General features: G+C 41.0%; 2 protein-coding genes and 2 long non-coding RNA genes across 5 annotated transcripts in view; 2 read left to right on the forward strand and 2 right to left on the reverse strand.

Annotated features, from left to right (window-relative positions):
- Nucleotides 1-25487: 25487 nt before the first annotated feature.
- DYNLRB2 (dynein light chain roadblock-type 2) lies at nucleotides 25488-33220 on the reverse strand. Its single transcript, XM_052796946.1, has 3 exons — nucleotides 32913-33220; nucleotides 27752-27919; nucleotides 25488-25800 (listed from the first exon to the last, which is right to left on the reverse strand). The coding sequence occupies exons 1-3, from the start codon at nucleotides 33202-33204 to the stop codon at nucleotides 25757-25759; spliced, it is 504 nt and encodes a 167-aa protein (XP_052652906.1). The 5' UTR covers nucleotides 33205-33220; the 3' UTR covers nucleotides 25488-25756.
- An 80-nt stretch (nucleotides 33221-33300) lies between these two features.
- On the forward strand, nucleotides 33301-427453 carry LOC128145999 (uncharacterized). The gene is made up of 10 exons (XR_008236652.1): nucleotides 33301-33644; nucleotides 35823-35934; nucleotides 109452-109530; nucleotides 175843-175995; nucleotides 185094-185180; nucleotides 208400-208522; nucleotides 219403-219549; nucleotides 310338-310414; nucleotides 420688-420986; nucleotides 427370-427453. It is a non-coding gene; the product is annotated as an uncharacterized LOC128145999 (long non-coding RNA).
- An 82367-nt stretch (nucleotides 427454-509820) lies between these two features.
- Nucleotides 509821-514292, reverse strand: LOC128146481 (uncharacterized). Its single transcript, XR_008236776.1, has 2 exons — nucleotides 511543-514292; nucleotides 509821-511050 (listed from the first exon to the last, which is right to left on the reverse strand). It is a non-coding gene; the product is annotated as an uncharacterized LOC128146481 (long non-coding RNA).
- Nucleotides 514293-515081: 789 nt separating this feature from the next.
- The window catches only part of MAF (MAF bZIP transcription factor), a 192489-nt gene continuing 130854 nt past the window's right edge, over nucleotides 515082-576716 (forward strand). Inside the window, exons 1-3 of one of the 2 annotated variants that reach the window (XM_052795430.1) lie at nucleotides 515082-515169; nucleotides 515626-517182; nucleotides 527722-527786. In XM_052795430.1, the coding sequence (XP_052651390.1) occupies nucleotides 516086-517182; nucleotides 527722-527755 (1131 nt within the window). In that variant the 5' untranslated portion in view covers nucleotides 515082-515169; nucleotides 515626-516085 and the 3' untranslated portion in view covers nucleotides 527756-527786. Of the gene's footprint in view, nucleotides 515170-515205; nucleotides 517183-527721; nucleotides 527787-576716 lie in introns of those variants that run through there. The other variant, XM_052795429.1, reaches the window with a different exon arrangement.

The raw sequence follows: 576716 nt of genomic DNA on the forward strand, positions 1-576716 counted from the left end.
CTATTGAGGAAAGGATTTTTTCCTGTCTCTCTGTGCTATTTATAGATTGTGATTGCTACCAGTAGTGAAAAGTAAATTTCTCTTAAAGAATTGTAAGTCTTAAAATGATAATGATGCTTCAAAACCATTATGTTTGCGTTAACTTTCTTCATCAACAAATTTGAGATCATCAAGTGAGAAGTAAACTCAAAATACAAAATAAAGGCTCATTTATTGTCAGTCAATATTTTGGCATCCTTTCATTTGCTGTACAGTTTTATAGAAAAGTGGTTGGTTGCTTTATGTTTCTTTCTCCACCTGTCCTGCTTTTCAAGGGCTGTTTAGGTAATTGGGGTAGTTAGTGAGCACCTGCCATACAAATACTCTTGTTATTGGGTGGGTATAGAGGAAGATGAGTCCTTTATGAAGCTGATATGCTGGGAAGGAGAAAGTAGGGAATTGTAAAGCTACACTGGCAGAGTGGAACAAGACTTCTCAAGTGTAGTTAATTTAATCTTGTTCCCCTAAAGGTAATGACAGCGGAACTTGTTGGGAGGCTGGCCGAGGTCAAAGTTCCTACTCCTGCGAGGAGTGGTGATGAGACCACCAGCTGGAGAGGCATCCCTCGCCCTGCACACTGGGGCCACGCCGTTCAGAGCGAGCACACGGGTCACCGAACAAGCGGTGGGAAGCAGAGGTTTGCCCAGGTCGCCCGTGTTGTTCCAGTAGCTGGTCCTCATCCTCCTGCAGCAGGAGGCGGGTGAGGAAGCCACAGCTGCTTCTTGTTTGAGACAGCTGCAGCCTGTAAACCAATTTACCTGTGCGCAGAGCAGACTCTGCTGATTGAAAGGGTCAGGCTGTAGACCCTCCCAAGAATTCTAAACTTTACTCAGACTGGAGATTTGGAGTGTGTTGGTAATTAAAATGAAGAGAGTTCCCTTGGAAGTGGAGGTTGTTTCGCTACCTGGTTGAGCTCTCTTGTGGATTCTCTTTCTCTTGTGTTTTTTTTTAATGACTGATGTAACTGTATTTTAGGAAGGCAGGTCTAGGCATATTGCCTGAAGACTCCAAGACTACAGGGGGTAGATACAATGTAGTCTTACTGATTTTAGATGTATTTCTTTAATAAATGTTTGAGTTATAGCAGTACCCTGGGATCTAATCAAGCAGAAGCTGCTGGTGCGCTTTTCCTGAATGGCATGCAAAACTATGAGATGGGAGGTAGACTATGTCCCAAAGATGTTTATAATCCAGGCATCATTAGCAAGACTAGAGAACATGCTATATGCAAAGCATTTATGGAACTGAATTGCCAACTATATGTGGGCTTCTATAAAGAAACCACCCAGGTGGTGTCATTAGAGAAAAGTTTTGAAATGCCTGGTGTATTAAGGCCTTTCCAGTTTCCTCAGGAGTGCTGATTTCTTGACTTCAGATGGCTAGTGTGTAAGCCATGACTTCAAATCTTATAATCAGGAAAGAGAGGAGAGAGCTTTTGGCTCCTGAATTTTGGTTTTGAAATAAAAGTGTATTTTAAGTCAAGAATACCTCTTCAGGACATCACAATATCTGAGAGTCATACTATCACAGACAACTTGAGTTGGGGTACAGATGTTCCTGGCATGTTGCTCATCTTGGAGCCTTCATTTTATCATGGAGCTGGAGAGTCAGTGCAGAAACTCCCCAACCAACTGTATCAGAAAATTTATTTCAGATGGAGTTGTAAGTACTCAATAGGGGTCCCCTTTTAGACAGCCTTAAAACCTGACCTTTAAAAGGTGCTATTTCAAACACCTTCAGTAACTGTGCCTCTGGAAAGCGTCATTCCTGCATCTGTACAGTACCGCAGTCTGTGATCATCTAATTTATTTTGGTGGGATTTGAAGTTTATTACCATTTGTTTGTGTGGGGTTTTGGTTGTCTGTTTTGTGTGTTTTCTTGGTAAATGCCTGCAATAGTAAACTGCTCTTCCTTACCTCAGAGTGTTTTGACATATTCTCACAACCTGGTTACCTGCCTTTGAGTAATAATTGCTCCTTGACCATTCTGGAAACAAAGATGCTATCAAGACAGAATTATTATTGAGGATTCACATGCATACATGTTTTTTTCTCCTCTGCACTCAATTTATCTTTGTGCTGTTCTTGTATAATTTGAAAAATCTCTTTGAAGGTATATTTTGGGATTGATTTTTTTTTTCCTTACAATTTCTTCAACTCTTAATTAAAAATGCTAGATGGTGATAGTAAATAAAAAGGAAAATCAATACCAAGATGAACTATTTTAAGCTCATTAGTACACATTCAATTAGGTATTTTGTATTATGGGTAGAGAATGAAAATATTTATTCAGAGCAAAGGTACTTCAATTAAAGGAAGCTTTAATTTTTATTTTTTAAAATCTCAGAAGAAATATGCACCATTTGCACTTTTATTTCCCTTCATGCCAAACATATGTAATCCAATCTCTTCTGGAGTCAGAGCAATTAATTCCTACTGCCCCTTATTCACTCCCAGATAAAGCAGCATACAATACTTTCCTCCAAAGTACATTTAATGGGCCAAAACCAATGTCTATTGCAAACACAAGTGTCTTTAGAAGGATTGTTTCTGAAGAAAAAATGAAATACTGGTGCCTATTTAAACACATTAATGGGAATGCAACTGATGCAATAAGACTTAATTTTGTTTGAAAGTTTTGGCCTGGAGCCTCACTTCTATCTATTTTGCTCCTAGATTGTACATGCAGAAACAGAGGAACGCAGCAAGGATTTACCCCCTCCCTGAGTTTCTTTCAGTCAGGGGTAAAGATAAGACCATCATCATGATGCCAGAGCCTTTGTGTGGCATGGGAAGGCCAAAGTAGGAGATAAAGGGTGTTAAATATCCCATATCTGGTGCCTGGAGCATCGAGTGGGATTTGGGACATGGCTTTAAGGCTGTATTAGACGGAGGGGAGCAGCTGCAGAGACAAAGCTGGTGCCTGCAGCATGGCTGAGACCTCCCTCGGGAGAAGCCGTCTTCCTCCTACCTACAGCCTTCCCTTGGTGAGATCTCTTCCTCCACCTCCTCTGGGAAAGAAAGAGACATCCATGGAGAACTCAAAGGTAATGGTGAAAACCAGAACGGCAAAAATTAGACCTTTTTCTTCCCTGTACGTTGTTCTTGAAACCTTATCTAAACAAACAACCCCTACCCTGAATCTGTATCGGGAAAAATGCAAGTTAGGTAATGCTTAGGAAGGCGTGTAAGGAACTCTTCTGGAGCTTTCTGTGGGTATCACGGCGGGATCAGATGCTGCGTCTCACTGTGATAACATGCTGCCAGTGTCCACAGAGGTATTTTTGCCCAGAACCAGGCTGCCAGGAAGTCTGAAGGAGAATACCCTTCCAAATGGTGCCGTGTTTCATCATTAATTCATGCAAATCTGCACAGAAAATGAGCGCTGTCCCCATTCTGAGGGCCTTTCATCAAGAGTCTTTTGACAAGAATCAACTACCTGACGCACAAACAAAAAAACCCCAAACGCTCATTTGCTAAAGGTGTGGGACAAACATAGTTTAAAATAAACAATGAGTTTTTCAGGAACAGATAGTAGCAATAGGAAAAGTTGTTGCCCCCACCCCCATGCACATCAAAGTGAAATATTCTAAATACTGTAAGTAAGCAGGAGGCTCTATTCTACTCAACAAGTAGAGAATGAATAACTTGATATATAGAGGAAACGACAAGTATCTCAGAAGGTGGCTTCTAATCATCCATAAATGCTTTATAACCTGCATAATGCAAGGACTATCGGTATGGACCTTAATAGCTGCGCTTGAAAGCATGCACACCTACTGCCAGTGCCAAAACCCATCTGTGTGTTACTCACTGATAGTAAAGATGAATGTCAGTTAGTTACCCTCTGCACAATCTGATCTGTGCAGGACTTCAGCTGGCAACTGCCTGCAAAGACTGATCTACTCATACCGGGCCAGTCTGTGGGACTGAAGCCTTTTTTAACACGCAAATAATTAATATAAATTAATATAACTATTACCATGTAAGAAATCACTTTGAACCCAAGCTATGGCATTTTAGAAAGGCCAGATTTGAATAGCACGCATAATCAGTTTGGCCAATTAATTAGTTAATACTGATATAAAGGAAGAATGCGATGGACCTGTTTTCCATTGATACTAAGACCCTTTTATATCAGTTGTTTGGCAGGGGGTTATTGTTCAAAGTTGTTAAAAACCACTCCAAATGTGTCTCTGTGTTTTCATACAGCTGCTCTTCATCAGCAAGTTAAGCAAATGTTATAAAAATATCTGTGAATACTGATTCAGGTTTGAAAATTAATTTTATGAGCCATGTTTATACCTCTTTTGTATTCCCTTTCCATGAGAACAATTGAAATGTACAATCAAGATGCCCATGGAAAGCGCTTGCATGCCCAAGTGTTTGTGGGGATGGAGTTGTAAGTTTGCGTGCTCAAATACTGATGGGGAAAGAGTGCTACTTATGTGCTTAAATGTGTGCACAGGTTTCCGTCTCCTTGCAAATTTGGCTGGATGAATTTTAAGGGTATGCTTTCAAAAACCACATGGAAATTTTGTCTTTAGATTTGCTTTATGTGAATATTGTATTTGCATTTGGAAACTGACTCTAGAGCTGAGCTAAGTATCTTACAGAACTCTGCTGAGCTGCGTGGTATAATAGTGTATTAATCAGTTGTTGTAATATTCAGAGTTAATGAGGGACTTTTAAAAAAGTTTAAGGAATTACTAAATAACACTTAGATTTATCAGTCTTTGGTTATTTCCAATTCTGAAAATAAACGAATTGCATAGAGTGAGATAAATGCTGATTTATTTTTGGAATTATAATGTGTTACAATTCAAGATCAGATTAGGGTCAATTTACACTAAGTCTGCTTTGAAACTATTATATAACTGAGCCAGAGTAGGTCACTATGTCCTGCTCCACATACAAAAAGCTCCCAGACTCAGTGTCTATAAATAAAGATCAAGCTAAACCAGACAAGCAGCTTGAGTCTAATATTGGGAAGATCATTTTGTGCTACCTTCTGCAAATAATTACACTGGAGTCCAAGCGAGAAAGGAGCACAGTATCATCTGGTGTACGCCATGCATACAGAGTGAAAAAGATTATCTTTTTGCATTAATGTCAGCATTAATAAATAACCATTCATAGCTCTTAGTAAACTCCAGGACTAAAATATGAGCCAGAGGAGTGGGCGATGTTTGAATTTTGTTTACCCATCCACTTACCTATCATATTTTGTGTTGCAGTGTACGAAGACAAAATAGGATGGCGTGGTTTATTTGTGAGATGCTGTTGCCCTAGTTACCAGCCTCATATCAGGGTTAAGGTTGACAGTGTGGGCTCACTCCTTAATCTCAGCTCAGGTTGCTCACAAGGGAAAAGGCTTTAATGTTAACTGAGGCTGTCTTTGGCTTGGGGAGTTAGGCCTTTAACAATGCACTGGGGAATAGTTCTTCTTTGCGGCTGTCATAGCTTGTCTGGGGAATGGGAAAGGGAATCGCGTGGTGGGGGAGGGCGAACCTCGCTACTGTGAAGCTTATTAAATTATGGAGGAGAGGATTATTGGTTGGAGCAGGGCTGTGGGCTCAGGCAGCCGTTGGAGGAACCTTTTGTGTTCCAGCCTGGCAGAGAACGGGTTTTTGTTACAATCGTCTTCTACGCAGCTCGGATAGGATTGCTTCGGGGTGTGCGCCGTGTGGCCGAGAAGGGTTTCGCTGCAGCTGTAGTAAAAGAAGAAGGCGAAGAGTTTGGCTGTGGGATGGCAAGTGTATGCAAATACACTGTTCCTCCTTTGAAGTGCTGAAGAAAAGGATGAATTAATGGAGCTGGTCCCACTCCCAGCTCCACCAGTCAGGAATGGCGCAGGCTAAAATTGTCATCCTGGGTCGGCACCTGCTGGAATTAACTCTGTAACTCTGGAATTAACTCTCTTAACTCTCGAATTACCTCCTTTTTCTGTGTAAAGTTCCCTGCAAGACACAAAAATGCTTCTTACATGCCACCCAAAATGTTTGATAATCCAAGACATCGAAGTGCGTTGATGAGACTGAGCATCTGGTCCTGATCTGCAGTGAGGTGCCTCTCCATCCTTGGCACCTAGAGGCCTGACCTGGGTGACTTTCTCAGCGAACATGTATCACCCTGATTTGATCAGCTTCAACCCAACGTACACTGACAAATGTTGCTTTCTTTAAAGCTTGGCAAGGGGGAACAGTCAGCACAGCAATAGCCCCCTTCTCTTACGGTAGCCTAGTGACCGAGCCATAGTCGGGCTGTTGGAGCTTGTATTTGGGTACCTCCTTTACCTGTGGAAGTTTGGATTCGCGTCTCACTTTCCCTAAGGATTATAGTTATTAAACTATACCGTGTTGGAGGGGACGGTATTGGAATTTAATTGAGAAAGGAAAAGCTAGGCTAAATTTTAGGGGCAAATGGTCTTATCAGGGAAAGGCATTAGAACAGTTAGAGATCATTATTGCCCCACTGGGCTGGGCTGCGCAGGTCTTTCCCCTGGTATGAGAGATCCTTTGTATTCTCATAGGTGAAGTCATTAGTGCTCATGGAACAATAACCTCTATCTGTAGTTAAACATATGGGAGATACAGGCCTTTAGGTGGGGCGTGTATAACTGAAAGGATCCACAGTCATTTCCTCAGCTCATGAAAGTGCCTTATTAATTTCTTCTTGAGACATTAATTTTCCTTACCCACTGTTACTTGTCTTCAGTCATCCATTATAAAGAGGGGGCAGTCTAGGATATTTGCGTGCTATCGTGACAGATATTTCATACTTTTTACTGTTCTGTAAAGATAGTGCCATGAACAAATCACCTGAAGATAAGACCCTCCTTGCTTGATAACATTTAGCCAGAGACATATAAATCATCAATACAGTTGCTTTTTATAGTATCTTTTCCATATGCTGGTTTTAACTGTGGAGTTAAAGCTGTTTGCAGGGAACAGGTTGCAAACTGTGGGCTGCATGTGTAAGAAGGCAAACACACTGGCTGCGGTCTTTGCGCTGCGTGTTTACCTTCCTTCATCTCTCTTCCTTAACGTATTATTTGAGTCTACACATCAAGATAAGGTTTCCTCTAACTGCCAGTCAGGAAAACTTAACCCGGAATCTGATAATTAACTTGTGTTCTGCTTCATACGTCAGCAACCACCACGATCAATATTGGGGTGAGAACTGGAGTTGTTGTCAGCTGCTTTTGCAAATGATGCTTGAGGCATAAATGGAGCAGAGTGGCTGTTACACAGCTGTATTCGCTCCAGTTGCCCAGGCCTCCCTTTGACAGCCTGCTTTTGTAGATTAAGGAGCCTGATTTGCAGGGGGTATAAATCATCATAGCTCTATTGATTTCAATAGACGATCTTTCTCTTTCTTCCCCATATGTTCGTATGAGAGTTTGCACCTTTTTCCTTCTGTTTCTGTTCTTTCTCTGCAAGAGACCAAAAGCGTGAGGTCCCTTCTGTGCTGGTGGTGTGAGCTGAAGCAGGGTCAGCCTGCAAAAACCTTGGATGATGCTGTTTGTACATACAAACTACAGTAGCTACGTATTAGATCCGTTATGCGGTTAATTAGCTGTGCGCATTAACAGCTACTGGGCACATAACAGCACATACATTTCTTAAGATGTACTCCGAAAAGCAATACTTAATGCCTGCCTGGCAAAGAGAGAGAAGCAGCAGGGTCCAGGTTGGCAGAGCTGAAGGAGCTGAGCAGCCACAGTGGATATGGAGATGGGAGTTGGTGCTTAGGAGCAGACGGGATGCATTTAGCCCAGTCTGATTTGCTTTGCATACTCTTAAATGCACTTTCCAGGCTTTTTCTATCGAGATGATTTATAATTGTTGCAGATGGCGTCTGGGCTAATCCCTGAAGAGAACTCTCTTAAGCTCCTGACAAATTTGAATCTGCAGCCACGTATCACATCAGGAGTGCTGAGGCATCTCTAACATGCTCCAGAAACACAAATGACAGTGACTGTGGATGGACAGAACTGAATCAGTGTAAACATTTTAATAATATCAAAGAATGAAATGTTTCCTATTGTAATTATTAAAAGGAAACATAATTATCGACTGGTGTCGTCTTACCACTAAGCACAGTTTTCTTACCTAAGTGGTGTTAATAGACCATCAGATAATGGGGTAGACAACAGAAAGGGATGCTACAGAGCCAGGAGTTGTCAAAATGTAATACATTAAATGAGGCAGGTGGTAACAGAAGTAGCACCTCTCTAAGACCACAGTAAAACTTGGCCACTGAGTAACTCTAATAATGGGAGAATATCTCTATATTTTGACTCAGTACAAATTCTTATCACGATTATATACTGTTTACTGCAGAAAAAATCTGTGGTTTTCCTCCAAAAGTAGATGGTCACAACCCACCAATTGTATATATTCCCCCCGGACACCCTTAAACAGCAAGAATCAAACAGATGAAATTCTGCCCACTTCAAGCTTTAATGAATGTCTGCGCAATATTAAGCCGCTAATTGACTTGTACTGTAGGTCAATGAAGAAGTGAAATCTGCAGTTAATGTCTGCTTAACTGTGTCTTGCTGGAAGCCTGCATCAGGCCAGGATGCTCAGTGGAGGCTGTGGTATTGCTGAGCAGCCAGCAAAACCAAACAGTTTCATACATTTTAATATGACTACATTGCTATGGACACACAAACAACATCTGGCAAATGGTGCACAAGCAGTTACATGGATGACAGCCCATTTAGTATTCCGTACCTAATAAAACATTGAGAAAATATCTGCGCAGATCAATATTTTTCCTGGTGGGACTCGTTCTACGTTTAATCCAAGGTCTTGTTAATATATGTAAAATGGTGGCTTGGGTCTTCTGTTACAAAAGGTTTAATTCCTGACTTGATGTACAGGGGACGTTTCTTTCAACTGCAACAACACTAGAAATAATTGTGGCTTATTTCAAGAAGCTTACTACTCCATTTAGTAAGAGACATCAGCTACACTAGTTACCTGGGTGATATGTTGATTCCACTGAAGTCAGTGATCTAACTACAGTACAGTAGTCTACACTCAGAGCCGTGTCAAGATAATTTGGCCTCCTTTTTCGCCTGGGGAATCTATTTCTTTCACTACTGCCTTTCCACTCTCCTTTTGCTTTTTAGGCTCCTGTTACCACCTTCCTTTCCATCTTCTTTCTGGGCAGGAGAAATAGAGGACATCATTAGCAAATTGCTTATATGTGATGCTTGTTCAGTCCTGTACTTATCTATGGCTCAGGTTATACTTCTGAGACCTTGGCTCCAGGGAGTTAGAGTAACAAGAACCTTTCTTCCTAATGCTGCACTGAGAACACGCTTCGTATGGAACTAGAGCGGAATGGGTGGTTTGCATTCAGATACATGTGAAAGATTGATCCCAGTTTTAATTGTAGTAATTCTGAGAAATATGTCTAAGGAATTCTGGTTTCTCAAAGAACATCAAGGAGCAGAAGTTCTCACTCAGAAACATTCTTATCTCCCTTGTGCTGTAGTAAATCCAGAGTAATTCCAGTGGCTTCAGTGGTGGAAGATGGAGCATCTGCTACCAGATTCTGGTTCATCAAATACTTAAAACTCCTGCAATATTTGGACGTTATCTGCATAAACGAAGAGTCTTTGAAAGATCCACATCTGGAACACACCTGCTTTTGCCAAGTTGGCTAAATCTGTTTCCTAGGGATTTCATACTGGCATTTCGGCTGACAGTTTGTCTCTATTTCAGTCACTTAGTTTTCTGCCTCATGCGTGAGAAGATAGGATTCAGTCATTTCAGTTCACCTCCTTTTCTCATCTCTGAAAATTAGTTCCCAAACCAATTTTCCCTGCATGCAGAGGATCGCGATGCTGTTTCCGTATTGTGCCTGCCATCTGTCTCTGCTGTGTGACACTTTTCCAGGCAAGAAGATCTTTGTTCTTTTTGCATATGCACGGAGCAGAAGGGTCTTGACTCAAGGAGGAGACACACGGCTTGTGCCTGACGGACACACTGGTCAGTGCTGAAGGTCACGGTGCTAACTCTTATTAATTCAGGTCTATGTTTACATGAGAATGCCCGAGTGATTTTGTAAGCATGGTAATTGCATACACAAGCAAATGAATAGATGTGCATTTTTGACCAAATACCAAGCTGTGAATGCCCAGTGTATAAATTTTAAATATTTGCAACTAGCAGCTCCCAAATAACTACAGATCAAGAACTATCTGTAGGAGGTTATTTGGCAAATAATTTTAAATAATGAATACAGCTAAGATGATCATGATCTACTTGCAGACAACACTCGCAGCCAAGTGTAACTGTTATGAATTATTCAGCCAATTCTATTCAGAATTATATATTTTTTTAGAACTATAATTAATGATCCATAAGAGTAAGTATGAGACACACTAACAAAGGTCTATTCTGTGCTACTTCTTCTGAAAGATTAAATGAAATGCAGACAGTTTGGAAACCACAGACCTTGTTTTAGAATTGTCGTCTGCTCTGTTTACTGACAGTGACTTTTGCTGCATGTTTACTGCAATTTACTTAGTTACAGCATAAGTTACACATGATTATCTGCTCAATATGATGCTAAGCTGACATCTGTCAAGTTTAAAAGTCATAATAGGTGCTATTAGTCATTGCGATGATCCAAAGGCATAATGATTGGTATGACAACAAAACGGCATAGTTTTTTTTTTAAAGGCATAATAATTTCTAAAGAGAATTTTGGGTGGGCTCTACCTGCTCAGAAGTGAGATGATTTTAGTGCTTTAAAGGCTAGCAGAAGCAGAAGCCAGGGAGAAGTGTACAACTGGTGGTCATGGAAACAGTTATGAGAATAGTATCAATTAACCAAGCAAAATACATTGTTTGTGTCCTTCTTGTTCATTTGCTGCAACAGAGCGGTAAGTTTAAACTATCTGCTATTTGCGTCAGAAACTTATTTCGCCTGGGTTTATAAAGGAGCTGTTTCAAGCCGTACCAAGCTGAAATTGCCTTGAAAGTCCTCAGCTCTAATGCTAATTAATATTCCTCTAAGTTCCTTTTCATTTTTTAAAAGTAGTTCAAAATAAAAATTCTTGGGTGTTTGAGATGCTTTTTTAATTTTAATTTAAGGAAAACGCATGCAGTTAAAAGCCTTTTTTAAAAGCCGTGAAGGCTTGAGGCAGCTCCTAATGAAGTCGGAGACCAAATTTTCTTTGAGTGTAATGAAAAGATGGTCAGCAAATAACCGGCCTGCCTTTGGTGGCTTGGACAACTGCGGGGAAGGAGGAAGTCACAGCAGTTACATTTGAAGCATGGTGTCTTTCCACAGTCTTTGAAAGTCTGGTCAGCCACCCTCATCACGCCTGGCTTTGCATAATGGACGTCCTATATACAAACTCTGTAATCACATGGATGATTACACTTCCAGGAGTACCTTCACTTTGCTATGAATCTCCAGATTCAGAAGAAGTGTTTAGGAAGATAACCTGTTATTTATTGTCAGTGCTTGAAGAGTGAAATATTGGTCCATTGGAAAGAAGCGGGAGAGAACCAGACACCCAGCCAGACGCTCAGAGGTATTTAACCACATTTTCTCCATGCAAATCAATAGCACGGCACAGAGGATGTTCCCCTGTTGGCTGCGTCTGCAGAGTCTTTGGTACCCGTGCTCTGGTTCTGGTTTGCATTTACAGAGCCAGGAGGTTTGAGCTTGTGTTACAGGGGTAGCAAGGATGACAGGCAAGCGAGTGCTGGAAAAAGTTCTGCACTAACGCCTACGTGTCGGTAGAGCTGGGAACGTCCTGCTCGCTGGGGTCTGTCTTCGTGGAGCACAAAGTGGTGGTTGCATGTAGGCTCCCTGGGTCAGAGGCAGTGGCTTTCCCTGCTGGTGTGAGCCGTGCAGAGAAGTTATATACTTAATGGATAGTAATGGTTTTATTTTTCAGGTCTGTGTTAAAGGAATTTGTTGAAAAGGATTTAGTCGATGTACTGACAATTACCTGTTCTATTTTTACTGTGTCTTCCCATGTGGACATTTTTTTTCATCATTTTCCCTTTTCTCACATTCTGCTATGTGGCCAAACCTGTAAATAGCCAAAGCCAAATGCATTAAAAAAGCCAGAAAGGAAAATTTGAACTAAATGCACCAAAATGCTGTAGCAAGAAAAAATGAATGGATTAATGAGAGGAACCAGTCAAGTTATAAGTGTAGAAATGAAGTGGACAACCCAGCCAATGTCTGAGGAAAGCGTAAAGATAGGAAGGGAAATACATCCACCAGTATGGATGGTGTAGAAAGAGAAGTTGTGAACATTTACCTTAGAACAGTGATAGCTGTTTATTAATAACTCAGATACATGGCTGTAAACATGCCCTGCAGTAGGAGGGTGTGTTTTTCTCGGTGGAGCAACAGGGACTCTGCCACTCCATCATCAAAACTTTGTTAAATCGGTCACGTGCAGTTTAGAACTAAGAATTATGGCTTTTAAAAGATTTTAACTGAATTTATCCATCATGTGGTCTTTCTGCATTTCTTCATTGTATATGTAAAACATCAGCCAAAAATAATTTACAGCAATCATTTCCAGTGACAGGCCAGTGTAAATTCTCCCAGGCAGAGGATGACTATTTGAAAATGATTATACATGAATATCAAGCTGAGATCTTTCAAGCCACTAGAAAAGGGTGGTATGCAAGCAGTTTTGTAGCAGGAGTGATAACACATGCACATGCATACTAATGCTGTAGAAAAGTTTTGACATCCAACTGGGCTAAATTGAAGATGCAGACTTAAACCAGGAATTTTTTTGCCCAGCAAATTGCAAGTTCAAAATTTGGTCAGGCTTTCAAACTCCCTGAGAAAAATGCCAAAACTGATTCAAACACTTGGGCTTTAAAGTCATATAGGCACTTTTGAAAACTGTAATTCTGGCTCATATTATGAGTGTCTTCAGGATAGTACAGGACTGAACTAGCATTAGCGTGTACAATTCAGCAATGTATGCAATGTGTGTTTCCATTTAGTTAAAATTTCTAATGCTGCTAAATAAAGATGTATTAAAAGATAATCTATGCCTACAGTCCAAGGAAGCAAGGGAAGAACTAAGGGTTTAATGAGGTAGTGGTATCATGGTGCAAGAGTTAGGTCTGGAAATCTGGGATATGGGATTCCCAAGGGGATAAAAGACACAAGCGAAGTGTGATGTCTGTAAATGATCACATCTACAATATGTATTGCTCATGTTTAGTCATTCTGTACTGAACAATAACCTGGGTTGTTGCACTTTTCTGTGGTAACTTAAAGGGTAGCTAGCTACGTTGGGATATGGTTTTGAACTCATAGTTTATACTACGAGTAAACTGGTTTTATACTGTAGTCATGGGAACTCTCAGTCTTCAAGCACTATGTGTAATGAATAATATATTATGAGAGTATTCACTAAGATTTCTTGTGTGCTATAACATTAACAATTTCCCACATGTGGGATTCATATTTATCCTTCTGTATATTGAAGGATAGCATAAGTAGATGATATCTATTGTGCAGCAAACACACTTACTCTGATGTAGTATTTGTTGAAATTATTTCCAGAGCATGTGGAATGTAGGCCATAAAATACCTCCTAATCTCCTAACATTATTAATGAAATAAAATAGTGTTATTCATTACCCACAAGGAGAATTTAAAAATAAGCTCCACATTTAAATGACAGATTCCATAATGGCAGCACATAAAAGTCTGTATCCAGAGGCTGGCAGCGGTGTGTGCGAAGGCTGGCCATGGTGTACGTTGTGCTCTGTTTGGAGAATATGGTGCAAGAAGCTTTGAACTGTAGACAGGTCCCAAAATATCTTGTAGCACATTACTAGGCACTGGCAGCTGTGGTCTCCATTTCTTGGGCAAATTTTCAAATCTCAACATGCCAAAGTATTAATTTCTGATCAAGATAATGTAGCACACAGCCATTGAGTTTAATATGCAGAAGTAATTGTTTCTACAGCAGATGACTGAATCCCCAGCTTATTAAGTGGGTGTGCAAGTGGGCAAGGTTGATTTGACGCGTGGTTCAGTGTTGAGTGAGGGACGAGGTCTTGGCTGGGTAACTTCACATCAGGACCCTTGTAGTGTTGAACCAGGAGTAGCGTCTGTTCTCTGAATATTCAGCTGTGCTCAAGGACCGAGCTGGCATGGGAACCAAGGTACCTGGGTGAGTGGCCCTCGCAAATCTATTGACAATCAATTGGTGCAGTGGGTTGAGGAAGGCGAAACGAGTTTTCCCAGTTCATAGTAGGGCAATATGGTATCTACCCACCTCTCACTTCTTAACACACTCAGCCCCTTTTCAATTTATTGCCACGTACTGGGGCCTTACGGGGAAGGCTTGCACTTGCAGAGTCTGGCCTGGGCATGGTGAACCAACATAGATCTCTACAGTCCAACACCTCTTCAAACAACAGAATTATGAGAAGTTAGAGTACAGAAGCATAACTGGAGAAAGAGTTTTTTGCACAGTATTATGTTGGGCTTCTCCTCTTACAATTTTAGAGTCAGGTTTTATGCCTTTTATCTTACTTGAAGCATGCACCTCCATGCTTCAGGTAACAGCACATAAGCATTCATTACTTTTTCTGAATTTAGGACGATTGCAAAGTGTCCTGGACTTTTTAAGAAAATCTTTTGGAAGTTTATTGTTGGATGGGATACAGCTCGTGAATGACTAACAGATTATATTGATGTCGATATAATTTTTGCAGTTCTGTAAATCACTATGACTTTTATAATGCCTCCTACCTCTGTCATAAATTTGCTCCTGTAGATACTTTACCCTGACTGCATTTGCTAAAGCTGGTGTTGCTTTCAATGCTGACGTATAGGAATATACTACATGCAGTGTGTGCGGGTGCATGTGTATTTGCATTATCCCCACTCTAAATGTATCCCACAGATAAAGACTCCCATTAACTTACACTTGGCCGTGCTTCACACCGACATTATTCAAACACATCATGAAGCTGGACTGCTGAAAAAGCACGCATAAAGCTGATACTCCTTTGTCTTATGGCAGCTTTCATGAATGCACGACTTCCATTTAGAAACTATCAGTGGAAGGCTGTGCAAGAATGCAATGTGCAAGAATGGGTTTTTTTTTTTGTTTGATTGGATGCCATTTATATGGGATGGAGGCCACAGGTAACCAAGATGTACATGTAACCCTATTTCCACAGCTTATATTGGCGAAGTTCTCTTGTGCTGTTGATGCATACGTTCACAGCTCTGTCACCAGTGAGAAAGTCGCATTACCAGTCGCACCTCTGTCGTGGTTTAACCCCAGCCAGCAACTAAACACCACGCAGCCGCTCACTCACTCCCCCCCACCCAGTGGGATGGGGGAGAAAATCGGGAGAAGAAGCAAAACCCGTGGGTTGAGATAAGAACGGTTTAATAGAACAGAAAAGAAGAAACTAATAATGATAATGATAACACTAATAAAATGACAACAGCAATAATGAAAGGATAGGAATGTACAAATGATACGCAGTGCAATTGCTCACCACCCGCCGACCGACACCCAGCCAGTCCCCCGAGCCGCGAATCCCTGCCCCCCACTTCCCCGTTTCTGTACTGGATGGGACGTCACATGGTATGGAATACACCGTTGGCCAGTTTGGGTCAGGTGCCCTGGCTGTGTCCTGTGCCAACTTCTTGTGCCCCTCCAGCTTTCTCACTGGCTGGGCATGAGAAGCTGAAAAATCCTTGACATTAGTCTAAACACTACTGAGCAACAACTGAAAACATCAGTGTTATCAACATTCTTCGCTCTGAACTCAAAACATAGCACTGTACCAGCTACTAGGAAGACAGTTAACTCTATCCCAGCTGAAACCAGGACAACCTCATTCAAATTACAATAGATGGAAATTTCCTATTGTTGATGAGACAGAGGGGAGCATTTTTCCATTAATCTTTTGGCATTCTTTGAAGATTAACAATGCAATTACACCAAGAAATGGGTTTTCGTATGGGTATATCTGAAGAACAAAAATGGATTGCATTTATAAGACATGTTTCCATGCTTATATTTGTTTTTGTGCATCGCAAATGTCAGCGGGGGTGTGTAGATGTTATCACCGAGTTGTGAAAAGCAAGGTCTGTTTGGCACAGGTAGATAAATACCCTTGCAAATGTTGCAGTGCCGATTCAAAAAGGAAGCTATGAGTGTGCAGTTATACTCCCTTGCTTAAACAGCTCTTTAGTAGGAGAGCAACGTCAGGCATTTTCTCATACTGTTGAGAAATCCTGCCATGGGGAAATCAGTCATAGTTCAGATGAGACCAATTACTTCATTGCAGAGATTAATCATGAGTGCAGAAATAGTAGGGAATGGAGGTTAGGGTGATGCTTTCTGCTTAAAGTTGAGCGCAACTGACTGTCAGGGAAAGAGGAAGGAATGGCTGTTAGGTGTTGTTATTACAGGGTTTGGGTTGCTGCAATGTATGGTTTGGAAGTGAAAAGAAGGAAAGGGACTTTGAAGGCCTTTGGGATGCTGTGTACTTTATCGTTAGTGGATGTGAAGCGAGCTAATTTAGAGAGCAGCAGCATTTTCCTGCTTATAAACTCAAGGACACAATGCACAGCAGTGGTCGTTCAGTTGTCTGCCATCTAATGGCCAGACAAGAAAGCAAACTATAACCTGGTTTTAGCCTGTGGGCTACGAATCACTGGGGATTCTTGAGCTAAATATACATTAAAATAAAAATAAATGCAAGCTTTTGCTCACAAGTTTAAGTGTGTTACACAGGGGCTTATGTTACCGTTAAAAAATGGTGTGGTGCCACAGTAGAAAACTGCTGAAAACTAGAAAAGAATTCCCATCTTTGCCTGCAATATATTGGTTTTAAACATTGCATATCTGAAAGCAAATATCAGTCTGTATATGAATGAAAATGCATAATTTGAGACATTTTAAATTTTACTTTATTTACTTATTGAGCCAGTGAATAATTCTATTCTTCCTTCTTTTCTCCAGTTCTCCCCTCCACTGACATACACACCCCCATTCTTTTATTATAATGTGCAATATATAAGATCTCTCACTGACGGGGAGTGTTAACACACACCTATGCCTTTTCCTCTCAGGCAGACCACGGTGGCGTCTGCAATAACTGACACCAGTTCCACGGCACGGAGAAAGTGCTCGAGGTAAATCTCTGCTAGAATAACAAAGAATAGATGGGGCGATGTTCCGCTTCAATATCCGCTCCATCTTTCTTATCTATATTAGAAACGTCTGTCACTAAGGGTGTCTGAGTAGAGCTGAAATTATGAAGCACCTCTTAGATTCCTTTATCTCCTGGAGCAACATTAATACTTATAAGTAGTAAAGGATACTGGGTGAAGGAAAGACCATCGCTTGCCTATGCTGGTGCGTTTGTTTAGGAGACATGTCTTGTAATTTCATAATGTTATTTGAAATGCCTTCCTCTGCTCTAAGAAAATACCCACTTTTGTTATTCTTTGTGAAACAGAAGCTGAAGATAGCAGGCTTGCTCACAAAAGCCCTGATTTGAATATGCTAATGTTAATTTAAGCATTCAGTTGCCAAATTTTCATGTGAGGATTTTTTTTTTTGTAGTGTGCACATTTAATATTTGTATATCCATTATTCCCCATGCTTATCTGATCCACAGGCACTGAGTAAATATTGTCTTTGAGTATGATCTACAGCAGAAGTCAAAAAAGACACTGTAAAATGGAGCTCCTCTTCCTCAATACGGATCTCCTTTTTCTTCTACCTTTCCCTGGAAATTCAGGGAATCTACTTCCACACTGAAAGAGCTTATGAATTTTTTTGCGGGGTTGATACTTTCAATCTAAACACTACAAATCAGAGCAATTTCTAGTATGGCATCTGGCTGAAGTAATGGTGTGTATGAATAAACTCCTCTCTCCTTGTAGATCTTTGTTTTGAATCCAAATGATGCAAGTAGACATCACCTCCTTCGACAGGAAATGGTGATCAATGGAACACTTAAAAATAAATTTCTGAGTAATAAAACTGTGACAATAGGAAAAATTTCATACCTTATCTTATAGAACATCAGCAGGGGAGGGAAAATGGGTGACAAGCTTAATTATGAGTTGCTGAAAACGAGAACTGATATCTTTAAAATGTGTTTTCTGATGTTCTAACCCAAAGCAGAAGGTGAAATGCGTTACTTTAAGTGAGATACTGTGGGTGCGAAATATATGAAAACCCAGTAAAACACCTCCATTTTGCAAAGAGAAACCTATCAGTTAGCTACCTACCATAGTGCTGACTTCACTGAGGTTGTCATGTATGAAATTTTGCAAATAATCGGCATATCAGTAGTGCCTAGTCTTTTCAACAGGCTAGTGGCTTCGTAGCTGCTCTTTCTAAAAACCACAACCTATTTCATATCCTATCTTTACAATGAACCTACAGCTAAGCAGTAATGTATTGTACTAGTGCATTAGCATGGGCACCTCTGCAACAAATTAGGGAAACTAATACTGCTGGTAGCCAAGTGAGAGTTACAGTGGTCTTATTAATGGATTGCAGTAGGGTAAATAAATAGAAATTGTCTGTGGTTCCTCTGTTTCCCTAAAGGAAAGGCATAAAACTGGTTGAAAAAAATGCAGTGATGTTGTGCGGGTACTAAATTTTCTTGACTGTAACTTCTGTTTTGCGGTTTGCTGAACCATGAGTCTTTCTTTTATTCCTGAAATTCTTCCAAAGTGGAACACACAAGGGGAAAGTAAAGCTTGTATGAATGCAAAATAATTTCATTTAAGTCAGTGAAGTTATTCTGCTGAAACTCTAGTAGAAAGAAGAAAGCTGGTCCTGCAGACTGTTAGCCCTTTAGGCCAAGGATGGTTTTGTCATATGACGTAGACTACGGCAAGTATATTTTGAATACTCCTGGAATAATACACTGGGAAAGTCCCCTTAGAATATGCTACAATTAACAATAATATGGAATCGTAAAGATTGCGGATTAGTCAGTCTCTTTTTTATCTGGATTATGGTTTAGCTATAAACTTCCTTTAACAAAATGTCACAGCAAATAAAATCTTTGCTTAACCAGGAACACTTCTCACTTTTCCATCTAGCTCTGCTCTTTCACTTGCTTAGAGATAAGAGCATTTCCAGTTTCTTCTCCACAATCCTGACACACATGCTGGCAGTCACACAGTTGGCCAATATTGAGCTCTAGACTTACAGCCGTAATTTTTTTGCGGACGAAAGCGTAATTCTAGCGATGGGCACTCTCTCCTATAAATCACTAATTAGTAAATTAGAAGGAAACTGGCAGCTTTTCACAACTGACAGTAAGAATTCCTTGCAGAAATGGTACAGCTTCATTACTAATTTAAGTATCTTATAATTATTTATTATCTCTATTTGACTATACTGGTCTGGGTTTTAGCCTGAACCAGACATAGTGAGATACTGCAAGCCACTCATAGCTCAGAAATCTTGTAGAAGGTGGCCATAAGATTTCCAGCTGATATTAGCAGAAGAACGCGTTTAAGTACTTACTTCAGCATCAACAGTTGTATGGTAGCACTGTGGTTTAGCGTGTTAGAAGCAGACACTGCTCCTGAGACTAGATTCTGAGGTAGCCTTTGGCAAAATTAGCAACAAATTTGACAAACAGGTGGATTCATCCGACAAATGCACGATCCCCTTAGGACAAGGGGCAAGAGGGGGAAGGAATAATTTACTGGATCCTAGGCTTTTCCTTCCATGTTTGAAAAGTCACTTTAAATTGTTTGAATAGTGCTAATGAATGCATCCCTTGTTGTCATACTTTGCAGTCATCTTCATTGATTTAACTGTGGAGTTTGTATATATAAATACCAAAGAAAGCTGAATCTTTGCTTCGCCTTCTAGCTTCTGTGATATCTGAAGTACTTCAGTCCAGCATTCTTCTCTGCATTCCTATTGCGCTTTGAAAATGCAAAGTGCCATTGAGTGCTATTTTTTTTTATTGATGAGCCATATTATAGCTAACTTTCTTAGCCTGAACCTCTATTTAGCTATTTTGCTCCTTGCAATTATGGCCTTTGAACAATACTTTGTAAACCTGTTGCCAGCTGCTAACTAATGCTGAGTCCTGTCCATCTTCACCAAAGAATGTCTACTGCAGTTGTCTTCTTGCTCAGTATCTTTAAAAACAAAGCAGTGAAAGCACGTTGAGATTTCTTTCTGACCCAATTGGCATAGACTCAAGGTGATGGCATCTTTTGTGTATTATTTTAACTGCTTTAGACAGAAGCAATTTCACTGAATTCACTGGTGCAGAGCCAGGGCAACTAAAAGGGTACTTAGGTCAAAGGCAAACTTATGTATTTTTGGAAAAGAGGAGGAATACTCCTTACTACGGCAGCACCCAAAACAATATACAGAGCTGAGAGCCCCAGCTGTCCAAAGGAGGATGTGGGCAGTTAGAACTCATGCCCTCTTGTTATGCATCCACTTTGAAGAATTTTGACTTAAATCAGTGTTGCTTTTAAAAACAGTGTACTCTATTCAAAGTAATTATTGAAAATTCTTCAGAAGTAAATTCTGAGTGCTTTCATTATTATTTAAGGATAATTTGCAGGGATGGCTGAAAATAGCGTGTGTTTGGACTAGCTGATTTTCTGCTTGGTTGCATCCTTAAGGAGAATTAACCTTTTCTCTCTCAGATTGTCTGCAAAGCTCAAGGAATTGGTTCAGATCTCCCTGTGGCCTTTAATTTCCTGCTAGTCACTGCATTTTTTACAGGGGTCTGTTTCTAGTCCCACTGTGTCTCCAAATGTGAATGTCCTGAAATTCAGAGAGATTCAAATCAATGCCATGGTCTGAACAGATATACAATGTACCTCTGCTGTTATGCTTAATTAACTTAGGACATTCTAGGCTTTCTCTCCAAGCATCGGTCTTCCTTTCTCCCATGGATTCTGTGAAGTCCCGCAGTGAACCTTGTTATGACCTAATTTTTCTACAAACTGAGAGATCTAATTTGTTCAGGTGCCAGGCAAAGGGAACACAAACTTGGAATTCTCCTGGCTACTCTAATTTAGCTGCCTGAGATTTGAAAAATCAATAGGCAAATTATCTTGCTGTCTCTAGATTGTAACTTAATAATTAAAACACAATTAAAAGGATGACACCAGTTTTTTTAGGAAAACTGTGGCTTTTTCTGGAGGTCCACCCCAGAACTTGTGTCCTGCTGGGTTGAGACAGTGGAACTGGGATTGATTCCTCTTGCTAGGAAAACCCTCTGTTGAAAGTGCTGCTGTCACTGTTTAGTTCCAAAACTGACTGAATAACTCTTGAAAATAATATTAATTCCTAACTGCATTTTCAGATGATTGTGGTATTTTACTAATCTGCCCTTTTCAGGTTCACTATTATTAACACTTACAATCAGATAGTTTCTTCAGAGAATCCAGTGTGGTGCGAAAAACACCTCTCAGAAAGTTAACAGTAATTATATATATGTGCTTTATATACATATATATACACGTATATATTCCCATCATATATATAATACTGCTGTATATAAAGCCTTGTGTCATCAGTAAATCCAAGGAACTTTTCACTGAAATTATGTTGGCAAGTACGATTAATCCATGAAAAAGTACACAGTCTGATAATTCATTTATCGGCAGTGGAACTTCATATTTAACATCTTAGTGCTTCCTAGATGAACTAATATCCTTAATGGATACTGTCCACTTCAGACCATTTGACTTAATATTTAATACCACCTTCCTCACCATTACACTCCCTTCTAAGAATCCTGTCACAAGAACGCCCTTACCAGACCTGACAAAATACAAATACATAAATTCCTGAAAGTCTGCACAAGTGACAAAGTTAGCTGTTCATTATCTTACAAATGCTTTATCACTTGCACAGTTTGTGAATCACTCTCATTGTATCCCATAGTTCTATTCAATCAAATAATGTACAAATATAAGACCACAGATCTACATACATCTTGAGTTCAGCTGAAAATATAACTGAAAAATATACCATTTGATACTTCTACATACATTATGTAATGTGGACTAAATGATAATTGTATGTCTAAGAAACCAAGTAACTTCATAGAAAGCCAGACTGTCAAATGCACTGAATGTGCATTAAATGAAATTTAAATATTTATATATTTAAATATAAATAAATATAAATATAAAAATATATTTTAAATATTTTAAATTTAAGTATTTAATTGACAGATGAGCAAAATACAGATTGAATCAGCTGGCCAAAGCTGTTGTCCCATGAGGGACCGTGCATTTTGAAAAATTATATGTTAAAGAAAATCCAAGGTACTTTCTTTTGAAAGTGGGAGGCTTTCCAAGAACTTTATCTTTTAGTTTATTTTGAGGACCCCAAATGCATGATACTGACATAATTTATTCCTTGGCTGATTGCCTAACTAGCGTGTTACAATTCAACCCAAGCGCTGCCTTTCAATGAACAACAGCCACTCTTGACATTCTCAACATTCCCTTGACAAAATGATCATCTATGAAATTAATCTCTTTCCTGCTACTTTTTTCCTCAACCTCCCCCCAGCTGTTAACTAGTAAAATCGCTGCTGGTTCACATAAATGACAGCTTAAATGACTTGGTGTAACACTTTTGTGGTGCTCAAATAACTTAAAAATTTATTTCCCTGTATTTTGTCTGGATGATTCCATTCCTTTTCAACGGCCCACCTTTGTTCAGATCCGTGTGCTGTCCAGGGTTTTCCACTAGGACTGTTAGAGACTTAACTATTGTTACTTCCATTTCCTACTGAAAGAACTAAATGAAAAGTTTACACGTGTTCAGCTTGCTTTTGCTAACAGAAAATAGGAACAAATTACCAGGGAATGAAATGGAGTATTTCAATTTATGCTCCCTAGTGAAGATGTTGCCAAAATTGTATAATACTACAGTGCTTTCAAGGAAACCTGATTAGAGACTGCCCTGGTAAGAGCAGTTGGCAGAAGCACAGCTCAGCCCATGTGTTTGCATAGCATTCGTTACTGCGCACATCATTATAAACGGACCACACTTTGCCCTCTTATCTACATCTATGCCTCTCATAGGAACATGGAAAGAAACTAATTTGTGAGCAGTGTTTGACCCTTGGAGAACTACACGCATCTGCTTAAGGCCATTTTTCCACAAAAAAACACTTTTCAGCAAAATGATTTAGCATGTGTTTAATTTTAATGATTTGGCTTAAGTGTCTTTTTGAGTGCTTTATCAAGCCACAGCAATCATCGTCTGCTTAATAAATATTGGATTAAAGTCTGTAAAGGGAACTAACACATGTATCAGAAAGACAAAAATGAAAGAACATTGCCAGACACTAAGCTTTTCTCTTTGCAATGCACTACTGTGTTCTTTGGGCTGAAGGACATTTTTCAATGATGCTGGAAATTGCAACACAGATATTATTTTTGACAATAGAAAAGTGTAACAGGGACTGTAATTCTAGCAGTTTTCTGGACTTACACAGTGAAACCTCCACTATTAGCCCCAAATACACATTAATAGTAGTTGGAATTCAGCAATAGTTTTGGGTATGTGCTGAAATGAAAAATCTAGGCTATGAATTGGTAGGCATTTGATGTGCCAGGATATTAGTAGAATAAATGTTCACTAATGCATAGCAATAAGTAGGTCGGATTTTTAAAATTATCACAACAGAAGCAGAGAAGATAACAAATAAAAATTTAGGTTTTTTAAAACATTGCCAGATGTCAATATATTGGTTCATTATAAACAACTTAAAATGGTTGTTTTCCAGTGCACAATTAAAAAACCCTCCCGCGGTAAGGAAATTCTTCTGGCACAGCACTGACTACAGTAAGTGCCAGCAATAGTGTCCCATTGATTTATATATCCTTAAAATTTTTAATAGCCAGGCCCAGCTGGATTGCTATGCTTAATTTCCATCACACTGGGCCTCTGTGCCTTTGGGTTCGCTTCTTCTCAATACGCAGCAGCACTGAATCTTCCGTGGTCCCCACTGCCCGCTGCTTGGGCATGGAATCTGGCTGCTAGCCTTTGAGATCTCAATGCTCAGATACCTTCAGCTCCAAGGAGCAGGACCAACTCTCCCAGATTTTTCAGTGAAATACAGCCTTTCCAAGCTATCCAGCAAAGTCAGAGCAAGCAGATTTGCAAAAAATACCACCGGGCTTTGATACTCTCCTATGTGTAAGTAAGTGATACATAACATAGTCCTAATAGCAAATTGCTGACTCCATATCCACCGAGACATTCAGTGATTTATCAGTTTCATAACCTCAACCACAATTCATATGATGTACTACAAAGATCCCTGAGCAGTATTCAACATTTTTCGTTTCATCCTCATAGCCACCCCACACATTTGTTGTTCTTCTTTCCTATATCTAGAAAAAAACCCCTTCTTGTGACCAACTGAAGACAATTTGAAGTTTTAAAGTTTAAATAATGAATTGATAAAATTTATATATAATCTACAGAACCTGAGATGATTTGTAGTACAGGTATGACTGGATATTTTTTCAAGCACAGGGTCAGCTCAAACTCCCTGCACTTTCATGCTGTCTCCGCATATACTCAAGTGCAAAGCTTAGCATGACTTCAGGATCATGAGGGAGGAAAGCTTGTAGCCGTGCTTACCCTCACCCGAGGCATACAGTGCGGGCAGAACGGGGGTGCTGCACCCAGTTCTGCACTGCCCTCCCGCAGCCGGGAGGGCACATCAGCCACGGGACTCATCCCAAGGCACTGACAAAGCATGTCTTCTGAACAGAACGGATTTGTAGGTAGCTTAACCCTACAGCGGCCTTTTATCAGTGCATCTGTTTTGAAGGCACTCATCAATACCTATCGGATCTCCGGTGCTACTGTATAAACATGGATCTGATTTGGGAAACATTCTGAGCTTTAACCCACCTGTTGTCCCATGTGACTAAGGTTTACGGCTTGTGTATTGGATCTAAAGGCTTAAGTAGTTATCAGATAGCACCGTAGTGTAGTTATCAAAAAGCACTGTTCACCACTACCAACAAACTAACAGTAGTTCTACATTAGACTGCAGGCTCAACTTTGTCTGCTTGAAATTCCCAGTAGTGAAAATATTAAATGAAGCTATTGTTTCCATCCGTAGCAATTGGAAAATAATAAAAGATAGCTTTTCTTTCACTTTTCTTCCCTTAGAAAACTTAAAAACCAGGAGTTAAAAACAGGGCAATATCCAGTCCATCATTACTGACATGAACTACACTTTATACTTTGATTCGTGTTAACTGTGGTTACTCTAGTTCATAGGGACACATTTATAGATGTATCTATACACATGATCTACAACTTCCCATGAGGTATGATTTCTTCTCCAACACAACATTAGAAGTGTAAAGAGAATTATTTAATTGCAAGAATAGCTTGAACATCCATTAAAGAGAATTTTAAGCATTTTGCTTTATTATTGCTCTTCTGAGTATCAAGATAAACATACAATATTTTGATACATGCGTTATGATTTGCTCAAACACAAATTGATACAGCTACAACTGAGAACTTTAAATTGGCAACGTTTCAGTCATGACAGTTACACTTTATGTAAAATTACTTAGTGCTATGTTTGATATTAAATATCAACAAGTAATATTAGTTTAACAAGTAGAACTACATCACTGTCTCTAAAAATATTACCATAGTAGGACTATTCGCATGGGTTCTGAATAACGATCAGGAGATACTCCTTATCTGCAAAAAGATATAAAAATGTTTAGTTAAAATATTTTATCTTATCTCCTGATAGATACTCTTTATTCATCTATTCCTCTCCAACTTTTTATTTGTTTATAAAACATAAGCAAAAGCAATGTCATTTATATAAAAAACATTTAGAAAACGTAAGCACTTTGTACAAAAATCTGGGATTACAGTTTAAAAAAAAAATCTGTGTCATAAAGCTTAACTATAGCATATTAAAACTATTTTAGTAAGCAGTAGATTTGCTTTCAAGAAGCTGTAAAGATATTTAAACAAGATGAAAAAAGTCACAAGATAAGCACCTGGAAGCTAGCACTTGTTATAATAAAAAACTTTTGACATCTGCAGCCTCTTCTGCAGGTGCAGAGAACTCTTTTCAGTTCACTAACTAGTTTATTCAAAACTGAGAACCCCATTTAGACATGAAAAAAACAGAAAAGATTTGAATAGACTTTTACTATGGATAAATTCTAAGCATGCCAGACTTTGCCTACTAATTCTAAAAGCCCAGTGAAGTTTTGGAAACAATTCAGTTGGATAGCTATTTAACATCATCTGTTTTGAATGAAACATTTCTTGAAAGTATCCAGTGAATTTAGTAGGGCCGTATCTGCTTGGGAGAGTTAAGAAGCTGCAGTCCTGCATTGTCACTTTCACCCAAAAGCAACTTAATATAAATCACAGGTGGTTCATTTGCCACCTTCTATTACAGTAAAATACAATCAAGCCTTTGAACAGCTAATCTCCCTGTTAGCAAAAGAGCTTCACATTTTATATCACTTATTTTCAGGCCAACATGCTTTAATAGTAACTACTCAAAAAGTCACCTCTAAAAAATAAGTGAAGGGCAAATGCAAAATAAGAATCAAGTGCATCAGTCTAAATCAATGAGCAAAACCCCATGATTTAAAAAATGCATTAGGTTTACATTCCAAAATAGAAACTAAAATTTTAATCTTAGTATCAGCTGATGACTAATGTTAACACTTAATGACAGTGCCAGGTTTCTTTCACACATACTGGTTTCATAGCAGCATGATAAATAATTCCAGGGAGGCGAGGTAATGCATACCTAGTGCAGTACCTCTGCTCTACATTTGCTATGAAATCAGCATCAGGGGACTACCCCCGTGAAGGCTGTCTGTCACCACAAGCTCAGAGCCAATGGCCTCCCCAGTGGCTATGCTGAGGAGATCCCTGAAGCTTCCTTTTTGTTCTGCATGCCTTCATTGGATATTTCTGTCAAAATCCTGCATACCATTAGCCTCTCAATTAGCTAGTGCACACACTAGGATCTCGGCCCCAGCCAATCACTGCCACTTTGCCTGATTCACCTTGTACTGGTAATTGACCACAGCTTCACTACAGCTCACCTGGCCTTGTTATCCATTTTAGAGATACAGCTAACAAATTAGCATGTTAAATATAAATACATGAGTGAGAAACAGGTTGCTACATTCCCCTGGTTGTTTTAAGGAAAATAATTATATCACAGTTACTATGTTGGTGATAATACTGCATATCTGTGACAAATCCCACCTATGGCTAGGAAGTTGTGACAACATACTAAGTAAAAAAAAAATTTTTAGAAAAAAAAAGATTTTTTTGCATCTGTTTGCAGCTAAAATGGATTTGCTGTCATTAATACTATATATACACACACACTACTACTTGATATATATATTTGACTGGTTTTCCTTTGTGAAAACCCATAGAAACCAGAACATTAATCAGAGCTAGACTTTTCTGGTTGTCTCCAAGCTTCAATACTATAAACTCTGTACATTAAAATCCTAACACATCTGGTTACATTATGAACATATGGTTATATTTTCATATAATTATTTTCAAAATGCATTTTCTATGGTAGCCTTATTCGTGAAGAATTAAAAGAAACTTAAAAGGACATACAATTCTATTGTTATTTTAATAGAAATATTACCTGGAGCTACCATAATTTCGTGTTTCTTTGATCTGATCCTAAGAAAGGTTAGATCATTCTGAGGATCAATATCTCTCACTGTGCTCCTAGCTTTCATGGTGAGCTGATGAAGAAGACCTGCATACTGGACTGTTGTAGAGTTATCAAGAGTTGTTCTTATTGGAATTCCTGCAAACAAATAATTTTCTAATAATCATTCAGTGAAGTTGCATATTCTCCATATACACCGGATCATAAGAGGAAAAACAAGGATTTCTTAGATTTTTTTCTGTTTTGTAGCAGAAAGAAGTTATGTTGATTTCAGGTATCTATATGCTTTTTAGAGTATAATTTATATTAATCAATGGCAATTAAACATTGAGTTGCCTTATGAAACTTTTGTAAGAGGCTACTTGCTGTTTAAGGCTCTTAAATACCTATCAAATTCCATTCTGTAGTACTTAACCAGTTATGGTGCTTCATCAGTTTAAACACTGTCCTTGAGTTTGTATCTTGGCTGCAAGAATCTAACCCACACTTTACCTGTAGCATTTGGCATGTGCAGTGATAGAAATTACACATTCCCAGTGAAACACGAAGAGCAATCAAAGGGTAGAAGCGGCATGTTTGCATTTGGCAAGCAAAACCACCCTTGGAACAATCCCTTCTAATCAGCGGCAAAATATTGACAATTGGTAGTACACAGCGTATTGATCCCAATTATTAAAAATAGGACCACATAGGTCAAGATTAATTTTCGATAATTTAATGAATCATTGTTTATCAATGATTTGTCAAATCATGCTTTTTATATTAATAGGCTACCAGGTGAAACTAAAAACAGGGTTCACAGTAATCCTACAAGTATAAAACTGTTTGGCTTTAATAAGCTTGTTTCACTAATAAAAAATTTATTTGACCTACTAACAAAGACAATAGATTACAGGCTGACAAGGCAATTTTCTCTTTGCATACATTTGTACTGTGTCTTCCAGATGGACAGGACAGGAATACAAAAATAGAATAATATGACTTAAGTTGAAGAGTTTGATTACAAAAGAAGAATTAACATGCAATATAGTGAATGCCAGGTAAAGAATTAGAGGCAAAGGAGTAAAAGAAATAATAGAACCACCTCAGACACTAGACTAGTCCATAATTTTCCTAGGAAAGTGTTATTTGAATCACTTGAAATCTGTGCTGTCACTTGAGAAATAATTCTGCACTGGTAGGATGTGTCGTTTAGGGAAGTTGTGGTGGTGCATTTGTTCCCCCTCTCTGGGCTTATCTACGAACTCAGGAAGGCTCGCTAGGCCTTAGCATAAATGTAATGAGTTGGGCAGTTAAGCATCCCTTGACCATACCAGGAACCCTTGCATGGCTAAGACAGGGAGCTGCACTGACCGTACCAAGGACTCCTGCTGCCTGGCGGAGGGTGGGGATGGGAGCAGAGATAATTAGTTCTCTCCTGAGAAACTTGGGACATATCTCAGTCCTCTCCTAACAGCCTTGGAGCACCCCGTATCTGAATCTTAAGTCATTCTCTGAAAGCCCTGGAGCCTTCCTTATCTGAATCGTAACTCATGCCTAACGGTACCAGCACAACTGGAATCTCAGTAATTTGCTGATGACTAAAGCCAATCATCTCCCAAACCTACAAACAGCGGTACTAAGTGAGACCCTTTGAGCTCTCCTGGACCGCAGCGGGCCGCAACCAGCATCTCCCTCTGAGTGGCACACCTCTCAGAGCTCGCAAACTCTTCAGTTTGCGAAAATCGGAGGTCTGTTGCTAAAAGCTGACGAGACTTGGGCTGATACTCTTTGCTCCTTGAGGCTCAACCTTTCGCCCCTTGAGAAAGATGCCGAAGCATTTGACGTGAATATTTTCACTGAACTCGAGGGGAATTTTTAACAGGTATACCTCTTTTACCTCATTATGTGTATCTCTTAGTGTCTTTATGCATGTGTATGTACTAACCTGAATATTCTATAGCAAGTATATTACAAATATTGCTTTTCAAATCTATACTTAAATTACTGTCATGAACTTTATTTGACTGTGAATGAATCTCAGGCTGCTATTATACTCACAATCTCTTTAGATATAAACCATTGCCCAAGTCTGAGACTAGGAGTTGATCCAGTTGCACCTAGACTCCGACAGGAGTTTAGAAAGCAAGGGGGTCTCCTCTGAACCTCGTGACTCAACGGGAGGGTCTCCCCTACCTTTTCACATTCCCCATCTCTGTACAATTCACAAGAAATTAGTTCTAACTCGATTTTTCTTTGTATGTTTCTCTTTTACCCTATTGCGTCTTCGGTCTCGGTATACATAATTTTGATTTGATTCTAACTTAGTTTACCTTTGTGCATTTCATCCATTATTAAGTAATAGAGTGAACCTTGCCATCGAATTCTGTGAAGTCGTGCTTTTATATAAATTCACATTAAATCATTTTTGCTAATACCACTGGAGGTGATTCTTTAAGCAGTCCAAAACACTCTATCTCATGACAGAAGCATACAGAATGACCCAGTACACCCTTCATGTCTAATGTTTATTACACAGATTGAAACTGATGTTTTAATGGAAACAAACAGGTGTTCCCAAGCACTGCATTAGCATGATAATATCTATATAATCGCAGCATTAAATAGTAAGTCACTTAAAAGCAGCAATGAATTAGTGTCAAGTTTATATGACCTTGTATCTAAAACATTGCTTCAACAAATACAGCACTTTTGATGAAAATGGTAAATGTTAAATGATCCTCCAAGGTCTAATAATAACATGAAAATGAGTTGACACTAGTGACATCCTTAGATTAAAGCTGAGCTATGCTTACTTTAGGACAAATTGTCTTTGCCTCTGCCACCCAAATTAGAGAAAGGCAAATAAATCCTTCATTAGAAATGCTGCAGCGTGATCCTTCTCAACTGTGAAGGCTAGCAACAGTTTATGAGATTTTCCAAATAAACAAGGTACACTTAGCACAGCGTTTCAATGAACAAATCAACTTTGAGCATTAAAATAAATGACAGGTAATATTTGTATCGGGAATCTTTAATTTGCTATTTCACCTGCATACTATTACACCTAAGTGTACCTACACTATTACAAAAATCTTAGTAAAAGACAACTGTTTATGCTAGTGAAGAACAGAGTGTTTAATCTTTTTAGGGAACCTGAACAGCCTAAGAAACCTCACTACCACACCACTGGTTTGAGTATTTTTACTGTGATTAATTCAAGTTGTACACTTGTTTGAAACATTTCAGGATAGAGAGAAATTAATTTTCTGCAGAAAGATTTGAAGTAATTAGATTGACCAGTGCTAATTACAGATATTTGGAGATGTTACCAAAACTTGCAGCTACACACCTACTTTGAAGTTTAGTTTGTGGAATCTAACTTCTTGGTACCTTGAAGGCATCCTCACAGAGTACAGACTCTCTTGTGTTCACATCTGGCATTGAAACATTTCTAAATGATAAACTAAAAGCAAAATTCCTTCACTAGTCTTGTCCATCGGCTACAGTCTGGCCACATGTTCTACAGGTTTGTGCGGATGAGGAAGTTTGGACAAGACATGGAGGGACTTCATACCTTGCCGTGAATAATTTAATTTGCAAAAAAGGGAAGTGGAATGTTCTTCCTCTTTTGCAAATCAAAACTGAGACAGAGGAATCCAACACAGCCTTTTAAAAATCATGCTGTTGTCCTAACTCTGCACAGCTATATCTGAGCTTTCCCTCAATACCATAGAATTACCACAGGTAAAGATGGACTGCAGTAGTACACCTGATTGGGAAGCATACTTGACCAACATTGTGCCAAAAAGTCAAGTTTTCCAAGTAACAGAACATAAGAAAACTGGGTTATTTTTCTATTAGATTACATTGCTGTTTTTGCCTTGAGAAATGTATCCATCCGCAAGCTCAAAAAGGATCATTTGTGTTACTGAAGTGCTTGATTTTATTCACTTCTCATTTGCAGCTTAGTCCAAGTGCTCATTGGATCAAGTCACATTCTATTTACTGAAACAGAATACAGAAATGGCCAAAATGGTACTTGTTCTGAAACCTGACTGCATTTCAGCTTAGTGAACAGCCATATCTAGACATGAGCATGTGTTGGCACAAAGCAGCTTTTCAGTTTCTATTTGCCAGGCTATGCACTTCCCTCTTGACCTGCATCATCTATTCTGTGAACAACGACGTATTTTGCTTAACATGTCTGGGCACACAAATTAAATTGTCCACATTTTCTAAAGACTAACATTTGGGCTTCATTCTCAGTGTTCTTTCCTCCTGTTGCTAAACTGCTGCTAGTGCAATAGATTTTTTGGGGGGGTTGTAAAAGTGAAGGAGGTCAACTAAATTGTGGGCAAGGTAAACTGAGCAAGTTGTCTTTTTTCTAAAGGAATGATTAAAATGGATTAACCTGAGAAGCCTAGCTTCTGAAAACTGATTTCTGTGACCAATCTTCAGGATCACAGACAAAGCTGGACTGATGGGAAACTTGTTCTTCCTCCTATGACAACACACCATAACACAGTTTAATGAACTTGTGAATATTTAGCAGGGCCAAGGAATGGCTCCCACAGTAGAAGACCAGCTTTATTTATTAGCTACTTTTCTCCTGATGTTTTTGTTCTATTGTAACTTTTGCGAGGAAGAGGCGGGGGGAGTGAAGTGCTATTGAATTTTCTTGCATATACAAAGAATTTTGGACTAAAAATGCCTGCAGAAGCAACAGCTTAGTGCTACGCATTCTCCCTTTCTGTAACCTACCAAGAGACATTCAAGATCTCATTCTGAAAAATAAAGCATAGTTTGGTTAAACAAGGGGGTGAAGTAACAACATGGAACTCCTTACATGAAGATTGTGATGCTTCTCATTATCTCTTCAGAGAAGACTTATGTCAACACTTTTGACTTTTCTGCTTTCCATTAACTTGAATGAAAAACTACATCATATGGGGAGCTTCATGAAATGGCCACAAACCAAATGTTCGTGTCTTAAGATGAAACACTCATTCTTGAAAATCACGCCACCTTCCATAAAACATCGCAAGCGGATTGCATTAACACCTCATAACCTGCAATTTTGTGCTTAGGAGTCAGCACGCCCGTTGCCACTACCAAGCTCGTTACTTGGAGGACGCAGAGGAGGTTTTACCTTCGGCGTTCACAACGATAGTCGCGACAACCCCTCTGTGGGCTTGAATCCTCTTTAGGGTTTCCTCCACCTCAGCCTGTGAGGAGAGAGGACACCACAGCACCCGCGCAGCCGCCACAGCTCCGCCCCACGGCGACCGCGGGCCCCCGTGAGGAGGCCGCGGGGTCGCCGTGCCCGAAAGCAGCCCCGGGCCTCTGCCCTCTGCTCCCCCCGCCCGCTCCCCAGCGCCGCCGGCCGCCCCGTTCCCCCTCTCATCGCCGGGGACGGCGGGCGGGAGCGGCGCCATTACCATGGCCTCTCCGCCGCCGCCGCCGTTGCTATGGAGCGGCGGAAGTGACGGCGGGAGCGGCAGCGCGGGCCGAGCGCGGCCCCTGAGGGGACGGGGAGCGGGACGGTGCCGCCTCGCCGCGGGCTGCGCCCGCCCACCCGGGGCCGGCGGGCACGGTGTGGGTCCGAGGTCCGGGCTGGGACCCCACAGCTCACGCCCGAGGGGCGGGCAGGAGAGAAGCCCCTGAAAGGGCTGAGGACAAGGGCACCTGCAGCACGGCCTGGGGGGGCAGCAAGAGCCCAGGCCCGCGCTTAAGTGGAGCCCAGAGGACGTGAGGGGAGGCCCCAGGTGGGGCTAGTCAGGGCAGTGAGGGCTTATTAGCGCTTTCAGGGGGCCTGCGGCTGTTAGTGTCATTTCTGCTTTGGACAGTCTTGTGGCTCAGCTCTGTTGATGGACTCTGGCTGGTAGGTGAGGTAAAATGAACCCAAGCTGCCTTCGTTGTTGTAGCAGAGGTTGTTTTGGTTTTTTTTTTTTATTTTAAAGCTGAGGATGATACTGACTGAATCCCAAAGATACTAGTTTAGCTGCTGCTGTCAGAAAAAAGTATTTTGCTTCTCCCTGTGTACAAAAGTTGCCTTGTCTGCTCTCTTTGTTTTCCACAAGTGTGGAAAAAAATATTGCGTGGGTGTGCAGAGCTTGTTTTTCACCAGTGGAACCTTTCCAGTTCAGCTGTACTGGGATTACTGTGTATAGATAGATAAATCATCTTCATAAGAAGTGTCATGAGTGGCCATAGCTTGCTAGACTTTTCAAATGGGTGTAAGCCACTTTTACAATGCTGTGGTATAAATAATTTTCCTGGGTGTTTCTATTCTTCTTTACCGAAATAGTAGGGGAACAAACTTTACGTGCAAGACAGTTGAAGAGCCATTTTTCTCCATGCACACAGTAAATAGTACTGATATGTTCAAAAGGCTCTTACATGTCTTTTTAAGAGAAGGGGGCTGGTCTTAACAAGTCTTCTGTGTTGTATATGAAGCTTCTTGTGTTCTTGTCATTGGAGTGACTTTTAGCTGCTCTGCTCTAAAGAGTTGGCAAGTTTACAGAGTTTGGTGTTTTGGGAAGCCAGCAGCCCCCCCCTTTTTTTTTTAAACAGAGAGGTCTTAAGACAAGCTAGTTACTAATCTGCAACTCTTTAAGGACCCAATTGTATTTGAAACTTGCAACAGTATATCAGCACATAATTTAATGCAGTTTATGGCCCTATGTTGGAGAGAAAATAACTTCAGTGCGTGGGATTGCCCTATCTATTGCAACAATATTATTCTAGGCATTTATTAAGTTTCAGACTGGCAGGGGCCAGCATAAATCAGAAGTGTTGAAGTTGCTGTGTATTCAGATAAGTGTATAACTGAATGGAAAATCTGGCTTATGAGGGAAGGGAGAAATTATCAGAAATCCCAGTATATTTATTTCAAAAGCTGCTATGTTGTATGACATGCTATGGAAGGTAATCAAGAGCACTATGCCTATAGCTGATACTGGTCCATGTGAGTCACTGCATCAGCTGTGTGAATTGTGTTTCACCTGTGAACAGTTTAGCCAGCAGTGAAATTTACATTGATACATCTGTGCAGGTTTGTTACAGTAAGAAGTATGGTGTTCTGAATTTTTGGAAATGAGGTATCTTTACAGATATTTTTTCATTTTTTTTTGAACAATTGGAAGCACTTGTGCATGATTACTGAATCTGACCAGAGCATCTGCTGGGCAATTTTGTTTTAATACAATCAGTAGATGCTCTTAAATGAAAACTTATAGATTATACAATATAAACCTGGTCCTACTGTTGGTGGTGGTCACAGCAGTGATCCTTGCTATTACAGTCCATATAAAGTCAGCACACTGTAGGATAACATACTATATGGGATAACGGTGATCCTACCCCCAGTTACTGGACTGGCAATTCCAGGGATTTAGAAAAAAGAAAAGGAGGAGTTTTTCCACTTACTCTGTAGCCCTGTTGCTATTTTTTAATTTTCTAAGGCTTCTTTCAAGACCACTGTTTTCCTTCATGGATGCAAGATGCCTACGTGTCTTTTTAAAACCAATAAAAATACCAGCTCAGCTTTGCAAAAAATACTGAACTGGAGCCAAAATGACAGCTAGCATGATGCAGGATTATTCTTGGAAGCATTATTTATGCTCAGCATGAAAGACTGAAACATGCAGACTTTTACAGACACTCAGATAGGCTTTGTCTCAGACTTAGGCTCATAACAACAAATGAAAATATTTTCTTAGTTACTTGAAATTTAACTGATTAATTCACATTCCAAGCAACATAATTATTCTTTTGATATACAGTAGTGAGTGCAATATTAAGAACAGAGTGATACTTCTTGAGAACTGGAAACTCCTCATCATCTAGGACTGGAATCTTGCAAATGCTTATCTGTGTGAATAAGTTTAAATATTTGCTGGTAAATGTAGCAAGTGAGAAGCTTAAACTTCAGGTGCTTGCACTTGTAGTCTGGTATTTCTGCATTTATAGTTAACATTGAGGAAAAAAATCAACTGAAAGATAGAAAATACTTAAAACTATTTTCTTTTTTTTTTTTTTTTCCCCCCTCTCTCCCAAGCTGTGACAGAAGATGTAATTCTCTATGTGGAAACCAGGAAGAGGATTTTGCTGGTCAGTACACAAGAATTTAATTCCTTCCTAGCTGCTTGAACCTGGAGACCCAGGAAGAGGTAGGGAGGGAGTGAAGTACACTGAGTGACTTGAGCTACACTGAAGTGCTGTAAACAATCTTGATTTGCTGCCAGCCATTATGAAATAACGTAAATCAATTCAGGAAGAACTTTGCTTTTTATAACCAGTAATCTTGATTACAAGTAACTGTAAAGGTCTGCCAGCTATTATGATAGCTCCCTCGCCCATGCTGTAGAATATCTCCAGAAGGTTTCAGTTTTGCTGGCCTATAAAGTGGAGTGAACTCATGCATGACCAACAGTGATGCTGTTGATGACCATAGAGTTGGTTCTTTCAGTTTTTTCCTCTATGCTGTTATTTCTAGCCAAATAGTCTCCAAGGAAATGTGGCATAGTAGCTGAAAGCTTAGAGTCCATTCACAGGCACACAGCCCTTACACATGTCTAAAATAAATGGCTGATTATTTGGTATTACGTGATTATTTTGACACAATACTGAGAGAAAGAGAAATACAAATTGTGTTCAGGTGTACAAAAGTTTGAATTTTTAATGCAGATGTGTCACTATAAGTCATGCTGCTGGTCAGTCACATATCAACTAATGAACGGGAGCTATGGTTTGGATTTATTGCCCACAAAGTCTGTGAAGCAATCACATTCTGAATATTCTCAATTAATTCTTGGTCTTTCAGTCTCTAAGGAGCTGGCTCAGAGCTTCATAGAAGTAACAGAAGGATTGAACTTTGCTATCCTCAGAAGGCTTCAGGAGCAAAAATATTATTTTACGGCAGTAGCAGAGTTAAGTTATGGGGGAGAGTGTGCCAAGCTGAAAGTAGTCAAAGTGAGGTTTGGGGTGTCTGTGGATGGAAAAAATAATCAGTAGGGCTTCAGGGCTGTACCTGTGCATCTCCTCCTCTTTTAACAGTTCTGCACTGAGCAATGAGTTGTTGTCAGCACCTCCTTCTATGTGTGAAATATAATAAAATATGTGATCTCTATTATTCAATTAAAAACCTATTCCCTTTCCCTGATTGAAATTTGGCTTTGGTTTTATTAAGAGACCTCCTTTAAAAAGGTGAAAACTAAGGAAAACAGAGTAAAGGGCCTGCCTTTCTCCACCTGAAAAAGGTCTTATAGCAAGCATGTGACCCAGAGTGGATGAGATCAAGATATTTCCCAATCTGACTGTTGATAAAGTTTTTTCAGTTCTTATCTTCTGTTAATTCTATGAATCTAAATATCATAAACCGAGAAAGTATTTAAGAAAAACTGTATGTCATGTAGGCATGTATGAAACAATTTTAAAGTTACTCTGTAGATAAATGTTAGAATGAAAATTTGCTTAAAATATTTTATTGTGTGAAGGTTATTTTTTTTCCCCAGAACTTTTGAGAGCAGTTTCCCAGGTTTTTTGCCCATTGTGTGAGGAATTTCTAGCTCAAATCCTCTAGATGGTGCTACAGCTACAGCACATGGAAGTGAACTTGCTGTTAGGTTTTGTGTCTTGCTTGTTGAAATGCCACTTCACTTAAGTCACGTATCATAGGAAAGGATTAATGACTTCAGCTATGATGCTATTTACAGGTTTTTTGCAAGGAGGAGTCGGGATAGGTGGATTACCTATCCTGAGCTAAGTAAGAGTAGAACTTTTTTTGTAGATACAGAAATCTTGCAGGAACTGTTGTGTGGTCAAATTATCCCCTCATCTCTTGAAACCATACCTTGAGTGCTGACAAGGGCAGAAGTGGCCAACTGTAGCCTGTGGTGCTGATTAAGTGACAGCAATAAGCCTCTTAAAACTCCCAGCAGATGTTGCTGCTTTCGTATGCTAATGGCAACTTCACAAACCATTTTCTCTTCCTTCTGAGAGCAGATGTAAGTACATGAAAATTGCTTTCTTATATCAAGAGCAAATTGATAATAACCTTGGTTCAGTTGTAAGGCAGAAGCTGTAGAGACACTTTATTTGGTAATTGCAGAAAGCTTGTGCAGAACTTCATCAAAATTATTTTTTTATATTCTGCTAACTTTTCTTGTACTGAAGTAGTTAAGCAAAATCTGAATTGTGAGCACACTGCTACCTGGGCTTTTAAACCATCCACTTGAAGGCTTTCAGACTGGCATGTGAATCTGCTCTAGTACATTTGCCCTATTACCTCTAAGGTAGCCACTCCCCTGCTACCCTGGTTATTTCAGTGGGTAAAGTTTAGTCAGAACAGGCAGTCGGTTTATCAGTAGTATTCCTCAGCTTTTGGTGACCTAATATGATGCTTTGTGTGGTCTGCTGTGAATATGCAGAAAAGAGAGTTGTGCATCACAGAGGAGGATGCCTCTAGCCATTAGCCATATATGCTAGTGTTCCACAGTCCTGCCTTGATAGGAAATACCCACTGAAGCAGTAGGAGTTTAGAGAATGCCTCTACTGATAGCTGAATCGTATTGAGGTTAGTACTGTTGCTGACAGTGAAGGCTGTGTTTGTGATTAACTTGTATGGAAACACTGGGCTCCAGAAGTGTGAAAACAGAGGGGCATAATCTGGGAAGGGGACCAACTATCCAGTCTCTGTTATAACTGAGTCTTATGTTTAGCTCAAGGGTATAGACTATGTCCTGTGTAAGAATAAGAAGGAACTTGACCATTTTCATAAGACATCTGTCTGTAAAAGGTGTTTTCAGACAATAATAAATGAGTAGCCCGAGCCATGGAATTGCATTTAAAAACTTCATTTCACTTGGATAATTGCATCCTTTCTGATGTAAGTTGATACCATGCATTTTAGATTCTTTGTGAGGCTGAACAAAATTTGGTCAGCATTTTCCAAATAAATAATTTAAGGTGCTTTTTGTACTTCTGTTTTATGAGATGAAATACTGGTATCCTCTTCACTTGACACTATTAAAACATCTATAATATTCTTCATAGAGTAGAGAGTTTACTTACTGGCCAGATTTCATTTTGGGTAGCAGCAGTCTGTCCAAGGGTAAACTATAGTTTCTATTAGATGTCGCAATAGTGATTCTGAGGTGATTAGTGGCAGCAGCTAAAGTTCAGTATTTCTGCTTCCTGTCTTAGATGTCTATTTAGCATTATTTGCCCCCTTTAAAGTACAGCTGTCCTTCAGTCCAGAAGAGAAGTGAATGACCATAGCATCTGTAAAGTTTGTGTATATATTTTTCATATTGCTGAGGCATTTCAGTTTGCAATGACTGAAGGAAAAAACCACAAGCTTCTGTGACCAGTTCCGACTACTAAGTGTGCATACGCACATTCAAAAGTTCAACAAAGATAACCAGAAACTAGACGGTTCCCTGCCAATCACCAGTTAAAGTTAAAACACCTATTTTAATACCTTGCATATCTGCAGTGTAGTGGCTAACCTTGGGACACAGCAAGCTGTAGGTGCTAATAAAAGGTGGGATTGGGGCTCTTAAACAAGAAGAGCCTTTTTCCCACTCTGTGGTGTTCAAATGTGAAAGACAGTATTAGACTGGCTGTAGTTCCCATCTTGGGAGAAAGACTGGATACAGCTGGGCTCCTGGCAATTTCTGTCTTTATACATAATCATCAAAAGCCTGGACAACAACTGCCAATGGATAGGAAACTAGTACAGAATTGGGGTGAAACTTACTATCGATATTTTTTGGACAAGAGCTATATTTCTCATTACTTGAGTGTTCTGGGTGATCTTTGATGAAGGCCTCAATTAAACTGTCCAGAAATGCAGCCTGTAGTTTGATGATGCAATATGCTCATTTATTATTTCTTTATCTCAGTTTGGTCCAGAAGTAAGAGTTCCAAAGTATCATAAAGAGTCAGTGTTTAACCAAAGAAATCTGAAAACACCACAGCAAGTGTACACACATAATTAGATACCATGATATTTCTCCATCACTAACAATATGAGCTCATTTACTAGGGTAAGACTGCTTGGAGCAATTTTGTTATTAGGAGTTTCTCCTGAAGGCTTTTTTTAATATAAAGAAAGTTTGCGAACTTAATTGTGAGAGTTATTGGGACCATTGCTCATAGAACAATGATGAGGAAAGTAGTTAGAAGTGAGTATAAGGCAGCTTAAATTAAATATGAGGGAGATTAAATTTTGATTTGCATTTGCGGTTATTCTGGAAAAATCAGAATTCCTGGTTTTAAAGAAAAACAAATGCAATTGTAGAATTTATTTTACATCACTAATCTGTTTGGAAAACATCTGTGTTTATACATGACACTGACTCTTTTCCTAAACGCTGCCCCTTGCGCATGGTGGGATTTTGCTGTAACCAGTAACTCCTAGACCAGATTATCTGAAAGCCAAGAGAAGGGGAGCTCTTGATAGAGATACTTGTTCTGAGATTCACATCCATTACTTGTCTGACAGAACTCAAGCTGCTGTAAACTTTCTGACCAGTGTGAAAACTGTGGGGTTTTTGTAGTTATTATAATCAGAATTAGTGCAACTAGAGACTTGTTCTTTTGGTATTGGTGTTAATCTTGTATTGTTTTTAACCCTTCCTTCTTTGTAGGCATCTCAAGATTGCATATCTGGGTCCAAAACCAGAAATAAATTCAGTAGTAAACCAGAAAGCTTTTAGAGGTGGTATGTGGCCATTGTAAAACTTTTGGAAGGAGTAAGGATTTGTGCTAGGTTGAGTTGTTTTATAACCCAGCATTGCAGCCTCACCAGTTGCATTCTTCCTGCGTGTGTCACTAACTTAGTGAACCTTTAAATGCTTTAGTCACCTTCTTTAGCTCCATGTCAGCTAACCAGCAAAATGCATTATTCAGTTCAGTCTTTCCACAGCTAGAAAGCTTAGAAAAATGCCAACAGAATGATAGTTCTAAAGGTACACTGAAGTGGCGTCAAAGCAGCATCCTGTGACAAATTTCTGTAGTGCTCTTGGAACTGGCAAGCTCTCAAGTAAATGTAAATATATGACTTTGACATCATTAGAGTGGAACCAGAAGCCACAGTGAAATACTGTATGCTATCTTTCATGTGGTGGAAATGTTTCTGTGAGGTTGTACATGTAAATTAAAAAATAGCCATTGGCACATGGTTTCCAAGTAACCAATGTATAAACATGGGTATGTGCTCTCTAAACACAACTTGAATTACACCATCAATCATGATTCGTGGGATTCTGTGTTCTCTTTCAAGTGGACACTTCAGTGCATCGTCAATAGCAGTGATCCATGATGTGAGGGCAGGAGCTACTGCCAAGTGCCAAATGTTGAAGGCACTTTTCAGTCTAATCCAGCTCCTTTCCCCTTCTTTGCATATCTTATTAATGTTTTCTCAAAATGGAATACCCCATTTCTTGAATGTAAGTTTTCACAACAGCTTACTGAGTAGGGGGATTTATTTTGTTTCTTTTGGGAAGATCTCATCTCCTTCAGAAATTGGTCTTTCAGAAGGTGTCAATTATCAGAGTTCCTGAATAGATCACAGGCAGGGATAGTATATCCCAATATCCCCTTGAGCTCAGGGGAAGAAGTGAAATGGGAAACTGAAGCGTCAAAAGGTGATGATGTCCTTCCTTTTATCCTAACATCCTAACGTCTTTCCTGGATTTTATGCAATGTCCAAGTTCAACTCCTCTCTATATTTGAGGCAGGTTTCCCGTGTTCTAAGCAGTTGTTTTAAACCCATGTTGCACCCTGTGTTTTGTGTGGCTTTTTCCTAATCTCTCCTTTTGTTGCTGTTTTACTTTGACCTGTTAAATATTTAAGTATTTTCTAGAAAAGTTTTCTCATCTCATCCACTGAAATTGCACATGAATGAAAATTCAAAACTGTTGCCAGCTTCCTTATGTACAGCAGCTATTATAAGAAAGTAAGTTCAGTAGCCATTCAGTGTTAAACTGTTATCACAATTTGTAAGTGATAGTGTGGAGGGCTGGTATTTACAGGTTTTCAGGCTGTGATTCTCTTGATCAAAGAAACGATCTCTGCTGCGGTATGAGTCTGTTGTTTGACAGCATTTGTCATAGTGTCTTCTTCCTCCTCTCTGACAAGTGAATGTGAGCCTTTTCAGCTTGTACAGCCCAAGGATTTATACTGAATAAACTCTGCTTGGAGACTCTCATGTCAATATAATAAACAGCTTTGGTTCTAGACTTAAAATCCTTTTAAAAAAAAAATGCCAGTGATAGTTGCCAAACAAATGTTTAAGCTCACTGGGCATAAGTGAAATTTTGGTTACAGCATGCTCAGTGTGCAGGTAGGATGCAATTCAGGCAAGTAGAATGTAGCTGTCGGTCAACATTAGGGTAGCTTTTAAAAAACAGAAATTTAAAAAAGGAAAGTATAGTTTTGTTCTTAAGTTATAACAGATGGATATAATTTTCTTTAGAAAGTCAGCTTTTAACTCTTTATGTTGGCGAGCTGCTATTCTAATGGCTATTCAGATCTGCTCCTATGTCTTAATCCAGGGAACTTTGTTTTCTTTTAAGTTGCCAGTCTTATGATGGTTCAACTGTGCTGACTTCAGTGGCTGTAATTTTGAGTGAGGGAAGGGAACTGGCTTCAAGGGCTGCCAGGAGAATGCTAGGATACCATCTCAGGTACTGATTCTGGGATGTGCTTAGCTGGCTGCCCACAGTGCCAGCTGAAATCTGTGTAGCTCAGGTTATTTAAAACATCTGATGCTGTACATTGAGTGGGTGTCTTCTTGTGAGGTTTTTTTCTCCCTCTGCTTATGGTGATGCAGCAATCGTTGTCCATGAGAACATATTGCTGAGAAGTGTGACAATGGCAAGTCCCTTAACTGCTGAGTGGTGGCATTGATGCATTAGGGATGATGTTTAAATAGCACTTATTGGTCAAGCAAGATTGACATAATGTGGAACCATGACAAGCTGAGCCTGAATTCCATACCTAAAGAAGGTAAGCAAGCAGGTTAGGCTGTAGTGTGACCCCCAGGTGCTAGGTGTGTGACAGCAGTTGGTCAATTCCTTGTTATGATCCCTTGATGTGCACATGGATGCACTGTGCCCTCCTGTTCAAAGTTTTTTTTCGTCTTGTGTAATTCCTAAAGCAGGTTTGTGTACCTTACCCCTCTCATCCTGGACTATACTTGGTCCTGGTAAATTTTCTGTGACACAGCTACTACCACACCTCTCATGCCTTCAGTGCACTTGACTCCTTGACTGATAACATGATGAAGGTGGAACGGATACATGGTTCTGAGAAAAATCAATACTTTGAAGAATGTCCTGGATGTTTTTTACTGGAAATTTTACAATTTCTGGGAAATAACTAAGTCATGCAGTGGTTCTTGCAGTTGGACAAAGTGCTTTAATGTGGCATTAGAAAGGGAAACTTTTAGGATGCTTGCTACTTCATGAATGACACATTTGATTCATGTTCATCTTTGGTCAAAACTACCTTTTAGTTTGGATTTAATCAGTCAGTTGTTCCACAAGGATGTAGCTCTATTTCTGGTCTAGTTCTGTGCTAAAATGAATACTGCATTAAGGCATAAATATCTTAACAACTTTAACCACATGCTAGCTTTTCTAGAAAGCATACTTAAGAACTAAAATTTTAAACTATTCATAAATGTCTAGTTAGTTGACCACCCTTTGGTAAAGATAAGAGCTTTGAAGCAAGCTTGGACTTTCTGTGCAGCCTTTTAAATCCCAGCTGGGGCTGAATGATCTTTAACAAAAAGCCAACCAAGGCTGCAGATTGGAGCCCATCAAGTACAGATCCTCCACTGCTCCATCATTTGGAACTTCAAAATCTCTTAGGAAAAGCTGTAATAATTGACTTGGCAGATTAAGTACAACCGCTGCACCTGTAGAGCTTTTTCCTGCTCAGATTTTAGAGAACAGCATTTCTTTGGGGCTACCCAGCATATACTTCTACCTTGAAACAAATTTTGTGCTTTCTTTGGGGTTTAATGCTGTACTGAGCAAAGGAGGATAGCCATTTGAGGCAGTCAAGTTATATAGTACCTGTAAAGCTGAAATCCCAGTCTCGTTTCTTTGCACTGTTTCAGTTCTCTTCCCTTTAAAATCAATGGCAGCACTGTAATTTTAACAGGAACACATCTGTTTTTTGAGAGCTTGTGCAAGTTTCCCCTCAAGGAAAATAACAAATTGGTATTAATATTTATAATGCCTGAAGAGGACTGGATATGATGTAGTGAAGATGAACCAAAGACAGGCACTATTCGCTAATGCATGCATAAGTTCTTTGGTCAGCACCTGATCCTGAAATCTGCCTTCATTTTGAAGGCTAGGTGGAGTATCAGCACTTCCATAGTGGATCAGAGCTGTGAGTATTCTAGATCAGTATCTTGTGTCTGACAGTATTCAGTATATTGTGTTTTTACAGGCAGGTGAGGGACATTTTGCTATATAAATGTTAAAAAGAAAGTATCATTTTTCTGTGCTAAGAGTTCACCTCGTGTTGGGGATCTTTAGTTCCTTAACCTCACGGAGAACCAGAAGGTCTTGGCCTGTTAACGATGTGTTGTGTGATCTTGAGCAAACTACTTCACTTCCTTGTGCTCTGCTTCCCCTCCCACTCTTTTCTGTCAGTTTTCCAGAGCACAGGCTTTCTGCTATGTGCTTGCTCAGTGTCTAGTACAACAGGGCCCTGATCTCTTTTGGGGCCTTTAAATACTACCACTATATAAAATAAAAATAATCCATCTCACAAATAGGGATACAGGCTGGGAATTTCAAAAGGGCAGAAGAACGAGTCAGTTTTCATGGATTCCTTTGAAAGTCAAAGCTGTATGCTCAGAGGCTTAAGGCAATTTTCTGAGACCCGTCCTGTTGCTGTTGGCTTCAGTGATGTGGGACAGCAGAACAGACTCCAGAAATCTTCCGTTGTATCTGTCCACCCTTTTAGATGTCACAAGGGAGATTTTTAGTGCAACAGATTGAACCTCAGATAAGATTACATGCTGTAATTACCAGTGGGATTTATTTGTCCAATTCTTTAAGCACCAAGTGGAAAAATGCACGTACATCCCTTAAGAAAAGGGAAGTATGTGCATTTTTCCACTCTAAGCTAAGTAAAGAAAAAGATGACATGTAAGCATGGATGGGCAAAAAGAAAAGTTATTTATCAAAACAAATATTCAGATTTTCCTTGTACCTAATATGAGTATTTTGAATAGTTACAGAATGGCTGTAAAGTTCGGATTTTTTTTTTTTAGTTTTTTTTTAGCTGTAAATGTAAACTAAATTAAACTGATAGTTTTAATTAAATTTGAATTGGCTGTGGTATTACACCACTTTAAAAGCCACTGGAGAGACTCAAGTTGCATTTAAAATCTAGTGTTATAATTAGTGATATCTACATTTATTATTGTGGTAACTGCACTTTAATGAATGTGTTCAGTACTAAACAAAGCTACAAAATCTAAACAGCTCTTAAGAGCATGTTGATTTTAGTTACAGTTTATTCCCTTGGTCATCCACTTAGGTGAACTTGGATAATAAAACTAAGCTTTAAAAGCCAATCAAGAGAAAGTGGTAAAAGTTAAAGGATAAAAATTAAATACTTTCCCTTGAAGTTAAGTAACTTTGCAGATGGAGTCTTCTGATCTTGTCTGCCACCCCTGTGTCTAAGGTGCTGCTATCCTTTCCACGCTAACCAGTGTATCTTGGAGACTTCAGTGCGTTCTTCCACTTGGTGTCCCAGGAGGAGAGGAAAGCATAGTTATAGTTAAAATCAGGAGTTCTTAGGTGCAGCACCATCTTTCCATCTGTTGGATTTACTGTCTGACTTTTCAGCCCTGTGGAAACTGAATATGGGGAATGGTGGTGGGTGTATACTGTCATGTAACCTGAGCTAACACCAGTGCAAAATAGGGTAAAATTTACTACTAATGTTATTTTCACTACCTCAGACATATTTATTGTGAGGCTTTTTTTCCTAAGGGGAATCTTGTTAGGATATCCCTGTATTCATGAGGCTCCATCAGTGTTGGCTGCACCCCCTGTGGTTACTTTCATTGCTTCGGCCTCACTTGGGATTTTCAGGACATGTTTATTCATCTGGGAAAGAGTGGGTTTTGTCCTGCTTTCCATATTGTTGCCTTCTCTGTATTTAGCTTCCTATTTAATGAAGGAGGTGTAAACATAAGGGAGTGGCAAAAGGCAGTATTTTACCAAATTTAGCCAGGAAGGCCAGTTTTTATGTGGGAATATTAGATCAGCTGTGATTCCCTAGTTGAGATAGAATTCCCATATTCATTCTATGGGCAACTTGACTGTTCCAGAGAAAGGACACTGTCTCAAATGTGAAGTTGAAAAGCATTTAAGTTTTCCTTGTACTAAGCTACTGGAGAGGTTCTTGGCATAATTTTGTTCCTAGCTAAGCTGCATCAACATCCTTGGGTTGTTATAAGAACTGTCTCACTCCTTGGTTTCATCCTGTTCTCTTCTTCAGGTGCAAAACAAGCTCTAGTAGTGTCTTCAGAGTGCTTTCCCTGGAGATTTCCCCTGCAGTTGTAATCACCACTATAGGATTCTCTTATGCTGCTTTGCCCATACTGTGTACTGTAAAGGGGCTGAGGTTGGGGGAGAGGATCTAACTGAAGGTTTTGGAGTAATTTCTGCAGAACCATATTGATTTCATCTCTATTAAATTCATTGAGTTTTCCCATAAGGGCTTTTTAATTTAACTGTTGCTAAAAAATGCTGCACAAATTACCTGGCAAGAATGTTGTGGAGTTACAAGCCCTTCAGGCAGTCCCTTAAAGGCAAAGCAGTAAAGTTGGGTGAACTATTCACAGCCAGGAGTTTTTTATTCAATGAATTTACCACTTTGTCTGTTCACAGATTACTGACAAACAGCCACTGACTTTTTATGAATTTGTTCATTATCCCAAATTATTCAATGCCTGGTTTATGCAATGCAGTTTTAGCTTCAGGGCTGCTGGCAGACTGATCCACAAGTATTGTTTGAATACCATGGTTTGTAATTCTTACAGAAAAGCCCTATAAAACTCAATAGAGGCCTGGTGTTTTATTTCTGGGCACATCTATAAAACTTAGCAGAAAATTATATCCTTACCATAAAATTCTACAGCTTGGTTTAAAGTAGTTATAATTTTCTACTGAGTTCTATATGTTTTTAGTAGCATTTGTGTAAAAAAAAAAAAAGTTTTTCATCACTGTTACTCTCAAGTTTTTGTAGTTTCTGAGCACGGAGAGAGTTGATAACATGGATTTAAATCTTTGGGAATTTACCTCTTTTGTCCTTGAATTTGGTTACACTTGCAATTATGCTGATGCCCATTATAAGACCATTTTTTGCTATTGGAGTGTAAATGAGTGTCAGACCCGACTTGGTTCTGCCTACCATTAATCCTAAAATGAAAACTGAGGCATATAAAAAGAGACTGCCTAATATGCAAGTACATAAGATTTCTTGGTCCTTTTGAGTGGAATTAAATGCTCATGTCTTGTGATAGCTTCTCAAGGAATGAGGTTTCATTAGTGAGAATCAGGCTCCACTCAAATTCCAAGATACCTCTGAACTTCAGAAGTGTTTTCTTGGGTCCAGACATGTACCTTGGAAGTGTTATGACTGTTGGAGACTCGTAACACCAGTGTTGTTCCACTGAGATAAATAGCTTTGGCTATTTGCTTAAATGAATCGAAGATATAAAATTCTCTTCTGGTAGGTTGTTTTGGCTTTAATTTGTTATATTTATGTTGTTTTTAAACATGTTCCCCACTGGCTTATTCTGGTGTGACAAGAAAAGGTACAGGTCCATGGAGAAGGAGTTAATCCACTGGTATGTTTGGTAGACAACACTGTTAAAAAGTCTTTGATTTGCAAATGTGCATAAGGAACCAGTAATTTACCTGATAGATTGTGCGATATCTCCTTTTCGTGTAGTAATAATGTTACCAACATCTCATTAACTCTTAGTGCTGTGTTATCAGCATGGTTTAAGGAAACCTCCCTACAAGCACTGCCCATGTAACAAGCTGGGTGTCACACACTGTTTGCAGCCACTTCACTGTTGAAGTGCTGTATGGGAAGGGTGGATTGTAGGTTTTGCTACTTTTGCTTCTGGAACTTGCCAGTGTTCCTTTTATCCTACCTGAAATACTAGCTTCCAGTGACCTGTTGAATGGGAGTAGGATGTTAGTTTACCTGCTAACTGCGTTGCTCTGGAACAGAGATGTCTTTAGCTAGTCAGATATAAAAAGAATTAAAACATCACTAGATGACATTTCTATAATGCGTTGGTGTTTCTGTAAGACATAATAAAATATTCAGTGCTTGAACAGATGGATATAGCCACAATCCTTCTGAAGATGTTATTTTAAGGATGTGGATTATACTGGATTAATAGGCCAATAACTTGGCAGAACTCAGCTTTTTGGTGTTTCAACTTGTAGAGCTAGTTATAATTTCCAATGACTTAGCTGTAAGTTACACCATTTACAAAAGATGAAAACTAACTTCTAAAATATGGATTATTTTTTTCCTTTAATGAAAATTCTATTTCTAGATGATTTTAAGAACCTCAATTCTTTTAACTGCCAAACTGTTTCCTCTGGGCTAAACTTTGACAGATACTTAGGATTATCAGGTTAACATGTAATGGATAAAAGATGGTGAGAGGCTATGGAAGAGAAAGCCATTGTTAATGAACATCAGTTTTCAGTAGTGGGGTTTTTTTGATCCATCAGAAGATTTTTAAAATCTTGACACCTGTCAAGAAGGTATTACTGGTCATGATAAACCATATGGTCTTTAAATGCAATATTTAGCAACACTGGAATTCTTCTGTAGTTAATGGTATTTTCTTGTTCAGCAAGAAGGAATAGAGTTTATACTGTGACCTCCAGAAACCCATACTACAATAGATCTTAATAATGGTGTGTATTTCTTGATTTAGATTTGGAAACTGGCACGTGTTGCCATGAGTTCTCCAAAATAAACTTGACTTTAGCCTTAGAAAATTCATTAAAAGGACCCAGGATGGTTACAGGAATCATCCTTTCCATTTTAAAGAAACAAGGCATATAAGGGAAAACTAGCATCTTTTATTAGGCTGTCTCATAAATTTGGAAGAAATACTGGCTCAGAGCACCAGCATAAGTCTGTCATAGTAAAATTCTTCAGCAAAACCCTGTGAGAACTTTTTGCTTATTGGGATACTCTGTAGTGTACAATTGTTTCACTACTGTCCTACCGTGGCACCAGAGGTGAGAGCTGGCTTAGAGGGGGAATGGTAGCTTTTATGGAGTTTGTTTTAACTTACAGGAAAACAAGTTTAAATGGATCAATTTCTTATTACCCAATGCAGTTAAAAAGAATGTTAGAGAGATTTCATCAGCATTAGTTTACTACATTATTAATATAGTTATCATTAAAATCTCAACAGTTACTATGCAATGCTATTTGAACTATCACAGTTATCTTTTATACTTAGCATGGGAATAACTGCAGCATCTCACACCACAGTGCATCATGGTGCCCACATTCTTGAAAGCTGGTATAAATCTGGCACATCCTCCTCGAATCCTGAGTGTTTAACAGCTATAGTGTGCAGATGTGTTGGTTTTTGGTAATGTGGTAAATCAGTGTAATAAAAAGATGGTACACTTTCCCATCGCCTGGTTATGAGAACTTTCCTTAATTCAAATTTAATATTAAAATGTTTTGAGAGATACCAGTTCTGGAAAAAAATAGATGTGGTTCATTTACATGATTGTACATAAAATAAAGTTTTACTGTGTAGTTAATGCTTCTCAAGTTTAATGTATATTACCTTGGGAAGACTGTTTAGACACTTGAGGAAAACCCATAAAAAAAGACTTAATCTCAAATATTGATCTCCTGAGATCAGAAGATGATACTGCATAGCCAAAATATGGAATGATAAAATGTTGAGGTCATTCATGGAGAAACAATATTTTATCCTGTGAGTTTACAAGGGGTTTCCTGAATCTAACTTTTGTCTTTAGATCTGAGTAGATAAACATATTCTTCTTTTGCCTTTTTTTTTTTCTTGAAACGTTTAACAGGGCTGAGGTGTTTTGCAGTTTGTAATTGTGCCTTTGCTACATTGAGGTAAGTGTAGACCTGCACTTGGCCTTGAGCCAGGCTTTGGTGAAATGTCTGGAAATAAACTTGTTAGAGAAACTTACATACTGCTATCAGGGTGATGTTTTATCACTTATTTTCCACAGTGTATTTTCAGCTGCATCTCTACTACATAACGTTTCAGGTATCCTAACCTAAAATACCGTGGCTCATTGAAATGCTTAAGAAAAGTATACTGTGACCTATCATTGAAACAATCTGACATTATTCAGTGTACATGTCCTTCACTGCTCGAATGTTACTCAGTGTCCATGATAATACACTAAACGAAGGATGTTTCATGTGTTCTCAGCAAATAATTCATACACCAATCTGTGGTACTGCTCCAGAACACCAGTTAGTGTTCTTATTGTGCTTTGAATGTGTGAGATGCTGAGTGTTCAGTATTGTTGCCAAGGGATTATCTTAAGTGAAGAACATACTGGAAAAAGTGCAAGTGCTTTGTTTTGCTATTATTTTTTTCAAGTCCTTGGGAAAGATTATTTGCAATGTCCTTGCATGCTCTATAGCATCTTTACATGATCTTTTGATCATTTTTGTCAAATTAATATGCCTTTTATTATCACATTGAAGAGTGTCTTTCAGCCCATAGAGCATGTAAATTTTATGATAATGAGAAGCTCTTAGGTGAGACTAGCATGCAGCATCTGGAAGCATTATAAAATGCATTAAAATGGCTGAAGACACCTACCCCCTCTTTGTCCCACCTCAATATGAGAGGATAAAAATTTAGCAGTTGAAAAGCATCATGTCAGGCCTTGCAAAAGTATTCTTGTGAGTTGTCACTGGTATTGCATAGCAAGAATGCCGACAGGGACTGCCATCCTGTCAGCTCTGTCTGTAATGAGAAACTTTCACAGGGGTATGGCATTAGTACAGACAAAGCCCATCACATTTTAGCAACGCATCTGCAGGAGGGCAACAAAAAAATGTCATTATTGTCCTGTCCTTTTTCTTGTGCTTTCCACATGCAATTCAGCAAGCCTTCTTGGTTTAGAATATATTAATTATTGGAATAGCTTTCACTTGAGAACTCGGATTACATAGTCTTGCATGAAAACCACTGCTTCTACCTCTAGGCTCTGCACGAGAAAAATGCAGGCTCCAGCACTGGATCTGGTAGAATACTTTTGGAGACCTCTGCCACAAGAAGGAAATAGTGCTCAACTAGTATCTGTATCTGATTTACATCGGTTGAGCCCACAGCACCTCATCCTTTGCTGGGATACCTAAACTGGTTGCCTATAATATTGTTCTTTTAACACATACCCCCACCCAAAAAACCCACCCACCAAAACCAACTAGCCCAAACCTCAGAGGTCTCATTCTTCTATGTTCAGTGCTGAATTCATTTCACTGCATTCCCTCCTGCTGTGTGCGAGTGTAAACAGGAAGATCAGGCCTTGTGCGTGTTCATTTGCTGCTTGATGTAATGTATGCTGCTTACATCTATTGCTGACTTTGGCCTCTTGTTGTGTGCCAACAGAGTTTATGAAATGTAACTGAATTGTTGTATGTTATTGCTCTCCCTGGCTTCAGCTGATGGCTGCTTGTTTTCAAAATAGCAACTGAGAAACAGTTCATCTACACGAGTCCATCACTTGCCTTTCCAGTCTTTATTGGAAGCTGAATCCTCCTTCTCCCATCACTCATCCTTCCTCAAGCTATGGAGGCCAATCCCAGCAAATCTTCCTGCACCATTGTATCTTTTCTAAAAACCTGAATTATTTTTGCTGCCTTCTGATGCATCTTTCTGGTTTTACAAATGTTTTCTCCGAACTGAATTGGGGAATAGAGTGATGCGTAGTATTGTGAAATTAGACCTTGTTCCTCACAAAATTCCTAAAAAACTGTGACTGACTTATCCTGCACCTTTATTTATACCTTTTAGTGTCTCTTGTCTTTGTCTTCTTGTTCTATACCCAGCTGTTTTTTTTTCTGGAAATCTCACTGCTAAGGAGATAAATTCCTAGTGAGGAATACTGAGCTGATTCTACTGTGAATTTTCCCAACTCCATACAAATGTAACTTCAGTAGTTAAGCTGAATTCTTTCTCTTTGCATTTGGTTCCAAGATCACATTTGAATCTGTTCCATTCTTTCCCACTTATACTTAATTTGGCTAAGAACACTGGGTTCAGAAACAAAGCTTGACCTTGGCTGTCTGTGTAGAAGGTAGCCTGGTAAATGGGACTCTGTGCTGCCACAGACTGTGAGATGCTGGGCCAAGGCTGGGACCTTCTACTGCTGGAGTACTCCGTTAAAACAAACAAAAAAAACCCCCAAACCAAAACAAAAAACTCTGCATCAGCACTACTCTCTGTGCCCCATGTGTGGCTATAGTAGGAGGACAGATACATTCAGGAATCTGAGCCAGTTGTATACTGTGGCATTTCTGACTTAAAATTGTGGAAGTATTATGATTTCTTGGGCATACCATCGTAGCTATTTGCTATCTTTTATTTTCCCTTTGGAATATATTTTGCATTCATGATATGTTCAGATTGAGTGGTACCTCTGAGGACTTTCTAAAGTGAGAAGCATAAAGAATTCTAACCCTGGCGCTGATTTCTAAAGGACCCCACATTCATCATTATGGAAATAATTTGTCAAAAGAGCTTTGTTCCTACTTTGACACTGGAAGTATTAGTTAGCCAGACTTTTCTCAAGTGCTCAACAGATATCTGAGAATTCAGCTCTTTTATAACCAGCATTTCTGTATCTGTCCTGTGAAAAATCATGCTCCTGTTTCTAACAGACTAGAGGATGTGGACGGGGAAGTATCTGGCAGCTAGTAAATGAGTCATCCTATAGAAATAACGTGTATCTAGGTTGACACCACCTCACTCAGAATATACTTCTGGTGATGCTTCCTGAAGATATATGTGCTAAGCTTCTGGAAGTGTCTGTTCATAGTGTGTCTTTCGGAGCTATTTAGAGATATCTTTAGGATTAAATCATGTTCTCGTGAATTTTGTCCTTTGACAGTTGCCCTTCCTTCAGAAATCTTAATCATGGAAATGTTTGTGAAATTTGTGTGTCACAGTCCATGCAAATTCATTTAATCAATGAAGGGAATGTTGATAGAAGATTTTCAGTAGTTACTCCAGTGAGGAAATGCATGTTGTTTGTATTCTAGTTCTGCTTAAGGTCAACATGTCAGACACTGAAGATACATAAACAAGGAGAGCCAAAGAGCTTAATCTCAGTTACCCTTATTGATGGTTTTCCTTCTTTGATCTTTCTCTAGCCTTTGCTAACAAGGTCCTCTAAGGATCAGTAACATCTTTAGGGGTGTGAATTAGGATTAGAAAACTTTTCCTTAGTGACCAAAATATATTGTTTATACTTATACTTTATTTCTGTTTAAAATCTTACATTTCTTTAGAAATTGAAACCTATCCACTTTGACAAAATAGGCCTGAGCTATGAGAAACCTCATACTCTTAAATAACCTCTTTGACATGGTTTCTGTTTACTCTTTTTCCTAAATATATTTTTGAAGAGTTGTCATCATCAAAGACTTGCTGCTTCTCAGCTGATTGCATTTTTTCTGTATGTTTTATATAAAAGGACAAATCTCAGCCCTTTCGTCAGTGGGGCTGAAGAAACAGAGTTCATTCATCAAGGTAATTCAGAATCCTTTCACTGGAAATGTGAGCTCATGCCAGTTAGGAAAACTGCGTAGTGTTAGTCAGTATGAAAGATGCTTCATTTTTCCATCTCTCAGCCTCTCAGGAAACATCCTGACCTTCTCAGACTGGAAGAAAGTGTTCCCTGGAATATTGGAGAGCTCTGAGACATGTTTGAAAGTCCCACTGGAGCAGAATCTACCTAACATGGAGACATTGTTGAGGTTTGTATTCCTTTCAGGAAGATATTTTGTCATGTGTGGCTTTTCAGGAGAAAAAAAACCCTGCAGTTGCTGATTTTTCTATGGAATTTCCTGTTCTCTTCCTACTTTTTTGAAATTGACTGTACTCTATATTTGGAGAAAAAGGTACAGTCCAAAAAAGATCAGGTTGAGCCCAAATCCTCTGCTTTAGAGCATGATTAAAGACTTGCATTTCCCCAAACAGCTGTGTCACAAGACGCCAAGTACAGAAGGCATGAATCATCTGTACCTTATCTCTATGAGAAGCCATCTTCAAAGCAGAAAGGAGGAGAGTTCTAACCTCTAGAGATAAATGGCATATCGTAAATAGTGTGAGGCACTCAGATACTGTGATTATGAGCTCTATTGAAATGCCTATAAATAATACTAGGAGATGCCCAGATACTACAGCTTACTTAGGAAAATAAATAAACCACATAAAAATCTGACAAGATGCAAGCTTCTCTCCCATATGAGGACACTTCACTTTCCTCTTCCACTTTCTATTCTGAGAGCAGGACCTGTCATGCAGGGACTAGGTCCTCATCCTTAACTTGCAGTCCCTTGAGAAACAAAGTAAATCACCATGTAAAATAGCATGAAAGCATCAGGATGGAAAGCTCTTACAGGCATACTTAGCTGTGTATCCTTTCCAAATTTTGAATCTAAAAGTAAAAAAAAAACGTAGCTGAGCAGAAACTTCTAGAATCTGAATTTTGAGAGTATTTGAATGTGACAGTGCAGATTCTGGTATGACAGAAGAAAGAGGCAGATTGTCCACTGACTTCAGTGTGAGCATTAGATAAAGATTTCACAAAGGTGCTCATAGCAGTAATGCGTTAGCTTCTGGTGACCACCCCACTTATCTGCTGGAGAGCTGTACCATTCATTCAGCAAGATCAATATCTAAGGAAAAAAAATGCATTGATTGGAATTGTTCCTTTTTGTGTGTAATTTTTTTTTTCTAGGCAATTTTGAGCTGTTGCAGTTCTGGTTAGTTTTACTTTCTCATCAAACATGTTGCTGTTAATACTACTTTTGTCCAATAGGCTGCAAGTAATTCTTGATATCAGTTACAGCAGGTTCAAAAACTCTGAAGCGCACAGTTTGTGTTGGTAAGATCACTGAATTAGCCTGCTCTGTTACCAGTAATGTTAGTGAGCCTCACCAGTGGGGAAATTTGGTTGCAATGTGGATATTTGAGAGAAAAAAAGAAGTACTGCAGTGAACTGAAGAGAATAATTTTTAAATTTGAAATATTATTTGAACAGAGATTCCTGTATTTGCCTAGCTCAGTGTGGTATGTTTCTAGGGGAGCACATACAAATCACTGTCTCATGAGTTCTGTCTTTTGTACAAAGACAAATGCTTTACAGTAAATTGCCATGTTTTTTTTTCAGGTCTTAGCAAGTGCTTTTATTTCTCTCTTCTGATAATCCACTGTTTCATTTAAAGAAAATATTGTTATTTAATCAGCATTTAGAATAGGGGAGGAAAGCTCACTTTCTTTTATACCGTCAATTTTATTTTACATCATTGTTTATAAATGAAGAGCTAAGGAAATGGCCAGTGCACAAATCCAGTTTTACTAGTGTTCTTGATGATGTACAGTGCTCTGGAGCATCTTGGGGGGTAGGATTCCCCTTAGATAATGCTTTGGAGCATGCTGAGAACATACGTGTTCTGTATAGATACAGCAGTTTAAAATAAAACTGCTGAGTTTTGGTTTTACTCTTCCAGTTTCAAAGGCAATGAGTCCCTTAGTCAGGTCTTGAGGAAGAAGGCAGACATTGCTGAGAAAATTAAGTTTTTCTTTCTGTTGGAAATAAACTAGGCACAACCTTAAAGTATATATGGGATTTTGTTGATTCTGTGGCACACTCACTGCAGGCTTCCTCTTCAGGATGTAGTGTTTAACCCACAGTCGTGTTCTGCACACAGCAAAAATGGGAGGAGTTGCATGTACTAGGCAGTGTACAGAACCAGGTGCCTATGCTGTTTGGCTTACCAGTATAGTCTTGACATCTCTTTCACTTGGGTGAAATGGAAGTGAGATGGAAAAATTTGAGCTTGCCAAGTAGTTAGAACAGGTTTATTTGTGCCATAACATTTTTCTAGAATGATAAAGTGTAAGATTTTGAAAAGGTGTTTGATTAGATGCTCTTGAGATTTGCTTAAGCTGTAACTGTGAGAAGTGAAAAAATGTGTGCCTACCCATGCTTAATTTGCCAACTTTTTTTAAAAAAGAAAATCTCAAAACTTGTTTAAGCATCTGGGTGTCTGTAAGGTGCGAAGTTCACTGAATTCCTACTGATGATGCTGTGAGTTGATGGGCATTGAAACTCATATCCAACAGCAGTAGATCAAAATTAAGATTCGAACCATAACAATCTTTAACAGTTTTGGAATTCCATTTTAGTCCTATCATACTGATGATATAAAACTGTGATTTAATTCTGGGTAAGTTTAGGTGCAAAGCAGTGGTTCATAGCTTTTGCAAGAAGGTATTTTTTCTGGAAATTATTATAAAAAACTTTAGGCAGATAAACTTCTGTAATTCTACAACTGTAAGGAAAAAAAGTACAGCTCTTATACCTTAGAAGCATATTTTTACTATTAGTAGTATTAACAGCAATTGATAATTCTGTTGTGAGCAGCAGACTAGAAACTTCCCTGTGCATGGCACTCTGAATGCTAGGAGCAATATGATAAAGATAGGTGATAAACCTCATAAACAGAGAACCTTGCAGAAAGAGGAAAACAAACTGTGTGAGGGTATTTAGGCTTGGGGCTCTTCTAAGCTTTTTGGTTATGCTGCTGCAAGCATGAAATGGTTTGTAACATTTAAGTCAGGCCAAGTTCTCTACTTGCTAGTAGTGGTGAGAGGGTGAAATTTTGGATCTTGTTGACATCTGAGTAATCCAGCATCCAGTAATCTGTGGGCAAAGGACTTTTGCAAAAAACTTCTCTATCTTGATCTTTATAACCAGGATGCTAGGTGGGAGTTCATGAAGTGGAACGGAGTAAGCTTCCAGGTCTACTGATCTGTTCTATCTTTCCAGAGCTGTTTGATTCACTTTGTTGGTGACTGACACATGGTGTGACATGTACTATTGAACAGAACTCATTGACTCAAAATACAGCTTCTTGATCCTGTATCTTGCTCCTCTTTCTATAGAAGATGATGGATGTTTAGGGCTGTGCTCACACAAACTGTGGCTCTTCTATCACCTGGTAATTTAATGAATCTCTTTCTCTCCCTCTTTCAGCCTGGGTGGCTCCACTGTGTGCATGGAAACTTACTTGGTTATTTCTTCTCAGAAGTAATAAAAAAGTCACAGTATTTTGGTCTTGAGTTCAAGAATATTTTGGTATGCAGTTATTTTGGTAAAGGGCACTCAAAGCTTGTTCACTGTTTCAGGAGTCCAATATGTGTTTTTTGAAAAATAGAAATAAAAATTGAGGGAACACTGGCTCACTGAAGTATTAAATATTCTTTTCCTATAAACTATGTCATAAATCAAGGAGACTTTCAAAACTATAGTTTGATTGTATATGGATGGATTGATTGATGGTACTTGTTTTAATTATATGTATAAATGTCAAGCAATTTCAGTAGGTAGTAGTCTAGTGGGCATTTATTATGACCAAATACCTACTTGAAATAGCTTGTAGTTTCAGAGCAATCATTCTGGGTCTAATGGGGACTGTCAGGGCCTTTGCCACAAAGTCTTGCTATTCATGTAGTGGAAGTGTCGGCTGAGCCTTGGGTTCTCTGTAACATAACAGTAAATGCTTTTGGGGGAACAAGGTCTTCCCAGTGGGCCAGCTCTTTAGAACTGTGTATTTGCAGCTGTGTGCAAAACCTAATAATTATGAACACAGTGTGATATCTTTGCTATCGTTTGCAAGTTCAGTTCCCGCAGGTGATATCTGCATGTGGTACTGATAGATGTACATATGTACCAAACAGGATAGCTTTGTGCTTCAGGTTTGTGCAAATGTGGTCTCATCCTAGGAAGCTTGAAAATTAAGTCATTTGTATGTTAGGATTTGCTGTTCTGTGGATGTGTCCATTTCTTGATTTGTGCTGTTATGAAATGAGCCAACAAGTTCATGAGCTTGTTTAATGACATAGAAAGAAACTTCTATGTAATATTCTCTTTTCTGAATTGTTATTGTTAGGAGATGTTGATATTTAGACATCAATGTTTTTCTGCTTTAGTCCTCAATTACGAACAATTCTTAAGTCAGGTTATTGCTGCTGTATTTTTTCTGAAGGCCTGAAAACCCACATTCTTAGGAATTGTTCCCATTGTTGGTATCTAAGAGAAAGTAAAATTGGAAGAAAAAGAAATGTGGAAGTTCTTAATCTTTGTTTTAAGATATTTCACCAGCTGGGTCAGACTGTCAAATTGCTTGATGGATCCAAAACAAAGAGCAATGCTGTGAAAACATGTGAAAGACAAAAAAAGGTTAAAAGATTTTCTGGGGTCTCTGCACATTGAATAGTCATCAATTCTGTTACCAGAATGGCTCCTGGAATATGTCTGAAGATGCTAGTGAGAACATGGCCTCCCCTCTAATTAAATTCTCATCTTTGCCCAAATGGTTGAAAGGGCAACTGTCTTAAACCTTTGAACTTTATTTGTAATACAAAGCTTCAATTAGATAAAAGACAATAATTAGCAAATCTTTTATCTTTGGGCATAATTAAATCTTTAAGGAAGGACATCTTAATCAATGACTTGTAATGACAAGTTCATAAATAAATTAATTCCTCCAATGAGTGTCTGGCAGAGATCAATGAGTGTTAAAAGAGATTCAGGATGAGGGGACACCACTATAGAAACACTGTAGCTCAATTACACTTGGTTTAAAGATTCTCATCTATAAAGTATTAGCTTGTTCAAAAGATGATGTATTATTTAGAGAGATCATTAAAATATTAACCTCTAATATTTTAGAGCCTTTTTTGGAACTTCTATTGTTACATATGTATGTATTTCACCATGGTTCATGATTAGCTCTTTGTATATGTTCTCTACCAAAATACATAGTCAGTTTCTTGCTGTCCTTGTTGAGTCCTGGTGACAAGTCTCATTACTGAAAGTAAAACTTGTCTGAGCAGACTAGATGCGTGCAGCCTCATTTACTTCACTGGTAAGGATATCCCATCCAGGTGAAAACTTCTATCATTAAGCTCAATATGCTTAAATGTTCTTACTCAGGACACTACTACATTTCTGTTCATTTAACACTTTAGCAAAGTACGTAACTTGAGGGTTTTCTGTTGGTATAGGAACGGCAAAGTGAAGCAATAAAACAAGGTCACAATGGGATCTGGTCCTCTGAGACCTCTTCTGACCAGGGTGTTACTTGTGAGATGTTAAGCCCCGGAAGCTAACTCTTGCTGGAAGGAATGCAATGGTAGTATACTTGTTAGAGTTGTTAGTGGGAATTAGACCTTTTTAATATTATATACAACAGTGTTGTTCCCAAATGGCATTGGTAAATAGTTTTGCCTCCTGTCTCCCACTTACTCTGACCTTCTGGTTTTAGCTGACCAAAAATGGCAGCAGCTTTGCACTATTTTGTTTGTGTGATGCTTTTACTAAATCACGCTTCTTTCCTTCCTCGTTTAAATATCACATAGGTGTTTGTGGATGTGTTATTTTGGTGCAATATTGGGTACCTCCCTCCCTCCTTCCCCTATCCTAATACTTTAAAGTTGAGTTAAAATAAAAAAAAGTAGCAAGTATGGCCAGCTGAACTCCCTTTAATGAAATTTTTCCTGGGTTTTGCAGCGTTTAGAGTTAGAATATCTCTGAAAATAACTTTTTACATTCAACTTTTGAATGTGCATGTCTGAGGAGTGATGATTTTGCTTGCTTTCCTTGTCTTTTCCTCTCTTTTCTGCATTCTTTTTCTGCAATAGGTAGCAAGAAGCTTGATACAGGTAAGTGGAGAATAAGTGCTGTAGCTTTTGAATAAGGTGTTATCACCATTGGACAAAGGGACTGCAAACTGACAGGATAGGTGCTGAATCACTATTGTTGAATTTATCTTGGTTTCTTAAGGAGACAAGAATTATGAATGAGCACTCTCTCCTATGTATTTCTCTCCTCTGTATCAGTTGGGCCTGCTGATTAACAAGTGCAAATGGACTTAAACATGCTGAGGTTTTCCAGCAAGCCTGGACTATCAACAGGTTGGGAGCTGTAGTCCCTCTAACCTAGCTGGCAGACCTGCAGCTGCTCTTGTGTTTGGTTTGCCTGGCGGCCAAGAGGAAGAGCTGTTTGGCCAATCTGCACGTATAGGTCTGGTCTAGTCACAGCCAGCGTTGTTCCTCTCCATCTGGAAGATGGAGCAAAACTAGACTAAACATGTGGAGATATTATGGTGGAGACAAGCTGGGAAAGAGAGGTTAGGGTGTTGCAGTGGAGAAAGATCCAGGACGTGCCAGAGCTTGAGGGTATGGAGGTAGGGGAGGAAGTCAGTGTAAGTAGAGACTGAGGAGGTTGCATTTAAACCAGAGGAGGCAAAAGCATGGAAAACTCAGCTATGTTAGGCTGCTTTGATCTCTTTTCTAATTTAGGGAATGAAAAACTTAGTAGTTCTATACTGCCCAACAGTATTAATTAAATAATTACAGTTTCTCCTAGTCTATTAGTAAGCTGCACTACAAATTTATTTTGGTTTTGAGTGGTGAAAATATGCAGCTTCTAGAATGATCGATTCTTTCTGTTGTGTGGGGCACTGAATATCAGATAAAGTTGAAATGTTAGCAATTTCCGATCTGAAACTTGTTAAACAGCACAACAGATGGAAAGTTCTGTTCAGGTTATGAGCGTCCAGATCTGTCACTGATTAAAAGAAGGGTAGCATATGCTGGTACCTGGTCTTGTTAGATATCTCTTTAGAATAGAAAGACAGGTTTCCCATCCTCATAATCCAGTAGCCCTGCTGCTGACAGACAGTATCTGCTGCCCCTCACATGTTGTAAAGATCAGTTGCTATCCATAAGAAACTACATTATACCTCAGAGCATCTTTGGACAGATTTGTTCACAACCTGGATGTTTGCTGTTCTTCAGAAGGGCGATAGGAATCTAAACCTCTTGCCTCTTCAGATATATTCTCCCTTCAGAGCTGTCATCCAGGTTGTCAAAACTTATCCTTAGCAAGTTTCAGCTTTAAAGGTCCTCTTATCAACACCATAACATTCCTGTCCATCCCATTATGCCTTGTCAATGAGAGCCTTTGCGCATTTCATTTGAAGCAGCCTAGGAATCTTTTGCTAAATTCCTTCAAAGGAATTTGAATAGTCCTAATGACCATATTACCTTACAGGCTTTTAAATGTTTCACCAGCTGCTTGATTCAGTGCAGTATAAATTGTAAGCCTTTCTGCAGTAATCTCAGCATTTGTTTGGGAGTTAAATATTAACAGATTTTTTTTTTTTTTTCTTTCTCTCAGGCACTAGGCTCTTGCACCTGCTTAATTCCCTGCAGGGTTTGTTAGAAGCAAATGTTGCTTTCCTTTCAAGAGCTCTGGGTTTTGTTCTTTGTATGTGCTTTACGTGAAGTCAGTTTGAAGAAGACTTAGACTGATGGACCTCTGTGCATCTTGCAAACATGCATTCTGTCCCAGTAGAAATCTTGGTTGGCGAAGGAGCTCCCAACTGCATAGATAAACTCTAGCTGAGCAGTGGATTTGATGCAAACAGATTAATTCAGTGTGATGCCCTTTACAAGGCTTCATTCTACATTACTACTATCCTGTTTTTCAGCATGCTGGTACTTTAGGTCATTCAAGAAGAGAGGAAAAAGCACAAATGAAAGAAACAAGTTAGTTACATATATGGGCTAAATACTGGAAGCAATGTAAGTGGCTAAGCCAATACAACAGTCGTATCTTAGGTATTTGTCATTCAAAGACACAAAGATGGACTGCCTCCCACTCATTTCAAAATGAATCTCAAATGTATTATCATTTTCAATGATTTCCGTCAGAGAATAATAGAGAGATCTGATGCCTAGGGTACTTAATGTTCTGTGATGCGTATTGTAATAGCTATTTTAAGTGTAGGAAATACCCTAATAAGAAACAGTTTGCTAGTGTGCTGATCTAGTTGATTCTTATCATAGCATTCTCTGTAAAATAATAATTGGAAGATATGACAATAGAGATGTCTGATTAAACTGTTAAGATCTGATAAAACTTGGGCAAAATTAGACAGATCACTTCAAGAAGAGCCTTTTTTAAAAAAAACCCTCAATTACTAACATTTCTCTTTTCTGCTAGCTTTTATTTAAAACATTTTGTGACCTTTGCTAAATATAGTAGTTGATGAATTGAAATGCTCTGAATCTAAATTAAAGAAAAAAAAAAAACCCTAAACCCAGAACACGTTAAATATCTTTTAATGAAAGAAATATCCAGTGAATCAAGACTGTACTTTTAAAGGAATATTTAACTGGTGGTAGATTTAGATTTTTTTGAAGTAGGTATTTAAGTCATTAACAAAAAAGTAAACTTATAAGTAATTGCCTCTTCTTGTACCTCCTGGCTTCCCCTCTCTAACCTCTTCCCTCCCTGCCCCCCTGTCCCCAGATGAAAAATTTTGTGTTGTGTCGTTCCCTCCCCAGTTTCTTGTTTCTGGCAAGGAAATTGTAGTTGCAGTGGCTTGTTCCTTTCCTCTTCTCATTCAGCATGTACTATTCTGTCCTTAGTCCTTAGTGCCTGACATCTTTTCTGCTCTATCTTCCTCGTCTCTCTCCTTTTTTTTTTTTTTTTCCCCCTCTACATTCCTGTATTCACGAACTTGTTAGACTCGTCTGCTTGCTCATGTAACTTCATTTGGTGTCTGTCCCACATATATTACCTTTCTTTCTTGTAATTATACTTTCTTGAAGAATTGATTTTATTATACTTTTTACAAGCTCCAGTTCAGCAGAATTCTTAAAAGAATCCAGTCTCATCCTGAATAAGACTACTCCCTTTCAGTTTTCTGGGATTCATGAGCACATGGCTTAGTCCAACAGGAATTGTATTTTACTTTTTAACTGCCTGCTTTTTCTTTAGTAAGATTCCTTTTTGTCAGCTACGTTATCTATCATATTTTTTCCCCCTCGATTTTATTATCTGATAATTTGTATTTGTATCCATTGATTCTGGTTTTGCTGTATATGTGTGTGTGTGTGTATATATATATATTTTTTTTTTTTTTTTAGTGCTCAGTCTCATCTTCTCTTCCATTCTATTTTGATTCAGTTTTTCTAAAGCAAATGCCACGTTTTTCCTTAAGGAAGTCTACAATTCCAAGTCTTTTCACTTCAGCTTCACAATCCCAAAACTCCCATGATGGCAGTCCTTACCAGAATAGTCCATAAAATTCTGATTTGACTGGCAATATGCTTTGATTTTTCCCAGCAGGGCAGTAACTAATTGTATCACCCTGCTGTAAAAACTCTGACCTCAGCATTTCCAAAACTCACTGCAACATATGGACCAGATATATAATATCGAATATGTGGTGCAGAGATTTAAATGTCCTATGTCAAAAGTAGTATTTCTGAAAAATTTTTCACTGATTCCTTTTAAGATTTTTCTCAGATTGTCAGCTGCTGGTATTATGCTGAAGCTGTGGTCTTGTTACCGGAAGGTTAGGTTGTGCTTGAAACTGCAGTTATAATAAGCTTTGAAGGTGATAGAATCTGATCCAACCAAAAAAGCCTGTTTCTTCTTCAAAAAATATTATTCCTTGAATTCTGTTCACTTGGGTTTTCAAAAATTAGAAAAGACCTTTTCAGAATTTATTTGGTCTAAAGTGAGCATTGTAATAACAACTCTGGTAAATTTTTACTATCTTCATCTGTCTGAATAAATTCTCAGGGAATAGAGTTTCTTTTGGTCTTTTGAAGTCTCTTTTCACTGTCTTTAATTCTCAGTGCTTACCTCAGCCTTTTAGTAGGTCAGTCTGAGGACTTACCTCAGTCCTCAATAGCTTCTAGATACTTTGGATTTGGGGGAGGTTGTGTGTGTTGTTGCATTTTTCTGTGTGTGTTTTTTTTGTTGTTTGATTTTTTTTTTTTTTTTTTTTTAAATACTAGTACCAAGGATCTCCAACTCTGCAGTCAGGCCACTGGGATAGCTGAGCACTGAACATATTAATGTAAATGATAGTCACGGCACCAGCAGCATCAGCTCTGATGAATGTCAGGGAGTTACTTTCCTGCCAAGTCTTAACTGAGGACTCAGTTTTCATTTGTGAGTGCAGGGCTCTGGGGCTTTTCAGGGATGTTATGTGCTTTCATTTTCATTTGTCCAGGATGGGAAATCAGCACTGCTTGGAAAGGGTGGCATATTTAACATCCCACCCCCAATTACACTGGTGCCAATATATGGGAGTCAGCTTAAATATATCCTCCTACTAACTACTGATGGACTGGTGCTAAATGTTTATTTTGGCTTAAAGGGATACTGTTGAGATGTAATCACAGGATGATTTTGTTTCAAATTTTCCATTCAGTGCATAGTTTTCTGGCTGACTTACTTGGCTGTGTGTTTGAACACATATATGTATATACATGGTTATTCAGTGGTCTACATAAAAAATAACAACATTGCCTTTACACATTATTAATATGCATTTACAAATGAATGAGTAACTTAAACAGTTCCTTGCAGATGTTACTAAAATGAGCTAAAAGAAAAAAAATGGAGATATGTAAAAACTGAACGTACTTCTAGTTATTTATGGGGTTTGCTTGCTTTTTTTAGGCTACTTTCTGGCTTTAAGTGCACTCCCTGCTTTTGGCTCTTATACAGTTGTGCAGTGGTGCTGTACGCTAGCATCTAAGAGGCATGAATACAGCGGAGTGGCTTCTTTTTTAATGATTACAAAATCACAGTATATTTTTCTAGTAGAGAAAAACTAGTGTTCAGTTGGATGTTTAGCTTTTTGAGGTTCTGTAATGGTCATCTACATTACAACTCCACATTCTGGCCTTGAAAAGTAGTAAGTTGTTAGGCCTGGGTATATCATTCTTGCCTTTGGAAGAAGCAATTTTTTATGAACGTTAACAGCAAGGGCAGAAGAGAAGTTAACTTTTTTATTATTGAGAAGTCTTGTTTCTTGTTCTGAGTTTGTGCATTCATCTTCGATCTGAGTGTGGTAGTGACCTGAACTAGCCTGTCAATACATTATCTGCAATTGTGCATAATGATGTACAGACTAAGATTTGTAAATCACTTAAAACAAAAGGTTTTAACTTTAATTGTTCATTTAGGATCTAACTTTCTTAGCAGCCATCCTCTTCAACTGAAAAAAACCTTGAGGCATCCACACCTCTATCTTTCTACAGAGCACAGTCAAATCAATGCAGTCATATTTAAAGAAGTCAAAGTCTCTGATTACTGTCGTACAAAGGGTGGTCACTATAAGCAGTTCAGTATTATGTTCACTGTGATGTTTACCACAGTGGCACCCTAGTTTAGTCAAGACTTGAGGCAGCATGAGAATAAATTCATTATCTCTCTAGCAATGGTTATATCCTTGGTCATCTTGCAGTTTTTCTGCCTGGTTTCTGGTAGAAAAAAAACCTGAGCGTGTGGGAGGAAAAGAGGAATTGAGAAGCGGGAGAAGACTGTCTTGTCTTTTCTTTCACAAAGAATGTATCTGTTCTCACTTCTAAGTTAACCAGGAGTAGAGAGACACTTTACCAATAATACTCTTCATGCAAGTGATGCTATGGCTACCACATGGCTGTTCTATAATTGTGAGGTGATGATTGTGTGATGCCAACTGGGAGGCAGGAATGAGGTTAGGCAATGCTGAATTGGAGGGGAGTGGTACAGTGATGCAATCTGCTTATTACCTTATAGCTGGTGAAGTGAGGTAGCCTCCTTTCAGAGACCTGGCTTCACAGAAAAAATGCTGCTGTTGACATTCCAAGTAATAAAGATATCAAGAATTAGGTTTGGGGTGAGTTGTTGTTAGTTTGCTTTTTAGTACAGCTCTGCTTCTTAGCTATAAGTAGTGATGCCCTGATAGAAGCAAAGGCAGCTCAAGACATTGGCACTTGTCAGCCACTGCCTCTGCTTCTTGGCATTGCAAACACTTCCAGCTCGGTGCTTCCCTCAGCACCTGGGAAAAGGAATAGAAACAACTAAACTTCAGGACTAGGTTTATTTTTAGATGTATTTCCAGCTTGTTTGGAATCCTGTGTGTGGCCAAAAATATTTTTGATATATTTTGAGTAAAATTTGGTAGTCTGCTTTCCTGCAAAATATTACTTATTTCTGTAATAAGCACCATCTGAAAAGACTACAGGCTCAGCTATAAGAATATTGGAAAGTATCTGCATGTGTAGCAAAGCTGATAGGAAAGGAGGGGATTTGCTGAATAGCTTAGGGGATTTGGCCCCTATTTTTTTTTTTCTTCAAAAATCATCAGAGAGAAAAGGATTCAAAGAGGACATGAGTAGATGCACACTCCCCTACAAGAGACCACAACAGAACTTGGAGGTGCTCACCTCTGAAGGAGGTGCTGATTTAAAAACTTTTATTTGTTAATGTCCCAGTCATCTATCTTGGTATCTCATCCTAAAAAAGCCCATGTATTAAATGCTTTCCTGCCACTTTAAAAGATGTACAGGTCAGCTGAGCCATCCTGGGTTTGAAGTAGATTTCACTGGTAAACTTCATGAAACTTGACAGCTCTATACCAACATATTAGTCAAATAAGAATTTAGAAACAATTGAGAGTTGCTAGAATACACAAACTTTCAAGATCTGTAAACCTGAGCATCTCTGATTTTATGGGCTCAAGCCAGGCACAGATGCAATTACTGAAGTGGGTCCAACAATTCATTACTCAGGTATGAAATATGGGCACAAAGTTTAGGTAGGGGATCACTGATTATAAAATTTACAGTTGACACTAGTGTACATTCCAGTCTAAATTTTGGAATTTGGCTCAAATAAACCCCAACTCTAGTAATAGTACATAAATACTTAGGGAAGTGAGCTGATGATATAGCTGTAGTACTGTAAGCTAAAATCCTGAGAATGGGACTGCTGCCATTGACTTCAGTGGAGCCAGAAAGTATTTCCTCATCCTTTTACATGATAATTAGGGTTGGCCATGAAGTCAGTCCTCCATCTGTATTAAACCTTGGGGCCTACACTAAAGTCACTATGTGGCTCTTCTTACTCCAGAGTGGTTGCAAGATGTATCCCAGGTGCATATTGAGGGGCTCAGCTGCCTGAGGAATTGGTCAGTAGGCAACTATTCTTGTGTATATTTGTGTATATATAGAGTTGTCAGTAGGCAACTATTGTTGTGTATATTTGCAGGCAGGAGGGAAGGGGGAATGAAGGGGTCAAGACCAAGCATGTTTAGGGATGGTTGAACTGCAAGTGGGCCACAGTAGAGGCTGACCTATCTGGAAGCATTTCAGACAGACATTTCAGGGCCAGACTGGACTGCTAGGGAGAGCTGTGTTTTGGAGTTTGATTGGTCTCATAAGAGCGAGGATGCCTTTGATGTTGGCCCTTACTATCAGCACTGTGTGCTGATACTGCCTGAATGACTTGCCTAAATTGATGTAAGAAGCTGGTGGTGCTGCAAGAACAGCTTTAACTTAGATTGGGATTTTAGGTTAGTATTATAAATCCCAGACCTCGCTTCCTCGCACTTTCTTTCAGGCCGTGTCTTTATCAGTGACTCCTGCAGCTGGCTGAAAGTAGTATTTGCACAAAGTTGAGCTACATTTGAATATTTGTTGTCACTTTTTGAAAACCTCAGAATTGTGACTTTTTCTGGCAAAGTAACTAGAGACGTAAAAATCAACGAAGGAAACAGTTAATAGACTTCAGGGCAATTAGAGGGCTTTGGCTCCTCCTGCAAAATATTAATGGCTGTAATTTGACCTCTTAGCCAATTAATTTTGGCCAGTGTAAAATTCCATACACTAAATCTGTTTACGATACTTCACTATTCTAGGCATCTGATACTGTGCCAAGACCTTAATATGTCTCTGAACAGAGGTCAAGTCATGGCCTTAAAATGAAGACTTGAAATATAAGCTCTGTGTGGGTGGGTAGCCTTATGTCCCTAAGGGGCTTATGAGTTCCTTTTCTATTGCTGTATGATCTGAAACTCTGGTCGCTGCTTTCTGTATTACCTTCTTGTATTTCTCAATCAAAATAAATCCATCTTGCAGCTCAGATATGGCCTCTCTTTTTCGCAGTTTGTCCGTACCTTTGTTTTTCACACATGGCTTTATTTAAGTATGCTAGCAGTTGTCTGTTGTCCGTGTTGTACATATGTTCAAAAACTCATCTCTGTTAGATTTCCTTGACAAGTCTAAGTTATATCCATCTTGTACTTTGGGGTGAAACAGTTGTATCCTGGTCATTCTGCCTGTGCTACCCAGTCATTTAACACTTCATTTTCCTGTCTTTGGCTTTTGGGCCTGAATTTCCCTCTGTTAAAGTCTATGAATAAAAAAATCTCTTTTCCTTCCAGCTTGCAGAGTGAATAATATTGGTTGCTGCATGGGAACATATTAAGAATACCAAGTTGTGTTAGGTTCAAATGGATGCTAGTTACTTCTGCATGTATACTGACTGGATTAAAGCCTATCTCAGTTCCTTTAGTTGATACCAAGCTGTACGTAGCTGGCATTTAGTTATGAATCGGATGAACTGGTATGCTTAAGTCCATGCTGTGTGAAACACAGTGCAGCACTATATTACCAGTGGCATGTAAATGTGCATCTCGTGGTAAGAGGCTCAGGGCAGGCAAAGTCTAAATTGCATCAAATTCTGTTAAAGTTGTCTGACTTCTAGGTAGAGGGCTGGACCACTGCTTTGTTCTCAAGAACCAGTTGACATGTGTTTTATATCATAATGAAAGAGCAGTTTTCTGAGATATTGTAAACTTCTCGTGTACTTGTTTTATTAAAGTCTACTGTTGGCATGTTCTGAACATTTTTTTTGTGCAGGATTGAAATGTTGTGCACGGTAAGTTAAAGGTGTGCCAAGTAGCTTGAAAATGAAAGCATGAAGTGCGTATCTGCTGTTCTACAGGCCTGGATGTATTAGCAATCCTGTGCCTGAGACCTTGAGAAGCTTCTGTAAAAGGAAACAAAGCCTAACAAAATTATATGAGTCAAGTCTCCAAAACGCTTGAATCTTTAGATAATGAAATAAAAATGTCTCCCTTATTACTACTTTTTGGATTGTCTTCTAAAGTACTTTAGTATATAGAAGTGCTGAAAGCTAATGGTAATCCAATTGGAGTCACTCACTGCAGAATGCAGATTAAGATTAACTCAAGTGTAGGAATGGCAGATGACTGATAATTACCTGCCAAGGATTAGTGTGCCCCAGTTAAATGGTGAAGTAGTACATCCATCAGGGACTGACCTATATCTGCCTGCACAGCACCTGATACAACTATTGCTTTAACAGCAACTGCTACAATTATTTGTCTATTATACTTTTCTTTTATCTGTTGGCCATTACAGAGGATATTACTGTTTGAAAGATGAACTTTGAAGGCTTATAATGAAGAATGCCAGTAATAAAGCATTCTAACCTTGTATTAGGAAGTCAAAGAAATTTTGAGGCCAAATTCTTGATTTGCTTGAACCTGATTTATATTAAATTCAGTAGAGATAAACTAGTCTGCCAGAAGTCTAGTCCTTGACTGAAAGAATTTATTTTGTGGGGGGGTGTTTGGGGTGTTAGGGGGTGATGGTGAGGGGGATGGGGAGTAAAGAGACCAAAATTAAAAAAGCACAAGAACAAATTGCCTAGTCATTTCCATTTTGAATTTACTTAGCCATTAAAACAAATGAGATTGTCTTTGTCTGTGATATATAGTTCCCAGCTGATGTAAAGGGTATGAAAATAGTTAATGGCTTAAAGAAGAGAAACAATAGGGTTTTATATTATCTAAGGAGATTGTCTTTGTAAAGCTGTTCCCTGGGTACCGACAGGTGGTGTTGAATTTTGCATACCTTGTATACTTGAAAGAATAAGATTTTTAGAAGGAAATAAATTAAAAAACCCTGTGCAGCAAAGGTTGCTTCTTGAAGTGGAAAAAGTTAGCCGAATTTCCCAGCCCCTGAATGGAGCTACATAGGGCGAATGGAGCAACAGAACTAAAGCTGGACAAACTGGATGATATACCCTGTGGGGAATTACACTTGTATTAAATGTTTGTTTTGGGGGTTATTTTCTAACCTGTCATGGTAGAGAGCACCAGTGAAGTTGACTGGAGTGCACAGCCTGCAATCTTGTATATCTGGGAGGGTTTGGGAGAAGTGTTCCAGCTCAGTCCCATCTGTTGAAGAGAAACCTCTGCCTTGCTGAAGCCTTGCTTTGCTCATGATGTCGAGGGACAAAAGAGCTTGTCACATCCGGCAAGTTTCTCCCACCTTTATAACTTGCTGCGTAGTGGAGTGAGTGCAACATGCAAGTAAGAACTCTATTGAATGAAACTGTACAAGGTGTGGGCTATCCCAGTATTTCAGGATAGGATTTAATCAAATCTTTTATATGATGGTGGTGGGGGAAGGAAGAGGGAGAAACAGCACAGAGGATGCGCGCTTCTGTGATTTGGGTATTTGAGGTTTCTTCAGTCCTAGGAAAAGAAACTGGTTTTTCATAAGGTGTTAGGCCAGAAAGAACACTATATTGGGTTTTTCTTTTTTTAATGTAAAAGTTTTTTCAAACAGACCACCAGATGGTAGTGTTTCCTTTGTAATTAGAACTGCGAATGAGTACTCTTGTTTGGCATAGGTCACTCAAGGACTGCTCAATATGTAGCAGAATTAGAGAATTCTAAGTAAGGAGCAATATTAGTTAACTAAGCAAAAAGGAAGGGGGGAAGCCCATCTGTAATCTTCAGCAGGTGAGACAATAAAGGACTCAGTGGGGCAGAGGCTCATGTCCTGTCTATTACAGATAAGCTGCTTGCCTGGAATCGCAGAAATATTGCAGGTGATTAAAGCAATAAGCCATGAGACGACCTGAAAATGTTCCATCCTTTGCAACAGCAAAAGTTACTGTTCAACTGCAGTGCTTTTCTGAAACGTCAGACCTGACATGGTTTTGTTGTTTAAATGGGATGTACAGTATCTCTTATTGCACAAAGTTTTGCTGGCAAGTAGATAGAGCACAGAGGTGGTGGATTTAGAAGGTCGAAATTAGCTGCTGGTGTCTGTCTTGGGCAAGTCTCTTCACTAGGGTGTGCCATGGGTTCCTTTTTTTCAGGTGAGGAGAAGATTACTGATAACCATTATCAGGTTCTTAGAGTGAACTAAAATATTATTCAAGAGTTCTGTATATTATTTCAGCTGCACATGGCTTTCATTGACTGTCTCAAATAATATATTTGGGTCGGTTTGCGTACATGTTTTGAAAGGCCTCATTTTTTTTCAGCCTCAGAACTGGAAAAAGAAATTGTACCACACAATGTGACATTTCACAGGAGTGTGAGAAAGTGATTTTAAAGACAGTCCTAACGGAGAGCTTTATACCAGGAGTTTTCGATTCGTTTCTGGACAGAAAACGATGGAGAAATACTGTAGAAGGTTACAGTGGATACTGGTTTGTCTTTTAAATGAATTAACTAGACCTGTGTGTGGTTACTTTGCTCTTGCTTTGTTGGAATACTCTCACAATATCAGTTTCGGGAAGTTCATGGATGCAAGGGATTTTTAAGAGGACATATCTGACTATTAGTAGAAGATATTTCCAATTACTGTTCCTAAAAAGTTACAGTGGATGTCTGAGTCTGTATATGATATGATCATCCACTCAAACCAAGGAAAATGGCTGTCACACCAACCTGTCTCGACATCTGGCTGTAAAAAATTTCAGACATGTATTTTAAAATGAACTGCTCACCAGTGAGCTTCAAATTAAAACAAGTATTTGCAGAATTACATTGTGTGGGCAAGGGGAAGGACTTTGTATGCAGAAAAAAAAAATACTGGTTTCAGGTGATTCACCCAAAATGAAGGAAAAAAAAAAAAAAGGAAAAAAAAAAAGCACCCCTTCTTTGAATAACTTACTCTTATTGTCTGTTCAACTGTGCCACTAGTAATTTTAGTGGAAGTTTTAAAAAAATTCATTATTTTCATAGAACAATATCACTCTATGCAGCATAGGTTGTCAGAGAATCTTGGCCTAATTCCCCAGGGGGAAACCCACAGTGTGTCCCTGTTCGTGTGTTGGGCTCTGAGTTCCTCCCTTGCTCCTCTGACCTGCTCTTTCTCTGGCCAGAATTCCCCCACTCCCCATTAAACCTTGTGTCATCTTCTGTCTTGGTTCCTAAAGATCCTTCTTTTTTGCCTGAGGGACAGAGGCATTTCCACTGGAAATGCTTTCTGCACCTGTGAGGATATAGACCGTGTAATTTCTGAGCTCTGGGTCTGCAATGTGTAGATTTTCCTGTGCAGCACTATGTAGGTGAATGCAGAATAAAATCTGTATCACAACATCAAAATAGTTTGCTTTAAATATGATGTACGCTTGCAAAGTAGTGTCCCACAGCCTTTGAAGTGTACTGGTGATTACAGAACGCTAAACTTACCGCTGAGTTTACTTTAAAATCTACACTTGTGATGTTTAATATCACTTTAAACCCATGTCTGTGTTATGTGTATGGGGATCTAAAAGGACATTTTTGGATATTTAGTTGATCAACACAAATGTGTGCTCACAAGAGTATGTGGCACTCCAAGATGTCCGTAAGTAGGCAAAGTCTAGACCTTGGGACTGAACCCGTACAATGTCTTTGAATTCTGGGAAGATTCAAAAGCAAAACAGCAGCAACTGTCCAGCAAAGTGAGGTTAAGAAGTGAGCAGGTGAACTCAACAGTGAAAACATGTAGAATAGCTGGAAGTCACTGCACTTGTGGCTCCTACATCATGTTTTGTATAATTCTGGGTGTGATTACAGCACTTTGTGCATCATTTTTAAACCATTGAAAAATGTGCCGATTTGTATGGGCAGAAAAGACTTGCAGAACAGAGAGCTGATCCTACTACCAAAAAAAAAAAAAAACCGATAAGCATATCTGCTTTTAATAATGTTTTATTAGAAATGCATTTTAGTTGTGTTTAAGGAGTCTGTTTTCAAGCTGCAAATGGCTCCTGTAGAATTTTGCTGAGATAACTAAAGGCCATTTTTTTTATTGTAACACGCCTCATCTTCGATGAGTCATTTTGATTTTCTCATGTTGTATGTTTGTCATTCCTCACAGTTTTAAGATTTTGTCAGTATCTGTCTTGTAGTGTGTAATCAATCATTTGTTGGTTGCATGTAATAGAGAATATTTCAACTGAGTATTCAAACACTGCATTGCTGCTACAGTGCTACTTTTGACACTTTGTTTTTACTCATTTTTAACTCAAATACCAAGATGTTAGCTTGGAAAATAGGAGACATCATATCATCTCCAAATTTTTAACTTTATTTGCTATGTTAAATTTTATCTGATCAATATTTATCATATTTTTTTCAGTTGGGCTACCTGTGTGTCTTAGAAGTAGGTAGTGTTAGATGTATAGTGGCAGAGGTAAAATCAATTAGATGAGCAGCAAACTCTTTTTATACTCTCCAGTTTTATAGTGTGTGTGAAGCATTCCAATTTCTTCATTTAGAATGTTTTTAAAACATTTTACATGTTGCTGTTCAGGAGCTCCCAGTTCTGTGTAGGCCAAGCTGATACTTTGCTTTACAGTACAGTATGTATCTTTAAGACAAAGACACAAGGTAGGTTTTAAGAGAAGATCTATAAGTAGGATGTGGTAAATAGTGAATACTGGACCTGTAATCCATGTTTTGATTAAAACCAAATATCCAGCATCATACGAATGTCATATCTTTCTTCTTTTTATCAAGAGCCTTAGGTGCCCCAGGGGGGAAATTGGGATTGTGGTTTGGTTTTTGTGCTCAAATGCTAAACTGTTCCTAAAGATTTCTCAGTATTTTGGTTTGGTTAAGTTTTTTGTTTGGTTGGTTTGTTTTGTTTTTTTTTCCTCCTGTGAACATCTTTTGTCCTTTTCATAATGTAATGGCCTTGATTTCATTATTCTTTCTTTTTAATACTATGCACATCTTTGACCTGTTACCCTGCCTCCCCCTCTCAAGCAATGGCTCTGCATGCCGACCAACACCTCAACAAGCTTTTTTCATGTGAATTCTGAGGAAGGAAATATTGTGATGTTGCCTCCAGCTGCCTGCCTTCTGTCTGAATTACTTTTCTAAAGGTTATGCTTATGTATGGTTCACGCTGTGGTATCCACACAACTCCTTGGTGAACAAAAGAGAAAAAGTTAAGTGTTAATATTTTGCTAATGTTACTTAAAACAACAGCAACCTTAGAATCAGGACACAGTGACCACTGTCACTGGCCAGGTTAAAATGACCCTCATAGATAACTTTAAATCCAGAATTCCTTAGCAGTGATAAAACTTCCTATTAAATGCTATAAGGTGGTTCAATAGTAATAAATCTGTGGAGAAGGAAGGATAGTGTGCTCTGATAGTGTTAATAGCAGTTGAATATACGTAGTTCTGGAAAGCCCTACTAAACATCCCTCTAGGGTACACCTGCATCTGCACTAAAATATGAGAGCCTGTTGCAGCGGGAAGTTACCCTACCATCATCTCTGTTCTGTGCTGTCTTCTCACAGGGAAATAGCAAATGAGTTGCTACCTCTTATCCTGGGAATTTGTATATAGTGAGGAACTTGGTTACTGTGCAACTCAACCAGGGCTGCATCTGTGCTTGGGGAAGGGAAGGAGGCTTTGTGAAAGTAGCCTTTTTCTGCCACACAGTTGTATTTTAATTTTTTTTTTTTCTATAATCTTTGGACATACAGTTATAACCCAATCGCAAGCAATTGCTTAGGTTTCCAGAGGAAGGGCAGAAAATGGAGGTTTAGCTGTCAGTATTGACAGAAAAAGTTTTGGTTTCCTTTTTCTCATAGGCTGAGTTCAAATAAGCACATCATGGCGATTATCCCTCATGACTCAAACAAATTACACAAATCCTTTGCAAGAGTGAGCTGTAAGGAGGGACCCCAGGAGGAGCTGTGGTCAGGTCAGCTGGCAGAATTAATTTATGCCCATCTCTGTCAAAAAAGTAAATGGCGTTTGAATTTGGTTCTGTCGTAACCTCTTGAGATTGATCAGTCAGAATTAAAGCAAAATGGGAGCTGGTTTCCAGTCTTGCTCGCTGCCTCCCGACCTGCTGCTGTCAAAATGATTCTCCTTTTTCTTATTTTTTTCCTTCAATACAAGATGTCCATCACAGGCCTAAATCTCAGAAATACTGATTTTGATCAGCTAACCCTCCTTTATTTTCAAATAAGTTCCAGTCGCTGTACACATTTAATTGGCGCTTTTCCCCAGCAACCTAATGCTCAGTTTGGAGTAATGGGAACACAAACCATTAATAAAAGATTAAAGAAAAAGCAAAACACCAGGATTTAAAATTCCAAACATATCTCTGTAGACTGTCTTTATAAAAGGCAGTTTCTTCGGCAGGCGTTGAAATGCAATTCTTCCTACACATTAAATAATAAAATCAGACATGTGAACTTTCAGATTGCTGTGCTGAGCAAAATGGATGTAGTTCTTTTAAGTCCATAAAAGTAAGGAAAATCAGATTTTAAGAACCAAGATCACACTTGAACACAGTTGGAAAACTACAGCATGTTACCAAAACCTCATTAAGCTGTCATAGGCTTTTTTTGTGCATTTCCTTTCCCAGTCTTTTTGATTGCCAAGATATTTATGTGTAAATAACTCTTTTCTAACTCTATTCCCCCTCCTTCTTCTATGATACTGTTTGTGACAACACGGCGGTTACCATGGGGATTGTGACGTGTGATGTCATATACAGCAGTGTGACCTCGGTGAGCCAGCGAGTCTGCTGAAAGATGGAGATGGACAGAATAACTAAGGCAGCAAAAATGGAAAAATATTTCAGGAAAAATGATTGAATTTTAATAAGATAAGAATAAAACACTGGTGCGTGGGGTTGGTTTTGTTCTTTAAAGTTCACCAGAATGCATGTCAAAAGCTTTTCTTTTCTGGCCTGAAACTCACCGGTTCTGGTTTTTGGAATATATGCTGTGTGATATGTAGCTAAGGAGAGACCTTTCCTCTACCAAGACAAGCAATATGAGGTAAGCTTAGAATGAAAATTGTAACTCTATCCCAGCTTCCAGAAAAGGGAGCATTAAATCAGACACTATAACCGCTTAGCACTTCTCTAATGCTTAACACGTGGAAATGTTATTGAATCTTCACAACACCCCAATATGAAAAGTAAGCAAGTGCTAGTGTCCCCAGTTAAAAATTGGTGAATGTGTGATAATCTGAACAGTAAGTGAACTCTCATAAAGTGACTCATCAAATTATTGGCAGCAATGGGATAAAGATCTGGAAATTCCTATCTTTATAGTCCCATGTTTGTTTCACTGGATCAGATTTGCCTTTCATTGAGAACACAATTTTCAAACTTGACCTGTTCAATTAAACAATAGTCTCACTCATACCAATATTACTATTATTTTTTTAGAGACAGGTAAGCCTAGAGTTAGCACATGATATTGATATTTCTTAAATGCGCAGAAGATTATGCGTAGAACTCATGCAAATGCTTTTGCAACGAATTTGTGAGCTGAATGGGGCTGAAATGGGCTCACCCTTGTATATGCGGATGTCTGCAAGTTGAGCATCATGTATGCAAAGCATCCTTTTTTTTTTAAAAATTTTTTTTTTTCCTCCCTCCCCTGAACCTTGAGTCTCTCCCCCTTCTCATGCATGCCATGTGTGTGCTAACTCCTAATTTATATCCATTTCAAGTGAGAGGAGAATCAGGGCCTTCGACTTGTAAGTCTCACTCAATACACACTTTTATGGTCAGGGTTATAATGGAAATACTGACAAACTCAGATAGTTAACTATAACAGCACAGTGTGTGACATGATAATAAAGATATGCTTTACTGCCAAACTGTCTTGTGTAGACATTAGGGGAATGATGCTTTTTAGTTTGCCTGTTGTAAATATACATACTTTGGCACGGAAAAGGTGTTTGCCGGGTCAAAGTCATTGCTCCGAAAAAGAATGCAATAATGAAATAATATAAATAGTGAAGGACCCAGCACCTCCAGTAAAAGTTATCAACTTTGAAGACCAAACTGCCAAATTATTATTTCTTATGTTCATGTATCAAACACAGTATATCTGCACACCATTACTTCAGTGTCAACAGTATGGATTCTCTATGCATGTAACTCCCACTGAGATCATTAGTCGGTTTGTTTGTGAAAGGACTACAGGCACATGTCACTAAAATGTATGAAGTTCATATTTGCAGGGGGTTACTTCACATGTGGAACTTGAAAAGAAAGACCCTTCTTTGTTTAAAAAAAAAAAAAAAAAATTAAGTATCTCGAGTCTTATCAGTGTAAAAAGCTGCCATTTATTTCAATCTGGATCAGACAAATGAGGCTTTCATCCAGTAATGGATAGGGGAATAGGGCTGGTTTTACTCCTAAACATCTTTTGTAAATAGGACCTTCCTCTAGTAGAGCTGAATTACTATTTTTGAGGTTTTGTTTCTCTTCCACAGTGCTAAAATAATGGTTTTTCTGTTTGAAGATCTTTTAAAAAATATGTTGTTTTGTTAAAGCTACAATGCCCTCCCACCCCAGACCTGAGACTGAGTCAACTGAAAGTTGAGCTTAGTGATGGCGAGAGTCTCTTTATTTTTCATCTATTATTTTTTTGCTAAAATGTCCTTTGCTATCTACTCTACTTTCTCACTTTCTGTTCCTCCCAAGAGCAAAACAGAGGCTTATTTGCTATAGTGACATTTCTGAAAATCTGCATGGCAGCATCACTGTTGCCTATGGAATAGTCATCATGTTCAATTTTGTTGATCCTGTATTTGTTTGCTGGAAAGCAAATCCATCTATTATCTTCAAAGTCTATTTTCCCAGGTTTCTGTTGCTTAAAGAGCTATACCCAGCTAGAGCAGAGTCCTTGACTGCAAAAGCTTATGATATTAATGTTTTGCTCTGCTGTTCTAATGATCAGTGTGATGTTTTGAAAGTGTTCTGTCTTGTCAGCCCTGTTGTTTTTGCAGTCTGTGTTGATTTGGATGTCAGCTATGTTTCCAATAAACTTCTGAACCCTGAGTACTTTCTAGTGGGGAAGAAAAAAGATGCTTTGTTTACCATGCTATGAAAATTAGAGACCAAAGACTTTCAAAAATAGGAGCCTACAGTTAGGATCCTTAACCTATGTTTAGATTTCTAAAGCAGTGGCCTAATTTTCAACAGGGCTGAGTATCCAGGAGCTCCTGTTTGGGGTCAGTACTCTATGGACAGGTTTTTAGATATTCCACATGAGGGGGGTTTAGTGTCTAATATAAAATTTACTTACTTGTAGGTATTCAGTGTTGCATGGGATTTTGAATGAGTGATACAGCAATAGTCCAACATCACAACACAAACACAATATAGTGATTGCACCCTACAGCTGGATCACAGTACAAATGTCACTCCCTTTGCTGGTCTCGCCATGCTCACCATCATGATGCTGGGCTTCCCTGGTCTCTGGGAAGGAATATGTGGGTTGATGCCAGCTCAAGCCTGCTGCTTTCTTCAAAGTTTACTTTGGTTGTTCAGTTTTATACCCTGAGCTGAGCCACATACACGCTTCCCCATGCTGGTTTGGTTGGTCCAGGAAGATAATACTGACTATCAATTATTTTAAGGAAGTCCATTTACCACTTGACCCACTCAACTGATACAGTCTTTGTCTAAAACAAAGGCCACCATCTGATCCCCTTTGTGTTGAGATAAGTTCAACTTCCTTTAAGATAGCTGTGGTCACTTCCTACGTTCTGTTCTGAGCTTCATGAGCACATTGTCCTTGCCTGTGTTCTCTGAGCCACCTTCCATGGTAGGCATTCATTGATCAGTCACAATATCCCACCGGGACTTATTCAGTGTGAAGTGGACTGTGGTAGCTCCTGCTGGCTCTTAGTGTGCAGTTGGTATTTCAAGAGCTCTTCAGTAGCAAAAACTGTAAATGCTGGTTGCAGACTCAATTTGGATTGTACTTCTGCTTTGTACGTGCTTGTGATATTTGGGGAGCCTGGAAGGTGAGGAATAAAATTTCCTGGGATAAAATTTGGTTTCTATTCTGAACAGAACTCTTGCATATTTTTTGGAATAAAATTTCTCTGCTGTGTTTTCAGGCAAGAACAAAACCCAATATACTTAAAAAGAAAACAAAAGTTGGAATGAATTCCCTTCACTCTGTCAAGCTTCATTTGTGGAGAGAATTTTGGCATATGAAATTTGGAGTAAAATTTCTCTGGCCATGTTTTCAAGCAGAAACAGAGCAAATAGTCTTTACAAATAAGTAGTTGGAACAAATTATTTTGCTTTCAAGCCAACAGTGCGTGCAAGGGTAAAAGGAAAGAAGCTGATAATGCTTTTGACTGGAGATTATATTTTCTTCCATATATGGAAAATAAGGTACTGGCTAATTCAACTTCTAAGACAGAGATGAGCCCAGATGTTATATTCTAGTCCTTGAAAGCCTTGAAGGAGAACTGGGCAGGCACAAGTGAAAGCTCAAGTATGTCTTCTCAATTCCCAGGCTGCAGCAGAATTTGAGATTTCTCAAGGGTTATTTGGCTATCTCCAGCTTCTCAGGAGGTTCCTGTACAGAGGAACAAGCACTCCTGCATTCTTTTTTGAACATCTTCTGGAGCTGTTGACTAAGCCAGTCCCCATGCCTTTAGCTAACTGTCCCACTAAAATTCACCTTGTGAGGAGATGCATAGCAGAGAAACACTTGTTCTGGAGCTGCTGGACTGGAAATGTCATCTCTTAGATCTTCTGCTGTTCCTCTGCTGCTGTGGGGCTGGTCCTGAGGAGAACCGGAGGTTGCAGTGCAGCATGGGCAAATCTGCAGAGCGTTCCCCAGGAACTAGCTCCTCTGATGTATTGATATAGCAATATCTTAGAAAAAAAACGTAAAATGAAATGATGTAGAACTCAGTGAGCATCTTCTGGATGTTTCTGTGTCCTTTGTCTTTCTGCTAGCAACTGCAACCCAACTTGTGCTTTGCTATTTTTAGTGTAGAGGTCAGTCTTAGAAATGTGTCCTCAGATGCTCTTTGGCAAGCCCATGCAGCTAGGTTTGCCAACAGTTAAGCTGGATTTCCTAGAAGATAGTGAGAGTCTAAATGAGTTACCCAAAAGTCAGTACCTGAGATGGGAAAGCAACTGTGGAGCCCAGACTGCTCAATCTCTTGCCATAACCAGTAGGCAATGCTCCTATTGCTAATATAAGCAAGAGGTTCAGGCACAAACAGCAAATATTATCATATTCTCAAGAGTTTCTTAAGAATATACCAATTTAACACATTTTTTTCTTTCTTTTTAAACTATAGCATATGCATCCACCATTTTGAGTGTTAATCCTGTGGTCAGAATATGCCTTTTGGGTATTTTCCTACTAATGAAGTAACTTGCTGCAGAGATGCCATAATATCCTAACAATCTACATGCTCTCTGGCCAAAGTACTTAAAGTTTTAGCTTCTTCTTGAATATGTTGGTTGGAAACATGCCTTTTTTAGAAGCTAGATACTTTTTATTGGATTTGATGGGAAATATAAATTGGGTTTGGAAAAGGGCTAACCCTTCAAGCCCTCGATTCTCCCTATTAAGATTTTCCTTGCAACTTGGCCTCTTTTAAACTCCCATCTCGTGCATACTCTTTTCTAATCTGATACCTCAGCGTACATATCTAAACATGATCAGTGACAGTTTTAGCTGCGGGGTGAGACTTTCTGTGACAAGGGCAGTGAGCTCTGATTTGAGACCATTCATTGCAAGTGACTTCAGCTGTCTCTTCAAGTGACATCCAGCTACTTGAGGAATGGGGGATGACGAAAGTTCTTTGGACAGAAAACTTTCACTGACAAGAAGGTGACAGGTCCTTGCACAGCTGGTCTCTGATATGCCTTGGAAGAGGCCTACATAGTTACTAATTTAAGTTTAGTGGTGACTGCAAGCATGGAGCAGACAAGTTCTTGTAGATTTGTAACTCATCTGCAGGAATGACAGGAGTTGGAGCTACACTTACAGTGCTTGTGTTGTATAAGATTTCCAATAGTCCATGTTTATTTAAAGAGCTAAGTAAACTGAACTGCAAGCTATTCTCATTCTCATTAACGCTTCTTAACATGTAGCCGAACATGGTGTATTCTGTTAATTTGTTCATATATTTAAGGTGGATACTGACCTTTTTTTAATGGTCTGTCAAGTTATAGTAATGGTTTCCTCACTCTTAGGGCTGTCTATTCCTTCCTCTTTTTTTTCCTTTCTTTTTTTTTTTCCTGTCCTAATTTTCCCCAATGTCTCCTATCAGTTTTTCAGCTCTAGTGGTGCTATCAAGAATGAAAACTCTAATATGTGGAAAGCGGGTGGCTGGTTTTTTTTGTGGGTTTTTTTTTGTTTTTTTGTTTGGTTTTTTTTTAAAAGGGACCTCTTGTCTTGCTCAGAACAAACGCATGCAACTCCTAAATCACTGTGCTATGTGTCCACCATTGCTCCCACTGGCAATAACACTTAAGGGACGTCAAAAGATCCTTCCAAACTAGGAGGAGAGTGATGCGGCAGCCTGAACACACACAAGTGAACTGTCCAGAGCACAAGGGGTAAGTGCTGGCCATTGCACAGGCAGCTGTGATACTTTTTGGCGTGTTTGGTGTCATCTAGTTAGGAATGTGGGCTTTTTGATCTCAGCTCTGCCACCAACCGCTTTGGCCACTGTCAAATTGTTATACTATGGTACATAAGTAACTGCTGATTACTTATGTATCTGTGTATATGTAGTAAAGCTTTAAATGTTGGAAGCATCCACTGTGATGAATCCTCACCTGAGAAGAAAGTGTTTACCCTTTAAATGTAGCTCTTGGACTAAACCATGATGGAAACCTCAAAAATTTGAGGGCCTTGAGGCCCAGCCATTATCTTGAGAAATAAGGTGACTTATTGTGGACATTTGAATAATGCTGTTGTGGCAGATCTGATTTCAGAGGCTCCTCCTTTCCCACCATCACTCATGACTCCTGTTTCCACTGCCTACTCTGCCTGTCCTGTTCAGCTTTTTATGTGGTTGGGCTCTAAGTCTCCAACAGTCATTGTATTTTATTCTTGAGGAACACCATTTCACATACATGATTTAGAGCATGGCCATAGAAATGCTCAAATTGGCACAACTGAGAGGACGGTCACTTCCAGCACGTGGCGGTGGAGAGAGAATGGCAGTGGAGGGGTGAGTCTGCCAAATGTATCAAACACGCTGCTGACAGAAGAGCGATGCTGAAGCACTATCTGAATGGACTATTAAAGGGAAGATAGGAGAAGCGAGATTAATTGTTATGAAGGAAGTAATGGAGACCACAGCAACACAAACACTGGGTGGTCCTGAGCTGAGCTCCAGGGGAAGTGTGGCCATTTACACCGCTCAAAAACTTCCTCTGCTGTGTATGGGAGTATTTGTCACCCTATCAATACAGTTTCAGCTCTCCTGTAAGGTCTTTACTTTTTGTATCTAAAATATCACCTAGTTTACATTTAAGATTACAGAAATGTAATCTGTTTCTCAGCAATTACATTTCAGTCCACAGCTGGTGTAAGTCAGCAGAGCTCAACTGACTGCACAGGAGTCATAGCATTTGCAGCCGCCGAGGCTTTGGCCCTCAGTAAATAAACACCAGTGTATTATTGCACAGATTTGACCTCATTTGTTTTTTTTCCATCTCCTTGACACATCATTGAGCAAATTGTCACTGAAGCAAGGGAGTAGGAGAGGAGATAATTAAATATTACATAAGGATAATAAAGTGTGAGTAAAATTATTTCTATGGTTTAACGTGTATGTCTTTTTTAGTAATTTCTTTGCTAGTTGGAAAATACGAGCTCTGTGTAATGCTAAATAAACAGTTTGCTGTAGATATTCAAAAGGACCAAGTGCACCTCTTACAGATACTTTGTTGACAGTTAAAAAAATGACGTATCTATTATTCATGCTGAGCAGTCTGACAGGAGGAATGTTGCCTTAACTTTTGCATGGTAAACAAGGAAAGTGGAAAGCAGTGTAGCTTGTAAAGGCAATTGGGTTTGCTTAAAGAAACCCTGTCTTTTCAGTAGCCTGATTTGTAGTATGACTGAGTTGAAACTTGGTAGACTCAGCACTACAATGGCAAAACTTCTTTTGATTTCAGCAGGTCTGTAATTTGGCTTTGTGTATGCATGTTTATGATTAAGGTCACAGGTACAGAAACCTGATGCAGACAAGGATTTTTTTTTTTTTTTTCTTTTCTGGAAGTCACTATCCATAAAGGAATGAGTGATGCTTGGCTTTCTGACAACAAACCTTCGATTCTTAATGACTCATCTGCATGAGCTGATAAAACACTCAATGTTGTGAAGCCCTTTCCTGAAGCGTTGGCTTAGCAGAATGTCATGTGAGGGGAAAAAAAAAAAAGAACAGCGTTTGGAGGTGTTTGGGGCTCTTCTCTTATTGAAGTTGGTATGCTGTTTTTAATTTTGTGAAAATTATAGGTACACATAAAATAACAGTATGTTGTGAGATGTCTGCTTTATACTTGATGATTACGCATTGCTTACTGTTGACATGTGGTGTGGGTTTTGTGCACCAAAGGAAACTTGGTTACCTGTAGTGTGAAAGATGTAGCAGAGAGCACATCTTAACTTACCTAGAAAGCTGACCAAAATGAAGGGCTCAGTCCCTCAGTCATTAAAACCAGTGTGATTCTGGTTTTACAGCTGCTCCTCACTTGCTTTCAAACGTATGTCCCAGGCCTTTTCTGCTTTTGTATTTGCCCTGCGTTTCTAGGATTTTAGTGCAATGTGCGTAATGCAGAAGTGTATGTCAATGAAAATTGTTCAATTCAGCCTCGCAGCATGGAGGAGTAAGATGTGGGAGACAGCCCTAGAAAGTGCTGGTAACAGGGAAAAGATGCTGCATCTGCTGTCAGAGAAGTGGGTACTGCATATAGGTTTGATCCGAGTAAAGCCTGGGTACCCTCGGTCTCTGGTTGGGTAATACTTGTCCTCAGAAATCTTGGGACTGTGATGCAGGGAGCCAGCTAGCAGTTCCTCTTAAAGTGGGCGCACATCGCAGAGACGATGAGCCAGGGTGTGCCTCCGGGATCAGAGTCTGTCCTTTGACTTAATGCCGAATAAGCACGCTTGAAAATAAAATAAATTGAAACAAATTGGTTCAGCTAATGAATTTTTTGCTAACTTCTCTCACACTGTTTGCTCTCAAGCACAGCTTTGAAACAGAAGCGAAACCTTTGTGCAGTCCTTCGTAGCGAGGCATTGAAAATGCGCTGGTGGCACGGTGTGCTGTGTTCCTCCCCACCAGCGTGGGCAGCCCGCTGCAGGGATGTCTGAGCTGGCGGTGGCATGCGTGAGCACACGCAGGCAGATGCCCAGCACACCCCTTGCTGTACTCTACGTACCTCACATAAAACCAGGAGTGTTCTGCACCCACAGCATTCCTCAGTCTCTCCAGGGGAATAAAGGCAAGTACAGAGCAAGAGGGGAAATACACTGATAAAATGCTCCTTTTATTCGTTATGCTCTTTCACAGGATGGGCTCCCTGGGCCCGTGGGGAGGTTGGGTGTTGCAGTTGGAGTATCGTAGATCTGAATCCCTTAGACTCCAAGGACAGACCTAAGGGAGGTGAGATCATGAACGAGGGAGCCATTTGGTTACTTTAGGCCATCTGATGATTTCCCGTTGTACGCCATTGAAGATTGACCCAAGACCTGTCTGTGGTCTTCTGGCTGAGGCATAGATTGCTTTGTGACTGCCTGCACCAAGAAGGGAGTGAGGAGAAGCAGGGCTCTAGCATTACCCAGGTCTGCATCGCTCTACAGAGCACTGTGGCTCAAAGGTAGAAGAAATTGTGCAGGACGAGGGGCATAGCATAGTCTGTATATTTAGCCCATCTGGCAGGGCTCTTGGGAAGGGACCGCGTCTTCTTCAGACCTGGTATTGCATCTGACTGGCTAAAAGTCACAAGTTGAGCCAACAATATTTCATCACTGAGTGATTTTTGTGGTGTGGAAGTAGAAGTGCCTAAGGCCTTGGATTTATCTGTGGCTGGTTTCTCAAGCAACCTAAGTATAGATTTATCTGTATAAGGAAATTAATTTTGTTCAGGAGAGAATTTGAAACAGAATGGAGAAATTATTCTGGAATAAGGCAAGTAAAGTTGTTATTTAAATCAGCTCCATACCCTGTGATAAATAGATCAAGAAGCTGGACAATTTATTGAATAAATTGCCCAGAGATGTCTAAATTATTTGCAGTGTCATTTTCACCTGAGCCTGAGGAATGTGAGGCCAAATTTCAGCTGACTATATTGCATTCCTCTCTAGAGCCAGAAATAGGATATCAGCTGTTATAAATTGATTAATGAAGGTATTGTTGTTTAGACCAGACCCTTAGGCTTGTAATGCTTAAGCTTTAGCATAAATGACCAAACCGAGCCATTCTTTAGAAGACATAGCTTTAAAAGCCATTTGTCTAGTTCAGAAGCAGAAAATATAATGACTTTCATTGTTTTGGGTCTTTTTATTGTCTGCGTTGCCTCCCAAAATGACCGTGCCCAATTTACTTTTTTTTTTTTTTTCCTTCCTCCTGAACCTGTATGGCATCATATTAGCATGGCACATGAAGATCCTGAGGTGAAAATAAATCCACAAAGATAAATATCAAACTTTGAGATGCTGTTCCATGTAACTGAATGTTTATCTGAACTTCACACACAGCATCCAGTTAGATAATTTGCCCACAAGGCAAGTTTGTTTCATTTTTCACAATGTTCTGCTACTTGAGATTACTTATTCACTGCAGCAGAGCTATGGACTAGCCTGATTTGTTAAGCAAGCACTGTGAGGATAGCTACTGCAGTACTATCTTTCACAGAAAACTTCGGAGTGAGAAGCAATGAACTCTCGCCTAGTGCATCATGTTCCAGGATGGGCTAGAAAAACTGGTAAGGGTGCAGCTGTGGAGGTAAGAGGAGAGTCCTCCCTTGTGGAAATGTCTTTTCCCTCTGATCCCTTCTGCTTGCCCTGTAATAACCTTACACCAATATTCCAAAGCTCTTGATTTTTTTTTTTTTTTTTTTTTTTTAAGAAAGAAAGATGAAGAACTTGAATGTATCTGTAGTTAACTTCCTGGATGTATGTTTAGTTAGCAAAATAGAGAGACGAGGTATTTATTCCACCAATAAGCACAAACCCCTTATTTCAGGCTTCTTAACTGAAATTTGATAATTAGTCTAATATTAGACATTTCTTTACACTTACTACTCATTCTTGCATGATTGTGTTTGACAGGGGAAGCAGAGCTTATGTGCTGCATTAATTGCAATACATCTTGAAAGGCATTGTCATGGGATTTCTGTTCCTTTCCACCTTTATGTATATGAAGTTAAACTGCCCACTAAAAATTTAGCAAACTTAAACTGCAGCCAAAGAAAACATCTGCTTTGGACATGACTTACTTTATTTTCTAGCAGGAGGGCTCCATATATCAGTGCCTTGCCTTGTCTAATTTCATTAATGTGATCTTGTGTCCATCCTGTGGCAGTTTAATAGCCATTATTTGTGGCCTCCATCAAATAAAGCATTGACCATAAATCCAACTACACGTAAATGAAGATATAAATGTCAATCTGCATTACTGTATAATATTTATTATTTTAATTAAATGAAACTGTGACATTTATTAGATCACAAGTTCCTTGTTAATGGCAATGAATACCAAAAAAATTTGCTTATTTTAGAATGGAAAAAAAGCTGCTTATTTTATATAATTTTTAGAAATTTTCCTAATGTTATTGTCTTAGGTTATCAAAGCTAGGGATCTGTGTGTGGAACACAGTGTTTGTGTTTCTTTTGGGGACATAAACTACTTAGTGATGCCGAACATGACATATACTGCAGAAACATCAAGGAACAAATGTATTAGGAAGGTGAACGTACTGCTCTTGTTAGTCACTTCATAATGCAAGTATTTACATTTAACTGAGCCAATTTCTTTCTTCTGCTCTAAATAGCAGGAATTATCCAATCTAAAGTCAGATATTCCAGGTTTGTGCTGGTAGTACTTATAATTTCTTCAGTATGAGGATAATACAGTCTGTAGCTTAAATGATTTAATTTCCAAAGTATTGTGAAAAACACAGAAAATCTATAATTTTAAAATACTGAATTCCAATCCTGTCTAATGTAGTCCCAAAGATAGAAGTCCATTACAAATTAGAGACTGTTCTTATTTATTCTCCTTTGGTTGCTTTGTTCATTGTGCTTTTAATGTACAGAAAGAACAGCACATGTTATTTGCATGGGGTATAGGAAAGGATAATGGATAAAATTCCATGGTCTTGATGCTGGCAAAATTCCTTAATCTGGCAAATCTCACATGTCAGTAAGAAGTGTAAGAATGAAGGTTTGATATCTGGTATGTTTCTTCACTTGCAGGGAGTCAGATTTTATCAAAACTGAATTTACAGCAGCCTATTTAAAGAAGGAACAGCCTTTGTATGTCAAAGAGAGGTCATCAGCTTCTTACCAAGTAGACTGTATTTAAAAAAGCATCTGGATGATGGAGATGTTAAATTTTATTTAGGAAACAAAAGAACTGAGTTATGGTTTATTGTTTCATATCAGAAAATATTGATCCTGATCCTGTTGCTAATGAAGTCAGTGGCAAAACCCCAATTAACTCGTCTGGAAGTGCAGAAACTTAGGAAATCAGGATTAAAAGGAAATTTCATCTTTCTGTATATAACTTCATTTGTATTTGTTTTTCACAATGATTCCTTGAAAATGAATGGAAACATTCACACTGACTTAAAGGGAAATTGATTCAGATCTTCAAACATCTGAGACTGTTTTCAGAGTAGTTTCAAATGTTTTCTACAGATCTCCAGTATCTTTCACAATGAGCCTAAAAGGTTTTTAAGCAGGAAACCACTAAACTGTCTATATTTCAGATCACTTTTACATAAAAATGTTTACAGTGTATTTGTAACAAAGCTGGTCATGAGGTCCCTGTCTGTATCAAATCCGATTGCTCAGCTCTAATTTAATTCCATTAAAGAGGAGAAAATACTGCTCCAGAGTTTATCCTTTTGGTCAGTATTAACCGTGTATATTCATAGCACTCTTTAAGTAATTACTAGATATTATCTTTAAAGCTAAGTGCTCAGCATTATATAGCATGACATAGAAGAAAAAAATTTAGCAAAAGCAAAGCTGAGAAGCTGGTACAGAAGAGAGGCTGGAATCAGAGTAAAAGATAACAGTTTGCATTTTTCAGGTGCTACTCTCCTGTATTTATTTCAAGGCTTGTTTCCTGTGATGAAATTACCAAGGAAATGCTTTTTCCTTTACCAAAAATCTAAAATCAAATGAAGTGAAGGTGAGAATACTTCTGAAGTGGAGTCCCACTTTTAAGTTAGCAGTTTTATTTCAGTATCATTTTTTCTGCAAATACTTAAAAAATTTTTTCTGTTATTTTGTGTGCAGCTGTGTAGAGACATAACTATGTAACACTTCTGTATTACTCCTGAGTTTACTGTAATGTATTTTTTTCTTAATTTCCTCTTCATTTATAAAAAAAATTTGTGCTTGTATAGATTTGTATTTTCTTTAAACCTTTCTAGTAGCTAAAACAGATAGATCTTGGACTTGTGTTCATTGCCTCTGTACAAAATACTTTTTTTCTGTCTTACCAAGGAGGCAAAAACATTTTTCTTTCTTTTTACTCTTGCAATGAAATGAGAATTAGCAATGTTGAGGTAACCACTGACAGTGTGCTTCACTTATTGCTTCCTTCAAACCTGGTCTTACAGGTTCTCTAGCTCAGAAGCCTGTGAGAGATTTGTACAAACACACACTGAGACAAATAATTTCATTTCCAAATGCTGGTCCTGACAACAAACTTTCATGTTCAGCATCTGCTGCAATGCCTCATCTGAATATTGCAGCACTATACCAGAGTCCTTTGCTCCAAAGTCTTGCTGACTGTCAGATGAAGGTCAGTTTTAATGTACTAGCATATCAGTGCTTGGTAACGTGGTTGGTTGGCCCTGTTCAAACCCTATAACACAGTAAAAGTAAATTCACTTCCATGAATTCTGTCATATTTTTGATATTCAGTCATATTTGCTAGACGAGATCTTTCTTTTGTCATCATGTACCAAACTGAATTCTTAAATGTTCTCGGAAGCTGTCTTAGATTACATTTATGTTCTTTCTTACATGTCTAGACTGCGGTGATTTCCTGAAACTGTTCTAGCCATCTTGAGTTTCAAGTGCATTTCAGTGTCAGTTTAGGTTGTGTAACCCTCTGATACCAAAATGATTTTGAAGGATTCTGTAAATACTTAGCTTTTTGTTCTAGAAATTGAGAGGAGTCTATTCCATCTGTAAGTCTTACCAGTCTTCAGTCAGTCTGATTTCTTGATTCCTTGTTCCAACATGATTTTAATTTCCTTCTGTGTTTGTTCTTCCCCTGGGAAATTAATCTGAGTTCTGACATGTGTTCTCTATCTTCTTTGTTGAATCTGTGAGGCAAAGAATTGATGTTGTTCGTAGTAGTGGCTATACCTCCTGCCAATAAACTATACTTTTTGCTGCTTTAAGGCATTGTCTTCTCTTCTACTGGTTCTTGCTTGTGTACCTAAAAATAAACCCTGACACTCTCCAAAGAAGTGGCTTTTTGTTTTTCTTCTTCTTGTGCTCTCTTCAGTCTTCTCTGAGTGTTCCACTTTTCTGCTGTGGCCTGATGCATTCAACTCCTTCCAAAAGCTGATTGACCCTCTCATTCCATGTGCACCTTTCCTTTCCTGTGCAACGTGTGAGGGAGTCTGGCCTTCTAGGCTCATTTTCTGAAGTGTCACTGATTTGTTCTGTTACTTTAGGCAAGTCACTTAATCTCACTGTGGTGCAGTTTATCCACTATAAAATAAGTCTAATAATCCTTGCCTGCTTTGCTGAGCCCTGAATCTTGTTTGCCTTCTTTACATGTGCAGTCCTAAGGGTATTATAAAGCTTCAATTATTAATGTTTGGAAAGTGCTTTGAGATCTTTGGATGGAAATCCCTGTATAATCATATTTAGCACTTAGCATTTCACAGCACAGTGCAGACGCTACGTAATCCTCAGAATACTCCTGTGAGACAGAATTACCTGTCAATACAATTATTATCCTCACTTTACTGGATAGTGAGGCAGAAGGATTAGGACCTAATCCTACTTCTCTTCAAATAAATGGGAGTTCTTCTCTTGACTTCAGCAGGAGCTGGAAGAAGTCTTCTGTGACACATCAAGTTTTGAGCTGTCTGGGATGCCAACCCACACTCAACCTCATGGACCCTTCTTCCCCACCATAGTACAGAGTTTGGTATTTCCTGGTCATGTTATCTAGACTTTCTTGCATGATTAATTTTTAATCTTCCTCTTTACTATTTGGTTACCTTCTATATTATTTTATTATTTTTTTTTTTATATCTTTCCAGGTCCTAGCACATTTACCTCCTGATGCTGCATGTAACCCTGGGAGATATATAATCCATTAATTTTTCCACATCACCTTTGCAATCCTCTTCCTTCACTGATTTATCCAGTCCAGTTCTTTTGCCTCTTTTTAACAACTTTATTTTTCTGCTGGACATGTTATTGCAGACTGAACTGCTTAACTGGAACTGCAAAATTTAAAATGGAACTTAACTGCAAACTGGAACACTGCTTCTACATAGTTGACCTTATCAAATTCCTACTCGAGAGAAATTTTAGACCAGTTTTCTTGTTGTGAATATTGTACATAGTACTCTATCATCGTTATAATAATTTCATGGCTGTGATTATGCTAACCTGCCCTTTATTTCTCCCAGTTATTTCAGTCTGTTCCAATATTAGACAAAGTAGAGCTGCCTCACACTGTGGATGCTCAGGATCCACAGTCTTCCCCTTGAAATGCTAACCAAAGCAGTGCTATAAAAAGACTGCAAGAACAATTCTTTAAAATATGAATAAAAATTATTTTAAGAAATCTCTTATGTGAAGGAGAGTTTGGATGACAGACCATAGTAAGTTCATTCTTCAGAAATAAGTTGAGTTCTAAAACTTGTTTGTCAAAGAAGAAAAATCAGTCTTGCTGAGTTGTTGCATAATGCAAACATGTAAGAAGAAATTCCTCCTTAATATCAGATACTGACCACACCATTGCAGGATCACCAAAATAAGCAGAATCTGTCTTAAAATAATGAGACAAAATAATTTCTCTTCTGTCACATTGATGGTGCTTCTCTACGTGTTGGCCTGCTTTGTTCAAGGGACCATTTTGGAGTACACTGCTGTTCAATGTAAATAAAGATGTTACCATCCATACTGATTTGTTTCTGAAGACACGATTTTGAGTCAAGAGACTCTGAATGAACCTGATACCGGTGTCTGTGGAAGAGGATTCAAGGCTGAGGCTTGGCCACAGCTGCTGTTGATCACTTGCCTTTCTTCAGCTGAGGAGCTTTGGAAGACCTTCTTCCATAGCACCTCTGTACAGTGCTGGAAAAGGCATTTGGACAGAAGCTAGGTTATATGCATTGCCATGGGCTCTCAGGGGCCAGTAATACCTCTGGCAAAAGCAGCATTAAGCTAAGTAAAAGCTATCAGCAGTAGCACCATATTTCTAGCAATTTCTTTGCTTGAAACAGCTATTATTGAGCATTAAAGGTAAAATTAATTCTATAAAGGTAAACAGTTTTGTAGTAATGTGACCATGACCTATAAAGTGACAATCTGACATTAATTTTTAAGGATCATATATTCACATATGCTGTCATTGTAGAGCAAGTAACATGACTGGAAGTAGGCCTATGCATTTTGAGAATGCATTTACAGTTTAACATGCTGTAACAAATGTAAGGAGGCTCCCTCTCTCTCCCTCTAATTTTTTTTCACCAGCTTGACAGTTTTTCAAACATATTCACTGTCAGCCCTAACAACCTGTCAACAACTGCCATTATGTGAGAATTGCAAAGACTTGCTTGAGCACTGTGAAAACTGACAGACATGCCACAAGGATAAGTTCCTCAGAAACAGAGGGCTAAAACTTTTGAAAGGTGCTCCAGCCCTTCCAAGGCAAAATGAACAGTCAGATATCAGGGGAAGAAAACATACACTTGTCACATCTGATATCTATTTCTTTTCCCCTCAAATTGAGGTGTATGTGAAAGAATAAAACATAGATTAGGACAAACTCTGCAACTTACTAGAGTTGGTGCAATTTTCCCCACTGTCAAGCATATATGTAAGAAAGGCCAAATTTATCCACTGTCTGTGTGGCTAGTACAAATCCTGGGGAACATGAATAAAATTCACCCTTGTAGAAAAATCTTCTATAAATGAAATAGAAAAAAAAAGACTATGTGGCTTACTGTATGTCCTGGTTTCAGCTGGGATAGAGTTAACTGTCTTCCTAGTAGCTGGTACAGTGCTATGTTTTGAGTTCAGAGCGAAGAATGTTGATAACACTGATGTTTTCAGTTGTTGCTCAGTAGTGTTTAGACTAATGTCAAGGATTTTTCAGCTTCTCATGCCCAGCCAGTGAGAAAGCTGGAGGGGCACAAGAAGTTGGCACAGGACACAGCCTACAGCACCCGGTATTCCCAGGCGGTCTCCCATCCAAGTAAAGTCTAAACACTACTGAGCAACAACTGAAAACATCAGTGTTATCAACATTCTTCGCTCTGAACTCAAAACATAGCACTGTACCAGCTACTAGGAAGACAGTTAACTCTATCCCAGCTGAAACCAGGACACTGTAATTGAGACTATTTTTTTTTTAACATTCATTAGAATATCATGCTCAGAAGTGATTCTGCAATGCGCTGAGCACCTTATAGGGCTCATTGTCTTACTCTGTACACAAGTGTTAAACAGCTGCAATTCTGGTGACACCCATGAATTTACTAGCTTCTGAAACTGATGTAATGGAGAGCATCTATGTTTCCCATGGAAATAAAATGGTCTAATCAGGTTTGTGGGAGAAGAATAAATGATGGTGATCCTTAGTTGTATAGGACAGTATGTCCATTCTGTACACTGGTGCATCGTGTTTGAGTAACACCACACAGTGAAATCTTTGGGAATTCTGCTCTCTGAATGTCTTAGGGAAAAGCGGCATCTGGACTCCTTAGTAAAGCCAGTTAATGGCACTGGGAGATGTTCAGGATAGCCAAACAGACAGGAAAATTCTCAAACTATGAATTTCCTGGCTCTTAGTTATTGTTTCATTCTAGATGTTGTTCCTAAGTCATGAGCAGCGAACAGCCATTGAAGATGCTGGTTCTCAGTGTGTGCACCCCTCCTCTGATGGGTGTAACTGATGGGCACTCAAGTCATATCACTGTTACATCTCCTTCTCATTTGAAGCCTCATATGACTTTACTAGAAGGGCTGTGAACTGAACTTAATTAGAAAATTCATGTACAGTTAGCTTTGAAATGTGCCCCATGGTACTGAGCTGCTGGAAGAGTTTTAAATCCTAAACAGTCCCCATTTTTTGTCATTTGCCATCAGTCCCATGGGAACATATTTGTACCTTGATTTATGCATTGATTCTAATGGGATTTCTGAACATAAGCCTATGTGCACTGAGAAGAAATTTGAATATGCCTGTTCCTGTTGTTTTAATTTAAAGAAACACACCCCCCCCCAGTGATATTGAAGTTTCTTTTGTTGAATGTATATGAAATGGGGTGTGTATGACTAAAGGAAATCATAGGCATGAGTCTTCTATACTTCATATGAAATTGCAGCTAATTATAGTCTTATGGAAAAGTAAGTGGATAAGTAGAAATACTTTTTTGCTTTACGATGTAAAAATAATGAATTAAAGAAATGTTTACTGTCTAGTTTATAAGCTATGAGTTTCATTCATTTGAGGTTTAGCTGGAAAGCAATCACTCAGAGTCTCAGAAGATGCTCAGTATCTTGCTGATTTACACAGCAGAAACTATCAGTGATAGTGAAGCAGGTTCTTGTGGTTCAGTGTTGGATTTTCAGCTCTTTCGTAGTCATCATCTGTGACCAGAAGCAATTAATTCAACCCTTTGGTCTGCGTTTTGCAGCTGTGGGATAGTATCATGATATTCCTTTGCTATTTGGGAGCTGTGAGAATAAAGTTAGAGTTGAAGGTACTGAGGTCATCCAGTGATGAAGCAATAGAAATGCCTAGGTGGTTAGATAGGACGATTGCTTTGTTTGGATGCCTAACAGAAAAGAGGAACTATGACAAAAAACCCCACAAACCAGGGCAACAGCAAGAACCTCTGGCAGAAATTGCTTCATTATAATTCCCTGGTAGGATATGGCTGAGGTGTGTTTTGGGGCTTGGGCATGGCTTCTATGTTAATCTGTGCTTGTCTTTCAGCTCATAGTGGTGCATTTGCAGGGCCAATTTCTCTGGTGGAGATGATTAACTCGGGAGGCTGTGCAAAGGGTGGGTGTAGAGTTGAGTGTGAGCTCATGTTGGTGTAGGCTATGTTCCTTACAAGGCTAATGGTGTTTCCTTGGAAATGTCTCATTTTCTTTAAATATTCTGTGACACAAACTTAGAAAAACCCTTCTAAAATATGCTTACTAATAATTATCTAATAGCAACTCTTTTTGCCTATTATCAAACCAAGTAAGAAGAGAAGTCTCTTCTGTATTTTTTTAAAGAGCTTTTCACTAGAAGATACTTAATTCTCCATTAACCTTAAGCTAAGAGTTATGCCATATAGTGTATTGTGGTCCTCTAAAACAATGTTCCCTGTAGGGGAAGACACTGTAAGTGGCCTGAAATAGCACAACTCTGAAAGACAAAGAGGCTTTATACTTCTGTTTTAGTGTCTTCTATTATTTCTTTGTTCCCCATGTTCTTTTTCATTTGCAATTGTAAAAATAAGAGTAATATTCATAGCATATCCTTTTTAGGTAGATTTTCCTTCGGTTAAAAAAATATTTCAAGCATTTAACAACACTTAGAGTAAACAACATTTAAGGTAATGCTTTTTTGCCTTTTGTAACCCATCAAGTTCATTTTCTATATAGACACTCTCCCACTAGTTCTTGCTTTTAAAAATTTTTGTTTCTTGTTATTTGCTTTTATACTTCTGAGCTACACAAGGAAAGGGTATCCTTTGGTTTAATGTTTATCTGGTGGTCTAATCTTGGGTCACAGATGAGCTTAAATCAAAGCTTCAGTGATATTTATCTAATTGAGTCTAAGCTGTGGCAGCCTGTTGCAAGACTGTGGTGAGATCTGAAAAAACACTTGAGATGGTCATCTAATCCTCTGGTTGCAAGGGGCTACCTTTTGTCTTTTCCCTTGATTTCACTGTTGTTCTTAAGATGGAGATTGTTCAGGTAATACAGTTAGCTGAAATAGGATCTGTTTTTTATTAAACGGGAGACTGCCTGTGTATTTTGAGTGTCTTTCAGTACATGTGGGAATATGTAAGGTTATAAATCACAGAAAGAAAACACCATAGCACTTCAATAAAACATCCTGCTCTAGAGTGTCTGGGACAGAGAACATGAGTGTTTCACTACTTTCATGGAACATAATAAGTCACTCAGAAGACAAAGTACTTGTAATTTCTTGTTCTAATATCTAACATTCTTGGGCAGGATTCTCATCCAGGGCTACTACCTAAAGGTAAAGGACCTGACACTTCAGAGTAATCTCTCTTCTCTGGAAAGTTCTCAGGTTGAAATTCAGGTATTGCCCTGTATCAGGAACATTCTTGGTCTTGCTGTGCAGCATCTTGGAAAGTGACTGTAAACATGTAAAAAAGTTTCCTTGACCATCATATAATCAATTAAAAGTACTTTCTTCTTAACCTGAGCTTCTTTCTGACTGATTTCTGAGGTCCTGTATTCATGTTGACTTGCTCAATCCACAAAAAAATCCCATAACTTGTAAATTGACTACACGGTACCAAGACCTCGCTAGGACCAGAAAAGAACTAATAAGTGTTTCCCACAAGGACTTTCATTTGCTGAGGACAGGTTTCAGTTGTCCATCTTCACACATCTATGAAGAAATATTGATTCCAAGGATTCCAGAGACATTTGATGGTTTCAGCACTGAAGGCTCATGTTTTTTTCATCCACCACCATTCCAGTTCATCTTTTTTAAACCCTGCTGTGACTCTGGAGTTCAGGCACCAAGCGTTACTTGTCTGCCTCAGCCAGTCACTTTTGACATCAAGTGTACTTGATCTGGGGCTGGTAGTTTACTTCAAACATTGTTCATATGAATGGGTCTGGCAGCTGGGAGACTGCAAAAAAAGTGCATGAACAGTGATTCTTGTTTTCTGTCTTCAAAACAGATCTATTGTACTGTTTCTGCTGGCTGTTTTGAAGAGTCTTGACTTTGAAGCTGGAGAGAAATCATTATCTAAGTCGCATTCATTTAAAGTTGAGGCCAGTGGTCTCATAACTGATCACTCACATTAGCCTTATGAACCTTCTCCATGGATGGGTGAGAAGAATATTGCTTTATTGTAAGGTGATTTAAATAAGAAAAAAAAAAACCTATGCACTGTGAGTGCACACAGTATATTATATGTATTTATACATTATGCATCCCTACTCCTATCATTTGATTATAGATCACAGCTGTTTCTTTTCTCTCTTGACCTCCTTTAGTTTGTGACATGCTCTGCTATCATTCTCTCATGCTCCTAGTATTTTCACTATTGAAAATACCGTAATTTTCTTTTTCTCATTGTCAGGTATTTAGTCATTTTTTTTGTCCTGTCTTAGACCTTAAACTCAGAAATTTAACTGTCTTGATTTTTTTTTTTTTTTTAAAGAAATGACAACTCATGTTTATTTGATTTTTAAATCTATGCGGCAGGTCTTTCTCTAACACTCAGATCTCACCTAAAGCTTTTTCCTAGGGGTCTAAAAATGCCTTTCAAAAAAGGTAAATCTTGTTGTCTCTATTTAACCCAGGGGAAACTGGAACACTGAGATGAGTGCTTTGCTTAGAGAGAGAAAGCAGATCAGAGGAAGCACAGGCACAGAAAGGACAAGCGTAATATTATTCAGCCATGTATGAGGACCATTACAGGGAGAAGTTTCTGTGCTAAAGTCACGTTGAGACTTGGGACTGTAAACTTGTTACAGCTTGAAAACTCTTCCCTTCTGGGATTTAAATGGAGCGATTCAGTACTAGAGGTCAAAGCGACACTAGATTTGGGTGAACAGTCAGGGCAGAGGGTAAGACCAGAGCAACAGTGGAAAGGGATGAGGTGGAAAGGATGTGGTCATGTTAATTCAGTGCGGCTTCACACAAGCAGCACAAGGAGATTTATGGGAGTGTTTTTGAAAGGGAAAAGTGGATATGGTAAATGGGTAAGTCAGTGACAATTTGTGAAATTACACCTTTGTGTCATAGTTTATCAGTAATTTCCTCATGCTATATTTGGATGATTTTCCACTAGCAGTAAGAGGGATCGAATGGTGACCAACCTACCTTTCTGAATTACTAATTTAGGAAAGTAACAAAAGAATTGGGCTGCAGTGTGTGAATCATCCCAGATGAAGGTCAGAAATTACTGCCCTGTTCTGACTTTGGTTTTGCTAAAGGTACCTGAGCTTTTTAGAAACAGTTAGCTGATAACTTTCTTAGTGTGTAAGAAGCCCCGAGAAAATTGTGAAAATGCGAGAAAGCAGAAGAAACGATCTAGCGTATCAGATGAGTGATTGAAGGCAGTTGTAGTTTTGGTAACACTGCTGCCCCAGCAGCAGCCATCAGTGCCTGGAGCCCCATCATTTTGGGTGCCATCTGTAGCAAGATGCAGACAAAGCATTGCAAGGAGGAACAGAAGAACAGAAACTGGTGCGATTTTCCTAAGACCACACGACAGGTCAGAACATACAAGGGTCGTGGTTGCAGCACCTGTTTCTGCGGCCGTCCCTTCCCTCCATGGTGAAGGCTCACAGCCTGCTGTGTGTATTGAGGCAAAGCCTCTGATACTTTGCAGCGGTTCTCTTTCAGATCTAAGGGGTATGATTCAGCAGGGGTATGATTCAGCCTGTCTCAACTGAGGACTGCATGCGGAATAGTGTGAATGCATCTGTCTTAGAGTGCTGTACTGCTCTCAATCTGTTAAACGTAAGCAGTTTTGGGGTAAAATCAATGGAGATACTGATTCTGGTGAAATAAATGCTATCCCTGCTCAGTTTTGTTGATTGCCTATCGTGCCTCTCATCTGGGAGGAAAACTCTGTATGGGATTGTGGTTTTGATTTATTTCTTTCTATGGGTTATTATACTGTGTGGAAGTTTAATTCTTTTTTAAACAAACAAGCAAAAAATGTATCATAAAGCAAAAGACTCTCCCCTGAAGAATTTTATATTCTGTATCAGGCAGATATAAACCATTGGCATCAGAAGCAAGCAGCCCAGGAGATACTTGGATAGTGAAGACTTTCTGAAGGAAAAGTATGAGATTTTGATGAAAGAGGAGATGGCTTTTTGGTTGAGAAAGACTTTGCAGGGTATTGGTGGAACATCTTGGACAAGTTAAGGCAAAGGTGGTGTGCAACCCACTTCTTGCTGCTGCGTGCAGAGATGACTACTAGTCTTGTGGAACAATTGCCCTGGTTTCAGTATCTCCCAGTGATGAGTCTCCAAAGAAATAGAATAGTCTGGGGTTTATGCTGTTGTAATAACAGTTTTTGACTCACTATATGAAGTCCATTAAATTATGCATGAGATGTGCATTTTGCCCAGTTTGAACTATCCACACTAATGGAAGCACTAATGTTAGATGAATGGTATCTTTGAACTAATGTGATTCTTAACTGGCAAGCAATACGCTGTCAGTGTGAAAATGCAGGAAACCTAAATACATAGCCATGTCATGAAAAAGGGTGGTGGTGTGTACGTATAGGGGGAACTTGTAGCGTGCTGGAAAACAAATAGCTACAAGCCACTCTTAGACAAGTAAACAAATAATATGAACAGCCACATCCAAATTTGTTTGATTAATGGATGCAGAACTATCAGAGTGTAATGTAGGTAGAGGTAAGCTTTGTCTGGCTCAAAGTGTGGTATAGTGCCAAGAAATGAAATCTCAGAATCTCCTACCCTGAGATCAAGCAGGAGACAGGGTCTGACCGAGCCCAGGAGACCTTGGTACTCAAAGATGCTTATTTATATGCCATATAAAATAGGACTTTTTTCAGGCTTTGAGGGACTCTGCTGGCTCAGCCCATATGGCGAATGGCAGCCTTTCATTTATGAACAACAACAGAAAAGTATTCCAATGCTCAGAAGCATATTGGCCAGCAAGGCCATATGAGAAAGCCCAATATGCTGTTAAACAGCTGTCTGGACCCCTGTTTACAGGAGAGTGATGAGATTAAGAGCGGGTTTGTATTTTCCTCTAGATGTGTGCTGTTTCAGGGTTTCCGCAGACAGCTTGAAATCTGCTGTGTGGTTTGACAGGCTCCCCTGTTTCAATCTGCGCAGTTGTGGATGCTTCAGGGCTGTGTTTATCTTGGCTTTTTTTCCTTGCACGCATGACCTGTGAGGTCCCTGCATGAGACCAGTTGTGTTTCTTGTGCAGGGCCACTCAGCAAACTGAAAAAGCACATCTGGGAATGCTTTAATACTTGCAAAAGCTTGCATGCCCTCCTTCCCTCCTGTTACTGCAAGGATTTCATGTGAATGGAAGAGAAGCAGGAGAGCAAGTGGTGGCTTAAACAGTTTTCTGACCTCTCTGTGCTGTCTTCTTCAAAGCAGGTCTGGGTGAATAGGACAGGGCAGAGAGAGGGATCGTTATAGTGTGTCTGCTGTGTCCCGGAGGCTGCTCTCACCCTTAGTTTGGATGAGCTTATGGATTGAGAAATTGGGACTTTCCCCCAGTTTTTAGGGCTGTTCCCGAAGGCAGGTGTTGATTCCACATAAGTCTAGGGACCACAGGCTTTTGCTCCAGCTGAAGTGACTGGGAGTGTCGTTATTCGTACTGATAGAGACAGGATTGTTGTTCTAGTTACTCCATGTATGATTATGATTGGTTGTATAAAATACTATTGCTACTCCTATACAATAAAAGCTATAGTTCATTCACCAACAGCATTATAAACTTGGATTTAAAAAAAACTTTTTGTCATTGTTTGGGGAATTTTAGTATATTTTTTGTATTTATGAGACTTCATCTTGAACCACTCAAGCATATTTCACTGGTAAGGGAAAGCTGAAATTCTCAGCTGTACCAGGACTCCAGGAGCTAAAGCTTTAAGAATCATCCTGGATGGCATAATCTCCCCAACAGGTATGGAAATCGTTGGGGAAGTCCTTCGTGTATTTGTTTGCTTCATTCCATCTCCCTTCCTGTTTTTTTAGTAACATCAGTATTGACTTCTGTGCTTTGTTGTTAGAAAAGTCTTAATTTGACTGAGTATTTTAATAAACAGAATCCCTAGAAGTAACAACTTCATGCACAATGAATTGTTCTCAGGTCCTGACATTAACAGAAGCCTGTGCCTATATCAGCCAGTGATAAAAGCCCTCTCCCTACGGGGTACTTCCCCAGTTGGACGAGTTTTTCCAAATTCTTTTTTTTTCATATCGGGCTTGCATTTGTGAGACTTCTTGAGGGTTTGGGGTGTTGCCCCCCCCCCCTTTTTTTTTTCTTCTTTTTTTCCCCTGTATTTCTGCTTCGAATCGGAGAGAAGTAATTCTCAGAAATGTGGTAACTTTGATAACTTGATTTTCAGAGACTTCCAGCTCCCAATGTTGCTTAAATTTTTTATAGAGGAGACTCTATTACCCTATATTTTAGTGGGCTTCAGACATACCTTCATGTCTTGGGAAGGCTGGTAGGGGACAGGTTGGAAATACAAGACAGAGTTTTTAAAAAGAACTTACCAAGAAGATTGTCTGGGTGATTTGTAAAGGGACAGATATTAACACGTTTGAGTTTTCATGTTCACTGATTTTTCAGAAGCTCTGAGGGAACATTTTTCAAATGTGTGAATTCAGGACTGTAGTCCTTGCTGTCCTTCAGTGGAACTTTTTATCCTGATATCTCAAATTAGTTTGAAAAAAAATGTTTATAACATAAGTGTATACAATAATATTAAATTAAGCCAGCCTTTATAAATATATAAAGGTATAGGTATCAGCTTTTAGTGTCATTGTGTACCTAATGAAGACCTCTAAAGACAATTTCTAAAATAACATTCTCGTTTTTAGGGGTAAAAATGGCAAAGCAAAATAAAATAGTTTCTATTTTCCCAGTATCTTTGGACTGTAAAAAGCAGGACTCCAAAGGGAGATTGCAAAGGTCATGGAAACAGTTAAACCACAGTTTAAGACAGCTGTCGTGCTCTCCTTATTCTGTTTTTCTAACCTTATATTTGCAGTTATTTTTTCAGCTGCTTTTCTTTAGAATCCCTGAGATAAATAATAAGAGGTGTAGTAATATCCCTGCTGTTAAAACAGTATCAGCAAATAACCTGTGTGAGCCCAATTCTTTCCTTGTAGAGAATCCTAGATTCAGAGGATAGCAAGTTTAGACAGCTCTGTCACTCATAACAGCAGTTTGTACTTGTATGCACCTAGAAAGATAGAATTTACATTTGAGGTGAGATCCTGTTTGAAAACAAGGCATTTTTTCCCCTCCTTTGGGAATCTCTGCAGTTGAAGTAAAGAAAGCAGATGCAAAGTGCTCTGATGACCAGTAACTGAATGTTAAAAAAACCAAAACCCCAAAAACCCAACCCAAATTAAATACAAGGATGCTGTGCTTCTTTGAGACCAGGCAGATCATGGACTTGTGGAGTTGACTGTAGCCATTTATAGGAAAGAGATTGTTTTACAGCTCTAGGAGGGTGTAGGGGATGCTCTGTCAACACCTGTGAGAACAAGGTCCGTGCTATAAGGAACTTAAGTTTTGGTCAAGACTTCATATGACAAACAGGATGTGTGGATGAAGTTGACTACGTATGAATGGGTAGCTGGGAAGAAAAGGGTGGAAGTAATGGATAGAGAAGTGGCCAGGAAGGAAGGTATTGAATTTCCTCAGCAAAAGCATGCAGTGATCATGAAGAAATAGGTTCTTCTGTTTTTGTTGGCTTCCTGCATGCCTCACAGAAGAACTAAGCTTTCAGAAGGAATTTGGGTAAGACTTTGAGAGCCTACAGGCAAGTTCAGGAATGGTTTTCCATGTAGAATAGCACCTGCTCAGTGCAGGCAATACTGGAAGATAAGAGTTGGCATTATCTGGCACATGATATACAGGAGCTGTGTGAGAAGTAGGAATCAATGAAGTTTTGCAAGTATTACAACGAGCAATTGTGCATCTACTAGCAGCATTGCTAATATGCCTGAGAACAAAAAGAACAATTCTGCAGTCAGTGTTCTGTAGCTCTGGTAATCAAGGAATGCCAAAAATTAGAAATGAAAAGTCCTATTAGTTCATCTCCCCCTATAAAGGGATGTTTCCTTTGTTATGTATGATAGTAATTAGCTTGCTTGCAAGGGGAGGAAGTATGGAACAGAAGAGATTTAAAATAGTGATGGAGAGCCCAGGGCTGGGGGGATGAGACTGCAACAGAGGATTATCAGGGCTGAGAACAATGGTTTAGTACTTTCCACCTCCAAAACATTGCATAGATATTAACCAATTAATCTGCACAAATGAGCCATGAAAATGATCAGTGGCTTTGTTGAAGTCCAAACACAGTGAAATCATGTTTCAGATTTAGCACTTAATGTTCCCAGTCGTATGGCTTAGACAGGAGAGAGTTTGAGATTTCAAAGAGGTGCTGACTCTAGGTGAGCATCCAAGACCACCATTACGTTGCCCAGGGGTGTACGGCTGGAAGATCCTTTCATAGATTTAAAAGCAGCAAGGACTGCTTACTCTGACGCATAACATAAGCTATACAATTTCAATAGTGATTCCTTTTAAAGTTCTTTTACTTGTGATTAAACTGAAGTACACCTTTTCAAAAGAAGGTTTTGGTTTTAGTATTCTAAAACATAAATAACTTGCCACATTACTTTAAAACTTGTTCCAATAATTAGTTAGCTTTCCTTCCACTCTCTCCTTTTAAGTAAAGAGATAGTAAATGAGAGATCTTTAAAGACTGAAATAATTGTTCCTTTCTACATAGATAGTGTTGGGTTTTGTTGCACCTCTAGTGATTGTCTTATAAGGCCAGAAATATAAACATTACGTTCTTGAACTTTTTCCAAATCTTTCTTATGCAATCCAGAAACATTCTGGGTTCTCCCAGCATTTTAAAAATTATTTTCAGTTGTTACGCTATGGCTTATGCAGCAAATAACAGGTGTGTGTGTTTTCAATTCTGGGATTTGCTCTTGGAGAAAAATAATTAACACTGGCAGGAGTTTGATTGCATTAATTCACAAAAAGAAACACCCAAACGATAAATCCATAGTGGGAGAACTGCCCATATGTTACAGATTGGCTTAACATGGATGAGGCATTAAATAAACTAAGTCTGAAAAATAAAAACCTTATCAGCTTTATTAGTGTTGAACTCTGTGGCTTCCACTGGGGCTGACACACTTAATTAAAGATGCTCTGGTCTAATTAGGTTGCACATCAAAAATACAAATACAAGTTGGGTTTTTTAAAGACCTGTCTGAGCTCCAATTCCCAATGTTGTGAATATTTATTTTATTCAGTTAGTCTCCACCTAGACTGAGTGTTGTTAAGTCAAAAATACAGGGATGGTGATATTTAGATTTCTTGCACTGAACAAGGCTGGCTCAGATCCTAAATGCCTGTATATCTGAAGAAGACAAGTGTGGGCCAGGGGGAAAGATGACTTTATTTTGAATTTTAAATCATTATCTGATTCTATTTGACTGGCTTAATTCTATTGGTGACTAGCTCATGAAGAAATCCATCGCCTTCATTTGTTTTACTACCTATGGGATTGATTCCCCTGTGGGTCCAGTCCAACCTCTATCAAGGTCAATGGGAAAACTGCCATCGATTTAATAGAAGATGGTTCAGAATCAATGGGAATGCTGCATGTCAAAATGGAGGAGTGTTTCTTCCATCTCCTATGCTTTAAAAACTGAACTCTTCTCCTTCTATCAAACAGGACAGATCTATCATACCCTGTGGTATGTTCCCATGATTTTTTTCTCCATGGGCAGGGTTGAGCTTGGAAGCCTTTGATTCAGCCCCTCTAGTTCCTGTATATGGCTCTTTTTTCAGATTGATATTGGAGCTTTATAACCTTGTCAGTCTTTTACTGCCATTTTTTGGTACTAGTTTTTGAAGGTTTTTTTCTCCCCCCCCCCCCCCCCCCTTTTTTTTTTTAAATTTTAATTTGTAATTTTCCTTAATGCAAATTGCAGCTGCTTCTGACATCAATGGTTTTGTATGCTCTTATGTTCAGGACAGCAGGTCTGAACTGAACCTCCCATCTACTGGCAATAATTTTCACTCCCGATGATGGCATTTGGGCAATTCCAAATCACTGTGAACAAAATGCTTCTATTTCTAATGCCTGTCTAACCAGATAATTATAGCTCAGCCAAACATATATTGGCTGAGGACAGGTATAAAATGAGAGCATTTCTAGGCCTTTTCATTAACGGAAAATTCAAGCCCATACATAGCTTTTTAGAATCCACCATTGATTTCTGGTGCTGTTTTGGTAGCTCTAAATCTTAAGTGACACCTAGACCTCCCTCAGTGGTAGAAGAGGGGAGGGTTGAGATCAGCAGCATGAGGCCTGTGATTCTCGCTGATTTTACTCAGTTTGTGAAACCTGAACCGATGTGTTGGAAAATGGACACCTAAGAAGAAATGGTTGGCCACAGTTTTAAGTCTGGCCTCATTTACAACTGTGAACACAGTAATATGTCCCAAATATTATCCCTGTCACATCCTATTGTGGAGTTATTTTGCTTTTGCACATTCAGTGTTAACTTTGATTTTTCTTAGTGACTAGAAAGCACACAGACTATCTGCCTTTTGCAGTTTGCTGTACCAGGGTTTGTTACTGGATTAGGATTTTGGAATCATTTAAAACTATTTATTGGAGAAAGAAGACAGACAATTCTGATTTATTAGGAGTGACTTAGTGTTAAATGGAGTGCAACTCCAGGCTGCCTTGAGCTATTTTGGCTTTGTTTCCTGCTTTGCTCATTGTATGTGTGTATTTGTGTGTGCACATCCATACAAATTCAAATCTCAGAGCTGAAGAAAACAGCAGTCTCCTTGCTCAACCAGTGATCTACCTAGAGATAGCTAAGTACTATAAGTAGCTGTGATGTCTCAGTGGTTGAATTACTCTTTTTAATCATTTCTGCTCAACAAATCTACAGTAATTATACAGATCCACAAGTCGGCTTCATATTCTGTGCCCCATAATTGAGAGCAATTCCAGGATCCATGTTCGCCATTATCTGCCTAAGGACATAAATACAATTGCAGTAGGTACTCAAGGCAGCAGTGAGCAAAGGAGAGATGCAGTACTACAAGAACCATTCCTGTTGAGACACTGGTTAGCTACATCTGGGTCTGGCCCAGATATAGCAACCCTGACAAACAGCAAGGGCTACCTGTGTGGGTAGGTGGTGGGACCTGCCAACATGTTTGCCATTGCTACTTCTAAGACCCTCTCTGCTTGTAGACCAAGCTACTGATTTTATTTTTCTCACACTGGATAGCATTGAATGTCATGCATCTGTAATCTGTGGTGTGATTTGCTGCTTTTCTCCGTGCACTGCTATCTTCAGGCCCTTGAGGGAGAAAAGGTTTGATGCATAAATTGTGAGCCATGACAGAAAACGTGGCCTTGTATGTTTTACTGTTAGTATGAGCCATCTCAGAATGGAGTGGCAGCTTTATCAGTGAATATCCAGCAGTTTTTTTCAGATGAAGTTAGACATTTAGGAATAGATGCACCTCTTTCTACTTTCCGAACATACATTTTGTTATGACACCTTACGGAGCTCATCTTAAACCCTGCTTCAGGGCAAAAATATTTATAGCACACTTTAAATAAAGCATATTATGTGTTTTGTACAAACATATGTATCATTGTCCCCCTAGCTGGAGCTGATATAATTTCTGACACCAAGTGCTATGCCTCATGCAAAATTCATGACATGTCATTGCATAAGAATGAATGTGTTTCTTTAAAATACAGGCTCTCCAGCCATGATAACCACTTCGTTTGCAGTTTCAAGAACCAAAATCCTTCCTTGCTGTGAGTGTTTGAGTGAAACACTGTGTCAGTGACTGGCAGCATCAGAGTCTAGGTGGTAGGGTGATTGTGGTTTTCTCCTGCAGATGGTCTTTACATCTAAGTCAATGGTATTTGTGGCTCTATATTCAACATAAATCATCCCTTAGAGTAGCAACAGGGCTGGTCAGTGAATACTTGTCTGACTCTTGGATATATAAGCATCCCCTTGTTAAAAGCTTTCAATACTGAAACTTTTCAGTTTCTAATCCTTATTTATAAAGAGAGGAAAAAAAATAGTTCTGTCAACAACATACCTGTGGCAGAAAGATATCGTAAAGTCATAATGTACTGCTGCATGCATGTACAGGCATAGATTAAGTCTGCTTTGTGCATAGCGTGGCACAAGCATAATGTAAAAGTGGTCCCCAACCTCATGGATGAACAAAATGAACAAATAAGGGGGCACAAAGATAGTGGGGGGAAAAAAAAGCTGATTTGAGAAAAAAACCGCAAACCCCGCTCCCCAAACCCCCTAAAACCCAACAAACCCCAAAACTTCAGGGTGTGGATGGAGAAGAGCTGAGCAGTGCCAGGCCTTGCCTTCTGACTAATACTGGAAAGTGCCTGCGCTGATCTGGGCTCCTCTGCTTGCTTCCCAGGGGCGAGAGGCAGCAGCCTCAGCTGGGACGTGGTGCTGTTTATTCTCATCTCATAGCTGTGGAGCCAAGGAGCAGTGTTTAGGAAGTTCATCTCTGGTCTCTGTCAGCTCCTTAGCAGCTTCATCTCTCTGCTGGGGAAGAGGTGGTGGAGAGTCTCCACTAGAGGCGACTGAGAGGCCATGGAAGAACATGATTACTTTTTGAACAGCTGAGGGGGTGATTAAAGCATAACTTTAAAAAGGAAATATTAGTTAAAAATTAAAGATTGGAAAGTCAGGAGGAAAAGGGTTTAAAATAAAGGCACTGTTCTTAAATTGTCCTGGACTAGCTGTTCTGTTTGCAGGGTGTGCTTGCAGCTATGTGGTGGTTCTTGAAGAGACCTGGCACGTGGCTTTCTCCCGGGGCAAAGTGGCTTCCCCTGTGGCTGAGGTGAAGTCTAGCTGGCACCATAACGCGTGCATGATGATTTCTAAGGCCGTGTTTCGTAGCACATCGAAAGCCTGGTACTGTGGCAGCGACTGCCCCTTAAAACCATGCTGGGATGTTGATGAAACACAGCAAAACCTATTGAGTCCTATTAGTTATAAAGGCTAGAGAGTGTTGTCTCTTATATTAGAACTAACATCATCTTCTTGTGCAGAAAATCACTGCTCTGACGCACCTGGCTCCATCTCCCTGCCATTAAACCAATTAATACAACAAATGGTATTTTATAATAAATATGTGTCACTTTCATGATTTTAACTGGTCTTTTGATTTGTTTCCTATTTTATGTTGTTTAGACAGACTGATTTAGACAGTTAAAAATCCACTTAACCATGATACATTGTGGCTGCCTGACAGACAATAACATTGATATATATGACTAGATGAATCTCTAATTAGATTTTGGCAGCGCTGTCACAGTCAGGGAAAGTTTCCCCAAGTACTCTATTGAAATGATATTTTATGCAACCTCATGGAACAAAGGCCATTTTTAATTAAGCAGGTCCCCTCAAAGGGACGTTAAACTTAATGTCATTTTTTTCAGTGGCCTTTGCCCTTGCAGTATCTGCCTTCTCAAATATACTCTTTGGTAGCACGACTTAAAGTGTATATTAAAAAAAGTACATAAAACAGATAAAAATAGGTTAAAAAATGATAACTGAAGCTTGCCCTGAATGCTATATGTAAAATTAGTTGTAAGCGTGGAAGCAACAGTCATTTGATAAATTATTATTGTTATTTATATAGTCAAGGAAAAATGTAGTTTAGAACCAGAAAATGATTATATGATTGCATAATAATATCAATTTTCTGTAAACCTCAGCTTTTATGAACACTTCAAAGTAACTATAGAACAGAAGAGACTATTAAGCAAATGGAAAACCTATTTCCAATAACATCTCCCTAAAATACTTCAGGTTAGTTTCAGAGCTGGAGAGAGGCCTCTCAGAGGTCTCTGGATACTAGTGCAATTTAAATGTGAAATAAGAGGTACATACAGCTATGCTGCACTTAATGGAGATGTACATCATCTTACTTTCTCCAAACCTGCAGTGAGCTAGGTGTTAAAATCTGCATTGCTTGACTTAACACTTGCCATGATAGCTGCACATGAAAGATATAAAAGAAGCAATCAGATTTCCTCTTCTGGATCTGGACTGTTCAGGTTTCATCAAGACTGCAGAGAGCAGATGTGAGCACAAGATCTGGAGTGCTAACCTGGGAGTATCTAGTGGCCCACTGGCATACAAGTTAAATAAAAGCTTTCCCTGTGGATGTTTACAGCTTAGAGAAAAACAAACAATAAATGTACTATTGCTGTATCCTAGCATTTAATGAGTAAAGATCCATTTATTCCTAAGTACATATTAAGAAATCTCTAATGATACTAGTTGGAGTTGTGTGTGTGGATTGCTATACATCAAGAAAAAAAGGAGTTGAGGAGAGTGATGCTGTGGGAAGGGCCAGAGTATGTTGAATGTTTTCCAATCCCATCAATTTCAATGGGAGCAGAGCATTTTTTTTTTCATCCTATAGAGATGAATCCTCTAATTAGCAAAACAAGGGCTGTTGGACAGTCATTGATGTCTGTAGCAATTTTGCCATTAATTGCAAGAAGTGCAGAATTCGACCTAGTCTACTCAGACCATCTATACATATCACTAAGGAGGTCATTCTGTGGATTTGCCTATACGAAGAAGTTAGTGCGGTAATTTCAAGTGTGAAGGCAGAATGTATCACACTGATGTCCTGTGTGGGCATGTGTGGTGCCCTTTAAAGCAAGAGTTAGGCTACGGCTTATTTTCATATGAAAATAATACCCATGAAAATACAAATGGGAATTTGCTGTTCCCATTCCGTCTCTATTAATTCCAGAAGTGAATGGCAACTGCAATATTTGAGAAGCCTTGCTCCTCTCCCATGCCAGCGAGCAATTTTGTACAAAACTATCTTTTCTGTATATTTTTGAGGAACCGGAGTGTAGTAAACTGAAAAACATACTAATTTTTTCGCAGAAACAAGTTCTGTGGACCTTGTAACATGGTGTGATCAACTGAACTCAAATACTAAACATCCCAGAACTGCAAGAAAAAGGTAACTACTTTGTTTTGGGTTTTGCTTTTTGTTTGTTTATTTTTATTCCCCCCCGTTTTTTTCCTAGTTGTAAATTTATTTGGAGGGATTATAGTTCATGACATCTCATTTTTTTTAATGCATTTTGGCTTTGTACTAGTATTTGGTGAGATTTTCTCAGCAACTCTGAATGGAGAAGGTAAGTTTACTTACCTCTGCTCTACCCTGTGATTTGTGAGGAAGATGTGGTTAAGATCAGCTTATAACACCCAAGAAAATAGAAGCTTTCCATGCGTGATTTTTAAGGGAGTACACTCGGCACCTACTAGCTTAGTGCTGTCATGGTAAGCCTTGTCAGGAAAAGATACACCCTCCAGTGCAGTTTTAGGTGACCATTTCTGGGATGTTTAGCTAATGTTCTAGTCACCCTTCTCTGTCTCCTCCTTGAGCTCTAAATTTATTTGCTTAGGCATTTAAGTCTTATTTTAGGGCAGGAGCTTATTTTTCTTCAATAACCCCAATTTGCCTTAAACAGTAGATCTGATATCTTCTCTACTGATGAAAAAGATAGGAGGCTGTTAGCGCTGGTGCTATTTATATTGTGCTGATGGGTCTTAACCATCTCGCTGAGCAGTGCTGATGGTTTAAAATAATGACTAGGCAATAAATTTTTACTGGGACAGGTGTACAAATAGTACCAAAAAGAGAGGGCTGCTCAGGGTCAGACTATGCAAAGAATAGTGTCCCAGATTATAGTGTAAGGTGAAACTGTTTCATATACTGGTAGGACCTGACGACACATGGTTTTAACTTTAGCCATCAAGACTTATTTGCTATCATTAAGAAGATCCACAGGTATCTAATACTTAGACCTGTCTGAGTCATAGTCATCTCAACTTGTGTTTTCAAAACTATTAATTTGGAGAGAGGAGGAGTGTCTCTACCAACCATTGACTTCAGGGGGAACCAAAGCTGCACCCAGAAAAATCCTGATCTTGCACTGATAGTTGCAATCCTCTGCCATTTCCAAAACCTCCATGAGACTCCTGGAATTCCTGTCATGACTGTACCAGATGTGGATAATGGGAAGACAATTAATTAATCCTGACTTTAGTATAGGACAGCATAGGTAACTCGTGCTAATTTACCATGATGTCCTACTGTTATACTGAGTATTGAGTTATTTGATAGCAATGTTTGTTTCTATCACTGAAGACATTTTTCATAAGTATTTTTTCCACTAGAAAATTATAAAACAAACCCAGATGTTTTATTTTCTATTGTTTTCAGCTCGACACTTCAGTTTTCTTACTACAAAAAGTCAGGTTTTGTTTTTACCATTTAAAAAATGTCCACGCTTAACCAGCTCTGATATTCACACTGCAGCATCTACTTTCCACCAAATCACACTAAGATATTTTTCAATAAATGAATAAAGTATATAGAGCAGAAGGTGGAAAGTGGGTAAGTTTAAACCAAATGTAAAAGGTCATGTTAAAATTGTGATTTAAAGTATGAGCAAAAAGGTAGATCCTTTTGACCTAAGTAGTTCATCACCTGTTTACATCACTAACCAAACTTCAGTGCAGTTTCTGTACCTGGATAATACTATGCGAGTATTTACTAAGTTCATGCTACATGCATGTGGAAGAGTCCAGCAGCATTTGTTTGTTCAGCAGATACACGTTTTGAGTTCTGTAGTCAAATGGGAGCTATTATAACCTTGCTAACGATAGTTTTCAATATGATACAATCAAAACATTGTATGCTTTTGCTGAAGATAGCAGTGTCATTGTAAAGACTGTATGTTTGAATGGTAGTCTTAAATACCTGTACTGCACACACTTTTTTCCCTCAGGACACCAGGCTTGTGAGATAATATATACAGTACTTCAGAATGTAATAAAACACTCATCAACTGTCAAATGTAGAATTCACCTGCCCCATGTTCTAGTGTGGATTTATGCCATCTGATTTGGAGAAGCAATTAAAAATTCTCAAGCTGGCAGTTAAGTAGTTTTATCCTATACTTAGTTATCATAGTGTCAGAGATAGTCCACCACTGGAAAAGATGTCAGTTTGGCAAAATATGTAGTTTACCCCTTGGAAGCTGTAGTGCTTGTATGTCCTTCCAGGTATCTTTTTTGTTTGCTCTGTTATCGTTATACAATTGTGAGCATCACATGACTGGTGTTTGATTTGGTTATAATGTTTTCTTTCTTCTGGTTGAACTGTAGAGATAAGTGACTGTTCAGTCCAAGGTCTTGGATTTTAAATGAACAGCTAGCTGTTCCTTCATTCATCACTTTACACCTAAATGACAAACCACGAGCATGAAAAAGGAAGGTAACACAAGGGTCTTTGTCAGCAAATAGGGACGTACTTCACATTGTAGCTTTGCTGAGAGTACTTGGCTGTTACAGAATACCTTCTACTCAGTAATTCAGAACACTTTACAAATACTTCTATTTTAAGCTTCTTAGCATTCTTGTGCACTGAGGAAATGTTACTTTCCCATCTTGCAAATGGGTATACAGAAGAACAGAACGTGGAAATGGCTGAGTAGCTTTATCAGTTCTGGAGGGTATCCCTGTAGCAGGCAGCTGGCACGCAGGACAGGTGCCAGGATGTTTGCATTTATATCAGAAACCTGTGTGAAGACCCTGACTCCTCAGCTTCATTTTGTTGTTTACCTTTAAGCAAGGATGTGACTGGAAGCATTGGTGATGAGCTGAACAGGTATGTTCTAAGCAACTTGAGGTGGAAAGACACAGCCAAGAAAATAACAGTTGCTTGAAATGATCTTACTGTCCCTAATCCTTTCCCATCACAGACTGATTTTTTTTTTTTTTTTTTATTTCAGAAGAAAATTATCTTTAGGGGAAATCAGAAGGAAGAGAAAGAACAGGAAGGGTACAGCTGTTTTCCTCCACAAAGAACTGTCTTAGGGTAGGTATAGGGGTGAAAAGAAGAATTAAAAAAAGCCTGTCCTTATGGTTGGCAAGTGTTGCCACTGTGGTGGTCAGTGGATGTTTTCCACATGTGTACGTGAGGGCAGCAAGGATCCTAGAGCTTGTTTTTCTTCTGTGTGCAGCACAGCACGTTGGCCTAGATTTTATTGCTGTGACCTGAACTCATCTTTGTACCATAGGGGAAATACTTGCCGTGCTTTACAGATCTTGGAGACAGTCTCATTTTCTCAGCACAGAGCTAATATATCAAGCTAATTTACTGCCGTGGTGTGTTGCAAAGCCTATATAATACTGAGTAAACATTGTTGGCTTATACATTAACTGTAACTAAAACCCTGTGCAAACTTTATTCTGGCTTCAGGGTTTTCCTTGAAGGAGTGACTAAGAAGGGTAGAGGGATTTTTTTTTTTCCTTGGTTGTTGGTGGCTTGGGTTTTTTTGTTTTGTTTTGTTTTGTTTTTTCTGCAGTAAGGAAACTTTACTCTTGAACTTGGCAGTTCTGTTAATTCTGGGTCAAGTGGCAGGCATGGTTGGAGCTTTCTGTGTGGATCACTCAATTGACTCCTTTTCTTTGTCAGGATCTCTTAGCAGTGTTTAATGTGCTTTCTTTTTCCTATTTGGTGTGCAAATATAGCTGAAGAAAATGAGAATCTAGATGTCTGTCTGCTTTGGAAACTTAGTGGAGCTGATATGCCTTCATATGGCTAAGGATTATAATGTTTTGGATGATCTTCTAAAAAAGGAAACCAAATATTTAGTTCTTTGAATTTATGTGGGATTCCTTATCTGAGGATTGTAACGTGCTTTACCAGCAGGAATCGATTAGAAAATAAAGCACTCATGTAAGTAATATCCTTTAAAAGGGAGGCAGGATACCACCAACATATTATTTTATTTGGTGAAAAGAAATACCAGTGTTTGTCAGTATATAGGTTAAAACCATTGAAATTTGGTTAAAAAAACCCATTGTGATCATTTGCTATGGTTCTCAGTGATCCAGTTGTGTAGATGAACAGACCAAAGTTGTAGATCTTAAGTAACTAGCCCAGTATCACGCAAAAAGGCAAATGAGCAATGCAGGAATTAGTAATCCTGATTCTCAGAGCCCAAACTAGCTGAGAGTGCTTTCTGAATGCAAGCTGCAAAAATGATGCTCTTATCCATTAGATTAACAGTGCAAAACTGCCAAACTTACCAAGCAAGGAGTGAACTGAAGGGATCCGATGAAGGTATTGATTTGATACCATAAAAGTCTGACTAAGCTCAGTCCTGCCTGTATCTGAGCAAAGCATGCATTTGGGTTCTTGTTTGAGGATTGTTCAGATACCTTGTAATTATTGAAGTAGTAAGGCACTGATAAGAGAAAACAGCAGCGGAATGAGTATGTGCCGGAAGCTCATAAATCCAGTCTATTAAAAGAGGTGGTAGAAACACCATTGCTTTGGAAATTTAAGAGCAGACTGGTTGCTCTTGTAGAAAGTGTCCTCGAAGGAACCTGTCCTAGAAAGGTCTGGGCAAAAGCATTTTTCTGTGTGCAATTCCTATGAAACTTTTTTCCCCAGTGTGTACATTTCTATTATTTAGAGTAACCATATGTTCTAGTTTTACTGGGACTTTCCCAGATTCTCATGTGATACTGTCCCAGTGTCCTGGGAACATGAAATAACATTAATCAGAAAATGTAAGGGCTTTATTTGTATTCAGGGCATATTGCTCTGTCGAGTAAAATTCATTCTGGCTTAACTGTGAACAAACTTTCTAGTGGATGAGTGTTAATCTTATTGAACAGTGGTAGGAATGAAAAGCAAAACATCATCAGAGCTGTTGTTTTGCTCAAAGTGAATATTAATGTCACCTATTCTGTGTTTCATTATAAACTTGGTGCATTACTGGAAAAAAATTCTCTCCCATGAGAAAGAGCCAAATATCACTACTAAGATAGATTCTGACAATAGGGACATTAGTGTTTATTCTTGAAAAACAATCCCTATTGTCTTCTGCAGGAATCTGGCAACCCCAAAATGAGTCACTAAAAAGCATCCCGTTCTTTTGTTTCTAAAATTGAATCACTTTTAATCACTTTAGATTTCTACTACATGGGGACAAAATTTCAGCAGAAGGAATACTTACAAACTTTCCCTCTCAACTCACATTCCTTTATGTCTCCTTCATAGGAGTTTACTACTGCTAGGGCCTGATTTGAAAGTGTCACAGTCTGTACAATAATGGCTGTGATGCTTTTTGAGTTTGCTACAAAACAAAAGATCATTTCTCACTGTTTTTCTTGCACTGGTGGGGAGGGACGGAAGCAGCCTCTGGATTGTTTTCTGTTTGTTCTTCAAAGCAAGCCAATTGAATCATGTTTTTGTTTTTTATTGAAGTCCAGTCAAGAGATGATTCTTTCATGGAGGATGGGTAAACAGATTACACGGAATCCTATTTTTACTTCGTTTTGAGATACGAGTTAGCCTTGGACCTGAATTTTGGTATTCTTTTGTATACTACTTAATTTTATGATTGAGCCTGGAGGTCAGAATTCTACAGTGGATTGAGAGTCTTTTCTGTTCCTGCCTAAAGCAGGAACAAATGGATACTACAGGCCTGATCTAAACCCCAGTGAGGGCAATGGAAAGACTTCATTGACTTTGGGGTTTGGATCAGGTGCCTGTTAGAGATTGTGTTTTCATATATGTAAGCAAAATCCTGGAAGAAAAATATCTGTTAGTTTCAGATTTCATTACAAACTCCAAATTTGTACCATTCTTTTTAGATCTTGCTTTTGGAAACTCTTATTATAGTGTAAGAAGAGTATAGATAATCTTTGAATTGTACAGGCAGTAAAAGCAAATACTGTACTTACCAGCAAGGAAAGACAGACAAGGTAGCTTGTTACATGGAGCTATGAGTCCACTCCATTGTCTTCACTGAGATTGCTGAATTTCAGAGGTATGCTTTCCCAGTGCTTGGGAATCCAAAATCTCCTATAGTTTTCTAACATTTTTAGTAAGTTCATGATTGACTCAAGTATTAATTATCATTTTCTTGCAGTAGAGAATATCCATGTTTAACAGTTCACCCAAATGTCTCAAAATCCTTCATGGGTTAAAAAGGGCCTTTGAGAAGCAGTTGTGCAGTGATGGAACTGGAGTGTAACCTCCATGTTCTCTTTCCCTGTCTGTGACTTTACTCATTCAGCCACCGTTCTTCTCATCATTTTATGATCAGCTAGCAACCTTTTCCAATGCCAATTGGATTTTTCGGATAAAGCCACTAATTTCGATTGTACAATAGAAATCAGCTTTCAATGGTATTTCAATTAACCTTGCTATTAAAGAAATTGCTTTTTGCCAATACTCAGTGGTTGGTTGACATTCAGAGAACACATGATTCCTTTAATACAATCTGTATTGAAAGAACAACCTGCATTTGTTGTCTTTGAACTAGCTTCTTGTAGTTTGGGTAGTTTTCAATATAGCTGACATACAGCAGACTAAAAACAAATCCACAAAGTCCTTTGAATTAAAAGCTTTCAAATATTCTCTGCTATATTCTATTCCATTTGGGCATGTATCATGTGAATTGCATGTCCTTTTTTTTGTAGATGGCGTAAGTTATTTACTTAACCCACTGCTGAAAATACATGAGTCTAAAGGTGCAGACAAGCGCACGGTAGGACTTTATTGATGCCTCTAATCCTTTATGTGCTGGTGGGAGGCCAGACTCGGTGAAGTTCCTATTCCAGCATCCAATTCTGGTCTGGTGTGCGGTGCCAGGCTTGGTGCCAGTTTGTGTGCTGTCTGTGCTTAGCACAAGGAGGAAATAAACTCTGTTGGAGTCTTGCCAAAGGTTTTAAGGTTCAGGTGGGGTTGCTCCCCAGTAACCCCTGGTAAGAGCCACCTTGTTAAGCTTTGCTGAAATACCTGTGCAGGGGATCATGACTCCCTAGTTGTCTGGCGGGAGAGAATTCAGAGTTCTGTTTTTTTCTAGGGCAATGGGAGTTGACTGTTTTCCCCTGAAACATTGTTCATAACTGAAGGCCAGGTGGCTTTGCAGCAAGATGGGGTCACACAACCCTTTGAGGAAGCACTGAATATCTGAGATTGGGACATCTGTACAACAGGGTTCCTGCTACATTGCATTGGTTAGTGCTAATGCATTTCAGAGGAATGAGGAAAGTATGAGGAATCCTACATATCCTCCTTGATATAGATTAGACTGCTATACAAGTGACTTATAGGAAGTCAGTGCCACCAGTGCAAATCCAGGAAAATGATTATATGGATGAATAGATGAACAAAGCATTTTGGGACAGATCCTGAGATTTTTTCCCAGCAGGAAAAAGACTTTGAAGGGTACTAGTGCTGGATTTCCTACCAGAGGATGGCTTTTGTAATCACACTGTAAATTCTAATCATGCCTTACAATGAGAGATACTTGGAACATACTGAATACGGGGCTGCAGACTTGAGATGATTACTTCACTGTGCCCATCCTTGTATTTAGCATAGCATGAATCAGTGGGGTTTTTTGAGTAGGTGTTTTGTTTAGCAAAATATTGAATACTTAGGGCTAAACTGCCCAACATGCCCATATTCTGCTATTTCAGTGCCTTTTCGTATAGTCGTTTTAAGTACCCATATCTGCTTTTGAAGAAAAGTAAGCACACAGGGTCTGATGTTAGGCATTAACACATGTGAGCCTGTATTTGTAAGCAACTTGCAACAAGGTTCAGTCTATGGACGACCCTGCAAAGATTGCATGTACGAGAATGGAAAAATGCATATGGAAATCATGCACATTTTGCCTATGAACTTGTTCATGCAGGAATGTGATAATCTGGCTCCAGACATTGTTCAAGGGATTTCTAGTTGGCATCTGGCTAAGTGGAGTTTATCAGTTGTGTTCAAAGCAGTCCAGCCTGCTTTTAAAATTTCATTGTTTGTTTTCAGACAAAGTCAAACCCTCTGCCTCCAATTTGCTTTTTCATTCCTGAAGACCCCAAATGTTAAAAACATCCCAGTCAGAAGAAGTGGGCTTTTCTAGTTTTTATGTTTTTAATTGAAATCTGAGCCAAAAGACCCTGCCAGTGTTTGAGAACTTGAATTAACTGAGAAGTAAAGACCAATCTGAAATTACAGCAGATGATAGAATAGAGCACTAAATAAGAATATAATAAAATAATAAAAAAGAGACAGCCAAGTTGTCAGCAGCATAACAGTATTTTAGATAATCCCCTCTGGGCCATTTTCTTAACAGCAACCAGTTGTGTTTATCCGAAGATTAGTGCAGAGACTTTTGATTTTACAGTGCATGTTCCCCATTTACTTTTAAAAAAATGTTTATATGCTTTTATATATATCACTTGGTATTCCATGTGAGGCAAATAATACCACATTGCTTTAGGTTTTATTGGCAATGCATTTAATGTTTGGGATGGGGTCTGTAGTAAAGAGAAAGCAAAATTATTTGGTCCTATAGGCTGATTAAATGAGCCAAATGTTTGGGTCCCAGGAAACTGGCCAAGCCTGGATACTCACAATGTCAACTTGCACGTACAGTACATAGTTTAATATTTTATCATGAGTCTTTTTTTTTTGAAAGAAGCTGTTTGCCATTTCAGCTCTGTTCACAAGACAAGAAATCAGCTGAATCAGTTAAAAATAAAAATCTTCCTTTGGCTTAATGTGACAGTAGAGTTTTGCCCAAATAGGAGCACAGATCTACTGTATTAGAAAGAGGGAGATGGGGAATTGTAAGAATATGGCTTTCACAATGCTGCCCAGTCCTGTTACAAAAAGGAGAAAAGGACTTGCCAGCAATTGGAAACAGAGGCTTGGGTTTCTGCTTGCTTTTAAGAGATTTCTCTCATTTCAATAGATGTTTGAATAAAAATGTTAAAATGAGCTGTTAAAAAGGATTATTATTTTTGCATCTGATTTAACCTCATTTAAACAGGAAAGTTGCATTATAACAGTGCAAATCCTGAAATAAGAGTGGCTTTATCTGAACTCCTTTACTGGATCAAATCCGTGATCAATTGGAAACAGGTGTAAGTTAAAATGAAGCAGGAGTGTTCACACTAAGATTGGCCCTGGTTTAATTAAATTGATTTTCAGATCAATTTAAATTGAGCTGATGCAATTTGCCCTGTTATTTAAATTAGGCCTGCAGGAGTAGTCTTGGAATGAGGGGACTGTACACAATGTGAGTAAGAGTATCTGAATCAGGACCATTATTATTATTTACGGGAATCTACTTGTCAATGAATTATTTTTTTCAAATTAGGGGGTAGCAGCCATAATAGGCCACTGGTGTTGGCTCCATTGATAATTATACCATTTTTCTCCTTTTTATAATTGTCCTAGTATGAACTGTGCTATTTTAGCAGAAAGTGTTAATTATTTTATCAACAATTGGCAGACCCTGCTTCAATTTACTGGTTTCTCTTTAACCAAAACAAAGATTACAGGCCCTATTCCATAGCTCAGCTGCTGAATCTTTACTAAGAAACTTGGGAACCCCTTTCTCGTGAAACACTGTGTAAAGCTTTAAGCACTCTTTGAAGCTGAGTTGTATTAAATGATAGACAAAAAAAGCCCTCTGAAGAATTGGTGCTTAATTACAACTTAATTAGCATAATTATGCATGCTAATAGCATCTCAAATGAATAGCAGTTGTCAGGAGGTTGGGACCATCTGTAAGAGTGTCGGATTAATACATCATTTTTTATTTCTAACAACGCTGTAACTCTTTCCCTGAAAGTGATTTTCATTAATCAAGTTCATTTTTATTATATAGAAAATTTGGCATTTTTCATTATGGGCCATTATCCGTTTCCCCATGCAGTCCTAATACAATACTAATGAGACCCCATGTGGCTACTCCACACTGACAATGGTAGTACAGGTGTATTATTATAATTGTTACAAACAGCACATTGTACCTCAGGACTAGTAGAGTTCTAATCTCAAGATATCAAGGTTTCCACTTGGTACCTTCCCTTGGGTCCAGTACAATTTCCAGAGCTTTATGAAAAACATACAAGTTTGTGGTTATAAGGAAGCAGATTTAAAGAGATAGAAGCGTGTTTGTTTTAGAGCTGGAAAACTTCGAAGTTCGGTAAGCTGCTTTGGAGATTTTTTCTTTTACTGGCTGTACTAAGCTTTGAGCTGAAAAGAAATTGCTTGCTCCAAAGAGCTGCTGAGGGGGACGGGGATGATGCAGTGGATACTCTAAAAGCATCAGTATTTACTTAAGGATGTTTGTGTGTGTGTGAGATCAAATTCCGGAAGTATTATTCACTATAAAATTTAGTAAAACAAGGGGCAATGGAAAACTTGCCCTGGATATCTGAATGTCTGCAGAAGAAATGTATGTACCCAAGTAGTCAAGTTCTAGTGGTACACAGCATGTACATGCACATGGAAAGTGGCTTTTGAAAGTTTAGAACATCTTTTGCATTTAATGAATTGGCCAGCCTCTGCTGTCAGACATGCTACTGGAAATCCAAAGCACGATGATTTAAGTCTATGGACTTAGTTCAGATTTACAGTGCAGCAGCTTAGTGCATAGCTGACCTTAAGGCTTGTGTTTTAGCTTTAACTAATTGGTTAATGTTTGCTTTGTAGAGTCAAAAATCTCTGTGTAAGCTCTAAGGATTATTTTTATTTAGTAGCATGTTGGTATATTCATGCCTAATGTTTGTATTTGATTTTTTTTTTCTCTGAATGCAATGTGTTTTTTTCAGATGAGATTTTCCCAAGGGATTTTTTCTCTTACTTTCCATAAATAGCCTTCTGAAAACTAAAGGCCTTCCAGTAAATTCTGATTTCCTTTGGTGGCCTGACTATAGAATGAATGGAGCAGTTCTGGAAATACATTTTTAAGGAGAGGGCGTGAAAGGGAGAGGAGAGAAGGACAGTCAACAAAGCTGCTGTGCCTGTGTTTTACCAGACTGCCAGGGGAGCTGCACAGTTCAGACTGCACTTCTAATCAACCCTAAACAAAAGAACATTGAAAATAGCTCAACTGACACAGTCCTCATCATAACTCAGGACTTAGTGGCAGGCACCAGTAAATCCTGCTCTCTTGTTGTTCGTGAATATATTTGTGCATATAAACCCCTCTTCAACATCTACCAGGGTTAGGCATCTCCATGGAACAACCCCATCATCTTTTCCCCCACTGTTCAATCAATCTAGACTTGGAGACAAATGCCCTGTGGGTTAGGAACAGGTGGAGATTGAGAAAATAGGGCCTGGCCAGGATCGAATAAGATTGCATGTAAATTAGCAACATTAATATGTGAAACAAAAGCTCAGCAGAGACTATTTGTCCTGGTGTACAGCTACTCAAAACATGATACAGACCCTGGATAAAATATCAGCAGCACCCTGAGGTTAAACCTCTCTCCCAGCATCTAATGTGCTTGAATGTAATTTTCCACTGAAAATCCAATATAAACAAGCAAGATGGTATTTAAATAGGAACTAGAAATTGCTAGGACAGTACCACAGTTTGTGTCTCCCATTGGTCTGCTCCACAATCTCCACTTCAGAGTCCCAGGCAGGGCAGGGAAGGTACTCCACGGTTCAAGCCGTCTGCATGGTATATAATCCTATTATTTCTAAGGTACCAGCACAGCCTCTGCCTGCTAATACTCATTATCTGGGGTGCCTGGTTATTAAGTTAGCCCGGTAACTGCTAGTTTGTTACTGTAAAAATTGAGAGAGATTAATCCATGCTGAACTGAACACCCAGAAAAACACTGATGGTGTCCACAGTGAGGTCAGCTTTGAGCAAGTTAAAATCTGAGTCTGCTCAGAGTTGCCCCCCACCAACATGCAGTTAAGCATGGGGATCTGACAGCTTACTCTATCCTGGGCGTGTGTGCTCAGTACTGGGTATCTTTTGTTCAGGGATTTTAGAATAGGCTTAATTGTATTGCCTTGGATAATGTTTTCTGATGTCATTAAACATCTACTGGAGAACTAAGAATAGAACTTCAAAGTAATGTCACCTGTAACATTTGCATTCAGATTTTCTGAAGAGAAACACTAACGGTTGCTGCAGCCCTTGAATTCTGTACGTTACATTTAACTCTAAATTCCCTGAGCAAGGCAAAAGGTGAAACTCCTTAAAAACCAACCTCCCCCAAAATAGTGAAATGTCAAGAAACTAATAAAAATCAACAGACATGTTTCCTTCTTTTGCCTTGTTTTTCCTCAGTGTTGGATTTAATCATGGATTTCAGTAGGAGGGGAGGATGCATATTAAATTTTTAAGTATAATTGTTCCAGTTTGACTGCTCTGTGCTCAAAGCCTTCAGCTCCAGTTCTGTCCTCTGCAGATTTTAAATACTGTGCATCCATGGACCCTTTTGCAGGTCACTATCAGATGGTCAGCACCTGACCATGCAACAGAACCAGAAAGAGTTATTGCAACTCAACCTGAAATGTAATTTATCAAGTTAAACAGTGCATCTGTGGCTTTTCAAATTCAGTTTTTATGTTGTTGCAAAAATTGTAATACATAATATGTGGGAAACACTGTGTTATGGATAATATATGATACAGAGGCCTGTAGGCACGCTGCAGAGATGGTGAAGCCTGTCTGTGGAGCGATGTGTGCACTGAAGTGCTCTGGAGCAACTTGCACAGCATCTGTCTTTGATCTTGGGTATCAGGCCGAGGGTGGTCTCAGAGGAGCTGTGGCACCTCATGCCATTTGGCTCACTGCAGGGGAGCGCAAGATGTTGCTCATTCTGGCTGGGAGAATCTCAGGGAGGGAGAGTGCCAAGGAACTTGGCTGTTGGAGTGATTATTTTTTTTTTTCCTCCCCACCCCCCCAGTCCTCTAGAAGATCCTGACCCTCAGCTCTAAAAGATAATCCTGGAACAGTTTGTCTCTCCCCTCTTTCTGTGGTTCCTCCTAACCTTTTGCTCTACTGCGAAATGTAGAGGGATTAATTTTCACTGATAGCACAAAACTTCATGTTGAGGGAAAAGCAAACCAAAGAATGAGAAGCCCGATGCTACTGAAATCTTAGATGGCAAAACACCACTCTGCCTAGGCCCGATGCGAGGGAGCAGCTTTCTCTGTTGTCATCTATTCATTTTGCTTGAATTGGCTTCTATATGTGAAACCCAGGGTATGCAATGACTACAGCAGAGAATGGGTGCAATGATCCAACTGCAGTAAAGTACTGGCACATGGGAGCTGGTTATTAGTTTACATGAAAAGAATCACAGGGTGGAGGTTATAAGTGGAAGCAAAATATGTGCTGCAGATGGCTGTCTGTTGACATTGCTATGGACAGATTATGCTTTCCAGAGATAAAAGAGTAATCATAAACTGGATGTCCTGCCAGGAGAGTATATATACTTGAGTAATAGACTTGGACTATGGGGTTAGTTTCCAAGTTCATATTAAGTATGTATTTTCAAGAAATTTGTGGATTCTCAGATTCAGTATTTAGCTCATCATAAAAAGAGCTCCAGGCCATGAAGCTTGGGCCTGAATCCAAACTTTTACCAGATTTAGCAGATTTGGAAACTAGTGTTTCCCTTTTGAGCTGGAGTTCCACTGATGATGATGATTCTTAAACAAAGCAAGAAACGAAGCCCCAAAGATCCATCCGTTGTGCAGGCTCCCAGGCTTCTGAAGGTGCTTCCGCACTCTCCTGTGTGCCGGCACCTTGTAGTTAAGTGCTGATACGTACAGTGTGTCTGGGCACCAGGCTGGTAGTGCCAGAAGAGCATATTTATCAGAATGTGCGTAAGTGTTCTCTTCCAAGCTGGAAACATAATTTGCTAGTCATGGGCCCAGGAGGAGAACTTCCCAGGCAAAGGGATCAGTAACCCCCTTTCTCTGTTTTACTACATTCTGTTTCGGCATCTGTGCTGAGCTTTTCTCATGTTATGGTTTTGACTGGAAGAGTCCCTAAAATGTGGCTTTTGGGCTAAAACCCACTGTACGATGTCCTACGCAATATTTGTCTGGCAATAGCGGTAGGATTTTGCCAACAGATCCCCAATACCTCCTTGAAGGTTAGAAACATGTTGCTGAAGTATTTGAGTGCATTTGAAAGGGTTCTCCACAGCTGGGGAAAAGCACACTTGTTGGGCTTTAATAAAAGACCTGTTAGTTGTCTGGTTAACAGCATTCTTATTAATGCATAAAACTTCCATTGTTTCTTAATTTACTTGAAAGGGTTGTTTAGACCCTTAATTGCCCTATAACAATATAGTGATAGTAAGTTAGATTTCAATCAACATACTCATGAATTGCCAGTATTTTAGCAATAAATTGCTAGCTAATAAACTTGTAGCTTCCTTTGTAAATGCCAGCTAAAGGCCTAAACATTCCTCGCAGAGTTAATTGCACATTTAGTGCTCATGTAATTTTGAATTAATTACATGCCAAATGGATTTATGTTGTATGTACTTAATAAACCTTGGTAAGTGCCCTTTTAACAATCAGTTGGTATTTAGGATCCTATTTGTGTAAAAAGAATGACTTATGACACTGGGTCATGATGTTTCCACCACATGCTTACGTGCTGACTGTAGTGTGTGGTGGTTTCTATGAGATTCAGGACCAGAAGCTGCAGAATTAAATGAGCGCAGGTGTGAATCTAATGGAGGCTTGTGAAGATTTACCATATCCCAGCTTGATCCCATAGTCAGGAGATGGAGTCTATATAGGCTTCCGTGATCCAGAGCCCACTAGAGTGAGCAGAATGGTTGGTGCTGGTTTTATTTTAGGTTTGGGCTGTATTGCAAATGTAGAACAACTCTGGAAGCAATACGTAGCATGGCAGCAACAGTAAGAACCAGTGGCAAAAAAGAGCAGCACCCAACACCCAGCTGAAATGGAAGAGAAAATCCTTACCAGACTGCTTATTTGACATCCTTTTGTAAAGTATTATTTTGTCAGTCTCAGACTAGTAACCTATAAGGAAATTTGCTTTCCTTCCGAGGTAAGTATTTAATATGTGAAATTTTAAAAAGCTTTAAATCTGTAAACACTAGTAGTGTGGACTTGCATTGTAAACACAAGAAGCACGGATGTTTAGGTAAATAGGCAGGTAAACTAACTTTCCATGCAAAAATTGCTCCCAGGGTTGATCTTTTTAAGGTCCTTCTGCTTTTAAAATGTTAGGCATAAAGAGTTCACTCAAAACCTTGTGTATGTGTTGTCCTGAAGTTCTAGGGGCTTTATTTTGTTTTTGACATGCCAGGAGCAGTATGTAATGTGTTTGACATTGTGGCTTTACACACATATGCATTCAGGGTTTTTTATCTAAGTAACAGCAACCCATTCCTGAAAGATTTTGCAACCTTTAACACACAAATGGTAACCTGTAGGCTGTGGGCTTTTAAAAATTTAATTATTGACCTTTATTCGTTTTCTTTTTCCTCTGCAGATAACACATCATTTAGTGCATTTTAATATGTAGTGAGTGCTCAGTAATAATATTTCAGGGAGATATCGTCATCAGGTTGCAGCGATGTTCGAGTGTTCATGTGACAGGAATTCCCCTCCAGAATAACTCACCGAATAGCAGGCTTTTGCCCTCTTTACGTAGAGATAAAGGCTGAGCAACTTGGGAATACAGAGGCAGGTCAGGGTGAAGAGAAAAGGGCAACAATAAAATGAAAAAGCAGTTCCTTAGGGCCTGAAATGGAGTTCTACATAAAACAGAATTGTATAAGTTCTTCCACTGCTGTGAAAATGTCTGATTTCCCTTGTTGTCAAGAGGTCGGGAAGGCAGGTTTACAAGCACCAGATAACTGATGCAGCAGTATTACTAAAGATGTTCCTTTTTTTTGTCCCAGTGAGTGCCATTCAGTTAAATTGTTACGCTGGCAGACTTGAGGTATCTAAATAACCAAGGCATCTGGAAAAATGTCATCTCTTACTTTGCTGGGTTCTGGAATAACTTAAGTATATATTTACTAACATTATACTGGAAAAAATAGTTGCCGTGTTTTGAAATGGATGCACAGTAGACCATGAGATATTGGTGACTGTGCAATTAAGCAGTGGCATACCACGTAGCAGTCATCAGTGCAGGATAATAGACCATGCTGCTAGTTAAGCATCCCTAGTGAAGCAAAGGTAGTTGCAAACTGCTGTAATCAATGATAATTTGTTAATGCCAGTTGCAGAGCAAAGCCAGGATATCAGGTGTTGAATTTTGAGTTGAAAAGCTCTCTGTTTACATGTGAAATTCCAGCAGATATGAATGGAAAAAGAGATTACATCTTAATGATCTCACGGCATATGTTTTTTATGAAATGGGGAAATTGGGCTTAGACTACTGTCAGATACAGTTTTCATTATAGCTCCAAGCTCAAACAGGATTGATTTTGCTTGGGCTATACAACATGGAGAAGCAGATGTATCACATATATTAATGAGCAGTTCTGCCCATCAGGGAAGCAATATTGCCAACCCCAAATGCTCAAAGAACAGAAGAAGGAATGACAACAGTAATAATAAATGTTGAGTTCTGTTTCACATTTCTAAGCACCTTCCTTAATTTTTTTTTTTTTTTCCCTCTGAGTCTCTGTACCCAAGTGAGCTAGAAGTTAAGATTCTCTGGAGTTGAGCAGTTGTCTTTAATTAAATGCCACCTCTTCCGAGATGTATGACAGAGTTGCAAAACTGACATGTTCTAGCTTTAGTACTTTTTAGGCATTTTCCTAGAGGCTTTTTTATATTCCACCAAAGTAAAGTTTATCAGTTAAAAAACTCTGTGCAGTAATCTCCAGGACCTTTTCCTAGCCTGCTTACAGGGGAGGGCAGGAAGACTTATCTATCTGCTTATCTCTGTAAAATGCCCTGTGGAAGGACACCCATCAGGCTCTCCTTACCGTTATTTTCCTCTGGATGTTGCCCTCAGAGGTGATTAACTAGAGAGTCTTCCTCATCAGAACCCTTTTCTTGCTGCAACTTCCAAAGAGGTAGGGTGGTGGTCCCATAGCTGGAAGGCTGTGATGACTGTACACTATACAATGTGCATTTTAAGCCTAGTGCTCTAGAAGTGTGTTTCTCCAACTCTTACTTGCTGCTCTTGCCCGCCTCGGTTTTAGCTTTGCGGTTTACTTTGGTCTTATGGGAAGGGTCTTATAACACTTAGGTCATTTAGGTTTGGGACACAGTGAAGTCCTTCCTTAGAAATTTTTTCACCTTTTTTCCAAAAATGTGTTTTTTCCAAAGAGAAAAATTAATCTCATACTTCAGATGGGGGAAAAAATAGTTGAAAAACTCTGCCTAGAGTTTTTTTTTTAAATAAAATGGTTCTTGCATAAATGCCAAGGTTTTATTTTGATATATTTTCAAAGTAAATCTAACTTCCTGAGGTGGCTTTGGTTAGTATAAAAACCAAACCGAACAAAAAACGTCACCCCAAACCCTCTACACTAGAGGAGAAAGTTACATAAAAGGGCTAAATATTTTCTGTCATCCCCAAGTAAATTATTTTCTCGTTGTTTGTTTCATTCTGAAAAGTGAATCTCCCCAGAACTAATGCAGTGACAAAGGTCAGAGAATAAACTCGTGCAGAGGGAAATTTAGGGAGAGAATAAAAAATGTGGGACAGTCAGTGAGGTGAGGAGATAAACACAACTGTTCCCTCGATGGCAAAGGTTTTACAAAGGGCCTTGCATTAGTTGTGCTGGGGTTATGCATAGAGATTTGAAGAAAACCCTGCCAAATAAACAAGAACACACTAGAGTATGGACACCAGAGGAAGTTGCAAGTTGTATTAATTATGCTCACTGATGTAAAGGTGAGAAAATTTGGGCCAGGTCCTAAAATGTAGAACTTTTTGGTTGAACATGCAAATATTAAATACATTGTCACCTGGAGAAAAAAAAGTAACTCACCTCCTTACAGAAGGTAAGGTTTTGAACTGCACTAAACTCATGAAGCACTGGCTTACTGCCCCTCTTTACCTGAACACCAAAGACGACAAAAATGGAAGTTTCAGAATCTCCAGTTTGACTTTGTTACTGCTGTTTTCCTCAGTAGTTCTCCTCATAGCTAAGCTTGACGTTTTTGTTTTGTTACCTGGTCAGTGTGTAAAGGACTTGCTCTTTGGCTGACCATATCTGTCACAAGTATTTTCTTTCAGAAAGTCAAATTCTGCAGCCTGTGGAGGGCCTTCACTTTGGTGGAGCTGTGCGTGGTGTTTACTTGGTAATTAATATATATGAATTTGCTGTAAGGAGAGGAAGGAGACAAATCCCTTTCCAGCAGCACTTCTTTGGGCAGGATCACGTGTTACAGCAGCATGCACATGACCGTGCAATGTCCTGTCCTGTCTGTCCCCATCCCCAGCAGATCTAGGCTGTCTCTCACCTTCCTCATCAACCCAGAAGCAGTTTGGGGGAATGTAGGTCTCTCTGAGCTGCTTAGAAGCAGACAGAGGCAGCTTCAGGTGCTGCACTGGAACTCGGGGACCTTGGATGTTTTTGCCATTTCAAGGCCTAATCACTGCACCCCATGTATGAGCTAAGTATCTGTTCTCTCCTTGAAATCCATGAGAAACCCCCCGGAGCAACAGTCCCAAAGAGCTTGGATTTACCATGTAATTTTCCTTTGCTAAATGGCCTAGAACAGCAACGGATATCACTTCACAGAAGTATAGTTAAAATTAACAATGCAAGATGCTGCCCAAGAATTGCAAATGCTGGACAGGGACCCAGCTGCAACTTCTTATACTACTCAAAGGATTTCTCTGTGTAAGTTAGGTTACTCACATCATTAAGCATTTGCAGGAACATTCTCCGTACTTATACATCATCAGCCTTTATAATCTTGTTAGCCCTGACCCCTGGAGCTCTGCTTTGTGTTCAGGTGGCAGGCTCAGTAATTTATCCCATCCAGGCACTTCATGACCCAGTTGTGTGATGTTCCAACTTTTCTATGCGTAGTACAAGCAGTTGCATGCAGCAAAATGGCCAAAAGGTGAAAAGAAATGAACTCGTGGAATGTTGGATGCTTTCTGCGTCTTGCAGCCAGGGCCAGACTGAGAGGAGCCGAGGACTCTGGTGGGCAGGCTCCAGGTGACCTCAGATCTCCAGGTGGTCTTAGAGTCAGGCTTTTCAGACTAAGGTGAAAGCTCACTGGTATGTCAGAGAGGGCCAGAGTATTCTTTTCTGTATCATTTTGGAGGATTTTAGAAAAGTTGTTCCCTTTACTGTTTCTAACACACTACATGTCTGTGCTTCTTTTGAGTGTACTTCAGGCCAAACAGAATTGCTATGTATCTTAATTAGAGGATGGAAATAACCAGCAGCTCCATCTTTGGTGGAAATTTCTCATGCAGAACAAAGGCGGATTATAACCTCATGTACTTATTTTCTTGTCATTGCAAACTGAACAGCTTTTTAGACTCAAAGATCACCATTTGGAGAAGGTCTGAGCAAAACTAGGTTTTCAGATCATTTCCCTTTATTTGTACTTATAAAGTTTAGTGTTATAAAATAAGGCTGGATTTTTTCAGTCAAACAATTATAGCCACTGACGTGGAACTTTGAATTTTCAGAATTTAGGGTTTTTCTTCTATTTGTTTTATCACCTATACGCTTTTATAATTTTTCTGTTTTTCTTTTTATCATGGTTTCCTAAAGGCTTGTTCATCACTCTTTCTAGTATGCATATGTCTGTTGCATCCCTTCCTAGCGACTTCTACTTTGGGGCCTATTTCACAAAATTTGATAGGTGACATGGGTGTCAAGGTTAAGTGCCTTCACGTTTTCTGAAAACAGATGTGTGGGTGCACTCACCTCTCACTAGATGCAGGAGAATCCATTCAGGAGCTCACATTTGAGACCCAGGGGAGGGTAGAAGGTAACTGCCTTAAGTTCCAGTGCTCGCAGGATGACTTGACTAAAAATGTTCCTTTTGATCCTGTAATTTTCCAAAGCTTGTTTTGTGAGAAAGTTGTGTGTGGCCTAAGAAAGAAATCAAATGGAAAAATAAACCCCAAACCTTTTGAAACAATTATTTAGATTTGCACAAAGATGGGGGAAAGAAAGAATAAAAAGAACAAAGTAGGACAATATATTTTTGGTAATTCAGAAGTTAAAAATATCAGGAAAAAATTCTTTGTGGAAAAGTGAGGAAAGGTGAAAATTAGTTCTAGCTATGGAGGGTAGAAAGCACTACAAAGCCTTTGGCACTGGTTTGTTTGTTGTTTTTTTTTTTTTTAATTTTATTTATTTTTAACTGTCTGTCGCTTAGTTGCATCTCCCTGCTGTACAGTGTACAGCCCATATTGTTATACATGCTCCCTTCCTTCCCAAGTTTTTGAGCAAAGCATGTGTATGGACATGCCAGTGTTCTTGATTTCCCAAGCAACAGCTGGACAAAACCACAAAAACTTACCACACAGGTAAATTTTGAATCTTTTTTCCCCCAATACCCTCCCTCACACTGTCATCAGCCAAAGCACAGTTTGATCTTGTAATTGCGGATCTTCTTGGGAGTCCCCTTTTCCTCTTTTAAAATAGAAGGTGAGGGTGAGCCATGGAATCAAGCCTGAACTCCATCTTTGACATCTGGAAGAATTCAGCAGCAGATACCGTCATGAGGCCTGCTCCAACGCCCACAGAAAGGGAGCGTTTCCCCTGTGGTCCTGGCCCTTCATAACTGACATCTCTGTGTTGTGGGTCTGACAAAACTCCCAGAGACAAACACCCCCTCTCTTGGATCCAGAAAGTCAGGGTAGATAAACTTGGCATTTTGAGTCCTTGTCTCAAGGAGTTGTCAATAATGCCCACTTGTTCTTGAGCCTGTCAAATCCACTGACAAATTAGGGTGAAGACATCTCCCCTTCTTGTTTAAAAGCCAGCAAAGTCTCCTTATTTACTGTTCCCTCAGCTCCATCGTCATCATAATGTAACACAGCCTTGTTGGAGTGAAGCCTGGTCAGGGTATGTTTGTTTTTAGAAAAAGCTTTTGAGATGTAGGAATTTGTCCTATTGCTAGAACAGAAAGATTAGTTTTTATTCCCAGCACTCATGTCAGCATGTTCCTATCAGGTAACTTCTCATGCCTCAGTTTCCTACCCTAGACAGTGCAGGTAATAACATCTGCCCATCTTAGCAGTCTGACTGAGCCCAGTATAACACACTATCAGAGGTACCTTTCTCGTGCTCAAACATTGTGCTTCCCTCTCCAAGAACAGCTGGGGGCTCCTCTGTGAACGGGAGCTTGAGCTCACTGGATAAAGATGCTCCCTTTGTAAGGAGGGAGAAGTATCATTATTGACTGATATTGTTATTGGCTCTAAACTAGCTAGCTTAAGTTGCTAACATACGTTCATAATTATACAAGATTCCACTATAATGAATGGGATTAATTATAAGAACAGGCTACATCATAATTGATTAATAGAATTAATAGTGTTTTATTTATGTCGTATGTGGCAAGGCCAGAATGGGAAGGGGATAAATGATGGACTCTGAAAGGCAAGATGAGATTTAAAGCGAATACCTTGAAACAAAGACAGTCCACATGGTACCACTGAATGTCATTCATAGGTAGTACTGCAGGCATAGTAGTGATGACTATCCGCTATGATGTCTTGAAGCAGACATCAGGTATTACAATACAGTGCTACAGAAGTTTCTGCTTTTTTCTGGTGGCAAATGGTTTTTCTGGTTTGCTGAGAAAGGGAAAACTTAATTCACATTCACTGCAGACAGCTTCTTCCTCTGCTTTTGACATTTAACCCTATGCTAAGGGGCCCAGAGCCTGCTAAATCTACAGCCCCCACTGTTAGCACTAACATATCGTATCAAAATTCTTGACTTCTAGCAACCAGGGATTAAAGTGAAATAAAAGTTGGAGAGAATGATTCTCTCACCGTCTCTCCCTTGCCATTATATTCAAGCCACACTTCCTGCATCCGCTATAAATATTTAAAGCAACAGTAGCCAACGTTTAAAGATTGGGACGGAAGCAGAAATCTAACCGTGTCTGCGTCTTCCTTTGCAGCATGCGGCAGCTTTGCGCAGCACATTCAGCCAGAGGTCATGTGCATTCTTAATGAGGTCGTCTACCCTCTGCTTACATGGGAAGCAATATGAAACTTCAGTGAGAGTTTTAATTGCTAACCATGCTTTATAGCCTTGGATGAATTGGAGAAAGCTTTATAATAATGTACATCCAGGCTTACCAGGCAATCGTGGTTATGTAAGAGGTTGTAATTAGTAAAAAGGCTGGAAAATGCATCTCCATTTCTACAGCTTCCATACAATAAATCCTCATACAGTTTCTCAATCTGAAATTTATCTCTCTTTTGGGTGCCTGTTACTTCTGGAGTGACAGCTTTTAAAAAAAAAAGAAGAGAGAAAATACTAGGAAGACAGGGAATTAAAGTCTAAGAATAAATTCATAACAAATCCAAGTGTTTAAAAACATGGATTTCCCAACTAATGTTCCCGAACTGATTTACTTTCCCCCCGTTTTGGAACCAAATGCCTCTCTTCCTTCTTCTGTATCACATTAGCTACTTTCTAAGAAGTTATTTTGGGCATGAGGATTTTGCTGAGGAATTGAAGAAGTCCGTGACCTCTCCTTTAATTTCTCAACAGCCACTTTAGAGGCAACAGGACTTTTAATTATGTGTATATCACAGCACTGGTTTAGAATAATCTTAACAACCTGTCTTCCACGCACACTGAAGAAGTACTCCCGCAGACAAACATTACAGCCGTGTTAAAGTGTTACGTTTTTTTTGTCTCTACTTGATGTTTTGGGATTCATTCATTTGAACGTACGTTACTGAAAACTGGAAATCCTGTAGTGCTGCTTTTATTTCTCATAACTGGTCAATGGTTGGGCAGGGAGGAGAAGAGCATACAATGGAAAGGAGCGTGTGTCTATTGCAAAAGAATTGTTCTCATGCATGTGAGAGGTAGCAGAAAGAAAACTACTGTTTTTAGAAGTTTTTCCTCCCTGTTTATTACTCCACTTAGAATTGAAATTATTTTGTTTGAGTTCTGGCTCCATGGTATGCGAGGCATGAAATGAGACTGTTTATGCCAAGAGAATGATAACAGCTCGGACTAACTTTCAGGTCTGTGGATTCATAATCCAGACCCTTTTACGAAAGACATTTGGTATCACACTTTTCATCCACACCACATACTTAATAGTTGGTTTATTGCTACTTATAAGTGGGTCTATGGTTTCCTTTGGGCCTTGGAAGGGCTCACATTTGGACAGTGTACAATGTCAAAGCCTTAAAGACTGATCAACAAGAAGTCTTGCTCTTGGAAGACTGTTGACTTGTACAGTGAACAAGCTTGTTACTGTGATTTTATTCTGGATAAAGAGGCATCTGTAGTAACTCAAAGCAGCCTGAGAGAGGCTCCTTAGGACTTTTGAAGATGACATTTGATTTGCAGCCAGAATAACAGAGTTCCACCTAGACAACACACAAGCTTTTTTTGCTAAAGCTCTCTTTGGGAAGAGATCGTATCATAAATGATTTGAAGCATTTCCTGGGGCATTTAGTAACATCTTTAAGAACCTGATTTAACCCCCTGAGAGGTCAGTGGGAATTTTTCCTCTGACTTCAGGGTACTTAAAAAAGGCATTTATTTTCTGTTCTTTAAAAACAAAATCTTCCTGACTATTGTTTGTATTATTCTTCTTTCTTTTATTTCTACCACTGAACTCCTCTCTGGTATTAGTCTTTTAATCTCTATGGTAAAAAAGAAAAGAAAAAAAATTTGCTGATAAGCGGAGAGTGGACAGCGGATACATCAGCTCTGTGATTACCCTACTATATTTGGACATTGAAACTGAGAAGTTGCTGCCAATTGCAACCAGTCTATGGGGACCGGTGAATTCTGTCAATGGATGTTGTTCGATTGCTGTTTTTTTACTAGCGGCTGTTGCTATCTTTTTGGACCTACTAACACCCAGGTCGATAACTGAAAGACTATGTGGATACAGAGATTTCCTCTGCTTCCCAAATTGGTAGCAGAGGTTATATGTTATAAATCATAGGCCATTACTTGATGAATCCGGATCATAATCTAAAGGAGACATACAGCTGGCGTACTTTTCTCAGCTGCCCTACTGGATTAATTATAGTATATTTCTAATCGATGTTCTTTGTCAAAAAGAAAAGCTGTGAAATAATTCCTCTTAGAAAAATGTTTGACCCTTAGCCCTCAGTTGTCTTTTTACAGGCGAATGTAAATCAGGTGGCATAGCTCGTCTACAGAGAAACCCTCAGATTGGCCAAAGCTGCAGAATCTGTCTCTGATTTTGGAGGATTCATCTGAAGTATTTCATGCTGTCCAGATCTGAGGGTTTAGTTAGGCCGCCTATAAAGCCAGGTACATTTAATTCAGGTCACGATTGGGAGCTTTCTTAAAGTTGAGGAATATTTCTGTATGTGCACACACAGACACACGCACAAACAAGCTGCTTGTGCAGTTCTGTGGACAAAGCTGATTGAATTAAACCTGAGTCCTTTCATACTGTTTGCTACCAGGAGTTAATGAAGTGTTGCTTGCAATGCTTAGTGCTGTGTGTAATCAGTCACTAATTGTAGAAACAACTGATTTCAGGGAGTTCATGGCAATTATGAAATGCTCCTAATGGCAGGAATGTACTAAAACAAAATTAAAAAGACATGCTTTTTTCTCGAGTGAAACCCAGCAACACAGCAGTGAAGTGGCTGGGTTTTTCAGGGGGAAAATAATAGCCCCTTCTCTGACACTCAGTAGAATCGGAAAGTGTGTATTAAATATCTGTCTCGAAAAAAAAGTCAGTAGTTGTTCCTTTGCAAGTAATGTTAATCTAAAAAGTTTGGAGGCAATATTGCTTATTTTCAATTTTGAAGGAATTTATGCTTTCAGCTTACCTGACGGCATGTCAAAGTATTAACCTGGCACTGGGCATAGGTGTGGGGGGAAGCAATGTGTTAATTTCCGTTTCTTTATGAATCAATCGATAAACAAACTGTAATGTCACTATAAATCTTAGAAAAATTGCCTGCTAAGAAAATGTGAACATTTTTATGCAGTTCCTGCTTTCAGAAGCTTGAGTAAAGGATAGCCCTGAAATATGCTAAATCTGAATGCTAAGGTTAAATCAGCAACATAATCAGTCAGACTGGCTTTGCCTTCAACATGCAAAATTAATATCACCATAGGATCTCTCTGTCTTAGCCCCATTGCACACTGACAGTGCCTCAGAAAAGGTGGCGAGGCAGCACACGCTACCTGAGCTCTGCTGATGCCCTCTCTGCTTCTGTTTGATGCAGATTTATCACACTAACAGGCTAAATCTCCCTAAGCTACGGAGAGCTTTTAAGACAATTATACTGCAGTGTCCCCTTTCTGCAAGAGTCACAGTCATAATCTCGCTAAGCAGCAGTGGAAGAGCAAGTCGGATAATTAATCTGCAGTCTTCACCTTTCATTCATAATGACTTACTCGCTTAAAAAAATGTAATGCATCTCCTAGGATGCTTGCCTTCTTAATGTAAATCCTTGATATGTGTATTTTTGATCTGTATATTTTTTCTTATGGTTACAGATAACTACACCTGCGCCCATAGGCCTGGGGAAAGCTGAATACGTCAGACTGTGTACTTGGTGTTTCCAGACCTGGAATCATAATTGATTTATGCCATCATGGGTGAGGTGCTCAACAGCCTCCTGATGTGCTGAAGTTTGCACAGCCCAGAGAGAAGGGATATATGAGAACTTGTAGCTCAATGGGAAAAGTTTGGGCAAAAACCTTCTCTGTTTCCCTACTCCTCACCAACTTGAGCAAATTAGTGTGTGTTCAAACCCAGCCTGGAGGAAGTGTTGTCATTGGCAGTTTTAAATAGTTCAAACAGTCTCTGTCAGTGGAGATGCGGGCAAAGATATATTATGGTGTTAGATTATCATGGTTAATCCAGTACTGCTTCTTCGTAGTTGGTTGACACGTTGCAAAGCTTCTCTCTTCCTGACTACCAGGGCTGTAAAACTGTGTGCGACATCCTGCCAGTTAACAGGACTTCATTTTCTCTTTGCCAAGAGAGAAAATATTGTCTGAAGTAAAAAGGTATGGAGATCCCCACACAAGACAACATGCTTCTGTTTCAATCAACTATATCAGAAGAATTAATTTATGAATTAATTCATACTGGGTTAACAGGAGATAACAAGCTAAAAACACTTGTCTGTTGGTGGGTCTCTGTCAACCTGCTGGTCCAGGGACTCTCGTATCCTATCTGTTGGTATAAAAATCGGTAAGAAAAAGGAAAGTGCTCATAGGAACTGAGAGATAGTGCGCCTCTGCTGTTTGCGTAGGCAAGTTCTGCACATGACTACTGACCTTCTGTTGACAGGTCTGGTTTTGTTGTGTTTTTCAGAGGTTTTGGGGAAGAGCTCAGCTGCACTAAGTGCTACTGGAACTACGGCAGTTTCTTGTAGCTGATGGCCTGGTGCTCCCAGATTTTGGAGTGGAATGTTTCATGTTAATTTTAACAATAGCTGTACTGAAAAGCTTTTCCTCCAGTAGTGCTCACAGAAGGGAGGAGAGAAAAGGGGGAAGAGTATTTATATCCTTCAATTAAGTTTATCTGGCATTCTTACAGAGAGCATCAGAAGATGAAACTGGGGCAACAAATATGTCAGGTATATTCTAATGTAATTTTTAAAAGAAAAAAAAGAAAACTTATTGAAATTCCCCATTTTATTCCTTTTTTCTTGAAATTACAGCAGGTCCTGATCATTTACAATGTTGGCAGCTCCAAGCGTCAGTTAATGTTTTCAAGGCTGCATTTATCCAAACCACCGGTAATAATTTTTAGTAGAGTTTCTGTGAAAATGTAATCACTAAAGCAATGCAAAAAAATTTCATGTCTTATTGGATCTATACCATATAAAACACAGTGGTTTTAACACACTAAAACTGTTGGATTAGTTTACGGCTGCTGGGTACAGGACCCAGAGCTGTGTGATGTTAGCTGGGGGGGATTGTGTAGCTGCACTGGGGTGCAGAGGCACACGGGCTTGTGGGATAGACAACGGCGGGTGTGGAGACGCACCTGAAAGTCGTTTTTCCCCTTTCTTGGGACTCACTCGTGCCTGACTAGTGCTGTGGAGCAGGGTTTGCAGGAGTGAAGGGACTGGAGCCATGCCTTTGACGTGTGCGTGCATTTGCAGCTAGGCTGAGGTCAGAGCAGAAGAATGCTGCTGTAATTATGGCTGCAGGCAAGGGCTAAGCATAATGGGAATCAGGGTCTGGCTCAGCCAAAGATTTCCTGTATTATCCTGGTCAAGTCACTTAATTACTTTTGCCTCATTTCTCAGTTGTACAGTGTATATCCTAAGGCTTCAGTTACCTGCCTTGTCTATTTAAATCAAACTCCCTTTGAAGCCAGGACTGTACAATGAGACTATACTGTTAATTGGAGTCTCTGGGTGATAGTGTAATTGTGTGTAGTGTAATAACAACATTTCCTTGCAATTTGCATCAGCTTTGCCACTGAATCAGACCTCTGCAATGTTCATAGTATCATGCTGCTCCTGTTGAATGTCAGTGCACAGAACGCTGGCCCATTAAACATGGGCTAATCTCACTCAAGAGACTTATCACCGAGTTCACCGAAGTCAAAGGCAGACCTCATTTATTATTTTCTGGGGCTGGGATTTCCCCCTAAATCGCTTCTTGTGCTGGAGAAATGGAGCGGGAGGCCTGCTACCGTGTCCGCATGCGGTGTCCCTGCATCCCTGGCTGCAGATGCTGTGCGTGGTCTAACGTGGGAACTAGTTGTCCAGCTCGGTTCCACACAGTTCCTCAGGTTTAGGACCTGCACTCACATGGTGAGAACCAGTTCTGCTACGTAAAGCTCTGAGGTAAGAAGTTTAGAAAAAGTTAAACCAACCCTTGGTTTCTCCCCTGAAGAGTTAGTGTTGTTTTCAAAGCCTTCTCACAAAATAAGTCAAGTTTCATTTGATTTTAAAAGAAACAAGCAGAACACAAAATTAGCAAACTAACCTTTGCCATACAATTTCAGTGACATTTTGAACAGTATTTCATGCCTTGGTATGAACTGTCCTGACAGAAATTGCTATTTTGTAACTGTAAATACTGCTGAAATCCAAGCTTGTGTAAATATTTTTAAATAGGAGGAACACGGACAACATGTAATGCAAAGTTTAGGCTGATTCTGATGGAGATTGGATCTGCTAGAGTAACTCAGCTGGCTGTGATGGGGTCTATGGTAATTGGGACTGAAGTGAATGGTTAAGAACGGATTGTTTTCATAATTTTGCGTGGTAGTATGTGGTAAGGGAGAAATCCAACCCTGTGTAAAGGGCCTGCACGAATGCCATGAATCTCATATATCCCACTTAAACCCCTCAGAACGGGGCTTAAATGGGAAATTAATCAAAGAAATCAATACAAGGTCAAATGGTGTTTGTTTACCCCCGGAGTAGGCAGGAGTGAAAAATTCATTTGCAGTGTAAGTCTATGAAGTTGAGTGGGTTTTGCTGACTTTCAGGATGAATTTGGCTGGGAACCCGAGTGAATAATGAGTAGACACAGGTTAAGAAAGCTTACAATTTTTTATGGTTTTTGAGCAAAAGCCTCCATTTTTTCCAACATTAGAAATGCGTAGAAGGAGTATTCAGATTCAAAATTTCCTTTTTATTTTTCAAAACGGGAATATTTAATCCATCAGTGGAGTTACAGAATTCCTCATATTTAAATGTATTTAAAGTGCGTATGTGTATTTTTCCCTCACCTCAAAAGCAAGAGGTGGAGCATTTTATTATGGAGGAGGACCTGGAGAATGAGATAAGTTTTTACCCGTTGTGAAATGCCCCATCTCAGTCTGGATACACACTGGGTAGATTCTTAGTTGTCCCTAACATCTTGTTTCTGCACCTATTTAAATCAGCAGAGAAAACTTACAATCTTTGCTGGCAGGTGAGCAGTTTAACTCTGAAAATAGCATACTACAGTTTAATATGGAAAAGGTGGGATCTGAAGCTGCAACTGATCTGCAGTTGCCATTAATCTATGAATTAGTCTACATACATCCTTGCCGCCTCACAAGAACACTGATAGTAAAGGTTCTTCCATTTCTATGTGTGTGCATATGTGTGTGCATGCATAAAATATATGTGTAGAAGCAGCTAAGAATTTGCCAGGTGCACCTTCTATTAATAGCAGGAGAGAATATACTCCTCCAGCACAGCCTCTGCTCGCTTTAGATAAAGGAGCTGCAAGATCCTCCCTATATAATGGGCTAAGTCATACCAAGGGTATTAATTAATAAAAGTGAAAATTTAAGTTAATATGAATTTAAGTGAATGCATAATTCAGTAAAATTGCTGTGTAGTTCTTTGTCTTACATGGTTATATGCGCATATACGTAGACATGTATCAAGACAATGTCATGGATTTAATTGCAGTGGTGACTTCCTAAGATGAAGCCACGTGCAGAGGGAAAGGAGCAGGTATTTGCTGATAACGCTGAACTTTGGTTTATGAGATTGCTGTTACAGTCAATGAAGGGAAGTCAGTGCCACCAGAGGATAAACCAAAGTGCCTGAACAAGTTAGGCTATTAACTTTTTTCCTAGCAGCTATATTAGGTGGTAAAAATATTCTCTGAATTTCCGACGTACTAACATTGGTCCTATTTATATCTGCATCATCCGAAAAGGTAGGATCTGTTTGCTGTAGGAGACAGACACAGGGCAGTATTTTCATCTGCTAAGTTCACTAAAACCCTGACTTGACTGAACAAAGTGCTTTAATAAGTATGATGGGTTTTGGAGTCTGAAGCTTGGACTTATTCCTTCTCTTCAGTTACACTAATGCATCTAATAAATTAACAAGTATAGGGATACCTTAATTCCAAACAAGGAGCCACTGCTTCATGCAGTCCATTGACATCTGTAGGTGCTTTTGCTGTTGCTGGGAGTTTTGCTCTTGACTTGAACAGGGCCAGGATTTCTTCTGAGGAGAGTGTTCCCACAAACAAGGATGACTTGCGTGAGTAAGAGCATCTGGACTGATTTGTGTGTGTCTTTAGATTTCTTCTCAGCACTATTTGAACGCCCCAAAAAGTAAAATAAATGCCACTGATGCATTCATGTCCTTTTCAATTTATGTAACACAAAACAATAGTTTCCACTTCTATTGTGTGATTTATGTTTCCATAATGCACAATTGGTGCTTTGACATGCTGGAGAAGAGAATTTGTTGGACACGGTAATACTGATAGAAAAATGTTCTCTCTATTTAGATGTCATGACTATTTTCTTTTTCAAGTGAAAATTCTAGTGTCACATACAAATGTTACCTTTTCCCCTGATTATCTTGTACAAAGCTAATAGTTTTGGAATAGATACAGATTTTTAATGCAATGCTATGGTTCTGGTTTATAGAAAAATGGATCAATTACCAAGGCAGGCTTCAAAGAGGGAGACTGCCCTAAGTTATAAATGGCTCAGTCCCTTAATTCTGTCATAATCCTATTTGATATATAGTTCTCAGTGCTGCTGAATCCTTTTAGGGCTCTTTGATCAAGTGAGTACTTTCAAATGTGATGCCTCCTGTCATCTAACCCCCTAAAAATAACACAACTTGCCATTTAATTTCTGGAAACATTAATTTTCCCTGGGTTTTTTTGGTGGGTTTTTCTTTTTTTTTTTTAGTAGAGAAAACAAAAAGCCTGACTTTCATATTAGCTAGTTGAAGGAGAGAAAGAAGGACTACCAGAAACAAGACCTTTTTTTTATTTATCAAAGGCCCACTCCAATATTCCTGCTTAGGCTGATGGCCTGAGCTCTAACAGAGACAGGATCAGACCACTGGTACTTATGTATCAGCCATTAGATGCTGATGTTCTAGGCTTCACTGAGGACTTAATTAATTGAGACTATCACGTGTGTGAGAAATGCGAGAATATCACAGAAAGCTTCTATTTTCAGAAGTAACAAATGATTTGGCATTTATTTGGGGACACCTTACTGGATGCCTTGAAATTCGACTCTAAGGAGCAGATCTCTGTACAGTGCCTCAGGTCTGGCTTTTTTCAGCATCCTGATGAGTCTTTTCCAGATCAGGTCATGGGACTCATTAGATGTGCGTGTTTGACATAGATCCTTTTCTTCCTCCCCATTTTTAAAAGAACACCAGGAAATTGTACAGTTACTAAGCCTGAGTTAATATTTTTTATATTATGGTGATGTGGTGCCAGAACTCCTGCTTTTCTGTTGGGCACTATAACTTCTGTAACTGCTAGTCAAAATCTAGCTCTGTAACAAGGAAAAGTATTCATGCAAATGGAAGATTTAATATTTGGCATATGACAAGGTCTTTTTTTCCTTCTCCTTTGCAACCACTGCCACTAAGTTACATTCAGCATTGGTATTCATTCTTCCTGTAACTGATATGCACCCAGGTAAGCAGATCCATCGACTTAACAAAGACAACTCAAGAGAGTGAGGGATTGTAGGATCAAATTGTCCAGCCTTGTGCAAAGTTTTCAGCTGTTCTAGTTGGAAATTGGCAGCTCCTGGAGCTACACTTGGCAGTTTCCTGCAGGAGAAGCTTGGTCTGGGGCACTGGAATCCCGGGAGGAAAATGTAACTCGCGCACAGGAATGGCTAGCTCAGCACCTCCTTTTTTGCCCAGCCAGTCACATTTTCCAAGAGATCATTTATACCCTGGAAAGGGAAAACACTGGAGGAGTGTGCCTGAGGTGAGTCTTGCAGACTTCTCACCACTGTGAAATGAACTTTGTACTCTTGGAAGCTATGGAGTTGTAGGCTCTGTTGGGAGCCATGGCTCACACCGTGCACACCCAGCAGTGGCAGCCTGCAGAATTTGATTTCTTTTCTATCTTTGCACCTCAGCTCAAAAGCCAGTCTGCTCTTGGCTTTCTTACACATGACTGCGACCTGTCTTCCTGCAGACGTCTCCCTTTGAAAGGTAAAGAGGGTAGGTTAAATCTTCAGTTTCATTGTAAATACTCTTAAATGGTAGATTAAATGTCCGTATCTGTCCCTTAGAGCAATTAGATTCTCATACAGCCTTCCAAATGAAGTGATGAGTGCACAACAGCCAACTGTCGTCATGATGGAACTAGGCTGGCTTGTAAAAAGGGCTACGCAACGATGCAGCTGCCTGCGACGGTAGAGGACTGGATGCTTTCTACCATATAAATAGATTATCCCAACCAATCCTATGTTCCTGTTTCAGACCAGCTCTCCCTCAGCATTTAAAAAGTAGAACAGACCATCCCAGACATAGTTCCAACCTGTTCAGATGTTATTCTGCTTCTGCCTACAGGTTATTGTATGTTCAGCTGGAAACCTGAGCATTTTGAACTCCTGAACCACCATCTGCTCAATCTATACAGTCTGTTTATCAAAGGGTTTAAGTGCACTGTAAGGTCCAAACCATTTTATGGAGCCCTGCCAGCTGAAATGAAATATTAGTTGCTGTATATTTTGAAAAACTGTCGCTTTGTAGGCCAAAAGAGCTTGGAGATCCCAGCTGGTAATCAAAGAGCAGTGTCACATTTTTCATGGTTAGGGGCTCCTTTGGTTCTGCAGATTCTTTAGAAACCTAAGTGATGAATTAGCCAATCAAATTTAGATCTGAATTAAATCCAAAATGCCATCACTGAAGACCTGTATCACCAACAATAACAACCACTGCAAAAAGTCAAGCTTTGTGAAAATAAACACACAAAGCATCTATGCAGGATGTTTAAATTCACGTTCAATAAATACCTCCTTAGAAAACAAAAGCTAAACACAAGTGTGATCCTGCAAGCACTTCTTCCTAGGTAGAGATGTCCTAATCTGTCACCATTAAGATTGGAAAGGGTTTGCTATTGATTTCTGTGGGCTAAATGCTAGGACTGCTCTCATTCCCCCCAGTCCACAGGGCAGATCACTGTGGATAAGAGAAAAAGCAGTCTTTGGGAGGTTTCAGTCCTTGGTCCCGTAATGGAATTAGTGACATTTAAGTCTGATTCTGCACCTTACTCTGTGCTCTGGCTAATCCAGTTAAGGCTACGCTCTGAGATGTTGCGTGCTACCGGAATGAATTGCTGAGCCTTAAACCTGACCTAGCGTCAAGTGAGAAACTTACTCTTTTAGACCTTTTATTGCTCTGGATCTGGCAGTGTGGCAGCAGTGGCTTTTGCCAGCTCTGGACTCACAAGAGCCACGTGCAGCTTGTCTGAGGATGGCTCAGGTGTGCACGATTCGAGAGGGAGAACAAGGCAGAGGTGAACACTGTGTAACTGAGGCAGTGCCTTTGGACGGTGCTTTCTCCAGCATCTTCCTAGATTGACAGGCCACATGTCCTGAAGTAGGCATCTCATGGTGGGTCCTGGGAGGTGAGGATTGGAGTAAACGAGGGAAATTGTAGCCCTCTCTCCCTTTCCCATTTGCTGTTTCTCACAGTGAACTTCTGAGCTAGCCCGAAGCGTGTGATGTCTACTGCTGTGCTTAGCCCTGCTGACCGGAATGTAACTCCTGGTACTTGGCAGGACCTCTGCAAGTTTGGGCCCTGGGGTTTGGAAAGAGGGGGAAGGGGAGAGCGGGATTACTCCTGAGACGAGCTCTGAACACGCAGCTGTCCTAGCTGAGACACTTGCCAGCCTTCTAAAATAAACCCACTCAAGCCACTCTTTTCTGATCAAAGAATGAAGTGGCTTAAGCTGGATAAAGCCTGTGTTGGTGACAGACTTCACTGCTAGGGCCAGCTCGTGCATTTCCTTCATTTAGCGATGGCTTTTAAGGATTTTGATTTAATTCTTTGGGTCTTAAACATAAGCAGAAAATTCTTATAGTTAATCATACATTTTTCTTTTAATTATGGAGTTTGGCAGCTTTAAAATAGAATACCATCTCTGCAGTGTTTCCTGTAAAATGTTCTATTAAAATGTATTGTTCTATCCTGCATTCCCTTTTTCCTGCAGCTGAGTTTAACACAGGGTAGTTAAAGAGACCACAACAGAGAGCAGTTGGCTTGTTACTTTTCAAGGAGAAATTGTTTCCAGTGAATGTATAACCTCCAGAGCCCCAGAACACATCTGATTTCCCCTCACCTCTGCTGTGACTTGTCCCATGACATGGGACTATCGATAATATATGTATCTTCTTACTGTACAGCTCCGTACATTCTCCTGTAGGTAGATCTGGTTAGAAAGCACTTGAAGTTTCCTTACACATCTCCACTTCCCCAAGGGATCAATGTCTTGATGGATCACATTCAAACATATTCAACGTCTCGCGGAGGGTGTGTGAAAGGACAACAGAATCACTTTCTTTCTATCCATATCCATTTCCTACTGCACTCCCTGTTTTACAACTATTGGCATGCCTGGGGGGAACAGCACTTCTCAAGGTCACAGGAGGTGGAAAATAGCCGCTGTCAGGGTACAGAAACTTTTGAATCAGGATAGCAAAGGCACGACCTTTTTCTAAGTCCAAGGAGAAGTTACTGGGATTTGCTGGTGGTGGCAGCGTACCTGTGTGTACAGTGGGGTTGTGGTAGGTTGGGGAATTTTTAGCCTTCGCAAGTAAGGTTAAGTGCTTATTTTTAAAAAGGTGATTGTCGTCTTTGCATTTTCAGGGTGGGAATAATTTTCAAAGTTTCTTGACTTCGCATTACAGGAGTGAAGGAGAATAAGATTCCAGTGTTACTGCATTTCACCCTCACTTTACAGTGGGATCTGTACATGTGCCTTATAAAAGTGCAGTGCAGTTTTATGCACTGTACACTTGCTGTTTCAACTAGGTAGAGTTGTTTCATTGATATTAAAAAGGAGATTCTGATAGACCATAGCCCAGGAGTGTCCAGCAGTTAACAGTCACTTGTAAGATGAGTTTTTACTGTGACTCTTGTGGGGGTGGGAATTAAACCTGAATCTTCCACATCTGAAATGAAAGCCCTGGCCGTTTGGTTTCAGAGAAACAAAGGAAGGACCACATCACTTCCTTGCAGCCTTGAGATGGAACATCAAGTCCCTGTGAATGTATCCTAGCAGAATCTCTCCCAAGTCAAGAGGAGGTATTTTGGATCTGCCAAAAGGAACGTTTGTCAGTGTCAATGAAATTCACTTCAGTTATGTGTGTTTGAGAGTGAATACCGACTAGGCAAGTGCATGCAGCATCCCGCGAGGCATCCAATTACTGCTGGAACTTTCTACTACAGATTTTCTAGTTGTTTTTTTTTTTTAATAGAAAACATGATTTATGGAATTTTCTGAGAGGAAATTTCATTATTGTCACAAAAATATTCATCCTCCATTGGGGAAAGCAAGTGAAGTATTTTGTTTCCACTTGGATTTCTTGAGTTTCTGGGTTTTAGAACGAAATCATGTTTTGGGTCCAATTGACATGTTATCTGTTTCTACCCTGACTGCCAGGGTGTCTTATGGGAGTTGTAGTTTTCTAGTGCTGCATGTAGGAGAGCACCAAACTTCATCATCATTAAGCCAACCTTAATCTTCCACAGTTTTTAGCTGAACTAGTGCTTGTATCACAGGAACCCGCTGACTGTCAGCTGAGTAAGGGGGATCTTCAACTCACATCTAGTGTCCATATGCCAGAAGAGCTGTATTAAACAGGGAACAGCTGATGTTGCTCTGCAAAGACCCGCAGATTTCATAGCCTTGTAAAAGCAGGAACCAGATGTATACTTTAATGAAATTTAATGAATTCAGTATTGGCCTGCCAGCAAGGGAGGGAAGCAGAGATGATAGGAACTGAAGTGAGGTATTTATTCATTTCTTTGCAGAATTTATTGGGTCAAAACCAAGAAATATTTAAGCTGAGTTTTTCAAAGGGATGTAGGTTCCCAGCTCCCACTGATAGTCAGGAGCTGCAGGGCATACTCTCTTGAATTTTCTGGAAAATCTGAATGGCCTCAATGGATTTTTTTTCCCTACTCTTTTTTGTGCTTGAGGTGCTGTGAGACATGTGTGGTGCTCATACATGGTGGGTAAATCTTTCTTCCCTGAGAAGATAATGTATAGCATCACGTGTAACACTCTTAAAGTGCCAGTCCTAGAGCATCTCAGAAGTTTCCTTAACTTTAGAAACTTGTCAGATAGGGATATTTATTTTCCTCATTTTACAAACTGGAAAACCAAGAAACGGAATAAACTATATGTAATCACACAACTGGATCAGAAAGATACTCCGGATTTCCCAATAGATTTATTTTTTGTGTGTTCTGTTAGCATGGGCTCAAATTTATTTTATAGCAGTGATAGCATTCCCATTAGTGCATGACTTGGATGGTGGTAGCTTCCATACAGATTAATAAAGAAGTGGTGTTTCTGTGAAGGCTTTATAGCCTGAAAAGATCACTGCGTACCGTACGTGAGGAGAGCTGCTTAAAAGCAGCCTGCCTCTTCTTGTGCAGAAGGTGACATTTCAACACATTCGCACCGTTGACTTTGCCCAACTTACACGGTTTTTTTCACTTTGCAAGTGATATTTTGTTAATATTTGTCAATTTGCCAATGTTTGTGCCTCTTGCAGCCTTGAACAAAGCTTGTTACTGTTAGTGAACATATCTGCCTTTCTTGGCATCTTTCCATTTCATTCTTAGGATTCCATATGTTTTTAACATACTGAAAGTAAATTCTTCTTATTGCTGTAAATTCTTCTTATTGCTGTTAATTCTGCTGACCCTTCTATCCTTTTACCTCTCTTACCAGTTTTCTACAATTCTTGGTTTCTTATTTTTATCTGTTGTTTTCAATTTTCTTCCTCTTTCCACCCCTATTTGTTATCTATTTTATTTATACATACTTGGCATTCATAAACAGCTGCTTTTCCTTCTCCGTCCATTTTACCCACTGGCTCCTTCTTTCCTAATTGCATCCTTCTGAACTAATTAGTAATGCTCTCAGTATCAATCATAACTTTCTGTTTACATTCTTTCTACTACTGTAAGTGGCAAGGTTGGTTTAGTCAACAAAAGCAGCCAGATCCAGGGAAAGTGAAGGGCCAGGACAGAAAGAAATCTAAAAAAGTCCTTTACATTTGACTTGACTCTTACTCTGTCCAAATGCCCTAGGATGGTGACTGACAAATTTCCACTTGTCCTTAGGATGACTGAGGTAGATATAAATAAACCACAACATGTGACCTAGCAAGGAGCATGAGGGGTTGAAATCCCATCCCAAATAATCAATCCCACTGCAATTTCCTAAGTAAGATTGGAGAAGGGATAAGAGTCAGCTGTACTGAGCAGCAGTGATTAGCCTCATTTACCCTGAATTGCCTAGGAATGGCAAGGTTGTATAAGTGACCAGCTGAGGAGAAGCGTTGGAGGGAGGGGATGGAATGAAAGTCTGGGTTTGTTTCCAGGTGATAGAAAGCAGTTGGCCATGAACTGTGTAACTCTAGAATTTCCGTGCAGATTACAACTAGTTCATCGCCTGCTCAGTGCAGAAATTTTGTGAATGGAAGGGGCAGGTCCTTGCTCAGGAATTTCCTTTTTTTTTTTTAATTTTCCGCCATCTTCTTGCAATAGCAATTGTTTTTCATTCTCAGATGCAGACCTACGTGTTTCTATGTTGAGTTCTTGCAATCAGAATTAAAAGCACTCTTAGGTTAGACCGAGACTAAGAGAAGCAGAGTAACCCCAGCCTGATCTCTAGGATGCTCTGGCTCACCTTGTGGAAAAGTAAAGTATGCTTTGGCTTGAGAAACAGGCTCACGTTAGGGGACCTGGCAGCAGAGTAGCAGGTGTGTTGCTTGCTGCAAATGAGTTCCCCTGGCAGCGCTATGTGGGGATGCGTGCCTACTGCTGATCAGTACTTTGCCTGGCTCAAGCTCATTCTTGCTTTTCTGAGCACTTAAAATCAATATAAATTAATAAAAAGAAACCCAACAGCCCATAAACAACATTAGCTATGGAGCTGTTAAAATGCAAGCAGTCAAACTACATTTAATCCACTTTCTCACATTAATCCTGTGCAAGACTGCATATTTAAAATGCTACTATTTAGATTAGTAACAGGTGTTGCTCAAAGGAAACAATAAATGATTCTTACGGAGAGTTACTTTGAAAGAGGCTTCTTTGGGGCCATCTGAAGAAGTCAACTGGGCCGCATGTGTGCACCAACCGCTCAATGCAGAGTGACTCTGAACTGTGTGCACCATCAGGCCTGACTCCTGCAACTGAGAGTCTTCCTTTGGTGTGGCACAGCTGCACCGACTACTGAGAGCAGGGCAGCTGAGCTATGCAGGTGCTCAGACCAGTGCTGTGCTGGCACCTGGCTGTTGGGTCCACCTTTAAAGTTGTCAAAAAATGGACTGAATTTCATTATTGCTCTGAGATCCATTTGTTCGCAGCTCAGCCCCTGTCTGGCTTCAAGTTAGCATCTCTGTAGTTCTCTGAAGTTCACCAAAGATGTTCATGCTTCTGATAAAATAACAGTGTTTAATACTAAATTACATATCCATGTCCTTTGGGAAGTACATGCTCTTGTAGGATTCATTTCAGTACAGTCCCTACTTTCAGTGTTATAACTTCTTCCTTGCTTTGTGTGTCAGACTTGTCTGATCTGACATAATTGTCTAGTTTTAATTATCTTGTGAGTTCTGGCATAATTTAGCACAGTGCTGAAGTATCTCCTTTCTACTTCATTTCTGTAGAGACATGGAATGATCCCCCTCTCCAGTAATAAGGCTCAGCCTGGTCACTCAAGTTCCAGGGAGCTTCTGAAAGCACAAGTCTCTCTATGTCTCGGTTGCAGCACCCAAAAAATGAGTAAAAACGTGTGCTTGCTTTGTGACACACAAAAGAAGTGCTACATTTTGGAATAGATACAGAGTGGAGCATCTGTCCTGCAGCCTCAGCATCACAGGGCTGGAGATGATAAGGGGAAAGGAGAAGGAGGGATATGCCTATACTTCATACACTTCTGTGGAGAGCTTCCACAAGCGCTGAACTTTGATGCAGGATACTCACAACCTTGTTACCGTGTCCTACTTCAACCCTAGTGTCTCAAAGGAACCTGAAACCAGCAACTTGACTGGTTAGGACCTCCCCGCACAGAAGAGCTGTGTAGAGAACAGGGAGAAGCTGAGAACACCTATTAGGACAGCGGGTTTGAGGCTTTCTTTTGGTTGAAGCAGAGACCAGGCTTTCTCCTCAATAGCCTACGTTTCAGGAAAACATCCTTTCTTCTGCCTCGAGCAGGTAGACACATGCATATTTAGACCTCTGTTCTTTCTCTAATACATGTGTGGGGGTGGGTTATATACATATGTATATACACACACCTATATACCATAACCACCCATCCCTCTTCCTATTGTAATGTTTTTTAAACATTTGTGATTATACAGCATCTTGTAAAGAATTAAGAAGTTCATAATTATTTATAAAGTTAATACTTATAATGAAATGGTTGCACTTTGATGTCTGTATATGTTTTCTAAGCTAGGATGACCTATATTGTAGAGGTATTATGTATAGTAGGTGATGCAGGGATTGGCTGGGGAATTACCCATGTTTAATGAACACTAAAATTAGAATTTGACTGAAATCCACATAAATGGCTCGACAGCAAGTTCGACTGCCCCTGGGGAGCTGTGGGCAGCTCAAATTTACCCACAGGCATTTTTGAAAATGTTTTTTTTGAATCAGCATAGTGTGCTTTTTGGAGCAGAGAGTGCAGCTTGCACTTTAAACTCCCTTCTCGTCACCTTGTCCCCCATTTTGGTGTTGAAAAGCCCTCCACGGAGAATACAGCATGAAGTATGTTGCAGGTATAATAAACGCTACACTGATGCTTTTTTGCAGTACTTGCCATGGGAAGTCTTCTGCTTTCCCTGCTGGGTGGCCTCATTGCTTGGACTCTTGCTATTTTGAATTTCCAAATATTTGGTCTCTTCTGTAGGTATGTGTACTTTGGATAGTGCAAAACCTGGTCTAGCTGTTTTATATCTTACTGTCCACCACACTGCAACTCTAAGAGCATGCAACCACAGTGAATCCTAGCTTCAGAGATGAGGGCTTTTTTTGTTTTCATGTTAGAGGCTTGTTCTCTAACTCTGGGAAAAGGTAAATCTACCTGCTGTGCCTTTCTTTTACCATAGGAGAGGGGTTTAATTATTCTTTAGGAGGCCTGTTTATATCATGACTCATATATCATGATCATATATCCCAGTCACTAAAGGAAATAAGATTTCTGAAAGAATAATGTACAGTACTTTGCACTTCGCACAGGCCTGGGAAAAAAGGCAAGTCTTACTTGCCTTGCATCAGCCCAAAAGTGGAGTCAAGAAACACGTTATTTCTGTTCAGGAAGGTTTAGTAGATGCAGACAGTCCTTTGCTCCTTTTGCTTTGTCCCAGCAGCTAACTGGTGACACCGAGCTGTGCCATGGCCATGACTTTGGGATGTCTGGGTTGTATGTGACAGGACAACAGGCCCCTTGGCTTTTGCTGCAGAGCCAGGCAGAAGTGGTTAGAGCTCATGGCCTGTTTAATTCACAGCCCAGTTGTGCAAGTGGAAAAATATTGCAATTATAATTGTCACCCACAGTCAGTGTGAGAATTCTTCATAAGATTCAAGGAGAAAATTGCTAATGTAAGAAGCCAGTGTTCTTCCAGAGAAAATCTTCAGGAAAATGAATATCCCAAGTCACAAGGGGAATACATCATTTTATTTGTGGGTTCATCTGTAGGACTTTGGTTTGTCTTAAGAGACATATATCTCCTTTTAGGACGTATCTTTAAGGAAGCTCTAGGTAAAATGGAAAATGGTAACACTGGTTTTGAGCTGTTTTATTGGGGTTTTTGACATGACATGGCTGCAGAGAAGTCAGTCCACCAGTGCCTCCTTAATTGGCATACTCTGGATTCGTTTTTTGCAGCTCTGTGCCCCAAGCCTGAACTGTAGTCTAGCCTTTTAAGGCTTAAAGTCTGCATTGTTGCTTTTCTTTTACCTTCCCTTCCATCTTTCTTCCTTTCTTTCTGTCTTTCCCCCAATTTTGTCTTGCCACATAGCTGTAGGATGTTGGCTTGGCTGAAAACAGACAAGCCTTTTTATTTCTTTTGACTGCTTCTGCAAAGCTTGATGGGGAATTTACATAATCAATGAGGTAACCCTGTCACCCCAAACATGGAGTCTTTAAAGAGAATAGTTTTATGCAAATTAGATATTGATGGTGTAATGATTAATTGGCCCCAAGCCTTTGTTAATATGCAATTGTTGTAGTGTAACATGCATTTGTAATTATTTTGGTTTGCTTGTTCAAACAAGTGGTGGGCACTTAATTGCTTGCAGCAATTGAAGAGACAGGGTATCAGAGAAAAAAACAAAGGGCTGGTTAACTAGTTATCTGATATAATGTTAGATTTCCTTTGTGTATATTGTGTTACAACGGTCAGATTCTTAGGTGATAAAAATCAGTGCAACTCTCTTAGAGGGTGTAGAACTATTCTGACTTCCAGCAGCTGAGGATGTGATTTGAAATGTTCCTGAAGTCAGATTTCAGTGTTGTATTTGATGTTGGTCATCTGGGAGTTAGGATGGTCAGCTGTGTTGTTTATTGCTGTTGGGTATTATTATTAAAAAGAAACCACTTTGGTTCCAAAGGTTGCAATGAGTTAAAAGTATGCATTAGTGAGAAGCTGCTTGGAAGACTGTTTCAAGCAAACAAATAAGTATTTGAGCTACTTTACATTCTCCAAGGTGCTTATCTGCTCTGTGTGGCTTTCCAGCTAGTTTGATATCTGTTTTCCATTCCTTTTGCCTCTAGATCTGCATTTAGCAGACAGGGAAAAAAGCCTGTGTATTTGGAGGTGAAGAATCCTACATCTCCATAAATGTACTTAAGCTATTGACTGTGTCTGTTTTTTGTAGCATATGAATTTACTACATTTTGGCTTAGAGAGTACTTGAAGTTGTGAAGTTTGTCTCATAGGACAAAGATAATTTGGAAGGGATAGCAGAGGGATCCACCTAGGAACTGTGGACAAGAAGGAAGCAGCTGAGTATTAAGATCTTCTAAAAATGAAGTCTGTTAATAATTATATATATAAATATGAACTCTCTATATAATTATGTAATTATATTATATAATTATTATACCTACGTAGCAATAGGGCATGAGAATAGAAGCTAAAATATGGAATAGAGAAAAGAATGGGAGTGAATAGAGAGTAACATCCTTTTTGGCAGACAGATAGCAAGATGTTATTTGACTCAGCAGCAGAAAACAGAATTACTTAGAAAAGATACGTTTTTTGTCCTTTATTCCAGCAAATGAGACACTGGAAATGGGAGGGCTGTGTATGTACTGTGGGTAGGACTTGGCTTAGCAATGATAGACTGTTAGGAGGCTGAGGGTGCAGGTTTTTGGGTTCCTCATTTCTGCTTTGGTCTATTGTTTCTCTGAAGCTCTGTCCCAAATTCCTGTGATATATAGCTTAACTTTGGTCGTTTAAGTGGTACAAAATCCATGGAGAACCTGCAGCCCATTTACATCTCATTTAATAGGGCATATTATGATATGTATGCATTGTCCTGAAGTTGGTGCTGGAGTGTAAAATAAAATCTGGTTGTAAGGTAAGTTTTCTGCATGGTCAAAATGGATATACAGTTTTCCCCAAATGATTGTTATAAAGTTGCTGATGAGTTCTAGATTTTTTAAATTAATGGTATTATTACTAGGAGAAGGAAAGGTAGAACTTTACTTTCAATCGCTTATGAATTCTTTTACAGTACTTTTGTTTAAACCTACTTATGATAGTGGGGTTTAATTATACAGATCTGCTCTGTTTTGGTTAATGTCCTTTGACCTAACGGTCAAGTATAAAATGTGTCCTGTCTTCTTTTGTATAATATCTGCTCTGCTCCCCAAATATGAAAATACCATTTAATCTCATAACAAATTAATAGTCTTTTTTTTTAATGTAGACCTAATAGGCAAGACAACAAATGAATGCTCATATCGTCTATATAAAGAGTTCAAGCAGATGTCTGTGATCTTTTCATTCACTGAGAGACATTGGTGGCAAATGGTTTTAATTTGAAATTGAACGTGTTAAAAAGCTGCTCAGAACTGATGAAGCCCAGTCATTAACCTGTGGAGCAACATCTTCTTTACCACCCATTTGAATCTCAGAGAAGTAGGCAGTTTTTCTTATGTTTGGGTAGCATCAGCCACAAAAGCTACACCAAAACTTCTAATTCCTCTCAACAGAGAAGAAATTAAGTGTGTAAGGAAGAAATGATGCCTTGAGTTGCTAGGAAGGTCGAGTCAAAGGGAAAGTAAAAGAAGGCCAGTCTAGTTTTTGACCTGCAGATCCTGAGCTGGTCATATTTTCACTGTAAGAGAAAGTAGTACCAAGTGGCCAAAAATAATCATAGATTTTAAGAGGGAACTTCACAAGCTCCTCTTGAATTCATCACTGATCATCATGAACATCATGGGCTGTCAGCTAATTTCTCAGCCAGTGGGCAGCTTGTTCAGTAAATCCTTTGTAATCTTTTTCTGTACAGCCAGTGATAAGAAACAAAGAAACCTCCCCTTATCTACTAGTTAATAATAATATCTGGTATTTGAGAGGCAGCTCAGCTAATAACCAGAGGAAGTGTGCAACACTGGCTAGCATTACAGAAGTCAGTATCTGTTTAGAAAGAATTAAAAACAGCCCCAAAGCTAGCAAGAATCCCAGCATCTCCCAGCTCAGACATGATATTAGAAAGTAAAGAAACAGTAAGATGAATCATTTTACAAATGTCAGAAAAAAAACCCAATCTGATGCAAGTTGGGCCAGGGGGCAAGGATGTCCAGGAAGAAATAAAGTCACAAATTGGCACAAAAGTGATTGCATTCACCAATTTAAATGAGATCTGGTAATAAAAAATGTACATCTTAATAACTTAAAAACCAAATGATGCCTCTTCAGCAAAAAGAAAATTCTATCTTTATGTGCAAAGGTGAAAGCAGGAGATCCAGCAGCAGGATAGCTAGTTCCAGACATCCACAGCAGCAAGTGTCTCAGGAAATGGCTAAATATTGAGTGAAGTGAACAAATGCTGAGGGAGGTTTCCATGCCAAAACCAGACCTTTAGGTAGGATTTCATTGCATGATGTCTCTCCTGTGCCGCTCGGTGCAAAGAGGCTGTAGCTGCGTCATCCCTAGTCTCCAAGCAAGGAATCTTCTCATCTCAGGAGACATCCTTGTGTGTAAAATTGCGTTGGGGAGCAGACACAGCTGTTGGTTCTGGCTCCAGTCATTTCTGCGGCTAAGGCCTCTTAAGAACACCAAGATTTAATGCAGCATTTTTAGACGAAATGCAATGCATATCCATAAATTGCATCCTAGAAAGGATATAATGAACATGTCTATCTCAGGCCATAATCTGTAAAGAATCCACAGTCCTATCTTAGAGATACTGCTGTACATCTGAAAAAATGTTATTGGAGTGAACGAAGTCTCTCAGTTTACACTGGCGCAGAAAACCTAATCCACAGTCTTTATTCTCTCTAACATTGCACATATATTTAAAGTATAATATATAATTTTCAACTGTATATTATTTATCCCTAAGAATGTTTGTAGGATAAATAAAAAATTTGCATGATAAAGCGGACAAGCAATTCAGAGATGTCCTGGTCTCTTGGGTAAATTTGAATTTAAGCAGGTATTGTTATGCATTTTACAGAAATGTACATTGAAAGAAGAACTTTCTTTAAGTATTATACCAATACCCCAGAACAGTTATAAAAATTTAAGCTTCATAAACTGCTTAACTTGTGTTTTCTTAATACTCTTGTAGTTTAAAGAAGCTGAAATGTTTTATTATTATTATTCTTTAAAATTGTGTTTTCTTCAACTTCTCCACCAAACTTCAAGCAGATGCTTATGAGCAAGTTACAGAATAAACCCCACAAGAAATGTTTCTCAGTGGAAACATGGACACAGTATTTACTATGGCAGTAAGGTACACTCAACTCCAATGCCACATTTGTAATCAAAATGACAGCACCTCACCTATCTGGAACATAAGGCATGAGGATGCCAACTCTATCATTAATCTTTGGTTATATTTCATCAGAACAAGGCTATTGTCTGTGCTTAAGATAGTTCAGGGAACTACAATAATTATTAAAACAAACCCTCATATATTGCTTTCTGCTAAAAGGGTAGTGACAGGTTTTCATGTAAAATCAATCTCAAGATTAAATAAAAAATCATTATAATAAAAGAAGATAATTTAAATAACTGATTATGTGAAAGTGGTACGGAAAAATTACCCTTTCTGTTCACACTCCTAAGTAGCTCTATAGGAAATATGTGCAGTGTGTGGTCAAATTGTTTAAAATGCCAGACTGTCATCTCCCTGAGGCAGGCTGGTTGTGTCTTTGTTTTTGTCGCTGTAGCTATTAAAAAACTTAGATAGCCTGGAGAGCTAGTGAAGATGAGAGTATTGTGAAGTTCATTGTGGCAAAGACCCACAATGGTAATGAAAGGGACAGACCTCGGAGTGGGAAGTAAATTCCAACTGCAATTGTTTTTTTCTTTATTTTCAAAATCACAAAACTAAAGTTGCATAGTTGCTTTTGTCGCATCCTGCTGACCAGTAAATTCTGCAGCATGGAGTCAGGAATGCTGTGATTGCTGAGCGCTTTGTGGCTGCCTTAAGGAGCAAGATCCTGTTGGTTTGTGTAGAGTATTGCAAAGCAGTGGTAGCAGGCATGACCTCTGAAATGCTGGGACCCGTGTGTGCTGCTTGGGGCGGCAGGCAATGTTTGGAGCCCTTTTAGTTAGTTCATTATCATTTTCCTGGCAGGTAGAAATCCCAAATGACTAATTTCTCCATGTTCCATGGAGAAATGGGAGGAACAGCAGTTCAGGCAATTGATATAGCGGTATCAGCGTATGTAGAGTATATTATTGTAGCTTTTTCCATCGGAGACATTCTCCTCAGGGCTGCCTTTCAGAAACATACCAGTGTGAAAAACGTGCGTTCTGCGCTAAGATTTGCTGTATCCACATGCATTCTCATACAACAGAGAAACCCATGACCCTGTTAGAAAGTTACCTACTGGGCCAAATCCAAAGGTGACATCTATGGTATTGCAAATTATATGTTGGTAGGACTGTCTAAGGGACTCTAAATTGTTGGAAGTTAAAGCAGCTACAGAGACCTATTTTGACATAAACTTCTACCCTCTTATTAGCTGCTTTTTGCACTTCCTTTCTACCAGTTTCCTACTGCATAACATGGGGAGGTTGAGAGTCCTTCTGGCTTAAGCTGTCGCTGAACTTGGTAATTTACCTGGCCGTACACCTCACCTTTGGTGGCATCCCTAGGAACTGGTGTCAGTCCATGTCCTTCACCACTCCCAAAGGGCTTGAGGGGTATTTGCTTTGGCAGGAAGCTCTCAGGGCAGGAGTACCTGCTTTTTAAACTGCAATGCAGACTCTGCTGGTAATACAGAAGGTGGACACATCATTGTAGAGTCTGTCTGTAATAATTTGCTCTTGCTGGGGAGAAAAAACGTAACTGGATCCATTAGGGTGAACACAGAATAGGAGACTAAGCATTTAGTTTCTGATGGATGACGGTGTAGATGTGATAAATGTTAGAATGGTTGCAGCAATAATGATTCTATGTTGTCCAAGAGGTTGCATTAATTTAATTAGATTTGTACTGGAGTTTGAGATGACCTGCCTCTACACAATGCCTTAAGCAGCCAACATGCACTGGAGGTATACAAGAGAGAGGAGGTGGGGGGGGTCTGTATTTTTTACTTCATAGACAATAAATTCTAGATCAAAGCAAAAACAAGCAATGATATGTGTAATTTTTAAACAGAAACTCTATAAATATTCAGTGCTGCTGTTTGGCAACATTAAGAAATCACTGAAAAATGCAGTCATTGCTAAATGTGTTCATTTGAGAGGTTTGCTGTTACAAATGTGAATCTTCAAAGGCCGTGAAACTTAACAATAGCTTTTCAGTATTAGACAGAGAGTTAATTATAACATCTATCACACAAGCAAGGTAACTAAAACAAATCCATCTACCTCTTTATTTTTCGGCTTGTTGAGTGAATGCTGTCAGAAGGAATTTGCCTCAATGCATGTGCTTGGTGATGTTATCAAAGTGTCTGTCAGGGAGAGCACTTTAATACTGTTCAGAGGCCTGAGCGAGCGCATTGGGATTGGCAGAGACAGTGACAGAGGTGACTACGGTAGGTCCTGACAGTTTGAATACAGAATTATATAGTGCAGTGACAAAGTGTTCAGTTTATTTAGACTGGGGAACACGATGTGGAGGAGACAAAGGAGAAGCAAAGAAAAGGTTAAGTTACCGAAATTTTAATTGAGCTCCGAGTGACTGTTTTTGAATAATTGGTTGTGTCAAAATGTAATGATTACTGGCTTGGGAAGCTGCAGCCTTTCACCCTTAGGTCACTGGCTCAAATCCGGACTGTGCTGGTTGTAATGACTGATGTTCAATACCGGCTAATGTGAAATGAATTGCTGATCTCTGCCCAGCTTCTACCGGATAAGCATCTGCATCACCAACAGTGTGTGCTGGGAGTCTCGGCAAAGACAGCATCCAGAAGTAATCTCCTCCTTTTTATGTAAGTTCCCTGCTGACAATCGGTTGTCTGGTATGTGAGACCTTGCACTATTGCTACAGTAGCTTTATTAATGCGGTGGAAGGATGAGAACTTGCTTTTCAATGTTTCCTGCCCGGTGACTTTTGTGTGCGTTCGGTGAAACCTTTAGCAATCCTTCACTAACTGTAAGAAGCCCTTCACAGCACTAACAGGACTACTGGCAACCAGGGCATCAGTATTAATCACTGAGGATTGTTCTCTAGGGTCTGGGCATAGTCATTTCACTCCATATTTAAGAATATTTTTGAGTCTTCATCTTGCAGAGGCAGGGAAATAAAAATAATAGCCATGGCACAGACAACATTAACCCACACTATCACTCCCCTAACTGTGTCATGAGCCATTTTTTCTGCCGCTGGAGCTAGTGTGAGATCTGTCGCTGGAAGTCTCCCGGAACACACTGAATATTTCTGAATACACCTGTCTCTGTATAGGTCTGGCCCGGAGCCACTCCTCCTGAAAACATGCCATTCTGCAGGCAATGGGAGCTTGGAATAGGGATTTGCTACGATGCCTCAGTAGATCAAAGCAATCCAGCAGTCACTGGGTTTTGCCATCTGAAGTGTATGTTCCTTGGAATAAGCAGCAGGTGAAAAGTTTATTTGTGCATCCCAGAATAAATTGTAGAAAGGTACCTCTAGGCTGCCAGAGTATTTTCTATGAATACAAGTTGGCCTTTTAATGGTGCTAAAATACCTAGATTTTGTTGGCACCTTTGAAAAATTCCAAATCTTCTGGACAGGCAACCCAGATGAGAAAGACTCATAAACTTTTAAGTTGATGTAAGTTGTTTCCAAATAAAACAGCTCAGCTTTAGCAGTTTAAAGCCATTCCTGGCTTGTATATCTGGGGAGAAATACCCTTCCTGCTGTAGTTTTGTCACTGAATTCAAAAACGAAAGAGGTTTCTCCACTGATTGAGCAGGCCTGGAGAGGACTTTGAATCAGTATCAGTTTCATGAGTTCATGAAATCTTTTTTCTTATTACCCGAGTTATTTGGTGGTGAGTCACTTTATACTCTTCAGCGAGAATCAAGGAGGGGGTAAGAATGCACGTTCTCCGATTTCCTATTCCACTATGTTACCCAAACAGCTGGATCTTCACGCAGACTCTCGTGGGAACGGCGAAGGTTATGAACCAAGCTGTTCGACTGGTTTGTGGGCCCTCTCCAGACACATTCCAGCTGAGAGTGCTGGCATTTGAATGAGAGAAGGTCTTGACATCTTAATTCTGGACTAGCAGGTATCACTCCCCATGCAAATATAATTTCTTAGAGTGTGAGCAAGTAACATATGTCCAGCCCCCGCACTGCAGAAGCCCCAGGGAATAGGCAACTGAAGTCCAAAAGCCAAACATATTTCCTGATTAATTGGGCCCTTGAGGCTTTTGGGTGACATTAAAGAATCTGCCAGTCATTTTTCCCCCTCTCACCTCTTCTTTTAGATAGTAAGTAATAAAATAACATAAAATCTGCTTTCAAGACCTCATTACAATGAGGCACTTCATTCCAGATGCTTTGTAGCTTCTGTGAGACCTCATCCTGTAAGGGGCAGGGTGCATATCTTGAATGCCTACTTCAACTACAGGAAGAATACAAGCTCAGCTGCTTTTCTTCCAGCGAGGGGTACTGGCTTGCACAGTGTTCACCATGTTCTGAATCTGATGGAACAAGGAGATAAGTTTTGGGATAAAAGGTTAGAATTAGAAAGGGAGCCATTTTCTAAAGACAGAAAATACCTGCAGATTTAAGAGGTTAGTGGAGTGTTAAAAAAGTGTGATTCTAACTCTGTGTGGCTCACTTCAGGGGGAACAACCTTGAGATATAAGTGCCTTGACACTCAGAGATCAGGGAGAGCACTGGAGCAGACATTTTACCTCCTCTGGATCTACAGTGCACAGCATGAATGCAAGGCAGAGTGTCAAGTGTCTTCCACCAAGAATGCAAACAACATCGTGTTTTTGTCTTTTTCTCACATAATAGATCATTTTCCCTGTGTGGTCTGGCCCAGGAGTGTTGACTGTCTAAGCAACAATTCAATGTTTTTAAAGAGCTTTATATTTTTATTTATTTTTAACTAATAAGGGTGGCATGATTGATTTTAAGCATCATGTGTGATGAATCTTGCCACCTCCAGCATAACTTCTGCAGAGAAATCACCTCTGTGGGTTCAGCTGACCATTAGGATTCAGCCCCTGACTGCTTGGCCTTTCCCCACCCAGGATGAGAAAGAAAATCCTAGCAAGGTACCAGCAAGGGCCACGTTTTTTTTTCTGTTTTACGTGATGTATGTAAGGGGGAGTTCCCCGATGAGGGATAACGCTGGCATGCACCAACGAAGTGACAACCTCTTGGTATCCTTGTAAAATTCTACGCAGTTAAAGGGAACTGGAGAGGAGATATATGGCTATTAAAGTAAAACATAACTGCCTGTCAGAGAAAAGTAGTGACAACATGCACCGAAAGCTCCGCCATCTAATGCCTGTCACCAGGAGCGGGTAGTTTTTAACATCGTTCATATTCCTCAATGAACGTGCTTGAATTGGCAGAGACAAGGATGGAGTTGACACGGGCAGGTTCTGTCAGCTCAAATCCAGAGGTGAACTGTGTGCGCCTGAAACCCGGTCCTGACAGCTGCATCCAGGCGCAGGCATGTTTAGGAAGCGGGGAGCCGCGGGAGGGCAGGGGAGGTACCAGCCTGAGCTTCACCTTCTCCCAAAGAGACAAGGTCCGCTTTGAGCAGAAAAAGAAAGGGGGCAGGGAGAGAGAAGGAACAACAAAAAACAATGCCTATTATGTTTCATGTCAATGTTGCTGTCATTAGGTAGTCGGAAAGATTTCAAACAGATAAACTCCCCTTTGGGATGGCAGGCCGCCTTGGCAGCCAATTTTAGGCCTTGATTTGATTGATAAACTCTTTGTGACAAGGAAGGATAAAAGAGGCCCCTAGTTTGGTACATATAAATAGGAAATTAGCTGGCAAAGTTGTCAAAGATAATTAACTCTCTGATTCTGTGTGTCTATTCAGGTTGACATACTGAAATTATTTAGAAATGCACATGTCAACGCTCTGACAGAATTTGGTGCTGATCAGATAAACAGTTTTTGAGATGCCTGATTGTAAAATGATGTAAGAGCTTAGCTGGTGGTTTTATCATTATGCATTCTCTTAGCAGCAGCAGGTATCAAAGGGCAACACCATCCTTTAATGTGCTAGATTCAGAGATCCGGAGACAAAGTTAAGCGCGCTACTTCACAGCACTTAGCTCGCTTGTTTTGTTCCTTGCCCCTAGGTTAAAAAAAATACTAATAATGTGCTAAATTCCTGGGTGTTCATCTGCTCCTCATCCTTTCCCCAGGCACAATTGGAAGTAAGAAAGATAAGGGTCTGTGAGATAAGAGGTCTGAAAGCCATGGCATTTTGTTACTTCTTCAGAAGAGATAAACTACTCACTGCTATAATCCCAAACTCAAAGATTGGCAAGGTTAGGAAAGTGCAACAGAAAAAAATCAGTGACTCTGAACAATGTCTTTATAGTGGCTCCTATTAAAGCAATGATAGAGAATAACAAATATATTTAGCATTGCAAACTCAGCGTCTTACCCACTGTCCCTTGTTTACATCTTGTCTGGAATGGTCGGTGTAGCACTACAGTTGCAATACGTGTCTGGAGTGTACCTTCTGAATGGGATTTGATTTCCAAGTCCCATCAATGTCCTTGGAAAAGTTAAACTCGATGCATGTGTACGTGTTGTACAGCAGATGTGTGTTACCCTAAAGTCTTTTAGGGTAACTTGACTTTGATTTCTTCTTGGAGATTTCCTCCATCTGAAAGTGTTTTTCAGCCTCCAAAACCAGCTGCTTCTTGGCAGTGTGAAGGTATAGGCACCGTAACATCTGTCTTGAACACGGTATCGATGGAACAGAACTGGCCTTAGCTTTCCTTAAAGCACTAGGAGCTTTGTGCAGGTTGTAGGCTGTAATGACTGGTGCCAGAAAGCACCGTTACCCCAATTCTGTGAGTGAATGCTATGCAGCATCTAGTCAACTCGCCATGCTATTCTCAGCAGATTGGGATTTTTAAGCCTCCAGAGTCTAAACTCAGTCTGGACACTGGCTGTCTAGTCTTGCAGCTTTCTGTCACATCTTGAAAGCTGGCAATCAGTCCAGGTTTTTACCCTGGGATCTAACCCCTAGATAGACAGCTTTGCTTGAATGCTGGCCTTTCGAGAGTTTTGTCCAAGGTGTGACTGCTTGATTTAGGGGGGGAATGGGGAAGGAAATGAAAAGAAAATGAATAAAGGGTTGGTATGACACACTGTTGCATTTACCTAGGGGATAAAGGAGGCAATGCTACAAACCACTAGAAAAATAACAGGCATCTTACATGCAGAATCTCTGCCTTTTGTCGGTAGTGCAAATAGCTGCCCCCGTAACCAGCTGGAGCTACTGCTGCTCTCTGAAGTACTGACCACTCTCTGCCTCCTTCCCTTTTTGTGCCTTTCTAACCATGGCTTTCCAGGCAGTATGAGCATGTGAAATGTCTCTGCCACGCAGAGAGCAAGAGCTGAAACATTCAAATCAGGACTCTTGTGGCTCTCTGCCAAACCTGCCCTAACATACATGAGCCCTGGCTCTGATCATGCCGTTGATGAGGAAATCCAGGATCTTCCAAAGACCTACCGCCAAAACATACCACGTACATAACCTCCCACGGGATTCACAAAGGGTAGGCACAGGTTCTCTGCAACTCAATACTGATGAATACGCTACTGTCCTCGGTGTCAAAATGATAATGGCACATGCATTATTCTTCCTGAGAGCCCTGCAGTTCCTTTTTATCATATTTTGCACTCATTTGTACAATGAACGTCTTGTCTCCCATCACTTACTTACACACCAAGAAGTTTTTTGTCTGTTTATAAATAGGGTCTCACTTGACATAACACAATTCATGATATTATTTCCTCATCCATAAGCATTTCTGTATTGCTCATTCCTGCATTTACATTCTGCAACCATCTTGTACAACTAGGCACCCCAGGGGCCAGGAACTGGGCTTGAGCAGTAAGATCTTATTTTTCCCTTTTTTGCTATTCATCTCAACAAGAGAGTTCAAGAATGATGAAGGTCTGTGGTGGTTAATAATGGAGTGGATGCAGGTACCTATTTGAAGTGTGGGGACAGGCAAGTGCTTTATAAAAAGATATCCTAAACACTGATGTCTTTGCTTTATTATGTTCATCATGTCTAATTCATACCTCCCAGCACATGGCAGCGTGGGTCTGTTCATAAAGAAACTGATACTCTCATGTATAATGCAGCATTATCTAACCTTCCATATAGATCACTGTTTCGGGATGACTTATCTTAGAGCTGCATGCCCCTATGTTGCGTGGTATCTATCTTACAATAGGTTTGTAACTTATCACAACTGAAACCAAAGGAATAAACTGGAAGGAAACGCACTTTTCTCTTGAGTGGTTCTTGTTAGAGCTTAGTTGAAATGTAGCATCTTACAGAGACTGTTTGTACACAATTTGATGATGAAGGCTCTGCTGCAGGCAACCTGGAAACACGAAACAGGGCTTTAATCATTACACTTCCAGTTTTCTCCATTGGGAGCTGTAGGTGTGCAGTGCCTTGGAATAGCAACTTGCTTTTATTTTGATGCCTGATATGGATTTATGTGCCTGGGCTTAGATATGCAGATTTGAAAACAATGTCCGTGTATACTGGACCTACCTGGAAGCCAGAGGTCTCACAAAAGGACCTGGGGCTTCTGGTGGACGACAAGCTGAACATGAGTCAGCTCTATGCCTCTGCGGCAAAGGCAGCCAACAGCATCCTGGGCTGCATTAGGAAGAGGGTTGAGAGAAGTGATTCTTACCCTCTCCTCGGGACTGGTGAGACACATCCAGGGTCTGTGTCCAGACCCGGGCTCCCAGTACAAGAAAGACTTGGACGTACTGGAGAGAGTCCAGTGAAGGGCTAAAGAGCTGATTAAGGGACAGGAGAATCTGGCGTATGGGCAAAGAGAGCTGAGGCTGTTTGGCCTGGAGAAGAGAAGGCTCAAGGGATATCTTGCCAGTTTATATCAATATCTGGTTGTGGAGAGTAAAGGAGACAGAGCCTGACTCTTCTCAGTGCTGCAGAAGTTGAAATACAGCAAATTCTGTTTAAATACAAAATTTTTTTTTTCAGTATGAGGGTGGTCAAACACTGTAGCAGGTTACCCAGAATGTGCATGGAGTCTCCATCATTGGAGATACTCAGAATGCTACTGGACATACTCCAGAGCAACCTGTAACCAACTCTGCTTGAACAGAAGGGTTGGACTAGACTATCACCAAAGGTCCCTTCCAACCCCTACGATTCTGTAATCCTTTGAGTATTTCCCATACAACTGGAAGTACAACTCATAGTATGGAGTTGTCTTTTCCACAAAAGACAAGCATTCTTCTAAGAAGTGCATAGGTTATTATGTCCTGAAGCAGGAGTAACTTCCTCATAACTTGTTGGCAGATGCTTGACACATCTGTTTGCTTTAGACTTCCACTGAAAAGACATTTCTGTTCCTGCATCACATGTGTCAAATTCAGCTTCTGGGGAAATGTACAGATGTTCACACACAGAGAAGAAAAAAACATGCCACAGGAGTATGTCATAGTCATTGATACATCACACAATGTATTAATGAGGAAAATATGTTTCCTTTAATTAAAATGTTTTGCCTAGGCTTAAGATATGTTGTGATTTCAACAGGCTTTTATATGTATGTGGTTAAGTAAACGTGTTGGATGTGTGTGTGCACAGTGATGCTCACATGCTACTCTTCCCATATAGCTGTAAGAATGAGCCCAGTGTTGATGGTGAGGTTGTTTCGGGGATTTTTTTAGGAAACTGCATGCCAATACTTCTGTTGCCTTTCATCTGCTACTTCATTGCGTGGTTTTGCTCAGGAAAGTAGTTAGAGTACTTATGGAACAGTCTGAGGCTTCTTAGGAGTTAAAAGTGGCAAATATCTGAAAAACAGGATAAGTGCTACATGTGCTGTGAGGGCTGGGAAGCGGTGGGGTATTCAGGGAAATAAACAGGGTGAGATAGAGGTCTCTCGCTTGTCTTCAATTCGTCGTTCTTGTGGAGCTTAAAAAACAGTAGCTATTCTGTTTGATTTCCATATGTTGGCCATATGATCGTGCCGTCTGTGCATATCCTTTTTCCATTTCCCCGTACTTGATTTCCAGGCAGAATTCCATATATTTCAAAGGTGCAGTAAATTTTACTGTTAGTGGGTTTGGGAGCTTTAGTCTTCTCTAATAGGGTATGTAATCTTTTTTTTAACCTAGTTCCAGACCTGACAACCTTCCTACCTGTTTGCCTCCTCTCCTGTAATGACAAGTTTTCTTTTTCCTTCAAATAGGACAAAATGTGTGGCCTTGAATGATGTGAACAGGCAATCTCTGATCATTCTGCTTCTGCAGTCACATCGTCATTTGGGGGTTGTGTAGTCTACTGCTCTGCATTCAGGGCCAAAAGAGTTCAAGCTGTGAATAATTCAGTCTTCTTCCAGTATTATTGAGATGCCTACTACCTAGAAGACTCAGGGTACCCTTGTGGTATCTGACTTTAATCTTATCTGTGCCAGAAGCCTTATACAATTCTATGGAAGCTGGTGTCCAGTTCTGAGCTCCGAGGTCAGGATCCAAGCCTGAAACTGCTCTTTGGCATGACTTGCCATCAGCAAGAGCACATCTCACTATCTGAGATATTATAGCTAAATCCTGTTCCCCCCAAAAGACAAATACTGAGGCAATTCAGGTATCACACTCTGGTAACTGTTGGCGTATGCATTTCCCTAAAAATTCTGACTCGCGTTACACAGAGGGAACAAAAATCTCAGAGTTCAGGGCCCACATCTGCTCCACAGCTGCAACAAACATCAAATTTATCATCGGCTTTTGTGATGCAGGGTAAACTATGACAAATCTTGTCTTCCTAGCTAATTAATGAAAGGTCTTGGGAATATCTCAGCTTGAGAAAAGGAATGCAGGAATGGAAAAAGGGAATGACTATGGAAATTTTTTTACAGGAGGAGGAAAAAATGAGCCTTAGTAGCAAAGAAAGAATAGAAAATAGATTTTCCAAACTTCTTTTAGAAAACAGAATTACAAAATCAATGGATAAAAGGCAATTTGCTGGATCTACTGATGATTTGGATTTTAGTAATGCATTTGATGTGGTTTCTCATGACATTCCTGCTTGCAAAACAAGTTCACACTTTGGTTTGGGTATAAACATTGTGTCATAAGGACTGCAAACTGGCTGAAGGATAATTATTAACAGCAATGTATCGTGTTTTGGGGAGGTGTTTAGCAGAGGTTGGCACCAAGATGGGATTTATGTTGATTCTTAGCTACTGGTAATGATCTGAAAGAAGGCTGTGCTAATAAAATCTTTAGATGGCAGTTGCTTGGGAGATTGAGTGGACAGTGAAGCTGCCCAGGTATGTCCAAGTAGACCTACAGAGGATGGGCATATGAACAGAAAACAGCAGAATGCCATGCAGTATGGAAAACGAGAAGCTAATACATGAGGAAAACCTCATTCTGAGGGAGAAACCTAGAAGAACATTTTACTGACCCGAAGTGACAGATAACAGAAAATGAAATATAAATTTGTGGTGCAATGACATGGCAACAAGAAGTCCCAAATGGGATGGGGAATAGAGGCAGGAATTTTCTACCAGCATTATAACCTCTCTCAGGACAGCATGCTCCATTTTGGGCACCTCAAGGCTAGACTGGGTGGAAATTCAGAGGAAATCAGCAAGTTTCTGTGTACATGTGTGGATGTGTTTATGTGCACCCAAGTGACAGTGGCTCAGTCTCTCTGAGAACTGCTGAAACTGAGGGCAAGGATATGAATGGGTAGTGACTGCATGTAGGAATGTGACAGGCATAAACACCATGGTGTTAGAAAAAAACGATATGGGGTTTTATTAAGGGATTGCTAAGAATAATACAACTGAAACTATCAAGTGAAAAACTGAAGCAGGATATTAATGAAAACATCCTGAATGAATGAGATCATTAGGCTGGAACATTCTCCCTTGGGTCTTTTAAATTCAGTTTGGGGAACACTCAGCGCAGCACTGTGGGGATGCAGTTCTGCCTTTGTACTGGAGGGTGGGTGAGTTGAACCGTCTTTTTAGATTGTATGAGCTTCTCAAGTCTGCAAGATACTGTGCTTCCTGGGTTTACCCTGTTTGAAGTTTTCCCCAGAGCAAACCCCATGTCAACCACAAGTGAAAAGTCAAAATTGTCTTCGCCTTTTGGCCTGAACAGGCCACCTGAGGCCTCACTGAGTTCTACGCTTATCGACATCCCAGCATCTATACTTTCAAAGGTCTGTGCAGTGGATGAATGGTACAAAATATGCAGGACAGTGTGGCCCTTCTGCACATGGGTATGCACGCTCAGAGGCCTACACGATCACTGTGTGTAGAAGCACAGGTCTGTGCAGACAAGGCTGAGGGGGTGTGGACAGACAGATTAATGTGAATTTGTGCGGTTCGTTGGTTGTGCAGAGCTTGAACAATCAAATCCTTCAGTTCACTCTGCTAACTGGATTGCTTATGACAAAATCACAGCTTTTTCTCCAACCCTTTTTAATCTCCATTTTGAAAAAAATTGGAAATGACATGGTAAAGTAAGACCAATTAACATTAACAATTGCAGTTTATTTGCTTCCACTGTTTTACAGCATGCAGTCTGGTAGAGCAACATGCATTGCTGTTTTGGAGACATCAAAATAAATAAGTAAATAAATACATAACCCTGTGGGCTTACAGATTGAGTCAAAGAGCAGGAGATTATTCCTGGCACTGCACTCAGAAAAAATTGTTGCCTTTGAAAACACCAGACATTGACAGTTTTGCATCAGGACAAAATTAGGATGAGGTGGAATCTCTCCATTCACATTGTGCCAATTCAGCAGATGTTTCAGACAATTTTGGAAGGTAAAAAGAAATGAATAGAGACTAGAAACCAAAACCAACCCCAGATCCCTTGAGACAAAGGTTACTGTGTCTCCCCCTATCAACTCTCCTTTGTATGTAGCGAGATAGGGTTATCTAACCATTTACATTTGTATTTTAGTGCTGTGTAGCACTTTTATATAGAGAAGATACCAAAGCTTTTAACAAAGAGGGTATGTGTCATTATCTCAATTTTACAGGTAAGGAAACAGAAGCACACAAAGGTGCTAAGATGTGCTGGCAAAGCACACAGCAAACCACAGCAGAGCCAAGCACCTGACAGATGATCCTGTGTGTTTGCCTTTGGGCCGTGTCATCTGTCATCTTAATGGTAGAAACATTTCGGATTTAGTCACACTGGAAAAGCAGAGGACTTAGGAAAAAAACCCCAAACCCAACACTCCAGAAATTTGCCAACTAAAAGCAAAACATCTGATTTAAAAACTTCTAAGAAATAAATGTTGTGTTATTGTTCTTTGTGAGGGAAATGCTCTCAATTAGAGCTTTATAAATGTTAAGCTTTGCCCACCCTCATTCCACAAATTAAAACCAGCTACACTTGAGAGAAACTACTAAGAAGAGTTAGGCAGTAAAAATACCAGTGATTATTCTAACATTTCATATTCTTTTACCAAAACAAAATAACATAAGCTTGGAGACTGACTGACTTCTATCATAAACATTAACATGCTGTGCTTGGACCTCTTGAGATCTGTCGAAAACCAAAATGTTTTGTCTCCATGTAGGTTTTTGCTAATGGATTTTCCATACATCCCTTGTTTCAGTGTCTCTTACCATGTGTGGGACTCAGAAACTCATTGCTGCTCTGGGCAGTATCAGTTCCTGCTACTACCTTAAAAACATCAAGGGGCTGATTGCACGTTACTTTTTTATTATGCGCTGTGTATTTTTAGAGGAGAAAGGAGCATTGTTTTCTACCATTTTGACTTAGTGTTCTGAGTGAAAAAGATATCAGGCGGGGGAAAGAGCAAGTTTGTCTTTCAGCATATTATGTGCTATGCTGATGTGCTTTAAGTGTGCTCCAAATAGTGAGTTTCATCCTTTATTGACATACTCTATTTGAATTGTATTTAACACTTTGATCCCCAATCCTTGAAGAGTACTCCACTGCACAGGTTTCTGTATATTCAGTGAGGGAGGGGTAAAAAAAAAGGAAAAAAAGGCATTCACTGCCAGGGGAACTTCAAATATTATTATAATTATTGACCTTGCAGGAGAGCTCATAGGTAGAGCAATCCCACCATGTCTTCTTGCAGCTCCAATGCATTTCAGCTGATGAGGTTTCAAATGCTGCCCTTCCTGTTCTTAATTCATTTGTATTTAAGTATTGCTTGTATTTAAAAGGCTGCAAAGATTAAGCAGAACACCTATCTACCCATATCTCATCTGTACAGCACAAGTAACCAACCAGACAAGAAGGTAACACAGTCTTTGTGAAACATGGGAGAAAAATTCTCTTCCTTTCTTAAAAGGACAGGCCTTATTGTAACATCCTTGCCTCCTTTCCAGCCCTGCTAATTGTAGTGAAATTGCCCCTGATTTTCACCTGAGTGAGACAGCACTTTGCCAGCTTCAACAGTCTTGTTTGTGTTTTGTTAAAGTTTCAGAAAGAGTTAGGAACATATTTTTAAAGTTTTCTTTATTATTAGTTCTATTTGAATTTAATATTTGCTTATCTCTCACAAATAAAAAACATGCACCAGGAATAAAAAGAATAACAATTATGAGATTTGTTTAAAATTGTTGTGTCTTTTTACATAATAGCATTCACCTAACATTTTCCAGTTTTTCTTTACAGCCACATGGACTAGAAATTCAAACTTAAGCAAAAGCCAGCACAAAAATTACCCAAGCTTAGGTTCTTGTGCAGGCTCTTGATTTAAGCAACACTTTAAAAAACATTAGCTATTGCAAGACTGAATAAAATCACTAGAGGTTGCAACATAGAGTGGGGGAAGTGGCTCACCCACTATAAATTTGCCTGCCTCCCCAAAGTCAGTAGAGCTAGGACTCTTTGCACCAGCTGACATGTCTGTCCCAATATATTTAGACTTGCAATTGTGTTTTTGATTTAAGGGAAATGGTTAAAGTGCAGCCGTGCAGCTCACACTGAAACTGGAGAGGGAGAGTCTCTTTGGCTGTTTCCCTTACAAATAAGTCAGCCTCTGAAGCTTATTTGAAATATTTAGAAAACAACACACAAATGAATAGAATGAAATAACAAAAAATGCAGAATGAGACCCTATAAATGCTGCATGATGAAGTGCTTGTACATAAGGTACAGTTATAATTACATGTAATTACGTGTATTAGAGCAACATATATCTCCTTTCTGGAAAGATGATGACAGCCTAGGTGAGAGTCGTCCTTGAATCCAGGTGGGGCTTGAGGACAATCCAGAAGCTTGGAGAATTGAGCTGATGGTCTGGGAGCCCTGGTGCAGATAAGAAAGTACCTCATCTGTAACTGACCCTGTGGAACTTAGAGCCCCCACGTAAAGGAGTGCTGCCTTGCTGGGGTAAAAGCGTGATCTCCACAGTTAGTGCTTCACAGACCACTTGCAATTATATCAACCTCTCACTGCCTATGGCTGCTTTTAAACATACACAAAAAGCCCCGAACTTCATCTAAGCAGTGAAATGCACTGACACAGGAAGTTTTTTTGGTAGAAGATTCAGATGGAAGTGGCGTGAGTTGCCATAGTTACTATGTTTGGTAAAGGCATAAACCTTCATCTTACAATCTTTCTTTCACTTTGGTTTTGACTGTTTGGTATAGTTTTATGACTTGGTATAGTTTCGTGATTACTGTTCCTTCCTCTTCCTCTGAATTTCTATTTTTACCAGCATGCACTGTACTCTGCTTTAGAATATAGAGAATATTTGCAGTATGCAGAATGCTGTATATTCTAGAAAAATTATACAGCCCCCTGTTTTAGTGTGAAGTCTTTAGCCTGAGATTTTCACCTACCAAAGGTGGAGAATATACCAAGATAAGCCATAGTTAGTTAATGCCACACAATCAAATATCACAGGTATTTTTGTAGTATATTAAGAGTAGATTTTGCCAATCATTTTTGTCTGGGTTTTCCTTACTCTCTGAGAAACCTCATTACAAGAATTAAAGTTTCTACTGGCACATGTGTTAATCTATTTAAAGAAGAATGCAAGAATCTGACCTATAATACTACTGATACTTTCTCATATTTTTACCGGTGTAGAAACATGTCTTTATCCATGAACGCAGTGCCGGTTCCAAGAGAACTGTAGGATGCTGCTCAGTACGAGTAAGGTCATTTGAATCTATTCCTAAATATTATTACTTCGATGAAGTGCAGAATATTTCCAGTATTTGTTTGTCATCATTGTTAGCAGCTATGCACCTGGCTCCTGGTGCTCCAAGAGGAAAGCTGCTCTACTTTTTTTTTTTTTTGCTATTTTTAATGCCTTTTTGCAATAAATGAACAATGAGCTTCTCCTCAGACATCTAAGCACAGCACTGTGGCACCCCGCTCACTGCTGCCTTGCTATGTGAAAAGAACAAAAGCCAATAAGCAGTGATGACAACCATGTAATCCAGTGTTTCGCAGCCCTCTATCTCAGGGAAAAAGCTGCGTTCCAGTGCCACTCCGGCACAGGTGAATATCTACTCCTGTCTGAGACTCAGCAGGAGGCAGAGATACTTCCAGGATGACTCTTTTACTCTGCTCTTTACCTGCAGTTATGTTCAGGCCCTGCAGTACACTGAGATGCTGAAGACTGTTAGTATCCAAATCAGAATAATAGTCCTTTCCTGATATTACTCCTCAGTCAGAAGGGGAAGAGAAGCATCAAGATCGCTTTCTGGAGAGCACATGCAAGGCAGATGTGACACATTGGTACTTAGACTAGTGGGAATGTGGTTCTTCCTAGTTGTTGTGCAGTCATTTGCCCTCAGGGCAGAGCACAAGCCTACCTAACACCTAACATTATCAGTCATGAAAAGCTCAGATGTAGGAAGAACAGATGTAAAAGGGAATCAAGGGAATGGATCAGGGTTTAATGCAGGGACTTTCTCATTTATTTGAAATGCATGAATTACTTCTTCATATATTACTTCCTAAAAAACTTAGAGTCACAGGACAGGTGACAGTTTCAGCATTGAGTTTGTCAAGGAATGCTGTGGAGAGATGAAGCAGAGATCAGACAGACTCCATCCAGTCCAGCCTATGCTACTCAAAGGGATTTCAAAGTGCCCCAATGCAGTATCCTTTTTGGCCAATCCAAAGCAGTTTTCCTCATTTAGATGAGAAGCCATATGACCCTGAAAACAGCTTAGTTCTACAGCGCTGTAGCAGCAAGGCAACGTACAACTATATTTGAAGGGTGATACTAAGAGATCTTTGCTGCTTTGTACAAGCAGCACTGAGGTTGCTCCATTCCCATCATTGATTCAGAACGAGGTGACTGTCCTACAGATGGTTTTCTTTAGGGTAGGGGTAGCTCATAATCTGCTGTCACAAAGGTACTGTCTGTGATTATTCCCAAGTGTGTTTCTTGCCTTTCCCTAGAGTGATAAAGTTGATTTACTTGCAGAAAATAGGGGGAAGGTTTCATAACCAGTGTGTCACCACTGTTTTTTTCCCCCCCCAGAGACTGAAGTTACAGGTTTCTTCCTGCTGCAGAAAACTGGCAGCAGAAGCTCTGATTTTCTTGGGTGATACTAACACCTCATTTCCACTTATTTCAGTGCCTCTGCTACTGGCGAAGTGTTTCATTGTACGTGATTCTCTGCAGCCATTCTAGAATGTAGTGCCTTCCTCTCCATTAATCTTTCTTATTGTTTCCAAATTTCTTTTGTTCTCACTATCAACACAGACCATTGAAGTGCAGCCCTCAGCCAACATCTTAAAATGACCTAAATAGTGGTGTAGACACCTGGTCTTTGAAAGAAGTTTTCTCCTGTGAGCCTAATTATAGTTGCTAATGCATTGATCCATAGGAAAAATGGTCCCACATAGCAACTGTATGGTCAAAGCTCGCAAAGGGAGCAGTTAAGAGAAAGATACGCTGCGTGAGATCAAGACTCATAGCACTGTGTAGCTGTGAGAGATCTCAAACTCCTCTCTGTTCTGTGTTGCTGAATTGCTGTAAGGTCTAACAGTTCTTCTTTGTATCAACCTATAAATACAGCTGTGTCTACTGGATTTTGCCCAAGGGCTCGTACATCATAGTTTGCTAAATTTTAATCATGCTTATGTTTGCATTTGAGTGGAGTTCACATGTCCCATAAAGCCCTTAATCCTCAGTTTGCCATCCCAGGCAAAATGCCCAGTCTCAGCTGAGGCCTTCCTAGCAAACTGCACTGACTCCATTGACTCCTCACCACATTCTCTAATGCATTTATGGATCTGATAAGAGCTCTGCTACAGATCTGCACTCCTTAGACCAGCAATATAAGCTGCTGTTGATACCCTTCGTTGAGAAATACTATACAAGCATTCTGTCAAGCAACTGAGATTCATCCATCTCTCCTGGTGATTTATAAAAAAAAGTATCTTCGTATCAGTGTGCGGGCACACTGACAGCTGGAAAATATTTTAGCACAACTGCATGGAAACACTGAGTTTGTTCTAAGAGGTTTGAAAAGCACGTTGTAATTATTGTTTGACTCCTTTGTATACAGTGTTGCAAGATTACTCCCTTTTTAAAAAACAAATTAGCTGTGCAGTTTGCATCCAATTTCTGCATGCAATTACCATGATTACGTGTGCAGTTCACATAACTGCACATAGAAACTGTCAGAATTGTCCGTTTGGATATGCGAAGTGGAAATGCTGTTGTCTTTTGCATGCATTGGTTTGGCAGCTGATTTGCAAATCTGCCCCTACTTGTGGCCTGCTTTCCAGAGCAAAGTACTTGTTTCAGTTTAAATAAATGGCATCTCTCAGTCATTCCTTAAAATTGACAATTATAGACTGAGGTGCATTCATTTGACAAGGACAGATCTTCTCCTAGAACAAATTATTCAGAGGAATTTCATTTGTTGTTTCTTCCCCCCCCCCGCTTTGATGTATGGTAGTACAAAGGAATCCAGGACATGGCTCTTCAGAAAAGACAGACTTCTGAAATATCCTATGGGCAGCATTTTATTCGTGTGTAGTTCTATTCACAAAACATTTCTTGAAACAGTTGCAGATGTGCTTGTTAAGATTTGCATGTGCTAAGTGCAGTACATTGAAACTCTGACCACAACGTGTTTTCAAGTTAAAATATAGCCTCCTCATGCATAGTGCTCTGATGAAAATACATGCAAAAATTATGATGTCCACAAGCCCATGATCTGTCTCTGAAAACAGAGCAGTTATGAGTACTATCACTTCTGAAGCTGTTAAAGAATCAAAACAAACCAGCCAACGACATTTTATCGTTTCCATTCTGTTTTGCCTTTATTTTTATGTTAAAACTTAAGAGTTTCAGGCTGCAGCAGAAACTGAAACCCCTCAGAATATGAAACATAAGAAGAGAGAGCTTTGAGCTCGATTACATCTGAAACACATGTGTGAAGGGAATCTGTGGCTCAGAGAGAGACAGTAATGTCACCAACATCATACACCAAGTACATCACACACGAAGTCAGAGGCAAAGTCAACACTGGAACTTCTGGCTCTCAGTAGTTTGCTCTTAACACTGGGCCAATACAATATTGTATTTTTTCCATATGTTATTGTATATTTATTTCTATATTCCTCTCCCTCTTCTTCCAGGTTCTTGTAAAAACTTTGGAAATTATTGACTTTTTCTTGAATTCCCTAGGAAACCTTCTTACATCCACTTAAATACCAGCACCTTTTATGCTAACATCCCTTGGCCTATGCAAGCTCTCTTTATCTTCATCTAAAGCTCCAGAGGGAAATGCTATTCATCTTTATTTCCTTAATTTGTCTTTCTCTTAGAAGCTGACCAACTTCTGATTTCCTTTATTCTAAGCCAGATTTGGATAGATCTGAAGCTTCAGAGCTTGGGGATATGGAACAGCACAGTTAGAGCAAGCAGAATTTGAATTCCTCGGTGGAGGTAGTACTGGATGAGGCTCCACCACTGAATGTGGTGAAGAAACTACAAAATTGCAGAAATGCTCTATGTCTACTGACACTACTTAAAAGGCACTGGTAAAAATAGTGTGTCTATCGACTCTGAGCAAAAATGGAAGGGATTATTTGGGATCCTTTGAGTCATATACCAAAATTTTCACATGATCATCTGTAATATATCACATTCCTCAGAGCTGAGGCTGTGAGAGGTCTGCATCAGCGATGGAAATTGCTCCTCAGAGATCCCTCTGCTTTGCTGTGGGACCATGCCGATTTGTAAGTTCATCGGGGACTCAAAGGGACCTGGCAATATTGCTTTTACGAGAATCTTTTGACAGTTTTCTCCCAAAGACAGGGATTCAGAGTGCACAGAAACCCTTGATCTAACACAGCCCCGTTGGGTCACACAATGAAGCCTGGAAGCTATATTTCAACTGCTTCATACAGTACAGCTACCACAGGTTGTCCACTTGCGAAATGTGTTGTTGAGGAAAGAGAAAAAGGAGCTCTGTGGTAATGCCGTGTCTCAGAAATTACTATATGACTATTTTCTTGGTTGCTAAAACAAGGCACAAAGCCTCTGAAGAAAATATTTATTAAGCCACAGATGGCAAAGCTGAGCCTCTGATTTCCCTAAATCCTTAAGAGGATTGTGGTACAGCTTATAGGAGCATCTTAGTGGCTGGATGCTCAGCTTCTTATTAGATATGTCATACATATATACACCCACAGTGACTTGAGCAGAGAAAGTGTTTGCATTCCAGCTTTGCTAATTACACACCTTAAATTAGAGTAACAGATAACTATTTTTTCTTTTCTTTTTTCTTGTTTGTGGGCTGCCAGGCTTTCGTGTACAACATGGCAAACGGCAAACCTATTTTGTATGTCTGATTTTAGATATGCTGTATATATTTTCCCGATTTTAATTACAAAATTGAGGGGAAGCAGTAACAGAAAGGTGAATGATCAGGGTAGTCATACCTTTGTTTTGAACAAAGCATAGAAAAGCAGCGGATCATACCAGATAAGTACAGAAAAATAAAGGAAAAGATGTAATTACTTTTATTGATGTGTCTTTTTTTCTGAGATACTGTTTTACTTGCACTCCTTTGTTGTTCCCTACATTCTCTGAAATGCCTGTCTTTTGTTCTCCTGCTTTTATTCATTTTTATTTCTTCATATTTTACAGTTGTAGAGAGGTGAGGACTGAAAACGTGATTGGAAAAGATCACAGTAATCTGTGTCCAGTCGTGGCACAGACTATTTTCAAGTCCTATCTCAGTTGTCTTCATCATGCTTTCTTACACGCTGCTGAGATTCTCCTTTTTTTTGCTGATGTTGGTAACTGTGGCTTTTCAGCAAAATGTGCTCAGTCCAGACCGTTGTCAGTACACCATAATTTTGTTGAAAGTTCCCTCATTCATAATATGACTTTGCTAGAAAACCCAGATCAACTTTTCTAGTGAAGGATGTTGAGGGATGATGGTAAATGTGATTTTTAAAGGAAAAGCCAGTGCAACAGATTTTCATGTTTGTCAGTTTTCAGATGAGGGTAGCTTGCACGCTTCCTGAATGAAAGAAAACACGGGCCAACATGAGAGGGAGCAGGAGAGAAGATGTACAGCAGTCCTATGATGCCACCAAACTGAGCAGAAACCATTACCCTCTTCTGCTGGACCACATGTTTCTCAGGTTAGTTCTCAGTGCTGATCTCTTGTTTGCCATACATATGTTTATTACTGAGAGAGTTTTTGAGCTACGTGCTGCTTGGTAAAGGGCTTGAAAGTTTGGCCATATAAACCATCTTCCCTTATTTAATTTCTGCAGCTTCAGGGAGATGAAACTTTGTATATTGCTTGACAAAATTAATTGGATTATAGCAAAATAACACTTGAGTTTACATTAATGTTATCTTCACATCGAATTAATAGATTCCAGAGTACCGCTAGCAGCCAGATCCAAGGAAGAGAGTCCCTTTATAAGCAATTGTGCACTAGATTTTGACAAATTGCAGTTAATTTTTGAACCTCACCTTTTGCAACAGATTCTCAGATGGATTTTGTGATACCCACTGAAAATTATAAGCAGCACATTATAGCGGCTGTGCTCTTGTCTCTTCTGTATTCTGGAGAGATCAAAGAACCAAACCACTGCAGAGATTTAGCACAGTCTGGTTGTTCTGCTCCAGAAGAGACCTAGAGACAGTCCAGCGGGGATGCACGGTGAATGATCATGAAAATACGATCTTGGGTTGCAATGGGAGTGAACAAAATGGACAATGTACATATAACTAGAGAATTCGGCAGTGAGAATATTCATTTTCCAATTGCCGTGATACTAAACCCAACAGTAATAATGACTGTGAAATGTAATTATAAATAGCTGAAATATGGTCAGCTGGTATAAAAATAAGGCACACTGTAAAGTGTATAGGACCGTGATTTTTCCACTCCGTAATGGAGACACACCTACCAAATTCCTAATTACAACAGAGGAAACATTAGTCCATAGAGCGAATAATATTTTTTCCTTACTGACATACCAGACTTCCTAGTTCATGCAAAACACAGAAATACAAGGGGAGTTCTTTGGGTGTTGACTTCAAGAATACATTCAGTTTTTTAATTCCTGAAAATCCACTGGAAAGTGAGTCTAACTGCCCTGCCTCAGGTATCAGCTAAAATAAGTTGGCTGTCTGGAGAGGAAAGAAAGTGCTGCATATTTTTGAATGGCAAAAGAATTTTGTGGTTTCTGGTTAGCTCTGAATAAGCCATCAAGGATGAGTTGTTCCTTAATAGCATGATCGATTATGTCATGAGAAAATATACTATGCCAGACAGAAATCATCTGTGATTCAAAGTAACCGTGCAATTACTGCTCTGAACTGTGCTGCGAACGTGGGCCACTTTGCCAGCTGAAGGGGAGAGCTGGTCAAGTTGTTGTGGAATTTAAAGACTGACTTGCGTAAGGCTGGATTCTGAGTGCAAACCTGTTCTGTTGGATAATTTGCACTGTAAAAAAACCTTTGAATATTTATTGGTGGTTGCAGTGTTCTGGAATTGGTAGGAGGATTCCTAGATCAGCTGCTTTTCAGCTTTATTTAAATTTTTATAGGGTAGTTTGGGGCAACTGTGTTCCAGAACAGCTAGGTGAAACTGGAGTGCACACAGGAAAAGTTTTGTCCCTGGCAAAGGTGTCGTTACAGATTTGCTCAAGACTTTTGTCACTAATTAAATGGGTGTCTTCCTTGACTTTGATCTTACGAGTCATTCATCTAGAAACTACTTACGTTCTGCAAGACATCCCTGAATAAGTCCTTCAATTTATTTATATCTGTAAGATGATTTAATACTAAGTTAATGATTTAGGGACCTATCTGATTCCCAGAAAAGCCAGTCAGAGACTCTCACTGTCCCCATCTAACCAACTGGGTATAATACCTACTTACATTTAAATATCGTTTACATTTCCACAAAAGAATTTATATTACTTTCTAATACCTTGGATGCAGAGCTTTTTATAGATTACTACCCCATAAATCGTTAATCCTTACTTTTTAAGTTATCTTTCATTAGAAATGGAAGAGAAAACAAAGCTACAAGTACAGACCTAAACCCTTCACATTTTGAGAGGTTCCAGATTCAGATACCTTGAACACAGACTTCATTCTGTGGCTTTGGACTCAGACTAAACAGAAAATAAGCCTATCTTCAGGTTCCCATTTGAACATATGGTAAATTCTTAGGAGATTAGTTGGCCTGATGGGTTTGTGACACTGGAAGAAGGTCGAAATCAGAAAAGGTAAGTTCCTTGCTCTCTACTGAAAAGAAGTAAAATTGATTTGTTGATAATATTTTAGGGAGATTTGTTTCTAGGGACAGCAGAGAAAAGCTAATTTCAGCCAGAAAGTCTTCCTGTTTTCCAAGACAAATCTGTCTGTTACTCTGTTACATTGCCATTGCCTTCAGCAGATGAGGAATTAGTAGCCAAGGAGTACAGGAGCTGCTAAGAAATTCTGTCCTTGACTTTAGAAGTCTAATGCATGGAAAATTCATTTTTGACTTGGGAACTGCTGGTTTATACAATCACTGGTGGCACATGCCTGTTTCATGAAGGAGTCTGAAAAGAAACTTTGGGAAATTTAGAAGAGCAGCTTGTGCTGTGATAAGCATTTTTGCTCACTTGGGCTGTTCGTGTCACTGAGGCATCCAGTTCCATGGTACGTAGTTCCTGCCTCGCAGGAGTGGGTGCTGAGCTGTGATGATGAAAGCATGGCTCTTGATGAACTCATACGACAGCGAAGATAATAATTAGTGCAAAGGCATGTGGTAGAGCATCTAGCTCACACTGAGGACAGTACGGAGCCATACCACCCACGAGGGATCTCTGGAATGATAGCTTAATTGAAAGGAGTTGCTCAGGCATGTACCACACCTGGCACAGAGTTAGAAACTTCTGCTTCAGGTAATGTTTTAACAAGTTGTTTTATTTTTTCTGTTGTCACCTGAACCAGAAGATTCTGGTGCCTGCTTATTGCATAGATACACCTCAGGTTAGGCACCAAAACTGGTTTGGTTTTTTTTTTTTTCCTTTGTTTTGTTTTTTACACTGGTTGCATTCATGTGCTCAGGCCTCTTCTGTACTTCAGATCCCAATTCAAACAGTAAATGGGAGGATGCAGAAGAAAGCCACCATGAGTGCACAGGTGAGAGGTAGAGTGTTCTACTTCATTCCAAAGAACAGGAATCATATCTGGTCAGTCAAGCTTTTATCCCAGCTCCAATTCTTATAGAAATTATTTGTAGAAAAAATGAGCATTTGAAGTTAGGCTCCTAAATCTAAGTTGTATGGGCTGATTTATAACAAGAATCAAAAGCCCAGCACTTCCTCACTGATTGTAATGTAAGGTTAAGCACAAAAAGTAGCAGTCATATCAATAACATACACCAAAGTAAAAAAAAAAAAAAAAAGCCCTACCCTGCCTAACAAGTCCTTCTCTTTCGAAGACACCCCTGCCTCTTTTTCTTTCCTCCAGAGAAGAAAATTGCAGCGTATCTGGAAGAATAAATAATTTAAGCTATTTTGGACAAAGAGGAGAGAATCAATTCCTATGTCAAGTATCTTCAGATGTCACTGAAGTTCATAGCGTTAAGTATGGAACAGGCTGGAGATTGAATGTTTTTGGGTGATATGCACTGCGGCTCTGTGTTTGGTGATCTGAGAGCTCACAGATAGGCAAAAATTTACTCTACTGCATGCTGTAGCTGATGAGTTGCTGGTCTGGTATGGCCTGGCTCTATCTATCACTCAGAAGAGAGTTGATGCCTTTTGCACCACCGTCAGTTTCTGGATGACTTCAAGACTGGACTCCCAACAGATCACTGCATGAAGCATCAGTCACGATGGCCAACAGGGAAGAAGAGTATTTTATGTCATTGTTGGTGGAGACAAGTGAATAAAAGCTGTGGGACGCTCATTGTCCAAAAGAAATTGGGGATCTTATCAGATTCTGAGTTGTGAAACTAGGTGGCAACCAGCCTCCAATATCTGGAGCAGATCTTAATGCAAGCCCTCTCTGGTTGCTGTTCACAATCCGTACTGCTTCCAGACCTGATCTTACCCTGCCAGATTAAAAAAAGACACACTGTTGTCATCCTGACATCATCAGAATTGATGCTATCGCACTCCTAATAGCCTTGCGTGTGCATTTAATGAAGCATAAATTTGGAACTTCATAAAAACCCCACTTAGAGCACAGAAGAGTTTATAATGGTGTCAGATATGTACTGGTGACCTGCTAATGTTTGAATATCTGAGAGTGAACATCTGTCTTTTCTTAACACAGCTCTAAGAAGAGATCGTCAACCAACACAATTAGCATAGCCTGTACCATACCCATGCTGGTGCCCAGATTGACAGAGGTCAAGGTGATCTGACGCGCTGGAATGTTGCTATGTTTTCCATGAGGGAAAGCACAAGAGAAAGTTTAAAGCAAATATCCTATTGTCCCTTATCTACTACTAGTCCAAAATGAAATCACAGACTTGTTTCTTTATGAAAGCACACAATAGCATTTCATTTCAGTGACCCGGCAGTTTGCTGCCCAGCGAGCTGACTCAAAGGTAGGCTATATTCAGCCTAATCCCCTGAGCCCCAACTACTTTTGGGAAAGTTAAGCACTGCTGAAAGTTTCTGGTGTTGAGTAGGGAGCCTACAGCCATCCAATAAAAACCACTAAGCACAGAGACTGAGGGGGTCTGATTGCAGCCTCTTGTGTGTTAAAGCTGCAAAGTCTCCAAGTACAGTCCAGTTGGACGTAAACAGCATTCCTCTGCTGGGGTGGCAAACGATACCTTCCTCCCTGCTGGGCCTCAAGATGTAGCCAAAACTTGTTTACTCTGTAATTTAGAGTTCATTGTAATCTAAATAGGGATTTTTGCAATGCAAATAGGGCTGTACAGAATGTAATACATTTTATTTATCGCTACTGTTTATTATGGCTATATAACTTATCACTCATCACATAGACTGGATTGCAAAACACAAGGTTTCAAACACACTTTAACTCTCAGATCATGATCAGTAAAGAGAATATATTTTACTTCTAATATGCTCTTTCCCCCACAGTATTTTACAATAGCCTGCACAAACCCCATTTTGCAGAAAAAGATTCCAAGAAATTAAAAAAAAAAAAAAAAATCTTGATTCATGTGCAAAGGTTGTTTCTAATTGCATAAAGTGGGCAGACGTCTAATGGGTCCTTTTATTTGATTTCCTGAAGTGCCCTATTGTGTTGGCTGGTACACATATACGGGGAAGCCTGCTATTAACCCCAAAATTCAGAGTGTTAGAAGATAATCTTCCGTAGTGATCTAATGCTAACATAAATAATTGCAGTTCAGCATAGCTAGAATGGTCTGCTGGACTTAGTGCTCTTTAAAGGTGCAGAAACTAGAAATGCAGTACAGAGGTTCAGGAACAGCAATGTTCGTATGCAGGAAAAAAGTCTTCTCTCTCTTTGGCCTGTAGGAGGTGATCTAGGTTTGCTTCTTCTGTAATTTACAGCCTGTCGTAAACTAATACTCAGGCTCAATAAAAAATGAAATTAAAATAGTGCCCAGTGAAGTGGGATGAAGTGGTTAATGTTTGTTACATACCCTGATGCTGGACCTTGATCTGCTGACAACACCCACCATTCTCCTGGTGACACTACAGATAAATGATTCTCTTCAGCAAGGAAAACAAGTGGTAAAATGATAAATGCTTCAATCACTGTCGATGGAATACCGTGCCTCTTATGCAGCTCAAAGATTAGAAATCTTTTATTAGCCGATTACAGTTCTAAGTAAATGTATTTAGACTGTGTCTAAGAAACCTGGTTCTGTGAGCACTACTAAACTACCCAGCTCCTCCCATACCCCGCTGCATTTAAGAGGGCATTGCAGCTGGCAACAGGTAACCCAGAGAGACCTGGCACCTCCATCCAAGGAGGCTTTCAGGACTTGGGCAGACAGAGCCAAGTCTGATCTCCAGTTGGCAGTAGCCCTGCCCTGGGAGGAAGGTGGAACTAGATGGCAGCTATAGATTTCATTGAATCTGTCCAGCTCCTTCCAACTCCCCAACTTCAATAATGCTGCGATAAGTGCTGATGTGTTCTAGGTCTTAACGCGGCACTCATCGCCATCGTATCTGAGACTATGGTCTGTACTGCAAGGGCTGCAAAAGCGGTAGTGTGCCAGGAGATCCTAGTGCCTCAGGCATCTGAGTTCCCATCCAGTGCATGCACCTGGGTTCCTTCCCACAATAAAAAGAGCAAGAGGATTAAGTTGTGATGTGTTTCTGGATTTTGGCCTAAAATGGAATTGAGGGCATGGCTGAAGAATATGAGTAGATTGAGGAAATGCTACCTCTTCTACAGTTCAGACACAGCCCAAATGCCTAAAGACGCTGCTGATTTTAGCTGAATATTTCACAATAAGTTGTTTTTCAGTAATAACATTAGTGGTGGGAATGGTCACCATAAGAGAGGGTAATGCTGGAGGGAGACACTCAGAAATCAGTGCAGGTATTTGGCAAACTGGAATACCTCACAGTGTTGGAATTAGCAAAGCTGTTTTAGCATTTCCCCTGCTGGTATCCACTCTTGTGAATAAGAATTTAATTTTTGTTGATATAATTGCAATCAGCAAAATGTTTTGTAGAAGTAGACCTTCTGTGAATTGTGCATTTCTGCAACATTTTCTCTGATACCAGAAATTCAGACTGGACTTGACATATTGTTCTGCTTTGACTTCCATTTAATTTGGGCAATATGATAACACTGAAATAATGTGAAAGTTGTAGCAAGTAGTCTGCATTTGAATATATTATCTTAGGTCTCACCAGCAGCAGAAGTTGCATTTATGTAGATAGATGATAGTATAAGAGCCACCATTACTGACTATTCCATAACGTAAGTACTTTTTCACTGTCTGTGTATAAGAGGCAGTGCTTATTGGGTTAGGAGTACTAGCAGCAGCCTGTTTTTTTTTCTTAAGTAATCAAAAACTCCAACAACTCCAAAAATAATAGTCACTGTGGAGTAGCTGGTGTAAAGATGGTAGCAGTAAAACTGTCATTTTTTAAAATGCCATTTGGGAATTTCCACAGTTTATTTGCTGAATGATTAGGGACACTGTCAAAGAGTAAAAGATTTGCAAGTAAACTGTCCAACGTTCAAAGCTACATGCTTGTCATAAGAGCAGTTACACAGCAGCTAAACCCTTGGTGATGCGAATAGCTGTCAGCTCTCAATTAAATCGGGAAGGGATCGCTTCATAACAGTGTTTTGCCTTACCTTTTAGATAAGCGAGCCTATTGTTTTCAGTGCCAGAGCAACTACCAATGCACACAGTGCCGCTCATAGCATATTGGTGGTACCAGTTGTTTTCAGCGCACAAAGTGGTGAATATTAACAGGAAAGAAAATGCCTAATACTTCTTCCTCTAGCTGAGGTGTATTGATGTACAAGGGTCAGAAAAAATATTCCTGCCTGAAGTGCAAGCAGGGAACAGCCTAGCTCACCACGGCCGATGGCCCAAGGGAGGTGTGTCTGGCACGGATGGTACTGTGGCCTCTGTCTCAAGTTTACTGTCGGTCGTGGTAGCATCTAGTAGCACTTTCATGATCTTGGTTGAAAAGAGGCAGATTGCCTTGTCTGCTGCTCTGTCCTCTACTTTTTTCCCTGTGAAGTGTATCTAACGTAGTCACGAACATAATTAAATATTTGCAACCACGTACATGTGCACAGGGCAGTCTGGATTAAAACATAAACTGAACAAGCTTTACAGTACTTTCTCCAAGAATCCAATTAAAAAAATGTGCTTTCCATCACAAAGATGCTATCAACCCCAAAATCATACTTTATATTCCCAGGATAGATCATTAATAGTATTTCAATCAAAATTTGATTATAATAATCCTAACCTGTTTAGTACAAGCCCTGCAGAGCCTTTTATTTTTTTAACTGGATGAAAATAATAACAATGCCATCATCGAAAAAGGAAAAAAAAAGACACATTTGAAACTGAGGTAATTTAAACTCATTTCAGCAGAAACTGTAGACTAGGGGCAAATGTTTTCTATAAAGCTGCTCTTTCTGAACACTAGCATTTATGAAAGTCACATCCACTAAATCTGTGGGTCTTTCTCATGAATGTTTTATCTAATTCCAGCTTTGCTAGCACGTCAGAGGGTTGTGCTTTTGGTAGGTTTCCAGTTGTCTGGTAGAAATCCAGTTGCTTATTCATGGATGAAATCTGAACAAGATGGAAGATACTGCAATGAGTGGAATTACCTTTTGGCTTTGATGAGCTGGTCTGGAACGGGAGGGAGAAGAAAAATTCTATTATATATAATTTTCCTTTCCCAGTTTTATTTATTTCCTTTCCCTCCACTCCATTCTTGCACTTTTCTTTGGGCACTTGGCAAATCCATAAGTGCCGTTAATGTTGCTCCTTGGCTGAACATTAAATGCATATTTTTGAACACAACTGCTGACTTCTCCCTATCTTGCACCTCACTGAAATGCCTGGATCCTGTTGGCTCAGAGCCTGGGATTGTACACGTTCTTGGAGTATCCCAAGGGAAATCCCATCAAACTTCTCTTCACATGACCTAATGATTGCTTGAAAGTGCCTGGTATTGCACCTTCGTTCTTTTAACATCTGAGTTTTGAAGTTCATGTATTGTATTTGACTTTGGAGAACTTTACTTTGACCCAGGTAACTTCTTTTGGCCTGGGCATGAAAAACTTTACTGGAAACCGTGTGATGTCCATGTAAATACTGAGATACAGTTGGTCACTGGACATTTGCCTTAAAGACAGAATACAAACAATGGAAATACACCAACCTTTAGCCCACAATCATTACGTGTGCTACCTCTGTAATAGATGTAATGCCTTGTGCAGAGTTCAAGGCTCGCATCTTTAAAGACTGAGGGATTTTCTTCCTACAGATTAAAAAGCAAAATGTTACTGTTGTAGCTAAAGACATGGTTATTTTTATTAATTTAAAATGTGTAGTGAATAATATGAACAAGTACAAAAAAGCCCACATGCAAACTAGTCGATATAGGATATTTTTATCTACCATTGTAGTCTACACCACTTCTGTATTAACCATCTTAAGCAAAAATATGCCAGACCATTTGGGCCTTAGTATAATGATGTTGTGATTTATTGCACTCTCAGTTTCCATCCTGCAGCAATTACCAGAAGAGCTGATAATGGTCTGCAATTTGTTTTCCAGAACTGGGAGTAGCTGCCAGCAAGAGCAGCTCACAGGGAAAGGCAGTGGCTGTTTACCTGCACCGCTCAGCCAGACCAGGGAGGACAGGTCAGTGACAATCCTCTGAGAATACACAATGAAGTACCAACCTGTTGAACTGATAACAGCTGTTTCTTCCAAGATGGTACAGTGGGACCCAACAGTATAAAAACCAACGTGATACTAAATTTCTATTAAAAATATGAGACTTGACTAAAATAATGGACAATGTATCTGTCTTTCTCCCCTCCAGTTCACTCATATGATTTAAGACATGTCCTTGATGTCAACAATCAAGTGAAACATGACCTGTTTTTAAGAGCTTACAGCTCTAGCTATTAGTGGAGGTTCCTTATAATGGAATTCATTGTAAGCACTTGTTATAGTTATACGGAATCTTTGTAATCCATGGGGTTAGAGATGTTTCCTGTTTTGAAGCGGTTTCTTGGTGACCTTGGAGTCAATGCATTGAAGCTCAACACACATTTTTCAGAACCCGATCCTGCCCAGCTGTGACAACTGTTTATCAGCTGCCAAGAGATGAGATCCTGTGAATCTCACTGCAAAGGACAGATATTCATCTTCAGCTATAAGATGATTTTATACTTATTGAAAGCTTTTGGGTTTCCCTAACTATCAACAAGGTTAGTTTAGTCCCCTTTTATAGGAAAGGGATTGCAGGCTAGAGAACAGTAGTTTGACACAAGGTGTCATAGCCTAGATCTTGGTAAATGTGCAGAGCAGTATTTCAGCCGTTAATCAGCTAGGACATCAGATGATACACAAATATTTTGCAGGCTGAGAAAAAGCTTTTTGTGTTCTCTAAGAAAAGGAAAAAGTTCGTCTGTATTTTGTCATTGGAGAATGCAACTGAGTTTTTTAAAAAAGCTGCATTTGACTTAGCCTATATTCTGGCTCCTCTTCTGCTAGTTCTTGTGTGTTTAGACTCTTTGCTCTACCTGTGTTCAGTACCTGATATTTTGGATGAGCAGTTTTATAAGTAACTGTGTGCTACTGGAGCATAATAAATTCTGATTATATTCTTCTGCCTTCATTAGGCTCAGTGTCTGAAGTTTTAGAATGGTAAAATGGACTTCTACTGTGCTTTATTTAAATGAGAACAGTTAAATGATTTGCCTTCCTCAAACTGTACCATATTTTTTCCTGTAAGGTGGCTGGAAAGAGAGGAAGGATTCCTGTTGGCATTCCCATTGGTGAAAGTCAGAACATAAAGATCTGGATCACGTTCAGTAACAGAACTAAAACCAGTCCTATGTCAAGACAGTGTAACAACGAGGGGATTGTAGATGCCAAGCACAGTTAAGTAAGGACTTTGCATTATTGCTTCTTTCTTCTCTCTGCTTTCTTTCACACATACACTTCTGTTTGCGACCACTCTCCTGCAATCTCCAAAGTCAGTGGGATTCCCACTAAGTTTCCAGCAAGAACAGGAATATCAATGACTGCAGGCACTTTAATGCACTTTAACTTTGGCAAGGAGGCATAAGTATTTTCCCACCAACCTTCTCCCCATTAGCAGCAGCAACTCTTTTTTTTTTGCAGCTCATTTTGCTCCTAAACACTTCCGAAACGTTGTAATGAAGTCACTTTTCAGTGAGTAACCAAAATAATCAGGTATTAATTATGGCTAAGAACAAGGTCCAAAGTGTGATTTGTTATAGTTCTTCAGTTCATCTAGAGTAAATAGGAGCTTATCTGTAGGGCTGCCTAGGTTTTTTACTTCAGTGATATCTGGAAACTATAGCTCAAGATCTTGGAGGAAACTTTGAACCCACAGTACTAGTTTGAACAGGTTTGTGGCCTTTGGCTTTTTAATCTTTCCCTTGGTTCATTGTTAGATTTGAGTGATTGCCGAGTAGTGTAAAAGCCTGGAAATTGGATATTAGTTTTGAAACTCTTCTTTAGATTCTTTTCCCAAGGAGGATATTACACGTTAAACATTGCCCATCCAGCTGGGCACAGAAGAATGTTTTCCACTTCTATTTCAACTCTTATTCTCAATGAGAATGGAGGAAACTCAGTGCTTCGCAAGAGTAGATACTGGAGCCACAAAGCAATATGAAGATGTCTTTGTTTAAATGACTGTTTGGCTTATTCTCATTAATAATATGGCTTTGCACTCATGTTAAACCTTTCCAGTAAAGGTATCAAAACGGTTTGCAATTTATAATTCACAAAGAAAGCACATACTTTTATCTTATTATTGTGGCTTCACAGAATAAGCTGTGCTTGAGGTGGGAAGAGATCATGATATTTAAATGCTCCAACTGGCCTAACAGAAAATATTAACCATTTGTCTACTCTATGATTGTAGTCACTATTACATTTCTACCACCCTTTTGAGGAAACAGAGATATGAATAATGATTTCATGTGGGTTTGTAATGTGGAAGAAAGTTTAATTCTGAATAAATATATATTAGTACTTCTATATTTTCTATGGAAGGATATGTTGGACTTAAGAGTATTTTATCAAAAAATCCCCTTTTTCATGTTAGAAGTTCAGCTCATAACTCAAGTAATGCTTTTGAAAACTCTACCTTGCATGCCAACCTTTCAGTCTTTTGCCCATGTAATTCCTGTTGTTTAAGAATTCCAGCTGGTGCTCAGTTGATATGAAACCCAGACAAATAGAACAAATCAGTAATACAAGTGGTTCTTCCCATGTATGTATGCATATATAAGTAATACTTAAGATTTATGCCTGGTAGCGCTTTTTATCTTCAGCTGTGGTATATGGAGAAAGTGGGTAGTATAACCAGACCCCGGTTATTTAACTAAATTTCCTTTTTGCCTGTTTACGTAAGTGACAAAAAGTGGTGCTTCCATTCATCCACCAATGGATGCAGTATCAAGGGTTTCTTGAGGACTCCAGAGGCCTTGAACTTACTCCTACTTGAAGGACAGTAACATCAATTTTTCTTTCTGAAAGATTTTAAGATCTGAAGAGAGCTGTCACTGATTCCAATACGCTGAGTCTGGGCCCAAGTCAGACTCTGATAATGAGTTGGCCATGCAGGAAAGCCTGGCGTAATTCGTAACTTGGGTAAGCACACCAATATGAAAGAGTTCAGCAAGGAAACCTGTGCGTGTCTTAAAGGTGGTGTCTTCATCCAGTGCAAATCAGAGTAGGTCCAGTATAGTTAGGGTTTCTCATGTGATTTCTTGATTCTGTGCTGATTCACCCCCTTTTTGGTCTGACCCTTTTCTCCCGACAGGCTTACAAAGAGCAAACTGTATTTGCAAGTCTAATAATGTGGCTGAAACTGGTAATTACTATACATACTTCTGGAAGATCTATAATATAATTAGCAGCTGCTGTGAGTTGCAAGATGACAATAAAAGAAGATTTATGTGCTTCCTTTTAACTTAAGCACAGTTTACTTCAATAAATACAGTTCTGAGATAAGAATAAATGCATATTGCATTGGTCAATCTTCCCTGTGACACCGAGATATGTATTACCTCTTTGCTCCAATTATCCAAAATGATGTTGCTTTCCCTTTTTCTCTGCTTTGATTGCCTTTTAAAGTGTTCTCTACCGCCCTTGCCAAAGGGGTGCAATTATCCCTACAGGTTAAACCTCTTGATTTTGGGTGGAGAAGTTGTGTAAACGTGTTGCCAGTGTGGCGGCTTGGTGAATCAAACTTTCTGTCCTTACATAACTTCTTTCATTAAGAGTCCCACCTGATAGTCTGAGGAAGCCTTGGTTGTTTGGGTAAGAAAATGACTGAAGCCAGTGAGCAAGAGCTCTTACTGTCCTGGTCTGCCTGGTCCCTCACCATTGCTGTGCTGCCAAAGCTTGTTGTTGGTCTGCCTCTTTCTCTCTCTGATGTTCTAGCACAGAGACGGTGTCCACCGTATGTAAGTGGCAGCCTTTGGATAATCATTTACCATCTCTTTAGACTTCATTAAGCAGAAACTGGCCTAAAGTACTGGTGAATGGACTGTGATCAGGGCCTTCCCAGACCTTGAAACTCAAGGCAGGAGCCTAGCGGACAAGAAGTCCAGCTCTCTCAAGATCTCTCAAAAGCCCAGAGGATTCTCAGTTTTTAAAGGCCAGCTCCACCACAGGTGAGTGCACTTTCTGACACAACCTTAACAAAAAGGTCTGCAAGAAGGTCCTCACCAAAATTTCATCCCTTTCAGGCATGGTTTCCCCAACAGGACCAATGACTTAAGTTCTTCTGCTGAGGTTTAGGATTGCAGAGCTCATTGCAGGGGTGTAAACTCTCTGTTGAGGGTCTTCCTTGCTTTCCACCCATATCTAATATGGTGAAGACAGGTTTATTCTATTGCCTTTCAAGCCCTCTGTGCTCAGAAGGGATTAAGATTTACATCTTCTACTGCCCCCTCAAAGAAGGTGGAATGAACATCAAAACAGCCATGCAACTGAAAGTATGACTGAAGCTAATAAAAACCTGTTCTCTTGAAACATCCTTGTTACTGAGCTCACTGCATGAGGAATAGTTCTGTAACCTGCCAGCCTTCAGCTCAATTGCACTGATGTTGTGCAGTTCACTGATTAGAAACAATACTAGATGCACTTATGATAAACTCTTTGTTGGACCTCTAATCTCTGCATGGCTGTGTTCGTTTGAAATGCGAAAGCAGACTACGTGCTGTGCAGCACTATACATCTCGGTTAGGTAATAACTAAAATGCCAAAGAAAAGATCCTGACAATAATAATGATGATGATGATGATAAAAATAAAATGATGTAATTGGAAAATCTCTCGTGTTACCTTTGCTTAGTCTGAGCAATTTAGAGAAAAACTCCCGGTTCCCAAATGTCGGATTGGGAAAGAAACTCCCAGACAGCAGAACTAGAGGCATAGTTATCATTTATTTAATAATGGAGTTTCTTTTTGGGGGAAAAAGAGGAGACGCTTCAGATTTAAAACATTAAAGTTGCCTGAAGCACAGAGTGAGTGAAATGGTGATAATGTGGAACTCTGGGTTTGACTCTTCAGAGGTGTAAGTGGAGTAAACACTTGCTGTTTCAGCTGTTTATAAAAGCATCCCTGGTTTCTTCATGAATGTTTCCCAAATGCCACAATTCTAATCCCAATTCAGAAAGAATTTAACTGTTTTTCAGAAAGGGATTAGACCTAATGAAAGCTTTTCTGCTGATTTTGATAGGATTTTGAAAAAAAACCCAAAGATAATAAGCTCTAACCACTTTATTTTCTGGTTCGCTCTTGCAGTAGTAACACTGCTCTCCCTAAAAATTGCAGGATGATCTGGGACCTCATCCAACTCATGCTGAAGTCTTTCCACTCAAATAGAATCCTTAGTGAAAAAAATTAGAGGTGATTACTCAGTAAATATAATGCATTGTCTGTTACGGGTCTTTCAGTTTCTCTTGCATTTGTTCCAAAGCCTGGTACAGGATACTTAGGAGAACTGCACAGTATTACAGGCCTTTGTTTGAATTCTATCCTTTTTATTTTGCAGATTTTTTTTTTAATATAAAAAAAGGAGCAGGAAATTTATGAAAATGCAGGCCATGTCAACATAGTTCAATTTCTCAACTTGTCATCTTGTCTCAGTTCTAACTGGAAGAGCCTCAAGAAGGCCCTATGGCCAACTTGTCAGCTCTAATCTTCCCTTCTACTCTTAGCGGATATTTTATTAACACTTTTTAAGACTGTTTTTTATTTATTTTGCAGTCTACATGCTGAGGCAGCAGCCAGTTTGTTTCTCTTCATCTTTCTCTCTTCTTGCTCTCTGCTGCATGAGAGAGAGGTTGGCTCTTCTGCCATCAGAGTCCACAAATCACAGCAAAACGGATTGTTGCAGTTTTCATAAATGTGGTGTTACTTGAAAATTATAGACTGCAACTGCTTATTGCAGTTCTGTGCAATGGCTGTAAATTGGGCCCTGTATCTTTCTGGTGACAGTCATTCCCGCAACAGGCCTTTTAGGAAATTGGAAGGGAAATTAAACAAGAGCAAGGGGTAGCTTTCCTTTTATCTTTGACATGCCTTCCTGAAATCCTTATCTATCATATTCAGGCAGAGATGTTACTGCAGTGGTGGTGGATTTAGATGTTTTCTGTTTCTGAAGCTACAGACTGCTGATCCTGCACGCTCTTTGAGGCAGATCTGTTGACAGGGTCTAGATACACATGAAATTTTATGAATGATGGACCAGGATGACATGGCACCAATGGAATGTCTTATTTCTCCATATTCACTGTTCATTCATTTATAAACGAGCTTTCTCAAGCCCATTTAAAAGGATTGAGTGGAACATGCTGTGGCCATAGGTAGGGTATGGTTTGCAGAGAAGATTGAGTGGTCAGTAAAGGAAGGCTACATGGTGACTTCATTTCTCTTGTACAGGAGATAAAGATAAATGAACTGAATGCTCTGTTGTCCCCTTTCTTGGCTGTCCGGACCATGGATCCAGGCATGCAGGAGTAAACAAGTCGACCTGCTTGGTTGCCCATTCCTTGCATGATGGACATGGAGGCAAGGAGAACCATGATTGTCTGCTCGTCTTATTCGCCGGCCTAATTGCCTGAACAAGTGCATAGGATGGTAGGTAGTGCATAGAAAACTAATAAACTACTACCCGACCTTCCCATCCCATATGAGGATGGGAACTGCAAATGCAAGGCATGTTTCTGAGACTCGATGCCTTCTTGAGGTGATGCATCTTACTCACCAGCCTATGTGCTGGGATGTGCCCAGTCCTAATCCAGCCCTGCAGTCCTGGCCTTCCTTCAAGTTCGGTTTGATGGGAAGGGCTCCTCACCTAACCTTACCTTTCTCTTCACCACAGAACTTGCCTGAAATGAACTCTGTGTTGACACTCACACAGGCAAAAAGCCTCTGTCTGGAAAGGCCTTTTTATATCTGTTCTACAGAAGAAGAACATATGTTAATTCTGGCTATGGCAGATCCTCTAGGCCCACACCTGTGACACACCCAATATAAAGAGACTTTAAACAAGCACTTACCCTTAAGGGTGGGAGGGATGCTCAGTTTTATCACCTTACCACACCCCAGATGCAGTCCTGGTTTCCTCCAGGCCCTGTTAGAGCAACCAGGTTCTTTCCCTGTGTGCGGTAAGTGGCCTCCGTGCTCCGGTTTGTGTCACTTACCAGTCTCTTGCTCCATAATACTCTCTACCGCAAGAAAACAATTGGGTACAAAAGCACCTTCTTGCACAGGTTGGAGACAATCAGTCAGTGCTCCAAATGTATCAAATGATGGATTTAACACCCTCATGCATCTCAAACCAAACCAGAAACCTGACCTTGAAACACCTGTGCCTCTCCAGCGTTCCTGGTGTTAGCACCAGTGGAACAATGCCTTGTCTAAAACACAGCATGACAAACCCTCAGACACGCCTGGTGAGAGCTGCCACAGACCCGTGGTTGTACTAACTGCTCTGCCAGGGCAAAGCCTTTCTCACTTGCTATGCCATGTTTAAAGGGGCACGAGCAAATTAAAAGGCACAGTTAAAAGCACTGATTTCCTTATCGTTGCTGTTAGTATTGCTTTTGATTATTCTGAATGATAGATCCCAAGAAACCAGATTTGCTTTTGATCTTTAGTACCACATGCTCACTTTTCACTAAGCCCAAACAAGGAAAACCTATAACTCAATTTCACTTTTGTCTGTCCCCTATTTGTTTTCATGTGGGAGCACAGTGCTGCAATGTTGAGGATGTAGATGATGCCAAGGCAAATTGAAGTCTAAACTGAGAAGCTGCTTTCACTGGAATTTAGAAAAACAAATACAGAAAGCTTTCTGTTGCTCATTTTATTTCATTTTTAATAAATCTAAATTTTAGGTCAACTCAACCTGACAGCATTTATCTAAATAAAAATGCAACAGTTATGGGAATGAGATCCAAACCTTAAATCAGAGGAGGAGGAGACTTTGATTAGTATTTGGCTAGGAAGAAGGAAAGTGTCTAAAGCAAGAGGATTTGAAGGCCTTGCCATGTTCCCACTGAAGTGGGTATAAATTTTATCAGTGCCTTTGAAGCAAGTAGAATCAGACTCTAAATTAGTGATTCTGCACTTTGTAACTCTTACTCAAATCTAGCGCTTCTAGCTAACTTCAGTTTTTAGCTGGAGAGCTAACTGGAGGGGTTATTTGGAGTTGCCTTAAACCTATACACTGCTAAATGATTTACTGGATATCTAGATACCTATAATCCTGGAATTAGACCTACTGGGATATAAATCCCTGAAGCTCACAAGCAGTTAAATAAGGACTAAAAGGAAAAAGAAAACCCTATCTAATCCTTTCCATGCTAAGGTATATAATAGCACAAAATTGGAAAAATCCATCTTCCACACCGAATAAAGAGTGATTACAAATGAAGGCAAGAACATTATCCAAAAATATTAGGAGCTGGAGAAGTACTATGATCAAATAGAGCAACAAACAATTCCTGAAAGAAAGGGAAACTGCATAAATATTCATGTATGTGTTTTAAAGGGTCTGCACTGACACTAAGTAGAGCTCCTTTTGTACGCACTTTTATCAAAATTCTTAGTGAACCTAATTCCATACCTTTATTGCAAAGTTTGCCTTTTTCTGCGCCGGGAGAGCATATACAAAGCTCTCATAAGGAGAACGCAACCATGGGCCGAATGTGCTAAGGCCTGTGAAACTTCTGCCTTATTGCAAGCAAATACGGACTGAATTGCCTGAGATGGAAGTTTAGAGCTCTGCCTCCAAAACCTGCTGTGGACTTCAGTGGCCCAAGAACCAAGCCCTGTTAGTATCCTTGTTGCTCTGTTTTCTGCTCCAGATGGATTGATAACAGAGTTCTCATTTTAGACAGCCAAACTCAGGAATGAAGTCCCCAGTTCTGGTTGCATCGTGCAGGAGGTGAACTGACCACATATGCTTTGCAGGGGTAAACACAACTGCATATGAGTAATGGAGGGAGAAAGGCTGATTTTGAAGGACCTCAGCGTGATTCAGTGCTGATACAAAATACTGCACAGTGCTGAAGAAATGAGGAAAGAAAGCTTAAGCTTATGGAATGGTCCTTTGCACAGCTGTTGCTGGAAGGCGGCAAACGATGTTCATTTGATAGAGTGTGTGAGGCAGCGTGCACGGCAGTATCTCTTAGAACAAGGGTTATTGTATTCACTGCAGTTATCCTGTGGGAAAGGAAGTAATATGCTTCCATCCTAATTCCTGAAGTGTTCCTGGAAGAGCCAACTGATGAACTGTCTGTGGTACTTCCAGTACCTCGTCTGGTCATTCTGAAATTGATTTCACAAATATTTCATGTGTGTCAGGTGGGCCGATGAGGAAGAGAAGAAATCTAAGAACAATTGATTCTACCCTTGCTCTGCTATATAACCTTTTCACCTTAATATTGCAGAAGTCCGGCTGCATCCTGCAGTCCTGATGCTAAGTAATTAGAAGCGATTCCCTCAGTAAGGCGACTTGCATGTGAATAATGACAAATACTGCAGGATCTGGCCCTGCACCACTACTGCATAAATGTAATTTTGTACAAATAGTCACATTCATGTGCAACTGGTGGATGTATTACTTTGATCGTTTAACAAAACGAGCAGGGGCAGGTAATTAATTGTGGCTAGGAAGTGTTTGCCCAGTATTCACAAGTAGGAGCGGATCATGGTTATTCTGCCTCTGGGGCTATCTTTGCATAATTTCCTTTGTTTGGTAACACAATGCACATTCCAGACGCCGGGGGAAGAGTCATATAATCCCTTTATGGTGGAATCTGTGTGTTTACTAATACCTCTGTACAGTTTGTGTGAATGTATTTGCGGCCAGTTTCTGCCCACTGACCCGGGCTGTGTATCCGTGCAGGAGGAGCAGTGGGCACCTGCCCATTTCAGGAGGCAGTAATAAGCCTTGGCCAAATGCTGTATGCTAAAATCATGTGCTTCTCGAACTGCTCCAAATCTCAAGGCAATCTTGTGTGTTTTGCCCTTTAACAGATGATTTATGTTAGTGAGTTGTGGAGTCAGCGTTTCCCTTGATAAATTTTATTCTACAATACACATTATTGAAATGGAGAAGTTACTGGGTTCACAGACCAGAGTTTCTCACGTACCACGCTGCAAGGTGCGCGTCCTCCTACACTGGCGCCTTAGCGTTATTCATTAGAGACTGGCTATTTGGTGAGCCTGGAGGATATGTAGCAAAGCCACCGCTGACTCCAGCCCTTCTGAAAATTGCTGATAGGTCAAAAGAGCTTCCTTAGAGGTTTTTTTTTCTTGGAGATGCACATTTTAAGTGCTCTTCCGACAAATACCGAAGAGAGCAAAAGCAGATAAATGTTAAGCTTCCTTTGCATTCCACAAGAGGTCCCAGCTGGTCTTTCTCTTCCAGCAACCCTGGGGCAGAAGGCAGTGCTTTTTATTTCCCCTCACAGTATGCAAACCAAAACCTTAATAAGGCTTGACATAGCCATTCTTCTCCATGTGTCGTTCAGGGGGTTTTCCCTAAAAATTGCACTGGATGCAGGGTGGCCTAAGACTTTCTGAGCGCTTTGGCTGAAATTCTATTCAAACTTTTATCACAGGGCTTTGCACGTGGATGAATTTAAACCATAGTTTCTATTTCACCTATATTACTGATTTTTAAGGCCAGCAGGAACCATTATAATCATCTTGGCTGACTCCCATAAGCCAGAAGATTTTACTTAGTGATTCCTGCATTGAGCCTGTGGTAGAGCTTGAACAAATAGTTTAGAAATACATTCAACCCTGATTTAAAAACTCAAGTGATAGGGAATTTGCCTTGGATAGTTTACTACCCATCCTGTCTTGTTCTTGCGGATCAATTATCTGACTTACAGAATTAGGCTGTACAAGGAAAGGAAGCAAAATATAGTGGTGTCTCCCTCCACAACCCCCCATTACCTCAGATGAGACTAAGAATTGCATATATTGGGATTTATTCTTTACAAATCAATGCACAAGTATTTTCAGAATTTCAAAGAAATAGCACATTAAAACAAGACACCCTGTGAGCTGGAGCTTTTTCTTTAAAATATTTGTAGTGAAGTTCCTATACGTTATAAACCCTATAATTTTTCTGGCCGTTGAAGTGTTTGTTTATATACTTGGAGGCTTGATTCTGGGAAATAGTGAAGATGAAAAAAACTGATGCTGTTTAGCAAGTGAACACAGAACTAAAAGTTGACAATTTGCTTTCAAAGAAAAAAATGTGTATTGCGTGTGCTGGAAAAGGGTCTTGATCTACGTTGGTTGTGCTGCAGTCAGCCTCTGCCTAATTAGACCTGTAGCCTTGTTATCCAGTCAAACCCCTGTGAGCTTGTCCTTCTGAAAATTTGTTGAGTCCATTGCATTCATTTCTGTGTTGATCAATGGGGTCCCAATATTCAGATTCCATGTCTCACCTTGCGCTTGTTTTCTCATTATGGGAACACATGGCACGAGCTGTAGAGCAGTGGTCTCAGCCTTTGCTGACCCCTTGGCAGTAGCGTTTTGGCAAGTTGCAAGCTGAAGGCAACATCACCTTTTGCCTTCCTTGTTCACTTGGAGCATTGCGGAAGCATTTCCTTTGGTCGCAGGGCGTGCTGAAGGGCTCTTTGGGTACCATGCTGGCCCCGAGCCATGAGAGCAAGTCTATGCTCTCACTACTAGTCATCTTTCAACTGTACAAACAGGGGGCAGGGTACCAAAAAGTTATGTAACATTAGAGAAGTTCAGGTTAAGGTCCTGTGATAACGAAATAAAGGTTGTCTGTAGCAGCAATCGTTCTCTTAGTTGCTTGTTGTTTTGGTTTTTTTTTTTTCTTACTCTGTAAATGTCTTATCAAAGTTCAGGAGGGAAGCCTATACTAACAAGCATGGGGAAGGAAACCTTATCAGCTGGAGCCTAAGTTAATATTTGCCCATTTATTTAAGACTTTGCTTGTGGATAAGAAGAATAATTGCATCAATAGTAATTGATTAGCCATTAATATCTGTAACAGCTGTTAAGCCACTGTGAACTTGTAAATGGGATAACTGGTATAAAACTGGCCAAGTGCCATTTGACTTCAACAAAGCTTAAGGAACCACGAGGAGCTGGTCAGGAGCACAAGAGTGGTGTTCTGCAGGTGCTGCTACTGCATCTGTACAACGTGCAGAGCCCTTAAAATGGAAGCCAAGTAGCAGGTGGTTTCCTAAATTTCCCCTCTGTCAAATCATAGAAATCATAGAAAATTTGTGATTACAGGAAATGTTCTGAAAAAAATTACCAGCCTCATTTTTGACTGGATCAATTGTAATGATTTCTTTGGGAATTTTAAGCCTCTCCTCTAACTTTTTACTCCAGTTTTTACTAAATGAAAACTTCTTTCCTTCTGAAAAATCAACATCTTTGGACTACCCAAACTTGAACTGAATTCAAGTGTCTTGGTGTTTCATTGGCAAGAAATAAAAGAAAAAAAATTACTATCCTTTTTAGGTCTATCGATCACCTAAACATCCAATATTTCAATATTTAGCTGATATTGGGACTATAATGTTTCTGTGTCTTTAATAAGGAGCGGTTTACATATTATGCAGGGTGCTTGCCTTTAAAATGTTGCCATTTACTAATACAGTTGTTCTCTATGCTTATATTAGAGAATATCTGAATCACCACATGATGCTAATTCATTTTTAATGATATGTAAATGTCACTATAGTACATACATCCATATGTATGCAAAGAAGTCTCTAGGACAGAAAAACATATTAACCATAGCTGACTGGTAAAAGTGGGAAAAATAGTCTTCTTGTGGAAATAAGAAACCAGATGGAAAAAACCCTCTCCCCTGCATTTAATTTCAGGATTGATGTATGTCTTAGGTTATGTAGGAACCAGATTTCATTGCCTCTGAAAATGTTCACTGCTGGCAATAGATAGCCTTATCCTCAAGTTCCACAACAAAAGTCCTATTGACACTACTGGGAATGTGATTCTACCCGGTGTGCGTTGGTCTGCGAGATACACAGTGCAGCTCTTCTGCAGGTGTGATTCTCTCTGACCCATTCAAATGACAATAAGTGAGAACTTTCTCAAGGCTCCAATTATTTCCATCTGGTAAAGGAAGGATGCACTTGACACAGGTGTCTACTGGCCTTTTCAACTCTAAATGGCCAATCTCCAACTGGCTCAACGGTGAGACTATTCACACAGGAAGGGGAAACATCCCTGCGTGCACACTTCCTTTCACAGCTAATCCTCATGCCACGAAGAACCTGTCTGAGATATTTCAACGTGCTTCAGATTCAGTTGTTTATCTCGAGAAAAAGTGGCACGTAGATATTTGCTGCCCATTTTATCTTAAACGGCCTGGAAGAGGCAGCTATTGTTTGCACTAAGCTCTGAAATGAGTAGTCCCAGAGCAATGTCCTCTATTTTTTAATTTTAAGCTGAAAAAAACCCCAGCATGCTCTAGCTTTGCTTCTCAGTTTTTGCCCTTTCATTTATTTTTTTCCTAACAGGGACAAGCCTTAAGCACAGGTGGCTGCTGTGGTTCATTTCTGCTGATAGCTATTGACCTGCCAACTGGCTATTCTCTTGGTAATAGTAAACAGGTTCCTAATGGTTAAACTTCCTTCCATTTAAATTCTGTAGTCCAAAAATAATCTAGTATTTTATTAGCCAGGGAACATATTATTAAACACATACATCATTCTTACCAGACTGTACCTCTGTAAACCTAAGTAGTTTTAAGTCAATATTTTAAGTTTTGTTGTTTTTTTCTTTTAAAAATTTTGGGAGAGGACTCCAAACAATGGAAATTAAAAAGGGAATTGAGTGATTGGTATGTAAGTAGGAGGCCTGGGAGCTAGAAGCTATATACAATTTTGACAGTGTGTTTGAAACTACATGAGAAAGAGTATCTGACAAGTAGCAGACTGCTTGCTGGTTATGATAGACTCAGAAGTCAATAGTTGATTTCAAGGGGTATATTTCTCTGGATTATCTTGGTTTATAAGAGTTATGACACCTAGCTTTTTTATTTTTTGCTATTTACATTACTTGTTTAAATTGTAAAAATCCATCATACTTTCTCAACTATTAAAAGAAAGGCAAGATCTTCCTGGCATCAGCTAGATGACCCCTTGAGTTAACTGATAATGAAAGTATCAGAGCTTTCATATGTTAATGTGATCTGGGCAAGACCCCTTCTGGTACGGCCAAACCATATGGAATTTATATCTCGGTCGGTACATGGGAAAACGACGTTATTTACTCCAGGATATGGTAATGCTCTCATTGACTTTCTGAATCTTTGTGAATGAGTGTTAATGCTCGCGGAGTTGACAGACTGCTATCACAGGCTCGGCCGAAGTACAATCCAGCAGGCTCTGGTCAAGCTCTTGCACACGCTGCTCTGCCAGAGGACTTCAGCCTTCACCTACAACACCCTTGTTTTTCCATTACTAAGACTTTCCTAAACATACAGAGCCAAAGAGACATATTAAAACATGCATGCATGCCAGAAGGCACAGTATGTCTCTGTGACCAGGAAGCACACTCGTTATTTAACAATGGATAGAGCTATCCGCGTTTGTTTTTCATCTGAGTTAATCTTAGCCACCTTAGTTAATATCATTTAGGTCACCTAATACATTATTTAAGTGAACTGTAGCTGGCCAGTGTGTCCAAATTTCCTTTTCCCACAATAATGGGAAAAGACAGCTTTACTTTTCCTCTCGTTGCCTCATTTGGATGTCACACAGGTACGGTCCTGTCCTATTGTGCTCTTTTAGAAAGGTCTGCGGGTTCAGCATTGGTGGCCCCACTCACCCGGGCATCCCCTTGCATGGCTAAAAATCCATGTGTTATTATCATCAGTAACTTTTACCAGCGACATGGCTGCTGCTTCTCTTCAGTGAAAGCGTCATTCCCTTTGTTTTTCAAAATATGTCCCTACTCTGCCTTGAGGGAGATGTATTCTTCTACCTTTCTAGCTAACAAAAAAAAAAAAAAAAAAAAAAAGGATTTTCTGGATTTTTCCGTTCTTGAAACAATCCCTGGCCACAAGCGAGTAGTCTCTTGTTTCTCAATGGAGAAAGTGGCTCAAGGGGAGGTAGTGAACTAAACGGCATGAAGATAAGTGGCCTAATCTAGAAATGAGGTCTGGGCCAAAATGTGGTTGTGTTTTTTTTTTTTAATTTGGTACATTTTAGTGACAAAAGGCTGCTTATTCTAAAATCTTTCTTTTTTTCTGAAAAATTATAATGTGTTTGGAAATTTCCTTTGTTCTTTTTCAAGAGGTGTTTTTCAAAATCCAGATTTTTTAGTAATTTGTGATATATATTCCCCCTCAAGCCATATAAAATTTAAAAAGTATATTTCTGTTTTTTTAGCATAAATCCCAACTTTTCAGTCCACATGAGCCCCTCTTGTGAATAATGAAAGCCAAACCCAATGGGAAGAAGTAGAGGAGAGAGAAAACATGGAAATAATTGGTTCAGGGATGGTAGAACAGTGCCAGAGAAGGGACTACTCCAGAAAGCTTACTCTTGCCAAGTGTCCCTATAGCAGGGCTCTTCCTCCTGAAGCTATCCATCGGATAGCGCTGTTTTCCACTGCTTCTCTTGCAGAGGTCATGCTGGCAGGGTCCTTCACAGCTGACTTGAGGAAAGTAAACACAGCATTGAGTTGCATGGCTTCCACCTTAAAACTCTGCATGGAATTTGGGAGCTCTGTGGGGCACCCAGTGCTGCTCGTTAGCCTGTCCTTACATCTCAGCAGCAGCCTGGCCAAACCTCTGCTCTTCGTGCCTCTGCTATGCCCCAAACACCACAGGCACAAATAATTTTGGATAAGTCTGTACTGAAGTTTGATTTAATAAATCCCTCTAATAAGTGCAACAAAGGAACAGAAAAGATCCCTTTGGTGGCTGAGCCAGCTTAAATGAGCAGAATGCTTTATAATTAACAATCCAGTGGTTCACTTCACATGCTTGGCTTTCTAAAGAGCAAAGTGAAAAATACTTATAAAGCATTCGGAGGAATCTTTGTTTTAAAGGAGTATAGAGATGCTGTTATAGCCACTGACCACCACCAATGATCATAAGGCCATACAGCTCTAGGTCATTCTCACAAAATGGTTGCCAATATTTTCCCAGCAAACTCTCTATTGATCGCATAAATACAGTACAGTACCCATGAGGTAGTGTTGACCTGTCACATAGTAAAGATGTGGCAAGCCCCATAATTCATTACCAGTTGGAAATAGAACATCATTGGAGAGATAAGGATAACAATGACTTTCCATCCAATGATAAATTACTAGCAGCTGCATTATTTTCCCTCACTTATATATGGCTCTCTTTATTGAATTTAGCTTGAGATAAATAAATGATCTGCCAGGAGCCTGGTTAATATTACTTCTCTGGGACCCATTTCAGGCCCAACTAGGCTTTTGCTGATAATATCTTTAAGCTTTTCAGTAGGGAGAGACATAACATTTGTTTCTGACAAGAACCCTATGTCGCCTTATCTGTTTCATTTGAGAGGCCGTCGACCTCAGCTTCTTTAGTTAAAATGAGAGCTTTACTGTAGAGGCTAAGTTCTTGAACTTGACTCTCTTCTTACAATGAGATTATATGTCCTGGTTGTAAATTTGAAGCCACACATGATATACAGTTATTCTTAGAATTTCCTGTTGATCACAGGGTGGTATTGATTGCCCCTGCTTTTGAATCTTTCTCCTATCGGTTTGAAAAGGAATTCCATCTTTTTTATATTATTATTTTTCACCCTGTGATAATCTGCAAGCTTGTCAATGCACATTTATATTTAACTTCATGCGTTTGTTCCATTTGAAAATGACAGTGTTTTTTCACAACCTCTCCCTCCTCCTTCCACCTTAGAAAAGGCAGCTTAACAAACACATATCCACTTGGTTAAAAAATAAAAAGGCCAGTCTGAGAACAAAAGATTAACTCTTTCTGTGAATGAGGATGCCAAGGAAGGCACTTGAACTCCCCAAATTCTTTTTATTACCATTAATAATTTATGTACTGCTTCAGTGATTCTGGCCTTTGCAGATATTGTTGGAAGAGACGAGGCAGGGAGGGGATGGAGCAGAGGTGTGAGGCAGTAGGCGTAATCAGCCTTTGCTGCGCTCCTACAGTAACTGTTTGGATGCCTCGAATGTGGTATTTTTGTTATTCCTGGGAAGCTCTATCATCAGGTTATAGATTAAAATCAGACAGTTGCCATTTGTCATGCAGTGTGAATTAGAGGAAATTAAACCCAACCACTTCTGATAAATCCTCTCTTAAATAAACTAGTTGGTGGTGTTAAATATAAGTCCAGCCACAGTTTGTTTCACATTATGGAGAACAAAGAACAAGTTCTGTCTATTTTAGCACTCCATCATCATTATTGTTATTTATACTATAGTAATGCCTAAAGGCTCCAGCTGAGTTTGGAGCCCCCATCTGCTAAATGCATAATCAGACTTGCCTTGAAGAGTTTGCAGTTTGCAATAGGAATAAGACAGAAAGAAAAGGGAGAGAACTACTACACCTTCCTGTCCCTTTTACTTTACATTTAGGAAACTGAGGCACGAAGAAGGAAAGCAGTTTGCTCAAGGCAGCAAGGAAAATCTTTGGCAAGGTTGGCAACTCCCAAGAGATCATCTGAGATTCTGCCAAGTGCCTTGATGTAAGATCATTTTCTACAGTTTTTTTGGGGGGGTCACCTGTCTCCTTTATGCTTTCCCACTAGGCAAAAGTTAGAAGATAAAATGGGAATATGACAATAAATCTCTTTTATCTGATGGTAGAAGAATTCGTGGTTAGGAAAAAAGGCACACCCTAAATAGCATCTTGCATAGATTTGTGTAAGAGAAGATATAATCTGTGTGCATATTAATTTTAATTTGAAAGATGTCTTGTCTTGAAATGAAATAAGGAAAATTTGCCTTTTTAGATAATAGGAGTAGTTTTGGCATGTACCGGCCATTTCCCATGTCAAATCAGAAGATAAAAAAATCTTGCACAATGCTCCTAAAAGGCAGAAAGATTAATATTTATTAAATCAGAAAAATAGGATAGTCCTGTGACACACAATCTGTGTCAGCTGGAACCATTTTGTGTTTATCTTAAGAGATTGACAGGATCTTCTCACCAATAATTATTAGTTAAACTCTTCAGAAATTAATTTCGCATACAATCACAAACACAGCCAGCAGGGAAAAAAAAAAAGGATGGCGGATATCAAATAAATTATTTGCTGCCAATGAATGATAATGCATTTTCCATTTCTGCTGTGCTGCCATTCTAATGTTTCCCTGACTACCCTGAAAGTATCAGGATGAGATTCACACACTCGCACAAAGCCCAATTAAAGAGGCTTCATGCAGAGCTTTCCACAGAAGACTGAATTAACTCTTGTGCCCTTGTGTATACATGATGTGTGAGCAAAGGGAGGGGAGGAGGACTGCAGCAGGATGCTTATGTTGTAGTAGTCCCCAGAGCAAGCTGGGACGTTTCCAGGGGTTTCTGACCATAGATTCTAGTAGCTTTGTCACCAGATTACTTTCCTCACCAGATCTTCTATGTGATGTCCTGTTTGGGCCTGGAAGTGTACGGATTGCTTCTTGGAGGGGTGAAGTCATCAGCCACCCCTCACTTCTCGTCCAACTGTGTCACTGCAGTAGGAAATGGCAATACGTATCACTGGAAAAGTTTACTCTGGTGAATCATTCTTACGAAGATCCCCGTGCAGTGGTGGGTAAATGCAGCCTCTCCATTTTGTGAGCCTGGAAACCAGAATGCTGAAGTGACTTGAGCAACATCGAGGGAGGCTCAACTGGGAATAGAACCCTTTTGGACTTAATAGAACATCCTTTCTTGCTAAGAAGTGACTGCTTTTTCCTATAGTACGGGCAGTGACTTTGTATTACCAGTCATGTGGCATTCATCTGTTACTCTGTGCTTTGTTCACTCTGCCATGGAGGACTCTTGATCCATATTGCCTTTTCCACAGAACTGGTTTTTCTGCACAAACCGTGTCTGCTACACAAAGTGGTTTCTTCATCTACTGTGAGGCTACCAGGGAATTTAATCTTTGTTACAGCATTGCCATCAGTGGGTCTTTGACAAGGATCTTTTGCAAACTTTGGCAGAGGAAGCGTAGCTTCTGTATCTACCTCTAAATCTAGTTTAGTTCAGTTGAACCACAGACTTCTTGTTTTTTGACACTTAGTCAGCCTCAACTCTGTCCACCTGTGTGTAGGAACACTGCAGTAACTTCCCTGCTAGTCATCAGATGTCATCGTTACAGGCAATTAGACCCACACTTAGGCTTTGCTGATGATTATTATCCCTCCTGCTGGAGTCACCACCTTTACAGCTGATTTACAGTAACAGATCACACCAGTGCTCTGCAGTTCTCTTCAGTATAAGGTTTGCAGATTTAACCTGTCTTCTGCAGTGGTGGTTCAAGAAGAGCGGTGTGGTGTTAGTCATTTGGAGCGTTACTCACAGGGGCCTGGGCCAAGGCCAACAACTCAATTCACGTTATTGGCTGAGCAAGAAAAAATGACACCGATGTTGACCTTGTCATAAATTTGCAGCCCCTGTCCCTATGCCACCAGCCGTCCAGACCAGCCTTTTAAAGACCGATTGCATCTGCATTCTGGTTGCTGAAATTGTTTGGGGTTTTGTTATTTCAACTCTGTGGTCTCAGAGGAGCAGATTCCTCAATAATTTTACTTTCTCATCAGCCAAAGGCACCACTCTGTGCTGTGCACTAACGAGGCTGGAGAACGAGGCTGGAGAACAAGGCTGTCTTTAAATGCAAAAGCCCTGCCTTTTCCTCCTCGCATTCGTACAAGTTAAACATGACTTCTTGCTTCTGTCATTCATCCTGTTAAGAAAACCCCAGGCTGCCAAGTGCAACCTCATTTGCCAGTTTCCAGGGGATGGCAAGCATTTATACCTGAATCATAAACCCTGAAGGAAGGGCCTTATCTGATGTGGTACACCAGGCTTAATGGGCTGGTATATGCAGCTGCATCACCTTGGGTAAGAGCTTCAACAGAGCCTCTTATAAATAGCATGCCTGATGTTACATGCATTATGCCGAAGGACACAGGTGTTTATATTTACAGACTTAGTACTTAACTGCTTTAAGTGGTTCTTTGGTGGCAGGATCTAATTGAGCAATATTCTAAACTGGTTTGATTCAGTTTGAAATTCCAGCTCTGCAGCAAGATTTTGGATCAAATGTGGTTTGACCAGTTATCGTTCTCTCTCAGCCTTACTTGTAGGATGGAGATGCATTAATGTGTTGATGACGTAAGAGTGAAGGAAGACTTTTTTCACTTGTAGCCATTACTGCTGAACAAGTTGTTCTGATGATTTACCCAGAAAGCCCTCAGTGTCCTTATAAATGTAAAATTTCCTTTTTTTTTTTTCCTTGAGCAGATGGAAGACTTAGATGGAAAGGAATAAAAACATAATTTGCCAGAGCCCTCAATTAATCATAATCAAGTTTGTGCATGTAATACTCTACAAGGGTAACAACAATGAAACACAGGGAGAAAAAGGATGCTTTCCTCAGGCAATTCTGAAGACATAAAAGCAATAAAGAAGCATACTTCAAAATAATGTGGAGATATATGACTGCACTAAATAAAAATGCTTCTTTAACGTACTGTAAAAATAAAGATGTTTAGTTAGATTTATCATTCTTGTTACAAATGCAAATTCATCCCCTGGACTACGCCATTGGCTCCGAAAGCATCTAAGGGATGGTTGGGGTCCACTATTTTCTGTAATTACTTCAACATTGTTTCATTTGTTAAAGAGCTAACTAGATTATTCCTTCTTTTTACTCCAAGGTGATATATGGGACACGTTGATCCTGCAGATACAGATTTTTGTCTTTTACACTATATTTAAGCCATCATTTAATTGGGTATAGTGAGAGGAGTGGTTTGCTTATTAGTTTGCATGAGTCACATCCAAACCTGTGAAAATACCTTTTTAAAACTAGTTTTGCAAATAGCAACACATGTTAATTGAAAGCAACCCCACTCCCCAAATCCTCACTTGATTGACTTGGGAACATTCAAAACCAGTGAGATTCATTTCTGCAGCCTCATTCAACCACTGCAATGAGCAAATGAAACAATTGTTTTATTTGTAAGAGGAGATTATCCCTTGAAGGCAGATAGAAGGATACTGCCTACAGAACCCCATTTGCAGGCACAAAGAGCGCTTAGTCAATTTTTGGCAGTGATACTGAAGCTATTAGTTTTGGATATGAGTTCACTGATGTTCAGTGCTGTAGATTTCCAGTTAGTTCATGAAGGGCCTTTAAAATTACACACAGAGCTTCATTAATTGCCTCAGAAAAGAAGCAACAAATATCAGGCCCTTAAAGTGCATGTGCACAGAATGGCCATTGATTTCAATGAATATTCCCCACTGGAGGACTGATCCTACATCCTGGGAAGGCAGTCACAGTTTTTCCAGTAGTTGCAGCAGGCACTGCCTCGAAGTCCAAGGGCTTTTGCAGGATCAGGCCCCATTAGCTGCTATCTGGCTATCTATCTATTTAATTATCTATATACATGGTTTATATACACATACACACACATATAATCCTGATTCAGTGTGTTACATGTTTTAACACTATTGTTTTAACTCAAATTGGAGACCAGTACAAGATGCCAAAGACATGGTCTTTCAAAAGAAAGAAATAGAAATCCAGCTTTGTGGTCTTGAAGGTTTTTTTTGTCCTTTCTCCATTTGATAAGAGTAGTGCCTGAACATTTGTTCTACAACTAACTATCCATAAAGGAGAATTTCCAGTGCCTTCCTTGCAAACGGCACAACCCCATGTGATCCCTGATCACAACAAATTGATTTATTTAAATAAAAATAATGATCTTCTTTCCTTTCTCCAGCCCCAGCAGCAAAATCCCATGTAACCCTGATCAGCAAATTGATATACTTATCTTCTTTTGCCCTCCTTTCTCGAACCCAAACAATACCACCCTGATCCCCAAGTAATAAGAAAATGATTTATGCAAACAAAAATAATTATCTTTCTTTGCTCTCCACCCTCTGACTGTATAATCTCAGCAGCTCCTTGTTTAACAAATTGATTTATTTAAATTAAACAAATGGTGATCTCCTTTTGACCTCTATAGAGCACCTCTGTGGCAGACTCCTACCACTGCCACCACCTTACCCATATGCTTAGAAGGATGTATTTAAAAGTATAACAGCATTTCTAACTAACCTTGATGCTTTGTGATTACTTTAATCAAAGCTCATGGAAGCTCTGTTACTGTGCCATGATATTAGGACACGTCTCTGAAAAATAATAAAAGTAAGTTAAATGTACCTTCCTCCATATTTTTTATGGCAGGGATAGTTATTCACTTAATTTCCCAGGAGGAGCTCTACAGAGGGTGGCTGTATACAGTTTATCTACACCCATCTCTCCCACTGTGCTGCCCATAAGGTTCTTTGCAGACAGATCTTTAAAGCAAGTATGTGGGACACCACCTCACCTAAAACACTGACAGAGCCATCTAGTGCCAGCCTGCTCCGTGACAAACACCGGCAACAGCTGATGGATGAGATCATGAACTCCAAGGGTTTCATCCATTATGTTTTAAGAATCTGTCAAACCACAATTTGTATTGTAAGGACTCTGGGCCTGTCACTGGCAAAACTTTCATAGGCAAGAAGAGAGGCAGAGTCCTGCTTAAGAACCATAGATGTGATCTTTTTGTAAAAACATTCGGCGTTAGATAGTCCTGGCAGTATATAAATACATATATATGTATATGTATGTGTGTATTTTTTACTGTGCTGGTTTTATTTAAGATTGTATTTTCTGTGCTGTCCAACCAGTATCTCTGTTTTGCGCAGCTGCTACTTAAACAGTCATTTTGGCATTATAGAGAATTACATAATTATATGTGCCATAAGCAAAAGTGCAAATAGTCCCACTTAACACCTAATCATATGATAACTGTTGTGAAATGCTGGCGAAGGAGCCAATAGATATGACTGTTACTTTGCTATTAGCTCTGGTTCTTTGGAGGCGAGTATGGACTGCAGCTGGAATTTGGCATAGATGGAAGAGGGATTAAGTGATGGTGGGAGCCTGAGTGTATTGTATATAGAAACATTCTTTCCTCGACCAGTTTCAGTGGTGTGTAATGCTCTGAGCAGGACATTGGTGTTAACCAGTCTTCCAGATTTTGAAATATTCTGGGTTTTTGCAGTTCATTCACACTATGTGTCTGCTTTGGTTTCAGACCCACTTGTATTCTCCAACAGAAGACTGACATGACACAAATGGTGGCACAAGAGTCTTACTGTTACATTCAATAATTGATTCTCCTGGATGGATTGTGACTCCCCAAAGGTTGCAAAAAGAGGTAAGAATGATTGTACAGCATAAAAAATGGTAGTTCCTTCCAAAGCCAGAAAGTTTTCATTCCCTTGAATCCTTTCCCTTCAAGGTCTAGCACTCTTTGTGACTCTCTGGAAATGCATGGGAAAATAATTAAATGAGATTGTTTTATTAACAAATAATTTCTTTTTCAGTAATTTTAAGTGGGTTTTGTAATGTTGAACACTGAATTAGGAATCACCATGTCAAAAACCTGGTCATGTCTATTTATATGATTGCCACAAACTCTCCGTAGGAAATCCAAATGAAAGGGGAGAACATTGCAAAAACTACTCAAGAAGTTGCAAAGTAGAAATATAGATACCTCTGAAGCTTCTCAAATCCCATCTTTTTTTTTTTTTTTCTATTTTAAATATATTTTTTGTTCTTCCAAAAGCCAAATAATTGAGGTTTTTGCATCTGAACACCTTTGGAGATGTAGTCTCAAAATATACTTGGATATTTGTTTCAGAAAATTCAATTTCATGGAGCTTTGGGCTCTGATCTTCACCTTGCATTACCTTTACTCCTGACTTGCAAAAGTAAAAGTGAGATGAGACTCAGACTATAAGATTGTGCAAAAATGTTCCCATGACAAAAAAAAAATCTCATTCTCAAATTATACGTGGATGATTATAGCTGCAGCCTTTTAAACAATTTGGCCCTCTCTATTGGCTTGCCAGAGAGGCAAGTATTTCTGCAGATGGCTTGGAATTAGTAGAACATGAAATAATGTCAATGGTACTGGTAAGAGGATTAAACAGCAGTTCTGATGTTATTGAACGGTTTGCAGAGACCATATTAAACAGCCACATCAGTCCACAGGTCAGCTCTGCAGTTCTTCTGCTAAGCAAACACAGATGTAGAGTTCCCTTTCATGGTCATCATTTCATGCCTTTGATATATGTTAGGCTCTTGGGACTCGGTGGCATATTTACAGCCTGAACATTAAAGATTCCATTTTTTAGATCATTAGTGGACACCGATGTCTAAATTGGTAGTAAAAGGAAAAAGCAGGAACTCAGAACATTGGGGATGGACTCCAGAGCAATACAAACATATAAGTGAAAAATTAAGCTGCTAGGAAGTTCCCCCATGAAACGCTGGGGGCTTTTTCAGTTGCTGACAAAAATTCTCCTTAAGAATCCAGTCAGTTTAAAATCTCTTTTTCTTTTGGGTTGATCTTCTCTGTATTTTGCCAAAGCTGCCTATGAAGTCGCAGTGGTTGAATTTCACAAGGCGAGAGGAGTTCAGCTCATGTCAGCACTGCCAGGCCTCTGTGCTTGTTCAAAGTTTGTGCAAATCTGCTGGGACTACAAATTGGCCAGAAGAAATTGAAGGAACAGTCTGTCTTACAATATTCCTGTTCCTTTTCTATTCCAACAGAAACTTTGGCAGTTCTTTAACATTTTCCTCAGTTTTTTGTTTGTCTGAAAGCAGGAGTCAGAAATGACGAAAATGAATAAAGCAGCTATGTGATAAGCGGGTTGTTTTTTTTTTTACACACATAATGCATATTCTTATGTGTGTGTATTGAGGACATGATTGGACAGATTCTTCTTGTTTATCTGAATGGTTTTTCCTGGCTCAATCCTGAAAACTTGTGCAGTTTTCAAATAAAGATATAAATACAGATAAGCTATGTGTCAAGGTAGAGTTCCTGAATGTAAAGGTTATTGACAAAGAATTCTTATAGAAAGGAGAAGATAAATCAGCTGATAAATTACAAAGCCTTTGGTCAATAATTGTTTAATATGATGCAAATTTTAAGTGAAATTTCCAGCGTACAACTGCTCCACATGTAGCCACTTCTTCCTGATAGAGGAAATAAACATGCAACCAGAGAGCGTAGCAATGAATTACGTTCAACCTCAGAAATGCTTTAGCATGTCTTCAAGAGCGGCTGCCTGCTTCAGTGATGGATTATAACTTAGCATGGATCCCACAGGCATGGCAAGGTATTTATGTAGTGTTCTGATTGCTCAGACAGTTGGAACAAATGTACAGTCAGTGCTAACAGAAATCAGAGTATCGCTATCTCCCACTTTATTTCATTTATTTATATTTAGCAAGTGCTGGAATATTACAAACCAGCAAGCGCAACTGTAGCTAGAATATAGTTTCCAAAGCTTATTTACAGTAGCTCTTACTCACAATGGGTAATGGTATATTACTCCATAAGTAGTTCCATTGATTTCAGGGGGTCCATTAGAGAGAGGTTCTATTCCTTGTATAGCTGAGTATATCTCGTTTTGCTCCTGTGTTTGAAAGGTAGGAAGAGCTCCTTTACTGCTATGTTCTTAAATGCATGAACAGTTTGAAAAAAGCCCTCACTAAAAAGCTAATAATAGTGCAAAATACTGATGAGGCTAGTGGGATGCTGGTTTTGCAATATTTCATTGCGTTGCAGGAAACAGTGATACATGCTCTTTAGTTAGTATGTAGATGGATGTGCATTCTATGTGCTGTTTTCAGCTCTGTACTTAAACCGATCTGAAATTCCAAAGAGGAAGGAAAAAGCTGAGAGTTGCATCAGTAGCAAAGAACCTTACGTGATGTTGATTTAAAGAAAACATTAATCAATCCAGATTTACTTGGAACTGGGCCCAGGTTCACTCAACAGGTTGGTGAACCTTAGCAAATCTTTCTGTGAATCTGTTCTGTGTTTTGACTTTGTAACGTGATCTGAAATCATCTGAGTTTCATGTGGTTTGGTTGTGCACATTTTGGAGCACTCGTGGGGCGAATCCAGGGAAACACAGAGATGCTGTATTTTGCATGATGCGGTAAGGTAAGCAGTATTTCACTCTTACTGACACTCCCTGGTACCAAATTGAACAATGGTTGATGCTGTCAGCATAGTTTTAAAAGAGGAGACAATCACTGTCTGTCAGTGTTCCTGTGTCTACAGTAGTCTTTATTTCAGAGCCAAGAGACAGTCTTCAAGTTGTATCCTAAACAACGGTATCATGAGTTTTGGACTGTTACTTTCTTTTTCCCTGTTTCTGGTAAATGTCAGAATTTTTACTGCATAGTCAGGTACTGGAGTTGTGAAGAATATGTTAGGTTTCTTGATGTATACTGGTTTGAAGAAGTTATACAGTGCTAGAAAACATTAGGATTTTATTTTGAGCCTGTGGATGAACAACTTGTATTTAACTTCATTTGGTTCGTATCTGAATTCATAAATAGATGTACCCAGCCTACACAGCTGAATATAAAGTATTTAAGATCCATCTACCCCAATCAGGTCCAATATATGATGAGGTGACATTTTCTATTCATTTTATTTCTAGTCCAAGCTAGAGCCCAGAGCAATAGAGATGTGAGACACTCAGCACAAGAAACGAAATCTGATTCATCAGAGGATGCCAAATTTTTCCTTCCGTTTCAGAGTGAGCAACAGAATCATTTTGCTGGAGTTGGGATTTTGGAGAGAAAGACTGGTGGGAGGAGCTATTTATTTTTTACACTGATTTACTGCCTCATAATTGAGACACATTAGTAGATCAGTGTTATGACAGGTAACTTAAACAAAAGGAGAAGGGTTCGTAAAGGATGGGTCAGTGAGTGTATCTTAATGGCCTGGCATATATACAAGGTCAGACTAAATAGTTTAACTGTCTCTTCTGGCCCTAAACTTGAGGAATCTCTGAAGAAGGAAAAATCAAAGTCTGCAAAGGTAATAAGTAAGAAAAAAATGTAACAGGCTGGAGCGTCCTTTAATGTCCCCGAGGTTCTGCCCCCCCCCTAACCCATCAAACAGACTGTGGTACAGCCACAAATTGAATGGTTCTGTCAGTCCATTCGGAAGTACAGTAGGAAGGGAGAACACTTTGCCAATAATATTCAAGTTGAAGCTGACATCTTTATTCTCCGCTAGAAGAGTTGTGCTTGCACCCGCTTGTATCATTGCATTTTTCCACTAAGGTTGTCTCACTTATTTAACTTGACACACGGAGCACCCCTCAGAGGTCTTTGAGATTCAAACCAGCATTGGAAGTGACAGCCCAGATAACATAGGTAATCATATCGGACCTTGTGGGACTGCACTGACTACTTTTTAATTGATAATTCCAAGTTTCTGTAATAAAATTATTTCTTAATTATATACTCCATGTCATACATGGTAGCTAATGATTACCACTAGTTTAAGTTTGCAGCCTAGAAGGCATCCTCCTCCCTACCATATAATCATGATTTTCCTTCCAAATTAAGATTTTCTGAGAAAGAAAATGAACAAAACCTGTACATTAAATCCAGTTCCTTCCAAATAAAGGAAGGTAAATTTAAGGTACTAAATTAGGTGAGTGATTTTAATTAGCTGATCATTTCAGGAGGATCATAAAACATTTAAATAACACTGAAGTTATGTATATTTAAGCAGTTTTATGGAGAATTAAAGTCTTAAATGGTAAATTTAAAATGTAAATACAAAAGTCGATGGAGGAATGTTAATTGCTTTTCCCAAGTTTCTCACATGGCCTGGGATGTTATGAGAGGTATCAAGAATTACATTCATAGTAATAATGTGCCCAATCCAAAGGTTATTAAAGTCCTTGGAATTTCTCCACGCATTGTAGCAGTCATTGTATGAAAACAACAAATGCTTTTAAATGTCTAACTTCCAGTACTGTAGAAGTCACTTATATGCCAAAATTGTATATATGATGTCAATATTCTAATAACTGTAAATTTCTACTTTAAGCTTGCTTTTAGAAGCCAAGAAATCTAAACTGACCTTAAGAACTTAGCCAGTTTCCTTTTAAGCAAATAACATTACATTTGCAATAACAGACATTCTACACCGTCAGATTAGTTTACATCAAAAGAAAAACTTACATACTAGGAGAGGCTGCTGTGATTGGACAACAAAATATGTCAACAAATTGGATTATCATGAATATGAATTCTCACATGCCTGTCCATAGCCCACATACTCTTACATTATTCTTGATTCAAATAGATCAAATTAAAACTTAGTTTTACAGTTTGATAATAATCAAATGCATAATGTCTGAAACTAATGAAATTAAAACCAGGGGTGGTAAGGCTGAAAAGTCACGATGTGTACATTTGTCTAAATTCCTTGTTGTAAACCGCTTGGAAATGAGTATCCCATTGGAAGAAGGAGCACAGAAAGTGGACCTTAGCAGGTTTCCTTGATTCCCTGATACTATTAGGTCTTCTGGGAGAGCCTGGAAGAACCATGGCCACATCTCTGCCAGTGTCAGTGTCAGGATCTAGATGGAAGTGGTAGCCTTCCTTGCAAGGATTTTGCTCCACGTAGACATGGGAATCACGTTGCAGGGGCAACTGTTCTACCAGCAGTCAAAAAGTGGGATTTCCGTCATCTGGGTCTCCTTGTGACTAAATTGGTGTAACTGATATGCGCGAGGAACAGACACTTTAAGGGACTGGTAGTTCCCAATGCCCGAGGGAAAAATGAAGAACAAAGTTTTTTCTCCAGAAAAGATTCACCCCCACCCCTGGAATAATTTATTTGAGAATTAAGCAGTAGATTAGAAACCGCAGTGTTTGTTCTTATTTGGTCAGCAGGGAGACAAGTTCCATTGCTTCTTCTAGCAAAGATGTCCTGGTACAGACGATGGTGCCTGCTCCACGGGCAGGTAACCGGGGTGAGGCGAAGCAGTGCCCGCGGGTCTTGTGCTTCAGTGGCTGGCGGAGGCCATGCCCGACCTTAAAGGCTGCGTAGAGCCACCACAAGCGTTTCTGGGACAGGGACGTGCGTGCGGGGCCGTAGTTCAGCCTTACGGAGAAGCCACCCTGCCAGTCTTGGCAGAATTGCTACGTGAGAGAAGGGGTGAAGCCAGCGTAAACCTGATCTTTTCTTTTTCTTCAAAGCGTATAACATCCACATTACACACAGACCGAGGCACGCGATCTAGGACGTTGCTATGCCTCTGTTTCTTCAGCTGTTGGATGGGGTTATTATTACGCTCTTGTCTCGGATGCTGAGAGGGTTAATTAATTATGTTTATGAAACCCTTTGAGATTCTCAGATGAAAGGTGGCTTTAGAATTGTTAGGTGTTATTATAAGAAAAAAGAATGATTTTATTGCTTCATGTTAATGGTTAACATCTGCACCACAAAACCTGCTTGATCACATAAAGATTCTGCTAAGCATTTAATCCTAATTTGCAGGCTGATGCATATTCATTTTATTTAGAAGATTAATTTAGTCATCAAAGGTTAATCTGCCTCGGGTTTGTAATTAGACAGAGCAGTGACTTGGCGTCTCTGGGCTCACCCAGGTTGCACTGGGTTTTCTGAGTGGGCAGGGCTGTAACTGTCACCAGTTTTCACTTCCAACTAGTGCTCAGAGAAAGCTTAATTTTTGGAGAAGGCAAATGGTGAGTGGTAAAAGCCTTGGCCAGTTCGAAGATTAAAAATAAAAGGAGAAGCACAAGCAGATGAACAACCCACACAGTGAATCTCAGAATGCTGGTTTAATTCATCCCTGGCAGGTTTGCTCAATGAGATGTCAGGGGATTAAGTGCAGGGATTTTTTATATGTATATGTATATGTAAAAATGATTAACAAATTTCACAATGCTTTGCTGTATGAATCCTGCCCCTCTTTCAAAATTACCGATTAGCAGTATGCAGAAAGTTTCTGAAATGAAAAATTGTGAGGCTTTCTGCTGAAAATATCAGATTTAACTTTTAGTTGATGTTAGGAGACACTGTTAGAAGGTTATACAATGTGACCTGTAGCTGCTTGTCCCCCTGAAAATTAAGCCTTTTGTGCTCAAGGTTTTCTCCTTTAATCAAAGTCACTAAAGAAAATGTGGTCCTTGTGGAGAACAAAAATAATGTTTCCTTTGCAGGTACACCAGAAGGCATGTTTAATTACTGTTTATAAAGCTGGCTGTTACTTAAGTGTGAAGGATTATTAGTGGCATGGCATTGTCTTTTGAAGTAAGGAAGAACAGTTGCTGCTTCTTTGTCATGTCCTCACCTTTTCCCTGTTGCAAAGCAGTCAGAGGAGGGTGATAATAAGAGGGTGTGCGTACTGCACGCTGCTGTGCTTCAGCGACGTCGTTAGACAACGAGGCGGCCTCCAGGTGCAGACACAAATTGGGTGATAGGAGGCCAGTGTGACGTGGAACGTGCTCATCCTCACTGTACTAGCATGTCTGTGAAAATGCTGTCAGCAGAGATAGGATTGTCAAAGGACAGCTGTGTGACTTGGGGATCCAGCTCACACCGGCTCGGACGTGGGAAGTTCAGTGTGGCAGATAGGACTGGGAAATGGCAGGTGAAAACCTTAGAAATTGAAAATTTGTCTTAAAAACAGTATTTTACCCAACGTGAAATTAATACGCGCTATACAATAAGTACTGTAAATGAAAATCATGATACTAGAATTTAGGAAGTTGGCCAAACTTTTACATTTCAGTGCCGCTTGGCTTTGGTTGAGTTCAGAATCCAGATTCCAGGGGGTTTTTGCTTTTTTTTTTTTCCCAGCACAGTTCTCACATCTCTATTATGATTTGCCAGTTTTCCCCTCTTTCTGGTGCAGAACCTCAGAAGCATCCAAGAAGGGATTTTGGAGACCATAAACAGTTCTTAATTGAGAACAGCCCCAAATCAAGTTAAGTGCCAGCTTGACTATCAGAATATAAATGAAACTCTTTTATTAAAGCATTGTATTTTAATTATTATGAAGAACAAGTGGCCTAATGTGAAAAAGCTCTTAACATGGCAGTTATTTGCTTGATAGCCGATAAGTTAATTTTGGATGGACGGTTACAGCTATGGCTTCTTGTCTTCTTCGCTTTCATTTTTACTTGATCTAATGACTGTTCACTGATTTTCATTTTGACTTGAGGTGAACTTCTAATTCAATTGCCAGTAAAGTCGGATTGGTTGAGGCCTGTTACTGAAATCAGATTTGCTATTTCCAGTTTAAGAGGCTGGAGAAGTTTTCTTGGTGTTTTGAAGGACATTAATGTTTTGGACTGATGATTTGCAAAGCTAGGAGCTGTTCGCAGGGTGACCCATTACTAGTCAACTGTAAGCACTTGTCACTTTGTTCTTTACAATGAAGATAACCAGCCATGCAGTGAGAGTACGTGATGGCAATTCACTACAACTGGGGAAAAAAAAAAAACCAAACAGCAAGAATACATGTCACTCTAAGCAGATATTGAAAAACAATGTTAGTTACTGTTACATTGTTCAAGCCCTTCCCTTCTAGCCAAGAGACTGAGTGGAATTAAACACACACGTTTGCCACACATTTTAGACTGTTTCTGCTGTCTGAGTTGTCTCCTCAACCTGAACCTTTCGCGTCTTCACTTGCATCTTAATCTTGAGCTGATTTGTATGACCGGTAGATAGGTACCGCTAAAATGTGGATCGTGAGCTTCATCTGTCATCCCTGCTGCTGTATCATTGACTTCAGTGAGCTTCCAGAGCAATGAGTCTGGCCCACAAGAGGATGTGAACTGTCAAGAAGACAAACCTCTTTCTCATCCATTTGAAATGTTTGTTGGAAAGAATGCCCTAAATATTTAGCAGGTTGTGTAATTTGAGAGGCAATGCAGGGTTTTTTAATTTTATTTTTCTCCCTACCTTTCCATTTTCTTTATTAAATAGAGGAGAACCTTGCCTTAGGCCCAGTGCGCTTATGACAGGGAAAAAATATCTGCCAGAATCTCCATTATTGCTCGGGCCTGTATATATTGTTATTGCTCTTGTATTTGTAATAGCAAAAGGTGACTATGCCTCTTATGAAAAATTCTGCTTGCAGAAAAATACCCTCTTCCCTGCAACTTTTCCAAACCCAGCGTGGTGCATAAAGAATCCAGGAGGGTTTATGTTAGTTAAGTTAATGCAGCAGGGCTCATAGCAGCCTGTATGTAAGGACTGGACATGTGTGCAATAGCTGGGCATTGCAGTGATGTACCTGAGTGATGCAGCTCTTGGAATCAGGAGGAAGCAGAGATATTTTAAGCCAGTTTAGCTTCCTCTGGCTTGCACCGTTTGGGAGTCAGTGCAGCTGCACGGAGAGCGCCAGTCAAATCTACTACAGCCCACCCTAGTCTCTGGTGGACAGAACACCTAATGTGGAACTTCAGTGCTGCAAATTTCAGATGTCCCCACTAAGGTCCTCTATTTCAGCACTTCCGAAAGGCGGCCAACTGATTGCTTGCATCAACCACCAACAGAGATCTTGCCCCTTCATATTTCGACTGCAGGGAGCTGCAGTGAGTCAGGCTTGGGTGGAGGGGGGAGATCCTCCACCCAGATTGCCAGCTCAAGCTTGCCACTGGTTTATCTTGTGGTCTTAGGCAACGTGCTAAGTTCTGCTTCTGGAAGACCTCAGTGTTAAACTCTTAAAGCAAAAGCACAGCCCATCACCATTATATATTAATGGCTTTCTGCTACCTGTTGAAGTCAGGTGTGTACTAGGACCCTGAGAGGCACCCATGTCGGTATGTTAACTGAGGTGTTTTACATTTGATGTATAAAAAGGCATGGCATGACGCTCATGGATAATGCTGAGTATGGGAATATTCTCGCCGCACTCAGCAGGGCCATGCGTATGTGTGTGTAATGGCAAGTTCCCAGTCTAAGTATATATGTAAAAGTTCACGTTTATGCGCCGTTGAATTTGCATAGTACTGTCAACACAAGTCAACATTTTAAGGCTTTTGGAGCGTTCTTAGCATTCCTCCCTTGTGCAGGATGATTCTGAAGCAGATTCTTGTTGACTAGGATAGTCTAGGCTGCAGGTCCCTGGCAGTGGTGTCTTTCTCCAAGTGTCAGCTCCAAGACTGGTTGCTGGTACCTTCAAAGGATGAGAAGTCAGCACCTCCTTTGGCTGGCAAGGCTTCTGCGCAACTGAGTGCTTCTCTTTCCCAGCAAAAGGACTGTGCTTTCTGCCTTTGCCCTTGCCTAAGGGTGAGTTGTCTTTATTACAGTTACCCTATGGGCACAGGAAGTGATATTATATAAGAAATTGTTTTGCAACCCTATTTCTACTAATCATTGCCACTCCTACCATAATAACAGACAGATGCAATATACACGATTCATGTTTCTATTATTTTTCTGCTACAGTTTGCATGTGTTTTCCATTTAATTACAGTATATGAATTTCATATCTCTCATTTTTTCCATTCTCGCATTCAAAATTGAATTTGATATCTGTGATATATAGATAGGCCTGTGGTAAGTCGTTTGATGCACTTTATACTCTTAGGTCTGAGTCTCTGCAAATTTCTTAAGTGCTCTGAATATTTTCCAGTTTTGTTGGTGATGCAATAGTATCTGGGATACTATTGTAGTAGTTTCTGCACAAGACAGAAGAGTAGCTTGAGTGTTTAAAGAAACTTTGCTTAACAACAGTGACAACACCAAAACCAATCATAACCTTTGATAGCTGTTAGAGTACTCTTTGCACCGTTATATCTCGAAACAAATTGCAAAGGTCTTTGCAGAGGGAGAAAACTGAGGTGTGATGTTAAGAGATGACCAGGATTCTACCAACGGAGTAGTGACAGTACTGAAATAAAACCAGACTTTTGCGACTCATCTACTCAATGGGAAGCATGTCTCAAAATAATTTATGCTTGAAGAACTTGTGGTGTGCTACTCATCGGATTCTTTCTTTACCAACATGTATTACCACGTTTGAATTGAGCACATTGTGAAACTTGAGAAAGGAGATTTCAGTTCAAATTTTACATGTGAGAGGCCAGCTAAAATAGAGAGGAACAGGATTTTCTGAAACCCTTAACTAAATGTTTGTTCATACTGTATTTTAAACTGAGTTATTGGAAATCTTACTAACATCGGGCTCTGCCTCCTCTGTAAATTTCCATGTCTTTCAGAAAGATTTGAATTATGCTGCCACATACCAAGGAGAAAAAAACAGCGTAAAAGCATTGGTTTAATGGACATGCTTTGGGTTTACACTGGCATCCTGAAAGCAGAATTGTTCCCTGTGGATGTAGAAGTATCACGGTAACTCTCCCCAGGTAATATTCAAGTCTTATTTTTCCTGCGTGCAGTGTCTGATTGTAATGTCTTCTACGGATCGATCCACTGTGTAAATGACACATTTTTTTTAAAAACTGGGTGAAAGCCTACTTAATTCACACATAGCCCACAAAGGTTTTGAGGGCTTGATGTACTCTATTGAGTAAATAACTATAAATAAAACAGACTATTAAAAAAATCTTTAAATGTGCATTATGCCATCAAACTATGCTCTTTGGAAAGAGCTGTGGTGTTTGGGAAAAATTATACATGTTTTTAACAACTGTCCAAACATGTATTTACACATACTTTAAGATGTACACAAAGCTATCTCCATGGCAGCTCTTGGGCCCCAACAAGCTTTATTAATCATTCTTTGAATACAGTATTTTTAGTAGCTTAAATACTACAAGTAGACAGGAGGCAGCTAATCGTAGGGAGAAATGCTGATTTCAAGGGAGCGAGAAGGTGAAGATGTCTTTGAACTTAAAGGTCAGGACATGTAAAGTCACTTGAACTTACTTCTTCCACAACAATCAGTAGCAAATGGCAAAATATTGTTACGGGATGTATGGAATATACCTGTGTGGTAAGTGGACAGAGATTTGTAGATCATATAGGCTTTTAGTACCTGGTTGTTCAGCCAGGTGAATAAAGAGACATTTCTCTTGCTGAGAACTCTCCTAGGTCAGTTCCAGCTGGAATTTGCACTAAGGCTATTATCACTGAAGGGTTTTTTTAATTCCTTTTATGTCATCTATGACCTGCAGATATTTTGGGATTCTGGATTCCCTAGACTCAGAGGCATTCAGTGTCCTAATTCCTGTTCAGTCCTTGAGGACCAGAATCTGTGGGCTTCTTTGGGCTTCATTGTTTAATATGGGTATAGTATGATACTTGAAAGACAAAATTTCTTTAGATAAGAAACTTCAGAGTAGAGACCTTACTCTCCTGCTTGCCTGCGATGTTATCAAGCAATAATTCTTGTTAAGTAACAATTAATGTTCAAACATGATCAGGCTGGTGAAATGTCTTTTTGGCTGCAGAGGGGATCTGGCAGAGTCTCCCTCTGCCTGCCTTTGGATCATTTTGTAGACCTCATTTACATAAGTCACTTTACCTGTGATGGGGTGAGGGTTTGTGTATGGGTCATCAGATTCTCCCACTACCGCTGAGGAACATGAGACACCATCTCGGACTGAAATCTCGCCTGTGTCCAAGAGTAATGCCCTACAAAAGTACCTTTTAGTTGTAAAGCTCTGGAACCAAGTTCTCTGACTCTGACTCTGTATCAGCTGGAAAGTTGTTTCGGATTTCACCAGCTTGTTTTATCACATGCTAGAGAGCTCCTGTGTTAAGAAGACTTGTCTTAGGCAATCCTCTTAGTGTTCCTGTGAGAGGTGGTTATATTTTAAATATGGTAAGTCTATCTGTTGTCCATCTCTCATGGGCAACTTGATCAGGCCCCACGGGGCAAAGTTAATAGAATCTTGTAATATCTAAAAAGCCCCTTTACAAGCAGCACCGTTTACTTTTTGGTTGTGCTGCTTATTTGCTGATTCCCATCTCCTTTCAAAACTTTCTAGGTACTCCTCTGGCACTCTGATTTCTTTATGTGACTTGTTAGGAGTGAACATGGCCCTTAAGGACTCCTTTATTTTTGGACAGTTGTCAATTTTACCAATTAAAAGAACGTCTTTGGATAGTTATCAGAAGCTGGAGCTGAAAACATGTTTGCAATTACTGATGACATAGCTGTTTCTATTTGCTGCTCTCTCTTTTAATTCCGAAAAGTGATATTTTTTTTGGCAGTAGATATGAGAAAATATGTCACTGTGTATAATTACAAAATGCTGTTCATTTCTGTCTTGTAACTGTGGGGGGTTAGTTGGTACAATACATTTGGTTCATTCTTGGCTCACTCAACTGCATGACACACATTTAAGTGTATTATTAATTATCATGTTAATACTCATTACCATGTTGAATTCCATAGGATCATATAATTCTGCATGCCTCCAAATTCACATTCAAGTGTATATGCAAGCATGAAAAAAACCACTGAATGATTTCCTAGGACTTTCTACTAAGGCTTGAGTAAAATCACATTCCGTACATTTTCCTCCAGGAGACCTGGGGTTTTTCAACAGACTTTAACCCCACCATGACATTTGCTACAAAACAAGATTCATCTCTGTGAACGGGCTTTGCACAAAGCTGCTTCAAATGTTCCATGTGCTTTCAACCAGATTCTAAATACAAATCCTCAGTACTAGCTTTACTTTAATTTCCTAGGTTGCATCTGCCATCTCGTCAGAGCAATCTGACTGTACAGTGCACTGAAGAAACTGCATAATATTTCTAGTGGCTTGGATTTTTCACTTGGTGTATAACAAATATATGAATAATGGCTCTATAAGTATGTGAATTTTTCAGTAGATGGCAGATTGTTTTGCAAGAGAAAATTCTACTAGGAACAGCAACTTGGAAACAGCAAATTTGTGGGATAAGAGGTGAACCTGAATTTAAATGTCTGTTGCCCAGGGATTTAAAAGAAAAGGCTTGATACAAATATTTTGGGCTCAACCTCCTGTAAGCACAGACCATCCTTACCTGAAGCCTAGTGAAATCAGTGGGAATTTTTCATTGGTTTTGCATGTGTATTAGACTTCTAATGCATGTGTCTGTATGAAAACAAGAGGGCACATAGTGCCTCAAATGCTCTATTTTTTCCAGAAAATGGGGCCATCCAACTCAAACTTGTCCATTTTTGAAAACAGCTTTGATTCTGAGGGACTGCACCTGCTGCAGTTTGCAGATGGTTGGGTTCTTCTCTCTAATCCTGGTGAAATTTTAAAAGGTTTCAGAGACCTTCATTATCCACTTTTACTTCCCTTATCTTAGAGAACACGCAGCATTTGGGGAAGAGAGAGGGTGGTTTTAACTTCTTGCCTCAGCTGGTGGGTTGTCACTCCAGAGCAGGCATAAGGGCGATGTCACGAAACCAGGGTGGGGTCACAGCACTGAAAATTTTATTGTAGTGTAAGAATAGCTCCCTGCCAATGGTCCTGTAGAGCAATATATTTCAAGGTCAGGTACGCTCTACAATAATCTCAAAACATGCATGTAAATAAATTGTATGGGCTTAGCTCTGCTGTCATCGACATTTTTCCCCAAGGAAATGCCAGAGCTGCTGTGGAGAAAATGCCACTGACTAAGAAGCCCCACACCTGAACAGACTTAGAGCTACTCTCCTCAGCTGGGATTTGGTAGTCTTGGTTCTAGGTGGCAGCATAGCCCTTCTCAAACCCTCTGAGTTCTGTGGGGTACACCTACCCTCCGTAATTAAGTGCAGAGATACCCGAGTTACTTCTAGATAGGCTGGCTCTGGAAGCAGCACGGCTGCATCAGCCTGTTCAGAAAGCAGAGCTAGTAAAGCAGGGGCACTACTGCACCGACAGGTCCCTGCTGCTTCTGCGTGTGAGCTGGTGTCCGTGCAAGGCTGTGGAGGCTCATCTGCTCGTTCAGAGATAACTTGTTTATTTGTGCAGAAGTTGCATATTTTTCTGTGCTTCAGCTTCTCTTACCTAGGGTAGGACTCTCTGCGCTGTGTCTTTTTGTCTGATAATAGTATAAGCAGTTTCAGGCACAGATGAACTCTTACCAAGCATTTGTGTATTGCCTACGACCATGAGCTCTGCTCTTGTAAGAGACACCAGCATGCTGCTACATTATTATTGTTGTTGTTGTTATTATTATTATTATTATTATTGTCAACAGGTTGTATTCAGAAGTCATAAGGCTTATTTTAGGATATCAGACCTATTTGAACACAGCCATTTGGAAGTGTGAGGTCTAAATTAATATATTGATAATATCATGTTAGGAAGGATATTTTGAACTTTGTTTTAAGCAGAAATTAACATTTTATCTGAAAATAGTAATGGAAAGAAAATTGTGTGGTCCACCAAGGTATATAATTTAGACCTGATGATAGAATAATTGTTTTCCATCAAGCAAACCAAAGAAGAATCCATAATAAAATTTTACAAGTTAGCTGCCACCAAGAATAAACTCAAGAGCACTATATGAAATGAATTGGGTGTTTTAACTGAATCTTCTCTCAGGACAATAACTCTAATGTAGAGCCAAGGTCTGAGGAGGTCACCTGCAGAAAACCCTCCTGGGGCATTTCAGAGGAGAAAGGAAATATTCTTCTCCCTGTCAGGTTCACTTCATGTCCTAATACGTCTGGGGATGTGCATTGAAAACGTAATACACAGCCACCATTCTGAATTGGGGTTTAGATAACAAGGGTCATTAAGAAATCTCTGAGGATGACAAACTTAACCCTGTATGAACTTAAAGATCATATCCTGCTACTAATGCGAAGAGTAAGTCTGGTTGATTGTAATTGTGACTGAACTAAACTGTCACTTACCATTAGAATCAATTTCATTTTTTTTTAAATTACAGCTTTTCTCTAAAAACGTATGTGAAAGATCATAACTGGCATCTACTGAACGTAGTCTATAGTGATCTTTTCCAGTACTGTATGAGAGAACATCTGGATTTCCATATATTTCCAAATATTGGCCATATCTAAGATTGTGTTTGCAGGAGTGGCATGTGGTAATTCAGTGCAGGATCCCAAATTAAAATACCTATTGAGAAATCTCTGCATTTGTCATCACAAGTATGTTTCTAACTCCACAGCTTCTGCTAAGGCCCTCCAGGTAAACCAGGGTGTATCGCGACTCTTCCTGAGTTCAAAGGATGATGCGTGCTTTCCGAAGAATGCGCAATACTCCTCGTTATGAATAATCATAGATATTGCTTTGTTTTCAGCACACTGCCTCACAGCTGGATGCGCTAGGGCGAGGTGCTCCAAACGTGTTTTCGAGGATTCCTGTGTTAGCTATGTGCAATATACAGTGGAGAGGGTTTGAAGTTGCCCGGCCAGTGACAGTGTGAAAGATTCCTGACTGTTGGCACTATAAGTATCATTCCTTGAGCATTCTCAGACCTTTATCAAAATGGCCCAATTTAAGTCTGCCTGTATCAAGCATGGAGGCCACTTTAACTCCCCTTGCCCAAATCCCCACGCTCCATCCTAGAGGCATGCCTTTGAGCCTTGAGCCTCAGATCATGTAAATTTTTATAGCTCCATTAACTGGGATGTCATCAATTTGAACAATTACAAATTACAATGATATTAAAATACTCAAGCAGCACTTGCCAGAAGTCAGCAAGGATGGGAATTATCACATTGTTTGCTCTCCAGTCATGCTGGGGCTCTTCGCTTGGTTCCTGTGCCCCATGTCTTGCATCAGGGAGCCGGGTTGTCAAAGATCTGATTTGCATTTTTGCTTCCTTGAACTCCTAAAAGTTGGTCGTATCAGTGAAGGAGCTTGGCTAAGCATAGAGTTTTCAGTATATTGTGTTTACTTAAGGGGATTTAGGTACTTACAGAAAACGCTGTGTAGATAGAGACTAACTACAAGGATTATGGGTGAATTTTTTATTAGCTCTTCTTCTCACTCAGTTCAATTCAGTGAGACTTTTTGACTTGATAAGCTGTGGAAGTCTCTTGTTCATAGTAAAAAAAAAAAAAAAAAAGATAGATCCCTTGGGTATCTTTCATGGACAAGAATGATAGAAGGAGCCTTCTTTACTTTACAGCAGATTCAATTCTTCGTGCCCATTTGTCAGTAGTGTCCATCTCTGCATCTCTGAGCTAGTGTCAGGGTGCTGCGTACATCAAAGCCATCGCTTTTCTCCTGGGACCAGGCAGAATTTTTGTCTCATTGGATTTTTTTCCTGAGAAGCCTTTTTTGATTCCTGATGATTGGATGAATCATAGCTTTTTATTTTTCCTTCTTCTTTTTCTCTTGATTTGCTCACAGGACATAATTATATTCATTTTTAGAGTGGTCCAAGCTGTAGTAGCTAACTGAAGGCACTATACAGCATAGTGTTTTTGGGATGTTAATAGACACATAATCACCAGGGAGGGACAAATTCTCCCTGGGAGATGGTAAGCCCTGCGTTTTGGAGGACTTGTAGTCTTGTGATGAAATAGTCTCGGACTAATTCTCCTCTCAGTATGATAAATCAGGAGTGATTTCCTTGGACTAAAAAGGGGTTGCAAGGAGATAAAACTTGTGATAAGAGAATCATTGTCCTTCTGTCTTAAGAACAGGCAGTTGGTTAAATTCCTTTGCTCCTCGGATACTGTTGAATGTCACGCAAGTGATCATTCAGTCTGTGGGGAGTGGGATACAATCAGGATGCTAATGTGCTGTGAGTGCAGCTGTTTTTTCCTCAGTGTCACTGTGCTTTGACTCACCTTTGCTGCCAAAGTATTTGTTCACTGCTCTTCATTTGTAACTCAGGCCTATACCTACGCACATTTGCAACTGAGATTTGTAAGAGACAATTTTATGCTTGAAAAGGGAGAATTACTTTACAACTATACCTCTTGTCTGTGCAAATGCTTGACAACCTCACAAGAATTCCTTTCACTCTGTGCCTCTGGTTCTCTTTGTCAGTAAGAAACAGAACATATATAGTTCTAAGTGCTGAAAATCAAATACTGACGTGATGTATTAGCTTCTTTTTTCCCCCCTCAGCGTTCTAAATGTGGCTCTACTTTGAAATTAAGTACACTACAGAATATTCGGTTGCAGCACATTGCTGGCATACAGTTTATAAATTGTTAGTGTTTGGCAGCCCTTGGTTTTTAAATTCCTACTGATCACAAGTAGCTGGCACTAATCAGCTCCAATAGACTTACGGTACTGTGTACCTTCTTAAATGGCTGGAGTGGAGATATACATCTAAAACCCCCATATATAATAGCCACATGCCAGAAACACTTTACTCTGAGCAGGGTTTTTATTTTACTTTTTACATCTCTCACATTTTACATCTGGTTCAACAGTTCTGAAGGAAACTACATCTGATGTGATAGCAGGAGATCTATATCACACATCTCAAAACCTGCCAGAAATGCAATTTAAATATAGTTTTGGACAGAGTAAAAAAGCATTATTGGTATCAGATGTCTGGGCAGTGAGAAGTTGAGCTCCGTCTCTGCTTGATTTTTTTCGTACAGAAGGAAATCATAAGGTGAAATCCTAGTTCTGCTAAAACTAGTGAGAGCTTTGCCGTTGATTTCAGTCATCAGAGTTTCACCTTGCAGCTGTAAAGTAACTGCCAAGTTCAAGCAAAACTGTGTAGCCTGTGTGGCAAAGGCAGACTTAAATGTGGCCTTTCGCAGAGATGAGCGGGTTTTGGACTGCTTTTTCAGTGGGGATAACTATCACCTGTACCGTGTCACAGACTTCAGAGGGATCTTGTCCAGTATTTGGATTCACCAAAAGTTTGGGCAGGGAAGGCTGGTTCTAGTATACGTCACTTTATTCCAGTTTATTTTCACGGCATGAGTGTAGAAATATCTGAAGTTTCAGATAATCTAGTTCAAAACAGTAGGAGTTTTAAGCCTTGGTCATCTGAAAGTGCATATATCACCTGAACTGAGCTTCTGAAGTTTGTGGGAGTCATTCATCACTAATGGATGGAAAACACAATCTGCTGGCTGTGTCTGTCACAAATTAGCACCTCCTATGGCTCGAGTCTGAAGGGGCTGCCTGCACGTCGTCTGCACATGGCAGTGGGTTTAGTTGCTTGGAAATTAGATAGCCTACGCGTCCAGTAGGTATAATTTTAAGACCGTTGGTACTTGGGGTTTGCTAAAAAACAGGCCTCACTGATCCAGGACACTGAAACCTGCTAATAACAGCTGTCAGTCAAAGGTTTGGGAATGTATTCAGCCACTTCTGTGTCAGTGATATGCCAAAGCACCTATGCAAGTAGCACAAATGCATTTTGTTCTTGTGCTGGGTACGTAAGATATGTCGTTGTGCAGAGTCTGAAGAGACAAACCAAGATTCACTTTGTTATGAGGATCATAATTGTTATTATTTTATCACTCTGGAGCCCTAATGAAGGACGGGGGCCCCAGCGTGATAGGCTCTGTAAGAAGATGAGCTTCAGCTCTTGCTTTGAAGCACGCTACATTTTTGTCTCATTACTTCTGATCATAATCCAGCACCAAAAGAAATCAAAAGCTGTCTCTGAATTCAGCGAGAGCTGAGGGCACACGAAAGCTCTCAGGAAATGCTCAGTGTGTTGTCAGGATCAGGCCCGTAACGTGTAACTCCAGCCTAGAAAACTCATTTCCTTTGAAGCTCAGTTGAGTGTTACTACTACACATCAGCATGTTGCACCACACAGAGTATATCAAATTTGATGTCATTTTTTTCCTTCCTTTTTCCCTGGGAACCTGTAAATATCCTTTGGTAGCAAAACCAGAGAGGAATAAATTCTCCTCGATGTATTTACAAATGTGAGAAGCTTTTCAAGTTGTATTTGCAATTCTCTTTCTTGCAATGACCTCTATTTTCATAATCCTTCATGGAATATCATGGTTTAAAGAGCTTTCTCTCCCTGCTGTTTTTGTTAAAAGGTTTTTGGTGTGATATTTGGAAAGTCAAATTCTGCATTTAAATGTTGTGTTTTCACAGATATAAATGAAAGAGGCCATATTTATCTTTTTCCCTCTTTTCCCCTTTTCTGAGAACATTAAGCAATTCCCCTCTCCTGCATGTATGGTTACCTAAACTGTGCGAGCAAACAGCAGCTTTAATAGTAAAGCAATTGTGATTACATCTTGCTTGTAATTACATTTATTTCCTCACATATGTCCAAAAAGGCAAGCATTAGTTTGGCCTGTATAGGCATGTGCTAATGGCAGGAAAATCATCTGGCAGCTTGACAGGAAGGAAAATAGCTTACAGTCACTTAAAGTCTTTCATGTCATGGACACTTGCAAAGACTCTGAGCGCTCAGTTTCTTGCTCGCATGCTTTTAAAATCGATTGCATTTTGGGAGATGGGGAATTTGTTATGTGCTGTGGATTTGCATCTAAATAATCAAAATATGAAGAGATACAAATGGCAAGGTACAGGCGTGTGATCACAAATATGAAAAACCCAGTAATGGCACTCTATGGGGCTGATCTACAAACAGCCGTGGAGCCCATGCTTCGCTGTATGTTAGACTGGCAGAAACACCTGCAGCTGTCTATGGAAAAAAGGTGGACAAATAAAAGAGTCCCTTGTTACAGGATGGATTCTGAGACTCACTTGTATCCCACGTACAGTCTCATTGATTTAACTGACTCTGTGTGTACAGGCCAGTGCAATTCAGAGTGACCTATAGGGTCATGAGTTGTTCCTGTTAAAACAGGGCTTTGCCAGCCACTGTATTTCTGGCACAAGATTGCCACAGTAGTAAGCATTCTTTTTGCTTTTTAACAAAAGTCTGGCTAGAAATTTTACAGGCTGATTTATGACAAAGCCGAAATCACATGCATATTCTCAGTGAAAAAAACTTTCTTATTTGAAATGATATGTGTAGTTTTGCTTTTAATTTCAAGCAGAAAGTTTGCAAAGATCTTCAAAAGCTGTATATAACATTCAACTGAGCAGTGTCTGTGGTAGATCCCGAATGCTCTCCAGGAAGAGCGAGTATTTTTCACTGTTCATATAAGCCACAAACTAGGCCAATTTGCAGCAAGAACTTCTGAAATTGGAGCTGCATTTGTATCTTCAGTCTGTTCTGCTTGCATGCCTCTACTGTGGCTATCAAGAATCTCAACCAATTCACTGGTTTCTCCATTGGAATAAGCGAGGACCCAGCTAGAACAAGGCGGCTCTCAAAAGGCATGCCTTGCTCCCATGTTACATCTTTCCCAGATTTGCGGGCGCACACAAGACATTTGACTGCCGATATTCATGGTCTTCGAGTACACAAATTATGGCCACAGCTGTAGCGATCATTATTGAAAATTTGTTCATGAGTAGGTAAATACATGAGCAAATGTTAATCTGCACACCCAATTCAGCAACTAATTGCACCGTCTTGCAAATGCATCCAATTTGATATTTTTCTTGCTTAGCTAGAGAGGAGATGCTGCATAAATCCCATAGCCCCATGCCAGATGATGAGACAGGCTGACAGACAGACAGACGGAGCTCGACTGGTATAAATACACCTAGCTTCACTGACAGGGGCTGGCAGTCGCTGAGTTACAGTTACCAGATGAGGAATCAGCCCACGGTTTTTTGCTGAGTAATTAGGCTGGGCAGCCAGGGTAGCCAAACAAATACTCATACAAAGCTGGTTCTGCCCTCCAGGCAGCACGGACAAAGAAACAGCAAAATAATAATAGAAATTGTTTACTGTGTCTGTTACTGCTGTCTACAAGGGTAAGGCATTTTCTAGTTTTCTTGGGGCAATAAAGCTCCTAGCAAATGCTGGGCACACTTCTACTGGCATAGTTCTGGTCGTCTTTGTAGATGTGCCTCATCCTTTTGCTGCTCACAATATGGGCGGTCATTAAATCTTTTAAAATGGAATTTGTGAGGGTAGCTGAGAGCCACTATAGGACTAAAACCCAGGGGTTTTTTGTTTTGTTTTGTTTTTGGCTACTTTGTAGCTTTATTGTGTTTATTGTTCCCTGTCTCTCAAACCTCCCATTGAGCTAAAAAAATTCAATAGCAGGAGCACAGAGTAACTATCTTTATAGTTACTAAATATCTTTTTCCTCCCAGAGAAAGAGCCTAAGCTTTCTCTTCCAAGCATTATAGGCAGCGGTAGGATTATTATTTGCGATGGCAATTTGAGGAGGAGGCAACACAGGAATTAGTATGGATACAATGAGTAAATAAAGGTGCATGATCTGTGTTACGCTACAGAAGTGAGGCTTCTCTTCTGGCTGGAATCAAGGTCAAATTACAACATCTGAGCACTGGGTGAGGAAAAGCAGAAGGTTGGGCTGGAGTTATGGTCTGTTCCCCGTGACAGAATTTAGGGAGTGCTGAGAAATCCGGCTTTAGGTCTATTTCTGGATTTGTATGCTGTGTCTCTAAGAGTTACGTTAGCTTTTTCCATTCTGCCGTCTGAAAATGTTAATATTTAGGGGATTTTTTTCATAAAAACAGCAACAACATGGAAAATATTAACAGGAAACATTTTAGATGCTACAGGAAATTACAGCTGTGAAGAGTGTTTCATACTGTTTTAGCAGAAGATTGAATGAGGCTTCTTCCCATCCGAACTTTTAAATCTGTGAAGAGGAGGAATGTCTCTGACTCCATGTACCTGCTCCTAAGTGGTATGAAATCTATGAAGAACAGGTATTATTGTCTGCTTTGCTTTCACTGGCCAGGGAATCAACAGATAAACTTAACCTTTTAAGACTGCTGAGTTGCATAGTTCTGGGAATCGTGCATGTAGTGAATGGTAGTTACTAGTCACAGGTGACGATCTGCTATCCCAGTCTGAGCACTACGCTGCGAGGGGTGTTCTCAGCGGGACACAAGTGTCCGGCAGGCAGTGCCTGTTTGGTCCTCCCTAGGATCCTGCTTTCCGAAATGGAGGATGGTCTGTCCTCTGTCCCTCACGTCAGGAAGGGCAGTCGGTATTTCAGAACTGCTCTCGTGGGACAAGTGGGCTGTAGAGCAACCTAAGCCTCCAGCTCACTAGCAGCCTAGACCTGGCAAGTTCAGAGTGAGCAATGAAGCTGCCTGAACAGCCGGGTGAATGAAGCTATGCTGAACATTGTTTTGTTAGCTAGCTAGCAGAAGTCTGGTCTGGTTATTTCAATATTAAATTTGCAGTTTCATAATTTATATCCCTGAAGCATTATTATGACTCACATCGGGTGACTGGTTTACTCTCAGATCCTGCCCATGTTCCTACATATGTGGTTTATTTTCTGACTTGGTTGACCTAGAGAGAACATTGCTGCTGGATGAGCCTTTCCATGAGAAGACGATGTACTCCCTTCATCCTGTTCAGAAATCTCCCTAGACTTAATGCACAGAAATAGCAATGAAAAAAAAAATCAGGTTATCCTGAGAGAAATCATCTACTTTGGAAAATGCATAGAATCAGAGAGAACCTCTGCTGGTGGTGTGCCTGTCCTCATGCCTGTGTGAGTGTAGGGAATCAACAGAAGGGTGCCTGTGAGCTCAATAGCTTTGCTCTATTTGTAGTCTCGGACCAGCCACTGTGCTGGAGAAGTCTACCCTGGCAATGTGGGAGTGTGTACCGTTCTCATCAGGATCGCCTGCCCTCCCTGTATATCCGCTTTCCACACCCACAGGATGGCATCAATTCTACATGTACTCATATCCACAGAAGTGCTGTGCTCTGCAGTCTGCAAGGGGTGGATATACCTGATCTGCCTCAAACTAACAAATCCCCCTGTGCTTGGAAATAAAGCAAACCTCAGAAGGGGGGAAAGTTCTCTCTTCTGAGATGATCAGATGCTATAATACAGTTTCTTTTGAGCCGTATTCTGTTGGGCAGACAGCTATTGATGTGGTCCCCATTGTCACTTAGGTATTTGGTCTATTCATTATTTTCATTTATATTGTTTATGTAGAGCACCTAGAGGCCTGTGATAAGCAAATTTCACCGAATAAAATAAGCCAACTTTAGTAGGTCAATTAGCATTCTCCAAAGATCATACATTTTAGCAGGGAGTTTTGCAGTTTACCACTGTTGTCTAAGGAGAAAATGGAAAGTAGACCCCTCCCCTCTTACACAGTGTCAAATATCAACTCTAAATTAGAATGTTACTTATTCTTACTGAAACTGGGAATTGGTTGTATGAGCTGAGTAATCACAATGCCGTGCTCTGATTTCATTTCTGGAGATCATCCAATGAAAACAGCCCGTTTTTACCTACTGGGAAGAAATAGGCAAATACAGTCATGTCTCTAATATGTGTGCACAGTATATCAGCGCTTTCCAGGTTGCTTGCTAAATGCAGCTTAAGAATGTTCTAAGATACAGACAGGGAGATTTGTAATGAGACCTATCCAATGTATTTCTAGTGTTCACTGTTTGCTTTATAGTTGTAAAATCAATAAAACTTAGGTGTACCAAAGAATATAGCTCAGTAATACAGCGATGCAAGCTGATGGAAGTTGTTCTGATGGTGAATTTATTTTAGATTTGAACATTATGAGCTTCCTTCTTTCCCTACTTACACAACTTCTAGCTGTTTTATTGCCCTCTTCCCTTCACTTGGTTGTCCTCTTTAAGGAGTCCTTTGAGATGCTTTTTTCTTCTGCTTAAGTTTTCTTCTGTCCTTTCATGATGCCTCTCTGCTTGAAGCTCTTTCCTCGTTCTAGGTATCTTTTGACTATGATTTTTTCACTACCGAGAGTCCTAACAAAAACCCAATTATTAACGTAATCCTGCCTCAAGAGAGACAATACAACATTTGTATTTTGTGTGCCATGCTAAGATTGTGTCTTTCATCTCAGTTGACTAAGGTCAACCTGCCTAAAGTTGGGTATTTACCTTTATAACTCTTCATCTGAGTAAGTAGTCTAATTTTTACTCACAGTTTCACTGACTACTAGTTCTTGACTCGAGAGTGCCTATTGATGTGTTTCTGGTTTGCTAATTTAGGCTTAAACTTCATGTCATACTCAGCCAGACCAAGCCATATGAGCTGTCTGTCTTCATAGTCTGCCTCATGTCTGTTCTTCCTGTAGGCTGTATTTGTGAAGCTGACCTTTGTAGGATTCAACCTCAGAAACTCGATTTTATTTTTTTTTTGCCTAAGCTTATTCTGACCGAAAGGGACAGAAGAGGTGTATGAGTGGGCAGGACGAGTGGGTTGGGCGAGAAGAACAGGGAATAGTAGGATTGCTGCTGTCTGGACCCCTGTGTTCAAGATTCAAGATCCTGGGTGAATTCCAAATAAACACAAAAATGGAGTGTGGGAGGATCTATGCTAGGGTACGATCAAATTTGTATGCTGGAGTTCAGAGGTTTAGAGTCCAGAGTTACTGGAGGTTTGCCTTAGAGGTTTCAGTGTAAGCGGTCAGCAGGTCTGTGCGTTAAGGAGACCTTTAGCTTAACTCTGGCACTGCAGAGATGGCCAGTGATTCTGGAGCCTTCAGCCCAGGTCCTGAAAGGTATTTAGGTTTCTGACTGCAATTGATTTTGGTGTCTTCAGTGATGATGCAAACATGATTTATTAATGAATCAGTGAAATTAGCACAGCTCTTGTTGGTCAGAGTAGAAAAACAAGCTGAAGGAAGGAAAGCCACTCTTTTAAAGATGTCTAGAATGACTATATTAATGCGGCAATGTGAAATAAGTTTTTCCAAGAAATAAGGGACATAAATACCTAGAGCAGTTCTCACCCCAGCAAAAACATTTGATTATTTTCTCTTGGTTGCTGATGTTGTTCATCAGCCTAGTCATACAGTGACTATTTCTCTAAACCAGAACTTTTCCATTACAGTCATGGATATTTCTGCTTCCTACCTCATTTGTTCACCAGTCATGCAAAAGGCATCATATACTACATTGCAATCCAAATATTCCATCTCTAGTGAGAATACATAAATTGTTTTGATATGTGATCACCTTAGACTCTGAAAGCTTGTCCTTTGCTCATGCCACAGAAATCATCCTTAAAGATATTGCACGTTACATACAGGTTGGAAGGTCAGCTTTGGTGGTAGCTTCAGAACTTAATGATTCTCATCAGTGCTGAGAACCAAACCAAGAAAATCAGATACGTAACAATCAGCTCCAGACTAACAACATCAGCTACATCCAACTGCTAATACCGTATTGATAGACTTTTAATGCCAGCATGTAAAATACCCAACCCAAGTCAAAACAAAACTGAGAACCAACTACTACCCTAAATCTAGTGCGGTTTTATCTAATTTTTTTCCTGGGATATAATAAATTAAACATAGTATGAAATGCAAAGAGGTTACATTGAGACATATAATATTTGAAGGTTTAATTCATTTTTCTAGTGTATAAGACACAAGGCTATTAAATTTTTAAAGCAGTGATCTCCTGAAGTCCCTACTTTATGAGGGCTTTCTTCATAAAGATAAATGGTTTCCTTGCCAAATCAAATGCAGATTTGAAACAAATTAAGTTAATGTTCAACGGTACAAGGTAGAATGGATGGGGGAACTGTTTTATTTTGCATTGTAATAACCATATACACCTAAATCAATAGCTGTGGAAAAAAAAGGCAATAATATCACGTAACTGCAGGAAATGAAATATAGTGAGATGAAGGGGGGAGCGGGTTGCAGAATGAAAGGATTTGTATTGGAATAATGACATTTCATTAAAAAGGGAAGGAGTGCTATTGAATAGAAGTCCATACCAGTAAATTCTATTTCTTATAATAACACTTGAGATGAGTTAAAGTTGCCCAAGTATTGTGATAAAGCATCTTGCTGGATTCCTTTCTTATATTATGCTGTAATTTTATGTTAAAAGAAAAATTTGAAATGTTAAAGAGGCAGTGCATGTTTTCTAAAGTGCTTTCTATTTCTCCTAATGTTTCATTTAACTTGTTATATTATCCTGTGCTCCTGCAATCTGAGCAGGAGGAAGTTTATCAGTTTCGTTCTTCTGTAAACTCGTATTAAAGAAACAAAACAAAATGTGAATCTGGCAGTGGTGAAAGGTATTGGATTGAGAGTGCTGGGGATTAAAGCCCTCTCTTTATCTGCAGCACAGGCTCAGGCTGGTGAGTAACAATGCAGACTGATAGCAGGATGAATCTGTCCTCTCTGCAATACCGAGCATCAGATTCTCAGCTGGTGTAAATCATCAGCAGCCAGTGATGATACACTGGTTAACGCTACTGAACAAGACTGGCTGCAATCTTTTTCAAAGTATCTTAGGAAGAAATCCTGGTTCCCCTGGAGTCAATGGCAAAAATCCCATTGATTTCAAGGAGATAGGGATTTTAACCTTGTTTTTTCTGTGTGTCATCCCTGAAATGTCCCTGAAAGACTCACCACGTAGAAAGGAAAATATCCCATGTGCTGCACTTCAGTCATTTCCCTCAGTTGCTTCATTCTGTTGAGATTGCCCACAAAGGGACCAGTCCCACTGACTGGGCAACTGAGAGACACATGTGACTGCTAGAAATTAAAATGATACCATACCATTTAAGTCACATGTGTCAGATCAAGAGGAGCTCATTAGAGGGACAAATTAATTTTGTTCTTTTGCATGAAGAGTATCTGCCGAAACAGGAACTTGGGTATCAGTGTGTGGGCATCTCGGTCGAACCTCTGCCAAATGATCATATGGAAAATCACTTGTAGTATTATTAAGAGGTGTATAGGATCGTAAAGAAAGTAACATTGACAGTTTCGTAATACCTTTATATCAGTGATACAAACATTTTGGAATATGGATGTCAGATAGCTGTCTCAGAACTTCTCTCTACCATTCCTCATATAGTGTGTGCAGACTACATGAAACGGTTATTATCCCTTTCAGCGGTTTTTGAACCCTGTCTTCTTTTGCAAAAAATGTCATAAAAATGCCACGGCAGTAGGGTCTTTATGAGATAGCAACAGAGCTAGACCTGTGTTTGTACATTAACGAAGAGAGATTTTGGAACTCAATTGCCGTTTACTGAGTTGCTCGCTGTTGGGTATAGATTAAAGAGGAGCCCATCGTCATGAGAACATGGTGCCTCTTTGTATCATTCTCATGCCATATCAAGGCTTCTGTTTCCTGTGGTGTATTTCTGGCAATTACAGAAATCAAGCGATGCTTTACTTAGATTTCCTGGACTAATTATACAAAATTACCGTGGTCAGAAATGCATGAAAATTCAGAGGACATTTGGATAAAACTTGGCTTATCATTTAGGGCCTTAGAAATTGTTGCATCTTGTCTCCCCATCATACAAGAGGCATTTTTGTGCACATCCTGTGACTTAAATTCTTTTGAGCAGACATCTGAATAATCCCCTGTGCACAGTTAAAGGACGAAACTTGTCCATACGTTCACAGCTCTGCATCATCGTGTCCCCAGTACAATTTGCATCTGTGCTTGTTCCTACTCATACCCTGCGTAACCAATGAGCTGTCCCTTTGTGTTGAGCCAGTGGGGGGGGCTTGCTTTGAATTATTTTTATAGTCATAATGAGCTATGTGCTTGACTTGTTGGTTCATTTGTTTCAATAAGGATGGGTCAAGCTTTCTCAAGCAAATTTCAGATCTCATTCAGTTTGAAGAGTCTCGTCCCTAAGAGCACTCTAAAAACGTATGTAACTGTACTTGAGGTTGTCTCAATTCCTTAGCCTGCTTCAAAATAACATCAAAGAGGAGCTTGCTGAAGCAAATCAACTTTTCAGAACTGCATATTGTGAAATTGGTACCCATCTCTATCAGCAGGAATCGATATCATATCGCTGAATGATCCAGGATTCATCTGGATTTCTATTAATATACCTATTAATATACATAATAATGTGAGCAAAAAGTATCTGTTTCAGGAACATTATTTATAGTCTCTCCTTTTGTAAGTTCATCAACTGAGGTGTCACTAGATTTCTGCCAAGGGGCTAGGGGTGACTGATAGCATCTAAGGATTTGGCTGTCTCCCACGCAGGAAGGGAGTGAAATGAGTGCTCAGTGGAATTCAATATTTTTGTAAAAATAAAAAAAAAAAAAGGCAACCAAATATATCGAGGCTCTCATGTAAAATGCCACAGGGAGTTTCATTTTAGAATATGTACAACTAATCAACCTCTGATTTGTGCATTGCTATCACATTTTCTGGTCTCTGTTTCTTCTGGATAGGACACATGGGATGTGATCCTTTCAAATTGCCTTTTAATTTTACTCCCCATGAAATTAATTATTGACAAGTCCTAGAATCTGAGCCACTCTAACCAACTGTTCATGGATTTGTCATGTACGCTTACCAGTAAAATTCATAAGTCACACTGTATTATAAATTATATAAGTCAATTGGAGAACAGTAACAGTACTGCATGGTTTATCTAAATAATAAACCCGGTTTTAATGGTAAACATTCACTCTGAACTTTCCAAGAACATCTTGTAGCATAAAAAAATTTACTGCAGAAATTCTCAGATAGTGATTTTAGATAATGGTTAAATATAAGAATTTCACTGTGTTGCAGGAACAGTAAAAAAAAGATGAAATATATTGAATAAAGATTTTATTGTGAGTTATTTGCTCAGCTCTGTAGCACCATCAATTTTTTCTCCCTATATAAAAATAATGAAGTCAATAAATGTGTTTAGGTGACCTCTGAGACTTACAAAAAGGATGTTATGAGATGGGTGAATACTGGATACAGTATTTCATTCAGATGCTGAACAGCTGTTGTGGTAGACAATGCTGGCATCCTATTTTTCACCATTGATGCTAATGCAAATTGGTTTTTGATTGTATATATATTCTATTATATTGCGGGAATGTGAAAAAGACTACGAGCCTGTCAACCCTTCTGTCCCACCCGTTTATGCAACTTTCTAATGTGTAATTACAGATAGTAAATCGGGAAGCTTGGTGACCAGTATGAGAGCCTGCATACAGATTTGCCTAGCCATTGCTGACAACCACCCTGGTGGCTGAATTTGGTTGCAGCCTCTTTCTAAAACCCATTGGGCCGTATTGTTGTCCTGATGATTCCAACGGGCATGCGACAGAAGTATAAATGGTTACCTGTTTTGTTTTTTTTTCCCTGGAAATGTAGATTTTATTCAAATGCATTTATGAACATCTGGACCCTATCCTGACCCTGTCACCGTGGGCTGTTAATTGTTCCATCTCCTTTCCAAATGAATGATCCCAGCTTTCTGCACATCATGTCAGATACTAGCAAAGATTTGTTGTGGCACTGAATTGCTTGCGTATATTACAGAAAGTCTCCCATGAATCACAAAATGTGAGGGGATGACACTATGTGCTTTCCTTAGATGTGTGGTGCTCCTGTGAAGTTATCTACCTTGGTACCTGTCTTATCATCAGTGCTGTGTTCACAGGAATGGGAAACATATTTTTCAAGTAAATACACAAATTAGCACTTTAGGATTAATTCTTATGCAGATTTAATATTTATACCGGTTGTGCCTCTTTCCTTTACAGGATGATGAAAAAGAGAGGAATTATGCGTTAACATTAACAATTAACAGTAGGATGAGAATTCTGTGTTAGCTTAACCACATTTTCTATATATTTTCTTTGAGTTCAGTATTTATTTTCTTTTCAGTCGACAGCTATTCAAAAGGAGGTGCACACCTTGTCAATTATGGAATGACCTCCTTTGTAAATTGACTGAGAGTGTGTGATTTGCCCTGGAGCATCTTTTTAAAGTAATTAGTGTAAATCAGTCAATAGATCTGTGTTAGCAACACCTTAAAAATTGCAGTAGTTTGGAAAATGTTACAGTCTATTATATGTTATCTCTTTTAAGTGCCATTGGTTTAAAATGTGAGAAAATTATCCGTTTTTAAAAATAGATCAGTAGTACTTTGATTATGCAGCTTTTGATTTAGAGGGCTTTATGCATTTATTCAGTAGATAGTTGACACTGTACCTGCAGTTTTCTGCTTACTTAAAAAGTACTTTCAAGGTATCGCTCCATAAACTGCTCGCACTGAAAATAAGGATATAGAAGGATCCTTTTGACCTGCATATGTGTGACCCCTTCCAAAACAAAGTTGCCCACACTCCGGGATGTTCCAAGAACTCTGTATGATATTTTCTCTATACATTGATCCTCTGCAGTTGCTGACCTATGGTGGTGGTGACCCAAGGCTCTCTTTTTAGTATGGGAAGCAAGGGAAGGATGCTGGTTGTAGGCAAGGGATTGAGCTGAAGAAGGTGTTGGCTACAGAGGGAGTTTGCTTGGGGGTGAGGGATTTGTTAGTCAAAAGACAAGTTCCGACGTCCATTTTAGCATGTTAGTGAGTCACTCATGACTGTCAGGCTCCAGTGGCTGTTTAGCTTCTTGGGTGCAGCTCTTTCATCCACAATTCATGGATGCTTTTTTGCCCCAACCAGTTCTTTGCCCCCTACTGAATTCTTGCTTGTGGAGTCCAGCCTTTTTTTTTTCTTAAGGGAGGGGGATATCATTTCAGTCTCTGCCTTTGTCGGATTTTGTGATTTTGCAACTCTATGTTTCTGTTTTCTTTTCAAAGTAAGTCTGCCCTTCAAAACCGCAGGGAGACTGACTCCAGTGAGGCTGACTGCCACGAGAAGTGCTCTCAGAAGTACATCTAGAAGCCTTCACTCCTTCATATTCATATACCAGAGTCCTCTTATTTCTTACTTGTATGGATAATTAAAAATGGGGTTTTTGAGTAGTTTAGAAAATTTAATCAAAACTGAAAATAGTCTGAGACCCTGAACAGGTACCAGCTTTGAAAATGCTGACCGCTGTAGGTCTGCTACCCCAAAGGTGAACCTTGCCTGCCTATCTAGCTGTGCGCAGAAAACAAGCTGTTTAGAGGAAAAAAGCCAGGGATTATTTTTTTTTTTTTTTAAAGAACTGTAATTAGGCAATCATAACAGCCCTTTAAATAAATACAGCTTACATTTACATTTTAACATGGACTTCTGGTGTTTGTTTAACTTTATTTCTTTTCCACCCCATTTTAACATAATAGAAAATCTACAGCAGGCTTTCTGAATGCTTCCACTCCTCCAGCCTGTCACAGACTGTGTGCTGTTCATCGGAGCCCTCCAGACTCAAGCTGGCAGGATGCCTAACGTTGTCACCCGCCTAGGAGAAGCGGGTTTAAGCTGAAAAGCCAGCCATTTAGAAAGATGCATTGTTTTGCCCATCCCCAGATCGGAATCTTTTAAAGCAATTAAAACTTAATTGTGATCAGAAATCATGTATGTTCGTCTCAGGCCTCGGCTGTAGAAAGTTCAGTGTTCTCTGGAGTCAGAGATCTGGGCTGGTTTTTCAGAAGAGCTCAGCATGCACCAACTCTTGTTGAGAACAACGGGGGTGCTTCTTGAGATTGAATGCCTTTGAAAATCTGATCATGTCACTTTATTTATTTATGTAGATTTGTGTATGCAGAAATATATACAACATGCCCAGAAACAAGCACGCACACATACATGACAGCTCTAGGGTCTGGATTTTCAAAGGAGCCTAGGAGAATTCAGGGAGAGATGGGTGCCTAATTAAAATTCATATCGTTCCTGCCTTTGGCATAACCTAAACCTACAGCTAAATTAATACCAAAACATGACTAAAGGGCGGCAGGATAATTCAGTAAAACCCACAAGAAGCAAGCCAGGCAAATTAACCTTCCTTACACCAGCCTTACATTTTCCCATTTCTTATTTTCAAAGATGGAAGGAAAATGACAAGTGAATGCCAAATCTCTTTAAAATACTGCCCTTAGATGGCATGCTTTAGATTGTCTGGGGCCAGGACCTATCTCTGGTTATGTGTTTATGTAGACAGCAAAAGGGGTCTGATTTTTGTTGAGACTTCACTGTACTGTTGCACTAGTGTACAAAAACCACAGCCAGGTAACAGGGCAGTTCTGGGTACTTGTAAAATCGTACTGTAAGCTGTAAAATCATAGCAGAAACAGTGCATCTTTCCCCTTCAATATACTGCAAAACAAACAAACAAACAAACCAACCCCTTGGTTTAGGATTTCTCAGAATCTTGTTCCTTATCTACATGTACAACAAGAAAATCCCGCATCCTAGGAGATGATTTACCAAAGCAATAGTTTTTGTGATAGTGCACAATACAGTTTACATTCCAGCCTTGGTCCTAGGAGGGAGGAGGGCACCCGAGTTCAGTGCCCAGCATCTCTGCTTTATCTAATGCATATACTCTAGATAGCCCACCAGAGTAGAAAATGGAATACATTCATAAGAAAGGCTTTTACACCACCATGAATCTTTGCTGCCCAGGACATATCCTCAACAGGTAGTTTGGAGAAAGTATAGAAGACGATAATTTTTGTTCTCTCAAGACCGCTGTGGGGAGGAAGGGATTTGAACGCTGCTCTTTCCTAGCCTGGGTGAGAGCCAAATTAGTTTGTAAACCTAGAACAGAATCGCTCCCCCAGCCGCTGAATTTTGAAAGAAAGTGGCTGCAAATGCATTTTGCAAAAGATGCGATCTCTCTCTTTCTGTTTTCCTTAGAAAAAAGGCTGAGAGGATTTGGCCTTTCAGGAATGTACAAGAGGATTTTTAATTCATGTGTCCTCAGATTTAGTAAGAAACCGGTACCAAATCAGTCCTCCTGAGCTGGTGCTTGGGTACGCACAGAGACAGGAATTGTGGTATGGGGTGACACATGCAGGTAGGTGTGAGTTTGGTACCTCTGACCAGATGTACAGGACCCCTGGAAGGGATGAGAGTCTGACTCACAGTTTTGCACTTTTCCTCATGGATTCTGCTTGAGCTGTGTATAACCTGGGGCAGAGCCCTGATGGAGAGCGGTTCGAAACTGTTAGGGCCAAATGTTTTCTTCCCTATTTGTCAGTGTCAACCTGTGCTTTTCTCTGTGAGCTGCTGCTTTATGAAGTTACAGAGAATGAATCCAAACCACTTTTCCAGAACCGGTCAGATTTGCTGCAGTTCTCTCACTTGTGCTCTCGGATGGTAGTGACAGTGGAGAATGGATTTTTAATTAAAGGGAAAAAAAGTATTAACAAATACCTTACATCAAAGCAACCGGTCTCTAACCTAACTAGCCTAGGATGCTTGCCCCTGCTAGGCTCCTGGACAAACACACTTCACCACTGTGATCTTAAGAGGCTGAAGTATCTTTCAGACAAGCTCATTCCTTAGACTTAATTAAAACCTAGTTCACTCCTTTATTCAATTTATGAGGCCTAGCCAGTAGGATTAAGCGATTACAGGCAAAAAGCCCCATTTGTGAAACACTCATAAGCTCAAGCTGCTAGACTGCTCAGTTGTACTCCATTAAATTAATAAGGAATGAATAGACTGATCCATTATGAATAAAGCTGTGGGGAGCCTCAGCATTGCCTCAGACTCTCTGCACACTCCTTAGAGAACATTTGTGCAAAATGATTATGTTCATATTCATTCAATTGGAATTCTATAAAAGTGGAATGCATAAATTACTCTAAAGATGGGGAGTTTATCTTAAACATTAACTATGTGTGTGAATTAATAAGACTATTATAAAACCATTAGCATTCAGTGTATTTACCTACGTATGCTGCATACCTAAACTAAGTTCAACAATTGTTCCTAATTGCTATTCTTGTTGTGTGATCAAGCTGTGGTTCATTTTCCCTTGTAGTCATAATATTTATGAATTACAGTTTTTCCTGTTAAAACTTCTGAATCCCCCTTTCCCCCCCCAGCTTTACATTTGCTCCTGTAGTTTTTCAGAATATAGTAAAATACTGGGCCATTAACGTACTGGGAAGTGAAAGAACAACAGAACCTTACAGATATGTTAAAATAAAACATTGAATAGCACCTGCAAGTATACATGCTGTCAACCAAACCTTTATCTTTTATGGAGTATTAGACATGGGAGGATGGCAGCAACTCCTGGGAGAGTCTTCCCTGAATCTACTGCTGTTCTGCAGGACCCAGCAGAATCCCAGTTTTGAAATACAGAGGGGTGCAGAATTCATCCACTGGCCTTTGCCATGTTGTGAACACGCACAGTCTTTCTTCTGGCAGAACTCCAAGTGGCTTGAAAGGTTAAAAAAAAACCCAAACAAACCCCAAAACCAAAACGAGGGGGTGGGTTGGTGAAAAAAAAAAAAGCTGTTTGTAGAGGACTTGTCAAACAAGGAGTTAAAATCCGCTAACACAGGTTAGTTGATAAGGTTATGAAAGCAAGCGCTCAAACAGTGAGTAGTAGGGGTATGCTGCAGGGTGAAAGAAGGGCTCAGGGCTGAGCTGCTAGGGCAGCCACTTTGAGCAGGCAGCTTTTCCTTCTGCCCTGCTTCTCCCTTGCTGTCCTTTGACACTTTCTGACAGAGCAACCAGAGCGGTAGACCCTATGGGGTTGTTGAGTTGATTTGCCGGGGACCGGGCTGACGCAAAAAAGACTGCGTTATTATGACTGATTCGATGTGATCTCAACAAAATGGCAAGGAGGGGTATCTAGGCATGGTGTTATTTTCAGTGCCGTTCCTGAGCAGAGCAAGGAAGTTCCGTGTTAACATAGGTTAGCTAGCACGTCTGACCTTCATTGTTCCCAGTGGAAACAGTGACAGTCTATTAGTCCTCCACAAGGGATATCACTGTCTCACAGCAGCTCTGAAAATCCCCCAGGACACTCCTGGAAAACAATAATTCAGCAAGAGTTCACACAATGTTAGAGCTCTGTGAAATGTTTGCAACAAATCTTGCCTGGATGGAGAGGGGGATGTGGTAGGAAGGGGGAGAGGGATCGTTTTGAACTCAGCTGCATTTGAGAGGAGACACTAACCTTGCAGGCAAGTCAGACCAGGTGGGAGTTTTGCAACAGGAAAATCTTGCTAATTCTTTTGAAATGAAAGAGCCAAATAGATAAAAGAAGGTGGAAATTAGTTTTTTAGCTTAATCTTACTTCTGAAGTAGAATATCAACCTCTAAATCTGAATTTTAAAGTGAGAGACAAAGAATTTAAACTAGGAAACGCATAGGGGCTAAAAGCCAAAGAAACCGATTTTCAGCTGAACTCTTAGGAAATGGAGTGACAGAGTTTTAATACAGCTTATAGAAAGTAGTAGTTGAATCAAAGTACGATTGCCTTTGATACAAAAATAATGCTATGCATGGGTAAGTACATCTGTAGATTTTGACACATTAGGGTGGCTGCTAAAATCTTTTCATGGCTGTACTTTTAGAATCAAAGGGTAGGAGTGAAGAAACTCTTAGGTTGGCTACTGGATTTCTTAGACCTGATCTTCTCATCTTTGGTTACACTATCCTTTCCAACACATTTTACCTTTCAAATGTTCCTGTACCCTTTGGCCTGTAACACACTTGGGTGGCGTGTCCTGGCCTAAAATGGAGCACAGCCTGTCAGTGCTTGCAAAGGGATGAGTGATGCCTGTACGTAGACGTCCTGATCCAAGTGCCCTAGGAGGACTCCGGAATTCAGGGGTAACCTCTGCTTGCTGTTTTGGAGAGCTTTCGATTGGGAGGCATATCTCAAGACACAGAGTTACTGGATGTCGCTAGGGCCCCTGGATGGCTTAATCCAGGCTTGATCGAAAGGATTAATAAATGAATTCTTGACTGAGCCTGCATGTGAAGTCTGTATTGGAGAAAGGCTTATTCTTTGGCCCAACTCCAAGAGAAACTAATCATCATGAACTTCATGCAGATTTACGATTATTCTTTCTATAGAAGGGGTTAGGCCAGCACTCTCTGGCAGTAATGAAAAGCCTGCAGAAAAGGAGAAAGCCAAACATACACAGAACAAACATTGTATATAGGTTTGTTTCCTTGAAATCCTTCCCCTGGATTTTCTACATTTTCACGGAAAACTGATGTAAGAGTACTATCATGTATTAAACCAGATAGAATCGTTATGTTTGTCTCAACTCCAGGAGACAGAAATATCATACAGTCTTATTTTTTCAAGGGAGATGATATCGCAAAATAAAGTGATAAGAAAGAAAGTTACCGTGATAGTATGAAATATGTCCACTGGCTGTCTTCAGCACAGTAATCTTTTATGTCCAAACTATTACTCAAAGTGCGGATTATTGAAACGCTGTTCTTCTGTGCTGCTCTCTTGGGTGATCTATGGAAGCCTGTAGAAGTCAGTGAAAAGAATCCTATCATTTGTTTGTTCCTTAAAAAAATGGTAATAAAATAATACATCTATTAAATTTCAGTACACATGTATACATGTATTGGAAATACAGTATGATAGCAGGGGTTTAAAAAGATGCTGTTTAATAATCAGATTTCTAATAAACTTTTAGAGTATGCAGAAAAAAAAGAAAAACCGCAACCTGCTCATCCAGGATTTGGGGCTTTCTTTTTTTTATTAAAAGCAAGTTGAAAACGGTTTTGTAATCTATTTCCAACACTGCATTTGCAGATATGCTTGGGTTTGTTAGGTTATCTCCTACTCATAGGATTTTGTTAAACAAGGTTGTGGAACAGTCATTAAAATGAAAACCAAAGCTGAGTCCCAGAGTTTTTCCTTGGCCTTGAGATAGCTTTTTCTTTTTAATGCTAAATTTTTCACATTAAAGCATGATTTTCCTGCCTCTTACACAAAAAGGACATAATGGAGGGACAGAGATAATACAGGGGCTGTAGAATTCTTTCATTTTATAAGGCAACAGACCAGTGGTCTGTAAGATCCAGTATCTATCCCAAAAGAAGATTAAAATCACTTGGCCAGCCAGGCAGTGCAAGATGGCAACAATTCTTCTGTGATCCCTGCACGTGATTAGTGCATTTCTAGAACCATGGGGACTGTTAATCCTTGTGACTTAAGCTAAATAGTCTAACTACAGATGTTACTACTTTGTAGATTCTGCATTATTTGGATCTCATTAATATGTGACATGGTTTATGAGCTACATGATGTGTGATGTGTGAACAGGTATACAAGGACAGGGGAGTGCCTCCCACTTGTGGGGCTGTATAAAGGCTGAGTTCATTTTGTGCACGTGCAGTAAGGGTGAGCGTAAATCTCCTTAACGCAGGAGAGTTAGGAAATTGCTTGCTTCTAGCCTGGACTTGCCTTAGAGGCAAAATAGGGTGTGTGGTTAAAGCACAGCAGTAGCTGGTTTTCTATTATTGCTGATGGTACTCCAACTTACTGGAAGATGCCTTGGTTCATGCCAGTGTGGCCATTCTGAGGGCACCAGGCAGCCCTTTTCTCCTGCAAAAGCCCTTGCCCCGATGTTGACGTAGCGTTCTGTGTAGTCCAGAATAGCTGCAAGAGTGTTGAGTAATAACCAGTGGAGGGGAAGGTGCTTAGTAATTGACAGTGGAGGAAGGTGGGCACCTCTCAAGACAAGACTATCAGGACTCTCAACCTAGCGTTCAGTGAGATGCTAGAGTGATGCGTCTGTTAGGAACAAGCTCCTTTGTACTCCTTGGGTCCCCTCACCCAAGCGGTCATCCCTACGCTGACAACTGTGGCAGGTCTTCAGGTCTTGGATTTGTTTGACTGAAAGGGCAAATAGCAATGTCACTGTTCCTCTGTCACAGACAACAAATACTTCACGGTAGCGTGGGTGATCCCAGCCTGGGTGTCATTTCTCCTTGATATGAAATCTAACATCAACTTTTTGAAAGACAGATTTGATAAATGGTAATGGCAGATACTGTGGATAATAGCCACATGAGCGTATATGTTCCAAGATATCCGGTTTTCCCGTGTCGTACTGATATGTATGGATTTTGTACGCTCAGAACCACTGCTTCCACCATGACATGGAAACAGAAGGAGCCACTGTACGTGGACCTGATGAGTCATTTCCTCCTATACTCAGGATAGGTATTTATTTGACAGCTTGTCACAGAAAATGAAGCAAGGTGATATTTCTAGTGTTGAGAGGAAGGAGAGAGACCTATTTATTCTGTCATCTTCTATAACCTTTTTGGGCAATATGGATCACTTGCATTTCTTCAGATGCTGTGATAATACATTCCTGTTCACCTTCCTCAAAGAGATTCCTTCCTTGTCTCAGTGAAGCAACAAGTAATGATATGGACACACTTACTAGATTTGTCTTTAGATGTTTGCATTCATTAACATATCACATAGATATCTTCCCCCTTGAAAACAAGCAAAACGCCAAAGAATAGCACCACCCATGCTTTAGCAACACAGGAGTCCCAAGGAGGTTTGCCTTCTTGGATGTATACATTTAACTATATGATTAGCCTGGGAAACTATGGGAGGCATAGGAACTCAAACCTCGTGGAATGAACCTCCCTCCTAAATGACAGCCGTCATGAGTGCAGGCTGGAGCTGAGATAGAAGAAGAAGTATTTAATGTGCCAGGAGCCAGTAGGATTATCCCAGGAGCTGGCACCCTTCTTCTCTGTAATGTTGACTGTAGTGCTTGCTGAAATACAAATCAGTGGGAAGAGGGTATTGACCCCTTTCCTTCTAAAGTGGGGCTTGAGTGGGTCTTCTAATAAATTGACTATGTTAAAAAATAATTCTCATGAAAGCATAATGCTGCCAAGGTTGAGAGGGCTAAAGGTCAACTTGATAATAAATGATAGCTATATAACAGCCTAGGAAGAAGTTCTAAGGTTTTCCAGGGTTTAAATAGGGGTAAGTGGCCTGTTAGGTAATTTTCCATTTCTTGTAATATCTTGTCTTTTTTGGCCAATTTGCCCTCTCCTTACATGTTTTATTTTGGCCAGTTTCCCTAAAAGCCTGCTAGAAACTCAGCATGTACTAAAGGTCTGCAAACCAGATGACCATATAACAATGACTTTCCAGTTTCCATTGCATCTAGCTCTGACTTCCTGTGGTACCAGCAGGATTATACTGGGTACCCAGCATGTCATGCCAGTCCCAGTGCACTGACGTTCTGTTGTCCTGTGGCTGTATCATGAATTAAGGGTTGAAGCTAAACTGTCTTTTTTGGTCTGCAAGCATGTAATTCCAATGAGCAGTATCCCCCACAGGGTAATAAACTCTTTAATAACAGTAATGTAGCAACCACAATAATGAAAAAAGTGATTACATTCTACATAAAAATATAAAAGCTCATTTGATCCTAAGGTCTCCAGTGGCGCATTACCTGGACTTTTATTTAAAATATAACATCTCTTACTTACATCTTATTCAGGTCCTTTGTTAACACTAATATAAAACACCAGTAAAATTGTCATTGGAGGAGTTTAATAAGGAGTGGGTATGGCTCAGTGATCCATGCTGCTAATTCTGAGTCCTTCTGTGAATCTAATCTAGAAAAGCACAAGATGCTCTGCTTGAGTGTTTCATTACTGAACCCCACTTTGCATATGCAAGACAGATAAGAAGATCCCTTCTTTAGAAGCGGGGCTCTTCCCTCTCCTAAAATAGGAATGCTTCTACAAGCACATAAGTTTCATGAAACATGAGAGTCCCTTCTTGTACTTTTACTTGCTCTTCGTTCATGATGGTTTCCCTGCAAATCCAGGCTAACTCCAGTGATCCAGAATGACACCAGGGGATTTTCTTCCATGCATATGTCAGGGCATCTGAGAGCAGAAGCTAGCCAAATGCAACTCTATAATCTACCTTGCTTTATTTCTATTATACCTAATACTGGGAGGAAAGCAGCCCTGCTAAATGTTGCTTGCCTCCCAGAATAGATAGTATAGACGTTACTGAGCCTGTGGGCAGATTTCAAAAGAATCTGAATTTCAGCAGCAATTTTTTGCACCGTCCCTTCTTGTAATCTGTATAGTTGAGCAGAAATATGTTCAGACTTTTTCCATTTCCTCCTTTTTCTGTCAGTACCACATTATTTCCCACTGAAGGCTCTAGCCTTCCCATCATGTCACTGAGGAATTAATCCCCTGCGCTGTAAAGTAAGAACATATGGCAAGCCATTAGTCATCAGCCAATGCTAGGGACATGGTTTTGTTCTAGAAAGTGTGCTGGCCAAGATGGTGAATGGAAGGATGGGGTTTTTAATAGGAGTTATGTTCGCAAATCAGAGACAGTTCTGAAGATTCAGAAAGTGCGTTAGCAGGCAAAGTGCATTAGCAAATCCCCCTGTGAGGTTTAGCAAGGGCGTTGTGGTGAACTTTGAGGTTGTGATGTAAAATAAGCTTCTACCTCCCTTTGTAAGGGAGCTTTCTGTGTTCTCAGAAGCCAAGGGCCTACCTTCATTTCTAAGTGTGCAAATTGCTTTCGATCAAATGGAAGCATACTAATTTAGGTAAAGAAACACATTGCTTCTCATTTTTCAAGTGTATGAATGTAATGACAGTCATCCCAGGAGCTCCCTCAAAAATTTGTGTGACCGTTTAACATCATCTATACCTCCCCTGGCATGACATAGTCCCTCCAGCAGTTGGTGAACACATGGAAAATGTCATCTATATTGTAACCCTCTCTAACCCTGTTCTTAGGTCATATCCCCTTCTTGTCTCACTAGATGCGTATGGTCAATCACAGCTCTAGGGCAAGAATTGCCTATTTGTTTTAATATGCACATAGGCATGTAATGCAACAGGGCTGGTGTTTCTAGGTGTTAATGCAAAACAAATACATAACGGTAATCAAGGCAATAGACTGCCTGAAACGGATGTGATAAAAGGTGACGCCTTTTCAAAATAGTATCTGCCAAAGATCCTTTTACCTGAATAGAAGATGAAAAGTCCCTACAAAGAGAGAAGTCGTGTTGCAAAGCTTTCTTGTGTTCTCTTCCGTGGAGCTGACTGCAGCATCAACCAAGATTTTAAAACACCTTTGTTTTTGAAGTGATGAGCCTTTTAAAAATAATATTGCATGGGTAGCCCTAGTGAGTAGGAATTGAGGGAGACATGTACTACCATGCTTGTTCTCTTACTAGTCATTGACTGGAAATGCTCACAAAAGGAATAAAAAGTACATTTGCCTTGTTAATACAATTTGTATTACATATTCATAAACCATTTTATAAAGCTCCCAAGGAAAAATTCAATTGTACTGAAAGCACATAATGGTAGAGCGGCCATACAGAAAACAGGCAGCATGTTATAGAATTAACTGCACAATGAATGAAATGCTATGTCTATAATAAACCCATTCAGATATAAATTATGGGAGAGTAGATGAAATGTTTGTTAAGCAATAAAGCTTGCAACCGTACATGTGAAATTGAATGGGATTTATCATAAAATATTGTGGAGGATACAGGCTGAATATGTGTTACAAATTGACTGAATTAAAAATAATCCAAGGAAAGCAAGCTTTTGGGAGACTGAAAATTTTAGGAAATGAGTTCATAAGCTGTTTAGCTCTGACCCAAAGTCCCCTGGTGCCAAGAAAAAGAGAGGCAAGAAAATAAGAACAGAATAATTTCTTAGAGGACCGCAGCTATGTTGTCTTAATTTTAACCTCCTAAATTTTGTCAAATAATCAGACTCCCTGTTGAACAAACAGCATCTCACTGAAGTGGAGGGTAGAGAATTTGGCCCGGCAGTGTTTGGTTAGTATGATTTACAGTGGAAGATTTTTATTTTCCCCTGAACTATTTATCTCAGTAAGGCTGTTGTACTGAGGGCAGGATAGATGATATTTTGGTTGGACCTTAAAGAGATATGTGGTATGTTTTCCCAAAAGACCTTACCAGATATCTCAATACAAACAACAGAGTTGCTAAAGAACACATTCTGTGGGATCCCATACCAAGCTTGACTGAAGTCCACTTCTCAAAATTACATAGCCTATGCTTTTGCTTTTGTTACTTCCAAAAATTGAAAATACTTAGAGATTTTACAACATGATGGAAATATTGTACTTACCAACAACAACAACAACAACAAATCACCAAAACGTTAGAATTAGATTTAAAATTCAAATAGCTGTTTATGGGATAGGGGGATAAAAAGCAGGTGGGATGATTTCCAACCAGAAAGAACATTTGTAGCTATGGAAAAATAGGATAACCTAAGAAAAAGAGAGAAATCAGAGCTGCAGAGTCTGTGCCTGAGAGGGTTAAGAGCATTATCTCTTTTCTTAAGCTTACCTAGATGCTTTTTAGGTCATCTCTCTACTTTTCAAGCACTGAATAATGGCCATTTCTCAAAGTAGTTAAATATATACAAAGAAGTCTGGAAGCCAGAGTACAAAGTGGTGTTTCTGTAGGGGCTTTAAGATGGTTGTTCTGATTTACAGATGGAGGATCCTGCACGTAGACTGAAGATGAGTGTAGCCAACTGCCACAGACTTGGTTGACATGGTCTTTGTGTGTCTGCTGACCCTAAGATCCCTATTTCTGTGGGTGTGTTTTACTGTGGTGACATTCTGATAGGATTTGTCAGGCCAAAGGAGTAAATATGTAACTTCCCCCTGATTAACACACCTGACTAACCAGTAGATTTCCTTTAATCTCTCTGACGATGCAGCCTAACAGAATCCTTTTTGGTTTGCCTCTGCTTGCTGTTTAATAAATAAAAGGATTCCCCTCCTCAGAGCCACATGTAAAAAACACTTTGAGTTGTTATCCAGCAGCGTTTTAATTTCAAGAGGTAATGCTGAGCCATTTCAATGGAATGGGAGCTGCTGGACCATTATTGCAGAGCTAAATATAAATAAATGAGGAGAAATTAACTCAAGTAGACTCCATTTTGCTTCCCTGCGGAACGGATGTAGTTTCCCATGTATAAGAGAGTCTGTGGATTTTTTTGTTCCCTTTTTTCACTGGAAAAACCACACTGAGTACAAACATACATCGGCATCCCACAGTGTATCAAGAGGGGCTGGTAATCTTACCCTTTCAACAAACATGGCATGTGCCCAGCACTTTTGGATTGTATTTTATTCGTAGGAATACAGGCTATGAAACCCCTCTTTCCTACCAAGGAAGAAAAGCCTGTTAACTTGTCAGCCTGCATCTGAAAGGCTAAGGGTTCAAAGCTGCTCATCAGTGTTGGTTGACATTCCCCCTTAGTGCCTTTGGAAGTATCAAGTTTGCCAGTTATTGACTGCATTGCTGAATTATCTGTTGTATAAGCACAATTTCCATAAAGGACATAAGGCCAGGGACATGTTCACCATGTGTTTTAAGACATGGTTGATTTGATTTTCTCATTTCTTTTTTTCTCTAAACATATTTCTCTCAAATAGTAAATTGTAACAATATTATTGATTGCGTTCTGCTCATGGAGCAATAGCGTCTATTTGGCTTTTTTTATGCTTTTTTCTTAATGATTTGCTCAGAGGGTGGAAAGAAGTAGAGGAGGTGAAATACCTTTGTCCCCTGGAGATGAGGGCTTTCCAATCGAGACCAGCGACATGACAATACAGGTTCTGTTAGCACCGTAACAGACCAGGCAGAGCCCCTGAACATGAAATCTTTCTCTGCACCTTCAGTAAGAGATTCAGGACTTCACATCTAGACCTTAATATTGAAATGCTATGTTTTTCTTCTATTAACAACTAAATTCCCACATGATTTGAATAAATCTGGGGGAGAAGTCTCTAGGAGCACAAGAATTGTAAAGTCAGTTGAGGGGAAAAACATGCCATATATAATCTGCCCTGGGCAAAGAAAATGCATCAGGTTTTGAAATGCTGAATGCAGGCAATTCAGCAGAAAGTGAATTGTGGACAGAAACATGGCATTTAGCCGGTAGAACAACAGTGAGGATGTCTCACTCAATTCCTCCTTTTAATGTTTACTATGTTATTGCAAGTGAAGAGGTAATATCACTCAATGAGGCAAATTTCATTGTTAGATACATGCGCATAATTATCAGTGACCTTTTATATCTGAGAGAGAATTGATTCTGATGCTCTACCTCTTGCTTTTAGGGCAGGGTCTTGCCCAATTTGTTTTACATGCTCAACAGTCATTATTTGGATGAACCAATCATGGGGATTGGCTATTATTGATAGATCTTCCAGGAAATATGTCAAAGTTAAGTAAAAATAAATAAAACATGAAATTAACATGAACATAGTTTTTTCCTAATCAGATACATGTTGCAGTAGCTCTTGCTAAAGTGGCAAAATCTAACCAGCAGGATGCAATTGATATGAAAGGTTTATTAAGAAAAGCAATTCAACAAATCTGTTATACACAGGGGAATATTACTCAGGATAAACTAATCTGGAAAATTAAAATTATCCTCCAACAAGTATTTGTCTCTTGCAAGATGCGCAGACCTGAACCAAACCTTGTTCTAAGGTTCATCAAAATGTTACAGTAATTTTTTGCTATTCTGAAACAGATCTCGTCCTGAGGAACTGCCAGATTTTCTGACACACCATCATAAGAGGTCAGAGGACTCTTATGACGCATATATAATGCCCATTTAGCAGGTGGGAGAAGCAGGGAGTGCTCAAGCTCATATGTCCACTAATTTTAGGTGTCATGATTAAATGTTGAGTCCTGCATCTCTGGAATAATCTCTCTTGGGCACAGGAGGAGCTCTCAGCTTTCTGACTCAGATGGAAGAGTGCTTTGTATCTTCCTAAATGAAGGTCCAGATCATGGTCTGGATGGTTGACAGTCGTGTGGTGTGTGCCAGAATCTCCCTCTGGCGTTATGAAAAGCGGTAGGTGCTCTGCGCCTACATGTCTCTACTTGTTTACGCAAAAAATTTGGCTCCCCAAATTAGCGAATGCTTTTCAAGAATTTTGTCCAAACAGTTTGCTGCCGTGAGTCAGTAGCAGAGGTATGAATAGAGCCCAGGGCTCCTCACTCCTGGCCCCGTGCACTAACCACCAAGACCATTTACTTTTCTAGCCAGGGCCACAGTGAAGATGTGAAAATACCACAGGCAAATTTTTTTTTTTTTTTTCAAATTTTCCACTCAGTTTTGCAGACTCAGGAGGTTTGGTTAGCTCTCCATGTTGAGCAAGAGGATAATATTGGCTTTGCTGTGAAGTTTTTCACTTCTAGGTATATGAAAGATGAGTCTTTCCTCTTGCTTTTCCCACTGACCTCTGCTTGAAGGTGACTGGAGATGTGTGTTGAGTTATTTTTCCTTTGGAGAAACTGGTACAGAAGGAGGAGTGAGCAAGGAGAACTCAGCCCATCGGGGTACTGGCCTCAACTTCTCACTGGCAAAGAAAGCAAAGAGGATGGGGAGAACGGGGAGGCCAGGAACAGCAAATGGTCGACAGTCCTGGTCTGTGCTGTTGATTAAATCCTCTGGTGATCCAGCTGGGGGATCAACAGGCGAGTTGTGCCCAGTCATTAAGGAAGGGCATGTCTGTAATTAATGGCAAAGGGCCTGATACAATAAAAGGCATGTCTGCCTTCTGCATTGCGAAGCCTGCATAGGGCTGCGAAAGACGCCAAAGAAAATCAATGTTAAGCAGCTTGTATGGATTTGTGCAGACCTATATAGTGCCAAAGTCCAGACATATTTCTCATTGAGCTGAGTCCTCATATGTTTTATTTATAATTTAATGCTAAAATTTATGAAGGAGATGCATGGCAGAGGGAGAACCCATAACCTTGTCATTTCATTTCTTAAAGCAGCAGCTACTAGATCTAGGAAAGAATTACATCCTCCTCCTTCTCTCTGACTCCCCAGCATAAAATGTAACATGATAGAAATTTTTTTCACTCTGAGTTTGTTTTCACTGAATCGGCTGTACAACCGAGTTGCCCGTTGCATATCACGCAGCAAGTGTTTATCAAAATTGCTAACTGCCAATCACTTGCTCTAAACTAAATCACCTCAGATGTTATTCATCAAGCATGCCATGTTACATTATAGACTTCCGTAACTCAGACACTTATGGTAGGAAAAAAATTAATTGCCTGTATTATTTTCCATAAAAACAAATAAACAGCACTAGGTGCCTTTTTAAAGTCAATCGAAGGATTGATTTTAAATCAAATTGTATTTCACAATAGTTCAAGCACTCACCACTAGAAGCTGTAATCTTGGGACTTTAAATATGGATACTGTAATTTCAGAATGTCACATGCTTTGAAAATTTGTATTGAAATTTAAACAATTGCCATGAGAAAATAAAAGGAGTATACATAAAAAAGTATTAAACATGACAGCAACATTAACAGCCCTGTTTGGAAGGAGGAAGGATTTTAACAGAATACATTTATTTATTAGTCTCTTTTATATTGTTCCACCATGATGTCAGGATTACATTTTCCCTGAAACTGTGGCTCAGGCTTTTCCCCTTCTGACATCAGCCACATTTGTATTACAAAGCTCAGATGAGACAACAAGGTGCAGGATTTCTGCTGGCATGCATTCAACCAGATCAGCACTGCAGAGCTAGCAGAGCTTAATTGAATTGTACTGGAAACCTAAAAGAGAAGAGGCTGCCAGGGAAAGAACGCAGGTTCCTGCAATGGAGAAGACCTAGTGACAGGAGAACCTCAAAATGTTTTGTTCCGTTAAATTGCCAAGAACAGGTAGGAGTCCAAAACTCACACAAGACTCCTGGGTAAGGATCCAAAAGTTGCATATATTTTCTTGTTCATCTGAGTTACCCAAATGGCCTGGTTCAGCAGAATCTGAGCTGGGAGTCTCAGGGAAATGGCTGTCACATGAGATGTCTAGTTAAATTTAGTTAAACAGTTAAATATTACCACTTTTATAAGCAAAAGAAAAGAAACTCCACCTAATCCAAAACATCTCACATTTTCTTTAACAAAAACATTTGTTTCCTCTTTTATCTCCCCCGCCCCTTTTTGGTGCCATAAATATGTCAGTTGTTTAAAAGATGTGACTGCCCTTATAAATGTATCGAAGATAAGCTAGGTTGTAAAGGATTCAGGTTCATGAACTGTGTTTATACAGTCTATTGTTTAGTACTCATGAATAATTGATTCTTGTCCTTCCTGCACAAATATTCAATCAGATACCATTCAAATTGATAACAGGTGTCTGATCTAGGAAAAAAATGGCAACGTTCTTTGACTGGAGATGTGATTATAATACAGCTCAGCTTCAGCCATGGAGTACAGAGCGTCACACATTTCAAACAGGACCTGTTGAGAGAGAGAGTTTCTAATTAAAACAGCATACCGTGTAATTGTCTGGTATGTTTTGGGTAAGCAACCATCCCAAAGCACATTTCTTGCATTTTATTTTTACGTGTATAAATGTGAAATGGAGAATGGATCATAATTTTTTAAAATTGCTTGTTCTGATGAGAGGTCAGATTATGCAGAGAGAAGAATACAGTTCTATGTAGTCTGTAATTCCGTAGGATCCTTACATTCCCGATATTAAAAAACTGACTATGATTTCCCCAGACCATGTGATGACCAGGAGACATAGAATAATTGCATTATGTGATATATTATTTAAGATCCAGTAAGAAGGTGCCTGTTCCTTAAAGCACAGATTCTTTTCAGATGAGTTACAACTTTCCACTACTCGAAGCTTCCTGCGAGTCACTTTTTATATACTGCAGGAAAACAAAATGTGTGTAGAAACAGAGCAGGGAGCAGGACCTGCTTGTGTATCCTTGAACCTTGGAGCGGTGCTCATTTCTTGCTCAGGGAGGTTTGTTGACGTGGGCAAGGTTATGCCTGATATGGAAAGAGTAGCTGCAGAGTGAATATAGATATATAACTGGAATTTTGCTCCCAGGCACATGAAAATAAGTCTGAGGAGTCAGAGGTCCAATATGTTCCAACTAAAGTGAATACAATTTTCATCATTGCATTAACCAAGACAAAAATAATTTCTTAGTTGGTACTAGGAAATACAGAGTATATTACAAGTGTAATTAACTGATAGTAATAGGAACTCTTTGGAAGAGCCATTGAGCAAATATGTAAATAGGGTTGGGTTTTTTTATGTCATTGTCATGCTGAAAATGTTCCTGTGGGAGGCCTCAGCCTTCTGAAGGGTGTGGAAGAGCAAGGAAGTCGTGCATCAGTGCTCATGTGTTTTGCATCGGGGACCCAAAGCACTGTGCTGTGAAGAAGCAAAGTGCTTCAATTCATTCTCGTTCCTACCCAATGCATGGGTTTCCTTGCCGCATTCTGCAAGGGTATTTTTATAGTTAGTGTTTTTACTTTGTTGTGCCTCTTCGCCCATGCCCTCCCACCCCTTGAGTTTAATGCTTAAAGATAGAAAATTGGAAGCTCTGAAAATTATTTTCTTCTGGTTGCCAGTGAAGACAGTTTTCCATATTTCTTTATTTACAGAGCTTTGTATTTTCATCCTCTTTTCTATCAAAAGGGCTCTGTAGGTGTAGAAAATAGGTTCTGTTGTATAGCGTTCATGCTCACTCAGTCTTTGACCATACACATTTGACTACCAACATGGAAAGATAATGTTCTTTATAGGTGGGATATGCTCAGACCACAAGCATTAGGTCAATGAATGGTTGGTCACGTGAGGATAAGAGTTTTTTATAGTCCTGTTGGATTTATACATTTGAACTAGGCAGCTGTTCCCACTGAACAGTTCTCCCACATCCTTCAGCTCACTAGCTCTCATGTATTTCCAAAAAATTAATGCAGCCATGGAGTGTTAACTCTCATTGTTTATTTGCATCTTAATTACGGCTGGCAATTCTTGAATGGTATCAAGTACCTGCCCCCCCATCTCTCTCAAACCTTCAGACCCATCTTACAACCCTCCGTGCACTTGATCCATCCTTCAGACCCATCTTGCAACCTTCTGTGTGCTTGTTCCATCCAGTCCCCCAACACACAAACATTTCAGAAAGTTGCAGCTTTCTGCTTGAAGTGGGGAGAAGGGCCGAGGTTCTGCATCTGCTGTACTAGCTGCCAAAACCAAGGTATATTTCAGAGAGCTTTCCTCTTGTTGATTGAAAAGCCCTTTTTGGGTCGCTAATTTGGGTAAAGTGTTTCTGCTCTAGAGTGGCATAAAATATAGAAGTTCTCTTTCTTTTCTTTTTTGAATACTAAGCAACTGTCTGTTTCTGAAGGTTCAAACAAATGCTTTAGTTGTACTCTGTCTGCTCAGCACTCCAGTGCACAAACCCTGGTATTTTTAAGGAGTGCAGACCCTGAAGCCAGTAGCACACTAAAATGCTCAATCTTCCATAAATATTACCCTTCCCCTGACCTTCCTTCATTTTCCATGCTGGATTCCACTTCTGAATCTATTCATTTTGAATAGGCAGCAAAATCCTTCCCTGGAATAGACAACACAGATACACCTTGCCAGCTGTAGCAGTTCGTAATGTATATATTATTGAAATATTGGCAGTGGTCTCTGAAACCACAAACAGAATTAGTTGTACCCAGAGAAACATACTTTCTTTCAGTGGCTTGAGTAGCCAACAATTACTAAAAATATCCTCCTCCTTTCTATAATTTCAGAAGATAACATAGTATTTAGTGCACAAGTGACATAACACATGAATCAGCTCTTCATAAAGATTTCTTTTTCCCATGGTATGTTAAAAATATTCAGATGGGGCAGCACACAAAGACAGCAATTTCTTTCTGTTCTTTATTACGAGCATTTAATGCTTGCTAAAGGTTTCAAGTTGCCTGCCTTCCACTATTAAAGTTTCTCTTCAGCTAAGCACAAACCTGAAACCCATCCTGCAACCACTTTACTTGCGTGCGTAACCTTTAGCACAGGAGTGACGGCAGTGATGTTTCTAGCCCACTGCTAGAAACACGGCGGGGAAGTCGTGGCAAGGCTGGGACCCGATCCCTGGCTCTGATTCTCCGTGCTCTCTCCTATTCCTTGGGCCAGCGAAGGAGGGACAGCTGTGTTGACTGAGCTGTGTCCTTAGTGTCCTCACCGTGCTGCCTGGGGGGGACTGCCAGGCAGGTGAAACTGTGGGAGGAGTGCCGAAAAGGCTAATTCCCTTGCAACTCAGAAAATGGCATTTACATTATTTTTTCTTGCAGTCTCTCCGCTCCACCCCAGGAGTGGTCCATAGCTTGTAAATTGTTGCTTGGATCAGTGTGCTTAAAACTTTGAGGACTCTGCACAGCTGTCATACATACCAGTTTTTGAGTGTTTATGAAGTTATTTATAAGTGATATGTATTTGCAGTAATCAAATGATAGTATGAATGATATGCTGTGCACTCTAGGAGCAGCCAGGCTGGCAGACCGGTGGAAGAGACCTGTTGGACAGAAGAAAGCATCTTGGATCACTGCAGTAACGAGCCAAAAACCCAAAGGTCAAAGCTTTCGGAGATTGGACTCTGCTGGTATTCCTTGGCTTGGAATTCTTCGTTTTTTGTATCTAATAAGCCAGGATTTGGTGGTGTGTACCTTGCACTTCTTTGGTGAGATATCACTTCATAGGAAAACCAATCTAATAACCAGCAGCTGCTGGAAGGAGTGGCTCTGCTTCTCCATCCCTCGGTATCACTGACATCTCCAATCCCTTTAAGCTGCACACTCTGGCATCTGTAGAAAACTCTTTCCCACCCCCTATACTTATTTTTCTGACAACTGAACTCCATGAATTTGCCCATTCTTTACTTGGATGTGCAGAGCCAGGAAGCAGAGACGTATGTGACCAAGTATGTGTGGCGCTGCCTTACCTATAATGGTAAACTTCACCTATAGATTTGCTTGGAGTTGGAAGTTGGGCTGCTCCTGTATATTCAAATTGAATTTTTTAGCCGTTTAGTTCTCTAGGAAGGTCTTAGAATGAGTCCATCAATCTCTTACAAATGAAATAGCAGCATGGGTTTCTATTCAGCAAATGCTAAGTGATATTCTGAGAATTTTAGAGGATGAGGGAAGCCCCAAAGTGCGGGAGAAGTGTAAATGTTGTACCTACCTTTTTTAAAGTAGAAAAAGAAGGCATCAGGAATTCCTAAACCAGTCAGCCCAATAGCTATTCCTGGACATACACTGGAACAAATCTTAAAAAAAAATTCTAACTATTGAGATGATAAGAAGGTTGTAAAAGATAGCATAAGATTGAAGTGATTTGTTCTCAGCAAATCAATCTGATTTCTTTCTCTGACAGAATAACTAGCCTGGGGAAAGGGGGAAGATGTTGCTGAATTATCCTGATTTCAGCTTTTGTTTTTGTCTCACATAATGTCCTTGTGAAAAATTAGGAAAAAAAATTGCAGTAGAGAGTGCACAGTTAAAGAACTGCATTGGGCACCATATTTTACATATGAAGAAGGCATATTAAATTGACTGGAGTGTGACAGGAAAATCTGAGATTTATAGAACATGATCTATGAAGAAAAGTTGTGGGAACTGATAAACCTACGGAGAAATCATCGTGATAGTCTCTCCAATATGAGAAAGTTACACAAAGGCTGGGGCTTATTGTTCTCTCTCCACTTGAGGGAATTCAAAAGAAACCAATTTAATTTTCAGCCAAGATGCATTAGGATGACTGGGAGGAAAACTTTCTAACCACAAGGGGAATTGAGTAATGATGCAGACTTCATCAGAGGGTTTCCAGAACAGGGTAGACAGATGTTAAGGGGAGTCTGGCACTACTAACGATTCAAAGGCTGGGGAGTCCTATCCAGGCCCATGTTATTACCTGTGAAGAGCAACCCGAGAGGAAAGAGTAAAAGCTACTGCCAAGAGACTATGAATGAACGGTGGGTTTATCAGTTGGTGATAAATAGCTCTTTCTTAAGAGATGGGGATGATATTACTTTCTAAAAAAATAAAGTTCTTCCATCATGAATTGATGGTGATATATACATTTTAATACATACAGGAAAACGCAATGTAAAATGTTATAAAGACATAGCATGCTAGTGCTAGTCTATCACAGACTCTGTTTATATATTGTGATAATAGTCCTAACTTCTTATTTTAAACATCAGTTACATTGTGATGTAATAAAAGATTAGGGTTTTTTAAAGTAACTTTTACTAGACTCACATACAGTTTTAGTTCACATACAAATTTTTGTAGGCCTCCTGAGAACTTATAATAATAGGACAGGAGAGAATGAAGCAGAATTCATTTTAATTTGCTTGTCTTGGAATGCCCTTTGCTGTTTATATTACAGATTTCAATATACATCTCAGAGGATCAGAGCAAGTATAAATATCTATACCAATTTAAAAATGTACCATTTTTAGAACTTGTCATATATTTTCTGGTAAGGCATGCTATTCATCATCTTCTGAGGACCATTTTTCTTAGAAATATGTAAAAATATATATACAGCTAATGTACAGGATCCCAAAAGCTGTAGTTGGGAACATAAATTAAGCCCAAAGTGCTCAATTTTAAATGTACCTTGCTTTTCTAGAGCACTTGGCTGTCTGGATCTGAGAGTGCTTTCAAATTTGAATGAGATGAGTTTCACAAAGTTCCAAAGAAGGTGATAGTTATTATTGGTTTTTATGCCTATTATTTCATAACATCATCCTCCAGAGAAAATGCTGGTATTATTACCCACCTTGCTTCTGAAGCCCAAACTGAAAATCTGTTTATGTGTCTAAGGTCACTTAAAAGTTTATTCTCTTTCTTCCCCCGCCTCCTTACCTTCCCTCACTTTTAGTACTGATAAAGAGAAATACAAAAGCAATGGAGGCTGGTCTATAGGCTCAGTTTTCATTGAAAGCCGACGGGCATTAATTAATTCCTTTTTTATGCCTCTGCCATACGCAGTCCACATATTCAGAAGTGGGCATACTTCACGCATGGTTGTAAAAAGGATATGTGTATATTGTGTCAGTGCTTGTGGAGGAAGTACCATTTCAAATACCTGTTTAGATGTCCAGTATTCTTAGCATATGGAAATGATGTATCTACTCAGATTTAGAATACTAGAGCTGTAAAGCACACTTTGTCTTTTGGACAGACAGGATAGAGGCACTGCAATCAACACTGCTGGTCTCACCCCTGCCTCCCCACTACCAACAGCAGAATGACGTTAGTAACATAATTTTTGGTGCACTGAGATTTTAACAGTTCTTGGTTGCTCTCGATGAGTCTTTAGGTCTTCTCAGAATCATACCCAGACAACATGTACTGAAGAATTACTCAGTTGTAGGATATTCCTTTGGTGTGCTGTCACTTGGCTGTTCTCATTTCCACTTACTCGTCGGCAGTGACCTGTCTGCAGTCTCAGGTGAGCTGACTTTAAAAGTTCTATCAGTAACAATAAGCAGAAACACATGAAAGGAAGTATAAATTATCGGTAGTGGTGGAGCTCAGGAGTCCTGGACTTTCAGCTCATTTACTTAAACAGTTAAATATTGCCACTTTTGTAAGCTAAAAAAAAGGCAACCTCACCTAATCCAAAACATCTCACATTTTCTTTAATAAAAGCATTTGTTTCCTCTTTTATCCCCGCTTTTTTTCTGTGCCATAAAGGTCATCCTTGGTGTGTCTGTTGAGATCCTCAGCAGCCAAAATGTATTAGAGCTGCCACTAAGTAAATTAAATTGACTAAAAATGTGTCAAAAATGGGCTGGCAGACCACTCCCGTTGGGTTATTTTATGCTATGACATGGATTTTAAACAGTTAAGAAAACCAATTAGCATCAAGCAAGCGTACAATACCATTTTGTTCTGTAATTCTACCTGTCACTTTTTTATTTCCCATTTCATTCTCATCTTTCTTCATAATTGGATACAAAAATACTAAGCTGTAACTACTTGTGCGAAGAAAGATGAGAGACAGACCCTGAACAGATCAGCATGTGCATTAGAAACTGCGCGTTGTGAAAATCCAAATTCAGTTGGAAAGTGATGATTCAACCAATAATATACAGTATGATATATGTAACGAACTGGGAAGCTGGAAAGAGCTGAGTTGTGTGGCTTAACTGCTCTAATAGACACTGTGTTTTACAGACCAATGCTTGAACATCTGTATCGGGTAGTTTCTATTGAGGAAACAGCAATAGCCATAAAATACTCAGCAATATCCTATATATAACAATGAAGGTTTGAAGGCAAGGACACCAGGTTATGTATTTCATTCTTCTGCTTTACTGAGAACTTGAACAACAACAAAAAGCAGGCGGACAAGCAACTGATGTAATGTCTCCTTTGACACAGACTGCATTCCAGCATTTTTAATAACTCATTTTCCCAAGGGTGGGGTGATGGGGATGCTTTAAATATTCCCTGATTTTTTTTTTTAAAAAAGACAGGCTCCCAAATTTCTGATAGTCTTAGGCACTTCTTGCAAACAGTCCCCAGCCCCTAAGGAATTAAGCTTGTGAGTAGGTGCTGGCTAGCTGAAGGGCAGCGATTGTCAACGCTACCTGTCTTAGGACGACGATCTGGAAATGAGCAGATGCTGCTGATAGCACAGGGATGACTGAGTGGTGGAAAAGGGGTGGAGGAGCACCCATCTTCCCCACTTACAGCTTTTCCAGCATACTGTAGACAACATAATTAGGGTGCATAGATGCCTGTCTTTTACAGAGCTGGTTCCTTGGCGCTGAATCCTTGGCTTATTTCTCACTGGCTCGAAGGTTAAAAACCCTGGATGATTTCAGTGGCCACTGCCACTCCAATAACCTACATATTTTTCACTTTTTAGATAAGTTGTCTTCAGAACTCTTTTTTTTTTTACATGGGGAAAGAGCAGGAAGGAAGAAAGCCCTATTTGCTTCTCTGATGCACTTTGAAATCCTCAAGGGACATGGCTGAAGGCGCTTGTTTATGGGCATGGTTTTCCAAATACACTTTGCTGTAAGTAATGTTTTCCTAGGAAGTGTTTTTGTATGGAGTTCTAGTGTTGTGCCTCATTGCTGCAGTATGTAACTGGTGGATTTCTGATTTTTCAAGGAAGGAAAAGTCTTTTCTTATTTCTAATAGAAAAAAAGATATCCAACACTGTGTTTACAAATATTGAAGATTAAAAGGAGTGTTTTGTACCTTGGCCAAACATAATAGGAGCATTTGATAAATTCTTATTATGTCCTTGTACTTTAATCAAATACTTCAACTATTTTTGGCTCCCATTTCTGCAATTTTACTTCTGCTTCAGTAACTTGCACTGCACTGTAAGGAGAATAACCTCGTCCTTTCCCTGTCTTTGTTAATATCAGCATTATTAAATCTACACAGCCTACACAGCTCTACAGTCAAAATTATATACATAATAATTAACAACAACAACAAAAAGACTATATAGTTGCAAGTATACTGTATGCCTTGTGGAAGAGTGGGCACTTGAAAACTGAACAACTCCCACAGCCTTCTGTACAGCAAAGTCGCTTTCTGCTGCTCCCGAGGAAACAAAAAGCATGTGCAACTCTCCTGTTAGAGATTCCCTGAATGGCAAACCACACATTTCTTCATACAGTGGTATCATGCCACAGACCTGGTCTTCTTCTTGCCCAAACCAGGAGTTCAACCCATTTCTCATCCCAGCCGGGCATGCGGGTTTCTTTCTGAGAGGCCGGGCGGCAGAGGGACGGGCTCAGCCAGGGTTTGCTGTGCTGGGGATGGAGGTAGGGTGAGCACATGGACAGCAGAGCGGGGTGTTGCTCCTGCTCACCCCTCCCCTGATTCACTGAGATGTCACTGTAGCCGGTAGTACTCAGGAATGGAAGTCAACAGGGAAGTTGTTAGTGCATCCAGAGAAAATAAATGTGTGTGCCCTATTACACAAATTAAGCGTCTAAATTCCACCCTGTTCCTTTGGTTGCTGCTTGGCAAGTAGGTTCTATGTTCGATATCACAAAGTGTATTGATTTTGGTGGAATAGCTGTTCAGAGAGATTTAGCAGAATTGGAAGTATCTGAGTTGAATCAATGAGATTTTGAACCCTTCCCCCTTACGTTGTATGGCACTTGGGGGTGTCTTTCTGCATTTTCCATGACATCAGCCTTGACGTTGCTCTTGCTTTCTGGCTTGCAAGTATCTCTGGATCATTTCTGCTTTATTTAGAGCACAGTTTGTTCCTTCCCATCCATCCTTAAACTTCACCTCTGCCAGGGCACATCATGACACTGAAGGAGGGTATGCTTTCCCACCATCAGTGTGGAAACTGGTTTATCCCAAATCCATCTTTGCCTTTTCACAAACTCTCTTATGGGGTTGAAAGGAACGTCCAAATGATGTCTGCTCTTTGGGTGATAAGATTTCCTCCTTTGTCTTTTCTTGCATTTTGAAGTGTCTAAACAAATTAAATTGAATTAAAGATAGTAAAAATAGACAATAACTTATGACCCACAACCAGATAGTCTGACTCTGCAATTGCTCATGTATTTTTGGAGGTGATTTGCTGCTTCTAGGATTTCTTTGACTCCTGAACCAGTAGTGTAATGAAGGGAGGGACAGACTGACATAGTTGTAGCCACAACTCAAAGTCAGTGTAATTGTTATTTCATATGCAGCTTTTAATTCAAAGAACTTGAAGGGTAGAGTCCCAGTTTAACCAAAGTACATAAATAAGTCCCTAAGTTAAGTGTACGAAGTCAGGAGGCAGCTAGCAGAGTTAAGGTTAAGAATATACTTCAGTGTTTTTCTGTACTGGGGAACACTCTTTTTCCCTCATAATATAATATTTTGCACAACCCAAACACGTAGGTCAAGAGGCCAGAAAATTAGCACAAGCTGCAACACTCTTGTAAAGGGGGGGGGGGGGGGTGAAAACAAAACCTAAAACCATTCATACATTTTAAATGGTTTCCCTTCCCTCCATTCATGCAGTGATACAGAACAGCTGGTCATGAAACCTGGCTGCATATTTGTTAAATGGGAACAGATTACTAAATCAAATTTGTTGACCAATTTTCAAGTATGTGGCCTTGAGATATTAAAAAAAAAAAAAAAAGAAAAAGGTTTGCATTGCCTAAAGAGGAGAGGGTAACAGGCCAGTGGTACGAACATTTCATGCTGGTGAGATTTGGCAGGGGTGGAGGGAATCTAATCGCTAACTTTCGTGTGAGTACCCAGCTAAAACCTCAGGGAATTTTATATAGTGCATGTTGTCAGTATTTTAATCATCCACAGCTGTCAAAACTCTTGTAACCCGCCTCTTCTATTTAAAATGTGTCTTCTAGGCATAAAATAATTAAAGGTGCAGGACCATAAGGTAGGCTCAGAGCCGCTGCAATGTGACAAAACTCCACATATGAAAGGCATTATTTCAGGAAGTTTTAAATATAAATTTTGTTTTGTCAGAAGGCTGCAGGGCACACATTTTCTATACTGTCAAGCTTGATAGTAACAATATTTATATTTCAAATAAAAAGATTAAATTGCAGTCTTATGTGTTTCTGGTTTTCACATAGTTTTTACTAGTGTATCATAGTGTTCCATATCAGTGTGTCATCGAAACTTTTTTTTTTGCTGACACCAGTTTTGCTTTATTGTAATATTAAGTCTTGTACTGTCAGTCCCTGAATTGAAATAATGAGGGCAGACAGTAGTTTAGTTGACTAGCCTATATCTTCCCTTTCCTCCCCCCCCCTAAATAAACCTGAAAACAACACAAAATAAAAATGAATTCATTCAAAAAAGCAATTGTAAAGACAGAGATTTGGAGGCTATTAATATAAAATGTCTTTGGGTGTGCGTGCGCATGCGTGCACTTGTGCGTGCTTGTGCAGTCTCTGTTTGCTGTGTGTCATCCTGCGGTTCAAGACCCCACCTTGCAAACTCGCATTCATGTGCCTACCAAATGCATGTGTACTTTCCAAAAGGATTAAAGCTTAGTGTGAGAATACAGATGGAAGAGGAGGGGAGGGCAGCGTAATTTATGAGTATTTTGATCTTCTCTATTTGTTTGTTTTTAATATTAAAAGAGCTAACCCAAAGAATGACTGTCTCGGTCGTTTTGAGCTGTCTGGTTGGCAAGCCTTTTGTGCCACTGCTTGTTAGCTGTTATTTGTGAACTTTCTGTTAATGCCCATAGGCCCTTCATTCTTCATTGTTCGGAGCTTTGCAGTCCCATGAGTTTGAGTCCCGGGGTTGGGTTGGTGTCATCTGTGCAGCATCAGGGCTTGACAGAACAATGGGGAGAAATGTGAAGAGGTTCTGACTCAGGCTCGTGTTGGAACTGCCAATCGGAGTCACTTACCCTGCCAGCTGGGGCTGGGTTTGCTCTTTTTGGGTTGAAATGTGAACATTTCATCACAACCCTTTTGTGGCAGTTTGGAACTGGCAAAGACTTTCTGTGCAAATTCCCCTGGTTTTACCCTCTGCGTGATGGTGAAGATTTTTCCCTCAGTGTTGGATGGTGCCAGCTGATGTGTAACAACTTCTCTGACCGTGATGCATTTGATGAACTGGGTTAATCAGAAAAGCAATTCAAAATTTGGGTGTTACAGAAACTACTCCAGAATTGCTATCAGCTTAGGCGTGATATGGGCTTGATTCTTCTCTCTGTGTTGCTGCTTAATGATGCTTCTTTCTGTCACTTTAAACCTTTGGTCTGTCATTTGGCCAGTCATGATTTTACAATAATGAAAATAAGAGTAAACAGCACTAATAATCATGTGTGTGATGGAAAACGAGGCTGTGTTGCTAAGGAAACTTGTGAGGAACCGAATGCAAAAAGTGCATTTCCATGAAACTTCTCGTGCAGGGAGTATTTACTTCTTTTATATTTACAACAGTTGCCAGCTTAATATAATTTGCTGGGTTTTATAACAGGAAAAGTAAACTGCATGCCCCAAATCTGTGAGCTAATAAGTGACAGATCTGACCATGTAATTCTCATGAACATCCTTGTGACTACTCAATGCTCTCCCTGATTTATGCCATAATATCAACTCTAAAAGTGCTAGGTTCCTTGTAGAAAGCTGTGCATATTCAAAAGTGATTCAAAGTCATTTGAAAACAAACATGTTTTGAGTTTGGGGGTTTTTTAATTGCTACTGATATACCTCAGTAAATATGTTTTTTTTCATTCTGTAACCAGCCAAGAACTTTCTAGTCCATTGTAGAAACTGGTTAGAAAGCTTCACGGATTGTATACATGAGGATAAAATGTTAATGAAAAGATTGTGCTCATTGAAGAACAGCCTTGCCTTTTCCATGTATAAGTCCATGCCTCTGTACATCAAGCTCCTAAACGCTTTGCAAAAGAGGCCACCCTCTGGATTAATCAAAATTGGAACAATAGGGAAAGATATTTAAAAGTAAAGTTATGTACAAATGGAAGACTTCTGTATGTAACAGGAGACAACAGGTGGCACTACCCATTCTGTACTCAAAATCTGATCTTGCTTAACACCCCCAACCACTTTTTTTTTTCAGTTTGAACTGATGGATATACAAATCAGGCTATTGCAGCACACACATCTCAAATGAGGGAGCCCTGTTCCGATGGAAACATCTGGTTTCATTACACCAGGTAACACCTGCATGAAATTACATCTGTGCGGAAAGTCCTTTAACAGAATTTAGTAATTAAACTGAGGCAATCTAATCAAAGAAAGGCATGGAGAAGGTGATACATGAAGTTTCATTCTCTGCCATGTAAATAAACTGCATTAGTATATTGGGTCTTTCAAGAAACGGTTAACATCAACAGCTTGCAATTGAATAGATTTCATGTTAAAAACAGCCTTCCATACTATATCCACAATATATATTCTGATCTTCCAAACAAATCTCCAGGGTGCTGTTTGGATTTATTGCACTTAATAGCATATTGTTTGGAGTGTACAATGTGTGGGTCCAACTGAGTTTTACTAGGATATTCTGTGGCTCAATTTCCTTTCAATGTGTAACTGTGTCCTTTTCAAATTTTGCTTTAAAGCCTTGTGTAGTCGACTGCTTTGGTGGACAACCTTTGCTCTGTGCCTTATCAACTGGTTTCTAAAATGTCAAGGCTGACCTTGACCTGAGCACCAGCAAGGAGCTCCCTCAGTGCAGGGACACGCCTGGGGCTCTGTGATAGTTGGGGGTTTCTCTGTGTGTTGTCACTGTGAACTGCACTGTGTCTGAGCCTGGAACCGGCTCAAAGTGGACCTTCTGGCATCGATTCTTGGTTGTCTTGTGATTCTTACGAAAGGAGATGGTTTCCCCGTCTTTGAGTAGGTTCTGTGTTAGCCCTGTGCAGTGTACAGGCACTTCTGGCTTTGCTTACATGAGATTTTACCATCTGGCAGTGTCACCTGGAAGGCATAAATAAAGCCATTGTTTCACGGATTCTATCGGGGCTGCATATATTTTCCTTGTCAGAAAGTATAGAATAACACATCCAGCAGAAATCACAAAAAAATTGCTACTACTGTTAGAAACTGATAAAGGACAGCAAGGTTAACACTCCTAGCTTTAGGATGAGTTCCAGCAATTCTTTATGGAGCTGACTGACATTTTTCCCATACTTTTTTCCTCTGAAAGCTGACTTTTTGGCCACAGTAAAAAAATTTACATGCAAAATTTTCATCTTGGTAATAAATGCCCTTGCCAAGATTAATAATTTTTCCAGACCTTCCCTGGAGAAAGAATAGTCCTCGGAGCATAGCTGGAAGTCAAGGACTTATCTTGGAAACCAGCTTTTTGGTAGACTGTTTCCCTTTCTGCTTTCGAAACAGCGTATTACTAATCAGCTGACCTTTGAACAAACGCAACTTATTTGTTTGGGGCACTTTCATCCATGTTAATCCAGATGTGCCTTTTAAAACCAGATTCCTCCTGTTGATCCATTGATGTTCTCAGAATCCCTTTCCAGGTACATGGCCTCAAGGGTGGGCCACAGAGCAGTGCAGGATTTGGGTGAGCCATAAGGGAGAAGTAAGCTCCAGAGCTGAAAGGTCATCTTGTCAGAAATAGTCTCCTCTTTGAAAGGGGAATGTTTTAAACCAGTTGCCTCTGCTGATTGCTGCTGGTCTCTCTTGCTACAAGTTGAGGACCAAACAGATCTTTTCATGTAGACTGTGTTTAGAGGTAGAGACTAGAGCCAGGAGCAAGTTGTAAGCGTCCCACTTGTCCTTGGGAGCTCACCTCATATCAAACTCACTGTGCTTGTCCGCTGTGAGTCCAGTGTGTACGATGTCTCTCTTGCAGAAGTGCTTTCAACACGAGGCCATTTGACGTTTTGGTCCGAGAGCCAAGTGAGTGTGTGGAATTATGGCTCACACAATACCCCGCAAAAGTCATTCCCTCCTTCTCTAGCATCTGTAAATACAGTTGAGATAGTGTTCCCTTGCTGTTTACAAAGGCCAAAAAAAAAAGGTAAGAAAAAAAAAGAAGGCAGTAGCAGTAAACTTTCTGCAAAGCTTTAGTCTACCAAAGATTTAAAGGATTGACATTTGCATTACATTTTTTCCCCACCCAGTCCTCCTCATTAGCTGGATATCTTTATTCTCTAAATATTTACCACCTAAACCAAATTTACAGTTTAATTTGCTGCATAAAATCATTTATTGACTGATAAAGCTCATTACTAAGGCCTAGCCCAAGCTGTAGCCTGCCACGACAGTTTTAATTCTTGTAGCAGCAGGCTACTGCAAGAGAAAAACAATCCTGTCACGTTAACGGCAGGGGTCTAAATTATTCAAATACACTAAATCCTCCCAGAACAGTTCCCCTGTTCATAATTTGTCTTTTCTCGCCAACAATTAACTAGCAATATTCTAAGTTAACAATGCCAACTCTTTTGAAATCTCAAGGAAAATGTAAATATATACATGCAACAAATGTTTTTAGAGAGGAATACGTTAAAAGGCCAATGCTGGGAGACTTCTAGGGAATATAATCAGTTAAATGGACCCACTGCTTTCTCTAGTTGAAACAATTTGCTGGATATTTGTGTGTGTGTACAGATGGGTTTGATATTGAGTTTTGGTGTCTGGTGGCATAGATTCATGGCTACTTACACCTGCTGATGGCCCATTCCGTGGCATTCCTAATGGCTGATGTTTGTCAGTTCTATTGAACTCAGAGAAGGAGTGTCCTCTTCCATCTCCTCACTTCTGTCAGAGCTTTTGCTGTTTTAATGAGTTGTGCAAATAATTGCAATACTAAGTGTAACATACTGGGACAAAACCATGTAATATGCTATGAATACAGTGAAGACTGAGAGATATGATTCTGTGATTCTATGAGTCTGTGATATGGGTGGAGATTGCTGATACAGATCATCTTGCAGAAACTGAAGGTCTGAATCTGTCCCGGCTACGCATCCCAGGGCTTTCTCTCCAAGTCAGCCCACTGAATTTCGGCTGGCAGATAGTCTTTATACAAATCTCTAATTAGAACAATTTACAAAGTCAAGAAAAAACGCGGCTGTCTCATCTGCTTTGATTGTTGACCCACTGCTCAGTTTGGTTTTAGTTCTCTGCATATTGCAGAATATGGACTTGGTGTTTTCATAGTTTGTGCTTTATTACCAGCTCTATTAGGTGGTGGACCTTGTCCTGTGTCCGTGAATAGCCGCACGTATACAGAGGAACAGTGAGCAAAGAGGAGTTTGAGATCACTCCAGGGATAATGAGAAGGAGCTATGATTTCCTGTAAGGGACAAAGAGTTTCATTCTACAGAGGACAATCCAATTCAGGTTTGTCCTTCTGTATGTATGACAACCGCAGCCCATATATCACAGTCAGTGATGGGCAATAGTAAAGTCTTTAGCATCCTGGTGTCTCATATAAATATTGCTTCTACATAGCACTTTACACTGTTTCAGAACTGTAAGTCCATATTTCCCTTGTCCCATTCATTTTCTCCCTTCAATTTTTGTGGCAGTTCCAGTGCAGAATAGCTTCTTGTGCAAGCCTTCAAAGTGAAAATGATGGCTCCAATTTGTGACCAAATAGCTTTGACATTGTCTGTACGTTTGCTTGAGTTTATAAAAGACTTTGGTTTTCTTATTTAATCCTTTGATGTTAGAGCAGTCTGAAAAATCAGTAATTCTTTCTGGTGTGCCCTTAGTGACAATTTTAACTCTCCCATGAAATTCTCAGGTTTTAAACTTATAATGTGTCTTTTTATCCCTTTCTATAGCACACAGAGTACTTTAATGCTGGCAAATCTTAGATCTCTGAAAATGTGCATAAAGATAGGATGAGGTTAAAATATATAAAAAGAATATAGAAGATTGTGCATTATTTGCCACTCATCTGTATCAGCATTTCACAAGATGTGGGCCATAGTTCCTCTGATGATGATCTGCAAAATGACTGAAATTCCCCCTCATTTCCATTTGCTTCTAAAGGTATCTGTGTTTCTAGTCTACTCCCTGGGTGGTGGAGTGGGCAGTAGTACCTGCTGGAATTCATATGTCTTTATTTGATCTACTATCTATAGTAAGGAATGTATGTGCTGCAGTAACAGAGGGGTACTATAGAAGATTATGTATGTGCTTTCTAAGTAGCCATAAGCTTTCCTATTCGTATGCCCATAAAAGTGGAACTGGACTTAGGCATTCATGCTCTAAGAGCATGTTCTGTATTGCTGAAGATAAAAGGGAATTATCAGTAGGAGTGAGGCTCCTACCTAGTTTGCACTGGCAACGTCAGGACTGATCTCTGTGATACGTACTCACGTGCGTGCTCTCCCTGTGTGTGCTGAGATTCAGCCCGGGCACCCGAGAGCAGTGAATGTGACTGTTCATTGTGCTGATTTGCCCCAGAAGCTACGGGCGATGTTAGATTTGCATTTGTATTACGTGCTTCTTCCACGCTTGCAGTGTCTCCGTATGTTTTGCTGACATGCTGCCATTGCAGCTAAAGCCATCCTTCGTGTTTTAAACACAGCTGAGATGGATAATCCACTGCAAGCTTTTGTTTTCAAGTGAAGGTAATTTTAAAGCATCACCTTTCTCTCATAGGAGTTATGCATGTTCATGGAAGATTACTTACCATCTTCATCTCTTTACATTACTTACGTGCTGTATATTTGATGGGTTTCTCATTTCACCTTTCTGGAACATGTGTGGTGGCATCTCTTTCTCCTGTAACAGTTTTATGGTAGACCTTAGGCATCTCTGAAACCAGGTACCTTCTTCAGCCATTTTAGTCAAGGTTTATTAGAAGACATCGTATGCAGAATTTCTGATGTAGCCTTCTGGCTGAAAGTATGCTGGAGTAGCTTGCATGTAGATTCTAGCTTCTAACTTCCTATCTCCTTAATTTCTCTTTCTATAGGATCTCGGTCATTTTCTTGTATTTATTTCTGCTTCTGCTATCTGAGACCTCAGGGCATTCACCAGACTCTTTAGTTTGTCCCTGGATGAAAAGAAGTATCTGTATCATGTGCATCTGAGCACTCGGCCTGTGCGGTGTCACTGGCCTCCACCGTGTTTGGAATTGATGGATCGGATGCTCACTGGTATGAATCAATGAAACCGCAGTGAGTTCAGTAGAGCAATGCTGATTTACACCGCCTTGAAGACCTGGTGATGCAATCCCAGATTGGTCGTTTCGGGCTCCCTTTGACCGTCTGCCCCTGGTTGTCGTAGGCTGGAACAAAGCCGTGGGGAGCTTGACCTGGGCTTGTTTATTCCAAATGTGCCCACAACTGCAATAAAACCTCGCTGCTTCGAACGTGCTGTTCCAGCTCCTCTGTGTGTGTGAGGCTTGGAGACTGAAGCTGGTTAATTGTGGCAAATGTGGTTTTCTGGGACATCTAAGGGTTATGTCACTTTTCTAAAAATCTCTTTGATCTTGAATCAAAAGAAGGGGGTGGGTTTTTAATGTCATCTTAACTGTGTGGCTTTTACAAATTAAAAACCTACTTGAAATTGGTTATACAATATGTGCTTGTGTTTCTCTAAGACTGATGAGACCACCTTTGACTCTAAGCTGCTTTTTCTAGCAGATCATCAGGAAAATTCTGGTAACAAACAGTTAGGAAAAGCTAGAGGGAGCTTTTGAAATAAGAACTGTGCTTTTCTCTGTATTTTGCGAGCCAAGGCTTTAATTTACAATAAGCACAATAAGGGCAGAAATGAAGCAGCTATTGTGCTGTCTCATGTCAGTAAGCAAAGTAGTAGAAAGAAATACGTTTTTATTCTGTCCTTGTCACTAAAATAATCCCAGTCTTAAGTAGTTAGTATCTAAAGTCTGAATCATATCCCACTGATTTGGCTAGAATCTTGGAAATTACAGAACTTTTGATTAAACTGCCTGTGTCTTATTACCTTGTAGCTCTATATGCATTTATATAATCTCAGGACTTTTTTCTCAATTGTTTGCACCTTATACACTCATTTATGTGTGCTGTGAGCTGGGACCATGTGGTTGAGAAGGTTTTTAAATTAATGGAGCCTTTCTTGTAATCTGATAGTCTTAAATACAGCAAATGTAAGCCTATTGAATACTACTTTTGCCAGATTTCTGTGTAGATTCCTTTCGAGTAGCCTGTGGACTTCAAAATAACTGAAATACAAGCTGAAAGCTACTTGTCTAATTTACGCAACAGATTTTGCATTTTGTAAGCCAATGGGTGAAATGTCTAAAATGTGTTTGTCTTTCTCCTGTTTGAAAATCAGGTTTTGTAGCTCTACTATCTGATAGAACAGGCACGAAATAGAGCCTATATTGCCCAAATTATGCTTTTGCTGTCATAATTTTATGGTAGCAAGAGTAAAGACATTGATGAATTCCTGTTTTCTGGAAAAATGTGTTGGATGTTTCAAGTAGTTTGACAAATTTATCAGAATTTTGAAAAAAGGAAAAAATACATAAGCTTTCCTTGAACAATATTACTTATCACTGCCCCTATTGGATGTCTGGATGAAACTAAAGAAAAAGCATTGGTGGTACGTAGCTTTATTTAATTCTTCTTCGTGAAAGAAATGAGATTTCTTATTGTGTATATTCATATGATAATATGCTAGCGTGTTCTAAGCATAACTGCTCATCACTGTTGGTAAGTTACTTGCCAAAATACCTGCATCCAGGAAAGACATTCAAATACCATCACCTTGTTTTATTTGGTTTCCTTGTAGGTATTGTGTTCACAACCACTGTGTATATTTAGTTTCTCTTATGTACATATACATGAGAGAAAGATGACATATTTCCAAAGTGACCAGTTCTTTGGTACAATCAGTTTTTTGAGGGATAACTAAAAACAATTTTAAGGGACCATATTTTCAGGGAGATAAGCCCCCCTGAATTCTGAAAAAATCCATCTTTTCATCAGGTCTTTGGTTTAGCCACCCAAAATCAGTAGTTGGTAATGGCAAATTTAAGCAGCTGGATTAAAGAGAAAAGTTCAGAAACCAATGGCAACTAGTATTCTTCTGAGGTCTTTTGAAAATGTGACTGTTTATTTTAATAGCTAAGCAGGAACTGTTTTGAAAATTTGCCTGGTACTTTGCTCCACTTGCTAATGTGGGAAAGTAGACGTCCTGGCTCTGCACCACTTCTAATGCCAAAAACCTCCTGGTCTTCCACTGCTTTGGATCTGTAGGCACAATGTAGTGTTGAAATAAATGCCCGAGAGCAACTGCCATGATCTCATTTTGTCTCCATTCGTATGACATACACTTGTTGGCTCCTGAAACCCTATTTCACTCAAGGCTACTGTATACATCTCATTTCTTTCATGTGCGCTTTTAAAAGGCTCATCTGATAAGGTCTGAGTAGCTTATGTGCACATCTGCTTTACTACACCTAAAGCTTAATTCTCTCTGTCCTAAATGGAACTTCTCTGCCATTTAGTTCGAAGGATACTTTGTGAGGAAGTTGGTCTTCTGTTTCTATTATTAAATACGTGTGATTCTTTGGGGGCACATCACAGAGATTTGAGTTTTTCTTGGGTTGAATTCTGCCCTTGGATACAAATGTACAATTCCCAGAGTGATCTGCAGAGAATTAATCTGTCATTAGCAATATTGGGTGTAGTGCGGCTAATTCCCATGCACCACCCTGAAAATTTCCACCACCCCCACAAATGGAAAAGAAAAAGAGGACTATTCCATTTATTCTTTTTTATATGTAAATGAGACTTAAAATAATTGTTTGATAATGACATGGGGTTTTTGTTGTTGTTTGGAAATATCTCTTGACAATAATTTATCCTGCAATTATTGTTGCTTAGCCCTATCCTTATAATTAAGGCCAAGAAAGTGTTGTTCATCCCCTCATTAAATGTTTTTCAGGATGCCTGACTCTCTTTAACACAGCCAAGAGCTGATAAAGCCACTTGTATGCAGAGCTGGCTGCCTGCAGATCTTTGATCTTTTTTTTCCCCCTTCTTCAAGAATATGACTTTGTGAAGTAGTTGGTGCTGCAGTTTCAGTTTGTTGTTTTAAACAGTTCAGTTGCTATAAATACTCATTCACTTTGATTTTCAATTGCCCTTGTAAGACAATTGTTTTTTTGTTGGATTCCCACTGAATAGATAGCCTGCCTGCCTTTTTCTTTTTTTAAAAGTGATTAAAATATAACCCTCTTTTTAAGCTTTTCCACAGCTCACTTCTTCCTGAAAAGGAAAAATTGCAGACCTAACCAGCTCTAACGACTGAAGATTTCTTCCCACTTGTGTTATGCCTTTTCCTTTATGATGGGTTTTAATGATGGGAAATGGGGTGAGGGAAGTGTCCTGACTGAGGACATGCAGGAAATCAGAAACATCTATCGGATCTTTGTTAGAACTATTTGACATAAATCTCACTTCATTCTGTTGTACTTTTCCTCCTCTATGCATTTTTTGCATTGAAAATAGTCTGGTTCCAAAAAATCTATTTCTAGAACCTTTTCTGTTGTCTCAGATATCAGTGGCCATGCTCCTGCAGAGAGTCATCTCCCTGTGAATACCTTTGTGCACCTTGAAAGCTCTATCATCACTGAGGATAGTGATTGTGGAAACCTTAGCTAAGGGTTGAGGAAGGGAAGTTTTAGATATTTTTTAAAGTCAAGTACCTTAAAGGTCGTTATGACCTTCCACCCCCCAAAAAAACTATCAAGTGTGTATCTAGTATTGTAATGCACATCGTTCCAATTATATCAATTTTTTCAATTATATTTTTGATAGTGTTATGTCTTGGGATGAATGAGTTCCGGTTTCTTGGCTCTTTCAGGGCTAAAAATGAGGGACAAAATAAAAACTTTCATGAAACTCTCCACAGAAGAAGGGTGCGTCCTCTTACTATTCCCTCCCATGTCTTGCTATTCCTCGCGTGTTCACGTTTCTTTTGTTTCATCCCTTACCCGGTGGCTTTCCTACTGGAGCTCCTTTTTGTCCCTTTCTCTACCACTTCTCCCAGATGGAACAAAGACCTTTACAAGTTTGAGGGACATACAAATAAGGTGACCTGAATTAGGAAGAGGCCAAATCTTCACAGTTGTGTGAACATCCCATTTGTGGACAGAGATAGAGAAGCCTTGAACACATGCCACATAAGGTGTGTATATATAAATGTGTGTGGGGAATGAAGTGCCCTCCTCTGGGACATTTCCACTTCTAGACAGTTTAATAACAGAAGCTGAGATTACTCCTTACACCTCTGCTCCAGCTTATCCCATGGTAAGATAAAGTAGCAGCCAGTGAATTAATAAGCCCATGGTTCTTCACATACATTTGTTCTAGTTTTTTTCTTAGGGAAGTGCCAGTGTAATACATCAGCAATCATTGAGTATTATTCAGTGCTTTGAGTAACTTTCACGTGCCTCATTAAAATTGCCTATCAATGACCAAGGATACAAAGCTAGCAGCACAGGTTTAAGACCATGAGTCATCCTTCAGTTTTAAAGGGGCTTCTCACCCAGGGAAAGTTCACTTTCTGGTTGCGGGATTTTGATGAATTAGGGCCTAATATCTGGGTGGAGCGGAGGGATTATTTTGGTAGCGATGAGTGCAGGTAGGGAAGCTCCTGGAACCAAAAGGAACAGCAGGCATTCTTGTGCTAAGCCACTTAACTGATTAAAATGACCCAGTGATTCATTTGAATATGAGATTACTTGCTGAGGCTTGAAGCACCTAGTAGTAGTTGATCTTGACTATTTGTTTAATCTAATATAAGTGAATTTCGGTGTTAGCACAGACAGCTGTGTTTATACCTGAAAGACTGTTGTTTAAAATAAGAGTCAAAATAAAACCCCGTAGCTTGCTTTCTTATGTGGAGTAGTCCTCAGGTAGAGATGGCTTAGATGTTTCTTCTCCTGCTTTAATAAAACGCACATTTGGTGGCAGGGAGGAAAATGAGATTGTGGTGAATAAAAGAGAGGTCACTTGTTTTCTGCTGAGGGGAGGGAGTGCCCTTACACCAGCTGCTTGTGATCCCACGAGAGGTTTGTGTTCACACATTCTTGTGATGGTCCCGGTGTGCGCTCTGCTATACAATTAAGAGCAACATCTTCTGCATTCACGCGGCAATTGAAGATGGTCAAGGAGCAAAAGTCTACTGGGAATTATTATTAAATGTGAAGTCACCACTTCCAGGCCAGGAAGGCAGAGAGTGGAGAAGGCTCTGTGGAGGTAGCAGCAGCTGCTTTCCCTGGGCTCCTTCTGGGTGCCACGGGGGCCACTGCTGCACCTGGGGTACAGTGTCACAGGGACCTTTGGTCTTGCGCGGCTGTTCGTATGCCCCGGTGACTTCCAATCTAACATCAGCTCATTTAGCTGTGCTGCTCTGGAACACAAAATAGTGAAAATACAGCTCAGGATAGAGTCCCAGAGAAGGAAAAATGTCCCCAGAGATCGTTCAGAGTAAGGCAGACGTCTGCCATCCCAGCTGCCTGGGGTGATGTGCCAACCTGGAGGGAAGCAACCAGAAGTCAAATGCTCTTCCAGACACTGAAGAGTACAAGCGACAGGGCAAACAGCAGGACATTGGTGAGACCCAGCAAAGCAGCAGGAAACACTGTCATTGTTTCTTACCGTGACACCGCTTGGGCAAATGGGGCTGCCCCGTGGAGGAGCAGTGGGGCTGTGTCAGTGGGAATTCGTGCATAAGAGACTACATCAGGGTGGATGGGGGAAAAGCGAGGGCTGCACAAAGATAGCTACCCGGGAAACAGAATTAAATCAAAGGCTATAACTGTAGGAAGCAGGAAAGTTTAATCCTCACAGACAAATTGCTGATTAGTTGACCCAAAAGCGGTGTGTATAACTCCTTGTGGATTGAAGGAAACACCCATTGTAATGAAATAGCAATTAAATATCTCTTTTGGCTATGCCAGGGCCTCAGCTGGTGAAATGCTTTAGCCTCCTGACAAAAATTCAGCTAGTCGTGTGCATTCACATGTCTGACCCAGTTTTGCACTGGGTGATGCAGAAACCAATGGCCCACTTAAAAGCAGGCGTTTGCTGCTTAGCTCCAAACCTCATGCCTAATTTCATGGTGTCAACAAGTGAAGAAATTGGATGCTCCCATTTCAGGAAACAGCTTCTAATAGCTGAGACCAAGGGCGACTTAGGCAGTTGTGCAGTGTTGATCCGGTCCCGTAGCCGTCAGCGATCCACATGCTGCCGCTCAGCTCATTACAGTATCCTCTGTCCCAGATATTCCCTGAACTATACAAATGAAAGGATATTCCAAAACATTGACTGGAGATCCCGTCTAATTATGTACCTCTTGTAATGTGCAGCTGGCCAACCTTGCTTTTATCACTAAAGCCTCTTAAATGAGTCGCTGGTGCTGCACAACCTTGCATTTCAGTGGCATACAAATCCTCTAGAACTCATGCGAGGAGCTTTAGTGGTAGCTACCTGGCAGCGTAAATCTCTGAGACGTTAGTTAAAAACCACTCCAGAAAAGAGTGGTGAATTCCAGATGCTCAAGTGCACCTTGGCATGGATGTATTGTGCACATAGAAACGGGATTGTGCTCCTAAGAATCTGGTTTTTGTCAGCTCATATGGTCTACACCTGGACTTCGTTGGCAACGCAGCCAGCTGCAGCTTCGGCTATGAAGATTCACAGGAACAAATCTCTGCTGTCACTTTGCTGTTTGCTCGTGTGAATGTGAGGGGTACTTTTGTTTCTTACGTTGGGAAACCTAAATGTTCCCTGATGAATTAATCTATTGCATCAACAATTATTTATTAGATTCTTTTTAAAATTTCTTTTTACATATTTATATTAATAGGTACGGGATAGGAAAAAGCAGAACCTTTTTCAAGATTTGATTTCACTGGCTGAAACCAAGCTAAATATTGGAAAGAGAGTAAAATTTGAAGCATTGCCTCAGTAACTTAAAATTGAAATTTAGGGACTTGAGATCCTCAGACCTTATTCAGGTTCTTTGTTATTCAGATTGCTGGGCAAGAGATTGTTCAACACTGTCACTTGTGACCTGTCTGTTCAAAGATAAAAGTGACGCTCATTTTTCCTATTTTTTTGTCCTGCATTTGTTGGCTTTCTGGCCTGCAGTATCTGATGTAAGAACTGGTAGAATGGTCTGCCTTTTTTTCATAATTGTTTGTAGTCAGATGATGGCATTAAAAACTGTTTCTGGTTTGGCCTGTGTCTGTTGTACCCCATGATTAATAGGTTAGCTCAGGAAGCATAACTGGAAAAGCCATTTCTAGCTGTGGAGCAACACGGCACTTCCATATCCCATATCCATGAGGGCTAGGCTTCAGCAGTCTGTCCTAACAGGGGAATAGTGTGTACTGAATGTGATCCTGGGCACTGGAACAGCACATGTGCTTCTGTAATAAAATCAGGTAGTGTCTTCATTTAACCTCTATGAAGCCATAAAAGCAAAAGGGAAATGTTTAGCATTTTAGTTCCTTTTGCTACTAAGACTTTGGTTATATTAATGATCAAATACATACCTTGTATTTAGATTATGGTTCGTACTTGTCTAAACCGGTAATTTCCCCTAAAAGTAAAAGTTGCTCTCCATCAGTCACTTAAACAGTTGCCCTTTGACCATCAGTTAAGCAAATCTTTTGTGGTCCTGATTGTGGTCTTGCCTAAATCAGTCGTACGTAACCTTTGCTTCAGCTATGTTACTCCTGACTTATCCTAGTAGAAATGAGAAGAGGATGTGTCCTGCTTCTGTGGTGACCAAGACCTACCTGAGAGATGAGCATGATGCATTTGCTAGGAATTTTTCACTGTTGTAAACACTGGCTTATATTTATTTTTCTGAATGATGGTGGGATCAGGATGAAGCTGTATGCATTTCTCCCTCTGAGATATACCTTTCCATACTGATCTTTAGTTTCATGTATGACATTTTCAGCTTTTGAGCGATTTTGGTTTCAGTAAAATGAAGTGTTGCCAGATGGGCCTTTATCATGTTAAGTTTTATTTATTGACTGCTTGATCCTACTTTCATTGAAGACAGGCGAGGCTCCCATTGACTTTCATGGTGCAGGGTCAAGGCCTTATATATGGCTGGAGTAGTCAGATTTGGTTTTCTTTTCAGGTACATGCATGGCTTTGATTCCCAGGTTATTAGTTATAAGAATTTTCAAAATCTTCTCTCTTAATCAGAAATAGTACAGCTGAGGATGTATTTGCCAAGGTTCTGTTTTGAAGCGAGTTTGCTAGCATGGGTGAAGGCAAGATTTAGTCTCCGTGCCAGTCCGTGACTTCCGTAGAAAATGGTATTGTAACAAATATATATGGGTTGTAGGGATACTGATCTCTTATGGATCACTGGTGTTCCACCAACTCATTTTATTTAAACCATTGAAGATTAATAAAAGAGTTGAGGCTTTTAGTTGTGATCACTGTGGACTGCACTGGAGCCAAAATTCTAGTGGCAAAATTCCTGAGCTAACTGGCTTCCACTTTCGAGTTAAATTTTAAAAACCATTATGATGATTAATCCTGGCTAATTATTGTTGTCATGAACACTAAACCAAGTGTGGGGCCTCCAGACTGTCTCATGTCATGCTGCCTTATTGATTATTTTGTTCCCTCCCTGAAATATGTTGTTCTGGGAACAGTAGCATACTATAGCCTTCATGACATGTCCTCAAGTGCTCCTGAAGTTAAACATCAATTTCTATTTAGATTCAGTGAAAAAAAAAAACAAACAAAAGGTCCAAAAAGAGAATAAACATAATCATCTGGGATTCCAAAGTCTGGATCCCATGGTGCTTGTGGCTTACATAGTTTATGGCTTGTAGCATACATGGGGGAGGAAAACAGGTCAAGTATTTCTTTCACCTCTCAGTGCTTAACCAGCGTAACCCATGTTAATCCTGCTGCTCTCAGAGCCGTGTACCTTAATTATACTTCTTTTTTGTAAAGAGCGCTGGATGAGTCTCAAGCTAAAGTCAGAGTTTGCTGTTCCTGACTTGGCCAAAGGAGATGCTGCAGTGGAGGACAAGCCATTCCTTCAGCTGCAGAGATATGCTCCAGGAGCCCCTGGAAGAACAAAGGAGCTGAGCTTTCCCATAATGCACAGCCATTATCCTAATGGACTAATTCCCTGTAATGACTTTGTATTGAGACAGTATTCTTTTCTTACTTCTCTCTTTCCCCTGCCTTCTCCTCCTCCTTATACCTTTCTGTATTTCTCCCTCTGTAATTAGCAGGTATCAGCACTTGGCATCAGACATTGCTCATACTCAGGTGCCCTTCCATTTTACTGGTATCACCAATGCTGTGTGCAGTTGACTCTGCAACACGATCCTCTACAGCTTCACAGCACTGCTGGCATGTGTGCCTGAGAGTTTAGCTGTGATTAAAGTTGATTTAAAAAATCAGGAGGGAAGGAGGTGATGCACCAGTCCCCCAGCTGTGTCTGGAGCAGGTAGTTCACTCCTGAGAGAGCCTTATGGCTGCAGGAGAGCTGTGTCTCCTGGGGGTGTTGGGTGTTGGTGTCATCAGAAGGGCTAAAATTGTATATTAGGTCGTGGAATTTGATCTTCAACATGTAGGGGCAGATTTTATATGTGGCACACCAAGGAGTATGCCTGTCAGATTTGCATGACAATATTCCATTGCCTGGGAAATGTGTAGGACATGGATTGAAATACAGCCTTGGGGAAAGAGCAGTTTTGTCCAAAGAAATGAAGAGATATTAATTTCGTATAATTGCATAGATCTTTAGTAGGTGCAACTCTGGAACAGGAGCCAGTGTTTTCTTTGTTAGGTCCTGTCAGTGACGGCAAATCAATCACAGTGCACAAACTTGAATTTCAGCTGGTAGATCCAGTCTCCATTGCACTTGTGCTGTTCCTTCATCGGTCGAAGTAGAACATGGCATGTTAGGTTTCTGGTTTTTAAAGGCAAGCATAGAAGATGATACACTTAAGTAAAAAATGAAATTTAAGTGAGTATGAAACTGCAGTTTATAATAATAATTTAGGTGCATATTCTCTCCAAATTAAACATTTGTATGTCCTCTGGGACACCTGTAAAGTAGGTAAACAGCAGAGGTGTATGCCTGCTAGTCTTCCATTAGAAAAAATGGGCGGAAATTCAACCCTGTTACTTAACAGGGTGGCTGGTGCTGCAGGGCATCTTTATTAGTCTGCTACTAATGGGAGCAGTGATGGGAACCGGGGTGGGAAAATGCATTTCTCAGACTAAGTGAAAGATGTAACCTCAACTTTCATATATGGATTATTATAATGAAGCTGTTAGCTATTTGTCATTAACCAAACAGGTATTTAGCTGATCAGGGAAAAATAATTAAAACATCATGGTGTGGAAACATCTGAAAAAAAATATGCCTAAAACCTAAAATGTTTTTCTCTAGACAGCAGAGGCTAGGCAGGTAGCGTTTGGGAAGAGTAAATTTTCTTCTACGTGGTTTTCATTAGAAAGTTGTTACCAATTCTTCCTGCTACTCAGCTCTGTCATTATTAGGACACTTTCCTACAGACTGAGCAGCATATCCTCTGAGCGGAGTCTGTGGCTAAATGCCTGACATTTTCCCCTCAGCACTCGGCTACAATGCTGATGGCCATTCGCAGAGGTTTGGATCTCACCATGATTATCCTCCATGGGTCCGGGGCCTGGACTAGTCAGTGTTCAACCAGATTATTTCACCCATCAGTGGTACCAGGTAGCCCTAAGTGGCTGTGAAGAGAGAGATCCTGAATTGCCCTGAAGAGATGCCTGCCTGATTTCTCTCATTTCTATAAGCAGCACAGCCGATATACTGAGATATATATAGACTGTGCTACTCAGAGCTAATTTGTGCGAGGCGAACGAGGCACAAGGCATATGGCTTTAAGAAATCAGACTGCGTTGCCTCGAAGGGTGTTACCTGTTGCTGCTTAGTAAGTGTTTGTTTCTTTTCAACACTAATCTCTCACAAAATATTTAACTTAAAAACCTTGGAGGCTTACGGAACAGATAGAAACTGGCAGAGCCAGCTCAGGGCAGGCTTTGCAGCTGCAGCTGCCCTTTCCTGGGGAAGGGGTGCATGGGAAAAGGCTACTTTTGGGAAGACACACAGTAGCATGTTACTTCATTTCTCTCTGGAACAACTCCTCCTGAATTCGGAGTCTATTCCAGCTCTGGGTGCTAGAGTCTAAAGGGAAGGAGGAAGCCCTATAAGTTATTCTGTAACTTTGCAGCAGTTTTCTTTGCTCACCCAGGGTTACGCGGTGTTGTTTTGGATTCCCAGTTGGGTAGGTACAGCTTGTCAAACCCAAAGCGAAAGCAGGAACAGAGGATCTGCCTAGCTCCCAGACTAACCCTGCCCATACCTCACGTCAGCTCTTGTTGCCGAACGGTGAAGCTCGAAGCCATTTGATCCTCCCCTCCCTGTGCCTTCGCACTCCAGCGTCCCCAAACTGCTGACCCCCCCCAGCAGCTTACGTCCTTTTTGCTGCTGCTTCTGCACAGTCCAACCTCCTCCACCAACAACTTCATCTTCTCTCCTGTTGCCCTCCTACGTCTCCTCCTTGTGACAACTTCAAAACCCTCCTCATGTCTGATTTCTGCTTCTGACGGTCTTCTCACCGCCTCCTCTGTCACCACGTCTTTACATATGATTCAACTATATTTCAGTCCCATGATCTAGCAAAATGGGGGTACAGAAGAGCTCGTGACGTGGCTCTGCTCTAATCTTAGGTTTTCCCTGTCTTTGCTCCTTTGTTCATGGTTACCCCTTACTGTGCTCCTGCGATTCCTAACGCAGATGATAAATTAGGACAGTGGGGACTGTAAAAGATAAGGTAATAATAGAAATGAAATACCAGGCCAGGTCTTTAGCTGGAGTAAATCAGCTGCTGATCTAAACCAGCTGGGGATTTGGCCCACTCTAAAATGAAACTGTAGGATAGGAAGAATCCATATAATTATTCCCCAAAGAGCACTTTTGTCATGATGCCAGACTGATGTTTCTATTCTTGTTTTTAAAATGATGTATTTTAGAAAGTGCTTGTCTCACTATTGCCCACCTGTGGTCACAATATTGGTTCTTTCAAAAGTGAACATGCCAAGTCCTTCAGGCACTCAGCGGTGGCTCTTAAAATGGCTCCCTTCAGCACCTGGAGTTTCTCTTAAAAACTGCTAATCCAAAAAGAAACAAGACCCACATTAGTTTCACTGCCTAGGTCTCAGCAGCAGCAGAACACTACCTCAGAGTCTCACAATCAAATTCTGCCTTAAATTCTAGTTTGTGGTTTTGAGTTATTTACCTACCTGCAAACTCACTTCAGTTTTAGTTTTGAACTGTTATACCCAGCTCTCTACTAGAAAGGGTTTTTTGCGGAGATTAGCAAAGTTTTTACATTATGGGGCCTAAGCAGTCTATCTCATAACCAGTATCAAAGTATCATCTGTTATATGCTCAGTTTATGGCAGTGGCACTGTGGTGGGAAGATGTTTGGATTTCGTTCATGTGATGCGTATATGTGCACCCAAAAGATAACATTTGAGATGGGACTCCTCTATTTTTTTTGAAATTTGGTGGAAGGCATCAGGTCACCCACTTTTCCTTTTTCAGGAAAGATGGCGTTTATAATTATATCCAATATCACCCAATTCTTGCTCAGCTTCAGATTATTTCTGTGTTTACTACCTTGGATAACCAGACAAGGAAAGAACCTGAAAGCTTGTCTCCAGAGTGCTATGATAGCTGAGTTTTCTAGATGGCAGTCTGAAGTCTCCTATTGCTTGCAGTCTTTATCAAAGTGTAAACCAAGGAGATGGTCTTTACCAATCATTAACAACAAGGCTGGCACAAAGGGCTAAGTCTAGTAATTGTACTTAAAAAAAAAAATTAAAAAAAATAACAACTCTCACTGTAGGCTCGGTTCAGCCTCACCAGCCATGACATATCCTTTCTTGCACACAGCAACAAAAATAGACCCAAGTACTGAAGGAGAAAAAAAAAAAAGAAATAAAAGAAAACCCAATTTGTTCCCTATTAAGCTGCTGAAAAGCTTAAACCCATTTCTATTCCAGTTAGTAGCTAAGTGAAAATGTAACTGCTTTATATATTTCACTAGAATTAAACTTAAACCTACAGAATTAGGTTTATTAATTTCTGTCAGTGCTCAATGGGGAAATAAGAGTGCCCATTCATTAAGGATACACAATTACTGCAGACAAAAATGAAGCACAGTGCTATTAACCATAATAAAAATGTTGAACACTGTGGAAATTTTCATTAAATAGAATCTATTCCTTATATGACTCTACTTAATCCTTTCTGTCTTTTTTTTTTCCCTTTGTGTTCTCCAACTCATTTTATTTTATTACTTAGCTTTTATGTATGTTTCTTAATGTAATTATGATTAAATATTTTTTGGTAGTAAACAGTATTATTTCATTTAAAAAATCTGTCCCCACACTTACTTCAGTGAAAAGTAGTCTTGGGAAAACAATACAAGCATTAAGTAGAGTTTCATTATGATTTTAGCTCATGAACGTAAAAGAGAAACCCACAGCAAATAAGGAAGAAAACTGTATCAGCCCATCCACTAAAATGTAAATGACTTCATGGAGCAGATCTGTAGTTTGAGTGTACTGGTGGACCAGAATAAATCTGTTGAAATCAACTGAAAATCAAAATGGTGGTTATGTCAGAAAACAAATAAATATGCTAGAAAAAATGAATGTATTTCGGCTTTGCTAAAAATATTTAAGTCAAAATAATTATTTATGAAGAAAATATTCTCAGATTTTCAGTATCTTTACATAACACCTTGGGAAGTCACTGATCCCCCATGTAGACTGAATTCTTTGTAACAAACTATATGTCATCTGAGGGACACAGCTTTAATTGCTTGAGAAGGATCATCAGTTAGTAACTATGATATGGATTAGCTGATGACTTCAGCTCGTGAAACTCTATTGAAGCCAATGGGATTATGATCATTTCCAATAAATAAAGGCTTATCTCCAGATGAGTTAAAAACGAATGTGACAGTGCCTGGTTCAGTGGATGACCTGCATTTCTTGCATAGAAGTAAATGAATAATAAATAACTATGCCCTGTTGATCAAAGATATTTATTTAACCTGAGGGCTACATTATTAAAGACCTCCTTAGGAATGTCAAAGAGGATTTTGCTCACGTTCTTGTACTCCAGGGTCCTGGGCAGTTTTCAGATTGTCAGTGCTAGACCCCCAGCTCCAGTGTATGGGTAAGTAAAGCCTGTAGGCTCGGGGAGTATAATCACACAGAGACTTGCTCCGGTGGGGTCTAGGGAAGAAGGGATGAGGTGAACTTCAGTGTTCACATTAGGCAAAGGAGATGCTGGATTTGAGGCCTCTAGGTTGCACTTTTACTTTGGATGACAAGAACTCACTAAAACCACACACAGCATTGTCATTATTTTGGATTATCACCGTGCTTCGGAGCCGCGCTCCAGAAGTTGAGAGGCTGCTCTCTAGAGCAGTTGGGCCTTCGTTTTGTCTGGGATCATTTAAATGATATGTCCTGATATAGCAAATCAAGGGGATGGGCAGGAAACTATGTGACTCTACTGTATTTGAGTTATGTGCGGCAAGTTACCTCAGGTCTCAGTGAGGGATTGCAGCTGGCTCACTGTAATTTGTTGTTTGTACCATTCTGTGGATGCAGTCAAATGCGAGCGTGAAAGTTTTTTGACCAACTAACTGCTTTATAGGGACAAATGACTCTTGTGCTCACAAATCAGGTGGTCTGAATGCTACCATTTGCACTTATGAAGGATTGTATCAAAAGCCTTTTCAGAGTTGGTCAGATAGGTTATTTATAGATCTTTTTCTTGGATGACCTGATTGATGATATGCAGATGGTCAAGGGGGCATTAGCTTATTCTAAAGCCTTATTGTGTCCCGAGCTGTTTGAAGTCTCGTTGCTTATTTCTCTCTATTAATAGCACCTTTCAGTTTGGGCCTTGGTTGCAGGCTTGGATGTTCTGATAGCTTCTGTTTCTTTATCCCATCTCACCAGGGAGCTGAATGGGACACTTGTTTGACTTTCTAGCATTTAAATACTGGGGAAAAAGGCACCCTGAGATAGAAAAGATGGGAAACCACTGTATCTGTCCACCTCCACATCCACCAATAACAGAGTACGAAACTCTATTTCCATGATTCAGTCTTGTATTGCTGCTGTAGGACTCGTTTCCACGTGGGGATGTCCTCTGCAGTTGGAGCTCTGAATCGGAGAGAAATTGCCATGACCTTTCTAGTTCTTTGATTTAATAATGGAAGAAGTGAGGTGTGGAAACATATAGATGGATTACAGCCAAAGTAGACTGTTTTCTGAATAGACCTAGACTACTTAGCATTCAGTAAACAGCTTTAATACAGGACAGTAAAAACTGCCTATGCACTTATTACCTTGATATGGTTAACTAGTCAGAGTATAACCACAGAAATATGAGTGCTTTTCAATAAACACACAAAATGGCTTAATTTTCAAAGTACAGTAGTTCCCCTAGGTATTCTAAAATCTATTCTTCTGTAGACAAATATTCATTTTCTTTCTGCATTAATTGTAGGATTGTTGCTGATAATGTTTCCTGCATTATACTCAGCCGCCTCATACTGTGGATAAGAGAAATCAGATTGAGAGCAAGAACAGAAAATACTAAGATTGCAGCTGCATCTCCTGGGGAAATTATTGCCATTTCAAATGTCAGTCAGCCTGATTCATTATTAAGGGGGAGCACAAGACACCTCCTGCTTGAAAATTGGTCTGCACAGAAATGGCAAGCTGGTTTTATTGTTACTATCCTGATGATGTAATCTTATCAAAATATGCGCAGGTTCTATTTTGTCTCCACTATAAGCATAACCTTTGGTATCCTGGGTAGTGGCTAAATTAATCCACTCCTTCAGAACAATGCGATTTCAAACATGACAAAACCCTCCTGTTGTTAAAGAACATTTATCTGCTTTACTTTCATTTGCATTTTCCATAAATTGAGTAGCAGGAAGTGTGAAACACCTGAAGTTCAAAGTCTCTGGAATGCACAGATGTTGATTTTTCATTATAGACTCCAAAGATTGGCTCCTAAGCAACACTGCAGAGATTTTTGTGTAACTTAACCACCTTCCATTGGTGTGCTGGGACTCTGAGAACTCTCCAAAGAGCAATACAGCGGATTCCTGGAGGACTGGGAATGACTAGTATGCCAAAGTGAGAATTGAAGTTATTGTCAAGTAACCTTTTGATTATCTGGTGGGATATTTCCTTAGTTTGATTGGGTTTCTTTTTAAAGATAAAGTTGCAAAATATCGTAATGCTTTTGTTCTTTTAATACACCTCTGCCCAAAGATGTGTAAGCGCGTTGGCAACTCAAACTGTTGGTTGACCTTCTCTTACTTTGGTATCTATATGCACAGCAGTGTGTGTACTCCGTGCTCCCACATGCCTTTGCTTATGCTGCCTGCTCAGATTTTCTCCTCTGACAAAAACAAAAGAATGAAAATGCCCTGATGCACATTCACTGCAATGCATCCTGGGGTTCTTTCTCTGGGGGTTTCATGAGTATTGCCCTACTAAACATGGTCACACAGCATCTTGTGGCATCTCTGACTACGAATCTATTTGTGAAACACACTTGTGGCTGGGTGAACCCGAGTGACGTATTTCATACTTAGTGTTACATTATGTAGAGCCGTTTTTGTACTGGTATTTACAAGACTCTGTACCTTTTCTTTTTTACCCAGTGGGGAAAGATGTGTGTTTAACCTGTCACTTCATGTCTAAATAATCACACGTGATGTTTCCTGAGAGTACCACCTGACGCAGTATTGGCAAAAGATTTGCTTCCCTTCAACAAAGGGAAGTCCATGGCTCAAAATTCCAGCCCTCCCTTTGCCATCTACACCAAAGCAAGCAATTGGTGAACCCCATCTTGGCCAAATGCATATAAAAGTGTATATTATTGTTTATCGCTTACTAAGTGGAAAGATTGTCTTGTTGTCCTGCAGTTTTGCCTCTTCTGTTTTCCCCTGTGGAAGGAGACATTTAAGTTGAAACTTTTGGATCAGAGGTCCAGAGGAAATAGAGCAAGTCACCAGTGACACATTTTTGAGCACCTCCATGTGAAGCTTAAACTGTTTCTGATTGCCCAGCACCTTACATGCAGATCTAATGTGAACACTGTGTTTGAATTGACTAATAAATTTGTAGAAGACATAACTAAAATCCCGCTCATCCTGTGGTACCATTAATCGGTATTTCCCAATTTTCCATTCTTCTTTCGGTCGGAGACTTCCAAAGGCCAATTTCAAGCAAGATAGATACAGACCTGCTTTGTCACTAATGGCAGTGTAAAATTGCCATCTTCACTCCTCTTATCAAACTCATGGCTTCACCTGCAAATGGTTCTGAAGGATTAACAGAGGTGTGAAATCTCACCTTGCATAAGAAATACATTTTGCTCACTTTGTCACTTCTGTGTGATTTCATGATTGTGAGTATTGACTTTTCCTGTCAGACATTTAGGCAGTACGTGCTGACAGATGTCTGTATCAATCATGGGAGCAGTCTTGAGGATATGACCCATGCACTAAGGGGAGGTATAGTCTTGTATTGAATTATAGCCAGGAAGCACTCAACACGATTGTGGCCAGGTCAACTTTGCACTTCACTGATCCTCAGCAGGTCGTTCAGGCCAATTTAAGTCTACCCAGACGGCCGGCAGTCCCTGGAAACCATTATAGCATACAAGAATTAGTTTATTCTTTAACTCACAAAGCAAGGACAGTATTTCCTTTATTTAGTGTAGCCAGAGTGGAGTTCTGTTAAAATTCATAAACACTGATAGATACTTTTCTTTAGCTTGAAAAGATGATAAAAATGGTAAGTGCAAGCAAGGTTGCGTACTTGTCCTTTTCTTTCAAAACCTTCTCGTGATGATCTTGGTTACCTTGCAATGCTGTGCTGTTAAATCATCCAACAGGGAGTGATGCAACAGCAGACATGTGCAGAACCTGCTTGAGTGGCACACAAAATTGCTGCGCTAGTTTGTGGGGATGAGTCAGAGAAGGAAGTCACTGGAAGAGTATTGCACAAAGCATAAAGAATCTGAGGTAAAAAATGTGAAGAAGAGTGTTAGGGGTGAGGATGCTGGATCTTTATATACAGATAAAGTAGTGCTGAAATGCTGATGAAGTGAACATCATTTCAGAGCACATGAAACCTACAATTTACATCAACTAAATGTGAAGAGGGAAAAGAACAAACACAAACCATTATGGAAACAAGTTCAGCCATATTTGTAAAGAAGCAAATCTTGTGATGGCGCGTGCACATATTTTAGTGCATGCTCTGCAGTATGAGAACATTTACTTCTCCTCGCAAGTCTGTAATTTGCATAGTCGTTCAAAATAATAATCAAAAAAGAGCTAGCTTATGAAGTATTTGGCCATCTAGTTTTCTCCGTTGATGACAGTTTGGAATTGGAGGGGCTTCCTGCAGTAAAGGTGTAAATGTAGAGAGTATCTAAGGTCAACTATTGCTACAGCTGAATCTCTCAATTTGGGGCTTTTTGGTAAATAGTGTTCTGAAAGGATTCAACTTGTCCTGAGGAAACTGTTTCAGTCAACTGATTCAGCGGCGTGCATGCAGCCGGCTGCTGGAGATCCAGTTTAAGCGCGCTCTTGCCTGTTGCATATTCCCGTCGTTTCTTGTCTCATTCACATATCAGTTGATTTGCACTAACCTCTAGAGACCGTGCTGACCTGAGCAAAAGTGTTATTTGTTTCTCTGCTATCATTTTCTGCAGGGCAGAATCACCTCCTCTTTGATTTTTGTGTTGAAAGGGGTGTTGCTGCGAAAGACTTGTGTTCGCCTGGCAGTGGTTTCAGCAGGGGAGTTTGCCTGACCGGACCCGGAGCAACGCGGACGCGGTGGTGAGGAGAGCACTGGCAAGGTTTACTTCAGAAGAGCCAGAAGACCTCTCCATAGAAATTAAGGGGCTTTGTCACTTTTACAAATGTTTAAAAAAATACATGAAAGCTTTGGGTGTTTCTTCTTTTTCTGAAGCAGTGCAAAAGAGTCATGAAGGTCTGGGGTCAGTCTTTCCCCTCACACAAGAAGTGAGCAACATTATCGTTAACAAAACGTTTACAAATCCTTCTTTTTCTGATTGAAGGGAACTGAAGACCAGTATCTTCCCAGAGACATCAAGTAGGAAGTAATGTCTTTACAGTGTTGGAGAGAAATAACAAAATGATCAGGATTATAAAAATCTCCTGAGAAGTTTCTTTGTAAAACGGGTCTATTTTATCAATGCAAAACAGTGCATCAAGACAGGATATTTGCAAGAGTCTTACAAAATGTCGATGCAGTTTTTTAATGTGACTGTGTGAAAACTGAGGCTGGCTTTAATTTCTGCCTGAGAAGGAGGAGATCACAAAGTGGAGAGAGCGCTGCATTTCTGGAAAAATGAGCAGCAGTCATTTTCAGAACCTACTACCAGGTGTTATGAGAACTGTCTGGCTCTGACATATATGTGAATATTGAGTGTATACTCAGCTTACTTTGGAAGGTTGAGGACAGAAGACAAATCCATTTTTTTACGAGCACCTCAAACAGCTGCTTGGGCTTTACTTCTACAAAGACATTACCAGCAACCTGAGCAATTGCAAGAATAGTGATTCTAAGAGTCACAGAAAGGGTCTTTATCTGATTGTTTTCACATCACGCAAGATTAGGCAAAGAGCAAACAATTAACAAAATGTTTGCAGGAAACTGAAATAAAAATAATAAAAACTTCCCTCCTTTAGCTTGGTTTTCCAGGCAAGTAGGAGAATACAATAAAGAATTTTTTTTGCTGGCTCAAAAATCAGAACTGGAAACAAGAAGGTAGCTAATATTCATGGAACAAATATAAGTGTTTCTTTCAAAGCTTAAAAAATAATTTAGGTGTGATACACCTGAAAATAAACTGGTTTTGGGAACTAGGGTGTTTGTGGTATATCAAATAAAATATCTCTCTTGGATTTTTTTTTTCCTGTGGTCACATTGTTAAAAAGCTTTTAAATTTATGTTGTTGTTTTGGCAAAAAATATGAAATTGACGAAAAATTATGGCTGACAATGCAAGTTGGAATGAATAACTACAGATATATGTTGATTTTAGCCGTTGATTTTGAATAGCAATAAATCTTGAATTCTACCAGCCCAACTTATGGGAGGCTTTCAGCACAGTCAACCACAAAATGCAGTTGAACCACTCACATAGCATAATTAGAGCAGATGCTGGTATAACATGCAACTGCTGTTCACGCGTTATTGTGTGAAATCCTGCCCTTCCTGTTTATTTGGGGTTTTTTTTCTTCCTCCCCTAATACTTACCAAGACAGCTTTTAGAAATACTCCACTAAAAGCTCGAAAGGGCCATGCTATTTTATTCCAGGAGCAGCCCAGAACAGTTTTGTGAGCACGTGTATGTATGTGATCTATTCTGTACAGTGTATTTTAAAAAGGAAAGCAAAATTTTTGCTAGTGATGAGGGACATATAACTGGGCAGCATCAGGAACACTGAGAAGCATCATGATTGAATACAGATTGCACTGAGAAATACAGGTTTTATTCCCAGCTTCTAACCTGCGAATGGGCCTGCCATATTGCTGCTTTTCTACTATTCCCCTTCCCAAACTTCTCTGTTTTGACAGATTGGACTGTAAACTAAGCTGTGCAGGGGGATGGAAACTCCTTTTCCAGTATCTTGTCAAGCAGAATGGGGCCCCAGTCGTGGTTGAGCCATCGAGTCAGTACTGTGATATAAATAAAAAATAAACAGAACGAACATAAGTCGGGGGGGGGGGGGTTGTCATAAATTCATCTCACTGAATACAAAGTGGGGTGTTTTTTGCTTTTTTTTCTTCTGGATTTGTTGCAAATGGTTTGAAATTAAGCTCTCCAGCTGACAGAAGATCATTCAGCGTTAGCTATTTAAAAACTTTCACTGAAATGGAGTGAAATAAGTTTGTTATTTATGAAGTTCATCTCACAAGTTCCCAATTTGGTGAAAACAGTTTTATTTTGCTTCACATTTAAAACCTGCAAATAGCCGAGTTAATTTAACTAAAATGAGCATTCTCAAGATGACCCGTAAAGGGAAAAAAAAAATCCAACCCAACTGTACTTTAATCTAGAAACCATCAAAGCCTTCTTGACACATGTATTATTGTAGGGCTCAGAAAAAATAAACAGTTTATGTAGAAGATTAAGAGACAGTTTGGATTTTGCTTTTGACATATCTTGTCTCCAAATCTTAGCTGAGGATTTATTAGAACACTATCATGTCAAAGCTACCTCATTTATATGATAACACATCTGTAATGTTTTACAAGTGCAGCAGTCCTCGTTCAGAATGTTGCTTTTTAAGTCCTAAATTACAGTACCTGGAGAGGTATGCATAATTATAGTGCATGTTAGCAAATGATAGGATGCATTTTCCCCTAGGCTCTCTGCATTAATCATCAGCAGAGTGGGTGCAATAAAATCATAATTGCTTCTTCAAAAGTTATAATCTAACTTATACAACTTTAAGTTAGTTGTATGGCAATATGATATCGACTGTCATGTAGCAAGCCCGTTTCCTTCATTTCCTTAAAATTAAGGCAGTGTTGCTCGGTGGTGAACTGTAATTAGCATCATTTTCATTTACAGATTTAGGTTTTAGATCCTGAGTGAGTGCGTGATGGTGTAAGCTCCAAGCTTGATGAGACGATGCTGATTTACATGCGCTGAGGGCCTCTGGGCTGCACTCTGCTTATTTGTTAGGCTGCTCGCAGTCACTTTGGTGGATGATTAACCTCTTGTATCTCCTTAACTAGCAATTGTATCTGAAAAAAGGACCGGGTTGAGGAAAGGAGGTGTTTTACATAAGAATCCTGTTTAGTATTCTTTTGCTTAAATATTTGTTTCAAGAGGGGAAGATTAGCAGGCAGATTTTGCTGCAGAGGGATGACCCAGTGCCGCCGCTGCGGCTGCGCCAAGGTGCAGGTTGCCACTTCCAGCGGCAGCGAGGACTGCGGGAGGTCTGGCACCCTTCCCTTGCTCCCCATCTGCCTGCTCAGGTAGCTTCCCTGGTGTCAGCACTGCTGATGGTTTGACCTCATGGAGATTCAATTTGGAGATTTAAACCGGCAGGAAACTGAATCCCCCCCCCTCTCTTTGGCTGAATAGTTTCATGCTAGTTTTGCTTCCTGAATTCACTCATTTTCTTGTCAGATGAACGCCAATGACCCTGTGCGAGGCTGTATAATAGGTAAGTGTAGGATGGAACCATTTAAAGATACTTACATTAACTGTCATAAACCCAAGCCTACAATCAAAGATCAAAGCAAACCTTTAATTATTTAGGAAACATCACTGATGTAATCAATACGCCTTACAAAAACAAATGTTTAACTCTAATTCATTGCCTCTTAAGCTGATACATATGCACGCACACATGCATGCATGACATGCATATATACACAGTCACACACGTGTGTGTGTGTATATATATATATACACATGTATATATATATATATATACACACATAAAATCAAGTTTTTGTTCTTTGAAGTTTGGCCAGCTTTTCAGTGTGGTTGCAACAGCCATGTATAAAGGCATGTCCACAAGGCCTATTGCAGGGTATGTGTTCCCAAAGGACTCAGAAGGGTAATGGATGTGATAACAAAGCAAGTTTTTTCAGTTTTACACAATCTCATTCCTTAAGATCAGGTCTGTAAATTAAGATCTAAACCTACATATTGAAGGCTGGATCCTGCAAGCGAGGCATTCTGGCTCGAATCCAATAAAGCACTTAAATATGTGTTTTAACATTAGGTGCATGTCTTGTTACGGTATGACTTCAAAGGGACTTCTTTTGCTTAAAATTAAGCACATGCTTAAACGCTAGGTTATGTATTTGAATGAGGTTGAGCCACTGCCAGAGAGCTCAGCACCTTGTTTCTTCACTGAGCAAATATAATCATAAAGAAAAGAAAAAACCAAAACAGAAGCCTCCACCTTCTCTAAATAGTGTTTCCATTGTTTTGTGCCTAATTTGCACAGAAACACAGAAGCTCGCACTTCTTTCCAGACATGTAAACCCACGGAGGAATGTGCTCAACGTGATAGGAGTTGTAACATCGAGGTCAGTGGAGGGGCTGCCTTCTCATCGCTGCTCTCGGCGCTAGCAGTCTCCTGCTGAATCCCTCATTTACAGCCTGTTCCTCTGCCGTGGACAGAGAAAATCGAGGCTGTGGCAATTCTTCCCAATATCCAGAGAGGCAGTTGGTATGTAAAGGTATATCCTCAAGTTGCAAGGTGCCTGCAAGTTATGCTCAACCACTGCTTACATCCAGTTTTGTCCTTCTGTGATTCTGGTTTTATTAGCATGGCAATTGCATACTTTAATACTTGATTTGCATGAGATTAAGCTGCACACTTGTAAAATGCATACTGTTGCTAAACAACGTCATGCCTTAAAAGGGTTTAGAAGCATCCCAAAATAATGTGTTTCACACCAATTGAAAATACTTGCTGAAATGCAGAAAATTGGAAAAGTTACTCTCCACAGTTCACTGTCTTCTTCGGTTTTTGAAGGAAACTGTCCTTAAAGATACAAGGCTTTCCACCTTTTATGCCAGAAATACAAAATACAATAAATAGAAAGCACAGTAATATCCTACTAATCAAGGCATCTTCATTTAATTTCGTAAGGCTTTTAAGTCTCTTGGAGATCTGAATTTTGTTTCACTCTTTGACTTGCTGGTGTTAATAACCAGTGCTGTTAAGCAACTAAATTTCTGAAAGTTAAAAATAGTCTTTCGTTAGCTAAAAAGTACCGTGCAGTTGTGCATTTAAGTACCATGTGCAGTTTGGGGGAAACTAGTCTTAAAAAAAAAGTTGACTTCATTTCTGTAGACTGTAAGATTAGTGTTAGATTATTTTAAAATGAACCCCAAGTCACAGCAAGCTGCTGTGTATCAGGGCCCACTGCCTCCTCAAAAATCATGCTTATCTTTAAATTTTCCTTTCATAAACGGTTGGCAAATACGACATCAATTTAAGCTATAATGACCACATTTAATTTTCATTTTAAATTTATTCTGTTACTATATATTGGTATCCTGGTTGATGCCAAGTCAGCCAGCCACAGGTCTGTTTTTCATTTATGCATTGAACTTCTTTAGGTTAGACATGCTCAAGAGTCCTGGTTTAATGCATAACCCTAATTATAACTTAGAATTAAGCTACTGCTGACTGCAGCATTTTAGGCAGGGGAATCAAAGAATGTATCTAATGAAAAAAACACAACTCCACCCCTCACTAGTGCCTTATCTTTATACATTTTTTTATGTTACTTTTTTTTTTTAGATTGAGTGCATAATACGGCTATAAAACAGCAGTTTAGATAATATAGTCAGCCTGTCAGTTTATATATGTCTACTTTGAGCTTAAGGGTTTTCTCTTTACTTTGAATTGGGCCTCACTTCTTATTAAAATGCTGCAGGCTTTTAAGAGATTGTAGTATCACAGACCAGTGATAGCTCAACATACTAATATATCATTATGTTGGACCTATATCTGTGCACTATAAAATTGCATTACTGTTTAAGCTGGTTGAAATATTTTTGCAAAATGTTTGGGTTTGGATGAGAAATGCCTTTTCAACCATGTAGAACCTTGATGAGGAAATTCCTAGAATGTGCCGATAAAAATGCCTTTGGTTTGTTAACGGCAAAACTTTGAAAATCCAATTCAGAACACTGTTCAATGAAGATAAAAATATCGGGTTTTCCCCACATTTTTACAGAAAGTGAAATATTTTTAAGGACAAGCTCTTGTGGTCTTTTCAAACTTATCTGAATTTCATATATTGGATTGAATTGTTGGTAACTCAGTGGATGGGAAAGGTAGGGTGGTATCATCTGGGCCTTTACTCCCAGAACAAATCTGTTCTTACTAATAGAAGCAGGTTTTTAGAGGGGGAGATGATTAATTCAGAACTGATGAGCCATGCTGCATAGGTCAGAAGGAAATATGGCCTGGGGAGATGCCACAGTCATGAAAAGTAAGATCATGAAGAAGACTGATGAGCTGGGAGGAGCATCATGCTCCGGTGGGACTCCAGGACAGTGTTACTGAAGCTTGAGTGAATAGCTGAGATCAGAACAGCATCACACAGGGACACCCTGTATTAATTTGCACAAAGCCAAAACTTTCAGTATGAGATGGAGAGCAAGTGAAAGTCATTGCAAGGTACCTTTGTGCACCAGCCTCTCTGCTCTCCCTTTTCTTACGGTGCCTGCGTGCTGCCACGGGGCCAGGGAATCGCTCACGTGCTCTCCAGGAGCACTTGCAGACGCTGCATCTAATTCTGCTCATTTTCACTGGCTTCACACAAGGGTAACACCTCAATTTCCTTCGAATTAGTCCAGATATACGCTGGGCTGTGTGGTTGGAGATGACGATCCTTTGCCACTGAAATATGAGACTATGTGTTTTCATTCCTATAATGGTTCTTATGCTTGACTGCTGTCCGTGGGAGGCTAGTCAGTAAGAGTTATACGCTGCGCGATAAAATACTAATGTTTTTCTTCTTTGGGAACAGAAAAATGAAAAAATTCTGGGTTTGTACTAACATTCCACTTGTTCTGCGTGGGCATTCAGCTGTACTGCCAGGAGCTGGTAACGTTTACAGTCCTGGTGTAAATGAAAGCAGACAGAAGCAATGGAGAAACAGGCTGCGCAAGCCTGGGGGCTTGTCCACGCACAATAGTAGCATCAGTTCAGCTGCAAAATCCATTTAGCTAAACCAGTGTATGTCTCTGATTGGACACACTTAAATTGGTTTATAACCAGCTTACATCAAATTAGTTTAAATCAGGAAGTTACCATAATAGCTGCATCAACCAGTAATTGTCTAATTTTTGTGTAAGATGGTTGCAAACCAGTAGCTTTTGCACTGCTTTAGATCAATTTAAAAACTGTTAAACCAGTGCAACTTTTGTACGTAGGCCAGCCCTAAAGCCCAAAGTTTGTGCGAGCTGGGACGGGAAACGCGCGGGGGCCGTGTGATGGCTGTGTGCTGCAGCACATTTGCTTGAAGCAAGTGGAAAAGAAGACGACAGACGCTTTAAAGCAAGAATGGGACACAAGGCACTAATTTTCCCAAACAGTTTATTGCTCTATATGATGGAAAAATACGAGGTAAAGAAGTTCCGAACTCCTAGGTGTGACCCAGGGGTTTCAATGAGCCACATTCACAAGCAGGGAGAGGTCAAAGACAAGCTGTCCGAGAGCTGTCCCGAGCCAGCGTGGTTCGTGTTTCATTCCGCGAGCTGGAGCAGCCTTGAGACTTCTCTAGGTTTAATCAAAGGATAATGACACCCAGCAGGCAGTGAGGCCGGTGAGACATGTTCCATCTCTTGAGCCGCTCAGGATGGAGCTGGAACAGGAAATGTTGCTTTTAATATATATTCATGGCAGTTCAGAGGTGTTTTGGAAAGGCGAGACCCTCTGGACAGCAAAGACAGGCGGCTTGAAAGTGTGACATTGTGGAAATGAAGGGAACAGGAGAATGACACCGCAAGAGGGGTTATCTCAACATTTCTGCAACTAAAAATGGTCTAAATTGTTTTCCAAAATGAGCTTTTGCAGAGCAGAGAGAAAGCCTCTGATTTCAAGGGTTCCTAAAATACTTTTGGAAAGAAACTCTCTGAAATGTTCTGTGGGTGTTGATCGCTGGAGTGCTCAGTAGTACTCGAGCTCCGAGTTCACACCATTAAAGCTTTGTCGACAGTACTGAAAGCAGTCCTCTAACACACTGAAGCAAGCTCAAGAGGCTGTATTTATGTTCTCAGGCTGACTTTAGGGCTGTTGCTGGCAAGCTGTCAATAAAAAAACTTATTAGGCAGGGAGACAGCTTGGAATGGAGAGTTGTTTAAGCAGCTCACTTATGAATGGGACACAAAGGTGAACAGAATGAACTTTCTGCTTGTTTAGCAAACGGCAATATAATGGAGCATTTTTATCAAGGTAACTCTGTTCTGGATGCCCAGCAGTAAATGTGCCAGATAGCTTTTTCCTGAGAAATACTCCTTCCCCAGTTCTGCAAGTTTATCTGGTAGAAACTATTTTATCCTTTAAATAAATAGAAGGGAAAATTGGTTTTCTGTTCTTCCCTCTTAATTTTTTTGAATGTGTGGAAGAGCAAGGCAGTACTGTTTTCTCAGCAACAGAAAATGTAACGATGCATTTCCCCTGAGTGAGGCTTCGGGATATTTTCATACTTCATAAAGTGGGTTGAGGTGCCACGGTGAGGAGTATTGTACCCACCAGATAATCCTACTGAACTTGAGAGCAATGCATGTTGGAATAATACTTCTGTTAAAGGGTAACTTGCAGAGGAATAGAAATAGCTGTGAGAAACAGTGCCAATCTGATGTCCAAAGGAAGAGCAGTGCTTGGAGAAAGGAGCAGTCTACTTCTGTAAGAAATATATTTCTTACGGTATGCAAACCATCTTTAAAGACTGAAGTGGTCCAAGTGAAAACCATGTGAAAGGGAAAATGAGTAGAAAACAAATGGACCCCTAAGGGGTCTGACTGAAAACTAAATCACGATTTGTGGGAATCTTTCCTTCACTCCAGGTGGTTATGTTTTGGGCTAAGAGGAACTTGTGATAAAACAAAGATGACGAACTGGCTCACCATTTTTCATACTGTGGCTCACACCCAAGGTATAGCTACAGCACCTGATGTATGGGTGGTACCCCATTTATAAGAGATGGATGGCTTTCCAAAAGCCCACTTCATGTAAATTTTAGTCAGCCCACAGCTTTGAGAAGGAAAGCAGATCCGATTATAGACATAAAGTTTCTGGATCACCGTTGCGGTGATTTGTTTCGTTTCAGATTTCGCTAACACCAGTGGGGAGTCAACCCTCCTCGGTTCAAACTAGGAATGGTCTTGGCCCTTTTTGTTTGCAGCATGAGGGCTGGTTGCCAACGTGCAGTTCTAAAGTCACATTTTCACTTGCATTCTGGGCAATACCTCCCACATTTTGGACTCTGCAGTACTCAGTGTAAATGGTTCCTTAGAGCTACTTTGGCAGCCAAAAAGAGCAATATTGTATTTAATTTCTGGCACTGCCACTTGCTGAATTGTCGACACAGCTGTAGCAGACCTCCAGGTCTGGATATATCTGGCTAAAGCAGAAGATCGCTATGTTTCCTCATTGGACTTCACGCAATCCATGCCACGCGAGATGTGATCTGGGGCAGCCAAGCAGAAAGGTAACTCCTTTCTGCAAAAGGCATTTCGGCAACGAATTCAACGTTGTTCTGAAGGAAGGGGGGGACAGAGGTGAATTCCTGGAGAAATTAGCCTTTGTGAGGCATGATGCCTTCTTCCAGTAGGGTCTACCAGAAAGGTCTGCTGTGTACAAGCCAAAGCCTTATTTTTTTACAACACCATCTGCAACTTTTGAGGAACAAAACCATCCCTGCCCCCAGCAACACATTTCTGCTTCTCCCTTGGGGCAGGCACTAGTGTTCATGTGGCTGGGTAGTGTGATATATCAGGGGACTGATGTGGTTGAGATCTAATTGTGGATTTTTTGTTTTTTTTTTTTTTTTTACTGTGCACAAAGGTAGTGGTGTGAACATGTTGGAGGCCTGAGAACCACTTGTTTCAGCAGCAGTAACCCTTATTCACCTTGACTTGGATCATATCCCTACCACAACATTAATAACCTAGCACACTCAAAGAAAGAAAGAAAGAAAGAAATATGAAAAAGTACAGGGCATGTTTGCTATCAAGCTTCAACTTTTGCTTTCCTAGTGGTGCCACCATGGCAGTAGATCTGATTTGTGTCCAAAATGAGCATTTAAGAATTCATCTTCTAGGCAAAAAGGGCCACAGCTTTCAAGAGCATTTTCTGCCCCTAGAAGCCATCCAGGATAATTTGTGCTGGTCCTCAGTAAATTCAACCAGACATGAGAAATCCCTCGAACACAGGAGTCTCCAGGAAGAATGTCTCCCTTGGCTTAGCTTGGCATGGATGGTGGCAGGCACTGTAATATACTGATGCTGACACTGACAAAAGTTCCTTAGAAGCCTGCTTTAAACTACAGTGCAGCACATACAAGAAAATTCTTGCTGGTTTAAAAAGTACTGCACTGTTGGCAGTAGAAAAAAATGGGTCCAAGTGAGTTAAGCTCCATCATCTTGCTGCGATAAAGGAAAAAGATGGAGCTCCCTTCCATGCTGGGCTCCATTTCATACAACATCCAAAAGCCTCTAGTTTCCCAGAGCAAACTCTCTTGCGGGGTAGGGCACCCTTCAAGATCAAGCCAAGCTGTCACAGGAAGGTGTTGGTGGGGTTGCCAATGTGTAGTCACCACAGCACGGGAATTTGGGGCAGCAAAGCTGTTGGAGCTGAAGTGTGCTGGAATTGTAGCAGTGATCCAACATGGGGCCACCTATCTGACATCTAAGAGGAACAAGCAGGCTGAAAGAGTCCAGCAAGCCAGCTTGCTCTTACCAGAGGTTATATTTTCTTTTGGACCAAACTATGGTGTATTAAAGTTTCTCTTTACTGTGTTGAGAAGTGACACCGGCACTGACTAAATTGCACTGCAGAACACCCTCGGCCTCATGAATCATCTGCTGTAATGCTTCAGGAATGGACAAGCAAGAGAGGTACTACAAGAAACGGGCATTTTTTGTGTTGTTCCCATACTTCCCAGCATACTCTGCCATGTGAATCTGCCCTCCTGAAATCCATAAAACCCGCAAGCAGGCTCTCAAACATTTAATTTGAAAGATCTCTGTTTAAATCGTTTTTGACTTGTGCCAGGGCAAGCCTGTCCTCCAGTTAATTATGTTCTAAGCACACAAAGAGAGCTAGTGAAAACAGTCACTTCATAACCATTTTCTTTTTGTAAACTCAGAGTACTTAGATCTGCATCATTTAATCATAATAGAGCCATATGCATGCAGCTTAACTTTGCTGGAAACCAAAATTAGCTAGAAGACATTTTGGCCTATTTCTGAAATGCTTGTGTATGGGGAAAAGTGCTTTGAGTGCTCCAAATGGGTACGAGCTCCCAGACCTTGTAGGAGTGGAGAAAAGTTCATGTCAGGAATGCTCCCCACCTCTGCACTGGCCATACTGCAACAAATACATCCTCGATGCAATTTTACAGTAAAGTTTACTGCCTGGTGGGGTTGTTAGCTAGCACAAAGAAGCTAAACGAGGGACTAACTAAGCTGCTGGATGTAGGGCAAAGATTAATCTCGTTTTGGGGTGTGAATACCTCGTGCACAGAAAGTTATTTTAGTTGTTGCAACATGACTTTAACATAGAGCAGAGGAAAATTTCTTCATTAGATATTTACGTAGTTTGCAGATATTTGAAATAAATGTAATAGCCTTAATGAAATTCAAACCTATTTGCCTAACTAGGCAGTGCTTTAATTTGCTTGTCGGCTTAGATATATCTCTGGGTACCTTGAAAGCAAGCTCTGGATAAGGCACATGCTCAAGTCATTGTCTTAGAAATGATTAGTGACCAGCCACAGAAATGATTACATCCAGAGGAGATCGCTGTAGTGTACCCACTAGAAGCTCTAGGGCTTGGTGCTGAGCTTGCAGTTGTGTTTTGCCAGCAGGACTTTGCAGCAGTCACAGTGGCTTTATTCCAGTGGGAGTAGCGTCTGAGTCAATCCAGCATCCTCTGGTGCTTTTTGATACCCAGCTGTGCTTCTCTGCCAAAATCCCAACTGATGTAGAGAGAGGATGGTGAAACCATAGGGCATTCCAAAAAGTTCCTAAAAAGCTTTGGATAAGCTTAAGGAAACAGTGTAATAATCTTTTGATAGATATCTTGCTACCACCCCACTTTCCTGTATTAAAGCTGTCAAAACTTGCTGAGAAAACGTTTAAGAGAATTTACCAATATGGCTTTAGTTTCAAAATAGTAGTTACTAACAGGGCAGATACTCTGAGTGTTACATGGATGAAACTATTAATTAAAGGTCGCTTACAGAACTCTCCGTGGCTACAGAATTGCAACACAAATTTGCAGAGGAAATAAACATTAGAGGCTGCAGCCCATCTTGCAGCCAGCTGTTGGCCACCAGCTGAATACTCCCTCGCGGGGATAATGTGGAACATACCTTGGTAACATTAACAGGCATATTTTCAGGATCCCCTCATTTGGGTGGGATTCTACTAATTTTTACAGTAATTCTTTGCCCAGCTCTCGGTTCAAGACACTTAATAAATTTTCCTCTGGTCACTGTGGCTTTTTGTTATCCAAACAGCCCCCAGGCTGAGCTGGTCCTGCCAGAAGCAGGGATTCCTGTATGGTGCCGGTCACACACAGCTCTGGCACAGGGCATCAGTGATAACCGAGGCTCCTTTAAATGAAGAAAGGAAAAGAAGTGAGTGGAGGACAGGAGGATGATGAGGGAGAGGAAGACGGTGAGAGAGGAAGGAAGAGTAAAGCCGGGGAAGCAAAACTGATTGCAAATGCATTTATCCCTTCTCAGGACGTTCATTCTAGGAGCAGCCCCAGAAGGTAGTGCTGGTAACTGATGCTACCTGGTCTAGGTCTAACTTGCTGTCATGCTGACACGTATCAGGAAATTAAACCCCCTCTCTCTTGCCAGTGCTCCTGAATATTGATTCCTAATTCCACAACCTGGCCATTATTTGAAACTAAAGCTTGCCGCAAAGGAGAGTGTTAAAACACAGGTCAAGGACAAGCTTGCCCTCCGTGCCTGCAGCAACTTACCAAGTGCTTCGTGAAAGCCGTTTTGCCCTGAATGGATGGGGGGAAAAAATAAAGCATATTCAGCATGAATAAAACATGACAGTGATGTGCTAGCAAACTGTGATCTATTTTGACTGTGATAACAGTGTAAACCTCAACGGGTGAGGACAAGATCACAGTGCGCTGAAACCACGAAGTCAGCTTAACGTGACCACGGTCCACTCAGACTTCTCTGTCACTCCTGCCCGTTCCCCGCGATGTGCTGTGACTGTGATGTGCATCCAGTGAGAGCGAAGTGACACGTGAGCGTGGCGTGACAGCAATGCCAGAAGAGATTTGGCGCTTGCTGTTTGTGGCCAGTTAGCCATGTGAATGCAAAATGTATGGGGCAGTTTGTAAAGAGCTGGTAGTAATCATTTGTATGAATGATTTTGACTGAAGAGCATTTGGGTTTGACTATATGATACAGATTCCTCCTGTAGCAAGCCTCGATACCCATTCAGTTACCACAGCTGTTGGCTGGAAGATTCACCTTATTTAAAGCGTTTTCTGATATTTGATGCTGTCCTTTTTTTGTCTTCACTTGATACCGTACAACAGTGACAGATTATTAACTGAGATACATGTGAAGATCGATATAATATAAAGACCAACACGTCCTTGAGTTTAGTGCACATAATTTTGTAGGGAAGTGTTTTTTCCCCTCTCCATTTGGCTTGATTATTCAAGAGGTCTTTAACCACTACAACAGAATCCTTTTCAGAAGAAGAGCATTTTTCTTTCACCCTAGTTGCTATGAGAACATGAATCATCTCTTTAGCACAATAGCAACAACTGTAGTGCTTAAGTGCATCCACTGATTTTTTACTGTTTGTTCTTTGCTCTCAACAAGATAAGCTGTTGTTATTTCTTTCTTCTTGAACAAGCGTAACATGATTGCTGAAGTAGTGGGAATAATTGGACCAAATAGTGAGGCGGTTAATGTAAACAGAAAGAATTTATCTCTTTCAAGTACAGTAAATTGTCCTCCAAAAATATGGAAATCTTGTCTATTTCTTGTTGTACCCTAGAGCAAATTTTGTTGAGTTTGTTGTCACATCATTATTTTCGGACTCTGTGAAATTGCTAATGAGGAACAGGCTGCTTTCATTGGAACAGTTGTGCGTGTTTAAGGCTGTGATGAGATGTATATAGACCGGGGCTAAATCACTGGCACAGGAAAGGTTAATACTCTCCTTGAACTAAACATCTACCACAGGTGTCAGTTGTCACCAAAATTGTTGCCAGGGAGCCCGGTTGTGGGAGGATGGTGCTGGCTTCAGCTGCAGTGAATTAGCTTCTATGAGAGAGGGTATAAACCATGTAATCTGGTATGTGAGACTCTTTTGATAGCTGTGATGGGAGTGAATTCTGTGGTGGAGGAAGATGCTATCAAGATCTATTTTGCTTGGTCATTAAGACTCTGAGCTATTGCTTTAGATGACCTGCTTTTGGGAATAGTAAGCATGTTTTTAATTTTCTTAAATAACCAGTAAAATTATTTCTTGTCTGTGAGAGGGGAAGGATTTTGGGGTGTACTTTGTATATTCATTTTCAGGCTACTCTTGTTTGCTCTGCACCCGCTGTTAAAGGCAGTATTTTCACAACATTAAGTATGCTTGAGTAAAATGGCTTCTCTGGAGAAGGAGCCTTGAAAAACAAAGGCTGGTGGACTTATTTTGACAGTCTCTTTGTGTTTGCTAGCTGTTGCCTACCTTCCTAAAGCCTTCCTTCCAACCTCCTAATCTTTAACTCCAAAGATGTTTGTGGAAATCAATGTTGTTTGTAGATGAGAAAGATGGGTATCTGTGTCAAGTGGAAATGAAATCTGTTCGAGATGAAATGAGACAAGAGGTTGTGAGAAGTTTGTGGAAGCACTTAAATGATTTGAGGCTAGTGGCTCTTGCTAGGACTTATGTGCCTGGCTGAAGAAAGAAGTTTCTATTCTATCCTCATTTGGCACCTGTGGTTCATATAATCTATGGCCCCTTTTAAAGATGGGAATAAATGCTATGCAAATATGTCTAGACAGGTGAGATATGGCTAATGATCAGCTGAGACAATTTTCCCAACAGCCCTCTTAGATTTTAATTATTTATAGACCTATAAGTACATACTATGCACTTCTGTAGCACAGGTGAATTAGAATGGAAAAAAATGAAAGCTTATATTCAACCAGTGTTTTCAACAGTAGTAAATTATTATGCCAATAAAACATGTAAAATCTCTTCAAGATCAAACAGGTGTTTGGTTGCTGATTCTGGCTTGGAAAAAATAAGTCTGAGTGATTGTTATCTGGTACTGGTAGCTTTGAACAGATAAAAGCAATGGCCCAGACCTTGGCTAAAGTAAATTAATACAACTCCATTGACTTCAGGGAAACAATGTGGATTTATACCAAATGAGGGATCTGTTCTTACTGCTTGATAAAAATCTAGAGGTTAGGCTTCTTCATCAATTTTTATCTAAGGACTAAAGGAGGAAAAGATAATAGGGCTACAAGTAGGGATATGATTCAGTATTATTCTGATCTTAAACTTCTAACTTCGGGCAAAGAGGTCTGAATACTTGGCATGGATCTTCCTTAAGTTTGATGATCTGCTTTACCATTGTATTTAGTTGTTTGCAGCTAGTAATATATTGAATTAAACTAAGATTATATGCAATTAAGCAAAAGAAGAGTATTGCATTGACTGTTGTTTATAATGCCTCATTAATTTGTATTATGTTGTTAATGTAGGGTAATCCACCAACATCATTTAAACATGAAAATACCTAGGTAATCTGGTCAACCACACTAAGCTTCTAATCACTCTTTTTGGATACTTCCTGAAAATGACTGGGACCTGATTATGCTATTTTTATATGTCATGTTTTCCTACTGGGAGAAAAAAAAATCTTGAGGCTCCTGTTGCCTCAACAGCAAGAAGACAGCAGAAGCTCTAAATGCAGAAGTAACCAGTGCTATTAATAGAAATAAAACCTTAAAGATATATATTAAGAAATAATCCATTTGTAGTAGTAAAACCAGTTTCTTGGAATTAACTAGATTTTGATGGCTTAATTGTAATTTGTGAAAGTTGACTTCAAATAAGTACAGAATCATGATGAAATTTATAGATAATATAGAGAAATCTGACATTGTTACTTGTGACTGATTATGAATCACAATTTACTGTCAGGGATATGTGTGTTCTGTTCTTGGACTTAGTGAAAACTAGGTGTTGGGAACTAAGTATATTGCTTTGAGTGTGGGCCTTGTTTTGTTTCATCAAAATGAACAGTAAAACTCCAGCCGGTTTCCAAGGCAGTGGGACTTACCTTGATTGTCCTCTTTGCAGGCAAATTCTTTGGGGCAGGTCACATTTTATGCAGTTATAGGGAAATTTATGTTGGTAACTTGTAGGCAAAGACCGTTTCACAAAGCTGCGATAACCTTTCCTTATGGCAAATGAAGATCTGTGATTGACTGCTACAAAAAATATTTTAAGAAAATGGTGAAATCCTGCAACTGTTTTGTTTTATAAAAATCTAGTGTCTCCCATAATTTAAGATTTATTTTCAGAAAAAATCGATTTAAAATTAGCCGTTAAGAATGTTGTTTCAGGCCTAAACCTTATTTGAGTGAATATTAACTGCTAGTGATGACCAGTTTTTTTTCAAGAATTATGTTTTAAGTTATGGACATATTATGACTTATCTGATGTGTAGTTTATATATCTGGATCATTAGTAAAAACAAATATCTTAACACTTGTTTGAAATCTTAAATGCAATCTAGAAATACTGTTATTTAACCGACTTTTCAGTTAATATTATTTCCTTATGTTTGAATGTATTACCATTATAGTGTTCCTGAGGTCTGATGCGAAGACCTTCAATCCAAGGAATGGCCTCAATAGCGGTGGGTCTTGGAGTGAGCTGTGGTTGTTTCTAGGTCCTTAGTGTCCCTTGTGCAAATCGATGGGTAATTCCCCACTGACGCAAGAACAATTTCCTAAGATAGCAGGGCTGTTGGAGCCTGCAGGACATAGGTTCAAGCTCCAAGATACGTGGTTTGAACCTGCTTTTCCCTGGGAGGCTTGCTTGGTTTTTTAAATACTTTGCAGGAAAGCAAAAGGTGGAGAGTGGGATCTCTTTACTGCCTGACTCGGCAGTGCTTTTGCCAGTGGGTGCAACGGCTTGATTCACAGAGCACAGCACTCCAACCATGTGAGATCGCAGAAGCGTCTTTTTGAGTCCTTCAGATGCCTATGCACATTGAGTTCATTGCACGTGGCTCTTGTGATATCACTGAGCAAGAGAGATATAAAATGTCTTAAAGGCTCCAACTGTTACAAAAATAAATCTTGCTGATTCTGATTCAAGCGAAACAAAAATTAACATAAACTCACTATCAGCAGGATCTTAATTTGATTTTTCTTTATTTTTTTCCTTCCAACTTGTTAAGATGTGTTCTTCTTTAAAATCTCCACATAATAATAGAGAACTGGTTTTCCCACCCCTTGTACACAGCATCATCAAGACATAAAATATGTTTCTGGCCATCTGAGTATAATAATGAAGCAGCTGTACAGCTCACTTTGGTTGTTTATACCTATTTGGGCTCAGACCTGTTGCAGTGTCCTCTGGATGAACCTTTCTCATCTCAGACCCTGCAATTTGATGTCTGCTCCAAGCATTGGTTAAAGACCAAGTTTCAGCAGTTCATTTACTCTGTGTGAAATTTAGTGGATTTAAATCATCACCTTTCTGGTGAAACATGCCAGTTTGAGGCTTGGAGATCTCGTGGCTTTGTTTTAAATAATATCTGGGGCTGGGCTTCAGCCTTTGGCTTTGAAACCTGTCAGTATGTTGTGTAGACTCGCAAAGTAAATCAGTGCAATTTGTTATCATAAACCATTGCATGTGGGATTTTTTTTTGAAAGAACTAAGAAAATTAGTTATATATAGTGGCTGTATATATGTACAAGCACAGTGAGGTGAAGTATCTCTAATTGTTTGAATTGATACTAGCTTATTTAAATGGCTTTCGTGCACACCTCGGCTAGTTTAGTTTAGTTTAGCTGTCAGTCCTTCCAACTCCAGAACTGGGAAGGGGATTTTGTCCTACTCATGCTAATGTGTTTCTGATGAGTGTGCATCCTGTGCAATACCTTCAACTGTAATTAATTAATGGATGTTCATGTAGCAATTCTTTTTGCTGTGAAACTGTTCCCTACCAAACTGTCTTTAAATCTTCTGTGATGCTACTTTTCCTCTTAAAACTGAAGGTCACCTTCATTCAGTATGGAAATTGGTCTAGGTACTCAGCCCTTTTTTCTTTTTTCTTGGGTTTTTTTTAGGGTCAGAACGGCCCCTCACTGGGATTGCTGTCAGCCAGCATGACAACCAGGGAGTTCTGCTGGAGAAGTACTTTGAGGTATATGAAATTACTATCAGAGATTTGCCACTGACCATGTCACTTTGCATGCAACATATCCAGCAAAAACATTCATATGCTGAAATAACTGTGAACTTACAGGATGTTAGCCCAGGATAACTACAGCTTTACTGTGATACAATCTGGCTTGTAAATTTTTATCCTGCATACAAGCCCCCAAATACATGCATAACACAACTTGAACCGTGTTATCACTACTACACAAGCTAGTGCTGTAAAAATGCAACCGAAGCTAAATTTAAATACATGTGTAAGTGCAAAGCACTCAGCTTCTGTAACAAAGGTAAAATTGGGCTCCTGTGATAAAGATATATGTCCTTAATTTAGCCTGAGAAATCACCAAACTCATTGTGTTGATGGTATGACCTGAACTAATCTTCTGTCCAGATTTTCAAAGATGAAAAAATTCAGAAAACTAATCTAGTGCAATGCTGATAGCGTATGATGGTTGAGAGGTTGTAACATTATTTTAAAATATTATAATGTAGCTGATGTGGGATTTTCTGTAATGTAACATCAGTTGTCTGTTATTTGCTTCAGACTATATTTACATGGGAGAATAAGACTAAAAAAACTCAGCAGGTCTGTTAATACTCAAGGTACAGGTTATCATAAATGCTGGTAATGTTTTTCTATTCCTGTTTTTTTCCTGTTATTACAGGGTTTTATGAAACTTAAGATATGTGGCAACATGAAACGTAATGTAACCTGGTATTTTCCTTGTTTGATGCTGCTTGTCATTTCTCTAAATCAAATGCGAGTGCTACCAGGTGCCCAGGCCCTTTAATAATCTGTTATACACAGTAGTCTACATAAACAGAGTAAACTCCTAGAGCACACTATACCTTCCATCTACACTAGTAAATGATTTTATTCATCAAACACATCAAAACAATTCTGGGTGAAGAGTACTGGAACAAAAGTCTGGTATGTTGGTAAAGATGCTGTACTCAGTTTAAATTGGTTAAAATCTCCGTTCACCGGTTCTAAAAACATTCATTTCTCTTGGAGGGTTTTGCGGTCTGAAGCTTCTCCTATGCTCAAGAGCTGCCTCTGGCTGGTCTTATGCCTGAAGAAGGGATTTGTTACTGAGGAACAATCTGAGAAACTACTGGGTGGAGGGGCTGAAACCATCCTGCTTTGAAGCAGGAAAAACCTTGAGGTGTGACAGTGCGGACAAGAGTTTGTTTTGTTTCCTTGAGTGTAATTTTCCTTGCTTTGAGAACCTGGGCTACAACTCCTATTTTCAAAAGATTCTAAAGGCTGTTTTTCTTCTTTGTATAAGGACTTTTTTTTTTTTGGTATTATCTACCTAGTAACTCTGGCCAAATATTTACATCACCCCATGAATGTGCTATATAGAGAAGTTGCGAAGAAAGTTGTTCCAGCCCTGGGAATCTTATGATACAGATATAAAATATAACAAGCCAGATAAGTGTGGTGGTGAGAGAATGAAAGAATGAAATGGCAGTAGCAGAGAGAGTATCAGAGTGGAAATAAAAGTTTCATTCTAAGTCCCTGCCTATAGGATATCTTGGACAAGTTTCCAGTACTGAAATCTCTACTATTATCCAAAACTTGGCCACAATTGATTGCTGTAGTTTCCAGACTCATCCTGCATGCATCATAAGGAACCAAACTACCAAGTTATTTTAAAATAATAGTATAGCATTTGCAAGATTCCAAATTTTCCCAAATAGCATCTTGGGTGAACTGCAAGAGATGCATCTTACAGGACCACAGCCTGCTCTAGCAAGCCTAGAGAAACTCCACTGACTCAAATGGAAAAATCAAAGGATCCAGAAACTTTGAACTTTTTTCCCCCCCTTTAAACTTTTGGACTGTTTTATTAAAATGGTAAAGAATTAGAAAAATATTTCTAGTTAATGTGTAGATTGAGAATATGTTAGGGAGATGGCCAATGAAAGCCAAGTCATAGCCTGTTTTGCAGGCAGGGTATTTTGTACAGCTTAATCTGCCACTAAAAAGTTGTCATTCAGCAATGGTTACCGCAGTATCAACAACTGAAATACCACAGCTGGTGTAGGAAATATAATAAGTAGTTGTCACAGGAGATTCAGGGTAGGAAATAAGTGTGCTATCTCCAAGGATAGTCTTTTTAATGCCTATTTTTATAGGCAAGGTTCATCTCTGTACTGTTAGTAACTCCAGATGTTGCTTCCAGCAGGGCATAGCAAAGCAGAATCCGGTGGGGAAAGCAGGCAAATGAATTATGATATAAAGCACTTTTGTTCAGACTTATTCTGGAACAAGATAGCCATATGACGGAGTCTGTTACTATAGTCTTTAACTCAAGCTTGGATACCTTTAAAGAAGTTGTGTTCCCATGTTTTTTAGACTTAAGGATCATTATGAATATTGAATTAGGATACTAATGACCTTGATGGTTACTCCCTCCTTGTTGGGGTAGTTTTTGTTAGTGACTGTGTATCATACAAGAGTTCTTTAATAAATCAGTAAGTAGGAGCTTGATCTAGCTGTGTTTTTAATGACTACAAGCTCAGTGAGTTAAATCTCAATCCGCCAGGACAGTGAAGTTATCTGAAAATGTTCCCCATCTTTGTGTCTAACACACTCCTTGTAATAAATGCTTACTTGTCTTTTCACAGATCAAATTAGTAGGATACTTACTCAAATACTACTCCAAACGGAAGAAAGTTCACTTAAAGTTGTGTGATGAGAAAGGAAGTTACTTCCAGTAACAAAAAACCCAACAACAGCAACAACCCCCAAAACACAAACTAAAATACCTACTCTGCTAGTTTGAGACTATCAAAATTTCAAACCCTGAAAATAGATGGAATAAGGATATGCTACACACACAACTATGACAGTGGAGTAGAAAGGTAGCGTTTTAAGAAAGCCTGCCCAAATTAAGAGAAGTTTTCTATTCTGTGCTGAATTTCAAGGATCCTTTTTTACTTGGATCTTTAGGTTTTTTTTTTTTTCCCTTCTGCGAAGGCAGAAGCTCAATTGCTTGGTCCCCCAACTTTCTTCCAAGATACTGGCAATCTGAAAGACTTTAATATGAAATGCCACATGAACCACTACAGCTAGGATTTAACCACCTACATCACAATGTACCAAAACCTGATATAAACCAGTTGTCTAGTGCCTAATTTCCACAGGTGTAGAGATAAAGATTGAAAGGAGTAATTCCTCGATTGCACCAATGAGAGGTCAAAATCCCATTCTTGGGATTGCTATGAAAATTAGATCCAGATTCTTTTTCCTGTGGCTGAAAGGAGACTTCAGGCTATCTAACTTCACGTGCTGTTGTACAGCTTCTAACAAAACGTTTTACTCTAAAAGTGTTAGATGTTAAAATTCCCAACAATACTCACAAAATATGGCTCCTATGCTGAGCTTAATTGAATCTGGTTATTTATTATGCAACATAAAACACTTATTATATGGGATGTGTTCAAGAACGTCTCCATTTACCATATGTTTTCAAAAGTGCTTTATGCAGTGCAAATTGGAAAGATAAATCTGGGCAGTGAAGCCACCAAGGGTCAGGTAGTCCAACCTAAGTCTTCAGAGCCAACTGTGGACTAATCCCTCTTGAGGTACCTTGGATGCCTGCTGCTTACATCGGGCTGTCCTTTTTCTTTCTCCAAAATTGTCTGTCCTCCTCCTGTGGTTTTTGTTTATCTGGTTTTTACGGAGTTCGTCAAGTATAACCACCCAGATGTTGTTCACAGTTGCACATGATTTTCCATTCCTTCCCTCTCCTTTTGTCTTGCTTGTCTGTTATGAAATGTTAGGGTCAGTGCTGTCCTGGCATAGTCCAGCTGCGTAAAAGGCACTATCCAATCACTGTCCATTTATTTTCTTGACAGCACGTGAATGGCAGGAAAACTTGTGTGTGGCATAATGTTGGCTGAAACCAGTGTCTAGGAAGCACAGGAAAATGGTTTTACTGTTGTTTCAGATTCTGCAAGGCTATTTACTGTTCTGTGCAATTTTGCAATTCCTGGCAAGTCACCATAAATGTATAGTCTCACTCTGTTATGAATCCAAGACCATAAGTATTAACATTTCTTTAAATACTTTTTCTGCTTTTCCTTTATCTTTCTTAACACTAGTTAAGATGAATTTTTGAGTGAAGGGGAAGGAGGTGGTAACTGTGTTTTGCTCTTTTGCAATAAGCTGTGCATATAAAATCATACCAATTAGATCCTAGGGCTTCTCTTAAATCTATCTGGCCTTTTATGTTGTCTTGTGATGGGTAACAGAATTCAAGCTTCTGAGGCATTCTATTTTAAGGATGTTGTAAACTTTTTCCAATGTATTTCCACTTAGATGTAAAACAGTGACTCTTCTGTATTTATTTAGCAAATACTTCTTGTAAATGCAAATAATTTGATCTTGTTAATTTACTTGTTCTTATATAAATGCACACATACTCTGCTTATTTCAACAATGCTTGAAAGGAGACTGCCTGGATAGGGGGAAAATCATATGCAAGATTTGTCTTCTATCTCAGATTAAGGTCAGTCAGTTCCTAGTGAAGTAAAGAATGGGAAGATGCACATGCCTGAGCAAAATGTGACACAACAGATGACAGAATCCTTCCCAGACATTGGCACATCTTCTGTTTAGATTAGCATAGTTAAACTTGAGGACTAAACCTTGCTGAAAGTTTTCTATTAAGTTTTTGTTTATGCCTGTGCTAAGAGTCATTTGGGTCAAAAGATGTTTGCTATGTTGCTATATAATTAGAAAAAAAATCTTTGAATATTTGAGATGAATCCAGGTGAAAAATATTCAAGTGATCTCTGTAACTGAAAATGACCTATTTGTCTGACCTGAAGAATTTTTTAGCTGTAATAGTGACTTCTGGTAAGGTTGTTTGATAATGGCTGTTGAATCATGTGGAACTTGTGCTTCTTAAACCAGAGACCAAGATGTTGGTGCCTGAAGTTTGATTCTAGTGTTTCCTACTGAAGTATTTAATGAAACAACTGCTCGGTACAGCTTCAGTTGAGATGCTGACCCTGTACAGTTGTGTCAGATGAACTTCAGATGGTGAAATCCATGTTTAATTTGTTTTGTTTATTTCCCAGCCACATGGCAACATTACATTGACACGGTGATAGTTGTTGACTCACAGCTACTGTGGTTTTGAGCAGTGGGGTTCTGGCCTCTGCGTACTATCATGAGACTCTTCCAGTTGTTGCTTGGAAAATAATTGTGCGTCAAGGCAAAAGGTCAGTTTTGGCTCTATGACCCAAGTGGGAAAGGCATATGGCTTTATGCCATGCTGTGCTACTAAGCAGCCATTTAGTCAACTTTGCCATGGGGTTCCTAATATCAGGAGAGTAACTTGCTGTAGAGAATATTCACACATTCAATTTATAGAAAATTTATAGGAAACTTAAAAACTGTATTCAGTAATATACTTGTTCCCATAAAACTTAGATTGGACCAAGCCAAAACTGAAATATACCGCTGTTTAAACAAACAGGAATAAGTATCCCACACTAGGTTAATTTAATATTACATTCAGATGTTCTGGAATTGAGTGATGGAGCAGATAGGACAGTGATGACCAATTCCTAATAAAAAGGCAGATGATACTTTTTAGCTTATTTATTCTGAAGAGCCATCAGGAATGGCTATGGATAATAGGAAAAGCCCATTTTTACTCTGATTCTTCTAAGAGTTAGGATTATACTTGTGCATATGTCAACCCCCCTCCCCATAATGTCTCTGTTTATAGTACTCAAGTATCCACATTAATTTAACTCACTGCTAATAAAAGTAATACTCCTTACTTTCTGATAGGGTTAGGGGAGTAGTGTAGTTCTAGTCTGCAGTAAAATTCTGTGGACTGTGCTTTCCCAGTATGTAGAGGATGAACCTGTTTGGCAACAGGGAAAGGCACATATGTATAAAGGCTGCATCAGCTATTAGGTGAGCTTGGTAAATGCTCCACTATTTACTGATCGAACACATTTATACAAATAAGTTATTTAAAATGGCTGTAATTTTTTTCTTAAAGCTTGAATTAGCCAAACTCCAGATGTCCCTCACCCTTTCTCTTCTCGGTTTTCTCTTCGTATAGCCTCTAGGTGACCAAACATGTTCTTTATGCTTCTCAAATTCCTAGACTAACTAAATATCTGGAGGTGGCCACGTCTGCAGTCCTATCTAATCATGGATTTGAGGGTGAGGATAACAGAACCAAATTAACAAAGAGCCATCATTAGGAAAGCCACTGATGGTCAACCATGATTGAAATAGGCCTGGTTTTTAGGCATATGCTGGTGTTTCAGGATCACCATACCCATGACTAGTTCTTTTCCTGAAGGCTGGCTTTAAATTTAAAAGCATGGAGACACTTTGTAATACAAGCCCGAATAAGATAGATAGTGGCAAATCCAATTTAGTGAAGCTTGGAGCAAAGCAATGATTAACAGAAGACAAAACAGCATGCAGGAAAGTTGGATTTCAAGGAAAGAACCCTATCTGGAAGTAGGGGAAACAAAGCAGAAGCTTTGCCATATAAAGTGACAATGGAGAATAAAGATCAGAAAGTAAAGATAAATCTGTTTTACTGTTCCTCAGGGGAAAGGATGAAAAGCAAGCAAAATGCTGTTGACATGAATAATGCCTTAAACGCGGGAGTAGCTGATAAATGTTCAAGTTCTGTGAGCTCGAACAGAATGCACTTGTGAAGTATGTTTCTTTTCTAACCTAAAACCAAGATGTTGAAGAAAGAATAGAAGTTGATAGTGGAGAGCGTGGGTGTGGGGGGGTTGGGAACTTTAAAGATGGTCTCATTAGAGACGAAACCATTTATGAAATGAGTTTCTTACTGATTCTTGCTAAAGAGCTGCAGCTGGGGAACGACTGTGGCTGGTGCAGAAGCCTTCAGTGTGTTTCCACCAGGGAAGGCTGGTGATCAGGTTGCTGGTTTTGCACTGTGCTCTTAGTTCACTAATGGACTAGTTTCCAATGGACTGTAGGGCCCGGAGCAACTGTATCTGAACAATGCTGACAGACTGCAAAAAATATAAGCATGTGTTATGCCATTTTGTGCCCACTGGCTGCTTGGTTAGGGACTGTCAGCAAAGTAATCTGTAAATTGAGAAATAGTGTTACTTGGATTGTGTCTAGTTGACAGACTGAAGTACTGCTGAGCGCTGTGCAATCAGAAAAATCCTTACGTTGCTAATGACATTAAAGGTTAAAATATCAGGGCATATTTCTGAAAGATTGACATTTCAAGGAGGTTAGTTTTAGGCATCTAATATAGATGTGTACATTGCTTGAATCTTTCAATGCCAGAGGTGCATCTCTGCTGTCTAGGTAGAGAACATGAGCTCTAACCAGACACTTAGATTAAATACTTAAAATTAGGCAGTGCAAATATGCGCTTGGGACATGGTTTTGCATCTGAATGTGTGTGCAGCAGAATGAGGTGCCCATCTAGGAAGACTTTACTTGAGTTGTTTTTTAAATGGAAAGTTCACTTATGCTTAGTATAGACCAGCTGAAGCTGAAAAGAGCTGAGATACTCTCAGACACTGGGTGGCCTGTGAGGGTTTCCAGCCATACCATAAGGCTTGTCTGCAATGCATGGTTACCTTGAACTATAACTTCAGCTTTGGCATTAGTCCACCTCCCATCCATATATTGTATCTGCATGAAAATTGTTCAGAGAAAGGATGAAGTAACTTCCACGAACCAGCAGGGAGGAGAGCTGCAAGAGGTGGTGGAAAGTAAATCCTTGTGCTGGAAGGGTTGCTACTTTGGAGGCATATCTGTTAACAGCTCTCTTAAAAGACAGTCTGTTAGTTATGGAGACACAATATTGCCTTGTGTTATTACCATGCAGAGACTCAACGGAATTTTATTTCAGCCTTTATTTTGAAGGATATATGTGTATTCTGCTTGAAACAATTCCTAATTTGAAAGAAATGAAGGTTATGTAGTTCTTCCTAATCCAAATTCTCTTTAAAGAAATAGCTTCCCTGTTGCTTTTTGCTTCTATCCTCATAACTAAATGAAAGAAGTTAAGTCATTAGTACACTCTGCTGGTCTTCAATATTCTTTGTACAAAGTTATGGGGAAAGTAATCGATAAACATTTTTGTTTCTTTTAGTCTCATGGTTGTAGTGTGATTGCAGTGGAACTGAGAGCAGAGATCCATCTTTAATGCTGCTTTTTTCCCAATAGAGCTTATGAGCCAATACATGTTGTTTACTCAAGGGGCCATATGCAGCTAATCTTTATGGAAATAAAGGATGAAAATATTCATATCTAGTAACATTTAGCTAACTTGTTTTCTCCCATCTAAGTAGGGCAGGTAAACATATCCCTGATATAGAGTAAATCACTTGTTTGAAGGATTTTATTATTTTCCCTATTCTTTTCTGTGTGTCTTGAACTAAGAAAAATAAATCCATAAAAAGAATACATTAACCTAATATAGGTGCATTGAATATCTGCTGCTACTTTCTGCACGGTATAATTCTCATCTGATTTACTTCAAAACATTGTGATTGCAGCTGTAGAATAGCAACAAATGCAAACTAAAAATACTTAGAATTACTGAGTAAAAAAGCTGTCTCTTTAATAGCATAAAATCGGCTGGGACCAGATGGTATAGCACAATCTCCATCCACATCCTTCAGCAGGAGAGCAATTGATGGTTTTTAAATTCACCTTTTCAAAAGTGAGTTCCTTAAAAGCCAGGTAAAGGCCACAGCTATCGGTAAGATTCAGGAGTTCAGGCAGGCAGGGACCAGAAAAGCTCAGACAGTCACCAAATAGAGCAGTAAAAAATGAATTACTTCAGGATGTGGAATCCTATATGGTTCCTCTCACCACCAGCACCATCCCAAAAGGAAAAGGTGAATATATTTTTGTAGTACTAGGGGACTTCTTGCATGCGAGCTGAAAAACAAGTGCTATTTCTGGAAGGATATCACCAAATATTTACTGAGTCGATAGGAGGTGATGCTTTTTTCAGTCTTAATGTCGATAAATAGTGAGGATGTTCTGAAGGAGCTACTTTTTTTTTTTTAAAGGTTTGGACGAATGACCAGAAAGGTGATTTACTTGAACTTAAAAGGAAAGATAAGTAAGGGGAAGTCTCTCTAAATAAAGTACTAGACTTCCAAAGGACAGGCACTGATAAGTTAATGAAACCGATGAAGTCTGCTGGACTGAAGAGCTGTTTGAGCTGAAAGTGGAGGAGGCAGGGAATTTGTCACAATCTCTGGAACTTGTGTCCCAAACCCATATAAGGATGGGCTGCAGCTCTCCCTGAAGCTATGACCCTTGCCTTATGGGCTTCCCTGCTTATTTGTTTCCCCTGCTCCCTTCACTTTAAGGTAATGTGCTTTTTGTAGGTAAGGCAAAAACTTTTAAAAAGCCTTATTAGAGCATGCCAAATGCCTGCAAGGAAAATTCAAAATCAAACAAAAAACAAAGCCCCCAAACAAATGGCTGAAGAGAAAAGACAATTCTGTCTTAGAGGTAAAGTTATAAATAAGCAAGGAGCAGGTGAACTTCACCCTCCTCACAGAGGACCCCGAGACAAGCCCTTCTTTGCCCAAGTGACTGCTGCTCCACCATCATTTTTACACAACACAACTGCCCAGTGGGGTGGATTTCCTTCCCTCCTGCTGTTCTCCTTTTGTGCCTGGCTGCATGTTCCTGTCACCTCTCCCAGAGCAGCACTAGCATTCATTGATCTGGTTAGCCCAGCAGTAATAGTAAAAGATTAGCCTGCAGCTGAATTCCTTCCCTGCCATTGCTCACCCTGCAGCCATCAAATGCTAATGCCCATGGGGGTGAAGAGAGGAAATCTGTGCCCAGAGTGAAGGGGGTATCTCTTCCAAAAGAGGGCATGTGCTGATGGTAAGTGTTCACAGAGCCATCCCTTCAGATGAGCCGGGTAGGTCAACTGCTCTGTAGGTGTGTGATCCGAAAGGGTGGTGAGAAAATCACCTGCCTGCCGCTGGAGAGGCAGCAATTATGAGAAGATGTGCAGCTCTGTTTGTTCTAGCCTGGCACAACTGCTCTGCATCTCATCCAGCCTCTTCAGAGAGTGAAGTTATTCACTTGCAAATGACTGTAAGAACAGAAAATAACGAAAGGAACAAAATTGGCTTTAGCTGAGTAATGAGAAGGGTGGAGAGAATCCTTCCTGTAATACCATGGAAGACAGTCTTGCTTTTTTTTGCCTTTATCAGATGGATGATGATGAAATGCATACTAATCTATCAGAAGGCTAGGAAATAGGTAAATGGTTTTAAGACCTCATTTGGTTAATGAATTAAAATGCAGAAGAAAAAGAATCCATGTAGATATACCCACTTGGTCATTTATCATTGCAAGCACTCCTAACAACCATGCCAAATTCAGGCTTCAGGTTATTCACTAATAGCCACAGGCAAATGAAATTAGCATACTGGTGAATAAATTAATCCTAGTCCAGGAGGAAACTTCTGTATCCTTATGAAGTGCTGAAGTACAGTGCAAGACTATTGTTTTGGGTTTTTTCCCCACAGGGTGTGAATAATACACCAGAGATAAACTGACCATGTAGAATGAGCAGAATGTCATCTAGGTGACACCTGTAGGCTGAGAAATGGGAACCTGGGGAGAGTATGGGGTTGGAAAGGCCAAGGAAGATGCTCAGCAGCATTCCTTTTAAAGTGCTCAGCAACTGAACACAGAAAAGTACATTATCGTACTAAAAAAACCCAAACTCAAAAACCCAACAATAAAAAAAAAAATTTACCTGAAAGTGCAGAAACTGGGGAAATAAGGAGAGAATTCCATAAGCTGCCTGTTTCTTCATGGCTCTCCTGTTGGTAGCATTTGACCTGGTTTTCAGCTGTAGATAAAAAGTGACTCCAAATATTTGGGGGGGGGGGGGCAAGGAAGGACTCTCATTAATGCTGTTTTTTTGTTGGTTTGTTTTTTTTTTTAACTTGGATTTTTGAGAAGCAGTCCCAAAAAGAATATGGTCTGTAGTATGACATTATAATGTAGTTTCCCATTATAATGCCCAAATTGTAGTGACGGTGAGAAGATGATGACATGCCTCCCTGAAAGGTCTGATGTAACACTGTGCCTAACAGATAAAAGAGGAGGAAGAAGGAAAAGAGGGGAAGGAGAGGGATAAAGCAATGACGTGGTGCAGTTAGCCCTTGCAAGTACCTCTTGAAGATGGTACTATTCAGAAATTATTCTCCTGTTGCAAGTATTTGTCAACTGAAGTATTTTTAAAAAAGAAGAGATGACTGTATCCGTTCTGTCGGGAAACGGGTTGGATGTTTGCTAACAAGTGAGGTAAAACAAGGTAATGTGTTTGACAGCTGTAATTCTTCAAATAGTCACAGTGGCATTACTCTGCCCACGCGTGGTATTCCCTTGACTTTAAAGGCACTTCCTATTACTCATTGGCACTGGTCCCTGCTGGCACATCTGCTGCAGGGCAAAAGACTAAAGTAAAGGAATACATGTAAGGGATAGGTATCTTCCTTTTACTAGACACTGGTCCAAGAGGATGGATAAAGCTTCCTGTTTCTTCCTTAATTGCCAGAACTATGTGTTTGGTTGTTAATGGGTTGGGGTTTTTTTTTTTTAGTACTTAGAAGACAGAGAAGAAGAGTGCCAGTCAAAGATTGCTAGACTGGATGACTATGGTACAATCTTACACATAACAATTTCTTGCATCTAGTGTCTCTGATTTCTGTTTGAGCTACCAGATATCCAGAAAGATACTGCTACACTCACTTGATGTACCATGAAGAATTGCTTTGCTATTACATTGAAGAGCTGGGTACAAAAAGGGACTGGTGTAGCACTCATGGTGTGGGGGAGATTGTCTGCATTGTATAGGGCCCTGAGAAAATTTGTTCTAGCATGTTTATGAGTACTGAGACTATAGGACACTGGAGATTTTTATCTTTGCCCCACAGTGTGTTCTTACTGGTCTTTCACCCCCCTTAAAATCACTTCTAATTGGGGATATCTTGAATTTTCATTTTGCTGGGCATGCGGTGACAGCTCTGCTGCAAAAACAAACATTCCCTGTGCAGCGTAGTCCATCACTGTAAGCCACTCAGCACTGTTGTTGCAGTGATATAAATGGATCTCCATGCAATGAGATAGTGATTAATAGCAGGTAGAGCACAGTGCGCAGAGATGTGGTACTGTATTCTTCACCCCCCCAGCAGTTGTCATTTAATGCACTCTATCAGGAGCAGTTTTATGTAATAGACATGGGAAGATCCATAAAAGTAACATCTGAGACTGCAGTAGGGCAAGTATTGATTTACTTGTTACAATAAAATTTTTGTCATTACGATGCAATTGCTCTATCTCTGGAAGAATTGATATATGTTGTTGGAAGCTACAACCCACTACGCAAAACTTTTTTTTTTTTGTCTTCCATAATTTCCTGTAACTCTTCTAAAGAATCATTATTCCTTATTACATAGGCCTGGCATGCCACCTATTTAGATAAATGCCTGAACAAGTGTGCAGTAAATATTCACAGCAGCTCATGTTTCAACTATATATGCCACTAATTAGATAATTTAGTGGCTCAAATAAACAAACACAAAAATAGAAGCAGACCTGAGAAAACAGTGGAGTAAAATGTACTGTCACTGTCATTCTGTGGACCAGGATACCAACTTTTAGTCTGTATTAAGTGGCTCTAATATACTATAGATGTGAAAAATAAAGGAGGAAAACCAATGAGAGCGGAAAGAAAACCCTAGCTCACGCTCAGTTACCCAGGTAGAGTAACAAATGATCAGGGAATAGTCAAAATATTGACTCCCCCGCATCATGTTTGTTTATCCATATGTTTTTGGCACCTTTCTTGCCAAAAGCTCAGGGAACATGCCATGCTGAGCGTACCCAGGATTTCAATATCTAGAGTCCTTTGTTTACAGATCTCAAAGCACTTGTCAAAGGGGAGAAGCATCATTGTCTTTCATTTGACAGAGGAGAAATATAATGTGGCTCACCCAAGGTCATGGCAGAAAGCTCCCATGCAAATAAGCTGCTGGGTTTTTCTGCCCGTGTTTGCCTTTTAAGGTAGATAATGCAGTGCTTAAAAGTGCTGGCAGGAGTCCTGGCCTCGCTGTGCTGGGGACTCTCACGTGCTAACTCAGATGATGTGGAATTGATGCAAGAAACACAGCAAATGCTTTTTCCATATCGGTGACTTTTTTTTTTTTTGCAGAATTTTGACCTGTTGACAGGTTTACAGTTTTCCTTATGACTTCCTTACAACTTCATTTATCAGCCCTGTGGAATCTTTAAATTAGATTCTCCTTAGATTAAACCCATAGATCCTGAAACTGTTAAGCAATTGAATTAAGCAGGATGGAGACAATAGATGGAAGTTTTCTTTGGAATATCAGCATGAACCATTGCAGTCAACGGTGATGGTGCCTGTGTGAAGGCACCTTAGATCCTCAGGTTGGCACAATTCAATCTTGTTTGTTATCTGAACACCGTGTCTGATGTGGCACATGTATAATTATTCATATACTGGCTGTCATTTTCATTGCTATTCCTGATACTAGTAAGGTCTGGTTTTGTTCTTGCAAATTTTCAGAAGCGAGTGTCAGGCAGGAAGGAATCATAGGTTTTCCAAACTGGTTTATTTTTAATCTCCCTTACCTCGTAACTGGCAGGGAGCTCCTAATTTGCTGTTTTCTTCTTGATTGTAGTTTTTGATAAAAACAGCTAGCGATTCTATTGGTCCTAGCATGCTCTCTGGCTAGACTGTGGATTTCCTTGTTTTCTTTCATCAAAACTTACCCAGTGCTTTAAAAAGAGCACATGATGCTTTTTTCCTAAGACCTTGCTTCAAAAATTAGTTGTGTGGCTGGCATATTGTGTGTCAGTCACTGAAACATTCGGTGATACAGAGAAGATACATCACCCGTTTAACAGTGATGCGGTTCGCTCCTTTTTATCAGTTAGGACAAAGACGGTGTTCAAAATCTGCTCTAACATATTTCACAAGGCTCCAAGCTTCCCTTTCAGGTAACCCCTTTGTTCAGTGCAGAGGGTTCAGATACTGAGGTCTCACAGTCTGATACTCACTGAAAGTTTTGATGGTAAAAGCAGTATTCACATCGCTCGGTTGAAGCACTGAGTTTAGGACACTCTGTGGTCAGCAGAGATGAGGATGAGCTTGCTTGGAGTGGGGCTGAGGGCATGGGAGTTAGACTGGAAGAAACCCAAGTGGAGAGTGGCTTTAATATAACAAGGGACTGCTTTGGCTGGTAAGAGGTGAAGAAGTGGTCGTGGTGCTGTGTGAGCAGATCTTGCCATGTGCTAAGGCAGAGAAGCTGCTCTTGGAAGATCCTTGCATTGAGCTAGTAAAAATGGGGTGCTTTAAGGACAGTGTTCCAGGCTTGACTCTGCCTTTTATCATCTTAAGGGTTTTAAGGTGGTTTCAACATTGATTTTCATGTCTGAGTTTTTCCATGCTGGATTTTCATTATTGCTCAGATAACACAAACAACAAATATTTGTGGTTACCAATCAGCTGATGAAAATATGAGGATTGCGTGACTTTGTAGTCGGATAATTCAGTATCAGCTAAGGTTAGTATCCAACAACAGCCAAATGAACACTCAAGAGAGGTCAATAAACTGCGAATAAGATCTCTTCTGGATTATTCTTTTTCCATCATCAAGCTGTTTGAAATGAACTTCACGTTTTACACAAAGAGGCTTGCTAGCACTTTGTGGTCATTTGTAAACTGATCAAGACTGAATCACTTACCAGTCTATAATGTTCATGCCTGTGCTGCTTGATATAAAACACAAAAATATGTAATGAATAAATAAAAGATACCATTTTGGCATTAATTCTCAGCATCCAAGGAATATACTGCTTTTCAGTAGTAAGATAATTTCCAGCTATTCAGAGCTAAGCAGAAATATCATACCACATCGCTAAACATCCGTGGTTTATATAAAAATATAGATTTCCTTTAAGTGCTTTGCTTAAGTCTTTGGTAAGTCGTATTTATGTTATTATTGTTTATGTTCCGAGAAGGCAGTAGAAGGACAGCATTGTTGCAGTTTATGTGGTTTCATGATTCACACTTGATGAGGTCACTATCAAATGAGGGAAAAGCAACCACTGACAAGTTTATAGCCATGCTGTACCCTAGGACCCATGGCGAGGACACAATAGCACAGGCAGGTTGCTGTGGTTTCAGAATTGGTATTTTATTTTCCCAAACCTGTTTTTGTTTTGATTTGCTAAAATCAGCCCACCCAAAAAGGCATCATTTTTACCTGAAGTTTGACTTTGCCATGGCTTGAATATATTCATCTGGTTAAATATCACCACCTCACAGCTAATGACACTTGGGATTTGCAAGGTTCAGCATTTTGCAGAGACTTCAGTCGAATCCTCAGTAGAGTGCAACCAACCCTAAATTAAAGTGCAAGTGGAAGAAAAGGGGACAGTAAAAAGTAATGATGGTGAATGGTGCAAGAGGCAAGTGTCTGGTTCTTATGGATGATGTAATTGGGCAGATCCAGACTACAAAGGTTTTGACTCCAACCTTCCTGATGCAGACTTTTTCCCTGCCATGTCAGGAGTTTGTTTATTGCATTGTCACATTCTGTCTGCTTTGTCCAAATTTCAAGGAAGTACTTAGGAATCTCAAGGGAGACAAAGGAGTGATGCAGTGGATGTAGTCAGAACAGACAGGTGACGCTGGTACAGCAACAATCCTTATGTACAACAACTTTTTTTGGATCAAAGTTGTTTCTGCCAGTTAGAACTACTTTTATTTATGCTACCTAACTGTTAAAGGTACCTTTGACTAGGGAAAAGGACTGTTACCCTGTTTAAGGCACCGGTTTGGATATCTGGGTGCTGTTTTGGGGGTTGTGTTGACCTGTGTGTCAGGGTAACAGTTGTATTTCTGTTTCTTCATCTGCCCAAGGTCAATAGGAACCAACCGTGCTGGTGGGTGAAGGATATAGTAGATGATGATTGTTTCATGGAGATGGCTGTGGTGAATCTCTCATTTATCTATGGGTTGTTAAGCATGATCTGCTGATGTTTCTCAGCCTTTTTTGATGTCTTGATTGGGCAGTGCTGGGTTACAGGGGAAACTTGTAGCATGTCCAGCTGTACTGCAGTGTTCTACCTGTCAGTCTGTCCAGCTTCAGGCTTTTAGGTAACACATACCAACAGGAAAGGCAGAGTGGTTATTAAATGCTGGCCAGAGGTTAGACTTACACTGAGCTGTGGGAAGGGAAAGAAGAGCATTTGCTTGTCTGGCTTTTGTTGTAACATTTGAGAGCGAGGCAGACAGGGTCATTCAGCCCTCCTTTGCTAGACCTGAAACTGAAGGGATGTGAAAGCAAGCCAGTTCTTGAAAACATCTTCCTCTTGGCTCTTTCCAACACGATTCTTCAATGTGTTTATTATCATTTGGATGCTTAGGGATCACTGAGTAGGGAGTTTTATCTTAGATTGAGTTTGCAGGGCTTGGACTTTGCTCTTCGAAGCTGGTGTCAGAAGCACTGTGCAGAGCTGAAGTGAACCATGATCGTTTCAATGTTTTTCAACTTTCCCATTTGATATCTCCCTCTCATCTTTGAGATCTTTTCCTTCACTCCATATAGAGAAAAACTTAAATACATATTTTTCTAAGAGATTGCTGTCTAAATTTTCCTTAAGTTAAACCATGTGTTTTGTTGGAAACTTCAGATGTTTATCTGTTTTTTCTGAGGTTTTTTCCCCTTTTATACTTTTACCCTCTCCTTAGGGAGCAGCAAGGCAAAACACCAATGTCTCATCCGGAGAATGTTAGAAGGACAAGAGATAAAGCAGGGTTATATTTGCTCTCAGAACAGTTTAAGACTCCTGCTTGTGAAGCGCTTTCTGTGTGGATGAAGAGCAGTGAATGCAGAGCCATGCGCGTTGGCTCCCTGGGGACCACCGAAGTGAAGCTCCTCTTTCTTGTTCCTCTAGGGAAAGTGGACAAACTGGATGTAGATGGTAGCAGAAGTACTTGCCATCTCTAAAAGGATTAGAGCTCTTAAAGTCTTTAGCAAACGCTTGCCTTTCTACCACTGGAAATAAAGGGCCCTATTCATGTTCTTGGTGGCTATGAATTTGGCACCTTCCAAGAGCGTTACATAATTTCTATTTTTAATAGCTGGGTGCATTATTAGAACAAGGAGGAATATACAGTATGCAACAGACCAAGAATAGAGCAACAGATATTTTCAGATTGAATTTCTCATTTCCAGGCACAAAATTTCTGGGAGTTACGAGCATCATCTGCATAGCTGTTCAGGGACAGGCCTTCCCCAGGGGGACAGTGCCAGGTCTCTGCTAGTGGAGACTATCTACCTGCCCCGTGAAGGGTATTTATGAATTGGAAAAGAAATCCACTCTGTCTTGCTAGTGTGTGTCAGGAGGAAGTCAGCAATTGTAAACCAGTCCTATCTTGGGCTGTTGCCTGTCATCTGAAGTTTCTTATGCTCTAAAAGCAACACTGCAGTCCTATCCAATTTTTTAGCCTAAAACTCATCCAGGAATCCTAAATCATGCTGAGTGATAAATGTAAAAAAATGGCTGCATAATTGAGTGACTGTTTCATCTTTCTTCTTATGTTTCAAGATTAAACAGCCCTCCTTCCCCAGCAACACAAACACCATATTCTTGGCTTTTAAGAAAATTGTTATTTTGGGAAAATTCAGTTTCTCAGCTGTGTATACACCCAGCCGGTAAGCTCTGTCTGTGCAGCTTTTATAAGCAGGTACGCATGGATTTCCAGAAAAAAACAACCATAAACCGCAGCGACACTGTGGCAACAACACAGAACAAGACCTAAATTTAGACCCTGGGTAAATGGGTGACACTCAGCTCAGTGGTATGGTTTGCATTGGGTTGGAATATTGAAAGTTAATGTATGAGAAACATGTAGTTCACTAGCAGTGTAGCTTTGGGGATTATTAGGGAGGATATTAATTTAAGTAGCTCAGGACTTAATCCAGGGAGGTAACTTAAAAGGAGTTGGGAACAGAGCAAGCAGGAACCTAGCACAGCTGGAGAAAATGAAGAAAGAGCTGGAGAACAGGCCCAGCCTCGCATTTATTGTGCACGGCAGTGAGCAGCATCAGGGCTAAGTCAGGCAGTAGTCTCCCGTTCAGCCTGTGGGATGTATTTCCTACTCCCAAAACCTGTGTTGTGATTTGTCACTGAAATGATAGTTCTTGTACAACAGATAATCCTGTGGTTTGGGTGGCAGAAACTTTTATTCTCCTTTGGAAGATAGAAATAGCAGAGTGAAACTAAACTTCACTGCAAAAAAGAAAGGGTTCGGGGGGAGGGGGGGATAAATTAGTCTCACTTCACTGAAGCAAGTCATGCTACAGAGCTTTACACTATGTGAGGGATGGGCTTCTGTAGGGATGAAATGATGGGACTATTGTCATTCTGCCTTAAACTGCTGTAAAAGGAAGATTTTGTTCATTGGAAATTTATGGTGGCATATAGGAGTGTTTATGTGAACAACACAAAGAAAAAAGGTGTTCTGTAATATCCTGACCATGTGTGCTTGCTAGGCTTAGCTTAATTTTCCTGTAACTGAATTTTAATTTCAGTCTATTCCTCTTCCAAATACCTGTTTTATTCTCCCTCATTTCTGCTTGTTACTGTTAACAGTGTTGTGATGCGTTGCAAGAAATGCCTTTTAACTAGTCTGTCTGTGAAGGACCATGTCCAAAAGAACAGCGCAAGTGATACGCAGAGCATAAAAATGCTGTGGTCGTTGATGAACTGTATCTACACCAACACATGGAGATGTGTATATATGCACAAGAGAGGAAAAGGGAAGCAGAGCAAAAAGTTTCGAACTTTGGTCAGTTATGACAACTGACCCTGTAGTGCCTTTTGAAGCTTCTTGCATCTGTATCTTCTTTGATTTGCTCTAATGAGTAATGTGCTTATAATGGATTATTTCATCTCCCAGGGCACAGTCTGACCCTTCTCACCTCTTGTTATCGTAGGTGTAAGTAGCCACAGGGGAGGCAAACTGTGTTTCGCCCTTCCCCAAAGGGTGTGTGCAGGGACGGAGTCTGGCAGCCTGCAAAAAGTCTTACAAAATTAATTTACTGGCCCTCTATGTGGCTGTCAAGGCTTTCATCTCTGCTGCATGGCTGTGGATGCTGCACCTTGCATGTAGCCTGGGCTCAGAAGAGGGGCACGGCTGGAGGCTGAGCTCAGTCCCTGCAGGGTGAAGCAAGGTGATGTTACCTATAGCGCTTTTAATGTACTGGATTAAACTCAAACCCATAGGTACTTTGTTGAAATGTGTACACATTTATTACCAAATCCTTATGTATATTTTACACCTCTTCCCCTTGATTTAAATGTCCTGATGAATATTTATTACATCCAATTAAATTTCAGTAGCATATTTGGTTGTCTGAAATAAAATCTTTTATTTACATATTCTTTTTTATTTACATATCCTTATTTACATATGCAGCTTTATTGTATGCAGCTTTATTATTAATGCACACATACAACTTTTAAAGCAAAGACAAAATCTTTGACTAGAAGGATGCTTAAATGCAAGTGTTTACACTGCTAATACCTGCCAGAGAAAGTATAGAACAGAAACTTATGTCTATAAACCGGCATGTTCAGGAAAAGACATATTTCTGATGCCCTATTGCTTTTTTTTTTTACTCATGATTAATTTAAAATATAGAAGGTTGGCATGTGGAAAAAAGATGTGAATTTCTGCATCTGATCTAGATCTACACAATGAATATCTAAGGAGCAAGCAATTTGTCAGGAGGTTTCAGACTAAAGTTCCTATAGCACATGGCTTGTAGGGAACAGTGATTTACAATTCCCTGTGAAAGCTTTTCTGGGCTGAAAAGCTAATAGATGATGTTGCTGTTTAAGTGCTAAGAGAATGTTTTCAGCTCTCAAAGGTCAGGATCAAATAAAAAGTTGTGTTCTCTGGAACACACGAGAGAGGTCATATCCTGAACTGATGTGTCCATGTTATTTATCTGTTTGAATTAATTGAAAAATAAATGTTTTCACCAGGGAAATATTTCATTTTAGTATGAAGAGTCTTTGAACACATACACCTGCCTTAGAACAAAATTAGCTGTGATATTAAACTCATGTTCAAAGGTATACTGGCAAACATTCATGTGGAGTCCGAAACTGCTCGTTACTCTTCTTTGATTCTGCAAAGCTGACGTAGGTTTTCTGTATTAATACCCACACAGCTACCTAGTGAATGAGAGATGGATTTAATGCCTTAGAGATGTGACAATTCCTTGAGGACTTTTGGAGCCTGTCTTAATATGGGGGTCTGAAGTCCGTTTTATGAATTCTGGTTGAAGTTATGAAGTTGCTGTTATGAAAAACGGTAGCATGTTGGATTGCTGCAGATAGCGAATCCATCATTTTCTCAGGTCTGTCACATTCCAGTATAATGACCATGGAGAGTTCACTCATCCTAATGCCTGGGTTCTGAACGACGAGTCAGGAGAACGGATTTTCTCCCACAGTGTCAGAAGAGGGAAATAAGGAGTCTGGTAATTTCTTGGATGGAAGCAAGGGGATGAAACATTCTTTGAAAAAGAAGTCATGGAGGAACAAGAAACATAGATGTAGCTCTGAGGAAGGAGAAGATGATTTCTTAAGAGGAAAAAGCCAACCTAATGGCAGGACCCAAAGTAGGCCAGGGAAAGTTGGCAAGTTGGGCTGAAAAACTATTTCTGAAAAGAAGCCATGAGACAGCAGAAAAAAAATCCTCATCAGCTAATGAGTTGAGATTCCTGTCCAAGGAATTCTCCAAAGTGCTGAGGAACCCGAGAAGGAAATAAATACAAGCATTGTTATTTTTGTTTATGTAGCTTTGACTTCATGATAAGTGAGAGGGATATTTTGTACTTGGACACACATGCAGATACGTAAAGGATCCTTGTGTTTAGAGTTTGCAACTTCCAGTATTAAAATCCTCTGTCTGGAGAGGATCCCCCTGATTAATGACCACCTGCAGATGACACTTTGCTTTCTCTCCCAGCAGTGAGTTTATGTTCTTTTTTCACTGTTAGTGTAAAGGTGACCACTTTTTGCCAGTGTGTCTAGTTTTCTGTCAACATTGAGGGAGCACTTAACCAGAGGACAGAGAGCAATGGAGTACGCTTTGGGTTTGCTTTGCTGGGAGCCCCTTGGTACAAATTCTTTTTAAGCCTGGTCTGAACCATGCCTTTTGCATCTGAAATAGAAGAGCTTTCCCATGCTTTAGAGGTGTTTGGGTTTTGTTTTCCGTATCTGTCTGTTTAACCCAGACTATGTAGATTTGCATTGTTTGGATGTGAACTTTCCCCAAATTCAAAACCTCTGCAGAAGTGGGGGAGGTGGAGTGGGGTGAGAGGAGGATGAGGAAAGGAGGCAGATGGAGTGTTTGCTCTGTCTTGGGTCCTGTACCAGATCCTCTTCTGTTACACTGTGGTATCTTGTCCAAATATTTTAAATAAAGAAGCTACCATTTTCTTGGAGTATACAGCGTGCAGGCTCTGCTGCCTCCCTCTTTGCTTCTGCGCAGTCAGATCCCGCTTTGTTCCTTAGCCTTACGGTCCAGATAGCAATTTTCAGGCTGAATTTATATTTTGTAAAGCAATAAAGGATCAGGCCTTCCATTCCTGCTTATCCACGTGTTTCAGGGTGGGAAAGGCTTTGTGAGGATGGGCTTTGCTGCCTTTCCAGCCCCTGTGCCGAGGGGTGCACGGACAGGAGAGCTTTGCCTCACCTTGCTGCTCATCCGCAGCTCGCCCGGGGCACTTGTCTGTGCTGTTCTCCTGGCACCGGGGCCAAGCACAGCTCCTGCTCTGCATCAGCCGCTGTGGGAAATGACGTGCTGAAACTGCTCGCTGGCCGTTGAGGGACGGCTGATGGGCAGAGGTCGTTTCTGAGAGTGTGGGTCAGCGATGCGGCTGTGCTTGGAGATGCTGGAGTAACTGGGTCTTTTTGCTAACGGAGGCTGGATTGTGTCTGTCTGTCCTTGTGTCCCCCGGGACCGCGTGTGCTGGGTGGTGTATGTGCAAAAGTGGAGTTGTTCATGGAGCAGCATGGCCTGAGACTGCTGAGACGGGGAAAGCCTTTGTTACACAAGTAGCTTCATTTTGTCACATTGGAGCTGCCGTTCCTTTTCCTTGCAAGCCGAACCGCATCGAGCCCTGGCAAGAGGACTTGCAATTTGTGTTTGAACTTGAGAAGTGGCAAACACCTCCAGCATAGGGTGTAAAACATAATTCCTGCCACTTCATTTCTTTTCAGTGACAGTATAGTGGAAAGCAGAACTGACCACACAACGCAGGATCACTTTTTTCTGTCTCTGCAAGATATTGCTTTAAAATTAGGTGAGATGTGTTGATTTGAGAAAGCCAGGGGTGGGGGCCAGAGGAGGTGGAAGAAGAGATGCCACTTGCTCTCTTACAGAACTATTTACTGACCAGCTATTATTTTTGTCTTTTGTATTACTGAGAAATTCATACATTGTATTTCCCTTTTGTATACAGCTCAACAAGTATCTCTTTGTCAGCCTTACAAAGGGCAATAAACTGTGTTGCAAATAAGCCTCAGTAACTGCTGGACATTATGACTAATTGTAATGCAGCATATATCCTTGAGGACTATAAACCTATATTAAAAGACAATGGTTGAGAGAAAAGCTATTGAATTGAGATAGTACTCATGTAACCCCATGGGGGCTCAACAGACAACAAGGAGGCCATTGATACAAGCTCTAATACAAAAAGCCACATAGACAGAGAGTCATCCAAACCAGTATGGTGTGTGGATGACCACATAGTTCAGTTTAATGCTGCTTTTGTTTTGTTCTCACTTAGAGGCAGACAACACACACTGGAACATCAGAATTAATTCTGTTTAGGTTGCTGCAGAGGGAACAAAGGGGCAAACGAGAAAATTAATGGAGCAGTGCCCCCCTCACCTTCTCTTGTTGTGTACTAACGCTTCTGAAATCTGTCCCAGGGTAAATTCTGTAATGCAAGTGAAAGAAAGCAGACTATTGTCTTTTTTTTTTTTTCTAAAATTGACATTTCCTTTACTATTTCTCTGTCATTTTTTTTTTTTCCTCCTTGCATGTCCTAAATAAGTTCAGGTCTGATACTATAACTGATCTTCTGAAACCACCAGCTGAGTTTTCAGTTAGGACATTAAAATGTAAGTAATCAATGTTTAAAATGCATTGCCACTGAGGGCAGAATTGACTCAGAAGTTGGGAGCAATTTCAGGTTGAAGAATCCTGGTCTTGGTTCTTATCTCTTGGGGTGGTTGTGTCTTGGGTTTTGGTGTGTCTTTGTACCCCAATATTGTATTAGTCACTAAGTTGCACTAAAAATCACTTCCATCTCTGGAGTGATACTTTTTCTCCTTTGTGTGGCTAGAATTACTTGGTTTGTAACCTGTGTCTCTGTGCACAAAGCCAGTTTTTTACTGAGACCACTCTGAGATACAGCTGATACTTGAAGTTATGTGTTTATCTCTGCCTTTGTCCCAGTATAAGGAGCAAGAGCATCCCTGTAATTTAAAGATGACCAAACCTGTAGTTAGAGCCTACTTGATATGTTAATTAATGATAAACTCCACCCAGAAGAATCCCAATCTATTGCTTTTCTAGCTTTTTCAGAAAAGCGGAGGAAGGATTTATGAGCATTTGATCCTTAAGCGGGAAAAGAGCAAGGGACTACCTTCCTTTCATCTTTTAATTGTTTTAATTACAGATAACATCCTCTGCTAAATATTCAGTTTATTTTGTTTTCCTAGGTCTCACCTCTGAATCACTCAGAAATCCTTTTAAATTCCCTGTAAACTTCCTGCTTCTGAGAATGCCACCTCAGTCTGTCCCTGGGACATTTTCCCTCTTCTCCATGTCCTGTATGTGCTTTTCCCCACGCCAATGGTTGATGAAGTTTTGTCAGTTTGGTTGTGTGCTGTCCTGCTGTTGGAGACCTATGTTTTGTTTAAATATTTTCCACTTCTCCAGCAAGTCTTCCACCTCCAAACTTTTCTTAGATGAATGTGTGCTGGTCGCATCTTCATGGCTTCATTAGAAATGCAATATTAGCTGCAGTGAGAATGAAAACTCTTCATGGTTACCACTTCCGTTAAATGGGACCAGTCTTCACTTAAAGTCAATAAGGCTGTGTCTACAGCAGTAAACGAAGCAGGACTGAAAGACTTGTTGTACTTGTTCTTAAAAACAGCATCCTGTGTGCAGAACCCACTGCGCTGAAAACAGTTTTTAAAAGTTTGAGATTCATTTTTTTTTTATTTCAGATATGGGATAGGGATTGTTTTCATTATCGGTGATGTACCCAACCCCTATCTGTTAATGCATTTCAAGCAGGGGAGATACAGATGTGCTCCCTTACCCCGGCAGTACTGCTATTTTGGATTTTGCCCTCAAAAGGGAGCTCACCATGAGAAGCTAACCGTCGTAGAAATGAAACTAGGCAAGTGTCATTTACAAATACCCCAATAACTTTGATTTTCAACATGTTACACACGCTTCAGAGCATTTGGTGAAACGGTCGGGAGTTCAGCAGCTTGTAGTGTCTGTTCAGGAACACGTTTCCTCCCATGGCCTGCATGCAAAAGAAAACAACCACCTTTTTGTGCTTGTTGCTTTTTTTTTTTTAAGAGAATAGACAGTTTCGTACAAAGCCTGAGGATGGGATTTGAGAGGTTTAGGCACGGTGCTTGGCTGGGCTGTTGTATACTTGCTCTGTCCCCAGGCAGATGATTCCCACCCAGCCGTTTCCATAGTGCTGCTCGGCGTAACGGGTCAGGGACGGAGCCGCAGCCCCATGGCACGGGCTCTGCCGCCTGCCTGACCGTCTCCCCTCTGACCTGGGTAGGGCAGCCGTGTCCAGCCTTCCTCCTCCTCCTCCTCTCCTCTCAAGCTGTTTGCGGCCGTGGTGGGGCGCAGGGCCAGCTGGCACCCACCCAAACCTTGGCACAAGGCGAGCGCAATGGAGCTCGGCGAGATCCAGCGCTTGAGCCTGTTTCCTGACCCAGAGCTGGAGGTGGCTGTGTCCTACCCTCGGTTTGTAACGTGGGGAAGGTCATAGTTCTTTTTCCTCAGTTGTCGTTGTCTCATCTATTTAGATTTAAAAATGTCAGGGCCTTTGTAAATACAGTTGCTATCACAGTGAGTGTCTAACCACTGCCCCAGGATGGTTAAATACACTTCTTCAAGTAGGCTTGCTCAAGCCCCATGCAGGAGCCTATTTTTCCTCACTCTTTTCTAGTACCTTTTCTCTATCACCAGATGCCTCTCAGACTTTTCTGCAGACTGTTCTTTTTAACTTCCCCCAAATGTGATTTTATTCCTTCTTTCATATGATGATTTTTTGCCTGATTTCAGTTTTTCAGCGATGTCTGCCTGGCACCTCCATCTGCTTTCGTCCTGTGAAGGAATCTGCTCTAAAGAAACACCCTAAGTGGGAGTTATACTTTTATTGGAGCCAATATTTTACCCAGTGAATTAGTCCTAGTGGAATGAATGGGACGATTTGCATGCTTAACATTAGGCACACTGAAGTCCTTCACTAAATCAGGTCTAATGTGCACATTGAACTTCCCTTGACTTAGTAGAAATTCTGCAGTCCAAAAAACCTGCAATTTAAAGTCGCTGTGTGAAAACCTGGCTTTGTTGTGGCCAGTGCCAAAGCTGTCTGCAATGTCTGTGGAACTGGGATGTCACCTCAGCTGTTAAGCCCTCAGACAAATACCCTAAGAAACAAAACCTGCACTAAAGAGTCTTCCAGCAAATGAACCCTGTCTTGCATCGAAGGACTAGGTATTATAGGAGTTAACCTAAAACTTTAAACACAGTAATTCCATATGAATCTCACTGCCTTCTTTTTCCTGTTTAAATAAATTTGTTTCTTCCTAAACTGACTTCAAGAAAGACTAAGAGCAAAAAAAAAATCCTCCTATTTGTTAAATAAGCCTAAAGCAAACAAACTAAAACTTCTTGATGTTGTCCACTGTAATTCATTATTCTGGTGCAGTACTCTTTTCTTTTTTTCTTTTTTTTTTTTTAACTTTCCATTGCCTGAATAATGTTCTTTGAAGACTACATCATCAATAAACCACTCTGGTGAGGTTTAGAGGGCCTAGAATAATGAATAACAATTAGGGGCATTTAAAAGGTAATATTTTTTCCTGCAATTTGGGAATTGATTTATGAAGTTGGGGATCCTCCAATTTCATCAAATAAATGGTTTCTTAAACCAATTCTTCTTACCGTCATGGTAACACCTTTAGATCTGGCACAGTTAGCGAGCTTTCTTGCCAACTTATTGTTTTTGATGCAAATGAAGCATCTTTCAAATTGCACAATTAACAGAATTCTTGTCTAAAAACATTGTAAGTTTTCAACAGCCCAGTTAAACTAGTGCAATATCAGTTTTACAGTGAGAACCATCCTGTTGAGCTTCATCTGTGCAATGTTACGTTTATTTTTTAAAATTAAAGCCACGGATATTTTTCCTCATGACATTTCTTGACAATGTGTCGGAATTTAAAGGCCTGCTGAGCACACCTCACAAATGGAGCTGTGTCGTTAGCTTAGATAAGCGAGTAAAAGGTCAAAGGCCTGCTTAGCGGCTCAGAGGAACAGATCATAATGCCAAAACCAGTCAGTGAAGTCAATAAGCGGATGTGTAAAACACATGGAACAAATGAGAGAATTTGGAGTGAGGGGTAGGATTTTCATAATCACCCCAGTGACAAAACAGCCGTGTCCTTAAAAATAGCTTTTGAGAAGCCCAACTTGAATGGTCACTGAATCTTGTGATGCGTAACTGACCTTCATCTCCAGCTCAGTGCCAGTGAGCTTTCTGATTCACCTTTAAACCACCAGCACCTGGGACGTTTCCAGTATTCTGCTGGTGGGTCTCCTAATGGAATTAAACTATAATACCTTGCACGCTGCTAGGGATGAATGTATGGATAAAAAGATGCTGAGGCAATAGTCTTTTTCACAGAACCTTAACCCTCTTTGGAAGTACAAGCCAGAATAATAATTTCCTGGAGGCTCTAGGTAGAGCAAAACCCCAAGGCAGAGTATGTAAAATTTTGAAAAGTATGAGAATTTTTTCATCAGCTTCAAAAAGGGTAAACAATATAACTTGTAGCAAACAAATATTTGATGCAGCCAAAAATATTGCTAATAGTGTGTTGCAAATAATATTTGAAAAATGGGAATTAACTTGTAAATAAAATCTATTTCTTCCCCAGACTTCCCTTTTTTGTGTTGGGTGGTGTATTGAACAGTAACGCTTGTACTTAACATCACACCTCTGATGTTCTTCCAGAGGGGATTTCTCAGCCTAAGTAGTGTATGTGTAATGCAGAGGAGGAAAGATGATCCTGGAATTTTTCAGGAGCGAGGGCAGCATCTTCTCAAATCCTTTCAGTGAACACGTGCTTAGGGATAACCTCGTGTCATGCTGTTCCTGGCCTTGGGCTAATGGCTGACTGCTTCTCTGTATCCAGTGTAGAAGAGCATGAAAAGCATCGCCTCTAAACATCTGCAGGGCTCTGAGTGTGGATGTCCATGGCTTTTCTCCCTAAAGCTGACTCACAACAGGATTTACAAGACTTCATGTACTTCCTTTCCTGTTGTTGTTTTTTTTGTTTGGTTTTTTTTTGGGGGGGGGGGGTATTTGGGAGAAAACATCAGCTTAAAGTTAGGTATTCAATGTGTTACATTAGCTCTGTCCCAGCTACCAGGACAACTCAGCTGCTCCTGAAGCAGTCGCTCTCCTGCCGTTGCTGTACGCTGTGGGTTAGGGAAGCCAGCATTAATTCATTTTGCAGGCTGTATTTGGTGGCAATTCGATAGCCACTGCGAGAATCCTTTGAATCATTCTGGTGATGGGTGTAGAGTAGGGGGCTGGTCAGGGGGTGAAACACAGACAGGGGAGGGGGTTCTGCCTTGCCTTTTTGAGGGTTTAGGTACACCTTGACCAGGCTGAACTGAACAGGGTGGCTCCCACCTTTCTGCTTAGTAGGATACAAGGAGCCACTCGCAGAAATTTGATGGTAAGCATAAAAGCGATAGAAAATAGAAATATTTCTTACCCAGTCAGGACTCTCTCAGTGTGTCTTGGAGAAAGCTGGACAAAAGTTGGGAGATGCCCAGTAGGAGAGGTGTGCAGAATTGTTAAATCAGATTTTTCAGTGGTCTGGAGAATAAATAACTTCATGCTGGCTTGGACTGTTTTCACACATTCAAGCATGTGTTTTCAGAAAGAGGAAAGAAAATTAGCTTAAACCAGTTAGTTTTTCTAATTTAGGAGATCTTTCCAAATGCTGTCATACAGAGAAATGGTATGGATATCACGGGTTTTATGAATCAACAACTTTTATGAAGCTTAAATATGAAAACCAATTTCTTTTTCTACTTCTGAAGTATACAGTTTGAAAAGCAAAAGGTTTATGTTTTCCCCACTGGAATTCTATAGGCTGAATATCTGTCACTCCTTTTCATGAGATCAGCCTGTAGCTACTAAACCCTAATTCCGTCAACAGGCAACAGCCACAGTGCCAGGGAGGGATTGCCTGGGCTGCAGCTTCCAGAAACACGTGAATCACCCCAGCACTGAGCGGCTTTTTGTGCCTCTTGCAATTTCAGCAGGAAAATAGAAGTAATTAGAAAGCTCCATTTGGCACCAATGCTGCTAGTTTGAAAGTGACCTGCTAAGCTGCAAACCATTTTCCCCCTCTAATTTCTTCTCCACCCCACTCACAATCTAAATCTAAAATCTGGTCGTCACTAACATGGTGCTGTTTGGAACGGAGCTGCTGCAGTTCATGCACATTCCTGTTATGTTTAGAAACTGTTGATAAAAGATCTCGAAATATTTATGTTGGACATCTCTATGTATGTCAATACTGCCATGTCCTCACTGTTGCCAAATTCTGTCTCTTTTTATTATTTTGATATATGGTGGGTTATCGTAGAGCACTTGCTTCTGTACTCCTTCAAATGCTTGAGTTATTCCATAGTTCCTCTCTGAGAGTCATTTGCTGCAGCTGTGACATTACTCATGGTTATCCCTTAACCTAATTAGTTCGGTTTATTTATTCTGGGAGAAGGGAAGCACATTGTGATACAGCCCATACTGCAAACTGTGCAGCAGAGGTGGGCCAGAAGAGTTTTCATGAATCTGAGAGGTCTTTGCTGCTGGAAGGCGGTGGGTATTTTAGTTGCTGCTCTTTAGAGGATTGTCCAACATCTAATTGATATAAATAGAGCCACTGCGAGAGACAGAAAAAGATGAACTAGTTGACTCAATGTTTGACTGATTCGCCAACATAATGAAAGTTTTGCAATCCTTTGTAAGCAGGAGTAATATGATAGCAAAGGAACAGTAGGGGATCCATTAGATTTGCATACTAATAATCCATCACAGTGATGAAATTAATTCAGTTGCATCTTATTGCATACTCCGTATGATGCAAGAGCAGTAAAAATGCGTCTAAACTACGTATTCCTCCACATTTCAAGGATATTATATGTAGTAGATATGCAAAGCAGTTGAATATAGAAGTGATTGTTTAACCAGTAAAAAATGGAAGGGTGTCTTTCCTAAAAAGAAGTAATATTTTGATTTAATCCTGTCTGTTCAACACAACAGTTTTTAAGTGTAAAGATTGGAAGTCATCTAAATATCCATTTTCAGGACCTACGTATTGATTTAGATGTCCAAATGTACCCAGCTCCTCCAGTCAAACTTTTGTTGATGAGAATGACATAAATTTTTTCTAGCTATAATTACAATATTTGTTTATTTTGAGGTAGATTTAATGTGCCATATAATTAACTGGTGCAGAGAATTAAGCTATAAAGCATACTATTATCTCTCAGGCTTTTTTCAGGGCTATATGAGATTGTCACATATGGCACTGGTTGTTGATAACTAACCTAATGAAATGATACCATCGCACAGAGGCTGTTTCTCAGTATCCGTTCCTACTGATAAGAAGTTATCTGTCTTGATATTGATTTGACATCTATCTGCTCCATATGTGACTTTGGAAACTAATGACTGAGGTTGTACTGAATATTCAGAGATAAATTTTCAGATGAACAGAGGGCCAGCCTTCCTGTTTCTCAGAAGCTTTTTTTTTTTTTTCTGCCCGCTAATGAACCGTGGGTGCAGGCATTAGCTCTGAGACAGCTTTTTGTGATTGAAGATCAGATCAGCTAAGGGCTAATATTTGTGCTTGCAATGCATTGTATAGAGGAAACCAGGAGTGTAAGTGTCGGTGGAATTCTGGCAAAATGAAGGGCAGCTTTCTTAAAATGTCAGACTCGCGATACTACTCCTTTCCTTAAATTAGAGCTTGATTTCAGCTGAGCAACTCGACGAGCTGAAAATTATGAGACAAATGCATTGCTGTCATTGACCACCCCACTAGGGATCTGGAACACTTGGAAAGGAAAGAACCGGTCTGATTTTGCAGGACTAGCAGGCCATTTATATGGGTACACGCCAAAACAGCAGCGGAGGGAAAACAGAACATCTAGGCCCACGATCGGGTGTGAATGGGGCTGGGATAGGGGAAAATCTGTCATTTGGTGGTCTTGGTGTCCTTGCTAGTTTTACTGGCGTGATGCTACCTGCTGCAGAAGTGGGGACAGGAGAGGTGTGCTAGGGCACAGCCAGGCTGCCTGGCTTGCCGCTTCGCTGCTGGCTGTGCTCTGGCCAAGGGACGACAGTGTGGGGATTTTTGTTGCGAATCCAGTGCACAGAGAAGAATTCATTTTTTGTGATAGCCCTGTGGGCTGGGTAGGAATTCGGTTGCATTGCTTCCCCTGAATTTGCCCAAAGTGACTTTGGAGAGTATCAGAGGGTGACAGCTGGTACTTTCACTCCTTACATGCAGTCGTATCTCTCGAACAACCCGGGACATCCTTGATTCTGTTCTGGCATGTGTCAGGAGTGCGGGGTCTCCCGTAAGGCAGAGGTTTAAGAAAAACACCAGTCACGTGAAACCCCCTAAGTCAGCCAACATGATTTTCACACGTATTTATGCCGTCTAACAGCCGGCGCTGAAAGAGAATGAGAGCAGAAAAAATCCTACAGAGGGAACAGCATCCCCGTTGAGGTGAGTTGCCCCTGGAGAAGCCGACATAAAAGCTCTCTCCAGCCTCGGGTACTTACAGGAGGGTCTGTCTGTGTCAGCAAGGGCACTTGGTGCAGCAGGAGCAGAACACTCAGTGCTGAGTACCCAGTGTCCGTAGGGCTCATTAACGAGGATTTTAGTTTGGATTGTCACTAGTCTGAGGCCAAGAACTTGTTAGTGATTGTGGCACTTCAGGTGCATCCCTGGAGTACGTCCTCTGGTTTCCAAAAGGGTTTGCGTGCTCCAAGAGTACCTGTGCTGCGAGCCAAAGCATGGTAGGTGAGGACAGTTGGGAGAAGGGCTTCAAAAGTGCTCCCTTGACGCAACCTAAACTCCTAATGAGGGCACGTTGTTCGGTGTTGGACAAAGGGGATAGGAATACTTTCCTTTGGGTTCATATGCAGTGTCAACGAAATCCAGAGGGGTGAATAGGTGACGAATGTTTGCATCAGCTTCCGTGGAGCTGGTGCCACGTTAGAAAGCTCTGCTCTTCAGTGCTCTTGTTAGCTATTTAACCTTTCTGAACTGCCTTTGCCCAGCCTGCTGCACGCTGCATTCTTTTCTCAGTCCATTGCATTTTGTTTCTGTATTACACCATTTTTTAGTGTTTCCATATTTATGAATTCATCCATCTACAATAACAATTACAGTTGGAATGTTTACTTTGCCTGATAACATTTACAGTTCATCTACTGGGCAAATACTTGTTATTCTTTGCTTATTTTTTTAAATATATATTATTAGAAGAGCTTTTGTAAAATTTAATTCATTCCTCCCAAATATGTTCCATTTCACACAATTGGCAGGAACAAAAAACCAAATCAGAACAAAACAAAGCAGCCCCATCTTCCCCAAAGAAAACCTCAAAAAAGGGAGTTGAGAAAGGTACCGCATTGACAAAGATAAAACCAAGGTCTAGCATTTAATTTTAGTGGGGTTTTTCTGGCGGTTTTACAACACGGGGTGCAATTACGGGTGCCTTAAGACCCCATTTTGTTTTATGTGAAAAAGCACACAGGGCTGACGTTCCCCCATACGCCGGATCAAGTGCTTGATGCCCACGGGTTGTTCAGCAACGATACTCATTACAGGGAGTTCCTGATCCCTGATGTGAATTAAGCAGCCTCAGAGAGGCTTTTTTTACGTTGACATATAGGTGTTTGGACAGCTAGGCTGAGTGCAGCCAAGAGCCTACGCCGGGAGAGGAGAGGGGTGGGCGCTGGCTGCTGGTGCCCACGGAGGCATCCCACTTCCAGCCACCGCAGTAAATGCCAGTGAGATTCCTCGGAGCTGCGCAACGGCTTCTCCGCTAGCCCTGGCAGCCCGCTTGCCCGGCTGGGGTTAACCCCGACCCACGCAGCGCCGTCTCCCAAAGCGCCAGGCAAAGACCGCGCTGTTGTAGAGGCGAGCGCGGGCATTTTGGTGCCTGCGGAGGGGCGGGATGCGCGGCGGACTTTTCCAGCTGCGGACCAGCTCCCCAGAGCAGAGCGTGCCCTGCCCCGTCCACCCCGGTGCATTAAAGTGGTTAATGCTCTGTGCAGTGCATGGGAGTTAATTTAGTGCAGATAGCTGAGAGACTCAGTTTTAATGTGCACTGGAAGGATGTTGGCACGCGTTTTTGGACTGCGTGTTGCTCTCTGCCTTGATGAACTAAGCAGATACTGTACCATGAAAGGGAAGAGGAAGCTGAAACTTGGAATAATGTCCCTGTTTGTCTCACAGTGTGCTGCTGCTCATGATGTTGAGTTGGCGACAGTCCTGCTCTGCTTGGAGAACGCAGCCCTAGGCTCTGGTTGCGGGAGGATGAGCCCGTTGTTATCTGGCAGGGTTGGTGAGAAAGGAAAGGAAGGTTGATTCTGGCCAGATGGGAGATACTTTCTCGGTGTGAGAAAAGCGTGCGTGGAAGCAGATTATGTTCTGACAAAAGAAGCAAGCGAGAGCCCTACAGTAGGTGTCCCGGAGCGAGGAGCCGCCAGGCAGGCAGGACAATAGGTATTGTCAGGAAACACCTGGCTCCGAGAGGAAGCTGAGGGGACCTTTCAGTGAACGAACGCGCTTGTCGTAAAATGTGCGTATTGACAGGTTCTGCGAATGTATCGGGCAAAGAGAATCCAGCCCTTTGTGAGGAGGCGGGAAAGTCCTTCAGCTGAACTATGTTTTCATTTCAAACAGTTTCATATATGTATTCTCTGGGGTTAGATCAATCAAGATACTTTCCATGTGTTAAGACTGAATATTTGGGGGAACCAGCTCATAGGGAGGAGCCCAAGGCGTGTACATTTGAACGCTGGAAAGAGTCTGCTCGATACCTTGGAAGTGGGGTTTTACTGATAGGAGAGAACAAGACCTGAATGTTCCTTTTCCCTGCAACGTTACTGCCCTTATGAGCAGACAGGTAGTAACAGATGAGTAACCTGGTTAAACGCAGGCTGAGAAGTTATGTATTAAACTTCTAGAGAATAGTAACAGTAGTGAAGAAAACCTCTTTAAATAAAAAGATGTGAAAGAATGCAGATAAGAGGGTGTAAAAATAAGATAAGGAAAGTAAAAGTGGAGAACAAAAGGAAGGATTGCCCAAGAGGTTAAAATAATAGTAAAGCCTTCCAAGTACATGCAGAATACCGAAAGGTCAGCAGAGAAGCCATCAGGGCTCTGAGTGCTACTGAGCAAACACCGTTTTGCCGATGGGGCAGATGGGTGTCGCTGTGGGTGCTGCGCGGATGCACACCCTCAACAGTGTGTTAGCGGTGGAATCCATCTCCCGGATTTCTTGAACTTCTGGGTTTTTTCTTCCGCTAAAATTTGTCCGTGCTGTTGTAAATGGAGGAAATCAGCCCAAATGCCTAAAGGCAGGTATCTGACAATGTTATAGATCGTAATAAATCACAGATCAATTAGGGACATGGAGCAGAGCAGGGCAGCATCGCTGTTGTGAGAGCAAACCCAAATCTGGGACAGGATGTTTGTTGCTCCACACTTGGGACCACATGAATTCAGTCCTGCTGTTCGCAGATCTGAACTCGCATCTCTTCACTGGGCTCGTGGGGACGTGATGAGGACAATATCAGGTTAGCAGAAGTCAGCTTAACCGTTTTATTATTGTGCTCTAGTGGATTTAATGAGGAAGAAATAAACTGCATGGAGAAAAAAGCAAAGAAAAAGGAAGATGTGAAACAGGAGAAGGGTGAGGGGAGGTCACAGAGAACAGGCTGAGAGGGTTAAGCACAGATTGAATATGAAGCAAGGAGAAGGTGAGGGGACTGGAAAGAGAAGGTTACTGCAACCATTGAGTGACACGGGCAGAGGAGGCGCAGGGCTGCCTGCACAAATATCTGCAAGTCCAAAGTGGCTGGAGCCAGCTTTGAGGTGGGGACATCGGGTACAGGAATTGTCTGTGAACCCTTTGTTTTTTCCTCTCTTGAGTCATGGATTGAAGTTTTCACTTTCCCATTTTTACCTTTCCCTTCGTCTCTGTTGCTGTGATAATTTCTGGTGGTTTACATTTGCACTGCTTTTATGTGAAAATGAGCAAGGAAACAGAAGGGGAAACAATTTTCATTTCGCATTGCATTTTGACAGAACAGTGAGGTAGGTGTGGAATGGGCTACCTCCTCATCTGTATCATGATTTTCCTTTCAAACTGAAAGGACTCTTCTTACATGTCTATGTAGAAGTATAATCCAGAATCAATTAATCTGAAGATCATAGGCAATGCAAATCATCTCCATCCTATCCTGGATGAATAAATTTTCCTACTCTGCCTGCACTGTCAGATCTATATTGGTGGGCATTGCCACAATCCGCACGGTTTTCATCACTGCTAAGAAGTTAAATCCACCATGTCTTTACCATGCCAAATAATAACAAGAAATCATGCTTTAAGTATGCACCTGTGTAAGCTATTTTTATGAGAGAAAAAGGCTTCCTGGTCCCTTGTGGGATCATTTATATGATGGAAATAAGAAATATGGTATTGTTTGGCTGGGGGGGGTATAATTCCTTAATTACCTGAGGCATGTCTGAGTTATTTTGGAAAGGTTGTTATGAACAGCATGGTATCAGCTCTGTGACTGTAAAGAATGAGAACCAATAATGTAAGACCCAATTTGTTCTGGCAAATAACAACCTGGGTCAAAGGGGTTGGGGTGGGGGGGGCAGTAAATTGAAGAATTTACCCAATGGCAAAGTACTCAGATTTTCTTTCCAAAAATACAATTTCAGCAGTTTTTGATGCTGAGGTGCCAGAGGTAATAAACTGGGGGATAAAACAATGGAGGTAAATGAAGTGGTTGTGCAGATGGTGGTGGGTCTGGCTGCAGGCAGGGAGAGGAGTGCTGCCTCTCTCCCAGCAGGACGGCTGGGCTGCTGGAGAAGGGCTAGTAAGAAAAGACTTCTTCCCTCTGCTTTTGGGCATCTTTTTCTTAGTTGGCTTTTTTGTTCTTTGGTTTTTGGAGGGGTGTGTTTGCTACTCAAATGTCTTCGTTCATTGATAAATCATACCTGTTGGGGGGCAGATGTTACCTTCTTCAGGAGTTTGATAGTCCTACAAAGCCTCTGTAGAAATTGGCTTAATTCATTTTAGGGCCTGTATGGGTTTTGCACCTTCCATGCTTGCTGCTGGTTGAGATCTTGAGAAAGGTGGGTTTGGGAGAGCTGGGCCGTGCCGTCCTTTTCTGGTACCGGGACAACGTTCCTGCTGGGTTTGCCCAAACAGCTTTACCCTTCCTACCTCTCGTTATTTTGTATTTCTTTCTATCAGCTCATTCTAAGACAAACCTTACTTGTCTGTGCAGCAGTAACTTCACCATCACCGTTACATTTTGTGCAGAAAAACAGTGAAAAATAAAATCACCTTTGGTCCAAATATGATTATTTTCTAATGGGACTTCAAAATGAGGTTTCGAAATCGTGGTAGAGGACTGTGGACAGAAGAGTTTGTTTCAAGTGTTTCCAGTGATAGTATGACTGAATATATATGATTTCTTTTTTTTTTTTTTTTAAGAATTACAAAACTATGAATTTGTGATGAAAGGCTTGATGGCTTTATGAATAAGTGCTAGTTGATGCTATTTAAGTAGGATTCAATTAAATCTTCATAAAATGAACAGAGTGAAAAGGCTTGACATGAACTGAGGCCCAGGAAGGCAAATTGCCATGTATGAACTATTCCATGGAAATCAGATTACTTTTCATAGCTGCAAAAATGTGCTTAGCTTAAACATATTGGGCCAAATTCTGTTCTCATTTATGCATGTGTAATATGGAACTAAGTGCAATATTTGGGTAAATCTATTTCAAATAATTAGTTGATAGTCTTGGAGGGAAAAGAAACCATTGCTAATTTAAATATTGGCGTATTCTATTTTTCAAACAGATGTTCAGACTCTTATATTTTGGCATCCCGAGATGAAAAGATAGTGGAGTTGCACAAGAGGGTTTTTATGGAGACTGTCAAAGGAAATGAGAAAACTCTTGGGCCAAAATTCAAACAAGTTCTATACATAGTTTCCCACAAATTTCTGATCCTGAGAGCTGTGGGGAATCCCACTGACTTTAGAAATTCCCTTCTCCATCGCACAGTTTGCAGGATTGGGGCCCTACAAAACACAACACTGTTGTCCTGGCTCTGTGGAGGTAGATGGCAAAATGCCCGTGGAATAAACAAAGTCAGGCTTTTCACTATTATCTTTTTCAGAGACTGCATTAAACCTGCCTCCCCTCTTCTTCCCCCCCCCCCCAGGCTAGTTCAATCTCTTGTTATTTTAGTTATTTTACCAAGGTTTTAATTTGAAATCTGAAGTAATTTTTTACCTTGATATGCTTCTATAGCTTTCAAATGTACAATAAAGTAGAGTAGATGCATTATTGCCAGGGTATGGATCCATGGTAACTGATTTGCTTAAAAACAAATCTAAAATCTTCCTTTTATTTATTTATTTTTTTAAACCAGTGCATATCTTTGTTCTGCATTTACTCCCAACACTTTTTTAATACAATAAAAAACCCTGACAGTAGCATTAAAATTATCTCACTCTTCTGAATTTGCTTGTAAAACTGCATTGGTATTTACTAGAAAAACAATTTCCCTGGTTGCTTTTAGAGTTTCTAACTTTATTTTTTTCCCCTTTACAAAAATCCATGAGCCAGCTTCATGGGATGCTGAGATACAATAACGCTTACTGATTTGCGCAAATTATAGTGCCAAAAGTCTGTGGCAGAATGGGGAGAAGAGTTGCTCTCTGGTACCTTCAGTCCAGCCTCTTAGACCATTTTCCCCTTTTCATCTGTGCTTCAAATGAGAATATGTACTGACCCAGAACCACTCCTGCTTAAAATAGTAGCTGTAATTCTGCTTTCACCCCAGTTATACAGTGATACAACAATACTGACATCAACAAAGTGTCTTTTGATTTACTGCAGAGTAAGAGAGAAGACCCATGGATTAAAAAAAAAAAAAAAAAAAATCCATTCATGTCAATTAAAGATATTTACACTATCAAGCACATTACCAGCATGTAGTAATAATGGAAAATGAAATCTCACCACCATTCTCTCTCCCTGTGGAAATTCGTATTCAAATCTCTATTTATACAATGTCTTGACTTAAGATATCACCAGCCTTTGCTTTCTCTGCAGCCTGCCAGTGAACACATGTTTTTCTCTAAGTATGGTGTAATCATAAATGAATATAATAAGGTAAGGGATGTGCAGGATTAAATTGCATGACTTCAGCTTGCCTGATGTGACTTCCATTTGCTTCAACTGTTGCTCAGAACTCTTGTGTTTTACCCTTCAGGAAAAAATGGCCTGGAAACAGCCCCAAATGGTTCAGAAAGTCTGGGGGCTCAAAATATTTTCAACCGATTTCTGTCACCTTGACTTTTATCGTACCACCCACCTGTATGTATAGACTAGAAGCTGTGCTTCTCTGCTTTTAGTCTTCCTCTGTATACTTTTGTCTTCAATACCTAAACTGCCTCCTTTTTAATGCTACAATATTTGACTTTTCTCCTCAAATAGAGTGAACACATGCTTTACTAGCTCTTCCTAAATGCTATATTTCCAGAGTATTTTATGGATTGTGGTAAGGTTTAGGGTCATATAAAATGTCTGGTTAGTTCACCGCTAATCAAGGTAGTTAAGATAAAGTCAAGGTGTGTGGCTCCCGGTCTTTCATTGCCTTTTTGGAGTATATATAGCCTTTCTGGAGCCAGATTTTCAGAGGACTCCACGTTTCAAAGTTCTCAATTTGGGCTGAATTTTTTATCAGTTCCCACATACGAAGTATTGCGAGGTTCTTCAGAAGATCTTAGACCAGATCTTGAAAAGTTCAATTGACCTTCTAAGGTGAACTATACAAGGTTTGGATTTTCATTGCTAATCCTGCCAAGTTTTACTGTGCTTTCTCTGGTGCAATGGCCAACACAGAAGAGTGGACAATTGATTAATAGAAGTTTGAGGATGGGTTTATCTCCTATAAAAAAAGCTAGTCCCTGCTGAGTGGCCAAATCCAATTTTAGAACTAGTAATAATAAAAATAATGCCGCTTTGGCAGCCCAGCATTGCACCAATTAATTCATGTTGACTTCCCTGAATTACTTGTGTCCAATCAAAATTTAAAAGCTAAAAAAGTCAATATTTAATTTCAGCATTCTCAGCTGAAAGGACTTTTTCCGCAATTTTTACATGAAATGTAATCCAAATCTTTTGTTCAGATTGAGTGAATATATTTTTTCCCTCGGCCAAGCAAAAAAAAAAAAACAAAAACAAACCCGCACCAAACAAAAAACCCAAACCAAAACCCTCAGCTACTTTTGCGTATTCACAACTGGATAACGCTAGTAGATTTGCAAGTTCCATAGTGCTGACCCCAACAGCAATTAGAGTAGGTTAGGTGCTGGGTGCCAGCTATGAAGTGGTTTAGCAGAGCTCTCTGGTGTGCTTGAAGTCCTTCCTCAGCAATCGAAGTGTAAGAAGAGATTGCAGTGATTCATAGCAGTTGGAGACTTCTCCATAATTGGGGGAATTCTCAAACATGCAGTTGTGGCCATCTTCCATCCCCTTCACAGGACTCAGCCAGTGTAAAAGGGCAGCTAACTGGGGAAAAAAAAATCTGGCTCAGGCTTGGTGTGAAGAACTCTTGAGAGTAGATGCTTGTATGAAGTTAATCTGAACCATCCTCATTTCTTGGACCTATGAATCTGGGCAGTAAATTGTTCAAGAACAGGTTTCTTTATAAGATCTCCAGGACTTATTACTTCTCAGTGGGATGGAAATTGCGTGAAAAAACTGCTTTGTTTAGGTATTTTGGCACTCCTCCATCTTGTTTTAGAAAATATTATGGGTAGAATTTAATGGAATTTTTCTGATCTGCAGTGCTTTCTGAATTCCTTTTATGTTTTGGGCAGTGGCTTGGGGAAGTCATATTTGCTTCTGAACAATTTTCACACTCCCATGCTGCTTTTCTTTCTGCACAGGTTGTGAGTGTAGAGCACGTGTTCATAGGTGGGCATTTGATACGCACAATAACTAAATAACTAGCAATTCTAGCACTTCAAAATGCTCCTGTTGTTCAGCAAGAGAGAAGTCTCTACTGATAAGGATCAGACCACTCCATGACAAAGTTCATGAGTAGCCTTTCATAGGAATACATTAGTCAGTATAATGCTAAAGACCTCAGCCCAAATAGTGGAGAAACTATATCAAGGCAGAGGAAAATATTAAAAGAGTTTTTCGCTCCTCTGTAGACTAGATCATATTCCACTCTCTTCTATAGACTACTTGGCTACCACGGTCCGTCTAGCTCCGTGCCGTTGCCAGATCTCTGCTTCCCTATCTGCAGTGAGTGACGAGTCAGTGATTTGCTGTCCCTGCAGTTTTAGGACCCCATGAATTCTTGGGTGCACATTGCCTAATACTCAGAACTAAGTAACTTGTTGGCACAATGGCATCTCTTGTGCTGTTCCTTCACCTGCCAACTTTTCCCTAGCACAGGCAAATTCTCTCTCTCCTTCCATTAATGCACAAAACAAGACTTTTAGAAGCTGCCAAGAGTCCCCTATAGGACTGAAGGACTTGGATGTCACACAGCATGCTCTCCGGCTGCCGGAGATCAACAGTAACCTTACTGTATTTCCCCACCTTGATGAAAGGCAGCTCACAAGATTAAAATAACAGGCTGCAAAAGCCAATGTGGTATTATACCACATTAATCCTCTGACACAACATTCATCTAAATGCCACAATGGCTGTGATACTCCTGTACAGGCATGTGATTCATTCACCATTATTTGCCATAATTATCTTGCTCAGAATTAGAAAGGATTAAATGAAACTTGGTGGTCCATGGACTTAAGAGAAGCAATGGAAAAGAATTTTAAAATAAGTGGTCCTAATCACGTTTGTTAAGCATTTTCCCATAGTATCTGTTTTTAAGAACAATTTATTGCAGTAAATGTTTGTTAGTAGCCATTTGTCATCAAACATTAAACATGCCTTTGATTTTCTCATGATTTATCTTGATGTTTTGAAAGAATAGCCATGTGGTTAGTTGTGTACTACAAATTATAATGGTTATAAAAATTGTAAATTACCTCCCTCTGTGATGTAAGTTACTGTTCAGTGGAACTAATGGAGCTTGGTCATAATGGAGGCAGTTGGACCAAATTCTGATCACCATTGGTTTTGATGTAAACCTGGAGTGGTCTCAGTGAACTCAAGAATTTAAGCTAGTCAACTTTGGGGTTTGCTCAAAAAAAAAAAAAAAAAAAAAAAAAAAGATTTGTGCTGTGCATCTTCCTCAGAACTTACTTGCTTTCTTTTCTGATTCACATTTAAAAAATATTTTTTCTACCTGAAATGACATTTAGAAAGCAAGAGGATTTGAGATTAATATAGTATATTTGCTTAAGAACTGGGTAGATCAGAGGATTTGAAGAAAATAATTCTTAAGTCTATATAAACAGTGATTATGACAATAATAAAAGTGAAATAGATGTTCAAATGTGGAGATTGAAAATATGTTAGGACCTAATTTCTCATTTCACATATCAGTTTTGTATTAGAGATACCAGTTTCTGAAGTACAGCTCTGAGGAGGTTTGGGGACCAATTCTAAACCTGTAGTCAAGTACTAATAATCTCTCTGAGCCACTTTTCACAGCTAAAATATGGCATGCAGTCTCCACTCTGTAAAACAGATGTGGACATATTATACTTGGACATTTGCTATTTGGAAGAAAAAAAAAAAATCAATTGTGGTCAAAAGGGGAATAAAGAATCTGATCTACTTCCCGTCTTCGCTCTGGTGAGAAGAGGCGACAACTGTGGTATCACAGGTCCCTCTCTGTGGTACCTCTTGAACTGTAATGGTCATTGCAGTGAAAGACAGGAACACTCTCATTCTCCACTGTTATTTCTAAGAAGTCACTTGCACCTAGGCAAAATGGTAAAAAAATATGCTCCCCAGGACAGCAGTGACTCAGGTCCAGGCTGCTGAGAACAGAAACAACGTATTTCACTTATACCTTGAGAATAATTATTCAAGGCAGGGGTTAGGTTTGCAAAAGTCCGCACACAACAGTTTCAGAAATCACACCAAAAATGTCTATGGTGCAATCCAAAGAGAGGAAAGATTGACCCTTACTTAATAAAGGCATAAGATAACACCTTGCCTTAAGGTGGGCACCTGAAAAAGGTGAAATAGTGTCATTAAAAACAAACAAACAAGAACAAGTTGTTCCATAAGAAAAATAAATTCTCCCCTAAAAAGGAGCAAAATTTGCAGGGAGTCAAATAAATCAAAATTGTTTTTCATTGGGGCCATATTGTCCCAAACTTTTGCTTCTCAATAAAATATTTTATGTACGTTTGTGATCAAAGAGCCACCAGCATCATTAAGTTTTAAGTCATGCGTTGTAGTGACCTTGATAAAAAATGTTAAGATCGTATAGTATCATAGTTATTCAGTCTTCCATATGGCAACACCTCCGTCTCAGGAATGAGTTTATGACAGTAATATATCTTAGGAAGAGATGCAAGGATGTCCTCTTTACAGAGGATTAGCAAAATTGCGAAGTCATTACTTTTGTAGAGCACCAAATATATTGTTGACAATTAAATATTCCCCCCCCCCCCCGTATTGTTACATATCCACATGAAATCAAAAAAAAAAAAATTAGTGGAGCAGGAATGAGCATTGCAAATTTCCTGCGTTACATACTTTCAAAACTGCTCACTACAGATCTGGTGATGTAGTTTAAAAACTTATTTTAAATTATTTATGGTGATCTTGCCAGGCCTCTGCATGAACACTTCTCCGGAAGTAATCTTGCGTGTCTTAATGATACTACTAAGAGTGAAGCAAGGCATCAGAATGTGGCCCTAAATTAGCTGTATTAGGGAATTGATTCGGTGGTTTTGAACGCAGATGAGGGGAATCTGGCCTCCTCTAAACTTTGCAAACTAGCAGAGCACAGCACTGGTGCTGGTACTGCAGAAGTACTGCCGGGAGGAACAGAGGAATCTGTGGGGATTAGAGGTTTGTGAATTTACTCTTTCTGCAGAAAGCTGGCAAAGCTGCACTGCCTCAAGAAAGTGGTGCTACAAAGCCTTGCATGGAGACACCAAAGATTTTTTTTTTTAAATCATTCTATTTTGAATTAGTTAAAATACTGTTAGGATTGATTATGCTGCCTGCATTAGGATAATAAACTAAGATGAACTTGGATATCGTTGGGATCCCTCAGGTGAATAAATGCTTCAGCAACGTGCATAGATGTTGCACGATTTATATGATAATTAATATGCCTTTTATTTCTCAATTCTGGCATCTCTGTACTGTTTTATGAATCAGACCTTATTGATTAAGAAAAAGAAAACTTAGAAGAGGAGCAAAGAAGCCCTGTAAATTCAGAAGCCAGGCATAATTAGTTTGCACAGGTTTTGTTGTTAGAGTTTCAGGTATCAAATCAATAGAGTAACATTAATAATTAAGGACTTGGATAAATATACCAAGTCCTAGATTAGAGCTTTGAGCTTTAAAATGCTCGCATAAAAGGTTTTCCTTAGGCTCTAAATGTTCTTAAGTGCTATAATGTGACTTCTCAGCTACAGATACTGTTAAGAAATACCGGGCTGCTGTACCAGGAGAGATTTGGATATCTCCAGGTTGGGGAGTACCTGCTGTATGCGCAGGGAGAGAGCTGGCATCACTTTTGCATGGTTTGTCTTTCCTCGGCTGCAACTGGGGAAAAAAAAAAAAAAAAAAGGAAATAAATAATAGCAAACAGAAATGTTAGGAATGTTCTTAAATCAAGTCAAAGTGGAGAATGTTGCCAGTTTGGTTTTTTTTTTTGGTACTTTTTCCTTGTGAAAATACCCTGAACATGGCAGGACATCAGAAAGCCACATGGATTCCAAAGGATCCACAAGAGACAAAGATTAGCCTGGTACCTCCGGCATCCCCCAGCATTGCAGTCCCTCTGTGACTGTCACCCTACAGCTTGCTCGGAACAGGGCAGGGAGAGCTCCTCGTTTTTCCTAATTCAGTGTGACGGCAAGTGGACTCCTTACTTTGCTGAGTTCCCTCTTTGTATGTCATATGAAGATACAAAAATAATAATAATAATAAAAAGGTATTTGTTTTCTGTCGTGACTGTCTGTAAGTCAGGAATGATGTTAATACTTCCTCTCCAAGTGGTTTACTTTTCACTGTACTATTTTTCAGCAAATAATCTAAACCAGATGTTTCAGTTTTGGTGTAATTAAGTGGCTTTTGGGGTAAGCTTGCTCACTTCAGATTATCAAAACATATGTATCTCTTACTCCTCTTGAATCCCTTCTGTTAAGACTTCCATTTGGAAGCCCATCCAAACCACTTTTGAGTAACTTTAATTATTATTTAATTTTGTGTAAAGACATAAACTACCCAAAAAGCTGTGCTGTAGAGATGCTGATAATGCACTGACTGACATCACTGGAACATTTTCCATTGGCATCATTTGTACGAAGAGTGCAGAGAATTTTCTGTAGGACTTGCCGGGAAGGAACATAATATTTCTAATTGCTTTAATAGTTGCTAAGTAAGTAGGAAGATGAGTGGGGAGAACACACAGTATGTGTGATAATATGATGACCTGCACAGCTATACTGACATGGTAATCTGTGTGGATAAGAAAGAAAACATTGAATATTTTCCATCTGGAAGCACGGGATGAAATTAGGCTAGACTGCAAATTCTGCTGGAGGAAATGGAAAGGTCTGTATGGCTGTTGCCCTGTTCATGTCGATGCAAAGTCAGTCAAATTTTGACTGACTTTGCAAAGACAGTCAAGGATCTGACTTTGCATTGAGGCAGCCAGAGAAGACGTGATTCCTTGTGCTGGCTGGGCTGCAGGATGGTAACTTCTGCCTGAGGAGCGGTCTTCGAGCTTCTGCAGCTGGATCTGGAAAAGATCACTGGTTTGCACCTGGAGTTATACGTGTGCTGCTTCAGACTGGAAGCATGGAGCCAAACTACAACCAAGACCTCAAACTGCTATTTATTCTGCTAAATACCTGATAACTGACTTTAAAATATAGTGAGGCTAATGTAGGCATACATTTAAACAACTTCACAAAGGTGCCTGGAAATACTTCTAATTCAGAGCTAAAAGGTTGGTGTACCTTTCCCGCACAGGGATGGGGTGACTTTTTTTTTTTAAACCTATTGCTTAATATTTTGCATTAGTTGGAATAATGTTTCTCGTTTCCCAGCAGAAATGGTCTTTAATTTGTACGAAATAATTTTGCTTTCTTTGAAAGAGTAAGAGAGGTCAAATTACTGAATTTGTTATTCTGGAATGATTCTCTCTGGTTTTGTTTGTTATGAAAATTGCAAGGAATTTATTTGTTTCTCCCTGTGTGCCTGTTTGAAAGTCATCTGTTGCAGGCATAGACTTATTGGAGGAAGGTTTTGGAGGCTCGCATCACTCCCAGTAGCTCGTGTTTCTCGTTCCTGTGCAGGCAGTGGCACTGGCTCCTTCATATCATAGCCCAGGTTGTAGGGAGCCCCAAAAGCACAACAGAGCTGTGCGGCAGCTGCCAATGTGGCCAAGATACTGGCAAAAGTTCCCAACTCAAGGTGTGTAACAGGGCTGGGAAAGATGTTCCAGAAGCTGGTTTCCACTGGGCTGTGGCCTCGTGCGAGTGGTATAAGTGAATAAATGAGCCATGTGGTTCCACCAGATTCTTGAGGAGACTTTACTTGTATTGTGATTACAGATGGAAAATGTGTTTCAACAGAATTTTGTGTGATTGCAATCTCTTAAAAAGTTGATCAGAAACCAAGAGATATGTCTGCAGGACAGCCTCCTTAGTATCAAAGTGCTGTAAATCTGCACAAACTACCCAATGTGAGTAGGCTGTGAGGATTTAACTGGTAGCAACTTTTCATTCTGTGATCACAAAAAACTTTACAATCCCCAAATTAGGCTTGGAATCCCACTACCCAGCGTAATAAGCAAATGCTCTTTTTCTTCAATCTCAGTGGCTCATGGCCTTTCATCATATGAAAAATAGTAGGAAGGTATTCCTTTCATTAAATGGATAAACCAAAACTAGAGGGAGCAAAACTGGGACTCTAGGTAGGGTTTCACCTTCTTGGCTTGTGCAAGTAATACATATACACATTGGCTTCTGCACTGTAATATGTAGATATCACAGTACAATATCCATATATTCCACTTAGTTCATCTGTGTCTACATGGAGAGTTAGATGGAGATGCCAATTCTTACCGTCTGTTATGGGAATCTCCCCTATGAAGTGCGGCTCTAAGCCAGGAGGTCAGAGGCTGTGAAGAAGGTAGTCAGTGTCTTAACCTGTTCTCTCTGTATTTTCAGTGGTATTTTTTTTAAACAAAAGTACTTCATGCAAAAGAAGTCTTTTCTTCATCATCTTAGTAGCAGAATCTGAAAATCCTTCACCAAGGCCACCCAAGCTCAGGGTTTTGAGCAAAGCAAAACAAACACTTAGAAAAGGCTCTGCACAGACTGCAAATGGATCACAAAAAACCCCTGTCAGACTTCCAGGCTACATGACAAGTCCAGCAAAACAGTAGCTGTTATCTACAGAGTTGGGGCAGCACAAGATAGCAGCTGCGAATACTTGTGCAGGAATGGATTTTTTCATGTCAAAGTCTGGTTTTTACGTGCATCTTTATTTCTCATCTGAACGTGGTAAAGTTGGAACTAATAAAACATAATGGCTAGTTTAATTAAAACAATTTAGTGGAGACTCCTAGATGCCTTCTGATATAAAAGATACAATTTAAACAAAACATAAGAAGCTGGTCATTACTATCCCAGCTTAAATTTAGAAGAGTCTGTGGATATTCAGTGGATCTAGGCTCAGCCAGTACACACTGGAAATTTCCATTCCAAGCCTTTATTAATTACGTTTAGACAATTTACTTTCATTATCCATATTTTTGACATCAGATTCCTTCATTTATTTGTACTGTGTATTTTTATTGTGGATTGTTGGCACGGTAATTCCATATATTATCCAAGTCTATAATTTTGGCTTGAATTAGTGTTTTATATACTGTATTTTAATGGCAAAACTTAATCACAAATCCACAGTGGACAGAACTGGCACTCTCAGCCTGCTTCTATCTTCAGCTCTGTACTTTACATTAAGGACCGCGAGCCAAATGCTCAATGGCACACGATTGTAGCCTGTGTGCGAGGCTGTGGTGGGATCAAGCGACCTAGTTATTAGTCCCTGATGCTGGCCTGTGGGTCTAGAATCCGCCAAACCCAACAAGGAGGAGAAGGAACAGTGTAAGAATGGTCGGTGAGGAGGCAGGGATGCAGCATCCTCTGGCTGTACCTACCACAGCTACCCTGCTCCCGAAAGACAAGAGGGGAAGAGGAGTGCTGGAGTTTGCCGTATTGGCTCTGCGCTGGCCGGAGACTCCACTGTACAGCAGAACAACAAAGAGAAGAGGAGGGAAAAAAAGAGAAATGGACCTTTTTTGCCTTGGGATGAATAGACACTCAATCCCATACAAAATTGATTTTCCTTCCATTTTGGTTTTATGCTGTTGTTATGCCATTGGCTTCCATGGAGTTACTGCTGATTCATGTTGGTGTAAAGGGAGGATTAGGCCTATGATGTATTAAGGGTCAGAAGCACTTGTAAATCACAATTCTGATGTCTCCTGTTTGTCCGCAGAAGAGTTACTGATGGGCAGCAGCAGTGCAGATGACCCTGCCTGACCTAACCCTTACTTTGCCACATCAGTTTAGACTGGGAAAGACACTTTGCTGTACGCACTCCCCCTCTGATCTCTCAGATGAGCCTTAATTCCTTCCGACTTCTTAACTTGCAATGATAAAGCTATTTCGCGTATTTTTGACCAAATCTTCTTTGACAAACGTAACTATTTTGGCAAAACCATTCAGATTTTCCTCTTAGCATTGGTCTAACGGAGTTCAGTACAACTATTTGAGTAAGGAAAGGAGCTTTGGAAGCTTTGTACTCCCTAAAGTATTTGAATAAGCAATGTATTCTGCCCGAAATAATGTGCAGCAACCTGTTTAAGATGATGTATTTGCAATTAACCCCTAGTTGATAGCTCCTGATGCAAAGCAACCTCTTTTTAACAATGCTCTGTATAGTTACTTTTTGATAGCAAAAAATTGTTCTCTCGCAGAAGCAGAGTTGTTTGAATATTGGAAATTAACTGCTTGTCCCTGATAACCCACCACCTCTCAGAATGTTAGCAAAATAGTAAAAAAATAACTTTGTCTGAATGATTGCTTTGGCTGTATTCAGAATCCTCCCCGGAGCTTGTTGTTGCAGTATCAATGTATCAGATGAATCGATGCTGTCGGTGCAATAATTTTAGGCAGAAGACAAAACCACTTCAAAGAGTATAATGACTTGAGAGTTTGTCAATAAGATGTCTTAATGTTTTTGACAACACCCATTTTGTTGACACAGTGGGTGAAGAAGCCTGACATCATTTATTGTGTCAAGTGAACAGATTTAGCTGCTGGTGAACCACATGGTAAATTACACTTTTCCCCCTTCCTGTTTGAGCTATCAATCCTGTTTTCCTTTTGGAAGCTGATGATTACTTTTTTTCCCATCAACTAAAAGACAATTTCATTATTTCTCAGGAAAGAAAAGGAGTGTAATTTCTGAATCCCTCTGGAAGTAGTCTCTGAAGTGTCATTAATTCGTATTTAGCAAACTAGTTGAATAAGATATCTCATCCCATTGCTAAAAGAAAAAGTGAGATAGCTTTATTTATAAGCATGGATCTTTTATAAGCTAAAATCTGTTTTACCATGCATGGCAAGTTCCCAGCTAATTTAAAACATTTAAAGTTATGCAAAACCACTTAGAGAGTTGAAAAATATGTAAAGATATGTAAAGACACTAAGTATCTTGTTCACTACTACAATAACAGAAAAATCAAGACCATGTTTTGACTTGGGATTTTATCTTTAGAGCTCTTTGCAGAGAGGCTTTTTTCTATACCTGTGTGTGGGTTTAGTTTCTTCTTCAAATGTTTTCCCTTCTTGTCTACTTAATCCTTATAAACTTTGATAGTCTTTCATAATGATTAATATTATTCATACAGGGAAGTCCATAAAGATTGTTGTTCATCAGTATTTGTCTTCAAACTTTGAAGTCTCCTAATTGCACGAAGATAGGTACATTAAACAATTACCTAAATGCTCAAAAGAGAAAGAACAAAGGAAATAAGAAATGATGTAATCCCCGAAGGAATCGTGTTTCTCTCTCCAGGAGGAAGCTGTTCTCTTAAAGTTGGCACAACTGTTGGGATGCTCAGCTGTCACTTTCTTCTCACGTTTATTCTGAATGAACACAATCCATCCATCAGTGCTTAAGGAGTTTTCTAACAGTACATTGACCTTGAATGTGGCACATTGATTTTCAGTAACGCATCACAAATAGGGTCGTTACTGAGTCATCCAGCAGTGGATGTGATTGGGAACAGATTTCTGAAATTCCAATACTGTGCCACCTGCCTCCGATGATGGATCATTCTACTGCTCCCCATCAATCCTCACCTCCTGCTAAAAAGTGTGACACCTGTATGAAATTTATCATTATGTACAACACAAGGCAAAAACAAACTGTTACAGCGGGGGCTTTTCCACAGCCTCCGCTCCTCTTGTAAGGATGGTTTACAGTGGCATTTATTTAGAGAGGTGCTTCTTGTAAAGGGGCTGGGTGGCGATGGTGACAGAGACGTAAGCACTATAGGGAATTAATGCTGCAACTGGGACTGAGCAATAGAAAAAAACAGTCTGGATCTTAGGCTGTAAGAGGTTAACGCTAGATCAATTAGGGTGATTGTTCTGTAGATTGTAATGGACAAATATACGTATACAAAAAGGGCATTAGTGAAATTGGGGAGGAAGAACAAGTAGAAATTAACTGATGTTAAAGTAAAAATCAAACTGGGAAAGATTTTGTGTTCTTCTAAAATGCCTGACAGTCTCACTGAGGCTGGGAAAGGGATCTTTCAAAATGATTCTTTAAAAGTACAATTGAAAGAAAGGTGCTTGCATTTCTTCTGGAGTTTGAAAGGGTCAAGTAAATTAATGACTTCTTTCCCCCATTATGCATATAAATGAAAGGGTAAGAACAAAGGCCGGGATCCTCAGAAGTTTTTAGGTCCCTGGCGTCCACTGAGATCAAGAAGGATTTGGACACCCTTTAGATTTCAGGTTTATGACTTCTGAAGCAGTAAAGGAGGGATAATTCTTCCTTTTCTTGAAATTGGCATTTTTTTGGTGGTACACTGGTTCTGTAAGCAAGCTGATGCATCGATGTTTGTGTTTTCATTTAAAATGGTTAAGAATTAACTGCTGCATTGAGCAGGCTGGGAGAATAAATGGCCAGTGGTTTGTAAAGTGGCAAATTTTACATTCCTCCTTATTTTACTCAGTTGCAGTTGATGCTAAGAATCTTGAAAAGAACTCGGTTAAGTAGCCTGTTTAATTTATTCTCTCTTTGCCTGTGGGTAATTTTGCAATGATTTTATTAAAAATATGTATAATATGTACTCCACAAGCAGTATAAAACCTGATACCAGAATAGGAAATAACCATCTGAAAATGAAATCAAGTTGAAAATATTTCCTTACTAGGTATTAGTGCTCCTGTCTAATTCCTAGTTAAATCAAAAGGGCCTTATTGGCCAAAGTACAGTACAGTCAGGCTATTATGGACCGCTTTGGAAAGAGTTAGTATCTATTTTGCAACTGCTTTATAGCAAAACACATATGTCTTGCTTCTCTTTAATACTAGCTTCAGCCTATCTGCTGGGCACTGCAGTGGCACGGGATGTTTGAGCAAGTTCTCTGTATCCTTTGGGCTTTACTTCAGGCTTGGTCCAACCTTCTTTGAGTGTGCATGGGGTCGGCTCACGGTGGTCAGTCATCACTGGGCAAAATAAGCCCTGAGCATGCACCCAGAGACTGCCAGTCAGCGAGCGTGGACCCTGAGTACCGGAGTCAGATGCTGCTTGTGAGACGCACGTCTTACCAGGAGTGATGTCCTGTTTGACACTGATGGATTTTTTTCAGGCATGGACCCTAAACGTCATCATCGTCATCTAAATGGGGCTGATAACAGAGAGGTCCTTAAAGGGCTATATGCATATCTAAAATCTTTGTAAGGTCCTCTTTGCTTCTTCTAGCCTACTTAAGTTGCCCTCTTCCCCCAGCTTTTTTCTGAAAAAAATGTTACAGTTATTTGGCAGACAACTGCGTACTCCAATTAAATATTAGGCAAGCCATCCAGCATCTTTAGGTGTCATGTGGCATATAGGTCCAAGGTATACAACTTCTAGAAACACTGCAGCCTCTCGGTAAACAGGTACATTGACCTGTGCTCCTTGCTAAATCTCTCAATAAGCCACAACTATTTTAAGCATGAGAGAAGGCAAAATAAAGAGAAAATACAATCCTGCTGGTAGGGAGAGAAAAGAGGAGCCTGTGACTCAGTCTCCTCCCAGCTCTGTTATAAATGTCACGTACAGCCTTGGACATCTCACTTAGTCTCATTGTATCTCAGATTTCTCATCGGTAGAACTGGCATCATAAAATGTGCTATTGTCAAATAGGTCGATTGAGGTTTAACACAGAGCAGTGAATCAAAGGTAAAGCACAGCAGGGAAAGCAGACGTCATCTAAGCAGAGCCCAAGACACAGAACTCTGATCTGGATTTTAGAAATTATTCAGGGGGAAGAGGGAAGCTTCGGAAGTGGGGCTTCAGTTCTGGGTTTTGGACGTACCAAACCTGTCACGTAAACAGCCATTTGCTGTGGGATGGCTGCTGGCACCTCACCTACTCAGGCAGAGTGAGGCTGCGAGGAGGGAGAGGTCATCGGCAAGATTCAGATCCAGACCTTGAGTTTTTCAAAGCTCAAGGGTTCTGGTTGCTCGCTTCTGAGTTTGGGCCCACCTCCGGCTCAATATAGGTTAGTGCATGTGCACTTCACCATAGCAATTACCTTTGAATTCTACTAAAGATATTATTACCTTAGTCTAATTATACATTATACATTAATTGCCTGAGAGCACTCACTTTGACTGATCTGAGTATTAAAATTTATGGTTTATTGAAAAAAAACAAAACCCCAAACTATGTGCTGATGTCAAGCTCCGTCGTCTGTAGACTATGCTGGAGGATGATAACTTGGTGAGAATTAAAGAACTACCTATACCATACCATAGTAGTGATGTAACATTTCAGGTCTGCTCTACTTAGAAAGCCAATCTGAAGCAAGTTCCTTTAAACCCTAAAACCGCCTCAGACCTTCTCTTATCTTTAGCCAAACGAACTGGCGTGTTAGAGAAGGGAAGAACATTTTTGGTGGTGGTATTTACTGCGTGCCCTTGACTTACTCCCTTGGTTGGGTCCTACGCAGAGGTGGCAGGAGCGTGGCACGCGCGGGTCGGGCAGTCAGTGAGCACAAGCCCTACTGCCCGGTGAGCTGGGCTGGCCGAGGGATGCCCATACGACCCCTTCTGCTGCCTCTGCTTCAGGGTGAATATTTTGGGGAAAGGGGCAGGAAGGGAGCCGGCGTCCGTCCTTAACTGTTGTCGCTAAAGCCACTGAGCTCTTCTCTCTGATCAGCAGAGGTGGGGGAAAAAAGCCATGAATATGGAGAGAAGATAGAGCTAGGTTGTGTGGGGGTTTTTTGAGCTAAGTATTTAACCTCTCTGTGTCTGACTACTGTAAAACCTTATTTAGAATTGTAAAATAGATTCTAATCACACTTACTATTCATCTGGGATGTTGCAAGTTTCAATTTTTTGTGTTACAGAGTACTTTGACCTCCTCAGATAAGTGTTGCTATAAATCTGAAAGATATAGATCATCAGAAGAGCTAGTGGAAGATGTTTTATCTGAGACAGATTGAATATACTTCTGCATGTATTTTATAAAGACGTGCATTTGTTTTAACTCTGGATATCAGAATTATGTGAAAACAAATACAGCTGATGTACTAATATAAACCTGGTTTAGTTTTTCAGAAAGCAATTCATTGTCTGTATATTTTTCCCAGGCGCATTTTGCATATATCTCTGGTCACTCTAAACAAACAGCAGAATTTTCTCCCAGTGAAAGTAAAAGCCATTAATACTAGAAGCATTAAGTTGATATTTGAATATAAGTCTCATTTTTCAGGGCTATGTAAGTCAAGCAGTTGAATTCCCTCAAGTCTGAAAGACTGTCAACACAAGAAAATGCAAAAGTTTTAAAGTTCAATTTTATTTGATTTTAGATTCCGTTCTGTAAGTTACAGTTACCCCAGTGATGTCAAAGCAACAGTGCTCACAGTTTGCTTCTCTGCAAATGAGTGTTTCTTGTGCTGTGAATGTGTCTTAATATCCTAATACACTGTAATGCATCTCAATACCCCAAATATTACAGATTGTGATGCAGTTTTTTTCCTTTCCTTGGGACCTTCTTCCCCGAATTCATCAGGACTCCAGCAGTGAGCGTGTGGTCCTGAACGTTTGTAGTGCTGCAGCTTGGCGAGTGCTGTTTCACGACTAGCTCTTGACGGAGGGCACCCACGCCGGAGCGATGGGGGCCTCTCAGTGTCCCCCTTCTGCACAAACCTTCTGTTTGCAGCAGAGCAGCAGCAACATGGAAATAATTCCCAGACCTCTCTGCATTACCCATCTTCAGCTGTATGGAAGGAACATGTCTGGGTGGGAACAGAAAGTCATGCTGGATGTCAGAGGGGTGTAAGGTGGGAAGGGGATAAATGCCCTTAGGAAGCCCTGGCTGCCAGCTCTGCTCACTGGGGCAAGAAAGAGAAACTACCATTCGTGTATAATAGATATGTCAATGCTACTGTAGGAGAAAAGCTGTTTTAAAACATTTGTTGCCTGAGTTGGGTTGTTTTAAGCTCTGTGCATCTTCCCAGCCGTGCCTCCCCACTCTCACAGTGAATAAATTCTTGCTGCAATGCCACTGGTATAAATGAAGTTACTCCTCGCTTATATTATTGTGAGAGGGCAATCCAGCCTGGGGTTTCTGGGTAGCAAAGGGTCTTATTTAAATTGATGGCTACTTTAGGGAGTTAAAATGAACCCACCACACAGGTTGTTTACACGGTACTCTGAAGCATCTGGAGCTGATGCTGCTGGAGACAGGATACTGCAGCACATGAACTTCTGATCTAGTTGGTGGGCTGCTTTGTTCCTGTAATGACACAGGATGGTTCTCAGTCTCTAATTCCCAGTTCTCCATGGCTAGACCAGGTTTCCCCTTCTTCTGTGTCTGTGTATGCAATAAATGGCAGCTTGTTGTCTGTTCCATGAGTAAGCCTTTCATTTAAATCAAATTCATAGTTGGAAATATCAATTAGAAAATTGTCATGTACGTGTTAGCAAGGCGGTGTTCACTGCCAAGCAGCCTGAGATCTTACCGTGTGCCTTACCTCAGCCATGTTGGCAATTAGGCCATCAATCTGGAGAATTAGCTTCAGCAAGACATTAGTCATTCTTGGAAATTACAGTGCTCATTTCTCTCTCTTTCTCTCTCTTTTGTATTTAAATGGTAGGGTTTTCAAGCATATTTTTGTGGACCTAATTAATGCATGTGACAGGCTTCTGAAGTAAGGTGGAAGAAATGACAATTAAACATCTTGGAATAAGCACATTCCAGAGGGTGCACAAGCAAGTCTTTATGCAGGGCACTGTGGGAGAAAGTGCTCAGCAACAAAGCAACCATGTGTTTTCATTTGAAACAACAGGATTGGAGCAGAAAAAAGAAAACAATTCATTAGCATTTGTGAGGGAAGTTTGCAATAACCATCGATGTTTTGTAATCCTGCAGTTTTGTAGTCTTCTACAGGGTAACTTTTGTGCTATAAAAAAACCTTATTTTAAGTTCCTGCTTTGGACCCTGGAGATCAGGATGAGGTTAATGGCAGTGACACCGGTTAGCCACCAGATTTTGTTTTGTGTCTGAAGAGATGCTGCGTTGCTGACACATGAAATTCAAGGTGGACTTGAGGGTTTTTTCACCACGCAAGTTTAAGCTCTTTTTCCATCTACTGCTGATGTACCTTGTTACGTGGCCATATTGTCTCTAGCTCTCAAAGTGTAACCAGTTCATCATATAACCAGTTCACCTTGCTGTGCAGGACTCTGCTCAAAAAGGAAAAGGTAAATGAAACCAGGGCTAACATTAATGGAAGTATTCGTATTTCCAGACATGTCATCTCTGGAGGCTAACGCTGGCAAAAAGATGATAACATAGTACATAACAGACTATGACAGATTATACCCTCTCAGTCCCAGATTGTTCTCCAATCATAAAAGAATAAATGGGAACAATATACGATGTTTTAATAAAACAGCCACCTGAATTACAGAACTCTGGTATGGCATATTGTGGCATAAAGGAGGAGCCAGGTATTCTTTCATATATTTTCACTACCCAGATATACTGTCTGTTCAGGGCTTTTGCTTTTTCAAATGTTAAGCAGAGGACTGCTGGCTACCATGGGATTACTGTGGGACTGCTAGGAATAAGCTAACAGTTTTATTTTTGTGGTATATGTTAGGAAAACAAGTGCAAAGTTCAGGCTCTCTTAAGAGGCGATGTCCTTGCTCTGTTGAAGGCAGAGGGAGCATTGCCATTGACTCAGCCCAGGTGATAGCCACAGTTTAACTTGGTCCAGCTGAGGTGAAGTATCATCTCAAGCTGCTGCGGGCTGATAGGAGCCAAATCCAGGAACTGTGTGTGTCGTCTCCCCATCTCGCTCAGGTATTTCTGCAGCCTTCCTCGTATCTGTTCAGCGAGGAAGTTAGAACAGACAGTGGTTAAACTGCATTATCTCCCTATGAGCAGGCAACCACAGTACTCTAAAACTGTTTATACTGCGAGATAATTAATGGATTTAAACGCAGGGAGCTCTGCGATACACGTGCTTCCCGGCCAAGGCCCAGCAGCAGGCTGGCTCTAGCCTGGGTTCAGAGCACCCACCCTGCCCAGGAGAGCAGGGCTCGGGCATCCTCCGAACGTGCCCTGGGCTCCCCGAGACACCGGGCTGCTGGCGAGGGGCCGGGGCCCTCCTGGTGCTCATCTTCTCCCCCTGGGTAGATGGCACTGGAGGAGCTGGTCTTCACGCAAGGGGTTTCACATGCTGCCAAGGTACATCTCTTTCCTACCAATAAGGAGCTCCACCCAGGCTGAGGCCCCTAGAACTCTGGCTAAGTGATTTTTTAGGTTACTGTATTTAAAGCTTACATCAGCGAGCAAAGTACACAGAAAACACAAGTAGCTTTTCAGGGGGCTATGAGACTAGTCTACATCTTGTTTAATGTCTGTATGGAGGTGCAACTAACAGTAACTTTAACTTCAAGCACATGTATATACACACCAAGTTGTCACTTTCTTGGGATAAGATTGTGCCTATAAAATGATTAGTGTTCTACTGATTGTTTTAAAATAACTCAAGCAGCATCTGAATTTATTTACATACATGATACTGCCTTTCATAAACACAGCTGTATGCAGAATGCCAATTCAAGGATATTTTTGGAAGTTCATCCAACAGTTCAGCTGGGATAAAGGCAGCTCGCTAACCTAATCTCATTTTCTCTCCCAAGGTCTACGGACCTGGGAGGTAGCCGCCGCCTCTTTGTTTCTGTGCCCTGAACACCTAGAGACGTGAAGGGGCTTGGGATGATTGACTGAGCCCATAGGATTGCTGCTGCAAGGATGCTGGAGGATCTGATCGTTCCTGCTGGGAGAGGCCAACCCATGCCGAGCGGTAGCCACCATCCAGCACCCCTTAGCCCTTTCCTAAACGGCAGCGACAGCCAGCCAGCTCAGGTGTCCAGGGCTCACGGTGGGGGAATGGGCAACGGGGTCATGCCCACGCTCCCACCAGGAATCCTGCTGCTCCAGGCAGCTCCCTGCTTTGTTCGTGCCCCGCTCATCTGCTGTCTTTGTGCTGCGGGAGCTGGCGCTGAGTGACAGCAAAATTATGGATATAGGTCAAATTCCATTAAGACCACACCTTTAGCAGCACACATTCACCCTGTGGAATTTAATATTGCTCTTCGTTTAGCGATTTCCTTCTCCCCAGTTGTTTGCTTTTGAATTTAGGATAATATAAGTCATTATTTGAAGTAGGCTATTTAGAAAGCCCTGCACTGTTATTATTTAGTAAGCCAGAGTTACATTATCACTGGCTTCAATCTATGTTTGATGAAAAGATTTTTCCTATTTAAGAGGCAGAAAAAAAAAAGTAAAAGTCTTTAATGGTTTTTGTACCTATTCCAAGATCATCAACATGCAGTATAATTAGAAAGTTCTTGTCTCGTTTAAAATCTTTTTTCTGTCTCATGGGACTTCAGCATTAAAAATGCAAGATTTATGTATATCATATAATTATTTATTTGTAGTACAGCAGCACTTAGAGGTATCATTCAATCTTGGGGGCCCATTTATGTGAAACTCTGTATTAGCAATAGAACTATTGAGTCAGACTAAGAAATCCCAAGCTGAAATTGTGCTAACTATTGTACAAATATATTGCAGTGATCACTGCCTGGAACAATTTATATTATAAGTAGTTAAGATGGACAAATAGTTAAGACAGGAGAGAGGAAGGATTACTCACCCAAATATGTCAGATGAGGATTTGAAGCGTATCCCGATCCAAGACCAGATTTAGGTATGTAGAAAGTTAAGTTAGGAACCTGAAGGTCTTTGTTGATCCGGTCCTTGTGAGGATTTACCTGCCTCGCGTGCGCAGCCTTGCTCGGGCTGCTGGCCACTGAAGCCGGGAGTCTGAGAGCCTACTGCAGTGCTTCCAACCAGAAAACCATGGATAAGACTTTTGTTGCCTGCTTTTGTTTACTGTGAATTTTGGAGGTCTGTGGTCTGGCTCCCTAGAAAAAGACAATGATTTCCTGGCTAATCAAACCTGTATTAAACCTAGAAGGAATCCATGTCACCAGGCAGCCTTCCAGACCATTTTGAAAGCTGAATACTAACAAGATTTATTATGCCCCTGTGCTTCATTCTCTTTCTGGGAGTACTGAGCGTAGCATGTGACTTTCTTTGATTATTCAGGCTATTTGCTCTTCATATTTTACATTTCTGAGTTAGGGTAATTCTTGGAAGACAGAAACCCCCCCCCATTTTCATAAAGCCCTCTATGCAAAAGGCAGCTTTTTGAACCATTGCTAGGAATACAAAGCAATTAATAAGTAGGAGAGGTTATTTTTCTGGCAAATTGACACAATTAGAGGTAGACACTTAGGGTCAAATAGTCCCAAGATTTATCTGTTTAAGATCTTCCCGAACAGCTAGTAACTGACCAAGAGTCAACGGACAGCTGCCTTCAGTTAAGTGCAGGATTTGGCCCAGTGGGTCCATGCATACAACAGAGTAAATTTAACTGGTCAGCTGGGAAAGGGAAATGCTCACTGGCTTGGTTGAAAGTCCCTGGAGCTATATAAAGTCTGTATCCGTATGAAAGTAAGTCCTTCTTCATGAAAAAGCAACTCTAAAAAGGTGGCGGTGGGGGGAATCTAACCAAATGTAGTTTACAAATCTCATTTAAAGGTTTTGGACTGGGTTTGTCACTTGAATGCTTTATTTTAACGAAGTCAAGTCCCCAAAGCTATAGGAGCGACTAGCAAATTGGGTCACTTTTCTTCTGATTCGCGTAGGGCTTTTGGAATTCAGAAGCAGATGTCTAAATTAATATACGTATGTGTTCCTTGTATTAACAATCCCATTAAACCATGCTGCCCTTCCCACCCACCCCCCTTTCCAGAAATATATCCTATCATTAGCTGCTATCTGGAATCGACAGCGGAGTAATTTGAACTCTGGCTCCCAAGGGCCTCCTCCTTTACTTCCTGCTCTAGGAATAAGGTGTGTATTGATTAGATATCAGGCTGTAATTGGGCTCCAATCTCTCTGCCTCAAGATATATGATGGAGATGACAGGAAACAGATACCCTGTTGCTACTTGTAAATAGTCTGGTTGAACAAAATGGTTTGTAACCACTTCAGTGCCATAGTCTTTTATTACCAGAATGGGGTTGCTTTATCACTTAGTTTGATGGCTTTTCGCAGGGAAATAATATCTTTCTTTCTGAAGGAGCTAAAATAATTTTAAACAAATTGAATTCCTCTTTTGAGGACCAAAAATAATTATCTAATAGTGCACAGCTTGGTATAATTATACAGTGAGCATGTCACAGACATAAAATTAATTCAGTCCATAACCCCAATCTGGCATCCATTGACTAATTTAAAAAAAAAAAAAAAAGAAAAAAAAAGATGGTGTTCAGAATGAGGATGTCGAAAGAAGGTGCTTGTGGTAGTTGAAGATCTGGAATTATTCATGGCTTATCTGTTCCAAGATGTTCTCTCATATACATCAACTGTACCAGGCTAAATATGAGTCTATTGAAAACAAAAGTGCAGTGTAGTGCAGATGTCTTGCTTCAGCAGGTCACAAAAGCAACTTCTTAAATATTGGTTTGAGGGAAGAGATACACAGTCCGTCTAAACTTCAAATGAAACCCAAGCTTGTAATCTTAAAAGTATATTCTGATTGTGGGGCGATTGTCCTACAACTTGCGAGAAATGCAGCTTTTGCCATTCAAACGGAAGACTTGGAAAAAAATCCAAAATGCATAGACCGAGGGTGAAAACCCATGGCCTTTTGAGAAGTAACAGACTTGGGTTTGTTTTCTGAGCTTATCTTTTGGGCTTTTTTTAAATCCTACAAAAAAGAATCCAGAATAGACAGTTTATTCTGATCAGTGATTTATCTGTGAGATTCCTAGAGCCTTGTGTGAAGGTTTCAAAGCTGTGGACCAAAGTAACTAATGTGTTGCAATAATATATTTAGCACATGATAAGGCAAACCACAGAGAAAATAGAGGGAAGGGAAAAAAAAAAAAAAAAAGCACATTCCCTGGCTGAGAAGTTATTTAATGTTTAAAGCTTGGGAACAGATAGTTTTGGGAGAAGTAGATTTCAATGACTTCCACTCTGTAAATAAATTGCGAAATCTAATGTGCTAGTACTTCATTTCTCTCTTTCAAGCATATTTTGCATGGCATTTGTATCACATTTATACCCCAAACATAGTTTGATTTTGCATACAAGACATTTATATTCTGCTGCTCCTCAGAGTGACCTTAATGTGATTTATTGACAAAGGGAGGTAGAGCTATTCTATTTTTTGAGCAATAGCAGAAGGGAGAAGAAGAAAATATTTGTAGTTTTTAATAAGATCTACCATGCATACATATATTATGTATGCTGCATATTACATGCACTTCTGTTGTTATTAGAGCTGTAATTTTCTGTTTCCTTCTCTGTAGTGCCTGATTTTCTTATTTGCCCCAATATTGCAGCAGTGTAACTCCACATGCTTCGCCTGACTTCTTTTTCTTATTAACTTCAACAATACAAAGAGATGTGGTCTTCTTGTCCGTTCCCTTTCCCACGTGCCATATCTTCGCTATTGACACATTACATTTAAATTGCATAATATGGCTCCTAACCAAACCTCTGAAAGTCCAGATTCTTAGGCTTTCAGTCAAAAGAGAAGCAAGGAAAAATAACTTTCACAGTGATTGATCTGTAGTAGCGTTAGCCCTGTTTATGAAAAAAGTCAGAAAGCAGTCCTATGAGTTCAGTGCTCTGCTTTTAGATGTGAGTAGTTAGAATAAGAAAATCGATACGAGTAACACTGAAGTAGGAAGTAATGAACTGAAGGAAAAGCTTTTAGCGGTAATCTGCTTGGATCTCAAAACAAGGTGTCTAACCACAGCGAGGTAACAAGTCTGCAGAGCTTGACACACATGGACGTGCTGAATAGATGCTGTCACGTACCCGCTTTTAATGTTCCCCTACTTTGTCTCAGTTGGACTACTCTGAGTTGAAATACATTGAAGGTGTGTTAGACTGAACTTTCAGGTGAATTGAGGGTCCTGACTCATGTTTGCAGGTGAGCTGGAGGAGATGCCTGATTGAGTCATTCCTGCCCTCCATGTCACTGGCCACCCTGATGCTCTCCTGGAAGTCGCTGCCTAAGTACCGTGTGTAACTCCTACAGATCAAATCACTTCTTAGTTTCAACCGGCAGGGTTGCCGACTCGTGCATTTCAACCGTGTAGTCTGTGCCCCGGTCTCCCTCCCTCTGCTGCTCCCCACAAAAATTCCAACGGAAATCCATCAGGGAAGGTTTGGCTGGGGCACTACTTTAATTTCATATGTTTATAGCCCTGTCAAACAAAAATGAAACAAGACGAGATCCACTTCATCACATAGCTAACCATAAAAGGTTAACATTTCATACTCACTCGTGCTGTACTTGGGTGCCTGAAACAGGGACCAAGGAGAGAACCATTTTGTGGGCTCATACAGGCCTGGTATCTTTCCTCTTAACCATTTTTCAGGATTGCTTTGTGATAATCAGCTTTTTTCATTAGGACCAAGCGGAAGGGGCAGTGCAACCGTGTTACACATGCATGCAAATATACCCAGGCAAGCAGAGATACATATATTCCTCGGAGAAAGCAGAAAGAAGTCACTGTACTTTATCAAACTGCTGGTATCAGCACAGAGTCTTCAGAAATCCAGCTTGGACCACAGAAGGGGTGGGGCAGAAGATCTATGGAAAGAATATATTAGGAAACTTGGAACATGGGAATTTATGGATGTCAAGGTTAATTTCCAGGGTTATAAATTACAGAAATCATGGCAAATGCAAGTTTGGTTTAAAAAAGAGCAAGTCCTTAATTTCTGGTTTGAGTTGTGGAATTTGAGATTCTCGCTTGCTCCTCTGCCTGATGCTAACAGTATTTCTAGATGGCAGACAAAACTGCGTTATGTTTTTTTAATATAATTACTCTTAAAGTAATTTGTCCCATTTCATTTCTTCGCCTCCAGGCAATTTCAGACAGTCAGCCAGCAGGCCAGTCAGTTAGAGACCAGTAGAATACACACTTTATTGTGAAGGATCTACTAAATGCTGTCAATATAGGATGTCCTTACCTTATAGAACATGTCTACACAGTCTGGTGCTGTCCCAGGCTAGCTCCAAGCCACTGGGGCATGAGCCAGCTTTGGTCAGGAAGCCATTTAGACACATTAGGGTGTGAATGTGTCTGCAGTAAAAAGTTTTGCCTCTCAGGTGCATTTATCAGCATCTTCACAGTGTTCTGCTAACGTGGCTGTGTGCCTTCCAGACTAGAGCTGACTGAAGCTCTGGTGAGTTGGAGTCTGGGCAGTTCTTAATGTGTGCCTCTTTGTGTCTGAGTGTAGGCACAGCTGTAATTCTTCTCTTGCAAACTCTGAGGGTAGGTCCCTTGGCTTGATCTCCTCTTGTCGTGCAAATCAAGCTGAAATCAGCAGAATTAGGTAGATGTAGACGAGATGAGTAAGCCAGCACTCTTCATGCATTAGGACTGCTCACTTGAGTTAGGACGATAGATAGGAGCAAGGATTTGCAAGATAAGGCCTTTAATCACAAGAAACCCACATGGAAAAATCTGCTTAATCGGGAAGTCTCTTAGGGAACCGGCTGAATAGCCAATGGTTCTAAATAGCTTTGATTCTTAATGGGGACAATAATTCTGTTTAATGGGAGTATCTTCAGATGATTTAATGTTGCTTTGGGCATTTTATATATCTTGGTCTTACGCCGGTCTTGTTTGTTTGCTTTTCTACCAGGAGTGTTTGATGGTTTTAATGCTATGATATATGCAGGAGGGACATGTGTTGGGGCACCCCTGCCAGTTCCTGGCTGTTGGCTTGCTCCTTTCATATCAATTACACGTGTCGGGTTGCTTTACTAAGTGCTGCAAAGTTGCTATTGGCATTGGAATGCAGAAGTCTGCATTTTTTCATCTGTGCAGAAAGTCGCTTTGCCTAACTGCGTCGGCCTATGCAGCATCCCCAGAGCATCGCCAGTGAAAACATTGAGGAGTGGGCACTTTCTCGTCACAGGGAGACGCACAGCTCTGTCTCGGGTGTTTTGCTGTATGAGCTGTACTCTGTTCTATTTAGGTCAAACGTTGTTGGTAAATGAATGAAAGGGAAGTGGAACGATGTTTGGCCGAGGACATGCTGGGTACGCCCAGACTAAGGAAATGAAGACAGCAAGTCACAGAACAGAATCCAACATTTTGGCCTTTTTTTTTCCCAACACATCACAAATATTCCTCGTGTGATGAACATGTGCGCATCTGTCAAAAGCCAGCTGCGTCAGAATAGATAAGAAGAAAATAAACCGGTGCAAAGAGGAGCAAGCAGTCCAGGTAAATATGAAACTGAGTAGACTTACTGTCTTAGAAGAAAATCCCATTCAATGCACATTGCCACTGCTCTGGAGATGTGCTTTTTGTCTTTGAAATTTGGCTGTGAATTTGCAGATGCCCCAGCCTTTCTTAAATACTGGCTAAAACAAAAATCCCAGAGATACTGTGATTTTGCAGATGCTTCGATCTCATCTCAAGCACAAAGCTCAACTTCCCCCTCTGTCACTACATTTCCTTAGTTTATCTTCTTCTAGTGCAAATGCTACAACGTTAGCTAATGAAAGCACAATGTGATTAAAGGAAAAAAAGTTTCTCGCCATTCATCCTTCCCCTGGTGTTGGTTTCTTAATTTAAGAACTAGTCCTTGTGTCCAGTATTGCACCATATTTCTTCAGGATGCAACGGTGGGAGGGAGGAGCCCAAAGGACAGGACACATTGATGAAGTTCCTCTGTCAGATGCCAGGTTTTGGCTGGATTCTTGGAAAATATTGCTCTTTGTATTAACTGGTGTGTAATTCAGAGTAGGGAGATATTGTGTGCTGGTTTCTGACCTTTGCAAACACTAAATCATGAAAATATCTGATTTATTGAATTTCTCCTCTCTCCCCAAAATCTTGCCAAAGTGGTCATGACCACAATAAGTGAACTGAAGTGACTTTGGTATTTGTATCATATACAAAATGTTTATTTTGGGACGTAGTTTGTGAAAATATTAATGTAAGAGAGTTTTGGCCAGAATGAAGCTTATAAAGAAGTAACATTTAATCATTAGAGACTGAGCTGCACTCAGGCTGAACAGTGGTGTTCGAGATGACTTCTTGAATCAATTTATTCTATTTCTGGTATTAAGCTTCAACCTGGCAGGGTCCTAGGGTTGTCCATAATTCTGTAGATAGTACTATGTCAGTGCGCTCTTAAGTGCTGTCTGTAGCATTCTGCATCGGATTTATTAGAAAGTTACCATCCTTAAAAAAGTAGGGATTTTTTTGTTCTCTCCTGGCTTGAGTAGGCAATAGCATATTTTGGAAGAGTGATGCAGGTCTTTCTGTTCTGCACCAGACCATTAGCATGTTTCTTTAATATCAAATACCTTGAAGGAGGTCGAAACTTGAATCGGAATATTATGAATTGGTCTTGTAAGATACTAACTATTCTGGTCACAATTAGGCCTACGTATAAAACGTGCTTAGTTTTAAACACATGTGCCATTCTGCTTGCAGACCCTGTTGTGCCAGCGACTGGCATATAGACTTAACACAGGAATTTGATCTTCCTCTTCAAAAGAAAATATATACTGAAATTGTCATCTGATTTCTCCCTGGAGTCCTTTAGGTGCATGTATAGATAGACGTGTAAAATGTACAGAGAGTGTAGACAGCTCAGAACCCTAATAAATGGGGTGTTAGCACTGGTAATACATTATTTTCTTCTCTTTGGCTATCCAATGAATTCCAATGGTAAATATAGGACTGTTTGTTTGGGTTTTGATTAAATTTTAAAAGTTTTGCTTCTAAAGTTGCTGCGTTTTCGTAGTTGCTCTTAACATCTGTATCTTCCCCACAGTGTATTTGCATGTTTGTGCTGTTCTTCAGCAAGAGCAGTGTTTTCTGCTGGGCCAGCCAGGGCAGGAGGGGACTGGACCAGGTAATCAGTGCATGGTGCTGCAGGCTGACCCCAGCCCTAACGGGAACCTTAACATTTGTTCTGGGCACCATGGAATGGGAATGGCCATCTTAACGTGTTTGGGGGAATTTTGGATTTGGTAAATGGGAACTGGGAAGGGGAGATAGTATCTATTCATAGGTCAGGTAAGGTTCTGCGTTGCCTGGAATGACTTTCTTTTGCGCAAGCATTGGATCATCCATAGTCTGAGGCTTAGCTCTTCTTTTTTACCCTAAAAAACCTCTCTCCGTTAGCCTTTTGGAAAATGATAACGTCAGTGAGGTCATTGTGGAATTAGATGTTAGGCAAACCACTGGATATTTTGTTAAATAAAATGGTCCTTGCCAATATTTTGCAATCAGTCCTTTAAGTTTAAACCACATCTTAAAATTAAAATGTGTCTATGTCTATGGATAGATAGATAAACTTGTGTGTGTATACAGTAAGGCCTAAACCCCTCATTAATTATAGTTCTTTTTTCATTGCAGAGGTCTTTAAAATAGATGAATAGCAGTTCTGAAATCTGAACTGGAGGGTGAAAAACTTGATGTGTTTTTAAGATACTTAGAAGGAGACACATACAAGGAGCGGGCTATTTCTTAGTAAGAAAAATGCCTTTGAAAATCTTTCCATAGTCCAGGTATCTTCTTCAAAACCACATCTGATAGGGATCTAATCTCCGTGTTCAATAACATCATCATTAAACGTTTACACATCACAAACAACATGTTTATCATTTTAACATTACTTTTCAGGATCAGGTTTAAATTATGGTCTGTAAAAACAGTGTAGGTCCTGTTCTTTCTGTCTTTTTTCTCTTTTTTGTTAAGAAAGATGTTTTTGCTTTCTATAAAATGAGTATTTAATACCAAGTGAAAAGATGAATTGCAAATGGTCTTTGTTGGCTTTAACACTTTGTGGTCATGGCTCTGCTAGGAGAAAAAGCTGCATGATTAAGGGACAAATAAAGATGCACAGAGTTGGCAGCAATCTGAAATAGACGACTACATTTCAGACAAGATGTTACTTATTGTGGAAGAAAGGGCTTTGGTTCACGAATGCTCTGCACGTGACAGTGAGGCGCTGTGCACGTTGTCACGCAACTTCTAGCTGCGCGTTTCCTGCGTCAGCGTGCTTTGTGTGAAATGATGCTCGGGCTCTGTGACAGCCCTCCTGGGCCACCTCTGAGCCACCGAAGGGCTTTTCCAAGGCTGGGGCTACGTCCCACGAGCAATGGCAAAGCTCTGCTGCTGCTGGGGTGTTGAATGGGGAGAGTCAGTGGTGGTGGAGGAGACACAGTGCCCTGGGGCTCAGCGGAGATCGCTGTCCTCCGCTGCCTGACAGCCCTGCCTCGTTCCTCGGGTATGGAGCACTCGTTCTGGGCCACGAGGATATTTTGGAACATGACTTCCAGACGCTTCCCTCATACACAAAGTGATAACTGTCTCCCCAATCATTAAATGATGCCCTTTTAGACAGCTGGCGGGAGGTAGACTGGTGCCCTGCATCTCCAGGAAATGTTGTGATGGTGCCTCCTCTATCTGTGGCTTAGAGTGAAATGGCCAGGAAGATAAAACCATTGCACAATGCCAGCTTGCTCCTTAGAAGGAGGAGGAAAACATTCATGTCTCAATTTCAGGGGCGTGAAACAACCTGAACTTTTCCTGAACTTTTGTCATCCGCAGTTTGCCCTCTTATTAATGCCTCCTTCTCAGTACCATATCTCACTGTCAAGAGAAGCTTGAAAATGTATTTTTCTCCTTTTCTGATCACAATAGGCCATATTAAACCTTGCATCCAACATGCCCGTACATGTTGGGATGTGTGCAAGTTCTGGGACTTCCTCAACTATCAGACTTAGCAGTGAGTGCTTTAGATTGCCAGAAAAGAATAACCCCTCCTATTTCAGCAAGAGGTTTTTTAAAACACTTTTAAAAAAAATCCTCAAATGTAATGCTTCAGCCTGCTGATTTCACTTATTTATTTATTGTATTTAGAAGCTTTCAGGTAATTTTTTAGTCTGTCAGTTCAGCTATTCCCTGTAATGCAACTGTTTTCTCCAGTTCCCCCAAACGCAGGGCTGCGGAGCCTTGGGTATTTTCACCCCTCCGTTCTCGGTCTGTGTGTTGGTTATGTAGTGGATTGCAAAGGCAAAACCAAAACTTCACAGCATTTATAGGAATGAAACACTCTGAACTCATCTGTAGAAGCTGACATAAACAAATATACAGCTGTACAGCGTGCTACACAGGGAGGTGGGTTTGCACCCATTGCACGAAGCTTGCCCACGCACGTTCTCGGGCAGATCTCTGATTTGAGATGGTTTCAAGACTCTTGCTTCCTCCAAAAGACCTAAACATCCTTCTGTGAGTACCAGGCCTTAAAACGTGTTTCAAATTGAGGCTTCAAAAATAATGATTAATTTCTGGCCATTCTGGTCACATATTTCTTCATTTAGAGAAAGGAAACCTTTCTGAAGAAGGTCTGAGGATTATCAAGGTCTGGGTAAGTGAGGTCTTGTCAAACTTTTACAAACAAATGTTCTTAAAATTGAATAGCTTGTTTAGTGGCAAGAACCATTATTTCCTTATCTCTGGTTGTTCCTTTCTTTACTAAGATACTGCTTTCCTGTGTCCTGTTAAATTTCTCATCCTGTTAGAAGAGGGGGGAAAAAAAAAAAGGGAGAGAAATATTGTACTGAACTGCATGGACATACTGTCACTGTGGTTTCCTATTAACTTTTTGCTGATTCCTGCTTGCTTATCATGTGCTTTAATGTTCTGTTACACTTTCCAGCAGCAGTGTGTCTCTAGTGCTTTGTCTCTGAAGCACTAAAACTTACTGTTCGCTGCTTTGCTGTTGTCTTCATCATGTAAAATAGCCTCCTTAGGATCACAAGAACAACGGGGCCAGTTATTTTAATCAAATGATGTTTTTCAGGATCTGGAAAGGTTGCAATATCAGCCTCTGCTCTGACCCCTAAAACAAAATCACTTCCATTCACATTATTATCTTCGGCGTGTGGGAAACAGCCGGAGTCTGAATATTCTTTTTATCCTCCCTCCATATTTTTTTCTTTTCTTTTTTTGTACTTGCTTGGTTCCTGTTGAAAATGCATCTAACCTATAAACGAACAGCCTCCTCTGTGTTCATTCCCCAGCATTCTCCAAATATTCACATTCTTAAAATACCATCTTCTTCCTTATTTTCTCAATTCTTTATTTGTTTACACTCAAAAGCTTCTTTGTAGCTGCCTACACTGAGCTGGGAAAACATATAGTCTCGTCCTCCTTTATTTAACTGTACAGTAGATTGTTAATGTCTTGGTTACCAGATACTAGCAAGGTTTATTGAGGACAAATCCATATGCCAGTGAAATTGTACATCATGAATGTTCCCAAATGTATGCAATGTTCTTCAGATTAATTGGATTCCATGGAACATATTCCCATCACAATGCGCAGAGGTTTTAAACATATAACTTCCATTAATGTTAATGGGAGTCACATGCTTAAATCCCAGCACTTCTAGATAGGAATAGCATTGCTTTAAATGAAACCAGTGTCCACCTTACTGTGAACTATTACAAAATAATGATTACAGTTTTCTCCTATGGATGGGAAGGGAACAAGTGCTACCGAATCACATCTTTAAAACACTTTGTATTGCTAACGTTGCTGGACAAAAAACCTGTGCTGAACTGCATAAACAACTTGTTACTGGAAATTTTGCTGTGTCATGTTAAAAAATAAAGTATACCTGTTCAACAGTCAGCCTTCAAATAAAAGAAATGAACATGAAACAACATTCTCTTTAGCGGAAGGAAAGAATCATCATCTTTCTTGGTAGCACGCATCTTATTTTCATGAATTTGAAATTATATATATACGTAACCAGGACATCCATTCGTTGGTAAGAATCCTACTAGCTTCTCAATGTGGGCTGTTTAATTATGTTTTTCCTAAACCAAAACAATAGACTTGGTGGCAATTTTGTTTCCAGGTACTATTTCACAATAGTTAATTTCACAGTACTGGGAATGCAGCAGGCATGGCATGCTGGAACTTAAAGCAATTCTCAAAACGGACAAAATCATTTACTATGGACCATAAATAGATAGCTAGAGCAATTGCGCTCTGAGATAGTTAAGGAAGTTTTGGATTACTTTACGTCAGTCTTTTCAAATTTGTTAGTTAACCTCTGTATGTTTATCAGCTAACTAGTCACTTGTAGACTAGTCATTAAGGGAACAAGTAACAATGTCTTCAGAGATACAGTGCAAACAGGTGGACTAGTGTTTTAGGTGAACATCTTTGTGTCTTCCTGGAGTCTGCGTGAGCAAAGTGTTCAAACCAGGATTTGTTCTTATGTGACTTGTGTCCATGAGGAGCTGTGCCTTTGAAATCCTACTATTGAGTAAGAAGAACAGATTTCTGACATCACATAGATTCCCATGGAAACTGATTTTGTAGTCTCAAGGGTAGGATTATGTTTTGCTTGCAATGGGATGCAATGGCTTGGGAAGGAGAAACCATTTACCATAGCAAGAGCAGATGTAACTGCTAATGAAAATTACAGCCTGTTTCTCTATTCCTTACTTGCTCCTTGTAGGAAAATACTATTGTAATGTTAGGTAATCATAGGATAGGTTTTATATTCCTAAAACAACCAGGCCACAAACAGAAGGGACAGAAAGGGGATAATTCTGTGTGACATAATTGGATATGGCAATAGGCCGAACTGTTTGGTTCTACTGGAAAAAATCCCAAATCCTATGTATGGAAGATTTCTGTGGGAGGGAGAAGCAACATCATTGCTTGGTTTACATGGCATATGTGTTGGAGAGGCTGAGAAGCAGACTGCAAAATGCATCTGGTCTTCTCAGACAGGTCCTTGATGTTTGTTTCGGAAGAAATGCTTGACCTCCTAACTCTTTCTTCTTCAGTCAAATGTATAGGGAAAAATGGTTTATCTAATACAGCCATGAGCTGGGGTTGTTGTGTGGGCAGTCTAAGGGAGGAAGCCTTTAATCCCTAAAAATATTTCAGCTGATTGTGCAAAGTTCAGTCTTTTTTTGGTCAGTAGTGGACTTTTCCCTGCTACTCCATTTCATCTTCCAACATTATGTTTTTCAGTCCGTTCCTCTGGTGGTGGCAGTCCCCTGTTCCTCAGAACAAGGCCACGCAGACATGCAGTAGATCTGCTGGTTTGTACAATCATACATAGAGAAGAATTCAGAGGTTGGGAGATGGCCATCACTAATCACGTGTCAACATCTTTAAAACTCATCTAGGTGTGAGCAAACTGTTGCTCAAATAAAGCTCAGTCCCTTCCTGCTTATTCAGTGCTTTGCTTATTATACTAATTTGCAAGCTTTCTGTCTGCAACATCATCCTTCTTATGCTGGCTTCCCTACAATCTACTGATTGAATTACATCTCAAAACAGCCATCTCTGTTGCCTGAGTATCTGAGAAACTAATTTAACTCCAAGCTCAACGCTTGTGGAAACTGGAAGTATTACGTAGTCTTTGCCTTTCTCCTCCTATCCCCTCTGTAACATCAGGCTTTTTACCCACTTCTGCTTGTACCACTTCCTTGCTTGGAAAGGGTGGAAACTACTTAATTTTTTTTCGCCCCCATCTTTTCTCATGATGTCTCTGTATCTTATCACTGATTGATTTGTATGCATGAGTCATGGCAAAAATTCAACGCCTCATCTCCCTAGCCAACCACCTCCGCTTTCTGTCCTGTCTCCCAGTCCTGCGATGTGAGTGTCATATTTGACTCATCTCTCTTCTTTGTGTTGTGTCATCACACAAGTGGCCAGGACTCCCGTTGAAATACTTCTGTTGACTCAGGATTAAGTTGGTAGATAGAGGGTTAGCTGGTACTTTCCATTCGGTTGGACTGTTCCAAGAACTAAAACAATCTTTCTTCAGCATCTTTGTCCATCAGACAGCGTATCTAGCTAGTGTTAAACTGGGAAGAGATTAATTGAGGTGGTTTGAATGATTTGCCTGGGGGCCAGGAAGGACACTGCACAGGGCCAGATTGTGCCAGGGTATTGTTTGAGTGGAAGGAAAGGCACCACATTATTTTTCTTCCCTTCACTGGTTTGGCACACAGTGTCCCAGAATGAGTGTGTCCTTGAAGTCCACACAGATATAGAAATTGTTCCCTCTGAGCATCCTTGCGCAGACTGCAAGCAAAAACATCAGGAAGAGCATGGGCGGGCTCATGGTTGCCCAGTATCAGCGGTGGTTCCATAGGTACAGTTCTCAGCAGTGGAGTTGGTGCTTCTGGGTATTTTGAGGTGATGTATTAGCCTAATTTATCAGCTGCGTATATGGCTGGAGTCTGAAATGAAAGGAGAGATGTGACCATTGAGCGGCCTTCAGTGAGCAAAACCCGGATAAAAAGGTTGTGTTCTTGGCCAAAGCTTGCTGCAGAATTTTATTCTTATTCTGATTGGCACTAACCAACGCTCCTACTCTCCTAGTTTTAAAAGCATAAAAAATGCACTTCCAACTTAGTGGAAATAAGTACAGTAAGAGCAATGAATCCTCTCATTTGAAACCAAGATCAGTTGTATTACAAAAGCTTTGTAAAACAGTAAGATTGCTTGGCTAAGATGGCTGGACAACATGTCCTGTGGGATTTTGCATCACTGTTTACTGCAAAGTGGCATTTTATTTTTTGATTTATTGAAGGTAGAAAACTCAGTTCAAGACACTTGAAATCACAACAGCTGCTCTGGCTGACGAGGAAAGTACTAGCCTAAATTCTCCTGTATCAAGGTTGTGGTTGGATTTGCACAAGCATGACAGAAAGCAGAATCCACCTCCCTGCTATTTAAATCTCCATTGGGTCCTGCTGACTCCTACGTGCTTCTCAGCTCTAATGAGAGGCCCGAGGCCCATTGGTCTTGGTTACTGAGACAGCAGAGCATGGGATATGCACCGAGGAGCATGACTGGAGCGTGGGAGGAGGCTGGTCTTCAGGTGACGCAGAGGATTTGTTGGGAGAGGCAGTGGGATAAGCATCATGGTGCCATCTTTGATGACTGGAGACATATAGAAAGGAGAGAGCGGGTGTATATCTTTCTACTGGCCTACTGTTCACTCTGTTCTCCTTACTAAGCTTGTCCTCATTTGATTCCCCTATTGATAAAAACATTATAAATGGAAAACGTAACATAGATGTAAAATTACATGGAAAAGTGGTGAAACACCTACCTAAGATGTTCAGCTCTGAACATCCCTTTGTACATGGGTAAAACAAATTTTAATCTGACCGTGGCCCAAGGCTGAGGATTGATGCTCTTTATTTGTTTGGCATGGCTCTTTAACACTTTCTTTGGACTTTCACAGTCCCTCAGCTAATGTTGCTGGAAAACCTATTTGTGGAGAAATGTTGACCATTGTACTGAAGGGGTGCCTCATCTTTATTCCTTCTAACCTGCCGTCGTCTGAGTGCCTTCCACTGGATTACAGCTCCCATTGCTAGGCTTTATACTTGGGAAAACTGCTTGCTTGTTTTAAAAAAAAAAAAAAAAAAAAAAAGTGGGGAAGAAAGAAAGAGGGGGAAAAAAGGACTTGTAAGCCTATGGTGAACTTAATTAACATCACTGGAGGGACAGCAATAAAGTACTTAACAGGGCTATAGTAAACCTTGCAAGACATGAAAAAGTCAAAATATTATTGACGTATTCAATTATTTGTAGTTGTGGGGGTTTCGTTTTCTCTGACGACTCCTGAAAATAATAAAGCACTTAAAAGTTCCGCTTTCACTTGGCTGACCTAGCGCTCTCGCAGCAGCACAGTGTGTTACCCCGGGAGGGAGCTGAGCCGGAGCCAGCGCGGGGCGAGGAGCGCTGAGAAAGCAGTACACGCAGTCCCTCCGGAGGGGAGCAGCTCACATTCATCTCTAGGGGCTCTTCCTGCCTGGCCTGTGTTATTTATTTTACTATTATTAGCATTTCTGAGACACCAATCACTATGGTAACTGGGTGCCCATAATAACTTTGCATTTATGTGATTCTTTTTGCCAACACTTTCTGTACTTCGCAGTTACTAATTACTTTCACCCCACACGCGTGGCCCATTGCACTCTCTAGGTTATTAAACCTGAGGACTACTTATAGATGGGAAGACTGAGGTGCAGAGGGTTTAAGGACTGAGTCTTTATGGGTCTTCTCACTCCTGGACCTGCCTCTCCACAATAAACCTGCATTTCAGCTGCTTTTCCTGGCCTTCTAGAGGTGCATTGCAATAGGGACTTAAACCAACAAGCCCCTGTAGGCTTCATCTTTCTTTTTAAATTGTACGCATCGCTTTCCTTCTGCTTGCCGAGCCTTTGAGACCCAGTGCTGGGAGCCAGGGAGGGCTTTGGCTGAATGATCTTGACGCAAATATTTCTCGCAGCTCTTCAAGAGTGCGTTTTGCATCCAGCCTTGCATAGACAGGCAAAGCGAGCATCGCGACCCCATGGCAAGTGTAAAGAAGGACTATGGGAGGACCTCAGCAGTTGTACGGCTCAGCTGTGCCCCCTGTCAGCTTCAGAGATGCAGCCAGGCTCGCCCACATGGTATTCAGCATCAGAGATGTTTGTTGAGGGACGACCGCTATGGTACGCACGACCCCGCCGGCAGGTTAGCTGGGTACACCTCGGAGGAGAAATCCCGCACGCAGCCCGCACGCAGCGAGATCGCAGGGCAGCAATCTCATCCCTGCGTTCTGCTTCAGTTTTCAGCAGCAGTTGGGACTCTGTGGTTGCAGGCACCCACTGGCTCAGTAGTGTCATTTTTAATCCTTTTAATATTTCCCTTTTTAAGATCATCGTAGCTCAGGGGCCGCATGGAGGCTGAATGGCTGGAAGCCTGTGAGCTCTGGAGTTGTGGAGGGGAAAGACACAGCCTGCGGCAGTGCCGCTATGCACATCACGGGAAGAATTATGGTTGATTTTCACATATATCTATAACATCTGTGTGGCTAATAAAATTGACGGAGTTTGTCATAATCAGCCTGTACTCTCCAGTGAGAGAATTATGTCTGAGCATTTGGAAGTCTCATGCACAGGCAGTTACTGAGGGAATATGCTGTGGAGATTAAGTTGTTTCTGCATGGCAATGGATACCCAGGCTGAAATGTAATGCCCGCTTCTGTGCTGCAGCAGGGCTCTCGGAAAGATTATATTGTTAAATGGGACACAGATATTAGCTACAAAACCCATGCATTTCTGTGGGCACCCACTGTCACAAGTGTGCGTTTACATGCACACCGTTGCACTAGGGTACCACATTTCCAACGCGATGGAAACTCATCCCAGAAACGTTGCATTGAACAGCCAGGTCCCCCGATCCGGGTGGCAAAGGGAAAGCCCCCGTGAAGAACAATGTAAAAGACACTGCTCTGATTTCCTACCCAAATTTCCTACTTTCCCACCGCTGTGCCTGACATTGCCTGTTCCGTGGGGTTGGCTCTCGGGAAGATGTAAGCCCTCGCGGATCTCCGGGGCTGGCTCTGTCAGAGGGCGTTCGCCCTCCCGCTGCTGGGCTGCCTGGTTCGTCCACCCGCTGCCTCGGTGCTTTCTGAAGTCCAACACCCAAAGACCGTGGGGGGTGGAATGAACTGAACCTCAGACCTGCTAGTCCTCTAAGGGCAGAAACGTGAGAAATCAGCACATTTTGTAAAGTAATGGCTTTGTAGAAAATCGTACGGTAACGTTTTGTAATAATGTTACTTAGCGTGCTACTCGGTGGTGGGGTTTTTTTTTTGCTGTTGTGATGAAGAGTTAGTAAAATCCATGTTCTGTTGCCGGATCAAATGTAATCAGCTGATAGCTGTCAGGTTCCCCAGGAAAAAATGGACAAATAATGCTGCGATGACAAATTCTGATCGCATTCATTTTATAAGCAGGGATAGTTGAAGTTTCGTATGTGATGGATTGAAAAACAGTACTCAAGAGGGATTCATACGCTCTGTATTTATTTACTGCATTTTGTTGGCTATGGGCTTAAACAAAATTGGTTTTGCATCCAAAATGTAATCTGAATGCCTGTGAACACAAGAAAGCAGATGAACACAAGTCATTTGGTCATCCAATTCCTTTGCATGTGCATGTAAACACTTCTTTTTGAAATATCAGGGTGGGCAACATTTAGCAGTTTGTTAAAAATACAGACTCTGATTTTTCAAGACGATGACTCGATTTGCTATAAGTCTGGAAAATGTGTATTTTTGACTGTGCCAGTTCTGTACATCCCGCCTTTTTGTAGCCCTGTCAGCGCTGTGACTTAGAAAAATCTCGGATCAGCATCTGATATTGCTCATTTAAGTTCAGAAAGAATCCAAACCAAATGAAGCTTTTCTGCAACTCCCCTGTCTTTCTGGGGTGGATATTGCCATTCCTTCTCCACCTTTGGAGAGCGTTTTGGGGCCTGACCCAAAACACATAGATTTCTGAGGATTTCAGATCAAACCCACATTGCTGTAAGAAGCAAGCACTGAACTGCCATTTAAAAGTGAGCTCAAGTCTTTTATTGTTTTAGATCCAATGATAATAAAGACAAATGCATTGGATTAATAATGCTCCTACCTTGAAATTTAATTTAAAATCCCTTGTAATGTAATCACATTTGGGTGTGCCATTACCCAGATGGAGAGAAATTTGTTTTGTTGAGAAATTACTTTAGCATAAGAATGACTTGAGTTTATTAACAGGGAAAAAACCATGACTCCCCTCCCCAACCACTCCCTGTGCATTCCAAAAATAAGAAACTCATTTCAACATGGACATTACTGGTTAAAAAATAATTACACATAATGAAATGTCATATTTCACACATACTCCCTGCAAACCACGCTTCTTAGTCTTCCCCAAAACACTGCAGGGTGTAACCAGCTCTTTCTTCCTCCTTCATGAAAAGAATATTTCACAATGGAATTGTGCGATGACAAAAAAAAAAAAAAAAAAAGATGCTGGAAAAGCATCACTACCCAGAGAGACATAAGGAATTGCCACAGGCCACTGCATATAATCCCACACAATATTAAGTAGTCATTGTATCTCTTTCCAAGGCTTCATTCTTCTTTTGTGACCTACAGCCTCAATGAGAGTTTTTACAGAAATAGAGTGCCATGGAACAGCAAATTTGGGAACCATGTCATTTGACAAAAAACGTTTGGCTTAGAATGTTATATTTTTTTAATGTATCTTTCAGCCGCTGTCATTAAAATTGTTAAATAACATTAGAAACGTGTTTTGTCAATTACCTTAGGGACAAGTATAAAATATTGAGCTGTTAAATGCATGCCACAAAAAATAAAACTGCACAGCGCGAATGCTGCACGAACTTTCTTAGGTCGGCGTTTGCAGAGCTGGACACGTGTCAGCACACCTCAGCCTCCTTACGGAGGGTTTCCACTCCGGGGACAACTCTAATTAGTTGTGATCAGATATTCACAAATCAGGGAGATGCTTTCCATAAACGTTTGTTTGCATTTAAAAGCAGATTTCTGCAAAGATTCTGGTGCTGACAGTTTCACTCCAGGAGCGCTTGCAAAGTGCAGATGCAATACCCACATGTGCACAGTGGGTGCAACCCATGTTGTGCGCTGAGGCCTCTTTACCAGCTAAGTTTTGGGTTGTTTCTTCAAGTAGGGCTTTGGTGGGACTGATACTTATTTTGTTAAATATATTCAGTATGTGAAGAAATGTGTACATCATCCTGCACAAAACTGAATTGCACAAATTAATTTTGTGCCTGGGAACAAGAATATTCAGCATATACATTAATGCTAACTCATTTCTAATTATGTGTTTCTTAATATGGGAAATGCTGTGTATCTCTGGAGACAGGTATTGTAGTTCTGTGAGCTTAGGTTTGGATGGAGAAAACTATTTTATTCCTACAATATTCCTTTTTAAATAAATAAATAGAGATAAGCCTGTGACATTACTAAGAAAAGACACTGCTAGAGATTATCTATGATTATCATAACTGCAGTAGACTGGGATAATGGTGCTGAGTTAAAAGTTCCTGTGGCAAGTTCTTTGCGAATTCCAGGGATTTTTGAGGATAGTGAGAGGGAAACCAAAGATGTTTGAGTTTTCTTTTCTCCTTAAAGCTCCACCCTGAACTAAAATAGGTAGCAATGTTGGAAGAAATGAAAGGAACAAAGCAGGCAGGTGAGGAACTGATTGGAAACCACAGCAACAAAATAAAGACAGGGAAGGCAATTTGACAAAACATTTTTAATTCTTCTCCTTGAATGAGACAGTTATGTGGGGGGAAAAGAATGTTCATTTAAATACTGAAATTTTAAAAATCCTCTCTCAGTTTAATGCCCCTACCTACTCCTGCCTGTAATTAACCATACCCAATGGTACTAACCCTAGTAACGCTTTGTTTAAAAAAATATTTTGTAAAATTGCAGTCTGTTTTTTACTGCTGTGCTTTGCTGGATGTCTGGGAGAGGTTATACAGCCACCCGTAACCCCCACCATCCTCAAATCCATGCATGCTTTAGATTCAGAGCTTTGAAAACCAGCTAAATTTACACCCAGCTTGCTCTGGAAATAAATCTGCTCATTTAGATGAGGTCTTATTTGAAATGGCTTAGCCCAATAATTAATCATTTCATTCTCTTTATGTATTTGTGGGTATTTGAAAGAAGTTTGATTAGTTACCAGTGATTACGCTTCCCAACACCCTGCAAAGGAAATAATAAAATAAAACCCGTCAGGCTTTTGGAAAGGATTGCTGGGGCTGAATTTGGGCTGAATTTAATAGCGACTTACTAACTGGCAATTATTTGTCTGCCTTTAACAGGAACTCCGTAATGAAAGAGGTTATCGTCCAGGAGTTAATACCGAGTTTGTTTTTAAACCCTGCGAAGGGAAAATGCTATACTGTGAACAAAGCAGCGGTGGCTTTCGAGTTCTTTCCCAGGCGGGGACGGCAGGAGGAGAGCAGCGGGGCCGTTTGGGATCGCCCGAGCACAGGTACCCACCGACCCAGCCTCTGCCCGGCCCCTGCCCAGTCGTTTGGGCTAGTTCAATAAATGCAAGAAAGCAGACAGGCTTCCAGTTGCTGATCTGTTGTTTCTAAAGGCACTAAATTATTTTAAGGAGTCCTGAGAATTCAGGTTTGAAGGTGTTTGCCTAATCCCAAGGTTTTTTGCCTGTAAGGAGCTGCAGAGGGGAAAAAATCCTGTTGGTCTGAGTAGTTATTACACACCTAATGTTGCCCATTGTTTCTTATCTATATTGTGGCCACAGCGGATGAATGTCAGAGTTCAACATACCCATGCTGTTTAACCTGGTGCTATTATCACAATGACCTTAACCAGCTAGGCAGTTCACAGAGTAGGCACTAAACAGAGCATGAGATGAATTTAATGGATTACTAGGGAGTATGTTATTGCAAGGAGAAGCACCTGTGGAGCAACATATTTACCTCAGTTCCACTGAATGAGCATGTTGAAAGTGAATTGGCACAGCCTTCTGCTTTATGAAAGGAAGTATTTTGTCATTCTTCATGCTTTCATTAAGAGGATTTAAGGCAGAGGATGCTGAAATGGTTCTGTGTTGGCACCAAAAAAATCACAGATTAATAGTGAAGCTTGAAAACAGTAAAGCATCTGATTTTTGCTTTTTCATCAACAAGCCTAATAAACCAGGATGAAACTATTAACATACAAATAGACAACCTTCTGATTAAAACAGCAGCAGCCAGCCCAGCCTGAAAAAGACCTCTTCACACGGAAAGCAATTATGATGGCGAATGTTGTCCGATTCACTTCCATTTGCAACAAACCTAGAAAATCAAAATGTAACCAATCATAATTTTGCAGCAAACGCTGCTGTTATTTAAAAACTAAGATGCTTTTGATTTTTACGATCGTGGTTGGCATTTTGGAAGCCCCCAAATCTACTGCAAGGTTTTACTCCTTTGAATTTCTACTGTAGACATATACTATAAATAAGGAAAAGTAAGCTTTGGGGATAAAGTACTGTGGGAAACCTCCCCAGAGTAAAGGCAGAAATTATCCTAGATTATACTACTGTAGTATACTTACTTTCCTTTCCTGCATCTCCCCCAAGATGATCTTCTGTGGGAAGAATATACTTACTGACTTAACCATCATTTAACAATCTACCTCCTGATGATGATAATCTAGTAGAAAGAAGTTTCCTGATATTAAAGTCAAGCCATGACAACTGATACCACTAAGCTATTTCAGCTTTTACATGAAAGAAATTTTGTTTTGTCATGGAATGAATCACTGGCACAGGAGAATTTTCCCTCGTGACAAAGCAAACACGGTTTCCTGTTTACACGGACTGAGCGTTCCCTGCGCAAACCATCGCGAAAGCCTGTCCAGAAGCGTGTTCGCTTCTCTGAGCAGGGAGGCTTTCCAGTAACGCTGTGCTGCCTAATTCCAGTTTATGCAGGTGGAGTACAAGTGGTACCAAGCCCTGCTGAACTTCCTTTTGCCCCCATTCAGAGAGGGTGTAAATACCTGCCTAAATCCCTCCTCGCTCAGGGAAGTGCAGAGGCTCATCTGTAATTTAAAGCATGTGTTTAAGTCCAGTTGATTTCTGAGGTGAACACGTGTATGTTGAGATGTATTTTTTCCATGTCTGGCACCTCAATACATGCTGCTCCTTCTGGAGGAAGGAGTCAAGATGCTTTTTTCCAGGTGGTGGTAGGAGTGCCTGTAGAATTATCTGAAGGAATCCACTTCATTTCATCTGAGAGAAGCAGTTCTCTTGGATGTTTTAAAAAGAAGTCTTAACATGGTACCTCTGAAATGTTGACACTTTTTAGTATCTGTCCTAATTTTGATATTGAGGCGAGTATGCATTTAACGCATCAGTGAGCTCACCATGCAGTTTCCTTTTCGTTTCGTGAAACTTGTTTTGAATATTCCTTTCTAGTAGGACATAAAACTGGTAACTTCTTGCTTATTTAGGTGGTCCAAAACCTGATCATCTCATATTATGAAAGAATTCAGGGTTGGAGCATGGTGGAACAGGATTTCTGCATCACACAGACTTAAAAACCTAATTAGGTAGCTAAAGTCCAAATGTGCAGGCACTCTTTTGCACTCCAAAATAGTTGCATCAGCTATCAATCAAGTAGACAAATGATGCAGACAGGCAACCAAGGGTTTTCATTTGTGAGTAATACTAACTGTGGGTGTAAAATGAAAGATATAATAAGTGATGAAGGTACCACTCAGTACTTGGATAAAACGCTTTCTGAAGTTAACTCTAAATGGGGAGTTACAAGTGGGATGCTTCTATAAGCAAATAAAATTTCAGCTCTGCACTGACCATTGTATGTTCTTGAAAAAATATACAGAAGTGCCCATTGATTATTGTTCTCCTTGGTTTTGGTTTTCAAGCACTGTATTCTGGCTCACTGTTCATTAGTCTGGAGTAATTGGGCTGGGAGAGCAGCATTCAGACCTTAGTTCAATATGCAAGGCAAATAAATTATGCAATTATCTGATACAGAGTCAGAGAGTAGCATCATATGGAAACAAATGGTGCCAAATCAAGACCACATGTTTTTAAGAGGATTATGAACTTAAGTGATATGCAGCTAAATGTCATCTATTTGCAAAGAATTGAGGAATTTGAAAAAAATCCTTTTGAAGATTCTAGTGAGTATAGTAATTGTAAAAACACTTGCCAGGATTTTTCTGAGGTCAGTGTCAAGAAGTCTGAAATTCAGACAGAAATGACTCTATTCCTGATAATCCTTTCTGAGTGGAATTCCTGATTGCCCTTCACTAGGGTCTGATCATTTCCCCATGGAAGACCAGACATCTGAACCAATGATTTCAAGCAGTGATTGACCTCACAAGTTTTCAGATGTTTAAGTTTTTTATAAATCATGTTAGAGTGGGCCATTCTTTATTTACAAGGATTTAAAATCTAAAAATGTGAGATTTCTGGTTTCTTTTTTTTAAAAAAATAAATAGTGCATTTACGGCATTTAATGCCCTATGTTTGCAGTGCCTTGACAAAAGACCTTTAAATTTTCCCTGCCTAGATACTGAACAGAGCTCTTCACCTCACGTCTGTCACCGAGGTCTACATGCGGTTGCTAAGCCTCCACTATCACATAAAAGGGTGGAGACAGGGTAGCAGTTTTCTCTGGAAAAGAGACAGATGATCATGCCAAGTTGTACAGAAGTATTGGCAATAGCTTTCTTGGGGAGAGATTGAGACAGCTTTTGTCAGGAGCCAACACCCATTTTCAGATGAAAAACGTTCATCCCACCATCTAACTCCTTAGTCTCTTCTCCAGCAGACACTTCCCTGGGAAAACACCCACTGCTGCATGTCTGAGGCCAGTGGAGATCCTGTGACTTGCTTTGCGGTTCCTAAATCTGCGGTACCCACCCTGCCTGTGCTCATGCTCTCTTTTTATTGCATTTTGGCCTGCATAAAATACTATGAACAGCCAACTGGCTACATTCAAATGCAAGAATGCGAGGGAAGCAGGTTTGTCCCTGCTTGTTGTCTTGTTTCTAGAGACTTTATGGTGGTATCTTGTCTTATTTGTCCTAGTATCAGTCTCGTCTTTGTTTTATGTTGTCTGGCAGTTTGGTGTTTAGAGTGTCCCATCTTGCAGGCAGCAGGAATCTAATGGAGCTCACATCTCCTTGGATTGATGTGGGAGGGATGAGAGGGAGCCTGCAGGAGGTACGTGTGTTGCTGGTTCAGGCAAAATGGACTCTATACACCAACGATGTAATTGTGACTAACTTCAGGCCCAAAGGAATCGCTGTTTTCTTATGCTTTTCTCTTATGTGTCTATTTTTAGACTAGCTATAGTTCGGGTACTAGCTTGCATAAGTCCCATTCTCTGAATGGTTTGGGTTTTGGTGCTGGGACAGGGTCATATAAACCTGTTTATTCAGTTAACTCTGTCAGCTGAATTCAAAGCGATTTGGACAGGTCTGCTATAGAGACCTGAAACACGTAGCCAAGAGGAGGTGATTCCCAAATAATCTAAAATGTCATTGACTGATACAACCAAGTAAACAGTGAATTTTAAAGCTTTTGTATAGAAGACACTAAAGACCCTTATAACTAAGTCATTAAAATACATTTTAAGAGTGAAAAAAGGATGAGAGAGTATTTCCAAATACACATTTCAAAATAGACATTACAGGATTGCCAGAAATTTTTGGAAATCGGGGAGATAGCAGTATCTCCCATTTTGATAACCAAGCAGGAAACAAGTGCTGCGAGCTTTGGAAAGCTCGTGGAGCACAGGGATGGGGATCAGAAGGCAGAGGTAAGGGAAGGGCACTTTGTGGGCTTTATTGTGTCCCAAGACTCTGCATCCTATTTTCTACACTAAAGGAACACACCGTGTTGGTTTTCTGCAATAAGCAGGATATTGTTTAGATCCTTTTCCAACAAAGTATTATCAAGTGGGTTTTTTTTTTTGTTTTGCTTTTAATTGAGGGCAGCAGCAAAGTTCAGAGCACCATATGCAGATGTTACAGGGACACGAAAGTACAAGATAAGGTGCTTCCTACCACAGGAAGGCTATTTTAACAGTTGGTTTTTAAGCTGATATTTTCGAAGGAAGGAAAGTCAAAGGCAACCATAATTAATGTCATCATTACGGTCCAGATTTTCAAAGAAATATAGTGGGATTAGGAGCTCAGTTGCTTCAGCTTTTCAGAAGACTTCAGCACAAGATTAGGCAGCATTTGAAAGACAATAAGCACCAAAACCTAGGGTGGTTTTTTTCTGATTTTTATATAAGGGATCTAAGTTCTGGTCGAGTATATGGATTGCAGATGGAAAAGACTGTTAACAAAAGGGAAGGTAAATTCGCAGGCCTCACCATCTTCCCTCATTAATGGTTCTCAGCAGAACATGCTGAGCTTTGTGACTTTTTATTTATCATTAAAACAATTTTTGTTATTTGCTGAATGGTTAAAATTTCTTTTCCGGATAATTTGGGGAGGTAGCTGTTTATCATACAGAATGATAAACAAAAGCAGCAAAAGTCTTTTCAAATGGGTTAGTTTGCAGCCCTATAGAGCTATGCTTCATGAGTTTATTTGCATCGTCAGTAGAATCTAAACTAATTTAATTCATGGTAGGGAGCGCATGTTAATGACTTCACTGGGTGGTTAAAGGTAGTGCACACCTCCCTTCTTTACTCGGTGGTTCTGATCTACGAGCAGGTCAAGAGATCAAAACCACTTGCTATCGCGTGGGTGGTAAGGACCCTATGTGAACTGAATTCACGGTGGCCGTGTCATTCTCTGTAGATACTTTTATACATCACAAAAACTATCGGTATGTTTGCTACCACATCAGACAGTCTGAAGGTTGAATTGGGTGCAGAATTTAGCTATATCCCTACCCAGCAGAACGAGGTGCTGCTGGCCAGTGGGAAAGGAAGGGAGGGAGCTCTGTTGTCAGCTGAACAGCATTTGTGCTTTCCCAACTTCCTCCCTTGCAGGCTTGTTCTGACTTCAACAACTCTCTGGCCTTCACAAGCTTGAAAAACTGTATAAAGGAAGCAAAAGAAAAGGTATTTCAAGGAATGAAATTAAGAATTGTAAAGATCTTTGAATAACTAGTGTTTTCAAACTGGGTTAAAGCAGACTTAGAGTAATCTGACATGGTGTAATCCTAGTGAAGTTGCAGGAAAGCAGAAATTAAGTATTTATTGGGGGTATTACAGTGTCTAGTGTAAGATATTGTTAAGTACTGTCAGTAACTCATTATATATTTATTTTAAAAAATAAGAACTTAAAAGAAAAAAGAAATTTCAGATTAGAATGTGGTTGCTGTACATGCATTATACATGCTTCTCCTTCTGTTCCACTAATGGATCCTGACTGCCAGAACAGCGAAACGAACCATTGAAATTAGCGGAACTAAGACCCAGATCTATTAAAAATTTTCATTTGCCTCCAGTGTAGAATTTCAGACAGATCCCTGATTTCTGTGAAGCATTTCCAAAGTAACACAGCTATGCTGTGAAATGAGTTTTCTGTCAAAGGGAACGAGCGTGGTGGTAGAAGCCATTGAATCTTCTGCTTCCTAATGGCCAGGCAGCAAAGACACAAAAAACAAAGGATGAAGCATCTCTAGTGGCATATCATTAATGCTGGTGGCAAGTTGAGGAACTACTGGGGAAAGAAACATCAATAGCAGAAGAGGCTGAGACGAATGAAGCAGTAGTCATCAGCATGGGAATGCCACCTTAATTATACCGGGTTCTAAAAAGAACTAAATCAAGGCAGATGTATTGTACCGAAAGCTGAAGCTAAGAGGCACAAGCCATCCATTTAGGCTTCACTACCAAGCGGAAGAATCTGAAGTGCGGTTCCCTGATCTCATCAGAGGTGTATTGCAAGTCACTACTGGAAAATAATGCCTCTTACCTTTCAGTCCTTGGTGATCTCCTGCTGCTGGAAGAATCACTAATCCCAAGATTTTCACATTCTGAGCTGAAATCAGAGGTGGAATATTATTGCAGTTGGAAACTTATTTGTGAGTCATCAAACAAATAAAACATGCAACGGAATTTATTGGCTACACCAGTTACCCTCTTAAGGGGAAAAAATATTGGTGAAAATAACATTAAAATATACTGCAGAATTGTCAACAATCCAATCTTCAGTACAGAGCACTTATCAGGAAACCCTCCAGTATTAAGTTATGCTTCATTTTTAATGCTGCCCAAGCATGCTCTGCTTTTGCCAAAATAATGGAAGTCTGAGCCTTTGCTGGGAATTTCCATACTTCTGTGGCTTTAAGTTATATCCTTCAATTTTTTTTTTTTTCTTTTTTGGTAATGGGAAGTTTTAGTGCCTGGAAAATTTGAGACACTAAAGGAACCCAAAAAAATGTATATGTAGGAGAGGGTTTGGGTTTTTTCTGAATCCTGGTCAGACTCTGGAAAACAGAACCAAACCTCAGAACCAAAAATTCCTTCATGACTTTTCAGCATTTCTGCTAATGTCGAGTTCCAGGGTCTGGTTTACATTGGGAAGCCTTGACTCCTGGCTCCAGAGGGTTCAATTAGTCGAAATGGTTGGCAGATGGAAAAAAAAATTAAGTTCCATCCAGTGTTTTGTACAACAAAAATAGACTGAAGACACAATGGCCTTACCTTGAACTTTGCAGGCCAGCGTCACATAATGATAAAGAGGGAGTCAGCTTTTAAAACCTAGATTATCTACCAGCACACGTACAGAGTGCCAAGGGGGAGAGGCACCAGAATCGAGCAAGCTGAGTGTGTGATTATTAATTTAATGATTTTTAGCCCAGATTGAAGATGCAAATTCTGGCAATGAGAAATAACTTGACATGGATATTATGAGATTACCAAAACCTCACAATAGTAGTAATAACAATAATCATCTGTTATTTGAAGAGATGCTGAAATCTGTGGAAATTTTAAAATATTTTTCTTAGAAATATTTCTCCTAAATGCTTTGTCTTTCCTGAAATTGTCAGAAAAGCAGATGGATAACACTTTTTACGAACGAATTGTTTTTAGTTTATGCTTAAATACAGACTTAGATGCCCAACTTTAAGAACTTGAGTTTGAAAATACAATTACGGAGCAGGAACATAACCTGTGCCCTAATTTGACATCAAAATTATTTTTACTCCAACTATCCCATAAGATAGGTAGGGCAAAGAATTATACCCGACATTAGACAACTGATCATTCTGAATAATGAATATATTCACAAAAAAGGAGAGGCATGTAGGCAAAATTTGCAAATTGGGGAGTGTGACTTACTACACAAATGATTTATTACAAAATAAGCCCTAGTGAAAATTTCATGGCCGAACCAATGTTTCGGGTAATAAATGATGTAATGCAGGCAATAAAAAGTGGACAAATTCTCCACCATTGTCAATGACAGCACCTGGCAGTACAGGGCACATGGGCTTGGAGATCTATCTCTTAGCATAGAATGAAAGTCACAGCTGGTGGGAATTACTAGGGCACAGTTGAGGTTCTACACTAATATTAATAAACTTTTCCGGAAAGCCTAAGAGCTCCGCATATCCACACTTGTACATCTACGGTTTTACATCCGCTCTTGGCTGTCACTCAGTGTTGGATGCAACTGGATACTTAACATCTAAAGAGATGGAGAAATAAATTGCATTGCTCTCAGTGCAAGTCTGATCAAGCTCTGAAAGGTGAGGTAAGTCTGCTTCCTATTGCTCATGTTCTTCCTTCTGTTCCCTAAACCTCTTCCAGGTTCGATTGCCATCTCTTTGCCTCTCCCGTATCCCTCCTCTGAGGCTACTCTGCCCCACTGGGGCTGTAGCCCCCATTGCCACCACGCGTTTCTCTGTGGCAGCGGGGCTTTGCCGTGCCTTTGAGCAACGTCGCTGATCCAGGGTGAGGACAGGCGTACGCGGGGTGGCTCCCGACGTGATATCATGAAGTGTTTTGGCAGCGCTTGTGTGGTTGAACCACGTGACTGATGCTGCAATGCCAGCATTTTAAAGAAGTGATGTTCACATGTTTGCGATTGCTCTGATGGTTTGGACTCTTCTGAGTGTACAGCAGATGGCCCCCACCTTTATCTTCAGGGAGTGTCTCGTGTTTATTCATGGTGGTAGTCCAGAAAAGCCACTGAATCTATCCCAAATCGTATGGTATTTAGAGGGATAAAGATGTTCAACGAAGCCTGGGAATCATTAGGTGGCTGCCTTGGAGCCAAGGCTCTTTGGATGGGGCTCAGTTTCACAGCTGGCAGAAGAAGGAGAATCTTTTTTCCTTCAACTGCTGAGACTGTCAGCAGCAAGCCTGCTGAACCACCTCAGAGTTCTTGGGGCTTCGTGGGATGGCGGAGTGGATGTCCTGTTCAGCGAACTCTGAAGACATCTCTTTTGGTCTGTGTGTGCGAGGGGGGTGTCTTTAAATTGGGAGCCGGCTCTGTGTTGTTTCGTGGTTTGGGTCAGAGCATTGGATGTGTCTGACAGTCCCCTTGGGATAGCAGTCGTGGATCCTGGTTTTTAAAGTAGGAGGTGGCAAGGGTAGAGGGTCTCAAGGGGTGGAATTTTTCCTTTGACTCATAATACAAATTCACTCCACCTGAACCTCCAAGTGAACCTTCAGAGCCCTGATTTCTCTAATCTCTTAAGGGCCAAGCTCCTGGGTTCAGCCTGTCCCAAAGCACATGCTTCTGACTTGACACAGCTGTCCTAGAGGCCAGGAAAAATCAATGTATACCATTGTGTTAAACCCAGCAAGGATTAGCAGAAGGGATGTGCTAATGAATTCCATGTGAATATGCTGCAGCAGACCAGTCCGACAAAGAACAGAAATAATTTGGTAGAAAACCTGCCTGCTTTGGTTTTCACCTTGGACTGATCACTGAGCAGGCTGTTACTCAGAGCAAGGGCTATTCCCCGAGATGCCGCTAACATCACCGGGGTGGTGTGAGGTGTGGTACCCTGCCCTGCGAAGGCAGAGCTGGTGCTGTGCAGATCAGAGCAGGCAGCACATCTTGATGTCTACTGCGACTCATAAGGTGAAGGCTTTGATGTATGTCCAGGACCTGGCCTCTATGATGCAAGATGCACTGCAAAACCTGCTTTTCAGGGAGCACATCCGTAACCATGGGATCTTTGCAAACAAAATCTTGTCCGTCAGGAAGCCTGTATCAGTGATTGATCCTCGGGAGTTCCTGAAGAGGAGTTCCTTGTCCTAGATTTGACGCTAGTATCCTCCACCTCCTGGGAAGCCCAAGCCTGTCTCATGCTGTTACATGAATAACCAAAGCAAAGGCTTTGGGTTTTGCTTCCAGCTCAAGAGCACTTCAGTTCCAGCATCAGCGCTCCCGTAGAAAATGCTAAAATGCCTTTTTGTGTGATGTTTTGTAATTGAATTTAGTTGTAATACCTCACTTACGAAATATACTGCACTGAAAGCCTCTAGGTTTTCACTAGCGGAGCAGCTATGCCAGCTGGCTGAGAGAAATTGTTGTGATAATTTTTCTACTTTTCTCACTCACTTCCCTATAACTCACTATCCTCACATTTACTTCTTTTCACTAGCCTGGCTCTGGCTCATCTCTTTGGCAGTGCTGCTGGTTGCTCTCCCGTGCCCATGTGCCTGCACGCACACACACAGGCTCAGGCAGATGCTCGTAACCTGACTTCGCGATTCACCCCTCTCCCTTGCTGATTGTAAGAAAAAAAGGGAAGGAAGAGCGAAAACAAAAGTGTTACACAGAGGAATGGGACAGAAATAGAAATCCAAGGGTATGGTGGTTGTAAGGGATGCCCAGAAATTTCCTTCTGGAGTCTTGAGTCTCTTTTAATCATCTCTCACTTTGCTTCGCTGCTCTCCTTTCAGCTGTTCAGGCCAGGTTGCTTGGTAGACTTTTACTGCCAAATGCTATTATAACCAAGCTGCTCTGATCTTTAGCCAAATCTTAGGAAAGAAGTGGGTGTGCTGAAGCATTGGTGAGCCGGTGAGGGAACTCTTTACCATGGCTGGAATGGCAAACATGACTGTACAGATGAGAGCCGCTGGAGTAGGGCTACAACGCTACCGTGGGGGCTGATTTCAGCTGCTACATGCAGGAAAGAGCAGCCCTGAACGTCTAGAATATACGACCACTTCACCTACAACCACCCTGATATTAGCACGCAACACGGATAACGTGAACAACGTCTTTTAAGGTATTGGGTAGCTGAGACAACCGTCTGGGCTTTCCTGACGTGTCCCCGGGCTGTGCTGACTAAGTGCAGATCCCTGGTAGGAACAACTGAGGCTGCACTGAAACTCATGCCCACGCGGTCCTGGAGAAGAATCATCAAGCAGGTGGAAGGGCTCCTGTTGGGCTGTCAGGGCTGTGCCCCCCATCCTCGGGGGCTCGGGGTGGGCTTCACGGCTGTGCCTGGCCAGCTTTCGGCAAGGGCAGCTGGAAACGTGGTTGGAGAGCGAGGAGAGGCAGAGCTGGGAACACACAGGCTTTACAGGTTCATCCTGCTACAGCACGTTAAAGAAGGACTGAAACACACTTTAAATGTACTAATTTCTGCAAGACCTTGCTCCATGCTGATTATTAAAAGAAATGTCCGGGCAAAAGAACAAAAAACCTCCAAATGTGCTATTCACAAATGCAACGAGCTTGCTGGTTCCCAGATCTTACGCTGACTCTGTGCCGTACATCTGTAATAAGAGTGGCTCTATTTGCTTAGCAGATGCGCCGGAGTCATGTGGAGTTCAAATTTAACGTACCCATCAAGATGCAAATCCCAAATTTCATTTAGCATTGTCCCGTTGGTAAGGATGTTACGCGCAGGTCGGGATTCTGTCTCCCCCCAAGCCCTTTAAATGTGTTTATTCATTTTGTTTATTTTCATTTCCCAGTTTCCACATGTCGCTCAGTCAGATTTTCTGTTAGCAAGACTGAGAGACGAATAACATATGTTAGCCCACAACTGACCTTGAAGGGGAACTGAAGAAACCATCTTCCCGAGGGCTGAGATGTAATTCAGACACGAGTTTCCTCCGTAGAGGTCCTTTTCTGAAAAGACACTGCCAGCTGCATTGCAAGCCCTGGAAACATTTCTGCCTGCATCGATAGCGAAGCGTGAAGTGCGTACCAGGGGGATGGTGAGGATTTAGCCTTCTGTGCCATCCCTCCCTCAGCTCTCATGAGCAAAGCAAACAAATTCTTTGTGTCTTAGAAGAATCGGATAATTCAGCCAACTCGAGTTGTTTCCTTGCAGTCCTGGCTTTTCACCTGGGGGAGCAGGTTTCCTGATCCTGCCCAGGTTAAAATGACTGGAAATCAATGTGGTTTGACAGCTGCAGGAAAAAAAATAAATAAATGGATGTACAAACTGTTGAGCAACAAAGGCTTTTCAAGCAGATACAAAATGAGGCACAAAAAGAAACTGTTGTCTATGATCTTCCTACAGGCTTTTGATTCATGGCGGTCTGGCCAGTCCCAGCCCCATCTGATAGGGTCGGTCTGCCTCTTCCGCAGCGCTTTCCACTTCCTTGCACACCCTGCTCAGAAAAAGAGACGCAGGCGGGCCGTATTCCTTTCCCCTTTCCTTGCGTGGCCGAGCCAGGCGTGTCAAACGGCATATAGGTATGTCCGCGCTGCCTTAACCCGATGTTGCGGTTTGGTGATACCCCCTGCTCCCCTGCTGAGCTCAGTTTGCCTTTGAAACAGCAGAATGTGGAAGCCCTCCTCGCTGGAGCCCAGCTCCTGAGGACATCTGTAGGGGGGTGTTGTAGGTGGCGTGAAATGGAGGTGGTGGGAGAGCCTGTGCAGAACTGGAGAGTAATGCCAAGGCTGCTGGTTAGACCCACTTGCGTTTATCGCTTAGCCCAGTAGTCCAGAACAAGGTCTGGAGAAGCAAGTCTAGGTTTAACTTGGAGTCGGCTAGCTTGTCACACGGCTCCTGCAGGCCAGCTGGGTGCTCAGAAGTTGCTGAATTTAGAGCCCTCCACGCTGGAGGCTCCATCTCTGCCTGCCACCCCCCGTAGACATCAGCTTTCCTGGTCCTGCCACCCTGCATCGACCCCGGGAGCTCATATAACTTCCCCCCTTTTTTTCCAGTACCTCCAGGCTGTGGTCACTCTTCATCCATGGTTCACTTCTTTACCTGGGGAGCACGATCGCTCCGTTTCCTACAATAATTCGGAATCGAATTATGCCTTTGCCCCAAGGGTCGGGCAGTTCAGGAAGGGGCAGTCCATGTGAACAGGTATCATAGCCTTCCTTGTTAGTTTGGTGTCACCCTCCTGTGAAATCTCAGATCAACACTGAATTACAGCACAGAGAGGAGATAAATGTTATGTTCAGCATGACTTGCCAGTTCTGATACACAGAAACACTAAACGCATACCCAGAGAAAATCCCAAAGTCACGCAAATTTGAATCCAAAAACCTGCCTCCCCAGTTATCGTTCAGTAACAACTTCATATAATTTTTCCTGTGTAATTAAAATGTCTTTCCTGAGCCAAAAGTGAAATTTTCTTTACAACAGGCACGTCTTACATAAAACTAGTTTTCCCTTTAGTTTCTGTCAGTTGAATGTAATTTTTTTAACTGTATTTGGAGAAACCCATTTTGAGAGGTAGCGCATTTCTTATCCTAGTACTTTAGGTTAGTGGGGAAGGAGAAAAGTAAAGTGTGTACTTAGATTTCAGCTGGGCCCGGTATCAGCTGAGGTGCTAGATTCGGTGGATGTTTCCTCAGGTTTATGGATACCACCTATGGCTGGCAATGTATGTAGGCAAAGTATTGCTAATGAAGCTTTTAGAAATGGTTGTTAATGCTCATGGCAGTCCAGTAATACCTCCTGTTTTGACATCCATTTTAAGGAGAGGTGAGCAGGGTCACCTACACATCATCTTCATATTTTCATCCTGTGGCTGCTGATTTTAGCTGCTTTCACTTTTCAGCTCACCCGTGACTCTTGCTCTTCAGCAGTGCTCAGCAGCTCCTGGGAGACCTGGAGCTTTCAATGGGCATCACCTTCGGCCAGTTTGGTGTTTAGAAATGCTCTCCTTGTTCCTTTCCCCCTTCACCGGATAGCTGTATTTCAGTTTCGTAGCCACTTTTGGAAATGTGGGTTCCTGTGATCTCTCAGATGTGCCAGTGGGCTCTCTGGCATTACAGGTCAGGATTTCTGTCACCACCCTAAAAATGGCCTTATTGGCAAAGGAACAAAGCTCAGAAAATAACGTTTCGAACCTGTCAAGTCTGATTTATGGAAAGCTTCCATGATCTAGAAAAGCAACAAGCAATTATTGCTTTCTGCTCCACCCTAATTTTAATTATAAAAAATGCTAGTATAGTTTTCCAGTTGACATCCCTGTAAAGGAAATAAGTGGAGTTGGAGTAAATCTTCCAAATAAACATATTTCTCAGACATAAACATGGTAAATCTTTTCTTTTGAGAAAGATATAAAGAATGGTTAACTTAAAATATGCATATAATAACATATTACCCACAGCTTCTCATGTTTAAAAAGATTCCATATGCTGGGAAAACCCATAAAATAAAACCCAAGAAATGCTGCATCCTCTTTCTATTAATTTGAAACAGTCACTTAATGGGAAAAAGGAAAAGAAAGAAAAAAATAAGAAAACTGGTGGAACAGAATTATTTTATTTTTTCTTAGAAAATCCCAAACAAATCAGTAACTCCAACATTCCAATCTCTTCATCCTGTTTTTAGTGGTATATTAATATGTAAACTCAATACTTGTGTTGAAAAATAGCTTTGGGTAAGGAAAAATGGTAGCAAATTCCAGGGTGGCCTTGCTAGCATTTTTGATTGAAAAAACTTGGAAAAATGTTGTTGTTTTAGGATGATGAGAAGTGCTGCCATCTTTTGTGGTTTACCCAGGATTGTCCCAAGTTTGACTGTTGTCTCTGGTTTGGTTTAAAACCTAAAAAAGGGCCGGTAGCTGTGGCTCCCTCTCTCCCCCTAAGTCCCCGATTCTTGCCCCATATTTAAATGAGTAGTTGAATTTAAAATAGTCTTACTGAAGAAGCTTTCTGTTAAAGTACCATGGATAAACCAGTCTGCTTTTCTTATTTTTTTTTAAAGGGAGTTTGTCTCTCCAAAAAGGTCTATTCCATATGGTTGTAGGTTGCATAGCTGGGACGGTGTAAGCTGGTGAGTAAGACTGGGACTCAGCAGACTTGGGCTCTGGGCTGGTTTTGCTCTTGACTTGGTTTATGAATTGGAGCAAATCACCGTATTTCACTTGACTTCGTTTGTGATTTGCCCTATTTTGTCTTCAACAAAGAAGAACACTTGATGTGGAGATGCTGGTCGCTCCCTGGCAGAGGCACCAAAACCTGTTCCTCCAAGGAACGGAGCGGAGTCCAAGACTTTCAGGACCATAACATAGAGATGATGACTGTCCTGTTTTATATCACAGCCCAACGGTCAGAGCCCTTCCTCAGAGACCTGTTTTCAACCGCCCACCTTCAGGTTTGGGTATTTCCAGTTCTCATCCATCACTGTCCTGTGAACCTCTTGATCTTTGGCCTTTTGGCTTTGCGAGGGGTCCAAGCTCCCACCCAGCTGCAAATTGAAACCTCCTCGTGCCCCAGAGAGGCCACGAGCACGAGCGGATCTGGGGACGCGACCGGACTAGGCAGCTTCGAGGTCTGCCCTAGCAGAACCGGCGTGCGCGCCCCCCCTCCGTGCTTAGCACCTGCAATTAAACGGGGAGGTGTTCAACCAGTCCGATGGCAGCCAAGCAGGTGCTTTCCCAATCCGGGCACCCCAATTCCCCTTCCGTGCCCCTGCGATGGGGCTCACCTCCGACCGCAGCCGTGAGGGAGGGGGTTAAAGCGGGCTGAGCCGAGGGCTCCCAGCTGCGTGCACTGGCTGCCTGCACTGTGTGGGGAGCTGGGCTGGGCCAGCTGCGCCGAATTAAGTAATTCCCCCCAGTCAGCTAGAAAAGGGCTGTGTCTCTAGCGCTGGGATTAGCGCTGGGGGGGGAGTTAGGTTTTTATGGTAGGGAAGGAGGTGGAAAAAAACTGTGTTTGACTGATTCCTTGCTTGCGCAGTGTCTAGGGAGGGTTTGGGCTGTGCAAAAGCTGTCCTGAGAGGAGCTCTCTTGGCAGCGGGGTTAAGAGAAGCCTGACCTGCTGACTTCTTCGTTTAGCATCTAGGCTGGGGAGATGCTCGTTTAGCCCAAAAGCTTGGGTGAGGCAGTCAGCTGGAGTTCAAGATCCAGGGACTTAATGTCCCATGACTGAGTGTAGCTTGTTTGACCTGTAGTGCAGATCTTGAGAATAAGGAGCAAAAGTATTTTTATGGTATGTGCTGAGCCTGCTCTCCCTGACTCAAACACCTCCTGGAAAATGAATAATTGAACATACATGTGACTATGTATAGCCCCTTCTTCAAACACAACCTGAAATGGGGCAGAATATCTTCCAACTTCTTAGGCTTTTTCTCCTGCTAACTGCATAGGACTGGCTATAAAATCTGTGGGGACAAGGCTTTATAGCAGGGAGCAGCCTTTTCAGCCCACAGTTCTGAGCAGTGGCCTTCAGTTCTGATTTTTTTTTTTAAGCTAAGCAGTGTGGTGAATTCCTGCCTTCTAACTGAGCTGGAGTAGAAGGAAAAAACAAATCAATTCTGATTTTTTTTTTTTTCTTGCCAAGCCACACTGTTCCCTGCTAAAATCAAGAGATGTTACTATTGGCACAGCGGGTTTAAACTCACTACTGTGTTTTGCGTGTTTTAATAAAGGAAGAAACTGATTGAATGAGATTGTCTATTAGTTGCATTAGATCAGCAGTTTCTTCTTTGTAGTGATGCAACAGATTGTTTGCCGAATAATACAGTAAGAATAGACTCAGCGTGCAAAGCCCTGTAAATTGTCTGAAAAAAAAGCTGTGTCCTTTGTTTCCCCAAACGCTTCCAAGCCAGTAGCTGCTTCTAATATTCCTGTATCCAGTATGAGCCCAGTGCTGCGCGTAACACACGTCTAACGTTTGTCAAGGGCTGTAACAGTTTGTTAGGAGAAAGGGATGTTGAGGAAAGCAGAGTGGAAACAATATAGGAGGGTTGGTTGTGTGAGGAACTCACTGGGCTGCGTTTTGGAGCAGCTCGGTTTGGTTCCTGGCTCTGCTACATCCTTCTCACGTGATCTTGGGAAAGTCTCTTAATCTGCTGTCTCGGTTCCACAGGCGTGTAATAAGAGGCACCATCTTGCCTCTTATATGTAGTATGTATCGAGTAAATGCCCAGAGTATGTATTAAGTATATACACGTAGTAGGTACTAACATGGTAAAGCAAGAACCAATTCTGTAAAGACTCATGTGATGCCCAGGACACAGGGTCCTGATTTCACAGCGCATCAGTTGCAATGTGAAACCCAAATGAATTCTTTCCTTCTAATTCTTGAACAACGTTCGTTATCTGAATGCTAAGTTTGGGTAGATGCTTATTTTTAGCCTGTATACTAGTGTGCAAGGGAATGAAAGGGGAGGATCTCCCACACCAAGCATTTTATTTTCCATATAAATACCTGTCGCATAGTATTATGGACAAGTAAAGGGTTCTTACCGCTGTAAGGTGTTATGGTAATCCTTCATGGAGTCCTTTTAATGAATAAACCAGGGATACTTCATAAGTCGTTTATTAAGGGTTAATGATGTCTCTTCTCTCTTTGGCATCATTCCCAGCCTAAATCAAGCCTGCTTCATCTCATATGGATATGAAAGACAAACTGTACAGATTGAAAACATCTGTATACTGAGTGAATGAACCACATGGCAGCAGTGTCATGCAGAGATTTACTTAAAACTGTCCCCTTTTGTTTGACTTTAGAGGAACAGCACAAATAAATACAGTAGGTTCTGTTTAAACAAAGAGGACTCTGATCAATAGAGGTTTGTATAGCTTATGACCTTCAACTATAAACAAAAAATTGGGGTAAACCCCACATGTCTCAGGTCAATTGCCATCTTATTTACTTTATTACACCACTAATGTTCTAATCTGTCTTGCATATAAAATGTTTTTTACAAGCTGTCTTGCTTTGCTTCTCCATTTTCGCCAGAGATAAAAGGGAAGGTTGCATTTGTTATTCAGAGCAACCTGTGAGTGTGGGTATGACTGTGCCGTGAATTTTGAGTATCCGTGTAAGCAGAGAGCTCGGACAAACCAGTTCAGGCAAATTTCAAATTCCAGTATATTTTGGTTGAGGTCTGCGATAGCTTTCTGTGCTTTTTGAGGGGGTTCAAACATCCACGAAGAAAATCAAAATGGTTTGTGGCTCACCATAACCGGACCTGTGCACAAGAAACAGGACAGAGGGAGTGCTGGATAGAAAGTGGTCGCTCTGTTCTGGCTGCAAGCAGGGGTTATCCCTTCTGCACTGACACTTGAAAACATTTGCCAATATCTGCTAGGGATTGACCCTAGCTGTGAGTCTTTATTATTATTTTTGTTACTGTCTCCCAGCAAGATTAAGTAATTCCAAATACTGAGGGGATGACACTCCTGCATGTGTTCTGCCCTCATATCTCCAAATAGCTAACTTCAATAGTAATTAGGTTTTTTCTGGCACATTTTCTCATTTTCTAGAGGGGAGAGACTATTATCATATCCTGGTTTTGTCCATCTTTATCCTCCCTGGCTAACTTTTAATCCTTTTGGTCAATTTTAACAGAAGGCAAAAAAAAAAAGGGGGTGCCATGGGGAAAATGTGCCTATACAGGTTTATGAAAATAGACAGCAAGGTAGAGGAGAAAGACTCCAGTCACGCCTTCCCCAACAGATGAAACTACAGCAGGAGCCCTCACGAGGCATCAGAGGAGCCAGTTAAGACGCACAAAGCCATGAGAAGCCAGATTTATTAGCCCTACTGCTCAGTTATTCAGATATTTTTCTGTGTTGGGGCATTCCTGTTCCCGTTGACTCCAACATGTTCAACTTCAGTGTTATCTGCTCTAATCTAGGAAATACTTCACTTCTGCTTCAAGTGCATTTTCTTGTGGAATTCAAATACTTTGGTGGGTAACGGAAGGGTAAGTCCCATTGGGCATGTGTCTTTCCTCAGAGCTTCAAGAGATCTGGAGAGATATTTCTGGAGGTTGTTTGGTTTTGAATTTATGTAATTTTTTCAGTCAAAAAGGAAAGAACACCCAGGCTGCTTGCCTATCTGTGTTCTCGTTCCACTAGCCAGGTGACTTTTGATCCATGAAGCAGTGTCTCAGCTGCATACCTCACTGGAAGAAAATCTTACAGGCGTTTAGGTTTTGCAACTGAACAGTTGTGTGCTTGTCTTGCTTCCAGCATTTCTTCACGGTCCCCATTTAGGCCCAGAAACTAGAGCAGCAAGTTTTAGTCTCAGCAGTAAAGTCTCCCCCATCATTAAATAATTGAGTTAGTCCTGCAATCTCCAGCCCAGCAGTTGGAGACACTACCTCATAGCTGGTGGGTCGCTGGCAGCAGGTTTGACAAAACCCTTTGGGGATGGCTAGTGGAGGCTCTTTCCTGGCAGGTCCCAGCTTGGTTTGTTAGGTCAGTGGGGAGACAGACGGGGCTAACCACACCGTGCCCGTGCCAAGCCACTCTGGCGAAGATGGGTTACGTTTTGGCTGTACCTTCCAGCACGGCGTTGGACGTACTGAAGAAGAGCCTGTGGTCCTTCGCTGAATAAGGGAAGCAGATTTAGGTATTGGAGTTCTCCGGAGATGCTGTTTTGCTGCCCTCTAGGCAAAGATTAAAGCTTAAAACGTGGAAACTACAGAAAATGCTGTCCTGAGCACACAAAAGCAAAGCAAGGGGTTGGGAAGGTTGAAAGACTTTTTGTGGGACTTCATTAAGGTGTGAGTATAAAATCTCTAAAAAGATCTCTGGGCTCAGATAAGGAAAATCCAGTGGTGTACAACAAAGAATTATCAGTAAAGGCATCATAATTACAAAGTACTTTTATATTAAAATGATGTCATGTAATAGGTTGAAGAACAAGAAATAAATAAGCCGTGCAGATCTCCTTTATCTAAATAATTGTTTTCTTACACGTTAGGCTGCAAACTTCTCATATAATTCCTGTCCTTTAATGGTAAAAACATATTAAATAAAGACTATGAAACTATTTTAACATTTCAGTAGTATGCTGCACTTTGGGATCCTCAAGGTGAAACGCAAATCCAAGGGAGCCATGGAAATAGAGAACAGGATGTAGAATGAAGGTGTAATAGGGAGTGTATCATCGCAGGGCTCTGTGGGAAATATATAACCTCGTTTAAAAGTGTATGAACTATAGTACGAAGGATCAGATTTTTTTTTTTAATCAAATATGTAATGGTATGTCTTCGAATGATGAGAATTCTCTTGTAGGTCTTTTTTGCCCCGATATCTGTTCCCTGAGCATAGATCTTCATTTCTCTCATGTGAAGAATTACGCTGAGATCTGCCCATGGAAAATTACATTCTAGGAGCAAGAATCACAAAGGACCTTTGCTTTTGGACTTTCTTTTAAGAGGTCCACAACATAATGAGCAAAATGGAATGAAGTGTATTAACCTTTGAAAGGTAAAAGGTAATCAGGACTGAACCGATGCTCCCCACGGTTAGACCACAAGCTCTTATGAAAGCTTTATGGTCGGTCTATGTGTGTATCTCAACAGTTCCTAGGAAGACATTTTCATAGGTCATATGTTATTGGAAAAAAACAAAACCTACAGATAAAAATAATAGTTGATCCAGAACTGTTTAAGTCTCATCTCCTAAACCAAAACAGATACACTGACTTTAGAAACAATTGGCTCTTGACTGCTACCCACACAATGCAGAAAATGTTAAGGAGGTGGAAAATGAACTCAAGTTCCTATTATTTGTGAATCAACACATTATTGTATTGTGAATGTTTGCTCCTCTTTTGTCTTTGTAGGCAAAAGATCACATTTTCTTCTCAGTTTATCAGGATGAGAGAACATTTTGGAGATAATTTGGAGAACACCACCAGGCAGTAATCTTTTCAACAGGGCTTCAGTGGTTTCTTTGCCAGCCTAGGGCACTGAGCTTTCCTGCGAGCTGCAGGAGAGCTGTGAGCTGCGTGACCTTCCTCTGTTTACTCAGTGGGGGCATGTCTCCGTGCTGTTGTTGGATCTTTTTATCTGCTTATGCCACTGGTGACCGTGACCCCCTTCTTTCTCATCTGGGCTTGAGACTGACCTGCTTGACTCCCGAGCTGCATTAGATCTTGTTTGACTCATTGTGTTTCTTTGGCTGCCAGGACTGGGAATCCTTTTCATTCAGCCCTGCTTACCTTAGGCGACTGCCGGTGAGCAGCTGCCTTTTCTCTCGTAGTGTTATCTACCTACAAGAGCCATCTACGTCGATTTTAGTATTTGCAAGTTTTTCAGAGCTTTCAGTTTGTGCATAATCTTGAAATGTACTTCTCATTCCCTGCAGATTTCTGAAAACAGATTAGAAGGTGCTCTCTGTAGATATCTGCTATATTGTGAATGGATTCAAATGTACTTACATTTAATTTGTCCTGTGGTTTGGTCACTTTGTTTCAGTGGGCAGTATGGATGTGTGAGTGTGGTCTGGTAAACCAGAAGTGCAACTCCAGAGCAGGAGCAGGTTAGGAATATGCTCTGTTCTTCACTGAAGAGAAGATGGATGTTTAACGAATGCATATTTGTGAAAGGATTTGTATAGTAAGAATGACATTAACCTGCTCTTTTGTAGTGTCTTGGAGGATGTAGGTGGCTCATGGGGACAGAATACAGGATAGGCCTCTGAGATGCTGGAATGAAATAGTATTTCTCCAGCGGTTCCTTCCAGCCTAAATTTTCCTAGAAGCTGGGGTTTGAAGGTATTAGTTAATTCCCAACAGAAGAATGGAAATAAACGTGGGAAGAAAAGCATGCAGGGAGAACTGCTGGAAACGCAGAAGAGTAAATAGTCACCCGTTCTTCTCACAGCTCCATAGTCTCCATTCCAAAAATGTCTCCTCAGGCAGCAAAGTTTCTGTGTTTTAATAGATGTGCTACCAGCAAACAAGCAGTCCTTATGAGCCAAAACTCACTGCCACAGCCACGGTTTATAATCAGGAGTGTCTCTGTACAGACACACAGAGACCATAGGATGTTTGCTTGGGGCACAAGCGTTGGGACTGTACCCCTGGAGGCTGAATTCTCTCCACCTGAAGAAGTAAGAGTCCCCAAACACACAGGAACAGCTCTTTGGCTTCTTGAGATACCTTTAGACTTTCCCTCAAAGCCTTGCTGTGCTGTGGTCTGCATCAGCATTTAGGGTATTTCCATTAGCACCAGATTTAAGGTGTGCGAGGACTTTCTCCCTTACCCTTACACCAGACTCTCACGGGCTGATTTCATTAGTAATGATCCCAGAGTGATTAGACTTCGAATGCTGGGAAGGCTGAGTTTAAGGAAAAAAAAAAAAGCAAGAGAAGCAGAAAACTGGGTATCTCTCATGAGTGACAAACTCCTTGCTGCTAGCAGGTAAAGGCAATAGCACACATTGCTTGCTTTGGCTCCTCTAGTTGGTTTAAAATTTCAGCAGAGGGTTATTGCAATGATGAGACAGTTCAGTCCAAGTTGCTTTTACCCCAACAAAGAGCTGTTTACCTGTTTGGAAGAAGAAGACTCACCAGTACTGGAAAGATTTCATATAGCTGGTCTCAGGATCTGTCTCCCCTCAACTGCTGGAACATGAAACCTTCCAGCTGCCTCTCACCACACTTTGCTCAGAGAAAAGAAAATATTACGAATGAATGTTTCTAAATCCCTCATTCAGCGTGCTGAGGGCCAGAGCCTGAAGTAAGACTCCTGATAAATATGGGGATCCAAATCTGGCCCTCTGAGAGCTATCATCTATTACACTCTAGCGAAGGAGCGACCTGATGTTAAGATCTGACTGCTCATTGCAAAGCTTATTTTGTTACATCAGCAGGCCACAAGGTTCAATAAACTATGTGGCCTTTATCTGTTCCATATGTACTGGCTGCCTCCTGTAGTTCCTATGTATTTACACCGTATATGAGCTTTAAGGGAATCTGATGCCTTTAGACAGTAGAAATGCAGATAATTCTGCAGTTTGTAAAACCAGTTTAAATTTGATTCTGCATCAAAAAATAATGCCAGTAATTGCAATTTTTGTTTTCGAGATACAGACTTCCAGAGGGGCTTGTGACTCAGAGGATTTTATAGGCATTGAAATTTGATGGATTACTTGTTAATAAAAGTTAGATTGGGTAAGTGAATACAAACATCATACTGAGTTTAGTGTTTACATTGGCTCCCAAACATTTTAAAAGGGCAGTTTGGGACTGACATGCCTGACAGAATTTTTTAGTTTTGCGCCTAGAAAGTTATTTAACTGGAGAACAATCCACGCCGTCAAAACCAGAGTTTTCTTCTGGTATTTTTTTTTTGCATCTTGTTATCACTATCTCCTATCAGGATCTCACTGTACAATAGTGACCTCTGATGTAAAGGAATCAGGAGTGCCACTTGCAAACCCTACCAGACAGCCTTACTGAGCAATTATAAGCCTATTCATCAACAGCCAAACAGCTTAGAAAGGAAGGGACATGTGTACGTGTGTGCACGCACACACGTACACACACAGAGACAACTGAAAAACTGGTGATAAAATAAAATTGAAGAGCACAACACTGGAGGATCTGGAGCTGTTAATTTTTATAGCTGATACAGATACTAATATTTTATGAGGTTTGGAACTATCAGTATAAAAAAAGTAGTATCTAGCCTTACCCTTTTTGTTTTAATACAAAGATAAAACTATCACTCGAATAGAGCAGCATTATGGTTAATAGACCTCCTCTTTATGGACAGACCTATCTTCCTGTTTCCTTTTGTCAATATTTATAAAAGCAGAAGGATATTTGTGCCTAATCCTATCCAAAATCCATGGGTTAGTTTCTTTAAAGAAGCACCTCCCCTGCTCACTTATATCTCAAGGCACATTTCAGTTAAATAGCAGGGTTGGGTTGATCCTAGCCAGCTTTTATGTGTTGTAGTTTATGAAATGGCTCCCTTCAAATGCAAACTCTGGAGTGACACCAGGAAATTGGATAAGAGACTTTCCACTGCAGAATTTACATGACGGCGAGCATCTGAACTAGTCAGAAGTGCTGTCCCCTTCCTCTAGGGACACACGAGGGGTGTCTCATTTGAGTGTTCTCCATCGTTATTTCAGAGGGTTACAGCTACCCCAGAGGGATTACTGGTGGGCCTGTTGGGTATCTTTGCAGAGGCTACAAGATAGTCCTTGAGGTCAGGGGAATGAATTGAAACGGGATGGAACAGAAACTAGGGAGAACCCTGGCCCCAGGTTGTGCGAGATGTCTATGTCCGTGACCCTTTAGAATAAATAATAAATATTGCGCCTTAGGAGTAATAACAGAAACATTTATCTCTAGCTTACTCAACGGAAGATGCTAATGACATAATACTTTGAAGAAACAGGGTATTTGAAGAAATGCGATATTATATTGGATGCAGTTTTAAGAAATATGTTAATATAATAAGCGTCTCAGTAAGATGTGGTTTTATGTGTAGAGCAAGGGCGATCTCGGAGGCAGGATGTTGAACTGGTATTCAGGTGATCCACCTTCTGCTGTCACGCAACCACAGACTTCCTCTGTCACTTTATTTACACCTTACGACAGTTTGACAGCCTTTAAAAATATGAAAAACTTTTTTGTGCTCCACAGGAACATTATACAATGAGACACAACAATTTGCAAAATTTTCAAGTGGTGAAGGTCATGCAAACATATGGATAGATCAGATTCCTGGAAAATGTGACTAGTTATGAGTTTGTGGCGATACGCTAGTCATTACCTCAGATGTATAGCGAGCAGGAGGACACAATGCAACCTGAGCTCTAAAGTATCCTTGTCTGAGCTTATTCTTTATGTTTTCTTACAGGATTTTATCAAAACTGCTAAAAGCCTGAGAAAAAAAAATTACTATGAAACAATTATGCCTTTTAAAACCTTCAATAGAGTAATCCCTGTTTTCCAGCTTCTGGAAAAGGAAAGCTGGAATTTTCCAGAGTCATTCCAATCCCAACATAAACATTTTGGAAAAACACATGTGTTTAGGAAGTATTTTGATGATATGTAAGGTTGAGTGGATTCTTCAGTGTATTGAAAGAAAGATGTGTATGCTTTGTAGTCTGAGTCCTGGCCGGGCATCAAGCTTCCCATAAGGCATTCTGTCCTAGCGGCAGCCAAGAGACCTGATACCAATAACGCTCCAAGAGTTCAAGGTGTTCGTTAATATTCAGCTATAATGAATGCAGCATGTGTTTTTGAATAAACTACAGGCTCGAATGAGGACCTCTCATTCAAGAAGGTGAGGTGCCTAGTACAGCGATTAGACTTGGCAAAAAGCAGTTGTTTTGTATGGATGACACCAGCCAGCTAATTGTCATTGCTAAGAGCGTGGCTCCTCCAGCGTCACTCGCAGAAGCAAGAGGCTGAGCTGTTTGGTTGTCCCAAAGTGCACCACACTGGTAAATCCCAAGGGAGTGCCGTGACTGAGAAGTCCCCGCAGGTTGGCACAAATCTGCTTTGCGTTAGAGCACAGTTGTTTCAAGCTTGATATATGTTCGGCTAAATGCTCGGCCTTTTTCACTCTGGTTGATTTGTTAAAATTTTACTTGCTTCCAGTAAACTGAAAACGGCTCTGCTTTCTAGAAACCATTTGTTTGAGCTTTGAGGGAGAATCAGTTTCAGCTACAGCAGGTCAGCCCAGTAACCCACACTAGCAATGCAAACCCTTGAATTTATTACGGAAGAGAGGAGGAAAAAAAAAAAGAACCTAAGCTTTTATCCTTGTAAGACCTAAAAATTTCGCCAACCTCAAAAGAGGTCTTCAGTCTTCAAAGCAAGCAGGATCCATCCCCCAGTAATCACTTAGGTCCAGCCTGTGGTACGTATTTCCAGTGGTGAGCAAGCAGGGGAGGTGTTTTCATCCTGATATGTGCAGATTTGGGGCCAAAACATCTTCTCAGTTGCATAATGGGGTATTAGGGTGGAGGCCCTCATTTCCATACTGTTCAGATCTTCTTTATACAGGGAAGTGAGATGTTCTAATACCCTTATCTTACCTTACATAACTCCAGATGTTAATCATCAAAAAAAAAGATCCAACCCTTTTTAATACTAGGGAATGAAATGATAAGGCTTGACTTAATTTTTCAATTTTCTCTTGATAAACCTTAACTTTGAGATGCCACAGGAGGTGGATTCGGTAGACTTTTCAGTAACCTTCAGATGTAATTACATCAGCCTGAGCATATATATTCATCTTTTCTCCTTATAAAACATTTTTGCATTAAGTTTAGTGTGGAAATTCTTAAAGAATTAATTGGAAGAAAGTATTTGGTGCTCTTTGTAGGGGGAAGAAGGTAATATTTTTAAGAAATAACAATCTGGAAGAATAATCAAAATACATTTATAGCATTTAGCAATAGTTTAATGAGTTTTCAGCGTTTCCGTTTCCAGTCAACGAGCTTCATCAGCCACCAATACTCCTAGAAACTGATTTGAAGTGGTTATTCACTTTGGTACTATTCCTCATTAAGTGTAGAGCAAATGCTTCTGAAACCAGTGTGGAGGGGGTTTTCAAAGTGAAACCATTTTTTTTAAAGTATGACTGCATATCTCCATAAAGTTGCTTATGGTTCCGCTTTCCACACCCTATAAATAATAATAGTGATTGAAAATAACAAAAGCTTCCCACTCAGACCAATTTACTGCAATTTTCCTTTCACCATCTTATTCAGTTTATTTAATCTCTGAATTGCCTCTGGATTTCAGACACATGTATGCAGATAATTAGCATAGATGCAGATATTACACAAGATGGTCAGGCTTATCAGATACAGGCATTTCTAATCTGTGGTCCTTTACAGTTCCCTTTTAGATTCCCACTTTCTAATAACAGTAGAAATTTTTCAGAGGACATACTCCTGGTCTCCCTTCTCCAACCGAAGTAAGAAAATCTCACAAGATGGGACTTAAGTGCAGAATGAGCACTTAAGGAAAGGCTCCAATCTGCATGCCACAGCTCTGCCCTCTCTTGTATACAACGGAAAGCCCGTCAGTGTTATTGTAAATCGTGATGGCTCAGTCCAGAAAAACTGTATTTTGCACCTCATCTGGTCTAAATATTGAGTTTATGAGTGAATGTTGCTTTGCATTATGTGTTATAGATGCTTTATGTTTATTTAAGAACTCAGTTTGCAGGAATGTTTTCCAGACATGCGGTTTACCGCAATAGACAGTTGTTGATATTCTGATCCCAAGAGCATTAGAATATGTTTAGAAATTGCGACACTTTTAAAACCAGATGTTCTACATAAGCTACACAAAAAAAGGGGGTGGGGGAACAAATAGAACTGTCATTTGGCGTGAAAACAGCCTGTGTTAAAGCAAAGGCAAACACATACCAAGTGAAATAAACGTGGTGAACTGCCCTCAACCCTTTCCTTCTTTTGTAAGTAACTATTTTAACAAAAGATGGAAAATCCCAGCTCCCAGATGGTGTGGGAAGGGAGAAGGAAGGCTTTCAGGTCCGGATTCGCATCTGAAGGAAGCTGCTGGATCTTGTTCCGGGGATGGTTCAAACCAGAATGACAGAGCTAGGCAACTTCAGGCAAGGAAAGAATGCAAATCTGGATTCAAAGCCCAGCACAGAAATTCATGTTCTGTGTGTTTCTAAAGGTAAATGATTGTCAATGATGAGGCAAACAACATTATGCCCTGCACGGTGAATTGCTGTGGAAAGGTTCCTCCCAACAGCCAGAGGATGGTGGCACGTGCTGCCCTGTCCTCCAGGGTGGTTTGACAGAGACATTTCTGCAAACAAGTGAGGGATCATCCTGCACTAGACGCAGTCTCAGAGATTGAAGTATCTCAAAATACCTCTGCTATGGGTGTCTGGTGTGAAAGCATGGCTGGGCAGCAGAACAGTCGGGACTCACAGCCATCTCCAGTTGATGATAAACTGTCTTTTTCCATTCAATCTGTTGCTGTTTTTTCTTCTGGCTTTGAATTCTTTCCCTTGTTTATTATAAAGGAGAAGGCAAAAGAGTTTCACAGACACCAACCTCAAACAAGTTGGCTTGTGTCACGTTACTCTTTGAATTATTTTTCCCCTCCTATCACAAGTTAACATGCATTGGGGTGATCAGTGATAACACTATAGGTCCCGACCTATAAAAATAAGACCAACTGGCAGCCAAAAGAAAAGGAAACCAAGGCACCTCTGCTTTCCTTTACAACAGCATCCCACAGTGATGGAAACGTTACCAGCAAGTCTGGAGTAATTTGCACAAAACATAGTGGTGTAAGTAACTAAAACAATGCATGCATTTGCCCAAAGGTTGAAAATGTTGTATTTGTAATATAAAAGTAATGTAATGGCTGACAAACAGCCTTGTTCAAAAGCAGTTAAAGGAATGCTGTGAAGAAAAGTGCTGTGCAAACACGGTTTCGCCAGCAGGTTTCCTGAGCATTGAGAATCAGAGCCGTTTGAACCCTCCTGTATCTCTTCCGAGCTGTAGCAAAGCTACTCTGTGCATTGGTGCTGCATTTTTGGAGTTTGCTCAACCGCATAGGAATAGGCTTATTTATAAGTCCGTGGTTTCATGGGAAGGCAATTTACTTACATTAGTAAAAGGACCGAACTGCCCTACCAGCTTAGTCACTCTGCCTTCATTGAACAGAAGACTCCTACTAACTTCAGTGGATGTTGGACCAGTTTGTTAGTCCAGCTTCAAAGAATTAACGCAGCAGTAGGATCTGCCCACTGACTCACTCTGCTCCTCACGAGTACCTGAAAAGCCAGCTCTGAAACTCTTACTAGGTCTGCCTCACCAAAGACAATTTATGGCGGAAGTTCATGTACATATTTATTTTGTTGCTAAAGAGTTTGCTGGCATACTTCAAAGTGTGGGCTATTACCTGTTCAGGTTTATTGCCTGCTCGAGTGAATTATTGCCTACCTGAACAGGCCTGCTGAGCAATAGTTCAAATTAAAACGTGTCATTTATCATGTTCACACCAATCCAAAATGACCGCAAAACCCAAGGTGTAGTTATTGCCAGGCTCTTACTGCAGAGCTATCGTAGCAAGCTCTCGACCAGCGGGGGATACTGGTTCCTCTCTTTGAAGGAAATCTGCTTCTTTCTTCATAATCAACAAATATGACCCTACCATTAACAGTAATATTGTTTCAAACGCTGATATTCACCACGGAAACCAACTTTTAAATATGGTGGAAGAATGTGACATGGATCCCATCCAAGATTAGTTTTTCTGCAAACTGCAATTTTAGACCCCAGGTTTTTCATGAAAATTTCTTCTAAAACCAAATCTTGCACTTCTCACCAATATTCAGAAAGTAGGTTGTCACACAGCCTGGAATGATGGTGCTATTTTTATTATCGTTATTATTATTGCTACTACTATTATTATTTTACCCCAATTTCAGAAAATACATGAAAGCAGGATCTCAGTACCAGCATGGGCTATGGACGCTCCATAGTGCCTACAGCTGTAGTAAACCAAGCCTGGACATCCAGGTTCTGCTCCATCCTCTTCTATCCCTGTTGCTTGCTGTGTCATCTTTTTGTATTCTTTGATATATCCCAGGGTTTGTGTCCCATTTTAACCTAAAACTTGTAGGGCTGCAGCTGCCTATGGTATGTATATGAAAGCAGTGAAGAGCAGCGATGTACATACAGTGTGCTGTTCCCTCACATCCCTCCCCAACCCTTCCTGGCTCATCTAGGGCTTTTGAGCTTTTTCTGGATAATGTAAAGCTTCTGAAGTAAGAGAGAAGTAAACTTTTTTGTCTATGTCTTTGCTGAAGTGTAGTAAATATATATTGTAAGGGTTTTTTTTTTCTTTTGTTGTTGTAGGACATGAAAGGAAAGGGAATAATCTAACAAGATCAAAATAGAAAACAAAAATCAGAAGTATCTGCTTTAATGAAAGAATTTTGTAATAGGTATGGGGTTTTGTCTGTGCAAACGTGTCGGTGTAAGTGCAGGGGGGAAAAAAACCTCAAAATGTGGCTTTAGGCTGATCAGAAAACTCCTCTGGGATTGAAGATGGACCAGGACTGCACCATGTGGTCAGGCTGGCCATAATTCATCTGCAGACCTGGTTCTGAGCATCCTGATTCCTGTCTCACTTCTCCGTGAACCATACCAGGTCTCTGCAACTAAACACTTCCCAAATTATGGAGTTTGCATCCTGATCTGAATTTTGCAACTCAAGCCTACCTGTGGTTATACAGTCAGACAGAAAAGCCAACAAGCCCAGAGCAACGCCTAGTCACTGACTTTGATCTAGAAATAGTTATTATCCAGCTATCTCCATTACAAAACATCCAGTTTGCTAAACCTGGGTTATCTACTGATTTGGCTTCGTTTGATAGACAAGAGCAGGTGTAGCATGGGAGAGCTTCACATCCCAAAACGATGCATCTTTCACAAAACTGATAAGTGATAAATCTTGCAAAACCTGCGAGTAGGAAATTACATTTCTGTCCACCTCCCAACTCCGTCTGTACAGTTAATCCTAAATAGCACCACTGGCAGCCTTTGCAGATGAGGTGGAAAAGTGAGTGAATGAATTCTTCACCCTACAGAGCTGAGACTCACCAGTGGGCAGCGAGAAGAAACATATACTTCTAATGATAAGTGCAGTGCGGTTCTGCGGAGGATTTCAGTTTCTCAAGCTATAAGCTTATGCAGATTTTTCATGAGGGTAAATGACTTCTTTTCAAACAATTTACTTGAATTTCTTTTTCTTGGAAGCATAGCGGGAAGTTACTTAAAAAGGAAGTCACTTTGAATTTTCTCTTTTTCACTCCGGATTAGAAGAAACTCTTCTTTCTCTGAAGAGTGAATTTGGGTCACAGTGCAGTAGCTTTCAGTCCTCACACTGAATTACTTGCTGAACATGTGGTAGTGTTTTGCGACATGGTCTGTGAACCGGGAAGTAAGCTGAGCTCACCCAACCCATTTCATTTATGGCTTTATACAAGTAAATAAGTATGTTTTCAGCCACTCAACACAAGAATGGCTTGCAAATTGCAACCGCCATTGCCTGGCAGGTTAAAGGTTAAGCTTTTCAACAGGTCAGACTACAGTGCTAATTCACCTCGGTAGTGAGTCCCAGGCAGCCTGTAATGCATATTTGTGGTGGTTGTGTTTGTATAGCATGCACATAAAATGAAAACCGTATGACAGAGGTTAGTCCTCTTAAATGGTTGTCACATTGGCTTGGGTAACTCTCATACAGTTATCCATATGCTAGCCAAGATTCTGGTGGTATTTTCGTATAAATTTTATTGACGTGGTGAACTAAATTGGGTAATTTCATAGCTATTATAATCAGTCAGTGGCCCAAGCAATGCACGGCTTTGTTTATCATGAAAATGTTGCTAACTGGTCTGGCCAGGTTCAGCTTCCAGTGATGGCCCTCTTCCAAATGTGGAAAACCCCTTTTTTCTGACATAGAGGGTTCAGACGGGCAATCCTTGTGCGCTCGATCCACAAAAGCCCCTGTCGCCAGTTGTACCTCCTGAATGTCACACAAATAAGAAGCTTGCGAGAGCTCCTTGAGTTCAGTTCACAGCTGCTAAAACTTGGACTAAGGCTTGGATTAAATGAAATGTCTAAATTAGGAGCCTACGTTAGGCACATCAGCTCCCTTATATATTCAAGTGGGAGAGATAGGCACTCCCAGAGATACCCCGGGGAAGTGCATTTGTCCTCTATGGGTGCCTGTCCGTCCATTGGCTCTAAAAGGAGCCCAAGATGACAAATACCCTAATGCAGGCATCTGAGTTGGGCACTTGTACTGCTACGGATCTGGACCTAGATAACTACACATCGTGGCAAAAAGTCACCTCAAATTGCTTCTTTGAAGGGCTTATATTCTTATATGACCTCACGTACTACTTGGTGGACAGCCGTTACACAGAAGCGTAATCCTGTGGATAGTACTGCCGATACTAGTTCAGCAAGCCAAAGATCTGTGTGTCTGAATGACCAAAAGAAGTCATTTACTGTCTTTTGTTGGCAGAGAAGTATTAAAATTTCCTCCTCTGCAAGGCAGGAAGAGCAGACACAGCCCTGGACTTCCTCTCCCAGATCCTTCCTGACCAAGATGCCCTTCTCCAAGGGAGGAGCCGTGACCTTCAAAGTCCATGCCTTGGCACATTAGGACGTACTCATGCGCGTAGCGCACATTTGTTGCTCTGTTGCAAAGCAGGTGAATTTAAAAACTTACCATATAGGCCAATTTTGAGAGATTTCTGCTGAAAGGTGAAATACATAGCAAATAAAAGAGAAACCCGTGAATGCACGTAGCAGGAGACAACTGAGATGTTTTGGGAAGCTCCCATTTCCAGCTCCCAGAGTTCCCCTACATCCCCGAGAAAAGAAGATGAGTGGTCCCCATCTTTGGTGAAATGCTTGATGGAGCTGGCAATATCACTCCGGTTTAACACTGACTATAAATGATGCTTACATTTCAACAGCATTTTTTAATAATATTTTTCATAAGTATAAGCTAAAGGAGTTACTTTCCACCAGGGTCATGGAGAGTTCACTAAATGCTGATAGACTGTATTCTGTATTAATGGTGCTAAGCTAACTGCCTCACAGAACTGCCAGAGCCCTTTATTTAAAGAAATAGCACTGTATTTCACAAGAAAATATTTTTAAAGCTTTCCCTACTGATAATTTGTCTAAAGAGAGACAGGTCTAATTATTTATACTGAATCTGGAAGGCCCAGTATTGGATGTGTTCAATAAGATATATGCTTTATTTGAATACACATTTAGAGCAGTGTGCAACACAGATCATTAAAGCATTTTGTTTTCTTTTTATTTAAGGGAATATCAGCAATTAGCTTCTTCAGCTAATTGTTGGATTTTATAAGTGACTCTTCAAAAACAGCTATGAGGATTAGGTTGAGCCTTTCTACCGAGCTCTGGGTAAGGGATTCCACATGGCAAGAGGAGAATCGCCACACGGGTCACAATTTCTTCTCTTCAGCGAGGGGAAAGGATCTGCAGCTCATCTGTATCAGTTCATCTGTAGCAGCAAGCTGGGTGACAGAGATGGGACTTATCCCTGGACATGGGACGTTTGTTCATCAGGCCAGGAACTGGGGGCTCATATCTGGCTGTAGGTAAGATTCTTACTCCCTCGCATGGGTAACGCAAGTCAAAAACTAGTTATTGCTGGTACTTGTGCAAATTCTGTAATGGTGGTGGTTTGAAAAGTGTGGCACTACTTAGAAACCAGTTCTTCGTGCAGTCACAAATGTGAAGTGACCTTAAAGCAAAATTACTAGGAAAGTGATGTATATTAAATAATGAAAGAATCACTAGGAATAACTTGTCCCCATCAAAGCAGTGCAACCCACCGAAACCCACATGATTGCACTGAGAATTAATTCCTTGACTCCTCGTTGGAGAGAATCTGTAAAGAACAATCTGCTCACACTTCTGCCCTACCATGTCCCGTTTCAAATCTATGCAGATGTAGCAGAGCTGTTTCATAGAAAAAGCCTGAAGACAATACAAAAGAGCTTCTGCTTTCTACAAGGCTTCTGCCTACCCATGATGGACCAATTTATGAAGCTGACAAAACTTACCGTTAAAAAGTGAAGACCATGAAAGTGTAACGTGTAATACCCAGCTAGACAAAATAACTTTTTTAGTTCTGACTATTTGGTTTAACAACTGTAGCAGGAGTGTACACAAATTTTCAGAAATACACTTGCTGTATATGCCTCTCCGTTAAGGGCTGGAAATGCGGCCCATACCCTGTGAGCACCAAGGTTACATCCAGAAACTGTGATATCTTGAGAACTGCAGGTTCAGCTTCTCAGGTGATAAACTGTCCATAAATGTAGTGATAGAAATTGGGGGTCATATTTAATGGGAAAACAATTCCTCAGACACTTACCTGCTAGCTTCCCAGTGTGTGAAAACTGGTTCCAGTGTATTGTTTTAGAGAAGCTGTGCTCTTGTGCAGCTGTGTCAGATGGCATCAAGTGACTCCAAACAAACTTGAGTTAAAGTACACAGGGAGAGAATTAATCAGTCAGGGACTTAAGCGTAAGCTTAATGTTAAGCGTGCAACATAATTTTGTTAAAGTGAATTTGGTGGTATTATTTGTATGTTTAAAGTTAAGCACTGAACTTATCTGTTGTACTATATCAGGGCCTTGCAAATTTAAGATGCTTAACGTGTTTATTCTGGACTCTTCCCCTTGTTGCGCATCAGAAACTGTTGCCCACAGCCAAGTGGGGTAACACAAGCGTACAGCAGCAGTGCAGCCCGGCTCTTCCTAAACCAGGGACAGAGGGCTGGTAAGGAGCTGAATATGGACAGGGAAAGTGCACACAGCAGGTCTTCAGCAGCTCTCAAGCAGGAGATCAGGTTTTCCAGAGCCCTCAAGCAAACATCACTAGTTTTGGCCTTAGCCCCAAGGGCAGCAGAGTTAGGCCACTGCTGAAGGCTTTTGAAAATTTTCGCTCATCAGGTTGGGAGTAGTAAGAGAAACATTGTGGAGACGGAAGAGCTGAGCTCTGGTCTTTGCTCACTCGTGGCTGTACTACATTCGTGCAAGTCCTCTCACCGCATCGCTAGTCTGGGGACAGCTATATTTTGCTCTCACGACTTGTTTCCTCCATGTGTGCAAAGGTGATGGACCCCAAGACCTAGAGACATGAAACCTCCATGTAAGAGTGGCACATGAGCTGGGCCACCCCCACCTGGCTCCATCTTGATGTGTATGGAAGGGAGGTCTGGGGAGATTTAGGCAATAAACCAATATTCCCACACACTAATGACCAAAAAAAAATGTTCCCGAGTGATGTACTCAGCACCTTCTATTCTCACTGAAGTAAATAGTTCCTTTGGGACTACTTTCATGTGTCTTTAGGGGATGTAACCAAATTATACCACATAAGAGCTGGTAATTTTAATGTTACGCTGTAAGGGAAAAACTATAAACATAACAGGAAAGACTGGATGTTTTCCATTCATATTTTTAGAAAGGTTGCTTCTCATCTGTACACATTAGTTTTTCAACATCTCTGGCAAGATTTAAATGAATTATTTAACTGGAATTGAAAAGCAAGTCTTACTTTTAAATTAAGGCAATAAAAGCTGTTGTTTTGTTGTTTTTTTTTTTAATTCTTAGAGTATTACCATAGAAGATAAAGATCAAAACCAGATCCAAGAGGCGATAAGGCTAACAAAACACCCAACCTCTAACCTCATGGGCAGGAGATAGATCATTTTAGACAAATGGCTGGCTATGATCAGAAGTATAGGCAGTAGAGTCTGATGAATCCATGAGGTTTTAATCGGAAGCGTTTCCACATTGCGACAGTCTTGTGTGATGAGGAGTACAGGGCAAGCGGAGCCGGGAGTGGTGCGGGGCCATGTGAACAAGCCACTGCTGCAAGAACCATGCCAAGTTTTGTGCAAAATGTGGGGGAAAGCTGAGAACGGGCCTTCTGTAGAAAGATTGGCTTGAAATTTCAGTTTCTTGTCCTCTGTCAGTGGGAAATCTGTAAAATATGGTGAGTCACAACCCAGCAGGAGATTTTTGGTTCGGAAACCAAAACTGTCCCGGGAGAAGCACTTGGACAGTCGGGTGAGCTCTGTTCATGCGGTCGGGGTTTGGCCAGTTTGAAGCCGGGGATGTTTTTACAAGCTAAACTGACCCCTTTGAGGGCAGCAAACACGTTCTGCTTTGTGTGAGAGGTGGTAGCACCCACTCCTTGCTCCACAGAGCTGAAAATTCCTGTGTCCTTGGGTGAGGCACGGGTGGGATCTACTTGCTGGAAAAGTCAGTCATCTGAATTGTAGAGTAGGAGAGTTTCTATGCCCACACCCACCCCCGCAAAACTCTCTCCAGTATTTCCGTGCTTCCCCTTTTGCCATTAAGATGAGATTTTCTCCTGCAACTGAACAGTAAATGTTTCATAAACAGTTCCTCCGTCTGCAAGTGGACCTTGAAAATTGATTATTTTTTGTTTGTTTCTTTTAGTCTCCAAATGTTTCTGCCATTATAAGGCAGGCAGTTATTTTGCTAGGAAGGAATGTGAAGAATTAGAAAACTTGAAAGCGATTAGGACTCTGTCTTTTAAGACAGAGCCGTTCACAAAGCCTGGCATTCAGCCTGCTCAGAGCGAGCATCATGAGACACCCTGAAGCCTTGAAATCCCTCAGTTTTAAACCCCGTGGGGTGGCTTTTGCATTATCAGGGAAGAGATGATATTGCAGAGACCATTTTCTTCATATTTTAAAGGTCTCTGAGTTAATATTTATTCTAAGTAGATGTTTATTTTTGGATACTTTAATTGTTTCTAGGAAGGCCACAAAGAGTTCAATGTTATGGAGAAATGGTTACTTTGTATTTATGGTTAAAGAAAAAAGAAGAAGAAAAAAGAAAGTGCCAAACAATCCTGCCCCAGTTCTTTATTTAAGGAGACAATGTACTTTCCACCCATGCACAGGCAGTGCTTTACAGGCTGTATAATAAAACACTGTTCCAGATATTGTCTAAACAGAAACAGATTTAACCCCGCTGTTGTGACTTGCATTGCTGGGTAATGAAAGTTTTCAATCTGGTTTTACTTTGTTTTATGCTCGCTGAAGAACTGCACATCCACAAAACCTTGCCTTTTGCACAGAGACCTGTTGTTCCAATGCCATCTGTTTGTACGTAAAAGGTGAACATCCCCAAAACCGAACAAAAAACTCTAGGATTTGGCCTTTTCTGATAGGTAACGAATCATAATTCAGCCCTCAATGTGATATTTCCTGCAAAGACCGCAGGTTGTAGAACAGAACTCAGTGGTTTCAAATGAGACTCGAAGGTGCTCATGACAATGAGGTGGTGGTGCCTGTTGCTTCATTTCGTGACGAGAGCTCTGAAACCCAAGAATTTCTAACCCTAAAACTTTTTGAGGGTGAGTCAATTCATTTACCTATGCAGTCATCCACTAATGGCATACTGAAAACTGCTGAAAAGACTCTTTAATTTAAGCTGGCTTTGAAAATTACCCATTGCTGTGTTACCTAAAGCAACCTCCGAGTGTTTCTCCATAGGGGAAAAGACCTGTGATAAGAGATAGTCCCTGAAGATCTGGGAACAAAAGATGGGCTGCAGCGTATGCATATCAGGAAACGGTCCATTACTCATTAATTGCTCCATTTCCGTACACCAACGGAGGTCACCCTGTCACTGAGGACCAGAGAGATTATAACAATAATATAAATACTGCTTTATTTACAATTTTACAAGAAAACAACTTTCCATGGTTATTATATAGAGACTGTTTTTTTAACATTTCCACAAATAAAACACTCTCAGAGGACAGTAGGAAGTTTGTAATTTGAAGCATTTTGCAGTGGGCCTAAAGGCGTATTTCCATATATCGTGGAGCCGTGTCCAGCTGTTGGGGCATGAACTAAGGACTGGGAGGAACCAGATTCTCCTCTTTGCTCCCCTACAGATTTCCAGTATGACCTTGAACAAGTACACACCTGTGCGTACAGGCAGTGAAACTCTATTAGATTCCCTTTCGTATTCCGTGATGCTCCCTTTCATGCTCTGAGTATTTTATATCCAGAAACCCACCCTTGTTCAGGTTCCCTTAGCTCCGGTGCCAGCTACCTACCAGCTGTGGCCTATGCAATGACCTGCCCCAACGCGCTCCAGTCCCCAAACTGGTGCTGGGGGAGGATGGAGGGAGGGTACCAGTGCTAGGCTGCTGGCAGCGTGTGCCCTGCCTGGCTGGGGCTGCCTGGGGCTTGCCGGGACTGGGGTCACTGTGGTTTTCCCATCTGCAGATCAGAGGTAACAGGATTCACCTACTGCATGAGAAACTGTGTGTGGGTAAATACAAGTGACACTAAGGGCAGGCGTTATTATCATAATGTGTATCTTAGAAGTGCTTGAGGTAGTCACTGTAGCAACATCCCCTAAAATTTGTGTCCACTTGAACTGCTCTGTCTCTGTAATTGCAGAGCAAGAATGGGCAGGTATGACTCTGATTCTTATCATCTAGGATTAAAACACAGCAATCACCCCAGCCCACCTCTTAGTATTCATTTTACTTATTAAAGCTTCCCAACAAGTCTCTGCAGTGATGTTATCTGCTAAATTGTGTGAGGTTTCTGATCATTAAGTGGATTGGTCTTCAAAGAGCTAAATGAAAATGAGCAATAAATATCAGTGTTACTTAGGTCATATAGTGCAAAATGACAAGGAGACCGAAAGACCTTCTGGCAACTGTAGAACAAACAAATATGAAGTAGATTCACTGAAGCTTCTTGTGGGTTTTTATAAAGTTTCTCAATACTTTTAATTATTTTTAAAAGCAAGTTGAAGTGGAGAAGCAGACTTGGTCTTAAGGAGCAGGAACTCCTGAAAACCCTGGCTTTTTTGTTCCATTGCTGTGACGTGAAGTTATGTACTTTTACTCCTGCACTTTCCTCTCTGCAGAAGGGACATCGTAATATTTATGTATGCACTGGAGAAGGTATCATTATTATGGCAATTTCCACAGCGCTTTGCACATAGACAGATGCATTTAAGAAGGTGAGCCTCCCGCTGGTGGGTGTAAACATGAGCTTGAAGTTTTGCACCTGCAATTGTATTTCCTGTATAAATCTGAGCACTTGTACCAGTAGCAACCTGACAGCAGAAGTAAATGAGGCAGCAGTGGTTGCAATAACTTCTGCTTGTATCTGTGTTTTCATTCACTTGGAAAAATAACCAGCCACAACAGTTGGTGGGGCAGATTGTATCCTCAACCAAATACTATGAAAATCTTCCACTGCAAGTAATATTAAACAGTTGCGTGATTTCTTAGATAGTATTTTAAGCACTTGTTTTTACTCAGTGAAAAAAGTAATGAAAAAAAAATCAAAATGCTGCAACTTCTTATGCCTTGATTACTCTTTTTAGTCCCTTTCCATAGTGTAAAATTATGACAGCAGCCACTGTGAAAGGGAACTTGCTCCTTGTATGAGCAGCCTGACCCTGTGAATACTGCTCTGGTGAAGCCACGTAGTCCTCCTTTATAACATGGCAAGGGAGCAGCTTTTGTAGCAAGAGCTCCGCGAGCCTGCGACGTCCCTGCACGCTCCAGCAAAGCAGGGACAAACTCCTCACCCCGCAACAAACCCACTCAACCTGTTCTCAAAGGCCAGAGTTTTGCTCTAGCCAGGAGAAAGATTTTCCTTGTCCCTTGATCAGCTTTTCACCTTCTGGAGAAGCAATGTTTGTGAGGGGTACGATAGCAAATTTCTTTGGTAATAAAAGTACCCAAACTTGACTGTACTCCTTGCTTTGGCTCTTTTGAGGTCTTAGCTGTTGGCATCTCTTTTGTGGCGACTGAAGCACTCTTGGGTTAGAAGTGGGACCAAAAAAAAAAGAGGAGATTCAAATATTTTAATATATATATATATAATTCTAATATATATATTCTAATATGTATATTCTAATATATATTCAAATATATTCTATTTGAATGCAAATAGAGTTGGAAGACGGAGGCAGACAGAGAGAAATGGAAGGAAGAGTCAACTTTTTAAACAGGAAAGAAAGAAGGCTAGAACCTAAAACCCATAAGCCTGAAGGTAACAGTCATTTCCTATTTCTGTGAAGACTGTTGGGGTTTCTCTAAAGAAAGTGGGGGGTGGGGAGAGGACAGTTCCTGGTATTTTCCTCAGCTTAGAAAGCAGAGAAGAGTTATCGGGCTTCCTGCGTGACTAAAAGGAAGTGTTACGGAAAGTGTGAACTCTACTGTAGTACCATCACGTGCTATAAGGCCAGGTCTAAGGTACCATGATGACGGCGGTCAAGCAGACAAGAAATCTTTACCCGTATTTGACCCCACAGTGCTGTTCCCTGTGTATAAGGGAGAAATTCTAGTTGGATGCTTAAATGATTCAGGGAAGGGTTAGAAGTGCCTTGACTCCATTCCTCCTGCCGCCGCTCAGTACTACCTGGGTCCTTTACACCTAAGGAGCGTGCAGTCCTCTGCGGCGGGACACCCTCCAAACACATCTGGACAATGCGCTGCGTCTGCCATGTGGTGACTTAGACCAAATACACCTGAAAGCTTTCCTCACCTTGGTGAAATGTTTATTCACAGAAGGTGCCAGCAACAAAAGAGTCAATAGGAGATTGCTGGAGAACACCCATTAATTGGTTTCAGGAGATCTTCAAACTGGATTCAGAAACAAATCAAAGCAGTGTAAGGTAACTGTAAAATTTATAGTGCAAAATTAAATTATGCACTACTTTTTAAACATAATATTTTAAACTTCTGTGGAAGCACCATAAGGGTTTTAAATTATAACCGTGATCAAGCGTGATGTGAAATACTGTGGCTCCCATTCTGCAGATAGGTAAATCAGGCACAACGCAGAGCAATGAAGGCTTGAACGTGTTTCCTAGGTACGGGCATAAGGACGCACATCACCTGGGTTCTCATGCAGTTGATGTCTGTCTCCTGTCCCCCTTTCCCTGGTGCATGTAGAGATTATCCATCTGCACAGCAAAAGGCCAACTACAGAAGTTTTGGTTGCTCTTATAGGATCAGATCTCTCGTGGCTTGGGCAAGGACACAGAACCGAGTAGCAGCGTTAGGATGAATGCCGATGGGTTCTGCTCCCATTTCCCAGTTAATAGTTATTCAGCTGAGGAAGACAGTTCTGTGCAGGGAAAAATTCATTATATAAATATGTACTGAGGTGAAGCAACCCAGACTGAAGATTAGAAGGAAGAAAATTCTGGTTTCAGGTCTCGGCTCCTGAAGTATGAGATTCTAAAGCTGAAATGGTTTGACTTGTGCTGGAGCCTGATGCGCAGGGACCACGTTTTTGAAGATGTCATTTTGCATTTGTTGCATCAGTTAACATTTACATAGCCTTCTATGAAATCTGGGCCATAAATGTTGATTTTAAACAAAGACATTTCCATAGGATCTTTATTGTCTGTGTAGTGGTAAAGTGCTATGAATAATTTTTCCCAGGTGCTTAAACAGGTGGTGTCTTCAAGGGAAGCAGGGCCTCTTTCATGTTCCCTATAATTTGTGCTGTCTTAAGCCTTCATTGTCAATGTCTTGGGTGAACGTTTATGGCTGTTTGAAATGTGCCTTCCCCACAAAGATGCTGGATACCCAGCTCCACGATTGGAATATAAGTGTTACAGTTATTTATTTACAGGGAAGGAAATAACACAGTGGCTCTATTTGCTACTCCTAAATTTATTTTCTCTTCTTTTGTGCAGTGTAAAAATGTTAGTCATCTCCAATGGCCCTTGGAAATAAGCTTTCCAAATATATTCTCATACTCTATATAGATGCACTGATGACACTCCAGCAGTTCAGCAAGAGGAAATCTGAAATAGTGGCACTAAATGACAAGGAAAAAAAATCACTGGGGAGAAAACTCTCCATAAAAATCTGAGGATGATTATGGAGCATTGGGAAATGTTGCCAGTGCTGGACTGCATACTCATTGAGCCCTCATTTCTCAGACGTCATTGATTAAAGGTGGATGGAAAAGTGCCACACAAAAGAGCAGACTCACGAGCTTCAGCTTCTGTTTCCATCTGCTTTTGGGCTGCAAGTTCAAACCTGTGTGACAAAATCGGGATTTTTAATCTTGTACTTGGGCCCCAAGCACAAATGGCTGGACTGAGAAAGGGCTGGATTGCCACCATTAACACACGATGCGCGTGAAGCTGTGCCACCTTCGTTAGGAACTTACGTTCAGAAATGGGAAGCAAACTGTGGCAACCAGGTTTGAAAATGGGGATTGATATGACTGCAAGCTTCCATTGCCTCATTCAGTTTTTTAAAAAGCCATAATACTTGCTTTCCTAAGAAACATGTGTCATGGACTTGGATTTATCAGCATTTTTAAAAGCAATGGATGGGTATGCTTGCTGAGATCCATCAATTCTGAGGACATGTATAAGCTGTATAAACATTTCCATGTGGTTTTGGGTCTCCCTCAGTGACGTCCTATGTCCGTCCTGTCCACGCTCATTTATTCTGACACACAGAGAATCCTCCCTGACTGATGACACTGCAAAAGTGAGCGATTGACCTTTCCCTGCTGTATATGTGCAGAGCTTACCCATCTGCACAGACAAAGGGAGGGGGGAACTGCACATAGGTTTTAGGGGGGTGCATGAAGGAGTTAGTGCTGTGACAATTCAGGACGCTGGTTGTTCAGCCAAAGAGCTCAAAGAAATAAGAAGCAGAAACATGGTAGTATATGAAAATATCACCTCTGCTTCTCCAGCCACATGTAAATCATCCCTACGATAATACTATATATATCTATATATTTATTTTTTAAATATATATATATTTATTTGTGTATATATGTATATATAAGCCTTTTTTCTATTAAAGAAAAAAGCTGTGATTAGGGCATGTAAGCTGAAGCAAACTACTGAGTATCTGTTTTGTTCAAAAACTCTGAAATAATTTTTTCTTCTTCCTCCTCCTCCTTTTTCCAGCCATATGGATTTCCCAGTTCACTGCATCATTGCATGTTTAGAACACAGCATTTCTTCAGCAGCTGTCACTATCTCATAATGCCATAGTACATCTTGTATGCTGAGTTGCAGGCCACAATATGATAGAAAACAGCTTACACTTAAAGAAAAAACGACCCTCTCTTGACATCCATTTGGATGCTGGTTGTGGACTTAGAGAAGGCAGAGAGAGCACTCGCAGCTCTCTCAAATATGTCCACTATTCCAGCTTTGTGCCAGGGCTGCTAATTCACCACCACTGCTTGACATTTAGCACGATACAGTTTAGGGTACATTTACCAGAGACATGGTTCTTTTTTCCCTTTGCTAACCTGTGACACGCAAGTTAGCTACTGGGATGTAGCCTGGGAGCCTGACTTGCTAACGGGTGTTTTCAGACTAGGAAAAAGATGGGTGAAAAGAGAATAGGTGCATGGCCGCACAAAAGTTGTGTGCAAATTTTGGAGATTTCAATGAACTGGATTAAAATTGCCCTCAGTCTGGCCATAATGATATATTCAGTGCAGGATTACAGCTGAGATACCAAAACGTTCATCAATGCGTGATCTTCTTCCCTGTCCAAAAGATAAAGAATCTGTGAGAACTGCCCTAAAATGATGTTGTTGGGAAGGGGTAGAGAAGTATTGAGGCTATCTTCTGCCATTGCCGTTATCTTCCTAGCCCGGCAGCCCTCAGACGTGGCCAAGAGCTGGGGAAATTGCTCTGTGAACTCTCTTGTCGCATCATCACTCGCTGCACGCCCACTTTGGGCTAAAACTCAGGATTTGCTGAGCACGTGGCATATGTTCATCTGGTCGTGTGAGAGCATGTGTGGGTGTTGGGTCACAGGGAAGGGAGTCTCTTGCCCTATTTCTCATGTAATCACAGAGAGCTTGAGTTTGGTCGTGTTGGGGCTGCCCCAGCTGAAGGCTTACCCACATAGGCTGTATTTGATGCAGATGTTCAGGCTGTGGTACTTTTTCAGAAGTTTGGCGGATGTGACTTTCAGCTCATGCTTATCATTTGACCATCACCAGAACAGGAAGAAAGGTTTGGCTTTTTTTTTTTTTTTTTTCTTTCTAATGAATATTATGACTTGATAGCTTGAATTATCAAAGTATCTTATAACACGTTGCAGATGGTGGTTTAATGACGTAACATCCCTTCATAGAAAATAAAACACATACCTGGTAGTTAGATTGAATTGTGATCAGATAGTACTAGATCACAAATCGGTGTTGCTAGCTCCTCTTACGTGAGCCTGCATGGTGAGATTTTACAAAAACCAAACGCAACCAGGAAATATTTGTTCTTGTAGTCAGTCATTAGCAGAGAAAGAGCAATTGTACAGTACTAAGATTATCCAGCAGTAGAAAGAACATCCTAATCCCAGACATGAGAGACAGGATGTCCATTAGGAATGGTAGCCACTGATCAATAGTCTAATTTAGCATAGAGAGGTTTTATTGCTTTGGGAGCTGGAAGGAGAAGAGGGAGGTATTGCAGTGTCTTCAGTTCTAGTCCTGCCTCTGCCGCTGATGCACCCCAAAGAAACACTGGCTGACTCCACTGCTTTTCCACAGCCATAGGATCAAGCAATAATTTTAAACTAGCAGACCATTATGTATTTTGAATCTGCATTTGATTATGTATGGGGCAGCACAAAGGAAGAAAATCCATTTCTGACAATGTCAGGACTAAGCTGGCATTTGTCTGCAGTTTGTTTCGGATCAAATCCAGCAAATGTCTAGGCCATCAGCAAAGAAAATAATTACGAAAGACTTTTTTCAGACATTTGGTACCTTTTGCAATTTTTAATTTTTTTTTGGTAATAAAAAAATATAGAGATAAAATTCCAAAGCAGAACTTTAAAAAAAATTATTTTCTACAAATATGCATATATTTTCTACGGGGTATTTTTAGTGTTTTCAGAACACTTCTGTCCCGTGTTCCCCCCCCATGCTTCTCAGAAATGAGATTTCAGACTGCGAGCTGGTGAAGTGCATCCCCTTCAATGGTGAACTCGGCTGCCAAAGGTTTTTCTAGCCAGGTGAAGGGGTAAAAGTTGCTACTACTACATGAACTAGCTAATTAAGAGTAAGCATTACCGGTAAAAACTTTATGTGCTGGAATTTATATAAGGGTCAGGTAATCACATGAGTAGGAGGTGGCAGACAGCATGCTGGCACACCGCGGCTCTCGCTCAGCTCTGCCTCCTCTGAGGAATTGCTCCCTGTCTAAAGCTCTGGAGGGCATGTCTAACTTAACGCAGGAAAAGTGATAAAATGGTGGTAGCAGAGCCTAATAGATTTTCAAGGAGATTGAGCAGGAGCCACGGAAGGTAGCAGTGAGGCATAGAAAGCAAAAGTACACCAGGCCTCATTTAATTATCTTTTTCACACTGCATTAATCATCGCAAAAACAGGATTATGCCTATTTTTACATCAGTGTTGGAGGGTAATACAAATGTCATTTTGTGCACTGTCTGTCATTAGCAACTGTTAAATTAAAGGTTTGAAAAGCAAAATAACGAAGGCAGGCTGCTCCCTTGACCTATTTTTCACCAACAACTTTTTCCCCTTTGACCTCTGAATCTGAATTTCCCTTATCAAATCATCGTCTGATTTCCTATGACTGTTCTCGCTTTCCCCAGCCCCCACCGCCACCCTGGTATAGGTTGTTCCCACGACTTCTCTCTTCAGCTGTCTTATTTTATGTGCTGGTTTGACAGTCATTCTTTTTCTTCCTCCAGCATCTCTAACTCCTTGCTCTCCAGTAATCTTCCTCCTTCTCCAGTTGCTCTTCCAGCAGCTCCGCTGGTGCCTCCTGTGACCTCGGGCTCCTTCGCTGTCTGCTCCGCGGCTCGGCTCAAACCCTCGCGCACCAGCTCTCAGTTACCGTGGCCCAAGCCTCCATCCCTACCTCCTGCCTTCTCCCTCTTAAGGTCTCTATGTACGTCTAAAAGGGACCTAACATGCTTGCTTGTGCTTGTCTCTCTGCTTCTGTTTACTTCTCTGTCCCTATTTTTCTCTCTGACTTCCTCACTCTCCTCCGCTGTCCCTGTTTCCTCCTTTTTGCCTCCACCCTTGAAATAATTTAAATAACTCTTTTTTTTTTTTGCTATGGTCTCCATCTAGATGTGACTGTGATATGACATTTCAAAAAGAGGCACACAAATTTGGCTAGCTATATGCTTAGAGTATGGTTTAATGATGTGGGATCCTTTCTCACCCCCACAAGGGCAATAAATTAGTTATGAAGTTAAATATACCTGTTGCTATGCTTGCATAATTATTCTTCCGACACTCAGGGAGGTAGAGGTTCTGTATTAAATTTAACTGTAGCAATTGTCTCAATGATGGCTTAGGCTGACTGTTGCAGCAAAATGTGCAGTTTTCAGTGTTCTTAAAAGACTGACCTTGCACTTCACCAGGAATTCCCTTCGTCTGAATTTATGCGAGGAGGCTGAAGAAAATAAGCGCATGATGTCTTCTCAGGTGGAATTTATCCTAATCTTTTCGACTCCTTATACTCATGTATCAGTATAAACCCTGACATACAGCTCACCTTTTTCCTGCACACACCTGAGATTGCTCTGTATTATCTCTGGCTTGGAGGTACGGAGGTGTAAGTATTGCAAAGTTAGGCAAAATTCCAGGCTGATGTGTAAGATGCTATGCTTTTCATGGGGGTGAAATAGTAGGACATAAGTCTGCAATCCAGACTATGACAATTTCCAGTGATTTAAGGATACGAGATGAATCAGATCAGTCACAGCTCCGATTTCGGAGGAATGTGCAGGAATATATCTTCTCACATTAACATCCCCTGACTGTGATCAGTCTTTATCACCCATACCTCGACCTGAATGATGGACAATCGACTGCATCTGTTTCTACTTTACTAATTTGATATACCTGAGGAAACTACTCTTGCAGGAACTTTAAAGATGAAAAATAGCACCAATTATATTCTCTAATACAATTGATTTCTACGTACCCATGTGTACGTTTCTGATTCTGTACAATTCTACTGCCAACCCCATAAGAAGGGATTTTATGATGATCTCAAAACTTTCTTTCCCACGACTGTGCATAAACACACTGCAAAGCCATATATATAGGCGGATACTCCAGAACTGTTGATAAGAGTAAATAAGGTTAACTATATGCAGATCCAAAATGTTACCCATTTGTACAACAATGGGTCAAATAAATGTAGCAAAACCTCTTTTTGGTTCTTGTCTTTTCTGTTTTTGTGTGCTACCATGTGCAACCTATTTTGCAGTTGGCACTGAAGGCAAATCTGCTCTTTTGCTACTGCACCCACAGCAAAGGCATTAGGAGGTAGCTGAGATCTTTCATGGAGAAAAAAGCTGTGTTCATACAATATCTAATAATACACTATAAAAGACAGCACATTTTAAAATTAACCGAAGCAGATACCTTTTCACGCCATTGAAAAGTCACCTCTGGAACTCACTGACACGGTAGCATAGCCTTAGGTAGGGATAGTTACACGGTTTGTATTATAATAATAAGGTTTATAATTCAGGATTTTAAAAAGGACATAAACCTTGCTGTTTCATTCAGGAAGCCAGTACCTGGTTAGGCTCTGAAGAAATGCCTGTACAAGTAGGTTATTCCATCAGCTCGGTGCAGCAGGTATTTTTCACCTTGCTCCAGAGAAGGGTGGGAGGATCTAGTAACTGATGAAGACAGGATACCAGACAAGATGGAGCATTGGCTTGATTCCATATGATAATTTCAATGTAATTGTTTTGCCTTTAGGCTGCTGTATCTGATTAGACCAGTCTCTAGCTGATCCAAGGTTAGGAGAATGCAAAACCACTGTAGTGTTGTGCTAAACACAATGCAGCCAGACCAAATAATCTGGGTCAGTTGTCCATGCAGATTTGCAGATACAGGCACGCATGCAGTTTTGAATGAGGAATGTAACATACAGTAGCTCCAAATTTGGGAGGAGAATTAGTAATTTGCTTAGATAAAAGTTGTGGTCTCTACAGTAGCCTGGGTAATCATATAAATAAATATAAAAGTCCATTTTAGAGCAGCGTTCTTTTAATACTAATTGGATGCAAAAATCTTATCACATTAGTAACCTTCATACCTTTATAATAAGTCTTTTATTGTATTAGCCAGCTTGGTTTTCACTAATATGATACGAAAGACTTGCTAATATATTAGGAAAGTCACTAACACTATTAATTTACGAGATAAATTACTTCTCTATCTTGGAACTTTAAATGAAATGGAATTCACTAATCCTAATTGGTTTGCCTTCTACCAGAATTATTTCCCATTAGTTCAGCATGTTTTCTTTTTTCATACTTGAACAGAAGAGATTTCTTAAACTCAAAGCCTTGGGGTACAGTATATGGGTTTATTAATTATCAGGTATTCATTCAAGGGGGTTAATTAAGCAATAACTTTCCATTGACTGGAATATACAAAGGAATAAAAGGCTTGACTTGTCCTGCTGATTAAAGCACTGAGGCCATTGTGTCATCATTTTGCTCTATTTGGTTGTGGGGGAATAAAGATTTTCCACTATTTAACATAATTGGCCGAGAGCTCGGAGACCCCATTCCTTATGTACAGGAAGTTTGTTGATTTTTGTCGTCCGTCCCCCCCCCCCCCCATCTCTGCTTGGCGGCGAGTGCTGTGACCTTTCCTTGTGGCTGTGGACCTTGGTGCTGTTATCCATGTTTTTGTCACCTGAAGACTTGAGAACTGCAATGCAGTAAAGGGAGCTAAATCCCCTGGGAAATGAGGAGCCGGCGCAGAAGGCAAGCATCCTGCTGAATAAGCAGGGTATCTCGCTGTAAGCACATGACACCGATGCTGAGGAATTGGTACTTGGCTGCGTATTGGCTCCCAGGCAGAGTTTATGGTGTTGGCTTTGACGTTTGGGCCTAATTCAAACCTCTTTGGAATCAGTGGAAAGACTCGCCATGTACTTCAATTGATTTTGGATCAGGCCCAGCAGTCTGGGAATAGCTTGTCTATGCGAGAGACACCCTCTCTTCTCAGGGGATATTGCCTCATCGTTTGAGAGGAGCAGCATGTCAGCTGGAACGTCTTTTTTGGGGAAGGAGAGCGAGCTGCTCTCAAGTGAGGACTTGAGACTCTCGCAAGGGCTACTTTGGTCCAGGGCTCGTCCTGCAGGGACTTGAATCTGTTGGCTTCTAGGGCGTACCTTTGAGGAGCAGATCCTTTGAGGGCATAAATGAATATATTAGAATAGGTGGAAGAGAAAGGGTTTTTTCCTAGAGCTTCCCTAGGTCCGACCGAAGTCCGTGTCATGGAACAGCCTCCCCAGGGCCACGGCAATCGGTTTTAATTAGAGCAGCCTCCGAGCATCTCTCGATTATGCTGAGGAACGGGGCTTCGCTGAGAATTTAGCTGACCCAAGCTGTGGGAGCGCAAAGGCCGTCGTTGCGCAGGCCTCCCACGTACCCTCATTTGCCCTGTGTGAGTCTTCAGCCCGAGCCAGCTCTCTGCCGTCCAGCTCTGGAACCCATTTATAAAAGAAGCTTGTGGTTGTGTCTGTTTGTTGGTAAATGCATATTATACACTAGCTGGAGCTGGCTGGCTGACTGAAACTGCCGCTCGCAATCAGCCGTGCATCACTGAGTCAGCGCATCCCAAAGCCTGAGCACATCTCTGCCCAGGGGAAGCAGGGCTGGGTCCCCACCACGCCCGGGAAGGTGGGGCCTCCGGGTACCGGTGCAGGAGCCCACTCGTCCCAGGCAGGGAAGGAGAAGGAGGTGGAGCTGCGAGCTGGAAAAGTGTGTGATATTAGAGTGACTGCTGAGTTTATTCTCCAACAAGCGTTAGCATGCTCTTCTTTCTTGATTCTTTTGGTGATTGTGGCAAAGTGCAGATGTTATGCAATGGTAGGACTGGTAACGCTGGCCACTGCCAACTATAGTGCCAGGAATCGTTTATAAGCTTCCCAGCAATGAGCTCTGTCAGCACATGCTTCACCTCCTGTTACCATCGCAGGCACCGCCATTGAGCCAAGCCGTGTCGCGGCTGGGAGTTCCATCAGCGAGGACTCCACCAGTCTTCTGGGAGAAGGGCTTCTTGCCCCCGTGACACCACGCTGCTGTGCCCAGGCCATCCGCTGTTAACTCTTGCAAACTAGCTCTGCAGCTCAGCCAGAGAAGCTGAAATTCCAGCATCGCCTTACCGAGAGGGACATTTTGGTAAAATGAAAAGATTTCGAAATCTCAACAAGAAAGGCTGTAAGATTGCCTTGAGTGTTTGAAATAATGTATGTATGCATATATCTAGGTATACCTGTATAACTACATGAGCCAAATGACTTGCTTTGGCTTGCTTATCATTCTGAGACATAAAACAGGTAATCTGGCTTTATTTGACACCTACGATAATCATCCAAGAAAATGAGAGGCTCTGTAATGGAGGTCTATAAACAGGTCTTGCAGGTCATTCGCACAAGCTGGCTCTGCACGCCAGGGCTCTATGGAAACGTGGCTATAAACACCGTGTTGGATCAAGAGCTTCTCTACTGACAGAAAAGACGAACGCTAAAGCTGAACAAAACTGAATAAGTCTCAGAAAATGATTCACTCTCTTAATTAATTTTCCATTTTGGTTGCTGGAATGCCCTTAGGTGGCTGCAGTGGGCTTGAATTTCTTCTTTCTGGGCAGAGTTCACCTTTGCACAAGGACTGGGAAACTCTCCTCTCCCACCCTCCATGCACTGAGGAGCCCAGGCAGGATCCTTTAAGGGAATATTTTCCTCTACCCAAATCATTCTGAATCACACTAATTTCTTAAGGCACAGTCACATGTGGCTCAGAGGCTTATTTAATTGCCAGCGCAGTGGTATGCTGGGAAGCCTGTAGCCTTGCTTTGTTAAGCAATGCTCCATTCCGGTCTCATAGAAAGTATCCCCAAGTGCATCACTGCAGTTTTCTGTCACGACAGCCCCCAGTAAAGGCAATTGTACGCGTGAGCAGTCCTTCTTGCAAAGGGTGCAGCGTTCTCCGGGTTCATCTCCCGGTTGCCTTCGTGCTAGGACTCTTCATTCGCCGGGTGAATCAAGCACTCGTAAAATAAGGCAGAGGCGGCGAGCAGAGTCAGGCATGCATTCCCTGACCGTGCAGGATTCAAATGCCCGTGGTCTGCCATCTTGTACCAGCACAGCTGGAGCAAACTCATGCTGCAATGCGAATGTTCGCACACTGCTTTTATGTCAAGTTTGCCTGCTCGTTGAAGTTCAGTAGAAACAGTTTGCTTGCTTTCTTTTGAGTAATAACAAATTAAAGGCTCTGCTCCAGCCGTTGCTTCCATGATTTACAACTACATCCTTAGGCACAGTTTCCCCACCGAAATCCTTTGCTCTGATCAGCAGACGGGTCGAAAGGAGTGGAAGGAGCCCCCGTGTCATGCCCCAGGCCAGGCCATCCTAGGGAGGGGATAGGCAATCCTGTGCCTTATCTCTCCCAGCTCTCCCCCTACGATATGCTTGGAGAAATGACTAAGCTGGGGAGAGGAGCTGGAGCAACACTAGGTAGGTGCGTAGGAGGTTGCCAGTGGGGTTGTGCCAGCTTACGCTGGGAGTCACCTTGACCCGGCGCTACAAAGGAAATGTGAAACTAAATTTCTTCTTTCCACTCCTGCCCCCCAAACTGCACAGCATAAAATGTATCATTTTCTTTTTTTCAAATACTTTTCTGTATGCATTATTAATGTAACTAAACCCCAAACCTTCAATTTATCACTCCCTGGACACTCGCTCTTGGAAGTGTGTGTTATATCATTGTCTGTTTAGAGATGGTGTTACGTTCTAGCTGGAAAAGAAAGGTGTGGTGTTGGGAACTGTATCTTTCCGGAAAGGAACACCAAAGTCTTTTTTTTTTTTTTTCAGGACAGCAGTGTGTCAGGGTCTCCCCTGATCTGGGTGTGGGGGGACAGCAGGGTAATGACAGGCCATGGTCCATTTTATTCTATCCCACCAGGCAGGAGCTGCAATTTGGCTGCTTTTGCCATTGTGCCTGCATTCATCAGTGATTTGACCGTTTTCTCCCTTCCAGTATTTTCCCAATAAACTTCAGTTTAAACGCCAAAATGTAGCCCACTAAGAAAACATGGTTATTTTGTTCTATTAAGCTTTCATCTGGTTAGGCCTTAAATTTCCGCTGCCCTGAGGAAGACTTAGATTAGGGTGCTCCATATGGTGCCAGAGGTGAGAGAAGGTTTGTGTAGCTGGGGATTTTTAGCAAACCATCAGAAGCTTTAGGGTTTCACTCTACTCCTAAGAAAAGCTGCAGGCAGAAGAATAGGTTCTCGTAGTCCGATTGGCAGAAAAATTACTGACACCTCTAAGAAGCCAGGTAGGGACTGCAGTTTTGGCCCAGTGAGATTTTTAAAGTCAACATTCCCGTGGAAGCCATGTGAAGTCAATGGAGATATTTCCATTGATTTCAAAAGGCTTTGAGATATATCCCGTAGGGTAAAAATCCCATAGGCTCTTCAAAACCTGAGTTAGGTGGATTTGAGCAGCAGATCTGCGTTAAAGGGGAAGGGGACATCCACTCCCTTTCCCTCTGAGGAGGAGAGAAGGTGCAGAATATGAACCTGTTGGCTTAACTGCGATGTGATGCGGCCCCAGATCAACCGCTGCCCGTTGCAGGGAGCTACAAGGGATGTGCTACCCATCCAGCCATCGTCCCTCATGAGGTCTCACCAACATTTTCCCTGGGCAAGCTGTGCTGCAGTGGAGCGATCAGGAGTCATCGGTGCTTTGGAGCCCATCATGATCCGTGCAATGCAGGGGTGGAGGCCACAGCTTCTTGGGTCTCTTTATCCCTTCTCCCAGATGGGAAAATAGCTTTTTTGGGGAAGGCTGAAGGATGGGAGCCGACCAGCATTAGCACGCACGCCTTGCGGAGGCCGATGCCTTCAGGCAGGAATTAGACAGGACGGTTGAGTTGAAACTGGAAGAAATTGCTCCTGAAACACTCTATGGTGGAGTGTAAGGTTTCATTTCTAATGTCTAGAACCTGCACTCAACTGCGCTCGGGAGAAGCCGGCTGTTTTAACTCTGGGTACTGCAAGCGGGGCCAGGATTTCGACTCCCATAATTAGCAGCTAACGTCAGGACTTCAGTGTGCCAGGCAGCAAAGGGGTCCCTTCTCCAAACATCTGCCCCCAGCACCCTGCTAGGAGGAGAAAAATATGAGCACGGGGAATTAAAGTGACAGCCCCCGCGATCTGGCATATGTCACTGCCTCCGAGGCTGATTTAACTGGGCAGCAGGTAGGAAAGACAAATATTCACTAGAGGAGCTGGAGAAAATGGAGGCAAGGCAGAATGAGATAAAACCTATTAGAGAGAGTGTTTTACAGTGCAATTCCTTGGGGGGCTGGGAAAGAAGGAGAAAGCTCACCATAAATGGAAAAAGGCTTGAACTATAATTAATTTACCTTGTCTGAGCTTTTTACCACATTTCTACCGTATTTCCATGCACGAGAAAAAAGTGCACCAAAACTCACATGTTCTGTATTTTTCAAGTGCACAACAGATAACTGTCTCACAACAGGTTAGCATGGTAGTATGTTTGCTCAGTATATGTAAGGGCTGGTGATGGTCTTGGACTTCAGCTTCAGAAGAAATAATCAACCCCGACTGAAAGGGCATTTATTGGAAAGGCAGTATGAGAAGAGATGCCGCTGCTGCCTGAACTGCCTGACTCCTGCAAATAAGCAACGCAAAGGAGAGATTTTCTTGGAAATCTGTAGGCAAGAGGCTAGGCTCCACTGCTTGCACTTAGCCAAATGGGTATCATCAGGAGCAGCGAAGGCAGCTCCCCTCCCAAAGCTGCTGGTCACTCAAAGTCAATCATCTGGAATGTGACAATCAACCTAGATTCTCTCTGGCTCATACCTTGCCAAAAAGAGGCTAGGAAATCAGACTATATTTAACATTTCTAGCACCAGCTGTAGTAGATTCCAGCTCAGTTACCTGTGTGGGTTCTGCAGGTAAACGTACGCCTGTACCAAATGTAGTTTGTGCCTCTCACAGTGGTGTCAGCAGCAGAGGAGACACTGAAAGATTTGATCAGCCTGAAGCCAGAACTCACATAAACACTTCTGGTGTGTAGAACTAAAGCAGATAAAAATGACAGGATTCCGGTGAAGGTCTGAACTGTCCCCAGGTTCAAGGATGCTTGGATCAGGGGCTGGAATCTGATAGGAAATTGGGGCTAAATTTTGCACTTTCCCCTTTGTAGTGTTGACTATACAGAAAAAAAGAAATATGTGGAAGGAAGCAAAGTGTATATATACTTCTGCAGCCTAAGAGCTGGTTTCAGTACTGCATACTTTTATGTAGAACTCAATAAAATGCATTTGCAAACATAATTACAGATGCAGCAATGTTCTCTAATAATGGATTATATAAAGCATGTTATGAAATGCATTCATATCAAGTTCTTGGCAAATTATGCTGCCTACTGTAACCAGGTGTTATAAAACCAATTATGGCTATATAGGAATTACCGACACAATGCATGTACCCCTTAAATAAAATACAATTTCAGGTGGTTGTAAAACGTGCTGTAGAGGGTGGTGGTGTTATTTTGAACACGCTGGAGCCAGCAGCACAGGAGGGGAAGCCGTTCTGGGGGAAAGCGTGGTGATAAATGGTGCTTCAATGCGTATCGGCTGACTCTTGGCTCAAGGCCTACAGGTTGATCCAGCTGTCCTTATGTGCCACAATATTTTGTCCTGTTTTGTAGTCCTGTAAATTCCCATCAAAATATGTAGCACTTTGCTCGCCTAAGTAATGAATGAAAAATAATTAAGACCCTAGTCCTGAATTAATATCAAGCATTTATGATGTTGCTTCAATTTGCTGGATTCCCACATGAAGGCTTTATCCAAAGCCTTTTCAGTTTCAGTGGAAATTTACTATTGAATTGGGCAATCTCTGGATAAAGTCTTGGTTTAATTTTGTCAGATTATTTCTTTAGGGCAGAAGGGATGTTATTCTGAGTTATTAGGTTGTGGATTTTGCTGTGTCATGAGAAAAACAAATGGATTTCTTATTCTACTTCCTCATCACTAAAAACAACCTCTAGTAAAAGATAAGCAGAACCAGTACAGATAAAAAGGAAGCCCCTTCCCTTTTCTCCCCGCAGTGAACCTTTACCCAAACTCTTTTTTTGTATGGTTCCTGTTGTTGTTCCTATATTTCCTAGTTCTGCCTAGGACAGGGAACACAGCCACAACCACACGGGTTCCCATCATCTCGGTTCTTTGCTATTCAGAAAAATCTTCTCCAGCCCAGTTTTTGTAACAACGGATGTTTGGGTAGTTTGAGAAAGCAAATAGCGCATGGACTATGGCTACCACATCAGCGAACTACAGTTTCAGCTTAAGCATGCAGCTGCAGAAACATATCCCTCAATATATCAGATAAAACTGTTTTGAGAATGAAGTGCACCATATAGCATGCCCAAAGCCCAGCTCTCTGGATCAAGGGACCTGGCTGCAATTGAGTGAGGTGCCCTTTCAAGCAGTTTTCCTGCATATTTTCCTATGAAGTCCAAGTAGATTATGGCGTATAACCACTCTTACGCAGACGTGAGATTGGGATATAGCAGGCACATGTGCTTAAACACAGAAACTTAGATTTATTTCCATAAAAGCAGCTACACCGTTAATTTGCAAGTACATCTTTCCTCCCAGGACCTCAAAACACTTCACAAATATTGTTGGAGGCTCAGAATGTTCTTGCACTTGGCCAAACTTGGTCTGAGAGAGGTTAAGTGATTTACTCGAGGTTTCCCAGTAAATCAGAGGTAGAGGTAGGAAGTGAAACAGGATCATGACTGCAAATGACATCCTTTAACCTTCGGAGGTGCTACTGTGTGCAAATAAAGGCCTGACCCTGCTAGCCTCACTCATGTGAGCAGTGTCTCTGAAATTAAGGGAATGACTGGCGTGAGAAAAGGGCTGCAATGCTGGCCTCTTTAGGCCTGTCCCTGTGTAGTGTTTAATATTTCCTAAGAAATACTGTTTGGCTTCACCTCGTACCGAAGCAACAAAACAACAACAGCAACGGAAATCTCAATTTCATTTTTTTCCTCTAGTGCATAGGAGCCAAGGTCCAAGGCGAGAGCTCTCTCTGGGCAGGCGCTAAGCCACAGGGACCTGAAGACGCTTGGTGCTTCTTGGAAATGGGCTCTGACTTCTCTGCTTTTCTCCTTCACAGGAAAAGAAGAGGTTTGGCGTCACAATATGGACCTACACGTTTCTCAGCTGGTAAAAACCATAGTCCATATTTCTTCTTAGCAAACGTTTGGCTCTACCCCAACTTCAGCAATCACAAAGACTAATATATAAGAGAGACTGCATTAAAAATATAATGTAAAAATATGTCCTTAATAAAAGGAAGCGAGCGTTGCAAAATTCTTTCTTCTTTCTCTGCAGAAAAAAAGGTTTCTAGCTACGAGCCACTTTTTGCCTCTTTAAGTCTCTGTGCTTCTTATTCCACTTCTTTAGCAGGCTTGAAATGAATGAAGAGGTAAAAGATGAGAGAGTGACATAGGTAGTAAATTATGTAAGTTATATAAATGCATGGCAATAGCAAGCAGATTTCAATGCTAATGCAGACGGCAGAGATTTCTACCGTTAAGGAAGAAAGGAGGGAACCTGCAGCATCTGAAGAGAAATCGGCTGACTGAACTCCAGCGCCTGCTCCAGCCTGCAGAGATGGGAGACTGCCACAGACGGGGAAAGTGGAAGTGACTCCTGAAACCTGCAGAAGTGACAATTCCCTGAAGCTTGAACTTCTGCAATAAAGGGAAAGAGATCATTAACTGCCAGCGAGGAGCATTTGTGGAGGAGAGAAGAAAAAAGAAAAAAAAAAAAACCTCTTTAACTCTGGAGTTTTTAAAAGTGCCCTTGTTTGTTTTCTTGGCAGAGGAGCGGAGCATTTGGCACCCATCCTTGGAAGGTGGCCCGACTGTAAAAATGCTGGGGTTGGCCCTTTCCATGCTGTTGCTAAGCGGATGGCCCAATAGCCGGCAGGGCCTTCCAAACCCCACCCTGCGCTCCGGCCGGATCCAGGCTCCAGCCCGCCTGTATTAAAAGCCTCTCTTCTCCCACTTGCTAATAATAATAATTTAAAAAAAAAAAAAAAAGCCAAAGAAGTGCCGAGTTTATGCAAGCAAACCCGACCCAGCTCATGCCAAGAGCTCAGCAGAGAGGAGCTGGGGAGCACCAGCCCGTGCCCGGCTCCCGCTGCGGAGCCCCGCGGGGATGGATGGGGCTCTGCGCTGGGCTCCTGTCTGACTCGTTCTGCTCTCCCTCCTGCTCTGCTCCCACAGCCTCAAGGTATAGGGCAGAAACAAAGGGGTTTTTTCTCCCCCCCCCCCCGCCAACCTTTTTTCTTTTTTAATAACTTTATCAACTCCGAACCCTGGGATGATTTGTGCGTTTCATACTCTCTGTGTGCTTTTACTCTCGGTTAGAATTTGGATCCTTTCCATTTCTCAGTTAAAAACTCTTTTTTCTCCTTCTTTTTCTTTTCTCTTCCCCCAGTTGTTTGTGGTTTTGCATGAAAGGGCATTGTTAACTCTTTCACCGCCCGTTTGGAAAGGGCTGTCTTGGCTCAGCCGTTACAGGCATTTCTGGAAGAGCAGAATAAAGCGCTGGGTTTCAAAAATGCAGGCTGAAAAAAGAGGAGTAGTGATGGAGAAGATTTACATTGCAACTGCTACTGTAGGCTAACCCGAGCTAGAAAAGCAGAGCACCTATTACTTATTTACAAAAGCCCTGACCGCTTCTGCAAGGCACTAGATGAGGCCTTTCCAAGCTGGTGCTCAAAAGCGTCGGTACAGGGGGGAGAAGGGGACAAGTTTGGTAAAAGCGTGGGAGAAGGTGGCTGTCCCGCCTGCCCCGCGTGGACACGGCAGCCAGGCCACCTCGGGCTGCCGCCGGGCAGGACTGACCCCCCTCCCTGGTTCAGTGTGTGCACGAAGCCTTGCTTTTGTGTGCAAAGCAGGGAAATCTGTGCTTTTTTGCTACCTAACTGTAAAACGAGCAAAAGGTGCACTTTTCCACCGAGGCCGTGTTAAACGCAGTGTCACACTTGCCTGTGGGTAAACAGGAGGTCCTCAACATACCAGCGATGCACATAAAGCGTGGGAAGAGCTGGGGAAATTTTCACTGGAAGTTGTAAAAAGAGGAGGATTAATTTTCCCTATTGTCCGTAGAGATGAAAGACGGGGAAGTTGGCATCTGTCATTTAAACCTTTTTTTTCCTCTTCATCAACACTTGCAGCTGCAAAAAGTGGGTATCGTCTCACTCCCGTGGGGAGACTGACCCGGGTGCGCATGTGTACGCTTGTGCTGCTCGCAAGAGCTTTCCCAGCTGAAGTCCTTGAGCTTTGAGTGAATGCTAGAAACAGAGATGACTTAAATATTTGGCAGCAGTTAGGATAAGTTATCTTTTTCTTTTAAAAAAATAACATGTTATGCAAGCAGGTTTTGTTATATTTATAGGTATTTATTATTTCTTTCTGTGGATGATAAAATAATCTTGTTGGAACCAATAGGAATGTAAATTTAACTTTTCATACTGTATGTGAATTAAATGACAACATTTCTCGTATAAGTTCTAAAAGCACATTGAAAAAAACCCTTCCTATATTTGCACATCCTGCGGTAATTAACAAATGAATATTTTCCATTTTTAGTCTTTGAAAGAAATACTTTTATAGTGCTTAAAACAAGTGCATATTTTTCCTCCCCAGTATGATTGCTGTTCTTAAATATTTGTATGCACGTTTGTATGTCTGTTTGTTGTGCCTGTTAGTTCAGTTTTGTAGAACAAATGGAGAAAAGGAAAATATAGATTTTAAACCACAACAACATTCCCTGCAGACAGGATTTTTTTGTACTGCTATAGAAATGCAGCAGCTCGGAGGAAGAGCACACCATGTAATTCTACATATATCACAGCCCTTTTTTATTACTCTTACCACACCAGCTGAATGGAGAATTACAAAAACTATGTCCCTGATTCTGTAAAGATTTTAAAAAGAGGCTTAACTTTAGGCATACAGGTAACTTCAAAGGGAATTAAGTGAAAATAGAAGATGTGAGTAGTTCATGACAGACAGATGCATTAGAGAGAATGATCTACGCAAAACTTGATCCAGAAGTTCCGGAATTACGTTAATTGACCTTGGTGAGCTAAACAAAAGCTCATTGGAAATTATGTTCAGAAGTTAAACCCAAGACTTTTACAAAATAAACCCCAGTGTAGCGGGTATTCATATTATTGCGTATCTGCTGACTTTTCTATAGGTAAAGGGTGACATTCCGGCACTGCAGAAGGGAGTGGGAGTATTGCCATTGATTTTACTGATGCCGGAATTTTGCCCCAAACACTTACACTTCTTCTGGCTCTGAGGTTTTTTTATAAACTCTGACATCATTTTCTGTATCTATGCTGTCACATTGCATGGGGTGCAAAAGCATTTTAAAATTAACAATGGACTTGAGCCGCAGAGCACAGCTCATTGATCAAACCTCTGAATCCATCTCGACAAAGTTTGAGTAGATGTTTGATTCAAGCCTAACGTATAGACACGTCTCTCTGTACGTTCACCGTTTTGTTGGCACACCTGTTGTGGCCCGGTTGGGAAATTTTGTGCATGTAGCAAATCCTCGTCTAGTGGGGCAAACTAAGCATCGATTTTGTTTCACCCCGTCGGAGCAAGCTATGTCAACTACTGCACATCACTTTGTGATCATTCTAAAGCCACTCCAACAAAAAGCCACCTCAGCAAGCTGTCATTTTAATGTTTTGTCCATCTTCTTTATGCGTACGTTTGCTCCACATTTCAGTGAAGCCTCGTCTCTCCTGCCCACCGCCATAGGCTACGAGTCTGCAGCAAAACTCGGTCTCGAACATGTCACATATAATGAAACAGGAAAATTCCACCCAAAACATCCTGATCGCTGGCTGTCGTTCTGAAATCCCCTCCCAGTAAGGAAGAGAAGAGGACAAGGAAGACAGTGGTAGGTGACACCTGCACAGGGGCACTGCTAGACCTCTTGCTGCCAAGAGCATTATCCTGGTGGTTTGCAGCGGGACACGGGACACCATCCCCGTGCTATGCCTGCAGTGGGAGCCCCTATGTGCCTCGCTGCCGCAGCCGCGTGTGGGATGCCCGTGTCCATTTATCACTTCAAACTAAACTGAACAGCTATACTGTAATACTGCAAATTAGAGGCCTTCTATATCATAATTTTAAAGCACTTAAGTTTGTGTTATCTTTTAGCTCTTTATTCATCTAACTAGTTAAGATTTTGAAGACCTAATCTAGTTCCCATTAAGACAAAGAGAATTCCTTTCTCTGTGAAGTGCTATACCTCGGGAAGCTAAAACCTTTGGTGTCTGCCTTAGACATTTATATCTTACAGGCATTAACGGCTCAACCTATAGATTTTTCTCCATCAGTGGGGAAGTTTTATTCTTATCCCCATTTTACAGGATGAAATCTCTTATTCAGTGAAGTATGTGAGCATGTGCCAGTTTCAACAGAGCTGGTGGAATCTTTCCAGGATAGACTAAGTTTGCCAAAAGTGCAATTTGAAGTGGAAAACTATTCACAAATTCAGGTTGAATGTAATGAAGAGTTTTGTCAGAAAGAAAATCAGGGGAATTTCTTTTCTCGGGAAAGTTTAAATGTTTCATTTCAGTATTTTCAAAAAAATCTATGTCATTTTGACCTGTCTTGTACCGCTTACTTTTCAAAGTTAACCTTTTTTGTTCATTATTATTTTGAAAGTAATACGATAAATAGAATATTAGACTTCTCAGTAAGAGAAAGAATTGTCACTGCATTAAGTTTCCTTTCGATGTATTGAAATGGAGGATTTTTTCAGCTAGACCTGTTTGTGGCTTAAATTTTGGGTTAAAAACAATATGAAAACTTCCATTCTAGATCAATCAAAGCAATCTGAGTTGATCCAAAATTAAACTTTGGGGGGGGCTTTTATGTCTGTTCCACCAACACATTGTGTGTTTTGGGTTCAACCTCACCTGAATCATTTTTTCAGTTTGCCGTTCAGCCACCAGACTGAAGGGAACACGTTCGTACAGCTCCGACTCCCAACACTTTAACAGCCCTATTGTTTTCAGTTGACTCCTGTGAAACTACCTGTGCTGGGAGTCAGCCACGTGGCTTTGAGTCTCCCTGAACTGATGCCTAAACAAACTATAAGAAGTCAAACAGGGTGACGGGCAGAGCCCGGCGCAGAGCCCCGGCGTCCTGGCTGGCCCCTTTGGTGCTCTGAGTTCAAGACCCTTTTTCTCCTCCAGGTTTGCCAAGCTCTCAGCAACACATCTGGCTTAAGAAGGAAGGATGGGGGCTGAAAGGGGAATTCTTTTCTTTGCAGCTTTCAATGCTTATGACCCAGATTGTGGAAGTGTGTATGGTGGGCAGCAAAGGAAAGAAATGCCTGGGTGAATTTGAAACGGACATCTGGGCTAAAATTTTCAGTGGTTCCTATATTAGCCTAAAATGTTCTTCTTCCTCTTGTGAACATAACTTCCTTTAAATAAATACCCAGATAGCTTCCGTAATTACCAAGAGCTTTCCCATCTTCTGTTAATAGCTTCTTCTAATAATGCAAAATAAGTGATAAAATAAAAATGAGTTGGAATAATTTTGCAAAGATGACTTTAACTAATTAGTCTGTTAAGGGAACAGTGGGAACAACAAAGACATAAATTTAAACATATACCTCTAAATAGCATAATTACCTTTTAAGTTTCAAACTGTACACATGAAAAAAAAAAAAAAAAAGATTCCAACCAGCCAAGCGAGAAGGAAGCATGATCCAAAGGATGCTTGCTACACACCAAAATATTTTCCACCAAACTAAGTTTTATTAACTTCCCAATGCCATGTGATATGTATCTGCAGCTCACTCATACTGCCTTAATTTGTTGCTGTGTGTGACAAGTTGTAGTCTGATCTAGCCTGACACGCCATGGTATGCACAGCACACATATATCATGATAAGACAGTTGAAAACCAAAGACAAACAGCCCCAAAGAGAGAGTTAAACAGCATGATCCAGCAGAGCCCTGCATCCATCAGAGGGAGAGTATTTGAAATGGCACACCTTCCCCTTGCAAGTAAATAAATACTGATTGCATGCTATAGCTGGGAGTGAACAAGATAATTCAATCCAGTGTTCCCATGGACGACTTCTTTGTTTCTTTTCTTCCCTGTATATTAGTTAACGTTCTTCGTAATGACATCTTTTTCATCAATGTGTGGTGAAAACCAGGGTGTCTTGGACCCCCAAACCCCACTGAAATGAGAAGGGTGGAATCGCTTGCTGCCCGCTGGAGAAAGAGATGAACCCAGCTGCTGCTGGTGTAACACGATGCTCCATGAGTGAAGATCTTCTGTTCTTTGTTGTGTTGGTAAAAGCACCAGTAATTCAACTAGCTTCGTTTCTGGCCAACTTGGGGTTCCCCTTCTAAGGACACAAAATATTTCTGGGCTGTAACCAAAGGAGTTTCTTTGCCCGGGATTCCTCTGGTGAAGAGGATGAGCTCTTCAGTGTCTGCACGTTCAGGCAGAAGCTACCGCCCAGCTGAAGCAATGTTAGTTGCATTCACATTACTAAAAAGTTTGGTAGGAAACAGGTGACTTTTTGTCATTTAGTGAATGAAGGCATTGGTAATTATAACAATGAGCTCACGTTGAAGGGTTTGTTATAAAACACCACAACAAATACATCTGCTTTGGTCATTATGCCACAGGTATCACATCTGACGTGTTTCTGGGGTCCTGGGATCTAGAGTTTTGGAGCATTACACAGATCTGATTTTCACACCTAGCAAACTGGCACACACTAACACAATCTTTTTTGTCACCTATATTTGGGCCACAAAAGAATATAAAAATCGAGGTAAACATGGCAGTAATTTGTAATGAATTCTTGAGCGCTTCATTTTATAAAGACTCTGGTGTTTTGACCGAGTGAAAGCTGCCTTCTCTTAGGTCTCTTTGGGCTCTGCATTGTGAGGGTCTAGCTGAGAAACTGAGAATTTCAGTGGTTATTCAAGTTTATCTTAAAGTATACTTAAAGCTGTGTCTGTAGTGTTGTACTGCCTTGCTCTGAGTAACTGGGATGATGAACTGGGCAAGTGCTGCGTCTGGTTAGTGTTTCTACAGACTGTGCAGGATGATCACTCATCCAGAAAGAAACACTTTCCACTCTACGTGAGCATCAGTGGAAATGCTGAGAGTGTTCAGCGCTGTTCTCTTTTTATCATAGAAAAGTGACATTCTCTATGGACCTGCTCCAAAGCCCGATCATGTCAATGAAAGGACTCCTATTGACTTCAGTGTGACTTGGAGTGGTTCCTAAAAATGGGAACAAAGCAGCAGACTTCATAAATCTTCTGATGTGGTCCTTAAAGCAAGAATTCAGACCCCATGGGGCAAAGGTTTGTGATTAGAAAGACGATTTGGCCTCTCTTTCTTCCTGAACTGAACCATTCAGGTCTTACTGAAGATTCATTCTTTGAGAAAAATCATATGCCAGTCAGCACTGGGGATAGTCAGTCTGTTAAATGCTACATTATGCCTTTTACTTTTCATTATGGTGTGAGATTTGATTAAGGCAGTCAATGACCCCATGCTTAGGAACAGAAGGAAAAAAAGCAAAAAAAAGCCAATGGAGCCATAGGGCTAAAATATGTTGCTGAGAAGTGAAACAATTGAAGGTGTGGAGGAGAGAGGAATGATCACAGTACTGTTGGCACCAAAGTGGTATCGAGAGGCTTTAAACTGCCATAACACATATGCTGGCACTATTTCATCCTACACCTTTACCATAATGCAGACCCTGTTTGTGTAGGAGAGCTTCCCACCAGGAGAGAAGAGGTGCACACGGATGCCCACACTCCAAAATCACAGGCAGGGCTCGCCAGCAGCTGCCGCTCTCCGCAATCCATTGCCTGGTTATGGCTACTTCCCTAGACCTTTCCTAGGGAGGTTTTTAAAGGTACTTAGGAAGTTAACAGGAGTTGAACCTTTATGTCCCTTTGCGCCATTGACAGAAAACCACTTTTATTTCCTTTCCTAGTGGATACGACCTTTCCTGCTCTCCCTTTAGACCTGCTGCGTGTCCTCCGTAACGTAGTGCCGTGCCTGACTATGTTAAAACACATTGGGAAGTGAAAGCCTGCTCACTGCACAACTTCCTCTCACGACTCTTTCAGCATTTGACTCGCAAGTGTAATTTGGCTTTATCACTCCCTTAAGTGCACTGTAGATGCCTGATTTGCAAGGCACATAAGGCAAACCATCACGTTACCGTGTGGAACCTCTTTTCCACACTGCTCTATATATGTCAGTCAACCTTTTAATTTGATTAGGAGGTTAATTTGCATGGTACTCTGTGTATTCTTTTACTGGAATATATATACACTATGAAATGTATGATGTAAGTTAATCCAAAGCTAAAGAGGCCAATAAAAGCTAGTTCCTTAAGGAGGAAGAAAAAAGAGCACAGCTCAATGGAAGAAAAGCTTGGTAGGAGTCCAGAGTCCTGACTCATTGTTAGCCTCAAGAGCGTCCTGACTAGCATCAACGTGTTCTGGAAGCAATGTGATTTTCCTACCGTATTAACGAAAAAACAATAAAATGTAATGCTAAAACAATAGAACATACCAGAAAATTTCCACTGAGGAATGGGGCTCTGTAATAAGCTCATGTCAGAATGATTTCCATCCTGTTCACATAATCTAAGCATATGGCAAAGTGACACAACTTGTGCCCACCGTGGAAAAGTGAGCAGCTCTTTTAGGTGTGTAGACTGTTTCTTCTATACCAAGTGCTTCAGAAAGCTAGGAGGCAGAATATGAAATATATTTCTATTCATGGGAGCCACCCAGTCAAGAGGGAGCACTAGGAATGTACTGTATAGCTGCAGAGAAGCATTAAGCTCTCATGGAAATCTGAAAAATGCCTCAATGGCTTTCTCCCCATGTGTCTCCATAACTATAATCTCAAAAAATATATATATAATTTGGAAGTGACGGCGTCCTGGAAGCTTGGCTAGTGTGAGCTCACAGTTATCTTTTACTTGATCCTGTGAAATAAATTATATGCAGCAAATCCCAACTGCAGATAAATTCTTCTCCATCTGTTTTCCTATAAGAGAAAAAAAATGTAGAATTACTTTCATGCAACAATTGCACAAGCAAGTCATAAGCTTAAAGACGAAGGAGAAGAAAGTTAGAATGTTTTCTGGTTTAATGCCAAAGATTTTTAAGATAAAAATTCTCTGAAAGTAACTGCAATAAACCAATGACTGTTGAGCTTAAACAAACCTCAAGTTAAGTTAAATTCAATTTCACTTAAATATTTCTTAGGAGAAAAAGAAAACATAAACGCAGGAAAACAAAATCTTTATGTCTTAATTGTCATCTTTTTCCCACAATGTCTCCTAAGCTGAAATGAGGTCATTTGGATTTTATTAACCAGTCCAAGTACAGTGCAAAATACATTTCAAGGCAGAACTAGAATTCACATCTCAAAAGCAAAGGCGTTCACAAAATTATAAAACTGCGTGAGAGAGAAAGCACTCAATGCCTAGGGAAGTATAGTTTTACCTGTCAGGAACAAAAAAGTTGGTCTGCATCCATTGCATAGACATAAACTCACCTCAGCAAGGGCTGCACGCGAACAAACAGCTAAAGCCTGATCAAATACGGTCTAAATTTAGCACAAAAGTTCCTAAATCAGAGTTGTTCTTTCTTTTTAAGGAAAATTTTGCTACATTTAAAATTAAAACAGGTACAATCTTGTAATTGTGTGAATCAATAATGTTTGTAGTAAAAGTGACAGAACGTGCTTATACAGTTATAATTATAGTTTGCAGGTCACTTAAATGCCTTGCATGGACAGTCCGTAAAGAGAATATGACCAGGTGCTATGCATAATAGCCTGAATAAATAGGGAAGTTATAGAAGTAAGGCTAATGAAAAATAAACATTATTGCTGGGAAATGGAGAGTGACAGTAAGAATTAAAGTGATCCAATGTTTCAGGTATACAAGTGAGTGAACACATACTGCAAACATGGTATATGAGTATCTTAGAAATCTGGAAAGGGTCTAAAAAAAATAAGTAAGCCTTTGATGGTTACGTCTGCCCCTCTTTAATCACAGCATGTTTATTTAGGACTTTGTAGGCAGTGAAGATTTTTTCCACTTTCCTATTTGTTGTGTTTTTCAGTCTCTGTTAAATGTCTATCAGAAGTGCTCTAACCCCACTCAAAATCCAAAACCCCAAAATGCATGAAGGAAAATAATCCAAATGTCAAACATAACCATGAGCAGTTAGTCAATCCATCCAAACAAAAGCAATCAAGCCACAGCCTTCTCTTTCCTCTCCAGAGACTCACGTACGTCTAATGATAACCCCCCACGAGCACTTTAAGGAAAGGGAAGAGAGGAGGAGCTGTGACTTTTGACACCATTCTAGAAGAAAAAAATTGTCTCCAGGCATTTTGGTGCAAGTGCATCAGCCAGTGACACCCCAATGTAAAAGTTCACCTGAAGAATCTGAATTACACCCAGAGATCTGTGCTCTGGAGCACAGAGCACTGCTTGCAACATGTCTGAGCAACTCGGAAGGCTCCAGCAGCCCCACTCTGCAACCTCTGAAGTTTTCTGCTGTCCTACAAGCATAGCTTCTGAATGGTTTCACACTCGAGTCAGTACTGGGAAAGCCGTGAAAAAATCTGAGGAGGTTTTCTTCTGATAAGACAGGCAAGCCATCTCCTGCTGTTCATGACTCGCGGGCACTGGCTCTCCACTGCCCGTGCCAATGCTGTCCTGCCCAGCAGCAAGGGATGGTAATGGCACCCACTTCATTTACCTGCAGCCCCAATTAAAGTGCGAAATCATAACTGTGTTTCTGCAGGAAGTATTTAGGTGATGGTTTGGGGGAAAGCGCTCGGTTTTCTGTTGACAGTCTTGCACCAAGGACACCGGCAAAAATTTCCCAGCGTTAACTGGTGGGGTGGCCACAGGGTGAGGAGCTGTGCACAGTCTGGGGACTTCATCTGGCAAACACTTTGTGGAGGTGAATAATCCCAATGAGTTGACCAGGACTGCTCTTATGTGTGAAGTTAAATATATGCCCGCTTGCAGGATGAGGGGCTTTATGTATTTGTACCTCGTGTCCTTGAAAATCTAACTTTCACGTGTAAGTACTTTATTAATGTGGTTTATTTCTGTGTATGCTTTCCTGTGTGTGAATGTGTTGTGAATCTACCTGAAATTGTCTCTTGCAAATGTGTTGGTTTCAGTTTGTAAGAAAGTTGTTCCTGTATGTACTGCTGGGCATTTCTTTTGTTCATTTTCTTTTTGTCAGAGGCTACACTAGCTGCAGTTTTCATGTGATCGTTCTTGAAATTGCTTCATGCTTGGAGAAATGTGTAGGTGTTCTTTCTGTGTAATTTCTTTAAATAGTAAGTGAAAACAGTACTACAAGAATAAAAAAACACACCACGAGATTCTGTTCCTTTTCTGCCATTTTCATCTTTCATTCATCTAATGAGCTTATTTTTACTCCCTGTCTTTCATCCCCCACTCTATATTAACAAGTTCTTCCTTGATTTCATTGATTCTCCTTGCCCACGGTGGCCTTTTTTAATAATTTATTCAATATGTTTATTCTCCTGAAAGTACAGGCTGCCAAGAGAGGTTGTGGAATTGTCATCATTGGCTCAAGTAGACACCCATCTATTAGGGATTATTTAAGGATAAGGAAATCAATCCTTCTGTGATTCAAGAGGAGGAGGGGATGGATTAAATGACCTGGTAGAATAGTCCCCTCTCATTCAAATTATTCTGTTGTTTGGGGTTTTTTTTCCTAAATTCTTTTTGATCTCAATTTCCTAATTTTTTTAGATAACGTTCTCTTGTGTTCGTGTTCTTTGAAAGTATGGAGAATTTGCATGAACCAATTTTTATTAGTTCCCCTGAGAATGTTAAAAACTTCAATTAGGTCACAGTGAAGTCTATTTTCCAGAGTGAAATTCCTTAATCTTCCTTAATAACTTAAATCTTTGAGAAGTGATGTTGTTCTGCAATGCATTTTCCTCAAAAGTAATTATATACTGGCTAAGTTGCTACATAATGCTCAGTGCTGTGTTGTGCTCCAAGTATAATCGGTCGTTAGGTTTTGTAGAGCCTATTAGCCCTGATGGGCTGGAAACACATGACTGTCAGTACGGAGTTGCGGGCTGGGAGATAGGAATTTCCAGTTTCCAAGAAGCCGGCATTTTCTATTTGCACAGGAACCTCTCGCAGTGTAAACTGATACTCTGGCTGTATTTCTTAATAGATCTGCTCAATTGTAATTTTAGGATTATTTTAACAACAGCAGGCAAGGAAATCCATGAGGCAAATATGAATTAACAGGCTGAGGAATGATGCAAGCTCTGCCTTTTGCTTTGTGCATGTATTATCATCTTTGCCCGGTGTTTGCTATATTTTCCAGTAGAATGCATCAAGCTGTTTAATACTGTAAGTAATCAAAAGCTGAAATCTTAGTATTGATCCTGGTGCAGTAGGAAGCCAGTCTCTCTCAAGCCTGGCAAAGATTCCCCTTTGTGGCTGCCCTTCTGCTGTTTCTTCCTTCACTTATGTCAGCTTTGGGGTCATTACATAACCACCCCGAAACGCTTCTGCTTTCTGGAATTAAGGGAAAAGAGCCATCCAAATCCTCTTAAGAAGTTTTGAAAGTACTGCTTGCTTTGCTGTGTGCAGCAGCGAGCACACGGTTAGTGCATCACCAGGAGCAAGAGCAGCTCAGCTTGATTTCGTTTGCCTCCGTTTTCTGACCGTGAACTTAACGTGCTCCTATGTCAGCCTCCAAAAGGGTAAAAAGAGACACATTAGGCTAAAACATAAAAATAAATTTAATGCCAAAACCAGTTGTTCCTTGCAGAGCTTTGATGTAACATCAAGAACAGTTTTATCTCACCTGAAAGTACCTGGTGAAAGTTACGGAGGGTTCCGTGGTCCATACAGACTGAAAGTTTCCTACCAGCTCTGTTGTAAAGATTAGGATAATCTGTTTGGAAATCCACAAAAGAACGAGGATTGAAGATGTTGGGAAGAGAGGTGAGATGCACGGATCAGTAAGTGATCTAGTTTTCCCTTGCTTGTTTCATGCACACCGTATTCCTCTCTCTGGTCTACGCGATCTTAAAAAGTAGGGGACTGAGGCAAAATCTCACAGCCCAGACACTCCTCAACCTGAAAGGCTGCCACTAAATAGCTTCTCTTGTTTTTTAATCCTCCTGTTTTATGAGTTCATTTCCTCCCTGGGTGTCTTCAAAATGTGCACCCATTTTGTGGCAACAAGATGCAGATGTCTTGCAATTAATAGTGTAGACATCCTGCTCAAGCAATAAGGGTTTATAATATCTTTCCATCTCAGCTTAGCTGATACTCTTCATGGGCACAAGGTGATTCGTGCGGAAGTTACCATGTTGATCAGCCTTGTCCTCATTCCACATACACTAGATAAGGGTGGGTTTGTTTGGAAAAAAAGTGAGAAGTTGGGTTACCTTCCTTAACCACTTCCATTTGAAGAGAAAATCAAGTGGGTTTTGTAAAGCAGCAAAAACCTGCTTCCTGCACCCACCCTTTCGCTGTCGCACCTTCTCCCCCTGCTCTGCTTTCTCTTGGTGCTTTTTTCCACTCCTGGAGCATTGTCTCTGCTAATAGAGGCACTTTTATAACTCAGTCTGCCATTAAGTCATGATGAGAAGCCCTGCTGTTCCCGTCCTGCTTTCTTCTCAAGTAACGATTCTTTAATCATTCTGTAATAATTACAGCGATGTTTTCCCTTGGCCCTATACGCATTATTTTGAGAGCAGGCACTGGTGTGGTGCTGACATTATGGATGTGTGTGATTTTGGCAAGGAAAAAACCTTCAAATATTTCTCCTCTCCATTTGCTTTATTTCCTGCAATATCTCCATACGCCTCATTTCTGTTTCGTAATCTGATGTCGCATTTCTTCACACACATTCGGTTACAACAGCCTGGATGTGGCAAAATCAGAACTCTTCCCGCTGCCCTCAGCAGAGCAGCTCTGTGTGTGTGCTCTGTCACAGACGCACAAGTGACGCACCTTAGCTTTCGGTCCCCCGAGAAGAAAAAGACATCGAGGGAGAGGATGGGACCAGCAGTGGCTCAAACGCACCGTTTCTACAGCCTAGGGACTTCTAATGGTGCTGGGCTGGGACTCTTCTGGGGGATGAAGCCACCTCTGGCACGGGCAGTTGCCTGTCCAAGGGTGGCTGGGGTCACCCTCGGATGAAACGCACACTTGTCAAGTATTGGGGTTCGAATTCAGCGCTGATGCAAGGAATGGCTCCAGGACAGCATCTTCAGACTTTGTTTTGTAGCATATCAGGCTTCAAGTATTATATAGTGTTGCCATGACAGGATATTTTTAGTGTCCTAGAGACTGGAAACAAAAAAAATATTTTGTCTCTTGGCTGGAGGATTTGCCCATATTTGTTCCAGCCTAATTTAACTCTAGTTGAATTCAGTGCATCCAATTTCTAGGCTCAACTTAACTTTGGGACATACATACACGTATTCTGCTGTATCTGTTTACTTCAAATATTGTGCTTTAGCAAAACAGTCACTGCTTATAATAACTGAATAGCTGCTTTCTTACAACACCCACTGAAAGGCACTGCAAGAAAAAGAGGTCAGATTCACAGGGAATTTTTTGCTTTTTTTTTAACCTGGCAAAAATATGAGTTTCAAAAGTTTACATTACAATCTTTGTTAAAGTCAACAGTAACCAAGTTCGAAGCAGGAATAGAAGTCCAACGGCACTCAAATTAATATTACCAGGAAATGCAAGTCACTTAAGAGGCCTGCTGTACAGCAGCGTATTAAAGCGCTTAGCTGGAGTCTTAAGGGTCGAGTTTCTGGCACTATTAATCATGTTATTTATATATATATATATATATATGGGCACGTATTTTTGTGTATATATTGCACGTGTGCACACACACGCATGCACCCCAGCCATTACTCAGCCCTAACCATGCACAGAGTCCTGCTGCAGAGAAAGTCAACTGGAAAGAGTGCCTGAAAAGATCGTGACTTGCCTGAAAAGATCGTGACTTCCTTATCTGCAGGCGAAGGGGAAGGAGCGTGCTGGGGAAGCGGGAACGCAGTGTCACTGCTCACGAGGCTCGTGCTAGTTACGAGATGATTCTGTTTCTGTTTTGTTATTGAGAGGGAAAGAAAGTGGGAGAAGGAAGGGGCAGTATGTGAAGAAAGAATTTTTCCTACAGACGTATTGGGATTGCTAGATCCTTGCATGGAGCTCTGTTGGCGGAGAAGATGGAGACTCCTAAAATTAACAGCATTTTCATACAATTAATAAAATCCTCCTTTGGCAGGAATAGGCATCCACTGTTTTAGCAAGGAAGGGACAAATGTGTTGGTATAAAAATCTGTTTTCTTCCAGATAGCCAAAATGCCTGGGGATTGCCTGCCCTCGCTCTCCCAAAATGAGACCATATCCATTCCACCACCTCCACGCATGAAGAACAAGATTTCAGACATATCTAGTGAAGAGTTACTAAGATACACTGGATACTTCAGTCTAGCAGAAACTAAATGCGATGGGTAATGTGGAGACAACGAAATTGCCTCGGGTACAAGTCTAGCCCTGTTGTTTAAGTGGTTGAAATGACTCTCTTTCATATTTCCCATGATATCTAGGAGGTGGCACACAGAATAAAAGTGCTGAACTAGGACTCGCAGGTTTCACAGGACATAGCTTTGACTCACCAAAATCAATACAAGCTTTGGCTTGGAGCAGGAGATCTACAAATACAAGGGGCTTCAGCTGGCCCCTGATGAAGACCTTCTAACTGAGATCAGCTGTGGTTTTGTGTGTGACTCTTGGTGTGCCTGTACTCAGAAAGGGCTGCTCTGTAGTTGTCCTTTAGGCAAAGCTGCTATCAGCGGGTTTTGGTACCTCCTGATCTGATACTGAATGATCGTGGCTAGGCTGTGGAATATGGTACAGCTTGTTTATAATAATCTTTGGGAAAAAAAAAAAGTGGTTCTTCATTATATCACAGTGTTCCTGATTATGTGTTACATACTGGAGCTGTTTAATCAAAACCATTAACAACCTACATCTTATAACGCTTTATAAAGCTAGCCAGTATTATGATTCTTATTTTGCAATATTTATGCTTAAAATTTTATGGGACGCAAGTTGATTTCCCAAATCAAGTTTGTTGAATGGATGTTTGCGGTGGACAATCATCTCAGCATGTGTGCTCATGCTGAGCACAGGCATTTCAGTGCCTCCCAGCAAACAATGCACACGCTGAACTCCAAGTGACCCAGTTGTCTTTGCTAATCGCTTGCTGATTACTAGCTAATCAGTGTCTTGTTTAGAGCAACTAAGCCAAAACCACTCTCTGCTATGCTGCACTTGGAAAGTGGGATGCATTTTTTGGTCATCATCGCTGTGCTGTAATTGCACTAGAGGTGAACGATGAAATGCAGACTTGTCCCATGCAGGGCCCCGCAGCTGTAGGTTGCTCAGGAGTGTTACCTGGGTGTAGACTTCCATGGTTCTTTGATCTGTAGCCCCATGCAGTGAAGAAAGCAGCTCGTAACCAATTGCAAGTGAGTGTGCTAGCGTTAGCATCCTCTCACAACTGTATAGGAAGCGAGGCTGGGGGAGAAAAGTACCTTCTGGGGCCAGGACGATCAATTTTATCCTCTAAGTGCCATCAGTGCAGTGGACCCCCACTGCAGGTTGTGGTCTTGGATCACCCTTACGATGGAATTGAATTCAGCATGGGGCCAAGAGGGAAGGAGCGGAGAGGGGGAAGGAATCCACACCTGTGTTTCTGCAGATAAGTCACTTAGGTAGGTGTTTGAAAGAAAGAACACTGTTGAAATGTGAACTTATCTTTTGCTACTGGATTTTTGTGCAGGCAAGAGATGGGAGTTCTAAACCTTCCTGTGATAGCCAGTCCAATAAGAGGATCCCTTTTGGCAGCTTGCTGCATGCTTCAGCAAACAAAATGTGCCTCTTAAAAGCTAACGTTGTCCTTGTCCTTGGCCAGAAGAGTGCAGACAGTGGTTTGGCCTTTTTGCCAGCATGTTTATTAAACGGTTAATCAGCTATATAGGGTTAAATTTCACCCTGGGGATTTTTAGTATGGACTTTCTGGTCAAACTTAGCTTGCTGTCAAACAAGTACCTCTAGTTTTAAAACAGGAAATAAAGACTTTTTTGTGTGTTTTATGACTTTTCTTATGATGAGGGACACACTCATGACATCAGCTATCCCGCAGAGCCTTGCTGATCTAAAAAGCACTACAGTGACAGCAAGAACCAATGAGTTACTGCAGACCTAGCAGTTTCTACTTTTGAAATCTTAAAACTCATTTTTGCTGTAGATACATTATGATCTAAGAGGTATTTTTTAATGAGCATGAAGCGTGTTTATGACATTGTGTTTTTTTGTATTTTCCCTTCGTTTGTTAATTTGCTAATGCAGCCACAAGAATAATCTGCACTAAAAAGTGGAATGTTTTGTTCTACAATACCCCAGGCTAGCTAATCTATGTCATACATACATTAACTTTTAACTTCTTTAAGTCTACATGGAAAGGCTTCTGATCACAGGTGAAAATGAGTTTAATGTATCACTTTATTAAAAACACTATACCTTCTGATCTTACTAGCAGTTTCTGTTCATTTGAGGTGCCAGACAGGAACGGCAAGATAAGAAATGAGGCTTATTAGCAGAGCTATTGTGTATGAATAAAGCTATCAACCTTCAGTTTATTCTCCCTCACCAGTAAGCATGAAAGTGAGATGGTTTTTATGGGTGTGTATCACAGTAAAAAGTATATGCCTGATGGTTTGAAATACAATTAACTCTGGGTGAAAACACCATGGTCCCGCTATTATCTTAAGATCTATAAACTATGGATTTCTGTGGACCACAGGGAGTGAAAAATGGGGCTGACCCCAAAAATCTGCAGACTTCTAGACTGGCTGACATTCTGATGGGGCTGTCAGCTATAAACTTGGATACACATCCATTCACACATATCATAAACAGAGAGTATAAAATAGCAGAGCTGAACTTTGTTTAAGAAACTTGTGATTAGAAATATGCCAGGACTTCACAATAAAAGGCAAAATGTATTGAAATTTATGGGGTTTAAAATTTCCTCACAAAGTTAAAAGTAAGCTTGTGTTTGCTTTTTTGCCTGACCCTACTCACCTTTGCCAGTGAGAAGGAGCCAATTTATGAAGGAAGTTGGCTTTTCCTAAAGGCAGATTTGAAATTTTGTGCATGATGTTAGAATTTCCTAGCATTTCTGCATGCCAAGAACAACTCTCCACTAATTTTCCCAGAAAAACACAACATTCAAGGTACATAGTCTTCAAAATGTTGAGATAATTCAGCTACAAATATTTGCAACATTCAGCCCTAGTTGTTAAAGTAAACATTGCTCAGGGAATAGATGTCTTTGCTTGGGACTAGGAAGACCACAGTATCTAAAAGACCCTCACTTTTCTCTCTGACCATCCTCTGGCATCCCAAAGAAAACACTGCACCTCTATTACTCCATTGCCTTTCTTAAAGTGGAAGATCAGAGGCTGCTTTTTGCTCTGTTTATTTTTATGATGTCTTGCATATTATAGGCCCAAATGCCACTATATTTTATATTTATTTTCATGCTATTCAAAAAATATCCGGCAATTATACTGAACAGAAAACTGGACTGGAAGGGCAATGCATAATGCTTTTTTTCTAAACTTTCGTCATGTTTCGGTTTTGCTCCTTGTCCTTTCCAGAAGGCTTAATGGACTATTTGCAGCCCGCTTTTAATCCTTTCTTATAGGTAGATGAACATCCTTCTTCCTTTGGTGTTAGAAAGACTTTTTCTCCTTGGTCCTGGGAATTCATCTGTTCGTTTCATCTTAAATCTCTTGCAATGTGGAGCAGATTGTTTGATAGTGCAGGGTGACACACGTGCTTTTTTAAAAAACTGTTGTCTTTATTCTTCTGGCAGCAAATGCCACTGCTGTCAAATAAAGTAAAATTGACTCCCACAGGAAAGCTTAAAGAGTCAGATATGCCATTGGAAATTCTGGCGTAGACTGTTTGGAAACTTTTTTCTTCTTGTTTGGCAGGACATGTGCTCAGTCCCTGAACACACTGCTCAGAAGCTGTTACAAAATATAGAAGACAATAAATACTAAGCAAGTTAAAATTTTATCTGCTTTGAGAGATAGGAGTCTGAATGTCTAAGACACTAGAATTCATTTGACATGAACAAGAGATCTCATACCGGTCTTGTAAATGAAAAGCTGTTAGGCAGGCAGTACCTTCCCCAATGTCATGTTTTTCTTAGAACTGGGGCATACATTACACACAAATTTGAGATTATCTCTAACAATTATCTAAAATTAACTGTGGTTTTCTAATGAAAAACATTAAGAGGAGGATCTGATAAGAAGTGGGCCTATTTATAATACTTGCTACGAGAAAGAAAGGTTTGCTACTCTGAGTGAAACCAAAATGCACCATGTGTCAGAGGATAAAAGAACATTGGCTTCCTTTCCTTTACTTATTAGCAGCAGCACCGGGAGTTTATCACATCTATCGGTGGTTAACTGAAAAGAGCCAGCTCGAAGAAGAAGTGTTCCCATTTCTGTGTGTCTTTCAGTACTGCATCAGTTGCTCTCTGAACACCTCTGCTCTTCCAGAGCACGTACACAGCACGCAATGTCACACATTGCAACTCCGAGCTCTCCGGGCAGCTTTCTTAACACAGTGCTTGCCAGAAAGGGGCACCAGCTTGGACAACCAAAGCGAGTTCACGTCTGTTTGGTGCTGCACCAGAGCAAACCCCATGTGCATCTCGAGTTTGATTAGCGTGGCGCTGCTTCACGTCAGCCTCTCGTGGGAGTATCCTCATAAACCCACCCTTGTCTCTGTTCATGCAGCAAGCCTGAGACAACAGAGCTTAGAAGCTAAAAACATGAGCTCCTGAAGAGCCACGGGGCCAAGTTCTTCACTAACACCGTATTTATTTAGGTGCGACTTGGCCAGGGGAGCCCTGGCGGTGATTGATTCAAAGGACTCCAAAATAAGCGTGGCGTCCACCTGGGTATGATATATGTCTTTTCCCGTTGATGGAAGGCTGGTCCAGAGCAATCCCAGTGTGTGCAGGCTGTGAGTGAGATACCAACAACACAGGTTAGGTACTCTCCAGATCAGCCCCTCCAAATCTTTCCAGCACAGAATAACAGAGGAGAAGTAAACATTGGTGTTAGACAAAGCGTGTTTCCCTTAGTCCGGGCACTGCGTGGGAACCAAGCCACTGTGTTTAGGGATTCCTCCATGCTATGCAGAACACAGCTTATGGGGAGGGTTTTGTCAGCAGAGAGTATCCGTGGAGAAGCTCCTTTTTCCAAGTCACAGCGTATTAGAGGCCAGAGAACGAGTCTCCAAAGAGATGCTGTGGTTTCTGTTTTGGCTTTTTGCACAACTTGGACTGCACAGAGCTGGGTTCAGGGACCTGATTCACAAACGAGGGAGTTACAGTGAGGAACGTTTGAAAGCTCTGATCTCTAAAACCACCTGAAATTCAGCAGTTTCACATCATGGGTATCTACATGCACACAGGCACATCTAAGTTCTTGTCTTCCTTTAACATGGGTTTGAAAGAGCCCAAAGCCAGTGAGTAAGACTCACAAAAATCATAGTATGTCACCTAAAATTCACATGTTGAACAAATTCACATGCTGATTAGACGAAAAATACAAGTCATTCCACTTATCCAAAAGGTTGACGGATCTTGACAAATCTTTCAATGAACCTATCGCGGCTTCTTATTTGTAGGAGCCACAGAAACCAGGTGGATTTTGTTGTGAGCCATTTTCCATAGTTCTGCTTATCAGTCATGTGAGCATGGGTAATTATTTTCACCTCATGTTTGCTAGTGCTGATTTACTTTGCATTTGACTGGTCTTAAAAAAAGAAAATCTTTAATCTAAACCAAACAACCCTTAATGCAACCAAATGTTTGGATGAAGAAAGGGCAAATGTCTGTGTGTTTGTGAAAGCAGGACCAATAAAAATAACACAGACATCATCTAGTATCGTAATGCCACCAGGCAGTGCAGAATAACTAAAAGAGCCAGGTGTAGCTTTGCAAGGTTGAAAGAGGCTCCACTGTCTCTTCAGGATACTGGCTTTAACTGGTAAAGAGTTTTACAAAATTTAGATACAATTTCTCCAAAAGGTTGGCAAATCTGAATGCTTCTTTTGTTTGTTTTCCATTTTTACAGAACAACTTTTAACTTTTAGAAATTTCCACATGAGAAATGTTTTCTCAGCTGCTAAAGCTAATTAGGAGACACAAGGATCGGTTTTGTTATATTTTCCTCCGAATAGGAGTGAAGTTATTTCATGCAATTTTTTACACAACTCTGCTTTGTGATGGGCTGCATACAGAGTAGTTTATTTATACCACTTTATCTCACACCTGTTTGGATACTAGCTGTTTTATGGTATTTAAACATACTATTTCTTGCCAATTGCTTTATCTCCACAGTTCCTGCTTTTGCTGCAAATGTTTCTTATTAACTCTAAAAGAAACATCAATTGCTCCCTGAGCATTATTAGCGAGGACAAAAATAACATAATTGTTAGTTACTTCCAACATGTTATCACTGCAGACCTATAAAACAGACATTCTTTCAAAATACTGTAGGGGCTCTTTTACTCTGTTGAAAATAAATAATACATGTTTTAAGGACTTATTATTTCACTGGAATTTTGTTTTTAAATGCAAAAAAACCCAATCGAAAAAATCACAGAGTTTCACTGCCGTGCAGCGTGCTTTTCTGAACCATTTTGTTGTGCCACATCTGAGCACACCTCTCTGGCTGCCAGAGCCCAAACCTAGAACGCAATGTCAGGCAAAGACCCACAATGGAGGCACACAAGATTATTCGGACAGAAGGTGCGTAATCCCTCGGGGAGCCTTTCCTCTGGTATGAATATTTCTCCCTATAGCCTCGGTGTCGTGGGTCTGATGGTAGTGATTTTCAACCCTGCAAGTAGGAAGGAGGTGGGGGCTACCCCTCTGCACATACTGTTACGGGGTTCTGCGCTGTTCAGAGCCCTCGGGATTGCTAAAGGACTTTTAATCCCCAAATCCCCGCTGAGAGGGAGCTGCAACGTCCAGTCTGCAGAGGCAGCATGAGTCAGGTGAAGTGACTGACCTGAAGTTAGGTAGATAGATATTATTATTGGCAAGGAGGCCACGTGCATGCTTGTACTTCTCATCCCATCACCCCGTCACATGGGTACCACAGCCATGAGCTGAGCAAGCCAGGGCAATGGTCCTGTGTTCATCCACACATGTTCTTTAGGCAGCTTGTCCTGGCACCACCGTTCCTGGGACAGAGGCTACGTACAGGTTGTCCTGACTCCTAACAGCTCAGCCTGGGCTGGAGTTGAACGTTCAACCCCTATTAATTGCCCATAACCCCGTATTGTATTGTTATATATTGATGGCCAGATAGATATCAGACAAGGGGAATAGAAGTGCTGAAGTATGTGTCCAGGACTCCAAAGTTCTGGACATTTACCTCAATATTTGCATGCCTAGTGCAAACGCTTATTTCATTACAGTTGTCAGGCAAATACGCCTCAATTGCAAATGGGACGCAACAGGACTGCCTGGAGAGAGGAGTTAACTTTCAAAGCAAACTGCTGCAGCCAGGATGCCTCACTTCATGCCTGGTTTCTGAAGTAGGTTCTTTCATCCACCGCCAGAGCACACACCACCCTCCATCCTTCTTCCTTGGGTGGTGTTTTTACTGGAGGCATTGCTGGATCTGAGCTTCGTATTATCCTGCCTTATTGCTACTGTTTAAAAACCTGTCCAACTTGAAGACACGTGTCAATGCTACACTTAGAGCCCCAGCTTATCATCTCTTGTTTCTTTATAACCAAAATAGCACCATTTTAAACAAGCTAAATACCTGGCTATGAAGGTAGCCCTACGTGAGCTCTTCAGAATGAAACATGCCTTGCCAATTTGGGACCTTTACTGCAAAAAGCAGAATTTCCAAAGGGCAGAAATTCTAACGCGAGCTTGCCTTCAGTGATCCTCAAGGGCTGGAGTTCAGCTCTGAAACCACAAACTAAATAGGGTTGTTTGTTGGCTGGGTATTTTTGTCATTTCCTTTAGGCTTTGCTGTATCAACATGAAACTCAAAAAGCCCAATTTGCATTTACACTCAGGTGCATTTGCACTCCCCTTTGTTAAAACAAACAAACAAACAAGCAAACCAGTTTTTCAAAGCTCATTCCCTACGAGCCTAATGAGAGGTTTCTTCCACTGAAACATCTGGTTTTAGTCACTGCTGGTTGGAGGATACTGACAATTCCTCTGTTCTCAAAATGCAGGGAAAGCGGTGTTAATCCGGGGCCTGGGGAACTACCATGAGTCCAGCCAAAATAGCTCTTGTGACTATAATCATTCATTGCTATTAGATATTTTATGGTGCATCAGAAAATGGATTCTATTTATACGAGGGCTTCTTAAACTAACAGTGAGACTTTTGTGTAAGTGAGAAGTAGGCTCCAAACCTGTGCAAATTAAACAGAGATGTGTGACTGATGAATCACACATGAACCAACAGTGCCTGATTTCATTAGCTTTATTAATTTCTGTAACACACACCATATAATAGAGGCTTCATCTTCAAGGAAAAGTTTTTAAAGATTTGCGGAGGAGAAAATAAAACTTAACTTGGTTTGGATGAAAAATGTACCGAGCTACCTGCAAAGCACAGTACGGCATGGCGTCTCTGCTCAAAAATGCTGTAAAAAGGTTCTCTCGTGCACTGTGTGCTGCTGTTTGTAAGACTAGACCTGTAAATCACACTTCAGTCATGAACATTTTCCAAGTACTTTCCAACAATATATCACATTGCTCAACAATTTAAGACTGTCTGACAGAAGACCGTGTATACTAGTAGCAAGATAAATAGGCATGGGCCGGTGATACAGACCCATCATCTTTCCATGGTTCATGTTTAAATCTGCTTTCTCACACTTTCATAGTATTTTACTATATTTTTTTTTTCTTCCTTGAATTTGTTACCACTAGGGAAGAATGAGCTAAGCTAGATTTTGAAATCCAAACTCTTCTTATTTTGGTTCTAAGTCACTTCCAAGCCAGGAGGACCATTTGTATATGCTATACATATAATCTCATGAAAACAGTGATTCTTAGAAGGTTTGGGCCAAGAGAATTTGAAATTCCGTGAGATTTCTCTGCAGTTGAACACAGCCCTTGTCTTAATTAAGTCTCTCAACTGAACCTCAAAACCCAGACTAACCCTAAACTGAATCCATCTCCAGGCATAAACATCTTTCTCACCACTCCATATTTTATGCTGCATTTATTTTTGACATCATTGGTTAAAAGCAGTCTTGCTTCTTTGGTATGGACAATCTTGTCCAATTCTCAGATGTGCACAGGTTTTTCACCTCTGGTTTACAAGTGTTGCTCAACATAGCAAACAATATATACACCCAGGGAAAGAATTTTCAGTCTGAGAGAGTTTGTATATTCTTTGCTATCACACTGAAGATATAAATCCTGCCTTAGTATTTTCATCATTCTACACAGTTGCTGCAATTGTTTATCTATAGCCAGAACTATAGCTCTTGTTTTACTGTTTAATGCTTAAAAATCCTTACCAAATGTCAAAACAGAAACAAACTATGTTTTATCTATTTTGGTGCTTGTAATTAAATTGCTTTTTCCTACAGTAAGACAAAACCAGAGAAAATCCAAGCACATATCACAGATGCTCTCCAATTGCATATATCCATCAGCATGCTGCAGAAAGCAAAAGCAGTTAATACAAACCTGGGTATAATTATTTACCAAGCAGTTTGCAGAACATCCGTGCCCACTCTGTTTGTAAACTGGCCAACATTTCGACTCACATGAGACACATGTAAAATGCTGGATATCTGTCATACAAAAGCTCCAGTGTAAATAAATAAAACTATGTAGGATGTCTCCCACAGCTTACACCACATCACAACTCCTCTTATACAAGACATCTGTAGGCACAGCAAAGATACCAGCATACCATCCACACCTCCATCATCCCTTTATCACGAGGCTGGTTAGAGCTCTCCTCTTTCTAGACGTGTAACAAAGCCAATATAAAGTTGTCTGTCCAGCTCAAGCACCGAGCAGACACACACCACGGATAAATCACCCTCCTCTTCAGCAGGGCAGACGAAAGCTCATCTCATAACTGCTCTCCTGCCAGCCACGGCAGGTTTACAGCCCCGTAACTCAACCAGCCCCGTGCTTTGTGCCTCGCTGTGCTCCGTGCGGGGAGCGTGGTGAATTCCTGCAGCACTGCCTTCAGAAAGTTCTCTCTTTGGAGAGCAGACGGAGGGAGGAGACCCCTGGCTCGCGAGGGAGATGCCGACTGTACGTGTACCTCAAGGAGCAATGAAAACCAGTTGCTAGGCCCCTGCCAACGTTGGCACCCGTGGATCCCGTTGCCATTGAGGAATCCTGTTGGTAGCGACGTATCTGCCTGCGCAGTCACTTGCCCGTGAACACCATGCTGCCCAAATACACAGCCCTTGTGCAGCGATGCCTTGTCCTGGGCTAGTGCTGCTCAGAGCTGGATATTTCAGTTCAAGGACCAAAATTGGTTTTGGAAAGGGTGTAAGAGCTTGACTCAAAAGCCGTTAAAGTCAACGGTGTGAATTGCCGCTGGCCGTTGCCGTGCAGGGACGGCTCACACCAGTGAGAAATTGCTCCCCCCTTTCCAAAACGCTTTGACTTATATTTTGTATGTGATGTTTCAAAAGCCTCACATAGTTTTAGAGTGTGTTCTCAAGTCTGGGAGGTGAATTGTCAGGAATTTGTTTCTAATGTAGGTAATTTAAACCAACTATTCAAATATGTGACCTTTTAAAATACTGGAGAATTTTGACATATTTCAGATTGCTGATAAGACTGTACTTTTAAAAAAAAAAAAAAGCTAAGACAATATCTCCTTCTGTTTCTGTTTATAGGCTGAGATTATGAGGGAAAAAAACCCAAACTTGTCTACTTGCTTCCTTTGTTGACATACCAGTTTTGGTCAGTGAAGGAGAATGGACTTGAAATAAATTCATGACCCTTTTTGTTTTTGAAAAGGGAATTCCCTTGGGGAATAATGTTCTTCTAGAAGCCTGCTGCAGATAATATATGTGCTTTATCTCTTTAAGGATGGCTGTTGTGATGCTCATAGAAGAGCAATTGCAAGCTACACTGCAGCTTCAAAAAGTTGTACTTTAACACACCAATGACTATTAATGAAACACTTGGAAAAAGATTTACAAAACCAGGCCATCTCTTTAATTATTAGCTGTGCATTTTTCATTGAGTAGTTTTCTCCCTGACCTCACTGTTATTTGGGTAAATCAGTTAATTCTGTTGAAATCTGCAGAGCTACATTGGTTTACATAAACTGCAAGGAAAATTTTCTTCAGAAAAAACCCATTAAAAAATATTTTTAAAGCATACTTACTAGAAGAGCTTCATCTCCATTAAAGTCTACTTTTTGGTCCTTTATGGTTTTCAAGTCCTTACTAAGAACCAGATTCTAAAGTAAGATTAGAGCAGTGCATCAGTTTCCAATTGATTGCCTTACAGATGTTTAAAAGGGAGTATGTTATCAATAGAGATTATTATCTCAATCAAAATATTCAGCGAATGCTAATGTTATTCTTTCCTCATTTAAATATAAAGATCAAGCCAAGACCCTGCTTGCTTGAAGTCAAAAAAAGCCCACTATCAGTTGAACAACCTACTCCATGAGTATTTTTTAATGGGTTTTTTTGCTTATTTTTTTCATGTGGAAATTAGATGGTATTTCACGTCCTCTTCTAAGATCAGTAATTGGAATGAGATCATTGGAGTCTCACATACACCTAGGCCTGAAAAACTAAAACATCCAGATAGAGAACTGATTTAAAATGATGTTTCTTGACCTCTTTTAATGAAAAAAACACCAAACTTTTTTATAAACAAAAGAGTTCTGGCCTAGAAACCTACTATCCTACAGCAGCTGGGAGGGAGATTGGTAAATAACAATGTATTTAAAAACTAGATAAACAAAATACTTCTAAAATAAAAATATTAGTGTTTGGTTACCAACATTTTCAATTACAGTGCCAGCTATGCCTGGTGGCAGCCACGAATGTCAATCACAAAGCAGCTACAGAAGACGTTTGCCATCTCTTCTTCTTTTTACCATAATTTCACTGACCACTTTTTGTGGTGCTTTTCAGGCCGCCAATGGTCAATAGACCAGATCCGATTAACACTACCTTAGAAGGTAAAAGTCTAAATGGCAAAACCTAGCTGAACTCACCACATATCTTACGTGGCTTTGGAACAAGTCAGCAGGGGCTTATTCCTCTGTTACTTGTGACTTGTCCAGACCGTTCTTTGAACAACTGCTTCAAAACTGAGCTGTCAAGCCAGTTTTGAAGGGGAAAATAGAGATTTAGAAATCTTTAGAAAGGAAAATAGATTTAGCGCACTGTTGATGGACTGAATGATAAACATCCCCTTAAGCTCTCAGATTTTGTCTCTTCAACTTTGCACAGAGGGTAACGTCCCAGGAGAATAGAGCCCTAGAGCACACGTGGGGAGACACAAGACCGGTATGAAACGAACAGCCAAAACGTCATGTGCCAAATATAAGCGCAACCTTGACCTGATACGTCCTGCATGATTTGCTTAGCGTTTGAGTCAAAGAGAGGAGAGGAGCTATCAGATAATGGCATGTGGGCCTTACAGACCCAGGAGTGGGCAAAAGGCATCGCTCATTATTCCATCAAGGACTCCACATGCCAGTCTATGCAATCTGATTTGCAATCAATTGCAAGTGATTACACATTGTTTATCATCGATTGGCACAAGGAATCCTTGAGAGAATAATGAGCTGCAGCTGATGACAATCAGAGACTACTGTCTCGTTGCAAGTTTGATTGCACATCCTTCCACTGGTGCAATCGAGCACCCACCACCACCACAAAGCACCACAGTAAATAAATAAATAAAGGGTGGCACCAGAAAGCAAAACATTAAAAGCTCTTTTGAAAAATAAAGGCTGAATGGAAGTTCTTCAGTGTAATATTAGCAAGGCTAACGTCATTAGAACACTTTGGATTAGGAATACGATAAAAAGGTTTCAGTAGACCTTCCAGCTTATCTTTTGGCAAAATAAAATCTGGACAGCAAGCAATCATTTCTTTAAATAAGCAGGAGAAATTTTGGACCAAGGCATCTGAAGGAAATCTATTATTTTTAAGTAAACCATGCAGCCAAGTTAGAAGCTTAGAAAGAAAGAGGGAAATTTTAAGACAATCTGCTAATACCTCCTGGTTACCAGAAATTCACCTGTTCTTCACGACGCGGTCTGCCTTTCTATCGACAAATGCACAGACAGCAAAAGTAAGTAATTGTATCATGCTGAAGCTGTGGACGTTATCAATTCAGTGGTACAGCTCTTCCCAAGTGAGATACCCAGGCCTAAATGCTCTAGAAGACAGCAGTTAAAATTGCAGTAAGCAGCAGATCATGGCCAAGACTCTCAGAAAGGGGAGTCCATCCCTGACATTGTACCGTGGTTAAAGGATGGGGGCATCAGGGATGATGTATTCGTTGTGCACCTGGCGTGGTGCACACAATGATCGATGCCTGAGACAGATTCTGGAGTTACAAATTTGCTTAAAAAGTAGCAGGAAATGCAATCATGTGTTGTACCTGGCTCAGTACCAATGGAAATGTGATGAAAAATATACAGATTTCTTCACTAGGGATTTATGTTTTGGAAGTTTACATTCAAGTTAAGTCTTAAAAACTTTTTTGCTGTCCCAGTGGTGTCAGCAGGAACTTTGCCGTTGCCTTTGCTGGAACTGAGATGTTTGCCTTCTGATCTGGAAATCAGCTCTATGCAAATGAAACAAAATCTTTTTTTGAGATCTTGTGTTTCATATAGTTATCACGTTGTTCTCACTGCCTCCCTGGTGGTCAGCTGTCCACCACCGACATAGTGGGTTTATTCCCTGTGTGCCAGCTTATAAGTTCTCCAGGATCTGCAACTCCTATTTTTAGCATTTCAGACAATATGGATTCCAGCTGGGTTATCTCACTTTAGGTGATTATTCAAAAAAAGTCAACATACTCCAGTGTGCAAAATTTTTTAGTAACTATCAGCCAGTGGCTGAATCAGGTGCCCGGAGATCTCAACAAAGCTGTGAAAGAGAGAAGATTAGAATTGTTTCTTCACATGCCAGAGAAGCATCCAAGTGACCAGGTTTCATTTAGACCTTGTTTTTCATGGGTCTCCCCATGCCAAGCTCCTTCAGAAACCCTGTTTGCAGTCCTGTGGGCTCTAAATAAAAACCTGACACTCTCTTCTCATTTAACCTTCGCCCAGTTGCCCAGGCAGAACAGACCCGTGTCTACAGGCTCCCCAGTTCATAGCCTGATGTTAAAATACACGCACAAAACTCAGTGCTTTCTAACAAATGCTACCAAGCATGACTTAGCCCTCTCCTTCACTGAGAAATGTCGAGTAGAGTTGTACTGGCTTGTTAGCACAGAATACAATGTACTTGGTCTCAAACTGTAAATCAATATCTGTATGTGAGAGGTGACATTTCAACAACTGTGGAATGCTGGAGCCTGTTAGGATCAATTTTTTTTTTTTTAAGTGTCAGATTATAAACTTCATAAATAAATGATGAGCACACCTCTTACAACACCATGTGTGTTTGTGTGTGCCTGTATCAGCACCTTTCTGGATGTAAGCACAGTGACCCTGGAAAAATAGTCTCTACAGGTTTACACGCTTGCCCTGTGCTGTAAAGTTTTAATTAAGCATTGACATACCCTCAGCCATTTAAATACCCTCAGACCCTGGAGAGGTGAAGGGAATCACAGAAACATAAGGCTGGAAGAGATCTGAAGGGGTCATCTGGTCCACCCTCATGCCCCAAGGCAAGACCAGCCAGACTTAGGAAATCCCCAGCACATCTTTGTTGAATTCATTCCTTAAAACCACCCTGTGATGGAACCTCCACCACCTCCTCGGGCAATCTGTTTCTGTGCTTCAACTGTCTGAACCATCAAAGAGGATTTTCCTAATATTTAACCTGAAGTTTTCTTCTTCCAGTTTAAAACATACAGAAAAATAACCAAACTGGGCAAGGAAAAAAATGGTGGGAAAAAAGGGATTTCTGTTGAAAAAGGGGAGCTGGACGAAGAGAAGAAAGATGTTCAACTGGAAAATTGACTTAAAAGGAGGTGGATGTAAAGAGGAAAGGCTATGCAGAGGAGGCACATGTAGTTCCCCACACAGGTAAGAGGCTGTAAGAAAACATTTTCTGGGAGGAAAGACGAGTCTCTGGGACTAAGAATTTTCCTTTCAATGGTTTTCCTTTCCCCTTTTGTCCTCTTTATAACTTCTTTCTCTTGCACCTCTCCATGCTGCTCAGCATTCCCCCTTCTAACTGTGCTATAGTTTTTTCCCTATAGTTATAGGTCTTTTTCTTCTATAGGGTTTATTGACCAAACAATGTACTAAATTGTCAGGATGCAGCACGCCTAGGGAATTTCTGAGCCCAAACAGGCAAGCAATGAGCATGAGTTACTGTAGCTGAATGTATACTCCAGTACTGAAAATTTTCAGACCTCTTTTCTCTATTTGTGCGTATTGATACTTACTTACACATTGTGAGGAAGCTCAAGAAGGAGAATGTTTAACCAATCTTACATATTTTACATAAAAACTGGCTTTTGAAAGGCTTTTAAGCATCAGTTTATTAGCCTTCCCAACACCTCCCTGGGGCATTAGCAGTCCTACTTTACATGAAATGATAAGAGCAACCCAAGTGGCTATAAAATGAAAAAATAAGAAATAAAATCGAAACAAAGAGGAAACACTGCTAAGAAATTATGTGTTAGTTTATTAGTAGTAGGCTTCTGGTGTGTCCTGGTTTTGGCTGGGATAGAGTTAATTTTCTTTCTAGTAGCTGGTAAAGTGTTATGTTTTGGATTAAGTATGAGAAGAATGTTCATAACACACTGATGTTTTCAGCTGTTGCTAAGTAGTGTTTATACTAAGTCAAGGATTTTTCAGCTTCTCATGCCCAGCCAGCAAGAAGGCTGGAGGGGCACAAGAAGTTGGGAGGGGACACAGCCAGGGCAGCTGACCCAAACTGGCCAAAGGGGTATTCCAGACCATGTGATGTCATGCCCAGTATATAAACTGGGGGGAGTTGGCCCGGGGTGGGCAGATCGCTGCTCGGGAACTAACTGGGCGTCAGTCGACAAGTGGTGAGCAATTGCATTGTGCATCACTTGTTTTGTATATTCCAATTCTTTGATTATTATCATTATTACCATCCTCATTATTATTTTCTTCCTTTCTGTCCTATTAAACTGTTCTTATCTCAACCCATGAGTTTTACTTTTTTTTCCCCAATTCTCTCCCCCTTCCCACTGGGTGGGGGGGAAGTGAGTGAGTGGCTGTGTGTTGCTTAGTTGCTGGCTGGGGTTAAACCATGACATGGTAAAAGACAAAAATAAAGTTTGTTTATGACTTTGACCTCTTAGATGTTGCAGCGACATTGTAATTTGATCATAAGCTAATAATTTACCAATTCCCCACTTCTGAGTAACAGAAAGCCATTGTGAGAACAGCAGTCAATTTTCAGCTTTACTTGTATCTTCATCATGGCTAAAAAAACTCATTTCAAAAGACCACAAGAAATCTGGCGAGGTGATCACACACAATAGGAAGGCTGAAGTTATCAATAGAGTAATTTACAATAATTGTATTTGCAAATTGAACATCATTACAATAACAATAAGTATAAAATCCCCCAAAGATACTTGATGCTCTTGAGTAATTACATGCAATTAATTTGTATCTAATTCCAGACTCTGGCATGCTCTGTTTTAGCCTTTCTCAGAAATACTTTCTGGCAATGAAAAAATAAGATGCTGCCTAGGCCACCTCTGCTGGGAAAGCTTTGTGTTGTGCAAGAAGGGTTCAGATTTGGCAAAGAGAAGTGGTGAGTCTGCAGGGAAACATCTGAAGGATCGCAGTTTGTCCCATGTACATGTGATAACAGCATTTATGCTCTTATTCCAGTTCAGGTCTTTGGCTCTACCTTCTCACATTGCCTCTGCTGGGTCATGCTGAACCGTGCCCCTATAGACAGTATGGACATCACTATTTTGCACTGGCCAAACCAAGACAGGGAAAAGACGACCTTCAGCTCTCTTAGCTAATGTTTTCCTTTCCCATGCTGATAAGTGAGGAGTAGGAGAATTTGAGCCCCATCTTCCCAAACAGCTGAATGTTTGTCACCAAATAGTTTATATTCCCACAACTTAATTGAAGAAAGGAACTAAGGACCCTACGTTATTTCTGGACCATACCTCTTCTTTGGCTAGTTGTAGGAAGGTTTATGCAGACCTTCAGAGAAAAAAAAAATTAAAAAAAAATAAAAGAAAAACAGAGAACGAGGAAGGAAGAGTATGGGGGCTCTAGAGAATGCAAAGATTTTAGAGTCCAAAGTAAAAATACCTCAAAATGCAAGGGCTTGGTTTCATGAGCATATATTTTAGACAAATCAATATTATTCAGTGTGTCTTGGCACAAAGTTCCATGTTATAGTTCACTATTGATATTGATTTTGATCTACTCTTCTCTTTAAAAGTTCAGTTTCAACTTTTAAAGGAAGAAAGGGGTTGAGGCGGAGAATAGGGAAATTAGAAAGAGGGTAACAGACACTTTTACTGCTTTACTTCTTGATACACTGACCTAGTCATGGCTAAGATGATTGAAATCATTCAGTAGTACACATTGTTTTGTTTTTTTTTTAATTCAACCACTATTGGACACAAGGAAAATTTATGTGTCTTTATGAACAGATAGACATTCCAGGTGTACAAGTGGACTGGTTTGGTTGGTTTGGGGAATGCCTGGTGTACTGTACACAAGTACCCCAAGCAGCACACTGGGTGTGGAGAAAACCTCCGCAGCTTGCTCTTAGCCTACCAGCAACGATGTCTTGCAGATAAGAATTCACCAAAAAGCTTCTGGCAAGCATCTTGAATTATCTAACACAGCACTGCTGTCTTGGAAGATACTCATGGTCAGCATACAGCCATCCACCACCTCAAGTCATTACCTGTGCAAGAAGGTGCAATAAAAATCTGTACTGACCTACAGAGATGTTGGAAGAGATGGACTTCTGCCTTCAACTACTGCTAACCTGGGTAGGAGAAAATGGGATCCCTTTGGGGCAGAAATGATGGCATCTCTGCAGGCAGCAGTGCTCAGCGCAGCGCCGGGGCCGGCTGGGCGAGGCACCGTGCAGGCAGCTGCCTGTCTTTGCTCCACGCGTGGATTTCAATATGAAAGGCACGCAGACGGGTGCGTGCTGCAAGATCCAAAATGACAAGCATCAGTTGTTGTTTGCTGTTACTTTAAGCAGCCCTGCGCTGCTTTTTCTCTTGGTCAAGAGTGCATGTGTGTATCTCTGTGTGTACATATATATATAAATACATATATGTATAGGTATGCATATCATAGAAGTGAAACCAGTACAATCTACAAGCTCGGCTTTGATGTTAACGCAGTAAAACAACACGTTTTATTTGAAATAGCTTGTGAATAAATATTGTTGCAGGCATCACATAACAAGCGAACTTGAAACTGCTACACACTGTAGCATTGAGGCTCTGTATAATTAGGTCAGTGTTATTGCTAAGGGGAGGAGGAGCCAGTTCCTAACAATGCAAAATACTGAACCTTTAAATTATAAAGCTTTCTCTGCGGGGTAACTGAGAGTTACCTCCGTCTGACATTAAGGGAGATCTGTTCAATGTGTAAGTTTTTTCTGGAGGGGTCTGGAGATGACAAAACAGTGATCTGCCATCGTCTGCTTGCTTGGAGTAAACCATCTAAAAGTAATCCAGATGTAGAAATGACTGCCCGAGTGGAAGAAACGGTGGGTAGAGGGTCTTGAAACAGAGAGAGCAGTTAGCTGCAGCGGAGCTTCAGCTTTCAAGTTTTTACATTTTTGCATATGCATCAGATGCTCCCGGGAAGGGTGACACTCAGAAACGGAGTTGTAATTATTTGTTTTGGAAATTAAGTTATGTGTTAAAGAACACATGCGCCTCGGGACTTCTAGCTCTAACAGCTACTTAGGTTTCAGTAAACCGAGTGAATAAATGAACTGAGTGAAACTGAGAAGAAAGCTTCTGACTCGCACCCTCTCTCTCCTGACTGTAATAAGAAATGTCTTGAAAGCAAAATGTACCATTTTATGTTATCAATAAACTCCCCATAGAGTTTATGATAGAGTTATTTACCTCCATCTGAACACTAAGGAGGGGTAAGGGACAGAAAAACACACTCTTTTTTGAGACGTTTCAAAAATTTGGTTGTGGTGCAGCTCAGAATGAAACTGCACTAAAATAAAACAAAATATAACCTGAGAGAGCATAATTGATAGCTGTGTGACTAGGGAACTAATTTGGCAGGTTGGAGACCCAGACAAAAATCCCCAAACTATCTGCAAAACCTTTGTCTCAAAATTCATACCTTTTGGCCAAAACTTGTGATTTTGACAAAGCAGCTTTTTTCAGCAAAGGTGTTTTAACCAGCTCACCAGCATGTTAAATCCACCTCTTCTCATTCTCCACTTGACTTCCTCCAGTGTTTTGGGTTGCAATGCCAGAACAGCAGTAATCAATAGCCCAGAAAATTGTAGTATTACATGTCACTGTAATGACTGGAATGCTAGTATCTGTGTTAGCTTCTTATCTGGCTGTGATGATGCCTACTGATTGGAAAAGAGGGGCACTTGCAGCAAAGCTCCTCTGAAATTATCCTCTCAATGTGTGCGTGAGGCAGCTGGGAACCTTGTGATAACAAGCAAGTCAATCTTCACTTTCTCATTGTCTTTGTTCAATCGACGGGTGAGACTATCACCTGCCCAGAAGACTTGGCAGAGGAGCTTTCCTGCATTTGGCTCTAGGAAAAGGGGTAAGAGAGACTGGGTTCTTCTTCTGTATTGGGAAACTAGTACTCCATGGTCTCTGAGGGATTTTAATCCCATCTATTTATTCACTGAGATGGAAAATATTGACATGTGATTACATGGGAATTACATTGAAATGTGAATACATGGGATAACACACAAGTATTGTGCTGACTGTGGCTTCTGTTATTTTCCTGGTAGGTCTTGCAGCTGCAATGGGGTCTATGCTGGAGTTTCATCTCTGAATAAGATCTCTCCCTGTCTCTCTTTATCTTCTGAACTACTGTATTCCCTGGTTTCCAGTTCTGTAATATCCAAAAAGTGCTGTAGAGGCTGTTACTAAGCTCCCAGAGCTTAGATAGCGTATGCCTCTTGTGCACGCACTGCACAGCGTATTGGTGTGTGCAGCGAGCTGGAGCTGTGTGAATGCATCTTGGCATTTTCTCTGGTGCCTGTAAGTGGGCTGCTTCACTTGGAGGAGCAGCTGGTCCTGGGGGGCTGAAACCACGCACAATGCTGGGGCTCAGCCCACGGGCCCAGCTCCCACCTGAGACAGGCTGCAACAGGGCTCCAGCTCAGGGGGAGCAACAAGGATTGGGTTCAGGGCGGTTGTTTTTCAAGACAAGTGGTTTGGTTTCTCTAGGAGTGAAACAGGGAACTTTGTGGGACAAGGAAAGCAGTTGGGTTTTGGCTGTATTACCAAATTTATGGCAGCATACAAACAGCAACAAATACCCAGAGAAGGCTGTTTAGGGGACTTTTGGTGGAGTAATGGTGCTTGTTACCGTTCGCTTGTAGGTGGCAAAACCAGCCTGCTGGCAAAATGAGCATGTATCATTTAAGGGATTCTTTGTTCTTCTGCTGCTCTTGTTTCCCTCTGGTTTAATGGGTGATGAGAAGGCTTTAATAGTCAATTTCTTAATGGGAAGAGAGACTGAAACCTGATTTCTTTGCTTTCTATACTGCTTTGAGAAGCTGTTTATGGTGGGTAAATTGGTTAAATGGTAGAAGACCTAACAGTTACTCTCCTCTGTCAAGTACTTTCCAAAAGTTTGGGACAGGAGCTTGGTGCAAATGAGGGGCTCTGTTTCTCTGCCTCTGATGATTTTCTGGAGGAGGTAAATGGTGTAAACCTAGGCCAAGTCTCTGGGCTTCTTTTAGTAGCAGAGATGGAAGATGCGTTTGTTCTCCCTGATCAGTCCTCCAAAACGTGCATTTTCCCATCCCCAACTAATGCCAAGTCTCTTCTAGAGTTTACAATGGATGCCTGTGGGCTGAGGACATGACGCAAAATGTGATGTCACCAGGGCAACCTTCCTAGGGCCAGAATGAAATTCTGGTGAGATCAGATTAAATCATATGTCTTACTTTCAATGAAGCACGTTTTCTTTCCCCAAAGTTTGTCTCTGGTAATGACAATGAATTCCTTTGATACAGACAAATGAAGATGGAGCAACTTCTGCTAAACACTTTCATAGGAGCTGTTTTTTCTTCTTCTTCTTTTTTTTTTTTTTTAATCTGTAAGAATCCCTCCTATGTATGCTGCTCTCATTACATACAGAGCACTTCACTGAGCATAGTTAAGACACAGCATTTTAAAGCCTGGAACTGGTGTTTCTTCTCTTCAAGAGGGTGTTAACAGAAGGTTACAATTATACATACATTTTAATATGTAACTCTCTATTGTAAACAATTCACTCTTAATATGTCTGGCTTTTGTTTGCTGTAAAGTTATACATTGTATTTGGATTAATGATTCACTTGGCTGTATAGTAATTTCTCTGTATAGGTACAATCTCACTCCAGTCATCCTACATTATTTTTTAACATAATCTAATTTAAAAAAGAAAACCTCCTCCCTGTTTATAAAAATATTATTTGTTCTTGGCTTTCATACGTATATTTGGAGGAAAGAAATGAGTGATACTGAATAATGACTAGCACTCAGTCTCTCTAACCACAAATTATGCACCTCTATTTGCAATTTATTCTAAATGTTCATTATTGTTGGGGGTTTTTTAAAACACTTTCTCTTTGTGTATTCTCTCATCTCACCGTGCAGATTCATGTTCATAACTCCCCTGAACCCATAGCCAGAAACACAAGTACCCAAGCTGGATTGTGGAACGTGAGCTCCTGTAAAGGTACAGGGGGCAGCCAGACACTTCTGTGGTTGCTGTGAGATTGAGTTTAGACTCATAAACTAGTGGGTGGAGAAAGACAAAGACCAACTATTGCACCACCCCAGCACGACCTAGTCCATATAGGAATGGGGGCGTGTGAGTATTTGCTGTTGGTATTGGAGCAAAACAGAAATAGGGAGGAATTGCTCCTGTGCTGCCCCAGGATGGAATAGCTTCCTCCCTCTTCTCTCTTGGGGTGTGTGCTTGAGATACGATCTAGCTCAGTGAGGGAGAACACATAATCTAGTCTACATACAATAAATATTTCTGTAACATAAACGCAGACGCCTATCTGAATAAGATGCCTCTTATGACAAGTTTATTATGCGGCAATGTAGGAGAGAAATCTCTGGATGGAAATGCTGGAAAACACTGTTCTTCCCATTGGAGGCAAGCTTTTGTTCAAAATGCTCTGGATGCCGGATGAGGGTAGTGACAGCAAAGGACTGGGGGGGGTTATCCCACTCAACACATGCTATACGTGTTTTCTCGATGTTTAAGGAATACTGTAAAGACGGTACAGCAGCAGTGGGGATAAACCATCTCTGGTTGTAAGACCCCACCATTTTTGCCATTGGTGACAGTGAAATGGGAGAACGGTATTAAAATAGCTGAAGTATCTTGCTGAGGATCCAGAGACAGGAGTTTGGGCCATAGAAACAGGTTTTTGTTTGCTTAGTTAGGGAAGTGTATGTTTGTAATCCCATAAGTTTTTCTTTCATGGGCTGTAGAAATAAATGTGCCTTTATATACCAGGCCACTGGACATCCCTGTGTCAGATCATGCAGACAGACAGTCCTGAATAGCTTCATGTTCACGTGTCTACATTCACGGCTTCTCAATTCCTGGCATAACTGCTGAGAGAAGCTACGAGCTAGGTGCCAGGAAGGGGAGCAGCACCAGGTGAAATCCTGTCTCCACTGAAATTGAGGGCAGCATTCCTCAGATAATGTCTCCCACTGGTCCAGCCTCCCACCTGCCCTCTCCCCTCGCAGAAGTAATGTTGTGAACTGTGAAATAAATCAGTTCTGCTTAATGGCATTCTCTGGTCAGCCATAGATCTAATACCTGTAGAACCAGGAACTCCGAATACAAGTGTTTAATCTGTAACGAAGAGGAAAATGCATCTCTCTCTTCAGACAACACAAAAGACCAATTTTTCAATGTCTTATGTTAATTCCCCAGGTAGAGGTTTTGCATAAGTATTAATTAACATCAATACACACATCATATATGGCTACTAATCTATTTTCTGTTCTTTCTAAGCAAGATAAATAGTACTTTCCAATTCTACCCTTTCAGAAGTTTGCAGGTCCAACCTAATATTACGAAATGGAGAGGACTGTCTCTGTTCTGGGTCTTCTACCCAGAAGTAATGTATAACATACTGAAGTCCAAAGCCAAGTTAGCTGATAGTGTGGAAATGGTAGAGAATACATTTCATTAATGATCACCACCAGCTCCAGAGTTAAGCAATTCCACCATGGAAGTACTCCAGGCAGCTCTGAAAACAAAATGAGGAGTTTGTTAGCTTGGGAAATACAAGCATGAGAGTTTATGGGACTGAGATGACCTTTCGTATGAGCGCAGCATGGTTAAGAGATGAGTGTGCAGGATCTGAGCTGACTTAATCTTACATCTGCCTTCTCTGCTGAGGAACACCAAGCTCCTGTACGTAATGTAAGCCCTAGCCTGATACTCTGATGGCTCAAGCTAAAAAGCCAAGGTTATTTGTGACTCTCATATGTGGATGAGAGGCATGTTAAGACACTATTTAGAGTCCAAAAGCCAGGGAAAATGAGCCCATATAGCTAAAGACCTGCAGCTCACAGGCAGTAGAGCTGAATGCATGCAGGTGTGCTCAAGCAGAAGATATGAATATGGGGAAATGTATTGCAGAATTAATGGCTTCAAAAAGACCCAAGGCAGAGAGGTAGCTTCAACACAGCCACAACAACATGGAAAGAAATGGTGAATGTAGCTTCCTTGTGTGCTAAACTGAGACAGTTTCCTTCCCTCCTGAGAATTTTCAAAATATAGTGAAACTTCCCATCCTAAAGCAAAGAAAAAAATATTGGAAACCAAATTAAGAGCTCCTTTTCTTTTCACTTATATTAATATGTTAACTACATTAAAAATAAACCTCTCAGGATTTATTTTCACTGGAAAAATCAATGCACCGGGTGTGGCTGTGATGGATAGTGGGAAACCAGCATCACTAACCCGGGTCCTTCCTCTGTCAGGCTGGTTCAGTGAGAGCAATGTGGTGCTTTGTGTTTCTGAAAGTGAAGCCACTTATCTGAGAGGGTTGAATAAACAAGTTTACCTGCATCAGTACCTTGAGTTCCTTCCTCTAAGGCCCATGCACGTTCTTACACTATTTTCATAGCCCCAGCAGACAAAAGGAATTGCAATTACACGTCAAAGAGGTTTCTTTCCTCCAGTGGATGCTCTGTTAGGCAGCAGGGCCTAACAGCCTGACTCCTCACCATGTTACTCCAGTATTACACTTTATTATAATCGGTTGGACCCGAGGTCTTGGGACTTGGAGTAATGTAAAAAAAATATTTCATTCCTGGGTATGAAATTCCTTTGAACTCCCTTATGCTGCAGCCAACTGAGTTGTTACCTTCAAACAAGCGTATTTTCCAGTCTAGTTGTTTCCATTTTTTTGAAGACATCCAAAAATCCTCTGAATTTTTTTTGCTTTCAGACACGTTTATTGAAATTGAGAACTTCTCAAAATTATCTCCTGAGGTGGGAACCCTAAAGTATTCACTTTATGAAAAGTTCAGCTTTGCTAATCACAATCAGACGCTAGCCAACGTAACACGTCCTCCCTGGGCTCGTAACAGCCTTCTCAGAAATCTAACTTCCCATCTACTATGATAATATTATCTCGATAGTGGCTTTGAGTCATTTTTGCGGATATTTACATGGTGTCTACCGACTTTCCTCCTGCCTTTAAGGGCCTTGTCCAAAGTCCAGTGAGAGATTTTCCACTGCCTTCAAAAAGAGTAAGATAAGGCACTTGAAAAGATTATTCATTTAGGGAAAACATGTTCTCTCTGCAAGTACTTACATGCTGCTGGGCTTGCATCTTTGCTAAAGGGATTGCAGGCTCTATAATGCATGTGTGAGTCATGCTGGTGAATCAGAGTTTTCCCTGGTTTTCAAACTGTGGTTTTCTTTGTAAGAAAGCATACATTGTATTTTCACAGCCAAAGCTCTACCATCACATCCTTTTCACAGATGTACATACTAAAGGAAGAAGATATCCATGGGCTTAAGTATCTCATGCAAATAAAAGGGGCAGTACTAGAATGATACACTTTTTTTTTTTTTTTCTTTCCAAATTGGATCTTTTTAAAGGTGCAACTTGAGTTTCTTGCAATAGTTTCAAAATACAGGAACAGTTAAGCTGCTAGGTATTTTGGGCAGGAGTCAAGCATTTCTATCAGCTAAGTTACCTTCTGTAAATCTAACCTTTACGGGGAAAAAAAAGCACCCATTTTTCCAGGGAGTAACTCACTGCTACTCTGTGATGGATGTTGAGTTCAACAAAAAGCATATGATATACTGCATGGTGCTAATTATCTGGTCTTTTGCTGTTCTGTCTTCATCCCTCTCTCTACAATGTTAATCCTCTAGGCATTTCTGTTGTGGAAATAGTTTTGAAACCATAAAAACAAATGCCATTTAGGATGCTAGGCTCAGGTCCCTGGTTAGTGTAAATCAGCCCTGACTGGGGTGTATTTATATTGCTATCTATCACCTGGAAATCCAGGCCGTTACCGTCTTCCTTGTCCTTTCACAAGATGATCTGGGACCTGCTTCCAGAGGAAATGCGAAGCCCCTCACCACACATTTCCCATGGTAGTGCCCCCCTGCCAACAGCTCATGCTTTGGTGGGAGATGAACTAGATGTACCTCTAGGTCCTTTCATTGATAGACATTGTGATACAGCAAGTTGTTTGCAACACAAAATTAGTTCATACCAGATTAAAAAGACCCCAAAAACCCAATTGCCTTAATCATTAGCAAGAAAAAGAGAACAGAAATAGAGGAGAGAAAGATCTGAAAAGATTTTGGAACAACAGTTTTTAGGGTGTTTGATTTACTATTCAAGTGTGCACAGCTGCTGCTCGGGGGGGGAAAAGGCACCATGCCAAGAAGGAGAGACAAGGGTAGAACAGCAACGAGAGAGGAGAAGATTGTTTGCAGACTGGGCCATTAAACAAGCTTGGAAAAATGTCCCCTTATTCCTCCCTCCATAAAAAAGTTGTCTGCTTCAGAGTCCTACCAGCTCACAGATATGCCACTTAAGCACCACCGATGCCGTGAACTGGTGGCAGGACCGGAATCCACCCTTCATTCCTCCAGTCCGGTTTTCCTCAGAGGCAACATTAGCTGCATTAAAAGCTCCCTTATTGGTAGCATCTCTCTTGCATGCTCCCTCTCACATCTTTCAAACAATCAGCTTGAGTGGGAGATATGTAATTATTCGTTTTAGTGAAACGACAGCAGTCAACACTGCCTGTCCACAGCCATTCAGGCTCTTGGCGTGGCAGTAGCGCCATTACGTTAGAAGGCATAAAGCTTCAGTACGTGACGCCTGATGGGAACGGTCCAGGTATGGATCAGAAACACTTGCCAAAACTGATCACAGCAGCCGCTTCCTTACTTTTCAACAAGGTGAAGGATGTCTCCCTTTGGACCCAGAGATTTGTCATCATTCAAGCACTGCTATACTTGTACAGACACAGATTGACTCAGTCTTAATAGCATTGATCGGCTCGCTCAGGTGACAGTCCTATAATACAGCCGTTTATTCTGCTGCTCCCACCGCTGGGCAGCTATTTTTCTCTGCTTCCTTCGGTGCTATTTTTGTTGTTCCAGTCTCCTTGGCTTTGCTCACGTTTTGCACTGCCGGAAGGTTTCGGCAACACACCGCTCTTGCTCTGAGATACAAGGGCACAGGCTGATCCTTGGGCAACGGGGCCAGGTGCCTTTCTATCAGTGAAGGGGGCTTTGACCCAGATTTTCATGTGCTCCACACTGATCAGTGCTCAGTGAGGGAGAGGAACTGGGTTTGTGTTACTGGTTTGGATTACTTTGTTTATGAGAATCTCCCTTTTGGTGATTAATGCCTGCACATTATACAAGAGTGGCTTCAAATTTCTCTTTGAAGCATGGCTCTAGAAATACTGCCAGATGATATTTCTTCCCAGGCAAATGATTCCTTTTCTTTGGAAAACGGGAATACTTTGTCAGTTGCAAAAGACCCTTAATACGGTACAACTTGTCATCTTATTTACAAACACAGCCTCTTTATTCCAGTAAGAGGTGAATACACTGTTCAAACATTGGGCTGTTCAAACTTACCATAAACTAAGCTGGCACGGCCTTCCCAAGTGACCAGTTCAAACGATTCCCCAAACCAGCTATTGAATTCCACAATGAGGGCTCTGGACACAACATCTGCTTTTGCCTAGGCTCTGCTAGTCACAGCTTTCTGATCTTCCAGCACTCACTTGGGAACAGCCTTTTGGATGAGCTGGAACTACTTCAGTCCGATTTAAGCAGCTACTTTATTTTCTCTCTGTGGTTTAGTCACAATTTCTCTTACCTTTTAGGGAATATAATGGTTTAAGGAGACATTTATTTAATTCCTATTCCTACCGGATTTTTGAGATTTGATTTATCATGCTCAGTCGTCATGACAAACACACTATAGCCAAGTGCGAGAAGAATTATTTGAATGCAGATTGACATGAAGGAAAATTTTCAGAGGAGCTTATGTGACTAAGGTGTACAAATCCCATTGACTTTGAAGTCTTTACCTAATATCTTTCTAATGATCTTAAGAGTAGAGTTGTCTGGTTTACTAATTATGAATCCAATTTTCAAAAGCATCTGTCAGACTTTTGCAAATGGGACTTAAATTCTTAAGTCACTAAAGAATGGCAGCACTGTATGTTAGTGGGAGCCTTAGTTTTCACTGAACTTAAAAATAAATCAACGTGATTAACAGACAGGTAAACTGAGGAACTGTGTGTTAGGACCTTGATTTCATCCAGCTGTCTCCTCACGTGCTGTTGGCGAGTGGCAAGGTGGTGTCTGTGAGCACACAATCCGAAACAAGTGACCTATCGTACATCCTATCTTCCATTCAAACCACTCTGCTATAGTCTCATTTTAGTCTTTCTCATGATTTGTTTAATTTGCTGTGTACTATTTAAACTCAATTTCTTGTCTATGATAATGTTACCATGTTAAAATTTAGCTATGGACCTCACTCAGGACTCTAAGCTTTTCTTTATCATCGTGCTAATGGCCCTGGAAGATGCTCTTGAGCTTTTGTTCTGTTCGGTTTCAAAAGACCCGTGTAACAGCGTTTTTGCCTCACTTCCTTTTGAAGACCATTGTTCAGTGTAATATTGGTTACTATTTGGAAATTTTACAGATTTTCATCCAGAATATTTTTTATTTAATTTCATTCCATGCTCTGTCTTGCTTTTCTTGGGTGACTCCCTTTCCTCCAAAGTCATGCACATTAAAATCCCACTTTGTCATTTGCTGAGTATAGCAGCGTCACTGGTTAAATGTGTCCTTGGAATCAAATCATCTCTTGAGACCTTTACCCACTAACATTGTTCCTGCAGAGATCCCTCAAATTTGTTGAGATACTCATACCAATGCTGCATTAGATGCAGTTATCAGCTGACACCTTCGCCATGGCAAAATATCCCTACAGCCCCAAATTTCTTCTCACTGTAACAATTGGGGGGAAGTTTGACAATAGGTGTTTTAGAGCAAGGTAGCTTTTTTTTTCCCTGTTTAAAAAAATTATATGTGTATGCATCTGCCTTGCAATGAATTTGTGGTCATTTGGCTGTTTATCCTTTATAATAGAGCAATTCAGTTGGTCGGACTGATGTACTGATTTTATACAACCAACATGACAGCCTGTTTGTGAGGCTGTGATTTTCTACTTGGGATTTAGAAAAGAAAGAGCCTTATTAATACAAATTGTGGGTTTGGACTTCATTTTCCTCCCCTCTCCAGTGTGACACATTTTTTTCCAATTTGTGTAAATAGTACACCAGGCTGAAGGTGAATTTTGATCCACATTTTAATGTTTCAATCAAAAGCACAGGTTGCTGTTCATTATTTTACATATATAATTCTGGATATCCTCCTCCCCACTCGCCCCTGACATAAGATAAGTTCCTGGTATTTACACGTGTGATTTTCTAGGGTCACAATTGGCTTCCTCAGAAGTTACACATCTTCCTTTTTTATATACTTACAGGTGATTACAGACAACAGTATCCTCTTTGCAAATTCACTGAATTCTGGGAAATGAACTGATCACCAGTATAGCCTTCTCCTTTCCTGTAGAATTGATATCAAATTCATCAGAACAATCCAAACACTGATTAAGACAAAGTATTAGTTGATTTTGGTTGAGTCATCTTTTGTTTTTATCCTTTTCATATCCAGTATCTCAATCTGGTAATTACTTTTGAATGTCACACGTGGTACCACAATTGAAACACTGTTTAAAATAAAACATGACCAATTATTTGCTTATTTACTACTAAATGAACATTGTCAAATTAAAACGTTATGTTATTTTCCACATGTAGTAAAGCTGAAGGGAAAGAAAAGTAAGGGAAATGGTCTAAACTCCTTTTCTGCAGGGATTTCTGCAAAGAAATTATTGAGAATGACTTCAAATATGCATTTTTCCCAAAGACAGACACAAGTACATTCTATGAGGTAGGGAGGATTTTGAAGACAGCAGCCTGTATGCAGTATTAGAGCTGAGCACATCCTTTCAGCTGTGATTTCTAACTGGTTTACCAGTTCTTGGTTTTGGAACTATCTTACCCCCCCCCCCCTTGATCTTCACATTCACAGCTTTTCTGCAAAGACTTTGGTTTCTGCAGGCTTTGGAGCAGCCCCACAGTAACCCAGTTCTTTATGTCAAGCGTGTGGGAAATATTTGGACTAAACTGATTTACTGATTCACCATAAAGTGGAAGAGGATTGTTGAAATCTAGGTATCTCCCTGCAAGATTTTGGACATAGTTGCAGTTTAAAAATAAAGAAAAAAACCCATCAATCTTGCAAGTTATTGAAATTTTTAATCACAGTCATGCATACTGGGAGCTATGAGAATCATAGAATCATAGAATCATTTCGGTTGGAAAAGACCTTCAAGATCATCAAGTCCAACCATTAACCATGCCCCCTAAACCATGCCCTGGAGTACCCTGTCCACTCGCTTTTTGAATACCTCCAGGGATGGTGACTCAACCACTTCCCTGGGCAGCCCATTCCAATGTTTGACAACCCTCTCAGTAAAAAAATTTTTCCTAATATCTAACCTAAATCTCCCTTGCCTCAACTTGAGGCCATTTCCTCTTGTCCTGTCTCCAGCCACCTGACAGAAGAGACCAACACCCACCTCACTACAACCCCCTTTCAGGTAGTTGTAGAGAGCGATAAGGTCTCCCCTCAGCCTCCTCTTTTCTAGACTGAACAGCCCCAGCTCCCTCAGCCGCTCCTCATAAGACTTGTGCTCCAGGCCCCTCACCAACTTGGTTGCCCTTCTCTGGACACGCTCAAGCAGCTCAATGTCTTTCCTGTAGTGAGGGGCCCAAAACTGAACACAGGACTCGAGGTGCGGCCTCACCAGTGTGATCTGCACTGGATTCAGATGAACTTCCCAAATAAACCTAGTCCCAAGGGATCACCTTGTAAGGACCCAATTGTGAAAGTGCTTTTTAACTACCCAGACTGAGCAAGCAAGTCTGTTGAGCTTTCCTTGGGACAGCTGTGAAGCCATAAAGCATTCTCCAGTGGTTTCCAGGGGCAGGCAAAATTGCAGTAGGCCTTGTTGACATGTTTCAATGAATCTCAGCTCCCCAATAGCCCTTGTTTTAGGGAAGATGAGGCTATTAAGGACAGTTTAACAGCATAGAGGTACACCCTACATTAAACCAGCTAGCAGCCACATACGCCTACTTCATTGCTTCAACTTGGCTGCACAACCTTCCCTATATAATGGGCATCATCGTTCTCTGTGTAGGGAAACCCTTCCCATAAATGCTGTTAATCTCATTCTAACCATACTTTTGTAAATACAATGACATGGCCAATGGTCCCACTGAGACCACATTTCCCAATAATGAGGGAAATGGTATTTACAGGAAGGACTTAAATATTTCTTTTCTACTGGAGCATGCATTTTTGCATGTAGTATATGAACCCCCTAATACAACTATGACTAATGTGCCCATCTAATTAAATTTTTACAGCATTCCAGCGTGTCAGTGTCAAATGTTTGCCTCCAGTTACCCTTCTCATAACACTGTCAAATAACCTTCTGCTTTTTATATTTAGTGTCTGCCTCCCTCCTTCCACACCATGTGAAATCAAGGCATCATCATCATCATCTTCATGAAGACAGGAGAAATGTCTCCTGCTTCCTCTTGTCCCAGCAGTGACCCCTAAGCTTTTAACTTGCCATTTCAGATCTGCTATTCTGCACGAGGATCCCATGTACTGTCATTCAATGCAAGGATTAGAATTTGGAGTTAGAAGATGATGTGTATACGCAAAAGGAAGGAAGCAAACCATATATAAAACTTTACTTGTTTCATTTGCAGTTCTCCCTGCAGAAAAGTGAGGGTTTCCCACTAACTGGATAGCTGCTTGGAAACAATTCAGGGAAAGATAAAACAGGAAAACAACAGGCTTAAGGCTAGTAACTGCTAGGACATCAAAGCCAGGTGAAACGTCCATAAGGCACCTCTAGGTTATATCCCTCTAAATAACAAAAAGGTTTATGTTTGGGGATAAAGTGGGATTACTCCCCCGAATCAGGCTTCACCAGCAAAATAAAAACATTGTTTAGTTCAGTCTGTTTAATCTTCCCTTTACAACACAGGCAGGTCATCATGCAATCTCCCTGAATCCCTAGGTAAGCACTAAGTTGTTGCCTTTAATCAGTCTGCAAGTTATAGTTTAAATGCAGTGGCCTGACATCTCAATTAGGTATGCAAGATAAGATCCCAATAAATGATTTCTCAAGTCTAATATTCTACAGTGAGGCCTTCTGGAGTACCGACACAATGGGTATTCTTCTCACCATGCAGCAGATGCAAACAGGGGCATTCAAAGTGCGTTGTTGTAAAGAAAGACTGCATAGTGCTTTAATCCCTTAGTTTAAATGCTTGTTATTTGAACAGGTTCTAGAAACTAGCCCTTCATTAATATCATTAGGAGTAGACTGGGGCCAAGCCCATTAGCTGCCTAGTAGCTGTAGATATGGTTGAATCTACATGACAATAAAACGTCGGTTTGGGGAGTTTATCAACCAACTGCAAATGAGCATTTCAGGTTGAAAAGTTTCTCCAGCAGCAGATTTTCACCAATGAGTAAACCAAGATGAAAGCCAGGACTTCTGGTGGTGCCGGTTCCCTCCTCCTCATAGGGAATATCACAGACCAGGGTTTGGTACAAACTTGAGCTCTGCGCCTCAGGGTTTGTGTTTTGTTTTTAGAGAATTTGGGACATTTATTTTTCTTGAAAATTGTTGAGCCTTTGCCACTTACGAAAAAACACCAAGCAATGTCAAAGGCATTTGTAAGTATGATGGGGCTTTTCGTAGAAGAAGCTGGGCAAAATATAATCCAAGAAATTATTACAAACAAGTCAGGCTTGTTCTGGGGAGGCTGAAGTCTTTTTTCACTTGGACCACAAAACAAGGTTTAGGTTATGTCAAAAGAGATTAAGAGGCAATAATGCAGCTCCTAAATTCAGGGTGCTGAATAATCCTGAATTTGCTGCTTAGGTTGCCAGGTAAAGTGTCTTCAAATTGTTCAGTGCCCAGGAATGGGACTCATAGAGGTGAGGACAGTCAGCAGGGGACTGCCTAAGTGGTCTTACAGGAAATGCCAAGGGAAAGCGTGGACTTTTTAAAGAGTTAGGGGTCTTGCTCTCGTCCAAGCAGAGAGCTTTCCTTTTTTAAAAATGCATGGTCTCGGCTCTTCCGCGGACATTCGAACCCCGAATCCTTCCCCCAGAAGTGGAGAAAGAAGAGCTCTTCTCTGCCCCGTAACGGGGCTGGAGGGAAGGTGGGACCAACCTGGGAGAGGCAGGGTGCTGAGAACACCGCTTCCCTCCTGTGCTTCGCCCGAAGGCATTCAAACCCACATCTCTTACCTCGCCCTGCTGCGCTTCCTCCCTACGCGACTGTAGGAATTGAGTCATTTACTGCCCTCCCCGTGGAAAGTGCTCCCCTTCATACAGAGCACTGCAGCCTGCAGAGAGGAGGGAACCTGTGCCAGGACCCCAGCAGATTTTAGGTCGCTCCAAGATAAGGAGGAAGAAGCACAGAGGATCTAAACTAGTGCATGAAAAAGCCAAATGCTATCTAAATTTCCCATTTGGTGATTAAGTCCTTTGGAAAGAGTACCCGAATTGCCGTGTCAGTGGGTAAGCAGTAAGCTGGTTCAAACAAACAAGTGCTTTTCAGCAGGGGCTTACTCATAAAAATTTTCATATCTCATTAACCAGTTGATTCTGCAAACCTCCCCCACCCGTTAATTTTTTCCCCCATCTCTTTCCCTTGGCATGCTTCCTATTTCTCACAGCAGCAGCTGCGCACAGTTGAATAGTAAATCAAACACCCTAAAAACTGTTGTTTTAATACAATGTCTAAGATTTCCCAATTCTCGTTTCCCCCCTTATTTTTCTTGATAACCATTCTGGCTCATCTTTGTCTGGTAGTAAAATAACTAAATCTGGTAGCAAAAGCCTGACCTGTATTTTTATTTTTTGTAGAAATTAGTGGGTAGGTTAGTAAGTGAAAAGCAAGGAATCCACAAGCAGTTTAGATAAGTGGATATTACAGGCTTGTGTTGTTAATTGGTATTAAATACATTTTTGAAATTACATTTCAGTAGCAAATGACTTTTCTCATCAGACTCTCTTGTGGCAGAGCTATTTCTTTCTTCGTCGTGGTTATAAGTCTTTGGAGAAATCAGTGTACGCATCCCCCGCAGCCTTCATTTCATCCTCCCCCTGGGCCGTGCCATCTGGCAGTGTCATCTTTCTCTAAGTCTTCAGGTGCCTCTGTTGGCCTGAAAAACCTTCTGAAAGCAGGTTGAGTTCACCACGTCTTAAGAGACATCCTCTCTAGGACGAAAACACCTTCACGGGTTCCTGAAGGTGTTTGGAGGCTTCCCAGCCCACAGTGCAGCATCAGAGGTGGCTTCCTGGCTCCAGAAAGGGTGAATGAATCCCCACCGGCAAGGCTGCAACTCTTTGAAGCAGATAGCTTGCAGTAATCAAGAGCTCAATCTGCTGAAGAAGTTATTGAACTTTTGTTATCTCTGTACGACTTGGCTTGTCTAGTGTGGGATGCGCAACTTCTGGGTTAGTGTTCACATCTCTGATTACACACAGCGGTAGGGTTTTTTTTCTGTTTTGTTTTTAATCTGGGCTCTGCAGTGGAACAAGCCAATGGTAGATCCATCTCAGTGAAATGCTGTCTGTTATGAGTTAGGAGGAAAACTGTTTTGATTATGCTTGCGACGTGCAAATTGCAGATGCGGTGCCAGTGACACTCTACTAGTGTAGTGAAACTGCAGTGGGGCAAAATGTCCTTCCCTTCAAGAACAGCCTTTGTGTTCCCTTCTCCTGTGAGAGGGGAACAGCGAACACTGCCGAAGGCAAAGGCAGAGCACAGGGCAGGGGTGTACACGCAGCAATCGCATCACGCTCTGCAAGCAGCTTTTTCTAATCAGCCTCCAAGAGCTGCAGCAAAATCTCCGCGTTGCTATCAGCACAGCTGGGCAAATAACTTCGCCTATGTTACAACGATCACTGACAAAAGCCAGGAAATTCAAAGGCCAAGACCACATCCTTGAGTCCAGCCATTCTGAGAAAAAAAGTCTGGTGACAAGACTGAGAGAGGGAACACCAGCCTTAGCAGTGGGTCCTCACAGATTCTGGTGACTTCTCTCCGAGCTGGCAGGGAGGAGGAGATGGCCATGGCCGTGGGGAGCACGGCACTGCTGCCATTCCTTGTTTGCTTGCTCCTGTAGGACAGCTCTAGTGGGGATAGAAAGAGGTCCCCAGTACCCACTGGAAGCCAAAATCTTCTGCATGGATGCTTTGAGTCCACACTGCAATTCTGTATGCCTTGGCTGAAGCTGGGAACCCTTATGGGGAGCTGGAGAGGCTCTGGGAACCGGGAGAAGACGTGGAAGTGTAACATAACCTCCTGGCTGCCCACTCCTCTCTTTGTAGAAATGCATCTGGGGAGATCACTACTACTACCTCTCTTTATGCTCCCGCTCCCTTCTTGTGGGACATTATGAATTTTGTGGCTTTTGGTCTTTTGAAGTTAAGTTTGTTATACAGTCTTGGTGAGTGCTTTGTGGCTTGTGGCGGTGTGTAGGCGAAGAAAAAGGACAGGGCTGTGCTGAAGGCAGTTTGGTCTCTGTTGGTAGAACCGGCTGTTGAAATCAAAGCCAGTTTCCTAAACCATCTTTAAAAACCACTCCAGCAAGCTCTGCTCCCTGCTGCTCGATGCCCCTGTCTTCTCAAAGCCACACCACCCATGCTTGTTTTGGCAGATGGCTCGCTCTCCTCCTTTGCCTACTGAAGTCGTAACTCCAAAGCCTCCACCCATGGTCCCATGCCTCGCACCAGTTTCTGCTGGTCTGGCAGCACGGCCAGCAAAAGAACAGGGTCGCGAAAGGTCTGCAGACCTTTCTGGGCTAAATAGCTATTATGTGGCACTGGACTGACTGACCAGCCCTGAAGTACATGTGTTAACAGCATACAGTACTGCAGCCAACATTAATGATTTGTGGACAGGCCGTAGTATTTCAACTAACCGGATTAATACCTCATCTGGTACACAAACTCTGTGTAGCAATACAAGTTGCATGCTGTCCCCAGAAGACCATAACAACTGCTCTAGAGCCATTACCGTCTAACTAGCAAATAAATATTCGGGCACACAGGCTCATTTGAAAATGTGGATTATTTCCTGAGAGGCTGCAATGGCTCCTTTAAGTAAACACTAGCTCAGGGCACTTTCTATAAAGCAGATTTTTGACCTGGTGGACCTTGGCTGGCAGGCAGGCGTGTGTGCCCGGGCAGCGAGCCGGTGGGCTGGGCTTTGCTGGGAGGACAGTGAGCCCCAGGCTGGGAGCAACGTCTTGTTTCATCAAATAATGTGTCTTCCCCTTCCCATCCTGCTCCTCGCTTCTTTTCCGTTTCTCTTCAGAGGAGACAAAGGTACTTTTCCAAGCAAGGAACTAACGACATGGGTATTTAAAAAGCTTTAAAAAATGCTTTTGAGTTTAAAATTAGAGCTTGTCAAATGAAGCTTTAAGAAATACCATACTGGGGCTCCTTTTCCAGGGATGTTAAATTTTGCTTTTGCATTTAAGAGTTGTGTTTTAGTGGACAGGACACCTCCGTATTGTCTCCGAAAGGCTCTTTCTCAGCGCTCTGACTTTTTTCAGTCGAGTTGCTCCAAAGCACATTTCCAAGACTGAAGGAAAAGTTCTGGAAATGGGTTAAGCATGACACTCCTATTAAAAAGATTGATTTGGTATTGAAGTTAGGGAAACAGGTAAGCTCAGGGGAACACGAGCAAGATACGGAGCTCTGCCTCCCTTAGTGGTCAGCTCCCTCAGTTAGGGCTTTGGTAACTCGTACCCTGATCCCCGCACACCGTCTGGTGACTGCACTGATATCAGCTGGCTTCAGTCCACGGTGCTGGGAGGTGTCCGTATCATAGGATTCTCCACCAAAATAGACTCCTTTCTGCTGAAATACCACTTTAAGGTGAGATCAGAGCCCCTGGCAAATGGCTAAGCACTGTCCTTGTTTCTGTCTGTCCCTGGGGGAGGCATCTTCATACCAAAAGGACAGAAGAAAAATGTAACCCCCAAAAAGGAAGTTGGGTTTGTTGGGACAGGTGATATTCAGAGATGCCAAATATTCTGCACAGTCAGCACAAATTGGATTTGCAACGCTGAAAATCAAGGCACTCGATTTGTGTCACCGAACACTGAGATTTAGGGCTTCACTTCAAAAAGAGGTTTCAAAGATACCCAGAAAATCACGAGCCTGTTTTAGGTGATGTTAAGTCCTAACTGCTCTTCTGTGGTTTTGAAAATCTTTCCCACTCTCCCCAAATTTGAAAACATTTTCTTCAAATGCTGTCAAGCTAGAGCTCCTCAGTAATGCTAAAATTCACTTGAAAGAATGTATTTAAAAATGAATGCGCTCAAAGATTATGCACGGATTCATATGCATGTATTCAAAGACAATGTCTCATAGACAACAACTGCAGCATATTGAATCTCATATTGAGGAATCATTTCACAGTACTTTACTGTATGTTTTAGTCCTATCTCTTTGCATCTTTATCAGAAGCCCATATATGTCACCATTCATCTCTCTCCTTGAAACAACAGAATTACAGAATTTGCTTGCTGAAGAGTGTTGAGGTAAACTTTTTTTTTTTTTTCCCAAGTGATCCCTCTGGCTCTAGGAGAAGAGGGGACCTGTGTGGGGATTTGCCCTTTGAGGAAGGTGAAGGGTGCAGCTGGAGTTCAAAACTATCCGGATTTGGGCTTTATCTCGTTCTCTGCGGGCCTATGAAAGCACAAGAAATGTGGTAAATTAATCTGCCATGGGGGGGGATGCTTTGCCACAGATACCAGATACACAACTGAGCTTAGGATGTTTTTTATTATGAGAACTTACACTCTGCAGGGAAGGGGAAACAGGAGGAGCAGGGCTTCGAGCAGAGGCGAGCATCAACTCCCATCAAAAAACTAAAGCCTTTGCAAATGCCCCCTGCATCCGTGCATGGAAAGGGTTCTTGGGGAGATTTTTAAAAAATCAACAGCAAGAGTCTCTTCTCCCCAGCAGTATTTCTTGATGATGACAGAGCCCCTCTTTCCCTTCCCCCCTTGCTATCAGCTGGCTAATCTGCCTGCACATTCTGACACACAGCTGCGAGAGATGAAAACTGTACTGTTGATAGATGAAACTTTGGATAAGATTACATGGTTTTGAATATCTTGATGACATATTTGTCTGAAAAGTCTTTTAGAGGACAGCCTAATATAAATGCACGGAAATGTTTCTAATGACTAGCATTTGTCTACGTACTTGGTTTGGAAGATTAACATTCACGTGTTCTTCGACTGTCATTTGCATTTGTATGTGGAGGCAAACTTTTCAATAATCACTTCTTCATGCCGAGAAGAGTTAACAATTTATTCAAAATACACAAGGCCAAATTAGTCCCTTCTGTAAGGCTGGGAGCTTTGGTGGAGTTGCACCAGCGGTGGATTTGGCTTTGCTGCGCTCTGCAGCAGCCGCAGCTACATGCCCAGGAGACGGCACGCGCTGACCTTGCCTGGGGTAATGACGAAAATCCCCCCATTAGAAAGACAGAGCACACGACTGAGCAAAAGGGGGAAAAAAACCCCAACCACCCAAGGTCAGGACAATTGCATCTTTCATCTGTTTTGCTGTGCTGAACGCTGGGTTGTTTTCTGTTTTGCACTGATAAATGAATGCAGTAAGACTTATCGTAGTGTTTTTATTCTTATTTTCACAACACCCAGTAGTGTGGTTGGACCTCCAGAGTCCCATTTTTCAGCCGGAGGGAGGGCAGAGAGCACCTTATTTTGACAAGTATTGGCACTACCAGTAAGAGTGTGGCACCTGGGTGATTTTGGATCCTGCCCTGGCCTAAAGCTTTCTGAATTTTAGGGTTTTAAGTGCCTCAATCACTTTAGACAATTGATCTTCAAGAACTCGTGAAGAAAAGAAGCTTCCATTCCTAAAATATGGAATTACTTCTGGAAACCTGGCCCTATTCAGGTCACAGCAAGGATGTATCCGTATTCATTCACCTCAGTTTTGCCCTGATGCAACAAAGGTTGATGGAGGAGCTTCCTTACTGAGGGTCAGAAAGGGCTTTGGTGGACCACATATTAACGTGCATCTTTACATTGTCCACTCTCTAATCATGCAAAAAATAATTAGAGCTCATCTGTGCTGCAGTAGCGTGAAGCCTCTGCCCTCCTCCTTCCTGCAGGCAGCATAAAATGAAGATACTCCTCAAATCTGGCTCCTAGATGATACATTCCAGAAGTCTGGGCTAAAAATATGTAACTCTATAGAGCTGCACTTCTGAAATGGTGGGGTGCCCTTTCCAAGGGCATGCTGGAAAGGGGGCTATGGGGAGCCACTCCGTTCACAACACTGGATGGTGCTCAGCACAGCTGGGAGAAGAGGCGGCACGTGGGAAGGGGAGTTGCAGGGCTGAATATTTTATGAAACATGGTTGGGGTGAGGAAAGACAAACGCTTGCAGAGACTGGTGGAGCTGTGCATCCCCGAGGGCTTTGGCCAGTTGCTTAAACATAAACGAACCTTTCGATCTGCCTGTAGTGAGAGCAAACCAACTCCACGAAATCAGCGGGTACCACCATACACCACGAGCATTATTTGTGCACTGACGCTGTGGCATACATGGTCCTTTGGTTCCAGGAGAAGGCTCTCGCCTTGGTGTTGCTGGCTGCTGTTCTGAGCTGCCCACAGGTTGTGCAAACCCTTAAGGAGGGTGCTGCACCCTCCACTGACCAGGAAAGGGCAGGAAGGAAACCTTTCAAGACATTCCTCTGCATGAGGAGGGTGGTCAGGAGGACAGCAGTGCACATCCCAATAGACTGCTCATCTGTCCTCCTATTTAACGCACACTACTGTATCATTTTCCAATCACCTACTCTTACTACTGTGAGACTTCTGGTTATAGATGAGGTATTTTAGCACAGAAGAGTTACTTAGAGCTGAAGTTTCCTTAATATTTGAAAATATCACAATTACCTGGTTGCTTCCTCTTGAAAATTGCGACTGCTTCTTAAAAGGCTTCTGGATTGAGCGAGTCTTTGTCTGGCAGCGTTGTACAATCACGGATACAATTTCATTTTGATTCCTCTTCACATACCACCGTGTCTCTGTAGACTTGCACTGACACTCTTTCCCCTTTCGGAATATGTTGACATCTTGATGTCTTCTCCATAGACTCACACTGACACAGTGTTAGGGACTTTGTGATGACACCGCAGCCCACGTTAGTGAATGGTGAAATAGCCCTGTCACAAACTATATTATGAAATATCAAAACTGTTTAAAAATGTAGTTTTCCACACAAAAAAAAGGAAAAAAATCCTAAGGGCCTTGAGCTTACCTTGAGGACTGATCTGCCTAGTTATATACGAATGTGTATGGCCAAGTGGAGCATTTTAACCTATGACAAATATAAAAAGCTTAATGCCTATACATTATCAAAATTCACAGTAGCTAGGCATGATGTTCTTGACTTGTGAACACACCTTATGGTATTTGTCCAAGACAGGTACTTTAAAACTCGGGTTGGACTGATATTTGATACTAAATGTTTTGGGTTTTTTCTTTATAGGAAGCATAATGACCAAACTTGAACTGGCCAAAATCTAGTGGGGTGGGGGGGTGTGTTCAGTTATGAATGTTCTTTATGATAAATAGAGAATCAGCTACTCTTCCTTTCAGAAATGGGGACATAAATTACTCCAGTGCACCCAGTTAATTTCTTCTGAAAATGACTCCAGTACACATTATTAATTTCTGCTGAAAATGACTTTGATGCTTGGCAGGGTTTTGTCAGAGTTTATTAATGAAGGCCTCACTATGTATGGCAACAGTTGGTTTCTCTGTTTCTTTTGACGGTTATGAAAATCTAAAATAGGTCAGGTGAAGATGGGTGAGATGATTGCCCAGGCTTTACTTCTTTGCTACTCTTTTTAACCATTAAAGACTGCAACCAATACAATATAGGACTGAAGAAAATAATAGCTTTAAAAGAGGTGCAGCTGTTGCGGAGAACTTTTCCTGTTAATATTTGGGACAGTCATTAGATCTGGGATGAGATAACTTGGACAAATCAACAAGTTAAGACAAATAGTTTTGATTTCTTTGTTTGTTTATGGAAAAAAAACACATTTGCTTAAGAATGTTGGAGAGGTGATTTTGTCTCTTAATCCAAAATGTGATTAATAGTAGGGCAGGCAGACATGCAGTTGGAATTTGACCACACAGGACAGAGTTCATGAGACAAATTCAACCCTAGTTTAAATGCTACATGGTCTAATGAGCCTCAGTATCTAGTTATTTTCTTAAATGTCTGCCTCGCAGACACCTCGGATCTGGAATCGGAAAATCCAGCTGTGCTCTTGCTGCTTCTCACAACACAGTGTAATTAGAACGTGCTGATAACTCTGTTGATGCATGAGAGATAAAAATCCATTCTACCTCATGCTGGTGGTAAAAACGTGGTTTCATCAGGAAAGAGAGCAGATATGAATTAAAAACACACTAAAGACGACAGTATCATTTTCACCAACACGCTTCTCTGCCATCACCGACATCAGCGTGTGTCGTACACTGCTGCTTTATCCCTTGCATGGCATTGATCTCAGCCGTGAGTCAGGACTCCATGGTACTAGACACTGCAGAAAATAAAAAGAAGTGTCCACAGCCCTGGAAACCCTCATGTCAAGAAACTGTCTACCCAGTGGCTCCTGCTGCTCCGGAGTCAAGCCTCTAATGGAGCTAATTTTTCTTGTGCATCCTGGGACAAACTTGTCACACAGCTTTTTTATGAGTAGGGGACATGACATTTAGTCAAGTTTTCCGTGCTAAGAATTTCATGTTACATATTGGTAAAGATGACTGAAATAGGTTATGTACACATCAAAATGAGTGAACTTTTACCTTTCCTTTTGCAAGTTATCCGTGACATCCTTGGAAATCATTGACTTCTCAGCTATTGACATTGTTGGGGGAAGGGGAAAAAGGTTCATCTTGCAAGAAATGCTGACTCAGAGATTTCTCAAGAAAATCTACTTTCTTAGCTGAAGAAGAAAGATTCATTACTTGCTCATCTTGGTGAAATCTAATTGTGATATTTATATTCTGTATTAATTTGATTCAGTAAAGATTTCCAACGTAGGCAAAGAAGCCAATCGTAATAATTTGTTCTGAAGCTTTTATTACTATTGTGTTTTGAATGCAGGTATTAAAACAGCAGTGGAGCAGCAGACGCTATCCCTCGCATATTGCTAAAGATGCTACCTATGCAATTCCTAAAAGCATGAGCCCTTCTAATGGGAGGAAGCAGCAAAACTCCCATTGACTTCAGCTGGGTATAGATTTCATCTAGTAAATACGGGGTGGTGTTACTTGCTGAGGAACAAAGTCATTTGCGAGGAACAGTTTACTGTAGCTTTGACTTCTCCTTTGTACTTTGTACTTTACAAAATAGAGTTGCATTCCATATGTAAAAGTGACTGCTTTGCATTAAAAACAAGTTTTCCTTTTAAGTTGAACAAACCTGCTTAAAAAGAGGAGACAGTTGGTACCAATAGCTATGACTTTGTGTATGTTTCTTCTACATTTTCAAATACTCATTACAATTCCTACTTATTTCATAGCAATAGCACACAACAAACATTTCTTTTCTGATTAAGGGATTGAAGGAGAACTGAATTATAAACAGTATTAATATAAGAGGGAATTTCTATCCTGTGCTCTGTAGGCCTGAGTTTATATGACCTTAAACAATCAGTCTGAAGAAGTCACATCAGCTGCTGTACACATTCCACATTACTGAGGAATTAAATTAAGCAGCTTTAATATCTGTGAAATGGCACAGGCCTGAAAGAGAATCGTTCCAATTTATGGACTTTGTATCTGATTTACTAGTGCATGTCTAGCAATTTCAGAGCCACCAATTGCTTTAAGACCACCTCCAAAGTGTTTTTATCACTTACAGTAAATGTGCTAACATAATGTTTTAATTAAACATTTAAAGTGCATCAAACAAATTTATTGATGCTGCCAGAAAAAGAAGAAGGAAAAAAGAAGAAATTCTGCTATTTGCAAAATAACCTGATCTACGCAGCATGCGTTGTGACCCTGGTAAGATTGCTCTTAAACATTTCAGCTAGCGTCCATAAATTAACAAAGAGCTTCCCCTCCCCTCCAGTTCCCTCATTTTCCATCCCCAACCTCCAAATCATACTTTGTGCATAAAAACATGGTAAGAGCTTGTTGAAAGCTATTCAGCTATAATATCAAATGGTTGTGAACACTGCATTTATTTTTGCTCCTTGAACACAGCCCTGATATTGAAATGATATAAAAGTCCCAGCAGCACTTTATATTGATGTTGGCATTAAAAATGCTTTTTCCGTTAGTGAGAGAGGAGTTCCCCCTTAAAAAAATAAAAGCCAATACCAGGCCTATCAAAACTTTATCATCCTGTTACCACTTGGGCACTGTATTAAATATTCACAACTGAAGCTGGTTTTCATTAAAAATCCTTTTCCCTTCTGCACTGGGGATCACAGACATGACACGGATCCAGAATTCCTATAACCGAGAAAAGCGAGCATTGCATTGACATCACCTGAAAAAACACATTCAGATTTCATCCCAGTTCGTTCCCAGTTTCATGCTTGCAGAAATGATGAGGGGTGGCAGGGGCAAAGATCGGCCCTAGGAGCACCGCAGTCCTTCTCACCACCTCCTCCGGTTCTGCTCATCGCTTTCCAAGAAGGTGGACCTCGGGGAACGTGGCACAGCAGTTCAGTGCAGAGAGGCTATTTGCAGAGGGCTAAATTATGATTTATGCTTTATGGCACCAAAACTACAGGCATGTTATTTGTGTACGTAATATAGCTTGGGTTTTCCTAGCGAGGGGAAGAGTATTTTGTCTTCCTGAGTAAGCATTCATTTTAGAGACTGATAATCATGGCAGGTTTGCTTTCCTACATATCTTTTCTTACATACAACTGTCGTTGTGTATGAGAGAACAGCTAAATACAGTGGGTCATAATATGAATGGAAAGCATATTTCTGTACCAAAGAGACTCACAGATGCTGGTGCCTGGAGATGCGATTCTAAGCAATTCTTGTTAAGGTCAGTACTGCCTACTAACAAGCTGATATACAAATGTAAAGTGCATTTCATGTATATTATATTATATTATATTACGTATATTACATTTGTTCAAACCCAATAACTATAAACATCGCGTGGTTGGAAAGGAAACGAGCGAGGAACCCAATAGCGGTTGGATCTCCCAGGAAAAGACAGGCAAGGCAAAATGCCATGGCAGAGCTGAGAACTGGCTGCTCTGGGAGACTAGTCTTACTTTTGTTAAGAGGAAAAGAAGAAAGAAAAAGAAGGATAAGTAATTTCATCATTAGGGATCAGAACCCTCATTTTTGCATGTCTTTCAATCATGGGTTACATGAAAGCTGCCATGTTGTCTAACACAAGGCAGGATAATTATTTTAATGGTGGTAATTCAGTGATGTGAGAACCGCCACTAACTTCATCCTTTGTGATCTCCTGTCATGTACTGACTCACCCCAGCTTTGCTTAACTGTGCCTCGGAAGACAGATCTACTGCGGGGTGTTACTGTGGCTCACGGTTACCTTGCGGTCCACGTCTATTTTTGTATCTATCTGTTGTCTCCTGCTTTACACTTAGCTCTTTGGACATTCTAGAATTTAGCATAATGGAGCCAAATCAATGATGTGAGCCACTGAGCAGTAACACAGTGTGAATATGAAGAAATAATAGTTGTGGCTTTCAGCATGAAGGTGGAGACATTTTTCTAGAGAAAAGAAATAAAGACCTCAGAAGAAGGGTGCAGCATTTCTCTTCATAACACTTCATCGTGCATGATTTACCATTGTGTTCTAGGGGACTGATTTTCAAAATGAATGAATTTTGCATTAAATTCTGAGTATGGTTGCTGCAGAAGATAAGATATTTGCCTATTCAGATGATGAGCTGGTTGCATAAGTGATCACATCAATGGGTAATATGCGCATTCAGTCATGAGAAAAAATTTGCATGCCCTATAAAGACCTAAAAGTTGAACATCTGGCCTTTTCTGTGGCACCTCAATTTTGTATCAATGTCTTCTCTTCTTTGAAAGGTTTATTCCTAAAATCGTCGGATCATCACAGTCTTGATACAACATTCACTGCAGACTGTTCATAAACGAGCCAAGCTCAGCTGTGGTGGGAATGACTTTAATTGTTCTGCATTACAGATGTTGCGTTTACCACAAAGTCCTTGAACTGCACATGACTGGACACGCGTGAAAGGAAAGCCGGTGCTGTTCTTCTGCCATGCAAGAGGGACTTGGGTCAGTCTGTATTTTGTCCTAAGGGAAAAGCTTCATTAAACCTTTATAGCATATGCTTTATGTAGGTTTGATAGCAAAAGGGAATCAGATGACAATTCTTTCCGTCTAACTAGCTCTTATATTTTCCAGAAATATATAGTTAATTGTCAGTATGAACTATGAGGAGAGAATACCTAAAATGAGGTAAAATTAGGTACCAGGTACCATTAATTTCCTCTTAGTTTTGTCCTGCAGCTTGCTCACCTAACTGATCTCCCATCCCTGAGCTTTCTGCTAGGTTTTCTGGTAAGACCAAGAGCTGCACCTGTCCAGGATACTGTATATTGCAATATTATTTTGCTATCCTATTAACTTGGAAGCACGGTGATGAAAATTGCTCCTAACCAGACTGATGGAGCAAGCGCTTTTCTTGTGTCTGTTTACTGCTACCTGGCTGCTGATGCTGAAGAGCACTGATATGCTATGGGTGTTCCCTCCTCAGAGCAAGTCTCCCATATCTTGCCTTCATTTTTGTAATTTTGCCCTTGCCCCAACCACTCCAAACCTCTAAAGAAGTTTGGATTTGGACTTTGCAGCTCTGGCTACGAGGCATAGGAATATTCTCACACATCCCAGTATATTGGTTAGGGGACTTGTGAAACAGAGGAAGGACAGAGAGTTATTAGTTGAAATTCCCAAAGGAAGGGCCAAATGCTGAACCCCCCCCTCTGTTTTTATTTTCAGCCTCAGCTGAGGCAAAATTCTCGTGCAGCATCAATAAATAGTTATCTGCTAACTAATAAAAGATAGTTCTCTGATAAGTTCTAGTCATCAGACTTTCAGGCTGGGTGGCAACGTTAGGGGCTGTTGGCTTTTAGACTCCCAGCCGGGGTTTGCAGGACTGCCATTCAGGAAATTAAATCGTGTTAGGCTTGAACCACATTTTTATGTTTAAAATTATGAAGCAGCTAATGCTCCTGATTGGAAGCCCTGCTTCTAATCCTGCCAGCTGCCATCCGAGCCTAAAGGAGGAGGGTGACAGTCTCCAACCCTGTGTATTGTTAAAAGCAGGTGATAGGGAAGATAACTAGGGGGGGTTACGAGTAATTTCCGCTTATGCAGACTCTTCACATGCTTGTACTTTGACCCCAAGACCAAGTTCCAGATAAGGATGTATGTAAAGTTTAGTTATCTTTCAGAGAAGCCACAAGAAGCCTAAAACTGAACTACTTTTTTTCCATGAGGAAATCCTGTAGCAGCCCTACTCTGCTACGGTGACCGCAGCTTCGCAGCACCTTTGCTGCAAATAGGCATGGCAGGAATTCCTGCTGGGTTTCTGGCTAGGAATCAGAATGAAATTTCTATGCAGACAGAAAAGTCCTCTCTCAAGAGGGGTGCTGCAGGGAAATGAAAGGACAGACCCTCAGGAACAGCCACGTCCACTGATCTAACAACAGTTTGCCCAGCTAAGGCTTGGCGCAGTGTTTACGCATCTGCCTTAGCCCTGGAAAACGAAAAGGAGGTTAAAAATTAATCTTTGCAGCTGGCAACTGCTGGAGTGAGTTGACATGGTGGTGCAAATTTTTTCCGATACCAGGAATGTTATGTAGCAGTGGAGTGACCAGACATCAGGGTTCACGTGCGGTAGCTTGACCCATACAACTCAAGGCACTACATGACCTTTGTGGAGTTAAGTGCACCTTTTTGCACTGACGTGTTTAATTTTGGTGATATGAAGGTATTGGTAGCCCGATTCTTCACTGTGACAGTGCCCATCCAGCTACACTCAGCCTTGCATTCCCAGCTGTACTTGCAGAATAATGTGGCATGATGGATATCTTTCCTCTAAATTTGCAAGGGTACATTTACTAATAGCAGGCTATTTGAGTCGTCTGGAAAACTATAGAAACCTTATGGTATATCACCCCTCTTGTTAGTGGCCCCTAGCGCTTGATTTTGGATCATCACTTGCAAAAGGACATAGCCAAGTGCTGCTGGAATCAACTTTAGGCTGAACCTTGCATTTCAGGCAGATGATAAAAAAATAAATCCCTGTTAGAAGAGACTGCAGGGGATGGAATCTAAACCTGCTGGGGCTAAACTAACATCAGAAAGTGCTAGCCTGCCACTACACGAGGCCGATCTCTAAGTAGTTCGGTAGTTACCTTAACAGCTATAAAAGGTGTAAATCTGTAGAGGGGACAGAAAGAATAAAGAGAGAAACTGCCCTACCTGTCTCCTACTCCACAGGGAATAACACAAGCTACTTTCACAGTAACTGATCCTAGTAAATGCTCTAAATGGAGAGAAAAAAAGCCATGGCTGAAATCTCTGTACAAATTGCAGGGAGACGAGTCTGTATCTCCAGCTCTCAGCCTAATTCCAGTGCTGTGCAAATAAATAAGAGCCACCACTGCTAAAGACCTTTAAGCCCCTTTGTATGACATAGTAAATATGGAATTAAACAACTTCAAGTATGGAAAGAACCTTCCCAGCAGCACCATGAGGTTATTACTGTTTCCCAGAACAATAAACGCAGTGAGTGTGTGATAGGTGTGTATTGTCTCAAAAAGAAACATCTCGGGCTTTACATTAAGAAGAGGCAACAGACCACCTTCTTTTTGTTATGAATACAGGTAGTTGTAGAAAAGTGCTCACACCCTGTGCGGGTGGCTCCTGGGGCACGGGCAATAGTTTTTTTGCTTTCATGAGCCAAGCTGGTCTTGAGAGCCGAGGAGAATTAAGCTGCAATTGGTAGTTACATTTCAGATGCTCGGAGCATATCACCATTAGGGCAGGATTAAATAAACATAATTAGAGAAATTCCTTCTGAAAGATGGTTCTGCAAAAGGATTCAAGTGCACACCTATTCTGCGCCCTGCTTGAAGTACTAATGCTGCTCCACCGCTAGAAGCAAATGCCTTTTGAAGGCAGTTCAGAGCCACCGTGCAGTCGCTTAGCTTTATAGTTTGCTAGCTGCATGTCATCTTTGAAGGCTGGGAAATTGCAGAGGCAGTACCGTGATTCCCAGCCGAGTGAAGCAGACACTTGACACATTTCAGCCCTTGCAATTAAAGGAGAAAAGCAGAATTGGGGGAAAATTCAAGCAGCATTTTAGCAACAGACCACTCCCTTATCAAGATGAAGTACAAGCATCACCCACAGATATATGCAGGACTGATGCTAAGCACAGACAGTAATAAATGCATGTGAACTTTGCATGAGAAAGCCTCGTACTTAGAAGACTTCGTTTATTGCTCTTAGTCATTTACACACATCCTTCTAAAGCGAGGAAGCTCAAACATAATCAAACCCTGTGTGCAAATTACCAAGTCAAATGCTGTTGTTCTGTTCTGTTCTCTTTTAATATCAGAGTGCAAACCTCCCAGTGCAAAAATACAATCTTGTGATAAAATGACTAATACATGACTAAAGCCATTTTCCATTGTGCAGGCATAGCTCTGGGGATCATTTGTTTTTCATGGTAGATCCCTCAGACAGTGAATTCCTCTGGTGGTTGGGATTATATTAATGACCAGGACTGTTAGTCACCTCAAGGGAGCTGAAATAGGATGCCACTCTGGTTGCCATTATTAATTCCAACTGCAGGTGTGAAAATTAATTTCATGGGTATTTTTATCATTTCCTTTTAGTTAAGGATTAGAGTTTCCGAATGACCCAGACTCCGGATGGAGACAAATCTGAACCGGGTCTGCCCAGCACTCCCGTAACGGGAAAAAAAATGGGGTATAAGACTTTCCATCCCTCACTTGGTGAAGACAGTTACTGACACTGAAAGATATCGGATGTCATCACAACATACACTTCTTTGCACCAAGACTCGGTAAAGCAATTCAGTAAATTGCAGGTTGTTTTCGTTTCTGTGGAAGAATAACACATTTGCCAATAGCGGAAGAAAAAAGGAGAAGTTAAATATATCAACCCAAATCAAATGTAGCTGATTAGAAAGCTACAGTTTCCATTTGCTGGCACCGGTACTGTTTTCACATAGATTTTCTGACAGATGCTGCTATACCTCCAGAGTCAAGACGACAGCTCCAGCAGCCAAGCTTCTGCCACAGAAATCAAACCTGGCGTCGTTAACCAGAGGTGGAGTTGGGCTGTTGAATTTGGGGAATGGGAGGGGAAAGGCTGGGAGGGGAGCTAGCTCACCTTGGCTGGAGAGGACAGGAGATGTCATCAGCTGGATCCATCGCGGAGGGGCAGGCTGGGAAGGGGGAAACACACCCCCCCCCCCATTTCTGCCCATGATTAAGCCTCAACTCCTGCCAATTCAACTGGCGAAGGTGTTGGCTCCAAACCTGTCCCGTCTTCATTGACACCTCCTCCTGCCAGAGCTCGATGAGTAATGCTCAGAAGATAAGCAGGTTAGGCCAGATTCAGCCAGATAATTAAAGGTTGGAGGTAACGTAAGATCCTTATGTGCTCTTATACGTACAGCTCATCTGGGGTTTTGATTTAGAATACGTTGTGCTCATAACCACCTTTCATCCTACACCCCTCCTCACGTCTGAGGCATCTTTGTCGTGCGGGCGAGCGCTCTACCTACTCCAGAGATGGACAGGGAGAGTGCCGGAGGTCCTGCCCGGGGGGTGCGGGGCTCGGAGCTCCCTTCTCACCTGCGCCGCAGTCACCAGCCCCCCCATCTATCTTTATTTTAAGCGTCTCTCCTTACTGCTGCCGTGCAAAGCCTTTTTGACCCGCTCTCTCTCCCCTCGCACCTCCCGTAGCCGGCTCTATCAGCACCACCCCAGAGCACGGCGGGGGGAAAGGCTGCCGCTGGGGATCGGCTTCACTTTACACCTCCCTCCCCGCGCCGCGAGGGACCCTCCCCGCACAGAGAGCTGCGAGAGCCGGGGAAGGGCTCGACGCCAGCCCTCCTCTGTTATAATGAACCTTTTTAGGTCATGTAAGCCAAGAACCTTGTGTTGCTAAAGACCCCATCAGTTACTTGAAGCAGTTATCGTATTTTACTGTTTACATTGAAAAAGCCCAGAGCGTGGCGCTCAGCCCATTGCGCTCGGCGCAGTTTATCACCAAAAATTAATGAGTCTGTGCCATCTCGCGCTTCAAGACATTAAATCACAGATTTGTTTAAAATTTACTGAAGTTCGTAACTTCTAATAAAGGCCGCCTCAACCTTCACAGTTACTCATCAAAACATCACGTCAGAATCATGCCCTCCTCACCACTTACTGACGGTTGGCTTAAAGAAAGAGATAGCATATAAAATTCACTTATTTTTCATGCTGCCGCTGCAACCGTTCCTTACCATCGAAACACCCTAATGCAGAGCAGAAGGGAGAAAAGCAGCAATGATTTTTCTGACCTAAAATAGATACAAATGCTGTGTGCATATCACAGGGCATTATCAGGACAGCTCAGATACATAACATTAATGTAATTGCTTTATTCTCTTCCCTTAACTAATACAAGTTTTCTGCTTCTGTAGGGTTTTCAGATTAATTTGTGCACGAGTTTTTACCAGGTTCTCTATTTACCCACTTCAGCTAATTTCAGAGCAAACACCACGTTATATAACCGAACACGATCATCCGAGTTATAAATGATAAATTCCACCACAACGCTTGAGAAAAGTCTTTATTGCGATTTCAGTTTTTATTTCTTTTAGATAAATAGATTTTTTAGCATCAAAATGTCTTCATTGATTTTTACATTTAGGCAAAGCCATTCATGAAAATTACTAAATTAGGGCATGCATCATGAAGCAAACACAGTACAAACCTTGTGACACCAACCTTTAGCCACGTCTTAGAGTCACTTGCAGCTTTTCAGTTGCACCTCGGTGCTGTCTTCCCTTCAGATAGAGGAATTGTTTCTGGACCATACAAAGCTATTCAGAATCTTTCTAGCATTTTGGAAATGTTATAAGCAAGCAATGAAAATATTCTGATTGCTAAGAAGCCGTCACTTCATTCCGACTCGGGGTATATAGAGCAAACTCACGCACTCAGGTGTAGCACCGATGCTGCCTCTTCCATTTAGTGACTGTCAGGCACTTCCAGGGGAATAAAATCAAGGCAGCTGCCAGTACCTCGCAATTCCTAGAGCTAAAACACAAGCCCTCGCGGACGCGACAGGAAAGTGACCGAAATGTAGTGTTTAAGCCTGCCTTTTCAAACTACTTTTTTCTCATTTAGCAACAGAAACTTTACATACAAATGAACAGAGGTTGTATATTTAGGGTCTGTGCAGAACAGTCCAACGGGAGGCTGTATGGGAAGAGAAAACATTTTTTTTCTCTCCCTTTGCACAGTTTTGAAACGCGGCAAGTCTGGTGGATTTGGTAACACTAATGCAAAACTGGGAAGTGAGGAGAGAAGAGAAGCAAGCTTCATTAACGGAGAGAATTCTACATAAAATATACTGGAGCTGATGGAGGAAGGGAAGAGACAGCCAAGATGTTCAGCTGCAAGTGGAGTCCAATTTGATGCTCAGCGTGAGTTTAAAGGGAAGATTTTCTCAGCCTTAAAATAAAAGAGCAGTATCAGATGCGTATGGGGCAGAAAACTGTTGTCACAGAAATGGATTGTACCAGGCTCGGGAAAAGCGAGAGTGGCAAAAGTAGCTCATTTTGCTGCTCTACATTTATAGATGTGCTCATTCGAATGCTCCCGGGAGGACTGGCTTTATGCGTCCAGACAAAACATACAGGCATCCTGGCCCACAGTATCACGATGATAAAACCTGAGCGTAAAGGAGATCCACCACAAGTTAACTGGGAATCTTGCCTTGGAATTTTGGGGAGCAGACCTGATTTCCTGCCAGCAGATCCACCGACGTCTCTCATTTCTCGTAGCGCCAGCCCCCTGACATAAACAAATTGCTAACATCAAGGACCCGATCCGGCTTCCACTGAAATCAATACGAGTTTTGTCATTGATTTCAATGGGATCAAGGATTCAGTCCTGCAGTTCTGGAAGTCAGTAGGGTTGGGGTTTTCTCTGCATATGTGAGGTTGCGTTAATACTGTAGAATGGGCCTAAATTATATTGATTACTTGGATTTAAAGCCAAGCATAAACCCAGGATTAGGGGAAAGAGAGAAATGTGTGAGAGAGTGAGTTTAGAGCAGCATACATTCGTGGCGTGCACTGGGTCAGCAGGAACTCAGCCAGAGCAAAGACTGCAGTGGCACAGCCTCGGTTAGCCAAGTCCATCGGAAAGTGTTGGGGGGAACAGAGAGAAGAAATTCAGTGTGGAGATCCTTTTTCATCTGCTGCTTCTAAAGTAAACCTCTGAGTCACTCGTTCTTTATTAAAAATAAACAAAACATTGACAGAAGAAATTATTGTCACATACCTACACGTAGTAATTGATTCTGTTTCTTTGCTGCTGCTTCTTTTCCCTCATCTCCGATACAGGGCTGTTCTGTGTTTCTGTAACACTTCTGGCAAATCAGAATTTATTGTGCATATGTTTGTGTTCCACTTAATAAAAAATATACCTGTATTTTCAGATAAACTTTGTTAGTAATTCATGAGGTAAGTGACTATTTATGCTAATAAGGGAGAAATATATTCTCAAGCATAATGCATTACATAAATTTGAATGCAAAATGTTCAATTATGAAGTAAATACAGGTAATGCAAATAGTAAATTACATCCAATAAAAATATATAAAGAATGTGTCTTCAAAGAGAGAGAGGCTTTTATTTGCGTCTGTGAGTTGTTTAAAGAGAAAAGAATTAATAAATACTGAATTACTCTTATGATGGTTTAGCTCATAATTCACCAATCCATAACGACTCCCAGTAATCAGACTGTTGTTTCATACCCTCCAATATAAGGCAGGACTGTTTCCTCAGCAATTTTATCCCTACCAGATTATCTCGTCTGATTCTATTAATTCTCTCCCATAAATCTGCTAACAGTGATATGTGATTTACTTACCCTGTTAACTGATCTGAAGACTGTTAAAAGGATTTATCTAGCACTGCACCTAGGAGCAGTTTATGCCTTATCACTCTGTTACTCTGAAGAAGTCTTTCTGAAATCAATTTGGCTGGTTTCATAGTTAAATTCAGCGGACACTGTTTAGTTCTGCACCATAAAATAAGACACTAGATAAACAAAAGGAGCAGTAACTGTACTTAATGTGTTGGTCTTGATACGTGTTTAAGTAATAACAAATTACACTCCGAGTCCATATAACTCATAACCTGCACGTTCGCTTCTGCTAAGTCTTCTGTGTTAGATACACACACAGGCACACACACACTTCAGCGATGGAAGGTCTCGCATACGCTGCTGGCGTGCTCGTCCCAATGCGGGGCGATCCGAGTGTATTTGGAGTTAATGTTTCACGTCCCCCTGCGCGATCTGTCAGAAAACTCTCCCACGATAAATATACGTTAGCTTGAAGGCTCGTGAACCAGGTCAGCAGCAAAGTGGGAGCGAGCAAGGCTCCACGTTATGTCGTCGAACAGAGATGCTTGAAAACAAGCGGGAGTGAGAGGCTACGAGGGGGACGCTGGAGTTTTCCCTCTGCCTGGCTCAGGGCAGGATTGTTACAAACAGTGCTGGGAAAAGGGAGCAGTCTGGGGGAATTGGCCTGCGATAATTGTGGAAAAACTGAAGGCTGAATAGCTCTAATTGAAATGAAAGTGTGTGATTGTTATGGAAGAAACACTGTTAATAGAGGACTGTAAATGTTTAGACACCCATTGTGAATAGCCAAATAATAAAGAAAAATACTACTAAAATGAGAGTTATATAGTGTAGGGAGGAGAATGTTGCTTCTGAAGGTTATCCAAAAATTGCTAATAATCTTTTTTTCTCTGCTGCGCTGAACAGCAGAGACATTTTGGTGCAGCAGTTCTGTGTAACAATCACACAAGAACAATATTATACAACTAATAATTTTACCGGCTGTTCTGGTAGGTCAGAGCTCCAATTAATTTGCAGCACTTGCTTACATTGGTATCAATTAAGAGACGGTCCCCATTAGCTCATGCAATTTCATACTCTTTGTCTGGAGTTCAGAGTTTACTCAGGAAATTTACTCGTTTGCAAATGTAGCACTTTGAATCCTCACGTCCAAACAAACTATTTTATGGGGCTGGAGCCACATTTCCACAGCCATCTATCAAGCGGGCAAGTGAAATACTACAATTGTACATTCTGAAAAGCAATAACCTTTTCATTTAAAAATATTAGCACACATTTTATGTCTCTCATAGGTGAGCATGTTAAATGATATACAGTACCACATTCATCTCGCTCAGGGAAAAAACAAATACAGGGAATTGGGCTGTCCTGGGGGGATTTATGCTGCGAGCCTGGAAGTTTTGTTGATTCCGACGACGTGAAGAAATAGGAAAGCCAGCCCGAGTAGTTAAGTTGCACTAACTTTGTCATGAATCGCAGTCCGTAAGATAAAGCTAGCAGATGTCCACGGCTGTGTGTGTGCGGGCGTGTTTCGGGACCGTGCAGAAGTGAATTTTAATTTTGTTAGCGACGTCGGTAGCATTTTTTAGCTTTAGAGAATTGCCTCTATGATCATTTCTAGCCATAGCCATCTTCCTAAATTTGCAGTATGCCCTACCGTTTTTAGCTGCCAGGAACAGTACATGCTGTATGACTTTCAGATGTTAGTACTGGCACTCGTACTGATAATGGCATAGTCAGAAGATGTTATCCATTCGTAAATCCACTAGCCAAGTACTATTTCCTCAGCAGAGATTCTTTGGCTATCGCAAATGATGATTTTCACAGTCGGTGAAAAATTACCCAGAGGCTTGCCCGCACCTACCGAGTAGTACCCTGCGCGCAGTTATAAATAGCAAACTCCGAGGGGGAAGGGACCGGGCAAGGGGAGAAGGGAGGATTTGAAGTACAATGTTCAAGAAGCTGGTTTAATATATGACCAAGTGTCAGAAGTCAGGTTTCTGAGAATTACTTTTCAGATAAACAACTTTATAGCACCGCACTTAATCTTACTTACTCGAGACATCTCATTTATCACGGAATTACAAGTAACTTTAATTCTATCGATATTCCCATAAAGCCCGCTCGGAAAATCGAGCCTGGCAGCCCCGGAGGCTGCGGGTTTCCCCGGCCCGCGGCGGGGGACCGCGACCGGGACCGGGGCAGGGACCGGAGCCGGGGCAGGGACCGCCACCGCCCCGTCGAGGCGGGGGGGGGCCCGGCCCGGCTCCCGCGGCTCCGCACCGGCCGGGGCCCGCCTCGGCACTGACCTTTCGACGAGAGATGGCGCTGTCGAGGTTTAAACCGAGCCGATCCGCCGCTCCGCGTCCAGCCCGCTCGCCGCTGCCACGGCCACCCCGGCCCCGGCCCCCTCCCGGAGGGCGGGAGTCGAGGGAAGGGGGGGGGGGGGAAGGAAGGCTAAAGTAAATACAATTAGTTCTAAATGTATTCAATTAATTAGTCCGGGCCAGCAGGCCAAGTGCGGCGGGGGCGGGCGCGGGGTTTGCAAACTTGCAGGGCTTTCGCCCCCCTTGGCGGGGGGGGGGGGGGGGGGTGATGGAGGAAACCGATGCCCCGTCCCCGTAAAAAACCCGGGAGATAAATGCTGGGGGCGCTGCGGGGGAGCGGAGCGAGAGTGAGCCGGTACCGGCCCGGGGGGGAGGGCCGGCCCGGGGGCAGGTATCCGCGCCTGGCACGGCGGAGCCCCGCGCTACGCTGCCGGGTCCCCGCAGGGTCCCCGCCGGGTCCCCGCGGCCGGCCGGCCGGCTCTTCCCCCCTCCTCCTCCTCTTCCTCCCCGGCCGGAGGGAGCTCCTCCGCGCCCTCAGGTGCCCGCACCGCCCGGGCGGGCGGGGGCAGCTCCCGGGCACCCCGCCCCGGGGCAGGGCGCTCGCCCGAAGGCGCGCACGGCCGCGGGGAGCGCGGCGGCCGGGGCCGTCCCGGTGCGACGGCGGAGCGGGAGCGGGCGGAGGAGCGGGCCCCGTCCCGCACCCGCTTACCCGGTGAGTGCGGCGGGCGGCGGCGGGCAGGAAGGGGTTAAGGCGCTCCCCAGCTGACAGTCAGCTGATGGGGCCCTGATTGACAGCTCCGAAAAGTTTCCTTGTTTCTATACTATTATGCTAATGAGGGCTGGGATGGCGGCAGCCCATTGGTCCGGCCGCCGAGTCAATTTCCCATTTGACGTCAGGAGCGCTATAAAACTCAGCAATGCTTTTAAACTCTGCTGCTGGATGAAACCTTTAAAATATTTTTCATCTTCTCGCTGTAGCTTTGGGGTCGAGTTTTTTTTTTCCTCTTTCTCTTTTTTTTTTTTTTAAAAACTATTAGTAGTAGTAGTCTTTTGGTTGCGATATCGCCTTTGATTTTTTTTTTTGATTTTTTTTTTTGTCTTCGCTCTCTTTTCCCTCCTCCCTTCCCCGATGAACCTCTCTTCTCGCTCTGCACTTTGCATGAGAAAGCCCAGAGGAAAGGCACCATGAAGTGTTAAAAATAACAACCCAACCCAACAACAACAACAACAACAACAAATTTCCTCGCAACACCACCAGCTACCACTTCCAGCTGCAGTTCGCGAGCTGCAAAAGCGAGAGAGAGGAGAGAGAGAAGGGAGGGAGAGAGGAGGAAAGGAGAGGAGAAAAAAAAAAAAAACCCGAGCAACCAACCCTTTATGCAAAAGGCGAATAGCGAGAGCCCCTCGCTCTGATGCATCAGCGGCAGCGGAGACTCTGCAAGGGATAACGCGGAGCGGGAGCGGAGCGGAGCGGAGGCTGCGAGGGGCCGTGGCGAGAGGCAGAGGCAGGAGAGAGCGGAGCGGAGCGGAGCTCGCCAAAAATCAAGCTGGCTCACCCGGTGGCAACTCAGAGCAGTCCCCTCGCTCCCGGAGCGCACCCTTTCTGGAGGACTGTCAGCAGCAAAAGGATGGCATCAGAACTGGCAATGAGCGGCTCCGACCTGCCCACCAGTCCCCTGGCCATGGAATATGTTAATGACTTCGATCTGATGAAGTTTGAAGTGAAAAAGGAGCCGGTGGAGACCGACCGCATTATCAGCCAGTGCGGCCGCTTGATCGCCGGGGGATCGCTCTCTTCCACCCCGATGAGCACGCCCTGCAGCTCCGTGCCCCCGTCCCCCAGCTTCTCGGCGCCCAGCCCCGGCTCCGGCACCGACCAGAAGACCCACCTGGAAGACTACTACTGGATGACGGGCTACCCGCAGCAGCTCAACCCGGAGGCGCTGGGCTTCAGCCCCGAGGACGCGGTGGAGGCGCTCATCAACAGCAGCCACCACCCGCTGCCCGGCGCCTTCGATGGCTATGCTAGAGGGCAGCAGCTGGCCGCGGCCGCCGGCGCCGGCGGCTCCGTGCCGGCCGAGGAGATGGGCTCGGCGGCCGCCGTGGTGTCGGCGGTGATCGCCGCGGCGGCGGCGCAGGGCGGCGCGCCCCACTACCACCACCACCACCACCACCCGCACCACGGCGGCGGCGGCGGCGGCGGCGGGCACCCCCACGCCGCGGCGCCGGGCAGCGCGCCGCCCTCCTCCGCCTCCTCGGCCGCCGGCTCCGGCGGCGGCGGCGGCGGCGGCGGCGGCGGCGGCGGCGGCGGAGGCGCCGGGGGGCTGCACCACCCGCACCACGGCGGCGGCGGCGGCGGCGGCGGCGGGCTCCACTTCGACGACCGCTTCTCCGACGAGCAGCTGGTGACCATGTCGGTGCGGGAGCTGAACCGGCAGCTGCGGGGCGTCAGCAAGGAAGAGGTGATCCGGCTGAAGCAGAAGAGGAGGACCCTCAAAAACAGGGGCTATGCCCAGTCCTGCCGCTTCAAGAGGGTCCAGCAGCGGCACGTCCTGGAGTCGGAGAAGAACCAGCTGCTGCAGCAAGTGGAGCACCTAAAGCAGGAGATCTCCAGGCTGGTCCGGGAGAGGGACGCCTACAAGGAAAAGTACGAGAAGCTGGTCAGCAATGGCTTCAGAGAAAACGGATCCAGCAGCGACAACCCTTCCTCTCCAGAGTTTTTCATGTGAGTTCCCACAGCCTTGCCACCTTAACTAAAAGTTCTCCGTGTGAGTTGTTGTTGGGGGCTTTGCTAGAGCGACAACCCGCCTTGCCACCTTCTATTACGTTTTTTAAAGAGCAAAAACTCAAAACAATTTTAAAACAAAGTTGGCTTTTGGGGTTGGTTTTTGTTGGTGGTTTTTGTTTGTTTTTTTTTCCCTTTTGTTTTTTTTTTTTTCTTTTTAAGGTGGGCTGGCTCCGTGTTGGCCAACCTAAAGTTCTACATGAGTTTCTTTTCTGTTTATTATTATTATTATTATTATTTTTTTATTTTTGTGGGGGCTTGCTGTTGTGGTTTTGTTTTTTTTTTTTTTTTAAATTTAAAAGATCCAACTCGCCACCAACTCAGTTCTTCATATGAAGCTTGCTCTTCTTTGAAACCTGCCATCCACATTATATATATATATTTTTAAGTTCATGAGGTTTTTTTTTTCTTTTGAGCTTGCTGTGTCCAAAAAGTCAGATTTTTTTTTTTTTTGCCATCCTGAGTTCTTCATATGAGATTTGAGCTTTGCAAAAAGAAAAATAAAATTAAAAAAAAATACAAAAAAACACAAAACAAAAAGAAAAAAATACAAAAACAATGTGAAATTTTTAGACTCCAGCTTGCTGAGTTCCATCAGTTTTTAGCGTTGTTGTGCAAAACTAGAGATATGCCTAGATCAACCTGCCAAAATCAAGCCTGCATCAACCTTCGGTGTGTTCATGTGAGTTTTGGCCTTAATCTGCCAAACGTGAGACTTTAGTCTGCCATTAGAATCCCATACTCATCTCATGCATTACGCTTGCTATTTTGTCTTAGCAACAATGAACTATAACTGTTTCGAAAGACTATGAAAAAGAGACATTATATTAATAAAAAACCCTGCATGCTGGTCATGTACGGTATAATTATTTTTTTTTTTTTCTTTTGCTTGGAAATGGACTTTTGGAGACTATTATGGCATGGCATTCATCCTTTTGTTTTATTGCCTCATCACTTTTTTGGGTTGAAAGCAAAAAAGTGCAACCTTTGATCTTCCTCCTCCTCCTCTTCCTCCCCATTAAAGTTTGCATCTGCTCTAAAACTGCTTTGAGTTACTCAAAACTTCAGACTTCCTTTTAAATGCACTGAAGCATTCCCTCTCAAAAAACCCGCCAGAATGGATTTTGATAACCTAATGTGGCAAAAAAAAAAAAATAAAAAAAACCCACACAAAAAGAACTTTGGAAAGATGTTCAAAAACAAAATTCACATCCCACTCGGGGGGGACATTGAAACCATGCTGTTGCCTAAAACAGTCTAAAAATTAATTTTAAGTGATCTGCCCCATTTTTTTTTTTTTTTCCTTTTGCATTTGGTCATTGTCAAATGTGGAACGCTCTGGGTTCCTAGTATATAATTTAATTCTAGTTTCTGTCATCTGTTAGCCCAGTTAAAATGTATGCTACAGATAAAGGAATGTTATAGATAAATTCGAAAGAGTTAGGTCTGTTTAGATGTAGATTTTTTTTAAAGATTGATGCACTAAATTGTTTACTGTCGTGATGTAAAGGGGGGTAGAATTTGCAACGGGACTGTTTTAAAAAGTAGTTTATGCAGCATGTGCTTGCAACTTAAATATAAGTTGGGTATATGTAGTCCTTGCTATACCACTGACTGTATTTGAAAACCAAAGTATTAAAAGGGGGAGGCACCCCTGTTTATATCTATAGGGGTATTTTACATTCAAAATGTATGGGTTGGTTTTTTGGTTGTTTTTTTTTTTTTTTTTTTTTCCAAAATTGAAGTATTTGGGACTGAATTGCACTAAGATATAACCTGCAAGCATATAATACAAAAACAACAAAAAAAAATTACGAACCTGTTTAGAACGCTAATACAATTTATGCAGTTATAAAGATGGCATTACTGCACAGTTTTAAAATGATGCAGATTTTTTTACAGTTGTATTGTGGTGCAGAACTGGATTTTCTGTAACTTCAAAAATTCCACAGTTTTAAAGGCAATAATCAGTAAATTTTATTTTCAGGGACTGATATCCTGTCTTTTAAAAAAAAAATGGAAAGTAAATCTTACCACAATAAATATAAAAAAATCTTGTCAGTTACTTTTTCTTTTACATATTTTGCTGTGCAAAATTGTTTTATATCTTGAGTTACTAACTAACCACGTGTGATGTTCCTATGTGCTTTTCTTTCATTTTCGACTCTATGGTTATATCAAAAGAGAGAATAATCTACAATAATAAACTGCATTTTTTTGATTCCGTACTCAGTTTCTTAGTCTGTAGTTTAAAGTTCAATAACTCCGAGAGCAAGTACTTCAGTGTACTGCCTGGCGAAGGGGTGATGCTGATACAAGAGCTGGACTCAATAATATTCAGGAGGGGAGAAGGGAAAGGATAGCTTCCTGTAAAATGGAAAATTGTCGCCCGCTAGAAATCAAGTTATCTTTCAGGTAGATGAAAAACGTGAGCTTTCAGGTGCTGCTTCTGACTTCTCAGTATTGCACTGAGCTCAGTTTCAGTGACTCAGATCATCCCACCAGGTTTTAGGAGACCTCAAAGGGGAGGTCTGCTTAAAAACCTGATGACATGATACGGCCCTATATTTTGATTGTTTTATGATGGAGTGAAGTGAAAGGGAAGACTTCACATCCTCTTATCATCTGATCCCAGCAAAGCATGCCTGTCTCTAGTAAGAGATGACACCGCATCAGGCTTGGCTCGTCACAAAGCCACTTAATGCTAGATCGAAAGATTTCTTGCCATTTGGGTCCATACTGCCTCTTTTTTTTTTCTTTGCTTTGCTTTCCCCCTCCCCTTCTTCTTTTGTTTGCCCCGTGGTGGGTTTTTTGGTGGGGTTTTTTTTTGTTGGTGGTTTTTTTGTTGTTTTTTTTTTTTTGCTACAGGCCTTAGAAAGCCCAGAGAGAACTGAGGAGCAGAGAAAAAAAAAATTCAAAGGACTTCCTCCAACTTTTGAGAGTTATTTGTCCTAAACAGTCAATCCAAAGGTTAATGTGCTAGAAACGTTCAGGTCTCCGAGCCCCTCTTCACTTCAGTTCTCCATGTCCATGTCAAAGGGCATTTCGACTTCGAAAGGCTCCTCAAACCCTCCACCCAGTTCGTTTAAAGCCACCTTCCCCGAGAACCTCCAGCATCCGTTTGCAGAGCCCTCTCCCGCTCTTTGAATGGGATTATCTGCCCAGGTTATTTGAGAAGCGGAGGACTCTTCGAAGGATGCTCCAGCCTCTCCAGGATGGGGGTTTTATCTCCAGACCCGGGCTCGTAAACCCAGCGCTTTTTTTTTTTTTTTCCTTTATATTTCCCCCCCCCCCCCACCACCACTGTTGGTGCAACTTCTTCCCAGCTGTAAGGTCATCCCTCCCGGGCGCTGGTGGCACTGAAAGGAGAGGACCTGTTGCCGTTCCTCTGCCCGGCTGGACCAGCCCACGTCTCGGACCCCATCCTGCCCTGTGTGCCGAGGTCAGGATGCGGCCCCGAGCCCCCCTGTGGGCGCCTGCACCCACGGGAACCTGCGTCAGTGGGCGCTGGGTGCTGCTGGAGGTCAACCTGCTCCCGCTGAGGTCCCTCTGAGGGGATGGACAGCCGGCCCCGCCGTGGGTGACGGCAGGCGTTGGTGGCCGCGGTTCCCGATGCCGATGCTGCGCCTCGCCCCTCCCCGGTGCCGGGGCACCAACCTGCCCTTTGGCATCTGACCTGCTGTTGCACCAGGGTTTGAGTAATGGTTCAAGCTCCAGATTCTGGTTAATTCGAGTTCCATTTGCTGGTTAATGTGTAAGCTGTGGGTAAACTGGTTGCTATTGGCTGAGCAGAGAATTATCTGCTCGGAAAGACAGGACTGCTTTTTACTTCTTCTCCCACCTCCCCTTCCCCGGCCGAGCCTTTACTGATGCCCGGGTTTTTTTGCAGGGGGTCGCTTAGAGGCTTTGCCGCTGCCCTCGCCGAGAGCTCCCAAAGGAGCCCTGCCCTAAGGAAGGGAAGGAGCGAGGCCTCTCCTCGGCAAAGCCCCCCCAAAGCGACGCTGCAGCCCCCAAGGGAGCGCGCAGCCCCACGTCCCCGCAGCGGGACCCGCTTCTGGTCCAGCCTCATCCCCGCGTCCCTCTGCCGCTCCGGGTTTCCTTGAAGGCAAAGTTAGGAGCTGGCACTAGGATTTTAAAAGTGGTGTGAATCGACCGAGTAGCGCAGAGCGAGGGGAGCTCTGCTGCCTCCTTGAAGTATCTTCTTTCTCGGAGGCAAAAAAACCCCCACCCTGTTTGAACAGCGATAAGAGAAATCCTTCCTAGAAATAGACTGAGTGCAAAAGGGAAAATTCCCATCACACACCCAACCTGAGAGGGAAAAAAGGCTCTCTCCCAATTTGGCATCGTTATGACACATTGCAATCTTGCTTTGCAAATAAAAAAAAAAATGCAGCCTTCCGTAGGCTGCACCTGAATTTCAGCCTGAAACACACCAACTGCCCAAGTGAAGGAGAAAAAAAAATAGATGCACATTTTAATGTTCACTAAAGCAAAGCGAGTAGTGGGGTTCTCTGTATGAATCATTGCAGGGGAGCGCCCACCTTTGCCGCAGGACTGCTTGCTGAGGACTAATTGGAACCGCTCTGCTCTGAATAACCTACGTTCATTAATCACCCCTCGCTTGACTCTGGCCTCAATCCTGCTCCCATTGAGCTGGGAGGTGCAGTCCCCAGGGATTTCAAAGGGGAGCAGGATCCCGCCGTTCTCCCGCAGGTACCTCTCCGGCTAAAGCAGGGGGAATGCTGCCCGAGCCGGGCAATCGTGTGTCAAAAGGCATGCGTGGTCTTAATCTCCCCATCACTAACAACATCCTATTTCTCCCATAGTCCTACAGTGCTTTCCCATTTATTAACTACATTACAAAGAACTTTCATGTGACCGGTGCCGGGAGATACGTGCACGGAGAGCGGCCCTTTGCTGGCTGGGAAATGGTGTGCACTGTGGCTCAGCCCTCTCCTCCCTCCCCATCCCACCTTACGCTTAAGCCTTTTTTATTTTCCCCCCCTAAAATGAAACATAACCCTCCGCCCGACCTCCAGGCTTCTGCTGAGCAGAGTCCAAGAGTATTTTTGCGTTTGTGCTGCAGCGTTTTAACCTGCTCGAGAAATGTCATCCTGGACTGCATCCTAAAAAAAAGAGGGGAGAAGGGAGGGAAATATCCCGGTCGCACCAGGGCATATTTATTTCTTGAACAATTTCTCGCCACCGCTGGGCAGGCACCGTGCGAGAAGCGCCTGTTTGCAAACGGAGCGGTGAGAGCTTCTATTTATTAGAAAGTCTTCTTCACCCTTTTAAAACAAAAACGCCTGCGCTGAATCAAAATGCCACTTGAAAACTACCCCCACGCGAAACATGGCAGCAAATTTTTCGTTTAAAAAATGAACTTTGCCAGCTCTTTTTTTCCTTTCCCTTCCGAAAGCTTTTGCGCAGCTGTTTCCTCCCCCTCCCTCTGCGTAGTGTGTAGGAAGTTCTTGATCTAGAATAATTCATAATTTTAATACCAATTTCTATTTGACATAATATACTAATATCAGATAGAGAGTGTAGCTGCTTCCTGGATTTAGGGAGGAAATGATGCATATATCAGAATTATCTGCTCAGATGCCAGAACTACATTGGTGTCATTTCAGCATGTGCTGCATTGAAAGGAAATCCTCTATATTTATTACTCCGATCATCAGAGGAGCTAAATGGACCCACTGTTTCTGACACCTGTTCAGATGGCTGAATTTAAAATTTCACACAGGAAAAAAAATAATAATCCTACATACTTCAATGTTAGGAATTAAGATTTTTTGATAAACTTTCTTCCCTCCCTCTCCGAATGGCTGTGTTGTGAGTGGCTGCCATGAGGCTTGGGCATTCCAGGGGTGGCTATGGAGAGTGGGATAGATTTTGTTTGCTCAGCCGGGACAAAAAGCAATCCTGCTTGTACACACACACACGCACACACTCGAGCCATCTGTAGTCAAATGCTTCAGATACCTGTTTTAAGTGCAGGTCTTGGTATGAATAACACGAGGTAGCACACCCCGGGACGTGGCAGAGGTGAGCGGCTGTCGAGAGAATTCATCTTTTTGGGAGGGCCCTGAGCACTCAACCACTTCACACTTTTAAGGCCCCGCTAATGAATTTTTTGGGCACAGCAGATACAAATCAATAGATTAAAATACTGTACACTCTGCAGCATCTAATTCTTGACTGCCTGAAATTGTGGGGGAGGACCGAGAATAACATTTGTCACTCTCTGAGGGCTGAGTGCATTCAGATTTGTGAGCTGTAAGCCAACACGATGCAAAAATAGTCCAGGATGTGACTTAACTTTTCAAGTGAAAAGCAAAAGGCCAGGGATCGGCGAGGCTGTAGCGGCAGATAGGCAGCTCCAGCTCCAGCCCCGGCTATCTCCCACCGTATCAGGTTGACCCGGCACGGTGTGATAACGTCTCAGTGCCCCCGATGCAAGCTGCTCGTATCTTATTGCTCGCTGAAATGATCATTTTCTTTCACTGTTGCCGTACCCAATTTTTTTTTCCTGAAGTCTAGCTTTTAAACCCGAGCCACTTCCGACAGCAGTGAAGCATGCAGGCCTGTAGTTGTGGTGCAGTGAGTTACGGGGATGGAGACTGCCCTGCCTCTCTCCTTGCTTGGTTTGAAGCCCTGTGGCCTTTGTGACGTGATCTCCTTTGCTTTTTTTTATTTTATTATTTTTTAATCCATCTCTATGAATCACCTTGCACAGAGGGAATCGAAGCCAGAGCAGAAGTTTGCTAGAAGTGGTGTTTCTGCGCCATGCAGAAAAAAAAATACCCAGCAAGCAACAAATCAAGCAGTGTCTTCAAGTTTCCAGCGGGGGTAGGGAACGGAGCGTCCCTGGTTGCCACTCTCAATTGTTAATTCATAAAGAAGCACAGTCCTGAAAAATGTTCTCAGCAGCTTGTCCCCCGTTGAAGCAGAAATGTCAATGACTGCGTACGGAGGCGTTAAGGCTCAACGCCCTATTTCAGCAGGAGCTCTGGCATCTCCCTGCCCCTCATCCCTTGGATTTTGGTGTTAAACTCGCGTGTCCCCGAGGGCTGCGGGGTGTCGGGCAGAGCAGGGTGCCCAGGACCGGGGGGCACACCCGTTTGCCTCCCCGCTGCCCTCCCGGCACCTGCCTCGGCCCGGGGAGAGCAGCACATTGGGGGAGAATTCTGGCACGGCTTCTTAAACGCCTGCTTCCAGCAGCTTGAAAATAACCCGGCCCGGGGAGGGGGTCCCTCTACAACGGTGTAAACCCCCCTCCCTTCCCCCGACGAGCTCTCCGGCAGCACCCGCGGGGCGCTGGGCAGGCAGTCCGGGGCTACCTCGGTAGCCCGGAGGGGCGGATGGCCCCGGGGGCGGCGGGGCCCGGCCGGGGGCTGCCCCGCGCACCGCCCCCGCCAGGCCGGCTCGGCCGCCGCGTCGGGGGGCGCCGGCCTTTTCCGGGCGCCCACGTCCCCCGGGGCGGGTGGAGGTGCTCCCACGCACACGGGTTGGGGGGCTGCCCCCAGCCCCGGGGTCCCACCGCAGGCAGGTGCGGGGCGGGGGCGGGCAGGGAGCCGGGAGGGACGGGGAAGGGCGAGGGCAGCATCCTTTGGTTGGTTGTTTGCTCGCTTGTTTGTTTGTTTCCAAATGGAATTCCTGGAACAAAAGGGGAGTCTGTGCGTAACTAAAGGATCCGTCCGGGCATCCAAAGCTTAGCTCCGGTGTGTCACCCAGGCGGCTTCAGCTGGCTGACCGTCCCCTAGGTATGTTCACAGAGCACTTCCCCTCCTCTTTGGTTCACAGTCGTCTTTCTTTTCTTTTCTTTTCTTTCTTTTCTTTTCTTTTCTTTTCTTTTCTTTTCTTTTCTTTTCTTTTCTTTTCTTTTCTTTTCTTTTCTTTTCTCTTCTCTTCTCTTCTCTTCTCTTCTCTTCTCTTCTCTTCTCTTCTCTTCTCTTCTCTTCTCTTCTCTTCTCTTCTCTTCTCTTCTCTTCTCTTTTCTCCCTTCTTTTCCCTTTTCTTTTTTCTTTTCTTCCTTGTTTCATCTTTTCCTCTTTCTTCCTTTCTCTTTTCTTTTCTTGTTCTTAATTTTTTTCCCTTTCCTTGCTTTTCTTTTTCCTTTCTTTTTCTTTTTTTGCCTGTGCTCACATGGAGACTAATCTAAACCCCACTGCAATCAAAGGGAGCTTTTTAAATGACATTTTGGATCAGGCCCTGAGATCTCTGCAGGGAGCAAGATGGGGCAGGGGGGGCAGGATTTACATTTCATGGCTTTTAAAGAATCTGAAGTACGGAGACTTTCTGAGGCTGAGTTTCCCAAGTCTATGTGGATGTATCTCAGAATGTTTATGCGATTAAGCTTAAGGCCCTTTTCTGTAAGAAAGCGAGCAGATTCACTTTCCTGCAGCCTGAACCCCGCTTCTCCAATTTGGAGACAAAAGTTCTTGCCCAGGCCTTGGCAGTGGGCTGTCCTGATGCTAAAGGGGATGGGGCTAGAATCAGGTTTTTTTGTTGGTATCAGCTTCTAAAGCTGTGGTGCTCTCCACTGCAAACAGCCCCTGCTCCCTCAAGCACTTGGAGCTGTTGCAGTGAAACATTAGTGACAATGAAAATGAGCCCTAAAGTGAACCAAACAAAACCTAGGATTTTTTTTTTCTCTCCCCTGCCCCCCCCCCCCCAACTTAACTGCTTCCAAATTCCCCGAGGAAAGCATTTTAATACGTAGGAAGAGCTGCTGGAGCCTGCAATGCGATTCAGTGTTTTGTGGTGTGGGATGAACAGATTTTCCTTTCTGTAGGGTTTCCTCCTGCAAAGTCATTGTAGAGGAGGGAATACTGTAAGATTAAATCTGGTTAAAATACTATATTCATGTCACACCAGATACGATCTCCAGACTGTGCACAGTCTTTCAGCTTCCTTTATTGTGAAATCCTTTTAAAATAGCACAGTATAGAGTAGAAAACTTATTGAAGTATAACTCTCTTGCACCAACTCTGTCAGATAAAATGCAGGAAAGTGATCAGCCTTCTTAAATTAATAAATCTGCTTAGTGTCTCTGGCTGCCTTCACGCTGTCTTACTTTCTTTGACTCTTTCCTTATTAATAAACTGATAGTTAAATAAAGCCGCTAAATGAATCAATGCGCCTTGCTGGTGAAAGCGGGTTGGTGCCATCCTGTTTCAGGTCTCCTGTGATGTGGCTGAATGGTTGTGGTTTTAGAGCAGGGATGGCCACAGCAAAGGCTGAGACTGCTAAAAGCAGGCTGACCGCATCGCTTTCTGGATGCTCTTCAGGTGTGAGGCTTGAGTACCTATTCCGCTCGGCCCCTGCATTAATAAACAGGATGGATTCACCTATTGGCATGAAAGCAGAGGTCATCTTGAGGAAAATGACACCAAAGGTCTACGGGAGTCATTTGCTTTAAGAGATCCCGGGCCGTGTGCCAAGTATTGCATTTAAGGAAGTACCATCCCCTTTCTCAGGAAAAAAAAAAAAAAGAAAAGAAAAGGAAAAGCAAAAAAAAAGGAAACTTTGCTTTCAGTGGCATGCAGGACTGGTTCAGTGTGCCTGTCCCACCTTTGGGTGGGATGTGGGAGAGGGATCATTCAGCTGGCACCAAACGTGCAGCGGACTTTTTGTTTTCAAAGCTGCAGAGCTGATGTGCAATCAAAATGCTGAAAAAGCACCTATAGTTTGTCTTGCTTTTTTTCTTATTCAAACCGATCAGACTTGTGGTTTATTCTTGCTCTGATTATGCTGTATAGTTACAAGAAATGGATGGAGCTGAAGCATTCCTGCAGGCGGTTTATAGAAAATATATGTATATGCCTGTGTGTGCACACTCAGGGAGAGAAAGTTAACTCTAAGGGACACAACAAAATATCCATATTTAAGAAATGTGGATTGACTCACTGACTTATCTCACTTATTGTACAAAGACTCACTCTATGTTGAATTTTTTTTTTAAATTAGATTTTAAATATGTGTTGACAGGATGAATTTGTACAGTGTGAGTAACCGCAGGGAGAAATGACAGCTCTGCTTTTGTTATTAAACTACTGTCTGGAAAATAATGGAGTGTGTACAAAAATTGATTATTATTTTGCCAATTACATTAGTGCAGCTAATAACAATCATTAAGAAAGAAATACAGGAAGCTACATGCTTTCAGGTCTTAGAAGCTGATATTCACTGGTGAGGCAAAAATATGTGTTTTTAAGGTAATTTGTCAGGAAGAGTATCCTGTTATTAATGTAAAGTAAAGACTAGATATGTGAGCTGGAAATGTTTCGCTTCAAACTGTGTTAATTTCTTTTCACTCACTCACAGTTAATAAAAGGTACAAGAGACTTTCTAAATTTAATTTAGGATTTGAATATAAAAGGTCCTATTCTGTACCATAGTGGCACAATAGACGTGTTTTACAATGTTAAAAATTCCTTTTAATAATGGTTTATTTTAATATATTTACTGAATTAGGTACCCGAGAGAATCATCTACAACGGTGATGTGAAAATCCCTGTTACCTGAGGTCAAAAAAAAAGGTATGTTTTCATTTTCATTAGCAATTTGACATATTTCAGCAGGGGTGGTAACTTGGCTGCTTTGTTTTCTGCTGCTAAGACAGTGCTTTTTGGTCCAACCCTGGGGAGCCGGTGACGGTCTGTGGTGGAGTTCCCTGGGCTGTCGGATGAGGCTGACTTTCAGGTGCCTACACGAACCATTTGCGATGATGGGGCTTTGTACTTTTGTCAGCCAGGCAGCTCTCCTGTGTCCCACAACTCATATATAATCCTTTGCAAATGTTTTCTTTCTTTTTCTTCAAATGCTAGCGTTCAGACATCAGCTACGGGGATTAAGGATGGGTCTTCTGAAGATCTCCCTTAGATCTCGATGAAAATCATGAGTCTGTGTTAGATGACTTCTGTACTTACAAATTACAATAGAGTTTAATTCACAGCACTGCTTTCCTCTGGAAATTTGTGTTCGTTCAGTCTGTCAACATTGACTAAAAAATATGCCGCTAATGAAAATGTGGGAATTAAACTTTCAGTCCCTTCCCCTGCTAGACTCAAACAGGGCCTTTATTTTTTCCGTGGAATCTGATTTTTATTGACCTTGACTATAAAAAATACTAAGTGGCTTAAATGAGCACCAAGGTTGCAGTGACAGATTCCTGTGTGAATTTTTTTTATGAAACCTCCTGTTTTAGTTAAGAACACAAGCTGCCGTACAGCCTACCGCACTTTCATCCGCAGTCACGTGCTATTAGAAAACAGTTGAATTCTACTGGCTTGTGGAATTAAGCTTGTTTTATTCTTTATTATTTTTTATTATTTAAAATTTGAGTGAGGAAGGGGAAGATGTAATTGGTGCTCTAGACTCTCCGTTAAATAGCACCAAGAGGAGTTTTTGTTGGTGTATAGGCTGCGGGAATAGGTTTCTCAAGGAGCACCAGAAGAGGTTCATTTTGAGCCTGAAGCTCCTCTCACTTCCCTGAGGAACACCCCGGGTAGGGTTTTGCCTGCAATGCATTTCTTTCTGTGTTTCACCACTGTAAATGAGAGGGAAAGCAGACCACTTGGGTTTTTATGCGAGCTTAAAGTGCAATATGCTTTTTGCAAGAACAGAGCCAAATAGCGATTCAGCTGGAGTAAATACATTAAGTACATATTTTCATTGCAAAGGTGCAGCACATGTTCCGTCACCTTGTTCCTAGTGTAATGGTTCTAATTTCAGTAATCCCGTAGGAAAACTTTTGCGGTTCCTGTAATTTATATATGTGACTATTAGATTTATATAAATATTATAAGTAATACACATTCTTGTTATCCATACAATAAAAAAGCTAAAGCTTTTTCCCTGATAGACACTTGTGATCTCAGGCCTTGCTTAGGCAGCTGCTCTCCGGGACAATACCTTGCGCCTTCCTTCCAATATTTTGTGGCTACGCTTTCACATATTACAGAAAAGAAAAAACAGCAGCAAAATCTGTTACTTTTAAGCAAATAGCTCTCAGGTCTCGGAAGAGTTAACGAACTTTTATGGCAAGGTTCAGACAGTTCTGACCCCTATGGTAATATTTCATCTAAGGTTACTGTTGGGAGAGAAATCAAATTTCAGCTGTGAACATGATTGACAGGTGAAAGCAAGAGAGAGAAAGACATCTGGTCAGATGGGGAATTTGGGAAGGAGAAGGACAATTCAGGGAAGTGTCTCTGTGATATTAGGAATAATAAGCTTAGATATGAAAACTCCAATCCTCCACGCTGTCTGGAGGCGCGCTTACTTGATATTCATGGAGGTGGATTGGTTGGGGGAATTTAAGACGGTACATTTAGAGTGGTGGACAGTAGTCTCCGTGGTCTAACTTACTAACTCGACTCCTTTGAAGGAATTATGTTATTTCTGGCATACTTTTAGGATTTCAAGGCAATTCATTTTATGAGTGCGACTGGAATAGTTGGTGGTTGCTGGTTAAGAGGTTCTCACCATGATGTCTCTCGTGGGACAGAAGGCAGCAGGGTTCGCGGAGGTCGGTCGGTGCCATCGCTCCATGCCCTTGAGTCTGGGGAGATTGCTGGGAGTTTCCAGACTAAGCACTGCAGGGTGAAATTTGTGTTTGTGATATACGCCATTATACCAAAAACAAAATCAGTTGCTTTCCCATAAAATACCACCAAGGGTACCTTGTGGTATTTTACAAGGCAACGGTTATTTTCCAAGGGTCGTGTGTTGGCCTATTCCATCTCCTGGCAGCTCCGGTGAATGTCCCTCACAATACGTACGTAACCCCAGGCATATTTTTTCCTACTTCAGTGTGTTCTGTTCAGTGCAGAAGAGCTTTTCCATCCTCCAACATCACGCAACCAACAGGAACAAACTCTTCCTCTCATTATTTCCTGATCAGCGTGATGATGCTGGAAAGCAGAATTTGGTTCCGACATAAAAAACTGTAGCCAGGCTTTCTCTTAAAAATGAAGCGTGGGAAAAAAAAATCTGGTGGTTTTTATCACTGTGTGTAACGCTTAATGTTTCAGTTTTCAAAGAGGCTCTGAAGGACTTTTGTAGAGCTCCAAGGGCAGGATGCGGCAGTGATGGACCCTGGGATCTAAACTGCATCCTGCCTACATCTCAGGTGAGAGGAAAGGTCCCGGGTGGGCTCCTGGTCCCACTGCAGGCTTTGGTAAAATCCCCGTTGTATTCCCGGGGCCCACACTTCCACCACAAAGGGAATGTCTACAGGGGAGGTCATACTACTAAAAAGCAAGGTCTGAACTCATACCACGGTAGCTGTGCTGTGAATTCCCTGGATGGATGTTCTTATTTGGGAGTAAGGGTGGATTTCCCCCTTCCCCGATATAGCTTAAGCTGCTTTCAAAATAAAATAAATTAACCAGGAAAATCCACTCTAGAGTAGGAGTGTCCACCCAGGGAATGGATAGCACTGTGGTACAGTTTACTACATAATTTCCCCATATGGATGAGCCCTAAAACTAAGGGGAGAATAAGGAGCAGTAAAGAACAGAAATATATTTTCTGTTCCTTTTCCAGTTTACCTCTAAGGCCTTTCACACAGGGGAAATCATGGCACTCAAAGTATACATTTACTTACTTTTCACTGCTCTTCCTGCAGTCACACATGCATTTTTAAAAGAGATTTGTCTTTTGTGCCAGACCTTTTGCATCCTCCTACTGTTCGCGTGTATTTTTGATGTGCAATCGAGTCAGACTGTTGTTTGTGACATCATTTGTCTTTTCATGGCAACAGCCTGCGACGTCAAACCGCCTGACTTCACTGTAAACTAGACCTTATCGCCTAAGTTTTATTCTCAGACCATACGTCTGATAAAATTGAAAATTAAAACAAATAACTGTGAAAACAATCAAATTTCTTTGTGTATGAGTGATTTATTTTTAAATTCCCGTTGATGAATTAGCGCTCCCTTTAAAATGACTTTATTTTCTGAAGCTGATATCAAGATAACTTCCATGAAATATTGTTGGCAAGTTTCCCATTGTGGTCAATGGGAGCCTTGTATGTGTTTTTCAAGCAGATGTGCTATATTAAGTCTAAACGAGAATCTTTTATTTCAAATGGGATGCAATATGTTATTCTTGATAAAAAAAATGGATAGTAAACTCTCTCCCTTCCTTTTCTCTCCCCAAACATATTTTGTACAATTTACAGGTCATTTTACACAGGTAAAAAAATGTTCTCAAGTATTTAAAAAAAGCACAACTTCACTGTCTCAAACCCCTTTCTAGCTCATTCCTATGAATCTGAAGTATGAAAACATCTCGAGTCTTTATGAGCAAAGAGAATGTACATGCCGTATGTGACAGCTTACACAAATTCCCAGCAAAATGAATTTAATAGTTTTCCCTGTGTTTAGCTCTAAAATATTTTGCAGTGATGTGGCTTTTGCTGTTGTTTAGTTCTAATAGGGGATTTTAAGTTAAGTGCTAAAAAAGAAAAGGAAATATTTTTAACATCTCTTCTGGGTTTTCTAATTTGTGCCACTTACTGAATGATTCACACTGTACCAAAATACAGGAGATTGATGAGACAGGAAAAGTACTGATTTAACATCCCACATATAAAATTACTTCTCAGGCTTCCACATATAGTCCCGATGTTTAGAGAGTGAAGAAACCGGGAGTTGGGAGTTACAGTCTGACTCACTTGTGAGACTTTGACCCAGTTATTTGATTCTAGATTCAGCAAAATACTCCAGCACTTTAAACTTGTTATCTTAGGTTTCTTCTAAAGGTCTGTTACCGTTGATCTCTTTATATCTCAGTTTACACAGTTATAAACCTAGATAATTAATTCTTACCTTCTAGGCTTTTGTGGGAGTTAAAAAATAGCTGTAATGTTCCTTGAAGCCTTTTAATGAAAGCTGGTGTATTGAAGTACTTGTCATTCACCTTAGTTCATACCCTAGGATGAGAAAGCACTGGTGTTGCCCAAGTCCCAGGCACCATTTCTGACGGGATGAGAATTTAGTCTCCTGAGCACACCAAGCCACGAGTACAAAGATCGGGTGTTTCGGGAGCTGGTAATTTTCTGAGTTACACATAACGTAGCTTTACCCTGATTTTGAATGAGTCAAAACGTAAGCAAAATCATGGCTCAGTTATGTGCCCCCTCTCTCTCTTAAACACAATGTATCCTTAATACCTATATGTACACACACATATATGGAATAACTCTTCTGCACCTGCAAGACATGTAGAGGTCACGCTGTCCTTGTAATTCCTCCCCTTCCTGCCATTACCTTTATTTCCCAAGGTTCGAGCCATTATCATTCAGCAGTTGTGCAGCTTTTCTTTTCTTCCGTCCCCAAATTATTATTGTTTCCCTCCTACCTTCTACCCCTCCCGATCCATAATGGAGTCCTCAGCTGTAAATTTGCTAACCGTAAAGATTTTTGCTTGAAATGTTTTGAAAATGCCGTGGGAAAAAAAAAAAAGCACAACCCCAAGCCTATGAACGACACGCTGTGCCATGCTCCAGCATTGCACTTCTACGGGAAAGATAATAAAGATATTAGCACTCATATAATTTCAGATAGGAAATGAAACCAGACATGAAAGAAACACTAGCTCCAGCTGTTGAGTGGGAATCAAACTAGCTATGGGAATTACAGGTATTGTCACCGGAGACAGCCTGACTTCTGAGAAATGACCTCAGGTGTAGGAGCTTGCTGTGGCCCCTTGCAGATATTAACACCTAATTAACAATCTGTGAGAGCATCCTACATCTTAATCACCAGTGAGGTGAGAATGACAATCACAAGGAGGAGAAGGAGAAGAGAAATGGTAATTTTTCCTCTGCACGCATCGTCTAATAACCATGGTTATTCAGATGCAGCTAAATGCGATTTCCTTTTAGTCATTTCTGTCTATTGGAAGGCACAGTAAGTTCATTTGCTAGCAGGTAGGCAGCGGAGGTGAGAATTGAATTGATCTGAGATACTCTGAAAAATTGACCCTGAGGTCATTCCTAGTTTAAATTGGGAAGTAAAGCTGAGCTTATGTCTTCCCTTTCTTCTCTCCCCTCTCCCTACTCCCCCTCTTTTTGTGTTTCCAGGCATGTTAGTCTGTACTGTGTAATTATTTAAACATACTCTGATGGTAGGGAATCTTGTTCCCTCAAAGTTAATCAAAATAAAGAGAGCTTTTGTTAGCGGTGATAGGTAATTAAATAGCTGGCTTCGTGTTGTGCAGAGGCATTGTGCTGGGTTATTGACGTCCCAGAGCCAGGCTCCCCAGCCCTTCTGCGCGCAGACTGGCCTGCCAAAGTCGCCAGGATTAAGGCCCAGGCTAAATTAAGGAAAGAGGGTGTGAAGCTATGTAAATGATTAACAAGGCCAGGCTGTAAAGGAGAGGGGTGCACGGTAGCGTATCCAGAGTCTCCCAGAGGAAAGGCTGTTTCCCTGGGGAGGGGCGCGCGTTTTAAAGACGAGAAAATCAGGTGTGGCATTTCTCCTTCGTGCCTGCCATTTTCTGGCTGTGGTTTTAGCCAGGAACAGCTGTAAGCGTGGATGGGAACAACCCACTTACCCAATTTCAGCTCCGGTATAGACACCTAGGGCCACATTCTGCTCCCGATTCCCTGGTGAAAATGCTCAGGAGCGTGGGGCAGCTGATGGAGAGGCTCTGGGCTTAGACCCGCACCAGAGGGCTGGTGCTAGTAAAAAGCAAGCAAGAAAGTAAAACAAAGGCCGGGTTTGCTCAGTCCCACCACGGCAGGAGCAGCTTCCCTGGGCTCTGTGGTGATGCTCCAGCTTGCCTCCGTATCACTTGGGCAGGATCGGATGGAGTTTTAATGTAATGCCTTTTAATGGATGCTTTTATGTGGTCTTCCAAACAGCTTCCACTTTCAAACAGCTTTACGACAGAGTTAAAATGAGAGGCAGGCAGGCAGGGAGCGAGGAATACATACGCATGTACATCTTGTAGACCTCATTCTGCACTGGCTCTACCCGCAGCACTCCCTTGCCGTGCTCAGTAACAATCTCTTTCCGTATCACTTGGACCCAAATTATTTTCTAATAAGGAGAGAATGGCAAAGCGAAGACAGCATTATATTAACCACTCAGCTTCCATGGAAACTCCCATCATTTTCTTCCCCGTGACAAGAGATAATCTCTATGTTTTCTGTTATCCTCACTTCTTCAACTCCTTTAGCTTTGTTTTCACATGTTGGCCTTGCACTAAAAAATACAACTTGACATCTTGTGTCTTCTCAGCTAAAAAGGTATCAATTCCTGGACTTAATGTCAGCTGTACCCAGATCAAAGGCAAGAAACATAAAAGTTGACATATATTATTTATTTCATGGTTTACATCAATGATGTTTCTCTCTACCCTTTTTTATTATTATTGCTGATGTTTTGCCCATAATGTTGCGCTCGCTTCTCAAAAGTGTTTGTCCCCTACAGACAAATATTCATATTAATGTAATCCATCAGCAGTTAACAAACGCCAGCTCAATTCGGTGTTTGCCGCACACCCAAAAATCCCATTGTTTTTGCAGGACTCTTTGGGTGTGAGAAGAATGCAGGATCGGGCCCTTGGGGAGAATTTCGGAGCTGGAGACTTTCTCCCCCAGCCCCAGAAATGCACGGGGTCGGCTGGAGCAGCAGCCCGGGGCGCTGGCGCAGGGAGTGGGAGATGCTGCATTCTCTCCCTGCATTGTGAGCTGCTGCAGAGGCAAGACGAATGCCAGGCTTTGAGGGGAGCAAAAGCTCAAAAAAGACTTTTTTTTTTTTCTTTCAGTTGTTTGGGTTGTTTTTTTCCCTACCTTTCCCCATGTCTCTTGCCTGCCTTTGGAGTTCTGAGTGAGTAATACAGGGTCTGGCTTGTAACTGTGGCCAGAAGATCATCTGAGATCAGTCAGAAATGCTGTTCCAACCTGTGCAGCCATCTGACCACGCAATTTAGTGTAAAACTTTCCTTTTTTTCCCTCTTTGTCAACAACTGTGGCAGGTTTTACTTCCTGAGTTACAGAATCAGCTGAAATGCTGAGTCTGATTTTGCCCCCTCCCCTCCCACGAGCTATTTTTTTCTGCAATGAAAATAATAATGCTTGAGAAAGATCCTTGGGATTTTTAGGTTTTTGTTTTCTTTTGTTTAGTTTGGTTTTATTTTAAAGCTTGCTGACAATTGTCAAGTGTTCATTCTAGCAAAGAAGTGCTCGGAGGGTATAGCCCCGCTGTACAGCCGACAGGAGTAATTTTCCGTGCTCCTTAGAGCTCAGCTATTCAGCCAATGTGTGTCGCTTTACTATTTCTTTAAAATTTAATTGGGATCAGGCAATCAAGTGTCTCCAAATTTTTTGCCTCTTCAGGCTGCAATAAAGCCACTTATGATTTATAATCAAAGTTTGGTATCGTTAAACTAAACTGTAAAACTGACTACAGGGTTTCAGTCATAAAATAAATATACGATAAACATTGCAATGGGGCTTGAGTAGCGCAGCTAACAACAACACGGTGAATGCATATACACACACACACATAGGGTTTTTTTGAGTGTGTGTGTATACATTTAGTTCCAGAGGTAAGAAAGATCTAAATAATAGATAACTGGCATGTATTCTTTCTTGGTAGAATTGAAGCTAAGATAGATTTATAGCCCAAGTAGTTATTTTAAATGCAAAATGAAGTGTTAATTTATTAAATTCATTTATGCATCAACATTATTTTTATGTCTCTATTTATATTTTCCTGTAATCTGGAGCAATGTAGTATTCATCCTGGGTTTTTCTGTCTGTTGACTGTAGCACTCCTTTGCTTAGATTTTTTTTCTAACAAGGCAGCTCATTTAGAAAGAAATGTTTATGTGAAGTGCTTGTCAGTTGGCATTTTTACTGGTGTGCTAACCCAAAGGTAAAATATAAAGGCACGTCTTTTCCTTGCTGGCTTGTTGCTACTAGAAGGGTTCCTCCCTTGTTAGCTTGATAAATAATTTTACTAGCGGGAATCTGCTGAATTTTTATGCTTGCTGTCTATTTTCTGCTTGCTGCAAATAAATTCCAGCACTCAGAGGGCACTAAAACTCCAAACACATGGTATTTTCCCATTTTGTTGCTGGTTGCCTAAAATATTTATTTCATCTCGTGTTTTTAATTAAATCTTTTTTTTTTTAAAAGAAAAGGAAAAAAACCCTCAAGTTTTGCAATTATTTCCAAATGAAGGTTTCAGTCCAGATTGTGCTTAATATAAAGTCTTGAGTTTAAATAACATGTTATCACAGGTAAACCAAATGGGTAGTGTTAAATCAGTCATCACTCCAACTACCTAATGGTTTTCAGATTAAGTGCAAGGATTATTTATTGACATATCATCCATTTAAGCATTTCTTACAATTTATTATATACTTTTAGTTTTCCCAGTTTGCAATCAAGGAACCTAATTTAATTTGCGAAATAAATACTCCAGTTCGGTGAGAGAATGCACCGAAAGGTTTAGATTATGGGTTGCCACGGCATATATGGCAGAAAAAAGTTTGTGAGAAATTAAACTGGGGAGGCTAAAGTGGAAGAGGCATTGGCTCACTTTTTTTCACTTATTCTTACATCTTTTTTAAAGGGATTTTTTTGCAGTTACTGAAACTTTATGCATTTTAAAATTGAATTTAACTCAAGCAAGTGAGAACCAAACCCCAAAAGCCTCTGCTTGCCCCCATAGCAAACTCCGCATGTCGAAGGGTGCTTTGTCACCGTCGCACATGTGGAGGCTCACTTCTTGGCAGCGCATCCCGACCCGGTGTCCCGCGTTCCTGGTTTTGGGGGCTTTGCGGACTTGAGTGGATTTAGGAGCTGGCCTTCCCAAGGCTTTTCCTTCTGAAGTGCCAGCGTTTAGGTCTGCCTGAGGTCAGTCCCTCCTGCGGTGCTCGTGGGTACCGCTGACAGGGGAACGGATTTTTTTGCTGCGGACAGGATCCCTCCCCGCGGCTTCTGTGGGGCAGTCCCACATCTTCCCAAACAGTCGCAGGGATGCAGCCAGCATCGCTTCCTTACACATCTGCACAGTTCAGGGGGTGAGCAGTTAAAGGACCTGGATGCAGGCTAGTTACGCTGCTGCCCCGTCCCATGCCCACCCCGTCCCCACCAAGAAAAGCCTGACTGGGCGCAGGGGTGCCGAGCAGTGTGCCCTGTTCAGACTTTCCCTCAAACAGCAGAAAGCCACATACTCTTGAAGATGCCAGGCAAATCCACCCAAAATTTTAGAATTATTTACATATTTGCAGCACAAATAGTCTCAAAGCAATCCTCAAACTTCGGCCCAAATTCTTACACCAACCACCCTCCCATTCGTTTACTTATTTCCATAAGAATCAGGTGACAGATCTGAGTGGTGTAAGCCCATGCCGCAGCCCGGCTGCCCTGCAGACACCAGCCTTTTCATTTACGTGAGCACATCCCACATCAAGTAATCGGGTGGTGGGAAGAACCGATGTGCCAGCACTGGACAAATAAGGGAAAAGCTTGGGCAGTGGGGAGAATTACCCTTGGGGGCTTGGCCGTATAAAATCATAAATTAAATAGGGTTACAAGAAATCTCAGGAGGTGATGTAATCCATCCCTGCGCTGCGAGGCAGGGTCAGACAGACTTAGGTTATCCCTGACAGATATTTGCATAACCTGGCGTTAAAGCCCCCCACGGAGAGCGTGACACCTCCCTGGAGCCTCCCTGGCTGACCTTCACCACCGTCCCTTCTCAAAAGCATTTCTCCTTGTCTAACCCGCGGCGCAGGTCCCTTACGTCCTGGTCACTGCGGACACCGAGGACAGCCCGTTCCGTTCCTCTTTGCGCTGACCCTTTGCATATTTGAAGGCTGTTGTTACGGCTTGCTGCAGCCTCCTTTTCTCTAGACTAAACAACTCCACGTTTTTCAGTCTTTCTTCATAGGTTATGGTCATGACTTTGTTATTTAATATCTCATCTGAAAAGTCCACATACAGTAAACTTGCTGGAATTCAATTTACCTGTGTTGAAAAGAACTGTGAGGATGCTGCCTGGAGGCCTTACAATGTCTGAAAGGGGAATAATTTAATTCTTGCTCTGATAATTTTTCTTATGCGGGATGGAGGGTAGGGAGCATTTCTTTACCTGGGAGTGTTAACTGCCGCCTCCCCATGAATTTACCCTGGTAACAGGAATATTGTAGTGCAACGTACAGCCAGAGTTTACTGACAGGCTTTAGGAAACGTGTTTTGACATTTTATAATTTTATATATAAAAGTAAGAACGGGAGATAGGATGCAGCCTCTGTGGTTGCAGGTAACACCTTGGGGTGGACCTTCAAGGTGCTACATGCAGATTTTGTCACATGAGTTTCTTTAATTTCAACAGCAGCCGAGCAGCCACAGCCCTCCACACACCACCTTTCCGTCTGCTGGTGTTGCCGGTCAGCTCCAGTGTTTCAAAAGCTTCCAGCTTTAATGTAGGTGTGGGTAGATCCAGCTTTTCCTTTGTGACAGAAGGAAGTTTTCCCCAAAATGCCAGAGATGAAGGTGGACCAAAGAGGATTTTTCAGCCATCTGCACAGACCTGGGCTTTGTTGTTGGCTCTAAGTTGCTTTTTTACATGTTGGAAAAGACATTAGTGCTCTTTCAATGAAGATTCACTTTGCTCCTTGGAAAAAATGAGGGGAAACACAGCCTGCTTATTCTGCTTTTCTCATTGTCTTCCAGTGTCTTGCCTGGGAGGTTGGTCCGGAAATGTCCTGGAGCAAAACAGAAGTATTTACTTGCCAGAAAATATTCCCCAGGGACTTTTCTTCTTGGACGTGCTGGTACAAATTGCCCCACAGTGGGGTTAATCAGCACAGCAAAATACCAGGGAGCATCGCCTGGAGCTGGTTTTAAGTTTTGCAGGATTTTGGCTTCCTGACTGAAGTCTTAACCAAACCCTGTCTTGAAAGGTGCTAGCAGGGACACAGTGGCACACGCTGCCACCTCACCCGTATAGACCAGGTACCAGTTCTGGAGATGAGATGTAGTGAGGTGGGTGTTGGTCTCTTCTGTCAGGTGTCTGGAGATAGGACAAGAGGAAATGGCCTCAGGTTGAGGCAAGGGAGATTTAGGTTAGATATTAGGAAAAATTTTTTTACTGAGAGGGTTGTCAGGCATTGGAACAGGCTGCCCAGGGAAGTGGTTGATTCACCATCCCTGGAGGTATTCAAAAAGCGAGTGGACAGGGTACTCCAGGGCATGGTTTAGGGGGCATGGTTAATGGTTGGACTCGATGATCTTGAAGGTCTTTTCCAACCGAAATGATTCTATGATTCTATGTGACAGATTTTACTAATAATGGATGAAGTTTATCCCTGAAGGAAGGTGATGATTGGAGTATTCACACCCATAATATACCTTTGTGGGGGGAAGATAAAAATGTGCCTTTGTGATACAAATCTCCCTGATCCCATCTCTCTTGCTTCATCTGAGGTTCCACCTCTGCTTTGCATTGTATAGCATCCCCTTTCTTATAAAACCTTTTTGGACATCTATATCCCCTCAGTGGTCATCTCAATCAACTTAAACAGTTGTCTCAACCAAAAGCATAAACTTTCTGTACACAATGAAAGGGTATGCAGAATCAGGAAAAGCAGCTAACAAGTCAAGTAGACATTTTAGCCCAAGTATTTTCTAGCTCTAAAGGAAGATCTCATTGAGAAATATTTGTGGAGCTCTGTTATATAGGAAGATGAGAGTGACCTTGCTGAGCCATTGGCTCAAATCAGAGATATAGCAGCAGAAGTGAAAATATATGCTTCCTTCTCTAAAGAATGGAGTTAGGGACCAGTTCTTACCACGGGGAAGAAGAGAGAGGAAAATGTATTGTCTTCCTTTCAGTAGTTCATTTTTCTTTGCAAAGTGATTAATGTATTACTATAGTGAATTTATTGTATAGCCTGATTACCATTGCATAATAAATCTAAACAACTGTGACTGTCACGGTGATAAGGCTGGCATGATTTTGTCTCTCTTAAAAAAGGTTTATAAGTTAAGCTTAACTTTTAGCTTTCTGCCTTTCTGGGATAAAATTTATTTTGGCCATTACAGCTCTATCTGTTTGAAACTGCACCAAAAGGAAATAAGTTGTTCAAAAGGATGGTATATTACTGGGAGAGTTTTACCTTCACTCAATTTGCAAAAGAAACTGAACATCAGCATTAAAATGGAAATTAAGTTCAGGAGAAAATAATAACTCAGTTGTTTAAAAAAAAGTTGTAACATTTAAAAGGGACTTTTCAAATATCAAGGATGGACAACCCAATTAAATTAACTGCATTATATTCACAGCCGTTAACGCCTCGGGCTCAGCTTTTCTCAGGCTACCGGAGTCTGCTGAGGGCTTGTCTATGCCTGGATGAGAGACTTCCAGGGAGCTGCAGGAAGAAGTGCTTGTAACTAATTAGAGCCATTTTCTCTGAATCACAGGGAAATTGGTACTCCAGCGTGAGTGCTGTTGCTGTGCCGAACCAGAATCCGAGTTCTTTCTTTCTTTTTCCTTCCCTCTCTCCGGGAACATGCATGAAAGAGCATCGCACCTCTGTGCTAAAGTAGTTCATGTATGTTCTGCCTGAATGCTGTGCCAAGGGTTACTCTTGTGAAAACACCCAACCTTTGGAGGGTGTGATGTGAAAAGAGATCTTGTACCCAAGCACACGCATGTCCGTTTGGGCCATGCTTCTCCCATCAGCAAGAAGGTCCCAGTGCAGGGCAGTAGCAGGGTGTGCTGGTGCCAGGGGAGCTCCCATGTCCTGGGTTTTCTCCTCCCGGCTGTGCTTCTCTCTTTCCCTCTCCCAAGGCTCCTGCCCATCACCGTGACTCTCAGCCTCTTCTTCAGAGCAGCACCAGCTGCTTTGGCAGCAGCAGAGAGCACTCAGGCATCTTTACTTCTTGGTCCATCATTGCTTTGTCTTCCTTGGGGTCTTCTGCACAAAATTTGGGACCGAGACAGAGAGTGTGGCCACTTTAGTTGGTAGAAAGGTCGTCTGACTCCCAAGCTGAGTAACAGCTCTAAGCTGTAAGCTGCAAATTGCTTTCAAAAAGGTGCAGGTGAAATTTCTTGCATAGTTATATGAATTTTGTAGAGTAAAGAAAGACTGGAAACAGATCATGAGTCACTCCAGACTTCAGCTAAAGCTTGTTGCAGCCAAACTCTGGGAACAACACATTTGGATTAGGAGCTCCAGAGAACTTTTTCCTTTTGTAGTGAGGACATGTGAAGGTGATAAAGGTGACAGTCTCTTCTCTAGCTTCTGAAAACTCTGTATTATCTCTTTGTGAAGGAGATTTCTTAATTTCCCATCTCTGAAAACCTCCCGCCTCACAGACTTCTTGTTTCCATGGGCGTATTCTTGATGGCCATGGTGGGAAGTGATCCCCCATGATGGTTGTGAGGTGGTTGGAAGACTTTTCACTTTCCAGTACCCAGGTGACACCATGTCCATTCGCGGTCATCAAAGTATTGCTTGATTTGGACTGGCAATACTGGAGTTTGGGTCTGGGGAACTGAATTCAGCCTCTCAAAAACATCAAGGCTTGCAGCCAGGACTGGCAGTAGCTGGTAGCTTATTTTCAGAAAGTTGAGTGTCTTTGCCTGATTTTAAGTCCCTGGATTCCTGGCTTTTTTTTTTTTTCTTCTTTCACTTTTCCTCAAGTTACGTTGTAGACTATCTTGAAGCCAGTAGGGTTCAAAAGGTCTCTATTTAGATATGAATTACTTCTTTTAAAAAAAAAAAAAAAAAAAAGAGGAAGTTACTTGGTACAATCTGGTACAATCGAGTATCATGAAGGGGGAAAAAAAACCCCTAAAGCTTTTGCACTGGCTTTCAAGGGCTCAAAGGCTTCTTTTTTTTCCCTGGGTATGTTGAACATCTTGAAAATAAACCAGCATGTTTCAAAAGAGAAGATAGATGTGTCTGTTCAAATAGGCATTGCATTTGGAATTGGTGCCTCTGGTTGTTAAACAGAATCCTTGTTTAACATCCTCATTAAGAACTGTGACTTGCCACCAGTTTTATGAAGATCAAGTCATTTACTTTTAAAGTAAATTAAAGCAAATTTCTCTGTGGTGACAAGTCAATAAAACAATGGAAGGCTCAAGTTTTTCAATCACCCAACATCTGTTCCTTGTTTTCCTCTAGATGTAAATGCCCTTTGTACAGCAATAGGTGAACAGAGTGAGAGCCAATAGCTGTACTCTTGGTGTTCTTTTGGGTTTTGGGTTTTTTTTATTTTGTTGGTGGGGGTGTGTGTTTTGTTTTGTTTTTTTTCGTTTGTTTGTTTTTTGTTTTTTCTTCCAATTAACAGTGTAAGCCCTATCCATTTTTGGAAAGCGTAATTGTGTAGTTTCCTGTGGCAGCACGTTCAGAGCTCCATTGACATGGGAGCAGTGACAGTTGATGGCTCTGATGCTGTATTTCATTGCTGGAAGCAGAGTAAGCTGTTGCAGAGTAGTGTAAGTGGTAAACCACTTCTTGGAAGCCCAGTCAGCACAAATGAGATCCCCGTCTTTTGTCCGAGCCACTCACACCACCAGCAAACACTTCTGAAGCAGAGGCTACTCGGATGCTCTCCGAGCCGTGGTGGGAACTAGGTTGTATAAAACCTCATTGAAACCACTTCCACGTTTTACCCACGCTCAACCTGTTTGTCTTGAAACGTTGTCTCAGAGAGAAGCCAGCAGATAAAACCCAAGGTATTAGACCCATTTTACATTTCAACAAGTGCAGGATGCAAACTGCAACATGTTTGTTTTAAGTGTTCTGGAGGGTTTGGCGTTTCGTGGTGTGAGAATTGGCTCCCTGCTGTGTGAAGTATTCGCATGTGGATTTGCGCTGCGTGGGAAACTGGGAAATGCTGGCATAGTGGAAAAGAGAGGGGAAAGCTCTGCTGGGAAAGTAAGAGGGGGCTGGATATTATTCACTTGGGGCAGAAGTCTTTTCCTAATTCCTTTTAAGAGGGCAGTTTGTCTTGGACAGCGTAGCATTGACTTTTGGAGTGGTTGAGGAAGACAGGAAGTCATTACTGGATGCACACGAAAATTAGAGAGCTCAGATCATTTTAGGGATATTAAAAAAGGTCAGTGAAAGTCCAGAGGTCTTTGCTGCTCAAACTATCCCACCCTTTGAAATCTGCCTGCTCTCGCACTTATGGTTATGGACCCCATCTTCTGAGGTGTAGGTGTGCCTTTTATCTTATGGTGTCTTCTTCTGAGTCCTCAGGTTCAAGACCTTTAGTGGGAGCGGTTTGCCCTCACTCAGATCTTCATGGGGCCAGGAAATGGGCTGCTCTGCTTTATGGGAAACGAGTAATTAGGTCTTACCAAATTCAAGGTACCTGGCTGTGGGGAGCAGGCAACTTCCTTGCTAGTTCTTCTAGAAAAGGATGGAGAAATTCTTTGCATGCTTCTGTGATGCTACACTAGATTTTAATATACAGAAGTACATAAATTCATGGAGCAATTCTGAAATCTGTTTTGTCCAAAGGATGAGTAATGTTGTAATCGTATCACCATATTTAAAAAACCCAAAACCAAAAATCCTATGAGATTTTGGATGATGAAAGAAATAGCAGCGTTTAGTCCATCCCAAGATTTTTTTTTGTAATTTCTGCCTATTTGCAGCTTAATAACTGAATATGAGAAGGTATAATTTTAAACAGCTTTCTCTGCTTTCTTCTTGTCCACATAAAGTGGTGCTGCACTCAGTCAATGGAGGAGGCAGATGAGTCGTCCAGCCAAGATGCAGCTTTCTGGGGTACGTTGCTCATGAGCTGTCGTGCAGAAAAGAGGTGATAGTGTTTGGATGTAGGGGTTCCTCCTAAATCCCTCTTTTCCGTAGTTTCAGTGGGCTTTGGATGGATCCTTTCCTTGCAACTGTCATCATGCTCGGGCTCGTGATATCCGGGAGACGTATATGCAAAGGCAATGCACAGAAGCAGCTTTGTAGGAAAAGTGCTGCCTGGGCAGTGCTGACGCCCAGCGATCTGCAGTCAGCGCAGCGAAGGAGCCCACCGCGGGAAGGGTCCTGAACCACCACAGGAACAGCGGTGCTGCTCCCGCCGGGGACGTCCTGGCAGCTTCTTGCACCGGAGCCCTGGCAGCACTGAGGCCAGATCTTTTTAAGGAAGCTCATTTAAAATTGAAAGCCTTTATTTTCTTTTTTAAGTGTCGTGGTGGGTTTTAGATACCAGGTAGAAACCAAGGGGATGAGGCCATCCAGGGCCAACTTCCTTCATTGTATTGACGATAAATAGAGACAAACTGCCAAGTGCAGCACAGATTGACCTTAATGGAAAGCTCTGTCTTCCACCTGAGGCCCGGAGCCCTGATCTTTCTTGCTGTGAAATGGCCTCTGAGAGGTTTCTCATCAGGAAGGAGATCTCCCTAAATTGTACAGTCAGAAGCACTGAGGTCTTCCTCCAAACCAAGCAGAGATCTCTGGGCCTTGGCAACAGCTATATCCTCGTGGTCCCCATGGCCTTATCAGAGCATCTCTGCTGGCGTTTGATTAACAGCAAGTGTTGCAGCAACAGCTGCCAGTTTTGTACTCTTTATTGCCATTTTTATTATTACTATTTTATTAATTTTGCAGGGCCAGAGGTAGGGACATACATCCTCGTCTCTGACCCTGGCATCTCCATGTCATATTCCTCTATATCTCTGCACACTCCTTACTTTAAGGGCTAGTTGTGTGGGTAGAGGGAAACTGTGTAAAGACCTCAGAGCCAGCCGCTGCCAACCGCACGTTGCTCTTTCTGTTCCTCCTTTCAGGATCAAATCAAACTCTCACTAAACCCAGTGGAAAACCTTCTTTTGACTGTGATGGTGGTTGTCCTGAGCTGTTACCAAAACCATAGAAGAGGTGTGTTAAAGCACAAATGAATCTTCCTCAAAGGCAACCTTGTTTTGTGAGTAGCTGAGCATCTCCTGCTGCATGAGAAGCCTTCTTGATTTCTCTTGGGTTCGGTGGGAGTTTTGGTGCTCAGCTCCTCCTGGGAGGTGCTCAGCCTTGGACAGGATGGGACCTTTCTCTTTGGTGAACCATTTGGGGAGCTAATGCTGAAATACATTCATGTAACTTTGAATTCCCAGGTCATACGGTTTATCTAGAGATCTGCTCAGAGGTGAGTGTGAAATAATAATGCCTTGCACTTCCTGGGTGCCTTTCATCTTTCCAAGTATTTATTAATTAGCCCTCAAAACACCCCTGCGAGGCAGATAAGAGATGGATGGATACAGCTCTTTTCACGCACCAGTGGAACCAAGCAGCTGTCTGGCTGTATAAAACAACACTGCCCGCAGTTTGGGGCAGATTAGGAAGTAGATAACAAACCTGTATCTTGTTGAGGGTGCAGAGAGAATTTAGCTAGAGAGAATTTAATTACCTCTGCTGGAGCTTGGCCAGTAAGTCAAGGCTCACCTCCCTCCTTTCATTGCTTTCACCGTGGAGTCTGTAACTCTGTCAGGTTCTCGTCCCGTTCAAAGGATGATCTTGCACCTTGGTCTGGCTTAAGTGGGTGTAGAGCTGGGACCAGAGAACCCTTCCCGGGACTCTGCGCCTGCCTTGTTTCCCCAAAGATTCGCCCTGGTGCCTTTTATCCTGGCAAGCAAAGTTCTCTACCTTACATTGAGATTCCCTCTGTGGTATCCCCAAGGGCAATCGCAGCTGCACAACACGAATTCCCTTCTGTTTGCTTTTGCAGCATGTAATTCTAGAGCATAAAAATGTTGAAGCTAGAACGCAAATTTTACCTATTTTGTGTTAATGCTTTTTATTAAATCTCCAGACTCTCTTTAAAGCTTCATAGAGAGCAATTTATTGTAAAGCTACACTTATTGTATTTTATGTCCACTGTAATTGCTTGTTTCATCTAATTCAGGTTATACTCATGTATAACAAAGACTAGCCCAAGATAGGAAGAGATGAATTATTAATCAAGAAAGTTTGGGAATTAAGATTATAAGCATACATACCAGATATATGTGTAATATTTAGAAACCGATCTGAAAGGACTTATGCAATGTGCTTTAATCAAATTTTGAAAAGAAAATGACCAATACATCAAATCTTGAAAAGGAATTGACCAATAACTCAAATCTGGAAATAGAAGTGATGGATAAATCAGGTCTAAAAAAGCAAACAACCAATATGTCCAATGCACGGTGTGTTCGTTAAAGTAAGGAATTGCTTGTATGTGACTGAATCTTCATGCTACAATCATGCAATTAAATACTTGAAATCCTTAAATAACAAATTATATGTGCAGGTGTACACACATGTGCCTGTATATATGTACACAAAGTAAACACGTGTCTCTGCAGTGTTTTGAGCCACACTAACAGCATAGAGTATTTGCTGAAGTCTCCTAGGTGTACCTAGGATTTCAGTTTGAAATCTCTCCGTTTCAACCTGAACAGCTCATGATTCCAGCTCTTTTAAAAATGGTAATTTTTAATATAGCCCAGATTTTAAAAATGATGAGATATGCCTTGTTCTGAAAGCTTTCTGCTTTTGTTTTCCGATTCGAATTGTACATCAGCAGCAACACAAACTCCTTTGGCTAATTCAAAGGATTTTGATAGACAGCTTGGGCCCAAAGCATATTTTCAAGATCAAGACTATAAAAATCTCACTATGGAAAAATCATCATTTGCCTCACTGACTTTGATTTACATCTGTTACAGAGCCATGAAATTTAAAATAAGATGACCTAAATTGTCCTATAATAATGTGGGCATGAATGTATACTCCTGGTGGCAGAGTTTCTCTGTCACTATACCAAATGAAATCTAGTTTTTAGTGCCAATCAGTTAGGCATCATTAACCCTTTAAGAATGTTATTAGCATTCTCACAAAGCTTTTCATCATGTAACAAATGTTTTCAGACTAAACTTGTTGAGGTCAAAGAATCCAAGCCGGTAAGATTTAGGACTTTTTTGTCCTCTACAATAATATGTATACACTCTCATTCACACCAAGCATAAATTATTAGCAGTGGTTTTAAAAAGCTTGCAAAAATGTAATATTTAAGTTAAAAAGCAGTCCTTCGTAAGCTGTCCCCAACTTCTACTGGCAATATGTGCTCCTCCCCCTCATCCCTTTTTTGCTGTATAGTAGAAAAATTGCTCTGTACGTGCATCCTCCAGGATCCAGGAACGAAAATTGCTTTGCATTTGCTATTACATTATGGTGCTCTCCATTCTGATTTTTTTTTTTCTCAGTTCATGTTGTTCTTTTTGCAATAAGTGTATGTTTGAATTGAATTGAAGAGTAGCATATTAAAGAACTGGTTTTCATAGCTGTTTATGTCCTTTCATCCAAAGAAGTGTGAGAAAAGCAATCAAGGTTTCAGATTGACATGCTAAAGCAAGAACTATCAGAGAAAGCATCTTGCCGTTGGAGTGTTGAATATTTGCATACCTAGTTTGTTTGAATTAGTCCAAACTAAACCAAGGTATTTATAGAACTAGCTTCAGCCTGTGGTCAGGCCTATAAAGAACAACTGATTTAGTTTCAGGTAAAGTAATTATTAATCTGTTCCCCCCGGTTTTACGCCTCTGAGTATGTCAAAATGTAGCATCTATAACCCTGACTCAGAGTATTATTCAGACTTTCCATCACTCTGTTTTTCAACAGATGGCATCTAGGTGACTTGCAGTCTTACGAGTGGGATTGATGATGTGAAATAGAGGAGCTTAAAAAGTAATTGCAGAGACAGGAGGAAAAATTAGAAATTAATATCACTGTAGGAAATGGCAAGCAGCCTCACATGGAAGTGAACTTCTCAGTTGGTAGCTTTTACAGCAAAACTGGTGTTTGATTTGTATTTATTGCAATATAAATAAAGTGAGGTAGGCAGTGGTATTGTGTTCAGTAATTTCTCCTGCAGGCATTTGGGATGAGCTTCCCATGAAAGACAAGTGAGTAAGAAGCTGCATGACTAGCTACTTCTCTGCTCACAGAGAGCACTGCATCCTTCAGCTAGGATTTGGGAAAGATGTTGCTTGTGCAGCTCAAGTAAAACATCCTGTGGTTTTTGGTTCTAAAGAGCTCATGGTAACATTTTGCTGATGAATCGACGTGGCCCATGAAACAACCTGGATTACTCACTGAGACATTCAACGTTAATGTGTGTGAATTCGGGCTGGGTAAACAGTCAGTTTTAAAAGAAGGATGAGGACTTAGAAAATCAAGACTACAATTTACGTGACTGGCTGAAAGATACGTTCAAGTGCTATTGATGAATCGAGGCAGTATTAATAACGGATTTACGTAGTAGTAATAAAGCAGAGAGTAATTTTCTCTGCGAAAGGGGCAGTGGCAGTGGTAGCATAAGGGGTCAGCATCATGGGCCACATCATCACCGCTGCTGAAAATCAGCAGAAATAAGTTGCCACATTTTGGTTGGGACATAGTTTAAAGCACCGCTTTCCTTCTTAGTTTAGGTCTGAGGTGCCTATTCAATATGAATCCCACATCATCAGTGAATGGAGATTCATAGTCAACTCCAGGTAATCAGTGCTTGGAGTCCTGCAGAAATTCCCATGGGAATATGTTCATCTGTGCTTGCTGGATGTGTTAGCACTGTGGTGCAGTGATGGTTTTGAAAGAAAGCATGGATACGATGGGTGATTTGCTCTTTCCAGTGCTGGCTCTGCTGCTTTAGTGGACCAAAATCCCCATGTAAATAAAAACTTAAGTTGATCTCCAGCCCCTGTCATTTCAGTAAGACTCAGCTATATGTGTCTAAGTATGGACTTAACACTTTAATGAATCAGGATCTAAATTCACATCTTAGTAAGACTAATGCTCAAGAATGAAGAGATTATTTGTCTGTCCTAGTGGAATCCTTTTTGGCATAACACATTTTACAGCTATATGTAAATTCACAGTGGTATATGAAATACTTTTCCCCATCATATACTGTCTTTGTCGCTACCTTCTCCTAACCTTTATCTCAGTAGAAAAGAACATTTAGAAAAGCACACTTTAAAACGTGTGCTAAAAACTTACTGCCTGAAAACATAGACATTGTTTTAACTAAACCTTTTTGAGGCTTAAGGAACTTCAAAAAGAAATTGGGAATCATAAAAAATTCTGAAGGTATTTCTGGGTTTTTTTTGTTGCTGTTTGAAAAATGAAAGTAATGGCTTTAAAATATGTGCACTGAAGAGATGAGGCTTTTGTTCTGACAGCTTGTACATCAAGTTTCAGCATGATGGGGTTTGAAATGGTAAAAGTTAGAATTTGATAAAACAAGCTTTTGGGGGTCCATTCTCTAAAAGACTCCTGCATGCTGCATGAATTCAGAAAAAAACGTGGAAATGGAGTGGATTTTTTTAACTGTGTGCAGCTGTTAAGAAAATAAGAGTGCAAAATATACTTTGAGATATTGTAATGGCGGGGATTTTGCAGTAATATCATCACTGTTGAAATCAGCTTATTTGCTGCAGTTCTTTAGTATTCAGGCATAGTGAAACATGTAATTTCAACCTTTCCCCAGCACAGAAAAGAATGTTGTTGAAGTTTGATTAGTTTCTTGTTTTCTTGAGGTTTCCATTTTTGTACTCTTTCTGCATTTCCCAAACAGCATGGCAATACCCGATAAAATGTAAAAGTTTTTTTTAAGTGTTTTTTAGAAGTTTTCCACGGTGCTTAACATCACTGGGATGAAATACATTGCCATCAATAAGCAGAACAGAAAAATACTTTTCCCATATTAGCATGTTATCACCCGGGTCCTGTGTCCCAGGACTCGGGGCAGAGGGTCCGTGGGGCTCTGGCAGCAGCCAGAGAAGCAGATACTGGTTTGCACGACGTGAGCGGTTCCTCTGGAAGAGGCAGTGCCTGAACGTGGCTGAGGAGGGTGTGCATGAGGCTTGAAAATTTAGGGCAGGTATTTCGAGAAGCGGAGCTGTGATGCTCGGCAGGAGCGCAGGGCTGGAGCGGGGACGGGGGGCAGCCCTGCTGTGAGCCAGAAAAATGTCTTTCTTCTGACTGGTGCTAATCACTTGGGTGGAACGAAGGTCAGGGGACATCCCCCGTCCTCACCTTGGGTCGAGAAGAAGGTGGAAGGCGAATAAACCTGCGCTCCCCGCCAGGGTGGTCCAGGCTGATGGGTTGGGTCCTCACCGAAGAGCGGAAGAGCAGAGCCTGGATTTCAGGGAGGAGAGGGAAGGGGCTGGAGACGTCGAGGAGATATCCATATTCCCTTCTTCTCAAAGAGCTTAGCAAAACAAAATAGAGAAAGAAAAGCCTCCAGCAGCAGGGAGTGAACGGCTGGAATTTCCTTAATATTAACTGAGCTTTAGGCAGCAAGCCTTAACGTGGAGAATTATTTTTAATTAATAGCTTTTCCCCTACTTTGGAGCTCAGCGGGAGGATCTTCTTTGCATTGCACAAGGAGGGGAGATAGGAGCAGTCCTGGTTTTGCAACTGATAACTGTTTCAGGCCAACTGCATTGCCTGGAATAACTTTGTATTCAGAAAAAGAACAAAATGTTACATCAAAAGATACCTCCTTCTGGTTCTTGGATTTAAATTGCCTCTCTAGATAAACCCACAGCCTGGCCAGAAATGAGTTGATGGATTTTTAAGAGTCTCCTGGCCAAATTATTCTCTCTCTCCCTCTCTTCCTCCCTCTCCCTCACCTCTGTGTTATCAGCACGGCATTTGGCCCTAAGAGGGGACCTTGCAAGGATGCTGAGCAGCCACGGCTCCGCCAGGGTCCGAGGGTGCGGGGCTTGTGCCGGGCGGCGGGGTCCTTTCCCCGAACTAGCCCAGATCCAGATGGAAAAAGAGGCAGGAAGGTGTTGTGAATTTGTATTACTTTAACACAATGGGTTTGTTCAGAGACAGTTTTCAGGCAATAAATGGCTCCTTTGTGTTACTTCCCTCCCCGCGGTAGCTTTCGGAGCTGTGTATGTGCATATCATTTTGCCTGTGTACTAACAAGCAGGAAGGCTCCCTGGCTTCAGGCTCCCTCCTTCTCCTCCTCTCCCTCTCCTTCTCCCCATCTTTCAACACCCTCTGCCCCAGCACACGATTCGAACAAAATAATTAGCGGAATAAGTAACGAGTTTATGGGGAAAAAAATATCCTTTCTTTCTGCTTCTCTTATTGTGAGGACTGTAAGAGACTGTAGTGCATCTTTTTATGAGCGGCTTCATGGGAGTCGGGACATTTGCTTGTTATACTGTGGCACTGTAAGAGGGTGATCGTCATGGACTATAAAGTAACGGGAAGTCTCACAGCCCCTCCAGCTCTGTAACACAGTAGCTTGCTCACACAGGAGAGAGGGATTTATAGCGTTGCCTTGTATTTTTTAACATATTTTTCTGCTTTTTATTTACAACCTAGTGCAACAGTTCCTGCTTTGTCCCCTGTCTCCCTCCCCTCCTATCTTAATTCTGCCTGTTCCTTTTGGTGTATTGGAGCCCCAGCAGGGTCCAAAAAAATGTCAGTTTAGGTGGAGGAGCAGCATGGATAAAGGTTGAACTTTGAGGTGTGCACATCCCCCTTCAAGCACTATGTCTTGCCTAAGCAGAAGCGAGCGAGGGGTAAATATCTGCTTTTCTAGGCTGTGGGGAAGGCAAGGAGAGGATGGAGCTGGGAAAGAGAGGAAAGAATATGAAAAAGAGTGTGTTCCCTGTTATCAAACTTGTCAAGCTATTTTCCTTATGAGCTTTTGTTAAAGCCCAGTGTTTTTCTCTTATTTAAATAAGTATAATCTCTGAAGGAGTTTTGAGTTGCAGCTTTTCAAAGCAGTGGGGTGTAGTTCCGTTTTATTAGCTGTCATTGAAGATCTGATGCAGTCATGTCAGAGGCTGTAAATGCCTTGATGCTGTCAAGCCAAAGCAGTTGCGAGCGAGGGTGGGTGCCTGCTGTCCCTGGCACTGCCTTAGAGTCAGTCTTCCAGCTGCTGGGGCTCATGAGCAGCATTGCCCAAATTTTGGCCCGGATTCAGTGGCGTTCATGGGGTGACCATGCCCCGGTGTCGTTGAACCATTAGTAAATGCAGAATTAGTATTTACCAGATGAAGAGGGAAGATTGGGAATGATGCAGGCATCGCCTTAATAATTAAGCAGCTTTTGGGAGACATTGTCTCTCTGTTAGCATTGGAGCCCGGTCCCCAGATCCCTTCCATTTGCTTTGATAAAACGGCGTGGCATTGCATTGCTGACCACGGCTCGGCTTTGGTATTACCTGCTCCCATTGAAACAACTCCCCCAGAAGCTGCAGCAACGAGTTAACCATCTGGGGTCAAGAAGAGGACATTAAATATAATCAGCAGCTCTCTTAATCTTAGGAGGAGAATCCTCATTTGCTTGAATGTGTGTGCTGATCAAAGCGTGATAGGAGCCGGGATGCCATACAGTAAAAGCTATTTCCCAGGAAGAGGTTTTTTCCCCCCTCTTTTTAAGGGCAGAAAGGACAAGCACCAGGAATTTTGAATCGTTGAAACTTTTCCTCTTGTGGTTCAACTAATGCAGTGTCTGGAATCAACTGCACCTGACCAGCGCTTATACATGTTAACTATCAGCTAACATAATGTGAAGCCCTAGGAAAATAGGTTGTAGCACAGATGTAAGACACTGAAGGAAGACAGTAATTTTTTCCTGTAGATGGGAAATGCATATGTTGCCTCACTCACTTGTCATTACTGAAACTATAGGTAGGGACAAAAATAGAAACTACTGACAGCTTGATTTCTTCATGCTGGCACTGAGCTACAGCGGAGCTCTACAAGACCCTATAAATATGCAAGTGAAGGGAAATCCTACACAAGTGCTATCATACTGCTATAGGACTGAATAGAATTAGCTTTATTGCAACGAAACAGTATGGACAGAGTCTGCTTTTCAGAGCTTCCCTATCTCGCGAACAATGTAAAATGTGAACCAAAGGCAGCTAATCTGGCCTGTTTACTGGGAACAGTTCCAAAATATATTGTTGGAAATGACTAGAAAAAGCTTTGCACTGCACAGCCCTTATGGTGCAGCCCTTTCTTCCTTTTAAAGTGAAATGTCCTTGCAGAAATTAAACCCTGTAAAAAAAAAAAAAAAAAAAAAAGAAAAAAAAAGGAAAGGGAAAGGGATCACTGTGGCTTAAAGCACTTATTAAAATTTGTGGAGGATGCAGTGTGCATTGAAAATGCTCTCCCTCCCCCCAAACCTAAACCAACAAAAACAAGCCAACCCCATGAATAGCTCTTCCTAGCTTCCTGCACATTGAATATGTATGTTAAAGGACAAGGAGCCAAGATTCGCTCTGATCTGCTTTGCTTGGAATATTTTTGCTCATTTGATATATGAAAGTCAGGGGCTATGCCAAGGAGAGGCTGGCGAGCTGGCCATCATAGAGATTTCTGCAATGGCTCACAGTGGTGTGCAGAAGCAATATGTATCCCACTGTGTAAACGATGCTTCCTGCACCTACGAGTAGGGTTCAAAAGGTTTGCACGGCAAGAGGAGAAAAAACTGCTGCCGGGGCTGTGAGTGGAGTAGCTGGGGTGAAACAAGAGTCAAGCAGAATTCAGGGAAAAGCGACCCCCAAAATTGGGAAGGACTCCTTAAGCGCAGACTCCTGGAAGTTTTCATCGTTATGCTTTCGTATTGTTCTTGACAGAAGATATTATTTGTGCCATCTCGTGAGCCCTGCCAAGTATGTCTCCTCTCAAGAGGACTCCGTAATCCTCTTACTTTCATTCACATTTCTAAAGCGGCTACATCTCCCTCATTTTTATAAGCTGCTGTTGTAAGTTTGCTTCGTGATTTAGCTGCTCTCACTTCTTTTTTTCGGAGGTGGCGGCTGATTGTGAGGTCTTTCTTCCTTGTTAGAAATGAGCAGTGTACACAACTACAGAGTAAACATTTCTATCTTCCTCCTGGTTCAAGCAAAAAACCTTGACCCCCGTGCCAGTGGAAGTGAGACGTTTCCAAAACACACAGGCGACTGGAGATGTGACTGCGTTTAAACCCCTCCAATTTAAACACAGTTATCCAGGAAACCATGACCAGGAGAAGATGACTAGTCCCGGATGAGAGGTTTAACTCGGTAACAATTTGTTGGCCGACTTGTATGTTATTGTTTTATCGTCTTACCTCTTAATACGCATGATAATAAGAATCCCACAGAAGTTTAAATTAGAGTAAGGCTCAGGGATCAGGCTTAGCTGTGATCTGGAGTCGTTGACTCTCATATCAAATCATGTCACCTTCATTAATAACTGAACCATTGACCCTGAAACTCAAGCAGCTTTCCTCCGATTTCCTGAAAACTGGAGTTTTTATTCTGTCAGCTACAAACTCTTAAGGGGCAGCGTGATTCCCACCAGCCGAGGATTTGGACCTGTCCTCCTCCCTGCTTCTCAGCTTTTCTGCTCTAAGCTGGTTCTTGGCTTTTTCCACGTTGGCGTTTTCTACCCCACGTTGTGTTGTGCAGTCGGTGCCGTACAACTAGCATCGCGTGAGGGCGAGGAGCCGAGCAGGGCTCCTGCCCACCCAGGAGTGCGGGATTCTCAATGAGGGGCTGTGCCTTACACCTCGACCTTTAAAAGGCATGAAGGCAGGGTGCATCGCTCCTATCTCTTTGGGTTTTGGTTTTTTTTGAAGAGGTGACCTTTTCTTCTCTTTTAGAGAGCTGACCTTCCTAAATTGGTCTGATTGCTGTCAGTATTCCTAGCAGGGGGAAGAGAGACAGACCCATTATTTCATTGTGCTGTCCCACACACTGGACTTGCCTCCATCCCTCCCCGAAAATCTCTCCAGAGTTGCTAGAAGTGGAGAGCGCAGTGGTTTAATTTTCTGTTGTCTTGCCAAGTTAGAATGGGATTAAATGCTCTCAAGGTCTCTGGACTATCACTTTACCCAAAACATCCCTCCCAAGCATTCAAAGAGGCATAGAGACTCTGCATAGCTATTTATTTTAAATGCCTGATTAAAATTTCATGAAAACAGGAAGTCAGGGGAAAAGAATAGATTGCAAGAACGATGAAATCCAGGGCTTTGTCATTTTTAGCTCAACAACACACAACAATGAAGAAAAAACCCCGAACACCCAGCACGTTCAATTGTAAGTAAGGGATATTTTCACAATCGTACTGAGGCCACTAATAGCATATTTTGTCATTGGCAGGGGAGTTCATGAACTAAGAATGAAACCTATTTTTTTGCTTAACTTATTACACAATTTTGATTCTTCATAAATTTTTACCTTAAGGTAACCTAAAGCTGCTGTACTTAAACCCCGCAAACATTAGGATTTTTTTTGGATACTCCATTGTTTTTTTCTATCTCAGCAGCAATAAATATTGCAATAGCACATCCTTAAGAGTGCTGCAGCTCTTCTGGCCTGGTATCTTTCTGGCTTTTCCATTCTTAAGCATATCTAATCATCCAAATAAACAGGGGTGGGCAGGGACAAAAGACTGATTTTTCTGAATATCTATCAGGTGCAAAGGATCTTCATGGTTTGTCTGTCTTCTAGAGAGTATTTTTCTTGTACGTAGCTTCTGTCCTTCTTTTACAAGGAAATGTCCTCTTTGCTGAAAACATATGAATCAGAAGTAATGTTTAGACAGCCTGCATTATGAAAGGATTTAGAGTTCGTTGAAGTCTTCTTGCCTTTTTAGGCGTTGGGTAGCAGGACGTCCATTAACAGCCTGCAGATGCCCCTCAGCCATTTTCTAGTACCTTTGTCACCTTGACTACCCGTAGGTAGTCGTGGGGCACTTATGAAACAGCAGCGTCCCAATCTGTGCTCCTGTACCGATCCCATCAAAAATAGATGGATGTTAAAATTCTGCATTAGCCTCTCGCTGCAAAGACAGCATATGTAGGGATCTCAGCTAGGGCACCCGTTGGCTCTGGATATGGTATAATTATGATAGCTTAATGACAAAGTAAGTTTTCATTTGCCAATGTCAAATTAATCCTGTCAGTATATACGTCACTGTGAGTGCATTGCTCAGTGTACCCTTACAATATGCATAACGCCATGTCTCCTTGCTTCTGCTTCACATCATGTGGTCCTCTTGGTGCAGATGCTGTTCAGCCACTTAAAGAGCTGTAACGCTACCAGGGGAAAGAAGAAAAAAACCCAGTATGATATACTGGAACGAATATAATGAGCCTAAAATCTTGGAAGTCTTCCTTTGTACATCATTCTTGCTGCAAACAGTCACAGCGTTGTGGATTCCTCTACTATTTCAGGTGTAAAAATCATATTGAAATTTGATGGGAATTACTGCTAGAGTTAGTTAATTGGCTGGCTAGGTGTATATGTGAGGCGAGGTAGCAGGGAGCCCACAAATGACCTTTTCCCTTGTTAGATCGGTCCCTGGCCAGCTGGACGTTTGGTATCCTGAGGTGAGGAGTCTTTTAAATTATAGTTTCATGGCTTTGCCACTTTACAGGACTGCAAGTTCCCCGTGTTAATTCATCGTATCGAAAGGAGGAAAAAAATCGGCTGCCGCAGAATGTCCCTTAAGCTTTAAGAAAGCGTGGCAATAATCGCTGGGATACTCTTGCAAAGCAAAAGACCGTGTGGCTCGGTCCACGCCTGCACACTCCAGTCGTCCCCGCTCCGTGCCAACATGTCACAGGTGCACACCACAAGGGACGATGCAGCAAATGTAATTGGGAGGCAGGTGGCGATAGCTTGGCCTCCGTAACACATTCATCCCAAGGTGCACTTGTGCATCTGTTAGAAAGTGAAGTCATTTTTTAATTTTTTTTTAATTCAGTCGGTTTAAGAGAGGTTTGAGCTGTAGGAAAACCTTTCCCATCTCCTAAATACAACAAGGAGAAAGTTACCAAAGGTCCTCAGAGACCGGGAGTGACGTGGGGTGGTGGCTGCTGCGCTCAGGGAAAAGCGGGGGGGTTGTAGGTTTACACAGAAGTGGGTCAAATGTTTTTAAGAAACTTGACAGGGTTTTTTCCTCCTTTGCTATCGCTGTAATATCAGCGCAAGCTTGTCCTTTTTAGCTATCAGCCTTTGTAATCACATTAGCACGGCGTGCTCTGGCCGGCTGTTCACTCGCATGTGCTCAGCCTTCCCTGCATCTTTCCAAGAGCCAGAGCCGAGCCTCTCATTATGGGAACCTTTGTATTTCTGCTCCGAGTCCTAACGAACAGTGTTTATTCCCTCTCTAAAACAATGAAAGGACCCCAAATACTTGTACTCTTGCAGGGAGCCTGAAAGCAAATCTTCCAGAGCCGAACTGCGGCGATCTCTGGGGTGGAGTATAACAGCTATAGCGCAGCATATAGAGTCTCTCTATAGGAGAGGCCGACGAGTGCCAATTCTGGGCGAAACTATGGGGAATGGGATTCAAATGAGCACACGCGCAATGTTGCTGACGGACAAAAATGAACAGCACAGTCCTGCAAAAATGCCTGTAGGTTTTAGTAGCCTTTGGTGGACAAAATCCTGCTTTTATATGAAGGATATGTAAACAAGACAAACAACATAAAAAATATATCACACGTTTTGAACGGCAAATGCTTCATAATCCCTAGGAGAGGATTTTCCTGGCCGTTTCAGTTCCTAACTCCACTACCCAACTCTCCTTTTAATCTGGAGTTGGGTCCTGCTGTAATCCGCAGCTATTTGGCGCGATTCGCACGTGAAGCTGCTGGGAGGGTGCCTTTGCTCCTCTCCCAAGGTCTGCTCTAACCTCTGCCACCGGTTTGCAGACTTTGTCCTCCTTCCCGCATTTCAGACCGACTCCTTGGCTGGCAGCATGGCCAGGTTAACTGAAAGTGTAAGGTTTTGATAACCCACGGCAAACGTTTTCTGTCTCCCAGAAGAGTGCCGCGTTGGAAAACAATTTGCAGAAGACAGAAGCAGAGATCTGGTTTCATTTTTGGTGCAGCTACTACAGTCTCTAGCTGTAAACCCTTATCAGCAGAGTCCTTGTATAGCTGCTCATCAGCAGAGATCCTGCAGGCGAACGCAGTATTATTGCTTCATCCCATGTGGCTTTTTTTATCAGTGCTGTTCTGACTTCTAAACCTTCTGGAGACACTGTAATTGGGTACTTCGAGTGGCTCGGGTTCTTTTATAGCGCAAGTTAAGTTTTTAGACTGGGCTTTGGAAATAAAGTAAAATCAAATAAAGTAAAATACAATAAAATTTAAAAAAAAGAGTAAGTATCAGTAGTTAGAAGAAAAGAAATAAAGTTCCTAATAAAGAAATTCCACTTTTATTTCTTGGAGTGATCTAGGACAGCTGAGGGAGATTGACACCCTAAGTTACATGAATGTTTTAAACGTGTAAAGAATCCTTTATAAATTCAGCTCTGTTTGCTATGATACACTTTCCAAATTGGGATACTGCGGAGCAGATTGTGAAACGATGATTTACATGACTTGAGGATTTCGCTCCCTGTGATTAAACACAATAGCACTTCCTTTGGTTCCCTTTAGAATGCATTTTTTAAAATGTATTTAAACGTATGTATAAATATATTTAAAATACAGGTTATTTCAACAAGAGTAAAAACATCAGGCAAAAAGTGCATTATTGAGTGCTGTGTAAAGTACAGCTAAGCATCTCTAGAATTGCAGCATTCTAAAGGTGGAAATAAATGTTAAAATTACAACTAAGACAAATATTCGCTATACCATTTTTTTCTGGCAGGAAAGTGAAAACATGGAATTTTGTTGGCTTGTTCTTCCTTTTGCAAAGGATTTAGTGTTGAGCTTTTACCTAGCTACATGATATACTGCAGTGAAATGCACAGAAATTCGGGATTAGATATGAGTTGTAACATCGAGTAAATTTTATGTTGAGAAATTTAGAGCATGCCAAACGGCTAGCTGCGCGGACAAAAGACTAACATGAATAGGTTAGAGAATTATTAGCCCCTAATAATAGATGATATACTATATATCAAGTAATGACTACTTACTATCCTGCATTTATCTGTTACATGACGTCCTTTTTAATTACCTACCCTGCCGCCACGGAGGCCGGCAGCTGGTGCAAGAAACGCTGCAAAGCTCATGCCTTCTTCCCTCGTAAAATGGAAATATACTCCCAATCTGTGCCCTTGTAGTTGTTAGACATGGGTTTCCCAGGGAAAAAGCATCCAAAGCATGTCTTTTTGAACAGCGGTTTTTAAGGAAGGTTGTCTTACTGGAATCTTTTTCAACATGCTTCAAGACGGTGAAGAGCAAAAGTCTGCCAATTGACCCTGCCTGTGGCTCTTCCCTTCAGATTTTAATTCCTTCTGCTGCTTGCCTAGGTGAGGAGCAGACAAAAATAGATTGTTAGATGAGGCTGTTGCTTTTAATTATATTCATAATGAGCATTTGCATCCTTAATTCAATAGGGCAGTATAACAGGGGGGAGGGCAGGGGTTTTTAACCTCGTTTCCTAAGGAAATGAGGCACATAGCATCCCACCACCCACCACACCTGGACCCGGTTCTCTCCTAACAACCTGTGAGTGCCTTGTAAGTGGGTTTGAAAGCGGAAGGGCATCTCAAACATTACAAAGTCTTCAGGAAAATGGAAGTGAGTGCAAGAAAAAGCTCCACGTTGGTGTCAGGGATCAGGTAAGCTCAGTCTTTATCCACGCTGATGGCAGCCCACAGCCAGTTGCATCCCCTGCCTGCTGGGGAAGAGCAGGATCAAAGGAGTTGGGCATCAGGCTTGCTGCTGGAGCTGGGCTTTGGGGCAGGCAGCACAGGGCATAAGCAGAGGCAATCACTTCTCTTGCTCACGCTTTGTTTTCTGGTAGGAGCATAAATTCTGTGACCCTCGTTTTGCATGAATTCTCCCCAGTGTAATGTCAGTGCAGGTAGCCTCCTCATTTTGGTGAAATCAGGGCAGAATGAGGAGCTGGCTTGCTTTCTGGGAGCAGGACAAAGCTCAGCTGAAAGTTTGCTGCCTGCTTTTGGACCTGCTGTGTTGCAGGGGGCCTTTCCCCTGCTGTGCCCCCAAAAGAGCAGCTCTCCTCCCTGCTCCCCTCCCTCCAGCTGCTCCCACACCTACTGCTCTCAGAGCTGGCAGCGCATTAATAAAAAAATGTAAGTTTTATGGGACAAAGTAAATAAGGCAATTCATATATCATTCCTAAGACACACAGAAAGGAGGCAGAGAAAAATAACCATCCGATATTTTATATGAGGATATTTCCATGAGTCAGCTCATTTTCAGGTTTCTGGGCTTCCAGCTGCAAGCTCTGCTGTGTTGGCTTATCTTCTACTTGAGGCCTGGCATGTGCCAGAAGTAGCTTATAATTGGCTGTGTTTCCCCTTTGTAAATGGTAATAATAGAGCCTTTATCAGCAGAGAATGGCTAAAAATTTGGATGTCTTTAATTTCATCACAACTCGTAATTTTTTTCAGGCCTACTGTTACACAAATAGATCTCAGAACTCCTTGTCCTGGTTGCAGAGGTGACAGCAGAGGGGATGATTTTTGTGGGTGGGATATTGAACTGCCCTTCAAACGTTCCCTAAGCAGTGGTCGTAGAGCTGAGTTTATCCTTTAACCCTTATGGCATGGGTTTTATTAACCCCTAGGCTTATGGAAAGTTGCAGTTGTTGCTGCTCAGCTTGGCTGAGAGAGGCCGATACGTTTCTTGTGGCAGCCCCGGGTGTTTATTGCAGGGCAAAAATGCAAGGTATTTTCAATGTATCTTAATTCATTTGAGGTTTTCAATGAACTCACCTCAACCTTCTACACTACTCCTGAGATTGCCTCCTGTGGATTTCAAAATGACTAAATTTAACTGGGGAAAAAAAAAAAAAGGCAGCTCATTCAATATGATTTCTAAAAACAACTGTGCAAGCTTTATAGAAAATGAATTTTAAATTTGTACATGGTAGAAGAATTTGGTTGATCACAGGCATAGGGACGATGCTGCAAGATTTATTTGGCCAGTCACAACTTGAATTTTGAATAAATTCTGTCAAGCTGTTAAAAAAAAAAAAAAAGTATGGGAATACATCACTTGATGCATTCAAATCACAAATATGTTTGAGGGGAACTGCAATCTGCTCATAGATATCCTGCGAATAGAAAAGATTTCACATGTGTTTAATATATTCTTTTGGGGGAATTAATTGTCCACCAGCACTGACAAGCATGGGGGATGGAGGAGCGGAATGGGAGCGATTTGCAGTTCTTAGTGGGAATTAGTGGCATGACTATATTATAACAATCATAATTAAGCTTTGTACTTGAACAGTGCCTTTCCTTGGGGAATCTCAAGGCACTCTGTCAAATTTATGGGGAAATCCCAGGGAAATCAGTGATTTCCCTACGGATCTGCAGGAATTCAGTGGCAGAGCTGCGAGCAGACCCCAGGTCTCCAGCCCCCTGGACACCGGCTCTAGCTCGCAGCAGGAGCTGCCTTACTCCTCCGTCACAGCCTGGGCACGGCTTTGGGGCTCTGAGCTTGCTGGTGCCACGTAGCGCAGCCCTGCGGGTGCTGTCGACCCCCGTGGGTGCAGGTGGGTGCTGGGAGCGGTGGGGGGGTCCCTCCTCCTCGTGCGGGACAGCCTGCAAGGGCTGCGTGGCGGGGGGAGCAGGGACGCGGGCTGGGGGCGGTGGGAAGGTGCAGGCAGGGACAGGCAGCGTGCGACAGAAGGCTCGTTCAGCAGCAGCCTGAGCTTAAATGAGCTCAAAATAACAGTGGGAAAATGCACTTCATCATTGTATAACCTTAGGGAAGCCCTGGCTCCTCCAGGCCTCAGTTTACCCACCTATGCGGTTAATACGATGGCACTGCAGGAGGACTTGGGGAGATGGATATTTTTATGGCAAAGAGAATGAAAAATTGGGGAATCTTATCTAGAGATGTGGTGCATTCACCATCATTTGAAGTTTTTCATCAAGGCTGAAGTCCTTACCAGAAAAATATGTTCTGCTTTATCTCAAAAGGTTCGTGCAAGAAATACACAGGGAAATTATTTATTTGTCATGAAGGAGGAACCGATGAGATGATCACAGGGGTCTGTTCTGTTTAAAAACCCCAGGGTTAAAAATCTGTGCAATTTAATGTTCCTAACATGCTTTGAGATCTTCAGAGGCAAGGTCCCTTTGGACTCAATAGGATGAATTAGCCTCCTTGAGTAAGCTGATTTGAACTTTGTGCGTAAGACAAGGAACATATTACATTATGAGTTTGTTCCCTTGGCTGATTTCACCAGTTTGTACAGCCTGGTGAAAAACGACCAAATTCACTTGACTCCATAGACAGAGCAGAGCTGACAGTAAGTTTTTCATGTAAGAGCCTGCAGAGGATGACAAAGTGTTTAAAAGACAACTGGACTTATATTATTGAGTACATTTAAAGTAAGCAGTAAAACCTTAAACATTGATTTGGTGTTTTACTGGAACCAATAGAGAGATTTAAAAATAGTGGTTACATGCTGAAAAGCACAGCTCCAGTGAAAATCCCCATATTTGCGCTGAATAAATTCTCTCCCTCCTGGGAGCAAGCTGAGCCTGGAAGGGAACAGAGTTATCGGCCTCTGTTGTTAGGTCGAGGCTGCGCGTTCGGCTTGATGATAGGCAAAAGGATGGGTTTGGGGGTGTGTGAGGGAACCTGTTGAGAAGCAATGGGTGATGCTCCTCTGGCTGGGAGCACATGGTATTTTAGAGGGAGCTGAGTTGTTGCTGCCGTGCAGAGAAATCCCTCCCCTCTGCCCCGGGAGCAGGGGTCCCGGCGGTGGCATCGCGACGCTGCTGGCATCTCTGCAAGCCTCGGGGCAGAGGACCAAGGGTATCCCACCAGAACTGGGACAGTTGGCAATCCTCGTTCTTGTGCAGACTGTGTGAAATGCACACCATTCCCCAGAGCTTACAGGCACAGTTACAAACGAAGCAAAGATGGCAGGAATGACATTCCCTTGCTAATTATAGTGTGGTCCCATCTGTATATTTGGTGTTATGTCACCAACTCCAGCCTGCTTTTTTCTAGCAGGGAAATACTGCTGTAGGTCAAAGCTCAGCACAAAAGGCTCCAGACCTCTAGTAATGTTATATTTACTTGTTTAACGGGGGCGAAACAGCCACCACTATTTTTAAGGGCTATCGGTTGGAAATCTGAGAGCATGTTGGCTACGGTGCTTTTTGGGTAACTCAGCAGTCCCTATTTAAAAAGCACTCGGGTGTGGATAAACAGAACAGAGTACAGTGGCTGCACATTTCATTGAACCCCGCTGGCTCCATCGGCAACTTGTGCATGGCAGCGAAGCTGTGAGCCCGGATCCGTCCCTCCCGCATGAAGAAGGTGGGAGAGCAGCCAGCTCCCTGGCCATCAGTGCTCCTCTCGTCCGCAGACTTTTTGGTGCAGTGGATAGTCTGGGAAGAGTTTGGGCTGTTGGATGTGTGCATCACCCTCTGGCAATTCCCCCCCAAAGATATGAGGACAGAAACCACCCTTCTGGATTACCCCATGGGGTGTTTTCATTCAATCCTCTGGAGGCTCTCATGAGTCCTCCTTGGAGCCCAGATACAGTCCAGGAGTCCACATCCCTGTTTCTGCTGGTGGAGTTTTCTGGCTCCTGCTTATAAAGTCAAGATACATGGTTGTGATTTAAGACCTTAAATTTGCTCATGTAAGGTGTCATGAGTCCCTCCGGAGGAGCCCATGGGGTGCTTTGTTCTTGCACGTCGTATGTGTGAGCTGTATTGGTGAGCCTCATGCGAAACCATAAGGCCTGAGATTTTTAATTAGGGTAGAGATGGGAGCCTCCAAATCTCATGTGATTAGAGCGTTCTCATATCTTTTACATTTATTATATAGTCCAATTAGCATATTTCTTACTTTAATGTCTGTATTGCCCTGTTCAGTGTCGGAAATCCAAAAATAAGAGCACTTTGCTATAACTTGAAAGCCATGAAGCGAATATAGACCAGAAACAGAAGTAAAAATGGGTGTCCCTAATTCACTGTTTTTGGCTAAAAACAATGAACAAAACACAGGCAAAACAAGGAAACACCTTAAATAATAACAAGGAAACTGAAATCTGAAAACCACCCACCTTACTGGTTGTAACAGAGGTAAAAGGAATTAAAAAAAATGAGTTACGTAAGGTTTTAAGCCATCCCAAATGCAGGCTTGTACGAGGAGGCGCAGAAGCACCGTGCAAGGATGCATCTCTCAGGACTTGCACATGGACCTGTCCCTAAGCTTAAAGCCCCTTTCTGCCTGGTGTACTGATGCATCGCACGGCTATTCAGTGGAGCTTGTGCGGCAGGAGGGAAAGCAGTTGTCAAATGTCTTTATGGGTGAGGAGCTGAAACACGAAGGCCACGGTGTCTCTTAAAGTCAAGGAGAATTTGTACCAGCAGAAATAGGCTTTGGTTTCTTGTCATGCAGGAAGCCGTTGGTGGAGTAGGAATTTAACAAGTTCACAACTTAACAAGTCCCAGCCTAGTGTCTGGACTACCAGAATAGATTTTTTTCTCAAATACCCCCAAATGCTCAAGGTTTTTGTCAAATTTTTGTCTCTCTGTACCCGGTGTCAGCCTCAGCTTAACAATGAAGGTAGTCCCAGAAAACTTCTCACAAATAAGCAACCTATGCTCCCTGTTATGAAAGCAACCTCCTACTGTCATGTAGATTAATTTTGTGCTTGTGGGGCACTGTAGAGGTTAAATCTTCTCTGCCTGGCATGGTAATTTTCATTGCTTTCATTTTTTGGGAACTTTCTCCAAGTTTCTGAAAGGCTTAGCGCAAGCTATGAAGGCTCCACCTCTTTCTTGGCCCTGTAACCCGTGAGCAGTTCAGCTGAGGCTAGGGGATTTGTGTATAATGATTTGGAAAAGTTGTGAGTATAAATAGAAAGGAATTTGAGATGTTTTTCCCCTCCGTAACTCAACACTCAATAGCTTCCCCTTCCACCCTGCACATAAGGTGCTGTACCAAAACCATGGAAAGAATTCGTGGAGCTTCAGATCAAGGAACTTCATAAGCTAGCAGGCTTTTCTCTTGCTTGCTCTTTTTTTTTTTTTTTTTAATCTGATAATATCATCTCCTCTGGGGAAGAGCATGGCCAGAGGACCTTACAGATTTTTCACCAGATCCTCTCACCAGAAGCATGTGCCCCAGGGCAGGACCACTCAGGGGAGCCCTCTGACGTCCTCTTACGCACAGTGTGGAAAGGGTAGGAGCCTGGAATAAAAGTTCAGCCCGGGCTTTTTCCTTTCTTTTTCCTCCTTTCTCTTCCCGGGAGCAGTTACTGCTGAGAGCACGTGTTCAACCTGCTCTGAGCTCCCACCTCAGCCTCCCTTCGCCTTCCACATCTCGCGGGTGTACGAAGGCGTGGCGGCAGGTTGCAGCACATCTTGGCCCGAGCTCTGTGACGATGTGCCCGTCAGCCTGGGGTCAAGCCCCAGGACTGGCATCCTGAGCTCAGAGGTTGCTGTCACATCTGGCAGCAGCGCTTGGAGCTGGGGAGCCCCTCGCCCAGGCGCCTTGGTATCGACAGGCTTGCTTTGAAGTGCCCCTCAGGTGCCTTTCTTCTCCGTAGTCGTCTTTGTCTTAATTTCTCCTGTGCTTTAACCCCTGCGCACAAATACAATGTAAACCTTAAAAAGCCTCACTTACTCTAACAGAAATGTCAGCTCTTAACAGTATCGGTGCAAATTCTCCGTGGCCCCTGTGATTTCAGCACAGTGGTGGGTGTCAGTTCTGCACTTCACCCCTCAAAGCCTGATTTAAAACCCCTCGTGCAACTCTGCAGTTACACTGGCTCGGGCACAGACGAAGGGCGATCACAGTGTATATTTGTGTACGTTCATTGCCAGGCGTTTGATGTATGGTTTCATTTTTGAGTCTCGACTTCGTTTTGCACCGTGATATTTGGGCATGCAGATTTACAAATCAGGCCCCAGCAATATTGTTTAAAGAACCCTCAATGCTTTCGGTAAAAACCTGAGTAAGTATTTGTTATATTTAGAGGCAATTCTGCTTATTGTCTCTTCATACCAGTAAGCTTTTCACTGACCTAGATTTTGCTATTCCATTTTCCATTTGCTGCCCCATGTTACATTTGCATGGAAGCAAAGTCTTTTGTCTTTTAGTGTTCTCTTGCACTTGCTATTTTGTCCACCAGCCAAAATCACACTCGCTGGCCAGCGATGGTGTGAACAGCTTCGCTGGAAATGATCATATCGAGGATCCTGGCTTCAAACTAGAAATAAAAAGCTATTGTAGGTGACTCCTTAGTCTTAAGAGACCTGGAGGACCAGCCAGCAGTGGAAGAGCATGCAAAGAGGAAAGGTTTACATGTTTTCCAGCAGTAGCAATTTATAGAAAGAAAAGAAGTGTGGGACAGAGTCAGAAACTGGCTTCCTTTCAGTTGAAGGGAGTAGTCCTCTCCCTGGCTGTATATTACAACTATCACTAAAGACACAAAACTACATCTTGGTTTTAACTCTGCTGTCAGTTTTAACATGTCATTAAAGAGATACCTGTATTGGCAGGAAGAGTTGTAATGCTTTTGGGGAGTTGTTATTATCATATTACATGATGATGGTCTTTATTGCAGTAGTGCCTTAGGGCCGAATTTACAAACACTGTGGATGGATTACATGGGTATTATGCTGCGCATAAACATTTTGCTGTGTGTTTGTGTTGAAATCCTGTGAACTGGACAATGTAAACAAATTAACATTATCAGGGAAAACCTGTTTTTTAAGTCAACTTTCTCTGTGGACTCTACTTGGCCACAGGACACTTGCTGTAACTCTCACATCTCCTGTGTCTCTACTGTGTTCAAAAGTGTTTTTACTAGCACGTTAACCAAAACCTCTTCCTTTTTGGAAAAAAAAAAAGCAGGCATGTTTAAAAATGCATTTGATCCGACTAGCTAGTGTATTTTTAAACACGACTGTGTTATGTTTAACAGCGTGTTAGCATATGTCAATTAACTTGTTTCCGCAGAGTGCTGACAGAAGTGCCCCTGCCGCCGCCGGCCCCAAGGGGCCCCGGAGCTCAGCCGAGTCAGCAGAAGGGAACATGTGCCCACACCTCCGGCCTGCCGAAATTCGGCACCGACTTTTCGTGGGCAGTATTAGGATGCTGGATTTTGCGCTGGAGCGGTGGATATGAAGGCGTGCCTCCTTCTGCTGGCTGCGGTCTGGGGGTAACCAGTCGTAGCGGGGGGACCTACGGGGGCTCATCTGTCAGCACCCCAAACAATGTCTCTTCTGAGCGCGTGTGCGAGCTGAGAGGCTTTCGCTGCACGCAACGCTCTTCCAGACAGAATAAATAAAGGCTTTTTCTCGCACTCCTTCCCTGTGCCAGGTATAGACGAGATGGAGGAGAAAAGATGCACGTGCACGTAGCCTCTAAATCTCTGCCGTGCCCAGCCCAGGTGGTGAGGATGGCTGCGCATGGCTGGGGGACTCCGTGTGCCATAACCATGCAGGCTGCTCGCCTCTCTGCTGCTCCAGACCATGGTGGCCAGTGCAGAGGAAACTTTTTAATCTGTTGTAGGAAGCAGCGGTGAGCTTTTTGTCCGGGAGGCTGGCACGTGCTGCTGGGTAAAGCCCTGGAAGTGTGTGAAGTAACCAATCTTTTCCTGGCAGGTCTTTCTTCAGCATCCCGGCCGTGAAGTTGCGTGTGAAGAGAAGTAAGCGGGGTGGGAAGCACACAAGTCAGGTCTCAGCAGCAGCGTGCCGTGGGGATGCACGCCGCTTTCCCACGAGGATGTGCGAGTGCCCGTCCACGCGTGGCGGCTGCAGAAACCCGGGCGGGTGTTTGACGGGGGCTCGTCTCTTACCGCCTGTGCAGAGGGTGTGGGGAGGGTAAAGAGATGGGCGTGCAAAAGGCAGAAGAGGTGGCTCAGGATCTGCGCCCCCGTGCCCTGCCGCTGCAAACTGCGTGGCGTCCCCGTGTCCCAGCCAGAGCCCGTGCGTGGGAGCAGCCCCCGGGCAGACAGACCCACCTTTGCTCCTGCTCCTCATCCGGCGAATCTGGGCAATCTTCCTTTTTCATTTCGTGATTAGTAAATGCACGAATGATTACCACATGTTCTGGTACAGTGTTAACTGGATCGGTAGAGATACCTAGCATAGGCAGTGTCCAAAAATAGGTCCCTTGTCCTGCCAACGTCTTGCACATGTCCTTAACTTTCCTGCCCTGGGAAGGAAGTCCTGGCACCCTGCAGGGCAGAAGAGTTTTTCCATTCACTTCAGCGGGTGCGGGATTTCATTCTGCATTATAGACACAAGGATTTTAAAGGGACTGTCCACCGGGCACAGTTGAACTCTTTGTAGGGTTGAAGTGCTTTATATTTTTAGCATTGACACGATGATCATGAGGGAAAAGCATTTGTTTTTCCCCTTCTTGGACGGCACGGTCAGACACGCCGCTCTGCTAGAGCTGCTCAGGGTCAAGTTGTTACTGGCCCTGGACCATTTCTTTCAGGTGCTGCACCTTCCTGCCACACAGCTTGGCTGCCGTAATTGGTGTTGTGAAGCTGACCCAAGCCAGCCGAAACACGTTTTTGGAAGTGGGGTTTTATAAATAGACCGTGTGGACAAAGGGTGTCTGCTCTGGAGTGGTTATGGGGCTGGGGAGAGGAGCTTGGGGCAGGGGAGGGAGCCCAACAGCTCCCGGTGAACCAGCACAACCCTCTTTGTAAAACAGTGACCGCGGTGCCGGCGGAGCCTGCGGTGAGCCCTCGGCAAAGGGAAGGACGGAGAGGCCACGACCTGGGGTGTGGGTGCGCGGCTATTTTCTCCCTGTGAGACTGGCTCCCAGACCTTTGCTCATGCAAACCCTGACAGATCCCGTCTAAATGAGTAGTTGGAAATGATGTGCTCCCTCCCTGGTTTGGGCTGGGGCTGAATTTTACCTACTGGGCTCAGAGAGTAGGTTTTGCTACTGAGCGTAATTAAGAGCATCAGAACCTGGCACTGTGGGATCTAGCCCGTCCCTGGTAGTCAGGGTGATTGACGTTGGATCCTTTGATTTCTCCAGAGGCATCATAATGTTTTAAACTTATTATTAATTACAAGTGTATTAATCTCTGAATAGTATTAACAGTATTTCAAAATATTATAATTTCATAATTTCCGACCCACTGGGGAAAAAAAAGTAGTTCTGGATGAACTGAACAGCTTTATAGACAGTGTGCTTTATAACCAGATGGATTTTCCCTAGTTAGTTCCATTTCTATCTAATATTGGCTGAAGATTAAAGATACTGAATCAATGGCTGTAAAAGCTCACATTAAAAATTTGCAGTAAATGAGAAGAGGAAAATTTCATTAGAGGCATAAATTGTAGCAACTGGAATGCGTGCAACTTATTTTTAGTATTCTACTGACAGTCACCCTTGAAAGTCTTTTTTTTTTTTAAAATGTTTTCTTTTTGCAGATAAAAAAAAAAAGGAAGAAAATGACCTCTAATATTTTGAAATATAGAACTAATTACTGTAGGGAGTGATCCTGATCCCACTGAAGTCAACTGCAGCATTCTTTATGACATTGCAGGATAGTGCCTCTATTAAGAAATAATAAGGAAATGAGATACTTTAAAGAGAGGGGTTTAAAATGAACTGGCTCTGTTGGCCTCTTTTGTAAAAATACCTTAGAGCCACTTTTATCAAGTCAAAAGGTTCATTGAAAAGAGAGAAATTAAAAGATGCCGCTCGTGGAGCCTGGCAAAACATGAAGTTCGCAATAAATATCTCTCCAATCCAATTATAACATTCAAATCAAGGAGAAAAAAAAAAAAAGATGAAATATAATGAAAGCTTTCTTTCTACTGAAAAAGTCTACTTGGAGGTGTCCAGACCTAAGGGAATTTCCAAGTCAGCATTATAGTGGGGAAAAAATGTAATGTAAATGAGAGTGAAATAATCAAATTTTTCTGGTGGAAATAAGTGCAGTTGTTTGATGTAATTTTGACACACAGCATAATTTCAACATCAACACTGAAGTTTAAAGGATCAGTGTGTCTTCATGAGATTTCTGGACAGAAAAGCCATTCAACGGGAAAATCTAAATCAGACTTTGGTATGCATATCGGGCCCCTTTATGACAGAAAGCCCTGTATTATATTAGTTGCAAATAGAAAAATAGAGATGACCCTTTTTCAGTAATTTCTAGGCACCCTTTCCACTTGAAAATCCGGTATGATTATGGCATATAAATCACAAGAAATGCGATGTGTGAATGTTTTCACGCTCACAAAATCAAACTTTGTTTTATGCCTCTAACACCAGCTCAGCCATTTAAAGATGCACACCGTTTTCGACAGCGAGTTACGCTGGGCTCATGTCACCATGTTTATTGGAGATGTAATTTTTAATATCACAGGGATATATTCCAAACAATTAAAACAATTAAAGCAGGGCATGTCTTCGGCATTTTACTCAATCTTTTAGCCTGTATGAAATATATTTGTAATTTTGGGTTCATTTCCAAATGGAGACAGATTCACACACCCTCACAGCCAAACTCAGCACAAGAACCAACAATTAAATGAAGCCTGAGATCCAGTCCAAAGGAGGCATATACTCGATTTAATTTTTAAATAGCTTAATTAATAGTTTCAGTTAAAGCAAAGAAGTGAAAATGGGTCAAACTATGTAAACATTGGTTAGAAAAACACACTGTCCAGCCAAAGCATTGTAGAAGTGCTTTTAAGAAGAATGGTCTTTAAATTTAATTTAAACATGGTTTTCTAACTTAGGTAAAAGCCCAGTTCAGACAAGGCCCAAGCCACTTCTTATGCCACAAAGAATTACCGAGGTATGCTGAGAGTTTATTTAGTCTTTGCTTGTTCCGAGGCTGTGTTTCACTCTGCAGTCATCATTTTCTCCTTGCTGTCAGCCTGCTGTTACCTCTCGGCAGCTCAGAATTCACCGAGAGCCTCGGTGTGTTTTGAAGCTGAGTTTAATCGCCAATGGGACCTGTACGAATGCTACAAAACACAGTTCACAAATATTTACTGGAATTTTGAAATGAATTGGGGTAGACTCTGCTATTGCACTCTTAGTGTTTGCTTTCTGTAAACATTCAGGTTCAAGTTCTTATTGACATGGCTGTGATGGATGGGATCCCTTACATAAGTCTCAAGGCCAGGAGGGCACTTTTGTGCCAGAGCAATTGGGGAGTAGAAGCAATACCACGTGCCTTATCTGACCAGTCATCGCTAACTAGCAGTCCTCAAATCATGGGAAGATATGATTACTGATTTGTTGGTAGTTCCTGGATTCCAGAAGGACAAAATTATAAAATTCAGAAAATTTCTCTCTCTGTCCCAGACAGTGTCTGTATACAGAGAAAGGGACGGTCTTTACTCAGAAAACATTTTTTGCAAAATCTTTCTTTGGCTCTTAAGTTTCAGCTTAAAGGAAACAAAGGTTAAATCATTTGCGAGTGGTTGAGAATGTTGTTTGTAAGAATCCTTTTATTTATTACGCAGTAGCATTTACGTGAGACTCTCTCTGTATATGTTTGTAGTTTGAAGTTTCTGGTCCAGTGAGGGCAGCGAGTTCTTTGCAGATTTGCTGATTTACAGTTAACTTCCAGGATCTTAACTTTGTGGTCACAACAACTGAAAAGTTTCCATTTGTTTGGGTTTTTGTTTGCTTTGATCTGATTAAGTTAATAAAAAGAGAAAGGCGGAAGAACGAAGAAAAATTATAGGTGATAAATACCAAGACTGACTCAGGTTCGACATTACGGTGCATTGCTTTAGGAAGCTGTCACTGACATCCCCTTCATCAGCACCTCTTACTGGTGTGATAAACTTTGGGAGTTTAAGCCTAAACTTTGGCCAAGTTGTAGCACGTGAAAATGTTCCCCAAATTCTCCTGTTGCACCTCAATGTGTGCAGAGCAAGTCAAGCAGCATAGGTTGGCAATGTCTGAAGGTATCGCTGCTCTTTGCTAGCCATCCCCTTGGGAGTGTGAAGTCAGGTTTTGGGGAGGAAATCCGCTGTTGGTGGCTTTTTGTGGAGTTCATGTCTGGCAACTGAGACTGATAGTTGTTTCGGCCTTCCTGGTCTGAACACCTTTGCTTCCATTGTAAAGGACAAAATATTCTGTACAGTTGAACGAAAACCAGGTGGTTCTTCTCATCACCTGCAGAACATCTGCAGAAGTGGGGAAACTTATCAAAGATCTTCATAATGAGGAACATTTTTTACTGATAATGTTCAAAATGCAAAACCACAATGGAAGACAACATCCTTTTCATGGGAAACAAACACGCAAACATTTTGGGTTGAAGAACAGCCCAGATGACCTGGCCTTCTCCAGCTTGTCCGTAAAGTTAAACATGGCAAAGGGCTCTCTGCTAGGCAAAGGAAAGATGTAGGAGAGGATTTTATAAATGGCAGTTGGGCAATTAATGTTAACCATCAATATCAGAATAGCTTAGATTGCATGATTAACTAGTAAGAGTTTTGAGCTGGCTGGTAATTTTAGATTAAATAGCCAGGCAGTCAGTGACTTGAATATTGATGAATATCCTGTGTTTTATTAATATGCATTCTCTATAAATTAGAGGCTTAGTACACAAAGAAGAAACCTAATGCTCTTGCTATTTTTCATTGCCACAGGTAGAGTTGAATAATTCATAGCAATTAATTTATTTCACTGATTTAGCCTTTTGGGGGGGGGAAGTTGAGCACAAGTAATCTGCAGGTAATTTTTTTCACATTTATTTATTATAAATAACTCAGCAAACACATTTGAAGACTAATTCTTAGTTGTGGAGAATTTTTTGTAGTCTGAAATTGGAGAAATTGGGAGGAATATGGGCAGAACTGCAAGCAACCCACCAGTCATTATAAGAACCCAAATGAATTTTAAATTGCAAAAAAGCACGGCTAATTGCAAATACAACCCAGTTAAGATCAGACTCATGTTGAACTGTATTGATTGGTGCAATACCGGTTACATTGCCTGTTTCTGCTCCTCATTTAATTGATTGTAATTCTTTAGGACCAAGATTTTCTTACAAATTTTTTTATGTATGCAGAATTTGCTGTCTGTATTTAGTCCCTAATGCATTTTAAATGGAATAGGTGAAATGCTGCCCCTTTTGGAACCAAGGGGAGTTTTACCCTTGACTTTGGAAGATCCAGGATTCCACCTACTGTTGGAAACATTCTTGAAAATCCTTTTTGTGCAAATAGAGCAATAACACGTCCAACACAAATGACATTTTGTATTTGTGCAAAGCTTCGGAGTATCCAAATATAGATTTTTAAATTTTTTTTAGGTAGGGGGAGATGGCGCAGCTTTAAGGACTAGACAAAGTGTTGCAGCACAAAGATCATTTGCCAATCCTGCAGCTCAGGGTGGTTGCAGCCCCGTTTCAGTGTCACGCAGTCATATCCAGAGCAGGTAATATCCAGAAACACATGAGGAGGAGGAAGCTGTATCATTACTGCCTCTCCCTTTTGCTGGTTCTTACAACACACTGCATAGCAGTGAGAGTTGCATAGCACGCAATAAATCATTGCCTCATTATGCTCCTTCTGTAGGTTTGTTTAGGGCACCTACTCTAGTACCAGCTCCAGAGAATTATTTGTTCTTCCCAGGAATTCCTCTCAGATACAGACTTCTGTTTTGATTTGCAGAGAAAAAAAAAAAAAAATCTCTATGTCTTATTTCTAAAATAATTTCTTAGTGTACACAACAATTTACATTACAGAACTGCCTAGGAAAATAATTCCAGCAATGTCTGGAGATGATTTTAATTTGTAGGTGGATGATTTTGTCAAGAGGAGGCAAGAGGTTAAAGAAGGTTTTTGTGTTTTTGTGACTTGTCAACATGAAGTATTAGCAAATGAAACACAGGGTGTTCCTCCCCTCCTTTCCTCCTTCCTCCCTTCTTGCCTGCCTTCCTTTTTTCTTTCCTTCTTCCCTTCTTTCTTTCTTGTGTTCACAGAAGCTGCTGATCCCTTACCTAACCAGATTATGTTGGATTGTTCCCAGTTGTAAAAGAAGCCTAAGTACCTCATTAAAAAATATTGTGAGGTCCTCATTCACTTTTTCCGTATGTTTTTAGCCAACCCTAGTCCACAGCTGGTGCAGGAGGGCACCGGTCTGATTGATAGACTAAGGATGTTTGACACTTGGTTTTGATTTAAGCAGACAAATCCTCTTAAGAAAAAGTGTTCATTAGTTGGCCTAATTTACTAATGAGGAGTGGTATTCAGCCTTGCTGATTTTGATAAAACAGTATTTATTTAGCATTGCACCAAGCAAATGCTGGAATAACCTAGATTGTACCTGCAATGAATTTGAACGGCTAGAGCCGAGACTTTAGAGAGTAGGTGGGTACACTGCAACACGGCTGGGTTTTGCTGCAGTGTGACAATGTGATCTAGGATCTGATCCAGGCTCCTTGGAAATCAATGGAAATTCTACCCTTGAATTTACTGGGCTTTGGATCCTGCTCCAGTTGTGCCAGAGTGGTAATGAAATGACTCCAATTTGGGGGAAGAATTTTCTGGCTTAACAGATTCAGCATTTTGTATTGATAGGTTTGTTTATACAAGGGGTCCTGACTTCAAGTTTGAATGGTTTTCACACATGCCTTGCTCTGATCCTCCCTCCTAGTCACAGTTCCTTGAAATGCAATAAATTTCTGTTTTGTGACCACTAACAGGCATCCCAGCTGAACAATGAAATTTTGTAGATGATTATGATGTGAAACTCAACATCATTGTAAGCTTGCTCAAAATGTGACCTGCCTTCACAAAAAAGCTCCCTGAGCCTTTCAGCAAAACTGGATGTGTTCAAAGCAATAATGAAACACAAAACTAAGTCAGCCTTGTGTAATTTGGAGTTTCATTATACATACTTCTGCATCATTGTCTCTCAGAGTCCTGGATATAATTCTTATTTGATCCTAAACTCTTAAAAAGAATTTAGGAATAGAAGATGTGCTGAGGTCAGGACCAGAAAAGACTTTTTCCAACACCCACTGCAACCTGAGTCCCCCATAAACATTTAGTACTCAGCGAGAATTGTACCCAACTTTTCTTGATGGAAGTACAGTGGTGACCTTCTCGATTGATTAAAGATGTGACATTGATTGACTTTGAAGGGATCCACATCCACCCTTCTTCTGCCAAAAAGGCAGTGGCTGCAATGTGAAGCCTCAAGAATGGGGCATTGCTCTTCCAAGTACATGGAAGACATCCAAGGGTAACGGGATAATGCAGGTAATGGGATAGGGTTTCTCCCCTCCTCTCCCTCAAATACCATATAGCTAGATTTTAGCTACCCAGACTCAGGCCTTAGGAGATTTTTCTCTGATAGCTATTTAAAAGATGAAATAGCTAAGGAAGTGAGCTCTTTTTATAGGTTATGTAGGATGTTTGGTGGTTGAGAATGTCAAAAAGGACTGGTAATGTTGACTCTGCAGGGACCTTGAATGGTGATGAGGGGATGATGCTGTGAGGACCGGTGTGAACAGCGCAGTGGAGGGGACGGTGTGGTGGGGGAAAGTGCTTTACTCCTCTGGCAAATCCACCCCTGATGATTTTCCACGCTGTCACTTTGCGGTGTCTAGTTTGAGAGATGCTAAAATGGCCCAATTTTCCAAGGTATGCAGTATCTTAGCAATATCTGGTCTCTTTAAGGCACCTTGAGTTGGCACTGAGAAATATTGGCCTCCAAAATTACCACCTTTGAAAATCTAGGCCACTGAACCTGATATGAACTATCAGAAACCAGAGACAAGGGAGCATTTATGTTGGAGAATACGTAGTGGCTTGAAAACTACAAATCAAAATAATTCGCCCTTTTATGTGTAAATCTCCTTCTCTTTGATACACGAATTGAAAAGCTGTCTGGTTTCCTTGTAGTTTCCATAAGCAAGCAGCGTGCGACTGTACCCTCTAGAATGCTATTTAAGTGTTATTTAAAGTGCAGACCTGTTAAGGTCAAACAAGCTCATCTGTATGCTAAAACTGAACCCACCAAACCTTATACCTAAAACCAGCAAGCAAGGAGGTCTCGAGTTCCGCGGTTCCCTCCTGACAAGGGTACGGCGTGACAAATGGCGAAGCACCAAAAGATCAAAGTACTTTTTCAGGGATAACAATAAAATCAGAGACAGAAAGACACCAAGTCCTGGTGCAGGTGTCTGCTGTTCCAAAGCAGTCTTTCTCAGATACGACACCGCCAGCCCATTGCAAGGGGATGCGGGCAGGAGCTGCAAACTGGCAGTAATAGCATCAGTAAATTTAGATCCTGTGTGGTGCATTTCTGAGCTGGTAGAAAGACTGAAGAGTCACTGCAAGAAGCCCAAGTGGAAAGGATTACTGTAACTCACTGAATTTGCTATGAGAATATTGAAAAGAAACTTTTCAATGCAGACATGAAAAGACAGTGTGATGTGTTTTGCTCATATTCCAGAGTTGCTTTCCTCTCTCTGAGCGCCTTAATCCAGATCCTGTTGAAGTCAATAGCTGTCTTGCCTTTCAGAAGGATTATGC

Source organism: Harpia harpyja, chromosome 9 (genome assembly GCF_026419915.1).
Source record: "Harpia harpyja isolate bHarHar1 chromosome 9, bHarHar1 primary haplotype, whole genome shotgun sequence".
NCBI lineage: Eukaryota > Metazoa > Chordata > Aves > Accipitriformes > Accipitridae > Harpia > Harpia harpyja.

Coding starts and splice junctions, on each gene's coding strand:
- DYNLRB2 (XM_052796946.1), bottom strand. CDS start 33,204: ATGGTAATGGCGCCGCTCCCGCCCGCCGTCCCCGGCGATGAGAGGGGG. Junction 27,920..32,912: donor TATCGTTGTGAACGCCGAAG/GTAAAACCTCCT, acceptor ATTTGTTTGCAG/GAATTCCAATAAGAACAACT. Junction 25,801..27,751: donor CGAAATTATGGTAGCTCCAG/GTAATATTTCTA, acceptor ATCTTTTTGCAG/ATAAGGAGTATCTCCTGATC.